The sequence below is a fragment of the Manis pentadactyla genome, chromosome 10, assembly GCF_030020395.1.
Source record: "Manis pentadactyla isolate mManPen7 chromosome 10, mManPen7.hap1, whole genome shotgun sequence".
Classification (NCBI taxonomy): Eukaryota; Metazoa; Chordata; class Mammalia; order Pholidota; family Manidae; genus Manis; species Manis pentadactyla.
The window spans coordinates 69,102,544-69,654,964 of record NC_080028.1 but is presented as its reverse complement, the minus strand read 5'-3'; the positions used below and the strand labels follow the sequence as shown (position 1 = coordinate 69,654,964).

At 42.6% G+C, this 552,421-nt stretch overlaps 1 protein-coding gene across 2 annotated transcripts; it reads left to right on the top strand.

The window, feature by feature from the left end:
* Nucleotides 1-65,063: 65,063 nt before the first annotated feature.
* Nucleotides 65,064-317,299, top strand: SHISA9 (shisa family member 9). Of its 2 annotated transcripts, XM_036917849.2 has the most exons (5): nucleotides 65,064-66,079; nucleotides 77,303-77,430; nucleotides 295,012-295,167; nucleotides 301,847-301,894; nucleotides 316,634-317,299. In XM_036917849.2, the coding sequence occupies exons 1-5, from the start codon at nucleotides 65,394-65,396 to the stop codon at nucleotides 317,011-317,013; spliced, it is 1,398 nt and encodes a 465-aa protein (XP_036773744.2). In that variant the 5' UTR covers nucleotides 65,064-65,393; the 3' UTR covers nucleotides 317,014-317,299. The 2 variants fall into 2 exon arrangements, with proteins under 2 accessions (XP_036773744.2, XP_036773745.2); XM_036917850.2 differs by lacking the exon at nucleotides 301,847-301,894 and having other exon boundaries at nucleotides 316,634-317,296.
* The last annotated feature ends 235,122 nt before the right edge of the window (nucleotides 317,300-552,421 follow it).

Genomic DNA, 552,421 nt, shown 5'->3' with positions numbered 1-552,421 from the left:
ACCATATTCCGTGGTTATCATCTCTCAATTCCAAAAAGCACTTAGCGTGTGGCTCACTTAATCTACACAACAGCCTAGGAGATGGTCCTGCCATTAGCCACATTTGTCAGTTGGGAAACTGATGCTCAGGTGAAGCGGCCTGCACAAGGTGACACATATCTGGAAAACTAGTGACACTGCCACAGGCCCCAACTAAGGTATGTCCAGCAAAAAAGCACCACTGCACTGAACTACTAAGCCAGCATTTTGTCAAGCTTGTTAAAATTAGAAATTCCAGAGTAGGCCTCCTGAATCCAAACCTCCAGGAGAAAAGGCTGTTTTTAACTTCCCAAGGAATTCTTATGATCTGACAAGTTTGGGAAATTATCTTAACTAGCTGTCTACATCTGAAGCTCTGTTGGGGTGGCTAAAATACCAGGGCAACTGTCCTCTAATCTTGGACAAGAGACGGTAAATCATATGGTGAAGAACATAAGTGCTAGGGGTCTGGAGTCAAAAACTGCCTGTTACCACTCGTTGGTTATATAATCTTGAAAATACTTGGTTTCTCCATGCCTTGATTTCCCTATCTGTCAAAAAGCAACAATGGTAGTATCTGGATCATAGAGTTGCTGGGAGGCCTAAACGAACTGGTGTATAATAGTGATTAGAACAATAGTTCTAACAGCAAATGGCAAGTAGTCAATGATATTAGCCATAATTATTATCATTATTATTATTCACTATATCCCTATTCCCTGCATACAACCTGGCCCAACAGAGGATTCTCGGGAAAGGTTCAAGGAGGGAGTGGGATAAATGAGAATCAAAAGTTGAATGGTGGCCTCAAGGCCCTGCAAGAATTCAGTCCCTGCTGACCTCTTACCCACTCATTTTGCAGCCACAGAGCCCTCTTTTCAGTTCCTTAAACATGCAAATCCATTTCCCTCTCTGCATATGTGACTCCTTCTGTTTAGAATGCATCTGTTCACTTGAACATCAAGGCCTGTACTTATATCACACTTCCATGGACAGGGCTTACTCTACACACTTGTGCACACTCTTCCCATCTAAACTAGGTGCCCCTCATTCTTTCTATATCACTCTGTTCTTGTTCCTCATAGCTCTTTGGACAGCTGGTAATTAGATACTTATAGGTGCAATTATTTGTTTCATGTTGTCTTTCCCAACTCAACTGTAAGATCACAAGGGCAGTTACCTTGACTGTCTTTCCTTGACAAGGAGGGTACTTGAGGCATAGACACTCAAATAGCTGTTGCATGAATAAACGGATTATGAATAGCTTGACAATATAACCACATTTTGAACCTGGACAGTGGTTGGGCATAGCTCTATTGGCAGTGATGGTACATAACTTCGGAACTGCATGGATGCCCCTGGATGACAGTAATGGCTGCAACGAAGCCTCATCTGCCACTGAGTCCCAGCAACCTCGGACTCACTGCCTGCCTCATCCTCCCTTATCACTGTGTATGTCAGTGGGTCCCATTCTCCCCTGACTGTGTTCTGTCAGCTCATATACTCTTATTTTCAGCTGTCTGCTGCCTGGAAGTTTAAAGGAGGCAGAGGGGCAGCATGAGAAGTGCATATTCCTGGGCAGCAGGCTGGCTCATTCGTCCACTTCCCAGCTGTGTGAGGTTGGGCAAATAACTTGAGCTTTCTGAGCTTCTTAATCTAAAATAAGGTAATCATAACAACAAACTCATATGGTTTTTGTGAGGGGGAAATGAAGCTCTAGGCAGGGTTTCTAGAACATATTCACTACTTGATACATTTTTGCTGAGTTGATATTGCCATTCTTGTTGTTATTGTTGTTAGAATACCCTTCATTGTTTTCTAGTCAAAATTCTCTTCCTTCAAGGTTATGTTCAGATGTCACCTCTTACATCAGTGAGGTGTAGCAATTTCATGTCACAGCAAATAATAAAAGAAAATCTGTTGAAATTGGCTTAATCAGAAAAGAAATCCATTGGCACAGCCCAGACATAAACCCAAGCAAATATGGTCAATTAATATATGATAAAGGAGCCATGGATATACAATGGGAAAATGACAGCCTCTTCAACAACTGGTGTTGGCAAAACTGGACAGCTACATGCAAGAGAATGAAACTGGATTATTGTTTAACCACACACACAAAAGTAAACTAAAAATGGATCAAAGAGCTGAATGTAAGTCATAAAACCATAAAACCCTTAGAAGAAAACATAGGCAAAAATCTCTTGAATATAAACATGAGCAACTTTTTCCTGAATGCATCTCCTCAGGCAAGAGAAACAAAATAAAAAATGAACAAATGGGACTACATTGTGCTAAAAAGCTTCTGTACAACACAGGACACCATCAGCAGAACAAAAAGGCATCCTACAGTATGGGAGAATATATTTGTAAATGACATAGCCAACAAGGAGTTAACATCCAAAATACATAAAGAACTCACATGCCTCAACACCCAAAAAGCAAATAACCCTATTAAAAAAAGGGGAGAGAATATGAACAGACACTTCTCTGAAGAAGAAATTCAAATGGCCAACAGGCACATGAAAAGATGCTCCACATTGCTAATTATCAGGGAAATGCAAATTAAAATCACAATGAGATATCACCTCATGCCAGTTAGGATGGCCAACACAGAAACGAATAGGAATAACAAGTGCTGGCGAGGATGCAGAGAAAGGGGAACCCTCCTACACTGCTGGTGGGAATGCAAACTAGTTCAACCATTGTGGAAAGCAACATGGAGGTTCCTCAAAAGACTAAAAATAGAAATGTCATTTGACCCAGGAACTCCACTCCTAGGAATTTACCCTAAGAATGTAGTTTCCCAGTTTCAAGAAGACATATGCATGGGTATGTTTATTGCAGTACTATTCACAATAGCCAAGAAATGGAAGCAACCTAAGTGTCCACCAATAGATGAATCAGTAAAGATGTGGTACATATACAATGGACTATTATTCAGCCATAAGAAGACAACAAATCCTACCATTTGCAACAACATGGATGGAGCTAGAGGGTATTATGTTCAGTGAAATAAGCCAAGCGGAGAAAGACAAGTACCAAATGATTTCACTCATCTGTGGAGCATAAGAACAAAGCAAAAACTGGAGGAACAAACAGCAGCAGACTCACAGAACCCAAGAATGGACTAACAGTTATCAAAGGGAAAGGGACTGGGGGTGGGTGGGAAGGGAGGGATAAGGGGAATAAGGGGCATTACAATTAGCACACATAACATAGGGGGGTGCACAGGGAAGGCAGTATAGCCTAGAGAAGACAAGTAGTGACTCTATAGCATCTTACTATGCTGATGGACAGTGACTGTAATGGGGTATGTGGTGGGGACTTGATAATGGGGGGAATCTAGTAACTACAATGTTGCTCATGTGATTGTATATTAAGGATACCAAAAAAAAAAAAAAAGAAAAGAAATCCTTTGGCACATATAAATTAAAACTCTTATATGAGTTTTAACATACCCGAGAGCAGCCACAGGTGAGATTTAATTCAGCTGCCAATATGATGTTATAAGAATCCAAATTTTCTCCATTTCTCCTCTCTGCCTTTTGTAATTTCTGCTTTACATTCAGTCTCCACAGACAGGACTTCATCCCACCACTTGGAAGCTCCAGACTTGCCCCTCATAAGGGCAGAATGGCTACAGTAGTTGTAGCCCACACCCTCATGATACAGCACCTGGCAGGGAGAAGAAGGAAGTCCCTATCACTCAGAAGCCCCCATCAAACATCCTTTTGCATCACTGCAATGCCAGTTTGAATATATGCTGCTTTCTGAAGTAAGGTCAGAAAGTAAATGGCACGTTTTGATTGGCTTAAACCATAGGGCAAACCCCTGGGGAAGAAGTGGTGTTAATCTCACCCAAACCACATGCCTGAATATGGAGAGTATAATTCTCTTAAAATGAGATCTGGTTACCAAAGGGGGAATCGATAATTTTTTTTAAAAGAGCCGATATATAACCCACTACATACCATGCAAAAGGAAGGGTTGTAGGAAAGAAGAGCATATCAGCTAGTGACTACCATGTCCCCCTCCACACCCTTAAAAAGCTTCCTGTTTTCTTCCATCCTACCCGTTGTAACAGCTAATCCAAATGTGTCGTGATTTAGAGGCCCAGGTATATCACAAAGAAAACCAGACTCTTAATATATTCAGAACAGGTATGTTGTAGCCTCACTCCAGGAAGCAAACAGGACAATTTGTCCTAATACTCAAAGGGCCCAGACTGCTGAGGCTGAGCTTTCATATTTTCTCTAACTACTTTTTAGAGATCCTCTGTCCCTTCCTCACTGTCAGGCTGTGAGCTGTCACTTCTCACTGTTTCTGGCATCTGCCTCTATCAAGTCCTCACTCTCTACCTCTTTCCCTCATTTCTCCTCTGCCCAAGTTTCTGAAACCAGACACCAAAGATTGTTAGGGTCATGAGGCAGGTTGGTTTACGGATCTGAGCCAGCAGGCATGGCATGAGGTTGAAGCCTCATCTAGACTAAAGTATTTAGGCTTCACTTTAATGGGCACAGCCATTCCTGGTTACACTGTGTGATGGTTAATTGTATGCATCAACTTGGCTGGCCCCAGTGCCCAGATAATGGGTCAATATTATTCTGGATGTTTCTGTGTGGGTATTTTTTGGATGAGATGCACATTTAAATCGTTGGACTTTGAGTAAAGCAGATTGCCGGCCATTATGTGGGTGGGCCTCACCCAATCAGTTGAAGGTCTGCATAGACTAAAAGGATTGACTCTCCCAAGGAAAAAGGTATTTGGTCAGGGGACAGCATTTGGATTTGAGCTGCGGCATTGGCACTTCTGGGTCTCTGGGCTGCTGGCCCACTTTGCAGATTTGGGGCTTGTCAGCCTCCATAATTCTGTGACCCAACTCCTTAAAAATAAATCTCTTTCTCTATGTTTACACATCTACTGGTTCTGTTCCTCTGGAGAACTCTGACTCATACAGACTGTCACAGGTCTCTCTTTGGAAGTGTTGGGATCCCAAACTTCAGCTTTAATTCAGGTTGGCATCATCATTCTGGAATGAAGGATGGTGTCCTGATGCAGCCCATTGAGATACATGGAAATGTAAAAGCACAATGTAATTACTAAGCAATGTGGGCACCAGATGCCCCTCACCCTCAACCAATCCCAGCTTGCATCTCCTCAGGTGGGACTCAGGAAGGAGGGACAAGGGGATGGGATAGGGTCAGGGTGAAGGGAAGTCCGTGAAGATGCCAGTTTTATACATTTGATCATTTTTTACTGAAAATACATACTTTTGATTCAGTCAAAATGCCACATGTGCTTCAGACACCCAAAATGAGTGTTATTTTCAAAATTTATTAACTTCAGTCATATTTTCAAAGGCTTGATACTAACAGGCTTTTCACAATGCCTACCCCTTTCAAGATGTTAGAGGATTTCTGAAATGTTCCAGATATACCTATGTTCCCAGCATAAAAGTTAAATCATGGCCTTGAGACTTTCTGACATTATTGCAACACTCTTAGGTGAGTTGTATGGCTTACAAATTTTGTTTCTATTATTACAAAGAAACTATAATGGTTATGTATGTTATAATGTATAATTATTCTTCATGAGTGTCTGCCAAGTCTTTCTATGCACATTCTCTCCTTTTATTCCCCAAACAAAACGAAGTTTCACATCGTTTTAAAAATGAGATCATGGAGCCTCAAGGAAGCTAAGTAATGTGCCTGGAGTCATCACACCATTTACCAAAATGGTAAAGCTGAGATTCCTCTCTCCACCCTCCTGCCTCTTGTGGCCAGTTCCCTTGCCTATGTGGTACCAGTCTTCTTTGCCGCCTACTGTTTGGCTTTAAGAGTTTCTTTAGTCTTGAGTTTGAAAAATCATGCCCTTTGGATATAATCCTTTAGACTGGTCACATACCCTGGATTTAAGCTCATTCTCCTTATTTGTGCTGTGATTTTAGGCAAGTCTCTGAGCAGTTTTAACTCACCTATAAAGTAGGTATAATCATGTTTACCTACAGAGTTATTGGCAGGATTTAGTGACATAGAATATCTAAAATGTATATGACAGCACATAATAATTGCTCCATAAATAACTTGTTATTATAATGGTTGTCATTATTTCAGATGAACCTCCAGCATGGCAGGACACTCAGGGAGAGCGTATACACTTAAGCAGACCCTCCTAACATTGAGAACCTGGAATGGAGAATTTGGGTTCAAAAACTGTCCCTGACGAAATCTCACACTGGCAGAAGTCCTTTCACATCCCCTGTTTCTTCAGATTGGGCTGACCAATACAGTAGCCACCAGCCAAGTGACTTTTTAAATTAATCAGTTAAGTAACATTAAAATGATGGTCTCTAGTCACACTAGGCACATTTCAAGTGCTCAAACAACCAGAGCTAGGACAGAAAGTACAGGACACCCAGATAAATTTGAATTTCAGAGATAAAGTATTGCCCAATACACTTTCACTAAAAAATCCATTTGTTGTTTCTGCAAAATTCAAATTTAACCAGGCATTGTATTTTATCTGGCTAGTAGCTACCATACCAGAGAGCACAGATGTGGAACATTCCCATCACTGCAGAAATGTCTATGGACAGCACTGATTCAGGACCCCAGAGAATGACATGGAGCTACTGAACACTGTTAGTTCCGTTCTGTCCAATGGCACCTGATTGGTATGCAGAGCACAAAACAAACAAAACAACCAGAGCACAGAACTAACTACTGTAATAAAGTTCTTGGCCTTTGAGGCAGATAATACTAATTATTCTAATTCTTTTTCATCCAGAAACTTGAATTTAATTTCCTCATTTAGGCTTTTGTTCATCTGTTTATTTTCCATTTTATTTCCCCTACATCATTTAATACCCCCTTGTAAATAACCTTCTGGCATGATCGTATGGGCTTACTCTTACTTTCCAATCTTCATTTTGTCTAAATAGTGAACTCAGTCTCTCAAAGCATTTAATATTTTTCAATTACTCACTTTGGGTTGTGAACAATCCTTTTTCTCCTTCTCAACAGGAATCAGGGTTCTCCTTAAAGCTCCAGTCCTCTCTGTTGTACATTGAGTGTGCAATATAATCTCCTTGCAGAGATATGAGCTCCCCAAGGCACACATGTGCGAGCATGCATACACACACACACACACACACACACACACACACACACACACTCTCCAACGGATATACCAACTGTCCAGAACAGAACCTGACACATAGGAAGCCCTCAGTCAATAGCTGTTGAATTGAATTTGCTTCTCAATTACACTTACTCACTAGGGAGGGTTCAAAGGGCAGATTTCAAATTCTGTTCAGTTTCTCCAGGCGCTTCTGTCTTGGATCAGTTCACCGTGAATGACAACAGAAACAAAACTCTACATCCCTCAACCCCCTACCTCTTGCATTGTTACTCTAATTGATCATGTATCCATATAATTGCAGTTGGTTCCTGGCCCTCTCTGAATGACATTACCATTGAAGGCTCAGGACCAAATTGAAAACTACTGGTTTCATTAGAAAACACTAGACTCATCGTCTTCCCACTGCTTTCATTGTATTTTTCCATCTTCATCATGCTGGACACTGATGTCTTGAGTTTGCCAGTGTCATAACAATGCTTTGTTCTTACAAAAAGGATTGATGACACACAAGTCTGAATTTGACAAGTCTAACTGGTTTTTATCTTCCCAAAGCACTAGCCTGTGTTTTCACGGAGCTAATGTTCTGGAGAAATAAGGGGTGTATCCAGAGGTACTTCGACAGAATGATTCTGTGTTTTCTTGGAACTCTGACCACATTAGTCTCAACGAATGATTCGCAATCCTGGCTACACATTAAAATCAATCACCTGGGGAGCTTTTTAAGCACCCAGTCCCAGAATTGACCATGGAGTTTCTGACTGGGTAAGTCTTGGTTGATACTGAAGATTGGTCTTAAAAATGTCCCAGGTATATAAAAAACCCTAAAGAATCCATTCCAAAACTACCAGATCTAATATCTGAATTCAGCAAAGTTGCGGGATACAAAATTCATACACAGAAATCTGTTGCATTCCTATACACTAACAATGAACTAGCAGAAAGAGAAATCAGGAAAATTCCATTCACAATTGTATAAAAAAAAATAACCTAGGAATAAACCTAACCAAGGAATGAAAGACCTATACTCTGAAAACTACAAGATACTCATGAGAGAAATTAAAGAAGATACCAATAAATGGAAACACATTCTATGCTCATGGATAGGAAGAATTAATATTGTCAAAAGGGCCCTCCTGCCTAAAGCAATCCATAGATTCAATACAATCCCTACCAAAGTACCAACAGCATTCTTCAATGAACTAGAGCAAATAGTTCTAAAATTCATATGGAACCACAAAAGACCCCAAATAGCCAAAGCAAACCTGAGAAGGAAGAATAAAGTGGGGGGGATTATGCTCCCTGACTTCAAGCTCTACTACAAAGTGACAGTAATCAAGACAATTTGGTACTGGCACAAGAACAGACCCATAGACCAATGAAACAGACTAGAGAGCCCAGCTATAAACCCAAGCATATATGGCCAATTAATATATGATAAAGGAGCCATGGATATACAATGGGAAAATGACAGTCTCTTCACCAACTGGTGTTGGCAAAACTGGACAGCTACATGCAAGAGAATGAAACTGGATTATTGTCTAACTCCATATACAAAAGTAAACTAAAAATGGATCAAAGACCTGAATGTAAGTCATGAAACCATAAAACTCATAGAAGAAAACATAGGCAAAAATCTCTTGAGTATAAACATGAGCAACTTTTTCCTGAACACATCTCCTTGGGCAAGGGAAACAAAATAAAAAATGAACAAATAGGACTACATCATGCTAAAAAGCTTCTGTACAACAAAGGACACCATCAGCAGAACAAAAAGGCATCCTACAGTATGGGAGAATATATTTGTAAATGACATATCCAACAAGGGGTTAACGTCCAAAATACATAAAGAACTCACATGCCTCAACACCCAGAAAGTGAATAACCCTATTAAAAAAGGGGTAGAGGATATGAACAGACACTTCTCCAAAGAAGAAATTCAGATGGCCAACAGGCACATGAAAAGATGCTCCACATTGCTAATTATCAGGGAAATGCAAATTAAAACCACAATAAGATATCACCTCATGTCAGTTAGGATGGCTAACACAGAAACGAATAGGAATAACAAGTGCTGGTGAGGATGCGGAGAAAGGGGAACCCTCCTACACTGCTGGTGGGAATGCAAACTAGTTCAACCATTGTGGAAAGCAACATGGAGGTTCCTCAAAAAACTCAAAATAGAAATGCCATTTGACCCAGGAATTCCACTCCTAGGAATTTACCCTAAGAACGCAGTTTCCCAGTTTCAAGAAGACATATGCACAGGTATGTTTATCACAGCACTATTCACAATAGCCAAGAAATGGAAGCAACCTAAGTGTCCACCAGCAGATGAATGGATAAAGAAGATGTGGTACATATACAATGGAGTTAAAAAAAGTTTTAAAAAGTCTAAAAAAAAGTTAAAAAAAATTCAGCCATAAGAAGACAACAAATCCTACCATTTGCAACTACCATGGATGGAGCTAGAGGGTATTATGTTCAGTGAAATAAGCCAAGCGGAGAAAGACAAGTACCAAATGATTTCACTCATCTGTGGAGCAGATGAGTGAACAAAGCAAAAACTGAAGGAACAAAACAGCAGCAGACTCACAGAACCCAAGAATGTACAAACAGTTTCCAAAGGGAAAGAGACTCGGGGTGGGTGGGTGGGTAGGTGGGAATGGAGGGATTAGGGGAATAAGGGGCATTACGATTAGCACACATAACATAGGGGGGTGCATGGGGAAGGCAGTATAGCCTAGAGAAGACAGGTAGTGACTCTGTAGCATCTAACTACACTGATGGACAGTGATTGTAATGGGGTATGTGGTGGGGACTTGATAATGGGGGGAATCTAGTAACCACAATGTTGCTCATATAATTGTATATTAATGCTATCAAAAAAGAAAAAAAGTTAAAAAAAGAATCCCAGGTGATTCTGATATGCAGCTGGGGTAGAGAACTGCTTGTCCAGGCCCTAAGATGAGGCCAACTACCTGAGTCAGGTGAACAGTAGGTGAGCATTACAGCCCAAGGCTGCAGGTATGATGAGAGAAGTGCAGTAGAATTTGCTGAGTCACTGGGAGCTGGCATATGTGTCTTGCCATACAGGGTCCCATTTAAGTTTCACGAGAGCCCTGGTTGTCCACTGGGTTGAAAAGTGTTCTCCTGAAATTCATGTCTACACAGAACCTGTGAGTGTGATATTTGGAAAAAAAGTGTTTGCAGATGTGATCAAGTTCATATGAGGCCATGTGGCCCTAAGTCCAATGACTGGTGTCCTTATAAGAAAAGGACACGCAGAGACAGAGAAGAAGGTCATGTGAAGACAGAGGCAGAGATTGGAGTGAAGCAGCCATAAGCCAAGGATGCTCAGCATTGCCGGCAGCCACCCAAAATTAGGAGAGCACCAAGGAAGGATTCTCCCTTTGAGGCTTCTGAGGGAAAGCAGCCTGGCTAACACCTTGATTTCAGACTGCTAGGCCCAGGAACCAAGAGAGAATCTATTTCTGTTGCTGTAACCCATCCAGTTTGTGGTAATTTGTGATGACAGCCCTAGGAAATTCATGCAGATTTGCATTATTGGCTCTGGATAGATGAGGAAACTGAGGCAGCAAGAAGGGTACAAAGAAGTGAGACATGGATCCTGTCACCAGAATTCATACCAGGGCTGTAGGAGTGCATCACGTGCAGACTGAGATCGTGGGATCTGGAGGAGACAGACCTGTGTAGCATCTCAGCTCTCCTGCTGATTAGCCATATGACTTCAAGCAAGTTCCCTAGTCTCCCTGAGTCACAATGTCCTCATTTTCAACACAGATTTCTTCCTAGAGTTTTGGGGAGAATTAAATGAGAAACTGTAGGAGAAGCACCTTGACTTGCACATGGTCAGCTCCAAAAAAAAATGGTACCTGTTAAGATGGCCATTATTATCAGTATTAATAATAGGCAAAGCTAGCCAGGGTGCTTCCAAGAGGAAGAAGTTCTGATTTCGTGCCAAAGCTTCACCTTTTCATGTGGCCCAATTGCCTTTGGTCAACAGTCAACTGGAAATAAGGGAGGAGGGTCTTGAGCTCCCCCTAGAGGTGAACATGGGTAACAAACTACATGAGCAGACAAAGGAAAGGGAAGAAATTCAGTGGGAAGAACAGAAGACTGACTGGTTGGGTTGGGCCAGACTGGGAAAACTCTTGGACACCAGTCGGAGGAGTCGCTTTAAGACAGACAGACTACAGTGTTAGCTGGAAGGAGCTGGATGTGAAGAGAGCAACTGAAACCTGAACTGGTGAGGTGTAAGGTTCTGGCAGTCAGAACTGAAAAGGAAAACTAAAGATCAGAGACACTGCAAAACAGAGGGATCAAAGACTCAGGGTTCTAGCCTGAGAAAATAGAAGAAAAAATGATCCTGCTCTTAGAAACAGGATAGTTGGAAGGGAGAGCCAGTTTGGAGGAGGGGAAAAGTAAAGAATTCGTTTTTGAGCAAGTAGACGTTGAGGGAGTTTGGGGTGAGGAAACCTGGATTCTGGTTATGACTGTGTCAAATGTTAATGATGAATCCACTGCATAACCCTTCTGGGCTCCAGTCACTTGATCTTTAAAAATCGAGGGCATTGATTTAGACCAGACTAGACAAAGGGGTGGCAGATGTGTTATTATCCTACACAGAATTTTACATTTTAATTAGCTACCAACATTTCAAAATTGGGAGATGTTACACAAAAGCCCAGATTTTTGCCTCTAGCAGTTGGCTAAAGCTAAGCATCAGCTGCCCTCTGTAGACCAGACATGTTGTCCCTAGTTTCCCATGGCCTCCACTGTGCCCTACTGCCTACCCAACACTGAAGCCAAATGTCAGTTGCCAGTTGTCATCTATACCCATTTAAGTTACCTTCCTCATTCCCCCTAGGCAGATGAGTTTGCCCCTGGATGAGACACTTTCTAAGATCCCTTTCAGTTCAGTAAGTCTCTATTTTACTTCCATATTCAGTTGGAAATATAAGTCCAGCGAGAAGTCAGAGTTAGGCACACAGATGTGGGAATTAATGTAATTAATGTAATTCCCACGTGGGTAAAGGTGATAGTTAAACTCTGAAGCTACATTGTGGGTGTACAAGTAGAAAAAGGAGAGTAGACTTTCAAAAGCAAATGATGTTCACCCATGGTTGAGGATGGTTAAGGTTGCCAGGAGGATGAAAGGCAATAAAGGAGAGTTTAGATGGAGAGGGCCAGTGTGATGGAGAGAAAAGAGGTCTCCAGAAGGAATAAATGTCAGAAAGGTTCCAGAGTACCCAGGGACAATGCAGTAACTATAGCAATAGCTAACATATTCAGCATCTACAGGTGCTTATTTTCCCTCCCAGCAGCCCACCATGGTGGCTACTCTACCTTTTCCCTTATCACAAAAGAAGGAACTGAGACAGTGAAGTTAAAGTAACTTGCCCAAAGTCCTATAGAAAAAGGTGTTTCCCATCAATTCGTGGAAATCTAGAATTAATGACACCTTGATTTCAGCCTGGGGAACCATTTCTGGACTTCTGACCTGCAGAACTGCAAGGTAATACATTTGTATTGTTCAAAGCTGTTAAGTTTGTGGTAATTTGCTACAATGGCATGAGAAGTAGCGATGACAATAGCTATGGCAATAACTAATAATTTGTTACAATAGTAATAGGAAACTAAGACAATACCTCATCTCAGGGAAGTGTTACTATACAGAACTGCCACATGGAATGGGGAGGAAAGAGTTGTGAAGTCTAGGCCAACTTAACTCTCTTAATTTCTTCCTCTTATAACAACAAAACTACCTAAAGCTGATAGTGTTTAATGAAAGGCCTTGGATAGAACTGACTACAAGCCAATCAGACAACCTGTGTTCTTCAGCAATGCCGGCCCCTGTGCCCAGCACGGCACTGTGACAAACTATGCTCTAGTTGTTAAGATTCTAGCAATACGTACAGAACAGCCCCAAGCACAATCCAGAAAGATGACACGGAGCTCTGCACTTTTTGACACAGACTCGGTGCAAAAGAAATTCAAAAACAAGAGCAAAGAGATTTGTTTTCCTGGTCTGTCCCTTAGAACTTTATTAGAGGAAGCCACTCTTTGTAAACAATGTTTCCTGAATTGTTCAAATTCATGTCAAAAATTCTACAAAGCTAGAGGTGGCTTAAGAATTTTAGAGGGCTGAGATTTGAAATCGTAGTGCCTCCTTCCTTGTAACAGAAAATAATGCCAAAGTAAAGATGAGAATGTCCAATAAAAACCGAACTTTTCCCATCAGGGGCACATAGATGTTTATAGTTTTGAAATAGCTTAAAAAGAATTTTGAAATTCCTTCCAATTTTTTCTCCTTTTATGACTCTTCTTTGCTGGTATTCTATTCATGTTTTGTCCACCACCTGAGTAGCCCAGTATTATTGGAAATGTAAACGGTAACATGAAATTTAAGGGGCCTTTTAATTTTCCAGGAAGGCCCAATAACGTAGTAAAGCTACGGTCTTTATAAAATGGTAAAGCAATTAAGAGAAAATGAGAGTTTTTGTTATTCCTTCCTTCTCAGATATTACCACAGTAAACAGTTTGAGATATATAGATATGGATTCCTGTATAGAGAGATGTATCTCAACTTTTTAATGCCTGTAGGAATTTGTGTGTGCACATGTGTGTGTGTGTGTGTGTGTGTGTGTGTGTGTGTGTGTGTTAGGAATTTAGAGGGTCCAAAAAATACCTTCCTTATTAGATATAAGGATTTTGTATTATATATATAATAAGATCAATATATCTGTTACCACTAGCAAGTTTGAAGAACATGGCTGATGTAGGTAACCAAGTGGGCTTTCTAATGCTTTCTGCCTCTGAATTAGACATACCCACTAACCCAGTCATTGCCCAGCTACACAATGATTAGTTTCTCCCAACAGGGTAAACTTAACTTGGTTTGGGGTAGGAGATAATAGGGGGCCATCTCTGGCACCCAAAAAGAGAAAGCAGGTGGGGCCAGGCCATGCATGCCCAGTTCATTTTTGCCAAATGACCAATCAGAGAAGTAATTCGCCACCCCCCCCCACCCTGCCCCCAGCACGCTGTAAAGGGATGGAGAAGAGTCGGGAAGCTCGCCAACATGGAAACACGATGGAGTCAGGAATAAGTGCGCAAAAATTAGAATTTGTATGTTTATTTCTGAGCCTTTTTTATTAGCCACAGAGCAACACAAAAATGCTTTTGGGTAAGAAAAATGCTGTTTTGTAAACCGCTTTCTTCCTTAATAGGTTGATGCCATTTACATATAGGCTGCGCGTGTAAAAATTCCATTGTTCCACAATCCCATTTCGGTCCTGGACTTTTTTCAAATGCTGTTCTTTTCAGTAGAACTATATCAAAGTGCTGTTTTCATAAATCAAAAAGTGGTCAAATCAGCAGTTTCCTATGTTTCAACCTAATATTTATAAGCAATACCACAGTGAACAGTTTAGACATATTGGTGCACTTTTCCAATAATTTCTTCAGGATAAGCTCCTAGAAATGAAGTCATTAGGCTACAGCACATACCCATGTTCTTTTATGTTGATGAGGTTTGTCAGAGTGTCCTCTGTTCTACCAACAGTGTTCGAGATTCTCCAGATACCCCCACATTTGCCAATTTAACTGGCAGACCAGTTCACTCTTCCCAAGTATGTTTTCTTTCCTCTGGCTTTTAGGTACATAACTGACTCCTCCAACCCTCATAGCCCAAGAATCAGGAGGTAGAAACCTGAAATGTGCTTTCTCTCATGTCAACTGTAAAAGAATTTCCTGGAATGTGAATACCACAAAATATTGGCTTATATATGTAAATCTCCTGTACACTGCCCTGATGAACTTCTGAGACTGGTGAGCATTGTGAATACAGGTGTTATGTTACCTGTGCAATAAAAGTAAATTTTAAAGTAAGCTCACAAGGTGCCAGCTACACTGTTAAGCATTTAACTTATTGAATCCTCACAGCCACTCTGAGAAATAGGTATCTGCATGCCTGTTTTACAGAAGAGGAACTGAGGCTCAGAGAGATGTAGGCTTGCCCAAGGTGGCATAGTCCCTAGATTGGTTATCTATTGCTGCATAACAGATTACCACATCCTTGGCAGCTTAAAGCAACAACTATTTATTATTTTACAGTTTCTGTGGGTCAGGAGTCTGGGCATAGCTTAGCTAGGAACTCTGCTCAGGAGTTGTTCATAGGCTGCCATCAAGAGATCAGCCAGGGCTGGGGTCTCATCTTAAGACTTGGCTGGGGAAGAATCTGCTTCCAAGCTCACTTATATGATTGTTTGTTGATCTGAGGGTCTCAGTTCCCTGCTGGCTGCTGGTGGGAGGCTGCTTTCAGTTCCTGGGCACATGCCCTTGCCAACATAGCGGCTTACAACATGGAAGCTTGCTCTGTCAAAGCCAGTAAGGGAGAGAATCTTTCAGCAAGACAGAACTCAAATTGTATATAGGCTCATCACAGAAATGGCATCTCATCATTTTTGCCATGTATTATTGGTTGGAAGCAGGTCAGCCCATACTCAAAAGGATTATACAAGGGCATGAATACCAGGAGGTATGATTCCTTGGCAGATATCACAGACACTGCCTGCTGTAGCAGTTAAAAAGCAGAACTAGGATTTGATGTCAGTCCTTTCAAACTCTGAAGCTCCCCACAGTTAACCACTGTGTGGTACTGCCTTTCCAGATAGATTAACCTGATGATGTCTCAGAAAGATTAATCTGGATTTTCTAATATGCACTCTAGTATTTTTCCAAAGGTATTATCCTTTTAAATTTAATCTCCTAAATCGGATGCTGAAAGATCTGTCCAGGGTGGGTTAATTAACTGGTTTCATGGATTTTGTGTAGGGGTAACTTTAGAAAGTAAAACTAATGACCACAAGACTTTCAATGCTAAATCATAGCTCCTAGATATTGGACCTAGCCTTCTCATACAGTTTTTAGAACATCTGACCAATTTGCATAAGGCTAAATACAAATTGGGCAGATGATTAGATTCACAGAAGATAAAGCAAAGCTTTCCTGGGAGAAAGAATTTATATTACTCGTCCAATCTTTTTTCACTCCCATTTGCTGTCTTGAATCTGTAACTAAATTCAGAATTGAAATGACTAGCCTTAATAAACATCTTCAGACTTAGCCATACATCTGTGTGTAATTTGGTTTCAGGGAGAACAGGAGAACTGGTTCGTGGGGGCATCTCTGTGGGCAGAGAAATATCTTCACTTATTAAAATGTTCCTAGCAACAGAAGTTGTTTTCTTTTTCGCCCCCAAACCCTCAAAGTAGGAACAGGCACAATGGTGATAAGAAATCTAGAAAATTGTAGATATATTTTAGTTTCTTTAGAGTGTGATTGTGTTGTAAGGCTATCTCATCACGTTTACCAACATAAAGTCAAAACCTTTTAAAAAAAATTTTAATAACAAACATGGGTTAATGTGGTTTTCTTTTTTTTCCTCTAAAGCTAACTTATAGAACAGCAGGTAAATGCTATCATATTAGACTGCTCTGGGATTACTTTGGCACTTGAACTGCATTATCCTTGAGTGATAATTTTTTCTTTGGCTGTTTTCATATTATTTAATTCTGCATGTATTCAAAACTAAGCCAGTTCAATTCCTTCTGGGAAGTAATGGTAATAATAACATTTATTTTAATCCATCACATACAGTGTTTCACACTGTACATTTTTTTTGTTCTTTCTTCATAAGAATCCTAAAAAGTAGGCACTTACCCCAATTTTGCAGACAAGGACAATGAGACTTGTGGCTCAGAAAACTTACACAATGTGCCCAGGGTCACACAGCTAGTAATTGGTAGAGCAGAGTTTGAGATCATGCTATACTGCCCCCTGCTCCCCAGAGTTTAGGCATATTCAATGAATTAATGAATGACCAATGTACTCAAATGCAGCCGTTTTTATCTCTAATTGTATGAACAAATCATATTTCCTCCCTTGGCAACAAGCATGGTACAATAAAACCTCAGGCTGAACGTGAAGAGCTGTGAACCGTGAAGTCAAACAGAGCTTTGCTTTATTCAATTCAGTCTTCCAGATTTTTAGGCATATGACCTTGGACAAGTTACATAACTTTGCTAAGCCTGTTTGCTCCTAGAGAAAATGGGAATAATGAGCGTATCCACTTCTTTCTGTTGGCATGAAGATCTTACAAGGGTATGCAAGTAAAATGCTTAGCACCATGCCTGACATGATGGATAAATGTTTTATCATGGATAGTTAACATTATTAACACATGGAGTTATGGAGAGCTGGATTTGAGTCCTGGTTGTATCACTTATTAGCTCCATGACTGGAAGCAAGATACCTCTCTGTAAAATAGGCATCAAAATATTCCTTTGTCATAAGGGATTTTGCAAATCCCTTTATATGGCAGTGGTTTTCAAATTATTGATCAAGCAGACATTTGGCAATGTCTGGAGACATTTTGGTTGTTGCAAGGGGAGTTGTTACTGGCATCCAGTGGGTGGGGGTCAGGAATGCTATTAAACCTCCCATTATATACAGGACAGCTCCCCACACCAAAAGTTATCTGCCATCAAATATCAACCATTCCAAGGTTGATAAATCCTGCTCTTTAGGCACTTCACAAAGACTAAGTGCCCAATAAACACTAGCTATTATTATTCCCTGTCTCTTCAAGCCTCCAATTCAATCAATCAGTGTGTTATTTCTAAGAGCTCTTTGAGATTTAAAGTACTCTGATGCAATATAATGTGAAACTCAACTATAACCACATGTATGAAACAAGTAGTATATGAACATTGTTTCTGAGGGATCTCACAAAGACCAGTTGGAAACAACAATCTGTTTTGGCAAAATGGAAAATTAATTTTCTTGTCATTTGAAGTTTTGTAGAAATCTTACTTTAGAACAACAGTTGAAAGTCCTTAGAAAAGCTCTTTTTTTCCCCCACTTAATATTAATAAAACAACTCTGGAGAGGAAATATTATAATCCCATCTCTATTTCCAGGGGTTTTATAACACTCAAGGTTTTCTGAGATGAAATGTCCACTTACTACTGATTTTTTTTCCTGAAAAGTTATACTTATTGGCATATTTGTCCACTTATGTTTCAAGTTAATGTTGACATATCAGGTCCTCTTTCCCCTGGAGATCAGTCTTTTTTTTAGTTTATATTTTTTCTTTTTATAATAGCAACACTTAATCATTGTGGAAAACATGCAGAGTCTAAAGAAATACTAAGAAGAGGGAGGAGACGAAAACAGAGATAATCTTATCGCTCAAATATACCCAAATAAAGTACTGTTAATATTTTGAAATATTTCTTCCTAGTGTTCTTTCTCTAAACATCTCTTTAGACAACTGAAATGATACTGCATAAAGAAGTTTTATCTTACCTTTTCCAGTTAATATCACAGCATAAAAATTTCTCCATGTTATAAAAATACATACTAAATATTTCTAGGGCTGCAGAATCTTTCATTATATTCATGTTTGCTCTACAAATTTAAATCCACTTCTAAAAATATTTCATTGTAGAATAAATTAGTTGCAAAAGGTCAAAAAACACAGAACTATACAAAATAAAAATTAGAAATTTTGCTCTTCTCAAGTTCTCTTTATTCCGTTGTTACTGTTTTTAACAATTCCATGTGTATCTTCCAGTATGGTGTTTATAGTAATCAATAGTATTATTTGCCAAATGTTTCCAGTTCTCCATCTTCCAGACACATAGTATAATTCCTGGCTCCTTTATGTTTTGGTTAGACCACATGACGAATTCTAAGCAATGCACTGTGAGTATTTAATTATTGCTGTAAGACCCTTGAGGGCTTTTGTTCACTCTGCAGTGACAACTGGCAATGTTCTAGTTAGTAGCTGCTTCATCAGCCAAGTTCCACCGAGAAGGTGATAAAAACCAAGTTCCCAGATAACTCACGATGAGCATGTGGAGGAAGTGAGAAGTAACACAGACTGTTTCATTTAGGGGTTGTCTGTTACAACAGTTTAACTTATCCTATCCTTACTAATAGAAAAGTAGTACTTATACACACACACACACACATGAACACACACACATGCACAAAATATAGTGTATACATTTTTTTTTGGTATCATTAATCTACAATTACATGAGGAACATTATGTTTACTAGACTCCCCCCATCACCAAGCCCCCCCAACAAACCCCATTACAGTCACTGTCCATCAGCGTACTAAGATGCTATAGAATCACTACTTGTCTTCTCTGTGTTGCACAGCCCTCCCCGTGCCCACCCTGCATTATACATACTAATCATAATGCCCCCTTTCTTTTTTTCCCCCCTTATCCCTCCCTTCTCACCCATCCTCCCCTGTCCCTTTCCCTTTGATAACTGTTAGTCCATTCTTGGGTTCTGTGAGTCTGCTGCTGTTCTGTTCCTTCAGTTTTTTCTTAGTTCTTATGCTCCACGTATAAGTGAAATCATTTGGTACTTGTCTTTCTCCACCTGGCTTATTTCACTGAGCATAATACCCTCTAGCTCCATCCATGCTGTTGCAAATGGTAGGATTTATTTTCTTCTTATGGCTGAATAATATTCCCTTGTGTATATGTACCACATCTTCTTTATCCGTTCATCTACTGGTGGACACTTAGGTTGCTTCCATTTCTTGGCTATTGTGAATAGTGCTGCAATAAACATAGGGGTGCATATGTCTTTTTCAAACTGGGCTGCTGCATTCTTAGGGTAAATTCCTAGAAGTGGAATTCCTGGGTCAAATGGTATTTCTAGTTTGAGTTTTTTGAGGAACCTCCATACTGCTTTCCACAATGGTTGAACTAGTTTACATTCCCACCAGCAGTGTAGGAGGGTTCCCCTTTCTCCACATTCTTGCCAACATTTGTTGTTGTTTGTCTTTTGGATGGTGGTGATCCTTACTGGTGTGAGGTGATATCTCATTGTGGTTTTAATTTGCATTTCTCTGATGACTAGCGATGTGGAGCATCTTTTCATGTGTCTGTTGGCCATCTGAATTTCTTCTTTGGAGAACTGTTCAGCTCCTTTGCCCATTTTTTAAATTGAATTATTTGCTTTTTTTGAGGTGCGGGAGCTCTTTATATATTTTGGATGTCAACCCTTTATTGGATCTGTCATTTATGAATATATTCTCCCATATTGTAGGATGCCTTTTTGTTCTATTGGTGGTGTCCTTTGCTGTACAGAAGCTTTTCAGCTTGATATAGTCCCACTTGTTCATTTTTGCTTTTGTTTCCCTTGCCCGGGGAGATATGTTCATGAAGAGGTCGCTCATGTTTATGTCCAAGAGATTTTTGTCTATGTTTTTTCTAAAAGTTTTATGGTTTTATGACTTACATTCAGGTCTTTGATCCATTTCAAATTTACTTTTGTGTATGGGGTTAGAAGTGTACACATTTTTTGTAATCTGTTTTTTCTTTTTGCTAAGAAATATATTTATTAGTCAACAGTTGTTTATTGAGCATTTACTATGTCCTGGTACTTTTCTAGATGTTGATGCTGTATCAGTAAACAAAACAGAAAAAAAGCATCTACCTTCAATGGAGTTTGTTCACATGGATATCTTCCCATGTTTGTATGTATATATTTACCTTATAATTCTTAACAGATACCTATTATTCTACTGTATGGATGTACCATAATTGACTTAGCCATACTTCTATTTATGAATATTTAGGTTACTTCCAATTTGTCTCTTGTTGAAAAACAAGGCTATTGTAAATATCAACATACACTTATGTTGAGGCTTGTCTATTAAAGGTACATCTGTAGATACATCTTAGTTTACTTAACCATTCTCCTACAATTGGACACATGACCCATTTCCATTTTTTTTTTTGTTACTATCCATGCAGTGGTTTTATAGTTAATGCCTATTTTTTTAATGAGTTTTGGGTAGTTGGGATTATTTCTTTAAGATAGAAACTCCAAAATGGTATTACTGGATCAAAGGGCTGGGGTATTTTCAAGGCTGCTGATGAATGTTGGCATGATTTCTTTTATGGACTTCCTACTTCAGCAGGCATTGTCCTTCCATCTGTGGCTGTTTTACACACAGGGAATAAGGGGATTTTAATTGCCCATCATCAACTATTCCTCCTCAAGCCATCTGTGGTACCAGGCATGAAAATGCTCAATTAATACTGGTAGACAGACTAATTAATTTTTATTTTTAGCATTTAGCTTTATTTTCTTTAGTTTTCTTTTCTGGGCATTAATGTATTTCTCTGTTTTACAACTAAGTTGATACATTGGACACAGATAGGATATTACTTCCTATCTGAATTGGCCTTGAGCCCAGAAGGGCAAACCCTGTTGAGTTTCCTTTCCGTCTTTCCAAGACAATGATTCATATCTTCTCACCTCATCTTCCCACTACCACATCTACCCTACCCTGCATCTATGCCACTCCTCTCCTTCCCTCCCTCCTACAATAATGTAGGGAGAGATTGATACCCACAGAGACCCCTTATATTGTGCATCGCAGCCCATTCCCTCTTATCTGTTCCACAGATGGTAGTTCTCTCTCTTGCTACTCTGTTATTCACTTCAGCATGCAATGATAGACAGAGTTTTGTTAGAGCAGAAGTTTAGCTACTCAGGTACCTGGTCTTAGAAAGGGAATACAAAAGTTGCGAAGAGCAACATCTTGTCAGGTTTTCTAACCAAGTCAGAACTCCTCTGAAATGATGTGGGCTGCAGCTGTCTTATTCTTAAGAGTTTGCCTGTAGTACCAACCAGCTGCTGCCCACATTGCAGAATGCCTCAGACAAGCTGTGAATTTTTAACTGTTCACGGGTCCTCTATTTCCAGCTTCCAGAGTTGTTGGTGGTATGGCAATGAGGAGCGCTAGCATGCATGAAACCAGCAGGGCAGATTAACTGGAAAAATGAAAATTCTATTGTCTCACTCTTTTGTACAATAGAACTGTCAGAGGCTTTCCCAGTTAAACAAATAAATATGCAGAACTCCACCTTAGGTTAATGGGCAGGGGGGGCCTTTGAGACTTTCATTCATTTGGCTTACAAATATTTGTAGTCTGTCTACTTTGTGCCAGGTGCTGCTTTGAAGCCTTCAAATACATTAGTGACTAAAACAAAGATATCTGTCCTCATGGACCTTACATTCAGGCAGGGAAGTCAGACAATACATAGATAGATGATAGAGTGTGATAGAAAGTGAAATTTAGGCTATGGAGGGGAAAAAAAAAGTAGGACAGTGCAAAGGGGAGCGAGCATGCCAGGGCAGGAGAGAAGGTCAGCTGTATTCATACAGTGGTTGAGGTAGCCCTCATTGAGAAGGTGAAATTTCAGCAAAGAGCTGATGGCAGTGAGGGAGTTAGCTAAGTAGGTATCTGGGGGGAGGGTGTCCCAGGAGAGAAAAAGTCTAGAGCAAAAGCTCCAAGGAGGTGGCGGGGCATCTGGAACATTAAGGAGCCCCAAAAAGACCAATGCTCTGTGATCAGGACAAACGGAGAGTAGTAGGAGAAACAGGTGACAAGAGCCCATCATGTGAAGTCTTTTCATGCCATTGAAGAATGCTGTTGGTATTTTGATAGGGGTTGCATTGAATCTGTAGATTGCTTTAGGCAGGATGGCCATTTTGACAATATTAATTCTTCCTAACCAAGAGCATGGGATGGGTTTCCATTTGTTAGTGTCCTCTTTAATTTCTCTTAAGAGTGTCTTGTAGTTTTCAGGGTATAGGTCTTTTCTCTTCCTTGGTTAGGTTTATTCCTAGGTATTTTTTTTTGATGCAATTGTGAATGGAATTGTTTTCCTGATTTCTCTTTCTGCTAGTTCATTGTTAGTGTAAAGGAGTGTGACAGATTTCTGTGTATTAATTTTGTATCCTGCAACTTTGCTGAATTCAGATATTAATTCTAGTAGTTTTGGAGTGGAGTCTTTTGGGTTTTTTATGTACAATATCATATCATCTGCAAATAGTGACAGTTTGACTTCTTCTTTACCAATCTGGATGCCTTGTATTTCTGTTTTGTCTGAATCCCGTGGCTAGGACCTCCAGTACTATGTTGAAAAACAGTGGGGAGAATGGGCATCCCTGTCTTGTTCTGATCTTAGAGGAAAAGCTTTCAGCTTCTTGCTGTTAAGTATGATGTTGGCTGTGGGTTTGTCATATATGGCCTTCATTATGTTGAGGTACTTGCCCTCTATGCCCATTTTGTTGAGAGTTTTTATCATGAATGGATGTTGAATTTTGTCAAAAGCTTTTTCAGCGTCTATGGAGATGATCATGTGGTTTTTGTCCTTTTTGTTTATGTGGTGAATGATGATGGATTTTGTATTTTCAAATGTTGTACCATCCTTGCATCCCTGAGATGAATCCCACTTGATCATGGTATATGATCTTCTTGATGTATTTTTGAATTTGGTTTGCTAATATTTTGTTGAGTATTTTTGCATCTATGTTTATCAGGGATATTGGTCTGTAATTTTCTTTTTTGGTGGGGTCTTTGCCTGGTTTTGGTATTAGAGTGATGCTGGCTTCGTAGAATGAGTTTGGGAGTATTCCCTCCTCTTCTATTTTTTGGAAAACTTTAAGGAGAATGGGTATTATGTCTTCTCTATATGTCTGATAAAATTCAGCAGTGAATCCATCTGGTCCAGGGGTTTTGTTCTTGGGTAGTTTTTTGATTACCGATTCAATTTCGTTGCTGGTAATTGGTCTGTTTAGATTTTCTGTTTCTTCCTTGGTCAGTTTGGAAGGTTGTATTTTTCTAGGAAGTTGTCTATTTCTTCTAGGTTTTCCAGCTTGTTAGCATATAGATTCTCATAGTATTCTCTAATAATTCTTTGTATTTCTGTGGGGTCCGTTGTGATTTTTCCTTTCCCATTTCTGATTCTGTTGATGTATGTAGATTCTTTTTTTCTCTTAATAAGTCTGGCTTGGGGCTTATCTATTTTGTTTATTTTCTCAAAGAACCAGCTCTTGGTTTCATTAATTTTTTTCTATTGTTTTATTTTTTCATGCCATTGAAAGAGCTGACTTTGAGTGAAATGGGGACTTCCATTTCCCTGCCCACACTTCCACTGTGTATTTGTCTGTTTCTAGGGTGTATATCACTATCTGGCAGACTGGAGCATGCACATCTGTTTACCCTCTGCCTCCCCTATGAAATGTAAGCTGCAAAAAGGTAAGGACTGGCATTTATTCAATCCCTATATCTCTAGTGCCTAGGACTGTGCCTGGGACATTGTAGGGGCTCAATAAATATGTATGAAATCACTTAGCAAATGAAATGAATGATGTAAGCAAGCAAGCCTACTCTGTTATTTCATATATAAAGTGAAAACTTTGTGGACCATAAGGCACATCACCTTGAAAAATCCATGCCCAGAAAAGGACCGACCTGACATTATTTCCAGCAGCAAGGGTTTACAATTTACAAATTAATTGATTTTTCTGACTCACTTAGTGTGGGTTTAAACCATTTATCTGAAAGCAGTGTAATATATTCTTTGAATTACTCTAACAATAAGAGACACGGAGGCTGAAGTAATGAGTTAAATAGTGCAGCCATCTCTCTTAGCCCCTTGCATTTATTGCCTCTCACATCACCTCTGCAGCTTCAATGCACATGTGGTTCTTTGGAGGACAGAGCCCATGGGTTTTCTCCCTATTTCCCTCCCAGCTCGTTGGAGAAGACTGCGGACCTGCCCTTTGGTGACATCACCTCCTTTCAGATAAGGGGCCTTTTTCAGAGGCTGGCCAGACCTTCCAAACAGAGCTGCTGCCTTGTCCTAGCCCTGGTGTGCCGCCCACCCCTGCAGCAGCAATATTTAATAACACTGAGAATACAGAGCCTGGCTGGATGAGTCACTACTGTGAGTGACCAGCCGAACTGAGATCTCCTTTAACAAAAAGGCCTTGAAATGCCAGAATAAAAACACTCCTTTACTTTCCAGTTTTAAGGGGCACGCTATGCATTTCCAGGGGCAACGCCTGCGTTTTCTTCTTCCTGTTGGGTAGCATAAAACACCCCAGCATCTGAGTTCGGCTCAAAGTTCTTTCATAACCTAGCGTTCCGCAAACTTCAAACATCTGCAAATCATTTTCCCTCACTTTCTTTGCCTATATCACTTGTATTATTTACTTCCTACTTGCCTTTACTGTAACTCACTTTGGTTACTTAAATATGTTTGCTTAAAAGAAAAAAAAGTTTGATCTCACTGCTCATGATTTTGGTAAGCCAGTATCTCCTGCCACAAATAGACATGCGTGAAATTAGAGTGGAAAACAAAATGTGAAACCATGTCAGATGACTTCATCTGGCTGCTGACAACTCTGAGGCTCGGACTTGTGATGTTTCTAATAAAGAGAGAGAGTGGAAGGTGTTGGGTGTTAAAGAAAGAGTGACCACAGATGAGCACATTCTCCTTAAAGTCATGAAGTGAATGGGGAAGGGAGCACAGATCAGGGAGCTCCTTTGTGGTGGCCTGTTCTGTTTAGGATTGTGATGGTGGTTACATGAAGCTATACATGGGATAATATTGCATAGAATTACACATACAGACACACAGACACACAGAGGTAAAAAACTGGTGAAATCCAAATAGGGTCTGTAGTCTGCTTAACAGTATTGTATCAATATCAGTCTCTTGGCTTTGACATGGCACTATAGTTATGTAAGATGTCACTATTGCTAAGTGACACTATCAGCCAGGTGAGAGTTTATGGGACTTCACGTACTACTTTTGCAGCACGTTCCCGCAAGCACAGTTATTTCAAAATATATATATATATATTTTTAAAAAGGGAGTGCTCTTCTCTGTGCAGCTTACATCTGTGTATCACCTAAAACCAACATGTGTACTCCCAGCTGTACATGTCCACTTTGGGTAAAAATTGGCTTATCATCTTCTGGAGATAAAAATATAAGAAGAAGTTGTATTTTTTAGACTCTGAAACCCTCAAGGGTAGCATGTGATACTGTAAGAATCAAACTAGCATTGTGTGGTTAGGAGCTTAGGCTTGGGGTCCCATCAGAGCTGGGGTGAATCTGATTCACTCTGCCAGTAGGGAGATCTTGGGCAACAGTCCCAACCTCTCAGAGCCTACATTTCTTTGGTGGAAAAATGAGGTTAAGGGTATGGTACCTTTATCATAGGGTTTCTAAAGGGATTATAGTAAATCATTCAGGTAAAGCTGCATGGCATTTAATAAGTGCTCAATAATTACTTATTTGTCTTATCTTCTTCATCATGTTCTTTCTCTTAGTCTCCCTCTTCTTCTCACCATCATTGTCATCATTATCGTAGTGGGTTCAATTGCATCCTGCAGAACAGTACGTTCAAGTTCCAACTCCTGGTGCCTATGAATGTGACCTGATTTGGGTTTTTGCAAATATAATTGAGTTAAGATGAGGTCATACTGGAATGGAGTAGGCTCTGATCCACTGACTTAAATATGTTTGCTTTAAAGAAAAAAAAAGGTTGCTCTCATGCCTCATGTTTCTGTAAGCCAGTGCCTCCAGGTCTGGGAAAGAATAAACTTCTCTTGTTCTAAGCTATCCAGTTAGTGGTAATTTGTTACAGCAACCCAGGAAACTCATAGAAGTAGTGCTATAATAAACCTCTAACAATGTTGAAGTGGCTTTGAAATTGGATAATGCGTAGAGGCTGGAAAAATTCTGAGGAACTTGATGGAAAAAGCCTAGATTGTCTTCAGGAGTCTTTTAATTGGAATATGGACACTAAAGGAGGTACTGGTGAGGGCTCAGGAAGAATTGAAGAGAATAGTAATGGAAGTTTCTATTGTCTTAGAGAATACATATGTCATCATAAATAGTATGTTAGTAGAAATATAGATGTTAAAGGTGCTTTTGGTGGGGGCTCCAAAGGAAATGAGGAAACAAATAAAATTACTGAACACTGGAGGAAAAGTGATATTTGTTATAAAGTGGCAGAAAACTTGTCTGCATTGGGTTCTAGAGTTGGGTGGAAAATAGAACTTCTGAGTGATTAACTTAGATGTTTAGCAGAGGAGATTTCCAAATTAACAGTTGAAGGTATGCTCTGGGTTCTCCTTGCTGTTTATAGTAAAATGCAAGAAGAAAGAGGAATTGAGGAAAGAACTGTTAATTAAAAAAAGGATCAGAGTTTGATGATTAAGAAAACTCTAAGCTTAATTATATTGCAAAAGATGCTAAAGCATGCTCTGGAGAGAATGCCCTGAGTGTGGCTGGACAAATTTGTTAAAGAGATTGGATGTGTGACTGATGGATATGATCAACCATCACAGTAGAAGCCAGGAATAGAGATGGCATTAACCAGGGAAGATCCATGGAGGACCTAGTTGTATGATGGTGTAAAACCCATGAATTACACAGGAGACCAAGAAGGTTTTTGAGCATGTTGTACCAGCACAAACACTGCCAGCCTGGACTAAAGGGGACAGTGACAGGATGGCTGTTGGACTTCCAAAATTCCATAGGCAGGACACAAGCTGATGGAGGTACTCAGCTGCAAGCATGTGTTATCCTTCAAAGAAGAAGGAGAATGACATCAAAGGCAGCCCTGTGGGTGACAGGGCCTCTGAGGGCCAGGAGGGTAGAGCACCAAGCCATTAGGATTATTCTTAGGCTTTGAGACCTAGTGGAATTTTCTCTGCTAAATTTCAAACTTTCTTGAAACAAATGACTTTCTTCCTTCCACTTTCTTCTTATGGGAATGAGAATGAGAATGACTATCCTATATTTCTCCCTCCATTGTTATGTTGGTTGCAGATACCATGTTCTAGGCTCACAGGTCCACATATGGAGAAGACTTTTGCTCCAGGATGGATCATACTCAAAATCTCACCCACACCTCATTTAGATATAAGATTTGGGAGTTCTGGAGATGATATTTGCTTGAGATTTTTGACTTAGAATTGATGCTGGAATGAGTTAAGACTTTGGGGGTATCAGGATGGGGTGATATTATTTATACCTGGGAAGTACATGAATTTTTGAAGGACCAGAGGATGTACCAGAGTGGGCTGAACTGTGTGCCCTTAAAAGGAAGATACATGCAAGTCCTAACTCTAAGTACCTTTGAATGCAACCTCATTTAGAAATAGGGTCTTGGCAGGTGTAGTCAAGTTAAAAGGAGGTCATGCTTGATTAGGGTAGGAACCTAATCCACTGACTAGTATCTTTATAAAACAAAGAGGGAGATTTGGAATTAGAGCACAGAGGAGTAACATGGGAAAGAAGACTATGTGAAGACAGAGACAGATTGCAATTATGCTGACCCAAGTGAAAGAAGACCAAGGACTGCCAACAACCCTTAGAAACTAGAAAAGGCAAGGGAGGATTCTTCCCTAGAACCTTCAAAGGAAGTGTGGCCCTGCCAACATGTTGATTTCAAGCTTCTAGCCTCTAGAACTCTGAGATGACAAACATCTGCGTTTTAAAGCTACCCAGTTTGTGTCATTGTTAGGGCAGTCCCAGGAAACTGATACAATCATCATCCTCATCTAATCAATCTTTGTACTTATGTTTCTCAATATTGATTATATTATCATTTAAAAGACTCTGTGAAGTTCTACAGAAAGGAGCCCATTCACCTTGCTCCCTGTGTCTCTAAACTTAGTTGACCAAGAACTGGTATTTGTGTGTAGGAAGAACAATTAACATTTGGGAAATACTGAATTCGATCCACAGTTAAAAAAACTAAGACCTAGTGAGAGTAGTTAACTTTCTCTAAGTTACAGAGTGAAAGCAATGGCATATCTGGAGTTATATAATTCAGTTCTCCTCTCTTTTACCCCACCCTAATAGCAATAAAATTAATAAGCATTGAGAGAGAACCAAGATGGCGGCGTGAGTAGAGCAGTGAAAATCTCCCAAAACCATATATATTTTTGAAAATACAACAAATACAACTAATCCTAAAAGAGAGACCAGAAGACACAGGACAACAGCCAGACTAAATCCACACCCACGAGAACCCAGCGCCTTGCGAAAGGGGTAAGAAACAAGCCGCGACCTGGCAGGACCTGAGCATCCCTCACCCCAGTTCCCAGCGGGAGGAGAGGAGTTAGACCGGGGAGGGAGAGGAAGGCCAGGACTGCTAAACACCCAGCCTCAGCCATCCACACCTGAGTGCAGACACACAGTGTGTGCGTGGGGTGCTGGAAACTAGGGAAACAGGACAGTAAGACCTGTGAGTGGGTCCCGAAGCCGGCGCACCCATGACAAAGAAAAGCAAGTGCTTTTTGAAAGTCTTAAAGGGACAGGGACCCCACAGCTGGACGGAAGCACCCTGGGACACTTAGCCCAGCAGCTGCGAATCCGGGGGAACTCTGGGCACCTGAACCCCCGCAGCACAGTTCGGAGGCCCCTCACCACGATAAACAGCCTCCCGCCTGTCCTCCCTCCGATGCGGCTCCTCCAAATTGGAGCAGCAGCCTGAGGCAGGCCGCGCCCACAGCAACTGCAGAGCTAAATAAACTCCATAGTGGCCGGGCAAGATCAGAAGCCCCATCTGCACGCAGCTGCCCAGCACAAGCCGCTAGAGGCCACTGTTCTCCCAGGAGAGGAAGGCCATAAACTGGCAAGAAGGGACTTTCTCTTACCCAACACACATGCTAGCTCCCCACAAATATATCTATTGCCATGAAAAGACAGAAGAAATTGATACAGACCAAGATCACAGAGGCAAACCCTGAGAAGGAGATAGATCTAACCAGTCTTCCTGAAAAAGAATTAAAAATAAAGCTCATAACCATGCTGATGGAGCTGCAGAGAAATATGCAAGAGCTAAGGGATGAAGTCCAGAGGGAGATTACAGAAATGAAACAATCTCTGGAAGGATTTATAAACAGAATGGATAAGATGCAAGAGGCCATTGATGGAATAGAAACTAGAGAGAAAAGGAATGCATAGAAACTGATGCAGAGAGAGATAAAAGGATCTCCAGGAATGAAACAATATTAAGAGAACTGTGTGACCAATCTAAAAGGAACAATATCTGCATTATAGGGGTACCAGAAGAAGAAGAAGAGAAAAAGGAATAGAAAGAGTATTTGAAGAAATAATTGCTGAAAACTTCCCCAAACTGGGGGAGGAAATAATTGATCCGACCATGGAAGTGTACAGAACTCCCAACAGAAAGGACCCAAGGAAGACACCACCAAGACACATAATAATTAAAATGGCAAAGATCAAGGACAAGGACAGAGTTTTAAAGGCAGCTAAAGAGAGGAAAAAGGTCACCTACAAAGGAAAACCCATCAGGCTATCATCAGACTTCTCAACAGAAACTTTACAGGCCAGAAGAGAATGGCATGATATATTTAATGCAATGAAAGAGAAGGGCCTTGAACCAAGAATACTGTATCCCGCACAACTATCATTTAAATATGAAGGAGGGATTAAACAATTCCCAGAGAAGCAAAAGTTGAGGGAATTTGCCTCCCACAAACCACCTCTACAGGGTATTTTAGAGGGACTGCTCTAGATGGGAGCACTTCTAAGACTAAACAGATGTCACCAGAGAAAATAAAATCACAGTAAAGAAAGCAGACCAACCAAATACTAACTAAAGCCAAAAAATAAAATCAACTACCCACAAAAGCTGTTAAAGGAAGCACAAAAGAGCATAGAATAAAACAACCAACATAGAAAGAACAGAGGAGGAAGAATAAGAAGAGAGAAAAATAAAGAATGACCAGACAGTGTTTAAAATAGCTCAATAAGTGAGTTAAGTTAGACAGTAAGATACTAAAGAAGCTAACCTTAAACCTTTGGCAACCACGAATCTAAAGCCTACAATGGCAATAAGTACATATCTTTCAATAATCACCCTAAATGTAAATGGACTGAATGCACCAATCAAAAGACACAGAATAGTAGAATGGATAAAAAAGCAAGACCCATCTCTATGCTGCTTACAAGAGACTCACCTCAAACCCAAAGATGATAGGAACAAAGAAAGATTGAAGGAACAAAACAGCAGCAGAATCATAGAACTTAAGAATGGACTAACAGTTACCAAAGGGAAAGGGACTGGGGAGAAAGGGAGGGAAGGGAGGGATAAGGGTGGGGAAAAAGAAAGGGGACATTACGATTAGCATGTATAATGTTGGGGGGGCATGGGGAGGGCTGTGCAACACAGAGAAGACAAGTAGTGATTCTACAGCATCTTACTACGCTGATGGACAGTACTGTAATGGGGTTTGTGGTGGGGATTTGGTGAAGGGGGGACCCTAGTAAACATAATATTCATGTAATTGTAGATTAATGACAACAAAATTAATTAATTAATTTAAAAATTTTTAAATCAATTAACTATAAAAAAAATTAATAAGCATTGAGTCATGGAATTTTAATCATCAGGGATGCAGAGCTCATCATGTCCAAATCTGTCCTGATGAAACTGAGGCCCCAAAATAAGTCAATTCCTAAAGCTACAAAAACAAGTATGGTATTTCTCCTACAAGCAAAAAATGTATACCCAAATTAGCTGGCAATCAACATAATACATGATGTTGCTCCTAGTGGCAGAATTCTGCAATACAAACCATTGCAGCAAAGGTATTTAATGTAGATTTCTTAATAAAAATAATAAACCACAGTCCACACAACTTATCAGAGGTAAAGTAAGGTTAATTCCTTAACATATTAGATTTAAATTTATGATTACTCTAACTTTTCTATGGAACATTAATCATTGGTGCCATAATATTTCTTATTATTTAGCTGATTTTATACCTTTTTTTTCTGGGTTAGTACAATATTATTGCACATCTAGAGCTAATAATTTCCTATTGGATTTTAACACATATTAAAGTGTACTTAAATCAACCAAAAGTAATGTGTTCCCTCCAGCAAAAATTACTATAAAATTACTTCTAATACATGTACAGTGAAAACAATTATTTTTCCTCAAAAAAATGTAATGTAGAATTGGGATATACTTTATATACCTACATGAGTTATGCATCATCAAAAATGGTAGTAAACAGAAAAACTGCTTCAACTATATTTATATATATCTCAAAAGGGGAATCTTTTGCTTTTCTTTTAGATCATCTTGCCTTTAACTTTCTAGCCAGTGCCTATATGAATTTCAGGAAAAAGGTGATTGGTGAACAGAGTACTTACCCCACTTCCCTCAACTCAGATGAAGAGTTAATCTGGACATACATGCATGTGATCTATTTTTTGAGAGCAGCAGGAATAGAACAGGTCTGAGGAGTTGCTTTTCTGGAAAGTTCAGAAAGTGCTCCTTGCCTCAGGTTACTCAACTGAAGATAGGGTTTACCAAGATTAGTTGATCATGTTTGGCAGATGGCTTCAGAAATGAGAATAGCCCTAACTCTGAGCCTCTATGCTCTCAGAAGTAGAAGGATGGTGCTATTAACCCAAAGGAAAGGAAAGAACTGATTCAAGTGGATGTTGCCTCATATATCTTTCTCTGAGAAGAAGGAGGCTGAGAGAAACCAAAATTTTTGTGCCAGACAAGCACTTGAAATATTTTTTTAACCCAACAGTCCATGTGAGAAAGATGCCAATCCCATTTTATAAATGAGGAATCTGACCTCCAAAGAGACTCATTTGCCATTGGTTTTATGTTGTCTTATAGCTTTCACTGAGTACCTGCTGAGTGCCTTTAGAACTTATGTGTATTATTTCATTTAATCTTCAAAATCTGTGTGGCATTGTCCATATTTCTCAGAGGAAGAAACTAAAACTAGAAAATACTCAAACTTTTACAATCTTAGGGGAATACAGATAAGATTCCGTAGAACAATTTGAGAAACAAGAGACAGAAGTCAGAGACATGGAGATCAAAACTGCATGTGGAAAACTGAAGGCCAAGTGAATGGAGGTCCTTTCCCAACATGTCACATGTCCAAGGTCACACAGCTTATAAGGGGAGGAAGTAGGATATGAACTCTGTTCTGCATGGCTCCAAAGATCAGATTTATCTACAGCACTGTCCTACCCTTATTCTTTTTGTTTCTCAGAGAAATAAGGGGATAAAGAATTATATCCCACAAAAACAAGTTTCATGTATTCAAATCTTGGTTACCTTTAGGGAATTCTAACTATGGTCATTAACTGCTTGACTAAGGGTTAATGAATACTTCAGTTCTTTTCATTATAATCCTTGGAAATGGAAAATCAATTGAAAAATGGTCCTTTGCCTGATGTAGCTATTATGATCAGGATTCTTCATTGCAACTGACAGGTGCACAATTCCAACCAGCTTAAACAACAGGACAAGCTTGTTAAAAGGACACTTGAGAGTCACACAAAGAAGGAAAAGGTTGAATCAAACTGGGAGAAAGCAGAGGTGCTGTTGAGCTTCCATTTGAGGGTGACAAGAAGCAGGATCTGCCGGAAATACTGGCTTCTCCAACAGCAAGGGAGTGTATTAGTATCATATTGCTGCTGTAACAAGTGACCATAAACTTAATGGCTTAAAACCACGTAAGTCTATTATCTTTTAGTTCTGGAGGTCAGAAGTCTGACTTAGGTCTCACTGGACTGAAATCAAGATGTTAATTTCCTGGAGTTTCTGGGGGAGAATCTGTTTCCCTGTATTTTTGAGTTTCTAGAGGCTACCTGCTTTCCTTGGCTCATGGACCTCTCCATCCATCTTCAAAGCCTGCAATGCTACATCTCTTCCTAAATGTTCTGTTTCTCATATCAACCTCTGACTCTCCTCTTCTGCCCATCTCTTCCATTCTTAAGTAAATTTATGGAGACACTGTTCTCCATCCCCCGAATCCAAGATAATCTCCCTATTTTAAAGTATCTGATCAGCAACTTGAATTCCATCTAAACCTTAATTCTTCTTCACCATACTTCATAATATACTCATAGATTCTGAGAATTAGGGCATGGGTATGTTTAGGGAACAATCATTCTGAGAGCATACATCTGGATTTACCATCCAGCAATTTTGAACACAATGGGTGAGGAAACTGGAATGTTGGAAGGGAAAGGAATAATTTATGAGTGACCCAAAGTGGTCAGTTTTATGATTACCACCAATTGAATACGGTGCTGAATAGGAAATACAAGTGATTTGTATTGGCTTATAAAATACCCTGAAGTTTTTTTTTTTTAATTTCTCCCTAAGTTGTTTTATTGTTTTTCCTTTTCTTATAAAAGTGGAATGTAGAATTCATAAAAATGATTATGTGAGGGCACCAGTACATTTAAATTTTATTCTGCTGTGTTTAAAAAAAGAAAACATCTTCAAAACAAGTGGTAGTAAGACCTCTTTTCAATTTAAGGCATAAACTTATTCTCATCTCTATTAAGATGGAACCCAAATTTGGTGACTTTTCATGACCAAATAAAACACTTCATTTAAATTCTGGGCTACTGTGGAATATCCCTATTTCGATCCATTTCCAATAGTTAACTGTGATTTATAGTTTGGTGTGTGTATTCTCCTAAATTTTTCTCTATGCATTCATATGTGGATACATACTTTAAAAGTTTTACTCGATATTTTTCTTATGTAACAATGCCCTTTAGAAAACTTTGTAGGTCAGGCCATACAGTTCCATCTTGCTTTTCGAAGTAGATCACAGCAAGTTCTTCCATGTTTTGAGAGATGCCATAGATTAAAAATTTTATGGGGGAAAGTTGCAATTTTTAAAATGTTGATGACTAACTAAAAAATGTGTGATGTTTTAGCTGAATGCGGCTGTGGGCTTCATTTGTCCTATGAATGGCTAGTCTGAAACCAGTCACCCAATGTTTGGTGTAGGTAGAAACTGCCAAGGTCTGGAAGTAAGGGGATAAAAGAGGACAGGAGACTCAGATAGTCATGGTTGAGATGACTCTTGTCTGCCAGTATAAGGGGATTGTACTTCTCAGCCTCCTTGACATTGGGCAAAGCCATGTGACTAGTTTGGGTCAACAGATTGAGGGCAGAAAGGAGATGTGTCATTGCCAGGCTGCTGTGAAACCCCCTTGCTCTGTTCTTTCCCTAGCAATCACAGAAGTACATCCTACAAAGAAGCTTCCAGCATCCTGGATTCCTGAATCACTATTTTGAAAGGAGCCCTTCTAATAGCATCCATCAGATATTTGTGAGTAAGAAATAAACCTTGGTTGTTTTATGATTTTGAGATTCTGTGGTTTTCAAAATAATTTTTAACTATAAGATAACTCTGTTTAGCCTAATATAGGGTGTATTTGCTTTCTATTGCTGTGTAACAAATTACCATAAATATAGTAGCTTAAAATAATACTTTTTTATTTGCCCAGAGTTTTGTGGGCCAGGAGTCTGGTACAGTGTGGCTGGGTTCTCTGCTAAAGGTGATACAAGGCTGAAATCAGGGTGTCTGTTGGGTTGCAGGGTGTCTGTTGAGTTGTGTCCTAATCTAAAGGTTTGACTAGGGAAAGTTCTGCTTCCATTCTCTTTCGAGTTTTTGGCAGAATTCATGTCCTTGTGGTTGTAGGACTGAGGTTCTCAATGTCTTGCTAGTTGTTGGCCTAGGACATTTCTGAGCTTTCAGAGGCTGAGCTCAGGTTCTTTCCATGTGGCCCCCTCATTTGGCAACCAAAAATCTCCCTGAAATTGAGTCCTTCTCATAATTTGAGTCTTGGCCTTTGCTTTCTATGACCAACCAGAGAAACCTCTCTGCTTTTTTAAGTTCATGTGATTAGATCAGCCCCACTGTGACAATTTCCTTAGCTTAAGGTCAACTATGCCATGTAACAACGAATTCATGGGAATAAAATCCATCATTTTTATAGTCCTGGGAATTATTCATGGAAATTTATGCCAAAGGGGCAATAATCTTGGGGTCCATATTAAGATTCTGCCTAACACATGGGGAAAAAGTATGAAAGAGAGCAAGTGAGAAAGACTATTTGTAGGTCTGTTTCTGCATGGGGAAGAATCTGTATACCCATCTCTTGTTTAATGACTTTAATTCATTCCTGAAAAACTTTCCTGCTAAGTAAAAAGCCAATAAATAGAAAAAAATTCCATTATTTTTAATGGGAAAATTATGATGCACTCCATCTCCATCCAAAGTACCTTCACAATTTGTAAAGAGAACTATATCAGTTAAATAACAAAAATATCTATAAGTAACAAAAAATAGAAAGTAAATAAATATAGTTTATACATGAGATGCAACGCAAAGAAGACTTCTTGTACTTGCTTAAGGAGGAAGGTAAAACTTAATTGTGGAGGAGGTAGGCAAGGTAATCATTCTTTGAAAGGTGTGTTTTTCTTTCTGTGCCATTTTCTTCAGTACTTTCTGAACCATTTTGGGGGCCAGTGGGTTGGTCAAATTGCTCAAAAAATAACAGCAGGGCTCAGATAAACACTTTTAGGACAAAACAAGCCTCAATATGAGACTCCTCATGGAAATAGTACACATGCAAAGCACTGGAGTGCTATAGAAAATTCTTTTTATCCCTTTCTCTTGGTGTCTATATGCAGGGAAAATCTCTTGGGTTCATCCAGACATGGCCTGCAATTCAAATTTGTTCCACTTGATAGTTTCTGACTTGAAGCTGTTGTGTTGGGTAAATTGGAGAATGTGTCTTTGCCTGAAACCATAATGTCAAACTACCACTTCTTATAGAATATTTATTTAATGTGTTTTGGGGCAAAACATTGGTATTATAAAAAAAAAAGAATAGTTGTCCTAAAGTTGTATAACTTTTCAAGAGCCATTATGACAAAAATGTATTGAACAGCTCTCCTGTGATCTAGGATTTAGATCTAGTCCTAGGGCACATGGTTTAGGGACCCTCTGAAATACATAGGGATGGTTGGTTTCTATTTGTTAGCTGTTGTTGGAAAATTACTCTTCTTTTCTATAGTTACATTGAAAACTAACAAGTCAAGTAGCATAGAGAAAAAATACTGTGATTAAATTAAGCCCAAACGACCCACTTGGAAGTCATCACTAATTAGGAATTGCTGGAAAAACCATGTTGAAGAAATGAAGGCAGAGTTTAAAGTAGACAGTTATTGGCTTTTATAAATTTTTTTTTTTTATAGTTTAAAAAAGGAAATTTCAAAGTTAAATGTTAATTTCATATTCCAGGGTGCTATTTCCTGTAACATAAAAAGATAATAATAAAATACAATTTTAAAAAGCCATACAAAAACAATAATAATGAAATCCTGTATCTTCCTTCAAAATATTTTAGTAAGAACTGTCTATTTATGTTATAGTACTATATTTCTATTTTCTAAATGCCATGTAGGGTACTTTATTAAAATTGTAAAGGAGGTAGAAAGGCTATAAGCCTCAGCTTTTCTCTTGTCATTTTTCCAGGTTAGTCTTACCTCAAAAATTTCTGCGTATAAGTTTATCTTTATCTAAAATGGACAAAAGAGTATTTTTAGTATAGTCCCTTGGCAATTCAAGAGGAGAAAATAATATTAAGTAAATACTATATAAATATAATAACATTTAAAATAATGTTTATAAAAGATGTTTTGTGTATGTCCTCAATGCATTTATGATCCAAAATGATTTACTTTGCTTCAATTCTGATATTTTAAAATAGGTTTATTAAGAATGAGCTCACGCACTGTACTTACAGAGAAGTAGGTAGAACATTTTCTCTTGACCTGTCTTCCCCATATTCATCTGATTATTGCTTTGAGCATGAATGTTGAGCAAACTGAAAGGGAAATCAGTATTTGACTTCGGTGAGCATTGAATCTCAATGTTTACCAAAAAACAGAGATCAACACCAATTGTTTTGGGAAGAATTCCATTCTGCATTCCCTTTGAATAAGCTGTATATTTATGGGTATTGCCTTAGCAACCTGATTCACCCAAGATTTTTTGAGGTGAAACTGTTATTGATAGTAGTTTTAGTGCTTCTTTCTCCAAACCAGTAACAGAATGGAAGGCACTGTGTTATAACAGTATAACAGCATTAAGTTCAGTTGCAATAAAACCCTAATGATGTTGACCTAAACAATAGAAATGTATTTCTTTTTCATAGAAATTAACTACTCAGATTCTCTCCTTCATTTAACAATAATTTTGAGCAAACCTTCTGCAGGCTCTGGGCTACCCCTTCCCTGATTCTCTGATTGTGAAGAGAGGGACATAATTTTATATTACAAAAGTACATGAGGGTTCTCCAGAGAAACAGTCAGTAGGAGATATTTAAGTTGATAGATATAGACGTCTCTACATATAGCCACATAAATCTATATCTTATCTTATCTCTTTCTCTATCTAGAATGGGATTAAGATAATTGGCTCATGTAGTTATGGGGGCTTGATCTTCTGTCTGTAGGTTGGAGGCCCAGGAAAGCCAGTCAAATAATTCAAAGGTCTGAAAGCTGGAGAATCGTGGTGTACAATCCATTCTGAGTCTGAGGGCTTGAGAACCAGGACAGAAATTGATATTCAGCTCAATCAGTCAAGCAGAGAGTGGATGCCCCTTTGTTTTGCCTTTTTATAACCTTAGGGCCCTCAACAGATTGGATGAGGCCCACCCACACTGGGGAGGGCAATCCACTTCACTCAGACACCAATTCAAATGCTAACCTCCTCTGGAAACACCCAGAAATAATGCTTAACCAGATATCTGGACACCCCATGTCCCAGTCAAGTCAACACATAAAATTAACCATCCCATAAAGAAACACAAAAATTGGTGGCAAAAAATGTGGAGTGCAGAAATGCTTAAAATAAAATAGTAAAGCCCTTCATTATCTGTATCTGTTCAATCAGTAACTTCATCCCCATAAATAACTGCTGTCTATACTATGGGATATTTTCATTCTTGACATTTCTTACTATATATATTCAAATATGTAAAATCTAGGGGTTATACCAAACATACTATTCTGAAACTTACTTTTTTTTCTCCTTAATAATACATCTTGGAAATTGACCCACATCTGCTAATAAAAGCTGGCCTTATTCTTTTTAACTGTTGCATGCTATTCCATGGTATGGATGCTCTCTAAATCTTTTAAGTAGTGTCCAAATGTTGAAGTTTAGGCTATGTCCCAGTTTTTCCCTATGACAAACAATGCTGCCAGGAATATTCTTGTACAAATAATTTTGCTTACATCTATGGAGGAAATTTCTAGAGATGAGATCACTTGGCCTAAGGATATGCTCATTTGGCACTGAAACACAACATGACAAAATGCCAGAAGAAGGCATTTAGACATTTTTGTTTGCCATTACCTGATCGGTATCTGAACTGAAAAGAAAGTTCCCATGGGGCAGAGATATAGAATCTTTTATGTTTCCAGTGCCCACCTCTCCTTACCATCTTGATTCCCCATCATCCCAGATGGTTATTTATTTAATGGCCACTATTATGTAGGCAAGACCAGAAACAAGCCTATCTAATTCTTCCTTAAAATACTGATAGCACTTTTGAAAGCAGAAAAGATGCTTAAAGTGGACTGTTTCCTGTAGGTCAGTGGTCAGCAAACTATGACTTGTGGCCAAATCCAGCCACCCTCTCTTTTGTCCCGTCCATGAACTAAGAAGGGTTTTTACATTTTTAAGTAGTTGGGAAAAAATATATATATATTGGTGATGTGTAAAAATTATACAAAATTCAAATTTTATGTCGGTTAATCAAATTTTATTGGAACACAGCCATACACATTCATTTACATATTATATGTGGCTGGTTTTGCAAAACAAGGATGGATTTGAGTATTTGCAACAGAAGCTGTATGGCCCACAATGCTGAAAATATTTACTATCTGGCCTTTTACGGAAAATATTTTCCAGTGGTTCCTTTAGGTTTGGGTGTTTTTTCTTTTGTGCTAGTCTCATTTTTTTCTTCTCTAAGTTTTTCTCTGTAATTCTCTGTGTGTTATTTCTGTTTCTTCAACACTTCTCTAATGATAATACTGCAAATTAGCAAGGCCCGTTTTATTACTGAATTGTATTTTCTTTCTTGCCAAGTTTCGGAAGGTAAAATATAGAACAATGGTTTTGGCTTTGGTCTAAAATTAATTTTGGTTACAATATTAACACAAAGCTAATGAAATTCAGGATGAAAAGAAATTTTTTAATTTTTTAATTTTGGTATCATTTATCACAATTACATGAGGAACATTATGTTTACTAGACTCCCCCCTTCACCAAGTCCCCCCTACAGTCCCTGTCCATCAGCATAGTAAGATGCTGTGGGGTCACTACTTGTCCTCTCTATGTTGTAAAGACCTCCCCGGGCCCCCCCAACATTATACATGCTAATCAAAATTCCCCGTCCCTTCCCACCCCTCCTCCCCAGTCCCTTTCCCTTTGGTAACTGTTAGTCCATTCTTGGGTTCTGTGAGTCTTCTGCTGTTTTGTTCCTTCAGTTTTTGCTTTGTTTATATACTCCGCAGATGAGTGAAATCATTTGATACTTGTCTTTCTCCACCTGGCTTATTTCACTGAGCCTAATACCCTCTAGCTCCATCCATGTTGTTGCAAATGGTAGGATTTGTTTAATTCTTATGGCTGAATAATATTCCATTGTGTATATGTACCACATCTTCTTTATTCATTCATCTACTGGTGGACACTTAGGTTGCTTCCATTTCTTGGCTATTGTGAATAGTGCAGCGATAAACATAGGGGTGCATATGTCTTTTTCAAACTGGGTTGCTGCATTCTTAGGGTCAATTCCTGCTTTCCACAATGGTTGAACTAATTTACATTCCCACCAGCAGTGTAGGAAGGTTCCCCTTTCTCCACATCCTAGCCAATGTTTGTTGTTGTTTGTCTTTTGGATGGTGGCAATCCTTACTGGTGTGAGGTGATATCTCATTGTGGTTTTAATTTGCATTTCTCTGATGACTAGCGATGTGGAGCAGCTTTTCCTGTGTCTGTTGACCATCTGAATTTCTTCTTTGAAGAACTGTCTGCTCAGCTCCTCTGACCGTTTTTTGATTGGATTATTTGCTTTTTGTTTGTTGAGGTGCATGAGCTCTTTATATATTTTGAATGTCAACCCTTTATTGGATCTGTCATTTATGAATATATTCTCCCATACTGTAGGATGCCTTCTTGTTTTATTGGTGGTGTTCTTTGCTGTACAGAAGCTTTTCAGTTGGATGTAGTCCCACTTGTTCATTTTTGCTTTTTTTCCCTTGCCCAGAGAGATATGTTCATGAAGAGGTCACTCATGTTTATATCCAAGAGATTTTTGCCTATGTTTTTTTCTAAGAGTTTTATGGTTTCATGACTTACATTCTGGTCTTTGATCCATTTTGAATTTACTTTTGTGTATGGTGTTAGACAATGATCCAGTTTCATTCGCTCACATGTAGCTGTCCAGTTTTGCCAACATCGGTTGTTGAAGAGGCTGTCATTTCCCCATTGTGTGTCCATGGCTCCTTTATCATATATTAATTGACCATATATGTTTGGGTTAATATCTGGACTCTCTATTCTGTTCCACTGGTCTGTGGGTCTATTCTTGTGCCAGTACCAAATTGTCTTGATTACTGTGGCTTTGTAGTAGAGCTTGAAGTTGGGGAGTGAGATCCCCCCCACTTTATTCTTCCTTCTCAGGATTGCTTTGGCTATTCAGGGTCTTTGGTGGTTCCATATGAATTTTAAAACTATTTGTTCCACTTCGTTGAAGAATGCTGTTGGTATTTTGATAGGCATTACATTGAATCTGTAGATTGCTTTAGGCAGGATGGCCATTTTGACAATATTAATTCTTCCTAGCCAAGAGCATGGTTGAGTTTCCATTTGTTAGTGTCCTCTTTAATTTCTCTTAAGAGTGTCTTGTGGTTTTCAGGGTATAGTTCTTTCACTTCCTTGGTTAGGTTTATTCCTAGGTATTTTATTCTTTTTGACGCAATTGTGAATGGAATTGTTTTTCTGATTTCTCTTTCTGCTTGTTCATTGTTAGTGTATAGGAATGCAACAAATTTCTGTGTATTAATTTTGTATCCTGCAACTTTGCTGAATTCAGATATTAATTCTAGTAGTTTTCGAGTGGAGTCTAGGGTTTTTTATGTACAATATCATGTCATCTGCAAATAGCGACAGTTTGACTTCTTCTTTACCAGTCTGGTTGCCTTGTATTTCTTTGTTTTGTCTGATTGCCATGGCTAGGACCTCCAGTACTAGGTTGAATAACAGTGGGGAGAGTGGGCATCCCTGTCTTGTTCTGATCTTAGAGGAAAAGCTTTCAGCTTCTTGCTGTTAAGTATGATGTTGTCTGTGGGTTTGTCATATATGGCCTTTATTATGTTGAGGTACTTGCCCTCTATACCCATTTTGTTGAGATTTTTTATCATGAATGGATGTTGAATTTTGTCAAAAGCTTTTTCAGTGTCTATGGAGATGATCATGTGGTTTTTGTCCTTTTTTGTTGATGTGGTGGATTATGTTGATGGATTTTTGAATGTTGTACCATTCTTGCATCCCTGAGGTGAATCCCACTTGATCATGGTGTATGATTTTCTTGATGTATTTTTGAATTTGGTTTGCTAATATTTTGTTGAGTATTTTTGCATCTATGTTTATCAGGGATATTGGTGTGTAATTTTCTTTTTTTGTTGGGTCTTTGCCTGGTTTTGGTATTAGAGTGATTCTGGGTTCATAGAATGAGTTTGGAAGTATTCCCTCCTCTTCTATTTTTTGGAAAACTTTAAGGAGAATGGGTATTCTGTCTTCTCTGTATGTCTGATAAAATTCAACGGTGAATCCATCTGGCCCAGGGGTTTTGTTCTTGGGTAGTTTTTTGATTACCAATTCAATTTCGTTGCTGGTAATTGGTCTGTTTAGATTTTCTGTTTCTTCCTTGGTCAGTCTTGGAAGGTTGTGTTTTTCTAGGAAGTTGTCCATTTCTTCTAGGTTTTCCAGTTTGTTAGCATATAGATTTTCATAGTATTCTCTAGTAATTCTTTGTATTTCTTTGTGGTAAGAAATTTTTTTTTTTAATGAATAAAAAAAACCATGGATCTTAATCTTTCTAGTCCTACTTTTCCTAGGAAAGACTCATTTAATTTCAGAGCAGGAGCCAGAGGAACTGCTGCCTTTTCACACGTGGGCATCCATCAAAACAAACAAGATACTAAGATGATAATAGTTAACCACTTATTCGATGTTTAATGTGTTCCAAACTCTGTTCTAAGGGCTTTACTCTACATCTCATGTAATTTTGAGAAAAATCTCATGAGGTAGGTGCTACTATAATACAGCCTACTCCATACATTACCTCTGTAATACAGATGAGAAAACAGGTACAGAGATGTTATGTCCTTAGGAAAAGGTCATAAAGGTAGGAAGGAAAAGACCCAGGATGGGAACCTGGTGGTCAGGCTCCCAAGTCCTCCCTTGTAACCACCAGGCCCTGTCCTTGGTTCCCTGAGATTCATTAACTTCATGCATCATTTAATCCCTTCCTTGTTACCCAGAAAGCAAAATTCATTCAACATATTTTACAGGTGAAGAGTCCGAGGCTCTGAGATGTCAACTAATTTTCCTCAAATCACACAGCTCTTTAAAGGCTCAGCTGGATTTGTAAACCTGGCCTGTCTTCTTCTGTGGTGGGTTCTTTGAGCTACTAGGCCCTGGTCCCTCCTTGACCTTCATGGTCTGCCGCTGATTCAGAGAACTTGCTCTGCCCTTGCTTGGGGGCAGCCTGATCAGTCCTTTCAGAAGCACGAGGAGAAGGTCCTACATACACCCCCAAATTGAGTACCCCCAGAAAAGCATTCCCCAGGAGATTCCTGAAGTTTGCTGTAAAACGCAGTGACGATAGCACCTCATTCAAGTATGACCCGTTTGAACAGAGTATTCATTAGTAAATAAACTGGGTGTGGAGAAAACACATCAGTTAGAATATGTGGTTAAATAATCAGAAAAATGAGGAAAGTCCTTGTGCCTGAAGGAAATCAGCATGTTCCATTAATACTAATTAAGAAATAGAATATCCTTTCCAGGCTAAATAAGGCTGAGATTCTGAAACAGTGTGGTGGTATAGAAAGTCTGGCTTCTTTCAGGTTTGAGAACTCTGGTCACTTTGTGATAGGGGGCTTGAGTCCTTACCACCCCAGTGTGCTGGGGGCGTGACTCAGTCCTCCAGGTTCACTGGGGCTGTCTTGGAGGCTGGCTACCACTGTGACCAACCTGATTCTATCTCCCACAGACTCACTATGCTCTCATAACACTGAGACGTCTTTCTGTCCTCCTAAGATGCTAAACTGCTTCCAAACTGTGGGTAAAATTGCAATATTTCCAGAATCTCTTGCTTGGCCTTAGTGTATCTCCATATAAATAGGTAATTAGAGAGCAAGCAAGTACCAGAGAGGTGGGGTGGGGTCCCTTCTTCTGCAGCGGTGTCACCAGATACACGGGAGAGCAGAAGTGGGGGAGAGCAGAAGTGGATGACTACTCGTCAGAAATAAATGGGTTTCTCTCACCTTATCTCTCTCCCTTTGACTGATTTTGGTTTCAAAAGTATTTTGCCCCGGGATAACCACCCCCCCCCCACCCGGAGTTACACAAACACAGGCCCTTTGCCTACTCCTCTCTCCACCTGGATACCAGTTCCTCAGATTTTTGCTTCTCCCTACCATTTGGGTTTTGATTCACAGGTCTTGTCCTTAGAGAGGCCTTCCCTGCTCACCGGTATTGCTCTACCTTTGTGGCCCCCCACTCCTGCGCAATCATTAGGAGATGATCCTATTTATTGTCTTCACTCTCTAGGTTCAGGGATAGAGGGAAGGGCTCTATTCACGACTATGGCGGAATAATAAATTACATGAGATGTAGAAATCTTTGCAGTGACTCAGTGGTTTGCTTAGCCTCTGTTTCCCCTCCTTGGAAGTTCCACAACCAGAGGGCAGGGTCTCACAGTATCCCCTGTACGAGCACCTGGTACTAGTGAGTAAACTGTACCTGTTTGCCTGGAGCCTCCCTAGGGGGACAGTCCAGATTCTTCACATTTCTTCACCCCCTCCTGCCATTTTGGGCCTGATAGAAATCCCGGGGTGTGTACCAAGTCCTGCCCCATGTCAGCTTTATTCACAGTACATCCCCTGAGAGTGTATAGTCCTGCTATCCCCCTGGAGGAGGGAGGGAATACCAGGATTGCCACTGAGAAGTGCCTGGACAGTCAGCCTGAGCTCACCTTCCTAGCCCTGAGGCCTTTCTGGTTCTGATGGTGATTATTTGAATGAGCCACTTAACTGCACAGTCCAGACAAGAGTTCCTTGGCAGGGGACCCATTAACACAGGCCTAAATGGGAATCACCTGGAGGGAGTGAAGCCCCAGGGACCACTCTGAAGGTGTTAGCAGAGGGTGGGGCCTCCCCAGTCCCTGCGGCTTCCCCAGGCAATTAGATGGGCAGCAGCTGAGATTGCTCACTTAGCATCTCCAGCCTCAGGTCTCAGAGGCAGCTGGTGACTGTCTGCCCTGCAGCCTGCAAATCAACCATCTGCCTACCACGCTCCCTTTCACTGTCTCTCCATCTTCCCTTCCTCCTACCCTTCCTTCCATCCTACTTCCTTCTTCCTTGTGTAAGGAAGTTAAAGAGGGTCTCTGAATTGTCCAGATCTCCACCTCTGATCCCTGCCTGTTGGCTCCACCCACACCATCCCTTTCTTTTGTATCTCTCTGCCTCTAAAATTTGAAATATCAAGGTGACCTACTTTCGATTTGTAAGTGGAGGCTGTGGAACTGTGAGCTAGATGAATGAGAAGTGGGCACAGGCATCCAGCTGGTGAGAACCGTGGGGCCCCACAGGCTATCTGGCCCGATGGGTGGGGGCTGCTTGCAGATATAGATTTTCAAAGCCTGGCACCTTGGGCAGCATTCATGCACGTGGAGTTCTTGACCTGGAGCATTTTAGGGCAGCTCTTTTGGTAGGAAATTAAATAGAAGCTGGGATTTCAATAAACAATGTGCTCTGTGGGACCCGGCCTTTACTGAGTGTTACCACCCTGTGCTAAGCAATGTGATCCGAGTAGCAATAACTCTGAGCACTTTACAAGGCAGGCACTTTGCACACACCATCTTATTTGGATCCTCCCCAAAGCTGCTGAGATGGACATGATTTGTGGCCACTTTTCAGATGAGGAAACTGAGGTGTATAGAGGTCAAATTGTCTGCTTCTCAAATTACCACTGCAAGAAAACCCTGAAGCTTGGGAGTAAAGATCACTCACCCAGTAAGTGGGAAGTCTATTGCTCATCCACAGTGCCAGATTGTAGTGCATGAATACATCGATACCATTTGCAAGATTTTAAAACTCAGTTGCTAGGAAAATCATTTACTCATTCACTGAGTAGTTCCTGCACACCAATTAGATAGACTCAGTGGTGGTGTGGTAGATGGCAAACATGGCTTCATAGTACTCCCTTCTCTTTAGCTATACCCCTTTGCAATGTGATGAGGGCCATGAGCTAACTCAGTGGTTCTCAAAGTGTATTCTCTAGCCCTGCAGCATCATACCACCTGGGAACCTGTTAGAAATGCAGAATTTCAGGCTCACCTTGGAACTACTGAACCATAAACTCTAGGAGAGTCAACCGGCCTTTTTCAACAAGCCCTCCAGGTGATTGGGACACATGCTAATCTTTAAGAATCACTAAACCAAACACATAGTGTGACTTTAAACTGCTAAATTTTGGCGTGATTTTGTTACCCAATAGAAACTAACTGATACAGGCATGGAAGATGAGCTCACCAAAGTCCCTGAGATGCTTGAAGTTCATTAGGGGAGATAACATATGCTTAAAAAGTCTGTCATATATAAGGACAGATATTAAAATTATAAATCAATATCAGATTGCATGATGATAATTAGAAATAATATTTAAATAAGTGCTTCCTGTGTACCTGGCTGTGAAGTGCTTTGCATTCATTATTTTACTTAGTCCTTGTAGGAATTCTTTGAGGTTGGTGTTACTTTTGTGTCCGTTTTATGGATGAAGAAACTGAGACATAATGAGGATAAGAGCTTTGCCTGAGGTCACTCAGCCAGCCAGTGGCAAAGCCAGGATTCTCACCCAGGTGTCTGCCAGATTCTTAAGCTCTGAGCTTGACATGTTATAGCATACAAACCCTTAGTGAGCTGCAGCATATATGTGGACTTCCAGAGGGAGAATTTTGCTATTCTACAGGGGAGTCAGGAGAGGTTTTATGGCAGAGGAGGTCCCTGAGTTGACTTCGAAGATCAGGCAAGATCAGGATGTGAAAATATAGAAGAGAAAAAAATTTCAGATAGAGTGAAAAACTTAAGAAAAGGTGAGGGAACAAGTCAGTCTTAGGGAAAAGTAAGTAGTTTCACTGATGGAAGACAGCATACCAGGGAAGGACTATGGCAGAATTTTAATTTCACGGCATCACAGAGATCCAGCATTAATAATCTTGTTGGACATGAAGTGTGGAAAGGTTATTTGACATATTAAATTATTAAACCCAGCATTAACAGAATGTCTTCTGAATTTTGGAGAGTGTGGTCTCTGAATTGATTTCCCTCCACCATATAACCATAAATAGTTTGAAGAGGTTAGGCTTGAAAGGATAGGGAAAATAGCTTGTTGTTTTAGTTTAATCCTCACTTAAAGTTTCTATATAGACACCTTTTCCTTGAAACTTCCTGAGAGGGGAAGACCCTTCTCTCTGTTCTTTCCTCTTTCCTCTCTTTATGTAGCAATAATCCAGAGGGCATATTTAACTAAGCATCTACTATGTATTCAGAATTTTGCTATGTCCACCACCAGTTAAGATGCTGCCTCTTCTCCCAAGGAACTAAGCAATCTAATTGGACACTCAACTACATGGCATGAATTCTAAGGATCCTTAACAATGGGAGAAGAGAAAAATCAGTGGAGAAGCAGTAAGACCTTCAGGGAAAAAACAGTACCAGTGTGGAGGACATTAGTATATTAGGGACATCTATAGTATCAACTGAAATATATTCTTATCCAACTTAGAAAAGTAAGAAATGACCCTTTGCCTAAAAATTTTTTGGCACTTTTTCAATTTGAGATATAGCAAACGTGTTTCACCGCCTGGATCGGTTCTGTTTGGAGTGCTATCTTGAAAAGATTTTGAGTCTCTGCCAGCCTCAGAGGACATGAATGCTGGAATTGAAGAGTGATGTCTGCCACAGGTATGGAAGGGGCAAGGGAGAGTATCCTACATATATGACTCATCCACACTTTCTCTGTGAATTATAATAAAACACCTGTTTCATGTATCCAACTACACTAGTAATCTTTAACTAATTGGACTTCATGTCTTGGTTTTTGACTTTTAGGACAGACACATGTAAGAAAAATTAAACATATCAAATATTCAAATAGAGAATTTTCTAGTACATTTCTCTTCAGCTAGTTAAATTTTAAGCCAGTATCCTGTCCTTTATTTAGAGGACTGTAGGTTGATTGCTTTATATTCTGAAAGATGACCCTGAGGTACAGAAAAATCCTGATTTATTGAGGATAACCTGGGTATCTGTATAAACACCAAGCTGTGTTCTGTTGAAAACACATGTTCTTGTTTGAGTGTTTATGTACATTGGGAAACACTCATTTATGGGCATAGTTACTTACCAGAGCAGTATTAGGCAATCCTAAAATGTTTGATCTAATTAACTTTACACAACTTAATGGTTTGGAGGATGGAAATTGGGAAGAGAAGTGAATCGTGTAGTAAAAATTTTTTCTTGCTTAAATGACAAAAGTAGTGAGAGGAATAGATGGAAGTGAGTCAGACTTCCATAGTGTCCAGTTCTAGGAGAGACAACTTATAACACAGTCATTTGCAACATAGTGACTGAGACTTCTTAGCATTGTGCTCCGCAGGCTCTTCCATCTAAGCCAAGTTCAAGTTCAAAGGCCAGTTCAGCCCAATGAATATTTACTTAGCATTTACCAAGTGTATTAGTCAGGCTAATACACTAGTTTCTCCAGAGAAACAGAACCAATAGGAGATATATAGGATTTATATAAATTTATAAGAGATTACTAAAATAAATTGACTCACTTGATTATGGAGGCTGAGAAGGGGATACTCACGAAAGCTGGTGATAAAGTTCAAGTCTGAAGGCCTGAGAACAAGGAGCATCTATGGTGTAAGGTTTGGTCCAGGAGAAGACCATGATTTAGCTCTGAGTCTGTCAGAGATAGGAATTGTCCCTTCCTCTACCTTTTTGATCCATTCAGGCTTTCAAGGGATTGGATGAGCCTGCCGACATCAGAGAGGGTGATTGGCCTTACTATAGATTCAAATGCTAATCTCATCCAGAAAAACCCTCCAGACATATCTGAAATAATGTTTAGTCAAATATCTGGGCACCCTGTGATCCAGGCAAGTTGATACATAATATTAACCATCACACTAAGTGTCTGGCATTGTGTTCAACATTGAAAATAGAGAGATAAATAAGAAAGGGCCCCTCATCACAAGAGCTCTCAGCACAGGGCGGGGTGTGTTTGTGTGTGTGTCTGTGTGTGTTGGGGGCCAGGGAGGGGGTGGTCTGGCAATCATACAGTGTAATTCACATTAGTCCAGAGAGAAATGCCTGGTGATGTGGGAGAATAAGCAAAGGACCACCCAGTCTGGCCAGGGATGGGAGGAAGGGGGTGCAGCAAGAAGCAGCATTTCCTGGAGGAGATGATATTTGAATTGAGTTTTAAAGGATGGGTAGGAGTTTATGCCAAAAACAAGATCTGGGAAAGTTGTTCCAGGCAGAGAGAACAGCATGGCGGAAAGCAAAGAGTTGTGAAAAATTACAGAGTGTAATGGAAACTATAAGCCATTTGGTATTGCTCAAAAGAGAAAGTGGGTGTGGCTGGCAGCCAGATTGGGGAGCTCATAGAGGACTGTGATGCTATCCTAAGGATTTGGCACTTTGTCCTGAGGGTGGTGGGGAGTCAATGAAAGGTTTCAAATGTGGGTCAGATTTTCCTTTCAGCTAAATCACTCTGGTGAGCAATGTGGAGGAAGTACAAGGATTTGCAGGAAAGAGAAGGCTCTTTCCTCCTTTAGGCAAAGAGATGGGGAAGGAAGGGAAAAATCAAGGAGAGAGTCCTTGGGGCTTTGATATCTAGCAGTGCTGGATGGGAGGATTTTTAAGCTAAACACTTGGAGCTAGGACAGAGTGGTAGGTGCATTCTGGAAGCTTTATGACTCAATAAGGGATTCAGAAGAGCTGCTTTTACTCAGCCTCAGATATACATGCAGAGTTAGATTCTGCAGAGATTTTTGCATTAAAATTTGGTGATGACATATCCTAGAGAAACATAGGCACATGAGTGCAACATTCATGTTCTAGAATGTTCAAAGCAGCACTGTTCAAAAAAAAAAAGGAAACCACCTAAATATGCTTCATCAGTAGACTAGATAAATATATTGTATACTATAAAACTATCAATATAGTATTCTGTGTAAAATATAATAGAATTCTATATGAATATAGAATACTGTAAATATAGAATTACGAGAATACTATACTATTACATGAATATAGTACATGAAATTATGGCATATATGTAGTATATTTGTGGAATACTATACAGCAGTGAAAGTAAACAAAGAGCTAATTTAACTGGGAGGATGAATCTAAAGAATGTAACACTGAGCAAAAGAACAAGGTATGGAAGAATACATACAGTATGATTCCATTTACATAAGGCTCAAAAATAGGCAAAATGAAACTATATTGTTGAGAGATGGAGCTACAAGTTGTAAAACTGCACAGGAAGGCAAGAAATGGATACCTCAAAATCTGGGGGGAGTGTTGGTTCACAAACTGGCCCTGCACCCAGAGGGCAAGGAGAGATAGAAGAGAGGCAGCCACTCCAGATGGGTAGGCATCAGGGTTGATAAGCAAAGAGACTGACAGATGAGGCTTATCTTGGGTGCCACAGGACAAATAGATCTCTCCCCCTGCCCTTCAGAATCCTAAACTTTTATAGAGAGGCTTCAGTGGGGTTCAGTCCTATATACCACCCAGAAGATCTCAACCCCATCTTACTCTCTCAAGGCTGCATCCCTGAAACAGCTCCAGATAGGAGGATGGTGGGTGGAGCATACATTCCAAGGATAGAGGAGAGGGTGAGGGGCCCCCGATTACCCGGGTCAGCTTGAGGATCAACCAACAGTCAATGTGCTCTCGATGACCTCCTCTAACAGAATCTCACACTATCTAGGGTCTCACTACACACCACCTGGGGACAGCTGCATGGATTCCAAGGTGTGGTACCCAGGAAGAACCTCTCAAAAATCAGTCCTGCAAGGTCAAATTTCCAAATTGATGATAGATTTAGAGCTGTAAAAGCAAGACTCATTTTTGTTTGCCCAATGTCATGAGAGAGGGGACAAAATCATCCCTATTTGAGAACCACTGCTCTACAACAGTGCTAATCCATAGAAGTATACTGCAAGCCACACAAAAAATTTTAAATTTTCTTGTAACACCACTAGAGAAGTAAAGGAAAACAGTGGAAATTAATTTTAATGACATATCTTACTTGAATTGACAATCCCCAAGAGTATCATTTTAATATGTAATCTGTAGAAATAATTGAGATACTTCACACTCTCTTTTCAGTACTAAGTCTTTAAAATCATGTATTTTATACTCAGCACAATCCATTTGGGACTAGCCACCTCTCAAGGTCTCAACAGTGCTCATGTGTCTCATGGATGCCATATGGACGGTGTGCTTCTAGAACATAAGCTCCACAAGGGTAGGAGTTTATGTCTGTTTTTTACATTGTTGTATCCTCAGCACCTATCTCTGTGTATCACATAGTAGATCCTTAATAGATATTTTTAAATAAGTGATTAAAGGAATATCCAATTCTATTTGTAAACGAGAGGAAGGACATTTCTTTATTTTCTCAGCTTTCATGAGATGTAATTGACATACAACAGTGTGTAAATTTAAGGTGTACAGCACGATTTGACACACGTCTATTGTGAAGCGATTTTAGTTAACATCCATCAGGGAAAGTCATTCTTATATGGAGCAGAGCTCCTTAAAAGCAGTCCCATCAACCAAAGCAAGTCTGAATAATAGTCCCATCTGGTGAGGGTTTAAACCGGGCACAAGACGAAATTCATAAAATCACCACTAAAGAGGCCAGTTCGTTGTTAGGTGGATGAACCGTGCAGGTGGGACAGACAGACACACATGCACACTGGTTTCCTGCTGTCCATCCTGCACTTCCCAATAAGATGCTGAGTTGTTCTGTTTTATGCATTCTTCCCATCACACCCATCCCTGAAATGTGCTTTTGACATCCAACTCATTGTTCTCTTCATGGCAACACTTTTTTAATGCCTCAGATACCATGTTAAGAACTACCCATTTCTTTTGTCTGGTCTAAAAAATATTGGTTTGCTGTACCTGATGTGAGATTGAAATTTTTATTTGGCTAGCACCACAATCTCCTGTGTATGTGAGGGCAGTTAAATTTGTTATTAAAATGAGAGGGTGCTTTGCTCTTTACATATGACACGATGATGCAGCAGACTGGCCACAAAAGACACTACCAGGACCTTCTCTCAGCAACTTTTCCCACATCTTCTCCCAACGTCTTGATGTACTTTTCAAATTAGACTCCGAGTCCTTTTGGGTCCTGTCTCAATTTTTTTTTCTTCCCTCCAGCAATAGTAGCATAGCGATTCTGGGCAAGCTAGTTGTGCAAGATGACACTGGGTTTATTTCATGCACTTTTCTTCCCACCCTCTTCGGCACTGATGTAAACAAGAACATACAGATAGACTAGATTTTCTATTTTTTCTGCTTGAGAAAAGGATTCTCCTCTGTTGACAAATATCAAGGGAGAAATCTAACTGTACTAACTGAAGTACAATACTTTTTTCATCAAGAAATCATCTGTATTACAACTAGATTTTCCCCTTGCAACAAGTCTGCATTTGTCCCCTGCTCCTGTCAGCACCTCTGTTGGGTAGATGTTACGCTTACCTGTTGTCTTTCCAGAGGATAAGCAGACACATTTTTCCAAAGCTCCTCCTAATGCCAACCCTTCTGCTGTCAGTTAGATGGTGACAGTTCAGGCCTGCAGTCTGTGGTTGACATGGCTTATAGAAGATTAACCCCCCGACAAACCAGAGGGGCCAGCCTCCCATCCTAAACTGTTGCTTTTGCATTTCCCTCGACAGGAGAGGCAAGGTTTGAACTCTCCAGTGAGGACAGAGCCATGGTTTTGAGACTTCCTGAGTTATTTTAAGGTAAATGCTTTCCTGGGGTTTACCACAACCAAATGCAGGCCATCAGTGGAATCATGTGGAAGACTTTAAATGAACTTAGATTCCGGTTTTAGCGAATTGGAGATCAGACCTCTGGCAGGCAATAGGATACTTATTTCTTGGGGGAAACCCATTTATGTAATTTAGGTGAGATTGACACTGTTATCTCTGCCATAGGGATGGACACATGACTCAAGCCTCACCTATCACACTACTACATCCTTCTGGCTACTGACTGGCTCAAAGATGGGCATGTGACCCAGGCCAGGCCAATCAGGTATTTCCCAGAGACTTTTGCTAAATCCACCAGCAAAGAGGCACCTACCTCTGAGAATCATTGGTATAAAGATGGTAGGCACACAGTTGCTGGTGGCTGTCATTTCACCACATGAGGAGCCCACGAATGAAGCCAAATAAGACAATAAGAGAGCCAGCAGATGGAGGAAAGAGAATCTTGAAAGCAGCATTTGAGTCCCTGGATCTGGCCAGGCCTAAACCTAACCTTGGACTTTTGAGTTTTGTGAACTAATCAATCTGCCCACCTCTTTTTTTTTCTTTTCTTTTCTTTAGCTTATGTTAGTTTCACTTTCTATCATTTTCAAAGAAAACCATACCTGTTAACACACATTTATTCTCATGATCACTCTAGTAGGAAACCACTGAATCTGAGATAATGATATTTAAACTTTGGAATGCATAAAATTCAAGTGGAAGGCCTTTAAAAAAAATGCTGATTTCTGTGTCTTTTCTGAAGATTCTGACTCAGAAGGACAGAGCTGAGGAATCTGCATTTGTTAAGCACACCAGGTGTTTCTGACATGGGACCGCACTCTGGGAATCACAATTAGAATCACAGCTTCAGAAAGAAGGAAGGTGACTAACTGGGCTCCTCCCATGGTCACACCCTGGGCTAGGTTCTGTACTTAACCTCATTTAATCCCCCAGAAGAACCTAGTAAGTCCCCCATAAAAGAAATAAGATCTTTTTCCTAATATTTGCAAAATGATTGTGGACAGAATTACAAAAGCAATTCCACTATTCTAATAAGAACAGACTGATGCAAGAAATAAAAGAATCCGCAAAGTTTTCCCTGACTTTCCTGCTGTTAATAATTCCAAGGATATATGTAATTAGAAAAAGCTAATTTATTTATTAAATGAAACACATTGGTCTTATCCACATGGCATGAGAAGATAGTGCATCTTTCAATAAACAGAATCATTAGCAGGTTACAGAGCTTGAGCAGCAAATAATAGAGTTGAAGCTTCAAGACATTCACCACATCAGCCATGATTTGTGATTTAAATCATCCTGTTTTATTGGAACCGGACCTTTCTGAAACTGGCCTTTGCTTTTGTTTGCACTTTTTCTTTCCGGGTTTGAGTTTAAACTTATAACAATGGTGGCATGAGACTGAGTTGTTCAGAAGACCCTGAGATGAGGATTCCTGTGCAATTGATTTATTAAGGAAGCACTGGCAGCAGGAAGCCAAACAACAGTGTGATTTCAGGCAAAGTTCCACAGAAGGTAACACTGGCCTGATCCCGCAAGGGACTCTGAAATGGGAGGTATGCCTGAGTTCATTCTGAGACGAAGCAAGAGAGTTTGAATTCCATACTCCTGCATGCAGAAGTCATTCACCAAAGGCTCCTCAGAGGGATGCAACCTCTGATCACCGCTGGTTCAGAACATCCAAGCTAATTTGTTCTAGTAGCTGGAAACAGTTCTCTTCCTTTAAAGACTTACTCGTGCATGGAAATAGAAGCAAAAACACTTCAAAGCAGGCAAGGGCCACAAGAGATGGTCAAAGGACTACAAAGGGGTCTGGGTGGAGCACCAATAGTGCCTGGTCCAACAGCCCTAATTTTGTTGCTGACTTGACAATCCAGTAATTTCTACACATTTTATGAATTCATCAATGGACAACATGTGGCTGACAGACTTTGGTTTTATAACACGATTCTGATCTGCATTCAGAATGCAAGTTAGGAAGTCTCCTTCAGGTTACCATTGATCAAACACACCCAAGTTTTAATATTTCTTGTGCCCCAAATGTGCATAAAACAGGCACAGACTTTGTTTTTTGTTAACATTTCTCCATTCAGTAAAATGAGTAATCTAAGTTGAAGAATATACATATTTTCCATGGGATTTAATAAAGCCTTGTTGGATTAAAGAAAACTTGTGGATTTGTTGAAATTGTAAAAGTAAGCATGCCACAAGGAATCAAATAAGAATGGAAAATATTAAATAGAAAAAGCACCCTCTTAAGTAGCACTGCCTAGAGCTAACCACATTCTGTTGGTTTATCCTATTTATTTATTCTTCTTTGTTTAGCCAGTCTCCTACTGAGGAACATTTAGGTTGTTTCTAAATTTTTCACTAATACAATGTTACAACAAAAATTTTTGTCTGCAGTCTTGTATACAAGTGTCTTGTGCATAAGGATAGGCCCCTTGAAGGAGAATTGTCCGTACCAACATTCATGCATTCAACATTTAAAAAGTTGGAGTCAGATGCTCACCCTCACGCCAGCAAAAATGTATACTTTCATGACAGGGATTAAGTGCCCATTTCCTTGGTTATTTTGATCTTATATTAAAAGAAGACAATAGTTGTCCACATACAGCATCATGCTTATTGAATTGGCCTCTGTGTATAAAGTAGCTCTCACCAACCAAGCCCCATCTGTCAGTATAATCTTAGAACATGAACCTTGCTCAAGACAAGGCTTGAATCATTTTTACCCCACCCATTTTAATGTACATAATTCATTGGCTTTTAGTACATTCACAATATAGTGCAATTATCCCCACTCTCTAGTTCCACAGCATTACTTCAAAAAGATACTCATCTTTAACTACCTATGTATGGTACTGAGGGAGCATCCCCTGCTTAGTGTATGTTGTGGGAAGGAACAACGCACTTCGAGTAGAAAATGTGATCATCACTGAGATTAGGTGTGATAATTTTTCTTCTTCTGCGTCAGAGTTTCGAGGACTTCAAGTGTCCTCTTAGCACTTGGAGACTTGCCAAATGTACCACTCTTTTTAAAGAATCCCTATTGGCCTGGATAATTTCAAACACTGAGCTGGGATCTTGGTAAAAAAACAATATGGTTCACTCTCATTATTCTCATGGTACTCTTCCAGCCTTGTCTTCCATGTCACTCCACCGTGTAGCCCATCATTCAGCCACACTACCTACCAGTTGTTCCCTGGCTCTGTGCTCTTATTTGAAATGTTCTTTCTTCCCAGAATACTCTTTCCCTGGGACAGCCTACTCATTTTTCAAAGCCTATCTTCAGGGTCATCTCCTCCATGAAGTCTTCCCTGATACTGATCCCTTTCTCCCATATACCCATAGTGCATTTAATTTAAACCTCCTCTTTCAGAATGATCTGCTGTTAGACTGACTTAACTGTGTGTCATTTTCCATCTGAATGCTAGCTTCCTGATGGTAGGGATATTGCCCTATTTATCTTTCAGCTGTCTCATAGTTCCTAGCTCAATATACGTTTGCTGAGTTAAATTGGACCACAGAACATATTACTATGAATTTCAATAGTGTTTACTTGAAAGTAATCTCAGGGAAAACATTGATTCATATTTTGAGGAAAAAAAATAACTGTCTTAGAGCTCTTTTGGATGAAAGAAACCAAAATCTGTTCAAATTAGCTTAGGTATAAGTGGGTTTTAAAGAAAGATAAAAATCCATAAAATCCCAAGAAAAGTTACAAATCTAGTTCTCTAAAAGGCAAGGAGCTGGAGTCATAAGGGACCAGGAGCTGAATAGTTTTTGGACCATCCCTGTTGCAATTATTTTTACTTTCTCCTCATATTTGCTGAGCACCTACTATGTGTCGGGATGATGGCAGGCACTGGGCATGAAGCAGTGAATAAGACTGTCATAACTCTCGCCCTCATGCAACTTTCCTTCTGGTTGCTAAGCGTTCATGAAATGGGCCTTTTCTCTGACCTCTTCCAATCTGTTTTGTAGTTCAAGTTCTTAAGGGGAAATCGAATTGGCTTTTGGGCAGCATTATCAGTGAATGGATCCTCCTGGGTCAGGTGTCTGGCTCTATCTCTGGCCAGGCTATCCAGGATGGGAGAGCAGAGACTTTTCTCTGAAGAGGATCAAGGGTTGATCAGGCACCCAAATGTGCCTCTTCTAAGAAGATCATCCCTATTATAATGATTTGAAAATATGTTATTTAGGATTCATTTTATATCCTTCAAGGCACCAGATTCCCAAGATGACTCTAGTGAAGAAAAAGCCATTTCATGTTACGATGGTAACATTGTATGCTGCTGTGAAAGGCCAGGAAGATTACTGCTTTAATTTGAAAGAAAGTTCTGCCCGAGCCATTCGCTCTGTCAGTGAATATTGCTGAGGATTTTTGGAGTTGGCTTCTGAGAGAGCATTGAATTCTGCTGACCTGTTTCCCAGATGAAAAAACCAAGTCCCAAAGAAGTGAAATGCTTTGGTTAAGGTCAAGGCTCCATCACTGAGGTGATGGGAATAGAATACAGATGATGGTCGTTGCTGAGCTGCTTGATGCTCTTTCTTTTCTTTTTCCTTTGCGCCCTCGCTTCATCCATTCCTCCTTCCTTCTTTCTTTCCCTTTAAAAATACTTCAATCAATCACTTTCCTTTAATAGTTAAAGTATCAGATGGGTAAAAAGCAGTACTCAAAAATATGCAAGGAAAAGTAATTCTCCCTCCCCTTCCAGTCCCTGTCCCTAGAGGCTGCCACTGCTTCTGGTGTATCTTTCCAGAAACAGTCTGTAAATTTTAAGCCTAAGTGTGTTATTTTTGCCTTGTTTTTTTAAACCTCTATCTTGAAGGGTTTGATACTAGTGCATGCGTGTATATATGGTACACATATTACATCCTGGGGAATCAGAAAGGCAATGATGTCTAAACTGGGTTCCAGATTATTTTGAACTGCTCATTCTTGTTAACTGCTCTATAGTGTTCTAATATGGAAGGACTATAAATGACTTAGCCACTATCTCACTGATGGAGGTTGTATTCAATCCTTTGCTTGTGAACAAACCTACAGTGAAGTTCTTAAGCTAGTTGTCCCAGACTGTAGGATTTCATCTAGAGTAAAATGGCCAAAAATTGGGGAGGGTAGGTTTGCCAATTTTTCCCTGGTAAGAAATATTTTCATAATACACACATATGCAGAAACATGTTAATTATAAGACTAATTTTTACTAACTACAACATTATTTTAGAAAGTGAATTGTAATACAAATAGAATACACAATAATTAAGAGAGGTGTTTATGGAATATTTATTTCATCAGACTTACTTTTCTCAATTTTCTATGGACCAGTGAAAGCTTCAATACATAATGGTATTGTTCTGTGAATTAGCATTTGAGAACTACATTTAAAAAAAATTAAGGTATCATTGATATACACTCTTAGGAAGGTTTCCCATGAAAAGCAATGTGGTTACTACATTCACTCATATTATCGAGTCCTCCCGAACCCCATTGCAGTCACTGCCCATCAGTGTAGTAAGATGCCACAGAGTCACTACTTGTCTTCTCTGTGCTACAGTCTTCCCCATGACCCCCCACACCATGTGTACTAATCATAATACCCCTCAATCCCCTTTTCCCTCCCTCCCCCTCCTTTGGTAACCACTAGTCCTTTCTTGGAGTCTGTGAGTTTGCTGCTGTTTTGTTCTTTCAGTTTTGCTTCATTGTTATACTCCACAAATGAGGGAAATCATTTGCTATTTGTCTTTCTTGGCTTTACTTATTTCACTGAGCATAATACCCTCTAGCTCCATCCATGTTGTTGCAAATGGTAGGATTTGTTACTTTCTGTGGCTGACTAGTATTCCATTGTGTATATGTACCAACTCTTCATTATCCATTCGTCTACTGATGGACACTAGGTTGCTTCCATATCTTGGCTATTGTAAATAGTGATACAATAAACATAGGGGTGCATATGTCTTTTTGAATCTGAAATGTTGTTTTCTTTGTGTAAGTTCCTAGGAGTGGAATTCCCAGGTTCAATGGTATTTCTATTTTTAGTTTTTTGGGGAACTTCCATATTGCTTTACACAATGGTTGAACTAGTTTATATTCCTACTAGCAGTGTAGGAGGGTTCCCCTTTTTCCACATCCTCATCAGCATTTGTTGTTCCTTGTCTTCTGGATGTTGGCTATCCTAACTGGTGTGAGGTGATATCTCATTGTGGTTTTAATTTGCATTTCCCTGATAATTAGTGAGGTGGAGCATCTTTTCATTTGTCTGTTGGCCATCTGAATTTCTTCTTTGGCAAATTGTTCATATCCTCCACCCATTTTTTAATCGGGTTATTTGGTTTTTGATTGTTGAGGTGTGTGAGTTCTTTCTATATTTTGGATGTTAACCCCTTGTCAGATATGTCATTTACAAATATATTGTCCCATACTGTAGGATGCCTTTTTGTTCTGCTGATGGTTTGAGAACTACTTTTAAAGAAAGTCTAGCAATGTTTCTGAGAAAGCTTACATGTATTTAACTTAGGACTGTTCAAATGTCACCACCTCTGGGAAGTCCTCCTTTCTTGTGTACATAGAGCTAAAGATTCTCCTCTATGTTCCCATAAGCTTGACTTCTTTTTCTGCCTGAATTGCAAAACCTATATAGAGTACCAGCTACTTAATTGGTGGGGCCTCATGTCAAAAAATCATTTAGAATTTCAAGAAACAACTGCAGAGCATCAAACAGCCCCTCTCCTGAGCATGGGGTAATAGATTACATAGCTTGCATGCCCAGGAAGCCTGCCCTGCCTCTATTGTCTATCTTGCCCCAGAGATTTTGAGATCCTAGAGAGCAAGGATCTTGTTTCAGACATCCATCTCCCCAGCACTCTGTACAAAGTTCAGGTTCACCATAATAAGAGTGATTCTTATTAATTCTTATTAAATAAATTCTTATTTTAAGAATTGCCAAGGTTCTTTTCACTATACTAAGTGTGCTACAGAAGGTAAGGTGTGTCTGTAACCTTCCTGGGGAGAGGCCCCATGCTTATCCCCATCTTACAAGAAAACCAAGGCTTAGAGACATTAAGTGATTTATTTGCGATCATAAACCTTATATAAGAAAGAGCCAGGTTTTAAACATAGGTGAGATTCAGTGGCTCTTCATTCATTCTACCCTCCATGGGGCATTTGGTAATGTCTGCCTGTCAATAGTTTTTGGTTGTCACAACTGGGAGATGCTAATGGCATCTAGTGGGTAGAGTCCAGGGATGTTGGTAAACATCCTATACTGTACAGGACGGCCTTACAACCGAGAATTATCCACTCCAAAATGCTGAAGTTGAGAAAACCTGTCTTGGTACCAAAGCCCACATTTCCTAAACTTCAGTTTTCAGTACCAGACACTTCAGATTTGTTTATTTGTATTTTATCAATAACTATGGTAGTGTCTTTCTTATTTTTCATAAGTTGACTTTAAATTGATGCACTTAAAAGAATTAACCATACCTTAAGCACTTATGCCCATGAAGGCACATGTTTGGTATGTCATTATTATTTTTTTTCTGATACGCATTGAAATAAATATAAAACTATTAAAAAAAAATCTTTGTTGGGGTACCACCAGAAATCATCTCACGTATCACCTCCAGTCTGGGGGAACCACACTTTAGACCCACTCCAGTTCTTTTGTAAGGCTTCCCTTATCTTTACAGAACAAGTTAATTAAATATAAATATAATACAAAATATAATTTACATAAAATAGAAAATAAAATATATCAAATCAGTGTGTTGTTTGAACCCAGCAACGTGCTAGCTATAATTCAGCTGCTGTTGGAGATAATCGAGAAGACATGACCTCTGGTTGATCTCAAGCTGGACCCAAGCAATCAGAGGCTCTCCACCCTGTCCCCATCCTTGGGGATACTCTTCCTGCACTAGGAGCCATTTCAAGGACACAGCCTTGAGACAGCAATGTGGTGTTGAGATGGTCTGGGCAGTGTTTGGGAATGAGCCCCACTGAGGCTTCTCTATCAACTTTTAGGATTCTGGCCAGCGAGTTTGGACTTGGACTTGTCTTGCAAGCCTTGTAGGTAAGTTTCTCTGCCAAGTACCCACCTGGAGTGGTCTGCCTCTTTGTTCCATCTCTCCCTGCCTTCCATATATGTGGCTAATTTTGAATTTTGCCAGGGGAACTCCTGAGGTTTCAAACCAACAGCTGTTTCATCTCTCCTTTCTCAAGGCTAACAGTTGCTTAGGAACCTCTTTGAAACCCTACAAGCCACCTGATGCGGACGATTTAAAAACCACGCTTTTGAATGAGGTCCACAGCACAAATAATCTGATGTGTTGAGTTGCTTGCAGAGGTTGGTTGCAAGTCCTGGTAGGCAAACATCCTTTGTTACATGGCTCCCTGGAGTAATTGTTGGGGAGGACACTCACACTGTTGCTGCAGTGTGCCCTGCAGTCTGACATAATTAAGGCTAGAGCAAATGAGATTCTTCGTTGGATATTAAAAGTGCTTGTGTTGTAAATAATAATGTCATCATCGTGTTCATAGAAAGTGTTTTCATTAAGAGCTGCATTTTAATTTTACCACATTTGCATGAATTCATTTGGGTAGTGGTGGGGGTGGCAACTGATGATTTTCATCTTCCATGAACTTACCAGGTGTTTAAATTAGGAAGTTTATAAAGTGCCCCCCTCCCCCTCTGCCCCCAGGAGCCCAGAAATACCTTCTAGAGCACATGTTCTAAACAGGGGCATGTTCCTGATAACCACACATCTCTTAGGAGGTAGTGACTTTATTTACTGACTTGACACACCCAGAGGAAATGGACTTTTTTCCTTTGATGACTAAAAATGAACTAAGACGATTCCTCCTCCTTCTAAATATTTTCCAAAGGCTTGGGAAATGGGAGGGCAGTGTTCCTGGGAGCAGCGGCAGCCACAGCAGGCAGGAGCAAGAAGGGACTTTGGTTTGGTTGAAACTCCCCACGATAGGAGGCTTAAAGGTGGGAATCTGGCAAATAAGCCACACAGGGTGGAGCAGGGCGGCTTCTTTCTGAAGTACAATCCTTGCACTCTCCTTGTCACAAACAGGGGGCAGTCTCTGTTAATTAAAACCGGGAGCAGCAGCAGCCAGAGCGAGTCGTCTCTGAGGACAGGACTCAGAGGTCCTGGTGACAGGCAGTATTTTATAGAGATTGGAGGCAGATTCTGAAATGGACTTTTCTGTCTAGATTTTGTCTCCTCTTGCTGAGGTCTTTTCTCTCTCTCTCTATTCTAAAATCAAATCTGGAAGTGCCTCGAAACTCCTGACTTTTGTGGAAAGGTGTCTTTGCCTTCAGCTGTCAACTCTGATGCTTGCTGGAAAGCAGCACGGTGGGGTGCAGTGAGGTGTAGCAGGAGACCTGAGATTTAGGAGTTGGGCAGTCTACATCCAGCCCTGGCTTTCCCCTTTGCTGGCCATGTGACCTTGGGCAAAGCCCTTAACCTCTCTGAGCCTCAGCTTCCTGGACCATAGCAACCCTGCTCTAGCAGCCCTTCCCAATCCTGATTTATCCCAATCCCTGTGCCTCTCATGTTGGCTGAAACCCCATTGTCTGCGCATATCCATCATGGTGTTAGTAGGTCTGGGGGACTTTGCAGGTGTCTAGGCTCTTTCAGTGCAGGGAGACAGACAAAACTCAAATACCTAACAATGTCAAGTGGACTGAGAGTCTGCAGGTGTATTTTAGGAAGGCCCCACCTGCAGTGGTTGGATCCCAGGCCCCAGAGTCAATTTTCTTGGATCAAATGCCAACTGCACCACTTCCTTGCTAAACTACTCCGGGTAATTGGTTTAATTGCTTTGGGCCTCAGTCTGTCCCTCTATGGTGTGGACCTGGTAATATTACCTAGCAGGTAAGTTAAATGAGATCAGTCGCTCAGTGGTTCAGCCAACAGCCCCAGTTTGTCTGCTAGATGCAAGGCCCGGCTCTAAGCATCCTTAAGGAGGTGATTTTAGAAAAAGCAAGCTTAGTGGGATGTGGCAAGCGCTGAATCAATGCAAGTTTGCACACCAATGCTTATGTTTGTAGAGACTCGCACGGCGGTGGGTGTGGGAGGACAGACATACCACACTGCCCTATTTTGAGGATCCTGTTATGATGCATCTGATGAATTTAGACTAAAACCCACTTATTCAGGGGAGTTTGGGACATAATACAGCCCATAATATATATATGCACACACTGTCAGTGTGGCCCTGGGCTGTTTTTGCTGGAACAAGGTCATTCTTTGCAAGTCTTTGGGGAGACCAGTTAGGTGATGTTTCTTCAAAGAGAAGGCACAATTAACCAAACTCCCTCTCATTCTGAGAAAACTTGCCATAGAGCCCAAATAACACCCCCATGCTTTTTCAATAAAGGAACCCCAATATTTTATTTTATATGTGGCCCAGCTTCTTGGTTCTCTGAAAATGCCCTGAGAAGCCCTTGACTGCAGCCACATGGAGAGAAGGGTGCTGGAAACAGCACTTCACTGCAAATCGCCTAGCCTACTGCAAAGTGTATACTTAGTTAATGCAATTAAACAACAAACCGCAGGGGCGTGTGGAGACCTAAATCTGGTGTAGCAGCTTTGGTACAAATGCTGTTTTGGGGGCTACTGGAGTCAAATTCAAGCAGAGGAGAAGTGGGAGAAATGGGAGCGGGCCGAGGGCTGGCTGGAACCGGCTGAGCCGAGACAGGGCAGATTTGGAAACGCTGACGGGAGGCAGGAAGCCGAGGAAGCAAGGCCGGCAGGCTCTGCAACCCCGGGTGAGGATGTTCGGGGACTTGGTGGGGACAGGGGCCAGCCGGCTCCGGAAACCGGGAGGGTGGCTGAGACTGGGGGTCCGGGGCCTTGAGCTGCACCAGATCAGGGCGCGCCGAGGCGCTGGCGCGTTGTGCCCTCCTGTGGAGCGCAGGAAACGCTGCGAGGGCGAAGAGGAACAGAAAGTGACTGGTCCGGGGCCTGGGAGAGTCCCACGGAAAGCCTTTCCTGGACAGGCCAGTGCCTCGGCCTTGTCCGCTGCCTCTCCTTCCCGCCTGGCACTTCTTTCTTTGACTTTATCTCATCCCAAGCCCCTCTCTTGGGCGTGCTTACCCTGGGCCCCGGGGCATGCCACCCCGCTTTCCCAGCTCAGCCTTGGTCCTCGCCTAGGCCCAGTGAGTTGAGCCAGCCGTGTGGCGCGTCGGGCTGGAGGGCGCAGTAGGGGGAAGGGCAAGGCGGCCTCGCGCACCTGGGAGCTGCAGTTCTGATCAGAATGCACCCTAATCTGTCCTGGAGTGGAGGCCACCTAGTCTGTGTCTAGGGGCAGGGGGAAGTGACCGAGCCACCCTTTCCCTAGTGGGCAAGCTTCGAACCTGCGCGCGCATGCACTCCTGAAAAAGCCACCGGCGAAGCAGCCTCTGCACCCTTAAAGGGTCTGAAGCCTCTCCTCTAGCTCAGAGAGGTCCCGCCGCCGTCCTCCACCTGCCGGGAAATCCGAGCTGCTCCTTCAGCATTGGCGGCTGCCAAAGCTCCCTCCTCCCCGCCCGCCAGCCCTGCTCAGCTCTGCACGCCCCCCAACTGGCTCCCGCCCGCTCGAGTCACCTCTTCCGCGCCCCCGCCCCTCTCGAGCTCGCGCCCGCCCCCCCTCCGCGCCTCTTCTGCCCGCCCTCCTCCTCCTCCCCTTTCCTCCTGCCCTCCCTTCATTCCACAAGTGTCGCTTCGCTCTCTCCAGCGCACTTGGCGAGCTGGAGAGGTGAGAGGGATCCTGCGAGCGGGCGCGGGGCGGCGAGTGCGGAGCCGCCGGCCAAAGGCAGGCGCGCACAGACAGACTCTCCCCGGCTCTGCGGCCCCCGCCTCCCCCTGGAGCCAGCCGGACCTGCACCCCGCGCTTGCCCCCGCTCATCCTTCCCCCGCCCGGCCCCGCGCGCTCCTCCCCGGCCGGCCCCTCCGCGCGCGGCGCGCTGGAGCCTAACGCGGGCTGAGCTGAGCGCAGTGGCCGCCGACCCCGAGCGCCCCGCGCCGCTCCCTGCATGTGCGGCCCGCAGCGGCTCGCAGACCCCGGCAGCAGCCTCGGCAGCTTCGGCCGCGTCTCGAGAGGCGGCTGCAGCGGCTTCAGCGGCGGCCGAGCGGCCGAGCCCTGGCTGGGAGACACGATGCGCCGCTTCCTCCGGCTGCTCCTTGGCTGCTTCCTCACCGAGCTGTGCGCCCGCGTGTGCCGGGCGCAGGAGCGAGCGGGGCACGGGCAGCTGGCGCAGCTGGGCGGAGTGGTGGTGCTGGCGGGGGGCAACCGCTCCGGGGCCGCCTCCGGAGAGGCCGGCGAGAGCGTGGGGGTCTCGGATGCGCCCCCGACCCGGGCGCCCACGCCGGACTTCTGCCGGGGCTACTTCGATGTCATGGGCCAGTGGGACCCGCCGTTCAACTGCAGCTCAGGCGACTTCATCTTCTGCTGCGGGACTTGTGGCTTCCGGTTCTGCTGCACGTTTAAGAAGCGGCGACTGAACCAAAGCACCTGCACCAACTACGACACTCCTCTCTGGCTCAACACGGGCAAGCCCCCCGCGCGCAAGGACGACCCCCTGCACGACCCTACCAAGGACAAGACCAACCTGATCGTTTACATCATCTGCGGGGTGGTGGCCGTCATGGTGCTCGTGGGCATCTTCACCAAGCTGGGACTGGAGAAGGCACACCGGCCGCAAAGGGAGCACATGTCCAGGTGGGCTGCCAACCCCCCTCTGGCGCCGCTTCCTCTTCTCTCCCCTCTCCACCTTTCCCCAGGCAATGGCGCTCCCCCGCACCCTAGCCTCTCCGCTGGGAGATGTCACCCGGGAAGCCAACTTCGGCGCGGGGCGCGGAGAGGGGGCGCTGGGCTCAGCGCAGGTGTGGATATGAGCGTATGTGTGTGCGTGGGGGGTGGGGGAGGGTCTGTGCCCCCCCCCTGCTGCCCCCTCCCACCGAGGATTGAAGCGGACTGAGACCTACAGCCTGGGAGCTTGTGAACCCCGAAGTCTTGGGTTTGGGGGATGGGTCCACTACTCGGATTCCAGATACTAGCCTCTAGGTAAACAGGGGCAGGCGAGCCCGAAAGGGAAGGGGGCGTGTGTGAGCCCGCGCGCGCGTGTGTGAGGGAGGTAGGGAAAGAGAGGAATTGTGTGCTGCCTGCAACTCGTAAGGCTCGCGAAAATGAGGCGAGGGAGGTGGAGGGTGCGGGGAGAATAAAAGCGTTGCTTGGAACGGCCGCTTCGCTTTTTCCGAGCTGGCAGGTCACAGAAATTGGGACCTCAGTTGCCTTCATCCCTTCACCCCCTCGCTTCTTTCTCCTGTCACCACCTCACCCCTCCTGCGCTCTGCGCCTCTGCCGCGGCTGGCGTGGACTCCGAGGGGGCCGGAGCCCGGGCTTACCTCCCAGACATCCAAATTTGTCAACTTTCCCGTTTGCCTTACTCATTATGCAAGTCCCAGCACGAGCAAGTCGCAGCAGATGGGAGAAGGCATTTGGGGATTAATGGAGCTATTTGCCTTTTGCTTTTTTTTAAAGTGTCTAAATTGGTTCGCACAACCCAGTAACTTTGAAGGCGGAGGGCGCAGCCGCGAGGGCGCAGTCCCCAGACCCGGGAGAGACTAGGGGCTGGCGGGGGCTGGAGAGCGGCAGGCGGCCTGCGAACAGCAGGATGGCTGGGGCTCGAGCTTTCTCCTCTTTACCGCTGTGGGCAACGCAGTCGCCATGCGTCCCCCTCTGCATTCCCCCCGCTCCTCCGCCACACACCTCCGGGTGCCTGTGTGTGCGCGTGTGTATGCACGCGCTCCGAGCGCCTGCCTAAAAATCTGAACAAAGACCCACCAAAAATAGGCAAAGGAACATCACCACCTCTCTAGTAATTATTTTCTATTTATACGCAGAGTATCCGATGATTTTTTTTTTTTTTCCTTGGGGGAGAGATCTTGGGGAAGAGGTGAGGAAGTTCCTCTCTGTTTGGGTCAGCAGGGAGGTGTGCACGGACGGGGAGGTGTGAGGCACAGAAGTCAGCTAAGGGGATTTGAGCAGCCCGTATCTACTAAAAGAGTTAAGGCGCCGGCCCCGCCCACCTCCTGCAACCCCCAGATGTCCTGTTGCCAACCTCACCGGCTGGGTGGCTTCCCTTGCCCGCAGTCCCTACGGATTCACGCGGTCTGGGTTAAGGTGCGGGAGAGAGGGAAGCCGACTGCCGCAGCGGGTGTTGCCTTGGTAGGGAGAGATTCACGGGGGATAGGTAGGCTGTCTTGGAGATTCGGGTTAATTCCTCTGCTGAAATCTGCACCCAGCCCTTTGCTTGCACGCCAGCGCTTAAAGGAGACCTTCTTGGTGTTTGGGTGGGGGCTGGGGGAGGGTTGGAGGGAAGGATGAACGCGGGAAGGTGATGATAGCTTCAAGCCTTCTTTGATCTGGGTTTTCCTGTTGAGACAGCACGCCTCCCCTTACCATACCTAAGAGCTGAGCAGGCACCTAGCTTCCTGGGTCTGCCCCCCTGCAGTACTGTTGGGGTGTTTGGTGGGGGGAGAATCTCTCCAACTCAGCCTGTTGCAGCCACGCTCTTCTGCAGGTGCCAGAAAGGTCTGCTTGGAGTCTTGATCTAGGGGTACCTATGCTCTGATAACAGAGCCTCAAACCCATATTCTCCTTGTAACATTTTGAGAATCCAGAATGGAGTGGAGTGCAAACTCCTGAACAGAAAGAATCATTGGTTGTTTCTGGCAGTTTCTGTGGTACAGTTTTCATCCTAGCTGCTGCTCAGGATCACCTGGAATGCATTTTCAAAAAGTCCTGTTGCCAGGGGCCCTACCTTTGACTATTTAAATCAGAATCTCTGAGTTGGGCCTGAGCATCTGCACTTTTGTAAAGCTCCCTGGGCTTTCCACTTGCAGCAACCACTGTTACAGAAAAGGAACTAACATTTGTGGAGAACTGGCCTGGGTGCCAGGCACTGTACTAGTACCTTTTCTCATTTTGTTCTCAGTTCACCTACCCTGTAAGATAGGCACTACTTTGATTCCCACTTACATATGAGAAAATCATGGCTCAGGTTGCATGCTGGCTTGTCCAAGGTCACACAGTTTGGAAATTGTGCAGCCCCCAGGCCTCTGGTCTCAACTGTGTCTGGGGCAGACGTCAACACTAATGACACATTGCTGTTCCCAGGTCACACATGCTCCTGGTGACTGGTGCATTTGTGTTTCCCCAGAATAGGCCTCTGTGATGTCGGTTTTAGGGCTCAGCGTCTTGGGCACATTGCTTCTTTCCTTCTGGGCTGATGAGGACAGAAAACGGGAGAAAGGCAGCAGTTCCAGGAGGATGTGGGGGCTCTTGCACATCATGTTGGAAGAACTGTGCAGATGCTCATTCAGCAGCTACATTCAACTTCTATTGATTGGAAGAAGTGACCGTAAATGGTGGCCAGCTACAGTTCCCAGACCATGCAGACATGTTTTGTTTGTCTGCAGTGTATTTCTGTTTATGTATGCTGATTTATGTTTTTGAGCAGTTCTCAATTTTTTTTTCTACTGTGAAACATTTTAAGTATACAAAAATCCTGGAGAGAATAGTAAAAACGAACTCTAGTGTGTCCTTCCTGCTAGAGCAGGGCTCCTCACCCTCCACACTGTTGACATTTGGGGCTGGATCATCCTTGGCTGTGGGGGGTCATCCTGGGCACTGTTTCCTTGGACTCTATTCATTGGATGCCAGTAGCACCCACTCCACAATGCAGTTGTGACATTAAAAAATGTCCTTGGACATAGCCAGATGTCCTGTGGGGACAGGATCACCTCTAGCTGAGGACTGCTAATCTCGATTGAGCAATTGCTGTTTTTTTTTTCATATTTGCTTATTGCTCTCTCTCCATATACCCTCTCTTCCTCCTCCATCCCTCTTCCTTTCTCCCTCCTTCCTCCCTCCCTCCCTTGTTGGCTCCTTCCCTCCCTCTCTTTTTTCTCTTTGTTTTTTTTGGCTGAAGCCTTTGAAAATAAGTTGTAGACCTGACACTTTGTCCCTAAATACTTAAGCAGTCATTTGCTAAGAATAAGAATATTCTCCTACCTAACAGTTCCAGCATTACAGCCAAGAGAAAGAATAAAAATTCTATAACATCAACAAATATCCAACCATATAAAAAACTTCCCAGTCATATGAGAAATGTCTTCTAGAGCTTGGTTCTTCAAACCAGGATCCAGTCAAGGCTCACTGCAGTTGGCTGTGAAAGCTCTTTAGTCTCTATTATACATGGTGTTTTAAAACCAACATAGAACCAATTGCCAACATTTAAGAGCTGGGAGATTTCACACAGAAATCCAGATTTCTGATTTCTCTGGAGAAATTGTTATGTCTGGTGACATGGCTTGCATTTTTACATGGCAACTATTGGCTGCCTCTGAGTGGTGACACTCCCTGCCACCCCCTTTTAAGAAGCCCTCAAGTTTATCTAGGCAGCCACCCTCACCTAATTCACTTAGGTTATATTATCTGCAGTCCACGAAGAGGTGGTCAGGCTGATCTTAGCAGCATAGGCTCAAGTTAGATGGCCTGAGATTCAATCCCAGCTCAGCTTGATGCTTTTGCTATTTTGCCATAGGCTCCTGTGTAAATTCTCATTTAATTTCAGGTTCCTGCCCATTGAGATGGGCCTTATGACAGTTTGCCTTGTAAGAGGCACAGGTTGCTTTCCCAGAGGATGAACAAGCCCCTGGTGAGTGGAGGACTTGGACTTCAAACCCAGACAATCTGAGGCCAGCACATAGGTCCTTGACCACTAGGCTGCACTGCCTTTGAGCATGACCGGGCAGGATTTTATTTTTGTCAGATCATAAAGTGGTGCCCTGCAAATAACAGCACATGCCCTGGGGCCAGTTCAAGAAGTCACTGTAAGATCAAGACTAGGAATGTTTTCCTCATCTGTGCCTGGCAGGGCCAGTCCTCTTGACAGAGGCATTGATGAGAAATGACCTGGGAGGCAGGAACATGTGTTTGAAGTTACCTACACTTGAAGCCAGTAGGGAACACATGTCATTATTTTGCCCACCTTCAAACAGCATCAGAAATCTAAGTGGCAAATTACATAGTACAGTGTCCTGTGTGTTCTTCAAACACGCTTCTGAAGAGCTGGAGTTCCTTTGCAAAGAAATGGCATCAAGTAATAAATGTTCCTGCTTCCCTTGCCTTCTCTCTCTTCTTTCTAGTTTGCCTTCCACTTTCCCCTCTTCCTGCACATTTGTGGTTTTTCCTGCAGCTCCAACCAGCTCCCAGACTGGAGAAGTCCATACATATATTGTTGGCTACAGAAAAGTCTCTAAAATGGTTTTTCCTTCTTTGTTTGCTTCTCTCTGGACATTGAGTCCTTGCATTTTAAAAATCACCTTCATTGGGGTGTAATTTACACAATAAAAAGCACACATTTTAAGTGTGCAGTTTTATGAACTTTGATTAACATCTATACCAGATGTAAGCATTACTCCAGAAAGTTACCCATGCCCATTGCCCTTGAATTCTTGAAAAATAAACGATGCTTCTGGTGCAAGAGGAAATACTCAGGAATCCTATTCAAGTGTGTAAAAGTCAGAACAGAGTTTAGACCTTGGGACCCCTGGAAGCTTTGAAGCAAGATGCTGAGATTCTGAGCTCTGTTCAGAAATGCTGGGGTCTTATATTTGCTCACTGTAACTGGGAAGAAAAGGGATGCAGCATTTTCTTTTTGTCCGTCAAATATGCCAAGCTCAGGGCTGCCTTGGAGCTGTTGTGTTTGCGTGGTTCAAATTCTCTTCCACAGGACCTCATGTCTCTGGCCCTTCTCATCATTCAAGTCTCAGCTAGAATGTCACCTTCTATGAGAAGCTGTCCCTGACCGCCCAGGCTTAGTTAGCGCCACCCCCCACCTCCTGCCCCCTCCAGCCCCTCAATCAGTGTTGTTTGCGTCATTTCACATCACAGTTTAAAATTGATGGGCTAATTTATTGGTTTACTACTTTATTATCTGTCTCCTTCCATCACTGTTCACAGTAAGGAGTTCAGAGACACTATGTCTCTTCTATAGTTGTATTCCGAGTGCCTAGAATAGTGTCTGGCACCTAGGAGTTCTGGTTTCTGACATCCTGGTTTCCATGGCATAAGAAAGTATCTCCTCATTCATTCATTCACTCATTCAGCTTGTCATTCAGGTCTTTATTGAGCACCTGTGGTACACCCAGCCCTGTGCGGAGAGCTGTAAGAGAACAGTGTATAGTATGGGTACAGTTCCCACCCTCACAAAACTAACAGTCCAGTGGTGGGAGACAGGCAACCCAAGTAAACTGATCCTAAGTTTCACGTTAGAAATTGCCAATATTCAGTCATCTTTGACCTCAACAATGCTGATGTTTCATCCTAATTGTTCTGAACCAGGTTAAGGGATATCCAAGAAAGGTGTGGTTTCTTCAACAACAAAGAATCTGTATTAGGGTTCTTCAGAGAAACAGAACCTATAGGAGATATATATTAAGAGATTTGTTATCTAGCATTGCCATTGACAAGTACGAAATCTGCAGAGCTGATGTCCCAGTTCAAGTCTGAAGGCCAGAAGGCTGCTGTAGCACCAGGAATAGCTGACATTCCAGTCTGATGGCAATCGGGCTGGAAAATTCTTTTTGCTCAGGGGAGGGTCAGCCTTTTGTTTTAGCCAGGTCTTCAACTGACTGGGTGAGGCCCACCCACCTTATAGAGGGCAATCTGCTTTACTCATGCTAATCATTTTAATGGTAATCTCATCCAAAGCACACCCGCAGACACATTCAGAATCATGTTTGACCTAATATTTAACCACCCTGGGTCCCTATCAAGTTGAAACATAATATTTACCATCGTAGTGCCTTTTTGACCTTGCTACTCAGTGTGCTGGTAACCAGCAGCATCTTCATCATCTGGGAGATTGAGCAGAATCTTGGGCCCTGCCTCATACTTACTGAAACAGAAATTGCATTTTTAACAAGACCCTTTGGTAATATATGCATTAACATTTGAGAAGTGTCCAGACTCTGTGCCACAAATAAATGCCAAATCCTTGGGCATTTGCAGCACATAGTTGGTTCTTTCCATTAATAAAATTTTTTGGACATAACCTTATTTCTAATGTTCTTTTGTATGTACTTGAATATATGCACATTTGTTTTACTAATAAGTATATGCACACAATGGTGAAAAAGTATTAGACACCTTATAAATACACATACAGAAATTTTAAGCTGAGTAGAAGGTGAAATAAATATTTTAAAATTCGTCAGTAATCACAATGACTTCACACAACCATTAGCTAATATTCAGTGTTCACTGAGGATGAAATTCACCATTAATAAATAAACACATATTTTGATTATTCCTTACAAGAGTTGATTGTTTTTGGCTGACTTTATTTTGATCTGAATAGATCATCATTGTTTTAAACTTCCGTTGAAAAGAAGGGAAGAGTCAATTCTACTCTTTTTTTGTGCTAGCCACATCAGTATTTTCTTCTGGCTTTGGTTTTGTTATGGGGGATACATATTATGAGGGATATAATTTTCTTTTATGTTTTTAAAATTGAGTGTCATTGATAATACAATATTATATTGGTTTCAGATGTATAACATAGTGATTTGACAATTACATGCATTATGAAATGCTCACTGTGATAAATATAGTTACCCTAATCACTAAAGATATCACAATCTTATTGACTACGTTGCCTATGCTATACTTTCATTCCCATGACCTATTTATTTTATAACTGGAAGTTTGCAGTAATTTCACCTATTTTGCCTGTCTTCTATTGTGGGGGATATTTTTAAGCCACATGTTTGCTTAGTGATCGTTAGCTTAGTGAAAACTATATAATTTATCTATGCCCTTTAGGGGTGCATGTAACTGCAGTGCTGCCAGTCACCCTCCCTGGTCTGGTGTACCCAATTATCACCATCTGACATGGGTGGTCCAAGTGAGGGTGCCAACATCAAGACACATACCCAATCGATTTCTCATTTCTAGTGAACGAAGATCATACACAAAGAAGATCTTGCATTTCCTTCTCCATGCCGAATCACTGTATGCAGTCCCTGGAGTGAGTGACGCACACCTTGAACACTTCTTGTCCAGGACAGGGAAGTCTCCAAGAATCCCTGTCTCCACTGCATGAGCTGGGAAGGGCTGCTTTGGGGAAAAACATCCTTGTCTTTTAGATTGATTTTATGACCCTCAGGAGAAGCTCTGGGGATCTGCAGATGGCAGGGCTGACCAAGTTCATGGGAGCTGTCTTGATTACTTAGCAGGCTCTCCTCTGGAAAGCCTGAATATTTTGGAATCTGGGGAGGACTCCTTAGAGAATCTGGTGAAAGCGATGGCTTCTTGCTTTAGAAAAATGCACAGACAAAATTTCCACTCAATTCCAGAGGGGCTCAGAGATGCCCCGAGGCTCATGATGAAGAACCTGTTCAGAAGCAAAAAAGTCCAATAGAGTTTGGGAGACAAGTGCCCTTTGCCTCAAATGTGCCCCCCTGCAGGCCCTTCAGGTTTCAGAGCCTGCTTACAGCACAGGGGTGGGAAGGGGCCTGAACTCTGATTTCATAGATGCTCAGGTTTGTATCTCAGTCCCTCCACTGAGGAGCGGTTAACTTGAGTGGTTTTCCACCCTGTAAAATGGCAATGCTAATTCTCACCTTGGAACGCTCCCCTCCTTGTTCACCGTCTTCCTGCTTTATTGGCCCTCCTGCATGTCCCTTAAATATCTGAACTATTTCCCACCTCAGGGCCTTTGCAGTTGCCACCCCCTCTGCCAGAAATGTTCTTTCTATCATCTTTATGTGACCAACTCCTTCTCACTGTTCAGGATCAACTCAAACATCACCTCCTCAGCCTTTTCCTGCTCATTATTCCCCTGCAACGGTTTTTTAGAATTTTTAAAAAATTATACCATTCAATGGTTTTCGTATATTCACAAAGTTGAGCAACCGTCACCACTCTCTAATTCCAGAACATGCTTATCACCCTAAGAAGAAAACCCTCACTCATTAGCAGTTACTTTCCATTTCCCATGACAATCTGCCGCCCTGACCGTGAAAGGTGTACAATTCAGTGCTTTTTTAGTGTATCACCAGCATCTACTTCCAGAACATTTTCATTATCCCAAAAAGAAACATTAAACAGTACTAGTTCCTGGCAACCATGAATCTACTTTCTGTCTCTGGATTTGTCTCTTCTGAACATTCCACATAAATGGAATCATTCAATATGTGGCCTCTGTGTCTGGCTTCTTTCATTTCATCTCATTCACGCTGTTGCTTGTATCAGTAGTTCATTCTGCTTTATGGCCGAACAATATTCATTCCATAGAACACATTTCATTTATCCATTCATCAGTTGATCTGGGTTGTTTCCACTTTTTGGCTATTGTGAATAATTTTGCTATGCGCCAGTCCCTTGTGATCATGTTACACTTTTATGTATTTAATTTTGGCAGCCCTTGTTTTTAATTTAATATTTTTTATCCCCTCCCTTAGACCATAGCTCCATGAAGGTAGAGGTCTTGTGCACTTTATATGCTGCTGTATGGCACAGAGTAGGCAATAAATACTCATCGAGTAAGTGAATGAATGAATGAATGGAGCTGGTGTTACTCTCCTGTCTCTTAGCAGACTTAGTCTTTTCCTCCTATTCATGTGGAACTTTGACTGGTGTCACATCTGACACGTCTCACCAGCTGTGGTTCTCTGCCCATTGTCCCTTGAGCAACCGTTCCCCCAAGCTGAGGGCTTCTATTACCCTGATACAGTCTTAAGCTTGAATGTGCAGCAGATCCCCCTGGATGACCTATGAAGACATAGATGGCTGGGCACCCCTCTGGAGTTTCTGAGTCATAAGTCTGGTGGATCTGAAAATCTGTATTTTAACAAGGTGCTACGTTACTGCTGGTTGGCAGGCCACTGTCTGAGAAGCAATGCTGTAGTGGGACACGGTGGGCAGGCTGGGTCTGTTGAGTTCATGGGTGGTATGCGTGGGCCTCACACAAACCCCTCACTTCTGTCTCTGTCTTCCTTGGTGTGGACTCAGTGGGTTCTGGTTAGTTGAGAGCATCTGGATGTATCCTAAAGCATGGCTGTGTCACTCATGGGTGAGCACCTTTGGACTCTACCTGATCCAAGAGGAGGCATGCATGAGGATGTTTATTGCAGTGTTGTTTACAGAGGCAGGGAGTTGGTGACCATCTAGTCGGTCTGTAATTAGGGAAATGGATAAGGCAGGGCTGATGTTCAATGAAACAGTTGGGTGTTTATAGCTGCTGTGCATTCTGATTGGTCAGTCCCTCTGCCATCCTAGCTGTTGTGTACTGAGACTGCTTTCTCTGCAGGTAAGTGAATATGGAGGCTGCAGATGTTAGAATGCTATGCAGCGGTTTCAAATTGCAAGGAGATTCAGGTTCGGCAATAGGGCTAGCTTCCACATTGTGCAAACCAAGGTTTATGCAAACAGAATGAGGTTTATGGTAGAAACACAACTTTATGTCAAAGATACACACATATGCGATAATACTTACAATATTATTTATCCTCAAGGATAATCACATAAATGAACACATGATGGAGGGTAGATAAAGAGAAAAAAATGTGTTGGTGAGGTCTGACCTTGGGTGTAACATCTGGACAGTTATCTCTGCTCTGTTCTATGTGTAGATATTGAGCTTCCTTCTCAAGTTTATATCTAGTTGTGAAGGTCACTATTATGTAATTACTGGATTGTCCCCCAACCCCCAAAGATTTATTAAAGTCCTAACATCATGGTTCTCAGAATGTGACTTTATTGAGAAATAGTATGGTTGCAGATGTAATTTGTCGAGATGAGATCATACTTGAGGAGGATGGCCCCTAATCCAATATGACTGGTGTCCTTAAAAGAAGATGTCCATGTGAAGGCAGAGATAGAGGGAGAGTACTGCGAGACGACAGAGGCAGAGCCTGGAGTAATGCAGTGGTAAACCAACAAATACCCAAGATTCCCAGCAAGCCACCAGAAGCTAGGAGCCTGGAAGGGCTCCCTTGTTAAGTTTCAGAAGGAGCACGGCTCTGCTAACATCTTGATTTTGGGCATCCAGCCTCCAGAACTGTGAGACAAGATTCTGTTGTTTTATGCCACTTAGTTTGTGGTACTTTGTTAGAGCAGCTTTAGGAAATGACTACATTCACATAATACCCCTCAAGTTGTTCCCTTATTTGTAAAATTCCTATCCCCAGCTACTGATTAAGAAAGGCACCAGCATGGGGTGTGGACAGATCACACCAAATCCTCCATAGCTACAGGAAACCCAATGCACACAGTGCACAGGGCTGTGAGTACAGACTCTCATTCACATCTCTGTGCTACAGTTTACTGGCTGTGTGACCTTGATCAGGTTAATTCACCTCTCTGAGCCTCATCAGCAAAGAAGAGGTAATAAACTTCATAAGGTGTTCGCTGCTTAGTTGAATTAAGGCATGTAATGTGATTAGCCTAGTGCTTGGATTATGGTAAGTACTCAATAAATGTTATTTGTTACTTACAATGGGCCATTGCTGTACATAATGTGTTGGTATCTAGGGTTCAGTATAAAGGGGGGGGGACTAAATCTATGAGGTGCAGACCCATTGCATCTGTTTATCATTTAATCCTCTGAACAACTCTACAAGGTGGGTAATATTGGTGTTACACAGCTATTGTGAGAAGCGTGCAAACTGGTCTGCATGAAGTCCCTGTAACCTCTAATTGTGGTGGTCTTATTTCTTACTCATGTCTTTTTCTCCCTCCCACCCCTGACTAGAATGGCAGCTCCATGGAGTAAAAGACCTTGTCTTTAGTTCACATGCACAGCGCTCAGAGGATCACAGGAGCCAGTCATTGTGTTTTGAATGAACAGATTTAAATTCTTGCTTCTTTCAGGGCCCTTGCAGATGTCATGAGGCCACAGGGCCACTGCAACACTGACCACATGGAGAGAGACCTCAACATTGTGGTCCACGTCCAGCATTATGAGAACATGGATACCAGAGCCCCCATAAATAATCTTCGTAAGTATAGCTGTGTGATCTATTGCCAGTCCCACCCAGTGACCGTGCAGTGGTCCTGCTTCCAGATTTCATGGTGTGTGTTTGGGTTCACTAAGAGCTTCTCTTTGTTGACTAGTTAGAAGTTTTATTTCATCTCTCCTAGAGGAAGCTGTATTTGGCATCATCAGATTTCACTTGGTTTGTTTCTCTGTTGAAAAGTGATCTACTTAGTTGATTTCTCATGACTGGTTCTTCTGTTAACTAATAGATAACTTGATGGGTACATCATTTTTGACCTATTAACTAATGGCGCTCTTGGCTGGTTTATTATGGTTGGGTACTTAGTTATCCAATGGATTTCTTGGTCGGTTCATTTTAGATAGTTAATCTGTTGGCCAGTAATCCATTTTGTTGGTTCGTCTTGACTAGGTAATCTGTTAACTGATGTTCTGTTCGCTTATTTGTCCACCTCCTGAGGTAGACTAGTTGTGACTTTTAGTTTTCATGCTGTTTTCAATTCACAAATACTAGCCCAGGAGAATTACATCTATTTTTCATCCAGCTACAGTTTCATAGAAATAATCCACAAACTACTCTGTGTGCGTGTCTGTGTGTATTTGTGTGTGGGGTGTGGAGTTGTGGTTATGTTGGTTTGGGGTGTTATATATGAATCAACAGTAGCAAAGTCCATCCACTGTTCCCCCAGGAAAACAAAAAAAGCTGCATTTGCTTTTGTCTTTCAATAGGTGTTCTTTAGCTGATAGAGCATGCTTAGGAATGATGGTATGTTCCCCCAGATTTTCTTTCCTTTCAAAGGTCTGTACAGACAACATACATTATGGAGCTGACGTATGGCTAATGGGAGTGGGGAAAACCAGGATTGTTTAGTTTTTGACAGCAGTGTACTACTATGCTCATTCCCAGCAATTATGTTTTCAAGTAACCCCCACATTAAAGTAATGTGGAGGGCTTGGTTTAAAATAGCAAAAGCCAGACAATTTAAAGGAGGCATTTAGTTGTGGCTGGAGGTTCTTAAAAATACGGCACAATTTATAGTCTGGGTCGTCTTTGCTAAAGCGGCACTAGGAGTTGCTTTGGTGTTTCATTTGCTGAATCATAGTTTTTTGCCTGTTTGGTTGCAAACGTTTAAGCTCAATGAGTAGAGGAATAAATCTGTAGCATTTGACAGAGGTGATGTGAATTCTGTCATTCTGCATGGTGATTATTATTCATGGCCTTGGAAATGTTACTGTGGGTTCGCAGAATCAATGTTTATGCGGTCTGAAAACGGGCTGCCAGATAGAATGGCTTAGGTTTCATTCTATACAATAATTCAACATTACTTATTTATGAACTGGATTGTAAGTGGTATGAGAAGTAGCCACATTTCAGAGCAAAATACACCAGCAAGTGGACGTTTTATGATAAAATCTCACAGCCCTGAAAGATACGGTAAATTGCACCAGCTCTGACTTGGCCATTGCTGCATCCGGTTCTGGCTTTGAGGGAAATGAGCTGAACCTACATGTATATGGGTCCCAAACATTGGAAGTGAGTGAATGTGATCATGGAGTTGAAAAACTGAAGTTGCTTTGAGTCCCTGGCTATGAAAGGAGACTGCTAATAGGTTTCTCATTTGAAGTTTCAATCTTTAGGATGATTTTTTGATTCAGCACTCCACTGGAATAACAAACTCATTGAAGTCACTCAAGTTCCATCATTCCATCAGGTAAAAGGGCAGGCAACATTAATGAGTCTTGCTTTAATGAGGAACTTTCATTTAAAGTTGTACTGAGAATAAATTATTGCTCAGAGATGGGTAGACAGGCACTGAGTAACTCAGAAGCCTCTTATGACAGGTTTATTTGTGATTTTTGCTTTTAGTCTATAGTTGCAGCTTAGTAATCAGTGATATTTTAAACCATGAGAAAAAATGTGTCTTTCAATATTCTACCAGGTGGAATCAAACCAGAGCATTCCTGGTAAACTACAGGGGAGAATTCCAGGTGTAATGTCACAAAACTTGCATTCTCATAAGAATTACCTCAGATGTTAATTTCATGTAATCCTGCTAGACTGTCCAATCCTTATTTCTAAGAATTCTTGGGACTATCTGGGAAATGAGAAGGATATAGCTTTTCCACAGATTTACATTAATAGGCTTAATTTCTATAACTAATTCAATAGTTGATAGTAATGATAGGCTTCCTTGTAATGAATGGCTTTGTCTTTTTATTGATTTACAATAACTATTTATATATTATAGACCCAGGGAAAAATTTGCATGTTCAAGAGAAGGAATGATCTGGGTAGTCCATTGAAGGGATGGGACTAGATGTCTGATAGTTATCAGTTACGAGGGATTCAAGAAGCGAGAAGCCAGAGCCTGCTTTGACCAATAGAGAACTAGAAGAGAAGGAATCCAGTATGATAACTGAAAAGTTAGACCAGCTCTAGGTGCTAGAATTAGAATGTACCTACTGAATACAAAACCCTTTTTCTGGACATTATGGGAATACAAGGATTTGCCATTACAAAAAGATAGAAAGAAAGATGCATCTATTTGTTGATATAACACGAAGGGGCATATCATGTCATTTTAAGGGTTCTTCACCAAACATTCAGGTTGCCAGATTTTCTGGGGAATTCAGTAGTCACAACTTAAATGTCATTTTCACCTCTGTTCAACAACCCACTGGACACAACTTTAAGAGAACAATCATCCCCATCTATTTCTCTTTCCTCATCTTATTAATTCTAATGCTAGGTCACTTTCTGATCTTTCTCTTATGCTTTTGGTCAAATGCTAACTGAGAGAATCAAATCAGGGCAGAAGTCTGATATAGAGAAGGAGGGAGGTGGAGGAGGACTAGAGTGAAGGCAAATAGGGAGGAGTAAGCTTCAATATGGGGACATTTTTGCCAACCTGTCTTCGTAAGTGTCTTGTGGTTGATTTTTCCTGTGATATATAGGACTTGCCTTTTTATCTGAAGATGGATTTTTTCTTTAGCTGAAGCTGTTCATGATCCTTCTAGGCATTCGGTGATATTGCCTAAAAATATTTAGTCTGATAATCAAAAGGGTCTCGACCTCTTTGATTAACAGGATGTAGATTCACATGAGAGAGTGATTTTCTGAAAATGCTTCTTGGTTTCTGTATAATTACCGTTTGCTTCTGAAGGCACATTTTGTCCTCAAGTGCTATGAACATTCTCTGTCTCCTCCAGCCCAGCCTCCCTGCCTGCCAATGACAACCCCCTCCCCGTCCCTTTTGGGAATGCAGGCTAAAATACAGGCTCCCTTTAGTCTTAAGGGTGGGATATATAAGTGAGGGACTGTGGAGACAAGGATTCAACCTGGATCAGTGTTCCTCCACTTGTTTGTGTTAACAGCACACTTTTTGAAATGAACTTTGCAGTTCGGAATAATTGTAAGTTTACAGAAAAGTTGCAAAGACAGTACACAGAGTTCTGTATACCCCTCACCCACTTCCCCTAATGTTAACATCCTACATTACTGTGGTACACCTGTCAAAGCTAAGAAATCCACATTGGCACATTATTTTCAGCTAAACTGCAGATACCATTTGCATGTCGCTCATTTTCTAAGTCCCTTTTCTGTTCCAGGATCCAGTCCAGATTACTGCATTCTTTTTGGCACAGCAAACTGGGTAGTAGAGTTTTGGTTGTGCTGTATTGTTTAATGATGTGGCGAAGACTGAAAACAACACTAAATAGGTCAGCAGCAATTACAAATCCTTCGTGGCCACAGTGTCTATAAAAACAGCCATGTGAAATTATTCACCTGGTCAGTGTGCGAATAGAACCAGATGTTGTCCTGGTTGTGTTGTTATATATACTCATGGGACAAAACACCCTCTCATTCCCTACAAACCTGCAGTTTCCTTTCGCTTTGGGTTGATGCTTCTTGGTTTCTGTATAATTACCTGAGTGAGTGAGCTCTCACCCTAGACTGAAGAGAAATGCTGACTTGAAGCCATTAGAAAGACCAGGCTCCTGTTCCAGCCTGACCACTCCCCTCCTCCCCCAGGACCATTCCCAGGTGGATTTACAGGAACCAGATGAAAAGCAGATCCGCAGTTTGGTTTCTGAAGATGTACAGCACATATCCAGGACCAGATGGGTTTTCATTCATTTTTACCAAGGTACCCAGAATGTCCTATACTTGATTTTAGAGATACTGCTAGGGGATATTCCCAAATATCTGAAAAAAAAAAACAGGGTAATTTCCTAATCAGTACAGGCAAAAAGGTAAGTATACATATAAGAGTAAAAATAAGTAAGATAGTGTAATATTAACAGTAACTTCTACAGATAACATTCAAACCCCCAACACATTGAATCCTCAAAACTTTATTACATTGGTACTATTATTTTCAACTTCACAAGGATGGGGGTACTGAGGCTTGGAGAGGTTAACTGATTTGTCCAAAGCTCATACATACAGCTAATGGTGGAGCTGGAATTTTAATGGGCCAGACCCCAAAGTCTGTGTTTTTAACCATTACCCTATGTGACCCTTCCTCATGGTACAGGCGTTTGCAGTATAGGGAAGCGTTTTCCCAGGAGTAGACTTTGGTAAAGGACATGCTCAGTGAACCAAAAGATCAATTGGCACTTGAGGAAAGAGAACTGTTTCCAAAATACACTCCAATGTACCATCTTGTGATGAGTACTCCCTTAGAAGAATAATGACTAAGTTTTATCACTTGCAATGTGCCAGGCAGTGGGCTAACTAATGCTTTGAATGTGTTAGCTCATTTGTACTCAAAACAACCCTCAAACAGCCTTGCTCATTGCTACCTCAGGGTCTTTGCACCTGCTGTGCTTTCTGCCTACAGCAGGCTGCTCCCAGGCCCCTTCCCTTTGTGTCTTACCCCCACTGCTGCCTCATTAGAGAGGTCATCCTTGTCCACTTCTGGCCCCCAAATCACCTACTGTTTCCAATTCTTTTCTTCATAACTTTTGTTTTCTCTGAAATTAACTTACTCATTATTTATGCCTCTTCCACTACATTGTAAACCCCATGGGAGTAAGCTTTGTGTTGTCAGACCTGTGCCTCTGGCGACAGGAACTGAGCTTGCTCACAGCAGCAGCCCCATACATTTTTGTCCAGTGAATGAAAAAGCATATGGAAGAGGTATAATTATTCCTGTCTTATAAAGGAGAAAACTCAGATTCATGGAAAATAAGGAACTCATCTCACATGATGACTGAGATTTACTTTAAAAATCAACAGGAAAAATATAAAACTGGATGAAACAAAATGGGGAAAATATGTTTTTTGCACCGAGGTGACCAAATACATAGGGATTCAATATTCCACTCTATCTTTGTGTGTATTTGAAAATATGCACAATAAAATGAAAAATTAAATAACTTGTCCATTATATCATAATAAGTAGATATCCAAGTTAATAAATGGAGGAGTCAGGATTCAAACCCAGGTCTGTCTGATTCCATAGCTTGAACCTTACTGGATGCACATGGGTTATCTTCTGGTGAATATCTAGACTCAGAAAGGGTGGGAATCAGGACCACCTTAGGGACTTCATAGGTGGAGTGGGTAAATCATCACCCTTTTCTGTTCTCAATATGCTCAATCATTCTGTCTTTCAGTTCTTATTATCCAGGGAGAGAAAATATGATTGGTTTCTGGCCAGCCAAAGGTCTGGCTTTCCCTGGATCTGCTATCTGACTCTGGATCAGCTGGTTGGGTGGGGTGAATTGTATTTTGGTGGTCCCTCTTAAGGGTGTAGTGGGGTAGGTTCTCCAAGAAGGCCACGCTTGAGAAGCAGGGTGGAGATTGCTGTTTTAAGCTTCCTTGGGGCAGGGACAAGGATTGCATTTGTGTTATTTGCCCCTGTGTCTCCCATTGCCTAGACAGTCCAGTGTCAAATAGATGTTTGTTGAATGAATAAATGCATCCATGCATGAATGAATCTCTAGGCCATACTCCATAAGAAGCCTGGTGGGACTGAGTTGCAGGACTGTTGGAGTTTTGAGTTTTGAAGGAACTTTGCTGATTTCAACTCCCATGAGGCCTTACATCTTTTCTATGAAGCCACAGCTACCAACACTCTTGTTTTTGAAACCTTAAACACTTTTTTTTATTAAGGCATCATTGATGTACAATCTTATGAAGGTGAAACCTAAACACTTTTTGCCAAATTGGGCAGGCTGACTGTTCCATCTGAAGATCCATGACTGTAATAGTGTTGGCATGTGATCAGTAAATTATAGAGTTAATAAGAGTTGGAGGTGGATCCATTCTGGATCAGCTAAAAACATTTGTAGGCTCAGGGCAGTAGCCTGCATTGACTTTGTGTGTTTTTAAATCAAGAGGTCTGGTTTTCTATTGAAGTATCAGTGTTACAGATGAGTCTCTGACATGTGGATGATACTTACTAAACATGTCTAATATGTGATTAAGATAGTGCAGTGAGGGAGTGGGAGAATCAGGCTTGGGAGGTAGCAGTAATTTGACTGGGTATCTGCCCTGTCACCTATTTGCTGCATAATCATGGAAAAATTGATTTACTAATCTGAAACTCAATTTCCCTTTGTATGTAAGGAGCAAATAATATTTTCTTTACAAGATTGTTGTAAGGATCAAATGAATTAACACAGATAAAGAATTTAGCATAATCCCTGGTAACCTAAGTTTGGCCATTACTACTAATGTTTGTGGAAGGAGTGAACATTAGTGCTAAAGGCAGTCTGTTCACGAGGGGACAGTGATCCTCGTCAGCATGAGTTCGTGGTGCAGTTGTCTGGACAGTGACAATATTTTCACTTTGTGTGCCAGTTGATAACACAACTTGTGTGTGTGTGTATGTATGTGCATGTGTGTTACTACTAATGATGCAAATGAGAACTGAAGAAACTGTCAATTCCTTCCCAAGGAAATTGCTCTGATGGAGCAGCTGTCTCATTCATTCTTAGCCATTTGTTCCTGTCTTATGTTTTTCTTTTATTCCCATTAAAACACATGAGCTTTTGTTCTGTTAGGAATATTGACTTTAACATTTTAGTTACACTGGTAGAGCAGGCCAGTAGGAGTCTGTATGGCCCCTAAGATATCTTGTAATTCCACCCAGAAAATGAGATTTTCTGTGTGTGTGAGGGGGTTTGTGTGTACAAGCAAGCAATAGAGAAACAGTCCTTCCATGAAAAAATATCACCTGTTTCTGTAAGCCAACTCCTGGGCTCTTTTCAAAAATTGCTACTAATGCTGGCCACATGGCATTTCCTGATCAGATTTGCATTGCTTTTCCAATGTGCTTCCAACCAGCTGTGGGACTATTTGTAAAGAAAGTCTAAGTTTCCATCCCAGTGTCTGGTTTAGTTTAAAAGATGCCAATGCTGCTCCTTCCCTACTAGGGAAAACCTATCCTCAGAGTTTCTTTGGGAGAGCATTTCTATTTATGTATCAGGATGAAGTGATGCAACATGCCTACTGTGTGACTGATGGTTAGTGTGGATAAAAAAGGAATAATAAATAGAACAGAATAATGTTTGTTATACATCTAGCACATGCATACATTTTACTTCTCACAACAGCTCCATGAAATAATTGAAATAGGTATTGCATCCACATATTATACATGAGGAAACTGTGGCTCAGAGAGTTTAAGTAACTTGCCCAGTGTCACAGAGATAATTTGGTAAGGAGTTCAGACTCTAGACATAGGTTCAAACATGAACCCTTGTCTGTCTGGCTTTAAATCTTGTGGTCTATTCTTTCTCATTCCTTTCCCAAGGACCCACATTAGGGGATCTCTTCTCTTTCTTCTCCTTATTTATTGATTCCTACTAAGAATTACTGTATTAGACTACACTAATCTTTGAAAATGGATCAACTGAGATAAAGTAACCATTTCAGTCCTAGAGGACTCAGATTTTAGCCAACTGTTTTGTTTCATTATCATTAACATTTCCATTTAATCAACCAACAATCTGTGTCAAGCAGTGTGCTAGGAATTGCAGGGGTGAGGATGCATGAGACAAAGATAGGAAATATCCTCTTGAAGCTTATGGGATAGTGGGAGGATGGAAGAGCAAACAGGTAATTTCAAAGCTGCTATTCATGCAGGAGACCTGGAAACACCTGGAGCTGAAGGGGAGGGAATAGAGATTGGGATGTTTTCTTGAGAAATTGATATTTTGTATTGAGAGATAAATACTCTCTAGCACATTTCCAAGAATCAGAGTGAAAGAGAGCAGAAAATGTTCATTATTGACTTTTCTCACCTATGATTGAGAAGTATCAGTCTTAGAAGATAAATCTTTCTTGCAGGTCTGATTAGTTTTATACAAATTGAATTAAGGAAAGAGAGGACTTTGTTTGGCTGGGGTCACACTGCTTTTGGTAGGAAAAGTAAAATGCCATGTCTGACATGAGAGGACCAAAACTGCAAGATTAGCTCTCAGGAATTGAATGCAAATTCTTTGAGAGTAGCTTTTCAATTCAGTCAGCTTGCTGTTCTTGAAGGTTAGTGTTGAATTTTTTCTTCTTTTAAAATAACATCCAATAAAAAATTAAGCAACATAATTTAATGACATAATACATATATGAAAATAATTTATAATAAGGTTTTCAGAAACTGCCTGGAAAAATCCCAATAAGAATTCTCAATAAAGTTAATTACAAGTTGAAAAGGAAATCCTATCCCATTAGTCTGAGAATGCAGTTAATGAAACTAAGTGTAATCATTATCTGAATATTTCATTAAATGGAGACTTAAACTCATTAATTTAGGTATTAGGCCTAGAGTTGTGTGCCTGCCCAAGACTGCTATGCTTATAAAGCAGAACCTGTTACACTCATTTAAATTCAGCCCTTTGTCCACGGAGATGAACTCATGCCAGGAGATCTGTCCATGGTGCTGAACTACACTCTAGTTGTTTGGTTCAAAACACCAGAATGAAAAGTTTATCTCACAAAATTTTGGAACTAGAGGGAACTTAAGGAAGCTCCCTGTGCTTCAGAGGCACTATGAAAAAAAATTTTAGTGCGTATATCAAAGTCAAAGAAGGTCATCAAACAATTCTTTGATAATAGCTGACAAAGACATTGAATAAGCATGTTTTAGAAAATTGTTCCTTATGAACATTTTTGTTCTGCTCATCAGCTTAGTGGTGGCTAGACTCAGATCCTTGTGTTTCTTTAGAACATGTATTTACTATTATTTTGCTTGCATGAGTATTACATACATACATACACATAATTTTAAAAGTTTTCACATAATATACTGAAAATTTTACTTCTATCATTAGTATTAGCCTCTTTATAGATATAAACATGATCTTAAATCATATAGGTAATTATATGTTAACCAGAATATTTAATTTTTTTCAATATGTATGTACTGTGTGGTTTACATTCTTAAATTTTATCTACTTTGTTCATTGTTCTGTCCTCAGTGCCTATATTAATGTCTGACACATAGTAGGTGCTCAGTACCTATTGCAGAATGAGTGTATGAATTTATGGAATTTGGCACTAGTTAACTGGTTACCTCAAGTTAATTAAAGTGCTGAACAATCATCTTTTACTTCTACTTAACCTATTGTCTGTTGCCTCTGTTTTGGAAAATAGCACCATGTTTTTCTTTTGGGGGAACCGTTCCTCATCCATGTTTTGGGTGGAGCTAATCTTATATTTCTATACCATGGGTGAGCTTTTGATCCAATCGAAAGCCAAAAAGTATATTTTACTCTCTAGTGTATTCTAATTTTTGGGATAAGATAGTGTTGATCATCCCAACTTTGGTATTTTTTTCAGTGTTGTTTTGAACACAGCAATGGATTTAAGACTGTGCAACTGATCCAGTAAGCACTGGGTCCATAATATTGTTGTTGTACTGTTGGAGAGACAAGAGTTGCAAGGAAGATGGGATGTACCCCTGGAGCTGCCGGAGGCCATCAAGGGAAAACCTGCCATGGAATAAAGCCATTGCAGAGAGAGGCATAATGGAGAGAGTGAGTTAAGTTCTGATGATATTGTTTGAGTTCCTCATTCTGCCATACCTGAAGCTGTGGATTTTTCAGTGTCATAAGAGAACGAATATCTTTCAAACATCATCAGCTTGAGTTGGGTTCCTGTCACTTGCAATGGGAAAACAATGCTGATTATAAAGGCAAAAGCTACCATTTATAAATTACCCACAGTTCTCAAAGTGTGTATCTCATTTATATCTTAAAAATCATCTGGGACTACAGCCTCTTAGCTGGGAATATCCAGTATATCCATAAATGTGCTAACTGTTGTGATTTTGTCCTATGAGAAGGTAAGCTCCTTGAGGTCTGTGATTTTGCCATTTTGTTTGGATATATATTCTCAGCATTTAAACCTGAACACACAGTAGACAAGTAGTAAATGTTTGGTACATAAATTAATGAAGTCCTGCCACTTAACTAGTTGTGACTGGTCTAAGCTAACATAACCAGTCAAGAGCCAGGACTAGAACCCCAATCTCTAAACTTCAGGTCTAGTGCTCTTGCTTCTCTACCTTGTGTCTGGGCTTTGGGCCATGTGGGGGTGCAGTGACATTTGGATCTTCCCCTTAGCTTCCTTTCATCACTCATTACATCACCTATTTAAAACCATCTAGTTAAACTCTCCAGTGCAGTAATAAAAAATTAAACATCTCACGTGCCTACAAGGTCCTGCATAACCTGCCCCAGCTTTACTGCTTTTAGTCTTTTCTCACTTCCTTGACCACAGCTAGTTCTCTTTTCTCTTACTTAAATATGCCAGGACTGCTTCCACCGTGGGAGCCTGGCTTTTACCCTTCCCTCTGCTTGCCACAGTCTTCCCCAGATCTTTGCAGTTCTTGCTCCTTCCCATCATCTGGGTCTTGCCTAAGTGGCTATCTCTTTGGGGAAGTTTTCCTATAGAAAGTAGCTCACCTTATATCAAGAATCCCACCACCATCCCTCTCTATCATTTTATTTTCATAATAGCTCCTATCATTACCTACAATCATCTTGTTTTGTTAATTCTTTTGTATTTTCCCCACCAAAATGTCAGGTCCACAGAAGCAGGGACCTTGTCTGTCTTGTTTCCCACTATATCCCCAGTGCCTAGCATAGTGCCTGGCACATAGTAGGTGTTATATAAAATTTTGAGGAATGAATGCTGTTGAAATATAACACTGGGCATATTTCTCAAGTAATTGCTAGTATTATTTTTTTCTTTGTCAATTCATCAGGGTTTTATTTCTTGTGTGCTACAGCTTCAGTGTTGTTATCAAAGTTTACCAAATGCCAAATTATGTGCCAAAAGAAGTTGCATCCATTGAAAAGATCATGAGTACATATTCCAGCATTACCTGGAAATTATGAAATGTCATACACACAAAGGCAGTGTTTTCAACCACCCACAATTTTATCACAATTGATTTTTTCAATAGCATTTCACCCCATTTCATCTCTTTTTCCTTCCCTGTGTCATAGAATTACTTGTACTATCCCTCTCCATGCAGACTCTCAATTTCATTAGCATGAAAGCAAACTAAGGAAAGAATTGGATGTGTTTAATATTTATGAAATAAATGATGTTGTGTTGATGTGGATAATAAAAGAAACTTAACTCTGGTGATGCAAAGTAACCTTAATAGTCCCCTGCTTAGGATCACAGTGTTGATTTTAATATATTGCCAGGCAGACTATTAAATCTCCAACAGCTATGTTTCACATGTCATTATTATATTTAAAAGGAAGTCTTAAAACGCAGAGGGAGAAGGTGGTGGGTGCAAAGCAAAAAACACAACAGACGCACAGATTCATTTCATATCCTGTAATTAGGCAATCATCTGATGGCAAAAGGCCTAAGCCTGGCTTATCTGTGGTTAAGATCAAGAATTTACCTACCCTTTGACTCTGAATCCCAAAATGCCCCATATTTTTAATATTGTATTTTTATAATCCTCACCCCTGGAGCAAAATTGGGTCAAGCTAAGAAAAGCACTTAAGAGCTAAAAGACATAGTCTCAGGGTTTTCAATCATGAGTGTTCTGAGCATCTGCTGCCTCCTGGGTACTTTTTACTAAAAGCTTGGGAGGAAAATGGCATCTATTACATTGTGATAGAGGCGATGGAGGGAGAAAGTTGTTCTTGGTTACCTTTTGCTGGTTTTCAGTCTCTGCATCTCATTGTGGCTGCTTCCACAAAGTTTCTGTTCATGCCAGCTCATTTTATTAAGCAATCACTGTATGTGAAACACTCAGTGAAGCTTACTTGGGTTAAAAGTAATAACACCAATGGTTAATATTTATTGGATAACTGCACACAGCCAGGTGTTTCCAATATGCAATCTAATTTAGCAACCCTGCAGAATGGGAAGGATTATCTATACTTGACAGAGTAAACAGGCACAGGCTTTCCATCTGACACATGGTTTCAAATTAGCAGTGGTCTGACTCCAAAATCTGGGCTCTTTCTTCCACCCAGAATAGGCACCTAGGATTCCTTTTGGGTGATGTCACCTATGATTCAGTAATGGCTGCCTGAAGTGGAGTGCTGAAAGGGATAATAGGGCTGTTACCAAGCTCAGTGGGCATGAGTGCTGAGATTGATCAGCCATGTCTGGTGTGAGAGAAGGATAGGAAGGTAGTGCTTGTGTGGTATATATGCATACCCCTATTTCTGCTACATGTCTGATGTACTCCATCAAAGGGCTATGATTTTGTACATGAGGGAAGACAAATATGCTATAAAATGAAGGAGTATAAACCAAATTATTTCCCTGGGAAGGCCTCAAGTGTGTAATGCCTAACATTTGGTGTTTGAATGTATAGTAGGTGGTTAGCCTATTTTTGTTTAATGAATGTATGAATGCGTGAATGGACAGCTTGAAGCATAAGAGAACCTTTTGTTCTCCTTGGTTCTCTAAACTATTTGTGTATCCAGTCATTCCACCATAAAACTGCATATCAGATTTGCATTTCTTTAGTTTCATATAGGAATGCCAATCCAGTACTATACTTTAATAGTACAGCCTTGAAAAAAACCAAAACATGGTTGCTATGACAAAAGGCAACGTGAAGAATGTATCTGCATTCTTGTAAATCTGCTGTTGAAAGTGGTGCATACTATGTTGCTCAATGTCCTTTATATAGAGAATGACTCCTGTATTACACATTTATTCCACAAATCTTTCTCTTGTATTACCTGGTTAGACACTGGGCTAATGGAACATAAAGCAAGCCAGGTCTCTGACCTCTAGGGTCTGCATTTGAGAGGGGGAAGACTGTTCTCATATCCAGTAGATAAAAAATGTGAGTCATTACTTGTGATAGGTATGGAATGAAACCAGAAAGGTGATGGATGAGGAATAACAAGGCTACACTTCCATCACTGAGGAGGTGGCAGTTAATGTGAAACCTAAGGATAAATGAGAAGGAACCATCCAAGTGAAGAGTGGGAAAAAGCAGCATTCTAGGCAGGAAAAACAGAATGTGCAAAGCCCCTGAAACTGGAAAATACTTCATCATGCTTGTGGAAATAAAGGAAACCCAAAGGGGCTGGAGTCTGGTTAAGGGAAAAGTGGTTTTTTTATAAGTAAATGTGGAGAAATGCTATTCAGGAATGAGAACAAAGTGAGAAACTAATTACAAACTACAGCTACAACTTTTGAGTCCCTACTCTGTGTGTGTGGTACATCTATTATACTGTGTCTCATGACTGATCTGCCCCTCTAATAGTGTTTCCCAGTGGGTGTTCCATGGAATACCAGTCCTTTGAGATGTTCTGAAAAATTAGACTTTCTTGGCCAAATAAATTTGGGAATACCTGCATGCTCTGTCGACCTCTTGGAGATTTCCAATACACATTAGCATATTAAAAACTGAGAATAAATGCAATAAGGCCATTTACAACTGGGTTCATTTCAGTATTTTTCAAACTGACATTTCCATTGAACATCTTTTTTTTTGGTAACAATTATTGATATATAGAGGAAATAATATTCTAGAGAGCTGACTTTGAAGAATGCTGCTGGGTTAATGGTTACTTGGCCCTACCTTCTTTGGTAAACTTATTACATCCCAAGGAAATCCATTATGCTTTCAGGCAGACCTCATTGAAAGAGACTTGCCTTATGCCCATTCCAAAGTGATCAGCTAGACCCTGTAGAACAGCCTAACAAAGGAAGCGGAAGTGAAACGTATTAATACTTTACTTTTCTCTTCTCTGTGCACGCTAGTGTGTCATCCTTCAAGGCTCAGGAGAAATAGTCCATATCAGGGTGTTTGGTTACAAGCAACAAAAATCAGTGCTGTGGGACTTAACAAAAAGAAGCCATTTTGAAGAACATGGGATGGCTCCAAGAACTGAAGAAACATTTGAAGAACAAAGCTTAGGGTGGTGGGAACCAGGGTGGCTCTGACTGGTGGTGTGAGCTAGTCTATGGCCGTACCTGTTGATATCAGTTATTGTAAGCATTTTTCTCCCTTTGAGCCCATTACACTTAACTTAAGGATTCTAGGGGAGAGTCTGGTTGGCCCACATTGAGTCACATGATTAACCCTCAGCTAGGGAGGGAATGAATGCTGAGTATTCAAGTAGAGAAATGTATCTCCAAAGGTCCAAACAAATCCCATCTTCTACCTGATCTCTCCTTCAGATTTATATATGCCCTGTTATCTGTCCAAGTCCCTTCCAGACAACTCAGGTCTACCAAGGCCTGGATGCTGCCTGGCCATCTTTTCTGTACTGCTCTCGCTACCTGTGGCTTAGTTCTTGTGGAATGTGTTAGCCCTGGGTCTCTAATTAGACATAATAATGAAACCTATATATTTCCAGCAAAAGTTGGCATATGTGATCATGGGAGATCACTCATGGGGGAAGGAAATCAAGTAGTTAGAAGCGAGGTATGAAATGTGGGATGCATGGAGGGGAGCGGAAACATGGGCATGTGGAGGAGTATGTTTGCAGAAGGTTTCTTCTGAGGCTGGTGGAAAGGAGCCAGCCTTGCTGGGTTGGAGAGGCTGCCCCTGGGAGGGAAGATTGATAAATCTGGCCAATGAATGGAAGGACCCAAAATACCAGTGAAGGAATTTAGAGCCTCCAGGAATCTTAAGCAGGAGCACTCTTACTAACAGGTGTCTTGTTGGGCTGTTGGGATCATGGTCAAGAAAAGCCTTTGAAGCCATTTTGGGGAAGCTCTCTGGCAATCTCAAACACATCAGCTCCTAACTTAACCACGAAGTCTTATTTCAACCCTTCACCAAAGCATGTAAAGGGTTGCTAGGGAACTGGTGATGCTTGAGCAGTTGGGATCTGATTATAATAATTCTCTAAGTTTCCATGGCTGGAGGAGGAGCCAGGTCAGTCCAATGCTGCATTTTCTTACCTCACATGGGAGAGAGACAGGCACAGGTGCCTTTAAGATCTGTGAATTCACTTCTGGATCTCAGGTCAGGGGTGGGGAGGAGCAAATGGGAGAGGGGGAGTAAGAAAGAGAGAGAGCGCGAGCGAGTGAGCATGGCATAAATAACATCAGTATTTCTGTTCACCATTCCACACAATGAGCATATGCTGAGAGTGAGACGGGAGACACGAGTCTGCTTTTGCTCAGACAGACGCACTTCCCACGAGTTTCTCCTGAGTGCGATTCTAACACTTAAAGATATGCATTTTTCATATAACTTGGCCCCTGCACATAAGCCAGTTATCTGGTGCTCAACCAGAGAAACAGCCATCACGAGTAATTTGGGCTGAAAATGATTTTGGCTGCTCCTTCTGGCCTCAGATGCCTGTACAAGACAGGAGTCCGATGTATAGTCTGTGAAACCCCTACCTGGTGCCCACAGAGAGTGCCGTATAACTGCCTGTTTACTGACATGCCCATCCTTTGACTCAGTATCGACTAGCTGGAGGGTATGAGGGCTTATTTATTTGTATCTCACTCCAGTGATGTCTCTTCTGCCATCACTATATAACCTGGGGCAGAAAATACCACCAGGTACCTCCTACAGGTGGCTGGTATTCTCATGAACCACGACCCTGCTCCCAATGTTGCTCAAGTCCACCCCTACCTGGGCATTTTATATTTGATGGAGTTTTAGGGATTGAATTTTAGATGGTTTGTGGTGTGGAGATTTCCCACAAGGACAGCACTGTCTTTTTCCATTTACATATAGTTCTTTTTTGTATTAATGTATTTATCTATCTAAATAGGTTGCTATGTACATGGGGAAAAAAATCAAACAGTATAAAGGGGTATAAAGTAAACACTAGATGTCCTCGCTCCTCTAATGCCCAGTTGGCCTCCTCAAAGACAGCCACTGTAATAAGTTTATTGTCTAGTCTCCCAAAAGATATTCTAGGTATTTATTAATATTTATAAACACCTTTGTACCTTGCTTATTTTACTCAATAGTTGATGTATTAGTCTGCTCAGGTTGCTATAACAATATACCACAGACTACATGGCTTAAACAATATAAATTAATTTTCTTTTAGTTCTGGAGGCCGGAGGGTCCAAGGTCAAGGTCCTGGCCAGTGCAGTTCCTAGTGAGGGCTCTCTTCCTGGCTTACAGGTAGCCAGCATCTCACTCTGTCCTCACATGGTGGAGAGAGAGATCTCTGATATCTCTACCTCTTCTTATGAATGATCCAGTCCTCTTGTATTAGGACTCCACCATACGGTTCATTTTGCCATTATCACCTCCTCATAAACCCTATCTCCAAGCACAGTCACCTTGGAGGTTGGGACTTTAACATGTGGATTTGGGATGCACACAGTCAGTCTGTAACAGTGGATATCAGAGATTTTTCCCTTTTGGTATATTTAGACATAGATTCATATTTTGCTTCTCTTGGGGGCTATGAACTGAGCCCAGAGAATTAGTAGCAGATGAGATCTTAGAGGGTAAGGAGCTCAGGGAGCTTGTTACAGGAAGTGGGTGAAATCTAACCATTGGTTCCTTGAGGAGCATCTGGAGACCTTAGCAGATGGGTACCATTCTCTCCTAGATAAACTGATGCCATACTTTAATATAGACTGTGATCCTTAGTGAGGTCATAGCTCTTCTCTAGGGTTAGTGCAAAAGGACAGCCTGGATTATGTGCTGGTGCCCTTCCCAGGAAGAGGTGGAACAAAGCTTGTTCCAATACGCATTTTTTTGGGTGTGTCTGGTCTTATTCTTCCAGAAACTCAGCACACTGGGGAAATTGAGACCATTGTTGGGCTATCAATGTCTTTCTGCAACTCTCCCTTGAAATGCCCTTCTCCTTTTCCACTAAACAAATCTTACACCTCCTGAGAACTTCAAGACAAAGCTCAGTTCCTTATAATCAATCAAAATAGCTCTTAGTGTCTTGCTCATTTCTGATCTCTCCAAGTCAGCTTATAGTTATTGACTCCTAGGCTCTAAATATCATTCTGTCTTTTGATTTATCCTGCCTTGTTGCTTTTGCTTGTGATTTTTGTGATGTAATTTAACTTTTGTGGGAGCGTCTATTTTTCTCTCTATACTGAAAATGCTTTGAGGGCAGTAAACACTTCTGAGTGTTGCCCTCCATGTCTAGCATGTACCATGCTCTCAGTAAGCTTTGGGGTGATACTCATTGAATTAATCCATTAATAATTAATACATTTCAAGGTGTTTAGGGGAAAGATTCAAGAACAAGCTCCATCAGGAAGTGGTTTCTTTTGAAAATCACTGATTGGTCCATAATTTTTCCCCAAGAGGGTTGTTGGTGGAGAAATACGTAACTTATATGCACTGGTCACAAGGTCTTTTCATTCTGCTTTGGATGGGATCCTACAGTTGACTAAGTGCTATGATTTACTGAGCACTTAACCACAGCTTTCATTCACTATGCAAGTCAACCCCATGGGAAACTGATGCTTAGGTTGTTATTCACCCAAGTGGTGTTGGGATTAGAATCCCTATGTCTGTCTGGCTTGTGTTTTCCCCACTCCATCAACTTTTTTCAACCTGTCTCCCCCTTCTCCTGCTTCTCTCTATCCTCGCTGTGATATCTGATGATCTCAGAAGTGATAGAAATGATAAGGCAGCTAGCATACACCCAGCACAGAACAAGTTCTCTGCAAGTGTTTGTGGATATAAGGTCCCTCAGCCAAGCCTCTTCTCTTAGTGCAGAGATGCTGAGAAAGCAACTCTTGGGCTGGACCTGGGATATAAGCTTATTTAATGACTTTACATCTTATCCCAAGTGCTTCTGATGTAGTCCACATTTTGAGAAATACCGTCTTAAAAGTCCCCATTATCCAGCCTACTAATTGGTACTCTGGTGTAGGTGGTAGATACTCAATGAAAGGTTGACTCCTCCCAGACATGTTTTAATGGTGTGATTCACATGTGGCCCTGATGGGAAGAAGGCATTTTTGGATGATTGAACTCCAGGGGCAAAGGATTCTTCTGCCCACTTGTGGTTCCATAGCACCCCCCTTCCAGTGTCTGGGGCAGAGCCTGAGTTTGGGGGTCATTTATTTAGACATGGGTTCTGTTTCTTACTAATGATGTGACCTTGGGCCAAATACATCTCTCTCCTCCTCCCTTAGAAAATGGTAGTATTACTATCTGGTTCTTGGATTACTGTGAAGGCGAAATAATGCATTTAACACCATTGGCACAGTTCTTAGGGTAGCAAAGACAAACAAACAAGGAGACAAAACAACCAAACCTTGTCTTCCCTGCCGTCATAGTTATAACACTTTGCTATAAGGCTGTCTTTGTCCATGGTACTCGAGTGAGGTATGTGTTTAGAATATGCCTCCTCAAAGCATCACCACCCCAAGACAAATTTGGGGGTACAGTGGCATATTTTTTTTGCTCTGTAAGGCCAGGGAGCCTGGAACAATCTGTCACTTGGGCTGCAGCCATTTGAGATCCTCAGTGCCGTGACAGCCTGACGATAATGTGAGAGCCCAACAGCTTGAACAATCATGGAGACAGGAGGTGAAAAAGAAATCTCAAGGAGAGCCCCCGATGTCTGCACACTGCAGTGCAATCTTTCTCAGGGCTGAAGGGCAGGAGGTGTTCTAATTCTCTTGAACTTCCCTCCTTGGTACGGGAGAGGGGAACCTTCAGAAGTTGATACAAAGGAGCTTATTTCTGAGAAGGAAAGGGCAGAAATGGGCTGAGAATGAGTCATGCCTAACAAGTTCTAGGAATGTTCACGTGTGGAGAGAACCTTCAGAAATGTGCATAGTGGGAGCACAGTGCTTTTCTCCTGATTGCACAGAATCAAGTCGACCAACCATGCAGGGGTGAATCTCTTGGCATCCACAATAGAGTCTGTCAAAAGAAGCTTCGTAAGTCACATTATTGCATTTGCAGATGCATGTCAATCACTGAGGACACCATCCTGTATGTCTCAGTGTTTCCTTTCACAAAGCCTGCTGTTTTTTGAGAAGCTAGTGCTAGGTAAAAGCTTTGCTTTCTTCTAAGGAACTTAAAAGTTCTCATTGCACATCTGATGAGAACAATTTAACTGATCAGCTTTCCCTTTTTATTTTGTCTACCCAGAAGCACCCAGCTAAATTTGAACCTGTATTGACCCTCATCTTCTGCTCCCTGGTTTCCATTTTACCCTCATATTGACATATGCCTTCTACTATATCAGCATCTTTTATGTTCGAGTGACAGAAGACTCTTGCAAACCAAAAGAGGAATTTAGTGGGCATGTCACTGACTTTCAGGCATAGCTCGGTCTCAACAAATATTCTCAGGGCTCTGACTCTCTGTCTCTAGATGTCTGTGCCTTTGTTGACTTAAATTTCAGACAGGCTCATTCCCTGGGGTGGTAAGGTGGCTACCAGCACTCCTGCTCTAGCATTCTCCTTAGCCTCCAGACCTCAAAGAAAGAGAATGTATTTCTCCACAGTTTTGGAAAGAACCTTGGAGAGGTCTCTGATTGGTCTCTGACAGGTCACATGCCCATCCCCAGACCCAACACTTTGGCCAGGGGAAGTGGTGCTCTGACTGGTCCATCTGGGATCATGTGTCCCCTGTTGGACGTGGGCAGAGTCAACTCCATCCAAATCTCACTGATTGAACAGGATCACTACAGAACAGGGAGTGTGTTTATGTGTATGTCATATTTGAGGGGGAGTTCTTCAGAGAAGAGATTCCAAACTGACAATGACCAGAACAAAAAAACTTCCACACCTCTTATGCTAATTTATGTTGTCTCTAGTTTTGATGCATGATTGTTTATTTATATTTTACCTTCCTGTCTCAAATCCTTTGAGCAATGAGGTGGAATAAATAAATGATAATATGTGTAAAATGATTGACTAGATACATCAATGCATCTCTCCTTAAAAAGGGAGGGTGGGGTTGATTCGATATAACAGTCAGCAATCTCAGGCCCAGGGGGCCGCTCTGGAGTGCGTAGGAGGTGGAGCACTTGTGTCTGATGCCCATGGTGTATGGCCAAGACTTCCATGCTGTTCTGGGCGTACCCATTAAAATGTGACCCTACCCCTATTTGTAGATATTGATGAGGGGCTCCTATCATGGGAATATCCTTTTACAGATGGAGAACAAAAGCTAAGAGGAAGACACTCCATCAGGGTTCACATCTTGAAATTCTTGATTTATTTGTTTTCCGTCATTCTGTCTTCTTCTTTTATTACAGACTGCTCAGTCTTGACACTTTTCATATCTTAGCCAGATAACTCTTTTCTGTGGGGGCTGCCCTATACACCTCAGGATGTTTAGTAGCACCCTTGGCCTCTAATGCCTATAGCCCCCTGCCCCCTGCCAGTTGTGATAGCCCTAAATGTCTCAAGACATTTCCAGTTGTCCCCCGAGGGGCAAAAACCACCCTGGGTGAAACTCACTGCTCTGTTAGACTGTGGCTTTTGAGAGAAGAGGGACCTTTTATAATTTGGTCCCTGTGTAATCCCTCTACCTAGCATATTGTCTGTCTGGAACTTAATAGATGCTCAATAGAACTAAACAGATGCTCAATAGATGCTTTTTTTTCCCCCTGGATAAGTTTTGTTGACTAAATGAACTGCCCCATTTTGAACTTATTTCTAGGCACTCTCGACCTCTAAGCAACCACATTGCTTCTTGTTAGGAGAATCTAAAGTAAATAATTCCTGTAAAGCTTTGCTGTCTTTCAGGTACATGACAAGCACTCCTGGCATTACTATTATTAGGATTACTTCCTTCCTGGAAGCGTAAACCCTCAACTCAAAGCCATGTGGTCATTTTGTACTGAAATCACTGCTATTTCTCGAAGCACAGGAGGGACTGGACAGAAGGAGCTGCAGAATGGGAGAGCAGCCCCAGGAGCAGACTGGGTGTTTGAAAGACTTTTCAGGGAGTTCTCAGTGAAATGACCTTGCCACAGGCTTTTCTTAGAGCCAGAGGTCTCTATAGCTAGAAAGCAGCTATGGGACTTGAATCTTTTCTTATGCAGCAATAGTACTGTACCCTCCATGACTTAGGAGAGGTTTGGAGGCTGTAGGACTTTGCCAGTGTCAGTGTGCCTGCAGAGTTGCCTTGGCTTGGCTCTGGCCCTGAGACAAGGATTTGAGTGGAAGTCATGTTTTTGGGAGGGGAGCCCAAAAAACACTTAGGTGAGTGTGAGCAAGTTAGGAAGCCACTCAAAGGTGCATTATAAGGCCATTTACCACTTGGATAATTGGAGCTCAGGCCTGCTGGGAGAGAGGAGAGAGGAGAACATATCTTACTTAGAGTCATTGTGACTGAGGGACGAGGAAGATGGGAAATTGAGGCACCAAACTCTTGTTCAACTTTGGTGGAGAGCTGCTTCCTGGTGTGTGGGGTTTGCCTGTGTGGCACCAAGCATGTTTTCTAGCCAGAACAAGAGTTAGCAGGCAGAGAGTGGCAGGTGTTTTGCAGTACGCTGAAAAGACGTTGGTAGAGTGCCGACAGAATCTGCTATGGGGCATTTGGTGGACCGGGGCCAGTGGTACGAAACATCCTACAGCACCAAGGCAGCCCCCACGAGGAAGAGAGACCCAACCGTGAGTGCCAGTAGACACCCCCTTGAGAAACATGATAAACGAGATGGAAGTTGCCTTCCTTTGGATTCCTGGAAGAGAGAACCACGTTTGTTCATTTTATTATTTTATTTTATTTTATTTTATTTATATAAGTAACTGTTATTTTTTTCCCTACTTATATGTAGAACAGGTGCTCCTGTAGAAAATGTGAAAAGCACAAGGGAAAAATCCCTGAAAAACACACAATTTAGGATGTTTCCTTTTCTTTCTGTTCATTCGTAGTCGAAGTAGTGGTTGGAGAAATTGAGTTGAAGGTCAGGCAGTGTTGGTTTCAAATCAGACTCTACCACTTCCTCACTCTGTGGCCTTGAATAAGTCAGTTAACCTCTCTGAGCCTTAGTTTTCCCAGTTGAAAAATGGGAGTAATATCTTCTAGGGCTGTTTTGAGAATCATATGGTATACTGTATGTAGAGTACTTGGCTTCTAATACTCATCAAATATGATATACAGAAATTCATCTCTTTTTAAAAGGTGAACAATATTATTAGCTTGTCTCCATGAATTAAAACTTTTCATGTTATCTTTTCATATGTTCTGTTTTGCTTTTGGTTTGCTCTGTTTAGAAGAATTTCATTGGCCTGTTTTATGAACTTAAAACTTTCTGTAAACATTCTTTTAAACTGTTGTACAATATTCCATTGAGTGCTATGTTAGTTATTTAATGCTACATAACAAATTAACCCGAGTTAGTGGCTTAAAACAACAATCATCATTTATCTCACAGTTTCTATGGATCAGGAATTAGAGAATAGCTTTGGTGGGTGGTTCTGGCTCAGAGTCTGTTATAAGGTTGCAGTCAAGATGTTGACAGGGGGCCGCTATCGTCTCAAGGTTTGACTGGGTCAGGAGGATCCACTTTCAAGATGTTGTCATGGTCATGGTGTGAATTCCAGGATGTGAGAATCCCTGGAGGCCAGCTTGGGGGCTGGCTGCTTCACTTGCCTGGCAAGAATGCAGGTACTCATTAAATATCTGTTGAATAAATGAACAAATAGGTGTGATGCAATGCTTTTCCTGTTGCAGGAAATTCAGATTATTTCTGGGGGCAAGACTCTTTGGTCCATAGGAAGGGGTCTGAGTAGGGAGGCTAGCCTGCCTTGAAGATCATGACAAACTGAATGTTCTCATTTAAGAGTCCATTGCCCGATTGAAAGTAAAAAGCTGAGAAGGGGTGTGGGATCAAAATGCACTTAGGAAAGTTCCAGAGAAAGGATCAAGTCAGGCCAAAAGAATGTCTACTGTGTGGACACCCATCAACTAATAATAAGACCCGAGTGAAGTGTAGTATGTTTGGAGATCTGGTGGGTGCTAGGTACTCCGACCTTTGTGTTAGTAATTACAGCAACTCTTTAAGGTAGCCATTCTTGCTCTCATCTGTAAAATGAGTGACTTAGGTCTTTTCTGAGCCCAGGTGTTCTCATTTACAAAAGGGCGAACAACAGAACCTCCCCAATAGTGGTGATGTTGAATGCTGAAATACCTAACATGAGTGCTTAGCAGAGCACCCGCCATGTGATATACTGCACAGATGTGGGACCGGCTAGCACCACTATCCTTACCGTTGGTTTTGTTGTTAATGTTGTAAGTCACAAACCAAGTCAGTGACAGAGCCAGGATTGCTGCCCAGGCCTGCTACACTAAAAAGCCTGTATGTTCTTGGTCTGTCCTCTGTGCTGAAGGGTACATTCTCCTTTTCATTCTCTGTCCTCCCAGGAACCTCATAGCCTTATTGAGAAAGATACACCTTGGAAGCATAAGACAGCCAAGAGAAAAAGATGATAGCAGCAGGGAGCTGGGCTGGGTTTTAATGCCTTATCTCAGGATGGGTTTTCTAGAAGCAAAGTCTGAGACAGGGATTTGGGAATAATTAACTTTCTGAAAGTAGTTTTTAGGAGATGTGGGCTGAGGAAGCAGGATAGGGTTAGTGGTGAGGAATCAGGAAGACCTTCAAGGACCAGAGGTTCATGTGGGTAGAGGGGAAGCAAACACACCCAGCAAAAGGTAGGAGACTGTACCAAGGGGGCATGAGAGCATACAGAACCTTCTCTGCAAGGACCATGTGAGTGTCTGGGACAATAGCTTGTTTACGTGGAGAAATCCACTTAAGGCCCATTTCCAGGGGAGAATTCCATTTAGAAACCTTTCATCAGGAGAGTGCATGGTCTGGGGTGTGCTAAACACAAATGCATTCAGACATAATTATTAGGAGCAGCTATAAACAAGTCTGGTCACTTAAGATAAAGATGTAAAGCACACACTTTGCCTTCCTAGGAATAGCAAAGGGAGAAAAGGATATCTCAATCCTTGATATTAGTGAATACTTAGTAGGAATTCATTCAGCACTGGCAGACATCACGCGCTAGCTAACAGGGGCTCCAGGACAGCAGCTCTTGAAATCCACGGACTATTTTTGTCAAAGGAGAATTCAGTTTTAAATATTCGATGCCTTTAGGATAACTCATCTATCACAGGGCCAATTTAAGTCTCATTAATCACATAAAGGAGATGGGGAAAGAACTGTATGCCTCTTGAAGCTATGAGTGTATAGCTGTGAGATGGAGGCCTGGTTCGCCTGAGAAAGGCATCTCAAGGACGTAATTATGCCGAGATGGTAGTGAGGGTGTTCCCCCTGCCTGGGGACTGTTCCTTGACTCAAAATTGCCAATTGTGGGTTCTGCTGCAGAGCCTGGGCAACCTGAATTGAGAAGGTTTGGAATATCATGATGGTGATCTGTAGATTACATTTGAGGAAGCACGGCACAGGGTGGAGACTGTGGCTTTTGGGGTCCAGGCAGCCTCTGTTTATGGATCTACCAACTACTGAGATGTGCCAGGCAATGTGCTAAGTAAGACTTTAAATACAAATCCTCATTTAATCTTCATAATAACCCTATGAGATATATATGTCATTGTCCCCCTTTTTTTCAGATGTGAAAATTGAGGTTTAGAGACATTGACTTGTTAGTTCACCCAAGGTCATGGAACTTGAGAGTGGCTGAGCTGGGATGCAAACCTTGGTTTGATTATTTCCAAACCAAACCAAGCTCATTTAATATTATACTTCACTGACTCAAGGCAAGCCAAATCAGAAAGGGAGCCCTTCTTCACTTTGGGAAAACTGGAAAATATAGAATAGTAGGAAGTAGAAGAAAAATAGTCAGCCATTAATTAACTGTCCAAAGTAAGTTATTGATGACAGTGTGGTACATTTACACTTAGGCTTTTAAAAAGTGTTCAGTTTAAAAAACACTTGTATTTACACCATGCATTTTTGTCTTATTTTTCCAAATCAACATTATACTGTATTTAAATGTTACCACATACCTTTGTAAGTATTATTTTAAGTAACTGTAATGCATTATCACATAGTTGGATATGCTCATCTATGTTCATTTCCTTCTCTTTAAAATGTGGCTGATGTTTCCCAGCTCATAGCGCTATGGTGAGATAACAGTTATTAAGTGTCTGACATATGATAGGTACTCAATAAATATTTGTACTCTTCTCTCCCTGCATTAGGACACGCTTTCTAGAATCAGAGCCTGACATGAGGATTCTTGCACAAGTCATTTTTGGTGGGAGTGCTCTCAGGGGAGGTGTTGGAGGGAGCCACGGTGGCAGGAAGGGGTGGGGGAGTGAGGCAGGAAAGAGCATGGTCTGTGCTAGACTGGCTCCAGCCTGATCTCATGGGGGGCTCTGGAGTGTGAATTGCACTGAAGAGCTGGACCACCTTGAGGCCATGCGGTTGATGTTTTACATCAACATGTTAGCAGTCATTGGCTGTGGTGTTGTGGAGCAAACACTTACTCATCCTTCTGTGTGTCTCTCCTTCACTCTTACACCAGATGTGTGGGCCTTTTTTTCCCCACACCAAGCAATTCTGTGTGGCACCAGGTGGGTGTCCTGCAGTTCAGTTCAATTCTGACACTAACTGGAGTTAGTGCAGACCCCACAGGTTAAGGTCTCTGTCCCTCAAGATTGCACCTCTGCCCATGTCAGATGCCAATCCCAAATCCCAGGTCACCACCTGTACTTATGACTGCCCAGTTATAAATCAGGCTTCCCATGACACCCTCCTTGGGTTCAGTAATTTTCTAGAATGGCTTATTGAACTCAGGGAAACAGTTTTTTACATTTACTGGTTTATTGCCAAAGGGTGTGATAAAGGATACAGATGCACATCCAGATGTAAGAGATAGGGCAGGGTATGTGAGAAGGGGCGCAGAGCTCCTAGCACCTGCACATGTTCAACCTGGAAGTCCTCTGAACTTCATACCTTTGAAATTTTTATGGAGGCTTTATTGTGTAGGTGTGATCAATCCTGAACTCAATTTTCAGCCCCTTTTCCCTTCCTGGGGGATAGGGAATGAGACTGAAAATTCCAAGTTTCTAATAATGGTTTGGTTTTTGTGGTGACCAGCCCCCATTTAGGAGCTTCATGAAAACAAAAGACTCTTTTATTTGCCAGGGAATTCCAAAGGGTTTAAAACTCTGTGTTAGGACCTGAAGTCAAAGACCAAATATTAGACCAAAGGATGCTCCTAGTGCTCTTATCACTTAAGGAATTGCAAGAGTTTCAGGAGTTCTGGGTCAGGAAGTGGGAGCAGAGACCAATGCATGTATTTCTATTATTTAACGGGTGTCAAATCTCATGGGACATCTCCTAGTCAACCAAAAGGGACTCTCTAGAGAAGTCCTTTCCAATATGGTAGCCTCTAGCCACCTGTGGAAGTTTAGCACTTGAGATGCAGCTAGTCTTAATTGTGATGTGTTGTTAAGTATGAAATACATACCAGAATTTGAAGACTTAGTATGAAGAAATAGATGCCTATATCATTAATGATTTTAAAACTGATAACATTTAAAAATGATGTTGAAATGATAGCATTCTGAATACAGTAGGATAAATAAATATGTATTATTAAAATTAATTTCATGTATTTCTCTTAATTTGTTTTTTTAAGGTGACTCCTTAAAAGTTTGAAATTATGTATTTGGCTCACATTTGTGGTCCTCATTCTATTTCTATTGGACAACATTGCTCTGGAGTGGGATTGGCAAAGCTTTTCTGTAAAGGGCCAGAGAGTAAATATTTTGTACTTTGTGGGTCATACAATCTGTGTTGCAATCACTCAACTCTGCAGTGTAGGATGAAGGAGCCATAGATAAAACGTAAATGATGAATGGCCATGGTTGTGTTCCAGTCAACCTTTATTGATGAAAACAGTTGGTGGGCTGGACTTGGCCCATGGGCTCTAGCTTCCTGACCCTTGCTCTAGAGAAAAAACATCAGTTGTGAACTGTTAACAGCCAGTGCTCACCCCAAGTGGGAATGGTGGTGATGGAGAGGTGTACCAGTCTGGCAAAGGGGATCTGGGCCGAGGCACCAAGAGTGTGTTTCCATTTCTCTCCTGGTTGGGAAAGAATTTCTTTTCCCAATGAATTTCCCCTGCCTTTACTACTGACCTCTAGATATTTTGTCTTTAAAGGAGGGAGCTTTTGGGAGAAACTGCTTCGGGAGCTTGGACTGGGAGGCTAAAGATGGAGAAATATGCACAAGGAAGGAAAACAAGACCAAACATTTATTTTCTTCTCAGAATTGAAAGAGAGTAACATATGCATGTCAATATGGCATTTGAAGATGCTATGTGGTATTCTGAAGGCCTGTGCAACTGGTCTACTCTGGAAGGCAGAGCCAGTGTCCTCTTGAGATTTAAGTGATTTTTTAAAAAGTCAACACATTCTCCCTTACTCCCAATCCCAGCTTTTGCCAACACACACATAAACAACACACACAAAAACACATAAGCAATTAACATAGAATGCCTTAGGCCAGGAAGTAATTAATACAGAATTCTAGGGAAATGGCAGCTCTGCATCTCATGCTTCCCTAAGATGGAATTCCTCAGTTAAATTGATTTTTTGGTCTCCGGAGAACTTCTGGGACCTGTTCAGGCTGGACCTGAGCCTTTCTGGTGCTCTTCCTCCTGCAGTCCCATGGCCCTGCCCCTCCTTGTAAATGCTGAGAACCTTTCCAGGGCCTTTTTAGCTGCTTTGTAGTAGACTCTTCCCAGTCTTTATTTTTTACACGTGGCTATGTTGGGATGGTCTCCCCAGGCTTCAGTCTCCTCCAGTCAGAATCCCATCCCCTCAAGGCAGAAGTGACATCTTTCTTCTTTCTGTTCGTTTTTCCTTCCATGAATTTATCCTGACCACCTATTAAGTTTTAGCCACCACACATTAAGTCGGGCTGAGATGCTCGTAGGGAAGACTGATAATAAATGTGTAAGTAAGTAAATAAATAATACAGCTTCAGGAGGCAATTAAGGGCTGTGAAAAAAAATAAAGGTGAAAGAATAGAGAGTGACAGTGGCAGTGGGGATCTCAGAGTGGGGTCAGGGGGGTTCTTTTCAAGAAGGTGGTGGCCTAAAACATGGAATAAATACAGCCAATGCTTCTATAGTGCCTACTCTGACCTAGGCACTGTTTAATGTGCTTCATGGGCAAGAGATTAATCTTCATGACAGTGTAATAGGGGTAGATTTAGTAGATGAAAACCTGGAGTGTAGATGAAGTCATTGGCCCAAGGGTGCCAATTTCGTCCGTGGTGGGATGGAGTTTGAATCCGGGTTCTGGATCCAAGAGCTCTCAACCATCAGGAGGCGTTAGGACATTGACTTATTGAATATTTAATTCATTGATTTATTCTAATCTCTCATTTAGAGGGGACCTAATGTGGGCCAAGTAGGCATAAGTAAGATCTATTCCTCTCTTATTGCCTTGGGGCTCAGGCTTGCTGAGAACTGTTACAAAAGTGGTGATCACATGGTCTTGTCTCAGCGGGGAGAGTGGAGGAAGGGCCATGGAAGGCTGTTCAGAAGCAGTGACAAGATGGACTAAGATTTGAAGGATGAGTTTGCAGGAGGACAGTGTTGGATTAGAAATGTGACAGCTGGAAAAGAGGAGTCAGGAAGGGTGTGGCAGGCAGAGGGAACAGCCTGTGCAAAGGCACAGAGTCATGGCATGCTCAGGGAAGTACAAGTACTTAAAGGTGGCATAGAATAGGTATGATGAAATTACAGTTTATGAGACAGGAAACGTGGGCAGAGTTTGGATTACTTAAGGAACTCGAGTTTTACCCTGAGAGCAATGGGGAGCCACTGAATGATTCTGAGTAAGGGGAGACATGGTTGCATTTGTGTTGTTAGAAGGTCATGTGGGTAGCAGTGTATGCATGTGGGGTGGCTTGATGGGGACCATGTTATCTCCTCAGCTCTTGACACCTTCCCGCCAGCTGTAGAAATAGAACTTTCTCCTTACTTCTTAGGTATTTTAATAAATAGTCATAGCAGCAAATTCTTTCTGGGTACATACTAGGGGCTGAGTAGATTCTGTGCTGAATACTTTATGTTTTTTATCTTATTTAAGCCTAGAAAAACACTCTATTAAATAGATATCACTGTCATTTCTTTATACAGATGAAGAAACTGGCACATCCTTATTTACACAGGCATCAAGTGATAAAGCAGGGATTATCCAGGTCCAGGGGCTGTAATTCCAGAGGCCAACATATACAGCACTCTGCTTTCAGCACTCACCTGTCATGAGCACATGTCCTACTTCCACATCCAGGGGGCAGGGATGAATGAATGTACTTACTGTCTACTATGCACTAGGTGCATGCTAGATATCTGCACATATTGTATTACTTCCTGACAACAGCCTGATGCAGTATCTCCTTCTAGAAGATGAGAAAACTGAGGCCAGGAGGTGTGGGTTAGCTGTGTTTTTCTCCTGCCTAGTTTTCCCAGCAGTTTCTCCCTGAGGGGTTCATAAACTGTCTTCTGTCTTTGCCCTCTTTAACTACTAGTTCCTGTGGGATGGCCTACACTAGCCCTGACGAGGACTCCAGCCAGTGGCCACAGTAGGATTGGTGGCGTTGCCATCCATCCTCAGACACAAATGTTTTTCCTCCTCCTTGGTTCACCTAATGGTCATTGCCGACAGGTTTCCGTGCCAGGTGACCTTCCCATCAGCAGCCTTCTCCCCAGGCTGGTTGGTGATAATCACACCTCTGGGAATAACCAGCCCCTCCAGGCTTCAGTCCGCTGTGTGTCTCTGAGTGTCATTTCCCACAAGGACACTGGGGAGGGGAGGAAAGATGGCATTCTCAGAAACTAACTCAGGTCCCCAAAACACTGAGTCCACTTTTCCTCATAGTATGGCATGATATATTTATTATTGATATTATAAATTAAAAAAATGTACTTGTGTATTGCCTCTTAAGTCTAAAGTGTCATATAGTCATCACCAAACATTTAGAATGTGTCCATAAGCAAAAAGAAGGAATCAGAAGTAACCTTTAATTTTACCATCTAGCGATGAACACTGCTAACATTTTGGAGAGTTTGCAACCAGTCCTTTCCCTCTTTCTCTTTTTTTCCTTTTTATTACAAAATGAAATCATACTATAAACTCTGTTTTGTAACTGGTCATTTCCCTTTCACAACTCCACAGAGGCACGTTGACTTCCTTGTCCAGCGATGGCTTTCAAACTTGTTTTAGACGCCTCTGAACCCTCCTTCCCAGCAGTTATTGGAAATGAAATCTATAAGACAGATTGTCACAGTCTGCTGGGGCTGTGATAATAAAAACCGTAGGTTGGTTGGTTTCAACAATAGACATTTATTTCTCACAGTTCTGGAGCCTGGCAAAGCCAAGATCAAGGTGCCAGCTGATTTGCTTCCTGGAAGAACTCCCTCCTGGTTTGCAGATGGTCCTCTTCTTGCTATGTCCACACATGGCAGTGAGAGAAAGCTCTGGCTTCTCTTCCTGTCTTTGTTAGGGCACTAATCCCATCATAGGGGCTCCATCCTTATAATCCATGTAAACCTAACCACGTCTGTTGTAAGGCCCTACCTCCTAATACCATCACTTTAGGAATTAGGGCTTCAACATATGAACTTGGGAGACACATTCAGCCCATAACACAGACAAAAGCAGAGCTTCTTTGATTGAAGCAAAAGTAGATGAACTAAAATCCTGCCTAGTCACTTTGTCCTCTTGTCTAAATTGGCTCCTAAGTCACCTCTGTGAATCTCCGAGTTTTCTAAGGAGGATTGTTTTCAAAGCAATTGCTCATCTGACATTATTTTAAATGGTTGCATTGTACTTCCTTGTAGGTATGTATCCAGGTCCCTACTGGTAGATGTCTAGGTTGCTTTCCACTCCCCACCATTATGAGCAAAATTATAATGGACATTTTTGTACTTCCATCCTTGTGTGTACCCATGATCATTTCCCTCAGATGAAGTCTGAGGAGTAAAAATGTCTTTTGAGTCCTGACTTATGGAAATCTCCCTCTGAAGCCCAAATCTTTGTTCAGCAGCCTAGTAGTGTGGGCCTTGGTTCAGTGTGTGTGTGTGTGTGTGTGTGTGTGTGTGTGTGTGTGTGTGTGTGTGTTGGATGCAATGTACCTTCAGAACAGAGGGCTGCTGTTGGCCTGCTGAGTCATGCTCTGTTGTCAGGATAGCAATAGACTTTCTTCTGGGTCTGGGATGGCAAGACTGATGCTTATGATGTTATCTTACATTTGCAATAACCTTTTACAGTTCTTAAAGTCCTTTTATCTGTTGTCCTACAGATACTCCATGAGGTAAATGAGGAAGAGATGAACATATCTTTAAAAAATTTAAATCATCCTGAGGTTCAAAGAGCTTAAGTAACTTTCCAATGATTATGTAGCTAGTAATTGGTGGCACTCTGTATCAGTCAGCTATTCCGGATAATGCTGCATAACAAATAACCCTCCCTCAAAAAAAATCTTAATACCTTACATCAACAGTTAATTTTCTTTCTCCTATGACAGTGGAGTCTGAGGGTTGGCTAGGGCTGGCTGATCTCAGCTGGCCTGGTGTGGCCAAAGGGGTAGTGACCTAGAAAATGTCATAGAGGAAGACTTGAGCAAGACCTTAAAGCCCCTACTGAGGGATTTGAATTTTATATTTACTGCAATGGGAAGCTATTGAAGGATTTTACATAGGGGGAGTGATGTGATTTGATTTATGTTTTAAGAGATTATTTGGATTTGTTTGTTCAGTGTTAGATTTCCAGTTCCTGGTTCATAATAGATGCTCCATAAATATTTTATTGGATTGATAATGAACCTGGTTCCCAGTGAAAGCAGTGTAGCATCAGACCTGAGGAACTGGGTATCATTTCATTCTGTGCAAGATGCTGGTAAGCTGACTGGCTTCTCTGCACAAGATCCATAGGTCAGTTTATTCATGTATTCATGCATCTCACTGATCCAGAAAATACTTATTAGGTGCTCCCTCTGGGGTGTTGGCACCAATGGAGGAGAGGTCATGACTTTGCAGTAACCTTTTATGAAATTCTGGTCTCATCTCCTCCACCATCCTTCTCTTCTTCTGAGAAAGAAAAACTCAGAGGAGCTGGAGAATAAAAGGCCTCAGACTCTTGAAAGACAGAGTGCTACTGGAGTCAATAACCAGGGCAGAGGGACACAGTCATGGTTAGGGCTGCCAACAACCTTCACTCATCATTTCATTCAATCTCATTGTGGGAAATAGGAAAATGAGGCCCTGGGTGGGGGCAAAGGTGACCTGATTTCTCAGGACAACTTAGCAAATAAGCACACAGCCAGGGAGGCCCCAGGCCCCCTAGTTTTACTCCTGGGCTCCTTGCACCATGCTGCCCCTTACATTCACCTTTAAGCCAACGGTTTAAACACTCTAAATATGATTCTGGGGGAAGAAAATTTGAATGAGAATGCCTTTTTGATTAAAAACCAACCCCAGAAAGATGGTTTACATTTAAAATGAAATGTTAAAGTGCAAAGGTTTCCTTTAGGAAGAGGAATTATGGTTTCTAATTATATAGTATTTGGGACTACATATTTATGGAACCTTGGAAGAAATGTTTTATAAATACGTCAGCACAGGCCTCACAGTCCTTGTGTGTTTATTTGCCTAGTGTACTCACTTGGCATTTGGCCCTGATCTTGTGTAGCCTTGAACTCTAGTTACATTTTCTTGTGTAAATGAATCATCTCCAGCTAGACTGCAAGCAGGAATTTTCATTTCTGTTTATCATTCCCTTTTCCCTTTATCACAGTGTCTATAGCATAGTGCCAGGTACAGGGAGGTTGCTTAATAACCAATCCATTTCATTCTCCTCCCCGCTCTCCTTCTTCCTTTCTTCCCTGTCTCCCCCCTGTAACCTGTCTTCCTCCCTCCCTTTCTCACCACTCTCCTCCCTCCTTCCACAGACATTTCTGGAGTGAAACAGTGCCAGGCACTTTATAGGCATCAGAGACTCAATGATGAATAAGGTGAGCATACTTCCTGCTCCCCTGGAGCTTTGAGTCTGGTTGGGGAGAGCCCCTAAATGGCTGGAAGCACAGTCACTCGTAAAATTATAACAGCACAGGGAGTGAAGCTCGGTCGACAGAAAGCATGAAATGGGGGCATCTGGTCAGGGGTCAGGCAATGCCTTCCTGAGGAATTGCTGCCTGAGCTGAGACCTGGAGGGTGAGTAAGAAAGACCAGGCAAAGGAAGGGAAAGAGTGGAACAGTGATCCAGGCAGAGGGACCTGCATGACTCTGGAAAGGTCTTGAGGTGGGGAGTGGCCTGCATCTTTGGAGTAATGGGCAGAGACCTGTGGCTGGAGCAAGGAAATTGGAAGGGGACCTGGAGAGGTAAGCATGCAGATCATGTAAGGCCTTGGAGGCCATGGGGAAGTTTTTCTTGAGAGCAATAGAAGGAAAACAGAGTCAGAATTTCATGCTGTAAGGTCACAGTGGGCCAGAAGTGTAGGCAGCCCCATCAAGATGAGTGGGTTAAATAAACTGTGTTGTGTCCCCACAGTGGCACACTCTGCAGATATAACAAAGAAAAAGGATACTCTCTGTGTCCTGGTGCAGAAAGGTCCCCAGAATAGCATGTTACATGGCAGAAACCAAGGTGTAGAGCAGCATTAGAAAGAGAGGAGGACAGGGTTATATATGCAAGTTTACATGGGTTTGAATAAGGAAATACTGGAAGGATGAAGGAAAAAAGTAGCAAAAATGACTGTATACTGTGTGGGGGGGACAAGATGGATGGTGTAGGAGTGGGAGCTACCAGATTTTCCATGCACACCTTTTTATAGTGTTTTGACTTTTGAGCCATGTTGGATGACTTATTATTCAAAAACTGAATACTGGGCTCTAGAGCAGTGGCTGTACATTTGGGGGTGGGCCAGGGACATGGAATGTGGGCATCGGGTCCTGATAGGAACTGTTCTTTTAACTTTACCTCCCCTTGGTTACTTCGATATTTATATTTTAATCATTTATTGGACCTCTAACCCCTTAAACTTACTCTATCAAGACTCTTTTATTAACAACAATAATTCATCAACATTGTTCCCTTAACAATTGTTGAAGTGCTGGGCCAGTTGGGGATAATGGTATTGAACTTTTATTGAGAACGTACTCTATGCCAGATCCAGTGGGCTCTCCCGACATCCTGTCACCACCATCTTGTGAGCAAGGAAACGGAGGCATAGGAAGATAAAGTGATCTGTTTGGGTCACCCCAGAGGTGGGGAGTGGCCTGCATCTTTGGAATAATGGAGGGCAAGATGCATCATTTATTAACCTGATGGCTACTTGCAGGGTGCCTACTTTGTGCTGGGTACTCTGTTAGCAGCTAGAAATATGTCAATGAATGAGAAGCAGTTTTTGTTCTGACAGAGTATGCTTTCTAAAAGGGAAGACAGAACTTTCACCCACAACTGTCACATGGTGTGTCAGAGGCTTTAAGCCAGATATGGGCAAGGCCCAGGGCAGTACCAAGAAATGGGGGAGCAATCATGGAAGACTTCCTGGAAGAAGAGGAGATGCATTAGTAGGGTCCTGTGATATGAATAGGAGTTTGACAAGTGGGTAGAGAGTGGAGAGCATTTTGAGGGGAGGGCATCAGATGGGATACAGGATGCGCAAAGACATGGAAGCAGAAAACAAAGGTGGTGGAATTACAAGTGCTCTGGGACTGACATGGAAGAGGAGCTGGAGAGGTGGGTGGGGCCAGATTATGCAGGGACTTGATACCTGTCCTTTACACCATTTTCCTCCTGCCAATCCACTTCTGATGTGCACCTTTCCCTAGTTCTAGTGTGTCTTTGTGCAATATGTCAGCTCCTGAGATTCGCTCTGGGCTTAGCTGAGCTGTGCTGTGTCAGCCTCTGAGCTAGAGGTTCAGCGGTAGAAATGATGTGATGGAGTCTTGGGTGAATCAGGCATGGGAATGGACAATTTCCATGGGATAAGTGGCATTATACAAGGAAACCCAGAGAAAGGGCATATAATCAGAGATAGGAGGTGGTCAGGGAGGACCTCTTGGAGGAGGTGGCCCTCGAGCTAAGTGTTAGTGAATGAGGAGGAATTGTTGTGGGTGAGGATGAGCTGGTGATGGCCTTAGAGTAGAGGGTACAGCCGGGACAAAGGCCCAGGGGCATGATGCAATCAAGTGTGCCTGGAATAAGACTGAAGAGATAATAGAAGCCCTGAGAACCAAGCCCTGAAGACCAGGTAGGGTGTTTTCCAGGTGAAGAGGGAAGGAAAAAGGAGAAGGAAAAGGAAGACTGGAGACCTCATTTTCCAAATTGCTAGCAAAACCAGAGTGTGTTCTTGCCAAGAGCAACTGTAAATGAGGCCCTGGGAGCACGTGGCACTAGAACTTTCCCCTGGGGACAGTGAGACCTCACAGGTCAGATTTCAGTGGAACTCTGCACGTCAGGTGGCTGTCAGGTGTGATCACACATATCTGCCAGCGCTGGCCTTTCTCTGCTAGGGACTTAGCATGGCCGAGACTCATTACCAAGAGGTCAGAACCTCAGCCTCAAAAGAATAATTAAAACAGGATCAGTGGTCCCTGGAGTGGTGTCGACATCAGTGATCCCAGCACGGAGGCTTCTCGCCGTGGCTGGACTTGCTTCCTGAGGACTGGCCCTTTGCCCACCTGGCCCACTCTGGCCAGGCTCCCCCCATGCCAGATGGGAAGGAAGTGCCCTCCACTCCATGGCTACTATGTGCTGGCACTATGCTGTATCATTTCATACACATGATCCCAAATTCTCAAAGCAAGAGCCTTTGAGGCAGGAAGGGGAAACTGAGGCCCAGAGAGGCTCATGAACCTCCCACAGACAGTGGGAGCCGGGTGCTCAGGATGCAACCCCAGGGCTGCTGTCAGTTCTGGATTTTCTGACTTTCCTCACTGTGACTTTCCAGTTCCCCAGGCATGAGGATGATGCTGTCATATTAACTGTGTCCCATGCTGAATATCTGCGCCCTTCCCAAACTCCTGTGTTGAAGCCCTGTCCCTGGTGTGAGGGTGTTTGGAGGTGGGGCCTCTGGGAGGTGATTAGGTTATCTGAGGTCAGGAGGGTGCCCATGATGGGATTAGTGCCCTTATCAGAAGAGGAAAAGACACCAGAGCTCACTTACTGTCTCTGGACACAGCAAGAAGATGGGTCTGCAAGCCAGGAAGCCCTCACAAGGAACCGACTCACCTGGCACCTTGATCTTGAATTTCTGGTCTCCAGAACCATAAAAAATACATGTTCGTGTTGAAGCCATCCAGTCTGTGGTATTCATTATTATCCAGCAGATTGAGACGCCTGCCCTGATTTCCACTTGGAGAATTAGGTTCCATTTACTACTGCATCTTGTTGGACTGATCAAGAGGTGGTCATGTCAGAATTCTTTGCCCAGGGCCTGGCCTCTGCAGTTGAGCCTCACAGTCTAGCGCATTTCCCCCTGCATGGGGGAATTTACATACCATCACATTTGCCCTTTTAAAGTGGATGCCTATTGGCTTTAGTATATTCACAGAGTTGTGTAGCCACCATTGTCCTAAGCTAGAACATTCTGATCATCCCAGAAAGAAATTCACACCTGTGAGCAGCTGTTCCCCGTTCCTCCAGCTCTCAGCCCTGGCAGTTTCTAATCTACATTCTATCCTATGGATTTGCCTACTGTGGACATGTCCTATAGGGGCAGTCACAAAGTAGGTGGCCTTTGGGCTCTGCCTTCTTACACTTGTAATATTTTCAAGCCTCATCCATATGGTAGTGTGAATCTGTACTTCACTGCTTTTTTTAAAAACTGTGACTAAAAAAACACAGAATGTGAGATCTACCGCCTTAATGAATTTTTAAGTGTGCGGTATTGTTTACTCTAGGTACTGTGTTGTACACCTGATCTCTAGAATAACTTTTGCCTCTTGCCTACCTAAAACTTAATGCACAAACAACACCCCTTGTTTTGAATTGCCAGCGGGAAGTGTGTCAGGAGAGAAGGGCTGTGCATGTTAGGAGCACAGCGAGCGGGGAAGGTGAGGAGCCCAGAGTCTGTCTCCATAGGATGTGATATTGCGGGAGGAGGAAGATGTGAACAAGGCAACCATCTGGACCCACTCTTCCAGGGTGAGCTGGGTGCAGGGGTCAAAGGGGCATGCAACCCGGCCTTGGCCTTCAGGAACTTACAGTGTAGCAGGAGAGATGCAGCAGGGGCATAAATAACCATATCAGGGTGAATGTGACAAGTTGTGAGGAAGACAAGATGGGCAGTGGGCATTCAAGAGGAAAGAGTTCGGCATGTGGGATAATTAATAATAATAGAGACAATGATAATAAGTAGCATTTATTGAACCTTTATTATGTGCCAGGTGCCTCTTAATGTCTTATATGTTTGTGTCATTTAATCTTCATAATAATACTAGAAGGTAGGTGCTATTCTTTCACCCATTTCTCAAATGGGGAAAGTGAGGCACAAAGAGGTTGTATAAGGTTATGGGGCTAGGAAATTGCCAGGGTGGCATTTAAATCCTCCGTTCTTTAGTTTCATGAGTATCATAGGGGTGGAAACATTGGAGTCCAGTTATGAATGGCAAGCTGAGAACATTGAGCCCAGAGTTAGATAATACTCTCAGGCAGAAGGCATTAAACAAGCGCTTTTACATCTTCTGGATGTTGTAGCTGAGAGAAGATCATTCATGTAATCCCTTCCCTCTAGTCCTCACCAAGGGGGTTCTGGATCCCTCAAGTCATAGCCTCATAATTAACCAAATGAAAAGCTCCCTGCAAACAAGGAAATCTTCAAAGGGCTGCTGCTTGCAGGCTAATCACACTGACAAATCATGATTTTCATTAGAACAAATTGCTGCTGCAGTTGGACCAGGCCCCATGTCAGCCCTGGATATGTTAAGAATCAGTCCATTTCCAGATCTGGCCTGAGATGTTGAGTTTGAAAATAATTTGGAGCCAGGATACAGAAAGCTGATCTTGAAGAAAGCAAGAATGTGTCTCCTATCCTCAGTCCCAGAACTTGGCACACAGAAGGTGCTAAGTAAATGTCTGTTGCCTAAACAAATAAAAACAGTTGAAATATAGTTATGCCCTATAGGTGTAAGAAGAACCAAAAGGGGTGAGATGTATCAATCAAGATTTTTGGGTTTTCTTGCTTTTTTATCTGCAACAGAAATTCAAACTGACTTAAATAATAGAATTTATTGGCTCTGTAACTAAAGTGTCCAAAGGGATAGTGGCCTTCAGGAAAGGTTTGATCCAGCAATGTCAGTGTCACCTGGTTATTGTTTTTGTTGTGAAAGCTCAGGCCCTGGGAAATTCAAGACAGGATGTGTTTAGATGACAGTCTTGTTTGAAGTCTGATGTTGTGGCTTAATCAAGGGTAATATTTTACAGACACACAATCTGGCCTGAGATGGAAAGAATTCACCAGATTGTCAAACTTTTGGGAAGTATGGAAGAGCAGACTAACAGAATTCAAGAACATGGCAGTGAATGGAAGGAATTCCTAGCTAGGTTAACCTCAGGAAAGTTGCTTAAAGCTCTCTGAGCCTTGTTTCCTCAAAATTAATGTGAGTAGTTTAATTCTTGAGGTTGTCAAAAGGCTCAATTGAGAATATAAATCTATTAGAAGTCAACACGAACAAGCAACTATAATTAGTGATCGTGAGAATTAGCTGTTTATTGATAATGTTAGTTTCTTCTAGTAGGTGCTAAGGCTGTTCATTCATATCCATTCATTCATTTATATATATAAAACCTTCAGGAAAGGTTTGATCCAGCTGTGTCACTAAATTATTGTTTTTGTCTTGAAAACTCAGCCCCTAGCAAATTTAAGAAGTGATGTGCTTAAACTACAGCTCTGTTTGACATTTGTTTGAAATATGTAGGTGTGTGTGTATATATATATATATGTGAGATATAATCCATGTGCCATAAACTTTCAGCCTCTTAAGCTGTTCAATTCCATTGTTGTTAGTACCTTCACAGAGTCTGCAGCTATCAACACTATCTAATTCCAGAACATTTTTATCACTCCAAAAAAAAACCCCTGATACTCATTACAGTCCTTCCCTATTCTCCCTCACCCCAGCCTCACTAATCTCTTTTCTGTCTTTCATTGAGCACCTACTGTGTGTGAGACACTCTACTAGGTGCTGGAGTTATGATAATAAGAAAATTCTCCCAATGGATTTGGAATCACATGAACAAGCCCTAAATTACTCAGGAGGAAAATACAAATGGACCTGGCTGACTGCCCATGTCACTTGGGAGGTGACTGCTTTTTGGAGGGGGGTCAGTTACAGGGTGGAGCAGAGTTTAATCCCTCTGCCAGCACCTGGCAGCCGTGTGTTACTGGTCTTACTGAGTCTTAGTTTTCTTATTTTTAAAATGTCATCTACCTCCTCGGTTGTTCCAAGGATAAAATGGGGTGATGCATGTAAAGTGCTTAGCACAGCATCTAGCACCTAGCATGTGGTCAATAAATGGTCACAATATTATGCTCAAAATGAGGAAGTGGTCTATATTGAAAAATAGTAAAGGAAGATGAGTATCTCAGAAATTGAAGAATGTGGAAATTTTGGGTTTATTTTTAACCACCACTAAATGGAAACTGGGGTCTCACCTTGGCACAATCACCATCTTGTGCAGGATAATTCTCTATTGGGCAGGGGTGGGGGTGGGATTCCAGTCTATTAGCAGCCTCCCTGGACTCCATCTGCTGGATGCCATTAGTATCTTCCAAGCTGCAACAATTAAAATTGTCTCCAGACATTGCCAAATGACTCCTGGAGGGCAGAATGGCCCTGCTTGGGCACCACTGATCAAAACAGAATACTCCAGTGTTTTCTGAACCTCACTTTCCTTCCCAGCATTACGAATTTGCTGACACCGGGGATTTCTATTTCCCCAGTGCCACAATGTCCAAATCCCATCCTTGGCCTTCAAGGCCCAGTTCCAATGCCACCCCTTCCTGTGTCTTCGCTATTGAAAGAGCTTCCCCTATCTCAAATCCCTAAGGCACATTCTATGATGGCAGTAAGTGCCAACTGCATATCAGGCCTGTGCTTTTCAATCCTCATAATAATTCCACATGGAAGGCATCATTAGTCTCACTTACAGACTAGGGTGCCAAAGCTTGGAAAAACTCTGTTACTTGCTGAAGGTCACATAGCTGGTTAAGTATCAGAGACAGGACCTATTTATGCAACTCAGAGTTGATGCTGCTTCCACCCCACATGGTCTTTGTGAAAGCCCTTTTCTTCTTTGTACTGGAGTGATCTGTATACATGACTTAGTTTCTTTGACGACTGAGAAGCCTGCCTCCTTCAATTTTAGCACAGTGCCTGAAACACAGAGTTAAAAATGTTTGTTGAATGAATAAGTGAAAAGAAGTCTTAGAGGAGGCTGCTATGTGTGGTTACTGAGACTTTGACCTGAGAAAGACTCAGATCCATCCAGGATGGTTAAATATTCATTTTCTGGAAGGAAAGCTGTTGTCTGGATGATCTCTTGAAATCTTGCCTGATTGTAATTATTCAGCAGAAGTTTCCTAGCACTTGCTGTACACCAGGGCTTGTGATAACCTGTGGAGATCTAGAAATGAATAAGACATGGTTTTGTTGGTTGAAATATTTTGGAGACCAATTTGGAAACTTCTTGGAAAGCTGAAGATCTTCATACCCTTTGAACCAGCACCTTTTCTCGTAGGTGTAGATCCTGAAGAAAGTGTTGATCGTGGGCACAGAGAGATATGCAAAGAATAGTTATTACTGTTTTGTTGGTAATAGTGGAAAAGTTAGAAACAACTTAATTCAGTGGTTCCCAAGCTTGTCTTCATGTTACAATCACTGGGAAATCTTAAAAAAATCCTAAAGTTCAGGGTCCATCCCATACCAATAAACTTACAATCTCTGCAGGTAGGACACAGCCGTCCCTAAGCTCTGAAGATCCCAGGTAATTCTAATGTGTAACTACTTCAGGAACCACTGATTTAACTATCCATTATCAGGGAAAGAATAAATAAATTACAGTATATTTATAGAGTAGATTATCTTGCTGTAATTGCAGTGATGAACTACACCAAAAGACGTGTACAAGAATGTTTACAGAAGCACTATTCATAATAGCCCCAAACTGGAAACCACCCAACCATCCATCAATGGTAGAATGGATAAATAAATCATGATGTGAAAGGAAATGGAATGTCACACATCAGCAAGAATGAACAAACTATGATTACATGTGTGAGTCTCACAGACTATTGAGTAAAGGAAGCCAGATCCAAAGGGGTACACCTGTATGATTCCACATATGTGATGTTCTAGAACAGGCTCAGCAAACTTTCCTGTAATGGGACAGATAGTAAATATTTAGACCTGTGGGTGATTACAGTCTCTGTTGCTAATCAGCTCTGCCAATGTAGTGCAAAAGCAGCTGTGCACAATACATAAATGAGTGTGGCTGTGTTTCAATAAAACTTTATTTATAAAAATGGGTGGCAGGCTGGGTTTGGCCCACCACTTGTAATTTGCCAGAGCTGGCTGATCCTTATTCTAGAGTGAGCAATGTCAGTCTATGGTGAAACTATCACAAAACTTACGACTCTAGGTGGAGAGAAGGGAGTGGAAAGGCAGCTGCTGGGACTCAGGACATGATTTTTTTCCCTTTTATTTGGCTGCCGATTATTCTCCTATGTTCATTTTGTGGAAATTCATCATTCTATGCACTTACGATGTGTACACTTTCTCTGTGATCTTAGTTTTCAGTGTTAAGCTTGCATTTGAAGCAGCAAATAAACAAACGAACTAAAACAATATGCATTAAATCATGATGTACAGAATACTGAGTTTTGAAAGATCTATACAGAGCATAAAATAGGTAAAACAATCTAATACACTGTTTATGCACCATGTACTAGATTAAGATTAAGAAGATATTCAGAGGAACAGTAATCATCAGTTTCAGGGTAGCGGATGCCTCAGGATAGAAAGAGGAAGGACACTGGCATGGCGAGGGTGCAGAGGGGGCTTTTTGTGTAGTTGTAATTTGTTATGTCTTGAGCTGAGTGGTGGATAAATGGGCTTTATCATGTTATCTTTTATTTCCTTCTATGTGTTCAAATATTCAATAATGATAGAAAAAACAATGGGTAATAGCTCTATTTTTTTCAGGGGCATATGTTTTCAAGTGGGTTCAGAACAATGTGAGCCCAAGAGGGCTGTGGTTTGTTATCTACTTAAGTCATTTATTTATAACATCCAGTGCCTAGGACAGGGCCTGAAATGTAGTAAGCACTCACAAAATATTCATTGAAGGAATGAATGAATGGTCATCACACAAGACAGAGATTGACCAAAAACTACAGTTTGGAAGCATGGTGGGAATTTGGAGAGAAGGGGAACCAGAGATTCTCTTAAGATCCCCACCTGGGACCCAGACAATAAGATGGGCTGTGCCAGGGGCTCCCACTTTGTCCAATTTTCAAAGGCATTGATCTTCCATCCTGAATGGTAAGATCAAAAGCTTGTGGCAGTATTTAAAAGCTGACACCTGCAGACCTTGTTCCCCTTCCAAATCCCTAGTCTGTGCAGGGGACTGTGTGAGGACCCCTCAGCTTGCCTGCTGTGCGGGCTGTCTAGTAAATCCTGAAGCTGTTGTCAGGAGCCAGGGAGCTCAGATCCCCTTTGATTGCTGATGGGGAGGGAGGTGATGGGGCCATACTTGGCCATGTTGGAGAGGCAGGCAGAAGCCAGCTTGTCTCTTGGCTGACTGCCCAGGACTGAATGGGAAAAAGGTCCTCCCATGAGGCATGAGTCAGCCTCTGAAGCTTGGGGAGAGGGTGGGGGATGCTGTGGCCTAATTTGGTGCATAACTGGGGAGGCAAGCCTCCTCCCTGTGCTCTGGGAATGCTGTCACTTAAAAAATTCATGAATCTCCTTACTCACCCTGTGCTGCTGTGTGGATCAACTCTCTTTAGGAAGATGAGCACAAACAACCATGTGCTGTACCCGATTATTTCTATGATCCCCATTATGATTAATGCTGTCATCATTGTTCTTGGGGTGGATCTGTGAGGCAATTAATCAAAGCAGCCAGAGTAAAGAAAATCCTGTAAAGATGGAGAAAGCTGGTATTTGGCAGACTTTCCTAGCTTCTTTTCAGCTCAGCATTCAGCTCATTTTTAGTGGTGCCCATGGGGTTATTCATATTAGCTTTCTCTTTAGAGGATTGCCCCATCGATTCTGGCCTTTGTATCATATTTAGTTTATTCATCCCACAAAGATTTCTCCTGAGCCCCTTCTCTATGCCAGGCACCTTCTAGACACTAGAGATGTATTTGCAAATATATTAGGTAAAAATCCCTGCTGTCCTGGAACTTATATTCTAGCTTGTGTGTGTGTGTGTGTGTGTGTGTGTGTGTGTGTGGCTGGAGGTGGGTGGCGGCATGAGGGTGAAACAAACAAGTTAATAAATATGAGCACTTCCAATAGATGTAAGCACAAATATTAAAATGCTAGAGGGATAAATTAGCTAGGGTTGTCAGGGGAGGCTCTCTGAATAAGCAATATTTGAATTAGGATCTGAAAGATAAGAAGCAGAGAGGAACAGTGTTCCAGACAAAGAGAGGTGCAAAGGTCCCAAGGCAGGAAAATGTTTGGCAACATCTAAAACCAAGTAAGAGTCCTGTGTGGTTGGAACCAAGTGAGCAAGAATATAAAGAGGTGATGGATGCTGGAAGGAGTGAAATCATATAGAATATTTCAGACCCCAGTAAGGAGTTCAGACTTCCTTCCAAGTCAGCTCTCTAACAGAACTTTTTGTGATGATGGAAGTGTTCATATCTACCCTGTTCAATATGGTAGCCACTGACCATATGCAGCTACATGTGGCCCAGTGCAACTGGAGCCCAGAATTCTGTTTTATCTAATTTTAATTAAGTCAAAGTTAAATAGGAATAACTGCATGTACTATTGGCTACCATATTGGACAGTACAATTATAAGTGACCCAGGAACCAGGGAGTGGTTTTGACCAGTGCAATGGTATGACAGGGTCATATTTTCCTTGATAATGGACTTTTTTTGGGATGAGTAGCAGCAGGGGCCTATCAAGAGGCTGTTATATCCCATTCACTTTCTCCAAAAAGCCTGGCAGCTGAGTCCAGTAAAGAACGTTTTCCTTTTGTTCTCCTTTTCCTTTTCAAATGCCATCCACTTTTCTGGAATGATGCGGGATAAGGACTGAGCTAATTCTTTAGGGAAATAGTCACGGGGAGTGTGCATTGTGTTTTGATGGACAGCTCAATTCCAGTGGTACTTAGGAAGAGATTCTTGGCTCCTGTAAAGATAAGGGCTACAGACCAAGCTAGTTAATTCCATTCAGATAATCACTAGGCAAGTGGGACATCTTGTTTCAGAGCAGAGTGTTGTCAGGCAATTGGGCAAGACAAGACTAATTCACCTTATCAATCCCCCTTCCTCTTGCAGACAAAGTGTGCTTAATCAGATCTACAGATGTTAATGATAGTTGTCTTTTCTTTTTTTGTAGTACATATGAGCTATACATAATGTATATGCAGCACATTGAATTTTTACAACCAGTCTTCCAATTAATGATAGATTCTTAAGAAATTTGGAAATACAAATATTTGTTTTAAGATTCCTAGAAGTAAGGAATGGCATCATTGATTTTGGGACAGTGAAAAGAAGAGTGGATTAGGATTTCAGAGGCCTGTGTTCTAGTCTCAGTTTTATCACCGATTGGCTGTGTGGCCCTTGGGAAAGGCTTTTGTGTCCAGATATTATTTGGAGGGATTAATGAAGTATTCTCCAAGCTCCCTTCTGGATTCTTTAGCTTATTCTAAAAGTGTGCTTGCTTTCTTTATCATGCTGAAGTAGCATCAAGACTTTTAGAGAGAGAAGATCTCCAAGAGGGATGAAGACATAGCGGGGGATTAACACAGTCAGGATTCTTGGATGGCAAGCAACAGATACTAATTCTGGCCGGCTCGAAAAGCTGACATTTGAAGGCTCAGAATGTCAGGAACCAGGCAATTCCAGGGTATCTAGACAATGGCAGTGAAGACCTATCTAGGTTGAGCTCTTGTATTCACATGCTTATGATTCCAATTATGAGGAGAAAGCATATGGTTGGACAAGCTTGGACCACTCCTTGGCCAGGAGAGCACAGGGCATCTTTATTGATAATTCTTCAAAATTGTATTCAAGGAGAGAGAGGTAGTTCCCTAAAGAAAAACTGACATTGTCTTACCAAAAGAAATGGACAAGGACACGAGGTAGGTAAAAGCAACCAAAGTCCCCTAAAGATACATATTTTGGAAAATTCAGCACATAATCTAATTGCCACATACACAAAACTGTGCCTTGCCAGTATTTTCTAATTCTAAGTGAAATCTCCATTTACCAGAGTCCTCAGTTCCTCAGCATTTTTAGGTTATTCAGTGTGAATGTTATTCTGAACCTGGAACTATCTATATGGTATCTACAGATGTATCTACATCATCTCTATCTTTTTGCATTTCTCAGTATTTATAAACTTTCAGGGTTGCTACATAGTCTGCTGAGATTCAAACTCTTGTACACTGTTAACCTACATGCACAATACTCTAAGTCATTTATTCATTCATTTTCCCATCAATCCAACAATGTTTGTTGAGCACCTGTTTTGACCAAGCACTATGTTTAATGCTGTGAACACAAAACTGAGTAAGATACATTCTCCACTCTTGAGGAATTTTTGGTTAAATGTGGGTTAGTGCTGGGGGTGGGTGGGTGGAGATACACATAAACTAACAAATGAATTGCCACATAGTGTGGTCAAGGCTATTAAAAGCACATGAACAAAGTGTTGTGGGGTGTGGGTTCAGAGATTAGAGCTGTTAGCTCTGTCAGAATAGTTGGGATTTATGGAAATTGGGTGTTTAAGGATTATTAGAAATATTTAGGTAGTGATGACCAGGGAAGAGCACTCAAGAAGTAGAAACTTAGGAGCAAAGACATAGCATTATGAATAAGAATTGGTGAATTTAAGACAGAATTTGTGGGTGAGGGTTCTGGAGGAGATGGTTGGTGATCCAGATATTTCACAAGATTCTTGGTCATCCTTGAGGGACTTTAAGTCATACTCCCTTATTAAGAAGGATAAAAGCTTCATTTATTTGAGCAGCATTTTTGGCAGTGAACATTAAGCCAGTAGAAAATTGTACTTAAACGCTAATTCATCAGGAAATCTGATGACCCAGAGCATCCTAACTAATCAAAGTTTTACTGTGGTTCTCAATGAGTTTCACTTGGCAACATGTGAGAGCCAATCATGAGCTGCCTTCAAATCATAAGTTGCCTTCCCCACTGATTGCTCTAGAAAAAGAAACTCATTAATTTTGGAAGAGGATGGCCCTTTGGATTCTCTTCTCTCCTTTTCTGGCCAATACCATATGTGCATCATCTCTTAGCTTCAAAGTTTTGAGATTCAGCATCCCCTGCTGAATAATTCTTATTCTGGTACCATCTCAACTGATCACAGAGATTTAGAAAGCTGTTTACTTCCTCCAAAATTTAGTTATTCTGTATGTTTGAGCCAAAGGTATTTTCCCTGTTCTCAGAAACTCCTTGAATCATTCCAGGTGTGTTAAAGTGTGATTATGACATTCTGCTCCAAAATGTGTTTCAGGAGTTAAACAGCATGTTTTCCTGTAGCTGAGTGTTCAAGTGGAACAATAATAAAGCCTTGTGGCTAAGAGTCACATTACCCTGATTCCAGCCTGGCTATGCCTAGAATGTCACCCTAGGCAGAGAAAGTGTGGAAATGGGCAGGTGTATTGGGAACCTCAGAGGGTGGTGAAGGTAAGCCAGTGCAGGCTTCTAGACAGATATGGACCTTAAGATGAATCGAGAACATCTAGGATTGCATTGTTTTTCTCGAGAAAGACATTGTGAACTTGAATGATATGCAAAAAAAGGGCATAGGGTAAGCAGGGAGCATGTTGAACATTTTTCTGGGGATCTGGACTTGGTGAATGATTGTGTATTAGTCACAAGAGTTTGGGTTATGCTGCAGTAACAAACAAACCCCAAATCTCAGTGGCTTAAAACAAAAAAGTTTATTATTCATGCTACAAGTCTATAGCAGGTAGGCTCTGCTCTGAATTGTACCCACTCAGGAGCCCATCTTTTGAGGGCCTCCATTATCTGGATTGTTGCCAGACTAGAGATGGGGAACAATATTCTGCAAGTCATGCAGTGGCTCTTAAAGGCTTACACTCACATGTCATTGGCAAAGCATGTCGCCTGTCTATGCAAAACTTCAAGGGGTTATAAAATCCAGTCCTACCTTGGAGGAGAAGAATGGGAAATATCAGTGTACAGATGGAATGACTACAAGTAGAATTATAAAATTGGTTTGGAGTCATTGGGTTTTGTAGCCTTACATGATGAGGAGATGGTAATGGTTTTTGTGCTGGAATGACTGATGATAGATTTAATTACAGGTACAAATCATTGTGCACATACTACATACTAGGCACTGGCTACATGTCATATATGTACATTAGAAAATGAGTCTTCACAATCTACCCTGGAAGGTAGATTTATATCATGCCCATTTAATGTATGAAGAAATGGAGGTCCTAAGAAATTAATCTAAGTTTGTCTGAGGCTATGCATTTAGTAAATTTTACGTTTATGACTTGAACCCAGGTTTCTCTTGCATCAAAGCTCAGGGTATGTCTAGTGGAAAGGGGGATGGAGGGAACATGGCAGGTCCTGTCATGTGTGTGTGTGCGTGTGTGTGATGTGTGATGTTCCCACTGGACTGCATGTTCCATGAGGGCAGCACATTTCCAGTATCATCGACCACTGTGTCCCAAGGGCCTAGAAGAGTTCCTAGTAGATGCTCAATAAATACCTGATGAATGAATGAGAGGGGAAGGTGGTGATACTACTACAGCAGGGACTGGGAATGTAAATTAAGGGAGTGGCTCTGCCCTCAGGGAACTCCTGATAGAGTTAGACACAGCAATGAGATGCTGTTCTCCAGAAAGTAAGGTGAAAGCCTGAATTTGGCCCACATCTAGATGATACTTTCTTTAACCAAATAGCACTGCTGACTTGGTAAAGGATCATTGACCGCTAACTGTTTATTCTGGAAGAAACAAGCCTGACTTCTATTCCCCATTGGGAAAGAATTTTCATAGTGCAGTCCTATCTCATCAAATTATGATTGTGGATTTATATAGAGAAGGAAGAGCTCTATGTAACCTAAGGAGTCTATTTTGATTGTAACTGACATCTGAGTATTATTTGAAGTACTCAGAATTTAATTATGCCCCATGGAGAGGGTAAATGATTTGAAATGTTAGGCAATGAGTGTGTTTCCAAACCCCAGACCAAATGCCAGTGATGTAAATTGCCACTTCCATAAAACTCCCATAAAGAACAATTAAGGACAGCAGTAACTGTTCCCAGAGCAATCTATTTAATATCTAATGTGAACAATGTTAAACAACCCCAAAGGACTTGCAGGTACCTTAGGTGGGAGGGGGGCAGTTTGAGATCATTACATATATTATTCAGCTTCTATGTTTAAGGAGGTGAATATTTTTCCTTTCACTTTGTTTTCTTCCCTTTGCAATGTGACCTAAACTGTAAGAGAGCCCTCTTAAAAAACAAGTAATAGTAAGAAAAAAAAAAAAGTAAAAAAGAAAAGTTGATGGGTTGCTGGGGAATGGAGAGAATGATAATGTGTGTAAAATAATATATGTCTAAGTGTTAATTGTAGAATCTAGGTGATGAATATGTAGGTGTTCACCATACAGTTCTTTGCCATGTCTGTATATTGGAAAGTTCCCATAATAAAATGTTGGGAAGATAAAAGACACAGTCTCTTCAAATTATGAGATGGTTTGTGATCTATTTTGGGGATCCCAGAACCTGGTTGCCAATCATGATTCTTCTGTCCTCTCAATCTCTGTATCTAATTAGCCACCAAGTTCCACAGTGCACTTAATTTTCAGATAACCTTGCCTGGGTTTTACAGCCACACCCTCTTTGCTTGTCTTTATCTGATCCCTTTCTGACTGATCCTTCACACTGCTGTCCATGTAATCCTCTGTTTAATCATTAAGTACTTTAGAATATCTGCCACATGCAAACCTCATCTGCTCTGTGCCAAGCACACAAAACTAGATGGATCACAATCCTTGATCTATAACCGACTCCCATCGTTCCATGCAGGATGTGCTTTTGTTCAGTTAATGATGTTTAAAAGTTAGAGTTAATTGTTTTTAATAACGTAATAAACACCTGTGAACTCATGACCCAAATGGAAGCTTGAATATTGCTGACAATGTACTTCTAACCATATAGTTTCCTACGAGCTCACTCTCTGCCTTGCTTCATCCAAGTCAACCACCATTCTCAGTCCTCGTTCATCAATTGCTGACTTTCCTTTTGATGTATGTTTTGCTTTTAGGTATATTTCTAAATGTTTATATTTTTACTTTGGTTGCTTTTAATTTTGTAAAATGTGTATCATGTTATATATAAATTATTTGGAAGTTTTTTTTCACCACTTACTAAGATTCATCTGTAATGCTGCCTGTTGCTATAGTTCATTTGTTTTAACTGCTGTTTATCTATTTTAATTTATTTCAGTCTGTCTCACTTTTCAGTTTTTAATCCTTGCTTTCTTTTCAAAAATGGATATCTCTATCTCTTCTCTAATAAGACAGGAACTTAACATACTTCCCCATCACTTTGTCTTTTTACTCCCCACCACTATGTCTACTACTTTGACATTATCTGGACTAATGCATCTCAAATTTTAATGTATATTCAGATCATCTGGGGATCTTATTAAAATACAGTCTTTGTCAGTAGGTTGTGGGTATGGCCTCAGTTCCAGCATTTTTAACAAGCCCATGTAATGTTGATGCTGCTGGTCCAGAGACCACACTGCATAATATCTGAACATTTTAATTCTGTGTTTTCATGGACATAATTTTCTTTTTTTATTTTGGTCTTAGCTATTCTTTAAAGACAGCGTCAAGGTGTCTTATAACTTGCATCTATATATCTGGTACCACCTCCTGGATTTGTCTTTCCTCTTATTTAGGTAATTTATCCAAAACTGTTTTCAATGTAGGGCTTTGTGTAGCAAATCTTTGAGGTCTTCTGTGCTTGACAATATTTTTATCATACTTTCATATTTGAATGACAGCTTAATTGGATATAACATTTTAAGTTCTGTTTTTTTCATTTAATTCCTTAAAAATATTACTTCATGTATTCTTGCCTCCTGTAGTGCTGATGAAAAAATTCTGATGTCCATCTGATTCTTTTTCTTTTAAAATGTGATCTTCTGTTTCTCCTTGGAAGCTTTTAGAATTTCCTCTTTACTTTTGGTAATTTCTCAAATTTTGCTATTATGTGTCTAAATGTTGTTTTTTTCTTATTTCTTCTCTTTGGAACATTTAGATCTTTAAAAAAAACAGAGAAATTTGTGTCCAATGTTCCTTGAAATAATTTAAAAAATATATTGTCTTTTCTTCTTCCTTCTAGAAGATTTCCCCAATCTTGTCTTCCAGCTAATTAACTCATTCTTTAGCTCTATCTGTGTCCATTTATTCACCCATTGTGTTCTTTATTTAAACAATTACATTTTTCATGTCTTATGTTTTAGCTTGGTTCTTGCAAGTGTTTTCTTGTTCTTGTTTTATATGGTTAACATCTTCTTTTATCTCCTTAATATGTTTAATAAAAGACTAACTTTTAAATTCTAAGTCTATCTGTTGTAATATTTTTGCTTCTGTTGGAATCTGTAACTCAGTGTGTTGTTTTTCTTGTGAAATGGCCACACTCCCTAAATGTCTTGTTGTTTTGGGTTGTGAGCTCATTCTACCCTGAAGGTCTTGGGTCACTCTGATGGGCAGCATGGATGGGTAAAGGCCAGAAGCCAAAGTCAGCTCTAATGAACTCAGAGGGTAGTGGGTGGATGAGCCCTAGGATGGAGAGCCCCTGCCACCAGAAACTAACAGTCAATCACTGCTCACCATTCAAAACTGCTTTTCAGGCATCACTTTTTGCCCTCAAAGGAAGCAACATGAGGAGAAGACACTTGGGGGTACAAAAGAGCAGTCCTCACTTCTCTTTGAGGTCAGCTTCCTTGAGGTTAGCCTCTATCTGCTTTTTCTAGCACCTCACAAACACACAGCTTTTACCCTGCCTTGATTTATTCCTAACGGCCTCTGAGCCAGATGTCTGAGCTGGGCTGTAGGGGGCAGGCACCATTTACCCCAGGACAGTGGTGGGGAGTGCCAAAGTCTCAACTCCTGTAACTCCCATTCCAGTTTTGCTCCCACAGCAAAGCTGGGCAGCTTCTGCCTTGGACCCCAGTTATCCCCTCACCCACCCAAATCAGCCCCCAGGTCCTCTGCTTGACTCTCAGGCTCCTCCAAGGTGGATCGGGGAAGGATCCAGCAGCTGAGCTAGCTCAGCATACTGGTCAGAGATGGAATTGGCAATCTTGATTTTCAGTCCTCTGTGTCTTTGTTCTGGGATAAATTGTGTGTTCCCCACCTACCACCTCATTTGCAGGTTTAACTCCTAACCCCTGGTACCTCACAATGTGACTGTGGTTGGTAACAGGGTCTTTAAAGGGCTAATTGTGTTAAAATGAGGTCACATGGATGAGCTGTAATCTCATATGAACCATGTCCTGATAAGAAAGAGATTAGGACACATTTGTACAGAGGGAAGGCTCCGTGAGGACACAGGGAGAAGATAGCCAATCACAAGCCAAGGAGAGAGGCTTCAGGAGAAACCAAGTCTCCTGATGCCTTGATCTTGGACTTCTGGGCCCTAGGATTGTGAGAAAATAAATTTCCATTTTTAAGCCACACAGTCTGTGGTACTCTCTTATAAAGGTACTCTGCACAGACCAGCCCCATGAACATCTCTCAAAGCTTCTCACCACCTTCCAAACCACACTGATGCTTGCTGACCGACTACTCTATGCCAGGCACTGTCCTAACTGCTTCATCTGTATCAACTTACTCAGTCCTCACAATACTCCTAAGAGATACATTACTATTATTCCCATTTTACATATGGGACAACAGGAACAGAGAGGTCATGGGATCTCCTGAGAGTCACACAGCCATTTTGAGTTGGAACCAGCATTAAGCCTACGTCTAGAACTGTAGCTTAATGGCTAGATTTGGCTGTCCTATATGGCAGCTGCTTGTCACATGAAGCTATGTAAATTCAAATGAATTAAAATTAAGTGAAAATATAAAGTAAATGAAAACAGATTCAAATGAAAAGCTGTGAAACCTTGAGAAATTTCCATAGCCTCTTGGAGCCTCAGTTTCCCCATCTGGAAAATGGGGATGTTTGTGGCTTGGAGAGTTTCTCTGTGGATTAACTGTGAGGTAATGCAGGTTAGGCCCTCAGCTCAGCGCCAGACGCACAGGACCTCAGCAACCAGTAATTATATTTTTTATGTGGTGTCAGAGAGGAGAGAGTGGTTTTGGTTTTTAACTTTCTGGTTATTCACCCTTTTGAGCTCTATTCTCTACCTCTGATCCTTCCAAATTAAAGTCCCCTTTAGTCCAAGCTAGCTTGCGTGGGTTTCTGTTTCTTATAACCAAATGGTACATGATTAAGATAAAGAGGGCCTGTTGGTGCTTTTTGGCATTGGCTTCTGTTCATGACTCCCATCTTGGCATCCATTTCACTTGGCTGTTGGTGTTTTTTATTTAAACAGTTGGTAGGTGACATTGATTTTGAAGCTCAAGACCATCCTGGACTCCCTGTACGAGACCTGGCATTCACATAATCCCAGCTTTTCAAGCCTGGAGCCCTGGTCTTCCCACTCATTTGCCCTTGTCTCTCCGATGCCAATACCCTGATTCCCATCTCTTTAAGCTTCCTTAATATCAGAGCCTCAAGCATCAAGGAAATGAACAGAGGTTCTGAGCAGCAGAAAGGAATGAAAGGCACAGTCAATATCTGCCATGATGAGAATCGAAGCCCTGGCAATGTATTCAGTCATCTTCCTTGCAGAAGGATGACCTATTAAACCACAGCAGCTGTTTATTTTGCCCCAAAATGTGAGCTCAATTTGCTCAAGTTCTGTGACCAGACAAATGCTCTCTTATTTACTGATGTCTGTATGAATGAAGCTGAAGATCTAGGGACAAGGTACGTGATTATGTCTTTCTCTATATAGAGACGAAAAATGGGATACTTTGCTGAGATTAGAGTCATGCTCAAGTAACCAGCTCCTGCAAATGGTCTTTGAGAAGATCTTCAGAATGTCTGAAAAGGAGACTTTCCCCTCAGACAGGAGGGAAATTGGCTTTTGGGGTAAAGCCTAGGATTGGGCAAAGTGTTGCTGGGCTTGGATACGAATGATGGATGGTGGTACGTTGTCCAGATCTCCTCCGGTTCCTTGGCCGTGCTTCTGTAGGCTCTGCTTCTCATGGTCTGCTCCTCTGACTACCTTTGAAGGACTCCTTTGGGCTCCTGGAGCCATTCTGCCTTGGAGTCTATCTGCATTGGGTATTTAAGTGGTTCGACCATATGACAGCCCGGTTTTCTTGCCACAAGTTGGAACAAACTTGGAAGCCTGATCACCCATCAGAGTTCCATATAGGCTGAGGCTGAGACTGGCACAGTCCCTGGAATACCCACTGCTCAACTTTTTCCTCTTCCATGCCCTGCTTCCCTCACGGCCTTACCAGGACTTCCTTCCTAATGTGTTGCACGTGACCTGAGTTGCACATAGATTCTCATCTCAGGATCTGCTTCCGGGTCCTGTTTGTATCAAAGAGAGGTAGCAATGGGTGGGGATGAGGGTGGAAAGAACCTAAGCTCTGGAATCTGGCAGACTCGAGATTTATTAGAGTTTCTCTGTTACTACTTACCTGTGAAACCTTCTCCAAGTTTAAAAATTTTCTCATCTGTAAACTGGGAAGAATCTGGCCACCTTGAGAAGTTGTGAGACTGGACATGTCGTCTGCATGGTTCCTGGCCCATTGTGGGTGCTTCACTGTCTGTGATTAAAGGGGGTGAGACTAGAGGCAAGGAGGTCATTTAGAAATCAGTGACCTAATAAAAGAAATGTTGAGCTCCTGAGCAGGTACCTGATGCTCCTCTACACTGTAGCCATCATTTGTGCATGTTCCTTCCCCTCCTAAGAGTTTGGGCTGACATTCAGTTGGTTTCGTGGACAATGTGGGCAGTCCACTTCAGATCCACTCAATCTTTTTTTTTTCCACCAGTTTCATGGTCTCCAGCCTTTGACTCTCCATGCCTTTGCTTCGAATAGCTGGTACCTGTGGCAGAGCACTGCCCAGGCTGTTATTGGAGCTGTGTTGCTTGCCTGCAGAGAGTCAAAAATGCCTGGCACTTTGCATCCTGCTCCCAGGACAGCCCTTCACTCATGACTACTGGGTGTAGGACGATGAAAGCCCAGCTCTCTTGCCTTCAAGCAGGCCAGTAGTGGGGCCGATTTATACTCCAGCTCCCACTGTGGGTTCAGGTTGAGGTTACCACCTGTAGGGCTTTGATTAAAGTCTTCACCTTGCCTCGGCTTCCTCCCATTCTTCGTTCTGCCTCAGTTGTTTCCTTACTGATTTTTTTTTTATGTTGTTGTTTGTTTTTTCCTTGGGAGCAGTTTTTAAATAAATCACTCCCATGCAAATCTTCCTCTCAGTCTACTTCTAAGGAACCCAGTCTAGGACAGTCAGTAGGTACCAGGGGTGCTCAGAGTGGGTATGACAAATACTTCCATGCCAGTTGGGAAATAGCCATTGCCTGGTGCCCCAAGTGCCTGCCTGCCACTCTCGTTCTTCCCTTGGATCCCCTAAACCTTTCCAAGATTTTTTAAGAAAAAGGGTTAACAGCAACTTCCAGAACCTTCTCCAAAGCTATGGTCTGTGTTCATTCTGATTGGTCAGTAGGTAGACTGTAAGGGTTTTTAAATTTTTGTCTATCGCCCTGTCAGGTAGGCACACATGGGGTTACTCAGAATGTGTGTGTGTGTGTGTATTGAGAATGGCAGGCAGGCTGGCCCAAATTTATCATTTTGTGGTGGCATTTCTCCCAGACATCACAGTGCTGCCCTTGTTCAGCAAAACCCTCAAGCATTTTGTCTGCCCAAATGTCCAGACTCATGCCAGGGAAAAGGAAGATTTGGGTTCTGTTGAAAATCAGCACAAGACTATGAGTCCATTCAGCTTGAGGATCGCCCTGGCTGACCCGAGGGGGCTTCTGGACAAGCAGGTGTTCAGGTGGACTAGTCAGAGAGGACACCTGTCCCCTGTCTGCTCTACTAGGTGAGGCCACAAGAGAATGTGCTCAGATGTCCAGCCCCTGTTCATCCTCAGACCATCCTGCCCTGACCACAGTAATTGCCCCATCTCCCTTTCCTGCTCCTGTTTAGTCCTCCTTCCCTCCCTCCTCTACCTCTATTTCTCTTTCTCCCTCCCCTCGTCCTCCCTCCCCCCTTCCTTTCTTTCTTTTTTCTATTTTCTTTCTTCCTTCCTTCCTTCCTTCCTTCCTTCCTTTCCTTTTCATTTCATTCCTCCCTCCCTCTGTTCCTTCCTTCCTTCTTTTTTTTTTTTTTTCCTGTGCAGAGAGTGTAGAGTATTGTTTTTAGACATGATTTAGAATTTCCTTTCCATTTAGAAGATGGTCGAATCTCTCTATACAGCCATGAGTCTTCTGTGGTTCTGTAGAAGGTGGTAAAAACAGTGAACGTGGGTATCTTGATTCCCAAGAAAGTGTCCTCGAGTGGTGATGTTGAGGGGGATTCAAGTGGGACCATGAACCCTGAGGTCTACCCAGATATTAGGAAGTGTCATTCCCAATGACATTTCGGGATGGCTGAATCCTGATGGGGAATTGCACCCCTTTGCAAGTCAGAGAATCAAATCGTCTTTCCAGAATCCATACATCTAGTCACCTGGATTTTAATCATGGTAACAACTAACATTTATTAAACATTCATTGCATGTCAGACATGGTTCTAAGACTTTCCTCTTATTTGGTTCTGCCAATGTCCCTATGATTGTTATTTTTTTAGTATTATCCCCATTTTACAGATACAAATACTGAGGCTTTGAGAGGTGAAGTAACCTGTAGAGGTTTACATGACTCACAAGATCTGGAGTTAAAACCAGTAGTGTGGCTCTGGGGCCCATGTTCTAATCATGACCTGGTAATTGCACTCAGATGAGGGGGCCAGTGTCTTCTAATCTGTCTTCTCCACTGTATGCTGAACAACTCAAGGCCAAGAAACTGTTCCTCGGTTGTCTCAGTGTCCGTAGCACTTTCCCAGGACCTGGTGCACAGTAAGTAAGTGCTGAAGGGAAGAGAGAATTATGTTCAGAAGCATTTTGATGAACCCTGGGACACCTGGGAAGTCTTGGGGAGTGGGTGCTGAAGAGTTGTTACCTTCCTCCTTTGTGTATCTGTCCATAATCTACCCCATGGGCAAAGTTTCAAAGGGACTGATCCCATGTTGAGGAAAGTTCTAGTTCTGTGTTTGGAGTCCCTTTAAAAAGCAATGAGAGCTTGCAGTCCATTGAGCACACGCTAGGCATTCTCTGGCACCATGTTACACATTTTACGTGGGGGATATGGCATCCATCTGCCTCCTGTTGATGCAGAAATAAAGGCTTAGGTCCACGAGGTCAGTACTTGCCCAGAGTTACAATAGCTAGTACGTGGTGGACCCAGAATTCACCTGGAGGTGGTTGGTCTCCAGTTTTCCTATTCTTGTGCCGTAAGCCATTCTGTTTGTCTCAAAACATCAATAGTTAGATATCCAAAGAAGAAAAGGAACATGTAGGACAAGACCGCAAGCTCTTGAAGCCAAGTCTCCAGAGTCCTTCAGTACATCCCAATGACAGTGCCCACCATCCTCTTAGATTATCCTCTGGGTCTGGCCCAAGTGAACCACAACATGCAGTTTCCAGATGCAATTCCCAGTGCCTCTTTCTAAGGCCCTTCATTGGTGGTTTAAGCTGTTAGGGAACTAGTCAGCATCTTCATGGTTGTTGGCACTTCTGTACTCTTACCTTGAAGCTCTCCCACTGGCCACGCCCTTCTGCCAGGTGGATTGTTCACCCCATCTTCATTCCACTACTGAGTTATGCCCAGTGCCAGATCTCTAGCCATTAACGATCAGACAGTGTTTCTTCTGAGAAACTAGACAAACTCCTTTTGTCTTAGTGTTGTGTATTTGTTGTCTTTTTAAGAAAAAGATTTGAATTATAAAGCAAGTACCTGTTAATGGGAACTAACATTTAACTGAATACTTAACTGCCCACTGGGCACCTTGCTAAGCAGTTGACATGCATCTTCTTTACTTTTAACCACTTTTTGCAGCAGGTACACGGTTATCCCTGTTTTGTAGATGAATTCACGGTGACTTGGAGGTTAGGAGTTAGTAGGACAAAGTAAGAGCTAGAAAGTGGCAGTGCTGAGATTTAAAGCCAAGTTTTTCAGACTAGGAATCTGAACCTATAGGAACAATAGATGCTTTGGAAAAGGAAATGTATACTCCTTTTTACCCTACTACCTGAAGATAATTGCAGTGGGCATTTGCTTAATTTTCATCTCATCTGTTTTTCTAAGAATCCATGGCTAATTAAATAATTTTTTTCTTTGCCTTTTTTCTTCACATACCATTTTTTTATGATTAGGTTTCTGTGTCATTAAATGCTTCTTAAAAGCAATACTTTCAATGAAAACATAATATTCCATTGTGTGAACACACCGTAACTTATCTGACCATTTTGTGACACTTGGGTATGTAGCTAGTTTAAAAGTTCTTATTCTTAGATCAGTGGTTCTTAATGGGAACACGTGGCAATGTCTGAAAGTCAATTTTGATCATCCTAACTGGGGGTGGGAGGTGGATGAGTGTGTTGGTGACCTCTGGAGGGTAGAGTCCAAGGATGTTGTTGGAGGGTAGAGTCCAAGGATGTTGTAAGCACAATGTACAGGACAGCGACACAACAGAGGATCAGTTGTCTGACCCTAAGTATCAGTAGTGCTGTGGTTGAGTTACCCTGATGTGGCTGGTGTACCATCATGATGGACGTCTCTGCCCATTAAAGCAAACACATTTGTTGGACAGATAGTCTACAGTTTTCTTATGGCTGATTCTTAGGAGGGGAATTGCTGAATCAAACATTATAACCTCTTTGAAGGCTCTTTAAACACAACATCAAATTTCTATCCAGAAATATCATTCCTCCAACACCAGTACCTATTTCACCCCACTCTAGCTAGCATGGAAAATTATTGTGTTATAACCCTTTGTTAATTTGCAACCCCCCAAATGCTCCCCTGTTGTTTCAATTTGCATTTTCTTTGATTATTAAGAAGTTGAGTACCTTTTCATAGGCTTATTAAAGTTGTTGGTATTTCTTCTCCTGTGAATTATCAGTTCCTGTCCTTAGCCCTTTTTTCCTACTGATGTTTTAGGGGTTTTTGGTGGGGAAGTTCCTTTTCAAACCCTTTTTTGGGGGGTTTCAAAGGCAACTCAGAACATACATTTTTGACTCATTATGCATAACTTATTAAATATTGTTTGCTAAGGGCCCTCTAGTAAGATGATTATGGATTTTTTGGAGCCTGTCCTCTCAGATACAGAGAAGTCATTGAAAGTTGGTAATATTCTTTGAAGATAAAAACATCTTCACTTGGGTGTAAACTAACATCCCATTTAGCCGAAGAGGAGATGAAGTGCCTGACATTTGGAGTGGGAGTAGAAAACAGAACCAGGAAATTCAAGCACATTCTTAAGCTGACAGAGCCCCAGTCTCTGGCTCTGAAAAAAAAATTCTTGAAATTGCTGAATAACTACTGAGTTAATGTCACTCTGTTTATGGCTCTATGAGAGTGGGTTGGAAGAGAGGGTGATAAGCTGTGTTAATCTTCTCTTCAAAGGACTTCAAAACAGTGCAATTTTGAGAGTTACTAGGGAGCTGAGATGACATCCAAGCCGATATGTCCAAAAGCACTCACCTTGTATCACTTGTGGCCCCTGAGATAAAGTGGACACAGATGGACCCATTTCGTTTGAATAGTTATGCACTTAGTTTAATGTGCATTAGAAGAAAAAATCTATCATTAATTTATCAGTCCCATGAGTTCATGGATATTATTGCATAGGATGGGAGTAGAGTAGATGTTAAGTTTAAAAATAAGTTATCTAGAAGACCATCTCAGTGCCTACAGCACTGCCTGCCACCTATGAGGTGCTCAACAGGTATTTGTCTAATAAATAAAAAAATATTAACTAATATTAGAGGTGGAATGTAGATACTTTACAGTGAAAACTGGGAAGATGAGGACAATGAAAATTTGTGAAGTAGTGCTGCTAATATCTGTGACTTCAGACAAGAAACCTTGGCCTCACAGAAGGGACACAACTGTCCAGGGCCTCAGCGTTAAGACCAGGATCCAGGCAAGATCTCACTTTTTCTGTCTCAGAGACCAGTGCTCTTCCAGCTGTAATAAAAGGTAATTTCCAGTAGTTTTATCAAGGAATTTCCTTCTCACTGTTGTAACCAAAGACTCTACAAATCTCACGCTGTCACTTTTGCTTTAGAAAATGACAAGTGGTCACTTGCTTTCCAGGAGCAGTAAACATTTACTGAATGCTTGCCATGTACTAGGCGACACTGAGAATTTCACATTCTTTATCTCTGTTTCCTTCTCACACTGCTGTGATGATCATCCCATTTCACAGCTGGGAAAACTGAGGCACAGAAAGATTACATCACGCTTCTAGTGCAGTATCATCTGTGCAAACCGTGTGGCCCCTGTGCACACACTGCCTGAGATATTCTCTGTAAGGAGTTCATTGTCTCTGGGTATTTGTATCTTCTCTAAAGGAAATCACATGTTTCATGGAGGGGGTTGGATGGGGAGGAGAAGGGGGCAGCCTCAGTTGTCCATGCACACCCCACCATGCCTACCCTCTGTGGTGTTTTTTGCAGTAGGAAGGCATTTACTTTCTCCTTGTCTTTGAGGTTCGGTTAGATTGCAAAGAACAGGAGCATGACTGGTTGTCTCAGGTCCTGAGAACTTACTTTTGGGGTTCCTCTAGAGGAAGCAACAGAGCAGAAATTACTTGTGTGGACTCTGAAAATAGACACAGCTGGATCTGGATCTGGGCTCTGATTTTTCCTGATGACTTTAGGCACATGACTGTACCTTTCTGATTAATAGACCTAGACCAGGCCTGAGGATGAAGTAAGACAACATAGAAGATACTTAGGTGCTCAGTAAAAGACATTGTGGCATTCACTCAACAACCAATTATCAAGCACCTACTATGTGTACTGCATCCAATGCCCTTGACTTGATGGTGGGCAAAAAGGATACAGTTGCTGTCTGCATGGAGTTTACCCTGGAGCAGAGAGGCAGATACCAAGCCGATCACCACCCACTTAGAGTTTCAATTTGCAGTAAATGTAGGTTACTTAAGAAACCAGGATGAGGAGCCCATTTAGACAAGGCAATCCCTTGTTTTTCTGAGCAGGGTATTTAAGCTGAGATCTGCAAGGTGAATAGGAAGTTCAGATAACAAGGAGGATGGGAAGAAGTTTCCAGGTGGAAGGGACGACTGGGACACAGAAAAGAGGTCGGTGAGTTAGGAGGGCCTGAAGGAAGGCCAGAGGGCAGAAGGTAGATAAAATGAAGCTAGATACCCTCTGGGGGCCCATGTACCCCAGGCAAAAAATCCTAGGATTGGAGAGGCAGTCAGGAGACAGCTTTTGTAGGGCCTCTGAGTTGGGGCAATGGAATTTGGATTTTTCCTGAGTGTAATCGGAAGCCATTAGAGAGTTCTACATGAGCTGATCAACACTGTAAACAGGTCATCCTGGCTCCTGTGTAGAGAACAGACTGGAAGGGCCATGGAAGGTGGGAGATAGTTGGAAGACTGTGTGGATATCCAATTAAGAGATGATGGTGACTTGAACCAAGAAAAGGGTGGGAATAATGATGATGGAGAGAAACAGGTGGATCTGGGGTGTATTGTGGAGGTCCTGAGGACTGTGTCATTGTTTGGTAATATTCATTTTCTCCTCTGCCATTGAAGAATGTTCTTCCTTACTCCACTGATATTGGGCTTGGCCGTGTCATATACTTTGGTGATTGGAATATGGGCAGAACCGACAGAGTATGGTCTGAGAAGAGGCTTTCAGAAGACTTGCAGGTGTTTACCAAACTCTTGTGTTCTTGTTATTTGCCACAAGATGGGCAAGCCCAGTCGGTGGTGGTGTTGTTCCATCATCCTGGTCCTGGAATGAGGAGACGTGGCATAGATCTGAGCTTGACCTGCCTCTTGAGAAAAAACCAAGCAGGGTCCGACAGAGCTCCAGTTGACTCCATGTGGTCTTCAACCACTAAGATTTAGGATCTGTTTACTACTGCAGCAAAAACTGACTCTTACGGAGGTAGAACTGGTATGCTCAGTGGATCATGGTCAGTGATAGGATGTCATGGATAAGGAAAATGGAGCTGTTAAAGGTGATCGTACATTTCTGGCATAGGCAGTTAGATGGATGGAAGGGCCATTTAAGAAGCTAAGATTAAGAAGCTCAAGAGTTCAGTTTGGTTATTGTTAAAAGGAGGTACCCAAGTAGAGATATCAATTCTACATATGGGTGTACGTGTCTCGGGCTCATAAGAGAGTTCTAAGATAAAGAGAGGTTTTTTGTTTTCTACTGACATGTAGACAATACTCAGTCACAGCAGTGAATGAGATAATGTGGGCCACTGTTTCTTGAACTTTGGTGTGTGTCTAAATCTCTCAAGGATTCTTGCTGAGAAAGGAGGTACCTTGACGGCACCATGGAGATGCTGGCTCAGTTGGTATCGAGTAGGACCCAGGGATTTGAATTTTTAAGAGTCTCCCAGGGATTTGAATTTTTAAGATTCTGTGGTAGTACGTCTGTGGACCATACTTTGAGAATCACTGGCCTAAAGAGGGATATCTCGAATCCAAACAAGAGTGTGCCTTTTGAATGTCCATCTGGAACAAACACATGCTTGGTTTCTGAATTTATTCCCATGCTCTGCTGTTCCTCCACTAGGCCTCCACCTTCACACCATTAGGTCTCAGAGGATTTCTCCGAGTAATCATATGGAAGCGGGGCTCTATGACAAATAAGATGTTTGTGTTCATTTCTGTTTATTTCTAAGGAAAAAATATGCCTTTCGATGGTCTAAACCGCATTTATATGGGTGTTTTGTCTTGTTAATTCATGTAAGTGGTGCCTATGCTAAGGCTGGATTGGGATCAGGCTACCACAGTCTTGTAATTCCTGCCTTCCCAATGGCTGTCACTCAGGTACATCACTGACCAGTGGGTAGGCAGATATGCAGGAAGTGGTACAGACTGTCATTATGCCTCCTGGGTCTGTACCTATGACCCTGGCAATGCCAATTGCATAATTCCTTGGAACTTGTAGGAAGGTGTACATAAGTCTCTTGACTCTCAGAAGGCAGACAGCTGGGGATTCTGGATGTATCCAGGGCACAGAGGGGTGATATGTACATGCCTCGTCTTACTGCCAAGAAGTCATAAACAAAAAGTTGCAGAAATTGGTGACCTAGAAGGGTGGATGTGTCTTACAGAGATGTTTTTTTTGGGGGGGGGGAGGGTGGGCATGCAATGTTTTTAAAAATCCATTTAATTTCCAGCATTTAAAAACTGGGAGGCTTCATGTAAGATCCAGATTTTTGGCTCTCTTGAAAAAATTCAGAGCTGGCAGTGCTGAGCATGTTTTCCCACATAGCAACAATCAGTTGGAGGTGAGTAGCAGCTGTCCCTTGTTAAAGGGCTGTGTTTACCAGTTTGCCACAAGCCCCACCTTACCCTCCAGAGATTGTTGCTCTGGTTAAGTGCTAGTTACCATTTGTCATCTTCTCTGGGCCTATTTGACTTGCTTTTGTTACCGGCCTGACCTCCAGGGCCACTGCATTGCTCACCTCCAAGAACGCCATTCACATCATAGTCTGGAGTTGCTCAGTGCTCACCATGCCCCCAAACCCAGCAGCCCTGCTGGCTCCTTTGGATCAGGTCCCCAACCTGGGATCCATGGGCCCGAAGTGTCTTTGGATGTGCCTCAGGGGCCTTATAGGATAGAAGAGGAGGTTCTGAGGGTAGGGCCTTTGATGGACCTTCAATTTCATATCTCCACTTCAAACAGAAACACTTCCTTTTGCTCCATTAGTTTGGAATGCTGACTAATATTTTGATTGTGGAAAAAGAACTTTTGTGGCTAAGAAAATCTGAAAGAGATGACTGCCCAAATTAGCTTTGTATGAAGCACCCAGTGCTGAGTCCTCCAGGTATAAAACCACTCAGCATGCATGTAATTGGCTTCTGCAGCCCCCAACTGCCAAATCCTTAGCTGGGAACTTGTTTTAATCAGTATAATTTAAATACAGTGAGCTGCACATAGCTTAAGCGAACACAATTCAATGAGTTTTGACAGATGCGTAGACCTGTGTAACCAACCCCCTTACCAAGATGAAGAACCTTTCTATCACCCACCAAATTCCTTATGCCTCTTAGCAGTCTGCCCACCCATCCCCGAGAGGAAGCCACTGTTCTGATTTCTTTCACCACAGAGTAGTTTTGCATGCTCTTGACCTTCGTATACATGGAATCATACGTATGCAGTTTGCTTTTCCTCCTCATCTGGTCGGTCAGTCCCATGGACCCACTGACTAAGGGTCACTCTGCTGCTCCCTCGACTTCCCCCCCTTTCCTGAGACCCCTAGGGTGGATGCATTTACCTGTCTTTGGTTCTGAATCTTGACTTCATAAAGAATCTCCTCTCAAGCATTTAAAACTGCAATGCCCCAAGTAATCTCTGGTGGGAAAAAAACATCAGCAGTGGTTGACTCTAGGGAGAGGAGGTGTGGATTGCCTGAGGAGTGGTACAAACAAACTTCTCTGGTGTGATGGTGATGTTCTAAGTCTCTATAGAGAACCGGGTTTATATGGGTTTATGCAATGTTAACTCCATGAAATGGTATGCTTCAGATTTGTGTGTTATAATCTGAATACATTTTATCTCAAAGGAAAAAAACATAAACAGATGAGTTTTGACAGATGCGTACACCTGTGTAACCAACCCCCTTACCAAGATGAAGAACCTTTCTATCACCCACCAAATTCCTTATGCCTCTTAGCCGTCTGCCCACCCATCCCCAAGAGGAAGCCACTGTTCTGATTTCTTTCACCACAGAGTAGTTTTGCACGCTCTTGACCTTCATATACATGGAATCATACATATGCAGTTTGCTTTTCCTCCTCATCTGGTCGGTCAGTCCCATGGACCCACTGACTAAGGGTCACTCTGCTGCTCCCTCGACTTCCCCCTCGACCTTGGGAGGGGTATAGTGCAAGATGAGATCAGAGCTGTAGGCAGCGGCCAGGTCATGCAGGGTCTCATACACCCTGGGAGTGACTTGGGGCTTTAGCGCTAAGGCACTGAGGAATCAAGGAAGTTAATACCATGACAGACATGCTGAAGTATTTAGGGGGAAACATACTGGTGTCTGCAATTCACTTTGAAATGCATAAAAGACTAGTATGGATTGATGGGCACAGAGAGGGATGGGTGGATGGATAAATGTATGTGAAAGCTAGAAGAGTGAAATGTTAAATGTAGAATTTAGTTGTGAGTAATGAGGACTCACTCTACAAATCTTGCAACTATTTTTTGTGTTTGAAATTTTTCATAATGAGAATGTTGGGAGAAGGGCCAGTGCTGGTGCCAAGGACCCTCTGCCAGATAAATGGATGTGATTGGTCTGGAATGGGGCTTTGTAAACCTCCCTGGGATGGAAAACCCTGACCTGGCTTAAGGTAATAGCATTGTGCTTTATGAAATGCCTATTTTACATCAGGATCTTTACATATGAGATTTGATTTAATCCTCACAACAGCTCTGGGTGGTCAGGGAGGTGTCACACATTCATTGTCCCACAGCTACTAAGTGGAAGAGCCATATTTGGAAACACCATGCTCCCTACCTCTTAACCGTGACCTTTTCTAAAACCCTTAATATGTGCCGGGCGTGCCAATCAGCAGAATCTCCCTGCCTCTCCCTGCAACCATTCTAGGAGTTTGTCATAATTATGCTCATTGTGCAAAAGCAGAGTTTCCAAGAGGTTGAGTCAATCAGCCATTCATCTGGCTGATAAAAACCTATATGCCAGGCACCGTGCTAGGAGCTAACGGTGCACTGGGATGGCCAGCTGGTTCCTGTCTTCAAAGAGTTTATACTCTAGTAGGAAGGTAGGCTCAGAAGTACAGTGTCCACTACATAGTCCATGACAATTGTGGTTTATGCTGCAGAAATTGAATTGAGGGGGGTGCCACGAGTGCTTCTAAGAGGGACACCAGACTGAGCTTTGGGGGTGGGGAGGCCATAAAGGAAACATCCCTCAGAGAATAATCTTGAGCTGAAGTCTGAAAAAAATAGTTGATTTTGGTAAGAGGAGTACATTCTAGTTGGGGCAACAGCATGTGCAAAAACTTGGAGGTGGGAAAGATTTCAGAAACAAGAGGTCCAGTGTGGCTGGGACAGGGTGAGAGATGGGAGGGGTGTAGTGCAAGATGAGATCAGAGCTGTAGGCAGCAGCCAGGTCGTGCAGGGTCTCATACACCCTGGGAGTGACTTGGGGCTTTAGCGCTAAGGCACTGAGGAATCAAGGAAGGGTTTCAAACATGGGAAGAACATGATCCATTTCGCTCCAGGTTGTGTAAATTAAAAAATAGCCAAATCCAGATTTAGATGCAGACCTTCCTGCCCTCAGAACCTTTGTTCTATTCCCCTACACTGTCTCTCTAAGCTTCCATGGAATTCTGAACTCTTCACACACTGGTGTATCTCTAAGCATCTGTTGTCCTGACCATGTACAAAAACCCAACCTGTTGGAACAGCGAGAAAAAATGTCTCCGTTATAAGGCAGAGGGCATAACAGCAACCTGCAAACACCACTAACAGCAACAAATGATGATTGGAGGTTACAATATTCATTATCGTCTCGTGGCAGGGCTTATGCTGGCCACGCATTCTCTATGACTTCTATCACAGAAGTGTCCTGGGAGAACAGGGGTGGGCCCTGGAGGGAAATAAAGCAGGGAGGGGAGGCGGGGGTGGAGGTGTTTTGCATGTTCTTGGCACTCTGCTTTGTAAGTGTTCAGAAGGTGTCTGAGAAAAGGACACCCTTTCCCTTGGCTGCAGGAAAAAGCTCAGATTTTGACCGATTTGGAAGGGTCCCTAGTGGCCAGCTTGTCCATTTTAAAGAGACTCAGAGGAGAGATGTTACGTAGTCCAGACTCAATAGGGAGCTTGTTGTCGTTCTGGGGCCAGAGGGCAGGTTTGCTTGATGGCCAGGTCATTGCATTAAATATCTCCAGTCAGGACCAAAGTCGTAGTCCATGTGAGGCCAGAGGACTGAGCTGGGTCAGCCCATGCTCTGTTTTTGAGTCATGGTAAGGATTTTGATTTTATTCTAAGAGCCCTGGCAAGCCATTGGAAGGCTTTTAACAGGAGGATTGACCTGGCCAAATTGACCTTCAGCACAGATCTCTAGACACGTGGCCTACAGTGGATGGGTGCGGTCATCCAGGTGGGAGATGATGGTGACAGAGCCTTGGGGGGGATGGAGGAGATGTTGAAATGGGAACAAATTCATGAAATACTTGGGAGATACGAGCAGCGGAACCTGCTGATGGTTCAGTGATGAGGGTGGGAGAAAGAGGTATCAAGGATGCTTCCTGGATTTCTGGCTTGGGCCATTATGACCCACAAAGGTGTCATTCTTCAGACAAAGACTGGCTTGTGGAGTTGGTGTGTGCAAGAGTGGCTCCCTTGCTCAATCTGAAGCCCCGTTCAGTTTGGAACGCTTGGGAGACATCCAGGCAGAGATGCTAGATCAGCTATTGGATACACGAGTCTAGAGGTCAGCAGATAGATCAGTGTTGGAGATTTAAGTTCGGGTGCTTTGGAAGGTCACAAGACAGATGACATCAGCTCCCAAGGAAATATAGAGGAAAAAGAGGCTGGGGGTGTGGATGAAGGATAATATTTATGAAGTACCTGCTTGGTGCCAAGTCATCTTGCTCCATGCAAGTACCATGTGGGTAGATGTACATTTTGCCAATGAGGGAAGTGAGACTCAGTGAACTTAATTCACTTGCCGAAGGATACACAGCTAATGAGTGGTGGCAGAGATGAAATTTGAACCCAGGTCTTTCCTTCTGCCTCAAGAAAGAAAGCTCCCACTGCTCAGTAGATCCATGAGGGTCTTGGGATTGAATCTCATTGGACAAATATGAGTACTGTCTCATACCTGCTTGCATGACTTGGGCCAGTGGGACCTCTTGATAGGCCAGGCCCAGGACAAGTGCCAACCCTTGAAACTAGGTACTGGAGTTGGCCCCACTGACCACATGGCTGGAGAGTGGGGGAGGGGAGGAGCTGCTACCAGAAGGGGGAGTGGATACTGGCAGGGACAAAGAGTAGGTGTTCACTGCGAACAAATGCTTTGCCCCTTGGCACCAGCGTCCCAGGGACAACTGCCTGTTTGGAAAAGCATTGTTGCCACGTGGAGGTTCTTGGGTGACCTCGGCCTGTGAGCAGGGGAAGGGCTGAAGCAGTGGGAGGCTCTTATTTCAGAGAGTTGTTCACAGAATGTTGGAGTCCTTTTCGATTGCAAAGTCACCCACAAAGGCATATGTCTTGCTGCAGCTCAGGCTACAGATGGGCAGTGAAGCCACAGAGACATGCACACACACACACACATGCACACACATACACGCACACGCTCTGAGAGACTGATTTCAGACGAGCTTTTATTAGCTAGCATATCATCTGCAAAGAAGAGACTCACATTTGAACATTTGCATCATTTGAAGGAAAGAAAAATAAGCCTGCCAGACTCGTTCCTTCCTCCCCCAAAATAAGGGGCGAGAGTGGCTTCAGCAGCCTGGGGGAGGCTGTGGTTGCTCTGAGCACCTGCCCCATGCTTATTTTCTAAACTTGGAATGGGAAAGGTCAAACCACAAGCCATCAGCAGTGAGAGAGAGTCTTGGGGAGAAGGGCCCCATGGCTACCTATCAATATAGCAGTCAGTCCAGGACACTAGGTCAATATTTATCAAGCACTTTCTCTGGCTGTCCAATGTGTGGCTGAGAGCAAAGAGGACACCAGTGAAGCATGACTCAGAGCTTTGTCTTCAAGGACTTTGCAAGTCACTTGGGGGCTTCATTGGTTGATTGATTGATTGATTGATTCATCACCTGTTTTTATCTGTCTTGTTCATTATTATATTGCCAGTACCTTGGTGCTTAATAAATACTTGTTAGGTGCGAAAGTGGGAAGAAATGAGGCAATGAGCTGTGTTAGACCCTGTGATAAGGGCCAGGAACCTGCCTTCATTAGGGGGACAGAGGTGCCCATTGCTGAATCTGATATGGTTCTTCCAGCTTCCTTGGCTACACCTTGTGCTTGACTCTGTGATCCTGCCACTCTTTTTGAAACTCACCCCTCCCTTGGTTACCACACTCTGCTTTCTCCTCTGCTTCTCTTCCACCCCTCAGGCCATCCAGCTCAGTCTATGCATTTCCTGCCCTTCCCTTACTGTAGGAGTCTTCAGCTCACCATACCTTCTGCACACCTGCTATATCAGAGCCATATCCGTGTTGAGGAGCCGTGCCCCAAATCATTCCCTCATTCAATCAACAGATATTTACAGGTGCTTTTCATGGGCCAGTCTCATTTAGATGCTAGAGATAATACGGTGAAGAAGAGACCAGATCCTTGCCTTTAGAGAAGATCTATTTCCCACTCTAAATGCTCTCCTGAGCTCTAGTCTCATGCAACCAAATGTACTCTTGGCCTTCTATTAGACATCCAAAAGGAAATTCATTGTCTTGCCCACAGACCACCCCTCTTCCTGTTTGGTGAATCTCAGGAGACTGTTGAACCCACCTCCTAGTTCCACAAACCAGAGAATGGGGACTCACCCAAGACTCTGCCTTCTTCCCACATCTTGCACACCCAGTAGGACCCCAGTCCCGTGGTTCCCATATCTTGCACATTTGCCATTATCAGTCTCGTCCTCCCCACCCTTCCAGAACATGTGCTCTTTGTCTCTGGCCTGTATAGTTGACCCTTGAATAGCACAGGTGTTAGGGGCCCCAGCCCCCTTGTGCAGTTGAAAATCCATGTATAACTTTTGACTTCCCAAAACTTAACTACTGATAGCCTGCTGTTGACCTGAAGCCTTACTGGTAATGTAAACAGTTGATTAACATATATCTTTCATGTTATTCTTTATGGCACTCTCACAATAAAGTAAGCTAGAGAAAGGAAAATGCTTTCTTTTTTTTCAAATTGATGCGAATCTCCAAAAATGTTTCCACTATACTTATTGAAAAAAGTCCACATAGAAGTGGACCTGTATAGTTCAAACCCATGTTGTTCAAGGGTCAACTGTACTTATTGCTGTGGCTGCCATATGGGTCTCCCTGCTTTTGTTCTTGCCTCCTTCCAACTTACCACCATCCCACAGCGAGAGGGCATCTCAGATCCCAGAGACATCACATTTCTCCATTGCTCAAGACCTTGAAGGCCTTACATTGCACTAGAGTGAGAACCCAAGTGTTGCCCCTCACCTTCAGGGCCCAACACGGCTTGGCCGCGTCTGTCTGCTCCTCTCCTCCAACCTCAGCTGTCACATGGTGCACTCAGATCTGCTCGTGCTTCCTTGAGCATGAGCCTGCAATGCCTACGTTCTCTGCAGCTGTTTCTTGTACCACCCCCTGCACAGAACTGGCCTCTCCCTTCTCAAACCTCTCTTACATCCTGCAGTCTACTTCTGCTCCTGCCGTTTATATGACACATGCTTGTTTATATGTCTTTCTTTTTAAATCCCACAATGGAAGGAGCATGACTTAGTAGTCTCAGTGCTTGGCACTTGCAGGTGACTGTGGCAGATGCATTTGGTGCCCCTGTCCCCATTCCTTCTGTTTTCCTCTTTCCCAGCCAAGCTGTAGGCTTGCTCTCTGCAAGCATGTGTGTTGCTTTGCCCGAGGGCTTTCTCTGGCCACACGAGCATGCTTGGGATATAACAGCCAGATGGAAGTGCCGGGGAGTTAATGCTCCTCTCGGGAGCATTGGTGGCCAATAAAAATTAGTACTATATGTTAAATAAAGATGGGGATTAATAGCATATGTTAAATAAAGATGAGGATTAATAGCCTAGCTTCCTTACTCCCTGGGTGCAATCACTCTGAGATGATTGTTCCACCTCTCCCTAAGGTCCCCATCATGAATGTGCCTCAACTGTATCAGTGGTAACCTGCTCCTTGATGCACTCTTCCCCCATATCACAACCTCACCTCGTTCTGGAGATTTCCTGGGGTCATCATTTCAAATAACCCACTGCACCCAAATCTTTATCTCAATAAGATCTGCTTCTCTAAGAAACCAGCTAAGGTAGTGCCTTAAGGAATGTTTGATGACTGACTAAATGAAGGTAATACAATGACTTTAAAATACCCATAAAGCAGTAGGTGAGCAATCAATAATTCCAAAGCTTTGGCAAATCAAAGGAGAAAGACTCCAGTGAGGGTGGGGGCTAACTTTGAATGGGCATTTACTATGTCCCAGGCTCTGTTCTAAGAGGGTCTGGTTTCTAGCTGGATTCTGAACCACTGAGCTTCAGAGATGGTGAGATTTGATTTGGGTCTTGAATGGCTAGAAGAGATTGGGAAGGACATTTGAGGAAGGTGGGTCAGCAGCGGCAAAGGCAAGATGAGGGTGCACATGCCCTGCTTGGGGTTATGTGCCTGGGAGAGCCTTTATTTGCAGGAAGGTCTGCAGTCTGCAGCTATCTCATTTCCTCCTCCATTTTCCCTGTTCCCCTGATTATTTTCAGCACCAGAGAATGAGGGCAAGGCCAAAGGGCCAAAAGCTGGAATCAGAAACCTTGGAGGAAACCTGGCTGTAGATGCACTAGGAGCAGATTCTCATCTATAGCTTTACTTCTTTGTAGTCAGTTTGCAAGTCTTAAACACACAATGGAACTTAGATTCACGGTCACAGGATCCTCAGAACCTCACATGTAAAGTTGCAAACTGAAATGCCTGCCAGGGCCTGGTAGCCAAGGTGAATAGTGGAGCACCCTGTAAGACGGTAAAGGGCAGCCTCTGTGCTACCCGGGAGAGGCAGGCAACCCCCAGCAGCAGCCTGTCCCTTGCTGGTGGGAGTGGGGACTTCAGCATGGCTGGGTTTCTACCTTCAAAAAAAAAAGCCAGAAATCTAATTCTTAATAGGTCAAGCATCTCAAATTTTAAATATTGGCAAAGAGTTAATTAAAAAAAAAAACTTTGTAGGCTGACATTGAGGAGGTCAAATAAAATGTGTTAGTGGGTTACATTTAGTTCACAAAGCCCCATGTTAAGATCTGATGCCATAGATGGTATTTTGTCCTTAAATTGACATAATCCTGAATTTAAAGAATCTTAGCTTCAGAATCATTAGTATTATAGATTCTTAGACTTTAAACGATCTCTTAGATATGTGGCACATTGAATCATTAGAATAACAGGCATAGAATTTAGCTGAGATCTCAGGTATGTAGAATTATATAACCAGAAAATAAGAATCATTAACATTATAGGTTTTTTGAGTCTGAATCTTTACTTACCAAACTTTAAAATCTCAAGATTGGGCATTACTGGAATCAGATGCCCATGAAGTACCTGATCTTTAAGATAGTTAAAGTTTCTAACAATATTTAGTTGAAAAAATATACTTGCCAGATCTCTGCTTGAATGGTCTTCCCTAATATTCTTATTCATTTCTTCCAAAATTAGTTTTACTGAGCACCTAATATGGGTGTCAGGGGACCAGGAGAGACGAAGTGCTTGCTGTCATGCAGCTCAAATTCTTGTGCAGGTTGGCAGCCAAAACACACACACAAAAGATGATTTGAGACAGCGATCATTTCTAAGTTGAAATGAAACCAAATAATATGACAGAGAGTGACATGGTCGGGTAAAGAGAGAGGACTACTTCAGACAGGTGTTCAGGGTGGCACTCTGAGGAGATGGCCTTTGAGGGGAGTCCTGAATGATGAGGAGCAGTCAGCCATGGGACAATGTGAAGGAAAATATTTCCAGGCAGGGTGAAACAGCAAGTGCAAAGGCCCCTGAGGTAGAGACGGGCTTGTGTGATGAAGTGTAACACAAACGCTGGTGTGGCTGCAGCATGGTGAGTGGGAGGGAGAATGGGGGCAGATGAGGCAGGATCGCTGGGCAGGAGTGCACCCTCTTTTCATTTCAAATAAATAATGAGAAACTTTGGGCACACATGTGTTTAACCCACTGCCCATATTATGTGTAAGTGTTCGCTGAGTAGTTTTGGACACAGAAACCAGGTCACAGAGAATGAGGTGGGTGTTGGCACTGCCTTTGGCCAATAGCCCATGGTCCTATTTCCTCAATGCAAAGTTTGCAAGCATCCTTTCTAGGTCATCCCTGCTGCCCTGTGACATCCCTGTTCCCTGGTCTGGCACTGCTGGTATCCTGTCTCCATCAGCTATGGCCAGACGGGGAGGAGACACAACTCACAGAAGGGTGTGTGAGAGTTGTCGCAGCCTCTGTGCTCACTATCTCCATGGCACCCAGGCAGGGGGACAATCTAATTAGGCTATTTTCAGCATCCTGGAGGGAGGGGGTGTGGATGGAGACAGGGAGAAGGGGACCTGCCTTTCCCCGCTGCCTTTCTCTCCCGCTCTCTCTCTCTTAAGTTCTTATTGATTAAGTAGTCAGGGGCCAAGGAGGCAGCACATTTCCACGATCTGTGCTGGGATCCGAGGCAGCTTTCTGGCAATGCGCTGGGCCTTGCGAACTCCATCAGGGACCCCAGGGCTGGTGGGCTCCCAGGAGCCCAGTGCTAATGAGCGCTGAAGCCTCCAGCTTTGACCAGACACATGTGCCCTGAAGGCTGTTTGTCCTCTGCCAGGGCTGGCTGCCATCAGCTTCCTCTGGAGTGATGGGCTCAGAGACAAGGTTGCTGGTGGCCCTTTTGTTTCTTAGCTCAGGGTCTGTGTTGGCCTTCAAGGCTTTCGCCTGTGATATTCAGAGCCTTGGAAGGAAGCTGGGCTTTCATCTGCCTAGAACATGTGGCCAGTGGCTTTTGGCAGTGACTCACGAGCTGTGGACTCAACAGGAACTTGCGTGACTCTAAGTTCTGAGTGGCAATGATCACATTCAGTCTGCTCCCCTACGCCCCAGCATCTGACACGTGTCGGTATTAAACTTTATTCACCAAATATTCTGCTACAAACAGGTAAAAAGGCTGGCTCTTAGGGGGCTTCTTCTTTAACCCACAAGGCACTCCTTTTCACATCTCCCCATTTGCTCTGCTTTGTCCAAACTTTGCCCAAGCCTAGTGGACCTAAACATATGGTCAATGCAGGTTGGAAAATCATCATTATCTTTAAAGCCCTTACTGTCCATAGGACCTGTGCCATGTGTGTTATCCATTTGACCCTCATAACCCTTATTATCCCCACTTCACAGAGGAGGAAACTGAGGCACAGAGAGGTTAAAGGAAGGTGCCCAAGATAACCACACTGGGGTCAGCTTTGGGATTAAAGCCCACATTTGCGTGACTCCTGAGCCAGCCTCCCAAGGCAACAAACTTAAATGGGATTCTTGGCTTCTGGACTCAAAAGAGTCTTTCACAGGTTATGAATTGTGAATCTCAAAGATGGAGCATTTCCTGAGATCATTTGACCCTTCCTTTTTTTATTTCTGGGCACACTTGTTAACGTCTTCTGACAGCAGTTTGGGAATGGCTGCTAGGAAGTAATTAAACAGAGCAAGTGATAATATCCTTAATTAATTCAATTCACTCCCTTTCATTTGTACTTATTTCCTTATATTGGCAATAGCTCCAACAGGAGGTCCTTAACAGTCAAATCGCTGGTTATACCCTCTGACTCTGGAAAGCATGTGAACACCAAAAGGGGCATTTTTCAAAGAGAATCTCATTTTGGGTTACTGCTTTTCACCAATCTGTGATGTGACGCTGTCTGTCACAACAAAGGGCTGGCATGAATTTTGAACCAGAGTTAAGGCCATTACACACACACACACACACACACACACACACACACACACACACCTGATGAATCAGAGCTCACCGTAGGACTTTGCCCTTTTATTTAAAATATTATGTACTCGCAGGACTTCAAAGACATCCTTCAGATACTTTCCCATTGCTGTATTCCTTTTCACCCATTATTTACTTGTTTGCTGACCATATCTTGATGGTGGGGGCTTCACCTGTATGCCTTCTCTTCTCCCTCATGGTCTAGCTAGGGTTGGATGGGCACAAGCACTCAACAGAATGACTGGCTGGTGGGTCTCCTCCATTCGGCAGCATCAAAGCTACCATACAGTGATTGTTTTTTCTGTGTAGACATTGGGCTTCATGCTTTGTAGCTAGGGGTTGGTATACTGCAGCCCATGGGCAAAATTCATCATGCCTCTTTTCATAAATAAGGAGTTATTGAAACACAGCCATGCCTGTTCATATGTGTATTGTCTGTGGCTGCTTTTGTGCTGCAATGGCAGAGCTGAGTAATTAGGATGGAGCCTGTAAGACCCCAAAAAGCCTACATTATTTACTATTTGCCCCTTTACAGAAAAAATTGGTTGACCCCTGCTTTACACACACACACAAATACACACAAACACATACAAAATTTCTTTCAATTCTTGTGACACCCCTGAAAGGGAATGCTCCCATTTCACAGATGTGAATATCATGATTCAGGAAGGTTCAGGTAATTTGCATGCCTGAGAAGTGGCAGATCCAGAGTTTGGACTCAGGTCTGTGACTCTGAAGCCATGGTCTTTAATTTGCTCTGTGTTCCCCATTCCTCAGACTGCAGAACATTAAGAGCAGTCCGAATTTTTTACCTTGACTGCTGAACATCTGGGGTTGATTCTGTTGGGGGCTGTGAGGGCACTGCTAGCCTAAAATCTCCCAAGAAGATGGGCAGGATGCCTGGGTAGTTTTTACCTGTAGACAACTCTTATACATAGATACACAGATTCCCTCCTGGAGATCAGAGGTGTCTGGAGCAGCTGATTCATCAACACCTTTGAAATCTGGTGCCAGTTTCACAGAGGCAAATTAATTTCTTTAGCTTCTTAGCTGCCGACAGCTTCAACGCTCCTAGTGCTTCCAGCTGGAAAGTGTTCCCCATCTTTCTCTGCACCACAGATTCCTAGAGCTGTCTGCATCTTTGGTGACTTATCCATGTAGGGGAGGGTAGTCAAGCTCAACTCAGAAGCTCAGCTCATAAGTCCAAGTGGTTAGGTGGTGGTGGTAAGGGCTGAGAATTTTTGTTTCTCTGGAAAGAAGACCGAATTGAGCTAGTTTCTGGGTTATTGGTGGAGTTTTCGCTGCTTAAATGTATATTGTGCAAGGCTAATAACTGAACCCAGACTCAGCATGTTTCTTCATGTTATTTATTTATTTTCTGGATCTATGGCCATCTTTTTATTGAAAGTATTACAAAAGCATTACACCATGTGTTAAAGGAACGGGATTTGTGGGAAAGCATGAAGTGGTGTCTTGTTAAGCCAGGGGGCATGTTGTCTTGGTACTTTTTCAGCACCTTTTTAGGGACATTGAGAAACAAAGTCCCCAAGAAAGGCAATTTTTACCTAGGGAGCGTTCCATCATATTAGGAATTCCAAAGCACATTTTGAGGGGAAGAAATGGAAGCTTGTGGAGGTATTTGGAGGGATTCCTGATTCATGGGAACTTTTGCTTTTCTGAAAGGTGGGATCTAGGATTGTGTGCAAGGCACCTTTCTATACATCATCTCACTGGTTTCAGAAATAGCCTACCATGTTGGAATCATTACCTCCATTTGTAAAACAAGGAAACTGAAATTCAGAACTTTTAAGCAAGTTGATAAAAGTATCACACCCACTGGATAAGCAGAGATAGATCTGCCTTATTGAAAGTCCTTATTCTATGAAAATGATATCATCAACAACAAAACAATAAAAATAATAGCTTGGTGAAGGGGGGAGCCTAGTAAACATAATGTTCTTCATGTAATTGTAGATTAATGATACCAAAATAAAAAAAAATAGCTGTTGACATTGAGTGTCAACTGTGTGCCAGGTACTGTGTAAACACTGTCCATGCATGATCTCATTTAATCCTCACAATAACCTTATGAGGTAGGTCATATATAATCCCCATTTTACAGGTAAGAGAAACTGACATTCAGGACAGTTACATAACTGACTCAGGGCTACTAGTTTGGAAATACCAGAGACAGGGCTTGAATACATACATCCCTGTGGAATACCAGTGCTGCAAAGACTCGAACTGACTGACTCCTGCTCAACTCAAATCGTGCCAAATCACAGGTTCAACCTAGAACTGGGGGGTCATCTCATGGAATTCCCACTCAACAGAGATCGACTGGGACTTAAGGAGGCCCCCTCATGTCTCTATTCATTTCTCAAAGGGAAGATGTAGCCATTTAAAGGAGAATGGTCTGGACTTGGCTCTCTTCCTTTTACCAGCCAAGACTACTCACTCTTTCCCAAGTCTATGTTGCCCTTTACTGAGGGGCTAACTCAGAACCCCAAGCCTTAGCTGGATGGAGAGGCAGCCACAGCTGGACCCTGGCCCAGGCCAGCCTTTGTGCCCCACCCTTCATGCCTGTCTTGGGAACATTGACCATCAGCAGACCTCCCACCATTGTGGGGAGGGTTTATTGAGCTATTGCTGGCCTCGCTTGCCCTTATCATTAATACCTTGCATCCAGGGTTAATACCTTGCATCCAAGCCCTGGCCCCAGATCTGGCAAGAGAGGTCTGGTTTCCAATTTGAATGTAGTCTCATGCTGGTTAGCCCCACTTTCTGGGGAAGCCATCGACAGTGGCCAGTGAAGACCACTTTCTGGGCATTTCTTATTTCCTTTGTGTGTCTTTTTTCTCTTCTCTGTCCTCACTGCCTTCCTTGTATTTGTGAAAATGCAGATTCCTAGGCCCCACTCTCAGAGGGTCTGATTCAGCGAGTGTGGGTTATCTGTTTTTGGAAGAGCCTCTGGGAGATCCCAATGCAGGTGGTCCAGGAACTGAACTTCGGAAGGTTTTGACCTACACGACAAGGTTCAAACTCCTTCATATGTATCTTTGTCTGCTTGGGCTGCCAAGACTGGGTTGCTTAAATAACAGCATCTGTTTTCTCCTAGTTGGGAGTTCAAGACCAGGGTTCAGTTGATTCCGTTTTTGGTGAGATCTCTTCCTGGCTTGCAGATGGTACCTTTTCACGGGGTCCTTACATGGCCTTTCCTTGGTGTATGTGCAAGAAGAGATAGAGAGAAAGAGATAGAGATGGAATAGAGAGAAAGAGAGAAAGAGAGAGAATGCTCTCTGGTATCTTTTAAAAGGACAATAATCCTATAGAATTGGGGCCTTGCACTTATGACCTCATTTAACCTTAATTACTTCCTTTAATGACTCCATCTCTAAATACAACCACACTGACTAGTCAGGGCTTCAAAATATGGGTTTTGGAATGGAAAACAAACATTCAGTCCATAACAGCTTGGCACTCAATACTCTTTAGGACCTGATCCCTATGTATCCTTTGTGTCTCCAACATCCCTTCCCCTTTGCATTAAGTGGTCCAAATGTACCCAACTAAGTTAGATGTCTGCCATCTTGGAGCGATAGGTTCCCAGACCTTTGCAGTCCTAACTGTGGAGTACTCAGTGTGAATTGGATACTCTACGTCTCCCTGCTCTTTGGAGGAATTATGCACAGGGACACAAAGTCTTGCTTTTATTCTTAACTGCAAACACCTCATATCTCCCCATCTTGGGTTTCTGTGGTGACTGGTGCAGAGGTAAGAAGCTCAGGCCCAGGAACCTAAACTGGGGTTTCTACTCCTGGATCTATTGAATCTGGAAGGGCTGACTGTGCCAAGCGGACCTTGTTCATTCAACCTCATGGCCAAGGATGATGGGGAATTCCTACCCTCCCCATGACATGACAAGGTCCCTGTGTGCTTGACTGTCCTCCAGATCAGGGATGTATCAACCAGGGGTGACTTTGCCCCTCCCTCTTCTCTCCCAGGGGCATTTGGCAATATTTGGACACATTCTTGATCCTCACCACTGGGGATGGTTGGGGGATTTTGGCATCTAGTGAATAAAGGCCAGGGGTCTCACTTAATATCCTACAGTACACAGGACCCCCTCACCTCCATACACAGAACACAGAGCTATCTGGTGCAAGCAATTGTGATGAGGTGGGGAAACTCTGTTCTAGAGGTCCTGCTGAGGGTGTGTTTGCAAAGCAGTCTTCCATGTATGGAGGCAGGAAGTGGAATACAGATGAGGAACCAGCCTCCTGCTCTTTAAGGCCCATTTATCCTGCCCACTGGAAAAACTTGGTACAATCAGTGTATCTAATCCATACATTCAGATGAGCAACATCTCTTCCCATGGGAGATAGTTAGCCTGGGAGCTGGGATGAGGCAGAAGAGGTTGGCGGCTTGAGTAACTGACCATTCTTTTCTCTGTGGGCTCAGGTGGAAACGTGGGGAGAGAGGAGGCCTTCAGGTCCAGTGGCTGTCATAACAAAATCCTGCCCACCTCATGGCTTTCAAACAACTGAGACTTACGTACCTCACCTTACAGCTTTGGGGACCGGAAGTCTGAAGTCAGGGCCTCACCATCTCCAAAGGCTGGAGTGCAGGACCCTTCCATGCCCCTTGCAGCTCCTGGTGGCTCTGGGTGTTGCTTGGCTGTGGCTGCAACTCACCAGCCTCTGCCTCGGTCTCCACATGGTCTTTCCTCGGTGTCTGTGTGCCTCCCATCTCCCCCTGCCTTTCTCCGATAAGGATATGGTGGCACTGGATTTAGGGCCCTCCTGGGTAATCCAGGATGATCTCATCTCGAGCACCTCACTTTGATTACATCTGCAAAGACCCTCTTTCTACATATCGTCCCACTCACAGGTTCTGGGAATTAGGACTTGGGCAATCCTAATTGTGGGGTGCTATCCACCCCACTACAGATGGGATAAAACACGAAGATGGCAGGGGATAAAAACACACCATGGAATATGATTTGCCACCTAAAATTCAGGGAGAGAGGCTGAGGAAGAGGGCGAAGTGGTAGGAGGGCACAGACCATGCGCCAGGAGCCAGGCTCATCCTCCCCACATCCCATGTCCATTTGTCCTCGCTAACACTTGGTGGAATGGTTATCTCCATCTTAAAGGGGGAAAGAGAGGCTCAGAGAAGGTAGACTAGAAGCTCAAGGATATATGGAAATTAAACACAGGTCTGCTGCTTCCACAACCTGTGCTCTTTTTAGGATACAGGAAGCATTTGCACAGCCTCTTGCTAGCAGCTGCAGGGAGGTACCAAGCCCAGAACATCTATTTTGCAACAGAGAAGCTGTCATTGCTCAGCCTGGGCCTCCCTGAGCCTGGCGTTCACCTGCTTTCCCTTTGGCAGCCGGAACCCAGGTGCTGGACAGCTCAGCCGGCCTGGAACCTCTGAGGAGGGAGAAGAGGCAGATGTTGGCTGGCTCAGAGGCCACGCCCTCTCTGGTACCCTTGCTCATCTGGCACTGCATAGGAGCTAGTCCCACAGGTAAACATTTCAGGCTTCAGATCCCCTGCTCCCACCAGGGCTGGGACTGGAACAAGACAGACAGGATTTTCCAAGAGAGGCAGTGCAGTGTGATGATAGAGAAGGTTGGGGTGAGACAGACCTGGGTTCAAATCTCATATCTGCCACTTATGGGTTGTGTGGCTGCAGGTGCATTGTTTCAGCTCTCTGAGCCTCAGCTTCATTAACTCTAAACTACGGGGATGAGACCATCTTTGCAGGGCATGCACAAAAAGCATCTTGAACAATGCCTGCTACACAATAGACTCCTAAAGTTCCTGAGTTGGCTGAATCTGCAGATTTCTGGGACACTTCCTTATCCCTGGTTAGCATCTGTCTGTAGGGCACAGTCTCTTCTCTGCATGACTGGTAATGTCCAATTTAGAGCTAGAATCTCATAGCCAGGTACTTTCTGTCAGTTGGAAATGTGGTGAGCATCACTGTTAGTGAAAGGCGGCAGGGAAAGGGTGTCTGTCTGGATGGGTTCCTGTGTGACTTGTCCTGGGAGGGCTCTTACAGAAGACCTACCATCAGCCAGGCCCCATGCTGGGCTTTACCACCTATCTTATTTATGCCCACAGGCCATTTGGGGTTGATATCAGTATTTTAAGAGGATTGTTTAAAAATCAGCACATCATCTCTTCTTGAAATTTTCTCTGAACCTCTAACCATGAATGTTGTCTCCCATCTCTAGATGGGGTTTCTAGAATACCCCGTACTTCATCTATCATAATACCTATAACATTGTATATGGTACTTCTCTGTTTATTAGGTAGGGACAAACTTAAATGCACAAACTAATTACTCTTTCTTCTCTATCTTCCTAGACACATGTTTTTCAGAATCTGGTCCCAAGACCTGTATGACCATCACCTGGAAACATGTTAGAAATGCAGGTTCTCAGGACACACCCCGGAACAACTAAATCGGGGACTGTGAGCATGGGGCTCGCAATCTGTTCTAACAAGCCCTCCATGTGATTCTGATGCATGCTCAGGCTGGAAAGCCATTTCCCCAGGCCACTGGTCCTCAAACTCAGCTATGTGCTGGAACCCCTAGGGAGCATTATAGAACAGTGGCGCCATGGACCCATTGCCAGATATCTGACTTAATTGTTTAGGGGTGTGGCTTGGGCATTGGGATTCTTTAAGGTCTCTCGAGGATCCAGCCAGGGGTGAACCCCAGCATGGAGCCTCATCATAACAGGCATTCAGCATGCATTTACTGATGAGCAGAGCATGGTGGCTCAGTGTCTGCTTGGGAATCAGACGGACATAGATGACACTCTGATTTCCTTCTTCCTAACTGTGTGTCAGTTCTTCTTTTCCCCTCTGCATTATAAACAATGTGGTAAGAATACCTAATAGGAGATCTACACTCTAATCACGTTTTTACAAATTTTATGACAGTATTGTTAACTATAGGCACTATGATGTACAGCAGATCTCTAGAGTTTACTCTTCTTGCACGATGGAAGCTTATTATCTGTCGAACAGAAACTCCCCATTTCCTCTTTCCCCAGCCCCTGCAGCCCCCATTCTACTCTCTGTTTCTATGAGCCTGACTGTTTTAGGTGCCTTGTATAAATGGAATCATGCACGGTCTGACCTTCTGTGACTGGCTTATTTCACTTAGCATAATGTCCTCCAGGTTTGTCCATGTTGTTGCATGTGGCAGGATTTCCTCCTTTTTTAAAAGGCTGACTTATATTCCATTGCATGTATATACCACGTTTTCTTTATCCATTCATCTGTCAGTGGACATTCAGCTTGTTTCCATAGCTTAGCTATTTGGATAATGCTGCAGTGAACATGGGAGGGTGAATATTTCTTTGAGATCTACCTTCATTTCAGGTCTTTTGGGTGTATACCTAGAGGTGGGGTTGCTGAATCATATGGGAACCCTAATTTTAATTTTTTTAAGGAATCTTTCTGCTATTTTCCATAGCAACGATACCATTTTACATTCACTGTGGCTCAGTTCTTAACCCCTTTAAGCCTTACTTTCCCCATCTGTAGATATGAATAGCAATGGAAGTCATCTTATAGGATTATGTATATAGATTGTATATAAATATGTAATGCATATAAAGCACTTGACACATGGAAAACCTCCAATGAGCTACGATGATTAGTGTTACCTCCACTTTATAGATGAATGTGAAGCTCAAGTCTTTGGCCAAGCAAAGAGGAAATCCATTGCCCTCCAGGGTCAGAGTCAGAGCTTTAAGTTTTAGGGTTGAAAGTCACTGGCTTTACCTTTGGGGTGCCATAACTACCTGGAGTTTTGTGTCTGAAAAAGACTTCAAGAGACTCCTCCCCCACCACTTAAACCATTGTACCTGAGTATTTGGAGGTATAGCTCATCTATTGAATTGCAAAACATTTAGGGATCCCCAAGAGTTTTGTTCTCAATATTGAGCTGTACTATTGTACAGAGAAAGCTGGGGGAAGAAGAATTCCCAGCTTTTCTTTGGAAATTAGCCAACGCTCATGGATGCTGTTACTTGGAAGATAGAGTCAATCAATATTTTGTCAGTTGTAAGTAGCAGTAAAACCTATCACAAACTGCTTTAGCAATTAATGTTACTTTGAGGGTCATGTAACAAAAAGTCCAGAAATCTAGCTAAATACAGGTGCTCAGAAGAGGCTGTTAAAAGTCTTCCTTTTGTTTCTTGTAAACATAGTTCAACACTTTAGCATACAACCCAGAAATTCCACTCCTATGTGTTTACCCAAGAGAATTGAAAATGATGTCCACACAAATAAATTCGCACTAATGTTCATAGAAGCTTTATCCATAACAGCCCCAAACTGGAAACAACTGACATGTCCAACAACAGAATGAGTAAACAAACTATGGTATATCCACACAATGGCATGATTCTCAGTGATAAAGAGGCTGAATATTGATTCATGCAAAAACATCATTGATTCTCAAAAGCATTATATAAGGCAAAGGATCCAATTTATTAAATTCTGAAAGGGTAAAACTAGACTGGGGATATAAAGTAGACCAGTGGTTGCCTAGGGTTGGGATGGAGTAATTGACCGCAAATAGGTGTGAGAGACATTTCCGAGGTGACGGAATATTCTGTCTCTTGATTGTCATGGTAGTTACCTGACTGTACATATGTGTCAAACTTGATCAAACTGTACACATGACCTGGGCACATTTTACTGTATGTAACTTATATCTCCATAAAGCTTATTTCAAAAAATCTGCCTCTCTCTCCAGGCTCTGCCTACCTCTATATGGCTTCTTTCTCAGGCTTCCATTCCCCCAGTAACAGAAAGAACATCCCTCAGCAATTTACGACCCTGAGTCAAGCAATCTAGAAGGAAAGAGAGCTTCTTCCTACATAAAATTATGGCATAGATTGCCAGAACAGCTGGGATCATATGCCTTTCCTTGAACCAGTCACTGTCTGGGGATGGTAGTGGAATCCTCTGATTGATCAAGCTTGGGTCATGTGGTAGAGCCTGGAGGTTGGGTCAGCCCTTCAAAACTAGAGTGTGAATGGGGCAGGAGTCCTTCCCCAAAGGATGTAGTAGAGACCTTCTACATGGACCTTCCCTTGATATAGTCTTCCTGGCTGGATACCTATCCTTCTTTGGGATCCCTCACCCTCCAGAATCAGACAGATCCATCTCTGTCTCATAACTTTTGTGATTTCTGCCAGCATGAGGTGGTAGAAAGACAAAGGCATTGGAGTCAGACACTTGGGGTTCAGACCTCAGCTCCGCTTCTGCTTGGCCCCTTGACCCTCAGCAATGTATTTAAGCTCTCTAAGAATCGGTTTCCTCATCTATGAAATGAGATAATTGATAGACCTACTCCAAACGACTGTGAGTATGAGGTAATTCATAGCAAGTGTGTACACAGTGCCCGGCACACAGTGTTTAATCAGTGTCATTTATTTTTACTATATTTAGTACTTCACATTTAAGTACTGAGTATTTACCTATGACTGGGTGTAGCAGGGGTATTGGTGCCCTACCACATGCCCTTGACACTTTCATTCCCACATACACTGATGGCATCATACCTGCTATAAGAACCTTCCACTTATTCTGACCAAGGGCTTTCTCTAGCTTCTCTAGTGGCCTAGAAGTGCCAAGTATTGACGAGTCTGGGAGTAGCTCTCAGCCAGTGACGGATACCCAGCTTCCTCATTTCTTGGATAATAAGACAACTCTGCAGCCCCTTCTATTCCTGGGGGTCGTCCTCTCCCGTCCCCCTCAGGATTGAGCCTCCGTTACTGCCCTCTGCAGTAACATGCCCTTTAACATGGGCTTGACTTATGCCACTTCCCTGCTCCTTCCTACTTACTAAATAAACTCTTTGCATCCAAATTTTATCTCAGAGCTTGCTCCTGAGGGAACCCACCCCAAGAGCCAGCAGCCCCCATGAGTTAGCTGAAACATCACCTTTCTTTGCTCACACAACATTGCATGGCGTCATAAGATAGTTATGGCCTGAGGGACAGAGGCATTAACTGGCAGCTCTTCAGGGCTGTGATGAATCAAATCTGGTAGGAAAGAATTAATTATTCCTTAATAAATACAGTTTGCTGGGTAGGTAAATCCTATAAAAACACGTATGAGAGAGGAATGCCATGGAGGAAATGAATCCCAAAAGGCTCTTTTATGACAAAAAGGGAGGGAGTTCTCTGACAGGGGAATTCTCAGTAAATATTGGTTGAGTGATTGATTAGCCTGGCTCCTAGCATCAGGCTATTACTCAGTCTCAGAATAATGAGCTGTGGGTTTAGGTGCAGCCAAGTGACTTTGCGGAACTGCAAGGCTTGGAAGGCTGAGCACATACCTCCTGGCCATTCCTGTAGCTCTGTGGTGTTGGTGGAGAGGGGCTAGTTTGAGTAAACAAAGTAATGGCTAACCCAGGTGCCACTGGGCACCATAGTTACAAAGGGTCTTACTCCAGGCATATTGGAAATGACTTTACTAGGGTTCATAGCCCCAGATTTCAAACCTCTCTTGCCGCTGCCTACCTATGTGACCCTGTGTGCTCTTGTGTGCTCTGCAATTTCCGACCTTCAGTTTCCTCCTGTGTCAAATGGAGCGGGTTGGATAGAGGGGCCCCAGTTACTCGTGCCCTGTGAGCTGTGGGAGTGCTATTGCCTTGTCAGTATGTATTCAGCCATTGCCCTCCTCTGTGTCGTGGGTGGGTAGCAAATGGATACTGCTCTGTTTTACAGAGAGAATTAACTGAGGTTGAGTGAGTCCTATGATGCAGTCAGTCCATAAGGTACCAAGTTTTAAACATTTTTTTACAGAATATTGTGTAATTTCCAAGAACCAAGGGTAAGGCATCTGACACACATCTCATAGGAAACACTAGTGCTCAGATGGAGCATGCAAGGGTGAAAGCATGTGAGCGCTAGAGTCTGATAGACATGGGTTTGCATCTTAGCTTGGCCACTCCACTGGCTCTCTGAAACTCAGTACCTTCACTTTTAAAATGCGAGAAATCATATCTATGTCATAAGGTTAAGGTTGGGGTCCTACGAAATAGATTCTGCTATAACACTCGTACTGAAAACATGGATTTGTCCTGATGAGACTGACATATTAGGAAACGGTGGAACATAATGCGAATTTCCTGATTGCTTGTGTACAGTTTCATCAGAGGGAAATAATAGGTGAATGAAGACAACTGCACTCGGCTGGACTGACCCACGTGGGAATACAGAAAATGCTCAGACATCTACTGGATACCTAGACTGTGAGCTGTGCCCACCCATGGCTGTGTGTGGAGGCTTTCCAGCCGATTTCAGATACTGATATTAGCACCACCACTTAACAACTAATAAGCTGCACCCCTTCAAAGACCCACCTCCACAAGCCAACTTTGGGTCTTTTCCAAGGCAAAATGTCATATTTACCTTATTTATTGTAGTATGTATTTTAAAACCACTTAATATGTGTAAAGTTGCACTACCATTGTACTGTTGCTTTTTTATTGGCTTTTATTTATTATTTATATTGTGTATATATGTTATTCTTTAATATTAATGATTGATTAGGTTCCCGCGTTTGTTTGACTGCGTCACTGACGAAGTTTTGGAGTGTTGTGCCCCAATCACATTTCCGCACAAGCTTTGTAGTTTTTATTGCACAGTTTTGTGTGGTGCAGTGGTTTCTAGGAATGCAAATGTTGTACTATAGCAAAATGCACTGTATACTGCAATAAAGTGTCAGCATAGAATATAGTACTGAGTGAATATTAGAGTGCCCTCATCCTCACGTGAACAGAAGTAGAAAGACTTGAGTGGTGACTCTTGGTTGTCAGTAAAAGAAATTACTTGAGTTTCATGGGTAGAAAAGAGGGATTTATTAGAATTCTATAGGGGTCTCTCATGGACAGGAATGCCATCTGGTTTCAGGGAAGTCACTGTTAGTCCTTTGGTTTTAAGACATGGAAAACCCAATTCATTTGTTAAGACAAAAGATACTTACTGGCTTGTAACTACAAAGTTCCCACCTTCAGTCAGCTGGATCAAGGATCTCAAGCCATACCTTGTTGTAGGGACGTAGTTTGCATCCCTCAGCCCTGCCTTCTGCGGTGTTGGCTCTGTTTCCAGGCAGGCTTTACCCTCGTGGAGGCAAGATGGTGCCGGCAATTCCTGCCTCACATCCATATAGCTTCAAGTCTGGTGGAAAAGAGGTGTTTCTTCTGGTCTCACTTGCCTAAACCCTGAGATTTACTGGCTGTAATTGGGTCATATTCCCATCCCTGAAATTATAATTGTGGGCAGAGAGATGAGATGCTCATTGGGCCAGTCTTGGGTGGCATACCCTTCCCTGGAATTGGGGTGTGGTAATTATACACATAACCTCTTTATGTGTATACACATATAGAGCTCTTTTGCAAATAACCTGGATGGAGAATGGGGAAAAGATGGTTCTCCAAAGGAAATACAAAGTATTAGTTCCTATAAAAGGAAGAGTGAATGTTGGACAGGCAAAAACAATAAAATCCCACTGTTAGAAGTTACCCAAACTAGGGACTTGGAAGTCAGTTAGGTTTTCTTTCCTACTCCCATGCTTCATTTTTCTGTTTTCCTGAAACCTTTCTTTCTCTGCTTCTCTGATCTACTATGATTTTCATAATGTACAGGATCTGCCAACCCTACACCTCTGAAACAGTTGTGGAGCCAGCCACTGGAAGGGAGTGGCTATCTCAATTCAAAATTATAAAGGAAGGCTTCGGACCCAGCTTGAATGAAGGGCCCCTTTACATTCCAGTGACCTGACCCGGGCATATGGGTGTTGCTGTTCTGTTGTATAAATAGACTGCCAGGAGCCCACTGTTATGGCTGTAGGTGAGGAGAACAATAGGAATGTCATGGTAAGTTGGTCACGCTACCTAGTAGGTGTCCAAGACGAGGCAGGTCTTCTCAACTTGCTCTGATCCACTGTCACTGCTTTTAGGATCAAGTCCAAGATAGTTTAGCCCATGCTTGATAAAGTGAAGGAGTCTGTTAAAACACTTCTATCTGGGCCCAGAGTCTCCTCCAAGCAAAGAAGTAGTCTGCTTGGTTCCTTGGAGTCTAGCCCTTTAGCAGGATAGAGGGGAGCAGAGGAATGGAGTTTGTGGGGGAGGCACAGTGAGCACCACCGGCCTCTCCTTACAAATGGCCCAACTTCTCAGTTTCTGTCTCACCTCCTGGCCCTGCTAGACTTGCTAACGAACAGTGCCGCTGACTCACATCTCACAGAAGTCAGGCCACTGGGATGTTCTTTTGTTCTGGGATGAGGGAATTTGGACCATAGATATCCAGCCTCAGTCCGGAATTAGTGAGATAGGAGAGCAGGAAGAGATTTATCTTTTTTTTGGTCCACTTGGAGATTGTTCGGTGTGGCAGACTGTCATGATAGACCCAATTCTTTAGCCCTTTTGGGGCACACTTTTCCATGTGACTTTGCAATTTCTGTCACCAAAGAGGTGGAGCCATTTCCCCACTTTGTGAATCTGGTCTGAGCTGTGATTTGCTCTGACCAGTAAAATATGGTAGAAGTGACTGTGTGCCACTCCTGAGCCTGGAGCTGAAGAGCGCTTATATGTTTCTACTTGTTTTCTTGTACCTCCACCATTGCCCAGAGAACATACCCAGAACAACCTGCTGGAAGATGAGAGACATATGAAAGAGAGCTGGAATGCCCCATAGCCCCATTTGAGATTACCCTAAATTAGTCAATAGTCAGCCAGTCCCAGACATGTGAATGAGTTGAGTTGAGACAGGCAGTTTGCCTAGCAGACCCCAGCCTAAGTCACTGGTCACAGACTTCGGACTAAATAAATGCTTTTTTTTAAAACTACAGTATTTTGGCGGGTGGTGGGAGTTATTTCTAAGAGGCATTAATGGGGTAGCATATAACTGTTTGGAATGGAACTAATAGCCCCATATCATGCATATACTATACAACAGACACTTATGTACACTTACTTCAGTTTTCCCAACACATTTAGGTTGGTTGTATTAGGTCTATTTTTATAGAGAACTGAGATGAGAATCATAGAGGTTAAGTGACTTATATGGGACCAACCAGCTAGTAAGGGCTTAGTTTGGGATAACAAGACAGTTATGTCACACAGTACTTATTTACTTAACTCTCTGCAGTATATCCATGCCCAGAATCCTATGTTGGCAATAACTGTTAGTCCAAAGAACTCAGTAATTCAGAGAAAATGGAGCCATTCTCATGGACTGTGTTATCCTGATGTTGGTTCTGTCTTTCTGTAACTCTCAATTTTAATAACTTCTACCATAAAGATCTTGGATTTGTTGACAGTATTCAAATCATATTTTAATGGGCAGAGATTAGAAGAGACAGTTCACCAAAGAAGATATAGAAATGGTTGACAAGCACATCAAAAGATGCTCAACATTGTTAGTCTTCAGGGAAATGCAAATTAAAACCATAATAAGATATCACCCATTAGAATGGCTAAATTAAAAAGAGTGACAATATCAGGTGGTGGTGAAAATGTGGAACAAACAGAATTCTCATTCACTGCAGTTATAAAATGGTACAATAGAAAAGAGTCTGGCAGTTTTTCAAATAAGTTAAAATGACACTTACTATATGACTTATCAATTGCCTGCCTGGATATTTTCTCAAAATACATGTTACCACGTCTGCGAAAGACTTGCACACTAATGTTTATAGCAGCTTTATTCATAATAGTTCTGAAGTAGAAACAACCCAAGTCCATCTATAGCTGAACAGTAAAAACTACTTATGGGATGTTACTTAACAATAAAAATAAATAAACTACTGACATTAATATGGATGAATTCCAAAAAAATTATGCTGCAAGAGAGAAGGCAGATATACATGAGTACATACTATATAATTTCATTTACAGAAGTCCAGAACTGACAAATCAAAGCTACAATGACTGAGGGCAAGTAAGTGGTTTTTTTTTTTGTGGCTGAGGGTGAGGGATTCATTAAGATGGGACGCAAGAGGACTTTTGAGGGTGATAGAAATGTTCTCTATCTTGGTGGTTGTCATCGTTAAACTGGTGTATAAATTTGTCAAAAGCCATCAGAATGTATAATTAAAATTGGTACATTTAACAGTATATAAATTATACCCAATAAGATTGGGTATAATTCTTTTCAAAGAGACTTAAAATCATGTCATCTGAAAGTCATATGGTTAGGAATTCCTGGGAGATGGCAGATGGCATGGCCTGATCAGCTTCTGGAAGTAGAAGCAAACAAGCCCTCAGCAGCCTAAGACAGTTCAGCAATGCAGACAGCGCCTCAGTATTACATGATAGAATGGAGGTAAATCCTTGGACAGTAAGCCCTCACTAAGAGGCACTTTGAAAAAAGATCTTTAATGAATACCTACTATGTGCCAAATTTCATGTAAGACCCTCTTTATATGCATTATCTCGTTTTATTCTCATCAGCCATTCTTATTCTTATTCTTCTTCAGTTTGCAGTTGAGAAACCAAGCATTTTCCTCAGTCCAATTTTAGAAGGATAAGGAAAGCAGCAAATGATGGCGCGCGCGCGCGCGCACACACACACACACACACACACACACTCACAAGCGCGCGCGCGTGTGCACTGTTAAACTTTACAGTGTTGGTCCCAGGTCCTGAAAGGGAAAGGGGCATAATCACCTCTCTTGTGTGATCATGCTCTTCTTCCAGGGCATCTGAAGGCAGAGTAGTCATCAAGAATAGGGATACGTGCTGCTGTGAAGGAACTACAGGTATATTTCCCTTAGCCTCTGGCAGATTATTTTTTACATACAAAATTACTTGTCAGGCAGACATCTCTTGGTTCTTGGAAGAGAGAGAAACAACAGTGTTACATAACACGCATCAGCAGTGTTGGTTCTGCACAGCATCTGACCAAAAGTGGGGGGTGGGCAGCAGGGAGGGAGGATGCAGTCTAACACAGCCTTGAAAGCCTGAGGTTTTGGGCTGGATGCAGGAGGGAATGGGGCAAAGATGAACTTTTCTCAGAGGAGACTGGGCAAAGGCACAAGGTGGGAGCTCAAACCCTGGGGGCCTTGCCTGCCACCCTTCCCTTCCATCCACACTTTTCCCCAGGGTTCCACACCTCATCTCTTGCCAGAACCCAGAGGTAGCTTCCTACCTAGGCTTCACGCTTCCAGCCTTTCCCTGTCTTGATCCTGGTGCTTTGTAGACATGTATACCTGAATTCTTTCCCTGCCTTCTACTAAGTGGATTAAACATTCTCCCAAACTGAACTTGCTCAGGTGGAGTCCTTTGTACGTATTAGTGTCATTCAAAACCTGGACGCTACTTCCTGTTCCTCTGCAACCCTGATCCTCATCCTGCTGAACTGTTTACAGGTCCCTGAATGCATCACGTTGTGCTCTATTTTGCCTGCATGGTTCCCTCTCCCTGAATGCCTTCTCCTGCCTTCACTCTCTAACTCCTAAGTGTCCTCACATCCAGACCTCAGGTGTGAGCCTCTCATAGTCTTCCTCATCTTTGTCCCCCCGTTACAGCTCTGGCTGGATCGGAGGCCCCCTCTTTGTGCTCCCACAGTATGCTTGTTCCAATCCCTTAGTAAAGTGTTCACATGGTAATACACCAGTCCGTTTGGATATCGTGTAGTTGCCGTCTTTTCTCCATCTCTCCCCTTTTCCTTCATGTCCTTCAGAGCGACTAGGATAATCATCCTAGTCCCCCAACTCTTGTTCACTCTGTTCCAGCTGATCTGACTCCTTCTTACCTTGGGGCCTTTGCACATGTTGTTCCCAATGACTGGAATGTTCTCATCCCTCCCTATCGTTGCACATCTCATAGTTGCATTCTTATGCAGCCTTCGGAAGTTCAGTTCAGCCATTTTCCCTGGGACACCCGCTCTGAACTTTAATATCACCCTGCACGTTTCTTTAAACACATCACTAACAATGTGAAATCATATATTCTCTGATGTGATCACCTGCTCATTCTCTTCCTGACTAGACTGTGAGCTCCACGGAGGCAGAGAGCACATGTCATGTCTTTTACCCACCGCTGAATTACTACTGTCTGGCACAGAGTAGAGGCTCAATAAATATTTAGTGAATGACTCAAGGGCTCTCTCTACCTTATTCCCTCATTTAACACTAAAAAATTTATATTTTTAGTAATAAAGTAAAAATGAAAATAAAATTACCCATGTCACATGTTTCAGTTCACAGGTGACTTTGACATACAGTGTCTTTTATGGTTCTACTTGAGCTTTCTGAGGATTCACAGTTCAGGGGTAGCACCCCGTTTTCCAGGTGAGACACTTAGGGATCCAAGAGGCTGACGTGCACAAAGTCACTCAGCTGTGCATGAGCCTCCACCTCCAGTTCTTTCTACGCTGCCACTTCCAGCTTCCCTATGTGGAGAAAGGCATGCCTGGCTGATGTGTCAAGGCCATGGGTTTGTTTATTTCATAACTCACAAGGAGGGTGGCATATTCAAAGCCCAGAGAAAGCTATGGTTTAATCCAGGCCTTTATTACATTACCCTTTGGAAGATGAATTGGGGCTGCCAAGCATTTGCCTAAATCAATAAGCAGCATGGCATTAACTAGTGTGAGGCTCATTTTTCCTCCCAAATGAGGAGCATTTGGCATACAGGCAATGCACAGATCCCACACACCTGTTCTTTGGCCATGAGAACAAATGCTCCATAGAAAAGAAGGAAGAGTGGAAAGAACCTGGGGGCTCTGGAGCCACACAGACCTGGCTTTAGGTCCTGGCCCTGACAGGTTCCAGCTGTGTGGCCTGGACCTCAGTTGTCTTACCTAAAATATGGGGATGATACCCTGTTCCTCACCCTCTCCATTGGTTGTTGCTTTGCTGGGTTCCTTGGTTTCCTGAGTCCTGTCAACCTCACCTACATAACATGCCCTGAATCTCTCTACTTCCTGGCACGATCTTGGTCCAAGCCACTGTCCTCTCCCTGCTGGTGGCCTGCCACAGTCTCCTACCAGGTTTCCTGATCCCACTCTTGCTCCCTTTACAGACTGTTCTCTGAGGCAGCCAGAATTGTCCTTCGAAAACAGATCAGATCACCCAACCCTCCACCTGCTAACTCCTCCCTGGGCCCTGCCAGGTGTGCTTGAATAGGAATCGTCTTCCCTTTCTTGCTCATTGGTCCCTCCCTGCATTTATTACTCAGTTCCAGTAATACTGGCCTCCTTTCTACTTCTCAGTCACATGACCTTTACCCCTAGGGCCTTTGCACTTGTTGCCCCTGCCTGGTATGTTATTCTTTCTAATGATTGCATGACCACCTCCTTCTCGTCATTCAGATTTCAGCTCAAATGCCACTTCGACACATGGTCTCCTTTTCTAAAAAGCTTCCTGCCCTGCCACTCTCTTTCTTTTGCATCTCCCTGTCTACATTTTTTATAGCATTGATCACATTCCAAATGATCTCATTCATTTGCATGTTTTCATGTTTATGGCCTGACTTCCTCATTAGAATAAAAACTTCAAGAGAGAGGGATCTGGCCTATTTTTTCCCAGCTCTATCACTGGCACCTTACACAGTGTCTGATGCATAAAACATGCCCATGGAACTTTTGAATTAAAAATATTGAAGATTCACTCTGTAAAGAAAATCTTCTTTTCCTTCTTCCTCTCATGCTAAGGTCTGAGGACTCTTAGAGGCAGATTTTTGGTGCAAGTGAATAATAAACATTTGATTTTTAAAGAGTCAGAAGCCAACATTGCTTATCTTAAGCTGCCCTACTGAGCTTTGCAAGCCCCTTTTCTAGAGCCAGATTGACTTTTCTGACACTTGGAGTGGGGGGCGAGTGAAGGATCCTGGACCTCACACCAGTGACCCCCCAGCCTGGGAATGGGAGCCTTTGCATCCCAGGTGAGTAACAGGGGTTCTGTAGCAGATATAAATCCCTTCATCCATCCACCCAGCCATTCAGCCAGTCAGCATTCCATTCAGCCAGCCATCTAAAAAATATTACATTGTGTGTTGTTGGGGGGACCCTCTCTGCAAGCATTGGACCATGTACCCAGGATGCAGCATTGATCAAAGCACACATCTCTTCCCAGTAGCTCACAGCCAGTGTACTGTGTTGATGGTACTTTATCAGTGCATTGTAGCTATCCACAGGAGCAGGGCAGGCCCCCAAAGAGGTTCCCTTTCCTCACCATTTCCTCCCTGGCCAAATGGAACCTGCTTATTTGGCCAACCTGATGCCCTGTTTGCCTCTCTCTGTCCCACACTTGATCTCTCTTTCTGCCTTGGGCTCCAGTTTCCATCATAGTGGATCCAGATTTAGGACTCCCGCCTTTGGCTCCCACCTGGGCTTGGCCCGTGCCTGCCTCTGCTCTGCCTTTATCAGGCTCTGCAAAACCTGTCTGGCTCCTCCTCCATGGTCAGCATCAGACCCTCCTTTTCTTTGGCTGTTCTATTCCTTGTGAGAGAGCCAGGTAGCCCCAGATATGGCTCCTGTGGTACACACTACACCCTTGCCAGCCATCCTGAGGCCGCGAATTGCAAACAAGGGCCTTATGCAGCTCTACTTTGATTTGGTTTTTGGGTTTTGAAATCTTGATGAAGAATTTGCTTTAAGGGTTCTGAGGTTCTGATCAAGTTTCAAAAGCACTGACCAGATAAAATAATTTCATAAACCAGTTTCTTTTCATTTTAGCAAAAGTCAAAGTAGTGCCTAGGCTAGCAGTTCTCAAAGTTTAGAGTGCATGAAGGGCTTGGTAGGGAAACTTTATAAAATATTAATTCCTGAGCTTCCCCTCCACAGATTCCAATCCAGTTGTGTTTGATGGGTCTCAGGAATCTGCAGTTTTAACAAACCTCTTGAGAATTCTGATGTAGGTCCAGGGTAATATCAAGAATATTTAACACATACTATGACGTGAGCACCATCCCGGCAACAAGATCTTGGAGCTCCCTGGAACCCCTCGCCAAATGCCTGCCTTGACCTTTTGGATTCTGGGTTCGGAAGGAGTCTGGGGAATATTGAAGGTGGCAGTGTATCATCTGGATAGTCAGGTGGGTATTTGGGGTTCTCAGACAGTGGCAATTATGAACAAATATGGAAGTATTTCTGTATTTTAAAAACTGGTATAACTGCCAAGCTCCTCTATGGTCTGTTAGTAGAAGCTCTGCAGAGCACAAGTTGAACACAGGCCATAAGAAAAACAGGGAGTCTTAGACCAGTTCCCACCTCCCTCTGGGATCAACCATGTGTTCGTTTGATAGCATCTTCAAGGGGCTTCTTATCTGCTGCTCGGCGAAATTTTAACACTATGCTTATGATTGCTTTCTGCTCATTGACAGAACTTGTTCCTTTGGGGGCTGATACATAGGATTAGTGAAATGGAAGTTTCCTTTGACTGTAATTAATGGGAAGTACAATAGTAATTCATACGGCAAAATATAGCTGAACCAGACTCCCCAACTGTAGACACTCTTTGTAAGCATTTGACTGACTGAATGCCTCAACTGCAACTGTTCTCATCAAAGTCATCCCAGGTCAAGATCATTTGGCTTCCAGTGAGCTGGATGTCCAATTTTTTGATGGAGGGGATCTAGAGCAGCCCCTTTGGGCAATTCTCTGGTCCTCTCATGTCTGGAGTGCTTATGGGTACTGAAGCAAGGTTTTATGTTCAGAAAAAAGGTGGCGGGAAATGACCACACTATTCAGGGTGTCTTGCTCCCTCCTCTTTCTTTACATCATCGTGTATTACTTTTTTTATAACTCTTATCTGATCTTACTTGCATATTTATGTACAGTCTGTCAAACCCCACTGAAGTTGCATGAGAGCAGGGCCCTTTTCATTGTTTACCACTGTACCACTAATGCCTAGAACTACCCCTGGCACATAGTTGATGTTCAAAGAATATTTATGGGCTGAATGAATTCAATTGGTTAAGGTAATGCTAGTTTCTAGAAGAGCAAGACCCCAGAGTCTCAGAGGCTTAATAAAGCAGAAATTTACTTTGATACACATAAAGTCCAATTATGTGTTCCTAGATGACATTTGGGGGCTAGAGGTAGGGATAGGATGCTATGCTCCATGCAGTCACTCAAGGACCCAGGATGATGGAGGAAGTTCATTCTTAATCATATGGATTTTAAGATTGGCCTACACAACAAGATCTAGCCAGTAGGTATTGGGGGGTGGTGTGGGCAGAGAAGGAAAGGATCCCACAGTATGTTTTAACAGACCTGGCCTAGAAGTGGGTACATAGGTTCTATCCATGTTCTGTTGGCCAGAACTTTCTGTATGTTTAAAAAAGTACATCACAAAAAAGTCAAATAAAAATTAATATTTATGTTGATGCATGTAGTCTCTACATGAAAAGCCCTGTGAGTATTTCATGGGGCAGTCCAATATTGTTATTGAGCACATAGATTCTGTAACCCCACTGCCTGTTTGAATCCCTGCTCTGTACTTCCTAGCTCTGTGGCCTTGTAACAGTTCCTTGTGCCTCAGTTTCCTGATCTGGAAAATGGTGATAATAATAGTAGCTATCTTGTGAGGCTGTTATAGGGATTGCACATGTTTGCTTATTATTAGTGGGAAAATTTTTAAGTTTTTAAATTCTGTTGAAGTCAAATTGTGAATCAATATGAAAATGTTAATAGTGGCCAACTTTGAGTACTTCCTGGGTGTTATTCTAAGTATCTTACATGTATTATCTTACTGAATGTTTACTATGAGATGGGTGTTATTAACCCATTTCATAGATGCAGAAAGATACATAGTTTGCCCAGTGTCACACAGTGAATGACAGAGCAAGGGTTTCAGTGTTGGCATCCTGACCCCATAGCTCCCACCAAGCACCATGACACCAAACTGTTTTGATTCAAATAATATAGCTGGTCCATAGGTAGGACATGAATAACGAAAGGCTGTTCACTCATGTATTCACTTAAGAAGTATTTGTTGAGAGTCTACTGTGTGCCTGGCTTTGTTGAAAATGCTGGAGTTACAGTGATGAACTGTAAATCTCCTGCAGACCTTCCACCTCCAGGTGATAAATAGTAAACAAAAATATAAACCAGATAATTTCAGACCCAGATGAGTCCTGGGAAGAAAATAAAGCCAGATAATGGGATAGAGAGTGGCTGGAGGGATTTTGGGCGGCTGCCCCTATGGGAGAGGCCGCACACAGTGCCTGGAAAGGAAGGGTTCTGTCATGTTCCCAGCTGCAGCTTGTCTTTCCCGATAAGCCAGGCCACATCACTGTTATGAATTCAATCCAAATATCAAAACGGTCAGGCCTATTAAGTCAGACCTTCTGACGAGTGTGCCAAGCACAGATTTATTATATGTCAATGTTTGTTTAAATTCCTCAGTCTCTCACAGTGGAATTGGGGAGGCAGCCTCCAAATTTACCATTAAAGCCCATAAATTTTCTCTAAGTGCAATAGCATACTAATCAGATATTACCAAGAAGCTGTGGTCCAGAGGTAATGCTGATGCAAGACAGATTATTTTATCTCCCTCAACTCCACCCCCCTGACCTTTCCTGGGGAGAGGCAAATTTTCCTCTGTAGCTGTGTATTGTGCACAGCCTTGTTTTGTCTAAGAAGAATGTAGAATCACAATGTATTTGAGCCAGAAGGGACCTTCGTGAGGGAAGCTGTGTTTTCTGAACCTAAATTCCGATCCTATCTGGGGTAACAAAGGACTTCTGAGCTGCTTCTCAGTGTGAGAGGCACTCTGAATATGGGATCCAGACTCCCAGAAAGCAGAGTGTCTAGATGGTTTGGGAGCTCTGTGACACAGTGGGTTTCCTGCCCCTGCTGTGTGGGGAACCAGGATGGATTCTTGCTATCATTTTGTATCATCAATCCTCTTTTCTCATCTTCCAGAAAACAGAGCTCAGAGAAGGCGTGAATAATCCATCATCACGCAGTTAGTTACTGAGAGAACCAACAGGCTGTGCAAAGCATCCTGGGCATGCTTCATCAAGGGGGATTTAATTGAGCTTCCTCCTGCCTAAAGCCCTCCATAGCTCCCCATTACTCTAACAAGGAAAGTTAAACTCCTGACCATAGCCTTTAACAGTTTGCATGATCTGGCCCTGGTCTGTTTTGACCTTTTCTCACTCCTCTTCTCCCTCACACTTTCTAACCCAGCCATCATGAACCTCTTTCTGTTCCTTAGACACTGGGTAGCTTTATTTCCTCTGCCTAAAACACACTGTCTCCACTTCACCTGGCTAATTTCCACTCATCTTCCCTGCTTTGCCACATCATTTCTTACAGATGTCTTCTTGGAACCTCTGGGTTAGACTAGCCGCCCTGCTCCCTTATACCTTACAATCCCCTCCATGCTGCTCAGCCCACTGGACGTGGAAAAGAAACCTGCCCAACAGTGTTAATGATGGAGATGATGGTTAGTGGGGAGATGATGTTTCTGTCTCCAGTAGGTCTGGTTCGGTATATTCTAAAAAGATACACTGAGGAAGGCTAGAAGTTAATTCCATGAGGATCTCCCCAGCTGCCAGTTCTTCATACTTGCCTTAATTTAATGCCTCTGAAACCAGAGTTTTGAGACTTTCTCTGGCACTTTCCTCAGAGCTTTAATAAATCCTTCTCTGTACCTTCTGCCCACCATGGGAAGAAAGCAGCCAGGTCACTCCCTGCCATTGGCCGTCCATCAGGCTGCCTGCCCCTCCATCAGTCAGACCATCATGAGGCCTCATCCACTGTGGATGAATCAGGAGAATATCCTGGAGCCTTGGCGGGCAGGGTCAGGGCCCCCAGCTGTGGCTTCCAGTGCTGGGACACATCCAGCCCCCAGGTGTGCCCGATCTGCAGTTTTATTTTAAACCAACTTTCTTAGGCAACAGAGAGAAGTCTGCTGTCTGTCTGCATGCCCAGGGTGGGGCATTAGCTCTGTGGAGTGGCTCTCTGGAGGGTGCCTGGATGTTTACTGCATAATAGGTCTGCCCTTCAGAAAAAGAATAAATGCAGAAAATCCCCTGTAGGGCCAAGAAATACACATATATCCAGTATCTACTGAGTGCCAGGATCTGTGCTAGATTCTTTAAATCCCTTATCTCACTTGAAGCTCACACAACCCCATGGGCTTAATACTACTACCACTATTTTAATAATAAAAAAGCTAAAGTGCACTGAGCAATTACCACATCCCAGACCTTATGTTGAGTGCTTAAAATACATCATCTCATTGGATCATCACCACCTCCCTGTAAGGTGGAAGTTATTAATGTTCCTTCATGTAGAGGGGCACAGAAACTCAGAGAAACTGAGAAACGTGCCCAGGTTTACACCATCTGGAAGTGGGATTCAAATCCTGCCCAGCAGATGCCAAGACGCATATTTTTTTTTGTGTCCAGCATCCTTGCTTAGTGGTTAGCTGAGCCTAACACGAACTTCTGAGGCTTTCTGAAGGATACCATCCCAGGAGACAACCCAGGAATTTCTTGAGATGAATTCAAGAAAGCTGGGTCTCGAGGCAGCATGTCTTCAACATTTGCATAACAAATAACTCATTTGTTATTTGTTTTCCCACACAGAACGCTCTTGTTTTGGTAAGTGGCATATCTCAAAGTATGATGATGAAGTAACAAGCGATTCCTTTGATTTTTTTCATTTTGCATATCAAAAAATCAGAGGGAATAATCCGAACTTCTGATCAGCATGATAAGGAGGGCCAGGATTTATGTAACCCGAAGTAAACCTAGGCATATCTTGAGTATGCAATTTTTAATAAGCTTTTCGAGCCATTGAAACTGGCTTATGGACTTACAGCCTTTTAAAAAAACATACTTTATGGGTCTCGTTGTCTAGAAAAGAAGCTCTATTGTTAAAACAAGCTTTGGACTTCAAGAGAACTGCATAGCAGATAGGGTTTATGAGGTCTAATTGGTCGAATATGTGTGAATTTCATTGAGTAGACTGTTCCAGACATGAACTCATTAATCAATGAAATACATTCTCTCAGTCATTTAATATTCCATTTCTCCTATTATTTACTGATTGATTCTGTCAATCAACTCATTAAACCCTTTACTCATTCAACAAACATTGCTGTTCCAGCGTGTGAGGTGCTGGGAAGAAATCTCAGCAAGAAATCTACTTTTTGTTCCAGGCTCAGCAGCCACTGTCCAGGAATTATTGGCAAATCCGAAGCTTTGAGCAGGCATTCTCATTTTCAGTTAGGAGTCTGTGCATGTGCGTGCATGTGTATGTTGAGTTTGCAGGCTTACTTGATATTTTGCCAGGTAGATCTCTAAGAGTCATGAAATTTAAAACAAAATTTAAAACATGTTTCATGGCTTAGGGGAAGAAAACAACACTGATGAATGGTCCCAGACTGCTCTGGGTTAGGAGTTAGTATCCCTGGACCCTGAGGTAGTCCTGCTCTCTAGCAAATGTGTCATTTCTGGTGAGTTGAGGCAGGTCTCTAATCTCACCTTCCCCATCTGAACAATAAGCAGGTTGACCAGATAACCTAGGATTCATTTCATGATTGTGAAGGGCTTAGCCCTGTCCTCGGCAAACTGTCAGCCCTCAGTGGGTAACCACTTTCTTTGCTTCTCTAGGTTCAGGTTTAAAATGAGGATTCACTGAGAAATGACCCATTTTGGCATTGCTTTATGCACTCTGGGGAGGCATACAGATCCTCTGTGTTGTTACCCCCACGGAATCATTGATAGTGGTGAAGGAGCAGGAGATAGTGGGGCCAGCTGCATGTGTTGTAACTAAAACAAGAACAGCTCTTGACAGCACGGATTTCTCCTCTCTATCTATATCTTAAATCTTCGCTATCAAGAGGGGAAAATTAGGCAAAGGAAAAATTCTCAAAGGAAAGTGAGTTATCTTTACTTCCGGTTGATTTTCCTCCCAGCGCAGTGCAGTCAAAGTGTCCTGGCTTCACCCTCCTACTCCCAACTCAGTTTATGCTGCCAGATGATTCTCACTTTGTGCAATGCTCAAATCAGAGAAGTGAGGACAGGGGGTCTGAATCCCCTCTCCATGGCAGTGGACAGCACTGGGACCCCCACTCCTATTTTTTTCTTTGATATTTGTTTCCTCATATGTCCCTACACATGTTTATTCAAGAATCGAGAGGGGGGCGGATGATGGCGGCGTGAGCAGAGCAGCGGAAATCTCCTCCCAAAACAACATATATCTATGAAAATATAACAAAGACAACCCTTCCTAGAATAAAGACCAGAGGACACAGGACAATATCCAGACCACATCCACACCTGAGAGAACCCAGCGCCTCGCGAAGGGGGTAAGATACAAGCCCCGGCCCCGCGGGAGCCGAGCGCCCCTCCCCCCAGCTCCCGGCGGGAGAAGAGCAGGCAGAGCGGGAGGGAGACGGAGCCCAGGGCTGCCGAACACCCAGCCCCCGCCATCCGGGACAGAGTGTAGGGCCCTCGATACTGGGAAAACAGGGCAGCAAGAACAGTGAGCAGGCACTGGAGGCTGGGCGACAGAGGACATAAGAAAAGCGCGCGACCATTTTTTTTTTTTTTTTTTTTTTGCTTTTTTGCTGCTTTGTTTTGGCGAGCGCTGTTTGGAAGTCTTAAAGGGACAGGGACCCCAATATTAGGGAAACAGGGCAGAAAGACCGGTGAGCAGAGGCCTGAGGCTGACACCGGAGAATAAAGAAAAACGAACGACCACCTTTTTTTTTTTTTTAAATAAAAATTTTTTTTTTTTTTTTTAATTAAAAAAATTTTTTTTCTTGTTTTTTTTTGTGGTCGTTGTTTTGTTTTGGCGGGTGCTTTTTGGAAGTCTTAAAGGGGCAGGGCGGGCCACTTAATCCAGAGGTAGGGAATCCGGGACCTCTGGGCACCCTAACCCCTGGGCTGCAGGGAGCAGGGAGGCCCCTTACGGAGATAAATAGCCTCCCAGCAGCTCCTGCTCCAACGCGACTCCACCATTTTGGAGTAGCTGCCCGAGCCAGGCCACGCCCACAGCAACAGCGGAGATTAACTCCATAGCAGCCGGGCAGGAAGCAGAAACCCTGTCTGCGCGCAGCTGCGCAGCACAAGCCACTAGAGGCCGCTGTTCTCCCAGGAGAGGAGGGCCACAAACCAACAAGAAAGGAAGTCCTTCCAGCCGTCACTCGTCCCAGTTCTGCAGACTATTCCTATCACCATGAAAAGGCAAAGCTACAGGCAGACAAAGATCACAGAGACAACACCAGAGAAGGAGACAGACCTAACCAGTCTTCCTGACAAAGAATTCAAAATAAGAATCATAAACATGCTGACAGAGATGCAGAGAAATACGCAAGAAAAATGGGATGAAGTCCGGAAAGAGATCACAGATGCCAGAAAGGAGATCGCAGAAATGAAACAAACTCTGGAAGGGTTTATAAGCAGAATGGATAGAATGCAAGAGGCCATTGATGGAATTGAAATCAGAGAACAGGAACGCATGGAAGCTGACATAGAGAGAGACAAAAGGATCTCCAGGAATGAAACAATATTAAGAGAACTGTGTGACCAATCTAAAAGGAGCAATATCCGTATTATAGGGGTCCCAGAAGAAGAAGAGAGAGGCAAAGAGATGGAAAGTATCTTAGAAGAAATAATTGCTGAAAACTTCCCCACACTGGGGGAGGAAGTAATCAAACAGACCACGGAAATACACAGAACCCCCAACAGAAAGGATCCAAGAAGGGCAACACCAAGACACATAATAATTAAAATGGCAAAGATCAAGGACAAGGAAAGAGTGTTAAAGGCAGCTAGAGAGAAAAAGGTCACCTATAAAGGGAAACCCATCAGGCTAACGTCAGATTTCTCAACAGAAACCCTACAAGCCAGAAGAGAATGGCATGATATATTTAATACAATGAAACAGAAGGGCCTTGAACCAAGGATACTGTATCCAGCACGACTATCATTCAAATATGACGGTGGGATTAAACAATTCCCAGACAAACAAAAGCTGAGGGAATTTGCTTTCCACAAACCACCTCTACAGAACATCTTACAGGGACTGCTCTAGATGGGAGCACTCCTAGAAGGAGCACAGCACAAAACACCCAACATATGAAGAATCGAGGAGGAGGAACAAGAAGGGAGAGAAGAAAAGAATCTCCAGACAGTGTATATAACAGCTCAATAAGCGAGCTAAGTTAGGCAGTAAGATACTAAAGAGGCTAACCTTGAACCTTTGGTAACCACGAATTTAAAGCCTGCAATGGCAATAAGTACATATCTTTCAATAGTCACCCTAAATGTTAATGGGTTGAATGCACCAATCAAAAGACACAGAGTAACAGAATGGATAAAAAAGCAAGACCCATCTATATGCTGCTTACAAGAAACTCACCTCAAACCCAAAGACATGTACAGACTAAAAGTCAAGGGATGGAAAAACATATTTCAAGCAAACAACAGTGAGAAGAAAGCAGGGGTTGCAGTACTAATATCAGACAAAATAGACTTCAAAACAAAGAAAGTAACAAGAGATAAAGAAGGACACTACATAATGATAAAGGGCTCAGTCAAACAAGAGGATATAACCATTCTAAATATATATGCACCCAACACAGGAGCACCAGCATATGTGAAACAAATACTAACAGAACTAAAGGGGGATATAGACTGCAATGCATTCATTCTAGGAGACTTCAACACACCACTCACCCCAAAGGATAGATCCACTGGGCAGAAAATAAGTAAGGACACGGAAACACTGAACAACACAGTAGAGCAGATGGACCTAATAGACATCTATAGAACTCTACATCCAAAAGCAGCGGGATATACATTCTTCTCAAGTGCACATGGAACATTCTCCAGAATAGACCACATACTAGGCCACAAAAAGAGCCTCAGAAAATTCCAAAAGATTGAAATCCTACCAACCAACTTTTCAGACCACAAAGGCATAAAACTAGAAATAAACTGTACAAAGAAAGCAAAGAGGCTCACGAACACATGGAGGCTTAACAACACGCTCCTAAATAATCAATGGATCAATGACCAAATCAAAATGGAGATCCAGCAATATATGGAAACAAATGACAACAACAACACTAAGCCCCAACTTCTGTGGGACACAGCAAAAGCAGTCTTAAGAGGAAAGTATATAGCAATCCAAGCATATTTAAAAAAGGAAGAGCAATCCCAAATGAATGGTCTAATGTCACAATTATCGAAATTGGAAAAAGAAGAACAGATGAGGCCTAAGGTCAGCAGAAGGAGGGACATAATAAAGATCAGAGAAGAAATAAATAAAATTGAGAAGAATAAAACAATAGCAAAAATCAATGAAACCAAGAGCTGGTTCTTCGAGAAAATAAACAAAATAGATAAGCCTCTAGCCAGACTTATTAAGAAGAAAAGAGAGTCAACACAAATCAACAGTATCAGAAACGAGAAAGGAAAAATCACGACGGACCCCACGGAAATGCAAAGAATTATTGGAGAATACTATGAAAACCTATATGCTAACAAGCTGGGAAACCTAGGAGAAATGGACAACTTCCTAGAAAAATATAACCTTCCAAGATTGACCCAGGAAGAAACAGAAAATCTAAACAGACCAATTACCAGCAATGAAATTGAAGAGGTAATCAAAAAACTACCAAAGAACAAAACCCCCGGGCCAGATGGATTTACCTCGGAATTTTATCAGACATACAGGGAAGACATAATACCCATTCTCCTTAAAGTCTTCCAAAAAATAGAGGAGGAGGGGATACTCCCAAACTCATTCTATGAAGCTAACATCACCCTAATACCAAAACCAGGCAAAGACCCCACCAAAAAAGAAAACTACAGACCAATATCCCTGATGAACGTAGATGCAAAAATACTCAACAAAATATTAGCAAACCGAATTCAAAAATACATCAAAAGGATCATACACCATGACCAAGTGGGATTCATTCCAGGGATGCAAGGATGGTACAACATTCGAAAGTCCATCAACATCATCCACCACATCAACAAAAAGAAAGACAAAAACCACATGATCATCTCCATAGATGCTGAAAAAGCATTTGACAAAGTTCAACATCCATTCATGTTAAAAACTCTCAGCAAAATGGGAATAGAGGGCAAGTACCTCAACATAATAAAGGCCATCTATGATAAACCCACAGCTAACATTATATTGAACAGCGAGAAGCTGAAAGCATTTCCTCTGAGATCGGGAACTAGACAGGGATGCCCACTCTCTCCACTGTTATTTAACATAGTACTGGAGGTCCTAGCCACGGCAATCAGACAAAATAAAGAAATACAAGGAATCCAGATTGGTAAAGAAGAAGTTAAACTGTCACTATTTGCAGATGACATGATACTGTACATAAAAAACCCTAAAGACTCCACCCCAAAACTACTAGAACTGATATCAGAATACAGCAAAGTTGCAGGATACAAAATCAACACACAGAAATCTGTGGCTTTCCTATATACTAACAATGAACCAACAGAGAGAGAAATCAGGAAAACAACTCCATTCACAATTGCATCAAAAAAAATAAAATACCTAGGAATAAACCTAACCAAAGAAGTGAAAGACTTATACTCTGAAAACTACAAGTCACTCTTAAGAGAAATTAAAGGGGACACTAACAGATGGAAACTCATCCCATGCTCGTGGCTAGGAAGAATTAATATCGTCAAAATGGCCATCCTGCCCAAAGCAATATACAGATTTGATGCAATCCCTATGAAACTACCAGCAACATTCTTCAATGAACTGGAACAAATAATTCAAAAATTCATATGGAAACACCAAAGACCCCGAATAGCCAAAGCAATCCTGAGAAAGAAGAATAAAGTAGGGGGGATCTCACTCCCCAACTTCAAGCTCTACTATAAAGCCATAGTAATCAAGACAATTTGGTACTGGCACAAGAGCAGAGCCACAGACCAATGGAACAGACTAGAGAATCCAGACATTAACCTAGACATATATGGTCAATTAATATTTGATAAAGGAGCCATGGACATACAATGGCGAAATGACAGTCTCTTCAACAGGTGGTGCTGGCAAAACTGGACAGCTACATGTAGGAGAATGAAACTGGACCATTGTCTAACCCCATATACAAAAGTAAACTCAAAATGGATCAAAGACCTGAATGTAAGCCATGAAACCATTAAACTCCTGGAAGAAAACATAGGCGAAAACCTCTTAGACATAAACATGAGTGACCTCTTCTTGAACATATCTCCCCGGGCAAGGAAAACAACAGCAAAAATGAGTAAGTGGGACTATATTAAGCTGAAAAGCTTCTGTACAGCAAAAGACACCATCAATAGAACAAGAAGGATCCCTACAGTATGGGAGAATATATTTGAAAATGACACATCCGATAAAGGCTTGACGTCCAGAATATATAAGGAGCTCTCACGCCTCAACAAACAAAAAACAAATAACCCAATTAAAAAATGGGCAGAGGAACTGAACAGACAGTTCTCCAAAAAAGAAATACAGATGGCCAACAGACACATGAAAAGATGCTCCACATCGCTAATTATCAGAGAAATGCAAATTAAAACTACAATGAGGTATCACCTCACACCAGTAAGGATGGCTGCCATCCAAAAGACAAACAACAACAAATGTTGGCGAGGCTGTGGAGAAAGGGGAACCCTCCTACACTGCTGGTGGGAATGTAAGTTAGTTCAACCATTGTGGAAAGCAGTATGGAGGTACATCAAAATGCTCAAAACAGACTTACCATTTGACCCAGGAATTGCACTCCTAGGAATGTACCCTAAGAATGCAGCAATCAAGTTTGAGAAAGACAGATGCACCCCTATGTTTATTGCAGCACTATTTACAATAGCCAAGAATTGGAAGCAACCTAAATGTCCATCAATAGATGAATGGATAAAGAAGATGTGGTACATATACACAATGGAATACTACTCAGCTATAAGAAAAGGGCAAATCCAATCATTTGCAGCAACATGGATGGAGCTGGAGGGTATAATGCTCAGTGAAACAAGCCAAGCGGAGAAAGAGAAATACCAAATGATTTCACTTATCTGTGGAATATAAGAACAAAGGAACAAAACAGCAGCAGAATCACAGAACTCAAGAATGGACTAACAGGTACCAAAGGGAAAGGGACTGGGGAGGATGGGTGGGTAGGGAGGGAAAAGGGGGGGAGAAGTAGGGGGGTATTAAGATTAACATGCATGGGGGGGTAGGAGAAAAGGGAGGGCTGTACAACACAGAGAAGGCAAGTAGTGATTCTACAACATTTTGCTATGCTGATGGACAGTGACTGTAAAGGGGTTTATAGGGGAGACCTGGTATAGGGGAGAGCCTAGTAAACATAATATTCGTCATGTAAGTGTAGATTAGTGATAGCAAAAAAAAAAAAAAAAAAAAAAAAAAAGGGCAGTTCCGGTGTGGTAACCTCCAACGAGTTCTACACAAGGGTATAAAGGGCATATAAAAGTGTAGGCAAAGGGTCTGTTTGTGTTTATACAGAGGATCAAAGCCTAATTGGGCTACCCTGAAAATGAACTAAGATACGATATGAAAAAGAACTTCCAACATCTGCACCCTCTGGAAGACTCATGCCAGAAGATGATCATCAAAAAACCCCAACAAAGATCCACGCACTGCTACAGCTGTAGATGCACTCATCCCACCAGTTCCTGGACTTGCCATGGGAATGAGGAAGGAGATATCTAAGCTGGCCTGTGCATACAGTAAAACAACAAAATTGGACTGGATCTATACTGTTGGAACTCAACCAAGAATTTGGAGAAGTGCAAATTGTAGCGCTCCAAAGTCTTACAACTACAAACTATTTATTGTTAAAAGAACATATGGCATGTGAACAGTCCCCAGGAATGGGTTGTTTTAATTTGTCTGATTTCTCTCAGACTGTTCAAGTTCATTTGGACAATATCCACCATATCATAGATAAGTTTTCACAAATGCCTAAGGTGCCTAACTGGTTTTCTTGGTTTCACTGCAGATGGCTGGTAATTACAGATATGCTTTGGTTATGTAACTATACTCCTATTATGTTAATGTGTGTGTGCAATTTAAGTAGTAGCTTAAAACCTATACATGCTGAAGTTACTCTACAAGAAGATATATCAAAGAAATAATCAATCTTCCCATGTTTTCTTCCGCCTGCTACTTCTATAGCTTTTCTTCTTCCTTCCTAATTACAACCCTTAAATAGAATTCGTGCCTCATATCAAATCTACCGAGTATCATAATTCTTCCAAGTGGTAAAGATACCTCAAGACAAATGCTGGGCATAGAAGCCACAGGGCATAAATATGCAAAGAAGTAAAAAGCTAACTTTTTCAAACAATAAGGCTTCTCTCTCACTTACCAACTTCACATTTCCCTGTATGGCCCCGGAAGATGACTGGTTAGCCAGAGACGGGTAAGATTCCTCAAGGGAGGAACAACCTAAGACAGGCACAGTCGCAGGGGGGCCATCAGGTGAGAAATTGGGGATCAACAGAGGTGAGGCTTAGAACCTCACCCCCCCTGTTCTGAGAGAAATCTTCTGCATACGTGGATGTTTTATTGCCCTGGTCTAGCTTGGATTAACACATAGTCTACAGGCACACACCTGATCATCTACATGTGCTCTCTTACAACACTAAACTATGTTTACTACCTTTATCTTGTATCTACCTACCACTTCAGCATTTTATTAAAAATAATAATAATAAAGAGAGAAATGTGGTATCCACATATAAATCAAGTATAAAAACCAAATGAGTATTCATATTTGAACCGACTGTTTATAGTTCATAATGCATGAGCAAAACCGAAAGTTTCTGTGATGACTGCCCTTGTACTGTTCACTATTTAACTTATTCATTATGTAAGAATTTGTTCTACATGTAAAAACTTGTTTGTTATGCCTCAGAAGATTGGAGACTGACAAAAATTAGGCTTGGGGTGGAATAATGATTGTGCATTGAGCATTGACTCCCCTATACAGAATTTTATTGTCGTTAACAACCATTTGATCAATAAATATGAGAGATGCCCTCACAAAACAAAAAAAAAAAAAAAAAAAAGGACAGACTTCCAATGGTAAAATAAATTAGTAACCGGGATGTAATGTATAGCATAAGGAATATAGTCAAGATATTGTAACAGCCTGGTAGGGTGATAGCTGGAACCTAGAATTATGTATATAAATGTTCTACCACTGTGTTGTACACTTGAAACTCATGTAATGTAATACTGTGTGTCAACTACCCTTCAATAAAAAATAATTATTAATAAAAAAAAAAAAAAAAAAAAAAAAAAAAAGAATCGAGGTTATGTATTTTCTTCCCAAAAGGAGAAACAACCGCTAGGAATCTATCCAAAGGAAATCAGCTTGGAGGTGTCACACCAAATGCCCAAGAAAGGGGATGTTACAGAAATTAAATATTATGACTTCCTCTCATGATGATGTAGACTAATTATTGACATGGAAAGATGTCTGTGTTGTATTGCTAAGTTTTTTAAAAACATGGTTATAAAACCGTATGAATGATAGGCTCCAATTTGTGATATGGATAGAGATAGATCTATACATATTTGATACATAACAAAATGTTAAACTACGGTTGGAGATGTGGATACATTCTACTCTTTCCTTTTTATACTTGTTCATTGTTTTAGAGTTTTCTGTAGTAAACAGCTGTTAATGTTTGTAATAATAAATACAGTAAACACTATCATAGACTCTAAGTGGGGAAAGCAGAGCGTTGGAGACGTCATCCATCTTTCCTTCGTCCCTGAACATACCAGCGACAGATGGTTACTGGTTACCGAGCCTTTCTGCCCCGGGGCTCAAGCTCTTTCTACGGGACAATTCATTAAGAAGGAGCCAGGAGGAAAATCCCAAATATTTTGTCCCGTCTCTCCGGTGAGTAAATTCCTATGTGTAGAAGACACTATGCTCTGGAGTTTTGATTACTATTCTATAGCTGTGTGACTTCGGGTCTCAGTTTGTCCTCTGAAACACAGGGCTAATAACGATTCCTGCCTCAGAGGGTGTTTCTGAGGATTCTGTGTGCTGATGCGAGACACAGAGTACGTACTGAATACGCGTTAGCTACTGCGGGGTGCCCTGCGCACTTTAGGGTGGGTTTCAGAAAATACGGTAATCTGTGTGCCCTTAGTTCTTACTATCCGCCTTCTCTTCCTTCCCCTCCCCCTCCTCTCCCACCTCCTCTTCCTGGGGCAGCAATGTGCTAGGGCAACATGCTTTAAACAAGAAAGTGAGCAAACAAAAGTGAATATTGGAAGCTAGTTCCGACTTTCAGAGGGAGGACCGCTGTGAATCAGAGCTCAATGCGCCCTCAACCACGGCCCCGCACAGTGTTTTGTGTTTTAAAGACATTTTTAGACTTTTCATACTTCTCATCGCAGGCCTGAGATCCTTGAGGAAGGACCAATCAAATCTAGCTTACAGATGCTAGAAGGCCCCAGTGGTTGAAAAATAATGCCAAATCAAGCAAAGGAAAGAAGAAACTAACATGGTATCAAGCTCCAAATTAGAACCCAGTCTCTTGAAGGGCTTCATGCTTCCATTAGTGATTTAGAGATCCCCCCACCCCTACCCCACTCCCCTTTCTGAATATACTTTGGGGTTGGGGAAATGAAATGGTTTTTCTGTAATAACGCTTGGTGAACATGTCACCCGAACTGTTTGGCTCTAAGGATGATTAAAGATTATGTGTGAGCGAGTAAAGGAAACAAGGCCAAGGGGCCCTTTTGTCAGGCTTTGTCTTCTGACAGCTCTACAAACAGTCCCTATTAGGAGACAATCCTCCCTGCCCCCACCCTGATTGATGAGGCATGAATCAGCCACATCTCTTAAATAAACTCAAGGCTGCTGATTGCACGGAAATAATCCAGTCTTGAGCCCCATCTATGGCCACAATACAGCTGATGGGCGGACACTGTGTAAAAGCCCCATTCAGATGACTTCACCCAACCAAGAAATCCATGTGGTTATATGTTGCTGGAGAGTCATTACTGTTTTCCTGGGTGAAGTTAAATTTCTTTAAACACATGTTGTTCTTTTCCAGTAGCCGCCAAACTTCAAACACACTAATGGAAGACAGATTTTTTTTGTGTGTTTTAAATGGTACCTCGGCTGAGCCCTGTGCTAGTTATGTATTTAATCCTCTGTGCAGCCCTCGTTGTGGGCATGGTTATTCTCATTTATGGCTGGGGAAACTGAGGCTCAGAATTTAAGTGAGTTACTCAAGTTGATAACAGCTCTTAGAGATCAAGACATCCTTAAGTGAGGTTCCCTTTCTTCTCTACCCCCTGCATCTGATCCTTTATCAAGGGCTGGCATTACATCTCCACAAGATCGTTTATACCTGATCACTTCCTTTCCTCTCCTCCGCTTGCACCCTTGTCCAAATCCTCCAGGCTTTGGCCAGTGCCTCTGGCAGGTCCCCCTGCTACCTCTGTAGCCCCTTAACAATCCATCCATATAGCAGCCCAAGTGCTCACTTAAAAAAGGCCACTGGGATCGGATAATTCCATTCTGGCTCCCCTCCAGAGGCTTCCCAGGTGCCTGAACTAAACTCTAAACTGCTCCCTGTCACCTCTCTCTGACGTCCCCCTGCCTGACACCCCCTTCTTCCCTGAGCTCAGCCTCCTTCATGTTTCCTCATCTATCTTCCACCCACTGAACTCCTTCCTGTCTCAGCAACCGCTCATTGACACTTGCTCTGCCTTCTGCCTGGGATGCTCTGCCTCCAGATATTGGACACACTATCCTGATCCAGGTCTCAGGTCGAATGTCACCTCCCCAAGAGGCCCCATGTGACAAAGACATCTTGCCTCTTTACCCCTATGTTCACATCACCTACTGCATCTCCTTGAAAGCCTTTATCAATCTGTGATGTTATTTTGTTTACACATAGGTTGCCTTAATTTTATGTTTTCTCTGTTACAACACAACTTCCATGAGGACAGAAGTCATAGCTGCATGTCCCTGCCTAGGACCATGCCTGGTATTTAGTCTGAGTTGACCAGTCACTTGGTCACTGAATAAATGATTCCATTCTTGGGTTTGGACATCACGGCCACTGTATATCCTTTATTCTCACCTGCTTTTATCTCAGTTTATAGGGACTTAGGGAGATGAGCAAACTTGCCTTTAAACAAAGCACCTCCACACCCAGTAAGGTTATTCATTCCAAAATTTGCCCTGGGAGGATTTTCCTAGTTGCTTTGACATGGGAGGCAGGGTGAGCAACCATCCTGGCCTGCCTAATACTGGGGGCTTCCAAAGAAGAGGGACTTTCAGTGTTCAAAGTGGGCTAGTCCCAGGCAATCCCTAATCAAGGCTAGCAGAAATGCTGTGGGTTCAGGCTTCTGGTTTACACAGTGGGCAACTATCAAAGGAGCCTCAGTTTGTCATCTGTGAAAGTGGGGGTAATAATGTTCTTTACCTTACAGGGTGGGTGTGAGGATGAGATAAAAAATACCCAGGAGCCCAGTTGGCCCTTGATGAATGTGACTCCCTTCCTTCCTTATCCTTCTGCCTTTTTGTGTAACACTGAAGTTTCCTAAGCAGCAAAGGATGACTGTTCTATTTTAAATTCCCTGGTATTTCTGGGAACCAAGGAGCCTTGTAAGTCATTTGACTACACACACAGCCATGGAAATTCTTATTGGTGAATCAAGGAGAATGCCTTTAACTTTCCGTCATAACCTCCTTTTAAAAATAGCTGACAAATTTGACTTATTTTCAGGGCAACAGTAGGATTTTGCTAAGGGGTTTTGTGAAACTCCTCTGGAGATGGTTGATAAAAAGGCAAATAACGAGCTGGCTGAGATGGGGAGGGCTGAGATTTGCCTTGAGGCAGATGCCTGGATAAGAGAAAAAACTTCAGCATAGGCTGCTTGTCTCTGGCCTCTGCCTATACCTCAGTCCCAGCCTGACCCACGTTCCCCTCATTCTCTGCCTTCTAGCCACACTGACCTCCTTGCAGGGCTTGGAAATTTCCACACTCCCCATCACACAGGGCCTTTGCACATGCTGCTCCTTGTGTATGATTCACTATTTTCTCTAGTCAAACCCAAGTTAGCCTCTCCTCATCCTTCTTGTATCCACTCAAATAACTCCTCCTCAGGGAATCTTTCCCTGATGTCTCCAAATCAAATCCCTTTTCCTTATACTCTCAAGAGTATCCCAGTGATCACAGACTTAAATTTACATTTATATGTATCATCATTACATTAGTCATCCTCCTGCCAATTTGGCCACCACCATCATCACCACAGCTCGCACTGTTAGAATTCCTTGCCCACATCAGGCATTGTTCTAAGCATCACACTCATATCCATATGTCACCCAGCCACAACCACCTTGGGAGAAGCACGAATTACACCCATTTTACAGGTGGAGAAACTGAACGTGGAAGTAAGTGATTTACCAAAGACCACACAGCAAGTACACAGAGCTGGGATTAGAACTCAGGCATCCTTGTTCCAGAGTCTGTGCTTGTAACCACCGTGCTGTTCTGTTTCCTTTAAACTCCATGGGAGCAACGGTTGTGTGGATTTTCGGTCCTCCTTATCTCTGCAGTTTTAGCACAGGAGCTAACACATGGTAGGCTCCACCTAAGTATTTGAGCCAATGAACAGAATGGCTTTCTCCCTCTGATTCTATGCCCCGAGCCCTCTATTTCTTCAGCTGTAGTGATGATCACAGAAGGGTCTCTTGACTGTTAGGTTGAATCTCAGTTTCATGGGACCTGTCATGCAACTTGGCTGGACCCACTGAGGAATGAGCTGGCATCCGCTCTGATTTACCATAGCTGAGCAGAATTCTAAATTCACCCTCCATGTCCACCCACCCTGCTTCCTTTACAGAATTCTGGAGGCTGGGCACCTGCCCAGAGAAACATTGAAATGCGTTCTTGGGCAGCAGAGAAGGCTCTGGAATAAGCGAGGGTGCAGCAAAAGTCAGTGTCCTGAGTCCTGTTATCTGTTGCTCAACCAACATGTTTTTTAGAAAAAGAAACATTTCTTGGGCTCAGCCAAGAGCAGCTGAAAACTACTAACTGTGGTGGGTAACAGCCAATGAACCCTTCCTATATGGAGCCCATAGGGATTGCCGTCTAGATCTACAGATTCTTGCTGATGCCACAACATGAGGTTCTCATGACGTTTGAGGTACAGGTGTGCTTATTGGATTACAGGTCTGTCTCCCTCTGCGGACTGTGAACTCTGGGAGGATAAGGACACAGCATGGACTCCTCAGAGTACCGTTTGAGGTCTGACATGTAGCAGGAGCTTGGGAAATATTGGCTGAATGGATGTATATGATGTAGAGGTCATGCATTTAGAAAGGCTGAACTCTGAATTCCTAGTACTGGGGCAGTGGAAGAGCAGGGAAAGCATGTATGCATTACTCAGCACTAAATGACAGGATGTGCTAGGGGCTCTTCATTTGGTCGAAGAGGCTTTGGTAGGAGGAGGGAGGGAAGAACCTTTTCCAGGCTGTGTCTATGGAAGGATCCAATCACCTAACAGGGGCCTAAATGCAAGGAAATAAAAGCCCACTCTCCAAATCAATTTCTCCTGGTGAGTGGGATCTGTGTGGGTCCATCTATGTCGGAGTCACTTGTAGACATCAAGATTCAGACATATTGATCTCTATTAGGTGTGCGGAGGAACTTGCATATAATAGCCAAGGAGAAGACTAGGTCAAAATCAGTTATGGGATGGCAGAATTTTTTGGGTAACAAATAGCATGGCTCTGGAACAAGACTGCCTGAGTTCCATGCCAGGGTCTGCTCCTCAAGGAGCTCTGTGGTCTTATCTAAGTCACCTCACATCTCTGGGCCTCCGTTTCCCCCACTTTGAAATGGGCCTTCTGCCTTATAGTATCATGGTGGGGGTTCCATGAGTCAATATACACAGAATTTTTAGAAGAATACGAAGCCCAGCCATGTTTTCCAGGCAGGGTGTCCCCGATTCCCTGTATCCTGATTCCCTGGAAGTCTTGTTAAAAAGCAGATTCTTGGGCCTCAGCACAGATCCAAGAATCAGAGTTTGGGGAGTAAGGTCCTGGCGGTCTACATTTTAAACAGCCCCCCAAGGGAGCAACACGTTACACAGTTTGAGAATCACTGCGCTACACCAATGATTCTTAATCAAGAATGCACCTCAAAATTGCCCAGGGAGTTTTTTCCACATATCAGTGTGAAGGTGTTACCCCTAGAAATTCTGATTCAATAGGGTTGCAGGTGGGACAGAGCCCAAACACATGAATTTTGAAAAAAAAAGCTTTTCCAGTGATTGCATGAATACTGACTTGACTTGCTATTGCCTGATGAGAACAATACCTGAATGCAGGTTCCCAGGCCTGGCCCTATAGTTACTGAATTTGCCTCTTGGGGAAAGGGTGATTCTTAACCTCTGTTAAATTGGGGGCACATGGTACAAATAAACAAACGCATTTCTGTTGCTGAAGCCACCCATTTTGTCACTGCAGCTCAAGCAAACTAGTGTAGGATGTAATTGCTGTGTTCATCCCCATTGTACAGGTGAGGTAACTGGGGTTCCGGAAGGCCATGGCCCTGGCTGTACTCTGTGCCGTGCTGTGTAGGCTGGATAGATGTCATCTCTGTGAAAGCCAATCAGATCTCTTCCCCCTCCTTCCTCGGACAGGGGCTGCTGGCAAGGGTGGTGATGATATTGAATGAGCCATCCCTAGAATGCATGTCTGTCTGTGGAAGGAGCAGACTGAGGTTGAAATCCCTTTCTCTGTGTCTTAGTAACTGGAGGACATGGGGCAGGTTTTTTAAACCTCTCCCAGTGCTCGCATCTCCACTGGGACCAAAGGAACCATCGCATAGGAAAAGCAGGGCTTGGTTACCACCCTGCCACTTGGAAGCTAATCCCCGTTGAACATAGTAAACAACAGAGATGCTTTTTCAGGCCCTCCACACAGGGCCCGATACGGCTACACATAAGACCTACTAGAATAGGCTTCCGAAGCCTTTGCATATGCTCTGTGCTCCAGCCAGAGATATAAATACGCCTCACACACAGCATTAAAAGAATCATTCCACAGCCCACACAGACGTCAAAATAATAACAGGATGATGTTAGGCAAGGAAATATTTTTGATGACTATTCCCCCATCTAGAGTTACATAATATATATTTTTTCAGTTGTTATTGTTGTTAAGGGAAGTGATCTGAAGGTTCGTGAGTTTGAAGGTAGGTCTAAGACTGTTCTATGTTGCCAAAGCCTTTGAACTTTGAAAGTTTACCCAGTGCCTGGGTTAAAGGGAACGTGGGTATGAGGTCACTTTTGTGGGGTTTCCTGGGGACAGGCAAGATGCTGCTTGCTTGGGGGTGCCCAATGGTTGTAGTGACTCAGCACATTTATTGAGCACTCATCATATGATGGGCACTGTACTAGGAGCTGGGTGGGAGACAGGACTGGGAAGGCAGCCCCCAAACAAGAAATCAACCATATAATAAGGCCATTGCTAGTTGTGATTTCTGCTGTAAAAGAAACAAACAAGAAGTAGAGAGAGAAATGGGACATGAGGTGAGGTGAAGGCTTCCTTGAGGAGGAAGCATTTAAGTTAAGACTCCAAGGATAGAAAAGCCTGAGCCATTGAATTGTCTGGGAAAGAAATTTCAAGCAGAGAGAAGGACCTGGGCAAGGTCCTGCAAGTTGAAAGGGGCTCGATGTGTCTGAGGAACAGAGAGAAGGCCAGGGGCCTGGATTTGAGAGAGGGAAGGAGCGAATGATGGCAGAACAATGTCGCATTGGTTGTTTTAAGTATAGGATTATTTTTGTTCTTCCGTGTCCTTTGCAGCTAGGGCTGCCAATTAAAAGACAGGACTCCCAGATAAATTCAAGTTTCAGATAAGCAACAGACAACGCTCAGGTTGTAAGTATGTCCCAAATATTGCACGGGGCTTATGCTAGAAAATGATCCTTTGTTTATCTGAAATTTAAATTTAACTGGGCTTTCTGTATTTTAACTTGCTAAATTTGGCAACTCTAGCTGGAGTGATCAACTGCAGGTGGACGGGGAAGATAGGTAATGGCTTGTTTTCCACCTGCAAGTTCTATAGAGCAGAACGAGGACTGTGGGCTAGGTACTGCCGTCCCTGCTGTGTGGCTTAGAGCAGGTTGCTTAACCTCTCTTTGTCCTAGCTGCCACAGTGGACGAGCAAGTTTCTTGATTTCGGTCTTCAGTCCCACACAGGTTCTACTGAGGCTTTGGTTGCAGAGTATTTGCTAACATGCCGCAAGCACTGGGGTGTTTATTATTTGAGGGCATGAGTTACCAGGGTCCTTATGAGGCTTGGTATCTGGTTACCCAGGAGTTTTCTGCGTGATGGTGAGGGCAGTATTACTGTTTATCGCTTTGACCTCAGGTTCTAATATGGCTCCACACTGCACAGTTCCTAATTCTGGCTTTATTTCACATGTTGGCAATTTGTTTCATCATCGACTTTTTAAAATTAATTTTGATTTTTAAAATTATTGCAATAAAATATTACCTATCTTGATGGCAGAGTTTTTTGATGTCCCCTCTTATGTTCTGTCCGCCAGGAGAGTGGCTCACTCATTACCTGAATCCTGGTTCCCGATGAAGGGACCACAGGTTCAGGAGCCAGGCACACGTGCCCGGACTTACTTTCAGACCCACAACTGCCTAGCTGAGTGACCCTGTCTCATGATGGCACCTCAGTTTCCCTGTCTGTAGAATGGGTTCCATGAAAGCATATCCTCTTGAAGTTGGTTGTGCAAAAAAAAAATCCATGTCAAGTGCTGAGGATAGTGACTGGCATTTACAAAGGGTTCAAAACCTGTGAGCCATCACCATTATTCTCACTGAACCTCAGCTGCCTCCTGTACTGTGGGGACAAGACTAACTTGTACCACAGTGATTTACTATGGGGCATCAGAAGATCATTATACAGAATATCCAAGTGCCAGGTCCCTCTGCATCCTGTCCTTCCTTCACACCAGGGAAGCAGGTTATTTTTATTTATTGTGTATTTTTAGTTACACCTCCCCTCTTTCCTGCAACGATCAGCCACGGCTTCTAGTAAACCACAGAGGGTGTCACAGAAGCAGACAATTGGGAGCCTGAGGCTGAGGCCAGGGGAAATGCACCAGCTGGGTGATTGAATGTGGTGACTGTGACTCTAAAAAATTGGGGTCCTGAGCATTTGGGCACCAAGAAAAAGCAGGGGTCTCTCCAGAGCCCACTCTTTGGGTTGCCCTGGCCCATGTCTGATGGCCCGGCTTGGCCCCATCTCTGACCCCCAGCCCAGCCCAGCCCTCAGCTCTGCTCAGATGGGCTTCGGAGGCTCCCTGGCTGAGCTGGGCTCTGCGCCTCCGGATCCTGAGATTCACAGCTCCCCTGCACCTTCTCTGACTGGATGCATGACTTGGCCTTTGCCTCTAATTTCCTGTATTTTGACCTCCGCCTCTTGACTTCTGTGGCTGAGAGCTGAGACTCAAAGAGGTGTAGTAGTAGGTCATGGCCATTCATTTATTCAGTCCACAGATTTTTAGAGCACCTACTGTGTGCTAGGCACTTCTGCCCATGCTGGGGATACAGTGGTAAAGTAGTGGGACCCTGAGGGGCTCGTCTTGTCATTGAGGAGGCAGGCACTAAATGAGAGAAGGAGGTATGAGCAGGGTGCCCTTGAGGGTGGGAAGGAATCAAACAGGGCAACAGGAGAGGGCGGTGGGAGAAGGTCACCTGTGTGAAGTGTGACATTTGAGCTGAGACCCAGTGGACCACAGTCTACATCCCTCCTGTGAGCTTTATGTCTTCCTCCGTGCAGTTGGGGGAAGTCTCACCTCTCAGGAGGACAGGAAGGAGCAGACCCTTAGCAAGTGTTAGTCCCCTTCACTTAATGTGGTCATTCTAGCCTGGGGTAAGATACTGTGCCTTTATCTCCCCTGGGTTTCCCAAACCGTAATTTCTCTTCTGAACAGGCATCAGCTATGTCCATGCCTCACTCCTGTATGTGCCTCTTCTGGTCCTTGACAATGAGCACACTTTATTAACACTGGTCTCTCCCTCTCTCTCCTTCTCCTCTCCGCTCTACCCTTTTTCTTTCTCTTTCTCTTCCTCTTCTTCCTCTTTCTCTCAAACCCATCCCCTCACCGCCATGTGAGTTGGCACCAGTCTGGACACCAGGTCACCATTAGGGTCAGGACTGGGTGTCTCCATAAGCAAAGGGCCAGTGAACCATTTAGAGGGAAGAGGACAGAATTCAACGTTCAAGCCACATCCAGGGTGCCCAACCGAAAGTAGCTCTTCCCTGAAAAGGATACATTTGTTTACCACTTAATGTAAAAATGCTAACTTCAGGCACCCAGGTGGCCTTTCACCCATGCTTCTAACTCTTCGGTGAGATATCCTCTCTTTTTAAAAGTGTTTTTAGTGTTCTTTGCCTAATTTAACAATTCTGTTGCTATGGAAGGGTTACAAGGCTTGCCCTGTGCTCACGGCTCTTCGGTAGAAAGGAATAGAGAAAGAAAAATAAGTTTCCAAACCAAAGTGCAAGCTCTTCGAATTTTCCAAGGAAGGCAGAAGCAGTGGCCATTGTCTGGAGCTCCTAGAATCTCTGCTCGTCAGGGTGACTTTTCAGGACACCTATCACTGAACAAGACCTTGGCAGTACGCTTACTCCCACAGCTCAGGTTGCAAGCCCTGGTCTTGTGTATTACCTATGGTGTGTGAACCTGTCCTTTGCACCAGGGTCCACGGATCATCCTAGGAGCCTGGCCCAGGGAGGAGGTATGGGCTTGTGAAAGACTGGGTTTGATTCCCATTTCTGCAGTTGGCTCTCCAAAGGCAGGCCCCTGATCTCTCTGCTCAGAGCAGCTCCTGCGATTACTCTCTGTCCCTCACTGAGGGAGACACCAAGAGGGTGGGTCATGATACTGTCTCTCCACCTTCCAGGGACAAGGTAGTATCATTCTTCTCCATGCACTTTAAGTTGGGGGTGGCCACACGACTTCCTTTGGACATTGAAGTGCGAGCAGAAGTGACATGTGTCATTTACATGTGTCACTTCTTGCTGGAAGCAAGTGTCTAATTTTTCCAGGTCTTCTTTCCATAGCAATCATGCTGAGAATATACATATGCTGAGAGGATGCCTCCATCAGCTTGGGTCCCTGAGTGACCATAGGCCTCTGCCTACCTGCATTTGACACATGTAGTGTGAGTGAGAGATGGGCCAGCCATGGAGACTTAGGGATTGTTTGTTACCGCAGCATAACCTAGTGAATCCTGACTGATACAACATCACCTTTAAAGTTTTTCATTCTCTCTCCTTCATACCACTAATCACCATAATCATACTTATTTATGTTTTATATGTTTATTTTGCTTATTTTTTGCCTCTTTTCTCTAGAATATGAGTTCCATGTGAACCATCTTTTTTGTCATTCAATGGAGTAACTCCACTATCTTGAAGAGTGCATGGTAGTATGTGGTAGGTGCTTGATTAACATATTTCTTGAATGAATTGATTAATAATTTGGTTTATGTGGCAGGTCACTTAACTTCCATGGGTCTCATGTTCTCATCTGTAAAATGGGAACACTAACCATATTTGCCTCATGGGGGAGGTTTTGAGAATCAAAGTATAATGAAAGTAAAGCACCTTGCATAATGCCTGGTGTAAAGCAGGTGTGCAGAAAGTATGTGTTGTTGTTTATAGCAATTGTTAATGCAATGAACCCAAAATAGGGCCTCTGTTATCAGGTACATTGGTGGACATATTCTGTATTGCTCCCTAGACTTACCAAAGGTCCCTCAGCACATAGGTGGTATCATTATACTGGAACCTAGGGTCCTCACTCATAGAAATTCTGCAAAGCTTGTTCTAAGTGTCTGCTGTTGAGGTCACAGGCTGGGCATGGAATGTGGGGAAGGTGTCTCCTCCATGCTGGACTGGAGCACCTCAAGAGCTCTGAGTGCTTTGCGTCTTAGGATGGATGTTCAGATAGGAAGGAAAAGCTAGTGTCTGTGGGTTCTCCAGGGACCTGGGTGGTGACACTACATGGAGGATTAAACTTTTGAAGTGGAAAACACCCAGAAGACTGGCTGCTTACACCTGTTTTCTTTCTCAGCACTGAGAGTGGAATCTGGTCCTGGTGCAAGAGAAATGGCCACAGTGGAATCTCTTACAGATTCTTCTTGGCCAAAAGGTTGATGAGTCTGTAACACCCTGATGGGTGGGGGGTTTGATGAGTCTGTAACACCCTGATGGGTGGGGGGTTGCGTAGGTGCAGAAGAGCTGGGCCCTGGAGTTGGATGAACTCAAGCTTGAATCTGGGCTCCTTGTCTTTTCAGATGAGTGACTTGGGGTGAATGGCTTTGCCTCACTGGGCCTCAGTTCCCTGATCCGCCATTCTGGGGAGAATCAGATGAGATTCTGTGTCTCTTCAGCTGGGCTCACCTCCTGCAATCTGTTCTCTTGGCTGAAGCCAGTGTGTTCTTTCTAAGAGGCAAATCTGATCATGAGATGCCTGTCCTAAAGAAAAAAAATTTCAACAGGGTGGTATTGCCCTCCTGGTAAAGCCTACACTCTGTCTTCTGGTTAAGTGCTGCCTAACTGGCATTTGCCCACCTGCTCCTGCCTTGGCCTGACCTCAACCAGGCTTTGTAACTGTCCTTCATGCCGTTCCATACCCTGCTTGGCAAGGCCCATGCTCCTGCCATCCACCCAGTTTCCAACCTTCTGCTAATTCTCCCTCAATCTTCAGATTTCATTTTATATGTCATTTCTCCAACCCCCATACACCGGCACTAACTACACATAGTATTTAACACAGTCTATTCCAGGCTGGCTGCCAGGGGCTGCTATTCCAGGAGAGCTGAAGAGCTGAGCTGTTCAGCACATAGGCTCTGAGATCAGGTCCCCTGGGCTTGAATCGTGGCTCTGTGACCCAGGGTGTCAGTCCTGGGACAGCACTATTCACCTTTCTGTGCCTCAGTCTCCCCATCCGTAAGGTGGGCCAACAGCAGTCATCGCTGTGCAGGAGAGATGAGTCATTGTACAGGTGTGTACGCATGTAGATGGTGCTGCAAGTAGGAAATGCTTTATAAAGGGTGGTATTCTCACTGTTTTCCTGTTGTTTCATGGATCTGAAAATAAAAAGGTTCATAAAAGGGGACTGAATGCACATACAGACACCTGTACACTCATTGTCACCTTTCTATCACTAAGGACGTTGCCAATAATCCCCTCAACATTCCAACCTTGTGGAGCAATTAGCCTAGTTTGGAGTGGTCTTGCTTTCGGATGGAGAACTGACTTGTCTGCCCAGGCTCTCCTTCTGCCCATACTGTTGGCTCCATCAGTAAATTGATTGTGAGGTATGGCTTTGACAGGCTTCCCAAATGCCAGCAAATATTGCAACTGGGTCATTAGGAAGCCCAGTTTCCCTGTGACTTGTGAAGGGAAGAGGGTTCTAGGTGTGTGTGTGGGTGTGTGTGTGCACATGATGTATTTTTTGTATGTGAATATGTGTGTTCATATGTACATGTGTATTATGCATGCATACATGTGTGTGTGTGAAAACAGCAGAGACAGGACTTCCTTTTTCCCCTCCTTTCATCCTTCTTTCTTTCCCCTATGTCCCTACCTGTGTCACTTCATCTCTTTCTCTGTCCTCTGTCCCCCTGGCTCTGGCTGTCACACTGTCGGTCTGCTGCTCCCTGGGCCTCTCTGTCTTCCCCTGGTGCCCCTCTCCCAGCACCCAGTCCCGCTGTTGGCACAGGAGTACCGGTTACCTAGGAAACTACTGCAGGGCAAGCCCACGTGACTGGCCAGGCTGGGGCCTGACTCTAGGCTGGCGGGCAGATTTTGGGGGTGCTTCTTGTCCTCAGTCCCCTTCGGGGGAGGGGCATTCTCCAGAACATGAAAGGAACCTGAGTGAGCCACGGTGGGTGGGCTTCTCAGGGAAGGAATTGCTGTCCTAAGGAGGACTGAGTTGCAGAAGAGGCCAGGCTGACACATTTCCAGACAGGAGCCTGCAGGAGGCTTTGGGAGGAGCTCTAATAATAACAGTCACTGTTTGCTTAGCCCCCTATATCCATTAGCTCATTAGCAAACCTGGGCAGTAGGTGTTGTTTCTCTCCCATTTTACAGATTAGGAGGAGACTGAGAGAGAAATAACTTGGCTGAGGCTGCACATCTGGTAGTGCAGAGCTGGGCTTTGACCCCAGTGTGTGTTGTATTTAGGAAACCTGCCCAGCCGCCTCCCTAGGGGGCTGTAGAGGGGGTTGCTCATAGAGGCAGGGGGACAGATGCGATCCCTCCTGCCCCTCCCCTGCCCCATCCTTTGATCTAGATCTTCTCCTTTGTGTAACTAGCCCACCACCCCACCTAGCCCTGCAGTCCTCAGGACCTCAGCTGTCACACCTGCTTCCTCACCTTTCAGGAATGACAAGGGGTCCTGGAAACGCATGATCGTGATGGTTGCACAGCAATACGGATGTACTTAATGCCACAGAAATGTACACTGAGGAATGGTTAAACGGTATGTTTTGTGTTATGTATATCTAAAAACAGAGAGGCAAGGGTGCCCTGTACTTCCAGATGGGGTCTGGGGAATCTGTGATTCTGGCCCGTATTTTTCCCATTTAAGGAGGAAGATTGGCTAGCGAGGTGCTTTTCAGTACCTTGTCTATGCTATGCAGGCACTTTATAAACACTCAAACATGGATATTTCACTGAATCCTCCTAATATCCTGCAAGGCAGTTTCTCTGATCATCTCCATTTTACAGATGAAGGACCTGGAGTTCTGTGAGACTGAGGAATCTCTGGAGTTTACACAGCTAGCTAGTGATGCAGCCCCAGCTTGAATCCAGGCCTTTCTGAAACCATAACACCTTCTGAATTGCAAAAGGCCTCCTCACTGCTTTACCATTTCGGGGATGCCAATGAGAGAGAGATCCCTGCTTCTCTGTGGTCCTGGGAGATTAGATGACCCCTTGTCCCCTGTTCCAGCTCAGTCCCTTCTGAAAGCTGAGTGCTTGTTGGCCTCCTAGCGGGCAGTTGGCCAGCCCAGGCCATCTCCCCAGTGTCCTCAAAGTGTCAAAGCCAGTTCGCCGATGTTCCAAAGCAGTGGCTGGAAATAAACCAGGAACCCAAGGCAGGTAAGTCAGCCAGATCAACGCTAATGAGGCACGTCACTGGGAAACATGTTAGGGATAGACAACATCAAGTGTGATTACCTACAATCATTGGTTCTGGACAGGTGGCTGGAATGTAGCTTGTGGGAGGGAAAAATTCAGGGCTGTGTAGGGCCAGGAGAGGAAGTGATGAGGCAGGAGCTCTCCTGTCTAGTCATATGGCAAAATACGGGTCAGAGTCCTTCCTGCTACCCTGTGCCCATCAGACATCAGCCTCTGGGCCATTTATCAGGACTACCTGCTCACTGAGATTTTTCCTGAAGCAATAACTATATTTACATGTACGGTTTATTCAGACCTTTCAAGAACTTGATTGGGCCAGTCAAGACTCTTATACCCATTTTACAGAAGAGGAAACTAAGGCTCAGAGAGATGAAATGGTCCATCCCAACTCACGCAGCTGGCAGGATGCAGAGATAGGTCCAGCCAAGCCTAACCCCGCTTTTTTGTACAGTTGGCCTTACTGCTTTCTGAAGATTCACTGGGATCACTAGGGAGTCAGGTCAATGACTTGTTAGGTGCTCAAGGATGCGACATGGGGGCAGAAAGTCTTTGTTTCATAGCTTTGTTCTGTGTAGATGTCTGACAGCTGTTATATCACAGAACACCAAATAATTTGGATGTAGAGTTTTTTACCTGAGGCAGTGGTCTTCAAAGTGTGGTCCCTGGACCAGAAGCATTAGTGTCACCCAGGGAACTTAGAAATGCAAATTCTGGGGGTGGGACTCAGCAATCTGTGTTAACTGGTGGCCCCTCAAAAGCCATGTCTACCTGGACACTGTGACTGTGACTTCCTTTGGAAAAAGGGTCTTTATAGATATAATTAAGGTAAGAATTGTGAGATAAGATCATCCTGGAGTCGGATGAGCCCAAAATCCAATAACAAGTGTCATCCTAAGAGGAGAGGACACACAGAGACAAAGTCCACATGGAGACAGAGGCAGAGCCTGGAGTGATGTGTCTACAAGCCCAGAAATAATTCCTGGCAGCCCCCAGAATCTAGGAGAGGAGCACAGAACAGACTGTCCCTGAGAGCTTCCAGAAGGAACCAAACCTGTAGACACCTTGATTTTGCACTTCTGGTCTCCAGAACTGTGAGCAAATCAATTTCTGCTTTAAGCCACCGAGTTTGTGGTCCTTTCTTATGGCACCCACAGGAAACCAACACAAAGCCCCCTCAGGGAATTCTGATGACCACTAAACTTGGGAACCCCTGGCTTAAAGCAATACCCCTCCAGGTGTACAGATACACAAGCACCATCTCTCACCCACCCAATCAAAATCAGCCCAAGAATGCACAGGTTTTAACAAGCTTCTGTGGTGATTTGTATGCACACACTAAGAGTTGAGAGCATCTAGCCCTGAGGAGTATTATGTTGTGAGTAAATACCTTTTGTCTGTCCTTCCCTGCCTGGCCATGCCAAGACAGATGAGAGGCATTCTTCTTTTGCCAACTTCCTACATTTGCAGGAACATTTTATTGTTATCGTCATCATTATTATTTCTGTGGCTAGTTATCTCTGCTGCTCTGCACTTGGCTGGGGAAGAAAGTGAACCTGGCTTATGGTAGAGACACAGGTACCCATTTCGGACCCTATATCTGTCCTGGGCCGTAAGTGCACAGTAGCATGCTGCACAGTGTCATGGTCCAGGTGGGAGGTTAGCAAAGCTGATAAGCATGAGGCTGGATTCTCTGATCCACAGCAGGACCACCAAGGAAGCAGAGCAGCAGCATGGAAATTCCCTAATCATCTGCTTGGATGGTGTAGTGATGTCAACGTGCCACCTGATTACATACTTGAGAAGTTTCCATTATTTGCCATGTTCTGGTCTCCAGCACCTGGTGTTGGATGTTCTGGAGACCAAGGGCCTGGATGGCAAGAGACACTTACCCAGCCTTCTAGGCCCTAAAAGCCAAGAGATCTTGAGAACATCCTCATGGCTTGAACCTTTAGAAAGTTCTTTTGACTCCAAGCTGCTCTGCTGTGCTTGCTACCTGCAAGAACTAGGAAGATGGGAAGAACCTCCAGGCTGGGTGGGAGAAGCACCAGCTGAGTCTGTGGGCTCCCCAAGGGATCCTTCTGGTTCTGAAAACTCAGCCTGGAGATTTCTGAAGATGCAGAGCAGAAACAACCCATTCAGTTAGTAATATCTCTTGGTAGAATGGATTGTCTCCTCTATAAAAGGCACTTCACATACACTGTCTTAGTTAACTGTCATAAAAGCTTTGGGCTGCAGGTATTTTTGATTCCCATTCTACAGAAGAGAAAGTAAGGCCCACAGAAAAGGGCAGCCACTGTTCTCTACAGCTCCAAGGCCTGTCTACTGCTCCTGCAGAAGGCTAGATGGGCTTCTCGAAGACTCATTATGTGGCATTAGCAATAGCATCTTAGCATAATTGGTTTCCTTATGTTCCCTCCATTCTTTTCCAAGAATCTACTTGATTTGTTATCTCCGCAAGATGAATAGTTGTCTACAGTGTGATATTGTACCGCCAGTGCCTAGCATGGTACCCACCACATAGTAGGCCTTCAGGAAATGTTGAATTAACGAATAAATATCTTCTAGGGTCATGTCCATGAATTAAAAGCACAGGAGCATTTTTTCTCTCTTAGTGTTTACCTTTATCTCTCTTAGATGGTTTACCTTGGTTACAACTGGTTTTGAGGCAAGAAGCAAAAACCTACTCAAGCTGGATGAAGGGAAAAGGGGTTATTTACTGGAAAGACCCAGGGATATTTCACAGCTCCTGGGGCAGAGGTACAGCACAGCTGCATGAAGTGCCAGGTCCAGGAACTGGAAATGCTACAGAACTAGATTGCTGCTCTGTCCTTCTCTCTGCATGAACAGCTTCTGGTCTCAGGTTTGCTCAGCAGTTGGCTTCATCTCTGTCTCCTCTCTATTTTCTCCCTCTTTGTTACCTTTTGCATTCCTTCTCTATGTCCAGACCAGCTTTCTCTATTTTATCCACATGCCAACAGATGACCTCCTTCAGATGGAAATCTTGACCCCTCCCCATCACCCCAGTCACACACACATTTACTTGACTTCTTAGTTCCAACACAAACCCAGACCAAAGACATCTCTGACCATCAATTTCAAAATTTCAGGAGAAATAATCTTATTGGCTCACATTGGATCAAGTGATTATCTCTGATCCAATCAGGAATGGCCAGGAAGTAGGTAGGGCTTGCTGATTGTAAAAACGACCCCAAGGGTCCATTACGGTGTGTGGAGCAGTTCTGAGAAAGTCAGGGGATGGGGAAACACCTCTAAAGGCCCCTGCCACACGTTCTCTGCCCAGACTGAGTAGTAGCTGCCCCTTCCCCAGCAAAAGGCAGGTACTCCGTGAGAATCTTTTGAAAGTGGGAGAATTGGGGGTTGGCATGCTAGCCTCTGGTGGGCACCAGACAAGAAGATGTGGAAGGAGGCCCCAGAGGGAAGTCTTCCCCACTACTGCCACTTCTGATTACAGCCAGTCTTAGTCAATTTAGGTTAGTTGGGGCGGAAGTCCAGTTTACATTAAAGCAAAGGCTGATGTATGTATGTATATACACACACACAGACATATACCTCTGTTTTGCTTATTTGTAAGGACACACAACAAGTTATACTATTATTATAAAAATGGCAAAAACAAGTACAAAGAAGCCAAGAAGAATGAATAGAAGCCTAAACAATAGAAACCCCTGGGGACCTGCTCTATTGAATAAAACTGAAATGGTTGAAATGAACACATAAATGGTTGGCACAAAAACAGGTGGTTGGTTGATTCTCTTAAGTAATAGCAATAATAAGAAAGAAAAATATCAAAATGCATATATGGCATTTACTGGGTGTCAGGCAGTTCTAAGACTTTGATAGGTTATATATCAATTCATTTAATCCTCCAGCTACTCAATGATGGAGATTCGAAAGGGTGTGAAAACTGGCAACAGACACAGAGGAAGGGGGATGCTCAAACTCTTTAAAAATACTTTTGAAATTAATAAGGAGGATAATGGGGGCAGGCATGTCTAGCCTTCTCTACAGGAGGCACAACACGATGGTTAAGAGCTGGGGCTCTGCAGCAGCCAAATGGCCCAGGTTTGAATCTAGATGAGTGACCTTGTGGAAGTTACTTAATCTCCCTGAGCCTCAGCTTTCTCTTCTGTAAAATAGGAATAATAAAACCTTCCTCAGATGATTGTGGTGAGGATTAAATGTGACATAGAAACTCTGTGAAATGCTTGGCACAGCCCCTGGCATGTAGAAGACACTTAATAAATGCCATGATACAGAGGTTGAGTGTACAGAGTCTGGATGGCTGCTGCGTCCCTTGCAGTGTTGCACACTTGGAATTACTTTTCTTGAAGGTTCTAATTTCTTGTCTGGAAAACATGGTTGATGATAGATTCTTCCTCGTGGGATCTTGTGAGGAAGAATTCAGGTAGTGCTGGTAAAGTACTTAGTGCAGCGTCTCACATACTATAGGCTTTTACTGCATGTTCTGGTTGTTATTACCATTATTTTGGGATGAGGAACTAACTTAACACAGAGGAGAAGATGGCCCATTAAAAGTGACAACATGAAGCCCATTTCACTCTTACATGACTTGCACTGTGCAATTAGCAAATTATGCTTCAATTCTTTTTTTTTTCCAAAGTGCTTTAACAAGAGGAGGATGCTTGTGCCATTCACGACACCCCATAAACAATTCATTTCTCTTGGAAGATCCATTTTGTCCTGACAATGCTGACTTGGTTTTATGGCATTTGCGTTCCCCATGATTTGTCTAATTGTAATGAAGACATCAGATCAACATCACAAAACTCGTTTCTGATTGCTCTGCTTCCTTGACAAAAGTTCCATCGTCATGACATTTGGTTTTTACAGAGAATTTTTGCCATTGATTTCCAGGCTCAAGCTCTTAGGGACTGCCAGCACAAGTATAAACTGGTTATTTTTTGAATATATAGGTAAGGTTTAAAAAATCTTGGAGTGTTAACACAACATTAGTGTTTGTGGATGCGAGCGGCAGAAAGCAACCTTGGCTAAAATAAGTGAAATGAGAGTGCATTGAATGGATAAGAGAAGGGAGGGCTTAAACCAGGAACCAGGGCACCTCCAAGTGTGTAGGAAGCAGGACCACTGGGCAGTCTTGTCTAGACAGCACTCTTTGATTAGCTCCAACCTTTTTCTCAATCTTGCTTTGTTCCATTTGAGAGTTGAAGTCCCAGGAAGAGTCCAGTGAGTCTAGCTGGGATCTTATGTCTGCCCCTTTGTTGGGTAGAGGCAGGTGAGACATGACAATTTACAGTCTCGCCATGACCACAGGCATTAGGGGAAAGGCGTTTCCTAAAAGAGCAGGTGTGAAAGGCATGGGGGCATGGTGCATTTGTATGCGTGGGACCTCCTTTCCTTTAGCTGTCATTTACCAGAATCCCAGTTTATGCTTTGTAGTGACTACTTACTGTGCAATTTCCATCACATATTGACCATCCCTGGAGGTACAGCTGTGCTATGGAATTGCTAGATTATGGAGGATTGGGGTTTTCTACACCATTTCTTGTCTCATTTGATTTAATTCGTGGAGCTTTTGCTGGACCCGAGAATGGATAGAAGATGTGATCCCCAGGGACAGAGCCTCTGAGTGATCTGGCTTTGTGATCATTTTATGTGGAGAGAGAGTGCCTCGTCTAGATTTAGACTCAAAGCTGTGGGAAGGGATCAGATAGCACTGGGTAGAAGAAAAGATGGTAAAGGCAACTTTATAATGTCCTTTATCATGAATGTAACAGGGTCAGAAGAGACTGACAAGCCAGTCCTCATGGCCACTGTGAATAGACTAAGGAAAGCGGGACTGAAATTGCAATATGAATTATTTAAGTAAAGCATGAAGAAGGACTTCCTGGCTGAAAGAAAGTAGACATTGTAGCAGGCCCACTAGTGCTGCATCCTCCCCCTGTCCCTAATTCCTGTATGTATGATGCCTATCATAAGGTCATCGGGCATTTCTTGTAGGCAGGATTGGATTTCAGAATATGTCTCAATTCAGCACTGGAGATGGCCTCTGCTGCTCAACTGGATTAGCAAAGGAGGGGATGAGACAATTTACTTCCCATTATCTAGATTCAGAATTGAGATCGTGAATTGGAAATGGGCTGTGTTAAAAATCCTCCCAATGTTTTGCCAGACTTAGGAGGCACTGGCAACTCATTAGGCAATTGCCAAGGCAATAACAATGATGACAACAGAAAACCCCGAGGGGGAGAAAAAAAGGACAGGGAAGCTTGTAGGGGTGGATGCTTTGAAGCAGAAGTGAGGCATTAGCCCAATGTCTCGAACTCTCTTGAGAACACCCAGAACAGATACTCATTATTGAAGACTTTTTGCATTGTATACAAAAAGAAAACATTCCACTCTGGCTTAAACAATTTATGCAACTTCTTGACTAAAGCAACAGGGAAATCAAGAGAGGATGCTCAATTCAGGGGGTTCTTGACCTAGAAGTTTAAGGACCTGACTTCCTCTTACTTTGCCTTTTCATGGAAATAGCTCCATCCTCAGGCACCTCCTTGTGGATCATCAATAGCTCCATGCTCTTTTCTCCAGGTCCCCAAACAGGGGCAGCCCTCTGCAGACTTTCCATCTTCAGCCCACACCATTTCAAGAAGACAGACGATTTCTTCAGGTACCTGCTCTTCAAGTCCCGGGATTCTCGCTTTTGCATTGGCCCAAGTTGGGTCACGTGCTCTATTCTGAACCAATCACTGGCTGAGGGATGACGTGCCAGTCCATCTTTAGAACTGAGGGAAAGAGCCCTCCTACCCAACCCTCATGGCTAAGATTGGAGTGGAGGTAAATTCCCCCAGGGAGAAGCAGGGTGTGATTGAAAGGAGAGGGGAGAATGGACGCTGAGAAGACACTAAAAAATATTCTCTGTGATGGTAGTTTGCACATGTATGGGTGGATGGACGAGGGACTGACATCTGTTCTCTAAAAGCCACTCCTTAAATAAGATGGGAATGAGGAAAACATGGAAGGTCCATCTTATCCAGAGGTTGTTAAGGTGAACGTTTTAGAGAAAAATCTTTCTCTTCCCAAGAGAGTCTATCACCTTCTCCACCGCCTGTTAATGTGGAAATTGGGCCAACTTTGTCACTGCATTGCTCCACCAGCTTTCCTGGAGTTTTGCCTCCCTAACAACCCTGCCAAGTGTGTGTGTGTGTACGTGGCTCAGAACTGATGTACCAGGTAAGCCTTGGCGTTCCCACTCTGAAGGATTCCGGGGCAAGCAGCCAACAATGGGGCCACCTGTTGGCTGGCGAAGGAGTAAGCTGAGTAGATGCCGTTTCTCCTGCTCTGTACCTCCATGGGCGTGCTCACGCTGGCTAGTCCATGGGTCTGGTGAGGGAATAGGGTAGGAACAGGCTAAGATGCAGGCATGGACAAGTTGCTCAGTCTCTCTCATTCTCATGTCTCCTCTGTGCAATGGTCACACGAGTGGGTTAGTCTGAGGATTATTGTAGGCGTTACACGAGATGATGTATGCAAAGCAAGAGTGGCTCCATTTGTGTCTTAGATTGGGTTCCCTAGAAGCAGAGTCTGAGATGGGGTTTCTTGCACAAGTGATTTATTGAAGGATGCTTTCTGGAGAAGGGTAGCAAGGAAAGCAAATGATTCAGGGAAAGGAGCTCAGCAAAGATGTGATATTTTCAGCTGGTCTTGAGCCTGATCCCATGGGGAGCTCTGGAGCATCAGTTGCATCTCAGAGCTGGTCCCACTATAAGGCAAGGGGTCTGGCTTTCTGTGCTCATGTGTTATTCAGTCACTGACTGTGGGTGGCTCTAAGGCGCTGGGAGGCAGCTCCTATTCAGCTGGAGCCAGTTCTCCACAGAAGAGGGTGGCAGTGATTTATTAGCAATCAGCATTCACAGCAGTTGGGGGATGGGGCCACTCCTGATAAAGGGAATCTGGGCATGGCACCAGTGGCATCCAGTACACCATGTTGGATACAATCTGGTGACCGAGGGGGAGGGGAATAGGCCTTGTGATGAACTCTGGTTTATAAATGGGAACTAATGTAGAGAGACCAAGTGACTTACCAAGCTCACGCTGCCAATAGGCATTAGAGGAAGGATAAGGATGCAAAGTTCTTGCCTCTTACAATGAGGTTATTCATGCTTTCAGTTCTCTCCAAAAAGTGGAACAGTTTCTTATAGATTATCTGGACCAACCCCTTTATTGTATTAATTTATTTTTTACTGATGTATGCTTGCTGTACAATATCATATTGGTTTCAAGAATATGACCTACTGATTCGACAGTTATTTACATTATAAAATGATCACCCCAATGAGTGTAGTAACTATCTGTCCACATAGAAAGATACTACAGTATTTTTTACTACAGCCTCTTTATTTTCAAAATAGGAAACTGAGGCCGAGAAAAGACCAAGTTACCCAAATTCATACGTTGAGTAGGGAAGACCCAAGACCAAGTGTGCATGAGCACAGCTAGCTTCAAACCCAGCAAGTCTCATTCTTCTGCTTCTCTTTGAAAACAGGTGCCTTGGCTTGGTCATGAACTCGATGACCCCTGCTGCTTAGAAGAAAATTTTGATCTTGTGGTGAATAAACCTTCTAGACAATGGTGTTCCTGCTTCCAAAGAAGCTTGTGGGAGAATGCAGTGAGCCCAGGGGCATGTTAGGGAGGGTGGCAGGGAAGGCTGACACCAGGACCCCACATTTATTTAACAAATTTCCTTTGTGTTACATAGTGGGGTGAGGTGGTACACAATCCAGGTGGGTTCCTGTTTCTGGAGGTTACGGTCCAATGGGAAAGATGAAAATTAAACGACTCTTTATGCGATTAGAATGACCACTGTGGTGAGTGCTATGAAGATATTTCAGGTACTGTGTGAACAGATAACCGAGTGACCTGACCTGGTTTGGGGCCAGAAAGCTTTGATCTGTGGGAGTGATGTTCTAGATGAGATCTAAAGAATGAAGAGGGATTAACTAGAGATGGGGGCTGAAGGAGGGGATGGAAGAACATTCCAGGCAGAGGGAACAGCTTGAGCATGCTCTCCCAGGTGGGAAGGTCGGTTTGAGACGTGTCTGGGGAAGGCCAGCGTGGCAGGAGAGGAGAGTGAGAATGGTTTTGCTGAAACACGAGGATGGAGATTTGGCTCTTTAGTCAATGGGGAAGAGAGAGAAAGAGAGAGAGAAAATGTACTACGATAACAGGACTAGATCTGTGTTTTAGGAGTATCATTCTTGTAGCTACAGCATGAAGAAATAAACTAAGCAATAGGGCAGACTCAACTGACATAGCCTTCTTCCTTCAAAACATAAAGAGGTATTGGGAAAATATGTATATATATAGATAGGTAAATAGATATAGACATAGATATATATAAAATAGTGTGTATGTATATACATATATATATATGTGTGTGTGTGTATATATATATATATATATATACACATATACATACACTATTAATATATAGCTACAGTGACACTTCCACATAAGGCTAGAATCATGTCTTCTTTGTCAAAGGCGAGAAAAACTCTGTCCACACATCCAGGGAAGTTTGTTGTTGCCTGCCCAGAGTTCAAGGTTGAGAAAAGAAACTCTCCAGTGAGAAAATGAAAGGCCAAATCTGTGTTATGTGTGGGTGTAGAAATTCTAACGTGAAAGATTAAGATATAAACTAATCTGAGGCCAAGGAAAACACCTAGAGAGCAAGGCTCCTTTGTAGGGTAACTTTTACATTCCTTGGCTCATGAGACTTTTACAGAATAAAGAACCTCTGTTGAAGATGAGCTCATAATTGAAAAATTATAGGTCGCATGATTAGGCATTTTACAGAAAGGGAAATTAGCAGGCATATGAAGCAGAAGTAGCATCTCAAGAATTTGAGACAATAGAACCATTGGAAGAGACTGTAAAATAAGTTTATTTGCAATGATCAAAGAGATAAAAGGAGGATAAAAGATAATGAAAGCACATGATATTGTAGAAAAAGAGATAGGAAGATTTTTTTTTTAAGCCAAGTAAAATTTATAGAGATCAAGCATGTCCACATTGAAATCAAATGCTCAGTTTCAGAGTTAAGCAGCAGGTTAGACATAGCTTCAGAGAAAGGTAGTGAATTGAAAAACAGACTGGAGGAATTTACTCAGCATGCTGAAAAATGGTGCTGATGGATTGGAAGAAGTGAAGAGTAGATTCAGAGAATGCTTCAGTTACATAGGTATATCCTGGACAAAAGTGGTGCTGTTGAAAACTGAGAGTGGAAGGTGAATTAGAGTGAAATTTAGGATACTTTCTATTTCAGGATAGAGAAAAAGAATGTGCCCGGCCTTTTTCAGTGTGACTGTGCTCAGCACCTGGACTGTTGCTCTTCACCCTGGAGGTCCCCAGTGAGCATGTGCCTACCGCTATCATCCATGGCTTGCAGTGCTCCCAAATCACTTATTAAATTGCTTCTCGGTCTGTTTCTACTTACAAAAAAAAAAGGTAGAGAGTAGAGTGCTTGTCCTTTGAGGGGAAAACAATGAACAGTGAATAGAAGTTCGAGAGAGGCTGATTTTCATACATTTTAAACAAGATTTTGTTTTTCTAAGAACTAGGCTTGGAGAGATTATGAATTTTTATCATGAACACCAGAGATGGTATTAATATGAACCTAGCCCTTTTGACACCCAAGGCCACTGTGGAAATATTGAGCTGAGATGGAAAACAGTGCAGCTTTGAGGTTTCCCTGGGAACATAGTCCTAGATCTGGTTGGCAGTAGCAGAGTTGGGAAGGTGGGGAACATGGGGCAGCCAGCTCAGGGGGCTGCGTCCCTCTTCTTCTGGGCTTTGGCCCAGGACTTGACTTCAACCTCAGGTGGCAAGATGACTTGGACAGGAGGAACTTCTATCGGAGATCCTGCCTCGCACTGCAACAGAGGGGTTAAGGAAAATGTAACCCAGCCACTAACCGTGTGATTTTAGTCTAGTTGTCTTCCATCTGTGGGCCTTTGTTAGTTCATCTGTGAAGTGGGAAATGCTAGTAAGATTCATCTTGCAGGGCTTTAGAGAAGATTAACTGAGTCATGCATAGAATGGCAGACTGGTTGTAAAATTTGTAAGAAATGTTAACAGAATGGTGGTTATCCACAATCATTTCTGGCTACAACTCAGAATTGGGGATGGGAATGGTCTGCATATGAGGATTTCTGTGAGCATTAGCTGTTATGGATTTCCAGGGAAGGGTGGAAAAGAGTGACTTAACTGTTAAAATTCAAGCTCTGACGTGTGCCTGTGGGAGATGGTGGGGAGCAGACAGATTGTAAATCTAAGAAAACTCCAAGAAAGCCAGGCCTCTGGGGGGAAAGTCCTATTTCCTTTGGGTAGCTAGTGCTCCATTTCAGCCCTGAATTTTTTTCCCCAGGTGTTCAGGTGCACTTTGAGAATTTCCTCCCCAGCTTGCTCTTTTTGTCCTTGGCCTCCCCCACCTCAGCCTTTGTACCCCGTTGCATCTCCACCATGACAGGCCCCCCAGTACACACGGCATGGTACCGTGCAGAATATCTATAGTGCGAGGGCAAACTAGTTCAGAAGAAATTGAGGCTGACTCAGATGTTCACGCCTCTGGCAGAAGAAGGAGGCACCGTAGGATTTAAATAGGTGTGGCTTGCCTCCACCATCGGTTGGCCTCCTCCCTCCTCTGCCTTTCTCGTCACTCTGCCCAGCCCCAGGCCACACCCGATAAAGGAGTGACACCAGGAACAGGCGCAGACACAAGCCTCCCATCTCAGGGAGGCTGCCCAGGTCCCGGCATCTAGGTACTTTTCCATTCTCTCTCTGTCCTTTGCCAAGACACCAGCAGAAGGGAATCTGGGAAAGAAAAGATTATCATTGTCACGAGAAAGGAAGAAGGTAAAGTGTGACAGATTGCCCAAGTGTGCTCCTCTGATTTGGGGTGAGGGTAAGAGATGCAATTTTTTCCCCTTAGAATTGCATGGAACAGTTGACAAAACGTGCAACCAAGCTTCCCATCTTCGGAAGATGACTTTAAAATAGGCCATTAGACAAAAGTAAGCTAAGAGCCAATTTAGTGCTAAATATACCCATTCTTATAAAATCTGCTATTTTTGAGTTAAATGTTGCAGAAATTACCAAATTTGCATTTAATTATTTTAATAGAACTTGTTTACAGATGACTAGGCAAAAATGAAAAAAAAAATCCCCCAAATTAATTCACTTTGACTGCTCTGGTTGTAACTGTGCCTAAAATAGAAACACACTCTCAGAATATTTTCTCAAAGTCGGAGGGAAAGCCAACTTAAATTCCATTTTGTCTCAGTGTCAACACCACACATGCTGTTTCCCTTATTCAATGAGATTTGTACTTTAAAAATGGGGGATGAAATACATTTTCCCTGGGGAAGGACTTTTCTGGACCTGTCTCCTAATTGGCTTGCAAACTTGGTTTCTGGGATAACAAGGAGTAATGTTTATATAATGGACAAGATCATGGTCTTTGTGCTCAAGCTCGGCTGGGATTGAATTCAATGTGTGCTCAATGCTAGCTTTCAATGTGTGTCCTTTGGTAACTCACTTAACCTCTCTGAGTCTTGGTTTCTTCTTCTAACCTAGAGATACTTGTTTAACTGTGTAAGAGTGTCAGAAAAATTAACACTAACATATTCCTCCTCTCCTCTTCTCTTGGAATGTGATTGGATTTTTTTCCTCCCTCCTTGATAAAGCAGACTTGATGGGGTCAATGGTTGGTCAATACATTCTGGATCCCAGGGATGGCTGTGAAAGAAAAGCAGAATTTTCTGAGCAATCCTTGTTTGTAACCATACTTGCAGACACCTTGTATTTGGAATGTGTTTCTCAGGAGACTGGCAGGCATTTACTTGAAACGTTTTTCATTCCTATCTCTCCTTTGGGGACAACGAGATCCATTAGCCCACAGTACACAATTTGTCTTTGTGCTTTCAAGTTGAGCGAAGGATTCTGGGAAGTGGTCAGTTTTGTTGTTACTGCATTGTTGACCCCCTACTTTCTGCAGAGGTTGCATGTCTTAATTAAATGGGGAAGGGGCAATGGGTGAAAGAGACAAGCTAAAGTTCCTCAAATTATGAGTATGGCTACCTCACTGGGTCAGGGAAGGAAAACCAAAAAAGAAAGTTCTGGGGGGCTGCCAGCTTCTTTCTTAGGACTGTTCTAACTCCCATGGACTTTTGGCATAATATTTGCCATGTGTCAAGGAAAAGGATTCTGTTCCAGACAGTCCTTATTTTATAGAGCCCTAGCCTTAGGTTTCCAAATAGGAGAGAGTGTAACATTCATTCAGTAAACACTGGACAATTAGATTCATCTGGCAGGAGCTGGCAATGGTCTTTTTGTCACCACAGAATTCCCAGAATTTCACATACTACTCAGCACTTACTGAATATGCAATAGATAGTGAATGGGCTTCTCCTGCCAGCCTATGCACTCTGCACAGTGGTTCTCAACCTTGAGCATGAATGACATCCCTCGGAGGGCTTGTGAAAACACTGATTGCTGAGTCCTACAGCTATGGTTTCACATTCATTAGGACTGGGGTGGGGTTGGAGAATTTACATTTTGAGAACCACTGCGCAGATGGTCAGTCAAGAGTGAAAGCTTTGGTGTCAGGAACACTTATTTGAATGCCTACTTCGCTAGGTATTAGCTGGGGAACTTATAGCAAGACACTTAACTGCTCTGAGAGCCCTACTTCCTACATCTGTATCTTAGTCTCTTTAAGGGAATAATAACAACCTATGTCACAGGGGAGTTGAGAGGTTTAAGCGAGTGACTACATTTAAAGTGCTTATTAAGCATTCGAGAAATGGAAGCTAGTTTGCATATATACTGAGCACTCACTATGTGTAAGGCTCTGAGCTATGTATACAATAGGGAATGAAGAGACAAATATGTCCCTGCCCTGAAGAAACTTATAGATTAGTGGGGAACAAAAATGGCTAAGTTATTGTCTCCCATGGCCACATGTGACAGATTGGGATTCTATGGGGCACAGAGGGAGGCACCCAAGCCAGCTGGGCCTGGGGACTCAGAGAAGGATTCCTGGGCAAGGCTGATTTCCAATCTTAAGAAATGTAGAGAAGATGGGAAGGTTGCTCCAGGCAGAGGAAATGTTTGGGTAGTGTTGGAATCACCCACTTGGTGCCCTTGTAAATACCCAAAGGCCTTTTATGGTGCTTGAATCTTACTATGATTCCCTGGGGCGAAGGCAAGTCCTATCTGGGAAGTTTGATTTGCCAAACCCTTACCAATCATATATCCTCCTCACTTGCTGAATTCCACTCTCTTCGGCCCCTTGCTGCCCCACAAACACCCCCAAGCCCATTGTCATCCCAGCTTTTGGACATGCTGTTCCTTCCACCTAGGACTCTCTTCCCCCAGTCCTTCTCTTGGACAACTTGCTGCCTTCACGTCACCCTCACAGAGAGGCCTGTCTAGACCCCTGTTTTAAAGTACCTCCTCTGTTCTCTTCACTGTATTCACACCGTGCTTTCTTTTTAAAAGATATATCACTCCTTGAACTTATATATTTGTTTACTCATTTATAGTCTGTGCCCCACATTAGAAGGTCAGCTCCATGAAGGACTGTGATTTGTACTGCAAGTGCTTAATTAGCATATAGCAAGCCCTGGAGGAGTGTTTGTTGAATGAATGTAAGAGTACCTGAGACAAAGGGTATGTGAGCGAATCCCTGTATGGAGCCCCACCATGGTCCTTAGACACTATCTAGTTCTGCTCTTTTGTGTTGCACTGGAGGAAATCAAGGTCCAGGCAAGGGAAGAAAGTTTCCATGGCCACTCAGTGCATTGGTGTTAGGCCTGGACTTGAACCAGGGGCTCTTGAGTCTTGTAACCATGCTCCTAACTCTTCTAGCCCAGACAGAGAATGGGCACCTTATGTGATGAGCCACCAGGTGGTGGGATGTCCTGCATTCTAGGTGGCACTGTCTGGGCATACAGCCTTCAGGGGAGAGGACTTCCTGTGCAGAATGGAATCTAGGAGCTCTGGGTGACTGGGGGCAGGGCTGGAAGGAGCTTTTGAATTGTGCACAGCAGAATATGATGGGAGACACCATTCTACTTTACCGGGTTGCCCCTGGCTGAGGGTGGGAACCTTGTGATTCTGAGCCAGAGCCAAGAAGCTGGTAGCGATAGTAGTACTAGTTCTAGCCCTAGTACTAGTAGTCCTAGTACTAGTAGTCCTAATGGTAACTGCAGTCAATATTAATGGAGTGCTCGCTACATGTGAGCCACTGTGTTTAGTGCTGTACATGGAGATTCTTCTTAACAACCTGGTGGTTAGATTTGTAATTATTATCCCATTTCACAGAAGAAATGGGCCCAGAAAGAAGTCCCCTGTCCACAGCTTTGAACAAGGGCTCGTTGACTTTGGGTCACGTGCTCCTAATGCTGAAGAGTCTCATACACCTGGGCTCAAATCCTGCCTGTGATACTTAGGAGCTGTGTGATCTCAGGCAAGTGGTGACTGCTCTGAACCTTGGTTTCCTTCTCTGTAGAAATGGAGTGAAAATACACTCCCCAGCAGATCGTTGTAAGATTTAGACACAATGTATATAAAGTGTGGGATGACTCCCTGGTGCATCACTGGTGGCCATAGATGACAGCTCTTATAATTATAATTAATGACTGTACTTCTTTTCCTTAATTAGTACAGGTTTCGCTGCTCCATGTTGCCATATACCCATTAAAGTCCCAGCAAGCCAAAGTCTCTGTGTCCCTCTCGGTTGTTGGCTCTGTGCTCGTGTGGTGCCTTCTAAATTGCTGAATCCTCTTCTCTGCCAGCGGGAGGGGGCCTTTTCTCTTTGTGGGACATAGGGGCCACTCCGGGCTATAGGGAGAAAGGAGGGAGGCTCAGAGAAATGACATCTGGAATTAGCCCAAAGGACTTGAGAAGTTTCTGGAGGATGCACAGGGCAGGCAGAGTGTCTGGGCCAGCTGTGGATTCCTGTCCACTCTGGGCACATGGAACTTGCTGCCTCAGGAGTGGAGTTCAGCCCTGAGTCGGATGGAACTGCGAGGAGGCTGGGCGGTTCTGGAGGCAGACAGATGCCCGGCTCTGGCAGGCCTGGCTCTGCCCCTTCCAGACCCTGTGGTCTGGGACAGTTCCCTTTGCCTCTCTGGGCCTCAGTTTCTTCATCTGCAGAATGGAGTGGTTGTGAAGAGTGGATGAAGGAACCAGCAGCTAGTTAAAAGAGGGCATTGCATATATGGAAGGGGCCGACTCAATTGACTCAACTCAATTGAGTTGAGTATTCTTTCAGGAGAACTGCTGAATTTATTCGACAAGTATTTATTGAGCACTTAATATCTACCAGGCACTCTCTGAGATCCGGGGTTGGCCAATGGTGGCCTGTAGGTCAAACCCAGTGGCTGCCTGTTTTGGCCAAAAAAAAAAAAAAAGGGCATTATTGGAATACATCCACACCTATTCCTTTCGTATCATCTGTAGCCAATTTGGTGCTACAATGGCAGTGTTGAGTAGCTATGACAGAGACCATGTGGCCTGTAAAGTATGAAATATTTACTATCTGACCCTTTCCAGAAAAGTTTGCCAACCCCTATTTAGGTGACAAGACAGAGAATAAATAAAACACATCTCTCCCCTAATGTAATGAACATTCTAAGAGAGGGGAGAAAGATAACAAACCTAATGAGTAACTTAATTCTATAATATATTGGCAGGTGGAGAGAAATAAAATAGGGGTGAGCATCAGGACATGCTGTGAAGGAAATACAGTGGTAGCTCTGAGTAGTCTGGCCAGGGCCAGCTTCACTGAGAAGGTGACATTTCAGCCTTGACTTGAAGGAGGCAAGGGTATGAGCAGTGAGATAGCTGGAGGAAGAGGGTTCAGTTAGAGGGAATGGCAGGTGCAAAGGCCCTGAGGCAGAAGTGTGCTTGGTGTATCCTAAAAACAGTGGCGAGTCTAGTGTGGCTAGAGCAGCATGGATCTAGGGGGGAGAGAAGTGAGGAGAAGGAAGAGATTGAGAGTAGTCCTCATATCAGGGTGGGACACTCTTGTCTCAGACCTTATGAGTTCTTCTGAGGACTCTGCTTTTCCCCGACTGAGCCGGGAGCACTGGTGGTGTTGAGCTGACAAGAGACATGATCAGACTTGTACTTTGCAAATCCTGCTCTGGCTGGAGTGTTTGAGCTGTGAAAAAATCCAGAAGATGGGAGAGCTGAGGACTCCACGTGGACCTGCAAGCATTCCGTCCCTCACCTTTTCCCTGGGCACCTGAAGGCAGTGTTGAGAACCCAGACACGGACAGAAGCCAGGCTGCATGCGGCTCAGCAGGGGTGGTAAACATGCAGTTCCTAGGGAATGGCTACTCATCTGCTCCGGCCAGTCATCGCCATGTGGGAATATGAGCTCACGGTCTCCAGCACTGATTCCTTAACTCAGAAATGGAGATTGTAATGTCAAATCTTCTAGCTTTTATATGTTCACTAGGAATTCACCTTAGCTTTTAAAATACCATGCACAATTAAAATAAAGTTGCAGCACAAACACAAATATTCCCTGAATCTCCACAAGGATTTGGAGTGTAAACTTTGAAATTTTTTTCCGAACACATGCATTGGGACCTGGCATTAGCAGATTGTTGTTTCTAATAATGCACCCTGGTGAGTTGTGGCATGAACCCGACCACAGGTAGGACTCTGTGGGGTGGCAGGCCATGTGGGTTGGCATAACACGATGCACCAAGGCTGAGGCTGGAATGTCCCTGTTTAGCACCTGGTACCTTGAGGGTGTAGCTTGCACTGCAACGATGGATCCTTGCCCAGCTTATTCATACTCCTGATCTGACATATGTTCAGGATTGTCCAGGAGACTGAGAAGGTATAAGCTTGCTCTTGCCCTCTGGAAGTTTCTACTCTAGGAGAAAGGGTAGCACATTAAAATTTAAATGTCCTTAAAAACAGAAATGCTGGTGAGTGCCAGGTTGCAAACTGGAGGTCTCAGGCAGATCTAGCCAACAATCATGTTTGGTTTGAGTTACACAATTATATACAAATAAATTATGTATACATAATATATATACTGTTTTAAACTAGCTGCTAGTTTTTAAAATTCAAAAGATTTCATAGTAGATTCTAGATTTGGTTTTCTCTTGAAACACCAGGAAAATCTGGCCACACCAGGCCCCAGTTTCTACACGGATCATGGAGTGATGCTGAGAATGGCCACCTCCTTCAGGTGGGGTCTGTGTTTCCAACTCACCTTCAACCCTGGTCTAGGTCCCCTTACTAATTCACCATCCCTGTCTGTCCCTCTCCTCCCCTCAGCCTTTTGCATTTGAATCTCTTGAAGCTGGGGCTACAGATCTGAGTGACACCCGTATGGGGCTGTGTTCTGTCTGTGAGAACTTCTGTGCTTGTCCCCTGGACTCAGAGCCTCATATCTTCCCAATTTATTGTTGAATCCCCAGGCACCTAACACAGTGCTCCAGGCTTAACCTCCAGGACAGAGCAAGGAATTACCAGCAGACTGAGGATCTGCTGTTTTGGTAGAATTCTGCCCTGCCCTGTATATCCCAGATGTAGACTTTTTTTTCAACTCTGCCAGGTCCCTCTGCCCTCACCTGCTTGCCCAGGTGGTCCATTTCTCTGAGTATGGACATTGTCCCCCTCTGAAATACTTAGGGCAGGAGGGGAAGGTCAGATTTTCCCTCCATCTCCTCTGATGCCCCCATATGGTCTTCTTCAGGGGCATGTTGCTCACAAGGCAAAGTCAGGGTCACAGCTAGGCCTTGGGAAACATTTCATCCATGATGTCATAATTGATTTTCCTCCCTTTGTCCTCCCTGCTGACTCCACTCCCCGCCCCCTCCCTGTTTCTCTGCTGCTATGATGCTGCACTGATTCTCCTTGATGTTCGGGGAGAATTCACTCTCCATGACTTGTTTTGTCCCTGTTAATCCCCAATCAATATGTACCATCCAGTGCGGTCGCTGTTCAGGGAAAAATAATTATTATTCTGCCTGGGTCAGAAGTCATCTTAATTTAAAGGATAAAATGCTAAGTCAACTTCCAGACTTTTCATTCTTGAGGGAAACAGGTCATGGGTTGGCAGAGGGAGATGACAATTCCTGATAGTACTGTTCATATAACAGGACCCTTTTTAGCTTTTTTTTTTTAAAATGCCTTCTCATTACTACTCTTCTCTGTGGCTTAAAACGCATGCCTCTCTTTAACTCTAGGCCTTGCAATAACCTGTGAGGTAGTTGATCCCTTTATTACATGAGGAAACCAAAGCAGAGATTGTGTGACTTTATCCAAGGTCATGTAACTAGCCAGTGGCAGAGCTGGGATTGGAACTCAGCTGGGTTAGACTCCAGAGCCCACGCTGTACACTGGGGACAAGATATCCTAAGACCTCCATGCCCCTGTCCCTCATGCTTGTCCATCTTCTGGGATGGCCTGAAAGCCCCCTTCTCAAAGCTCTTCCGATATGAGTTTGATGATTTATCTTTCTCCTTCAAGCCTGATTTATAGAGTTTGGGTTATGTGTAGGCGGACACAATCATGTTTCTGGGATGAATTATTGCACATTCGAGGTCCCAGAGTGTCCTTAATGTCCTGTGAGTAGGGCAAACAGGGGCTGATGGGAAGGGAGCCAGGGCTGCCTCTGCAGAGCAAGAAGAGTCTTGGGTGAGAATGAGCTCAGCTCTTTGCCACCCTCTCCCAGCCCTCCTAGGCTTCTCAGCCTGTGGACATGGAGCAGGGATAGTCCACAGTTTCTGGCTCTTATTGTCATTCACACACATGGGACTTCTGCCCCCGCCATTTCTCCCTTTATGTCTGAGAATTGTTCCAGCAGGTTCACTGTATGCTGCTTTTGTCTGGCCACACCTATCCCATTTCATAGTTCCCACCATGCTTTCTCTTCTTCTCTGGCTTCATTGTCAATGTCAGCAGCTTGAGAAGCTTGTAAGGGCATCATGGTGCCAGTGCCCATGTATCACCATGCTGTGGGTCCTGTCTCAGGATGTTCACAAAGATGCCAACTCTACAGCTTCCAGAGCAATGAGAAGTCATGCCTCCCCCACTCCAGGAGAGATTCTACTATCTGAGCTCCAAAGCCATTCTGCTTGGCCATTGCACTAAAGTCCCTCATGGAAACACAGCCTTCAATTTCTCCATTTATATTCTTTCTAGATTGTTCTGGAGGGCATGCACCTGGTTCTTGCTTCAGTCTCATCTCTCTCTCTCTCAGAACATCCAAGCCTCTTGTTTTCTTCTTCATCTTCACCCAGTGCCCTCACATGATGGACTTGTGCAAAAACATTGTGCCAGGGAACCCCAGCTCACCTCTCTGACATGTTGGGATTTCAGTTTGGCTTCAAGTTGGGTATAGTAATATTTAATAATATGGGCTCTGATGGAAATGTGAAATAGTGCAGCAGCATTGGAAAGCAGTTTGGCAGTTCCTTAAAAAGGTAAATACAAATGTACTCTATGACCCAGCAATTTCCTCCTAGGAGCCTATGCAAGAGCAACAAATCATACGTTCACACAAAGACACAGCCATAAATAGTCATGCAAATATTATTCACAATAGCCCCAAAGTGGAAACAATTCAAATGTCCATCAACCAGGAAACAGATATACAAAGGTTGTATATCCACATAGTGAAATACAATTCAGCAATGAAAAAGAAATGAGATACTGCTAACTGCTACACCATGTATGATCCTCAACAAGAGTACACCAAATGAAAGGACCCAGTTGTACAGGCTACGTGTTGCATAATTCCAACATGAAATGTCCAGAAAAGACAACTCTATAGACACAGATAGTAGACCAGCAGTTTCCTGAGGTGGGAGCAAGGATTAACAGCACATAGGCATGAGGAAAATTTTGGGGGTGCTGGAAATGTCTAAAACCAGAGAATGGTAATGATTGAAACTCTATAAATTTACTTTAAAAATCACAGAACTGTGTAGTTACAATGGGTGAATATTATAGTATGTAAATTATATCTCAAAATAGCTGTTTATTTTTTTAAGAAAGAGCTCTGATACAGATAGACCTTAATTTGTGTTCCAACTCTGTTGCTTACTAGCTGTGCCATTGTGGATTACTTAATTTAGCCTCTGTTTCCTTATCCATAAAGTGGGCATACATACTACTCCATAAGGTTGTTGGGAGGCTTAAAATTGGTTAAAGCATCAAGAAAATAACATAACAATAAAAATTAAAATATAACACTTAATATTTATACTAATGAAAAAATATATTAATAGCATGTTAATGAAAATAAAAATTGTAAAATGAACATTTATATACTACATGCTCGATAAAAGTTATTGTTTAGCATTGTCTTTCCTTGATGCTAAGACATTTTGTATACTATGAATGCTTTTTTGAAATGTACCTGAGGAATGGCAACCAGTAGAGTAATTTGTTTTTTTATCTTGGAAAGTGTTTGTGAACATGCAGCACGTCTGTGGGTTGAAGGCATCTAAGACTGGAAGAGATGCAGCACTGTCATTATTACCTGCTGCATTCACTCCCAAGTGGGCACTGTCTGAACTGCATTTCAGGCCACCAGCCTCTTCTGTCCTTGCTTACCCACAACAGGTCCTCCAGTCTCCCAGGGTGGTGCCGCCTATTTTTGCAAAGCCTCTTGTAGGGAGGCTTCAGAGGACGATGGGGCAGGATGTCCCCGTGGGGCTTCCCGCAGCCTTCCAATTAGACTGGCTGTGGGGAGACTCTGGAGAAGGGAGGGCTGGGCTCACGCCAGCAGGATGGCTGCGAGTCTGGAGAGAGAGAAAACAGAGCATGGAAAGGGAGCTGAACTTTCTAAGCAGCCTGTTTCATTTTGGGCATCACGACTGCTTGCGCTGTCAAGAAGAATCAAGCTCATCTGCTGAGGAGAGCTGCCAGGGGCTGAGAAATGCCATCCCTATGGTTCCGCAGCTTCTCTGGGGCTTACTGAACACTTGGCACTGCCTGGTGGGAGACACAGAGCTTCAAGGTTGGGAAATGTTGAACTGAAGTGGAGAGCACTGTCTCAGATGATTTACCTGCATTCGAGGTCTTCACCATTTGGCTTCTTCCATGGATGCCTTCACTCCACCATCTCACCCAGGGTTTGACTCCTCCATATGCTCTGGTCTTCCTCTGCCTCTTTGCCTTTTCCCCAGCAGCTCCACCTGTCGTCTTTTTTGCAGATGAGGAAATTGAGCCTGAGAGAGATCAAGCAACTTGCTCAAGGTCACACAGCTTGTCAGCAGCAGAACTGGAATTAGAATCCAGGTTTCAATGACTCAAGAGCCCAGGTTCTTGGCTACTAAGCTCTATTACCTCCCAAATTTTGGTGTGAATTATAACACATGTTATCATGTTATATCATAATTGTATGCTGACACTTGTCTCTCCACTGCACAAATGGTATATTTTTTACCATTGTATTTTCTGGTCCCAGCAAGAGCCTGATGTACAGGAGCAAGTTTGGTGCATGTCTAAGTTCCCTAGTCAGACTCTTATTCTACCACTTACTTGTTCTATGGCTTTGGGTGACTCATTCAAGCTTTCTGAGCCTCAGTTTCCCCAGTAGGGGATAATAATACCTACCCAGGACATTTGTGAAGATTTGATGAGGTGATGCATGCAAGGTACTTCATGCTAATTAGGTGTGCTAGACACACCTTTGGGTGCCCAATTTATTCATTCCCAGCCCATTCAGTTCAGATGGGGTTTTACCTTAATCTCTCCAGCTCCAGGGAGAGTGCCATAACCCTGGCTGGCCTGGCTAGAGTGCTGAATTACCCTGGCCACAGGGATTAGTTCAGAGGTAGACATGTGACCTAGATGGGCCAATCCATATCTTCTCTGGGACTTTGGCTAGAAGTACCAGGAAGAGGTACATTCTGTGCTTCTGAGATGAAGGGTGCTAAAGGCCATAAATACAGGAGCTGTTGCCACCAGGTAGGGAAGTACTTTCCTGAGATTGAAGCCAACCCAGAGGAAACAGAATCAAGAACAGGAGAGTGAGAGAGTTGGTTCTGATCATTTTGTTTTGAGTTTCTGGATCCAATCATGCCTGGACTTTTCCAGCTACATAATGATTAATTAAATCCCTTTTCTCTCTCTGTCTCTGGCATAAGTTGGCTTAAATTGGTATTTTGCAAGTGAAGTTTCTGTTTCACATAGTAGGTGTTTTAAAGTTATGAGTCTTCATTGACTCTGAACAGCGACTGGTATTTACCATGAGGGAGGGGTTTTGGTGGGTGGGTGAACTAGGTGAAGGGGATAAAGAGGCACAAAATGTCAGTCGTAATATAAATTAGTCACGAGGATGAAAGTACAGCCTAGAGAATATAGTCAGTAATTCTGTAACATCTTTCTCTGGTGACAGATAGTAACTACATAGTTGGGATGAGCATCTAATAATGTACATAACTGTCGAATCACTATGTTGTATACTTGAAACCAATATGATATTGTATATTAACTATACTTCAATAGAAAAATATGTAAAAAAATAAAGTGGGGAGTCTTGTTTTTATTTAAATGTTCAGTGAGTGAGGGGGTGAATGAAATAATATATACTTGTAAAATGATCAGAGTTAAACTTTAGATTTGGCAAAGTTCAAATACTTAGATAGGCAGGTAAGGTGAAGACAGGTAATGGGGACCAGAATTCAGAGGGTGAAGATCCTTCAGTAGGAAGCAGGGCCTTAAGGCTTAGCTATTTTCTTGTATGAAAGCCACAGTGGGGTCAGGGAATGATGGTGGCAGGTTGGAGCCACGACCTCAAGAGCCTTAAACGTCATGATACTGCACTGGAGGGTAAGCAGTGGAGGGTGAAACCAAAGGCTCTAGATCATTTGGGAGACGGGATGCAGATGAATGAGGACAGTGCTAGTGGGCATGAGGCACACAGCTTGTCCTTAATCTTGAGTCTGCATAAACTAGACTGGGGAGGGATATGAGCAGGATCTAGTCTGGCATAGCACAAGCCCAGTACGTAGTAAGTCCTAGAGATGTAAACTGGTTTGATTTGATTTATTTTTAAGGAACTGAGCCTGCCAGCTACAGTTTCACAGTATCCTAAGTTTCATGCAGTTCATTCATTCATGCAACAGATATTTATAGAGCACCTATCACAGGCCAACACTGAACTAGGGTCTTAGGATTCAGCTGGTAAAAGAGAGACCTGGGCATCTTCTAGCACACTGTTCATGGAGTAGCGAGGATATAATACATGAGGAGGTGACCAGAGCTAAGGAGAAAAGATATCTGGGTGGGAGAATAAGGAGTGAGGGAGGAGGTGCTGTTTTAGGAGGGCGGCAAGGAAAGCTGCTAAGGAAGTCTACCTTAAGTTCAAGACACATGGGAGGGCATGTTATTAATCTCTGGGAAAATGTTTATATTGTAATATTAAATAGAAACAAAGTCACCAGAGGAACTAGAAAGCCGGTTGGGATAGAGGGAGATTGCTGTTATCACTGGGGAAATCTTGAATCTGAGCCAACCTTTTCTTTTAAGCGAGTCACGTACAAACTCTGGGTCTTTCTTCATGATTCAGAAGGACTCACATCACAACAGATTATAACACAAGAGAATGTTGTGGGCCTGAGGGGCCGAACAATTTTCCAACTATTCAGTGTCTCTCCTAAAACGCAGCGTTGGGAATTGACTAAAACCTCCCAGGGTGCTCTGAGCAGCATTGTGTGAAGGGGGACAGATAAGACTCCAGGCCTTGGGACAGGTACCCGATGACTCAGGTGGCTGTTTTGATGTGGCTGTCTTGGCTCCAGAGTCATTTGATGTTTACGAGCTTGTTAGGATTCCTGAATCAAAGCATTATCATTATTATTTAGTTACTACTTATTGTGAGCATCAAATCCCCATATTCCATTTCTAGCCTTTGGGGTAACTTGACACTGACCTCATCCCCCCAAGTCTCTCCTCATGCTCAAGAGGGGATAGAGTGTGGGTAGAAGCCTCATGAAGTCTGACTTAGACATCATTAGGTCATTAAAAAAAATCGAAATGTTTAATGACTTTGAAAAACATGCAACCTTATGTATGCAAACTTACATAGCATGACATTCACTCGCTTTCAGTGCACAATTCAGGGATTTTTAGTAAATTCAGTGAGTTGTGCAGCTATCATGACTATCCAGTTTTAGAACATAATTGTTACCTTAATAAAATCCTGTTCTTGTTCTCATTCATAGCCTTGGGTGACTGCTAATCAATTTTCTGTTTCTATAAATTCGCCTATTCTGGCTGTTTAGTATCAGTAGAATTGTACAGTGCGTGATCTTTTGAGTCTGGCTTCTTTCACTTAGCATCCTATTCTGGAGGTTCATCCCTGTTATAGCAGGTAATAGCAGGTATCAATACCTCATTTTCTTTTATTGCTGAATAATATTCCATTATACGGGGAGACCACTCCATTCGCCCATTGATGGACATTTGGACTCAGTCCATTTGGGGGATATTATGAATAATGCTGCTTATAAATATTATGACACAAATCTGTGTGGATGTAATTTTTTGTTTGTCCTGGGAGGTATCTTAGGAGTGGAATTATTGCATCAGATAGTAAGGTGATTATTCAAGTTTTCAAGAAACAAATGACTTGATTTTAAGCCATGTTAAAACGTCCTCCCAACTGCATCAAAAGGGCTGTGTCTGAGCATCCGTCTGGCCCTGGGTGCTCTCCCCATGGGACTGCCTCTGAGATTGCAGTGAGATTTTCGGGACCTTTAGTGCCCCACCATCTGTGGGAGTGTTTCCTCCCCAAGTCTCTCTTCCATGCATCTCCGTCCTGCCCCAGACAAACCCGAGGAAGGGGAAACAAAGACAGCTAGGGCTGTCTGAACTTGGCTTTTTCTTCAGATGAGACCTGTGCAGTCCTCTAAAAGCAGCTGCCATGTCTCCCAGCTGAAAAGGGCTTTTCATGCAAGAGACAAAAAGATGAATGTGTGCTGGAAAGGTGAACCTCGGTAGCTGGTATGAAAAGCGTGTGATGTTTGCCCCTCATTTCTCAGGCAGGAATTGGGTGTGTTTGAGAAGCACTCCCTTTTCATTTTCAGCTAATGCTTGGATCTATTTCAACATACAAAACTACAGAGCAGGGACTTGAAGCATTAGCAAGAACCAGAGGTCTCTGAGACTCAGAGACAGTCCCCTCTTGGTGTGACAGGTTGAGACGAGTTAGCTGGCGAAGGAGCTGTGATGGAGAGCCACATGTGGCTCCTGCAGCTGATGGGAACCTGAGGAATTGGGCCTCAAATAGGACTGAACTGAACCTTTGTACAGCACAAAAGGTCTGTCTAAGTTGAACAGAGGCCAACATGTCCTGACTCCTCGGTCATCAGGATCCTCCCCTAATGGGACTGAAGGTGATATTAAAAATATCCAAAATGAGGTTCTCGAGACTTAATTGTAGCTCAGCCTGTAAATTCATGGTACAAGAGGTCACCTCCCTTGCTTGTTAAGAAGGTAATCCAGGAATCGGATGGCCTAAGTTCAAATCCGGGTGTAGAAGATCATCGGATAATTCATTTAAGTCTCTGTGACTTGGTTTCCTCACTATTAAAACAGGAATGAAAATAATACCTCCCTGTTTTGAGGATTACCTGAGATAATCTGAGTCAAACACCTGGTATATTGTTGGAAACCTAGGAAGGCTATAATAAACATGAACTATCATTAGTATTGTTTTTAGATGTGTGCTTTATTGCTGAGGTAATTTTCTGTTTTGAGCCTCTATTCTACCAGGTGGGTGAAACTGAATCTTGGTCTTTTCCAAGTAGCCCTGGGTGATTCAGTACTGGCTCTTGGCAAAGCTTTTGATCCTGTAAATGTGTGACAGGGTTGCATAGGAAGCTGGGTGGGAGAGTTCAATCTTTCCTTGCAAGTTGAGGGGCCATCTGATTTTCAGTTATCATCTGTCCAGGCAGATATCCATGGAGGTCCATTTTATCTTGTATTTGCAGGTTAAGGAACTGAAGCCCAGAGAGGTTAGGAAACCTGTCTAAAAACACACATCTAAGAAATAGAGCTGGGATTCCAAACCCTGAAGTCTGTCTGACTTCAGGGCCATTTGTCTTCCCAAAATGACCCCAAAGGTTTCTCTACCTTAAATCCAGATGGTCACACTGTTAAAACAAAAGAGTCAAAGGTTTTTTTTTGAGACGTAGACTCTGATTCCCCTATGATTGGGCAGAGAAAGGCTTAAGGGATTGCTCAGTCACCTGCCAAATAAAACTTTTTGCAGAGTTTGGAAAGCAATCTGGTGTTTTCATTAACAAGATACAGTCAACGTATATTTGTTGAATTGAAAGGAGAAAGGGATGAAGAAAAAGTGTGAAAGAAAGGGAGGAAAGTGAGAAGAGGAGGGAGGTTGGATGGGAAGAAGAGAGAGGTAGGGAGGGAAGGAAGAAGGAAAGAAAAGGGTTTGGTCTTCATTTATGGGGGATACCTTTGAAAAATATCTTTATGGCACTCTACTAGGTCATGCCTTAGAATCTCTAGAGGAATACTTTGGAAATATATATTCTAGGGCCCCACCGCACACCCGCAGAGTCGGAATCCCTAGAATCAGTCCTGGGCAAGTAAACACAGGTGATTCCGAATTGTAACTCTTGCCCAAAACCACGGGTGTGTTGGGTTTTGGTGGTGGTGGTGGTGGTTGGTTGACTGGTTGTTTTTAAGCAAATTTAGGATCCGCTGAGGCTTAGCTCAGATTAGTTCTGCTTTGTGGGTCTGGGTTGATTGGCTCTGTCTGTTGTTTGGAAATTTCCCAGAGATTTCCATGATGGGACAAGTCGCTCGGTGATGCCTTTCAGAGACCGTTAAGAGGCACCCCGGGACCACATCTCTGGCTTACCTTTGTGAAGGCCGAGGAATGTGTGGGGTTGACATTTTCTCTTGAACCAAACCCTGTGCCGCTTGACACGAGGGTTTCTCTTTACCTTTATCCCGCCTGAGCCACCTGACGGTAGAGCAACCAAAGTCGAACACATCTTGTGATTTTTCAGGTCTAAATTGACCTGAATCAAAACTGTTTCCATGAATTGTACCGATGGTGGCAGTGGTGGATCCAAAGGGACCCATGACACAGCGTCTCCTGTGGGTTTGGATAAGGGAGCTCTCACAGCCTGTTCGGGTTAGCGGAGGGGTAGGGGGTTGGTAGAGAGCTGTGTTTTTTAGGCGGTACCCATCCTGACCTAGTCTGGAGGTTGCCTGACTCAAATTTCAGAGCAGAGGATGGTCAGCACTGCTGGTGCAGTGGCTCTGGATCGGCTGGCTGCCTTCGGGAGTTGGAGGTGTTACCCGTTGGACAGAAAGAGGAGTGGAAGCCTTGGAAAGTCTTGCCCGAGAGGCTCATTACGTGTCGGATACAAAGGAATGTGGGCAGGGAGGTCAGAGTTAATGTGCTTAATATTCAGTTGCTGCAGAGACCCAGCCAAGGAACTGAGAATGTCCTGAACATTACTGGCTCATTTGTTTGCATTCCCTGGCTGTGTTCTTGGAACTTAGAGAGGAGGCAGGGCTGAACCCAGTGGAGACTGGAAGAAGGCCCAGGCCAGTATCCTTGGGAGGAAAAGTATTTCACGGCCATAGTAAAGAGGTCATTTAGGCTGATTCCCAGTTACTGTAGCCTCTGCCCTAAACTACCTAGCAAGAATTATCACATTCATTCACTCTTCATTCATTCATTCATTCATTCATTCATTCATTCAGCAAGTACTTACTTAGGACCCACTGTAAGCCTGGAATTGTGCCTGGAAAAATTTTGGAGATTACCTGTGTTGGTTAAAAATATTCCCAGAAATAAATGACTGTTATCCCCAGAGCGCAGAGATTTAATAATCAGCTATGTCCTAATATTGAAGTTTCCCCCACTCCCAATTGTCTTTTTCTTAAATTATAGTTTTTATTTTACAGAAATTAAAAACTTAGACAAGTACAAAGAACTAGGTCACAATCACTCAGCCAGCCTTCCACCACCCAGAATCAATGACTGTTAACCTTCGGTGACATTTCTTTAAAAAAAAAAAAAAAAAAATATATATATATATATATATATATATATATATATATATAATTCACATCAGAACTAATAGGTTACAGATAATGTTGAAATTGCCCCTCCCCTACCGCCATCCGATCCCACCCTCTCTCTCCCCTCTCCCAGCCAAGCAGTTAGGGCCATGAATTTTGTGTTTCCTTTTTACATCCAATCCTAATACCCTTTAATGTAAAATGTTTAAAAATTATTTATTTTTTATTGTGGTAAAATCTATATGACATAAAACTTACCATTTTGTCATTTTTAAGTGTACAGTCTGTGGCAGTAATTGTACACCATCACCACCATCCATCTCCAGAATTCTTCATCTTGCAAAACTTGAACTCTGTCCGCATTAAATACTGACTCCCCAATTCCCTCTTGCCCCAGCCCCTGACAATCACTATTCTACTTCCTTTTTCCACGAATTGGAGTGCTCTAGGAACCTCCTGTAAGTAGAAATACACACAGTTTGTCTTTTGTGCTTAACTTATTTCACTTAGCATATCTTGAAGGCTTATCCATGTTGTAGCATGTGTCAGAATTTCCTCCCTTTTTTTAGGCTAAATAAGTATTCTACTGCTCATATATACTAGCTTGTGTGTGTCCATTCATCCATTCATGGACATTTAGGTTGCTTCCGTCTTCTGGACATTGTGAATAATGTTCCTGTGAACATGGGTGTGCAAATAACTGTTCAAGTCACTGCTTTCAGTTCTTTGGGGTATAAACCCAGAATTGAATTGCTGGATTATATGATAATCTTATGTTGAATTTTTGGGGAACCACCATAGTGTTTTCCATAGTGACTGCAGCATTTTATTCCCACAAGTCACGCACATGGGTTCCTGTTTCTCCACATCCTTGCTGACACTTGTTGTTTTCTGTTTTTCATTACAGTATTCATCCTAATGGACATGAGATGGTATCTCACAGTGGTCTTAATTTGCATTTTGCTAATGATGAGTGATGTTAAACATCTTCTCAGGTGCTTATGGGCTATTTGTGTATCTTTTTAGGTGAAATATATATTCAAGTCTTTTGCCAGTCTTGAATCTAGTTGCTTCATTTTTTAGTGCTGAGTTTTAGGAGCCCTTTGTATAGTCTGGATATCACTCTCTTATCAGATACACGACTTGCAATGATTTTCTCCAATTCTGGGGGTTACCTTTTCACTCAGTTGATTGTATCCTTTGATGCACAAAAGTTTTTTATTTTGATGTTGCTCAATTTATCTATTTGATTTTGTTGTCTATGCGTTTGCTGTCATATCCATGCCATTACTGACAGGTCCAATATCATGAAGCCTTTGTCCTGTGCCATTTTCTAAGGGCTTTGATGCTTTCATTCCTTCACAGGGGTCCCCTATTGACTTTTACAGATAGATTTATGTTTCAATTACAAATATATAGTATTTTTGTATGATTTAATTTATGTGCATTGTCTCATATTTTACACTTCATTTTGTATCTTACTTTTCTTTTAATCACTCAACATTGTGTTTTTGCGCTGTACATATGTTGCTGTCTAGTTAGGTATTATATCTAGCTCCATCCTCCTACCTTCCCTCCATCCATCCCTCTCTCCCTCCCTCCATCCATCGTCACCTAGCCAGTTCCTTCCTTTCTTCCCTCTCTCTCTCTCATCTATCATGTTCCTTCTCCTCCTCCTCTACCTTCATCATCCTCATCAATGTGTCTACCTACTTATTCATCTTTCTGGCTGTCTCTCTAACTGTTTAACACCTGTCCTCTTTCACTCTCTCCCTCCCTTGTTCCTGAAGCAGTGGTGATACTCAAAATACTTAACAATCCAAATGCCCCAGGCACCAAATAATAAAAGCTTACAATGGTCTAGTTAGTCTAAATTGGGCCATGAATAAGTGATGAATCCATCACACTGGTCCACACTAGAGGACCAACAGTCCTGTCTACAGGCCCATACACTAGCCTACACTGGGGCAAACCCTGCAGCAGCCCTCCATGGAATTCCTTCCTTCTTAGGAACCAAATCTTCGGACTTTCTTCCTCAGCAGTACCCTCCCCTTTGACTAGTGACCCTCCTTCCTCATTTTTGCTTGTAGAAATCCAAGTGGCTTTTTAGGCCAGGTTCAAATACCATTTTCCATATGGATAACTCTAGGATCTCCAAAAAAATTTGTATGTTGATTCTCTATCCTGCCATATAATTGGGGTTGTATCTGTAGCATTGCCCATGGGTCAAGTGTTCCAGGGGACTCTAAGTTCCTCGAACTTGGGACTGTTCCTTGAACCTGGGCAATCTATCTGACCTTATTTTGTGTCTACCTCTCACTTGAACATGTATGCCAGCTGGTCCTCTGCATACTCTTCTTAGGTTGGCAGAGAATCAGTCATGGGGTCCGCTTGACATGGGGCATTAGTGGTGTGTGGAGGGACAATATGAAGATGCCAGGTCCTCAGGCTCTCCTTTACAGAAACTTCCCAAGGTGTTCTTTGCTCTTCCTGGCTCTAATGGTTCTTGGCTCTGAGAAAGCTTGTCAGAGCAACATGGTTTATTGCGATATGGCAGACTGACCTTGTTCAAGGTCTCAGGAAGGAGCTGAAGTTTCAGATGTGGAAAGTGCTTCGAGAAGGTGGAAAAGAAGTGGAGTTTGAGAGCCAGGCAGCATGGAGCAGTGAGCAGAGCATTGTCTTGAGAGCTAGATACTCACACCTCAGCCCCTGCCTAGAAAAGATTCAGGAAAAAAGTTCATCTTGAACCCAGTCATTCCTAGCACGTGGTAGGTACTCAGTCAATATGGGTTCAAACCTCAACTTTGATGTTTGCTGCCACTTGTGAGATTTTTGGACACATTTCTTACTGAACTGGACACAGTTCTTACTGAACTGAACCTCAGCTTCCCTGAAGTTCACTTTCCTGAAAAGTGGTGGCAATCATGTCTTCCCTTCAGGAATGTGGGACAAAGGAGGTTTCGTGGATGTGCAGTGCCTAATAAACCCACTGGCGCATAGAGTGTGTGCCATGAACACATTGCACTTAATACAGGTTAGGGCTTTTGTATATATTAGGGACAAATGCCCAGGAGATAGACATATGTATTTGTCCCAATGCTATTTCAGTTGTTGTTATTGTTTATTTGTTTTTAAACCCTCTCGGCTTCAGTTTCTGCACCTGTAAAGTGGGTAGGCATTAATAAAGCCAACATTTTTGGTACTATGAGATGGTGTAGGGGGCTGAATGGAGGCCCTCAAAAAGATACAGCCAAGTCCTAATCCCTGGAACCTGTGAATGTGAACTATCTGGGAAACCAGATTTTTGCAGATGTAAAAAGTTAAGGCTGGAAAAGCAAGGAACAGATCCTCCCCTGGAGCCTCATGAGGGAGCATGGCTCTGCCGACACCTTCTGGCCTTCAGAACCATGAGTGAATTCATTTCTGTTGTTTTGAACCACCAGGTTTGAGGTGATTTGTTACAGCAGTTGTAGGAAACTAATACGGATGGTTTCTGCACTCCCTTCTGGTGATGCAAGAACCTTTTGCAATTGTAAGTGTTTCCTGCATTGCTGTTATAAGTTCACAGTGTAGTGCTGGGAGACGACACATGAACCAACAGTTACACAGTACAGCAGGTGAAGGCTTTGATGGGGGCAAGCACAAGAAAGGCAGGCGGCCTGAAGGGGAGGCATGTGTGTGGGTGTTCTGGGGAATATTTCCTGGAGCCTATCTAAGCTGTGCCCCAAAGATCAAGGAGGAGTCAGTTAGACAAGGATGGGGGAGGGCATTGCAGGAAAGGAAGCTGCCAACGGAGGCTGGAGACAGCAAGAGCAGGCAATAATTCTTGTCTTCCCAACTCTTGAGAGTGTCACACAGCCATCTAGAGCAGTGCTTCTCAAACATTAAGGAGCACACAGATTGATGTTACACCCAGGTTTTCTGACCTTGAAAACAGTGCTCCTTTTAATAATGCATCATTGCAGTTTCATTATGACATACAAATAAGGGCTAGATTTTTAGTTTTTGACCTACACTGAGAGTCTTTTTCTGTGAATAGATTGCTGATATCATATTGCCACTTGCTGATGTAACATGCATGGTTTTTGTTAATATTATTATTATTTGTGTTCTGTGGTATTCAATAATTATATAATTATGAAACAATAATTATCAACTGATTGTTATTCCTCATGATTATTCATTATTAATAATTGAATTAATTATTATTAAGCTGCCTCTCTTTATAGCCTCCCCAAAGGTGTGGGCAGCAATCTCTCTATTCACAGTTTCCTTTAGGGAAAGTGACCTAGTGTGACCCATGTCAGCTTTCCTTCTGATCAGAGTCCTGGAGGACTATAGTACGGGTCTTAATGCTTAGCTCAACACAAGCATCTATTACTGGGTTCTTGACCAACTAGTTATATCAGATAAACACTGAATATTAAAGGGGGGGCTAATGTTTTTTCATTGCTGTTGTTCTAGATTCTATGAGATTTAAGCTACCGCACAAGCGTATCTTCAACAGCATCAAGGAGGGTGGTGGATGACTTCAGGAAGAGGCGAATGAACTCTGGGGAGGATGAGAACATGACAGAGAGATGTAAAGGGATGAAGACAGTGGGGTCTTAGAGGTCATGTGGGAGTGGGTGGCTACCACTGGCATGGCCTTAAAAATGGCATGACTATAAGTGACCACAGGAGGGGACTGGTGATTGAGGTGTGGCTGCAGGCAGCACTGAGAATGAATTTAAGGAAGAAAGTGTGCATATATGCAATTAGATATATGTATTTCTTAGCTTTGGCCAAGCTGACTTGATTGCAGTTCCTCCCACCCCAGGAGAGACTCCCACCAGACTGTCTATACTTATGCCGCGAAAGCTGATAAATTCCATTCTAGAGCGCTGGAGCCCTTTGACATATCAGTGAGGACTTGCTACGGGGGGACTTGGCGCCAGGGGATTGCACATCAGACTCCTGTTTCCCCCACGACTCAGGATGAGGTTGGTGGCTCCGGCGCTCCACCAGGCAGCATATAGGCCCTATGTTAGCGGCACCCCACACGCTGCCCGTGGTGGGATGTAGGGTGGAGAACACCGGGGATCGGGAGAACATATTTTTACACATAAATATTTATGTCAAATCAGCTCTGCTAAGAAGGTGGCAAAACAAGGCGTGAAAACACAATGAGACAGAGCAGCCTGACTTTTTGCAAATATTTATGAGAGACGAAAATGCTGGAAGAGAGAAATAGCCCTGGAAGGTTGGCAAAGAGGGGACAACAGACATCACGGACATGAAGGCCGCCTTCCTTGGGAGGATGGTATAGTGGGCGGGGCTAATCGAAGAATAAAGCCCTTAGGGAGGAAAGAAGAGAGACACCTCTTCCTTGTGATTTTAATGCCTTTATGACAGTCGCTTTGCTGAACACAAGTGATTTTTTGAGATAGGCATTAATAACTCATTTTACAGATAGGAAATAGGAGTCAAAGATATTAAGGGATTGTTTTCAAGCGACTCAGCTAGCAAGGGAGAGAGCTGGGATTCCATTCACATCAACTCACCTCCAATCCCAGTGGTCTCTCTGCCGCTGCACTACGGTTTTCTGGCTCAGTTTGGGCCTGGGTAAGGGCAGGAGCAATGATGAGACTGCATGTCACATTCTATGGCTTTCCTGTAACAATCACATATTACTTTGTGAACCAAAATTATAAACATTAAAAATAGTAGTATAACACTCTGATAAAAGAAAGGTCTAACATACGAAGAATTAAATTTAATGCGCCTTTTTAGGCATAGGCGATGTCTGCCAGCATCTACACCAGTGTTGGTCTTGTAGGGGAGGGCCCATTCAACATTTCATTTTGTCCACTTCTGTTCAAAATTTTTACAATCAACATAATGACTAGTTACACACACATACACACAGAGGACATGTGTATATAGCAGGCCTATTGGCATCTTCTCTGTCATCCTCAGTTTCTTCTTTGGTAAAATGATAGTAAAAGTTATATTTCATGGGATTCTCTGCAGACTGCGTGAAAGAGTCCATGCAAAATATCGCAGTGCCCAGCACACCAGAAGCTCTCAATGCACATCAGATGTCATTATCATTTTTGCAGCAGATGGCTCACTGAGGAAGTGCATGGAGGGAGTGGTGGCTGATAGATCTAGCAAGTGTCTTGCCCATAGAAGGGGCGTAATAGTTTTATCATTGTTGTTGATGAAATAAATACAGTGGTGCTGACATTGGTTTTGACAGAAGGAAGTTCAGCCTCTATGTGTAAAATAACTATATAGTCAGTTACCAGCCAAGACAAAATTCTCTTCTTGTTCAGCCAAAGGTCTTCTTCAGCTGTCCCTTTAGGATGTGGCCATTTCTTGCCAAGCCACCAGCACTTGTTTCTGCCTCTGGCAAGTGGTCATCCTCAGGTTGACTTCAAAGTCCTGTCCTTCCTAAATGCTGGAGGGAAAGGAAAAGAAAAATCTCTAACAGGCAGCCAGCCAGGCTATGGCAGTGGAGGAGGAAGGAGATGCCACTAAGATGTTTGGGAATTTTTTCAAGAAGAATTTGGGAAAGAAATGCATAGTGTCACCTGAATTTATAGGTTTTTTTACATAGTGATGTTCAGAACCAGTTTTTGATAAGGAGCAAATAGGCAAGTGTAATTATTCGTGGGTGGGAATAAAGAGAAGCGTGTTGACATTATGGATTGTCCATTATTCAGGCATTGTGCTTGGTGGTATGTGTATGTTTTCTCACTTAATCTTCAAACAGTGCCACAGGGATGATATTGTCATGCCTGTTTTATAAATGAAAAGCACTTGCCTAAGGCCAGATAACTCAAACAAATGTGATAGAACTAGGATTTGAAGACTAGAATATCAGTCGATCTGGATCTTGAGGAGGGTGTGTGAGGGATAGAAAGATAAAAGAGGTGTGATGGTAAATTTGCACATTAGAATACAGTTGATTTGGTTTTCTGCTTTCTTGGGAAGAAGGGCAGGAAAGAAGAGATATAGTTATTCAAAAAGGGTAAATTCACTCATTTCCTTAGAAGCTCCGATTGGCTTGGGTCATGGATGGTGAATAGACTAAATTTTGAGTGGCCTCATCCGATCTATTGGTAGTGGCTGCTTGGTGGGAAATTGATTGATGATGCCTGTTACAGATACAGAATCGGGGATTTGTGGTCCATTTGCTAAATATTTTATACCTACACATAAGCAGAGAAGTGGCTGTTCTGGGTAGTACAGGATGAATTACTCTATTGAATAGCACAAATAAGGATGGGTGGATTATATCTTTGTTAGAACAAAGGTACAAAGTGGATGATGAACACAGCTGGCAGATACTGAGAATCCAATGGCAGTGGGCAAAGGTCTCATTTTGTGTTATAACAGGAGGCAGTGAACTTTTAACTCCAACTACCTCCAAGGGAAGCAGCCCCATCTGGGCAAAAGAGACATTAGAAAGGATCCAGGAAGCAAGCCCTTCTTATAGTAAAGTGGTTATTAGCACTGAGACTTTTGGAGCTAGACAGATCATATTTCAAATCCTGGCTCCATCACTTATGAGCTATGTGACCTTGCTTATTACTTCTGTATTCTTGTCCACAAAATAAGAGTACTATTCCAAACTCTTGGTGTTATTGTGACAATAAAATGAGATAACATTATTTAAGTGCTTTGCATACAGTAGGTGCTTAGTGTATGATTGTTCCCTTCTCCACCAACCCCATTGTGCATTTGGGGATGTTTTTCTTGGTGAAGAAAGCCTCTTTGGGGGGCACTGAATCCTGACTCAAACTTATGCCATCCCTTGGTATACAGGTGTCTCTAATGCCCCTCCATGACCAAACTTCAAGGCCCACTTGGCTTCCACTACTACTATTAATGGAAACTGTGTTCCTAATTCCCCTCCTCCTGTGCAGTCAATTTACCTCTTAATGCCTAGCAGAGGCAGCATGCAGAAAGATTGACAACATTGTCCACACTATTTAAAGGTTCCATTGTGCATTAAAAATTGTCTAAATGGGGGGATACTGAATGATCACCAAATTGGAGCTTTCTCAAGCTGAGAGGAAAGAAAGGCTTGGAGAGAGTTTGCCACATGACCTAAGTTATTAGCTAAGGTCAGGAGGAGAGAGGGAGTAGCAGTTCTCCAAGCTCCAAAGAGATTGGGCCTGTTAGAGCATGAAGCATTTGGAGTCTGTCACTATGTGCGGTTTATCTGGTAACTTTGTAGGGATGCTGAGGTGAGAGGGAGAGCACACCTCCAATTCTATCAGCTCTAGTCAGGTTAATAATACTGTGAACCCCTTGGTATCCTCCACAATCTGGACCAACTTGGTGTGTGAATTCACTGTTGATTTCCTGATAGTAATTTCCCCAGTGGGATGGGATATCCGAGGTGGAAGGATTGTGTCTTTAATGCTGGATCTCTGTTTTATTAGTAGTATATCTTTGGGTAGGGTGATTTTACCTCTTTGAATCTCTGTTTCTTTCCTGGAATGAGGGATAGTGATACCTATCTCACAGAACTACTGCAATGAATTATAGTATGATATTTAGAAATCAAAGTATCATTTCACATGCTTTTATTTTATGATGGAGGAGAGACAGTGATTGTCTCCACTCTGATCAACAGTCCTGCAATGTATGTATTATTACATCCACATTGTAAAAATGAGACATTGCGCCTCAGAGGGTTGAGGTTTCTCATCTGGGACCTCACAATCGGGAGCCAAAATCTATTTGACTCCAAATCTTATACTTAATCTCGTCTATGGATGGATCCCTTGATATGAGATGCTTGCCAATTACAAAACCACCCAGCCTGGTACAAGAATATAATGGCTGCTGAAGAAATATTTATGATGAGAAATCTGCCTATAGACTCTGGTTGTTCCTTGGTTGCAACTTACCTCTTTTATGTTGCTGCCTTTAAAATTCTTTCTGTCTTTGACTTTTGACAGTTTCATTATAATGTGTCTCAGTGTAGCTCTATTTGGGTTTGACCTATTTGGAATTCTTTGGGCCTCCTGGATCTATATATGAGTTTCTTTCCCCACGTTCAGGAAGTTTTCAGCCATTATTGCTTTAAATAGACTCTCTGTCCCTTTCTCTTTCTCTTCTCTCTCTGATATTCCCATAATGTGAATATTGTTTCTTTTTATTGTCCTATAAATCTTGTAGGCTTTCTTTAGTCTCTCTCATTCTTTTTTCTTGTGCTTCTCTGACTGGATAATTTCCAGTGTCCTATCCTCCAGGCCATTGATTCTTCCTTCTGGAGACAATATTTGTGGTTATCAGAGGCAGGGGTTGGGGGACGGGGAAATGGGTGAAGGTGGTCAAAAGGTACCAACTTCCAGTTTTAAGATAATAAGTACCAGGGATATAATGTACAACATGATGACTACAGTTAACTAACACTGCTGTATGATACATAGTAAAGTTGTTAGGAATATAGATACTAAGGGTTCTCATCATGAGGAAAATTTTTTTTCCTTTTTAAAAAATTCTATCTATATGAGATGATGGGTGCTAATTAAACCTATTGTAGTAATCATTTCACAATATATGTTGAACCTTTATTCTGTACACTTTAAACTTACATAGTGATGTATAAGATTGGAAAAAAATAAATGTCTATGTGTTTATTGTTTATTAATCTATTCTCATGAACACTGAACATTAATCAGCTCTGAGGTTAATATTGGCCATCAATCAGTTATTGGCCATCAACATGACTATTGACCATTACCTAAGAAAAGGAGCAGGAAGACAGCAAACTATTTTCTTTTTTTTTCTTAACAATGAGTTTGGCTATCTCAACAATGACCATCCCTATTTGAAATTGACAGGACATAAGAAAGGGTCCAATTCCATGACATAGCCTAGCTAGGTGGTAAGCGCTTAAGCATCTTATTGTACAAGTTGGGAACTCAGTGACCTACAGAAGCTGACAAAGCCTTGGCAGCCTTGTGTGTGTGGATGGTGACGTCTTGGACAGCAGTTTGAACAGTGATATAGAGGCTGCCTTGCAGAGCAAACCTTCCCTGGGGCCCTCCACGCTCCCAGAGCTCCCACTGATTTCTCCCATCATGATGCTTACCCCACAACTGTGGTGTCCTTTTTGCTCTTTTTCCTCCTACCCCACCTGTGAGTTCCTTGAGGACACAGTGTCTAATCTGCATGTTCTCAACATACTGTATAAGGCCAGGCAAAGAGTATGTGCTTAATCAGTACAGAGAAGGTGAGAACAAGCAAGAGAAACTGAGAAAGAGAGAGACTAAGGGAGGGAAAGAGAAAAACAAGGAATAGAGGGAAGAATAGAGAGAAAACAAAGAAGAAATAGAGAATAAAGGAAGACAATTCAAGAAGTTAGGGAGGAAGGGCTGGCGGAAGAAGAAGGAGAAGGGAGGAAGGGGGAAGGAAAACAAATTCTATAGGCTGAGTCTTGAAGAGTTTCTTTGGCACTCCTCCAAGATTTGGACTCTTCAACTGTAAATGTGACCCATTTCCCGGGACACCAGTCATCAGGATGAACTTAGGAATTTTCTTCCTGAAGACCCAACTTCCTCGAAGGCTTAACCTTAACCTTGTCTGTGAAATGGGCTCAACCACATCTGCCTCATAAGATTGCTGTGGCAATTAAACCACACTATCATATTAAGAGAGTCACAACTCCTGAAGCATGGGAGGCTATAGCCTGAATGAGGCACTTTGGTGGTGGCAGGATCCTGAGAAGCTCATATGGAGGAAGGGATCTTAGAGCCCACTTTCTGATGATGGCCTGTCAACCTTTCTGGTTCTAGGGACTGAAATTGTTAAATTCTTTTATTAGACGTTTTTCTCTGGCTTACTAGGCCCATATCTGTGAACAGGACCTTTCCTGGGGTGTACACAGACTGTGCTATTTTGAATTCTGCATCATTAAGATAATTAGGTGCTCAGACGAAGTTTAAATACTATTAAAGGTTTGGTGCGCCCTGGCTGGCACTGGTGGTAGAGTCATTTGGGGATGCAGCCTCTGCTTACTGCTGGTTTTCAGAGCCCAAAACCTTGACTAGGAAGAAATGGCTCTCCTGGGTAAAGGAAGGGAAGGGAGGTGATGTATTTCTGAGCTTTTTCTAAGTGCTAGGTGATCTACAGGGGATTCTAAATGCATTGTCTGATTTAATTTCATCCTCCTAATAGACTTATAAGGTGTGTATTGTTGCCGCCATTTTACAGATGAAGACACAGATAGGCAGAGGGGTGAAGGCACATGCTACAGGTCAAGCATCTAGGAAGCCTCTCTGTCTAGGTGGCCTTGAGCGCTGTCCTTTACCTCTCTATGCCTGAATTTGTTGACTTGTAAAATGAAGATTAAAAAAATACCTACCATGTAGAGATAAGAGAATTAAGTATGATGGGACATATATAACACTCTTATTGCAGTGCTGGGCAGTTACAAAGACTCAGTAAGCATGAGTTAACATCCTTATTTATTCCCAGTTTATCTGGGCCCAAAGCCTCAGCTTGGACTGTGAATTTGTGAGACCAGGTTATGTCCTACTGGCAAGTTCCTTATTCTCTTTAGTATACGAGCACCTTTGGTCCCCATGATGCTGTAAGATTTCAGCTGTGTCATGTCTGTGTACCTGTGTACTTGTGTCTGCCCCCTGATGCTGTAAGAACTCATTGTGACCATGCCTGTATGCAGATTCTGTGTCTGTGCATTTGCAAACCCACTTCTGCGGTGGGGGTAAAAATTAGCATCTGCAGAGAACTTTGCTGTTTACAGAAGAGAAGTTTTATGTGTAGGCTTTTATCTCATCTTTCCACTGACTCTAGATCATTGATTGTGATTTATTTTGTCCTCAACTTGCTAGTATTTTTGTCTACAAATATTTTCTGAGCACCCTCTTTATGTCAGACTGTTCTAGACAGAGGAATAAATAAGATGACAGAGTTCTTGTCTTCATGAAGCTTCTACTCCGGTGACAGTAAATGTGTGAAGGGGAAATAAAATGTTTGTATATATTAATTAGGGCTATGGAACAGAAAAACAACCCCAAACTCTTGCATTAATATAATCAATGCTTACTTCTTGTCCATATCACAGTGAGCTCTGCTCCATGCAGTCATTCAGGGATCCAGGATCCTTGTATCTTCTGACTCCACCATTCTCTTAGAATCTCAGAATCCTCCACTGAGTCCTCTGCATCTGACTAGCAGACTTGGAGAGAGTAGAAGGCTGGGAACTAGATGGGAAGCTTTTACTAGGATAGGCCTGAAGTGTACACATAATTCTACTGAGGTTCCACTGGCCAGAACTGTTTTATGGCAACATCTAATTAAAAGGGAGGCTGGTTGATATAGTGTAGCTGGTTTCCCAGGAAGAAAAGAGAGCCAGTTTAATAAAAATGCATACATTGTCTGCCCTGGCATATTCAAATGGGGTTGTGCTACGCTCAGTTCATGGGCTTCTTTGTAGGGGCTCAGAGGGGCTGCTTTCTGCAAGAGAGAGAGGTATCCCTGGTGGAGATGTATTCTCTCTGGCCCGTGGTGTTCAGTAGGGAAAATCTGACCTTGGCCTGCCCTTTTACAATTCCTTTCCCTCCCTTTGTCATCTCTTACTCCATGTCTTATCCAGTGCTCAGATCTATACAGCACTCGGCTTGGTGCCTGCTTTCCTTCTCCCTTCCCTGAGTTAAGCTCTCCTGTTCTTGTGAATGCCCAACCATATCTTTCCAAAGCTTCTCATCACTGGGGACCTAGATAATATTTCTTGTACCTTTGCAAAATTCTCAGCCACTAGCATCATTCATAACAATGCTACCACTTAATTCGCATGGCCCTTGCCATTTTCAGTGAACCTTCTTGTGCTGAAATTTCTTGCTCAAGGTCTGCCTGTTCCACCTGACCCTGGGTGCCAGCATGGTAGGAACCATGGCTGTCTGAGCACAGCTGTATATGGTGATTGGCATAGCTCCTGGTACACAGTGGGGCATCCATGTGACTAGTCAATGAACAAATGTATAAATAATGAAATATATTCTTATTGAATCTTCCCAGCAACCTGAGGAATTAAGTATAATACCCCCATTCTGCATTATTCCCCCTCCCGTTTAATAACATCAGCCTCAGTTAAGAAAACAGATGCAAGGCTTTTAATAACTACTCCCAAATCACATTAGTAGTAATTGGTTGGATGTGGATTCAAACTCAGGCATGCTTCATTCCAAATTCCATGCAGTTTTTTTTTTTTTTACTACATCACATTGCATCCCCACCATTTAATATTAATGCCACAATGCATATATGTCTTAGTACTTTCACATAGGTTGCTTCACTAGGGCATTAGGATAGTTCAGTGTAGTAGGCAATGCGAGTTTGAGTTTTAATTCTCTACTTTACAGAAGTAGAAGGAAAATCTACAAAGAGATATGTCCACTCTAGGATTGTCCAAACTTTTTCTGCAGAGGACTAGATAATAAATATTTTAGGCTTTGTGGACCATACACACTGTATTGCAAGTCAACTCTGCCCTGGGAGCTCAACAGCAGCCACAGACCATATGTAAAAGATGGGTGTGGCCATGTCTCAATAAAGCTTTATTGACAAAAACAGGTGACAGCCATATTTGGCCATAGTTTGTCAACACCTGCTCTAAACAGGCACCAGAAGAGTTAAAGTGGAAAATATGAAAAATACCATAAAAGAAAAATGAGGCTTGATTCTGTGCCCAACGTCCTATCATGTATTTGTGGCAGAGTTGTGCTGAATCCATGTTTCTTCCTTCCTGACGCAGTGTTCCACTACACTGACCTCCATCATTAACCACGATGGCAGAACTAGAAATGATCTTTGACTCACGGATTTGCCATTTAGTACCCCCCACTTGCCAACATTAGTCACTGCTCAGTCTTCAGTCCTGATATCGTCCTTCCACAAAAACTTCCTACAGAAGTACAGACACATGGCTTGATTGCGTCCATCTCTTTCCTAAAGAAATGAACCTAGAAGCCAGAACAGAACTCCCTGATTCCTGATACACTGGAGTGGGTAAGAATACAGATGTGGAGCCAGGTGGCTGTGGAAATAGCCGCTCTGATACTTACTAGCTGGGCAACTTTGACTGCCTTGGCCTCCTCAGTAGTGAAATGGGGTCAGTAATACTCCGTACCCCTAAGTGCTGTTGGAGGAGGACTGAAACAGACTATGAAAGCTCTTACAAGGATATCTGCCACCCAGTTGGTGTTCACTGCTGTTGCTGCTCTTGTCATTATCATAATTATTATTTTTCCCATTGTGGAATTTGTGACTTCACGTATTTACTGCCTCTAGCCTCCAGGGCCTCTAACCCAGAGTTTCTTACCCTAACCACTCTTGACATTTGGGACTGGATGATTCTCTTCCATTGGAGGCCATCCTGGGCATTTTTGGGTATTTAGCAGTATCCCTGGGCTCTACCCTCCAGAGTCAGTAGCATCCTCGTCTCCCAGTGTGACAGCCAAAAATGTGTCCAGACATGGCCAAGCATCCCCTGGGTCCTGGGAGCAAAATCCCTCAATCCTTCACCATTGGGAACCACTATTGTAATGTTTTTGCCTCTTCCTGTGACTATTTGGGAAGTCCCAACATGTGCCATTCTCATGAAGAGAGAAATTAACAGGTGTTAAGAACAAGTATTAAAAGCTCCTAACACCTAATGTGACCCTCTCATTGATATGATCAATTGAAAGTCATTGGAGAAAATGTTGGGGTAAAGCAAGCCACTTATGGGAAGCATTTCTGATTGAAACCAGAATTTTAGGATTTTTCCCTCGGCCCCAATCTCTGTGTCCTCTCCATGAATAGGGAAGACATTCTGTGTAACCGAGTCAATCACTTGGGGAAGGTGAACCAGGAAAGAGTTACCAGGTTAGACCATAACAGAAAGAGGCAAAGTCATCACTTAGTCACTCAACAAACCAAGGGCTACTAATAGCTCAGGAAACGAAGATGACTGAGATAGCATTTCCACATTCCAGAAACTCACAAGCTAGTCAAAGAGACAGAGAAGTCAACAAATTAGTAGCAGAGTCTCCCAGACTGTGACAACAGCTAGGTGGAATCTTAGACAAATCCTTTCTTTTTCTGGACCTTGATTTCACCAAATGTTAGGGGATTCTGCACTGATGTGGAAGAGTGGAAAGACTGAAATTCCCTATTGAGATATACATCCTATTCAGATAAAATGTCCATAAAATTGTCATCCAAGGACCAAGGGGACAAAACTCACTTCTAAGGAATGTCCATGATTTTAACTTATCTTTTCCTGATGGAATATTCGTTTGGTGAGCAGTGGGCTTTGGAAATGTGGGTCATTGCCCAGTGGTGCCTATACAAGTCCAGGTTCCAGATTCCTTCCTGAATCCTACTTGCATTTCTGTGTCTCTGGTCCCTGGTATAGGTGGGTGTACCAAGGTGACATAATGCTCTATGCCCACACCTCAGATTGCCAGGTGGTGCAAGGTTCTTTGGATTTGCCAAGTGTGTGATTTTTCATTCTTGCTGGGATGTCAGGCCCATCCAACTGGGTTGGCTGGTTTCCTCCAAGTTTCACCTATATTACCCAAGGGAGGCCACAGGTCAAATGAGGCTATGAGCTTTGCTTTAATGGAAAGTCATGGAACTGGCTTCCTCTCGGTCAGCTGCTACATCTTCATCATTCTCATGCTCATCAACTCTATCAACCAGTTCATTCATTCATTTAGCAACCATTCAGTGTTGTATCAAGGGGGATGGGGCCTGGAAATGATCCACCTTGGCAGGGAAGAATATTTTATCACTGACACTGTTCAGAATTGCTAGTGCATGGTGATAATATAAAGAAGGCCAAATATTAGTTGCTTTTATGATTGTGTTTAAATTTCCTGCAGTCAATATATGCCCTCTATTCCCGCACTAGGGATGAATCCCTCCACATCCTGTCTGATACACCACTGCTACCGTTTATCAAGTGCCCACTATGTATAAGAAACTTTATTAGAATCTGGGCACATACAGATTGCTACACGATAGCATAGTGGTTAAGAAGTGGGTAGTAGAACCAGACTACCTGATTATGTCATTGCCAAGTACCAACTAAGTTACTTGGCTTCTCTGGGCCGTTCAGATTAAACTAAATAATCCACGTCAAGCACTTAGTACAGTGCCTGGCATATGCTAACACCGCAGAATGCACTATGATTTATTCCAACAGGTATTTATTGACCACTTATTTTGTTCCTGACAATGTGACTCAACATTTGCCTCCTGAGAACCCAATCTGTGACACTGTTACCTTGTAGTATGTAAATATATCTTGTAGTACTTTATATAGTTTCAATAACAGTAATTCAATTATTATAATATGTACTAATATCCACAATAAGATTGATATATTTATTTTATAATTATATTATACTCCCCATGAAGAGCCAACAAAGGGAAATAAACCAGGTTGCAGAATTAGTAATTAAAACAACAGATCGTTTCTTTGGGTTTGTCTGATAAAGCCACCATTTTGTTCCTTAAGGAGCTTTGTGTTCCTGGGGTAAATATTCCAGAGCCACTATCAGGTCCTTTGGGGATCAACTTGAAGCTGAAATCTGGATCTGAAACTCAGAGATTCTGCGCCAAGAGGGCCCTTTAAGAAACTCCATGGGCTCTTTTAATGGTTAGAACTATCTAGAAATAACCACCCTCAGGCCCTTGCTGTTCTGTGGTCTTGTTGTTTTTATCAATACCATATTTATGATGCCTGTGTTTATTAGAGTGGGCTGGGAAAGGATGCCATATTTCAAGCTAGAGAGTCCTGGCCTTAAATTGAAGCTCTCCACTAGCTGTTTGACAGCAGGCAACTCACTTAACTTCCCTGAAACTCATCTCTAGAATGCAGATGACAAGACTTACTCCTTCTGGTTGTAGGGAGGATGAAGAAAAATGGTGGTGGCCTTATCTTCCCCCTATCCCTGGTAAAACATTTATTTTGACTAATATTCTCAGTCAGTGATGAGTTAAAGGATTAAAAGGGTTCTTGAATTTAGAATTGCTAGTGCATGATGGTAATGTTATTAGAAGGATTAGAAGGGTTTCCTGTTAGGTATAAGCTTCTCTCAGTCAGTAGGGGATGTCTGAGTAGGGGCTGAGGTTTCTGAGACAGTGTCTGAGACAGGAAGAGAACAGGGATTGATTAATGATGTCTGTCACAGGAACAGCATTAGCATACGGTGGTACACTTGCCATCTTTGTGGCATTTCAACAGGATGTAGCCTTCTTTCCTCCTCCAGTTTTCAAGCCTGTCTCAGCTCATGGGAAATTCAGGTCCAGTTTTGCCTTGGCAACAATGTTGATCATCTGTATCTGGCCAAGTGAATAAAAAAATGTTTGCTGGAGCTGAAATGGAAGTCAAATAGTGGAATCTACAATAGATGCTATTGTATGAAGTTCTTAACATGGCAGTCTTATCACTTTCTTTAAAACTCAGTTCCAGTATATCAAGGATGCTACTTCTCAAATGTTAGCATGTATAAGAATCATTTTGAGAAATCAGTAAAACACAGATTTCTGGGCTCCATCCCCAGAGGTTCCAACTTAGTAGGTCTAGAGTAAAGGCTGAGAATGTGCATTTATGTATATCCCAAAGTGACAGTAATGCTGCAAATCCATGGGCCATGTTTTAAGTGACTCTGCTCTAGGGACTTGCTTCTCCACATGTGGTCTGTGAAGGATCAGCATCATCTAGGAGCTTATAGGACACATGAAATTCAAGGCCCTCTCCCAGAGCTGCTGAGTCAGAATCTGCACTTGAACAAGATCCCCTGGTAATTCATATATATATTATAGTTGAGAACCACTAGTCTAGTAACCTTTCTCTATCTCCCCTGTGCTGGGTTAGGTGCCAGCACTTTTTTCCCACCAACTCTCTTAGACATCACTGATAGTTCTTATCACACATCATTATAATCAAAATGGGCCTATCTCTGAGACTTTGAGCTTTGGAGAATAGGGACCATCTTCACTGCTGTATATCCATCTCCTAGGACAGTAGCTGGCATGGAGGAGGCTGTTGGAAAATGCATGTCGAATGAACAAATATGGCAGTGCCCAGGTCTTAGATTCTCTTAACTGCCCCCCAAGTCTTACCCAAGTTTTCTTTTTTACAGTCTTTGAAGAGAGATTTTTCTCAGGGATCCAGGATTATGGATGCTTCACAAGGGGAGTATTTGAGCCACTTAGGAGGACAAGAGATTTCCAGGCGCACCAGCTCTTATTTACATTCAAACAACTGCTGCCCTCATTATGAATCATTTCCCCCATTCATTTGAGCCGGTCATGAGGATTCTCTATTTGGCAACATCTTTTTTCAGGATTCCATGGCTCACGAGATGGCCAGAGTGTCCGATCTCCTATTTGAAGTCTTACATTCTGCAGTACCTGCCTTCACCTTTCTCTTTGGCTTCGTTGGACATCCCGGGCCTGGGGCATTTCTTAGGACACCTTACCACATTGTGGGGTAGATGGAGGAAGATGTAGCTAATGGAACCTCTGTTCTCACATGGTGAACTGAATTGGGGATGAGAGTGCCAGAGTTGTATCATGACAGTGCCATTCCTTCCCCTGTGACCTCTCTCCCAACCGTTTTCTCATGGATTCGGTTTTATTAGTAATTTGTTTTCTTCCTTCCTTTGTTTCCCTTCCTTAACTTGTTCCCTCCCTCCCTCCCTCCTCCCTCCATCTTCCTTCTCTGGTCTCTGCTCTCTTTCTTTCCCTTCCTTCTCAACCCTTTTCCTCCCTCCTTCCCCTCCACCTCTCTCTTTTTCTTTCTTTCTCCCTCCCACCATCCTTTCCTTTATTTTATCAGCTGAACCGTTCCTCTAAGAATCTTCCCCAGACTGCCAATATCTAAGCCGGTTGCACACAGAGCTACCCCAGTTGAAACACCCAAGAAGCAGCATGCAGCACCAATCTTTCCCACATTCCCTATCTTTGAAACAATTCTGCAGAATCCCAGATTTCTGTGAAATGTGGTTTACAAACCACTGGACTTGATGATATCTGGTGGGTCCTGTGTTGCTGATGACTTAAGATATGTCTGAGTAAACAAAGCAAGTTAGAATCTCTGATTTGGCATCTCAAGCAAGGCAACTTCAACTCTTTCACCCTAGGACCTCAGAAGAGGCAGCCCTTGCTGGGCAGTCACTCACCCTGGCACTGACTTAGATGAGGCTCCTGGCCATCTGTGTCTCTGTGCTTTTGTTATGGTCCCACCCACTCCTCACCCAACTTTCCAGCATTTGGCTCTTAGCCAAACCTTCTTCTTTTACAGGCCCATCCGGGAGATGGCCAAACATCTTCTGAGTCCATTCACTAAATCTATCCAACAAAGATTTATTTATAGTAAGTTCCATAAGCCAAGCACTATTCTAGTCACTGGGGAGACGGTAATACCTCAGACAGTATCCTGCCCTCAGTGGTCCTGTAGTGAGACTGAACATGCAAACAGATCAATACCAATCAGTGTGATCAATACCGTGATAGAAACCTGTGTGTGCAGCTGTGAGGGAAGATGGTGTGACTTCTATCAGGAGGCTTGTTGGAGCCTGGGAAGGTTGCCCAAGAAAGGTGATGGTATCTTAGCTAGGTTATGAAGGAAGCTTCCCAAAATTGGACAGGGGAGTGGCAAGGCATCTGAAGCTGTAGGAGTAGATGTATGAAGTCTCAGAGCTGAGAAACCACAGGACTTGTCTGATACAATCGTGGACATTGAGAATTATGTAGAAATAGTGTCACATAAAGGGGGAGGAGAAATGGTGGATAATGAAACTAGAGAAACAAGACCGACTCATGAAGGGTCTGGTAGATAAGCAGCTTTACCTTGGAGATGGCAGGGCACAAGGGAAGCTTTTTGCAAATCCCTTTTCCTTCCACAGTAATGGTGGAGAATTTACAAGACAAAGAGAAATTAAAGAAGCAGGGAAAAAACCTTCTACCTTATCTATGGAAGCCCACCTTTAAAAGGCAACAGTTATCATTTTGGCACATTTTTGTCCAGTTTTTTTATGCAGTTGTTTAAATATAGTGGTGATGATACCAATGGAAAGTTTAAACAGGGGGGTCAAAGCCAGTCTTCCTATTAGAGCAATTACTTCATCTGCTGAGTGATAGCTTTGAAGCCTACACAAAATCTCAGTGAACTGGAAATTACTTAATATCCCTTGTTCTTAAATATTTTATTTTAGAGTAGTTTAGATTTACAGAAGAGTTGCATAGATAGTACAGAGAATTCTGTCTACCTCTCACCCTAGTCTGTCATTTAATAGTCTTAAAATTGAGGCTTGTTGCCATTATGTGTTGTTAGTTGAATAAGAAAATAGGCAAGTCACAGGTATTTGTCTGCAAACATGATGGCTGGGCTTTACCTCCCCGTCCCTCCCCTGTCCATTCCAGCATAATACTGGGTGTTGAGAGTGAGAGGTCACATTGATAACTCTGAAGGGACACATCTATAAATCTTCCATGCTGAAGCAGGAAATTAACTCAGATGGTAGAAAGATTCCCCACCACACAAGTTGAAATAAACATAGCTTTCTATTCGACCTGAAATAAAGTTTCAGCATCCCCATTCTGGGGCCATTTCTGAGGCTCATCTTTGAACCTATAGCCAGTTGGAGGTGGCTCTTCTGGGTCTAACTAGGTCCTTCCTGTCTGGATGTGCACTGCATGAAGTGGGAGCCCAGGGATTGTTGCAACTGTATTAGAATGGGGTGTCTAGCATGACCAGGCTGAATGGTGTTTCCACGGCCACTTGCTAGATCTTCCCCAATTCCAAATCAATGACAGCCTCCATGTTCTCTTCTGTAGCTCTACAGGTTGAGTCCCCCAGACTTACACTGCTTGAGCCAGGCAGTTTAATCCTCTGCAACTTCTGAGTTCTTCCTGACTCCACTTGATTTTCATACTCTGGAGAAATGCAAGTAATCAGAACCCAGTTTGCTGAAAAACTCTGTGTCCAGTTATAATGGGAAGTTTACAAGTAGAAACTGCTAGTCTATAATACTCAAATTACAAGTCTTGACATTAGAGTCGTACCTTGTTATCTTGTCCTTTCTGTGAAGTCTTCAGACAATGCAGTACCAAATAGTCATTTTGATTGTCCATATCCTCTGACTCAATGTAACTCTCCCTCTCATTTACCTCAAGTTCATTATCTAATTACCATCTCATTATTCCACTGAAGGGTGTGTGTATTTCCATGGTGATGCAGAGAACTTACTGCTTTGAATCAAGTTAAAGCACATTAGCACACTGTTTAGGGTTTGTTTTTTTTTTTTTTACAGGGAGGGATTCAGGATGCTATAGAGTGTGTAGCAGGGGCTATATGGCCTTCCTAATCCCCCTTTTTATATGCTTTATAGGAGAAGATATTTTCAAGTTAGTGGGGATAAACTTAGCAGCATGTGGGGTTGGGTAAAGATCCTCAGGGGATGTTTCCTTATTCTAATTAGCATGCACACTTAAATATTAGTGTAAGTTTTCAGCCTAAATGCATGGTGAGCAAAGGATGAGTATGTTTCCATACTGAACCTTCTGGAGTTCAGAGCCTCCCAGAAGAGACTGATAAGGCTCTAAGGATTTAACACACAGCAGAGGGAAGGCCAGTGAACCAACTGCACTGATCCCTAATTTGAAGTCATACTGTGGTCTGGTCACCGTGCTCCAGCTGTGCTTCCCAGCCTTGCTCGCTCTCCCTCTTGGTGGGATCTGGCTGTACTAACTGACTCCCACTACACTGATGTATAAACCATCACGAACATCTACCTGTGGCCACTGAAGGAAAGACAACCATTAATCATACAATGTTGAGGCAGATAAGTGCGGTGTCTCCCATGGGCCAGGCCACATGGGAAGCTAAGTTACAACCAAAGGGTTCTTAAGGTAATACTACTGGGGATATTGGAGCCTACTTGCTTTGACCTACAAGAACCACTTGTACACATCTCTTCCCAAATCCACCATTCATGTTGGTTGCTTGGACACGATGGGAATATTGACACCATGGTAGTTGGCAAGTGTCACAAAATAAGTTCTTTTTCTTCCCACAGAAATCTGGTTGCCAAATATTTATCAACATATCACTTGACATGTCCTGGAGAGTCCTGGGAAGGCCATGCCCACTGTCCTCTTCCTGTAGTCTTTTTGTTGTTTGTATGGCAGGGCAAGAACCTTTCTGATGGATGGCTGTACTATTATATCCCAGCCTAGGAGATTATTTCTTTCTTGCTAGTTCTTTAAGTCAATATTGCTTATTTCTACTCTGATGTTCCTGTTGTATTCAGTTGATAACCTGGCCTCTAGATTCCAAGTTCTTTGGGGCCACCTCATGGTTGGAGCCACTCCTGAGGAGTGAATAGAAAGATGAAACAAAGAGTGGGAGTGAGGAGAGGGCTGCTATCATTTTTAGTGGCCACTACTATCTATCATTAAATGCCTTTCCTTAAACAACAGAAATACATTTAATGGGAGCTCAGATTTCAGGCCAAACTGACCTTCTGCTAATCTTGGCCTTGGTTTGGACAAATGGAAGGAAGCAGAAGTCACCAGTAAGTGGATTTTCCTCTTCTTAATGAGGGATATAGTGCCAAAAAAAAATTAAGTTTCTTTCATTAGTGAAAATGAGGCTCCTTCATCAACGTTCACATTATACAAAGAAAGAAGAAATAAATGCAGGCAGAAGAGAAGGAGTCTAGACAAAGTAAACAATTATTTTTGATTTATTGATCCCTGCAAGAAGATAGAGGTTTTGGTGGAACAAGGAGCATCTTTCTTAATCAGTGTCATGATTTTTCAGCAGTTATTGACAATGCAGTTTCTTTAGCCCTATTATTTCCTTAATGCCAGCCTCTTCCCCTGTGTTCCTCGCCATCTAGTTTGGGGACTCCATCAGAGGAAGGAGAGGGAAAGAAGATTCTCTGCTTCTCCCCGGAAACCACAGGAGTTTCTGAAAGGCAGCATAGTAGTACATTGTTGGAATTGTATTCAAATCCCACTTATGTCACTTTGCGGTTGTGTTGCTGTGTGCAAGTTGTTAAACCCACGGTCTTAGATTACTTAGCTTGCTCACCAGTAACATGGAGTAATCAGACCTGCCTCATGATTTTGTTGAGACAGAGAGGAAGTATAGAATACATTTCATGATTCATGTGGAAAGTGGCAGTTGTTAATAATAGTAATATTGGACTGATTGATTTCTGTAACTTGCTGACAGGTACAGTATTCATTATCCCAACAAATAGTTGCTAAGAACCTACTGTGTGCTAGAAACTATTCTAGACAATGAAGTTATATCAGTGAACAAAACAGACACAAAAAAACCCTGACCTCATGGAGCTTATATCCTAGTACATCATTACAAATTCATAGTGAAAGAATCATTTGAGTTGAGAAGACATGGGAAACCTTGGTCTAACGGATAGGACTCTTAACTGAAGCCAAATTTTCTACATTCAGGAAATTAAAGAGCATGGCCCAAGCCCACTGAGAAAAAGTTAGGCAGATACTTCTTGAAGCCAATATTTATTGAGACTTTACAATGATGCAGCATCGCCTCTAACCTTTTGAGGTAGGTTTGTTACACAAAGCAATTGAAACACAAAGAATTTAGAAACCTTGCCCAAGACCACATAGGTGCGTCTGATCCTGAACTCATGCTGTTAGCCATGACTAATGAGACATCAGCCTGATGGATGGGGCCCATTCCTTCAAGCTCCCCTTTGCTCCAGATTCAGGCACAGGTCATAGGGCTAGCATTCTGGAGAAAAGTCTAATATCACTTAATTTTAGTATTTACAAGGTAGGTAATATCCCCTTTGGACTGACTACTGCATTCTGGAAGTTAATTGAGTTTCTGTAACTTAGTAGTTACTCAAAAATATTTGAATGAATCAAGCAGAAGGGAAAACAGACAAGTTGTACTTATTCAGCACAAAGGACAGCAACGTGTGTTTCTTTGCTGAGATAGTACTGCTCTTGAGGGACAGTCAGTAGTTGGTGAGCCTATAAGGTACAGTGGCATGGAGGAACATCAGGAAATGAGAAACTCATGGTTCAGGTCATGGAAGGTCTTGGATGTCATGCTAAGGGGATTGTGGACTTTATCCAAGAGCAGTAGGGAATCACTGAAGAATTGCCAAGCATGTAAATTCATGGTTGGACTGGGTGACAGTTAAAACAAAGATTCTAGAACCAAGAAGAGAAAGGGTTTGCAAGGTCAGACCACAGAGTGGTGTCAGAAAAGAAACTAGAACCCTAAAGCTAGTGAATTTCTCTTATGCCACACTGTTTTCTTAATTCTTACAGGAAAATGTGACCTGAACATTAACTGTAGTCTATTTCTGCTCTGGACAGGTATGGCTTTTTGACCATCTCCATCAGATGGGAAAACTTCTGCCTATAGACCAGAGTTTGAGAGAATAAGCCCTTATATACCAAGAAATGCTAACTGTCCCAGACATTTTGTACGTAGTCAAAGGGGTAATTCGGGGTTGGAGTACTAGAAGGGCAAAGGAGAGCAGTGGGTCAGAATTCTGGAAAACACCTTCAAATAGTTCTCTGGAAATAGATGGAGGATCTAGGGTGTTCTAAACATTGGAGAGGGATGCTCAGGACTCTGTGACCATCTTTTTCAGTGTCATCAGCCACGGCGTGCACACACACACACACACACACACACACACACACACACACACACACTGCCCTTCCAGCACTCACCTGACTGCTCAGCTTGTACTTTTGGCCCTACTTGCACATGCATGCAGTTGACATACGTTTCCCACACACTCCCATATAGTCTGAATACACGCAATGAAATATTGCACATTCCCCACACTCAATGAAATATAACCATCATATATCCACTAAGAGCAAATGTGATGCCTTAGTTTTACTTATCTTTACAAACCCCTGCAAACACATCAACACTGCATACAGCATGCAGTTTCCACAACACACCCATACAAACTCATGCTCTTGGCCACAGACATACACCACACACCTGTACCAAATCTTCGCACCCATGAAATATACACAGGTCAAACTCACCTACCCACCCAAATGACATCAACACTCATTCCTCTACCACCTCACCACAACAAACCACAGCCTACATTCAATATCTATATCTACATCCATATCCATATCTACATATATCCACACAGACACACCAGACACACACATACCCTCATTCACACACAAATATGCCATGACTGTACCATGCATATATACCATATTTATTTCCTAGGGATCATAATTCAACAGTGAAAAAATTGCCTGGGGCCAAATACAATCCTTGCCTAGGATCCCCCTGAAAATATGATTTAAAGTTTAAAATTTTTATGGGGAATAAAATTCTATTTGCCTATTTTTAGCTCCCCCAAACTAAATATGGCCTTATTCCATGCTCAAGCAGCTTTGGGGATTATGTAACTCCAACATCTCTGACTTCTGACATCAGTGTCTGCTCTACCCTTGGAGATGGGAAAGCAAGGCCCTTTCATCTACCAGCAGCAGCAGCAGCAGGTGTTCTAGGCAAAGGGATAGTTACAGCTTTGGTGAAGGGATGGAATATTTGGGAGAGAGTGACACCCTTAGCCAGATAAGCTTCCTGGCCACAGTGAGCACTGCCTGGTGAAGACTGAGGCCCAGATCAGCATATGAAAAATAGTCTGTTCTTGCCACATATCCATTCCCAAACTCTCTGATGTGAGATGAATGCCTAGAAAAAAGAGTGGGGACTCTAGCTGACCAGGCTCAAGTTCTAAGCCTGAGTCTTGAAGGACAGCTGGGAGCAGAGATGAGGGGACCCATGTGGAGACACTGTGTTCAGTGCCTTGGGTTTTGCTGCTTATGATCACTGGGTACAGGGTCATAGAGGGTTTCCAGCAGCCACTAATTGGCAGGGATGGAGTGGCCACAGTGATCATCAGGACAGGGGTAGGATAGTACAGTGGTTAAGCACATGGACCCTGGAGTTAGCACCTTAGTTCAAATTCTAGTTCCCTAACCTATCATATCCTTGACCCTGGGCAAGTCACTTCACTTCTCTGAGCCTCACTTTTCCCAACTCAAAAATGGGGATTGCTGTGATGTCCAAAAGGGAGAATCATGAGAAGAGCATGACACCGTGCCTGACACACAGAAAACACTTAGTAGTCATTGTCACCATCACTTTTTAAAAAACCATGCCTATCTTTCTGTTTGTCAAGTCTGGCCACAATTGAATTCTAAGAAAGCCCTGCTCTTTATGTAAATTTTACTCACCCTTCAAGATGTAGGCTCCAGTGTCACTTGTCCTGGATAGCCTTCCTAGATCCCTCAAGGCAGACCCAGGTTTCTTCTGTTCTCTCACTGCTCCTTGTGCATGCTGACCCCCACACCCCATCCTTTACCATGGTGGCAGACTTGGCATTCTTTGGCAGCTGCAAGAGAAAGAACAGCTTAAGAGGGGCATTCACCACAGTCTCCAAGGTAACAAAATAAGTTTACTCCTAGCCTTGCTATGCAACATGTGTCCCAGGGGTCATGTTAGGGATGCAGAATTTCAACCCTACCCCAGACCTACTGAAGCAGAATATGAATTTTAATACTAAGGTGATTCATCTGCATAAGGAAGCTTGCAAAGCACTGTCTAGGGCTCCCCCTACCCCCCATGCAGGGTTGCAAGCAGGGCAGGTGAAGTAATGATGTGCATCCAGGGACACTTGATTTATTTCATCTGGTTTCAACCATGACCATGGAAGAAACCCCAGGTAGGTATCACATGCATGCAAGATGCATATCAAGAATTTAATCTTGCTCTATCCTTTTATTGAATTGCCAAATTCTTCTCCATATTAGTTTCTTCTTTATCCTCATCTTAAACCTCTCCCAAACCCTATCCCAATATTTCCAAGGTGGGGATCAGCAGGCTGTGTGTTACTCTGCCCCAAATTATGGCATATGGATTTCCTTTTTTTATATTATCATTAACATGAGAAGGAAGCCTCACAAATGAGTCAACCAAGAGTGGTGGTCAATCTTTTTTATTTTCAGTGGACTCTGCCCATTTGGCTGAACAACAGAGAGTTCAGCTTCCTCTTATGGGCAAAGACTATAAAAACTGTGTAGCTGTGTCCTCTTTATGTATCTTATCCACTAAGACATGTTCCCTCAAGTGGCTTCAATTAGTATCCTTCTCTAGTGCTGTTATATAAAGAAGATTTCTAAATTTACGTGACTGCATAATTAAACCTTTACAAACTCTTGAACTAAATATATTTTATATGCTTATTAACTAGCCAAATGCACTTCTCTCATTCAGAAGAAATAGATTTCCCTGCTGATCATTCTGCAAATCAGCACATGCCTCTTATACAGCCTTTATGTCTAGACTCTAATCTCCCTGAGAACAGGACCATGGATTCGCTGGCACCTCATAGGTATGCTTAGGAAAATTTTCTTGGATGAATGAATATGATTCCTTGGGCCCAGAGAGTCTTACTCTTTCATCTCCACATCTCCTAGGTTCCTGACACAGAATAGGTGTTATAATTTATTTTTTGAGTGAATGAATAAATGGACAGCAGCAGTAGTAATTCTGAAGACTCTGCCTATAGGGATCAGTATGGTTCCCTAGATTATGTGAGAAAAATATTAGAGAAGAAAACAAAGCAGAGACCTTATTTCATGCATATTATCATACTTCTCTTTTCACTCAGTGTAAGTAAATAAAAGGGGCTATTTTGAACAATGGAACTGTGAAAATATGCAGAGATGCATTAAACAAGTCTATTACTCCCTAGAAATAAATTCATCTGGTTGAGCTAATTAAGTCACACTCACTTTTTAAAAAAAAATTTTCAAATGAAGTCTACTGTCCTCCATACAATTCAGGAGAGTTTGTCTGTATACCTGTTTTATCTTTAGCCTCTGTGGCCTTCTCTGCTTATCTCCCTATGTCTGTCTCTCTTTGAGTCTGAATCTTTCAGGGCTTGTGGGTTGCAATCAACAGAAACTAATTGTGGATAATTTAAACAAATAAATTGTCTATTGGAAGAAATGTGAGATAGCTTGCAGAATCAGAGGAAATGCTAGAAAACCTCACTTTAGGAAGGGAAGAGACCAGGGAAGTTTCAGAGAATGGGAACTTTTGGGGTCTTTTCAGCACACTCTGTTATTGAGATGATTCAGCTTCAACCATTTTTAATTATTAGGTCACTCAACTCAAGATTCAAATTCCCGGGACAGAGTGTCTGATTGGCCTACCTTGGGTCACATATGCAGTCTTTGGCCAAGCAAGGTTGAACACCCAGTTTGATGGATTGATCAAGACTCCATCAGGAGAATATATATGTAATGTGGTAGGCAGAATAGTGGTCCCCCAAAGATGTCCATATTCTAATCTCAGAAACTATAAACATAGTAATAAACATGGAAGGAGAGATTAAGGTCAAAGATGGAATTAAGGTTGCTAATCAGTTGACTTTAAGATAAGAAGATTATAATAGGTTATCCAGGTAGGCTAGTATAATCACAAGAGTCCTTTAAATTGTGGATGAGATAGGCAGGTAAGTGTCAGAGTGATGCATTATAAGAAAAACCGAACCAGCCAATGCTGAGTTTGAAGAGGGCCATGAGCCAAAGAATGGGGGAAGTCTCTAAAGGATGAAAATGGTAAGAAAATGATTCTTCCTTAAAGTCTCCAGAAAGGAATGCAGCTCTGCTGACACCTTGATTTTAGCTCCATGAGACCTACTTGGACTTCTGACCCCAAGAAACATAAAGTAAGAAATTTGTGTTGTTTTAAGCCACACATTTGTGTGATAGTTCACCACAACAGCAATAAGAAATAGATACAGGTATCAATCATGAAAAACAACATGTGCCAAAAAGGGTCAGCCTCTAAATGTTGGTTTCCATATTGGGCTTTTAATGGAAAGCTCAGTGTTGCAGTCCACTCATGGGCAGAGAATCATAGTTTTGTTCTAAAACCTAGCACAGAGGAAGTATGTGGTGAATGTTGGCTTCACAAGTTGATAAACAGTGGCATTTTCCTGCCCTTCGCTCTCCCACTTGTGATGTGCAGTGGACTGTAGAGGTTCATATATGCCCATTCTTTCTAGAACCTTGTGGTGGAACTCCAATGGGTGACTTCCCATGAGTGGGAAGGGTCCTCAGACCCTGTTTCCTGCAGGTCCTTTAGATAAGGCAAATATGTGCCCCCAACTACCCATTCTACTCATGACAAACTCCAGTAATCAGAGATGTGGCCCTCCGGAGGGGTCCAAACCTCATGTTCCAGGTTGCTTGCCAGTCTCCGCTGGAGCATGAGAAAATATTGTACTTGATGATTATTCATTTTGATTACACTTCTGCTCTAGGGAGTATGGTACTTTTTTTTCTGCAATGTTTGGGAACGAAGCATCTCTGGGTATTGGTCTCTGCCCATCAGAAATCAGTGTTGTGATATAATTACATTTCTACATTTGGGAAGCAGATGGATCATCAATGAACAGGTGGCTGAAGCTCCTGTTGCAAACAGAGGCAACATATCTGAGGGCTGTGTTGGGGGTGGGGGGTTGTAAGCTCCTCTCTGTTCCCAGATGAGAACCATCTAGTTTGTCTCTGATACTTTTGTAAGGAGGCTGGCAGGGAGATAAATACAGAGGCTCAGGGAAGGGAACTCTTATGTACTGAGAGCCTACTGTATGAGGGTCCTTTCCATACCTATCTCACTTAATGTTTATAACAGACCTAAGAAGTAGATTTCAATCATGCCTATTTTGCAGGTGAGAAGCTGAAGCTCAAAGAAGTTAAGTTAGAGACCCATGGATACCCAGCTGGTGCAGTCATTAGCACTGTCCATCAAATATTTCCAGTTCTCCTTCCAAGCACATGAGAATTTCCCTAGTCTTTGTCCATCCCATCCTGTGATTTCTCTTTCCGGCCTTTGAATGTGGGTAGAAGCATGTGGCTAGTTTAGGGTAGTATAGTGATATGTGAGCAGAAATAAAGTAGTTCTCTCCTGGGTGGAAGCTTTAAGAGCCAATACGTTATTGTTCACATGCTTTTCCCCTTCACCAAGGCCATGGGCAATGTTCCAGATGGAGGCTGCTCTGTCTGCTGGATCTTGCAAGAGAGGATGCCTTGGAAGCACAGCCCCCAGCCAGTGTACAGGGGGCATGAATCAAGAGTGAGAAAGACAGCTTTTTTTTGAAGACACTGAGATTTTTGAGGCTGTTTAATATATAATTCTGTCTAAAACAGCTACTTAGGAGATCTGGAATTTGATCACTTCTCAGTCTGTGTTTTACTTTCCATGGCACTGAAGCAATCTTAGTTTCTTATTCATGATCTGTGTGGACAGTTAGGACTTCAGATTTGTTGCCCCTGAATCTTGATTCAGCTGGTCTGGGAAGGCAGATTGGGTTGCATCATTGTTATATTGTTTTGTAAGGGTTGTTTCTGTCTCCCAAAGAAGCGTGCAAAGATAAGGACTGTCCCTCTCTCCAGATCCCTCATGGTACACAGAACTGCTAAGTTATTGGAACAGATTGCAATGGTTAAGAAGACAGTGGAATAATGAAGTGGAATGGAGTGGATGGGGACACAGTGGCTTGAAATGAGTGAGCTTAAGTGGCAATGGAAGGAGATTACGACAATGGATTGAATGGGAATCGAAGGGTGGAATGCATGGAGGGATGTGCGGGTGAAATGTTCAGATAGGATGGAATGGAATGAATTGTATGAAACAGAATTGGTAATTGGATTAAAGGCACAGATTGGGTTGGAAAGAGCTCCTTTCTTCTGGTCTCCTAGCTCCACCCCACCCCCTGCCCCAGGGTCTCTGCTGCTTTGTGTAGTCAACACACTATTGAGGAAGTGCTATTGTTAAGATGTCCCCTCTCTGAGGGAAATAATTTTGATCTCCTCATTAGCTCCACCAGACTGCTTCAGGGATGGTATCTGGCCTTTAATAGTATGTATGTGTTTGTGTGTGTGTGTGTGTGTATGTGCACATGTGCACATACACACACACACACACATATGGTGGGGTAGAGGATGATTCTAGTTGGGGTACTCAGACTGCAGCCTTTGAACCACCTAGCAATCACTGGGCACAGGGGAAACATTGCTGGGTCAGGGGGCATTTGGCTGATTCTGTCTTGGGGTAGTACATTTTCCTCCACCATCAGCTTCCCTGCATCTGCCCCACTCTGGCTTCCCCCCGCCCCCCGCCCCTGCTCTCATTCCCTGTATAGTAACAAGTGGTTCTCTCTGCTTTTTCCCTCCCCCTCTCAGAATGAGGGAATGTGCTTGGAAACAGTTGCCGAGGGAGCAATCTTGTTTTTGAAAAAGAAACTGTTAAAAAAATGTGTTTGCAAGGATGCCAAAGTGGAGTGAGCCTTATTTAAGGGAGTGGGGTGGTGAGAATGTGTTTACACAGCAAGAAAACGCAGGCTGGGTGTCTGCTGTTTCTTAAGTGGATGGTATTTTGAAAGGACTTTATGATCTACCTTTTAATTCATTGTTACTTCTTTCAGCCCAGGAAAGTGTGCCTTCCTGGCGTTATTCATGTAACTTGGGTTAAGCAGCAGAAAATTGACAGCCAGTCTGAGCCTGTGCTTACCTAACAAAAATCTGTGTATGTGCAGCGCAGACAGAGCCATGCACACGTGCATAACTGGATGCATCCATAACTGCTGTGGGGATTAAATGCAGTGATATTTGCAAAGAATAGAGCCTGGCACACAGTAAACTCAAATATGTATGAGTATATTATTAACTGCGTGCACATATGCATGCGCACCCAGTCCTGCAAACACTCATTGATAGGTCCTATCGTATACACATATAAAATTACGTCTTTGCACAACTATGCACACCAAAAGTTAGGCACACCTGTGGGATTCTGTTTGTACACAGAATTCCATACACACCTCTATTGCATATGTACAACCAGATGCATGGTCCTGTGTACACTGGACTCCACTGTGTGTACCATCAAAACACAAAGGAAGGAAGTGAACACTTACAGAGTTTTTAAATAGATATAGATATAGATATAGATATAGATATAGATATAGATATAGATATAGATATAGATATAGATATAGAAGTGAATTGCAAATTTCCTCTGAAAACCTGGCAGAGGGCTTTTCAAGCATGTATCAGAGGATCCCCATTTAGAAACGTATTTCTGCATTCTATTCTTTCTTGGTTCCAGATGGTGAAGTTCCATCCCTTTGCTACCTTCTGAATCCTCCTCTTATTCCTTCCTTCCTTCCTTCCTTCCTTCCTTCCTTCCTTCCTTCCTTCCTTCCTTCCTTCCTTCCTTCCTTCCTTCCTTCCTTCCTTCCTTCCTTCCTTCCTTCCTTCCTTCCTTCCTTCCTTCCTTCCTTCCTTCCTTCCTCCCTCCCTCCCTCCCTCCCTCCCTCCCTCCCTCCCTCCTTTCCTTTTTGTTTCCCCCTCAAGTTCACTAAACATGCTTTATTTGCTCATTGTAGCCTAAGCGCAAGACAGACCTGCATCTCCCTTCTTGGAGTTTCTAATCTGTCATCAAGTAAAGTGTTTGCTAATAGGTGTGAAGCAATTTACTGTCAAAAAGCTCTGTTGCTGCATTATAATACTTGATTAGCACAGTACTAAAGATCTCCAGTCTTGGAGCTTAGGGTACCTGGGTTCACATCCCAGCTGTAGCAATTACTTGCTGTAATTGGACACATCGTCTAACCTTTCTGTGCCTCACTTTCTCATCAGTAACACAGAGATCACAAAAGTACACATTTCATAAGGTTTTGAGATATAAATTCATAAGAATGTGTGTGTGTGTGTCTCTTGCTTCATGAGAATTTATATATGAAAAGCCCTGAAAACAGTGTAATGCATACTAAGTGCTATAGGTTATGGTTAAACTGCTATTGCTAACTTCTCTCAGACAGATATGTGCAGTCAATGGTGTTATATGCATTTCAAACGCATGAAAACAGGACCAGAGCCGTTCTGTGACACCCCGGATGACTGCCGCTGCCTCTCAGCTGTCCTCCCTTCTTGCTCCCAAGAGGGAGACCTCCCCCATCTCCCAGACAATCATTCCTTCTCCTAGTTTCCCAGGAACTGTCAGTGATCAGAATGAGTCTTATTCTGAGAAGACTGTTTCAGAAATAGCTGCTCTAGGTCCAGCGAGCTCCCATCTCTCTGCTTGTCTGGTCTCCACATGTTCCTACATCTGCATATCCGCAGGTTCTCATCCCCTCTCATCGGGGCTCCTTGGGTGGTTTGAAACAAAGTTTTTATGTTGGGAGGAGGCGGTGCAGAATGGTGGGGCAGAGGGTAAGGTGTGGTACCTTAGAAAACCCCGGGGCTTGCAGCCCAAACCTGGGTTTGTCCCTTCCAGGCTGGGTGGCTACCTCTCCCTTTCTGTGCCTCATCTATAAAATGGGTTGAGAGTTTTTCCAGTGTTCCCCTTCAGAACAGTGTAGAAACCATGGAGAAAGCCTGGGCTTTGCCTTCAGACCGACCAGAGTCAAATCTCAGCTCTGATTCTCCCTGACATGGAGGTTCCTGAGGATGGCTATTCTTGAGACACGGGAGAGGGGAGCCCAGCACTACCCAGTTCTGAGAAGGAGCTCAGGATTGGCAATGGTTTTGTTCCCTTGCCTGGAACGAGTACAGTTTTGTTCAAGAGATTGACAGGAGTGGATTTGAGTGGCTCTTGGTACACTAATTAGAGCGTCTCTTGAGCATATGCTTTTTTCTTGATAAGCATTTGTAACATTTCTATGCCATCAAATCCTTCTTTGCATCATTACCTACAGTGGCCTCCATTAGAGGATGACATAGGCTCATGGAGGTGTCCGAATCATCTGCCCATTCTCCAAGGCCCAGGTTCAAGCCTGTCCCCTAGGGGCAGCTCCCTGTGACCATCCAGTCCTCAGAATTCTCTCCCTTCTATGCCAGGCACTGGAGGTAAAGTGAATAATAAAACAAACAAGCCATCTACTTTCAGAGAATTTTCATTGTAGTAAGGAAGAGAGAAAATAAGCAATAAAGAAACAAAATAATTTCATATTGTGTTGGGTGAGGGCTAGGAAGACTGAAACAGTGACATCAGGGAAGGATGGAGAACCCTATGTGTGGTCAATGAGGTCCCTCCTAAGAGAGACTGAACCATATAAAGACCCCAGGGAGAGAATTACAGGGAAAGGAAACCAGGGGTGCACAGGACCCGAGGTAGGCGTGAGCTGATGCATTCTGGGTACAGACAGAAGGTCAGCATGGCTAAAGAACCATGTGGGAAGGGGAGAGGGGTATATGGGATTGAGTTAATAGTATTTTGTGTCTTGGCTTATTATACTGGGCTTTCTGCAGTCAAGCTGTGTCATCTACCTGTTGATGTCTGATTGTTATAATGATGACTCGAGTGTACAGTTACTGAAGAGGCACTTAAGTTGACACTTGTTGATTGACGTTAGCTCCTCCCTCAGTTGTCTATTATAATGCGTAGGGGGTCCTGGTCCCTTCTAGTTGTTATATCCTATAAAATAGTGGAGCTCAAAGGCAGAAGATCATGAGGTCCTACTTGGCTTCGATGGGGTGCAACTGATGAACGTCGGGTCATGTTTTGCCAATGTAGTAACCCAAACTCAAGCACCAAATATGAGAACCGATGTCTGAGGAGAAAATTCTAGTATATGCTCCTTGGGGACAGTTTTTACACCTCCTTGGGCTCAATTTACAGATTCAGCTCTCTGAACCTAACACGTTACAGCCTCCTTGTCACATCTACACATCGATCTATGAGAATGCTTTTGCCAGGAGCGTTCCAACAGAAGGGAAATGATGATATCTCCCCAAAGCCTCCTGATACCACTGCCTCTGGCTGCAACAGGGTAGGTGAGAAATCAGCACTTCCCTTTTCAGGCTGGATGGCTTCAAGGAACAAGTAGATTCTCAGCCTCGGGGTAGAGACTGGTGCTGAAATAACCCTGGTTTCTCTCCCGTGTCTCATTTCCTATGATGAGAGAAGCAGAAGGGCACACATTTGAGCCAAATCTTTACAAGTAATTTGCTGGAAAAGGCAAGTCCTGGTTAGAGTCAAAGGCTTATGCAATTCAAAGGAGTCATAGAAATTCTCAGAAATTTTCGCTCCAAGCTGCTCAGGGATTTTCTTCATGTCTGAGGTGAAGTAGAAGCTCTGGTGATGGTTGAAGTCAAGGGAGGAGGGGCCTCTGCTATGTGGGATCTTCCCCAGCTGTGTAGGCATCTATGTCATGCTAGGCAGCTGCCTGTGTAGGTAGCCCCACATCAGACCTGGACCCTAACACTCTCTCAATGCTCTTTCTTATATCTGAGCAACTTCTCTTACTCTATCCTGCAGCATTTCTCTGACCAGTTTCTGAACAGGTTGATCTTTCATTTTGGTCTTGACTTTTGGCGTTTTTCCCATCCCAACTTCGTCTGTCCCCCTACAGCTAAGATGGCACATCCTTATGGGTTCCAAGGGATTTTTCTCTCCCAGCCATCCTGAGTCTCCTGTATTGGCTCAGAATCATGGTCAGGACCCAAGAAGTGACAAACCAAACTACCCTCCTTGTCTCTGCATTCTGCATCTCCATCCCCTGACTCTCTGTCTTCCAGCCTCTTTAATAGGCAGTGGATCCTCTGGGTACCTACCACATGCAAGATAAAATTATGAGTGAGAAAAGTTGGAGAGTTTGGACTAAGCTCTATATGAAAAACCCATTTCTGGTTATTTTTCCCTACCAGTGCCAGAATGGGGAGTTTCCAAAGATTTGTTTCCTTGGAGACTTTATACTTGGGGAGGGGAAAATGTGATGGTAGATCTCAGATGTGGCAGTCAATAGAAGATGAATCTGCCTGTATGGCTCAATATTCTCAAGAAGGTAACATAAAGTTTAGTAAGAGTAGCCAGAAGGGTGGGTGTTTGGAATGGAGTGGGAGAGAGCTTTTTCTTTGGACAGAGAGTAGGCATATGAGTCTCAGGGTCTTTGGAGGCCTAGTTGATATTGAAGAATAAGGAGAATAAGTATGAATTCTTAAGATTTATGAGTGAATGTAGAATGGTGGAATTCTTGGGACATAGGGAAGGTGTGTGTTTTTTTGGATATAGGAGTCGTTAAGAAACAAATTAGATTGTCAGATGATTCTTGGAGAGCTGTCAAGGAGAAACACAGAAGTAAGGATGCTCTTTTATATTTGCATTACCATCAATCACTGTGCTGGGCCTAAAGAATATCTTTAATACACGGGAATATTTGCTACAGTGGTAAACCAGATTTCATAAAACAAATCCAAGCCTTCTCCAAATTCTTTTCTGTGATATAATTAGGGGCAAATGGACTTGGAAATAAGTACGCAATTCCTGGGCCTTGATGGTGTGTTACACACAGGATTGTTTTGTATGCCATGTGACATAGTGTAGCTGTTATCATGTAGGTATATAATCATTGTCATAAGAGAAATTGGGAGGGAATCTCAGAAAAGTAGATGTCAGAACAATTTAAAAAGACTTCAGTTGCAAAAGCTCAGGAAAGAAAAGGAGATTACATTATCCATTTACATGAAAAAATTCTGATACAAGAAGAGGAAGTGATTTTGAGTACATATTGTTTCATCATTTTGGAGTAGTTATCCTGCAAGATGGCCCTTTGCAATCCTAATTCTTAAGGCGAATGTGTTACTTGTAATGTTTTCTAATTGCTAGAAAGAGAGAAAGAGAGAGAAAGGCTAAGTCAAGAGAGAGAGACAAAGTCAACCCATATCCTTTTCTTTTTATTAAATATCCTTGAAGAACATGGACAGAATGTGAATGACCTTGAGCAAGTCACTTAATTTACCTGTACCTCAGTTTCCTTGTCTGTAAAGGGAGCTAATAATGCTGAACTTCTAGGGTTATAGTAAGGATGAAATGAGAAAATGTCTTTGGAAGTAATACCTAGAACTGGCCCTGGGGAGAGGGGCATTAAGTCTCAAATGTCATTTAAGGGAGGGGAGAGGCATGATCTTCATTTGCCTTGGGAATATTTAACATCTCTAAGCCAATTTTATTTTACTTCTTAAAGTTATTTTGCTTATTATAGGTCTTTTGAATTTCCATATGAATTTTAGAATCAGTTTGTCATTTCTACAAAAAGTCTGAATTTTGAAAGGGACTTCATTTAATCTGTGTATTTAGTTTGGGAAGAACTGACATCTTAACAACACTGAGTCTTCTAAATCATGAATACAGTGCATCATTCCATTTCTTTAGGTCTTTTAAAATTTCTCTCAGTAAGTGTTTACAGTTTTCAGTGTACAGGACTTGCAATCTTTTGTCATATTTATCTCTAAGTATTTAGTATTTTTATGCTATTGCAAGCAGCATTTTTCTTCACATTCAATTTCTAATAGTCCATTACTCTTCTATAGAAATACAATTGAGTTTTGTATATTGATCTTGTGTCTTGCAAACTTGTTAAAATATTTTCTTCGTTGTAATAGTGGGCTTTTTTTTTTTTTGATAGATTCTGAGAATTCTCTACATAGATGATGATATTACCTGAAAATAAAGACAATTTTAAGTTTTCCTTCCCAAAATGGGCTCCTTTCTTTTAAAATAAATATATGAACAGAGCATCTGAGAGATGTGGGAAACATCAAGTGGTCTAATACATGTGGAGCCAGAGTCCCTGGGGGAGAAGAGAAAAGAGGAGGCAAAAAAAAAAAAGTTTGAAAAATCAATGACCAAGTATTTTCCAAATTTATGAAAACTATACTCCCACAAATCCAAGACAGTTAACAAACCACAAAGTACAAGAAACAAAGAAATGCATACAAAAGACACATCACAACCAAACTGCTGAAAACCAGTGATTTACAGAAAATCTTAAAGAAACAGCCAGAGACAAAATGAACACATTACATACAGAGGGAACACAAAGAAGAATAACAGCAGACTTCTCACCAGGAACAATGCAATCCAAAAGACAATCATAGATTGACCACATTTTGGGCCATAAAACAAATCTCAATTATTTTAAAGGGGTTCATTTGCAAAGTATATTCTGTGACCACAAAAGAATTAAAATAGGAACCAATAGCAGAAAAGTATCGAGCAAATACCCTAATATTTGGAAATGAAAATATACTTTTAAATAATCTTGGTTCAAAGAAAATGTCAAGAGAAAATTAGAATGTATTTTGAATTGTATAGAAATGAAAACACAACAAACCAAGTGTGTGGGATGCAGCTTTATCAGTTTTTAGAGGATAATTCATAGTACAAATGCTCACATTAGAAGATTGCAAATGATTGACCTTAGTTTCTAGCTTAAGAAACATTGACTGAAGATATAATATCAATTCTACATCTCTCAGATGCTCTGTTCTTAAAAAATTTCTGTCTTAAAAAATTTCAGTGTTTCATTTTAACTGATTCTATATTAGGTCTTGCAGTTCACTAATATTTTCTTCTCCATTGTGTAATCTTCTTTTAATCCAATCCACTGTTGGATTTCCTCTTATATATTGTAGTATTTCCTGTTATATATTGTAGTGTGTATCCTTAGAAGTTTGAATTGGGTCTTTTGTGTATCTTCCATGTTTACACTTAACATACTCAGTATGTCCTCTAACTTCTTGAATATATAGAATTCAGTTATAATCAATGGCTTAATATCTTTGTCTACGAATTTTATCATTTGTGATGTTTCAATTGATTGATTTTTATTCTCATGATGAATTGTTTTTCCTGCTTCTCTGCATGCCTGGTGATTTTTTTAATTGAATGTCGGACATTTTTAATTCACCTTTTAGGGAGAATATTTTTTGTTTTCATGAATAGTCTTGATAATTTTCTCTAGGATGCAGTTAAGTTACTTGAGACAGTTTTATCCCTTTGGGTATTAACTTTAAGTTTTGTTAAGTTAGGATCATAGACGTATTTATTCTAGGGATAGTCTACCCTGATTTATGAAGTTTTCTATTATGATAGTGGTAACAGGAGCTATTCCCAGCCCTGAGTTTGCTCTGGGAATCATCCTCCCTAGTCCATTGAAGTGGCTCCTTTCCCAGCCTTATGTAGTTTCCCAAAAAGCGTGCTTACCATATGCTAAGCACAGGGCTATGTTTTCTTGAGAAAAATGTTTGTTGGAGCAACAAGAACAACAAAAAAATTAATATTTATTGAGTACATACTACATGCTGGGTAATGTTCTAAAATTTTTTCATTTTCATTTCCAATTTTTAATCCTTAAAATAAGCTATGAGTAAATCTTTTATTAAAATCTTATTATTTACTTATCTTAAATTATTAAATCTTATTGTCCACCAATCTTCAAAATGAGCAAACTGAGTGTCAGAGAAGTAAAGTGACATGCTTACTCATAAAGCAATAGAACCAGGAGAAGAATTCAGACAGTACACTTCACAGCCTGGAGGCGTGACCTCTACAACTCACTGCTTCTTTAGCACAGCAGCTCAGTGTACGTGCATGCCCCGAGGTGCACAAAAGACTTCAGGGAGTACATAAGTGAAATTATTATAATTTCAATTTACTAGAAAAACTGCAGTTAGCACATCAAATCTGCAATTTTATAGGTGTTACTGCTTAGAACGAAGCAAAGATAGTGATATTAGATCTGAGTTTAAGAAGAATTATTTAATATACAATATTTAATTAGTGAATTATTTAATAAATATGGAGTGGACAAATTTGGCAAAACCATGTAAGTGTCATAAGCTCAGGAAAATTTGTTTTACACCCCCTATCCCATTAGATGGATGGGGAAACTGAGGCTGGGGTGGTTTCGGATTCCTCTGACCGTGAGTGGAGAAGTCACTTTACAGTGTTTTCTCTATCTTCAGGGGGTTCATTCACAGTTCCACACACACCATCCTTTTCCCTAGTAGGCAGGGGAGTGGAAACACTGTCATATGCTGGTTAGAGAGCAAAGTTCTTTCTGCTGTGAACTTACTAAGATTAATTTACAAGGGTGGTTGGGAATTATTAAGCCCTTAAAAATGTTAATGGACAGAGTCCCCAATAAATCATGTCAACAGGTCTTTATAAGAACAGTGGGGAGCTTTTAAACTGGACCCAAGAAGCAGTATTGGTCCACAAGTAGTACAACCTTTAAAGAAAATGGCAAATATCTTCAGCCACACAGAATCTGGAGTCTGATTCTTTAGCTGCACAATTCTCAATGGGAAGTCATTCTCCTGATAATAGCCATCGTTTGTTAATGCCCACTGTTGAGCAGGAGATTACACTTGTGATTTTATATGTGCTCTTTATAATTCTGCAAATGTCAGTTTTATCGTCTCCCATTTCATAAATGAGATGATCCAGATCCTGAGAAGTGAAGGGAGTTGCCCAAGATTGTGCATTTTCTCCAAGTTCCTTTCTTAAGTGAAGGTACATCAGACCACTAACTGATCTTTCGTGCTTTTGGGCTTTTGCTGTTATCCCTTCTGCCTGGACCACCCTTTTGTTCCCCGTTAACATGGCACTGGCCATCTTATTCTTTACATCTCAACCCTCTTGATAAAACACCTGGTCATGGCATCTTAGAGCATCTTCTTTGCTTTAGGATCAAGCATACCCCCCCCTTTTTTTTTTAACATGGCTGACAAAGCAAGCTTGGAGAGAGCTTTCCTAGCCACTTCTCACAAATACCTTCTCCCATCTCCTCCCATACTCTCCCTATGTCTTTTCCTGCTTTCCTCCATAGCCTCAGTCTTACCTGACATTGTATATTTGTCCATTGTGTCTGTTTATAATTTCTCCCCCACTAGAATGTCACCACCGTAAGGGCAGATATTTTTGTCTCTTTTAGCTACTGCTGTGTCCCCAATACTCACCCCAGGTGTTGCAGAGAAGCTGTCAAAGATAAGGGCAAAGGAAAGTCACTGGATATGATGAGTGGGAAGCCACTGGTGACCTTTACAAGGTGGTTCTGGGCAAAGAAGCCAGACCAAGCCAGAGGAAGTAGGGAAGCAGAAGAGGCAGTGGGTAGTATACTCTCTTGAGATTTCTTTTTTGTTATTAGGAGAATCTTTTCCATTCTTATTTTACTCCCCTTCTTAGCAGCATTTGGCACAGTTGCTCACTCCTTTCATTTCTGGCCATTCCTTCTCTGTCTCATCTCTTAGATTTTCTATGCTGTTCTATCTGCTTTGAGCATGTCTTCTTGTTCTCCCCATGCCTGATGGATTCTCATTATTCAGGTCACATGTCTGTAATAACCATGTTTTGTAATTTCTGTATTTGGTGCTTTGAATCTGGGGACTTAGCTGGATCCTGGTGAGACTGCCTAACCCAGGCTTAGCCAATACCTAGAGATAATAAAGGGCTTGCCTCAAGCATGCCTTTCAGATGCAAACCAACCAATCCTGAGTCCCTACCCCCAATCACCTGCTTCATAAGAGTTCTTGTGCTGCAGATCACTCACTATTCCTCTACCTTAATCACCCAGGTCTAGGTACTACACAGCTAGGGGTAGCTTCTATGTCCCAGAGCCCACCAAAATTAATCCAAGTAACTATGTCTAAGGCTGCTTACCCTGCCTCTCCCATTCCTTCCTTCAGGAACCACAATAAAGGCTCCTGTTTACATTTTCCCCTTACCCCTCCCTTTGCCTGCTGTCTGACCCGGGTGCTTCCCCATGTGGCCCGCCCATTCCTCTTAGGATGCATAACTATAATAAGCTATCTTTTAATGGTAATCATTTCCTGATCTCCTGATCTGTTGGCCTTGCCATATCTGAATATTAATAAAACCTACATTTTAAAACAATGTCATCTACCTGGAGATCCCTTTCTCGGCCACCTATACTTCTCAGTCTCAACAAACTTGTTGGTTTCCTTCATGGAAAGCACCATAGGTTGTCATGATTTAAGATGCATGTTCATTTGTCTACTTGTTATCTCTCTACATCCAGAGTCTTTGAAGGTGTATTAGTTAGAGAACCAGAACTGGAGGAGAAATAGCTATGTCTGTATTTATATCTGCATCTATATCCATATCTTTATATCTGGTGGAAGTTGCAGTTCAAAAGCCAGCAGCCTCAAGACTCAAGAAAGGCTGACTGTTCAGATTGAGTATGAAGGCAGGAAAATGCAGACGTTCCAGCTCCAGGGATCAGGCAGGGCAAGTTCCTGCTCACTCAGCCTTTTGTCTTCAGCTGATTGGATGAGGCCCACGTACACTGGGGTGGATGATCTGCTTTACTCAGTTTACGGATTCAAATGTTAATCTCATCCTGAAATGCCCTTACAAACACACCCAGAATAAAGCGTGTGAGCGTCTGTTGGCCCCATCAAGTGGACACATGAAATGAAGCATCACAAGAGCCAGAACCATGTGTGCCTCAGTGGCCACTGTATTTCTGAGGTCTTGCACACAGGAGTTGCTTAATAATGTCTGTGGATTGAATGGAGATGAGAGACATAGAGACTTACGGTTTTTCTTTGAAAAGGGAATTTGGTTAGATGAGGTTGGCCATGCAACAGAGATGAATAAACCTGGAAACTCAGTAGCTTAATACAATAAACCTTCATCTCTTATTTACCCAAACTCTGCCGCATATTGGGCAGCTCTCGCAGCATTTCGAAGCACTGTCATCCAATCATACGGCCTCCAAAATTGCCACGGTAGTGTCTTTAAAGTAACTTATATCACTTCTGCCAACACTCCATTGGACAACATTTAATCACATGGTCTCAGTCTACGAGCAAAGGAGGCTGGGAAATGTAGTCTTCCTGCCTGCCCAGGTGTGGTGAATTGCCAGGCATTGTCTGTCTATACCACAAAAGGGAAGGAGGGAGACTCTGAAGAGGCTGTGACTGCTTCTATGCAGAAAGCTGTTCAGGAAGCAGTGAAAACTGAGGAGCAGATAGCGATTTTGGATATGCTCTAGTGTCTCATTTTTCTGGCATCCCCTGAGAGGCTAGGAACCCAGAATGTGAAGTTAAAAAGGCATGATTCACATCCCGTTCTGCCGTTGATGAGCTGTGTGGCGCTGGGAAAGGTCACTTCACCTGTCTGAGCCCCCAGATTCTTTATCAGTAAGAGTGGGTTTCAGTACCTGCCTCCTACAGTTGACGTGAGAATTGGAGGTTATATGTGCACTGTGTCTGCAGGAACAATTTGCTCAAGGAGTGACTGCCATCATTACAGTTGTTTTTACTATCCTGATAGTGAGACTGAAACCTACTGAGGCATGGACCCTACCCAGCCAAGTGGGCCGTTTTCCATCTTTTTGGATTTCAGCCTCTCACATACGGCAACTCCACAGAAGACCTCACACCTGTTTCAGAGAAGAGAAAAATACCCTGCCTGGGTTTGACCGTTTCCTCTGACAGTGATCCTCACCCCTCCCAACTCTAGTTGGAAGGTCAATTGCAATGTAGCCCTTTTCCAGGGTAATAAGTTTTTAATGTAGACGCAATTAGTGAATAAGCAGTTGATTAGTTCATTATGAAAATACTGAAAACAACACCATTTGCCGTGGCAGAAGCCTCGGGAAGACAGATGCGCCCCTTTTTCGTTTTATCAGTCGGGTCAGAGTGCCAGGAAAGTTAACATATTTCACCATGATATTAAGCCCTTTTAACACTGAAAGGCCATTATGTTAGGAAAAAAATCCCCCCCTCTGGGATATTAATTAGAGAAAGAGAGCTTTAAAAAAAATTGTAATCTCATTAAATTCCTCTCTTATAGCCATTTTCATAAAGAATCTGTAATGTGAAATGTGGATAGAAAAACCTAACACTGGCTAAAGAATGTATGAAAAACACTGAGCAGCTGATCTATCATTTTTAAGAGAGAGAGGAAAAAAGCAAAACATTTTGTTAGATTCCTGGCTCTGGATTTCTAAAACAATTATGAGCAGCCTGGCCCAGAAGTCAGAGCAATGCAGTCTTTGTAGTACAATCTCAAGCCTTTCCCAAAACTAATGATGATGGATGATCACTCCGGATGAAAACTTACGCTCCGTGTCCTAGCCCTGAGTCACTCCCATCTCTTGGGGCATTTCTGGGTTGCACGGGCCCCTGGCTGGCATCACAGTCTAGGTCTAAATTCTTACGCATATACTTAAAAATACAGCCACTCTGCATGCCACCTACCTACCGTGCTAAGGGGCAGGAGGATACAATGGTGAATGGAGTTGCCCCTAAACTTAGACACCTCTTGTCTAGTGGAGGGACTGTAGACTAGTCTGTTTATCATAAAGACTGGCGCGAGGTTGCAAACGGGATGGATGTGGGAAGGATGCAGGTCCAAAGAGGCAAATAACTGAGGATATATAGTCAGGGAAGGTCAAGAAAGGCTCCCCCTGCAGCTGACATGAACGAGGGGAGGAGGGTAACCAGGTAGGGGTCAGTGATGATTGGGGGTGTTTCAGGAAGAGGAAACAGTATTTGCAGAGGTCCTGTGCTGGGAGAGAAAGAAAAACGGACATTTGGGAAGCTCAAAGTGTGAGTGAGCGGGGAGGGGTATGAGCTGCAGGGGCTGTGTAAGCATATTAAGGACTGTCATCTACCCGAAGAGCACTGAAAACCACTGGAGCATTTTAGGAGGCGACGTGATCACTTTTACAAGTATGTGTACATGTGGACACATGTGCATACGATAGATAAAAATGCAACATTGACTGTGATACTGAATGAATTGTTCTCTCGGATCCTTTCCACATGTAGTAAATGAAACTAATACCAAGATAGATGTCTAGTTTCAGGGTAGCTATTATATGAAGTAATCCAAGTACAAATGCTTCTCCTAGTGTTTAGTATGTCATATGTTTGTAAGAATATTTTCTTCTCTCCCTCCCTCCCTTCCTTCCTTTTCTCTCTCCCTCCTTCCTTCCTTTCTCTCTCTCTCTCTCTCTCTCTCTCTTTCTCTCTCTCTCTCTCTCTCTCTCTGTCTCTCCCTCCCTCCCTCTCCTCCCCCTTCTGTCTTTATCAAACCATTATCCCCAGGGGATAAAAAAACCAACTAACCAAAGAATGTATTTTGTCTCTTTTAACTTTTAGGACCCAAGGCTAAAAAACAAAAGACAAAACAACACTAGAGACTCTGCTCTACTTACTGCACTTATTAAATCAATTGGTTATCAAATCCCTCAATCCATGAGTTTGAAATAGGCACTAACCTTACACCTGGTTCTGCAGAGGTGGCCAGGGGATGGGCCAGTTCCCTACTTAGAGTGCCTGTGCATCTTTGTGGCATGATATTCATAGAAAGTCTCTCCTTAAACAAACAGGTGGCACAAGGACTAGAAACCTGCACAGAAACCCGGTAGCTTTCCAATGGTGCTCTCTCAGGGGAATTTGTTACTGAGCCCAGCCATTAGTCACGCATCCATTCAGCGTGCAGAGCCTCTTTAAAGACACGCAATCCTCTTGATTTTGGTTTTAACGAGTCACACACCATGGCCCCTCAGTTCCTTTTGTTGTGAAGTAATAATGAAAAACACCATTTCACCATCACCTTCATGCTGGCGAAACAGCAACCATTCAGCCTGCCAGTGACACTTGGAGCCTGTTTTTGCCTGTCTGTTTAGGCCCGTAGAAAAGTGTTAAAAACAGCCATATGACTTAATCACAAGTCATTTAACCAGATGATTTTTTTTGGTAAATAATATTGATGTAAATTCCTGGTGTGCCATGAGAGGAGGCGGGATTTTAATGAACTGGTGATGAAGTGGAAATATTTTGAAATGGTGAATAATGTATTTTGCTTGTCACCTAATTACTTATCTGCCACCTAATAGCACACTTCATAATATCTTACTTCCCAATCTGTTTATCTGGCAATAATAATTCTTCCCTGTGATTGCTGTGTGCTCCCAAGTAAAGACCAGTGCATTAGTAGCTCAACATATAATGATGTTTTAATGGCCAGAAAATGTCTCTTTTCTGGAATGAAGAAAGACTTTCTTGTTTCACTAAAAATTCATTTTGTGAATTCTCCAAGAGAATATTGTTTGAAAGACATCTATTATCAATCAAAGGATATGAACACACACATGTCGTACACACCCAAAATCACCAATCCAGAAACAAGGGGTGGTTAAATTCTTGATTAGCACCAACATTTTTTGTTGTTTTCATTTTAACAGTGCCACACGAGCACAGAGAACTGTTGAATGCATCCCAGAATAAAAACAGTGTATCTTTTGGCAGTTTATTTGGGAAGCCACAATGTGAGAATGGCATGTGCATGCGTGCATACACACACATGCACACGTACACACACTACATGTGCATTTTCATAAGTACAAAATTTAATTTACTGTATGTTCACCATGTGTCAGGCCCTGTGCTGCATAATAGGAATATAAAGAACAAGCGGACCCTGTTTCAGACTCACAGTTGATCAGCAGTTCTCAGCTGGGAGTGATTTTATTCTCAGGTCTATGCCACCCATCCAGGGATATTTGGTGATGTCTAGAGACATTCTTGATTGTCACAACTTTTTGGAAGGAGGGTGCTACTGGCACCTAGTGGGTAGAGACCAGGGATGTTGCTAGACATCTACAGGATGCCACCCCCCTGCCCCAATGCCAAGGAGGAGGCCAAGACGTCAGTGTTTTGAGATGAAGAAACTGTGGTCTAGCAGAAACTAAACAAAAAATCCAGCAATAGAGTCTGATAAGTAAATTCTGTGCCAAAGAAGTTTAGAAGGCTGTCGGGGGGAAAGAATAGGGTACCTAACCCAGCTTGGGGTTCAGTGAAGACTTCCTGGGGGAGGTGATATCTAACAGGGCCTTGAAGGGTGAGATGATCCCAAGTAGAAAAAAACAGAGTAGAAGACATCCTGGGGGACATGGCCCTGAGTGGGGAACAGAGCTGTGGCGGGGCCCACAGGCGGGCTCATGGTGTGGCCTTAAACACATCCTGTCGCTGTGCTGGAATTCTCCCCTCCACCATAAAAGGAGAGACTGGATTAGATGATTTCCAATGCCCTTTTAACTCCATGTTTATTATTCTATGCCTCTACCTTGCATCCATTTGCAAAATACAGTATTCATTATTTTTTTTATTATGGGGCTTCTCATGTGACACCTTTCAATCTCATGTTTGTTTACCCCACCATGAATGACCTTACCCTGGGTCCAGCCTCATTCCAGGTTTGGAGGACACACCGATTCCTCCCTCCTATAACTAAAATCTGCCCCCCACATCCGCTCATCGAGGCTCCCCTCCACCTCTGTGAGAGTCCTCACATGAACCTCTCCTGTGAGTTGCAGAGCTGCGAGCCCAACATTGCCTGGGTGGTGGTCCCGGGAGAGAGGCGCTGGTGGCCTGAATTGGGCATAGGGAACGTGGACATAGAGCTGGGGGCAGGGATGGGTACTGTGAGGTTTGAGGAGTGTGCATGAGAGAGGGTTAACAGGGCTAGGTTAGTCACTGCGGCTGGGGGGCAAGTGACAGAGTCCAGACGTCCTGGAGTCTTGACCTGAGGAGCGGCGTGGCCGCCCTCAAGAAGAGGTGGAGACCTAAGAAGAAGCTGCGTTCCTATGAAAATGGTGTTCCAGATGCTTCTTTCTTCCCGGTAATGGAGCCAGGGGAGCTTTGGGAGCGTGAGAGACCCAGAGGGGTCGAGTGGACTCCCTTACTCTCTCCAGGGCGAGGTAGCAGTGAGACAGGGCTTGAGGGCCCCTTGCGTGGGCTGAAGCCACCTTGTGCCCCGCCATCACCCCCTGAGCACCTGCAACAGACCTGGACTGGGGCAGGGAAAGGGATGCCTGGGCCCTGGCGCTCCATATGGGGCACCAAGAGGGACCCAAACCTGGCATGTCATCACCCTGGCTTGAGCTCCATATCTGTCTGTGGGATGCTCTGTTTCCCCTTTTCAAAAGGCGGGTGATTTCTTCCTATGCTGCTGAGATGCTGTGACAAGCCAATGAGTGAATCAATGGCACAGGCACTTTGGAGGCTGGGAGGTTCTGTGATGTGGGCAAGACGTGCCCGGGGCGGGGCTTTAAGGTGGGTGTAGACCCTATCTCCTACCGTGCCTGGCCAGACAGAAGGCGAAGGTGAAGTTTTATGTGACCCCAGGACAGGCAGGGCCGGTTACAAGGAAGTCTTCAGCTGGTCTTAAAGGGACTTGGGACTGACCCAGTGCTTCTCCGCAGGGCACTGTTACTGCATTGGGTGGGATGAATCCCTGCCTGGGACCCCATAATTGAGGGACACTTAGCCACAATGCCAGTAGCTTCTCCTTTACCATTTTGCCCATAAAAATATGGCCTTGCCTATCCTTCCCAATCCTTCCAAGGGTGGGTGGGGAGCAGCACTGCTCTGCTCAGAACATCACCTGTAAGGAAACCAGGAAAGAGAAGGCGACTCCCTGGGCCCAAAGCCATGTGGCTATTTAGTGGCATAACTGGGATTTGAACCGAGGTACACTCTCTCTCATTCTGAAATGTAACTTCATGTATATTTTTATATACAACTTATCTGTTTTTTTTATTTATTTATATTTAGTTTTCTAACATGTATTTATATTATCTTTTCTCATTTTAATTTTTACAACATACATTTATATATGAAAAACTTTTATAACTTCATCTCTGCTTTACATTCTTATTCTGCTGAATGTTAAAATCTTACATCAGTCCATTAAGATTTCCTTATTCCATTTGTTTTACCTTCTCCCCTTGGCCCCCAAGATGGCATCTAAATTCCCAGGGCCTGACAGAGTAGCCAGGTGTATATGGGGTACAGGGCTGGCCGGTGTCATTTGGCGTCTACAATGGCTTCTACCAATGGATATGTTGCCCAGCCTGGTTCTTGGCCCATGTGAAGCATTCGTCCTCACAGCACAAAGGTGCCCTTTTTCTCCTTTGACCTGAGTTGTATGGACCATGCCATGCCTGCTCCTGTGTATCTCCATCCTCAAGGTCTGTCCAAAGTTGCACTGTCACTTTTCAGAGCTCAGATCTTAATCACTACCTCTTGTGTCCAGGGCAGGGGGTAGGGTGGGGGTCTTAAGCCAGCCAAGGCCAGGTGCTACTCACACAGTAGAGACCCAGCCCAGCGCAGCCAGGCAGAGCCAAGGGCATGGACCCCCCATGGGGATTCTGGATTCAGCCTGAGACTCAGCCCCCCACCATTTACATAACTAGCAGTGTCATTTACATCTGTGAGATGGCTTTTTGACTCAGCCCTATTTTTTTTTTTCCCAAGTAAAATATAATTGCAGGCTTATTGTTATAATATAACCTCACATGGAGGAGTGGGTGGGAGGGTGGGCTGAGGCTCAAGACAGATAATGGCCTTAGGGGCTGCAGCTCTTGGATCACCCACATCTCTTCTCTTCTTCCTGCGTTTAATCGCTTTTTAAGACAATAACTAAGCCATGATGTTGACTCAGCTTTATTCATCCATGTGGTTACTCCGAGGCTGGGCAGGGCACATGATTCCAATTATAGACTGTTTGCCGGCCTGTGGTGTTTGAGGACCCAAGGCTAGGGAGCCTCCTTATTTGCTGACTGGGGAGAGCCTGATTAGCATAGAATCTGCAGTTGCTTCTGCCTGCTCAGACCCCCAGCTGGAACATCTCTCACCCAGGGCCAAGGTCTCACATGTACTTGGGGGTCTGAGGTGCGGAGATCTGCATTTTGTTTCTACCATGGGCAGCACGCAGAACTCTGTCCATGATGATCCACGCAATTACTCTCCTATCTAACTTCTTCCTTCCTTTAGCCCAGAATTCCTTCTCTCTTCTGGACCACAAACAGAGAACTAGCTCAGCAAATGCTCATCCCTAACAATGCTGTGTTTGGAAGCTCAAAAACCTGACTTCTGACTCTTTTGTTGTCTGATTTCATTGTGCAAACTCTCCGTTGAGACTCCGGCTGCCCTGTGGTCATCTGCCCAGGGACGAGGTCCCCTGTATGACAAGAAGAATGTGGGGAAAACAGGGCAGTCAGTTCTTCATAGTGTCCCTTGGCATATGAATTAGGCACAGCTAGGACCCAACACTTTTTATTTAAGAAACTGACATAGTTTGTAAGTATGTATGTATATATATCCATTCATATGATTTTCTTTTTGCTTAATTCTGTCTTGCCCACTAGATTATGAACTCCCAGAGGCAGGAGCTAAGTCCATTTTTTCATTAATGTATTCCCAGTGCCTAGATGATGCTTTGCATATAGAGGCACTCCAAAACCAACTATTGAATGAATGAATAAATGTGATCAGGTCTATTCTGAGGTTCTGTATAGGGAAAACCATGCTTGAACTTGAAGAACAAATGCAAGCATAGTGAAGAGAATTGGAATGTTTCATTCTCAAGTGCTCAGAGCATCTCCTCCACTCATGGGTTAGGTGCAAGTTGAGTTGGGTATGTCTGTGCAGAGAGAGAAGTAGTACAGAATATGGAGTTGATGCTCATCCTGGCATTAGTACACATTTGTTGAGTAACCTTGGCCAAGTCCACCACCACTTTAGGTCTTAGTTTTGGGTTTTTTTTCTTTCATTTTTTTGTGTTTTCATCTGTAAAATATTTCAAGGGACTGGGGAGTCTTCAAGGTACAAAGCTGTACAATCTCCTGAGGAAGCTTCTGCCTCTCTCTTGGGCCTCAATCTTCACAGCTTGCTTCCTCCGATCCCCCTCTAGGCTCCTGGCATGATAGATGGAGCTGGTGCCTGCCCAGGACTGAGAGATGAGCCTCATTTATAGTCTTCAACATTTAATCACTTGGCTATTTGGCAGAGTCATCTAACTCTCCGAGATGCTGGGGGAGCCCGCCCTGCACCAGCAACACACAACTTCCCACCCCTGTGCCTTGGTCTTGGCCAGGGCCCGGGAAATGGGGAACACAGAGGCCAGCCTCCAGTTAAAGGTCTACAAGGCCTTAGAGAAAAACCACATTAGGGCCCAGCAATGTTGCCCAGAGAGCATGAAATGATGAAGTGGCGACCAAACATTAGTGAGCTTGATCTACAACCAGGTACAGTTTCTCAGAGACCACCTAGCTTATCTTTGCTTCTCTTTTCAGTAATAGTATCAGTCATTCTAGAGAAGCCTGATATTAATTATAAGGTGGTCTGAGAATAGAAACTATTTCTCCCTCAGTTGTTGACTTTGGAGACTTTGAGTGTCCAGATATTTCCATAACAATAACAACTTCCTGATATCCATTGAGTGCTGACTAGTGCTAGGCATAAATATCTTTAACAGTTTTATCTTATTTTGCTCTCACAATGCCATTATAAGATAGGTACTATGATCATCACTATTTCTTAGCTGGGGAAACAGTCAGAGATGTTAAGACATTTACTCAAAGTTCATAGCTGCTAAAAGGCAGAACCAAGACTCACACCCAAGCAGACCCACATTGCTCCTCCCTTCTTTTTCAAGTAATGAAGGGGAATCTATTAAATAAACACATGGAACCAGGTCACAGAAGTTTGGACAAGGGGTGGAGGATACTACCCCAGATGCAGTCTATCTATAGGCTGATCTGTGTCCTCAAGGTAAAATAAATTAATAAATAAATAAACGGATCCAATGAGATCCCAAGCAATCAAATGTTTGGAAACAGAAAACAGGCTGAGACATCCTTATGGATTCAGAATCATCAACACCACACAGCACTACACAGAATGAAGAATTCCATATCTCAGGGTGCACATTTGGGGAACAGTCTCCTTTTGCTCATTTGGGGAAGGGTCTCCTTTTCAGAGGCAAAGTTATTCCTGCTTCAGGAGACCCCTGGTGGAGTCATGAGTCCATCAGAGTGACATTTGGAACCCTTGAAGTCAGTATTAATTCATTTTCTTCATCCAGAAATATGTGTTGTGCTGGTACCATGGACCAGACATTGTGCTGGGTGCTGGCGTTAAACCAGTAAGCAAGATGTGCTCACTGCACATTTAGTGTAAGAGATAAGTATCAATTAAATAATCATTCAAGTAAGCAGATTTTGTGAACTGAGATTACAGAAGGGAAAACAGAGTACTGTTATGATTATTATTGTTGTTACTATTATTACCATTGTTACTAGAGCAGGACGGTCAGCCTTATATGGGGGAAGAGGCTCAAGAGTGCCTTGTCTGAACAAATAGATACAAGCAGAGCCCAAAAAGATGAATGGGAAACCAGGAGGACAGAGAGCATTCTAAACAAAAGAAGGGATGAGAGAAGACTCTGAGCAGGGGAATGACGTGTGCATTTGAGGGTCCAAACGAGAGCTAGTACAGCTGGGGTGGGCAGAGACTCATAGGGAGCAAGGAGCTGGAGAGGTGGGCAGCTGCGGGGTCAAACAGGACCTGGTACATGGGACGGATTTTGAGTTTACCCAAGTGGGAACTGATTAAAGGCCTTTTTGCGCATACTGAAAAATTCCTGATATGGGGCTGTCTACAGGGTCCTCCAACCCCTGCTTAGAATGGTCTTTACTAGAGATGTGACATAGGACACATTTCATCCTCCCTCCATGAGGTATGCGTGCTGTGGTAATCCTCTGCAGGACACACGCCTGAGCAGTATGTGTACTTGGTAATACAGTGTATGTATTTGATTTCGTGTTCGGTTAAGCTGAGCCCAGTTTTCTCATTTGTTATATGCTTTGCTTTCTCATTGTTCTCATCTGCTGTCTCAGGCATCACATCATCCATAAACAAAACACTTACCCACTGTGGGCTCACTCCAAAACGCAAAAGCAAATTTCAGAGCAATGAGTGTGGCTCTTGCTTCGCCAATGTGTTCAAACATTTCTCTTAGAGAAATAGCTGACTTTTAGGTAAAGCTCCTTGCATACTGCCTGTCACGTAGCAGGTGCCTGAGAAATGTTCTTTTTTTCTCATCCTTTCTGGTATTAATTAGAATTCAGTTGCATGCTAGGAGCTGAACATATCTCCTGACTTCAGGGGTGCAGGCAAACAGGCACTGGAAGTAAATAAAAATGTTCATGTGGACAAAAGGGGAAGTAAGGGCAGTGAAAAGGGTTGAAGTACATCCCTGCCAAATTGATATGTTGAAGTCCTAGTGCTCAGTATCTCAGAATGTGACCTTATTTGGGAGGAAGGTCGTTACCGATGTAATTAGTTAGGATGAGGTCATACTGGGGAAGGGGAGTCCTCATCCACTCTAACTGCTGTCCATATCAGAAGAGGAATTTGGACACAGATATGCACCCAAGGAGAACATGGTGTGAACAGGAAGGCAGAGCCTGGGCTCCCGCATCTACAGGCCAAGAAGAGATCCTCCCTTAACCCTCAGAAGGAACTAGCTTTGCTGACACTGTGATCTTGGACATCTAGCTCCCAAAGCCGTGAGATGATACATTTCTGCTGTTAAAGACCCCCAAAGGTGGTTACCATGGGGGAGGGGTTGGTGTGGTAGGTGAAGGGGATAAAGAGGCACAAAATCTCAATCATAATATAGATTAGTCACGGGGATGAATGTACAGCATAGAGAATATAGTCAATAGGTCTGTAACATCTTTCTGCATTGAACTACACTACGTCCGTTGGGGTGAGCATTTAATAATGTAGATAACTGTCCAATCACTGTGTGTTGTATACTTGGTACCAATATTGTATACAGACTATACTTCAATAAAAACATAAAAATAAAATATCTAAATACATTTTTTACAAAGCCCCCCAGTCCACAGGGCTTCATTACAGCCTCCCCAGCAATTGGATGCAGAGAGCCGCACGAGTGTTTAGGAGTGAGGGGCCTAGGGAGGTCCCTCAGAGGGCATAAAGTTTAAGCTGATACTGGAAAGATGATTCAGAGCTGGCTTGGGAAAAGACATAGAAAACAAGGAGAGCGTTTTGCAGAAGAAAATAGTATTTTTGCATTTGGTTAATTGTTCCTTTCCAATTTGTTCTGACAAGCTTAGGTAGCTAGGTTCTAATCCCACAACACATTCAGAGGAGACACAGTAGGGACTGAGAGGACTGACTGATAAAACAGATGAATCACGATGGAGGGGAAAGAAAACTATGTAAAACAATGAAATGCAGAGGAGGACTTGGGAGGAGAAGCAAAGGAGCAGAAACTCAGCTGCCTTAGTGCTCTGGCCTCCTGATGGGGGCAGACATCCAGGGTTACAGCCTCTCATGGAGCTGGGGAAATGGCAGCTGTGAGCGTAAAACAACCTTAGGTCTTAATGGTGATGATGCTGAGCCATCAATGCTGAGTTAAGCCCCCTGACAGAGGTCCTGTTTCAGAAGTGAAACCCAGGAATGATAGTTTCTTAAATATACACACAAAGCCAGTTCAAATTAAAATGGCCCTCCTCTTCTTGCCACTGTCTTTGATGGTCTCTCTTATTTAAAATGTAGATGAAAAAGGTCTTCCACCTTCTAGAATAGGGTTAGGGACTCTCTCCCTTGGGCCTGCACAGGGCTCTGTGTTTCGCTGCCTCATAGACGAACCACGCTGATGTTAAGGGTCCTCTGCCTCACCTGTGTCATTCTTGGTCTACCTCCCCTCCCAGACTGTCATCTCCTTGGAGCGCAGCCCGAGACATGAAATAAATCTCTGTCCCCCAGAGCCTGCGTAAAAACTGGTTGGAAGTGAACATTAAGTAAATATTTAAGAACTCCAGTTTCACAATATTCCCATCCTAAATGGTCAAAAAAATTTTTTTTGCATGCTTACAGTTAGAAACCCTCGGGCAACACAAATAAATGTCTCATTTGCCAAAGGTTTTACAAGAGTATATGTGCATTTTTTCTCCATTGGAAATCCCTGCTGGTCCCTAGGAACCAAGATTCAATAAAATGGATTTAATTTTTCTTTCTCCATAAACCTTTTCTTGTGAGAGAGAGAGCCTAGCTTGCTATGTTCTCCTTTGGCAAATTCAGGGTAATTTTGAGTTGGATGTGATTTTTTTTTTTTTTTTTTGCTTGCTTGCTTGTGGCCAGAGAAAGATCTACATGGTGTTTCAAACTATAATTTTCAGGTTTTTCTGTTAAAAATGATGCTAAGTCTAAAGGTTGGGAAAGGATAGTAAGGAAAACAGAGCTAAAATCCAGAGCTCTGTTGTAATTTCTGAATGTCTATTCTCTTGTTATGTTGTGAAGAAAATTACCAGTGTAACTGGCTCCTGCAGGAACGTCTCCTGCCTGGTCCCTCTCATGTGCTGGGTTCTGGGACAACTGAATAATCTGGAATATGCCCAAGAATTCTGAGTCCAGAGAGGGCCTTGTGGAAAACTAACACCCTCCTCTCATGGCCACCCAGCATGTTGTCTTGCTTCCCTGCATGATTGGAGGCAAGAAAACTTTAACTACAGTATGTCGGAGGCTTACCGCCTTTCAGGTGTGAGGCTGAGCACTGGGTACATGCAGTTTCCAAACTTCACAGTAACCCCATGAATAGCTGTTAGGGTCCCCGTTTTAGAGCTCAAAGAAAGGCTCAGAAAGGCTTTCTAACACATCCAAAGGTACCCCTGGAAAATGGAAGAGCCAGAATTTGAATCTGGAAATGACTGGCTTAAAACTCCACTCCTACTGCATTGTGTTCTCTGGGATGGTGTTGTGTGTGTTGTGGGGGGAGTGATTATAAGGCTACATCGTGGGGCACAGAGAGTGTGTTGGAATGAGTGGGAGTGGAGAAGGACCATGGGCAGGGCCAACATGGCCTCAAGAGCCAGGCAACCTTGCAAGCGCTGTAAGAGTTTTGAGAAGATGTTTGGCATGCCTCTAGTTAGTAAGTGGTGCAAGAGCTGGCACCTGTCTGCTAAGCACAGTGCCTGGCACACTGTGGATGCTCAAATATGTGAGGAGGGATGGAAGAATGAGTCCAGTTGGAGAGGTCAGAGCACAGGTGGGTTCCACAAGGCAGTAGGGGATTCTCAGGATTGGGGAGGCCTGCTTGTTCTTTGGATATAAGAGTAAGTTCTATTCTCTGGTTAAAAGAGGAAGCAAAAAGGCATAGGTCTGGTCAACAGTTTACTTGTCTGGGTGAGAAATTTTATAAGAAGGAAGGTACTCAAGATAGAAGTCTCTCTCTCCCTAGAGGAAACTCAATGCTGAGCCTCCAGTTTCTTCCTGGTCCATGCTAGGAGCAGCCTAACGTAGTGGAGGAAATACCAATTTTGCTAAGAGACAAAAACCTGGGATCAAATGCTGAGAGTTACTATCATGCTGTGTGACTTTGGGAAAGTGCCTCAGCCCCTCTGAGCTTTGGTTTCCTGATCTGGAAAAGAGGAGTGTAATACTTAGAGAAATAGGAGTACATTGTTTACATGATGAATGTGCTTTTCTGTTTGGCCTTTCTGAGTATATGGGCTTTGTCTGAGTCGGCCTTGTTAACCACCTGCTTAGGGGAGAGAGGAGACCCACTGCTCCACCATGAGAGGTTCAGGGGCAGGATCCTGCTCTCAGGCCGTCCGGTCTATCAGAGTCATCGAGGAATGCCAACTAGACAATCTTGTGCTCAGACCATACCACTGTTTCTTAACTGCTGCAGGTACCCCCTGACAGCTCAGAGCTTCTTCCCCGTGGATTCCTCCCAGAGTACCAAACAGCAGAGGGAGACAAGAGGTCCCTGCCCTAGGAGTTTCTCTCACCTTGTCATCCAGCATTCCTCTCTCCACCTAGGTCTGAAGAGCAACGAGGGGAAGCTGAGTGACATGATCTCAGTCTCGCTCAACTCTCTCTCTTTTCATCCTCACAGTTTCCCAGAATCAGAAGAATCAGGCTTCCCATCCCTTTTCCACTCCAGAACCCCTTGCCAAAAACTCTGGTCTTGCCAACCAAGCCTAATTCTTACTATGCTCAAGAGTGGAGATAAAGGAATTGAGTAAAAACACTTCCAAAATCAACAGCGTGATTTTACTATATTATTGTCTTGATGCAAAAGCACTTTGTGGGTATCAGGAATTTGAATTTAACTCCCTAAGAGGCAGTAAGAAGTGCCTATGAGCATTGCATGAATTCTAGAGACAGGTTGCCAGGTCCAAAGCATGGCTCTCCCACTTGTAAGTGGTGTGACTTTGGGCTTGTTCTCTGGATATAACAGTATGTTCAAAGAAGAGTCAAAAAGGTATGGATCTGTCCAAGGGTTTACTTGTTTGGGCATGTTACAAACCTGTCTGTGCCTTGATTTTCTCTTCTGCAAAATGAAGTTAATAATAGTATCTCATAGGTATTCTTGGGATGATTAGATAAGTTCACATATGAAATAGTGCCCAGCACCTAATAACACCTCTCTCTGTGTTTATTATGTGTATGTGTGTCTTCACCTTCTTTCTCATTAATCAATGTCATCATCATCATTCCTTCTGTAATAAATTCTAATTCCCAGCCTTACTCAGACATACAGATGCCATGGGCCATCTAGAGCAAAGCTCATGTACTCAGAAAGATGAAAGAGAGAAACACATTAATAACTTGCAAAAGACATTGTCCTTAATGCTGTGCTCTAGTTGATAAATGTGTTTCCCATGGAAATATGGCTTAACAATTCTGATATTACTAGACATGTATACTGGAATTAAACAACTTAGTAAATGGTTGGTGGGTGATGCGTGCCAGGTTTCTCATTATTGGGGTGGGAGGTTGCAAATGAGCAATGAGAGGAGGTTGGAAGGATCCGTGTGATAACGGGTTAGAGCTGGAGATATCAGGGGGAATTCATGTTTAATATAGATACAGATGGCTCCATACATAAATATTTATTGATATGTGTATATGTAAAAGTTAGGATGCACACATAGATTTCCTTACTCTGTTGGCTGAGAAGGACTGCAAGCTGCGAGCACACCTAGCACCCAGATCTTGGTTTCTCCTACCTTCTCCAGGGCTCCTTGGAGAAATGGCTCATTCTAGGATGAGGCATGAAATATACACAATGAGCCTGGAGTACCTTGCATTGCCAGAAAGTAAGGAAATTCTCAAAGAGAAAAAAAGGACATAGAAGCCAACTGAAAGAGTTTCCAGTGGCCAAATGTGGAACAATTTGAGTAAAAGAACAAGGTAAAATCATATTGGTCAATAACTCAAAGTATAAAATGCATACCCATGTGTGCAGACTATTTACCCACATTAAAGTGTACACCCTTTAAAAAGTGATGAAATGAATAATTAAATGGGAAAGAAGAGACAAATCTCCCATGAAGGAGACTTCCAAATAATTTATGTAGGTACTCTATACTCCAGGTGGAGTATAGCTGGCCACCTCTAAGTGTGGTTGTGTGTAATAACTTCCTTCCAAAGAATGTGGTAAAGAAAGAGGGGGAAATAGAGTAACTGTACAGTAGGGAAACTTGACAAACACTCCGTCAGGCAGTGATAAAGGTTAGCATCAGCAGTGATCAGTTCATAGTATGTATCCTTGATAGGTTATCATGAAAATGTCACTTCATCCCCATGGTTCTCCCCACCACATCCATAACCCCAGTCTGGTAATGGGAAAAACATCAGGCAGATCCTAGTTGAGGGCCATTCTACAAACTACCAGACCAGCATTTATCCAAACTGCCAAAGTCATCAAAAACAAGGAAAATCTGAGAAACTGTCAAGTCAAGAGAAAGCTAAGGAAACATGATTAAATTTAATGTGGCAAATGGATGGGATTCTGGAACACAAAAAAGGACATTAGGTAAAAACTAAAGAAACCTGAATTAAGTGTGGACTATAGTTCATCGTAATATATCACTGTTGGCTCATTAATTGTTAACAAATGTACCACACCAATGTAAGATGTTGGTAGGAGAGGAAACTGGGTCTGGGATATATGAGAGCTCTCTGTGCTAGCTTTGCAGTATTCCTGTAAATCTAAAAGTGTTCTACAATAGAGTTTATTTAATTTCACTTATATGTGAAATCTAAAGAAAACAAAACAAAACAGAAATAGGCACAGAGAAGACTGGTTGTTGTCATGGGGGAAGGATTAGGGTGGGTGAGTGAAATAGGTGAAGGGGATAAAGAGGTATAAAAATTCCAATTATAATATAAATTAGTCATGGGGATGAAAGTACAGCATAGAGAACAGAGTCCATAATACTGTCATATCTTTCTGTGTTCATAGATAGTAACTATGCTAATTGAGGTGAGCATTGAATAATGTAGATAATTGTCAAATTACTATGTTGCATTCTTGAAGCCAGTATAACATTGTATATCAACTACATTGCATTTAAAAAAATAAATTAAAAAGATGTACTGTTGCTATACCAGTGCCTTCTAGGGTTGAAATGGGGATTAAAGGAGATAGTATCTGAGGTTCTTTACTAAGTGGCTGGCACTTTATATAGGCTCCACGAAACAACACAATTTGACCATCTTGTGCCTTTCTGTCCTATTCTTCCTCGTGATATGTCTTGAAAGACTTGCTATTGTCACCTTTCCTTCACGATGAGCCAAACCAGTCTAGTTGTTACTTGTCTCTTCTGCACCGAGAAACCCAGAGCATCATCCCCGTGTTTGTGGCTGAACGTTTTTACCTTAATTGACCCTATTTAAATTGCATTCATTTCATTTCTCTGCTAAGTGACTAAGATATACCTCATAATAATGGTACTTACACAGTGGTTACCTTGGGGTAAGTCTGCCAGATGTTTCCAATTAGAGTAATTGTACTTTAACTTTCCTTGAAAACCGTTGTCAAATAGGAGGTCCCTTTTCTATCCTAGAAAGGAGAGCACGGTGACTTCTTCAACTTCTTGTTGGTTGACCCAGGGTCTTGAAAGAATGCGGCTCCAGAGAACATCCAGTCCTCATTAGTTGTTGCTAAGGGTCAGAATGAGTTGCAAAATTTGAATGAGGCAGAGAAAGTTTTCTTGTGGCATTAGACAGGAAGTACTTTCTACAGAGGTGAACTGTGTAAGATATCTCTGGAGCCGAGGTGTGTCTAGAAGAGAAACCATCCTCCTTGGGGCAACCCATTGTTGGTCGGACTGGATTCTCTCAGTCATGACTGTGCTAAGGAAATGATAGCTAGATAGCTGGATAGATAGACAGATCCATCAAATATGTGAATGGGTATGTGTACATATATACATAAAAATACATATGCATATACACATATACATACTATATATATACACATACATACATATCTATCTATCTAGCTCTATATTTCTTCTCTCAGTTGACAAGGACAGGACTTGCAGATTATAACCCACATCTCACACACTCTTTAATCTTCATTCACCTTATTCTATTTTTCAGGGATGCCAATCTGGGCTTACTTCCCATCTACACTTTTGTTTCTTCTCCTTATGTGGATATATTTGTAGAAAATTCACAGAAAAACTGGGTTGCCAAGTCTGGTCCATCTTCCTGTTCAGTAAAATGAAAATAACATTTAAAAAACCCAGTCACAAATGTCTGTTTAATAATTCTTGATTGTTATCATGAGACTGGATTTCAGTATTTCTGAATATGCAGTGCCTGGAAGCTAGCACAAAATGACTCTCTAAAACTGCCAGAAATTTGCATCCTGTGGTTTGGAATGTGAAGGCAGGGATGTGACTTGGGGGCGGCCACGTCTCTTCTTTTGTGAGGGTCACTTTGGCGGGCCCTCTTGGTCATGCCCACTTATATTAAGTAACTACTCTTTGCCCTTAATGTAGCTCAGGTCTTGGGAGGAATCATCCAGTAATGGCATATTAAATATCCTGTTTAATAATAAAAAAGGCTGTCCCAAGTGGGGAGGAACATCTCTACAGATTCTTTTCCTGTTAATAAAGTGTTTGGCATTTCTCTTGGCAATCCTGGAAACAGATTTGAGCACAGTGGGTGGGATCTGGGGCTTGGGGGAGCAAAGACTGGAGAAGCGATCACGCTGGATGAGGTGCTCAAAAGGTGTCTGCCTTTTAACTAAATAGGCTAGTATTTGCGGTTTATTTCCAGAAAGAAAAAAAAAAGGCCTGCCATTATGACATTCATTGGGCATTTTCTATGCACTACTAAGGCAATTGCTATTTCAAATTTCTACTGAATCTCTGTAGAAAACCCAGGGACAAGGCTTTTTGTATCTTGACACAATCCACTGGCCTTGCCTCATAGCCCCATGAGCAGCCTCCCTTCTGGTCAGCTACAGTTTCCCACAGGGAATCCAGGCAACTATTGTACAAGTCAGAAGCCTACGCTGCAAGCAACAGTAAGGGACCCAAAAGCATATTAAGTTATTAGAAAGGGGCTTCTTCCCTATCTCCTCTGCTTCTCTTTTGTTGTCCTTATTCCCACACAGTGAAGAACAATTTTTCTCATAAGTAGGTTCAAACTCACTTCAATTCATGGCCTCCTAGCTTCTTAATCCCAAAGGTTCCAGATAGAAAAATTCAGGGAAGAGCTCTGATTGGCCCAGCCTAGATCACAGGCTTGCTTCTGGCCCAATCACTGTGAGAAGAAGGAGATGTTGTGATTGGTCTGATTTGGATCACATGCTCACATCTGTGTCCAGAGGGGTGAATTATTGGTCTGATTTACAACTGCCACCTCTTATATCTGAGTAAGAGTCTCTCTGGCCACCAGAGCTACTTCACAGTGAACTTGGTGGGTTGCAAGCACTGAGGAATTACTGTCTCCCAAAGCAGCTCTCAATTAATGACTGGTGGGAGTTGGTGTGTAAATACTAAGGTGCTCCTGTCCCATTGGTGACAGAATTCTGAGACATGCATTCAATACCATTTACCAGAATTCCAGAGTAGGATTAAGGTGCTCCTTGCTTAGCATTGCCCTCTTTATCTGCTCCTTTCTCTTCCCTGTCTCCCTCCCTCCCTCCTTTTCTAGCAGTATTTTCTGAGATCCCCTCCCAAATATGCTTGTACTTGAGTCCTTATGTCTGTGACATCTTCTGGGAAAATCCAAACTAAGACAGTTACCATGAAGCTCAGCTCATCTATGACTCAAATGGGATGCAGCAGTGTGCCAAAGGAAGTGGTAGTTCTGAATATATAAAAAAAAATCAGGTATTTGTATCATATATTTTTTATCATATATCATGAAAAAAAAAACCCCACAGAGCTGCAAACAATGAGAACACACAATAAACCTCTTCCCACTGGACCAACATTTAGGCACAAAAATGCACTTGTCCAGAGGAAGCAGGCAGACCTCCCCAGTAGATTGCTCTTGAGAGGAAAACTTCAGAGCACCTTGCGTCTGGGCTACAATGAAAGCTATATTTTATGCAACACTTTTTCCACTATAATCTTGGGTCTCTCCCACCCCAGCTAAATCTCAGCCAAAAAGCAATCTTGGCCGAAAGATATGCTCACCTCTTCAGAAGCAGGCTAAGGGACTGTGTTACTTGGCTTCTGTCTAGTGACATTCCCATTAGAGAGTTGGGTTTGTGTGATGGCCCATGCATGTGTGGTGATAAAAATACTTTCCTTATCTCTGTGTCTCAGCTGTGGTATTCACCTATTCACCGTTTTTCCATTTGGGTTGATTGGTTTGTAAAGCCAAATGTATTCCATGCATGTCATGGGTTGAATTGTCTAGAAGCAGCATTTTAGAGAGGGGCTCAGGTGCATGAGACTCAGAGGGAGTGCTCTTCAGGTAAAACACACACATACACACACACACACACACACACACACACACACACACACACACACATACACACACACACACACACACACCTCTAAGGTTGTGAGGGAAACAAACTGAGAAAGATAAAGGGGCCCCACGAGGATGGGTTCTCAGTCTCAAATAAAGTCTAGACGAGGAGTTGTCAAACTAGGGCCCTTGGACCAAATCCGGCAGCCACTGGTTTTTGTGAATAAAGTTTTATTAGCATGGCCACACCCATTCATTTACATAATGTCTATGTCTGCTTTCTTCCTACAAGGGCATAGTTGAGTAGTTGTAACAGAGACTGCATGACCTGCCAAACCTAAACTATTTATAATCTTTCTCTTTACAGAAAAGTTTACGACTCCTGCTCTGAACTTGTCCCAGTCCATGGGAGCTCCAGAATCCATTGTTCCATAAAGTTACCCCCACCTTGAGGCAAGGGGCTGGTCTCTGTACCTCAGTATCAGCTGGGCATTGGTTGCCAACCACCCCAGGGGTTGAGGGTGAGGTACATGAAGAGTTTTCAGTCCAGGGTGGTGACTTGTCAGCCCAGAACAATTTTCTGGATTCTAGGGCAGCTGTGAGTTAGCAGCTGGCAAATAGGTGCCTTTGCTGGTGCATGTGCTGGGCACCACTGGCATCTACTGCCATGTTTATCGGGATCCACACGTGTGCTCCATGAACCTGGAAAGAACCTGTATGTCCTGCCTAAACAGCCACATGAACTCTCCTGGACTCCCTGTCTCCTCTTTCACTCTTGCCATCATCCCATTACTCTCAGGGTGAAGATGGAAACCTTACAAGATCCCCTGGGTCCTGCCAACCTCTCCAGCCCCACCTCAATCTACTTCCCCCAGACTGTTCTCCAGCCAACCTTGGCAGTCTTTCAGTTTGTGAGAGCGCAGCATTCCCTCCAACTTCAAGGCCGCTGCCAGTGCTGTACCCTCTGCCTGGGACACCCTCCCCCCACCCTCCACCTCCCACTGTACTTCCCTGGCATCTAGTTCTCCAGATCTCAACTTGAAGAACAGTTCCTCAGAGAAACCTTGCCGAACCTCTCTCCCCATGAATCCCATTCCCTCTGAGTAGCCAATATTCAGTTCATGTCTTTACTTATTTCTTCTTGTCTTTGCAAACCCTAGCACACAAAACTGTGCATAGGTTTTCCTTTCTTCCCAAAAATACTATGTTATTCGCATTACTTGGACGTTTGCTTATTTCCCCTTAACATACAAACCATAAACTATCCGATTTGACATGTATAGAATTAACTGATTTTTAACTCATTTTTTTCTTACAGCTGCATGATAGTCCATCAATGTATGTACATATTATGCATATGATATAGTTATGCAATAATTTATTTAATAATTCCCTTATTGATAGGAGTTCAGGTTGTTTCTCTGTGTCTGTGTGTTTCACTTTACAAACAATGGTGCAAAAAAATGATTCTGAAGGGATATTCTTATATTCTGATGCTTATATTTCTGAAGTCTCAATCCCTAAAAGTGATATTATTTGGCCAACATGTACATGCACCTTAAATTTCAATACACACTGCCAGATTCCTTTCTGCAAATATACCAGATCAGCATCCACCATCCATTTATAAGACTGCCCCATCTCCAACATCTTGGCCAGTACTGGTGTCCTTCAATGCTTTTAATGCTTTCCAATCTCTTGACAAAGAAAAGGGCTTTTCATTGCTGTTCTGATTTGCATTTCCTTGATTATTACTGACGTTGATCATCTTTTTGTACAAATATTGTTTTGATAACAAAAAGAGCTTCCATAGTGACAGGAACTTATGTTAATTTAGAGGGGAGGTGGAAAGTTCTAGGCACCTCCGTTTGCCCTTTACCCATCCATCCTCAGCTGTTCTCCGATAATAAGTGTGGAGTGGGTTCCCGGTATCTGCACAACCTCTGCCATTGTTCCTGTCTCATCCCCAAGGGTGGGAAGTTTGGTCTCCAGGGATGTGGTGATGGTGGGGGCGGGTAAAAGGTCCTGCCCTATCTGTGACCATCTCCCACTGTCTTTGCTTGCAGACACCACCCAGATGAACAACGCAGTGCCCACCTCCCCTTTGCTGCAGCAGATGGGCCATCCGCATTCGTACCCCAGCCTGGGTCAGATCTCCAACCCCTATGATCAGCAGCCACCCGGCAAAGAGCTCAATAAGTATGCCTCCTTGAAGGCGGTCGGTAAGCGCTGCTTCGCTTCTCTCTCCTCTCCCTCCCTCTTCCTTCCAGACCTCTGTCATCCAACATTTTTCTTCTTCCGTTTCTGTCTTTCTCTTTCTTCTTAGATCTATCCATCATCTCTATCTCTCAACATTTCTCTCTTTGTTTCTATCTGGAGCCCAAGTGACTAAGGACCAGAGCTCCTCAGCCACTTTCTCTCTGACTCAGATCAAGTCCTACCTTGCCATGTGGGGCAGGGTGGGTGGGAGAGGGGCACGTGTGGGGCTACTTCCTACAGAGCAGAGCTTGCCTGGACGCTATCTGGTCCCACTGACCCCCTGGCCCCTCTGTCATCCTCCATGTGCCCTAGGGAACCCTCAGGGAACCTAGACACAGAATCCAGGGCACTCTGTCTCGAGGTGCTTTGCCTGTAGGTGGCTAACACTCCTCATCCACGCCTGTATCCATCTTGCGAGGCGCAGCATTCCCATCTTGGCAGTCTCTGCTCTTTGGGATGCAGTGGGCAGCCTGGACCCACTGCTGAGTTTTTAAATGCTTTGGCCCTTTAATACACTCTGTTTCATTTTCTCATGACGACCCAGAAGGGAAAGCACAACTGTTATCCCAATGGTCAGGTTAGGAAACCGAGACTCAAGGGGACTAAAACTTACCTTGGCCCAAATGAAGCAGCCCCCGGCCCACAGAGCTGAGACTTGAACCAGGAGCCTGTGCTCTCGCCACTGTCCCACAGCCCTGGTCCTCCTTCAGTGCACACCCCGCTCCCACTCCTGCATGAGGGCATGTATCATGCATGACCCTGACGGTGACGTGGCTCCCAAACAGATCACTCATGGAAGACTTCTGTAGGATGGAAGCAAACTCTGGGCAGGTGCAAGACCCACAAACCATGTGCTTTCTTTGATTCCCAACTGCTCATTTCGTTTTCTTCCCCCGCTGCCAAGCCCCGTGTTAGAGATGGACTGAGAGACACTTGCTGATCGATTCCAGGAAGAAATCTATTTCCATTATAGTGTAACCCTGGAAGCCATAGCACAGACACTGTGGCATGGCTCTGATGCTCACAGTAACCATGGTCTGCCAGCATCAGATTCCCCAGAGGAGTGCATTGGAGCCCAGCAGAGAGCCAGCCACACACTAGGAACTAAGTAAGCATTTGGACCAGGAGTCTACCTTTAGGAACTTATGTTCTCTGATCTCCTGGAACTTCCAGATGCGATCATCCAAAGAGGGGTTGAACCCAATTTATAACAAGGGCCTAGGTTGTGCAGACTGACACACGCTTTTCTAAATGCCAAGCTTCATACAGCCTTACATACCAGTCCCACATTTCATGTTGAATTTCTGCACACAACTCAGTCCTCATCTATGATCCCAGGTTCCCTCTTTTCTATAATGTGTGTTTACATAGCATATGCATCCTAAGCATGTTCAAATAGACTCAAATATTACTAGGGAGAGATGAAGGCTGTTTCCTAGGAGAGAGAGACTGAGGGCGTCTGTGCCAATGGAGCTGCAGAAACCTTCTATTTGGTGGCCTGCCTCCAGCTCTGAGCCTCACATTTAGGTGATAAATAGCATCTGCTGTTATATTTGATTCTGCTTTTGGCATTAAAAACATTATCCCAGACATCTTTTTCCTTTTGAACTGGTCACATTACCCTAAACAAGTCATTTCTTCAGTTTAGGCCCAGTGTCTTGCCGCCTCCCCCGATTCCAGACCCAATAGCTCTTTGGGTAAATAATGGATGGATATTCCCACAGAGCTCCCTGATTCTCTCCAGGATTTATGCAGGGCCTCTGTGTGAGGCACATGTCTGCAGTGCATCTGCAATTAAATTTGCAGTATAAAATATGACACTTCTTGCATAACCCTTTCTTCCAGAAAAGAAGAACTCTTGAAATGTTTGCTGAATGAATGAATGAGCTTGTCTTCGGCATGAATCAAAGAATAGCTTAAGTATAAGGGAACCCTCCTAATCTAGTGAGCTCTGAAGGATCTCACTCCCTAATCCTCTTCATCTCTGTCCTGCTTCTCTGACTATTGTGGGAGCTCACAGGGTTTATTTGGGTTACTGATGATCTTGTAAATCTCTAGGAGTAGAGGTCCAGAGAGGAGCAGACAGAGGGACTGCCTGACCAACGGGCTACCGAGGTGTCCAACATCTCTACCCTCACAATGAAATGCAAATCCCATAATAAACATTCTTTCAAGGGTTCTTTATTAAAGGCATAATGTGACCACAGTGTGAATGATGAAATGCATTTCATTAATGAAATCATTATCACCCAGGAGAGCAGCTGCTTTAAAAATGGTTTGCTGTTGAAACCTCAGCAACCTCTGATAACCAGACTCATTTTCTAAAAAGTTTGACCCAGTTAATATGAGGAGGTTTGGACAGCCTTTAGGGTTAACCACCAAGTTCAAAAATGCTTCTGGGAAATAAATTTCTCTTGACAGCTTTAATATCCAGAACACCAGGTGGGTTTGAGCCAGTCACTGAAACTCTCCGACCTCAGCTTCTTCACATGAAAAAGGAAGAATGAAAAGTGGGGGAACTTTAAAATTAGAAAATTAACCAATTCCAATTGGCCCTTTAATACACACTGTCTAGCTGTATTAGAATATATTCTAGTTATTAGAATACTGGTGGGCCATTAATGTGCCACATTCAGTCCCTACCAACTCAGAAGAGAAAAGGGTGGTAACGTTGGATCTTTCTATTTAGTTTAGTTTAGTTCACTTGTTGAAATCACATTCGTGTTTAAAGCAAGCCCTTTTCTTTCTATAATTCTGAGATTCGGCATGTGCACCTGGTTATATATAGTATGTGTCTACAGAATAGTTTGTATTCCCAAGGGGTTCACTGTCCAATTATTGGTAAAAGACCAGCATGCACTAGGGAGGCGTCAGAGGCTAACCTCATCTGACTCCACATGAGGAGTGAAGGGGTTGAATTAGGATTTGTTCGATCCATTCATTTATTCATTCCCTAGACATTTAATCTGGTATCCCTTGATTGTGGACCCCACTGAGGCATGAACCAAGTCTGGCCCATTCATTGATGTATCCCCAGCACCCAGCACCACGGGGAAGTTAATAAGTGCTCCCAGTACATATTCGTAAAGTCAGTGAACAATAGCAGGTGGTAGACACCACACCAACACCACATCAAGGCAGGAGCTTGAGATGATCAGCAGAATGGCAGAAGGTAGCATGGCCCCTGCAATTGTTCAGGACTGAGTTTAAGACCTAGGTCAGACACATATCAACTACTTGCAGAAATTATTAAATTATTATTTAAGCTCCTCAGGTCTCAGTTTCCCCATCTGCAAAATGGCGATTAAAAAAATACACAGATAAAGGTTTGTTTGGGAAGAGTCAATGGTGTGTGGAGAGTGCTGAGCCTGGCATGGAGGCAACTCTGTGAATACTGCCACGTATAAAAGTCTCCAGACCAGAGTTGTGTGTTGGCATATTTTTCCTCACACCTCCAAAATACACTGGTATCTGGGTTAACATGCAATTGCTCTGATGTGCTTAGAGGGAGAGAGTGTTGGATACATATTCTTCATTCCAGTTTGATGGGAAAGACATACACACATTGAGAATCTGCTAAAATAAATCAGCAAACAAACAGCAAATGACTTTTCCGAGCTGTCCTGAGGACGAGTGAAGGGCCCATACCTCTTCACTCTCCCCATCTATAGCCTGGACAGTGAAAATCCATGCCCAGACATAGGGCTACTCTAATCCATCCAAGAAAGATCCGGCTTCACTCAATCGACTCTCTTCACTAAGTCAGAAGTGTAGATGTAAACCTTTTAGATTATTGTCCATGGAGATTGAAGTCAGGAAGTATGGGTTGTGATAGACTGAGCTCAAATATAACCTGAAAATTCAGTGAAGCACACAAGTCCCCTGGTCTCAGCCATCCACATGAAGCATGGTTACAGATGTGAGAACCCACTTTATGGTTCCTCCAAGGTCAGTGTTTGCAAGACAGGAGGGTCACCTGATGACTCAGAGAGGGGTGGCTTTTGCCTCCAGAGCTGGAAAAAGATGACATTTTTTTGTGTGTAATTTCTGATGGTCTTTGCAGACAGGAAATTGTCTACATGTTGGCATTTATCTCCTATTAGCCCTGTGTCCAGCTTTCCCACCAGGTGTGCTAAGAGGTGAACTGACCACGTGCCCTTGCCATGCTTCAGTGCAACCTTAGCTGTTCGGGTGACAGTGAGAGAAAAAGGCTGTATGTACCAGCCATTGACAAAATGCTGTGGTGCCTTTGTTTCTAATTCAAATTTTTAATAAGAAAAGATTTTCTCTTTTGCTATTTGACAGATGATCGACTATTTTGCCAGGACCACGTTACATTGTCCAGTAGCACTTTGTAAAATCACAGCAATGGTGCACATCAGTGTGGCAGGAGTTCCCCCTTCACTCTTGCTCAGGGAATCATGAAAACCCTATGTAATGCGTGAGGCCTTGGCTGTAGACTGACTTCTACTAGTTTAATTTTTTTTTTTTAAGTTAGGGCAGAAAGAGCTAATATCATTGAACTCTCAAGCAGGTTCTTTACGAGCGAGTTATTAGTCCCACCATTTGGCAGATGTGGAAGTGAGGCTTGATGTGGTTAAGTAGTTTTCCTAAGGTCACATTTTTAGTAAATGGCAGAGTCAAGAATCATATTCAGGATTGCCTGATGCAGAATCCTAAGAATCCTTAGTAATTCTTTCATCAGACAATTCTGTCTTCCACAGAGCAATTTCTGGCATCAGAAGGATATAATCAGGAAAAGTAAAAAAAAAAAAAAAAGGTTGATGAATTTATTAATTGTTTTTCTCTGTTTGGAGGTAAACATTTTCCCAAGACGCTGACCATAACTGAGGTATGACATATTTCAGGTGTGCTGTAGTTGAGGCATAATTCACTATAATGAAATATAGAGATCATAATTTTACAACAGTGTGATTGTTGAAATATACACGCCCTGGAGGTAACCACATCCCAGTAAGGATGAGAAATACTGTGATCCAGCAGAAGGTTCCCTCATATGCCTTTCCTCTCAATGCCTTAGATCCATCCCCTTTTAATAGGTATTGAGTTTTTCACCCCACAAGTATTTAATGTCCATCAAGTATGTGATGGGACAGACCTTCACTGCGCAGTTGGAAGCTATGTGCCATCTTTGCCCTTATTATCAATGGATTTAGGTAACAAATTTGTTACAGCCTTGTCATAGCTAAGCCCTGTCTTAGTAGTGGGGGCAAAGGTTCCTGCCTTTAAGGCAAACAGAGATAGATTTGACTTGGGAGTAAGCTGGCTTCCTTGGGGTCAGTGACTAGGCAGGGCTTGTGTCCACCCATGCGGGAAGATCTGGGCCACATCACTACCTCCTGATGCCAATGCCCCGGCTCATCAAGGCATCAGGGGCGGGTCCCACTTAATTTTAACTTTGTCACTCTCCTGCCACTCCAATTTCCCCTCTGTTGTGATTGATGAGGGTGTAGAGTTCATATCCGCAGGGGAAATGTGGCAATTTGAGCGTCCTTTGGCATGCCTGGGAGGCCAACCGGAAATGTTTAAGTGGGCTCAGATCTGTGCTCTGTAATCATGCAGATCACAGGCTGTTCCCCGCATCTCCTCTCAGCTGGCAGCCTGATATATCTCTGGAAATTGCTCAGAAACGTGGTGTACTTAGTCTTACCAGGTTGATCCCTAAGAAAGGAAACGGGGGCTAGTAGCACGCGCTGATTGGTCCAGCTTCAGCCAATGGGCAGAGGCTGCTTGCGTACCGGTGAATAGATTTGCCCAGCTTCAGTAAAGCCCAGTCTTACAGGGTAGGCCCAGCAAGGACAGGGGGAGGGTGTAGCTGGCCTCATTGTCACCATCCTTGACTTAAAGGATCGCCATGGGGTTCCACCAATCATGTGAGATCTCCCCAGGGCTCATTCAGCATATCAGAAACAAAATTCAGTTTGGAGAAACTGACTTATAACCAAAAATGCCTGGACTTGCGGGATTCTGAGGTAACAAGCTTGACGCCCCTTAGCAGTTAAGGGAATTTCTACACCTTTGGAAAAGTGACTCCGTGGAGAAACTTGAAACCATTCGTTCATTCAACAACCATTTTCAAATATGGGCCATGTATTAATGCAGTGCCTACCCCAAAGGATCTGCTGTCCAGAATTCAGTCAGAGCAGTCAGCCAGAGCCTGCCCCCACCTTGAATTTGGGGCGAACAATGCTCCCCGCTTTGCAGGGATAGCAGTAAACTGGGATCCAATGTTCTCTTGTGAACAGTCTTGTCATCAGCTAAAATGACCTCATGTAACTCAGATTTTCCGATCTTTCTTAGAGGGTTGAAATTGAGATCCAGATTCACTGCCTAAGAGTTCTCTCACCCTTATATAACTCAGAACATCTGGAACCTTTTCAGGGGACTTCTTTTGATCCTCTACTGGGTATTATCTGGATACCGCTTCAGGGCCTTACAGAGAGAGGTGCGCACACAACCACATTTGCTCATTTCGTCCTTGCACTGCTCCCGGGTCCCCTGGGCCTGCCCCCCCACCCCGGAGGCTGCAGCTGGGGCTGCCAGTGACAGCACTGGCTGTGAGGGTACACCAGCGCGGGAAGCCAGCAAACAGATCAGCCTCTTTTGATTGTTATTTTTTAGGAAGTTCTGATGGTGACTGGGCAGTGGCGACACTTAAGTCACCAAAAGGTACCGTACAGCTTTTTCCAGCTCTTCTGTCCAGGTCTTGTTGGATTTGACATTAATCCATGAAGGCACAGAGAGTCCTGGTGTCTGTGTGTGACCCAGTGCACACGTACGTCCGCGTCAGGTGGACCTGCAAGTCCGTCTCAATTCCTGCATGTAGGTGTTTTGTGTGTGTGTGTGTGCGTGCGTGCACGTGTGCACACATGTGGGCTTTGCGTGGTGTGTCTGTGCTCAGGTGCTACTCCTCACTTCCCACAATTCATTGGCTGAAGGAAAATGTCACTATCAGAAACCATCTTAGGTGGGACATCCAGAAAATGGATTTTCTCAGAAAGCTGCACAACCCAGATAGCTAAACACAAGTAAATTGATGTAGGGGGATAAATGTAACTTCTGAGAGAGAAAGAGGAACAGTCAAATTATTGGCCCAGGGTCTTAAGAATGATTAATTTTTAAGGAACAAAATGCTCTTTTCAATTTTCCTGAGGCACCTTAGAGAACATTCATAGTTAAGGAGTTGGTTGAATTGCATCTGCGAGTTGGCTAGCAGGGTGACCTGACCAGGAGGAAGCTTAAATTTATTAAATTGCCTACTATGGGCCACACAGAGTGCTGGGCCCTTCACATCATGCTATCACATAATTCTCCAATGACCAGCTGTGTAGACATGGGCATCTGTGGTGTAGCTGCCGAGTGGCAGAGTTGCAGAGTGTCTGTCCAACTCGAATTGCTAAGTTACCTCCCACCGGAGTGTGGTGGCAGCAGCCCTTACGAGAACTGGCTGGGCACTGGGTTGTCTTCTTGCTTCCTTCCTTATGCTTTGTTGGACTTGGTGGTGGGGAGGGTGTAGGTGGAGACAGAGCCAAGGACCTCGAACTGGGGGAAATTAGAAGACGCTGCAGGGCTCCGGGTAGGATACTTGCAGGACCATTTTTGCATCCTTAAAAGAGAACTCTGATTTTTGGGTGGAGTCTTGACTAGGGTAGAGTGGACCGGAGTGGGGGGCACCACTGAGAGACTCTCACAGTCATCCAGGTGGGCAGTGACCTGAACTGGGTGGGCAGAGGATGGAGGGAAGAAAAAGGAGTGTGGGGATAGTTGGGAGACAGAATGCAGTGAATGAGTGAGTACCTGTGAGCGCAGAGCATCCAACCTGGGCCGAGGAGTGGTTCTCACATTTAAGCCCCTTGAGCACCCAGAGCATCCCCTGTGAGGTTGTTAAAACCCAGATTCCTGGGCCCCAACCCAGACCTTCTGATTCACTCCCTCGGCTGGGGCCCCAGGACATGAATTGCTGAGGGTTCCAAAGTGGCTCTGATGCAGCTGCTCTGGGCACACACTTTGAGAACCACTGCAGTAGAGAAATCTTGCTGGGAAAACTAAGACCCTGGTGTGAGCTCTTCAGGGGTTTTTATGAAGAACCTGAAGAGGGGAGTCTGACCAGGGCTCCAGAGGCTCAGAAACAAGCTGAGCTCTCGTGGGGCTGGGGAAGTGGGGAGGAGGGTACACCGTTTCCCCGTGTTTGGAGAAGAGCGTTAGATCCATGTGTCCAGTGACAATCCCTTGACTACCCAGTTGTTGCCTTGAGAGAGGCAGATTTTTGGGTCTTGCATTAGATAATAACTGTTCACATGTCAAGGTCCATTTTTAGAAATGCAAACAATTTGGAATGACAGACCTACTAATTTGAGGCATAAACTTTTTTCTCCTCCTCTGTGATAAACAAAGCCATTATGATTCCTGTGACAGCCTTTGGAGGCAGTCAGCAACCCTGTCCTTCTATCGGCCTGTTGATGTTTGATGCATTTAAAAAACATTTTAGGTTGGGTCAAAAACAAGGGCTTGGAAGCTGTTTTTCTATCCCTACCAGGCTCATTTCACCTGCCCTGCTAAGTGCATCTTTATTTATTCTCTCTTGTTTGGGGAGGAGGAAAGGGGTCCCAGAGAGGGCCAGGCCCAAGTTTCTCTGGAGTCCTTAACCTTCCTTTACTATTCTCTACTCAACCTCCAGACCCTAAATCTACATGAGGTGTGATAATAAGGTTGGGGGATTTTATGGCGCCCACCTCCTGCTCCCTGCCACCTTCTTGAAAGGGAGGCATGAGCAGGGTGTGATGGGATTAGTCCAGATACACCTGGGTTCCTATTGTGGCCTCATCTTCAGCAAGTCATTCAACCCCTCTGAGCCCCTATTTTCTGATCTGCAAACTGGAGACAACTCTATCCCCTACCTCCTCGGTTTCATGAGGATAAGCTAAGCCAACGTGTATGGCGCATGTCACAGTGCATGGCATATGGAAAGTGAAAAACACACAAAGGCTATTCTTGATAGGATAATTACTATTATTATCAGGTGAGCAAATGAAAGGCTCTTAAAAAGCTCGTGGTCACCAAAACTGTCAAACTCTGTATTAGCCATCATTTCCCAAACACTTTTGGGGACTGATCTCTTTTGTTTTCGGGAAAACCAGTAACATCTAAACACCCAGGGGCATGAATGTTGGTAGGAACCTACTTTAGGAACCGGGGCTAAGTAGAAAAGGAGGTGGAGGGGTGGCAGTTGCCTGGAGAGCTGTGAACAAGACCCAACAAAGTCCCCAAAGATACAAGTTTCCTGCTACCACCCCCATGACCATGCCTCATCATGGTGGGGAACCTTACCTGCCAGGACTGAAATGCACACAGATCATAGTTTGTTTGCCCAAGTCCCATTTCACCACCTGAGATCTCCCAGGTCGCCCCCTACTGGTCACTGCTGTTGCTCCACCCATGCCTAGACTGGGAACTCCTTCCTGGCTTACTTGCTTAAAACCAGCACGGAAGACATCACCTGGAGTCCATTAGAGTCTCCTAATCAATACGAAGCCCTGTATTTTGAAAGCTGTTTATTTTGCAAAGTGAATTTTTGGACCTGACCTTTCCTTTGGTCCAGTGCTCCGTTCAAGCTATGAACTTGGGGGAACCACCAGCATCATACTGTGTGATGTAATCCCTCTGGCTCTGACGGGAATCAGGCGGTGTGCTCTTCAGGCAAACCACTGACATGCTTCAAGCATCCATTTCTACCACTTCCAAACTAAAGGCAAATGATAATATCCACACTCCATCGGGGTTGGGGGATTAATTTTATCAGACAAGGCAGGTAATACACTTCAATGAAGACAATGAAAAAAAAATACACTTCACTCAGCCTTTCTGCGTTTACAGTTGAGGGAACTGAGTCACCCTGAGATAAATGAGGTCCCCAAAGTCACACAGGAAAATTCCATCATACCCAGGACCAGGACCCAGAGTTCAAAGAGTGGCTTGAAGATTTGACCCAGAATTATCAAAGATGCTGTTCCAAGTGTAAATCCTGCCTCCCTACATACACACACATACACACACACACCCCTAAGGAACTGGAACCCTGGATGTGGGGCCTCACCATTTTTTCATTAATTTTTTTTTAATGTACCTTCTGGGTAATTCTAGGTACACTAAAGTTTGGTCCTACCTTTTTTCCGAGACCCGATCCTAGATGCAAAAAAACATTTGCCCCCAGAATACTAATTTTTACATGCCAGCATTCCTCCACACATGAGTATTTTTGCTATTTGCTGAAATAAACCTGTTGTCTTAGTTGGGGTTTGAGCTGGGGCTGCAGCTGAAAGGTAAGAACATTAGAGGTGGACAGTCTTGAATTTGGTGTCTTGCTCTGCCACTTGTCAGCCATGGCAGAGTAATTTGGCAGCCAAATTACTCAGTATCACTGGGCTTTAGTTCTGATCTGTCACATGGAAAAAATGATATTGCCTTGTCACCTGTCTTTAAGAGGGCTTAAACGAGATAATGTTGGAGAAATGGCTGAAACGGTGTCTAGTCCATAGAAGGCATGCAATAAATCCTAGTTCTTTTTTCTAAGCAAATTGATTGAGCATAGTGATAAATGTCCATCCAAGCCATGCTGCAGAAACACAAGGCAATGGGAAATGTGAAATCTGAATTACAGTTCGGTTGCTGTGCCCACATCCTGGGAAAGGAGCCGCCGAAAAGCAGCCTTAAGACAGTACTTCATGAAATTCAGACTTTTGCAGTTTTCAGGGTTGGGTTATTGGTTTGCTGGTGAGCAGTAGAGTACAGAGCAGATGGAAGATAGGGAGGGGATTTTTATTTTAATAAAAAGCAAATCCCACCAGCTCCTGAGTTCAACCTCTTTTGAAAAGCACGTAGCAAACACTGGAGTTTTGATGAGTCTCCTGGGGAACCGTAGGGCATGAAGTGAACTGGAGCAGGAGATCTCTGCTTTGCAGAAAATGCCATTTCAGCAAGATTGCAGCAAACATTTTACTGGTTTGACAGTATGTCCCCCTGAGGCTGAACCAACTGTATCCCATTCATCTCAGACTCCCCAGCACCTTGCATGGTGCCCACTGCCCATAGTAGACAGTCAACGTGCATTTTATTAATAAATGATTAAATGAATCTGGGCATAACATTGGAAGGGAATCCAGTTGTCTTTTCTGAAGAGGCACAGGGAAATAGAAAAATCAATCAGATGGAAGTCCAGAGACCTGTATTCTGGATCCAGGGTGGCTCCCACCTAGTTGGGTCTCCTTGAGTGCATGGTTTCTGTTTCCTTTCTTATAAAAAGGAAGGCTTGGGATCACTGGCCTCTTTGGTCCCCTCTATTTCTATAAGTAAAGATTCCAGGCTTTTCTCTGATTGGTTTACATGTCATGGGCCCTAATGGTTCATGGTGAGGGCAAAGGCTGGGGGGTGGGATAGTGAGGGGTATGTCACCCAAACCACATGGATTAAGAGCAGGGGAGAGATGGAGTCCCATGGGAAAATAGGGGCTTTTCCTGGAAGTAGGGTGAGTAAATGATTGGTATTTGTATGAGTTATCTATTGCCACAATAATGCTGTGTAACAAATGACCTCAAATCTCTTGGCTTAAAATTTCTTTAGTTCAGCATTTGTTGAGATCAGGGGTCTATGTGCCAGTGATTTATGCTGGTGCGGGAGGTTCTTTAGCCTCAGCTCAGTTTACCCATATATCAGGGAGTTGGCTGGGTATTGGCTGTTCTAGGCTGGTTTTAGCTGGAATGACTGGGATGGCCTGGCTCTGCTCCAGGTATCTCTCATCCTCAGAGAGGATAGCCCAGACCTGTTCTCATGATCATGGCAGAGGTGCAGGAGAGCAACCCAAAACCAGCAAGCACTTTTTAAAACTTCTGTTTATGTCATGTCTGCTAACATTCATTAGTGTCACTAATGATGAGCTTAGAATCCACAGATTGGGAAACAAAATCCTCCTTTTTTAGAGTGGGTTTCAAAGTCACACGAAAAGAGTGTGCATTAATCCACCAGAGGGTCCCAAGTCTTATAGATGGTCCTTTGCCACAGCAAATTAGAAGGAATTACATAAGATTAAGGATCATTAACCTTTATTTGCTTCATTAAAAAAAAAATACCAGTTGTATACAATTTCACCAGCTGGGAGGTTGATCAGAAGGCAAACCACACAAGGAATATCTGAAAATAAATATCTCCATTTATGGAGCAGCAAGCAATGTGGAATGCATAGCAGGGCAGTGAACAAATGCAGTTTCCATCCAGGGCCCTTCTGTGCATGAGCACAAGGCTGGAGCGAAAGTCCATTCACCTTGGTTCAACCGCCTTGCAGAAAGTGGTGGCTGCCCAGCAGGACCGCCTAAGGGAAGAGACAAAGGGTTCAAGGTTTCAGAGGCCTGTCAGCAGCAGAAAACTCACAGAGGGGGGCTCATGGTATAGCCAGGACAGCTTTGGTGCAAAGCCCCAACCAGACATTGTTTCAGAATTCTCTCCAGCAAAGTCAGCGTTACCTCCTCTTGGGAGCCCTCAGGGTTAAGACAAAAGGGCCAGGTTCCTGGACTCGCCTTTCCAATTTTCTCTCCTAGAGAGATACGACTTTAGGAAAGATGGGGGCCCTGCAGGCAGAGCCAAGAGGCCTGAGCTTCATTAAAACCTGGGTCAAATGGGATTTTCCCTACTTGTGCCTCTGCAGTAAGGCTCAGAACCAGATGAAATGTGGCTGATTTGCCATAGAGACAAATCTCCTCCTCTCCTCCCTGGCCCTCTCTTTGTGAGAAGCTAGGCTTTTCCCCTGCCTTTCTTGTTTCTACCTGCTGAGACAGCTTCAGGATCCTGTACAGATTTATAGCCTGTGTTTTTAAGAAGAGAGAAATACTGGAGAAATCCCCCCTTTTGCTTTTTAATTCATCTTGTGACAGAGGAAAAAATAAATAGAGACCCAGAAAATATCCCTATGTAAGGGAAAAGTAAATACCGTCTTACTATAGCAAAGGCCCTACAAATTCAGCGACTTAAGAGAAAGGAGTATATTTCTCTGTCACGTACTAGGCCCCGGGGGACTGGCGCAGGTTGGTGGGAAAGCTCTACCCCAAACCGTCACTTAGGGACCCAGGTTCCTCCAAATTGTTGCTCAGCTACCCTCTACCCTATTGTCCTCATTGGAGTTGTTATAACTGGCTGCTCTCAGAGCCTATGGGAAAGGGGAAGAGGGGACACTCAGGGCAAGCAATTTTCTTTTAAGGTGAAGTGGCAAATGGATGCATGATCTTTGCTAACATTCCATGGGTGAGAGAGCAGCCACATGGTCAAATATGGCTTCCAAGAAGGCTGGGGAAATCTAGTTTGGAGCTGGGTGGCCATATGCCCAAGAAAAACAGGTAGAAGAGACCTGGGTGACAAGTAGCAGTTTGCTACATCCCAGATGTGGGTATACCTTTAAGGAGGAATGTAGTGGTTTGTGCTTTTACATGCCTTGTCTCCTCTATTCCTCCACTGCACTGTGCAAAACAGACCTAATGATCCTCATTTTCTGTTCTTTATATGTTCTAACAATGACAGCCATCTACTGAATACCTACTACGAGGTGAGGACATTGGTACTTTACATTAACAAGGTACTTTGCAGGATTCTCTTCAGGACCCTCAGTCCCCTGCCAGTCAGGCACTGTGATTTTATTTCCATCTTATCAGTGAAGCTTAGGAAGCTTAGTGACTGTCTCAAGTTTTCCACCTTAGAGGCCGTAGAGCTGGGATTTGAATGCAGATCTGTCTGCTTGCAAAGTTGATGCTCTTTCTGCTATATGGTGAATTTATAGTCACAAAAATCAGGTGTGCATACTCCCAAACATTTCTGTGTGCTGTAGAAAGCTGGGACACTGAATCCATCTTGCTTTCCACACCTCACTGATCCTTTTTTCTCAACATTCCAAGTTCTTATTGCTGAGGTCTTATCTCTCAATACTTGGGGCTCTATGAGAGCTGTCAGGACCCGCAGGGCAGGATTCAAATCCAGTACGTTGGCTCTTCATCATCATCCAAAGTGACCGCTGCTGTTGGACTCTGGGGACAGACAACGGCAGTACAAGGGAAAGAACTATGACTATATTATGTTCACATTTATATGAAGATTTATTATAAGGAATAGGTTCATGTGAGTATGGAGGCCGAGAAGTCCCAAGATCTATTGTCTGCAAGGCGGAGAGCCAGGAAAGCTGGTGGTGTAATTTGAGTCCCGTTCTGAAGGCAGTGGGGAGCCAGTGCTGTAAATCCCAGGCTGACAGAAGAAGACCAGTATCCCAGCTCATGCAGGCAGGCAGGCAGGGCTTGGGTCTTCTCTTCCCCTGCTTTTGATGTCTTTAGTCCCTTAACAAATTAGGTGTTGCCCACCTACATTGGGGAGGGTGGTCTACTTTCCTGAGTCTGCTGATTCAAATGCTAATCTCATCCAGAAATACCTTCACAGGCACACCCCACACTAATGTTTAATCTGGACACCCCTGTGGACCAGTCAAGTTGATGCATAAACAGAACCATCACAGACCTGATAGATCACCAGAAGATAAAGCATCCTGCTCATTTCAACTATTTTAGTAAACATCATTGGCATCACAATGTCCCTGGTGATTCCTTCCTTCATCAAATGCATACCATTGTGCACCTGCTATGTACCAGGCATTGGGTTAGATGTTGGGGATACAGAAGTGAGCAGAGCAGATACACCCTGTACCCTACTTGGAGCTTGTATGCTGGTCAAGGGAGACAGACAATACACAAATAACTAAGAAAGATAATTTCATATAATGATATCAGGCTAAGAACATACTCATGTAGGAAGGGGTGATGAGAGCAACATCAGGAGGGAGTTTCTGAGGAAGTGGCCTTTGATCAGAGAACCAAATGACAAGAAGGACCCAGATATGCAACCAGAAAGAAGAGGATTTTGGCAGAGAGAAGAGCAGGACAAGGCCCAGTGCCTCTGAGAGGGTGAAAAGCTTGGTGTGTCCAGGAGCAGAAAGAAACCCTGTGTGAACTGGGTTGAACCCCCAAAATCTATATATCCACTTGGGACCTCAGCATGTGACCACACTTGGAAATAGGGTCTTTGCAGATATAATCAAGTTAAAATGAGGTCCTACTGGATTAACGTGGGTCCTAATCCAATGATCCGTACCCTTATAAGAAGAGGGAACTTTGGACACATAGACACACAGAGGGGAGGACAGCCATGTCCTGCAGGAGAAGCAAGGCCCTGCTAACCCCTTGATTTCAGACATCTGGCCTCCGGAACCATGAAAGAATGAATTTCCATTGTTTTAAGCCACCCAGGTTGTGATGATTTGTTATGGCAACCCCAGGAAGCTAGTTCACTCTGTGATGGCTTCGTAATACATGGGGACGAGATGACCAGAGGCCAGGTCATGCAGACCTTGGGGAACCCTGCAAATAATTTGGATTTTATTCTTAAGTGTGATGGAAAGATGAATCACTCAATTTCAACGTATTCTTGGACCCAAGACAGGGACAAATGAGGAACAGTGAAGGTTTGAGCTGGGGCACTGCTTCCCAGGTAAAATCCATCACCTGATATCCAAGAATATCCCCAGGTGAGAATGAGCTGCCAGAGCCCCTCCCTAAGATATCTTTGGCCCAAGGAAAGAAGGTAGGTGGGAGGCCACCTGCCGAGACCCTCAGATGTGCAGCCTGTTTTGAAAACTGATTGTTGCCTTGACTCTCTGCATTTCCACGGAAGCGAGGCTGCAGCCCACCCCACACCTGTACAAGTGTCTGCTGCTAATTAAGAGAGAGACAGATGGAGGAAGGTACAGTTTAATTTTACAGCCTTGGTTCCTTCAAGGCAATTAGGCTCATTGAAAGGAAAGCACCTTTTTCATTCTCTTCTTCCTCTTTGCAAATGAAGAAAAATCAAACTGGAGAGGACCCAGTGTTGCTGAAAGGCTCACACATCTGTTCCCCGGTTGGCTTGGCAGCCATCTGCCCACGAGGTACCAGGGCTGATTAGGTTAATGCATTTATTAATGGGGCTTACAAGGCTGTTGAGTGAATCTGTTATTTTCACAAGGTGCTTTTTAATATATTGAGACAGGGACCACACCGCACCAAGCTGAAAGTGGCCAGGTAAGCATTTTTACCTCCTCCTCTGGAACCAGATCAGAGGGGACCAGAAACACTGGAAAGGGAGTTTCATGAAAATCACGTTTCCTGGCTATGGCAATGGCTTGCCCACCACCAACCACATTCTCGTTGTTGAAATCATCTTGAAGGTGACTTGCACAGACAGTTCCCTGCTCCGGCAACAAATCTGTGCCCGCCCTGCACTTCTCTAAAGCACTTCAGAGTCTCGTGGATGGAGAATAGTCAGACAAATAAAGAGGTGGGAATGATCTAATCTTGCCTATAGGACATTAGAGGATCTGCTGACCCCTTGCTTTCTCCACTCCACCACACAGATACTCTCTCTGTTTCTTGAAGCTGCCGGCCTCCTTCCTGTCTCAGTGTTTCTGAGCTGCTGTTCTGTACTGGTTACTAACTGCTGTGTAACAAACTACCCCAAAGCCAACAGAGCAACCATTTTTGGGGCTCATAAGGCTGGGTCAGCTGGGCAGCTCTGCTTTGGGCTGGGTTGGCTGTTCTTGGCCACTTACTTGGTCTCTGGAGTCAGCTGGCAGGTCAGTGGATGGCTGTATGGTCCAGGAAGGCCTCACCCAGCACCTGGCCATTAGCAGGCCCTTGCTTGTAGTGAACACAGGCAACTGGCCTGCAGGCTTCTCAGCCTCCAGAAGGCTAATCTAGGCTCCTTCTTCACATGGAGACAAGGTTCCAAAGAGCCTGATAGCAGAATGTATAGGACTTTGGAAAGCCCATGTCCAGGACACGCATGACATCACTTTTGCTATAGCCTGCTGGTTAAAGCCAGTCACGAAGTCAGGCCAGATTCAAAGGGTGGGGAAATAGACTCCACCTCTTGATGGTAGGAACTGCAGAATACTATGGCCATTTTTTTCTATATGTCACGTGCTTCCTCTCCTAGAATGTGATTTGTGTTACTCTTCACCTCGAGACCATGGCTCAAGAGCCATCCTCAAGAATGCCTCCCCTAATCAGGCCTTCGTCCCACACAGATCAAGGGCAAACTAGACAGCCAACACACGTGGAGGTAAAGGGAAACAAAGAGGGAAGGAGAAAAGGAAAGAAGGGTGGTTAGTCTGGATGAATGCTGACTTTGTCCTTAGGTTGCCTGGCATAGAGTGAGTGCTCAGCACAAGTCTGTTGCATTTAATCCAGTTCTTCATTCACAAGCCAGGAGACAGACAAAATATATGTATTGAATAGTTACTATATTTAAGAAGTATGCTATGTAGCTTGTATATCTCATATACTTTATCCCTGAGAATACATCTGAGAGTGTCCCCATTTCACACCTAAGGAAATGGTGCTGTAACAGGACATGTGATGTGCATGAAGTCTCATAAATTCAGGTCTGTCTGATTCAGAGCCCACAGACTTTTCTGTCCACTCCACTCTTGTGCTGAGTTCCCAGCACTTCCTATGCTGAGAAGTACCCAATGCCTCATTGAGAGACCAAATCAAGGTTGGGGTGGAGAAGAATGTCCCACTCCCTATGGGGGTCCATGGTTCCTCTTAGTGGGGGCCTCTCCCTTTTACCTGCTCTGATATAGCTGAGTTGAATGCCTCTGCAACAATTTGTCTTTAGAACTGTTTGAGAAGCCATTGCCTAGTTTCTGGGACACCTACTTCATAATCAATATTCTTGGTTTATCAAGAAATCTCCTTACTCTTAGGAGACTTAGACTAGCCCATTATCTGGAAAGAGAAACATGGGGATGAATGGCTCTGGACCCTGACTGGGGACATAATGAGGGTGAAAGAGACTACTAGGAGGAAAGGAAAAGGAGCTTCGATTGCTACTATTGCCCTCAGGTTCTCTATGTGTTCATGGTATTTTGCTCTTACATTCATTCACTGAATATTTACTGAGCACCTACACTGTGCCAGGAACTAGACTAGACATTGCTCACATAATAATGGGCAAAAAGCAGACTGGCCTTGCCTTCTTGGAAGAGAGAACGAGTGGGAGGGACAGACAATTAAGAATGAATTAATAAACTAGTGTAAAATGGCAGTTATGGCACATGCCATGGAGAAGATCCCTACTTCAGTGGAATCTGACCTTGTCAGGCTTCCTTGAAAGGAGGGGTACCCAGGGTGGGAGGCAGCTGGAGATAACAGGAGTGAGATGGGAGGTCAACAGCCCTTTTGTTCACAAAAACGAAATACCAGCTTAGTGTGCTAGATGCCGGGGCTGTAGCTGTTGGTTCTAGCTCTGGCTAATCATGAGAGCCACCCAGGCAGGGATGGGATGGGGCTTAAAAAAATCTATGCCTGGGCTAGACCCTCAAGAGTTCTGCTTAAATTGTTTAGGGGCCATATCCAGGAATCTGAATGCTTTAAAAGCTTCCACATGATGTAATTCCTATGTACACAGGAAATTGAGAGCCACACAGAGGGAGATAGAAGGTCCCTGCTCCCAAAGCTCCAATATCTGGTTCTCAGACCAACTCAGATACCTCATTATACATACTCATGAGACTGGATCGTTCTTTATAGCACTCTTTCATGCAATTTGTGTGATTATCCTGTCACTTTTGTCCCACCTTAATAGAATGTCTGTGTCTGTTTCTGATTCTTCCTTATATTCCCAGTGACTAGCCCACAGCCCCTGCCTGTTTGACGAATGACTGAATAACTCAGAAAATTGCTTGAAGAGGTTCTGATAGATGTCACTATCAGGTTGGTTTGCATTTTAGAAATATGCCTTTGGCTACAGTGTGGAGAATGGACTGGATAGAGGAGGTGAGACTCAAGTAAGGGGGGCCAGCTTGAAGGCTGCAGCAGAGCCATGCTCCAAGTGGGGAGGAAACATGGAATAGGTCGGGGGAGCATTTAAATGGAGCAGGAAGGACTTGGTGAGCCAGCAGTAGTACTGGGGGTGAAGAGGAGGGTGAAATCCAAAGCTGCTCCCATGTTTCCGGCTTGAGCGACTAGATAGTTGGTGTTCCCAAGCGAAGAGATGAGGAAGAGGCTGCAGAAGAGCACATCTGAGGGATGTTGATGGGTCCAGGCTTGAGCATCTCAAGTGGGAGATGCCAGTGAATCTATCCTGGAGGTAACTGGATATGTGTTCCTGCCTAAGTCCAAGGGGGATGTAGGAGCATCCTTCTGTTGGAACTTCATGGCATCAGAAACCTAGAGCTTTCCTTTGGAAGGCAGAAAGATGTGGATCTAATATGGATTCAAATCTAACTCAAGCCACTTTAGGCAGCACATGGTATTTCAGGATTGTGTTCCCCTTGTCAACAACAGATTCTAAGGTCCGGAGCTTTTGGTGTTAGCATTCTCTGTCTTTGGACAGCTCTAGAATTTATGGAAAAGGGGACTTTCTCTTGAAAGCTTACATCATGGCTATTCACATGAACAGGGACAGAAACCCAGCGTGAACTGTATTAAGCCTGGAAAGCTATCATGTGGCTTCCTGATGGGGTTGTGTTGCAAAGGAGTCTGAACAGAGGCCATGTTTTCCAGGAGACAGCGCTGTGATCAGTGAGTGCAGTCTGCCACCAACACGGAGGGGGCAAGGGGGGCCTATTCTTCCCACTCAGTCCTGTGACCAATGCTTTCCTTCTCTGGCCTTTGAAAAGCATCAAATAATAGCTGTTGGACTTAGCTTCTACCTTGGCTCAGCCACTAGCTGTGGGTAACTTTGGTTAAGTCATTTCATATGCCTGAGCTTGACAGTTTCCTAATCTGCCAAGCAGGGGTGAAAATCCCTGTCTTTCCTACTTCTCAGGGTTGTCAAAAGGGTTGAATGAGAAAAGCAACCTGGAGCTGTGATGCTCCCCTTGAATTTACATACATGCACATGTGTAATAGTGTGGAATGTTGTAAGTGTGGGTGGAAGAGCAGCAGATCTTGCTGGTCTCTAAGAGATGTAAGCTCAAAGCTTTACTGCTAAGAAATTAATTTAAAAAGTGTCAAGGATCTTATAATAAAAGAATTGCATGAGAAAACAAAAAGCAGTCTCATAAAATTATCAAATAGGGAAAGAAAGGCAGGGGAGGAAGGTAGGAAGGGAGGGGGGGAAGGAAGAAAAAGGAAGGAAGGGAGGAACGAATTAAAAAAGGAAGAAAGAATGAAATCAGTGCTGGGAAGGGTGGTGAAGTGCAGTGGAAGTTGGTATAACTCTTTGGCAATGTAATTGGCAATATGTATTAGGGGCCTTAATAATGTTACACCATTTGGCCAAGTAATTCCACTTCAGGTAATTCAGTTTGGGCTGGATAGTAAATATTTCAGGTGTTGTGGGCCATGCAGTCTATGCCAAGTATACTCAAGTCCACCACTGCAGAGCAAAAGAAGCCACAGACAATAGGTAAATGAATAGGTGTGGCTGTGTTCCAGTAAAACTTCATTTACAAAAATGGGCAGAAGCCAGATTTAATCCATGGGCTATAGTTTGCAATCCTCTAATGCAGGTTGTGAAAGTATTTTTAGAATTCTTCTAAATTTGTAAGTCTAAATACAAAGAGAGCATCAGTCTCAAAGATTCTCATCTCAGCTTTATACATGTATTAGCAAAATATTGGCAGAACTTGAATGTTCATCAATAGGAGTGTTGATTCATTTGAATAGTTCCACTCGATGAAATGTTATGTAGGCACAAAAATGCTTTTATTAATAAATTTATAACAAATACAGAGAAATACTTGAAAGAGTTGGGAAGAAAACTTGGATTAAAAATTAAGAAGTGACTTGACTTTTATTCAGCCAAAGTTACACTGCTAGTAGGTGGCAGAATTGGGATTTGAACACACATCTACCCAACTGCTAAAAGCAAACAAACACACCGGTAAAAAAAAACTCCAGTTAAACTCTGCTTATTGAGAAGACCAGAAGAAAATACAGCCAAGTCTTGAGTGGTAGATGATAGATACGAAGCTTTCTCAGCATGTTCAGTGTTTTCTCTAATGAGGATGTAACATTTTAATAATAGAGAAGCAACACTTGGATTTTATAAGGAAGCCAAGGATAGCAGAGTGCTGGGTGTGCTGTGTGGAGAAGGGTTATTCTGGGGCACCTAGAGAGTCTCTTGCCCTTACATCCTTGGTCTTGGTCTTGCTTGTGGGAAGAGCATGACTCTGTCCTTCCTTCTGTCTGCTCCAAGAGTTCCTGGTATGTGTCTTGTTTGGACCGTTGGCCCACTGTGATGTTCTTCTGGGTTGACTTGCCAATTCTTAACTGTCTCTCTCTCTCTCCTCTTTCCCTGTTTGCTCTCTGCTCCCCTTCTTCGTGCGCCTGTCCTGCTGTACAGCTGACAAGGTGAATGACGACTTCTACTCCAAGCGCCGGCACCTGGCTGAGCTGGCGGCCAAGGGGAACCTACCTCTGCACCCTGTAAGAGTGGAGGACGAGCCGCGGGCCTTCAGCCCCGAGCATGGCCCCACCAAGCAGAATGGACAAAAGTCCCGCACCAACAAGATGCCCGCACATCCCCTGGCTTACAACTCCACCGCCAACTTCAAGGGCTGGGACCCCAATGAGCAGTCCCTCCGGCGGCAGGCTTACGGCAACAAAGGCAAGCTGGGCACAGCCGAGTTGGGCTCCAGTGACCCCCTGGGGACCCGCACCCCGCACTACCCACCCCCACAGCCATACTTCATCACCAACAGCAAAACAGAAGTGACTGTCTGAGCCTTCACTGCAGGGAGCACCGTGGAGACCACACTCAACTGAGAGAGGCAAAAAATACCTACCTTCCCCCTTCCTGTCCCTCCCCAACACACCCGCCCACACACTCCCCACACCAACCGACGACAAACCTATGGCGACACGGGATCACACTTTTCCTGGGTCATGCCTGACACGTGTCAGCAGGCAGCTGGGCAAGGCTGGAGCATGGACGTTCAGCAGTACAGCAAAGGGGAAACCGAGGCACACTCTTTCAACTTCAGGCCCAGGACGGCCAACTCATGGGCCCAGACTGTGGGGCTAACTTTTCTTCTCTTCCTGACTCGAAAATGAAATCCTTGGAAAAAAAAAAAGAGTAGCACAATTTAGAGAAATTACCCATTTGAGCACATACACCATTGACCAAGCGCTGTTTCTGGGTGGAAGAGGAAGGGTGGGAGCCGGTGGAGAATGAGGGCGGGTAGCAGGGGAAGCGTGTGCTTGGGAGGAGGAGTTGCTTGGGGGAGGAACCTGTGCGCAGGATAAGCGTTTTCTAATTCTAAGAAATAGGGATGTGGACACAAAATTTTAAAGAGCATGAGGCAGTAACCCACCCCCAGCCACCCCATTTATAATACTTTTCATACCATCATTGTTGGAAGCAGAAAACAACACATACTCAAACTCACAGAAAGTAGATAGACCTTGAACCCACCAACAGTCATGGGAAAGAACACTCTGGAAAACTCGCATAAAGGTCATGACCGTGGAAATGGAAGAGACAGGCTTTTACGGCAGGGAGAGGGCCCAGCGAGTGTTAAATAACCTTTTTTAGAAAAAGAAAAAGAAAATATAAGCCCATGACAAAACAGACAAGAACGGCAAATTAATTTTTGCCCCAGATTTTCGAGACTTAGGAAATCACAATGACATCAAGAACAATTTAGAAAGATCCACAGTGGACAAGTGGACAAGAGGTAGGGAGGGGACTCAGAGTGTTGCCCTCCTGGCCTCAGACATGAGAAGGAGACACAGAAACCAGTCCTCTATGAACTGTCTCCCCAGTGCCCTTCCCTTCAGCCCGTAGCTGCCGCGCTGCCGAATTTCAACTGCTTTGGACTGAAAATGTCATAAGCGTGGGTGGTGCCTTCAATGTGTTATTGTTTAATGACAGTCTTGTTTCTCAAGTGCATCCTATGTTCTTTTAGCCTTCCTCCCTCCTGTTTTTCTGCAGTAGAAGGTGTTTCTGTCCTCCCTTTGTTGGTGAGCCCACCCATCCCACGCTCTGAGGGGGCTGCTGCAATGTCAGGGGTACCTAAGGATGAAGACCTCCCTCCCACTCACACGGTCAAGAATCCACCAACCCTACCATTTTCTAGCTCCCCCAAACCTATCAAGTATTACTGGGTCTCATGATGCCCATGGTCCCTCCCAGCCACCTTCCCAGACTTCTACGCAGTCGTCTCCCATCCAGAGTTCCCTGATATTTTGCAGCTGGGTTCTCATAGCCAAAAGCCCCTGGGTGTCCCACAAAGACAGTGTCACCACTAGGGCTGTTTGTTTAGTGGAAGGCCAAAGAGGGGAGTGGAGAGAGATTTTCATTGAAGGTGCGAAGTGCTCAACCAGTCTCTGAAGGTTTCTTAGCTGATGAACTGGAACCCAGGGAGAGCCCCCCACCCCCACCCCCAACTCTTCTGGCCTCAGGAGCTTTGCATGGTCTGGTCCAACAAGCCTCAGAGCGTTCCCCAGAATGCTGAAGTCCAGCGTTCTGCCTCACCTGTCTCTCCACTTTTGACATCATGGAATCAGGGAAACCAGGTGTTGATTTTCCTTTCTCTCCCAGCTGATGTGGAGACACTGACAATGCATTTGATCTCTGGGCCTTATTCTCCTATCTGAAACATGGGCAACTGCGGCAAGGTCAAGCTGCTCAAGCCATTTGACACAGCAAAGCTTCTGCCCATTTTTAAAAATGAGATTGTGCACAGAAGCCACACTCTAAGCTCCCCCTTTATAAGGTGGCTTTGTGCTGGATGAAGCAGGGGTGGGAGATTGAGTGCCCATGTCTTCAGCCTCTTGGCTGAGCTCCCTGTGCTCCCCAGAGCTTGGTGGTATTTCCTGGGTGTTAGTTCATCTGTGCACCTGCAACATACCTTGGACATCTCTGTGTATCACTGTCACAATATTGTATCTAAATCCCTTCTTCATACAGTTAACTTTTTAAAGGAAGACTTCCTGCCATCATCACAAATAAAAATCCAGTAGCAATCACCCTAAATAGAAAGTACCTAAGTATAAAAAGAAATATAAAGGCAAAGAAGTAGCAATTACTACATTCTAGCCACTAGAGGTTAGGGCTGGTGGAGAGGTCTGATCTTAGGGCTGGGTGTTCTCTCTGGGGTGTGTTTTCTCTCTCTACCTCTCTACCTTTCTCTCCTTCTCTGTCCTCTCTCTCTCTCCCTCACTCTCTCCCTTTTTCTTTATTAAAAAGAGATTAGCAGATGTTAAGGAGTTATTAAAAGGTATACCAGTACCCAATGGAGGCTTTCTCCTTGAAGGAATCAGATGGATTGACAGAAATGAAAAGGGAATCGTTTTCTATGTGACTCAGGCTTGATTAATGCTATATTCACGTACTCCTAAAAACCGTCTTGCATACACCAGTGGTACACACGCACACTTCAGGAAATACCAGGTTGGCCCATCTGTGAGGTTCCCTCCTGCCTCTAAGTTCTGCAGTTCTAGCTCCTTGCCCTTGATTCACACTTCCTCTCACCTTCATTCCAGCCCTGATCCAGGACCTGATGAAGAATTTTACATATTCGCATTCCTTCTCTTCTGAGTAAACTTCATTGGTGAATTTTGATAGTTGGGGGTCTGCATCTATCATTCCAACTGTGAAGTTGCCATGTGGTCAATGAGATGTGGCACCAATGACAGCCCAAGAATAGTATCTCTCAGCCTCATCACCTTCCCGTTGGCTTTGGGAGCTGAACTGAGGGTGCAGGTTGGGAAGGGTGGATGGACGCCATGTAACTGAAAGTCTCATGAAGGCAGACTTGTGGACCTGTGACTGCCACGTAAAACAGGGATCCTGCTGCTTGTGTTGGGGAACCTTAGAAGAGGGAATCCAGAACAAAGAGAGGTTGTCCCTTCCCCATCCCATGCCATGCCCTGGCACTAGCTTCCACTTCTTGCCTTTAGCTATCCCTTGACTTCCAACCCAATGGGACCGGAGTCTGACGCCCCTCTGCTCTCCCAGAGCATCTTGGCCTCCATCCGCCTTGGGCTCTGCCTGGCAACCCCATCGAACTCCCCCCACCCCGTTCTTTTTGTGTGTGTAAATGGAGCATATTTTATGTGCGAATATTTTAGTAACCGTATGTTCTGCAAGTAAACCTGTGTTAATATTTGTCAACAACTGCAGAGTTTATGATACCAATAACACTTCCTACAATGAAGAAAAAAAAACATTTGTTTGTTTTCTAAGAATGTTTATTTGTAAACATATGTATTCACTATATTAATATGAATTTCTTACCTGGCAATAAAACTGATTATATGTGACACGGTTGGGGTTGTCATGCATCTTTTGTCAAAAGTTCAGTAAGAAAGAACAAAAACTATGCAGGAGCAAAATCAACGAGTTGCCCAAGTGGTAATTAGGAAAAGTTTATTGTGTACGTGCCATAAAGACAGTTTGCAAACTGGAGCACTCAAAATCCAACATGGAATGAGACTCGGAGATACATGTTATAAAGTAGCTTCTATAGTGTGGAGGCAGTATTCGTCACAGAGGTTGATTACAATACTAAAATTATCTTAAATGAAAGGGAATTGGTTGCCTCATATCCATTTGGGGAAATAGGTTATGTTACACTTAGGATTCTCAGAGGCGTAAGCAAGAAGTGACCCAGGTCAAATTAGCCTTATTCACCTTACAAAGTGAAACCCATTAAGCTTTGCTTCTAGAACTACAGTGGTTTTGTCCACTCAGGGAACTTTCAAGTCTGGTCTCCATTTGTGTTGGATGTTAATACTTTTAAGGTCATACATCCTAACCTGAGTTTTCACCAGGGGACACCGGTATTAGCATAGAGAGCTAAATCTTTAATACGTACTCAGATTCTATGGGAGATTGTCACAGGATAAGGACATTTTTTCACTAATATCAACTAACTCAAATTTCCACAGATGTATTTGTTTGAAGCCTTTTTGGTAAGAGTCTGTGTCATGTCTCTTAGTTCACTTCCTGCCTTAAAATAATGTATGCCATTGTTAGCTAAATTTATATCATCATAGCTAAATTTATCCTTAATGGTCAATAATCTTGCCGAGATTGGCACTTTTCTTTTTACCAGTGTCTTGGGTTGTAAAAGACAAATGGAAGGGTTAGGAAGATTGCCTTCTTACCCATTTTATTAAATTTTATGAAATTCAGGCTTCTGTTAGCATTAAGTTTGAAGTTTTCAGGCACGTCCTGCTTTAATATGGTCTCGCCAGAAAGGGGTCCTGAGACAAGAATTTCTGTGCAGGTGGTTTATTTGAAGGGCACGCTGGTGGAAGGGGACAGAGGGAAATAAAGCAGCCAGTAAAGGCTACCTGATCATGTCCCCTGCAGCGAAATTTTGGGAGAGGGTGTAGAACACACTCAGAATTATCCCACCCAAGCGCAGATGTTGCTGGGGTGTTTACGCACCAACTCCCATCAGGCATCATTTGAGCATTGCTTTTGGTCATACTTCAACTCTTCAAGGCTGTCATGTGAGGACAGAGGGATTTCTTCCATGGCACAGTTCACACCAACTGGTAATTGGAGATCGGCCATTGTGCGCCTCAACCTCCTGACCACATACCACATTGTATGATTTTTTTCCAGCAATTCTATTAAATACCCTTCCATTCCCTGGGATGAGGGCAGTCAGATACTGGAGTACATCACAGTGATGACCTCAGTTCTTCACCCCTCCCCAGGAAGAAAAGCAGATGGTCCAGGTTCAGGAAGCCCTCATCAGACTTGTCTGGAGATTATTTATTTAAGGGCATGTTGGAGACTTTAATCATCATGTCCTTCTTTCAAAACAAGCTCTTCCCAGCCCAGTGCTTAGAAGATCTTAATTACCAGACCTTACTGTCCATTTAAAAGATAAGGAAACTGAAAATTTCAGTGACTTATTTAAGGTCAAGTGCCGGTTCCACCATTTCTAGCATCCCACTTAGCCCTCTTGAAGTTGCTAGTATGATCTGGAGCCCGTTAAGGAGGTAAAACCTTCATAGAAGAAGACTGTCTACTTTGTCAGCTTGGCATCTCACTTATTTTCTTGTCAGACTCCAAATCTCAACTCATGCTGTGTTGTACAGTGCAAAGAAAGCATTTCACATCAAGAAATGTCATGGTTGCTAGAAATAATTTTGTCACATCCTCTTGAAGTTTTCCTCTTTGCAGGTTCAGAGGTTTCAGTTAGATTCAAATTTTCTAATGCCTCCTTTTGAAACTCTGTAAAAGGGGCACCTCATTTTTTAAAACCTTGACATCCAAATAGAACGCTTCATTGTCTTTGTCTTAAAAGGTACAAAATGGGAAGGCTCTAAAGAAGCAATTTATAATATGCAGGTGCATTATTTTCTGATAATTGGAACCTGTTTTTGATACTGTAATTTTGTTTTTGTGTTTTGCTTGCCCACTTATCAAAGGCAGCAGAGCCGAATGTACAGGATTTCTACAAGTTGGGTGTCAGCTGAGAACCCCTATTCAGGGTTCCAAAAGTAAGCGCCATGTAGATCCTCAAGCCTCTGTCCTGGGTCTCATTATTTGCCATGGGAATCTAACTCATGGATACTCAATGCTTTCTCAAAATGTCAACAGAACTTTGGGGAAAATTCAGAAACACTTCTGAGTTTTTGGTTCTTCTCATTTAATCAGTCAACAAATACAGAAAACCTACTATATGCCAGGCATTGTACTGGGCCTTGTGGGTACAAGGATCCCTCTGGCACTACTCCCCACCGCACTCTCCCCAAAAACAAAGGCAGATGGTAGATGGCCAGACGGATAGGCAAATAGCATATGGAGGCATCATGGGTAAGGGAAAGCCTTGGATTCGAATCCCCTCCCTAGCACGCCTGGCTCTGCGATGGTGGGGAAAGTACTGAGTGGTTTCAGAGCCTAGGTTTTCTCATCTCTACAATGGGTATGACCACACCTACCTTGCAATGGTCTTGGAGCACTTGAGAGACATTTCATCATGGTGGATATTTAATAAAAGGTAGCTGTTAATATGAATCATTTGCTCGTTGTTTCCTACTCACTGGACACCAGGCTAATGGGGTAGCTTGCTTCCTTCCTTTTGTTTATGTTGGCCTCCCGAGAAAAAGATCCTGAGACAAGGATTCATGTACAGGGAAGAAAGGCCAGCAGAAACTGGTCTGGGTGTAGTAGACGTTAGAAAGGGAAGTTGCCCAATGAAGTGGAGTTTCAGGTCATGTTCCTTGGAGGGCAGCTGTGCTGTGCACAGCTCCACAGAGTGTGCCTCACCCTGCAAGGGAGCTGGGCTCACATTCCTACACACCTGCCAATCACTAGCCAAAATAATGGGACCACCCCTCCCACCCAGGACCTCCGGCTCCCTGCAGGTGACGGGAAAGCTGTTGCCTGTAGCCCCAGGGAAGGCCTCCAAAGAGAGTCTCAGGTGCTGGTAGTTAGAATCAAAGACACACAGAATCTGAAAGATTGACACATGGAAAGAAGAAAAGAGATATGAGGGCATCTGGCTGAAATACCAACCTTGTTGGCCATACGTCCCTTTTATGACTTCTGGGGGACATTCATTCTTGCCCAACTATCCCCTATAACTAAGATAAGTTTTCCTTGGTTTGTATGCACAGGAAGTCTGGAGAGTTTACCTTCCAAATGTGGCTAATGGGAGGCTTTGGGGTCAGCCTGGTTTAAGATAAAGTCTCAGCCCACCTTTTTAGAGCCCATGGCATTTTGGGTAACTGATGTAGGCTCTCTGACTTAAATTTTGTCACTTATAACATAGCAAAAAAGGTACACTTTTCTTTGTAGGTTTGTCCTGCAAAGACATCTTTAAGTTCACTGTTTGACAAATACACACACAGCAGCTGCTGTATGTCAGGCTGAGGGCAAGGCACTGGTACATCGATATGAGTCAGATGTAGGTCAGTTCTTCCATGACCTGGGCATGAGTGGAGAAGATGGATATATAAATTATGGATTGTGTCCTTCCTTAAACATTATCCCTCTCTCTGCCTCCCTCTCTACATCTTGTTTTGGCATCCCATATCCTTCCTTCTTTCACTTCCTTTCTACATTTTTGTCTTGCATCCTCCTACCCTCACTACAGACATAGTTTTCAGATCAACTGGACAACATTCAACTCTGCCCTGTCAAGTCCCTGCCTTCTAATGCTCTTTTCCAAGGACCTGTCTGAAGGTTGCAGAGTCTATGTAGTTCCAGGGAATTCAATCCAATCCAGACTCTCTGGTGTTACAAAAAGTGACTTGAAGATGTCAGAAAACCATCCAGAGCTTCAGTGAAAACTTGGAAGCAGGGGTGGGAATAGTCTCAGGAATAGCAAATAGACTATGTGGCTAATTGCTTTGGGGAGGGTCTGGACAACAGAGGCAATTTCCCTGCTGTTTTGTGGGTGGGAGGATCTCCAAGTGCCCTGGGATAGGAGTCAGGGACTTTGTGGCTTTAGTTCCAGCTGCACAATTCCGGACATTGTTTTCCTACTGCATGTGTAGAGAGGCTGTGATCTTTGAGGAGTGCTCTGGTCCTCTTGGCCAGGAACTCTGCTTTCAAAAATCTGATTTCTCCCTCTTTGTGCCCCAGGCTTCAAATGGCACCTACTAGGTGCTTGTGTAATAACAACCAACTAGTTTTCATTCTGGGGGGGAATGATTTGCACGAGGCTTGAGAAAGAGTTCAATGCAATGCCCTGGACACAGACTCTGTTGGCTCAAACCCAGTTACCATTTTATGGTGAAATCAAGGGTAGCTGCCGCAGATAGAGAGGGGATTCTGGGGACTTGTAGAAGACAGTACTTAGACTCAAAGGTCGTGATTCAGTGGCTCTTGGGGCCCTAGAATCAGCATTTTAAGAATCACACCAGGGATTCTGATATGGGTAGTTGGTGAGACACTGGAAATCACTTCTAGACTTGGGCTTGGCTCTGCCCCCAGCACCCCGACAACTGGGTCATGGAAGTGCTCTGAGCCCTTTGTCTTTGCACGGTAGAGCTCCTCACCCCTGCCCCCTCTTCCTGCAGGATTTCTGTGAGAGCGGATGAAATGGCAGATGGGAAAGCCCTAAGAGGCTCCCCAGGTGATGGCCTTTGTGTGGGAAGTTGCACCCCCACAAGCTCCTACCTCTCTACATTCTGAGACAAAGGAGGGCAGACAGAGAATATTTCAGGGAGCCCTTCAGTGCCTCCTCCCACCTCCAGGATGACATACCTCTTGAGCCCCACTTCACTTCCTCTTGGCCCACTGTTTTTAACTGTTGCTATAGCAACCAGCTGAGCAGGTGTACCTGGATAGCACCTGACGTAGGTGTGCTGCAGATCCCCAGCTTTCTGCCTCCCTCGTGTGAGGTAATGCTGGGAACCTGCTCAGCCATTCTGAAGCGTGTGCAATGCTGCAAGTGTGGGGGGCCAAGCCTTTGCCAGTGGGAGATGGGGCCTGCCCTCTCTTAGGCAGACAATTCTGAGTACATTTTATCAGCTCCTCAGAGGTTCTAGCGGGCTGGAGCCCACTCATTCACAGTGGTTATCAGGGCCATAAAGCCCCCTGGGGTTGGCTTTGGCTTCTCTCCTGTTTCACTCTTTCTAGCCCATTCTCCTTTTCCGTGGCATCCCTCTGCAAAATAACTGAAAGCTTCTCCTTTGTACTGTGTCACATGGCAAACCTCACATAAAGGGTTTTTTTAGAGCAACCCTGGCAATTACAACCTTAATCCTGCACCTCTTATCCAGACCCACCAGCTCACACCATGCTCCAGCCTAGTATGTACTCAGTTCTTTTAGTTTGTTCTGGGAGGGAAACATATGCACTCAGGCACAAGCCATCCTCAGACAAGAGTATTATGAAGCTTTCCCATTAGGTTAATAAATGAACACAGAAGAGACATTTCATTTAATTTCTCTCAAACCTAAAATTAAGGAGACAAAAATGAGATGCCATGGAAAGTTCCTTTCCTTGTTGCTTTTTAAAAATTCCCCCACTCCCTGTTTCCTCTGGGGAGATAGAAAAGTGTCTTCTGGCACATTTCTCATTACCAGGACTTAATGAGAATTCTAAGTAGGGCTACTGCACATGCTGGTAGTAGTTTTCAAAATGTAGCTCTGGCTTCTTGCTTGCCAGGCTGTGGGTCTTCTGCATCCTTGCCAAAGAGGCCCTCTATAATAATAACACTAATAGCTCTCACTTATTGAAAGTCTTTCTGTGCCAGGTACTTTGCATACATTAGCACTAGCCTTCACAGAACCATATGAGGTGGGAACTCTTAACCCTACTTTTCAATGAGGAAAGTGAGGCTCGGGCTGATGAAGTGATTGGCCTGAAGCCATGCCTGCAGCTAGGAACTGGCAGACCCGAATTCCATCTCAAGTCTAGTGTCTGGTTGAGAACTTCCCACGTCCAGCCTTTGCAGGGGCTCTTGGGGAGAAAGGAGACAACAGGGGAGCTTGTCACTGCCTCACGAATGGCCATCAGTTCCAACTGGGATGTTTGGTGTGAGTTCTTACCTCTCTAGCCTTGGTTTCTTGGAAACAGTGCTACTGGGTAGGGAATCCTGGAAGATTCCATAACACCCAACTAGGTGGACAGTAATAGCAGACCCAAGAATAGGCTGCTTGCTTATTCATTATTCTTGTTATTTCTGAATTCCTTCATCCGCTGCCCAGAAGGCTGTCAGCAATTAGTATGATGTTCTTTGCAGAAAGGGACTTCTTGGCCTGGCTAATCACCTTGCCCAGATCCAGAGTCTTGGGGCAAATCTTCCTGATGTGACATCAAACTGCTGCTGTCTCTGGGGCTTCCCAGCGAATCCTCAGTGGACACCTTGTGGGCAAAGTGAGAGAACTGGACTTGCAAAGGAAGGAACAGTCTGCCCTGGGCTTGTTAAGCACTAGCTGGCTTGTCAAGCAGGTGTGCCCAGAGGCAACGTGGCCTTGCACAGGCCTTGCCTTCCTCCCCCCAAAACATTCTCTCTTTCTGACTCTGTTTCTCCTCTCTTGCTCTCCATCTTTAGGACTCTACGTCTCTCTCTGCCCCTCTGTTTTGCTTTACTCTTTCATATACATATGAAGGATTAATTCTACCTTGAGGTCAGTCCACAAAAACCATCACCACCACCTTCCACTCCTTGCATCAACCCAGATTAGCCCCATTCAAGATCAGAAGACAGACATTGCACCCACGTCCAGCTGACTCCACAGCCTGGGCTGTTCAAAGCTGCCTTGGTTTCCCTCTTCCTCACCTTCCACATCCAATCCATTTCCAGCCCCTGCCAAGTTCATACTCTATAAATATTTCTCAAACATGAAATCTACCTCCCTGTCCTTACTATTGCTGTATTCATTCCATATATACTACTTGAGCCCCTGCTGTATGTTGAATCCTGTGGTGGGTCTGGGACAAGTGACAGTCAAGACAGAGTAGGACATGATCCCAGCCTGCAGGGGAAAGAGATGACTATTACCTTTGTGTAAGTTTTCATTGCTTCCTGCCTGGGTTAATACAACATGCTTTTCTCTGCCCCTTCTCTACACTGCAGGTAATTGCCTACAATTCTGTTTGAACCGCTTAGTAGGATCCCTGCCGTAGAGAATAAAGACGTTATAAAACAGCCTTCACAACCTGTCCTGTGACCTCTGCAGACTCCTCTCTACCTTTTTGTGTTCTAGGAAAATGAGGCTGTTGGGAGTTCCCCCCACCCCCACCCCAACCATGCTGTTTCTTGCCACCTGGCCTGGTTTTTCCCTCTGCCCGGAATGACTTTCCTTCTACATCTGTAACTCTAGTCATTCTTTAAGACTCAGAGGAAAATCTTCCTGACCCTCTCAGCCTGGATTAGATGCTCCTTCTCATGGCCTGTAAATATCCATTATAGAAATTGTAACCTATTGTTTTATAATCATCTGTTTCTCTGTGTTTCTCCTAACTAGACTGGGAGCCCCCTCAGGTGGTGTCTTGTCTGCATTCCCTGTGCCTAGAATAGAGTGTAAAGTAAGGCAATTGGCAGATAATTGAATAAATGAATGAAGAATACATGAGTAGGTGAAAGAATGCTGCTTTTACTACACCTTGTTGCATCTCTGAGCATTGAGGTAAGGGCTTCCTGAGCACAAGGGACAATTTGTAGTTTGAAAGACCTAGGAACTGAAAACCTTCCTTTGGTGGGGTGGCGGTGGGGGTATCTGATGTGACCCTTTCCTCGTGCACATAGGATGTCTGACATAGTTGTGGGGAGTTAGTTCATGAGCTCCTGATGCTCATATATGTCGACCTCTGGTTCCCTTGAATCCAGTATGAAGAACTCCATATCTAGAAATGAAGACACAGTACAAATAGTCTACCAGACAATCTCTATCCCTTTAGGGAGTTTTGTAGGAAAGAGATGGGATTAGAATCCTGTGCCTCCTCTGTTTCCCCTGGGACATCACTTTCCGTCTTGGCTGAAGAGTTTGGCCATCGGTATAGAAATCTTCCTGGAAGATGTTTTCTTTCTCTACTGCTACCAACAGGAGGTGCTTCATTAGAACTCTGGAAAGTGACTGGGTTTATTCCTGGAGACACTATGTAGGGTAATTGAATATAATTAAGCTGAGCTAAGTCGCATCTGCCTTACTTCTTATTAATTACGTGGCAAGTTACTTAACTTCTGGGATTCGCTTCCCTCCTCACTAAGGTTGGGCTAATAATACCAACCCCTTAAGGTGCTAAATAGATGACATTCAAAGGGTGTTGACAAGGACAATATCTGGTATATGATAGATGCTCCATAATCACACCACCTATCAGTTTTCAGGTTTCTTGATCTACATGATGCATTTCCTTTACAATATCATCTTATTTTGAGCACTCTTTTTTGTAAAGCAGGGGGATGCTGGCAGATATTTCCTCCAGGTGTCATTTCTACCGGTTTAAATAGTGTGATTCTAAGGCACAAACCAGATGCCTTTACAAGTGCTGTCACCTCTTTCCGAGTGTCCACCTGGGATCAAACTTTTATGCGAAAGCCCTTAACTTGACCTTTAGAATTGGAATGCTCTCTTGCCCCTTAATGTTTTAGACTCCCTTCTGGGCTACTTAGAAGCTGATGAAATCTGAAATCTGCCCACGATATGCTTTTTGGAGGAAAACCCAGTGCCTGAGTTTGCCATTTTCTTTGCAAAGAACTCTGAGATTTTGAAAGTAGACCTTTGCAAATAAAAACATCATGGCCTAACTTCTCAGAATGCCCTGTGTGGTTGGATAGTTTTGTAAATGGAAAAAAAAAATTGTGCATTTTCTTGATTTCAAATAGCTGGAATTTGACTAGAAAACCTTAGCAGCCCTGAGGCCATGTAATTTAGTGTTTCTGATACTATGCAGCCATCTGCCATCCACTTTCTCAAACTTACAGTCCCCCCAACCACAGCCCCATTTGGAGACAGTAAAACTTGGATTACCTAGAATAGTCAGAGCAAAGAAGATTCTGAATAAATACGTTTTCTGGTTCATTAGGGAATCCTCCTGGTAGAAAAGATCATTGGGCAGACCTATGTTTGAGTGGTTTATTAACTGTGTGTCCCTGGCCAAGGCACCTAACTTTCCAGGGTCTTTATTACTCCAGCCAAGAAATGGGGATGGAAATGGAAACATTTCAAGGTTCCTTTGAGAATTAGAAATAAATATGTAAAGCATACGGGTATTAATAGATGCTCAGGAAGAGCTGGTTCCCTTCCCTTCTACTTTTTCTTTCATTCAATTAATGATTTATTGAATAGTTACTGAGGGCCCAGCACATTCCTAGGAACTGAGGATAGAATGTCAAAGAAACTGCCCATTCCTTTGAAGAGGCTAGTGGTAAAATGTGGTATGTTCTAAGAGGGAGAACTGTAAGGGTACTTTGGGAGTCTTTAGGAGAGGAATCAATCTAAACCAGTTTGCATCTATTTATAGATTAGAGCTGGGATTAGAGATGATGATCATCAGCGTGGCGATGGAGATAGTGGTTGTGATGGCCATGATTTTGCTGAGGATGACAACAGCACTCATATTTGTGCTAGATACTGACATTAAAGTCACTTGGCCAAGGCCACACAGTTGATGAAGTGTCAGAGTGAGAGTCTTCCTAACTCTGGAGCCCAAGATGCTCACCAGCTCTCTCCAAGCTCATGGAACTTGCAGGCCTCTTCTGAAGTGGACCAGGAATGAAATTCTGGGCATCCAAATCTTTGCCGTGTGATAACATCCACTACACCCTTTCTTATAATCCAGACCCACTGTTTTCAATATTTTATAGCTTTATATAGAAAGAAGCTGATAGATTAACGGTACCATCTGTCTCGTAAATGCCACGTGCTGAGACCACATGGTCATGAGCATTTTCTGTGTCCTGGAATGGGGATGGGCTGGGGAACTTTCATGAGCCTGAGGGGACTTTGACAGAAATATTGTGATACTAGTTCAAATTCCTCCGTGGCCAACTCTCAGGATCGCCTATGAACATCTTCAGGAATCAGAGTCAATCTAAGTGACTTCTATGACTGAGGATGGCAATAGATGGGAGTTTTATGGCAGGTGTAGCCCACAGGTGTGCTGTTGTGCAGCTTTAACAACAGCAACATGTCAACAGTTTCAAAAGTAGCAGAGAGATAACATACATTAATTAAATCAGCCAGCCCAGGTGGGCTCCCTCTACAGAGACTCAGGAAGTGGAGATGAACCGTTTCTTTTGAGGTTCAGACAGAGAAAACCAACATCCCTACCACCCTTGAATGCCCTCAAATGATCTGGCCAAACAACAGGCTGTCAATCATCCAGTGAGGAAAACTCTCTTGATATAGTCACTGCTGGAAAGAATGGGGTTGATGCCAGCTATTAATTGATGTGAGGGGGCCTGAGCACTGCACAGGTGGTCACAGCCAGAACATATTGGTTTTCATGACACGTCTTTAAACGTCCAAATTCTTGTTCCTGATACCCACAGCCCTCTGCTGAATTTCAGCTTTATTTCTCAGATCCTTTCTCAACACACTGTTCACTGTTCCTTTGAGCTCTCACTGCTCTGTCTGTACTAGAGTAGGTGAATTATGCTGCTGTATTACACTGTTTACCTGCTGCTTGCCTACCTGCCTTAACATCCTTAAAGGTAGCCACTCTAATTTATCTCTTTGACTTGGCCCAAAGAAGGACCAATAGAGCTTCCCTATTCTGGCCCAAATAGTAGGTTCCCAAAACTTTTCTTTTGCTGAAGGAAGGAAGAAAAGGAAGAACAGATTCCAGCTGTATCCCCCATGTAGCGGGCCACCCAGCAGGAAGGATGGTGGTTGGGGTGAACTACATTCACCATGGACACCCGGTTGAGAGATGTAAAGCCAACCCTTGCTTATTTAATTTACACAAGGGGACATTAACTGTGTCTCTACTCTTTTCCTTCTAAGCTACCCTCCCCAAGTGCACCTGTGCCTTCCACCCACCACATCCACCATGCATAGCCAGGGAGCCTCCTCTTGATTCCTCATCTCCATCTAAGCACCCAGAAGCCTCTGTTTGCACACTTCAATTGCCTTACAACATGACTAACATTTCTTTGGGGTCAGAATTTGTCTCATACCTCAAACCCCATTTCCAAGGTCTCCACTCTACTCCCCTCATCTCCTCCAACCCTTTCTCAGGACCATTGCTCTTAGCCATTTCCCCTGGGAAGGGGACTTGTTATAAACGAAGGCAACAGTTTTCAACTTGGTGAGTCCCTGGTTATGCAGTTTGTGCGCAGCCTTCTGGGACCCCTAAATTCCTCTGAAACTAAGTATAAAATCTTGTGTGAGATGGTGCCAATGTCAGTCTCCCGGTTTTGATAATGTACGATGGTTATATAGCAGCTACCACCATTGGGGGAAGCTGAATGAAGGATACCTTGGACATTATGTGCACCAATTCAAAAACTGCTTGTGAGTCTATAAATAAGTCAAAATGAAAAGTCTTTAGAAATCTTGTGAAGCAACCAAATATGTACAGTAGAAAAAAAATCTTGTGCATTTGTGTACCACTTTCCTTTTCAAGGTGAAGATTCATATCTTTCCTCCATTTCTTAAAGTAGGATTTGATTCACAAAGTTTTAGAAACACTGATATAAATACTTGGACAATTCAGAGGCTTGGAGCCTTTGTAGTATATCCTCCCTGTGGGTCATTTGCCATTGTCATTATCTGCTTCCATTAACTATTAAATAGGAGAGGTGGGGAGTGGTTTAAATCTTGAGGGTGGAGAAAACCAGGGCCAGAGTCCCTCTTGGCTGTCCGGCCTTGGTACAGGGCATCTAAAATACAGGAAAATCTTTTGTACTGTGATGATGAACCCCATCCTAGCATTTCTCTTTCACTTTATTATGCTACACAGAATATCTCTCTTATTTCTAGCCTTGAGTTACATTTCAGAAGGTTCTCCTCTTAACATCTTAGGTTTGAGCTGAGAGTGAGCCTAGTTTAGGAGTAATAATCAAAGTTGAGTGGAAACAGTATTTGCCTTCAGTACTGGCCTTTCCAGGCCTTGAAAACTTATAAGTAATCCATTATGTTCAATATCCAAGCCACCAGACTCCCCAGGTCTCTTCCTCCACTTAGAAACACAACAGCCCATGGCCCCCACCCCACCCAAGAGGCTGTGTGGCAACTGTCAGATCCAGATGTTGGCTGGACCTGGAGACAGAAGAACTGAGTTTGAGTTCTGTATCCACCAGTTGTCAGCTACAAGACTTTGGACAAACCACTTCATTCTTCCAGGCTTCAGTTGCCTTTCTTCCAACTAAGAAGGGTAACATTACCCTCATAGAGGCATGAGAATTACATGCAACAAGCACATAAAAACACTCTAAGACTCCAAAATATGACATAAACCTGAGAGATTGTTATTATCAACGAGAAAGAGGGGAAAAGAAATGACCTGGGCATGGGATCTGGATCTGTGTCAAACCTGGGCTGCATTTTTACAAATGTTACTAAATTAAAAACACCGACTGCCAGAATCATAGACCCAAAGCAGAGGCCAGATATATCTCTGTCATAGAAGGTTTTAACACATTCCTATATGGAGGAAACGGAGTAGACACATTGACTTCCTGAGACCCAAGGGAATTTTGTCCTATTTATTCATTCAACAAATACTCACTGAGCGTATCCATAGCATCAAACGATGTGTATCACGCTGAGGATCTTGGGCGTCATAGTGGATCATGCTGAGGATATGGAAACCAATGAGACCCCAGTCCTTTTGTTCCCAGAGAGGAGAGTTTAGTCTGGGGGACAGAAATTACTAAGGTAGAAGGGCAAAAGATTATCAAAGAACAGCAAGCAGCTTTAGGGTATTTGGTTCTTAAAAGAATAACACCAACCTCCAGAGTGTTTTGCCCATCAAATCTCATTGCGGGACATCTTCTAAATCTGAATTCATCTTCATGTACAGGCCAGGATGGTAAGAATTTCTGTTCTTAAGATAAAGGACCAGCAAAGCAAGATTTGATGCTGTTCACCAAGCATCAGATAAGAAAGTAGGTGCATACCTGGGTTGGCTTTGTTTTTTTGCATTGTCCTATTTAGTGGTTGCTTTTTAAGGTAATGTTATTTTTCTCGCCAAGAAACTGAATGCAGAGAGTTGAAAATATCAGTGAGCTTTATAAGTAAAAGCTGAGGTCTTCTGTCTCCACGTCTTCTCATCTCCCCTCTTGGATGCCTTCCCTAAGGCAAGGATTTTTAATAGTTCTTTCTTCCAGAAAGTTAGCTCTGTATTTCCAAATATATGTATATTCCTATTTCTTGATTCATTTCCCCCAGATATTATATTTGGATTTTGCTCTTTGGGAAGATAGGATTAAGTTCTCTCCTATGGGGAGGGGGTGAGTTCTTTTCCCAGTCTTGTATTAAAAGGAGGGTTCGGTGGATCTCAGAGCTTGCAGTGCTCCTCTGGAGCCTGATACAGGCTGTTCTCACCTTGAGCTTGGCCAGGCTGAAGAGAGAATGTTTTGATGGGGGCAGTGCTGGCAGGTTCAAACCCACAAGCAACCTTCCCAACAGGGACTGGCTGTTGCTGTTTCCCAGTTGGAATTCATCAAGGTAGCCAAGGCCTCCTGGAACGTAGGCTGGCATTGCAAATGCAAAAAGTCTTCCAAGATGGAAAACTATTTGGCTGGAAGTCCAGGGATTGCTCCGGAGACCCTGCTGGAAGAGGAACTGGGTAGGTGGTGTGGGTGGAACAGAGAGAATGGACATCTGCACAGGCCCTTGCACAGCTCAGAGAAGAGAAGGAAAACAGCCACTCTCAGGAATGAGACCTTAATATGTGACAACAAGTCATGGGAAAGCCGGTTGTTCAGTGCACATTGCTGGGACAAATGTTGGTTAGCAATCTGGCAAAAAGTCAGGTTGAGACTCATATCAGATTTACCACTGAAGCAAGAAAAAATAATAAACTTTCCAGATAAGTACAAGGCTTAAAATTTTTCATAAAAATAAGCACCAGAAAAAACATAAACAAAATGGAGCATTTATTGAGTTGCTGAAACAGAGAGGACTATGGGTGGATAAAATCATAAAATAAAAGATTGATGTATTTATATATATATATATATATACATAATATATATATTCACGTATATTAAGTCTTTGGTTTAAAAAACGTTGAAAGGTAAAATGGGACAATAATTTGGAGCTAAAGATGACAAACCAAGGCTCGATTTGTCTTCACATAAAAGAGCTTATAAAATCACTATGAAAATCACTAAGATCCAGAAAACTAAAATAGACAGGAGAATAAAAATCACAAAGAGGAACAAAATGGCTTTAAATATATATGGGAAAATGTTCAACCTTACTAGTAATCAAAGAAATGCAAATTAAAATGGAGATACTATTTTCAGCTAGCAAATGTGTAGCATTTGCAAAAAACAAGAATACCCAAACTGATGGGGGTGTGGTAAAATTGATACTCTCATGCACTGCTGGAGGCCATCTGAGTTCCTACAGCCCTTTTGCAAGGCAATTTGGCAGTGGGTATCAAGAGCCTTAAAAATATCCAGGCTTCTTAATTCAATAGTTCTACTTTCAAGGCGGTAATCCTAAATGCAGCTCTTTGTATTAAAGAACTTCATTGCAGCATTGTTTACAATGGGGAAAAGGAGAATGCTATCTCACATATATAACAAGAGGTTAAGTAAATGGTGGAGTCCATTTGTTGGATTTTTACAAGCCATTTAGTAGTAAGTCAGACCAACCTGGGTCAGTCCGGGTTTATCTTCTTGGTGTCCCAAGGAATTCTGCACACATTTCTACTTCTGCTTCCTCAGTAGAATGGAACCAATGGGCCTCTGCAGGATGGTATGCGGTATATTGTCCAGGGATGCTTTTGTTGTGTCTCAGTCTTTCTTGATTTAGCTCCTGGCACTGTTTGTCCTCATGTTGGGATAGATATTTCCGTGACTCAAAGGATTGCTGGACAAAGGGTTTCACCAGGCAAGAATTAGCACAGAGAAAAAGGACTGAAGGATTTGGGGACTGGGGAGATGCAACTGGATGTAAGAGCAACACAAATGCATGGGCAAGGGCTTCAGGGGCCCCAGACCACCCCTCGTGCCTGTCCTGAAACTCTCCAGAATCAGCGGGGATTGACTGGATGTTTTTGTGCTAGTTACTGAAGGTGGGGGAGGAGTTGGGGGGATGTTTGGAACGGGGAGACGTTTGGGATTCCGAGATGAATAAGCCATTTCTTATGCTCGATGAAACATGTTCTCCTTGCAATACTCATGCTTTGCGAGATGAGTAGCAACACATGATGATCTCTGTGTATGGGGAAAGGGAAGGGGCTCCTCTCCAGAGCGTTAATGATCTTGCTTCTATCCTCAATGTCAGCATATTCTCTTAGTGATAGTCCTAATTCCACACTCCCTAATGGGCTAAAATCTTCAGATCAATCCTGAAAATCCTTAGATTAAAAAAAAAAACACCAACATGCAGCCAGAATAAATAGCAATTCTTAGAGAAACCACCATCACTAGCTCGGTGATGGAAGGTTCTTTCCTGACTTATTATGTGCCCACCTGGGCACACAATGCCAGCTGTATCTATGCACCTAATACAGTTACAAGTGTAGCTATTGTGTGTCTGTAACGGACAGATGTAGAAGTTAGCACACAGCGTCTGTTCTCAGTGAGCAACAAGTGAGTGGTGGAAAGATTCTGGTCAAGAAACAACTAACGTGGTGTTTGAAGAGAGCGATTATACATGCAAAGGGTCATGGTGGCAGAGGAAAGAGAGCAAGTTTGTTCGGGACAGGGCATCAAGGAAGGTTTTCAGGAGGTGGTGAATTTGAGCTGATCCTTGCGAGCAACGTGGGGGTGTTACAGCGCGCCTACCTCCACGTGGGCTGGACAAGAGGGGCTCTGAAGGCAGAGAGCCCTAGATTAAATCCCAGCTTGGTCAATTACCAGCTGTGTATATTGCAAATCTACTCAATCTCTCTAAGCCTCACTTCCTTCATATGTAAAATGGGTAAAGCAATTTTACCCTTTGGGGCATGTACAGGAATGAACCTTCCTCTACTTACCCAGGAATGCTCAGACCCTTGGTAATCATAAACAGAAAGCCCTGGTCCTAAGATTAAGATGATTAAGTTCCCCTCTGCTCCCTGCCTCCTGCTCTCTGTTTGCTCCCTTAACGGAGGGCCTCGGCCAAGCACACTCTTCTGCTGTTGATTCTCTGTGTGATCTTGGGAGAGTCCCTTCTTTCTCTGGACCTCAGTTTTTTCACCTATAAAATGAGGGAGATAAGCAGAACAGCCTTTCACCTGTAATGTTCTGTGTGTGTTCTAGGCAGAAGAAATAGTATATGCAAAGGTTCTGGGAATAATAGAGCTGAGGGAGAATGGATGAAGAGAAAGAGTAAAGGAGGCAGTGGATGAAATAAATCTGTCGAGGTAAATGAGAATCTGTGACTCAGAGAGGTGTCAAGACCATATACCTAGTAAATAGGGGATCTGGGATTTGATTCCAGGTCCAGGAAAACAAAATCCATGCCCCTGCAAACACCATAGACCTGATGGGTCTTTATCTCTAGAGAGCACACCCCCTGGCCCAGTTATCATCACTCCACCTGCCACACAAAACTTAAAACCAGCCACACTAGAGGAAGTGATTGTTGGGCTGTGGTAAGGGCTTAAACGGAGCAATGCCCTGCCTTGCTCTCCAGACTCCAACAAAATCCAACTGTTTATTTGATGAAAAATAGTTTGCCTTTCATTCACATTTCCCTGACGATAGGGGGTTGACAGGCTGCTGTCTAGCTGAGATGACAAGTAGAACTTCATAGCACTGGGTTGATGGGCTCCCCTGCTTATACAAACCCAACAGGGAGGGTGGAAGGAATCCTTTGCAGTTCTCCAGGGCACCTCCACCGGGGTCCTCCTGGAAGAAGACCTTTTGTACAAGGCAAAGCAGACTTAGAGATGGAATGTACCTTCCTAATGACTCTCTTTTAGGAGAGTGAAGAAGCAAAGGAGAAAATGAGGGAGATAGAAGCAACTTGGCAAAATGTATTTAAGGGGAATGTGAAAATCCTTGCTCTGCAAAGAAGCGAGGTAGAGAGAAGCCAGCAATTGTAGTAGGAAGTTAGTGAGACAGGCTTTGGTGTCAAGAAGACTCGAGTTTGAAGTGTTGATCTGCAATTATCAGTTGTACGACCTTGGCCAATTAACCTAGCTGGGAATCAACGTCTGAAAATAAGGATAATGATATACTTTCAGGATGGGGAGACTGCAGGTTGTGCCACAGCAGTCCTGGACTGTATTTATTTCTGTCTTATTAACAGAGAAATATGTACAATAAACAGGAAATGGGGAGGGCAGAGCGCTTGGAGTCATAAAAGTAGCCTCTAATTAGAAATGTAGTCGTTGGTCTTTGGAATCACTAGGAATCTCCCTGAGAGAGGAAATCTCTTCTGAGACATTGAAATTAGCGTGCCTTAGAGAGGGGAGTAGGGTCTGCAGCCTCACTGGGGAAGTAGCTCAGGTGGCCCCCCTCTTGAAAGGGGGTGGTTACGAGACATTTGGATTCTGAAGGTTTAAGAGAAAGAGAGAACTGACCACTGACCTGAGACTCTGAGGTGGAAATGGATGAGACTTTGGGTTTCCCAGGGTAGCAGGGATAGGTCCCAAGTCTGACACTCAAATGAAATGCTGTAATGTGGAGCTCACATATCTGGTCATCCCTAGCCGACCTTAATTCAGAAGGAATGCCACACACACACACACACACACACACACACACACACACACACAAATGGTGAGCCAGTCACTGTAGGATCAGTGTAGACAGGGAGAACAAACATTATCCATTAGATTCTGCAGTGCGGTGTTCTCTGGGTCTGCAGAATCATCTGGAAAGCTCTGAAAACAAACATGTGCTGTGAGCTCTACCCCAGGATGATTAAATCAAAATCACCATGGGGAGCCAGGCTTGAGAACCGCAGGTGTAGACTAATTTAAAGAAGTATTTAGGTTGTTTTCAGGTTGATGCCATTGTGAATAATGCCTCTATGAACATCTGTGTGCAAGTCTGGGTAGACGCTGGGAAATGGAGAAAAAAATGTGGTCTATCTGTACAATACCATCCTTTTCAACAATTAAAAAGGAGCAGACTACTGACATACACTACATCATGGGTGAGACTGAAATACATTATGTGGAATGAAAATGAAACAGACCATAGATGAATTCATATAATTCTCTTTATATGAATGTCCAGAAATGAAAGTAAATTGGTCATTACCTGAATAGGTGTGGAAATAATGATTGTCTGCAGATGGGCATGAAGGATCTTATGGAGTATGTGTGTGTGTGTGTGTGTGTGTGTGGAAATGTTCTAAAACTGATTTATTAAGATAGTGGCACTGTTTGGTAAATTTGCTAGAAATTATGATTGAAGTGTAGGATTGAAATGGATGACTTTCATGATACGTAAGCCATACATCAGTAAAGTTGTCTAAGCAATCCAGTGAGGCGGCAAAGAGCAATGGTGGTAGTGGACTCTTTCTGCTGGAGTGTGGAACTTGGATGATTACCCCCACTCCCCCTACAGTCCACAACACACAGACTGCGTGAAACCCTAGTTCTTTCCCGTGGAAGTGCAATTTATGGGCAACTCGCGAGAGGGCTATCACATTCTGTGCCAGTCTAGTAGGTGAGATCTCTCAGATTACTTGGAAAAACCCGAGCAGCATCACCATATTTGCACACTAAGTTTACAGGGCAGCTGATACCAGTTAGTTCTATGTGGATTAAGTGAAATGATATATGTAGAGTGTCTGCACAGGGGGAAACTATTCAATAAATATCAGGCCCCTTCTCTTCTGCCTTGGGAAGAATCTATTGTCTTCTCTCTTCTTTTTCATGATTTACTCCCATCCCACTGTTCACCCTCAGGCTATCCATGTACCAAATGGGATTTTCATTTTCTCCACAGTCCTTATAATCACCTGCATCCTTTGTTAGTACTGAAGACTTCCCTAACTGGCTCGGTGATATTCTCTCATCCTCTGTTTTTATTTGGGATTTTAAACTCCCAGGTGAACTGAAGCTGCTACTTTCTCTCTCACTTTCTGAACTGGGAAAGTCAGGAAATCAAGGCAGCCATGGTGATTTGGCCAAGCCCCCAGCTGATGACCAACAGAATTGGTGCTTTCACCGCCTCACACTGACTCAGTCCATCAACAGCTTTAGCAGCCTACAGAAGTATTATCAAAAACACAGTTTGTGACTATGTACCACCTCACGCCAGTGCAAACGGAGAGACCTTGATGTCCTGGAGAGATAGCTTAATGCTGCCCTCCTGCAGGCATTTCAAAATCCCAGGTGAGCAGCCGAGCAGCTCTGTGACTCTGGGTAAGTCACTTAACTCTCTAGGCTTTTTCTTGGTCTGTTGTATGGGAATGCTTATTGCACAAGGCAGCTAAGAAAACTCAATGAGATTATTTATTCAAAAAGGTCACAGGTCCAGGCACAGGGTAGAGGCTCAGTGAATTCTCATTCTCCTCCAAGCCTCAAAAACTTCAGAAACTGGAGGATTGTCATGAATTGTCAAAGTCCATAAGCTCAGAAAGTGCTTGCAAACCTTATAGGGTCATCAATCAGAGTATTAGGTTTGAGTGGGTTGGAACTGAAAATACCAATGTTGGAAGTGAATCTGCATTCTTTCAACAAGGCTTTTTTTAGGATGGATCACTTGCTGTGTGACCTTGCAAAAGTCACTTTGGTGAAACTAAGAAAGATACATTAGTTTTCCCAGCTAGGCAAAAGTAACATATTTGGCTAGACAAGTATCTGTAACTCATGCAATTTTCATTTGAAGCATCATTAAATCAAATCATAAAAATGTGTTTCTGCCCTTCAGTTGTTGGGCCATTCCAGAATTATTGGGTCACCTGATAAAAAGGAAGATGGATCATCATTGTGAATTGCCACTTTTACTCAAGGTTTTTAATTTAATATCCTAGCTCTAACTTTCCCCACATAAATCCATTTCAATGCTCTGGATAAATTTCCAATTGTTACACAAAACCAGATTGTTCTGCTTTAATGTCAGCTTTTAGGGTTTGATTACTTATATGTAAGCTTATGAAATACACTTTATACTGTTCATATCCACTTGAAAAAAAGTTTTCTTTTCCTTGTTAATCAGCTGAAATGCCTTGAAGAGGTTACCCACTCCTATAGTTTCAGATACAAAGGCTTATGAATGGTTTTATTTTAAATTTTAATTAATTATTCCAGCCTCTAGAAGCTGTGCAGTGAAGTGATTATTAATTCCCCATGGGAGAGATAATGTGGGCAGACAGAAGGGAGGCAAATTGTTGCTGGTTGACCCTGAAGAAGGAAGGTGGGGAAACTCCCGGTTATGCCAAGTGGCCCGAATTCCATGACTTGCTGACTCTGGGTTGAATCAGAAAGCTTGAGAAAGTCATTCCTGTTGCCCTGAGGCTGGTAAAGCCATTTAGGAATGATGGCCATTCCTTTGGAGGAAAACCAGTGGAGTCAAACAGGTTTCAGAAAGGTCTCACTGATTTGGTACAGCAAAAAGATGTCAGCCAGTGCTGCAAATTCAGTCAGCTGTCCTCTCATTGCCCACAAACTCCCCAGCTCCACTCGAAGTCTGGCCCAGAGGGGGCTGGTCACTGGGTCCTCTTTGAGTTGGAGCAATGGTTTACTCAATGCAGCAGGAAAACCTGTCACTCACTCAGTATTAAGTGTAAACTCCTCAAATCTGACGACAAGGCATGCAGTCAACCAGCCTGCTATTTCAGAAGGCATAGATCTGAGTTCAGCTCTATTGTCTACCAGCTGTGTGAGATCGGTCAGTAAAGAAGAAAATTAATCCCTACCTCAAAGGACTGCTGTGTGATGATATTCTAAAACCCTTAATACTGGTTAGGTGTTGAACACACATTCCTTTTCAGATATTTTCTAGGCATATTTTTACATAATTGAGGTGGCTTGCCTATGGAATTTTGCCTGATACAGAAATAAAGTGCAAACTTATACCGTATCAGAACTTGTGACATTTCTCTATTGTTCTAGTAGACGATGTCAATATAGTTGGGATTTCTTTTTATATAAATGTGTTTCCTTTCTCCCAAAATTTTAGCACTTTCTTTTTACTTTTAGTGAGCATAATGTCAAATATATTAATTGGATTTAGCAATATTTTAAGGATATCTGAGACTATATTCAGGAGTTATTTTAATCTGTAATTTTTTTCTTTTCTGAGTATATATATATATATCCACTATAAATATCAGTTCTGGTTGCACAAAATATGTTGACAGGTGCTTCCTCCTCTATTTTCAAAAGAGCTTGTGTAACTTTGGTGTAATTTCTTCCATGAATGTTTGAATGTTTGAAGAATTCACCAATGAAACCACCTTAACTTCAAATTTTCTTCATGGGAAAGTTTTTTATAGATTCATTTTCTTTACTTATCTTCCCTTATTACCTTTCTAATGCCTCTGGATCTGTGGGGCTAATAAATAAGGTCTCCTTCATTCCTGATTTTTAAATTTGCATTTTTTCTCCTTTCTTTTTGGTTATGAGAGGATCTGTTTAGCTAGGGTTTATCAATTTTGTTGACACTATTAAAGAAGCAACTTTTGGCTTTGTTAATTTTTTTTTCTTTTATCCATTTCACTAATTTCTGCTCTTTATTATTTCTTTCCCTTTTACTTCCCTTCTTCTGCTTTCTTAAGTTGCATTATTAGGTCATAAATTTCATACTTTTTCTGTTCCAACCTCATTCTCTTCCCTTTTGGGACTTTAGCTACATGCATGTCCGATCATTTGATATTGTCTCACAGGAATCTGGGGCTCTGTTAATCTTTCTTCTATCTTTTTTTTCTCTATATTGAGTAACTTCCAATTATATGTCTTCAAATTCATTGACTTTTTCTTTTGCCCATCCGGGAGTTTAATTCCAGGTAGTGTATTTTAATTATTATACATTTAATTTCTAGCCTTTTCATTTGGTTCTTTCTTGCAGTTTCCATTTAATTGTTGTGATTTCCTATCTATTTACTCATTAATACCATATTTTCCTTTACTCATTTGCACATACTTATAATAGTTGCTTGAAAAATCTTTCTCTGCTTAGTCCCAGCTTGGGATTGGCTTATAGTAACAGCTTTATTTTTCTTGACTATGGATCACTTTTTCCTGTCTCTTTACATGACTGGTGTTTTTTTAAATTGAATACTGGACATGACAGATAATACATATGGAGACTTTGGATTCTGTTTTTCCGAAGAGCGTTGATTCTTATTCTAGCAGACAGTTCAACTACTGGCTTATCACCATGATGTGTGAAGGTCTGTAGTGCAAATCTATGAAAAAGTGTTTATCAAACCTCTCTAGCTCAGAAGACTTCAACCTCTAAACTCTGTCTCCCTGGAAGATCTTCCTGGAGCTCATTTTTAGGGTTTGTTAAGGCAAGCCAAAAGTAGGCCTTACTTTAGGTTGTGTCTTTATCCTAACATGAGGACATTCTTCAGTCTCAGCTGGATTTCAGATGTGTTAAGGATATGTTAAAAAGAATCCTCCACTCTAGGGCTAGAATACCAACATCTCTTGGCACTCTTCTTCCTCCCACAGTCTTGGTCTCTAGTGTCTAATTCCTCTTTCAAACTATAGTAGTCTGTTTAGAAAACCACGGGAGGTCTCACTTTGAGGATGGACAATCTGGCTTTGATCTGTGGGCTTGCAAGGGACCCCTTCATGGACTTTGAGGGTTCCCTCTATGCACAACTTCCCATCTCTTTGATGCCTTCATTAAACATTAATTCATTATTTCATTGATTCATTCATTAAACAGATTCCTGCTACTTCACTTCATTTATCCAGAACTGACTTATGCCTCCTCAACATAGCAGACCTGTTGTTCTCAGGTTCTGATTCTCTGTGTCACATTGGGAAAATTTTCCCCAGTCAGAAAGCTGTGTGACCACAGGGCTTACCTAGGAGTATCCTTCCTTTTAGGCAATATAGTTTTGTGCTGCCTGATTCCAGACAGTGGAAAACATGTATTTTGTCTAGTTTTAGTCTACAGTTAGAAGACTAGCCCACTACCAATTATTCTATCATAGACAGAAGCAGAAGAGTTTAACATTTTGTTTTAATATCTGGAATTCAGATAACTTCACCAGGATATATTTAGATATGATGTTTGTCCTCCTTATTACTGAATTTAAAATAGTGACTGACACATAGGTAATCAAAAAACATTTACTGAATAACTGAAATATCCTGGCTGATGACCTGGTCAGTCCTTTCTTCAACTCAGGAAAATTTTCCTTTATTATTTATTTGATAATTTCCTCTCTTTCATTCATTCTGGAACATTTACTAAACAGATTTAGGTCTTTTAGATATAGCTTAACATTTCCCCATGTTTGACACTTTTCTACCAGTTCTGAGAAAATCCCTCTGTTTAGTATCTCAGTCCAGATTACAGTCTTCTTGGTATCCATTCTGTTATACAGACCATCCATCTCCTGAGTTTTAGTTTTTAGTTTGGCAATCATGGCTCAAACTTTGGTGGGTTTTTTTTTTGAGAGTTCTGATTGTTTCTTTTCCTTGGCAGCCTGTTCTTTTTTACTGATGTGATGATGTGATGCATTTCCTTCAGTTTATTGTGTTAAATGTTCCCCCACACATTAATTTGCCATTTATTGTATTTTGAAATTCTTTTTCACACTGTGAGCTTCCTTCAAATGTACGATATTTATTGGTTGCTGTTCATAGTTATTGATGAAATTTAAATTGAGTGATTTGGGCTGCTGGGGAGCAGTTCTGCCGTTCAAGTGAAATTTCATGTTCTTTTGAAAACAGATATAGATTTAGATCATAAGGACCTTCGTGCTGGTGTTTTTATCAGAGAAAGGTGTGGATGAGGGGATGTGAGACTAAGTGGGCTTTCCTTTAAAAAGGTGCTTAAACGGGGGATTTTTCATTTTGAATATGTAAACTCCCTGCCTTTTCTTTGTTACTGTTTCTAGTTAGTTGTATGAGGCACCTCCCCACTTCGGTGGCCATAGATCCCACTCTGGGAATCTTTTTCAGAATTTCTGGGTAAAAGATCTGTATATACAATATTATCCCAGGAATCAATGTCAGTAAAGCCACTCTGATACCCAGGGCTTGGCTTACCTTTTAATTCCTCACTTGCTGACAACCCCTGGCCATGGTTCTTTCATCCCTTCTAGTCCCATTATCAGTCCTTCCAGATGCTTTTCTTGTCCATCAGAGGGACTGGTGGGGCTCCTCTCTTCTTCCCAGGGCTGGCATGGACTTGTAAAACATGGGTAGCCTATTTCTTCTGTTGTTTTAGTCATGCACATTAAACCAGACGTGTCCATGTACCATTTTATTTCCTATTTTTCAGTAACCACCTGTACCCACACATTTTCTTTGTCACAAAAATTTATTCACACCCATGTGAGATAAAAGTCAAGAGCCCAGCTAAAACAGGCAAGAAGACCTGAGTGAGCCACTTGTCTGGGTAAAATATAATAGCTGTTTGTTGGTTTATTCTGCAGTGGCTAGAAAACAGTTAAACAAATATTAGGGAAAAGAAGGGACATGCCATTTACAAAGTCCATCTGAAAGCTTTAATGTGTTAATCACTAGGGAACAAGAGTTGATAAAACAGATCTTCATTCAAAGGACCCAAAACAGCAGACATTGATGGGCAGAGCAGATTTTTTTCCAGAAGGGATGGAATTAGCATAGAGGACACATAAACTTCTTGATCTTGTATATAAAGCCATAAAAATGAACCTTCCTAGAGACCTTACAAACCTATTCCTGTTCAAAAGGTGATGCTGTGTGTTTGTTTGTTTTTCAAACAGAGCTGAATGAATAATGGTCTCTCTGGGGTGTAGGCATGAGTTTGTGTATTTTTTGGCATATTTTTTCACTTATTACTTTATAGATTCACTCATTAAACAAATATCAATTAGGTATCCACGACAGACACCAGACACTTCTCCTACAATTAAGGAACTCATGGTCTAACAGAAGAGGGAAAAAGTGAACACATCATTTGTGGCACTGTGAAGTGGTCCCAGAGTAAGATTAATACATGATCTGTGAGATCCTGTAAGAACCTAATTAAATCCGCGGGAGACAAGAAGTCTTACCCTAAGCTGAAACCAGAATGGCTGGTAGGAGCTCATCAGGTAAAAAGCAATGGAAAGGATGATTTAGATGGAGAGAATGATGTTCAGATCTTCAGAGTGAGAATGATATGGTCCAAAAGAATGGAAAGTAGATCCACATGGCTGGAGGAGAGAATGTGAGGGAGGAAGAACAAGAAATAATGCTGGAAAGGTAAGTGGGTGCTAGAACATGTGGGATATTTGATTTGTGTTGAGTTTCATGCAGAGGAATGGCCTAATCAAGTTGGAGTGCAGTGTGTAGATTACAGAGGGCCTAACTGGAATCATGGAGACCACTTAGGGAAGGTTTATAGACATCCAGCTGCACAATGGGGGTCCTTTTGGCTAAGGTGTTGTCAGTGTGAATGAAGACACAGAGGAGTTTTAAAACTCCTTGGTAGTTATAAGTACAGAGTCTGGAGAATGTATCTGATGAGGGGGAAGGGTGCGTCAATGTTGACACCCTTTTGCTACTGGGCGAATGCAAGTCTGTTTGCAGAGACAGAGTGTGGCTGGGAGCAATGGAGGAGATCTGGGAGCAGGTCATGGTTTCAGTTTTGGACATGTATGGGCATCAGTGGAACCATTTAGCAGGTAGCAAGATATGTTACTATGTAGCTCGTGGGACACCTGAGCTGAAGATTCTATCTGGGAGGCCGAAGTGGTAATGAGAATCAAAAACATGGGACGAGGTGAACATCAACCAAGAACAGAGCGTAAAAGGATAAAATATCAGAGAGATAAGAGGAAACCTAGCCAAGGTTGGTGCACTAGCTCAGGCTGCCTTACAAAATAGACTAGGTGGCTTGAACGACAGAAATTAATTTTCTCACAGTTCTGGAGGCTGGAAGTCCCAGATGGGGATTCCAGAATAGTTGGGTTTTGCTGAGAACCCTCCTCCTGCTTCCTGCCTTGCCGACAGCCACCCTCTTGCTGTGTCCTCACATGGTGGGGAGAGAGAGAGAGGAATTGGTTCGTTGACTGATTCTGGGCAGCAATGAATTTTGGGATGAATCTTACAAGACCCAAACTCCTAAATCTTCTCCTTTGGTCACTGTGAACTACCGAGCTTTCTTTCCAGACACACAATCCCAAAATTCCCTCTCAGGTCTAAGTTACTTTGAATGGTGTTTACAGCTCCTATAACTTTTGGAGAATCCTGACTAAATACTGAGATTGTTGGTGTGGAGATCAAAACAAAACGCCGTGACTTGAGGAATTAATGAAGGGAGGGAGATTAGAGAAAAATACAGTTGCTTTGTAAAAGACATTTAATCATTCCTTCAACAAGCACTATTCTACACAGTGAATGGTTCACATTGAACATAGGTGGCGTGGAACATGCATAGCTGAGTGTGAATAAATCTCTGATAAAAAATTCTGTTGAAAATCAAAATTCAGAGCCTATTTATGGTATGACCTCATCTCCACTTCTACAGTATTGCACGTGTAGCAATAATATTCAATTTAAGTAACACTGCAAGGGCAGGCAGTTTCATTTACGGACTAGAGCCAAAGCAAAATCTCCCTTAGATACAACATCGGTTTTGGGAATGAAGATGTAAACAGAAACACACTTTCCCGAATTGGAACTTCTTGTTATTCTTCCCCACGGTGAGCATTCGTGAACGCTTTTGGCCAAGACGAGCACACAGAGAATGAAACGGCACACCATTGTTAGGACCTGGGAGGGTGGCGGCTGATAGGGAAACAGACCTTCTGCACCGGGGAACACCGCACCTCGTGTTGCTGCCAATTAATTAGTGATGAGTTTGTCGTATTGCCTGTCGCCCAGGATGATTAATCGGAGCCTGAATCCAACGATACCACTAAGGAAAAATTCACAGCAAGATAAGCTGTGAGTGACAATGTTACCCTTTAGAAGAAGGGGAACTGACAGCATGAAATGCAACCCCCTGCCTCCCCCTCACTGGCTTCCAGCCTGTCACGGTAACATCCCTGAGCTCCCGCTGTGACTGCAGAGCTGGGAAGGCCTGCTTTTGAGTCACGTGATCAGGGACTATCAAAACTTAAAGAGGCCTTGGAGATTCACTGCCCCAGTCTGCTCGTCCCGCAGGTGAGGAGGCTAAAGTCCAGTGAGGTCATTTTCCAGGCTTATGGATGCCCAGCAAGCTGTTGACCAGGCTGGGGCTACAGCTCTGTCTTCAGACACTGCAGATTTTCCCTTTCCTACAGAATTGTGCTGTCACAGCTCCTCCCTTCCCTACAGAGGAGGGCTGTAGTTTTGATTACCCCCTTTGAGGACATGAGATCAGAGGCCAGGAGATCTAAGTTCTAAAGCCAGCCTCTGACATCCGCTTGCTCTGAACTGAAGCTGAGATGGAAGGAGAAGCTGGCTGCCAGTGGGGCACCTTGCTTGTTTCCCACGGGGCTTCCCATTTTTCAGTATGCAGGACCTATTTCTTTATGCGGTGGCTTCAGAGAAGCATCACAGAGTAAAGGTGGACACGCAAGACCTCGTGAAACCTAGACTCCAAAACTTGCCCCATATCACCTCCGCCACTTCCAAAGAAAGTCACCAGGCCAACCCAACTCAAGGGGTGGGGGGACAGACTTCTGCTCAGGAGGACAGGAGGGGCAATGTTACGCCACAGGGTCCCATGAGATGTGACGTATTTTCAGGCATCTTTGCCAATGGCATATTTTCTGACACTCTGGAAACTTAGAGTCCTCAGAAGACCAGCAAAATCACCCCCACTAACTCCATTACCAGATACACTGTGCATTTTCTCGGGCCCATGTTGTTTATGAGTCATTGACTCATGGTGGTGGCGTACAGGGATGATGAGAGAAAATATGTGCAGGTGTGTGTAGAACATGTGATCACAGATACGCATGCACATTCGTTCGTGTTCAAGTGAATGTTTCTGTTGAGATTTCTTTTTCAGAAAAGATGGCATATGGCATAAGAGAATATATAATATTGAAAGAGAAAGCCCAAATTCAAAGAAGATGCAAGGTAATTAAAAAACAGAAGAGAAGACAATAAAACGGAGCCAGAAATGACTTAAAAATGCACCGCATTGTGTCCTTAACCACTTTGAATAGGCAGAGGGCACACCTGACTCTGGGCTTCCTAAGGAGACCCCAGTGCATGGCTGCTGCTGAGAGAGGTGGAGAAGGTGGTGACTTCTCATCTCCTCCTGTCAAGATCGCAATCTCTCCCTTGGATTTCATGACCTACTCGTATACTTTCTCCTCTTTCTTTTTGTTATTTGTGTGGGGTTCCCTATGATCAATTTCATCTTTGTTTTACATATGATTTTAAGAGAAAGCAGAGACTAAATGTGGAGCCACGAGGTCCTCTGTGTTCCGTCCGTGTGACGGTGGATGGGACCCTGATTTCTAGGAGCCTCTAGGCTGTGACTGACAGCAGTCCAGTTGCAACTCAAAATATCTGTGTGTTTGTGCTGACTGCTGCTTCTAAGCCAGGCCACTCCTAACCCGCTGTTTCTCACATTACACGGTTGGAACCCTAGGATAGAGGAGTTGGATAACCCTGCTCAGCTCATCAAGAAAGGCTTGGGTCCACCTCTTTGATCCTACCTACGTACCTCACCTCGTGGACTGGCCCTGCGTTTACATGTCCCTGATCTTATTATTCAGGCTTCGTTGCCTCACTGCGTTGTGAACCGTACAGAACACAGAGGCTATAGTAGCTCCACATTTGCTCTCTGCTTTTCCTTCAGATCACATTTAAAACAAAAATGAAATGGATCATAGGGAACCCTACTCAAGCTACAAAAAGCAAAAGAGGAGAAATGTATATGAGTGGCAGGTTTTCTGCATTGTTTTTCTTTACAAACTCTTTTGAATTTTATCTCCAATATCTAGCTTCCATTGGTCTCTCCATCTCTTCCTGGTGACCTCCATGGTGCCATCAAGTCCAAGTCCCAGTGGTCCACTCCTAATCCTAGAACTGGTCATCCGGTCCCAGCTGGATGGCATCAGCCACTCAGGGAAGTGGGAAGCATACAGAAAGGAACCTAAGCTTCCAGACAAGAGCAGGGAGGGAGTGGAGAACCGAGGCTGTCTTGCACACTGTGCCCTGAGGGGCTGTCTCTAAAGATCTCTTCCAAAGCACTTTAAACGTTTTTATCGAAGAGCAAAAGTTCTAGGGCATCCAGTTGAATGAGGACCTTGCCTCCTGCTCCCCTACCAGTCACCTCTTGGAAATAAGGAAAATATACTTGCTGGCTGTAGCAGAAAAGCCAGCATTGTTCTCCGTTCTAGAGAGAAGGAGTGCTGCTCCTCATCAAACAAGGAGCTTTGTTAAAAGAAAAAGACAAAGCCAAGAAAACCCAGTTTTTTCCTCCTCCAAATGGCTGTTTATTTTGCCCAGTCTTGGCTACTGTATTCAAAAAATCAAACAGATTTCAAATAGCTTCTATTTATTCTGCAAGATTGCAAGGAGTACCCAGAACAAGTTCTTTCACACAATGGTCCTGTGACTGTGAAATAATTTATTTATTACCCCCTGCCCCACAACCCTGACACTGCTGGGTTCCTCCATTCATGATCCCTGCCAAGGGATGTTGAGACCCCGCGGGACATCTGCATCGCCAGGCATCTCTGTACCTCCAAGACAGCCCTTCCACTCCATGTCAAGTTCTGACCACTGGAAGTTATTCCTTACATGAAAATCAAATCCTTCTCTCAGAACCTTCTACCTATTTGTTCCAATTCTAATTCCTTGACCTTCCCCAGATAACAAGTCAAAAGCAAATATTTGACAGTCTTCCAAATATGCCGTGACTAACCATTCTGCTGCGAGTCTTCTACTCTTTAATCGAAATCGTACTCTCTGAGTGGACTTTTTCCTTCTTTGTCCTTGTAAATGGGCACATGCACAGTCTTCCCTCGAACAGATAAGAAGACCATATAACTGCTTTGAATTCCCTGTTCCTCGCCCCTGTGGCTAATCAGCCAATGAGTGCTGTTTATTCTATATTCTGCAAAGCTCTTAGATTATTCAGTAGCAGAATCATGCAGGGGTTAAAATCCGGGCTTCCTGGGTTTGAATCTACCACGTGAAGGCTGGGCTGGGTCACCTTGGCCTCAACAACGTTATCTGTAACGTGGAGGGAGTGATAGCACCTGATCCATAAGATTGTTGATTAAATGTATGTAGTGGGCTTAGAACAGTGACTGACATATAACAGGTGCCTGGTAAGTGTTGTTATTGATATTTTTAGTATCGAATTGCTTCCTTCCTCACTGTCAGTCTTCATTCAACCCAGTGCTGTCTTCCACCTGGACATCTCCAGTAGCTTCTTGACTTTTTTACCAACTCTGCCTCTACCAGTCCATTCTTAGATTGTGTAGTCAGAATAAACAGGGAAACAAATGAACAAAAAGCGTGGCGATACGTGTATGTATGAGGGTGTGGAAATGACAAGAACCATGAGAAAACAAGCCATGTGAATTGAGAAGAATCCATGAAGAGCTTTGGGTTGTATCCTGCTGTATCCTAGGGTTTTTTCCAAGGTTATGTGGAGGGTTGGGATGCCCCAGTGAAAGCTGACTCTCTAACACTCTAGCCCTTGAAAGTTTGACTTCTCATGCGATGTAGAGCTGCCCAGTGCTCAGAGATCTTCTGGTCATACTGAACCCTCCTGGCATCATCACTGTATCCCAGATGATTACTGTTTCCTGGGGAAATTCTCCATGCTCCATTTGAACACTGGGTGATGGTCAAGGGTTCCATGGAGCAGTTTATCAGCTAGGGTTGGCTGTGTAACAATCCACCCCAAAACTCAATGGCTTAAAGCAGCAGCCATTTGTTACTATCTCTCACATGAGTGAGGGTTCTGATGTAGGTCAGTGTCAGCACACCCCTGCTGGGTTCGCTAATACTGCAGGTCAGCTGGGACTCTGTGTCAGCTCTGGACAGATCACCTTAACCGGGGAAGTCCTGCTTCATGTATCACTCCTCCTCTTCCTGGAACCAGGCATGTAGCCTGAGCTTTTCCTTCATAACAGTAATGGTGAAAATGCAAGAGGAAACACATAAGGCATAGGCTCTGAACTGACACACCAAGAATTCTTTTTTTTTTCCGCCTAATTTTTTTTTTGGTATCATTAATGTACAGTTACATGAGCAACACTGTGGTTACTAGACTCCCCCCATCATCAAGTGTCCCCGACATAACCCATTAAAGTCACTGTCCATCAGCGTAGTAAGATGCTATAGAGTCACTACTCGTCTTCTCTGTGTTGTACAGCCCTCCCCGTGCCCCCCCCACATTATGTGTGCTAATTGTAATGCCCCTTTTTCCTCTTTATCCCTCCCTTCCCACCCATCCTCCCCAGTCCCTTTCCCTTTGGTAACTGTTAGTACATTCTTGGGTTCTGTGATTTTGCTGCTGTTTTGTTCCTTCAGTTTTTTCTTTGTTCTTATACTCCACATATGAATGAAATCATTTGATATTTGTCTTTCTCTGCCTGGCTTATCTCACTGAGCATAATACCCTCTAGCTCCATACATGTTGTTGCAAATGGTAGGATTTGTTTTCTTCTTATGGCTGAATAATATTCCATTGTGTATATGCACCACCTCTTCTTTATCCATTCATCTACTGATGGACACTTAGGTTGCTTCCATTTCTTGGCTATTGTGAATAGTGCTGCGATAAACATAGGGGTGCATATGTCTTTTCGAAACTGGGAAACTGCATTCTTAGGGTAAATTCCTAGGAGTGGAATTCCTGGATCAAATGGTATTTCTATTTTTAGTTTTTTGAGGAACCTCTGTACTGCTTTCCACAATGGATGAACTAATTTACATTCCCACCAGTGGTGACATACCACGAATTCTGTTTCACACAGTTGCCCAAACTAAGTCACATGGCCAAACCAGGAGTAGGAAGTCATGCCCCACCTTTTGCTCATAGACTTCCTGTGCCAGGAAGTTTATAGCTGTGGGATCTCTGGTCTGTTATTACCCTCATGGGTTTGCTAAGGTCCTGCGGTAGCAAATACTGTATCTTCATTTGAGACCAGCGGCGTCAAACTCAAACACTTAGAGAGGTCAGGCAGTCGATTTAATGAGTGAGTTGAATGGGGTGGAAATCATAATTAAATGAAGAGGTTATGCTCTGTCTTGAGCAAAGGAGTTGCTTACTGTGAACGCCTGCCCAGAGTTGACAGTGACATAGTACAGTGACTGTTCTAACACTTAATACATGCTGGCCACTGCTCTAAAATCACTGCTTATATTAATTCATTTAATCCTTACAACAAACATTTGAGATAGGCATTACTATAATTCCCATTTCACAGATGAGAAAATTGAGGATCAGAGAGGTTTGGTAACTTGTCCATAGTCACAGAGCTGTGATTCCAAACCAGGAAATCCAGCTCCCGAGTTCATGGTCTTAAACATCACCCTCTACAACCAAATCTTTTTAGTTTTGAAAAAAAAAGTCAGACATGCAGACTTCCACATGGAATCATTCAACTTTCACACTCTGACAAGCAACTGAAATAAATAGAAATCATTTTGCAGGCCAAAGGATATATATTTATGAATTCAACTGCAGATGTCTAGTTTTAGGACAGTTATCTGACATGGAGGGTAGGTCGATCAGGACAGTTATCAGCCTGAATTCAGGGCAGCTGCCCAGCCACTCCAGACCTCCTACCCTTCCAGAAAATTACTGAACTCAATCAAAGCTTCAAACATCAATCCCCAAGGTTCCAGTAGTGTCTTTGTGATATTCTGGCTGATTCTCCTGCACTGGCCCAGGGTATCAGGTAGGTACTGCCTGACATTGGCTGGTATTTAAAGGGCAGTGGAAATTAGACCTGGAGGCCAAGGCAGAGACTGGCCTTGGTCTGCATGTTGGGCTTGGGGCCAGCTGTGAGCCTTTCCCCTCCTAGGGTGGTTCAGCTTCCTGCAGGGGCCCTGGGCAGGCAAGCGGCGTCTCAGGTGCCTAGCAGGTATAATCTGACACTGCTGTCAAGAATTGGCAGTAGAGGGGAAACCTAGGAGAAATGGACAACTTCCTAGAAAAATACAACCTTCCAAGATTGACCAGAAAGAAACAGAAAATCTAAACAGACCAATTACCAGCAACGAAATTGAAGTGGTAATCAAAAAACTACCAAAGAACAAAATCCCCGGGACAGATGGATTTACCTCGGAATTTTATCAGACATACAGGGAAGACATAATACCCATTCTCCTTAAAGTTTTCCAAAAAATAGAGGAGGAGGGGATACTCCCAAAATCATTCTATGAAGCTAACATCACCCTAATACCAAAACCAGGCAAAGACCCCACCAAAAAAGAAAACTACAGACCAATATCCCTGATGAACGTAGATGCAAAAATACTCAACAAAATATTAGCAAACCGAATTCAAAAATACATCAAAACGATCATACACCATGACCAAGTGGGATTCATCCCAGGGATGCAAGGATGGTACAACATTCGAAAGTCTATCAACATCATCCACCACATCAACAAAAAGAAAGACAAAAACCACATGATCATCTCCATAGATGCTGAAAAAGCATTTGACAAAGTTCAACATCCATTCATGATAAAAACTCTCAGCAAAATGGGAATAGAGGGCAAGTACCTCAACATAATAAAGGCCATCTATGATAAACCCACAGCCAACATTATATTGAACAGCGAGAAGCTGAAAGCATTTCCTCTGAGATCAGGAACTAGACAGGGATGCCCACTCTCTCCACTGTTATTTAACATAGTACTGGAGGGCCTAGCCATGGCAATCAGACAAAACAAAGAAATACAAGGAATCCAGATTGGTAAAGAAGAAGTTAAACTGTCACTATTTGCAGATGACATGACACTGTACATAAAAAACCCTAAAGACTCCACCCCAAAACTACTAGAACTGATATCGGAATACAGCAAAGTTGCAGGATACAAAATCAACACACAGGAATCTGTGGCTTTCCTATATACTAACAATGAACCAACAGAAAGAGAAATCAGGAAAACAACTACATTCATAATTGCATCAAAAAAAATAAAATACCTAGGAATAAACCTAACCAAAGAAGTGAAAAACTTATACTCTGAAAACTACAAGTCACTCTTAAGAGAAATTAAAGGGGACACTAACAGATGGAAACTCATCCCATGCTCGTGGCTAGGAAGAATTAATATCGTCAAAATGGCCATCCTGCCCAAAGCAATATACAGATTTGATGCAATCTCTATGAAACTACCAGCAACATTCTTCAATGAACTGGAACAAATAATTCAAAAATTCATATGGAAACACCAAAGACCCCGAATAGCCAAAGCAATCCTAAGAAGAATAAAGTAGGGGGGATCTCACTCCCCAACTTCAAGCTCTACAATAAAGCCATAGTAATCAAGACAATTTGGTACTGGCACAAGAGCAGAGCCACAGAACAATGGAACAGACTAGAGAATCCAGACATTAACCCAGACATATATGGTCAATTAATATTTGATAAAGGAGCCATGGACATACGATGGTGAAATGACAGTCTCTTCAACAGATGGTGCTGGCAAAACTGGACAGCTACATGTAGGAGAATGAAACTGGTCTATTGTCTAACCCAAACACAAAAGTAAATTCAAAATGGATCAAAGACCTGAATTTAAGTCATGAAACCATTAAACTCTTGGAAAAAAACATAGGCAAAAACCTCTTAGACTTGAGTGACCTCTTCTTGAACATATCTCCCTGGGCAAGGAAAACAACAACAAAAATGAATAAGTGGGACTATATTAAGCTGAAAAGCTTCTGTACAGCAAAAGACACCATCAATAGAACAAAAAGGAAGCCTACAGTATGGGAGAATATATTTGAAAATGACACATCCGATAAAGGCTTGACGTCCAGAATATATAAAGAGCTCACACGCCTCAACAAACAAAAAACAAATAACCCAATTAAAAAATGGGCAAAGGAACTGAACAGACGGTTCTCCAAAAAAGAAATACAGATGGCCAACAGACACATGAAAAGATGCTCCACATCGCTAATTATCAGAGAAATGCAAATTAAAACTACAATGAGGTATCACCTCACACCAGTAAGGATGGCTGCCATCCAAAAGACAAACAACAACAAATGTTGGCGAGGCTGTGGAGAAAGGGGAACCCTCCTACACTGCTGGTGGGAATGTAAGTTAGTTCAACCATTGTGGAAAGCAGTATGGAGGTACATCAAAATGCTCAAAACAGACTTACCATTTGACCCAGGAATTCCACTCCTAGGAATTTACCCTAAGAATGCAGCAATCAAGTATGAGAAAGATCAGTGCACCCCTATGTTTATCGCAGCACTATTTACAATAGCCAAGAATTGGAAGCAACCTAAATGTCCATCGATAGATGAATGGATAAAGAAGAAGTGGTACATATACACAATGGAATACTACTCAGCCATAAGAAAAGGGCAAATCCAACCATTTGCAGCAACATGGATGGAGCTGGAGGGTATTATGCTCAGTGAAACAAGCCAAGCAGAGAAAGAGAAATATCAAATGATTTCACTTATCTGTGGAATATAAGAACAAAGGAAAAACTGAAGGAACAAAACAGCAGCAGAATCACAGAACTCAAGAATGGACTAACAGGTACCAAAGGGAAAGGGACTGGGGAGGATGGGTGGGTATGGAGGGATAAGGGGGGGGAGAAGTAGGGGGGTATTAAGATTAACATGCATGGGGGGGTAGGAGAAAAGGGAGGGCTGTACAACACAGAGAAGGCAAGTAGTGATTCTACAACATTTTGCTATGCTGATGGACAGTGACTGTAAAGGGGTTTATAGGGGGGACCTGGTATAGGGGAGAGCCTAATAAACATAAAATTTCATCATGTAAGTGTAGATTAGTGATACCAAAAAACAAAAAACAAACAAACAAAAAAAAGGGCAGTTCCTGTGTGGTAACCTCCAATGAGTTCTACACAAGGGTATAAAGGTCATATAAAAGTGTAGGCAAAGGGTCTGTTTGTGTTTATACAGAGGATCAAAGCCTAATTGGGCTACCCCGAAAATGAACTAAGATACGATATGAAAGAGAACTTCCAACATCAGCACTCTCTGGAAGACTCATGCCAGAAGATGATCATCAAAAAACCCCAACAAAGATCCACGCACTGCTACAGCTGTAGATGCACTCATCCCACCAGCTCCTGGACTTGCCATGGGAATGAAGGAGATATCTAAGCTGGCCTGTGCATACAGTAAAACAACAAATTTGACTGGATCTATACTGTTGGAACTCAACCAAGAATTAGGAGAAGTGCAAATTGTAGCACTCCAAAATCTTACAACTACAGACTATTTACTGTTAAAAGAACATAAGGGATGTGAACATTCCCCAGGAATGGGTTGTTTTAATTTGTCTGATTTCTCTCAGACTGTTCAAGTTCAGTTGGGCAATATCCACCATATCATAGATAAGTTTTCACAAATGCCTAAGGTGCCTAACTGGTTTTCTTGGTTTCACTGGAGATGGCTGGTAATTACAGATATGCTTTGGTTATGTAACTATACTCCTATTATGTTAATGTGTGTGCGCAATTTAAGTAGTAGCTTAAAACCTATACATGCTGAAGTTACTCTACAAGAAGATATGTCAAAGAAATAATCAATCTTCCCATGTTTTCTTCCGCCTGCTACTTCTATAGCTTTTCTTCTTCCTTCCTAATTACAACCCTGAAATAGAATTCGTGCCTCATATCAAATTTACTGAGTATCATAATTCTTCCAAGTGGTAAAGATACCTCAAGACAAATGCTGGGCATAGAAGCCACAGGGCATAAATATGCAAAGAAGTAAAAAGCTAACCATTTCAAACAATAAGGCTTCTCTCTCACTTACCAACTTTACATTTCCCTGTATGGCCCCGGAAGATGACTGGTTAGCCAGAGACGGGTAAGATTCCTCAAGGGAGGAACAACCTAAGACAGGCACAGTCGCAGGGGGCCATCAGGTGAGAAATTGGGGATCAACAGAGGTGAGGCTTAGAACCTCACCCCCCCCGTTCTGAGAGAAATCTTCTGCATACGTGGATGTTTTATTGCCCTTGTCTAGCTTGGATTAACACATAGTCTACAGGCACACACCTGATCATCTACATTTGCTCTCTTACAACACTAAACTATGTTTTCTACCTTTATCTTGTATCTACCTACCACTTCAGCATTTTATTCAAAATAATAATAATAAATTGAGAAATGTGGTATCCACATATAAATCAAGTATAAAAATCAAATGAGTATTCATATTTGAACTGACTGTTTATAGTTCATAATGCATGAACAAAACCGAAAGCTTCTGTGATGACTGCCCTTGTACTGTTCACCATGTAACTTATTCTCTATGTAAGAATTTGTTCTCCATGTAAGAACTTGTTTGTTATGCCTCAGAAGATTGGAGACTGACGAAAATTAGGCTTGGGGTGGATTAATGATTGTGCATTGAGCATTGACTCCCCTATACAGAATTTTAGTGTCGTTAACAACCATTTGATCAATAAATATGAGAGATGCCCTCACCAAAAAAAAAAAAAAAAAAAAAAAGTACACACTTCCAATGGTAAAATAAATAAGTAACTGGGATGTAATGTATAGCATAAGGAATATAGTCAAGATATTGTAACAGCTTGGTAGGGTGATAGCTGGAACCTAGAATTATGTATATAAATGTTTTATCACTGTGTTGTACACTTGAAACTAATGTAATGTAATACTGTGCGTCAACTACCCTTCAATAAAAAATAATTATCTAAAAAAAAAAAAAAAAAAAGAATTGGCAGTAGAGGGGAGTGTGGGAAGAGAGGTGAGAGGGGGGAGAACCCCTAGGAGGGTGAGAGAATGTGGAAACCAGTGATGAAAAATGTATCCCAGGGAGGAACAACACCTGCGGTGTGCCAAGGAGGAAGTTTGAAAATGCAGAGGAGGGAACATTAATTTGAAGATTACTTTGTTCTCCTTCCTTAGAGCTTCTCCTTGAATTGCCCCAAATCACAAACCAAGTTCTGGTGGGATCGGCCTGCCGCTCTTGAACCTCTATCAGACTCTGGGTGTCTGTGAGAGACGGGGAAGGATTTTCCCTGCCTTCCTTGGGAATCTGAAAGGTGTCCCTTCATCTCCTGCCTGAGGTCTCCTCTGTTACTCTCAGGGTGCTGCATCCAGCGCCCTGCGCTTTCAGCAAAGATAACAGCCAAATCTCTTATTTTACTCAATGCACCATCTTCCTCCATTATCAACCCCACCTCTTTCTCTGTCAGTTGGAAATAAAAGACTTGTGATTTTTTTTTCCCTCCACAGAATTCCCCACCCTCCATCTTTCTGGCAGGAACAGACACTGGGATTTCTGAAGGTGGGAAAATAAGTGGTTACATCCTCAAGTTATATTTTTTAGCCTTTTATGTAACAAATCCTGGCAATTTTTACCCATCTGTATTATCTGGAGGGTTGTTATTTGCTGTGCCTGCTGTTTTCTGAACAGCATACAGGAGCAAAAAAAAATCAGGTCCCTGGCTCACTGCATCCCGGAAGACTGGGAATGTGGTTGATAACATTTCCCCAGAGGGGCCACGTTCTGTTGGAGGGACTGACAATTGCATCTGTGACATGGGAGCACATGATGGGCCTTAGAAAACACCCCTCCTGTCAATTATAATATAATTTCCTTATTACAAAGGTCATGTGTGCTCATTGTAAACATATCTTAGAAGATACAAAAGCAGTAAAGAGAATAATCACCCATATTTGTTTTCATCAGTAATAAGCTTAACAGTTTGAAATATCATCTCCCATGCACCCATGCAGAATTACACTGTAAGTAAATATTAATACCCAGATTTATTTTGCAATCTAATGACATCCCCACAGTATTAAAGACTGGAAGTGCCTGCGTAATGTTCCAATACACTGATCCCGAATAACATTTTAATCCATTCCCTAATGGGGAGATATTTAGGTTATTTCCAACTTTTAACTGCTACAAATGCCACTTGGATGAATATTCTTGCTCACCCTTCTTTCTATTTCATGTTATTACCTGAGGCTATTTCTGAGTCAAACTGTTGAGTCAAAGGGAATGGTTATTTTTAAGGCTCTTGATAATTTTATAGGAAATTGGCACAAATTTACACTGTGAGGTTTTCTGAGACCAGGGCAGTGCCAGCCTGTCGTTGGGGTTTCCCTTGTCCTAGAGAAAAATGACAAAGAGTTTGGTTCCTGGGAGTGCCTGGGATGGAGTTGAGAATCGGTAGGACAGTCAGGGATGGTGTTCTTAAGGCGACTGTCATGGACTGAATATTTATGTCACACCGAAGTTTGTATGTTGAAACTCTACCCCACAGTGGGATGCTATCAGGAGGTGGGGACTTTGCGAGGTATTTAGGATTAGATGAATAGGATTAGAGTCCTTGTAAGAGTCAGGAGAACTTGGCTTCTCTCCCTGTCCTATGCAGACACAGCAGGAGGTCAGCAGTCTGAGCCTCAAGAGGGCTCTGCTCAGAGCCTGGCCATGCTGGTCCCTGATCTTCTAGGCTCAGAACAGTGAGAAGTGTATTTCTATTCCTTGGAAGCCACCTGGTCTGCAGGATTCTGTTAGAGCAGCCCGAATGGACTGAGACAGTGACAGGCACCTTAGTGGAGTGAGAAGGTGCCATCTATGTTCCTGAGGGAATTCCCTGCAAGGATTTAGCAGATGCCATGTCCCCTCGACAGGAAGAGGTTTGACTCAGCAAAGATGAGTAAGAAGGACAGTCTGACTGATGGCTTCCAGCTTCCTGGCAGTCATAGCAAGAAGGGAACTTAGGTGCTCCCTCCTCCCTCACTGACAGTGAGGGCTTTCTAACACTCTCAATGAGCCGGCTAGGATGCAGAAAATATGCCCAGGTGCCTGATCCACACCTTTGACACTGGCTGCTTAACTGAAGCAAGGATGAGGTCTTTATTCAAACACAGAAGTGCTCCATTCCTTAGAGAAACCCAGCAGGCTTCCTAGCCATGACCCTGTCCTTCAGATGGCTCAGAAGCTCAGAGGGAATGTAGACTGTGGTGGGCCCTACTAAGCTGGAAAGAGCTCATGATGAAGATTTTACTGGTTAAAGTTACTCTGAAAACTCAAATTTCCGATTAACATTATTAATTTTACTAATTATTAACATCACTATATTATCACTAATGAAAACAATAACTCACAAATATTAAGAGATTATCTCCAAGGCATTGTGCTAAAAGCATGTTGTGCATTATCTCATTTTAATCATCAGAGCAGCTGAAGTCAGTCATGCTATTATCCTCATTTCACGGAGGAGGAGGAGATCAGGGTTCAGCGTGGTGAAATAACTTTCCCAGGATCACAGGGTTGTTCAATGGTGGAGCTGAGATTTGAACCCACTGCTGTCTGATGCATTTGGCCTTCTGGCTTGCCTCGGAGAGAGGGCTCTGTCAATGCCAGACTTTGGTGAAGTGCTGATATGCAGCCCTTTGGAAGAGTTTATTCAGTTAACTAGGCCCTGAGGGAAGAGGGCCGGAAACTCCCTAACACATTCTGGCCTCCATGCTGAGATCTGTCCTTATTAAGGCTTTTGGAGCATCAGAAAGGGCACAGTTTGTCAGAAGGGCACGTGCAGCTGGCCCTCTGCATACCACTGGGTTCTGGCCACAGAGAGGGAAGCTCCCTGGGTGGATGCCTGCAGACATGCCCCATGATCTGCTTGGCTGAAATAAGTAGGCTCCTTAGCTCCCCTGGGTGCTGTGAGAGCAGGGCCACGATGGCCTTGGGGGACACACAGCAGGACAGCCCAGTGACTTCCTGCTCACCCAGTGAAGTCCAGCTGAGATAACCCTCTCTCCTCACTTAAACAGCCCCCACAAATACAAACACTCACTCTTTGACCGCTCCCCTGCTAGGTGGCTAAGAATGTAAACATTCCTTTGCCAAATGCCCATGAGCACTTCCCTGGTATAGGCAGTCATTGCTTTGAGTGACTGGCCATTTGGATCATTTAGATGTAGATAGTCATTCACTACTGACAACCCTATGAAGCAGGTAGACTTTTATCTCCCTTTTACAGAAGGTGACCTGGGCACAGAGATGTTATGTGATTTGCTCAAGGTCACACAGCTGATAGGGAAAATAGTTGGGACTCAAATATAGATTGGCTGGCTCTAGAATCCATGCTCCTAACTGTTTGGTAGAATGGAGAGGAACAGACCTGTGTTCAATTCCTGGCCATACCTCATCCCTGCCACATGCTCAAGGGGACCCCCTTTAGCCCCTCTGCACCTTGGTTTCCTCATCTGTGAAATGCAGGTACTGGTTCCGCCTGCTCCACAGGACGACTGTGAGGATTAAATACCACAGTGCACGTGATGCTCCAGGCAGGGGCATGGTTTCCCCAAAAGGCCTCAGCCTCCCAAAGTTCTGTTCTGCCCCCACTTCCACCTCAGCATCCCTATTTCAAAGCAGACCTGCTGTTTTCCCTCCTCCAGGATGTGAAACTTCACTTTGATCCAAGCAAAAGAAAGAATTCAAGGTGGTGGCAGGGAAGGGGAAGAGCCCAGAAGTAGCAGGTTCTTGCCCACCTTTCCCTCCCATAATCCTGCATGGCAAGATGTGCTGACTTCCTAGACCCAGTCTGCCTCCGGATTCTGTTTCTGAGTGGCATCTCATGACGTAACAATCTGCAGAAGAAGCCAGCTCAGGGCCTGTGTTTGGAGTTTTCCTGCAAATGTAACCATGCTATTCCCTCTACCTGGCCTCTCAAAGCAGCCCATCCAGGTGGGCCCTCCAGGAGAAAACTAGGAGAGGTTTGCATTCCTGCATTTCCTGATCTGCCCTGCCTTCTGGTTTGCTCCTGGCCAAATGATCACTCAAGGTCTCATTTATTAATTGGGAACCTGAGCCTTTTTAGAACAGAGCTGGGCGGTTGTTGAAGCACTGAGCTTCAGTGGAAGAATTTAATTTAAAGAACGGGTCAATTCAATTGAATCCTGAAAATCATTCTGATGTGCTCCCAGAGGAGTCTATTTGGAATCAATAAATGTGGCTGTGTCACTGTCTCCTGTCCCCACTCTCCGTGGCTGGCCCCCAGCCACGGGGAAATCGTTTCAAGGGATCAGGTTTCATTTAGGAGAAATGTGGGTTCTGCCAAATGCACAAAATGAGGCACCTCTCAGCCCTGTGATAAGCCTCTCTCTCCTCCCCCCAGCTCCCCTCCTGCTGCCCCTCTTTCTGGGTCAGCTTGCCTTCCTTGTCTACCTTCACTCTGTTGCTGCCTCCTCTCCTCTTTCATCTCTAACTCTTCCTTTCTCCTTCCTGCAACATTGCTATTAAAATAAGCAAACTCATAGAATCAGAGAGCAGAATAGTGTTTGCCCAGGGCTGCGGGGAGAAGGAAATGGGATGATGTTGGTCAAAGGGCACAAAGTTTTAATGCCGCAAGATGAGTCAGTTACAGAGATGTCTGCTACGTGCTGAATGAAGTCGGGGAGACAGTGCAGCAGGAACACGGGCTTCGGAATTCGGCCAAGGCTCAGCTCAAACCCTGATTCTGCCAAACTTCAGCTCTCTCTGAACCAAACTGTTCTCCTTGTAAAACGAGGATAATCTTGTCTACCTTGCAGAGTTATTGTGAAGGCTAAAAGGATAGTTTGTGGATGGTGCCTGACCCAAGGTGGGAACTGAGCCAGTGGTGTGATAATGGTAGCAGTTTTCTATTGCAGAAGGATTGGAGTGAGGAGAACACACTGATTTTTTTAAAGGAGACAGGGGAGCCACAGAAAGTTTTATGAGAGAGTCGGGTGGCATGATCTAGGCTGGTCATGTCCTTCTGCATCACACTGTAGGACCTAGAGTTTTGTCTCTTGGTCCTGCTGAGTCTTGATTGTTAATGGGGAAGGGGAGACCCCACAATCTATCCATGCAATCGCTCATTTCTGCTCCACAGAACTGAGGTGCACAGGTAGGTGCAAATTAGCCTTTTTTTTTTTATAAAGCAAAAAACCCATAGCTTGTTTGCATGTGTGTAACTCTGGGGGAAAAATATGTTTCCAGCCTGGGGCAAATAACCTTTGAAGCTGAAATCAGCCAAAGGGAGAAATAAAGTTGGAGAAACACATTTATTGCTTATAAATAGTTGTCTACTTGTGCTCCCCTGGGTCTCTCATGACCCAGCTGCAAAAGGACCCAAAAATACCTCTCGGTCCGGTGTGCACTTGCTCCCCACCCCTTTGTAATCACCTACTGATATGGAGATGGACTACTTCCCTCCACCCTCTGGAAACACTTACTGATATGGAGGTGCACTAAGACCAGGTGAGAGATTCTGGAAATATTGCAGTTTTACCCACAATGTGTGAGTGAGCTAGAGAGAGTGCCAAAACCTTTCCTGAATAAATAGTTCTTATTAAAACTAACCTGACAGAGGTCAGCTTCTCTAACTCTGAAAGGTAAATAATGATAGCAGCCTGGGAGGAATGGATGGAGCCCTCTGGCCTGAATCACTTCCAGGCAGGCCCTTGGCTTCAACCTGATTAAGCTGCCTTCCTCTGCCACTGTTCATTCCATGCTGCATTGAAACTCTGGCTGCTCTGCTTCATCTGCCAGGAATTATTTGCTTCCCCTTAGATAGTCTCACCTCCTCCAGGAAGCCTTTCCTCCTGGGGCTATCACCCAGTGAAAACGGAATGACTTATCTGCCTGAGAGGTCTGGTTACCGTAAACCTAAAGCATTTTAAAACATGCATGTCAGTTTCTCCATCTGCAAAGACAGAATATGAAACAGCTCCTCAAAAAGTCAAACATAGAATTACCATATGATCCAGGAATTCCACTCCTAGGCAATGTCCCAAAGAGCTGAAAACAGGTCCTCAAACACCTGTATACAAGTTCACAGCAGCATTAATCACAATACCCCAAAGAGGGAAATAGCGCAAATGTCCATCAGAGGACGAATGGATGAATTGTGCTTTATCCACAAGATAGAATGTTATTCAGCCATAAAAAAGAATGCAGTATAAATACATGCTACAATGTGGATGAACCTCAAAAACATTCTATGAAAAGCTTAAAGAAACCAAACACAAAGAAGGTCATATGCTATTTGGCTCCATTGATGTGATATAGCCAGACTAGGTAAATCCATGGAGACAGACGGCAGACTGGTGGTTGCCAGGAGCTGGGGGGCAGGGAGAGGATGGGGGCTAAGCAGTTAATGGGTACCTGGTTTCCTTTTAGGGACAAAAATGTTTTGGAGCTATATAGAGGTGGTGGCTGCACAGCATTGTGAATGCTATTAACCCCCTTTTACAGATGGGGAATGGGAACACTGGTGAGAGTATGCAGCATGCCCAGGGTTGAAACTGAATAAATCAATGGATGAACTGAGTTTAGAGAAGGGCTCCCATTCATTGATTGCCAGGGAGCAAAGGAGCCGGCTTCTGTCTTCTGTCTTCTGGGAGGGGGGTGTAGTGGGAGGAGTTGAATGGCTCTTAGAGAAGGCAGGTGGAGGGCACCAAAGCTGGACCTGCTCTGAGACACAAGGTCAAGATATTCAAGGTAGGCAGCTCCTGAGATGTCTTCCCAAGATGCCCACCTCCAGGAATTCAGGCTCTCATGTAATCACCTCTGTGGGCTGCCCTGGCAACTTGCTTCTAATACATATAAGGCAAAAGGGATGGGATGTCCCTCCTGAGATTAGATTACAAACACTCTTTAATCTATTCATTAGGAGTGAGGAACATCAAAGAATATGTGAACATATCTTTAATACACACACATACATGCATGTCCCTACACCAGTGCCTAGCTCACAGTAGGTACTCAATATATATTTATGAGTGAAATAATTACACAATGTGCAGAAGTTCTATTTCATTTAATATAGTACAAACATAATACTATGAAACAAAGAAATTAATACATGCTTTGCAGTCAGACCGGGCTTGAATTTGAACCCCAGCTGCACCTGTAAAAACTTGAAGAAGTCATTTCACTACTCAGAAGCTCAGTTTCATAGTCTACAAAGTGACTATAATAGCATCTATATACCAGAATTGTTAAAATGATTAAATAACCTAATATATGCTTAAGACGTCCGCTACCTAAGATGTAGTGATTTTTTAAGGTGTCACTTATTGTAAGTATCATGCATTCCTGAATGGCATGGCCTTTCATGAGCTTTCCTGGTATTTTCTGCTGCAATTTTCCCTTGGCTCATGGTTGAGGCCTTAAGGATGCAGACATTTAGGGATGAGCTATCACAGGGGCCTCACAATGCATAAAGGGGGTGTGCCTTCTGTTCTAATAAAAGCACAGGAGAGCTCTCTGTTTTGTATTTGCTGTATAGGAGTCTGAAAAGCATGGAGCCCGAGACCAGCCATTCTGCTGACTGTAGGCATAATTAATTTGTTGCCTATTCCAAGCATTAGCACTTATTCCCATAGATACTTGATTACACTGACTAATTAGACAAAAGTTCTTTCCAAAGCCTGTTTGAATTATGGCTCTCATGTACTAAACCCCTAAGTTTTTCTTCAATTTGTACATGATCTTTTTTCCTGTTCTCTTTATAGGAATTGATAAGCTGTTTAGACACCTTTAATAGAGAGGAAATGAACTGAAAGCAGGTTTTGCCACTTTATGAGTTTTAAATGCTTTACCTTTAAAAAAGGCCAGCCTTTTCATCCACCCTAAGTTGAGATTTTCAGGAAAATTTAGATGGACTTATTTCCATGATTAGATGAAGGTGATTAATGGTCCTGACAGCGATTAAAGTTGGATTTCACAGTAAAAAAAAAAAAATGAACTTGCTTTCACAAAACTCACTGTGTTTATTCTGGGTGCCATATATCACAGGCCAGGGGCAATTTGTTTTCTGTTCCTGCCTCATGCTGCATCTAATGCTCGTGTTTCCTCTGCTCTTTCATGACATTCAAAGTGCATCTGGGATGCTGAGATCCTCTCAGAAAACAATTATTTTGAGGCAACACATGAATAATAGGACAGTGAAGAAAAGGAATAGAATGTTCTGGGACTTTTTAACACCCAAAGCAGCAGATTTTATAAACTGTTCTATTATATTCATCAAAGTAGTCTTTGTTCCTAGGCCTTATCCTCTTGGGGGAGGATCTTGTTCTGGTGCTTATAAGTGAGGCTGTGGAGGAAAAGCACCAGGTAAATTTCAGGTGTCACTGCTGGTCGAGGTGGAATGGCAGGATGAGAGAGACTGCAACTCACTGAAATGACCTATGACCCTCCTCCATCCCCTGCATCCATAGTGCCAAGGGTCCCAAGGTGACATTCAAGGTAGACCATTTAGGCAGGAAAATAACGTCAGCCATATGGGTCCCCCTGAGCATGGCTTTGAGGCATACATTATGGGTGAAAGATAGCCTACGTATCCCAGACAATAACTCCTCCCAATTCCCTCCTGCCAATCCTGGCCCACTCCCAGCATAACTCCTACCATACCCATACCTTAGGAGACAAGATGTGTAGAAAGAAGTGGAGGACACCTCAACACAAACTAGGGTGGACAGTTGCAGTTGTGAAGGTGGCCGGGTGCTGTCCTCGGTGGTGAAATCTTTGTTCCAAGAAAACTAACTTCCCAATGGGTCATGACCACCATCCTGGGGCCTCTGGGACAAATCCCAAAAAACACAAGTTTTGTATTTTAAATATCAAATAGGGAGCAAAGAGATTTGAAAGCTTTTTCACCCAACCCATGCTGAGGCAGTTGTAAATTAGTTCAAGATAAACAGTCAGGCTTTTTTTTTTTTTAAAAAAAGGGTTTATTCTTCTACTATGTACTATTGAGGAATAAAACATGTAGAAAGAAAAATTTGGCAAACATCCAGGTATTTATCACACAGTTTAAGAAATAAGACACTATCAATTCAATTGAAGTCATTTGTGTGTACTGCCTATGTTTCATCCTGCCCTCTCAACCAAGAGAGTTGCTATTTTGCTTTTTCTGTTATTATTCCTAGGGGCATGTTTGTTTAACAGAGGTAGTCTAACTCAACAAGATCGGGATGAAAGAAAAATGATTTTATGGAATTGTGTGTCCATGTAAACCAGAATCTCTTGAAAAATTCTAGTAATAATTGAGAGATGGTTTTGAAAGTTTGGTTTAAATTTTCCACTGCATTATAATTAGTGGTGTTCATTTTACACTTCAACATTTTCTACTGAGGGTTTATCTTCTAAGGGTGCAGTTGGTTGTAAATGGAGGGAATGTGGAATTCAAGGATGGGAGCACAGAAAGGGACTAAGTGAGGATCTGGGAGATAATTTTCTCTCTTGTCTCTGCCTCTTTCTGTGTGTTTGCTTGATCATTCCTGTTGTGCATACAGACTTTCTCCAAAACAAGGGTATCATAGTGGAGATGAACTCAATTGCCATCCATCAGAGCAAAAAATCAGCAGATAATTGCTGAAGTAGGGAAACCTAGAAGTCCCATATTATTTAGCCATATGGAGGCAACAGTCCAAAAACGTTAATGTGTAAATGGCTAAAAGTAGTTCCCAAGGGGATCTCAATAAGTATGCATGTGGGTGGGGTACAGAAATAGGACAGGGGACTGTTGCATTTCATTATTGAAATGGAAAAATTGTTTATGAAGAGTCTGTAATAACATGGAAAAATATTTATAATTTAAGTGGGAAGGCTGGTAACAAATTGTACACACAGTGCATTCACAAGTACATAAAAACTAAAAAAAAAAAAAAAAAAAAAAAAAATCTGTGCACAGGAAAAGGCCTAGAAGGAAATATGCCAAGTTCCTTGGGTGGTAGGAAACAGGATCATTTTATTTATGTCACAACTTTCTTCATTTCCATATTTTCCCAATTTTCTATGGCAAATGTGTAGCTTTTTTAATGCCAAAATAAACATATTAAAAGACTTGAATGGAAACCCTTCCATGCAGTTTGCTACTCATTTCTGCATGGCATGACTAGCAAAACAGACCGTTTGGCTGGGAGTCAGCCGTGGGGTTTTGCGCTGGCTCTGCTAGCAGGCTTCATCCCTTGGGCCAGTCTCAGTTTCCCTTTTGCAATGAGAAGGGGAACTAAATGATCACTAAGTTCCCTTCTTTCTCTGGCATCTTAGATTTAATTCTAGGGCAATTCACTCTGAGATGGGAAGAACTCTTTATTCATTGATCATCATATCCCCAGCAATACCCAGCTTTGCTGGTCCCCTTGAAGTGATTTATGCAGCCTTGTCAGATAGAAGCTGTTTGTCATAGCCTGGGTTTCATGGAAAGAGAACGGTCTCGGAGTCAGGAAGCCTGCCCACCCAATAGTTGTGTGTCCTCAGGGCAAGTTAGCTTTAGCATGGCACCTATAACAGTGTGCAATACAGAGTAATTTGTAAAGAGACAATCTCTCTGAACTAGCTCCTGGTATTTAAAAGGAGGGTAATAATATTCCAATTTCCTATGAGGATGAGAGAAATTGTATGTTCAGGGATATAGCACAGTGTGTGGCACGTGAGAGGTGCTTGACAAATGGAAGCTGTTACAGCAGTGGCCAATGTTCATGGTGTTTATGAAGCTTTGCACAGAGCCACATGCTTCACATTCATAATCTCATTTAACCTTGCCACACTCTTGCCAGCAGGACAGCACTTCAGTCAGGTCTGGGAGGCAGCATAGAGTTGCGGTAATCTCGTGGACTCTGGAGACAGACGGTCTGCTACTGTCTAGCTGTGTAATGGGGCAAGTCATATAACTTCTTGAAGCATTTTTTTCCTCATCTGTAAAATGGGGACATTAATAGGACCCCCACTTCATAGATGGTTGTGAGGATTAAATAAATTATTGGATGCAAATGCATGGAAGAGTGCCTGGTGTGTATTACTGTTAAGCTATCTTTATCCTTGTTTTATAGATGAGGTCACTAAGGCAGAAAGCAGTGGGATAGCTTTCTCATAGAGGCAGGCTATGTATTCAGGAGTGAAGCCATGAACCCAGGCAGTTACATACCAGCACTTACTGTCTTAACTGTCATTCTGTATTTTCTCTCTTCCTGGTCAAATATTTAGCAGGCGTGAATATTGATTAAAATGCCTAGGTGAGTGGCATGCCCACTTGTGATTGTATCTCTAGAGTGGAGTGCAAGACAAATCTGATAAATCTGATCTGAACAATGACAACGGCAATCCCAGAGAGTGCAAATGCCCAATTTTGTGGCCAAGCTGAGGATGAGGAGTGGCATTTGGAAAAGGCTTATCAGGCAGAGCTGAGTCCCTGGTTATCACCCACTGCCTGGATGGCTTGAAGCAGAGGATTGCGGGTGAGGCGGGGGTCAGTGGTTTTGCATTGCAAATTGTGGAACAAAGTAGACCCATGATTACAAAAGTTCTCTGACATCACAGAGAACCTGTCCAGAGTGATATATTGCAGCTAGAGTTCCCTCATTTCTTTCTGTCTAGGGGCTTCTGTTGGTAGGTTTGTGTTGACCTCTCTCCCCAGGAAGGGAGCTGGCAGTATGACATCCCCTTGATCTTTACTGGGTTGAAGTGTTCAAATACACCTTCAGGTCAGGCTCAAATGCATAAGGGATCTTCTTTGAGCCCAAAATTAATGAGTGCTTATGATGTGCTTGAAGCTGGTGATAGAAATAGAAATAATAATTCCTAATATTTTAAACCCATACAAGAGGCCAGGCTTACTGTCTCACTGAATCTAAGATGACATCAGTAACTTACACTTTTATTTTTATGCACCACTAGGAAAAGACACACTCCATCCAATAATCTATGATATACCCTCATTGTAAACCACATTCCAATATCGGAGATGATAAACTGTAGGAAATGTGTACCTCCGAAGTGATGAAATACACTGTTAACTCACTTGGTCCTCACATCAAATCCACAAAGCAGATCTGAACCTACACCCTCTTCAAGAAGAAGAAACTTGTTCAGAGACGTTAAATAACTTGTTCAAAGCTATATAGCTAGAAAGAGAGAGCCAAGGCTTAAACTTAGGCAGCTTGATACAAGCCCATGTATGCACTTCTGAGTACCATGCACAGTGAGGAGGTCCCCAAGAAGAAATTTGGGTGAAGTGTATAGCCTCTGGGGTCAAGCTGCCTTTTCTCCCAGGCTGGCTATGCCGACCAGCTGGGTGATCTTGGGCAAGTTACTTAACCTCTCTGAACTTCCGTTCCTTCATCTGTGAAGTGGAGATCACAACAGCCTTCCCTCCATGAGTTGCTGGGAGGATACATGAGCAGACACATTGTACCCTGCCCGTATTAAGTGCTACCACTCATCCGCCATGTGGCAAACTTCGAAGGTTATGGCTGTTTGTCACTGAACCTTCCTGATACCTAGAGTTTCATGTCATTTTTCTTTTCAGAAGTACCTTGAGTCTCTCAAACTGGAAATGCTTCATTATTGATTTTCTGGAGCTCCCACTTGGAAAGAAATTTTTTTTCTTGCTCCCATTTTCTGTCTGAAGTACCTCATTATGTGACATCAGTACATACAGGGATAATTTATAAAACCATCCCACATATGCCTTCTTGTACTGATCTACTGTTTATGTACTGTGTACCTAGCACTGTGGTGGTGCCTCTGGTTTATATGCAAGGAGAAAATATCTATATCCTTCATGAGTGTCTGATTTGCCAGGTCAGGGATTTCCAACCTGTGTACCATGGATAGTCTGTCCATCTCTGTTGGGGGTTGTCCTATTCAATGCACATTGAGTAATAACATCCTTGGACTCTACCCACTAGGTGCCAGTAGCAAATACCCTTCTCCCCAAATGCCTCCAGACATTCTCAAATGTCCCCTGGGGTGGGAACAGGGGTAACAGTGCCCCCTGTTGAGAACCACTATTTTAGATGAAGACAAGCACCATGAAATCTTGCCCGTGTCTGGTTCCTTCTTGAATTTCCAGGGCCTAGAAGAGCAGCTGGCACATAGTGGGAGCTTAGTATTTGCAAAATGATCAAATAAGCCCAGATCATGGCAATCTTCCACTAAAAAATAAAACAAACAAAAACCCAGTTCCGCTGTCCCCCACCACTTCCTAAATCAAGTCCAAATTCCTTAGCTGACATTCAGAGCCCTGCAGGGTATGGGTCGGGTGTACATTCTCAGTCTTGCGCTCTCATTAGGACTCAGGAGGGCCTCACAGACTCATTTAACCAGGCTTATTTTGCAAAGCAAATTCGATTGTTTGGCGAGAGAGCTCTCCTGCCCCACTGCATTTCTAAGAGACCTGTGGGGAAAACCCACAAACAAAGATTTTACTTGTCAAAGTGACTCTGAGAGGAAAACCCTACAGGAATAAGAGGTGACAGTGCTTTATCGCACCAGAATAAAGGTGATTCTCCTCCTTGCCTGATACATATTTGAAACAGCACAGCTGAGACTGTGGTTGGCAAGAGCCCAACTCCAAGTGAGCCTTCCGCCTTTTGTCTCTCCCTTGATGCCCAGGATGGGGATTAGAATGTGTGTGCATGCGTGTGTGTGTGTGTTTTGTGGGGGACAGTTCTCCAGATCAGAATTTTAACTCTTCATATCCATCCATGAGGCGCAGTCCCCAGTTTACAGCAGGAGGCCTGACATCTCAGAAGTGGTTTCTCTGCTATGGCTCTTCTCAGGTCCTTCTGGGTCCCATGGAAGGGTTTCCAGGGGACTGCAGGGCAGAGATGTGTACGGGGCTGATAAAAACCCAGGCCAGAAGCAGAACACACATGTGGCTTTTCCAGAGGCGATGGTTCTTGTTTCAACTTTGGTTTCACATTTGTTTTGATATTTGAATTTGATGCCAGGCCAAGGAAGAGGAACATTTGCAATTAGAATTGCTTCTTATTGGGCTCAAGGGGAGCTTTAAGACACAATGGTTGGTTTGAATGACAGCAATGGGCTGGGCTCTGGGGTTGAGAGCCAGGTTCCAAGACAGATTTCTCTCTTTGTAGCTGAGTGAACTTGAGCAAGTTACTCACCTTTCTGAGTCTTGATTTCCTTATATGTAGTAATGACACCAACCCTTTGGGTTGCTGGGGAGGCTTAAAAGTGATAATGCACACCAAGTTCACCCCATATAAAGGGAAGCTTTCTTTGTTGGTGTTTTGTAGCTGTTGGTGCCCCCACCTCCTGGAGAGACAGCTGGGGAACCTCTGAGAAAGGTCTTCTTCTGAAGTCTTATCTTTACAGCAATGTCAAGAAGTTGATGGTTCCTTACAGCCTGGTTAGGATATAGCCTGGTCTGTAAAGGAGGCTGACACTGGGTGGGCGGGCTGGGGTGGGGATACTATTTCACAAAGGCACTGTAAGATTCCATTTATAGATGGATTTCACCCACGGACTTTGGATTTGGCCACTCCTCTCTGGGCCTCATTGTCACCATTCGCACAGAGGAGGGTAGAATTAGAATATCTCTAAACTATCTTCATTCTTTGATAGCCTCATGTGACGCTGTTTATGAAACTTTCTGCAATGATGGAAACATTCTATATCTGTGCCACCCAAGAAAGATAGTAGCCATTAGCCAGATGGAGGTACTGGGCACCTGAAATGAGGCTAGCATGGCCAAGAACTGAATTGTTGGCTTTATTTAATTTTAGTAAATGTAAATTCAAACATAAAGAGCCCAGAGGGCCAGTGGCCATGGTGTTGGAAAATATAGCTCCAAGATTCTGGGAATCCACAATGAGGACTCTAAGTGGGAGGACAATTCCCATATGGTGACAATCGCTGTCCATTTCTAGGTGGCATTGGGTGGGCATGGTTAGGAACCATTGCACCACCAGCAGATGCTAATACCTGGGAGGTCAGGGATCATGTCTCTCGCATTGTGGCTTTCTCTCTAGAGCCTTGCACAGAGTGTGGGACATAGACAGTGATCAGTGATACTGCATGGAATGAATGAATGATCTTTTTCCAGAAGTCTCTTTTGTCTTCCTACCATAGGCCTGAAATTCCCTAAAAGCAAATAATACTGGCAGCTTTTGCACTATGGTGTCCACAATTCATCTGTTAATATTCAGCTACCCTAGGGAAAGGATTGCAATAAAGCCATTATTAGCATCCTACCTGTGCTAATTTATCTGGTTATTAGTGGGGCACTCAAAGGAATAGTACAGAGAAGAGAATTTTGACAGTAGAGGGGGGAGGAGAATTCTATAATTCAAGGAGCCTGTGTATTGCATAATGTATGTGTTCCCCTGTGTCTTCAGGTGTATCTATCTGAGAACCTCTTGTGTTTGCATATAGATATGTGCAATACATAGATGAGATGTATGTATTGTTAGAGAATTGGCCTCTATATGACAAAAATAATAATAATGGTCACATTAGTTGTGACCTCCAATCTCCACCAATTAATAGCTAATGTGACCTTGAGCAAGTACTTAACCTTTTGAAATTCTCTAGCTGCGAAATGGGGGTTATAATAGGAATTTATATCTTTGGGGCTTATGATAATTAAATAAGTTTTCTTTAAGTAACTAATAGCACACCTGACATAATAGGTGTATAGATGTTCAACGAATGCTTAGTAAATAACATAATAGAATTGTGATTACATGTTGCATATGTTTCCATTTTGTATGCTTTACTAATCATATTAAGTGCATTACAAATATTCTCTCCTTTAATTCTCATAACCATATTGTCAGCCAGGGTGTGCATCATCCACATTTTGCCGATAGCCTCAAAGAGGTTGAGTGTCCACTGAGTTCAGCCAACTAGATAGCAAATCAGCCAGTGTTGAAGAATAACAGTGATGACCGTACAGGGTCTAATAAGAAAAGAAAATTGGAAATGGGCATAGACTGAACTTCAGGCTCTGCAGCCTTCCTCCAGTGCTGCTAAGGCTCCTGCAGCCAGAAAGGCCCTGAGTAGCCATCTATCTGCCTAATGGTTTCCCATCCTTTCCTCTCTTAGCAGCTAATTCAGCTACTTGAATATGGCTCCAGGCCAGAGCCTGTAGGTGGGTAAGTGGAGAATGTCTGTTTTCTGCCTTACGCATACAAAACCTAGGCTGTTTGATTTATGAAGGCTAGCAGGGGTTAAGAAGGCTAGTCAAAGCCTATTTTGAATGTCAAAGTTTGAGAGAAAGCAATGCGCATCAGACAATCAGAGAACACAAATAGCTGCCTCTCTCTCTCTCTACTGGCTCTCTCATCATCAACTCATCCTAGGGATGGGGGTGGCTGCAAAATTGTGTTTTGAGAAGGGACAAAATTGAGGGGAGTAGGGGAAACTTGAGACATTATTTTAATTCTGCAACTATAAAATCTTCGTAAAATTGTCTCCCTTTGAATCAAACCTGGTCTGAAAAGTTATTCAACTCCCATGTCCTGAGAGATACCAGATGGCCAATAAAATCTAAGATGTGCCAGCCAGGATGCCTTGATTCATGTGGTCCCGAGCCCTGGGCCCTGACTGTGAAATGTAGGGGAATTGGTTTCTTGGTAGATGAGGCATCTCAAGGTCCCAGGTTCATCCTCCTATGTTTGCTTAAATATGTGCATTCAGGAATCAAATCGATTAAGGTCCAATCCCAGCTCTGAGACCTTACTAAAGTCCTTTAGCTTTCTGTCTGTTTTCTCCTTACTAAATGGGGATAGTAATAATGCTGGTATTGGTGTGACATTCCTGTGGAGATAATCCATGGGAAATACTTAGGACAGTGCCTAGCCCAAAACAAGTGTCCAGGAAATGCTGGTTCTTGTCATTCTATTTGTACCAAATGCCTTTTTGGAAATGAAATGTGATCAGGCACAGGAGACCGGACACCAAGGGCTTGTCACAAAGTCTGCACCCAGAGTGGGGCTCACACCTACACTTTGCTCCCATGTCCCTCAGGAGGCAGAAACCCCAGCGATTCAGTGGCACATCCTAAGCTTGGCATTTGGCTTTGAATCAGAACTGACACCCTTTCGTTTATGAATCTTTGGACCTTTGAGCCTCTTCCTTGCTCCAGACTGAGCCAGGTTAGCTGCCTCTGTAGTTTCTGTAGCTCAAGAGTTGCTGAAGAACCATCCAGGTTCCCAGCCCAGTTTCCAGTCACCTTCTGATTGTCAATCCAAAATTAAAAATGGGAAAGAGTACAAGCTCTTGATTTAAGCAGACTGGGTTTAAATTCCAGCTCTGTACTCACTAGCTGCATGACATAATTCAACTCTATGAATAGTATTGATCCATCTATTACGGTTACATTGTCAGCTGTGATTCTTTGGTCATAAGCAACAGATTCTGGTTCAATATTACTTAAGCAAAAAAATTAGAAAAATATGGACTAGCTTCCAGGATAAAAGGGAACAGACAATACAAAGTATCTGAGCATCTCTAAAAGACCTTGGTAGCACAAACCTCTTGACGGTTATATTAGTCAAGGTTCTCCAAAAGAACAGAATCAATTGGATCAGTCTATCTATCAATCAATCAGACAATCTATAAAACAGATTTATTATAAGGAATTGACTTGTACAATTTTGGAGGTTGAGAAGTCCCACAATCTGCCTGCTGCAAGCTGGAGACCCAGGAAAGGTGGGGTATAATGCTAATGTACCCAAAAGGCCAATGGTGCAGGTTCCAGTCCAATGCAGAAAACAGCTGTCTTACTTGAAAACAGTCAGGCAGAGAGAGCAAATCCTCACTTATCTTGCCTTTTGTTTTTTGTTTTTGGTCTATTTAGCCTCCTCTGAATTGGCTGAAGCCCCCTCACATTTGGAGGTGATCTGCTTTACTCAGCATGCACATTCAAGTCTCAACCTCATCATAAATACCCTCACAGACACACCCACTATAGTGTTTGACCAAATATCTGGGCAGCTGGCGGTCTAATAAGTTGATACGCAAAACTAACCATCACAGTGTCTCCTTCAGGTGCCCACATCGGAAGAAGAAAAGCTCAGTGGTTTCACTGGTCCTTGAATCACTTAAGAGTCAAAGTCCCAGGAAAGAGTCTGATTGGTTGAAATTAGGTCATGTGCCTATCTCAGCTGGACTGGAATAGTTGAGAGAAACGATCTGGTAGAAATACCCAGCACAAAATATATGTTCTATATATGTACAGCTATTGTTTATCATTTTTGTCTCTCTCCTCTCTGTGCCTTATGATCGGTAACTCCGTGAATCATCTCAGGACGTCTCTGCAACCCAGTTATCCCGAAAACAACTCCTTGACACCCACCAGCCAAATTTGCTTCTTCCCCTTAACAATATACAATTTAGGTGTTAAACAGTGTGATAACAGTTATTTCAGTTTTTGCCACCATGTTTACCAATTTTTAGAAGTCTTGCCTCTAGGAGAGACACCAGACATTATCACTCTGTGAAAGCCCTATTTCAGGTTGCTCTTCCTAATACATCAAGCCAGAGTCAGGCCAGCCCTTCTCCCCGCCCACTCTACTGGAGGTGCAGCCAGGTCCTACCAGGGGAGGGAGGCAGCCTGGGGGTGGCAGCTGTTGGGGACAGAGCCTGAGCCTGTACCTTTCAGTTGGCATATCAGTGAGCTCATAAAATGTCACTGGCTCTTCCCTTTGGGCCTCAAGTTTGCACTTTGACCCTTGCATCCCCTAAAAACTTCTCACTATATTCATAACAACATCCTGTTCATATGTTAGCTTTGAACACATGGCTGAAAAGAATCCACTTTAGAAAGTTGTAGAAGGAGGAGAAAAAATGCCTTTTCTGTCCCCTTTCCCTACTCGCAATTCCAAATTGTGCCTGCAACAGGTGACCATCACTTCCACCTCCTCTAACCTTCACACACTTTGGCAGAATTTTCAGTAGGTTGGAGTAGCTTTGAAAGAGAAGAAAAGATCAAGTCCTACATGCCTGGTTTCAAGTAACGATCCATTTTTCCCTTTACAGTTCCAGTGCAATGACATGTGTAGGTTCCTTCCACTGACCAGGGTATTTGGACTTTCCCACATTATTAAGTTTTTTTTCAAAGAGGAAGCCTACTGCACTGGACTTGTGATCCACAGATATGAGTAAAACTCTATGGGGTAGATTGTATTGTTGGCCCTAATTCTTCATCCCTGCCCCCATCCATGCCTTTTGCCTTGTGACTTTTATTTTCTTCCACTGAAGGAGTAGAAAATAATTTCCTACCCCTTAATTCACACTCAGCCGTGTGACTTTCTTTAGCCAATTGAATGAGGCAGAAATACCATTGTGTCAATTCTGAGGCTGTGCCTTTGGAGGCCTATGTGCTTTCCTTTGCTTCCTTGCATTCCTACCATGCAAGGAGAACATGCCCAGGAGAAGCCACTAGAAAAAGAGACTGCAGCAGAGTAGAGCTACTACAGATACTTCTTGGCCCACCCCAGCCAACCCCCAGAACCTGAGCTAAGTAAATGCTTATTGTTGCATGCTGTTGAGATATTGGGGATGTTTGTTATGCAGCAGAATTTTGAAAATTTCTGTTTGACTCATACACCCATTCTGCCACTTTATCCTTGTGTGTCGTTGGTCATGTCTGTTTCCTCAGCTTTTCCACCAATGGATTGAGCTAGATGATTCTTAAGGATTAAGTTAAAAGTTGAAAGACTCTGAAAGTATTCAATTGCTTCTCCAGACTCCTAATAATCTCATCGATGGATCATCCCCCAGTATCTCTGGGTTTAGCATTTTTACATTGCACTGTAGTGATGTATGGAGGTTCAATACATTATGCACTGTGACATCCAGATGGATTAGCCATATCATGTGCATAGCTGCATAAAAAGGGTCCAACTCTGTGCTGGAACATATGTTCTCAGCTAATGTTTGTTGTAGAAATGACTAAGTGGCTGAGGGGACCAACCAGAGGTACAGTCAGATAGGCAGCAAGTTCGTCTACCTTTTCCTCAGAGGCAAACAAATATTTCCAGGTTCACTAGAAATGCATGCTACTCTTAATACAGTGGTGACTTGATTATCAGCAATTGTTTCATTTAATTAATTGACATCATACTTATTAAATGCATACAATGTTTTGAACTACTTTTACATTTTCATTTATCTATTTGTATAATCTAGCTATCTGGTTAACTATCAAAAAGTATGCATGCAAATGATAAAAAAATAAGTACTATAAAATGACATCTAGTCAAAATTAAGTCTCTCTTGTTCTTTAACTCCTTTCATCATCTCTCTGTCATAGTTTCCTGGGTACTGTAAAGATCATAAAGATATTTTATGAATATACAAGGAAATATGCACCTATCATCTCATTTCTACTCTCTTTTCTTATGTGAATGGGGCATATTTCCACATTATTTTGTATTTAACTCTCACTTAAATAAGGCTCTAGCTTGATATTTTAATAGCTACATAGTATTCCATTTTGTGGATAGATCATAATTTAAGCAATCCCTATGGTGGACATTGATGTTATTTCCAATCCCTGCACCAAACTCTTTTTTTAAATACTTCACTTCATCTTGGGCACTTGGCCAAAAGGCTAACTGGGAATGACATTCAAGTCCCCACTCCCCCTCACTAAACCAGGAACTCTAGTGTAGGACTGTATCTGCCAGATGTGCAGATGTGATAAGGGGGCGGCTCCCTGGCCTTCTCCCTCTGCAAGTCTTAAAGAGACAGTCTCTGAACCTAGCTCCCAGCCTAAACCAGAGATCAGCTAAGTGAGATGACCAGCAGCCAGCAGGAAGCAGCACAGATACTAACTGCTCAAGAGGAGCAGTGAATTAGGAAGACGCAGACCAAGTAAGAGCTACTGATAGGGAGCTGGCTAAGAGCTGGGACTTGAGAAAGGACCAGGAAAAATCAGGGGTGCCAAAGCCATAAAGTAGCCCCTGGAGAGAAGGAGGAAATGCCAAGGGGGAGGGGAGAGCAATGCTAAGCACTGGCCCTGGGCAGGCAAGGGAACCCCAGAGGGTCAGTTTGAGGGTTCCTGAAGATTAGCAGAGAAAGGGAAAAGTTATTAGCTACAAATAGAGTTGTGAACATCTGGTGAAAAATAGAAAGCCTTTTTTAAATGTGTTCTCAAAGTGTTTTAACTTTTCTCTAAAAAAAAGTGAAAAAAAAAGAGAAAAGCAATTTCCCCCAAACTCTTCTCCTCCTTCCCATGTTCTCATGTCTTTAAATACACCAAACATGATAATTTTATGAGCAAACCACATTATACATAATACATTGTTATGTTTCAAAGCTTACAAATAACTTATGTTCCATAAAGAGTGTTAATATAGAAAAAAAAGAGGAGTGCATATATTTTCATTTTCCCACATTGCTGTTTCATCTGCTCTCCACTATGGATTTTTTTTTTCCCTGTTGGCTTCAACATTTTGGGAAACTTTATCACTGTAATCTCAAACTTCCATTCCAGGATGACCTCTAGTCTTCTCCAGACAAGATCTGGCATCTAGTTCCAGCTTCACTCTTTGTTGGCAGTGTGCCTTCCAATGAGTCATGTCACCTCTCTAACCCTTGGTTTCTGGAAAATGGAAACACCACCACATACCCCACATTGTGATGATGACAGGGTGTGTCTTAAGTAGGGGGTACAGTGCTTGGCGTGGGTAAGGCTGACCTCATCCTTGTCCTGATACCCTTCAAAAAACATGTTTCCCTTTATCTTGAGCCAGTTTTCCTTACTAACCTGGATGGAGTAGAATTAGATAGTAGTATTTGGGGGAAATAATAAGGGTCCATAAGTTAAGAGAAATGACTAGAAGTAAATATCAAGTAAAAGACGGGACAACAGGAAAAACAATAATTAGAAACCTTTTGTAGTTATATAGAAGACAAGCCTTTTGGAAGAGGCAGAGACACACCATTAGGATGACTCCTGTCCCTGTCTGCCTGGGACTGAGAAGGGTCCACGGATGTGGGACTTTCAGCGCTAGGACCAGAAGACACCCAGACTGACTGGGACAAGTTGGCCATCCTATGTCTTAAGCTTTTGAAAGTTATGAAGCCCCCTCCCCGTGCCCATGAAGGATAGGGTGGACTTACTGTAAACATGAAGGCTGAGTAATCCCCATTTCTTGCTGGAAAAATATTAAGGCAGGTGAGAGAACACCAATCCCAGAAAACACTGGCGAGCAGGGAGGTAAGAGCCAGGAAATGGCTCAGCTGTTCTAATTGGCCAGACAAGCCCTCATCCTCCTTCACAGACCCACTTGTGTCCCTAAAGGAGCTTCAAGTTTGATGAAGAAGGACATCCTTTGCCTGAACAAGGTTAAAGAGGCTTCCATCAGAGCAGCGAAGAAGTTGTACTACTCAGATGACCTCGGAGGCCCCAGAGGAACTAAGGTGGATTTCCCCAAAGAGAAAGAAGGGGAACCGAGAAATGAGAATATCCAGCAGGTATGGTCCGGGAGGGCTCCTAGAAGCCCCCTGTGGGAGGATCCTTAGGGACACAGCAAAGTGGCTGGGCATTTGCCTTTGAGCCACGTGCTCTGTCCTGGTGTTACTCATGCCTCTCCTGGCCACCCCTGGGGCAGAGGTGCTGAGCGGCCTGGCGTGGGCTGTCAGCAACTCCCAGGGGTCCCTGGCCAAGTTGCCTACAGGCTTCTTCTGACCTCACCAAATGGACTCTTCTTTTGAGGTCTATTTTTGTCTTTTAAAAATATCCTGTCCTCACCACCATCCAAAAGACAAACAACAACAAATGTTGGTAAGGTGGTGGAGAAAGGGGAACCCTCCTACACTGCTGGTAGGAACGTAAATTCGTTCAACTATTGTGGAAAGCAGTATGGAGGTTCCTCAAAAAGCTCAAAATAGAAATACCATTTGACCCTGGAATTCCACTTCTAGGAATTTACCCTAAGAATGCAGCAGCCCAGTTTGAAAAAGACAGATGCACCCCTATGTTTATCGCAGCACTATTTACAATAGCCAAGAAATGGAAGCAACCTAAGTGTCCATCAGTAGATGAATGGATAAAGAAGATGTGGTACATACACACAATGGAATATTATTCAGCCATAAGAAGAAAACAAATCCTACCATTTGCAACAACATGGATGGAGCTAGAGGGTATTATGCTCAGTGGAATAAGCCAGGTGGAGAAAGACAAGTACCAAATGATTTCACTCTTCTGTGGAGTATAAAAACAAAGAAAAACTGAAGGAACAAAAGAGCAGCAGAATCAAAGAACCCAAGAATGGACTAACAGTCACCAAAGGGAAAGGGACTGGGAAGGATGGGTGGGAAGGAAGGGATAAGGGTGGGGAAAAAGAAAGGGGGCATTACAATTAGCATGTATAATGTGGGGAGGGGCATGGGGAGGGCTGTGAAACACAGAGAAGATGAGTAGTGATTCTACAGCATCTTACTACGCTGATGGACAGTGACTGTAATGGGGTGTGTGTAGGGGACTTAGTGAAGGGGGGAGCCTAGTAAACATAATGTTCTTCATGTAATTGTAGATTAATGATAACAACAACAAAAAAAATCCTGCCCTTCATCATGCTTCTGCTCCCAGCAAGAGGTTCTCTGCAGTGTCTGTCTTCAGAAGTCAGAGGCCTAGAAAAGCCACCCTTCACTAGAGAAGGGGAATGATGTTCCCTGCTCCAGCTCTTGGACCTCAGCATGCGTGTGTGAGTGATACATACCTCCAAACACCAAACAGCCTGTCTTCTCCCTTTCAAGGGAAAGAAAAAGCCACAGTCAAGGGCAGGCAGGACCATTTTGGGTCTGGAGCCCTTCCAGCAGCAATCAGAGGTTCACCTGTTCTGCAGGTAATCTGGCAAGCAGAAAGCTGGCTTGGGTAACATATGAAATGTCATCATCAATGACAGAGTCATTGATATGTGTCAAGTTCATCCCCAGGTGTGCATTTGACTGGGATGTACGCAGATCATAAACATTGCCCTCCTAAAGTCCAGAAGGGAGGGGGGTTTTCAAGTCTGCCTACTTTGGGGTCATGTATATTTCATGGTATTCTGGGTGAATGGAACTTCTGGACGTCTTCCAACTTCTCAGGCTTTCTGGAGCCAAAAGCCACATCATGCATTTGAAAGAACAAGGTGACTAACTTTGAGGAGATGATAACCCAAGTTTTTATTCACCCACTAAAATGTTTGGAAGAGAAGGATGTCCTAAAACTGTTAAGAACACAAGGAAAATGATTATGTGGCTATCTGGTACATGAACTACCTTGTCTCAAGGTAAGCATCCAGTCCTTAGGGTCAAAAGGGTGTGGGGATGGAGATCTCCAGTGCCTCTGTTTGCTGACATAATTTCTGTTGTCCTCTTCCTTGTTAAAACTCAATAACCTTGCTACGAAGGGTAACAATGGACTTGTCACTTGGAAAAGATCATCTTATCTAGCTCCAAAATGTCTCTGCTCTAACTACAGCCACAGAAATGAAAAAGATCAACATTTTCATCATGCCTTCCTGTTTTCACACATACTTTATTCCACTTGATTTTCCCAGCCACGTCCATGTCGTGAGTTTTCTGATGGGCAAACTAAGGCTTGGTGATCTTTGGATGTTGAGGCCACGTTTCAAAGTTTATTGTCAAAGTTTAACATCAAGAACAGAAATCCAATCCTTTTTTTCTCCTCCCTGGGAGACGGTCACCAGTCAGTGAATTCTGTGTGTGGTTTCCTCTTTCTTGGGCATTTCACATTTCCACCACCCTTAAGGGGAAGAATATGCCTTTTCTTGGTGGCCATTGGTCCAACTATCTGAAGTCTGAGCCGGTGTTGGTCATCAGCCAGCCCTCATGGACACATGGCCAATGGTGGGAAGAAGCCCCTCACTGCTCCTAGTTTGGAATACTAGTCCTGCTGGCTGAGGCATTTTGCCTTTTCTGGGCTTTATTTTTCTCTTCTGTAAAGTGGAGACAAGGACTCCCTGCCCCCTGGGTGTGTTGTGAAGGATCAGTGGACTGATGTGAATACTCATTCACCATTACTAATTGAGCTAAGTCAGGTAATGATTGTAAAATGCTCAACAGGGAGCATGGCCTGTAGTAGGTGCTCAGAAAATGTTTCCCTGCTACCCCTCCTGGAGCAAGATATGCCACTTCCATTTTATGTGCAAGGAACCTGAGTATTCTAAGAGGCTGTGTGAATCTCCCCTTTGGTTCTGGTTTTTCATGCCTCCCTACCCATCTTTTGATTCTCAACATGAGCAAAGTTAATTCCTGAATTCAGATTCCCATCCAGGGTACCCAGGAGTTATGAATTGTATTGTGTCCTCCCCAAATATGCATTGAAGTTCTAACCCCCAGTATCTTGGAATATGACCTTATTTGGAGATAGGGTCTTTACAGAGGTAATTAAATGAGGCCATTAAGGTGGGCCCTAATCCTATATGACTGAAGACTGGCGTCCTTCTAAAAGGGGGAACTTGGACCCAGAAACAGTCGTGCACAGAGGGAGGACAATCTGAGAACACAGCAGGAGAAGACGGCCATGTGAGTGGAGTGATGCATCTATAAGGCAAGGAGCACCTGAGGTCGCCAGAAGCTAAGAGAGGGTCGTGAAACAGTTCCTTCCCTAGTGTCTTCTGAGAGCATATGGTGACTCCTGACACCCTGAGTTCAGACTTCTGGCCTCTAGAACTGAGAGAGAGAAATTTCTGTTGTTTGAAGCCACACAATTTGTGTACTTTGCTAATGGCAGCTCCAGGAAGATGGGCTCATTCAGGGCTTTCTGATGTGGGGGTGAGGCCCGATTCCAACCTCAACCATGGCTTCAGTTCTGTGACCCAGCTGATGCATATTTCAATAGTCCAGCCTCTGGAGCCCAAATGTTCTAAATCCAGTCTATTGCAGCAAGCCAAACTCTTCTTGCAGAAACACACAGACACACAGACACACACATAACACACATGCAAGGAATCTCCATCTCCAAATACCAAATAAGGAAAGGCCATGTTCAGGTCAGAAGTGCTGACCTATAGATAAGGACTTCCACACCCTTGCCCAGAAACAACGTGATATTTTGGTAAGAACTCAGATTTTGGACACGGTCAGCATCCAGGGTAAAATCTAGCTGTGCTATTCGATGGCAGTGTAAACGTGGATGAGTTCCTCACTCGTAAAATGCAAATGCTAATAGTCCTGGCCTTGATTGTTAGCAAGTTAAATGAGAAGCCATAAGTGTTGTATCCACCACAGTGCTAGGTTATCAGTAGTGCGTACCCCAAAAGGGTAATTATTAATAATGCAATTGCCGCTGTGTCCTAGAGAACAGAACAGTCATCACTTGCTTCCCCAGAGTTTCCTTTCCTAATTGCATCGCTCATTAAAAACATTTGGAAAAGATGGAGAGAGAACCTAATGGCCTAATTCTCTCAACTACTCAGAAAGGATGGTTCCATGGGTGTGTTTTCTTATGCAATAGTGAGTTAACCAACAATGAGCAGTTTTGCATATTAAGATGGAGCTTCTGAGGCAATAACCAGGAGGGAAGCATTTAAATGGTCTGTCAAGTGGCAGGGCAGGCTGATGTTTTGAGTGTTTCACCATGACCTCACCTGCATCCTGACCAACAGCACCATGTGGCAACCATCCTAGGAAAATGTGGAGAGCAAATCAGTGTAATATGCATAGAGTAGAGATGGAATAAGGTGGTCACTCTCCAGTCTGTGCCCAGGCAGGCATTGCTAATCAATCACAGAATTCCTTCCCACTGTATTTATTCATGGACTTAGAAATCTTAGGAACTCAGCCACTTTCACACAATCACAGCCAGCATTCAGTTTGAAAAATATTTGCTATCTCTACCTTAGAAAAAGAGAGAAGACCCTAACTGATTTATGCTTCTTTGATGGGGCAAAGATGAGGTAAGTCAGCCATCCATGAATCTTAGTGGGGGAAGAAGGACAGGGCTTTGGGCTGAGGTCAGAAATGGAAGAACACATAAGCAGGTAATGAATCAGAGTCAGAGGTAATGAAGTCAGCTGCTTTGGAGGTAGAAAGAACTCAACAGCAAAGACTTTAGGCCAAAGAAGGAGAATGAAGCACCAATGATGAAAGTCCAAGCTAGACAGCTCAGTGGTGATACCTAAGAAATTATTTGGGCCAGAATATTAATACTTACCGAGCAAGTACTGGGTGCCAGGGACTCTCCTGGGCATGTCCATGGACATTTTCTCTTTCAACCCTTAAAATAACTCTATAAGGTAGGAAGTATTGTTTCCATTTCACAGATGAAAACAATGAGACTGATAAAGATCAAGTAACTTATCTCAGGTCACAGATGTGTGCTACCTATGTTCTGAATCTTTTCCTTTCTCTTTTATATTGTAGCTGAAGTTCATACTTTTAGATCTTGAAGGCTTTGTAGACTTCTAATGGAATGCAATATAACAATAAGAAATTATGAAGATACTGTAAACTTTGCCAGGTAATTTGGCCAAAATTTTTACTTGATATCAAGGAGCTTCCAGGTACTATCCATTAGATATCCAGATGTGAAAAAGACCAGAAAAGGAGATGAAAGATACCAAAGGCAACTCTTGAAAGGAGGGGCTGAAGCTGTTTACAGCCACCCAGCACCAAGATGAGAGTCAGCCCAGAGTCACAAGCTGGCGGTGCCCCGTCCCTGAGGGGCGCACTCCTTGATGAAGGAGGGAAAGTGCAGCAGGATCAGGGGGTGGCTCCTGATGCCAGGCTGCTTGGGTCTGCGCCGCGGCTCCACCTCTCCCCAGCTGCCTCACCTCTTCCCCATATCACCTTGGCTGATGTATGGTGCGACCAGATGCAGATTAAGAGAGAGAAACGGGGAAGAGGTTCAGTGTTATACTCACAGTTCCCTGCGGAGACACAACAGGTCACCCAGGCCCACTCAGGGGAAGCACCTGGGTCTGAGATGAGGCAGAGGTAGGAGAGATCTATGGGCTAGAGCCTTTATTGTGGTTTCTCCACAATGGAAAGGGAGAGGCATGGTAAGCAGATTTAGGATTGGCTAATTTGAATACTTTGCGTGGGCTCTGGAGCAAAGGATCTGATCCAGGTTACCTGGCTGAGCCAGGTTACCATTAGGATGGAATTAGGGGCCTGGTGTGTGAGACCCCCAAAACTGAGATGTTTGGGGCAGGGACTTAACTGCTCGAGCAGAACTGACTAGCCTCTAGCCAGGCCTCAAAACTAGGTCAAGACAGCATTTTAAAAGCTGTACTAGAGTCACCTTAAGCAAATGATGGCATTTCTACACCCCTGTTTCTTTCCCTGTGAAATAGGGATAATAGCACATACCGCATAGAATAGTGTGAGAATTAAATAAGAAAATAAACATAAAGCTCTTAGCTGGTTCCAGGAAGTGCTCGCTAAAAAGTGTGTTATTACTTTAATAAAGAAAGTTATTTAAAAAGTCATTAACAAAGTCCTAAGAAGGACCCTACTTTTACAACCAAAAGTTCGCTATGCCCAACACCCTCTTGTAGCTAAAACGGCCCCACCCTCCGTCCCTACTCAGCTGGGCTGCTCTCTTCATGGGGCACTTCTGATTGCGTCTGGCGTCTGTAGCTCATCTGCTGGCTGGCCAATGACCTGTAAGGTCACCTGACACAAAGGAGGATGCCCAATTGCATTGATGGCCATTAGCAGAGCCAGTCAGACTGGCTTCCTCTGCTACATGGCCCGTAAACTGAAGAGGAGCAGTTCTGTAAGAGGGAGAGGGAAACGGAGCTGAGAGGTGGGACTCCGAGGCATTATTAGGAAGAAAGCTTGTAGAATAAGAGAGATGGATGGAAAGGAACCACCTTGAATCTTGAGAGCTTTTCTGTTTCCATTTCCTCCATGTATGTACTCCCCACACCCACCCCCTGCCTCCTTTTAAAGACGTCTGTAGCTCCTTAAATAGGGTAGCCATAAAATTTTTCACATTTTGCTTCAGCATATGCAAAATGGGGTGTCCCTCCACCAACACACACACATACGTAAAACCAGAGAGGAGTCATGTGACTGTTGCTCCATCCCCATCGTTAACTTGCTTTGGACCAGCCGCACACCTTCTCTGAACCGGTCTCCTCGTCTCATACCGCCTGGACCAACGCTAAGGCCCAGCATCCCACCGGGTTCTGATGCTCCCTTGAGGACAGCTGAGGCCATTAAAGGACGCGTCTCTGGAGTCAGGGAGGAAGCAGTGTGGAGGCGTCCTACTTCCTGGGGCTCTGGGCGGTGCTGTCTCGGTGTTCATACCCTGTACTCCCTGGTGCTTAGAGAAGAAACAGAAATGTGTTATTAACCAAAGAAATGGATATAAATATAGCTCTCATTGGATTAATATCCCCAGGATTACTCATGTCTCCTTCAAAGTGAAACAAAGATCATGTGCCGCCTGACAGCCACCCATCTGGCTAGAGAAGAGTTGCCATATGGATGGTTCTTGCTAATTATAGTTAAATACCGAAGGGAGGGGTCCCAGCATGGAGTACCATCAGATCAGCAGTCCCTCGGTTTCCCTTTTTCCAGGAGTCTGGTGGAAAGGCTGTGTGGTTGCTCTGCTCAGACATGTCCAGGCACATTCAGGCATGTCAGGGCACATTCAGGCATGTCATTCAACCTTTCCAGAATCAACTTCTTGCAACTCGAAAGTGGAGGAATAATACTCACCTTTCCTTATATTAAAAAAGACTGATTAACGACATGGGCCTTTATGCCAAATAAAGAGCCATTTAAGATCCTAGATCATGGAGGAATCCAAGCAAGCAATCAATAATTTAATAAATGCATATTTGATGGTTCCTATTATGAACCCGAGTCCCTGTTTAAGATTTATACAAAATATGTGAAATATTTTTTTCTGGTCCCATGTAAAAAGCACCCAGTGAATCATTCTGATCCCAGAGAGGAAGCTCCCTTGTTGAAAGCATGTAGCAACCACTGATTTCTTAAAATAGTTGGAGATTGCTTTGTCTCTATCCCAAGAGGATGGCCAACTTGAAAGATGAAGCATGTATTTCTTACAGATCACCAAGAGCCATCACTTTAGCTGGAAACGAAATGTTGGGCAGGGGATTCAGTCTGGCATGAGGGGAGGAGGAATATTCAATGGGTTGGTTGAATATTCATCAGTGCCTTCATTTTGTCTGCATTGTTTTGTCAATCCCTGCACCCTGGTTCTCTAAGGGCAGCTCAACCACCCACCACACCATCAAAGTAGGACTCCTTTTTCATGGAGGATCAAACTTCCATGTCCTAGGAAGCCAGGTTGGTGATATACATAATTCAAGTGGAACAGGTGTAAGAAAATCCACACGGCTCTCCAGGTGTTTACTAATTGACCCACTGTTTTGAAAGATGTGGCCACAATGAAACACTTCATTTCTAAGGCAAGAACAACAATGTAAGAATGATGATAAATGACAACTGATGCCTGGCTGTAGAGTTTGGGAGATAATCAAGTGTGGGAGGAGGGATGGTAATAAATTAGAGAGTACATGCCCTGTTTCAAAGGAACACAACTAAGCAGCCAGCCCATGGTTACCATTTATCCATGAAGGCCCCATATTGCCAGATCATCTCACTTTTCTAAAGATACTCTCAGCTGGGATGTTCATGTGCAGTATTTCGATTTATTTCTTGACTCAGATTTGTAGTAAGTACTTGAAGTTTTTCTACTACTGTTTTTTTAAAAATTAGCAGGATCTTTGTTCTGGCTTGGGTGAAGTGATATGATGTAAACCAAGTACTCCTGAAGGCCTTCTTGTCAACTTAGGGAGTTTATTTAAAATGACACCAACACAGATGAAATCAGAGCTGAAAGATAGAATCTGAGTCCTGGTGATGTCATGTGAACCCCTGGATCCAGCCATACCTGAAGCTTCTGATATCTCTGAACTTCCTAACTGCAAAGCCTAATAATTTCCTCCTTCTGCTTAAGTCAGTTTGAGTTAAAGTTTTTTTCCTTGCAATTGAAAAATTTTAAAAATTCCTAATGAATAGAAGGACCTCAAGGTCATTCATAAAAAATTGGTAATGGGGTTGTTCAATATGGACATACCAAGGATCTGTTGTAGATTGACATGGCTGGAAAGAAAGTATGTTGAGGCCAGAGAAAGTTGAACAGATAAAAAGAAGCTGAATCATAAAGAATCTAAGGTGCTTTCCTAAAAAGTTTCTTTCTTCATCCATAGGCAACAGCAACCTACTGAAAGATTTTGGAAGTAGCCCCAGATTTCTCTGTCTTAGGATTTTTATTTGGAATTTTGACTTCTCTACCACAGTTCCCATCTTTTTCTGCTAGTTGTCTCCAGGGCAATGGAGGAGTTTCCTCCTGTGTGTTGAGGTGGAATGATTGAACCTCTGTTTTCTGGATTTCTAACATCTCTGAGCCATGTTGCAGACTCATTTGACTGGTTTGTAATCCCCAGGTGAATATATAGTAAGTAGAAGCTCTTGGCATTTTGAATACATGATACAATAAAGCAAAAGGCATGATAATAGAAGAGCAAATGGCACAATATTTTCCTAAGTGTGTTTGGATTAGATTTGGGAACCTGGCAATTTAATAGGTGGGAGAACTTTCATCAAACTTCAGAAAGTACATGTATAATTCATGGCTTGGTACATGGAATTGCAGGGAGGTATTGTAACCAGAGAGAGAGAGAGAGAGAGAGAGAGAGATACAGTATGGCAGAGAGCAAAATAGAGCTTGTCACCCTGCTGAGCCTCCTTTGCAATTTGTTGGGACTACAGCTACTAACCATCTAAATAACTCATTTCCATATCAGAGATTATAACCAAAGCCGAAAATACTAGAGATCAATCTCACGTTGTGACATATTTTTTGAAATGGGGATACGCCTGGTTTGGGTGTATATGTGTCACAGAGTGATTGCTGGCATGACTTAAGGGCTCATAGGCCCTTTTTGCCACACTGGTCTTTGACTTAGTTTTTTCACAAGGGACCCAAAGTTCACTGAAGAAGGGCTGAGGTGGAACCAGCAGAGAGAGGATGATGGGAAATTGTTTTCATGCCCTAATATCAGTAGGGCTTTGGGATCATACAGACCTGGATTTGAATTCCTGATTCCTCCAGTTATAATCTTTGTTGTCTCCAATAAGTAATTCATCTTTCTGAGCCTCAGTCTCCTTATCTGTATAATGGAGATGATATTAGCAACAACACCACGCAGTTGTTGCACCAAGTACATTTTCCCTTGTGCTTCATTTTTAAAACACATTCAGATAAGAATGTATGAGTAATAGTTATAGCATGTTATGTTTTCCCTCTTTAGGGTCTGTGTGTGTACGCACATGTGTAAAGGGAGAAAGAGAATGAACAGCCTAGACTTCAAGGCCAGCCTGTCTGAGGTTCAAATTCTGGCTCTGCTATTTTCATAACCTGCTCAAATTACTTGATAACTCAAGTTACCTATCTATTTAGTGGAGATGATAATACTCCTTCATCTCATATGTTTGGAAAGTTGAATGAATATATGGAAAGCGCTTAAACAGTGCCTGGCAAATAGTGTAACATATGCCTTAGTTATATTTAGTAATTATTATTATTAATTGAATACTGCTACTATTTCTGTTATAAATGATAATAACTAATTTGATGCAGAGAGTTATGAGATTTGGTAAGGGAAGTGAGGAAGACTATGTAGACTTTAAAGTTACTCCTGGTTTAAAATATACTCAACCTTCATTTTTATTTCTATAAAAGATGGATAATTATTTCTATCCCTTGGGGTTAAATGACATCAAACTGAGATATGGTCTACCAACCTGGGGCACTGTGGCTGTTGTGAGATCTCTCATTCTCCAAAGAAGGAGGTAAGGGAAATTAAGTCATCTGCCCACAGACACACAAATGACTTGGCCAAGTATCTTTACAGAAATCCCTCACCTTCTTCACTCCCCAAATGCTGCCTCCTCCAAATGACATTGGGAAAATTTAGGGGACAGAGTAATCTTTGGGTTTTCATATCATGGGAAATGATGGTGCCACTGAATTGATGTAGTAATTATCTTGGGGATTCCATCCAGTTCAAGTTTTCTGAAAACTTCCCCAGGTGGACCCTCAGTAGCCAAGTTCCTGACATGTGACCCCACCTCCTATTACATGATTGGACCAGGGTTGGGCACCTCTTCCAAAGTGGGCCAATCAGATTCACTCCCTGCAGAGCTGGAAACTGCAAGCAGAGTTCCACCCCATATTTCTTTTTCATGCTGCAGCCAGGCTGGCCTTCACTGACTCTTGAGCTTACCACATGTCCTCTTACCATTGGGCCTTTGCACATGCTGTTCTCTTTGCCTGGAACACTGGTCCCTTGACTCATCTCCTCATCTTTCCAGTGTTATTCCACAGTCACTTTCTCAAGGAAGTCTTCGCTCACCTCCCTGACTGGGTCAAATTTGTCCACTGTGGGCTTTCATTATGCTGTGTACCTTTCCATCCTAACATGAACCATAGTTGTAAATCCACATCAGCAGGTGTGATAATTTGATGCACAACTTAATCTCCCAACAGACCCCAGGCTCTTTCAGGGTGGGGGCATCTTTACTTTTGTTCACTTCTGTATCCCTGGCACTTGGCACAGTGCTTGGCCCATAATAGATGCTCAATGGATGCTTGCTGAGCAAGTGGATAAGTAGCAGGATGGGTGGAACTACCGTGAAAACACACAGCACTGCTCCGGAGAGTCCAGTGTTGTCTTGGTCCTCAACCCCACCCTTCTGGAAGCCTGCTTTTCTTCAAATTTTCTTTAGATTCAATGATAGGCACTCACCATGATTCCACTGAATTCCTATGCTTTGTTTAATCTCGTGTCAGGGGGCTTCTCTTATCCGTAGCCTAACGAGACCCTCTCTGTCACCCTGAGGAGATGGAGATTGACAAAATCCTGAGGGTTTTCTCCCAGGAGATTCTAAATGAGGACACACAGCGCAGGCAACAACGGCGACCCACAGATCTGGGAAACAGCAAAGATCTGTGAGGTTTTTTACCCGCATTCCTTATGCTCTAGCTCAGCAGACAGCCCAGCCTCATTAGAGAGCACCCCTGCAGCAGTTTCTAGCCTTACTTTCCATCCTTATAACGCCCTCCCTAACGTCTGTACTCTCTTCTCCGTTTCAGCAGTGGATCCTCCCACAGACCCAACTTGAGTTAATTAGTGACCTAGTCAAATGCAAAACTCTCCTTCTAGGGGATGAAACATCTAAGGATCCTATTTAATTACATGTAGCAGAGAAATCCTGGTTTGTCTTAAACCTTTTAAAATACCTCCACTCTGTATGTCCACTTTAGATTTCATTGTTTCTTTCCTACCCAGCCCTTCCTTGTGATTAAACCAGATCACTATTCACCCGGCTAAGCCAGGACCTAGAATTTGGGTGTGACTCTGTTTCCTCCCTTCCCCTGACCTTCTTCTCTGCCATTCTACCTACTAAATATCTCCCCAGTCTACCTGCTTCCCCTCCAGCCCCTTCACGGCCACCATCCATGCCAGGACCCCTCTCTAGGAGGATGGAAACTTTCCCAGTCAGCTCCCTGCTTCCAGGCTTGCCCCTTCCATCCTGCTCATCTTCCCAAACACAAATCTGATTATGTCTCTTATTTCACCTCCTCTGTACTTCAGCCACCCACTCAGGTGGCACCTCAAAACTCACCATCACGGAACACTGCCCCATCTATGAATATCCCAAATGTCAGCTCCCTACTCTGTAGCTGCAAACTCCTCTTCTTCCATCTTGAAGACAATTAACTACAATACAGGAATTCTTCAACTTCACTATGATTCTAATCCATTTTATGCCACCCCGTTCTCCACATTCGTTAGCCCCCCACTAATTTTCACTCCCATTCCTGTTCTGATTTAATGGCCCATCATTTGCATTACCTGCTTCCAAATGCCCCGTTACTCATTTCCTTGACTCTTTGCTCTCTCCTCCATATTTGGCTGGCAAACCCAACCGTAGATGCACTAAGCCATTTACCTTCACTGTGCTTCATCTGAGCCACTAAAATACCAGGGAGAAAATAAAACCAGGATACTGGTTTTACATCCTATAATGTTTTTCTACTGAACTTTCGCTCCAGCTCTCCAAGATCCAATCCAACCTCACAAGGTTGTTGTAAAGATTAAGAGTTAATATATGCAAGTTAATTAAAATATTACCTGGCACATGGGAAACACTCAATGAAGGTTGTACATTACTCTTAATATTATTATTATTACGACTGTCATTAACCTATCCTCCTCTCAACTGATGACCTTACCTCATATTTAATTGAGAAACCAGAAAATTCCAAATGAGAAACTCTCTGACCTTGCTATCATCAAATCTCCAAATCTCCCAATAGCTCTACTGATACTGTCCTCTCAAAGTCAACCCTTTCCCATGTGACCTAGATCTTATATACTTTTGCCTTCTTAAGACCTTTACATTTGCTCATTTTCCCCTTTTTCTCTTGCATCATAAAATAAAATGCCAGACATCATCTCAACTGAAGTTTTACTTCCCTGGTTCCCATACCCCATTGCTCTGGGTAACCCATTGAGTCAAAAAGGTAAAGCACATTCCACCAAATGGCCCTGGATGCCTGGACTCTAAATAGAGAAAGTCTAGAAGGAAAATAAGCTTCAGTTGCCAAAAGAAAAAAAAGGGAATCCTATACTTAAAGTCCTAGTTGATTCACATATTTGTACCCTGAAAGCCATTTCCTTCAGAATTGCAACTCATTATCCCAGAGTCATTTAGCTCTGGTGCTCCCATGTCGAAAAGAGTAAGAACTACCCAGACAGAAAGGCCAACTGAACTAATTATATTAAGAATCACGATCTTTAATTAGATCAATAGGAGAAGAGCACCAGTATGCTGAACACATCTGGAGATGCTTTGGCTACATTGCTTGGTTCCTCTAAGGAACCCTGAGCATCAATGTTAATCCATAGAAAAATGTTCAGAAAAACATGGATTAACAATGAGAGAAAGGATAATTTGGATGAGATTAATCATCGTTGTCATAGCACACATGCAAAAGCTGGTTTTTAAAATGAATCCAGGGTATTGAAGACCAAGTCCTTCCCTGCTACAGCCTGAGGGTCACTCTCAGTCTGAGTCCATGGCTTTCAAAACATTACTGTTGGCTAAGACAAATGACACTTCCATCACCAGTATGTACTGTTTATTTCATTCATTATTCCAGATATTATACTTTTAATGATGTCACCCAAAAAAGTCCTTAGTGTGAATCTCAGAGGAGAACTACAGTTTTCCATATTCACCGATTTCATGGACAGGGAGTCCAAGGGGAAAAAATTTGGGATTGGAGACTTTGCCAACAGGTCTGTACTTGGGCATCATTTAGATCTTGGTTTTATAATAATTCATCTAGGAAATATTCATATATATATGACTACAGTAAACATAGAAGAAGTGGGATACTCACCCATTCATGACATATTATTACCATCTAGTAGTAGGAACATTTTACTTTACTATTTTTATTTCCCATTTTTCCCTACCAGGTACCCATATTAGGGCACATACTATACATCATGACCTTCAGGTCATCTTTCATATTTTATACACATTTTAAATACACCTGCACCCTTGCAAAAATATGGTGTTTGTGTGTGTATGTTTCAAGTTTACATAAATGGTATGATGCTATAAACCTCACCCTGTTTCTTGCCTTGCATTAGGCTCTTGAGATCTATTCACACTGTGCTATATAAAGATGCCTGGTTTTCTGGCCATCTCCTACTCCTGTCTTTACTCATTGACTAAAGAAGAACCAAAGAGTCACCAAAAAGCAACCAATTCAGCTGATTTCATTCGCGAACAAGGAAATAAAGGCTTACTTCTCCTTAAAAAAAAAAAGGAATGAACAGAGGAATCCTGTACTATGCTTATTTAATTTTCTCTTGGTTGTTTTCTTTGCTGGTATGGAAAAGATATTATCTGGGATGTGTTTTTAATTCCTTTTCATTCTTGTTTTTAATTCGGTCAAATTAAAAAGAACTGCCACGTTTGAGCATTTGCTGAGCATGCGGCCCCAGGTCAGGCATAGTATTCTCATTTCATTCCCGTAACAATCCTCTGAGGCAGGGAACGTTATCTCCATTGTATCTGGTGAGGATAGTGAGGTTAAGCGATGCCCCACAGCTTGCTCAGGTTCCCCAAGCATATAGGAGGCACAGTTAGGATTCAGATACATGTTTTCTCATGTCTGTCTGCAGCCCATCTCCGAAAGCAATCGCGGTGCAAGCGAGCACACACATGCACTCCAGAAATCCTGTACCCAGACGTCCAGACAATGGCCATGGTGAAAGGAAACTTGAAGATGCCTTTCACCAGAACATTGCATTTCTAGACAAAGAAATGACACTAAAGTGGGCTTGGCTCAGCTAAAATCCCGCAGGAGACCATCGGTGAGTGGTGTAATTTTACGCATCTAGGTGCCACTGACTGACTTAAAAGCCTGGGTCTGTTCTAGAATGAGTGTTGGGTACCTAAACAAGGAAACAGACCCAATACCCGTGAAGCAAATCTCGATCTGTCCCACCTGTGGTGTGTGTTTCAATGGTGTGTTGTGCTGGAGGGTGAAGGGTTGGGAAGCACTGGTGAGCCCTGCCAGCGGTCTCGGTGATAGCATTCGCGGCTGAGTAGTCATGGCTTAGAACACTATTGTGTTTCCATCCCATCAAAATTCCAGTTTTAAGTATTAGCAACCCACTTTAGCTTCCTGGAGCCAAAAAAAAAAAAAAAAAGCCATAACGATCATGAGGTATCTCAGGAAACCATGTGAAGTCAGCAGACCTCTGCATGTCTTCCCTGTCTTCATTCTCCTAGGCAACTACTTTCCCTTTCCCACCACCTGCACGCCACACTGTTGCTGCCCCAGAGCTCCCAATTTTTTTTCATGACAGTTGTGGTAGGCAGAATAATGCACTCCCAAAGATGTCCACATCTTAATCTCCAGAACCTGTGAATATACTACATGATGTGTCAAAGGGGAATGAAAACTCTTAATTGAATTAAGATTGCCAATCAGCTGACCCTAAAGGAGGGAGATTGTCCTGGATTATCCAGGAGGGCCAAGCGTAATCACATAATCACGGGGTGAGCCCTCTGTTGGATTTCTAAACTACAGAATTGTCAGACAATACATTTGTGCTGTTTTAAGCCACTAAATTTGTGGTAATTTCTGATGGCAGCCGTAAAAAAAAAACCTAGTACAATAATGTTAGTGTTTATCTAGTGCTTTTTACATGCCAAGAACAATGTGCTAGACGATGTGGAGACTATAATTGGCCTTAGTTTTCAAGTGAGGGAACTGAGGGCGTCGGCAGTTAAGAACCTGGCCTAAGGGTAGCCTGGAAGTGGTGGAGCTGAGCCCAGGTGTCGGACTCCATCCCTTGTTCTCTTAGCCAACCACAGATAGAGACTGAAAGGCCACTGCTTGATTGGAGTCTGAATTCGGTTAGACAGAATGTGATTGGCCCTGTTTGAATCAGGGGGTTTGTTCTATTCTAAACAGCAGATGCTCATGGAGGTGGGATTCTGTGCAATCCTGGAGCCCCTGTACCTCTGTAGATGGAACAGGGCAGAGAAGAGAAAGCTACATTGAATAACCTTTCACCCGTGGAGAGTTATCCATTACAGGGTTCCCTCATTTGCACACTCTGTGCCCCAATCAGAGCCTCTCCCCTTGTACTCTCCATTTGCTCTGGACCAACGTCCCCGTGTGTCAGGGGACACCTGTAATGGGCAGGTCGGTGCTCCTCAAGGTCACTTTCAAACACTTCCCACTGATGCACGTGAACACTCCTGACATTTGTTCTTTGGAATTACCAAACTGGCATGCCCCCTTTGTTTTCTATTTCTGGTAAAGGGGTCTTTGTAACCAAGGAAATAGACCTGGGTTTTGAACCCAAGAGAGAAATCAGAGGCGTATAATTCCCATCTAGATCTTCATATAGTAAATACCCATCCCCTTTGTCCTATTTCCCACCAGCAAAATTCCAGTGAGGTTTGCAAAGCAGCCATCTGTCTTGACTTCCCTGTTGCCTGAGACTCATTGTCTTAATCAACCACAAGAGGAACACCTGGTGAGTTAAAGGAACAGGGGTCTCTTAGAGTGGCAGTTGGATTTTCTGCAGAAAATATAAAACTTGCCTACATGAGGAGAGAGGCTGGAGTCACGGGGGACCCATACTACAGATGTGTATGTCTGACTTCACTGGTTAAGCACCAGCTCTCTGGAGGCCAGGTGGGGGTTTCGTGAGGACCATGGAGGAGAGAGAGAGAAAGGTAGAGGGGCTGGCAACCCTAATACTACACAGCAACTGATGGGCTTTCTTACCCACTGACAGTTCTAGCCTTTTTGTTACAACAAGTGCCCTTTTAGCTAATATGACTAGATTTTTTTCTATTCCAAGTTACACGTCTTTCTGTATTTTGCCATTTCTGAAAGTGCAGTTGACAACTGACGTGTACATTTCCTTTTGTGCTTTTCTTCTAGAAAGGTGCTATCAAATCAAGAAGATGTGTCTTACAAACAAGGCGTCTTAGAATCATGAAGTGTGGTGATGAATCTCATGTAGAGGAGGTTGCCTTTGTTTACCCAGACAAAGGGGTCTGGTCTGAAAGGGAGAGACTAGGTCACATATACAGACAGACCTAATTCCTTAGGAGATGAACAGAAGTTAGGAAGTCTGTTATTTTTACTAGAGCTCTCTGAAAGGCCCCTAAACTGGTAAATGCACATGTATGCCCACTGAGCTAACCCTGACCCCAACCAGCCTCAGGGCTCAGCCTTGAGTGCCTTCCTTGGGAGCTTCAGGTCTGTGCCTCTGCATCCTAGAGGTGGAGATGCATTTGAAGGAATGTGTCCTTTCCAGACAAGCCTCAGGCCCCAGAGGCCCAAGACCTGAGCTGCCTAAGCTGCCGTGTTCATTTTTGCAGAAAGAGAAATTGGCAATGAGGGGAAGGGTGAGCAGTGGAGTATTAACTCTGAATGGCTTATGGAGTGGCTGTTCTAAGATGCTGCCCCTGAATATACAGAATCCCTCTTTATTCCCCAAGAGAGGCTTTGGCAAAGTTAGGGTGAGGAAGACTTATCTTACACAGAACCTGGCTGTTGCAGAGAACGTGCCTTTCTCATATCTTCTACCCACACTGTTTCACAGACCTATAAAAGGCTTGCCTGTCTTCCCAACAGTAATAAGGACAATGGTTCACTGAGCCCTGATGGGCAGGCAATGTGCTAAATTCTTTATAGGAGTAAGTTCTTTTATATGAATTGTCTCTACCAATTTTCACAGCAACCTCCATTATGCTGATGCAGAAATTGGGAATCAGAGAGATTAAGTCCCATACTTAAGGTTGCACAGCAAAAAGCAGAGCCAGCATTCAAGCCCAGATCTACAGCACCCCCAAACCCACACTTCCTGCCACTAGCCACTTATTTTTCTCCATCCCAAAGGACGCTGCCCAGCACAGGGACCAACAAAGCATCTAACCAGTGTCAAAGCTACCCAGGAAAGCAAATGGTAGCTACTTCCAGGAAAGCAAAGCATAAATAGTGTCAGCTGGTGTGGTCTGACTGCTCCGATATTTCAGGTTTATATTTTGAATAACACAAGACTTGGTTGCTAAGACCGGTAAAAACACTTTTCTGTAAGACTTGGTTTCCTGCCCTTCAGGAGCTTGGAGGCCGGTGGGTGGCAGAGAAGAGAAAGCAGACAGTTATTTTTATGATTGGGAATTTTTGTGCCCCTTTATCCCCCTCACCCTCCCATCCAACCCCTCGCCCCTGGTAACCACCACTCACTTCTCAGTGTCTATGAGTCTACTGCTGTTTTGTCACGGGGACAGTGGTATAGTGAGGGGAATACAGCCCATATTCTGTAGCATCTTCCTATGTTGACAGCTAGCAACCGCACTAGTGGGGGTGAGGATTTAATAATATGGGTAACTGGTGAACCACTGTAATATGTATTTGACACCCATATAAGATTGTATATTAATGATACTTCCGTTAAGAGGGAGAGAGAGAGAAAGGGAGCAGAAGACAAATACAGCACACTGTGAAGAGCAGAGGTCTGACCCAAGGCTTAGTGACATTGTGCAGAGGAGGTTGAAAGTGCAAAGGAAGGAACCCAGGACAGTGTCAATACCAGCTTCAGGGCTGACCGCCCACCCTTCTCCTCTTTCCAGGCTGTGATGGGTCTGGGCGGGAGAAGTCGACCCACACTTGCCCAAGTTGCTGTTTATTTCCTGAAGTTCATAGTCACCAGAGAAAATGGCATCTCTCCCTCTTTCACGCGGAGAAACTGATGTGTTGGGATAATTATGATTCATCCTTTGATCTGTCTCTATCTCTGCAAAGCATAAATAGTGTCAGCTGGTGAGGTCTGATTGCTCCAATATTTCAGGTTCATATCTTGAATAACACAAGACTTGGTTGCTCACACCGGTAAATAATTTACTCTCGTCTGAAATACAAGCTCCAGGCAAGAAACATGAGAGCAGACATGGGAACTGCAGTACCATAGCCAATACACAGCTATTCTGTGAAGTTTTTCTAAATTCACTGGGGGAAGAATGGGGAATACGACGACCTGTGGTGAATGAAACATGGTCCGTTGGCTCCTGCACAAATAAAATGGCGTTGCTGCTGTCAAAGGAGGCTGGAGACGTGAATTTCAATCTGGAACATGGAGTGGGGAGGGACAGCCGGAGAGTTTCTCCAGGATCTAAAACCCAAACCTTCCTGCTTCCACCCCAAACCCTTGAGAAGCAAAGCCCCCTTCTTATGTCTCCCTTAAGAATACACTTGAAGCCATGGAGTGCAGGTGCGCGGGGGGAAGGGAGTGCGCCATCTCATTTCTTTGATTTCATATATTTGGGGCAGAACAAAACCTGAACAAATGGTGAGTTCACTAGGATGGGGAGTTTGTGGAATTCTTTTGTTATGCCGTTACATGAAAAAGGCTCGGTGAGTGTGCAGCTGCAGTATGATCACAATTCAAGTCAACGGCAAAATTTCTGGAGTCAGAAAAGACCGAAAATAAATGCATTCCCATGTTATCAGTGGTTGTGGCTTTGGTGTGGGAGGGTAGCTACATGCAGCATTCCTTGTTACTATAAAAGGGGGATCCTTGTGGGAATGTGGGGGCCACTCTATTGTCTTGAGATGACGTTTCAGACTGGTCTGGACAGTAATGGTATGTCTCTGGGATGGGCACGGCTTCCCTTGAATAAAGGGAATCTTCCTTCCACCAGCAACTCATTGGTAAATGGGGAGGATATTAATTGGTTCTTAGTACTCTCTACTCAGTTGGTAGTGATTATCTGGGATGCTGAGCAAGAAGGTTTCCGAAATCAGCAGAATAATAGGTCTGATTGATTAGTGATGCCTGGGGGAGGGGAGGGGCAGGAGAAGAACGGGTAGCCTGAGGTGCTTATTTGCTATCTGGGTTTGAATTCTGCCACCAGAGTTCAAATCACAGCTTTGAGCACCTTAAAAAAGTCACCCTACTTTTCTTGGATCTGTTCCCAGTTTGTGGGAATTAAATGAAATAACCTATGAGAATGTAGCTGGCATAAAGTTCTCTCTCTTCCCTCCACTCCCCTTTTCTTTCCTTTTCATCCTGCAAGGCACAAGGATTTTGAGACCTTTATTCTATTTTCAGAACTCTCCCAAATTCAGCTCAATTCTAAGTGCTCCAACCAGCCAGAGGAAAGTCCCAGGCCGGAGAAGGATTGAAATCCTCTCCCACACCTTTTGCCTGGCCTATGTCAGCCTGATGAGGCAAATGAGAGGTCAGCAGCACCTGGAACACCTAAGTACACAGCTTCTGCACAGCCATGGGGGGACAAACACCATGGGCTGACATACCTAGAAGACAAAGTGTTTTTAGGACCAAATAGTGGTAGAAGGATCTGTCAGAATGAGAGAAACAGAAAAATACCTCCATTCACTGGGCACAATGCTGAGCTAAACGTTTTACAGATGGAATTTTTGAAATTCCTCCTCTGAGGCTGGAGCTGGGAACTTTAATAGCTACATATTCCTGGAGGTAAAGAACTTCTTGATTGGGCTGAGCAATGTAATTCCCGTTCCTTGGCCTTCAAATGGAGAAGAACATCCAATCTGGTATTCTCTGTGGCTCTCCTTTTCCTCTTTAGATTCTGTGTATCCAGTCTCTCAAGAAATGAGTATTTATAGGACCTGGTCTGGAGAAGAGTAAGTCAGCAAAATCCCAATAATTAGTACTGGGGACAAATGGACCATTAATGCTGTTGCCATTTTCATTTTAATAGACTTCTTTGCTGAAAGGCTGGCAAGGTGGTGAGTGAGAAAAGCATGTAAATTTTGGATTCCATCCACTGTAGATTTAAACCGCAGTTTACTGCCTTATTTTCACCTTCTGAGCCTCGGGTCTTCATACATTAAATGACACTGAAAGTATTTACACATTTCAGGATTTTTGTGAGAGCTGAAGCTTATGATTCTCTTCTTTTTCCTCCAGAAGCTATTGGCACCCAGTGTCATCTTCCCCCAGCCCACCTCTGACTTTTGCTGCCCGTGTCCCGTCTCAAGTCCCCACTGTGTAGCTCCACTTTGCTGCCCCGGGGGCTTTCTGCAACACGGTGGCAGCTTGCTCAGGCCACACACGGGCAGAGCCCAGAGACATGCCAACATGGCGACCCTCAGCCAGTGGGAGGCGGGGTCAGTGCATAAACGCCCCAACCTCCCAGCCACCAGAGGGGCTTTCTCAGCTGACTTCTCCACACTTCCTCAGAGGGTCCCCAATAGGATGCTCTCTGGTTGCCCATAATTGTAATCAGCTCAATCACACTTCTTTTATCAGTTTCCTTCCTTTCTCGTCTATCTTGCCCTACACCGTCATTCCTACCTTCAGAGATAACTTCTCAAAGAAACTACCTACACCCAAGTTCTTGCCTCAGGTTCTCTTTGGGGAGCTCTACACTCACACCATGGCTCTGTTAGCCATCCTTCACGCACGTGTGACCCCTTTTCTCCCTTAAAGACTGAGAAAACCCATCATCTTCTCTTCTTCTCTCTTTGCCCATCATTCTCCTTCCATCATTCGTAGGGAAATAGGACTACTCCCTCTCTAGCTTATACGTTTATGTTGTTTTGGAAAAGCCTGATTCCCCAGAAGGGTCATTCATTTCAGTTAATGGCCCCACAATCCCCTTGGTCGCTTAACCCAGAAGACTGGGGTCATCCTCTTCTCATCCTCTATTCAATCACCAGTTCTGACTCGTTCTCCGCTTTATCCATGTTTCTCTAAATTAGTTATGCTAACCTTTTTTGAGTCTTTGCTATATGCTAGGCATCTTACAAGCTTTATGTTCTTTACCTCATTTACATCCCAATAAGGATGGCATTCTTTTTAATCCCCATTTACAGATAACAAAACCCAAGGCACAGAGAGGTCAAGGAACTTTCCCAAGGTGGGGGAAGTTTGAGTGACTAAGTGGGCACCTGGAATGTTAACTCAGGTCCTAATTGCAGAGTTCATGGCCTTAACCCCTCAGCTTTTACTCCTGGATGTATCCTAAGGCATTGCACAACCATACTGTTGCTTCCCCTCCATCATCTTCACTGTCTCCCTTGCACAGGGTTTCTCCCTTCTGCCTTCACTCACACTGATGTCTCCTGTTTCAGACAGTAGTCTCACACAAATGACTTACTGAACGAGTGAGCAATTATTCAACTTATTCCCCTATGCATGACTTACTGAACGAGTGAGCAATTATTCAACTTATTCCCCTATGCATACTGTTTGCAGTAACACTTAGTGGTTCACTACCATGTGTCGTTACAGAACAGTGGTCAAGAATTTCAGGCTTTGGAGTCAGAAAAACCTAAGGTCAAGCTCCATTGCCATCAAGTAATGGTTATGTGACTTTGGGTGACTCATTGAACATATTCCAGTGTTTGTTTCTTCAACTCTAAAATAGGATTAAAAATAGCTCCTATCCCACAGGTTTGTTGAGAGAAGTGAATGAGATCACTTATGTATGTAAATCACTCTTCAATGTCGCTGCCATGGAATAAATGTTTATTACTCTGTAATAGCAAAAGCAATGGCAGTAGAAATATTATTACTATTGCTATTTGTAATAGGAACTAATGGTAGACATAGCAGTAATTTGGTAATCTAGATGTCAAGAGGCTCTCCCGACTACATGCAATCACAAGACATGGATGTGGCCTCAGTTCCATGGCCAGGGGAAGTTCTAAGCCTTCCTCAAGATTTCCATTCATTTTTAAGGTCAGGTGGTCTTCCTTTCACCCTTGCCATTTATAGTCTATTCTCCATGCAGCAGGCAGGAAAAGCCTTTAGAAACTCAGATCAGGTCATGCCTCTGCTCCAAACCGTTCAATGGTCCTGCATCCCATGCCACACCCACTGGGGCAAAAATCCGGATTCTTGCCACTCACTGTAGCCTGCGATCTGATCCCACTGTCTGGCCAACCTCCTCTCCTTCCACTCCTCCCGGGCCTCTCTGGTCCAGATAGGCTGCTGGTGTCCTTGCTATTTTCAAGGTGGACCAAGAGTTCTCCAGTCCGGGCTTTTCTAGTTGTTCCCTCTGCCCAGAGGTCTTGTACCCCAGAGAGCCTGTGACTCACTCAGCCTTTTACTTCATTCAGGTCTTTGCTCCAGTGCTTCCCCCTCAAAGAGGCTTTCCCTGTTCCATCAGCACAGCCTCATCTTGTCCTGCTTAATTTTCCTTCTCAGCCTCACCCAGTAATAATAAATGTCTCCCCAGCTAGCACGTCACCTCCACAGGAACAAGGATTTCCCCACTTTATCCATGGCAGGATCCCCCGTTCTAGAAGAATGTCCAGCTTCAGTGGAATACTTCCCCGCACAGATCACCTCGCTGGGGTCCCAGGAGTCCTGGCACTGGTCCTCATTGGGCTGACCCAGACACAAAACTCAGCCCCTTCCTTTATTGCCCCAAAGCAAACACTACCAAAAGCACTTGGAGAAGGCATTTGTGAGTTGGTGAATTTATTGAAAATTACAGGGTGCAGAGGGAAGATGTAGAAGCCTCCTCAGTCAAAGCCATGCAGAAAATGTCAGCTGGTACTGAAATGATTTGGTCATCCTGGGACCTAGGGTTTTCATGGGCCACTTCATCCCACCTTGTGCCTTAGCCTCACCCCAGCTTCCTGGCAGCAGGTTCCTCTTTTCCTCACCCTTCTTCACGCTTCCTTTTCCCCACTCAGTGTCCCTTCCTTCTCTCCCCACCCTAAGAGCAAAGCACCTTCCTTCCACCTTTCACACAGCTCTGGAACCTTTTCTTTCATTACCTTGGTTGTTCTCCCCCAAGTCCAGGCACTCTGAGTTTTTCTTCAAGACCCATGTGACTACTTGAGGGATTTCCCACAACATAAACAGTCCCCACATAAAAAAGGAATTCTGATGCCAACTAATAATATCATTAAGGTTTCCACATCTGCTGCACCGGTGTTGGTATCAGACTGTTACCCCTTTGGGAAGAAGAGCTATGTTGTATTGAACTCAGAAAACATTTAGAAAATATTCAACCATGTGGCCAACTCCCAGAAGGAACTGAGTTCACAGAGACGAAAAGATGTGAATTTGGCCCTCCCCCTGCTCTAAAAGGACAATCAGGCATAGAAAATGACTATTTCAATGTTACGCAATAAGCCCAACCTTGGAATCTATGTGAGCTCAGCAGAATACAGAGCGTATCATGGTTTGGAGTTGTTTATTTGATGATTCCCCTCTAGATTGTAATTTCCTTGAGGGGAAGATCTTCCTTGAAAGAGAACTATGCTCGTATTTCTTGATCCAGCAGCACCCTGGTCTCTTTCAGGGAGGGTGATAGTCCTGAGCTTTTTGAAGGAGGAAATGAAGAAGTGGGGCAGAGTGTTCTGGAAACACAAGAAACCACGTGCAAGGGTGACGGTGCGGAACAGCTTGGTATTTGGAGAACTCGAAAAGGCTTGGTAGAGCTGGGGCATAAGGCAGGGCTGGAGGATTGTGGAGGACAGGGTTCCAGAGGTGAGCAGCACCTAGCCTTTACTGCACCCTCTCTGCTGAATCTTGCACAGGACTGGCTTCAGAATTAGCATGCACTGCACTGGCAGTCTTATGCTTTTGAGTGCATGGTTCTTTAGCGTGCATAGACATATGCATTTTCAAGTCTCAGAACGTGCTGATTCAGGACTTCTAGGGCATAAGTTCTCCAGGGGCAGTCCACAGCCAGGCAACATCAGCATCTCCTGGGAACTTGTTAGAAATGCCCATCCTCAGGACCTCCCCGACCTTCTGGATCAGATGCTCAGGCTGTGGGGCCCAATCTGTATTTTAACAAACATTCCATGTGATTTCTGATGCATGCTCAGGTTTAAAGACTCCTGACCTTAGGTGTGGGGCTAAAAATCTATACTAAAATACCAAATAAAATAAAAATACAAATATCTTTGATGACCTGCCCAGTTTGAGAACCTCCACTGTAGGTATGTCCCTTATCTTTCTTGCCATTGGCTTAGCACCACCCCAAAGGATTTACTCTGCTTTTTAGAACTAGCTTAGGCTCCCTCCAAAGGATCTGTGTCCACTAGGTCTTTAATGAAAATATGAAATAGACCAGAATCTGGTGAGAGGGGAGAGGCTAATCTCTGATGTTCACATGCTCCAAGGAGGAGCAAAAAGCAATTGTCTCTTTGCCAAAGACATTAAATCATACAGAGACAAGAGACACCCTAAGAAAATAAAGGGAAACAAATTTAGAACAAGCAACAAGAGATATTTCCCCATTCAGCATTCATTCAAGTTGCAGAATTTGGGTGATTTTTGTCTTTCAATGAATATGCAAGATGATTCTCTTCACCCAAATATAATTAATACCATTCAGTATTTTTATTCAACAGACAATACACCATATAGACAATATTAGACAGATAATACCCAATTATAATGAACACAGGGAATAGTTTTATTAAATAGACAATTTATTTATAAGATACTCCTGAAAGATTGTTTCACATTCCATTCAGTCTCTGGTCAACCTCTGGAAGAGGCTTGATTCCCAGTGTCTAAAGAATTGTGCTCTCTGCATTTGTCCCTTGCCTAGACACTAATCACTTCTAAATAAAGCAAATGACAATTATAATGGAAGCATCTGCATCAGGTTAATCTCTTTGGAGCATCATGATTATTTGAGCGTATTGCTGGCAATATCAAGGTTAGGGGTTCAATCCTTGTGTGGGTAGTAAGGATGAGGAAATGAGCAATTTGGGGTAAGGAACAAAGAAGGGGGCAGCAGTTGATGGTAACATACAAGGACCTTGGGACTTCCTGTGTTCCAAAAACGACAATAACGGTGATGAATCTGGAATGACTCTCAGATTTGTATCTGTTTGTTGGACCTCACAGATTATATATGATTTGAACCTCTGAAAAAACTGAAGACAACAGCGGCAAGATTCCATAACTCTAGAAATTTCCCCAAGGGAAGTTTCATCTCAGGAAATAAAAGTTCCCCTAAAGTCTTCCAGACTGAGAAGTGAAATGCATAGAGCCCCTCCTTGGTATTCATCACATGGTGTAATATTGGTAATTTTGCTTTGCAAAGAAATACACTTGTCCATTATGGCATGTGTAAAATGTGTATACAAAACTGCGATCAGTTACTCACCTATGGGCAAAACAGCCAGTATCTTGTTTAAGTTGCTCCTATCATTTGAAACAATATCACGTATTACCCAACACGCAGTGCTTTAATGTAACATTGAGTTTGGTCCACTCGCTTTCCTATAGTGCCTGCTATAGACACAGAGTCAGTGTGAGCAAATAGAGGGCATGTCTATCTAAGGAGAGTGGAGGTATGTTTTCCCATGTAGTCTGAATATTTAGGTAAATACATTTCAAACTTCACTGCCTATACAAATCACCTGAGGATCTTGTTAAAAATACAGATTCTAAATCAGTAATTCTGGGGGTGCCTGAGAGTCTGCATTTGTAACAAGCTCCCAGGTGGTACCAGTGTTGCTGGTCCCCAGACAGCACTTTGAGTAGCAAGGATCTAGGTTGTAAAACTGAGTTAATATGTGTAAACAACTCCTCTGCACTACAGAGATCTTAATAACCTCAACATTCACCTGTCCAACCAATACAAGAAGAAGTCCCAGTCAACAAAATTTATACTTGAAGAATTAAACCAACTACCAGGGTGAACATCTAAATAAATGTCCAACAATAAGTGCCAGCAACCACTCCAAGATCATACTGTTTGAAACTACCATGTGTTGATTGCTTATTGAATTCCAGGCAGCATGCAGAGTTTAACTCTGTGGTACTCAGTCATGCTGATGTCTGAATTCAGGTGAACTGGATACATAAAACAGAAGAAAGGAAGATGCCACCCATAGGTACCATTTATTAAGCTCTTAACACCATGTCAAGTACTTTACAGACCTTCCCCCATTTAATCCTCACAGTGACAATAGGAAACTATCACTGTCCCCATTTTCCAGAACAGGAAACCAACAGGCCAAGAAGTTAAGCCATTTGCTCCAATTTGCACTGTTCTAAAGTGGGAAACTGAGAATTTGACCCCTGAGTCTGTTGAGGCATTATTCAGCTTCTATTGAACTTTGCATCATTTGGAATGGATATGGGGATCCCAATCCTAAAACAAGAGTAACAGCTAGCAGAATGCGCTGAGAAAACAAAGATCCCTCCCAAAATAGATGTGTGCATACACACACACACACACACACACACACACACACACACACACACACACACACAGCTGAGCCAGTGTTGGTCTCCTTCCCTAAAAGCTAAAATTTGGGCTGAGAATATGGACCTGCTAATGAGCCCTTACTTATCCCTGGCACCCCACAGTCTTGCAAGCCATTAGCCCCCTAGTTATAACCCAAATCCATATTGTCAAGGCTGCAATCATCTATAATCAGGAAAGCCTTCTCTAAAATCCCACAGACTGGCAGTTCCCCACTGTGCTTCGAATGATTCATCAGCCAAGTTAATCAACAAGTCCTTAAAACAGGGCTAAGACCACCCACAAAGGCATTTCTAACCAGTAAGTCTGAGCAGTGGGCACCTGTAAGTGGAACCACGGGGATGATTTTGCAACCATGTTCCCAGCCCTTGGTAGATTCTGACACAGTGAGGTGGGAAAAGGGGCATTTCCGGAAATGTTGGCAGCATAAGTAAGCTCTTTCTTGTACCTGTTATCCACGGAGTTGCAACAGATTAACCTCACACTATGTCAATATCACCACTGTATATGGAAATATGCTAATTGGAGGGGACATGATTTACAACTATCCCAGTTGAGACAATGTGTGGAATGCAGTGAGAGCTTGTTTTAAGATCAAGAGACTTTCCAATTCCAAAGACACATACAGCTGGTGAGAAAATGATGGGCTGTATTTATCAGAAATGAATTATCTTATAGGATAGAAAAACACTGGGCTAAGTAATAAACACATAAAACATATTTGGTAAGAACAATGGCCTCCAAAGCAAGATGTACGCAAAAAAAACCCGATTGGAATATGGGAAGAAAACATTAGAGCACCTAATAATGTTTATTTTCACTTAAAATTAAGTGAGAAATTAAGGTTTATGGATATCTAACATGATTGACAGTGGAATAGTGCAAGGTGTATAAATGAATAGGCACACATCTCATCATCAAACCATTTTTCCTGGTGGAGTGCAGACTCTTTAGCTAGTAAGAACATTAATAAGTGGACACACGTGTTTGGAAATATTCTAAATGTTCTGTTGGTAGGCAAAAAATGTCCTAGAATGAATGAAGTTGTTATATATTTGCATAATGAAACATTAGACAGCTGTTAAAAGGAATATAATGATTTTAGATAAATCTCAAGCAAAATGCCAAATGAAAAAAGTCAGCTACAGAATAAGGTGTTCAGTGTGATCCCATTTCATGTATGGTTTTAAAAATACGCAAAACAATGTCCTTGGTTGTTGATTAACATTTGCATAGATAGAAAGGCTATAACCTCACAGATAAGAGGGTGCTTACTTACTAGGGTAGTGGTGACAGCTGGGTGAAAAAGAGGGGCCCAAGATTAGGGAAGACCACAAAGGAAAGTCTAAACAAGGCATTACCATATGTTCACTCTGGGAGACGGGAGTGGCTGCCTGCTAGTTTATTAAATGAACATACACTTCACATGTTCGACATATTTCATAGTAATCAAAGAAATGAAATTTGCCAAACTGGAGGGTTGAAAATAACATATCCTGGACAGTGAGATTTATAAGTCACAGTGTGGGGAGGCTGCAGAGACTTTACTTTCTTGTGACCCACCTCAAGGGCAAGACGAGCCCAAAACAGGGTGTTCAGCCAAGAGGAGCAGAGAGTGCTGCCCAGGCTAAGCTGTGCAGTTGCCACTCCCATTGACCCTGCGTGGGGCTCTCTCTCTGAATTGCACCACAATTAGCAGAGCCACATCCAAATGGCAATCAGGTGATCTGGAGCAATGTGACGTGTGATCCTATGAGCTCCATTGTGCGAGAGTTAGGGTGAATTGGAGAGAGAGATGAATATGAAAGAACAAAAGCTGAGCTTACAGGAGCCAACTATGCCTGTGGTTCTCAGGCCGGGCTGTATACTAGCAGCACCTATGCAGCTTAAGTAAGCCTGAGCCCTCCCCAGACCAACTGATCAGCATCTCCAGGGGAGGAAGGGGTGGAGACCTGGTGTGGGCATTTGATTTAAAGTTCCCAGCTAATTCCAATGCACTGCCTGGTCTGAGAACCTTGGCCTACAAAGTGTGCCCCAGGGCTCCACAGCTATGAGTTTGGTCTGTTGGCACTCCTTCTGGGCTGATAACAGCCAGTGTAAGTTGTGCTTGCAAGCACACATCATCTGGCCTGCCTCGCTGGTTGCATTTTCTGCTTAGACACAGACCTCAATGGGAAATGGAGAGTAGAGTCAATGGCCCTGAAAGGAATCTTTGAGACCATATGCTGTGGTGGTCCTGTTTTCAAAAAGAAGATATGAAATTCCTGAAATACAAACTACCTTGAACTCAAAGACACACAGTGAATTAGTAATAGACCCTAAATTCAAACACTGATTTTCTGAGACCATCTTGAAAACAAAATAAAAGGAAGTTCTATTAATAAAGGCTTATTTCCTAGAGGTCATACAGTTAACCTGAACTGGCTTGAGCCGGTGTTACTGTGTGGACCTTCTTGCTAGCACAAAGTAATTTTAATTATCTTAACTGTAAGGAAATGAGAACTTTTCAAACATGTGAAAGCTCACTAAAACCTCTTGTTCACTCAACTATTTAGAGGGTTCCCACTATGACATTGTTTTTAACATAAATTTATTTAATTTTTGAGGGAGTGTTTGCTTAGTAATGAAAAGCTCTAATGTATACTGTTTGAATGATTATGCATTAATATTATTGGAAGCCAAATTAATAAGGTACTGAAGGGCTCTTTATTCTGAGAGAGAGGCTTGCAATTGAGTGGGCTCAGAAATAAAAATTAAAAAATAATAGCAAACACTTACTAGCACTTGCTGGGTGCTCCTCTAGCTCTCTACATGATAGGGTTGTGAGCTTGGTGGGAGAATGTACAGAATCAAAGACTATAAATTCCTGGCTGTGGTTTGATATATTGCCACTGTTGAACTTCCCCTTTGGGAGGAGAGCTGGGGGTGGAAATAAATCATGGTCCTACCTTCCGTTTCGGACTCCTGGAATTTTGCATACCTCCCTCAGGTTTTGAAAGTCTCCAGGTGGGCAGGACACTCTAAGCTGGAGATGGCTTATGAAAACCTCAAAGTTCTTAATGCCCCACATATTTCATTCATTCAAAGATACCCGCTGAGAGCTGGGTGCTGGACTAGATCATGGGAAAATAAAGCTGATTGAGAAGGACAAGACCACAGGGGGCTTATATTCACTCTAAGATAAGGCTGGGTGACATAGCTTCCTCCTAGTAAATATGGCACAGACACAGAATCTCAGTCTAATTGCAACCCTAAGGCCAAAGGGTCTGTGGCATGTCCCAAAATAACTCCTACTCTGACATCTGGATGCAAGTAGCACCATCTCAGTGGCAAGGATGAGGGCCACACTGCTCAGATCTGGGACAAATGGAACTGCAGACCTTGTTCTCTTGAAGTAGGCTTGGGTCAGTCATATACCCCCATTCTTAACATTCATTGAATACCCTCTATGATGGTTAAGTTTTTCAAATTCCAATGCTTGTATTCCTGGCTACCACCCTGTACTTTGTCCTCCATAGATTGATAGCCAGGGACACAGTTTTTGGAATCAGACCTTGGGTGACATCTGACTGCTGCATGCTGGTTCTGTGATCTTGCAAAGATTGCTACAGATCTCTAAGCTTTAGCTTCCTTCTTCATAAGATTGGGAGTTGTGCTGAGAAAACAGCGATTTTGAGTTGCTGCCTGGGTGTTTTACAGTATGGCACCCCTACTCAAACCCAGAGTCTGGACATTTAGATAAGAACCCAAGTTGAGGATTCTTGCCACAAGTCCCCACCTTGCATTTCCTTGGGCATCTTTTAAAATCACCACTTAGAGTTGAGCCCTCTAAATGGTATTGACCTCTTCCCCAACTACCTTATTACTGATAGGTGCTTGCTACCTTGCTTTGCATTCTCCAGATTGCTCATGACCTGGGATGGAGAACTGCCCTTCCCCTGGCTCATTGTGTTCCCCATTCTGGATTTGTAGGTAATAAATCTTGTGACTTGACTTCCCTTGTGTAAGTGTACTGAACCTGTGCCTTCAATCAAAATGGCCCTAGAGTTTTCAGTTCCCCAAAATGAGAGATTGGATGCTAAGGGAGCTACCTGATGACCCCGTGTTCAGAGTATGTGCCTCCTCATTTAGTGGGTTACAATCTGTATATACTTAACATATCAGCTCCAGGTTTTCCAACCCAAGAATACTGCCACACTTCCAAATTTAAGCCACACATTGTTTTCACATTTAAAAACACTTCTCAAATTAGAATGTGACATACAATTGATTTAGACATTTAAAATGCCAATTTCCCCCTCAGTTTCTGAACTGAGGATGCATCATACTGTTTATAGCATTTTAGAATACAGAAAATACAGCAATAAAACATAACCATAACTGATCAGTCTTAAATTTTCACTGGGTTTAATTCTTAGTTGGTTATGCAGAACACTCATTCATTCACTCATTCATTCATTTTTTGACTCATTAAATATGTAGTGAGTGCTTGCCACATTGCATTTTTCTAGGTAGGAGGATAGTATGGTAAACAGGAAAAACTGAATTACTGCCTTTGTGGAATCTTCAGTTTAATGAGAGAGAGAGTTTTTTAAAAACATGATCATAAAGTAAAACAGTTAGACTCAGATTTAACATACATCAGAAGGACATCAGTGGGAATGGACTGCAAAGATCTCCAAAAATATGCTCTACCATATAAATAATACTAACAAAAACTGTAAAAAATCAACATTTTTTTCAAACTCTAGAAATTAAAGGCTTGCAACAATCTAAGGAGCATTTATTCAAGAAAAACAACTAAATATCAGTAAGAACAGAAAGTTTTATGGCATTTTTAACTTGTTCCATTCAAAACCCCCACCTAAGTTCCATGGTAGCATTAAACACCACTAGCCTGCAATCAGTGAAAACCAGCAGACGAGCAGCCATTGGAAAATATTGAATTTGGAGCTTTCCAGAAGCCCCATTCTTGGATAATTGTCATTATTGACCTGTCTGACATTTCCCACACCCACAGACAAGGCTTGACCTGATTCAGAGACTTCTCTATGTGAACAACCTTTTCCTTGAAGGCATTTGTCAAAAACAATCAGCAGCAATTGTTTAACATAGCAGCTACCTGAGGCAGCAATAAAAATTTGAGCAAAAGCCAAATAAATAACTATAGGAAAAGGTAAAAAATGAAATTTTAATTGAGGCTTTTGAAAATCTCTGCCATGTTCTTGAGAATCTAGAAAGCTACACATAAGTACAAGACACTGCATACCCAAGGCTATGCAGGTGCACAGGAAAGAACTGTGAAGACCCTAAGTTCTAAGTGCTGGCTGACTTTGAAGCTTTGCACAAGTAGGAGGTGAAGGCTAAGGAAGAGTTGTAAACTGCCTGCCTGAGTATTGAAGGTGTGCCCCAATACACACACAGAAAGGCTGGTGACTTACTAGTTCCAAGAATTTAAGGAAATCATTGGCCAATCATTAGCTAACCACTAAGCTAAACAAACAGAAACTTTAATGTCCACATATAACAAAGAATACAAATTTGAAATAATTAGTTCAGGAAAGTCACTAAATGAATAGCCTCAGCAACAAGAATAAACAACAAACTATTGTGGTGGTGGGAGAATGAGGAAGATCTCAAGTCAATAACTTAGCCTTCAACATTAACAAACTAGAAAAAGAAGAACAAACTAAACCCAAAGTGAATAGAGGGAGGCAAATAATAAAGAGTAGAGAAGAAATTAATGGCAGAGAGAAAAGAAAATCAATTAAGAAAATGAAACCAAGCTTTGGTTCTTTGAAAATATAAACAAAATTGATGAGCCTTTAGCTAGACTGACAAGAAAAAAATAGAAAAGACTCAAATTACTAAAGTCAAATCAAACTGGGACCATTACTATCAATCTCACATAAATAAAAAGAACTATAAGAGAATATTATGAATAATTGTATGCAAACAGATCATAAAATCTTGATGAAATGGATAAGTTCCTAAAAAGATACAGATTATCAACACTGACTCAAAGAGATCTGACTATCAACTTGAGAAAAAACTTCACACAAAACAAATTTTTTACCCAGATGGCTTTTCTGGCAAATTCTACCAAATGTTTAAAGAAGATACAACAATAATATTCCACAAAATCTTCTTAAAAAATAGAAGGGGAGGAAATACTTTTCAACTCATTCTATTAGGCCAATACTACCTTGCTATCAAAACCAGACAAAGACATCACTAGAAAAGAAAATACAAGCCAGTCCCACTTGTAAATACAGTCACAAAAATCTTTAACAAAATGCTAAAAAGAAAAATCCAGCAAATTAAAAATAGGATTATACACCATAATTAACTGGGATTTATTCCAGGAACATAAGGCTGGCTGAAGATATGAAAAATCAATCAATGTAATAAGTCATAGTAGCAATTCTGGGGACAAAATGGCATGATCATTTCAATAGATGCAGAAAAAGCATTTAAAAAATTCAACTCTTGACAAAATACTCAGAAATTAGGACTGGAAAGGAACTTCTTCTACTCTATATAGGGCATCTATGAAAAACCCACAGCTAACATCATATCTAATGGCAAAAGATCGAAAGCTTTCCCCTAAAGATCAGGAACAAGACAAGATGTCCACCTCTGTCACACTTACTAGACTGCATATCTGCAACACTATACTAAAGTTTCTAACCAAGGCAATGAAGCAAGAAAAAGAAATAAAAGGCATCCATAGTGAATCCATATTGAAAAGAAAGAAGTAAAAGTGGCAACTTGGCATCGATTTGCAGATGATATGATGTTGTATACAGAACATCTAAAGGGATAATGAAATTTCTAAAGCTAGCAATTATTTCAGCAAGGTAACAGGAGACAATATCAATATGCAAAAATCAGTTATATTTCTATACACTAGCAATGAAAACTCAAAAAGGAAATTCAGAAAACAATTTCATTAATAGCACCAAAAATGATAAAATACTCAGGAAATTTAATGAAAGAAGTGTAAGATTTATACATTGAAAAGTACAAAACATCACTACAAGCAACTAAAGAAACCTAAGTGGAAAGATACCCCGTATTCACAGAGACAATATTGTTAAGATGGAAATACTCCCCAAATTGATTTACAGATGCAACACAATGCCTATTAAAATCCTAGCTCCTATTTTTGTAGTAGTTGACAAGAAGATCGTAAAAGTTATGGAAATGCAAGGGATCCCAAATAGCCAAAACAGTTTTGAAAAAGAGGAAGGAAGTTAGAGGAGTTAGAAGTCCTGATTTCAAAACTTATAGCAATCAAAACAAGTATGCAGGTTGATGGAAGAAGTCTGTCTGGGACATTGCTGATAGTGTTGCAGAGAAAAAAGAGAGGAGGTGAAATATCACATGATTCTTCAAATTTCTGCTCCTAATTGGCTCACGTCACTTTGGTTCCTATTCCATCTGCCAAACAAGTCATGTGGCTAAGCCTGATATCAATGGGCAAAACTATAGGATCCTCCCTAATGGAGGGAAATGAGTATTTAGAGCAGTTATGTAATATACTACAGGTGATATTTCAGATAGACTGATGGCATAATAATAGGGGGTCTAATCATATAAAAAGGGTATACTGAGACAATCCTCTTTGCCCTTCCCTTCCTTAAAGTTTATGAGACTTTAAAATTAAGAACAAATGTGATACTTATGATATAAATGAATGACTGGTATTTGGTAACATAATGCAAAAGAATTGGTGGTGACCAGCACCTGGGCATCTCATCCCTGAGTACTTGCTTCCTTTCAATACTCAGCTTGTCCCATAAAAAGGTCAGCTCATAGGTTTCTGTCCCTGGGCAGCCTAAGCAACAGAGCATGCCCACCGCCCATAGGCTACTATTGTCATCCGTACTTGTAGAAGAGCTCTTCACTCCCTAACCACTCAAGGCATGATCCAGCTCTTGGGGACTCACCCAGTTCTCCACCCCTGGTGCTCATTGCACCTTCACTGGGTGATGAGATGCTGTAATCCTTTCCTGCCTCCTGGGAGTTTGGAGGTGACATTAAAGTTTTCTTCTGACTTATTTTCCCTTTGGGTATCTGTCTTCTTGCTACAGAACAATGAATAAGGAATACTTCCTCAGCTCTACTTCTGGAAACAGAAATCTAGTTTTTAATCAACCTAAGATGAATTAATCTGCTTATTCGCAGGCACAGTCCACTCTGATTTTCTGCAAGTTTAATCTCTCTTGGGCTTTCTAGAAAAACACCTTTGGTCGTAGAGATAACTATAGGACTGGAATGGTCTCAGATACATTAGGGAGTGAGTGGGCTGGCTTGGGGTGCCCCACCTAGCTCTACTATGTAGTCAGATGTGTGTTGACAACATCTTCATACTTTGTGAGGGCTCTAGGAGGGGGGAAAAGAGGTGTTAAATAAAAGCCTCCTTCTGAAAGAGCCCATCTCCTGCTTGGGTAGTAGCAACAAGTGGACCATTTCTAGGAACTTCAGAAAACTTAGGCATATTCAAGACGTTCAGCCATGCTCATGATTACTGCAACGCTATTTTAAATAGCAAACAGATCCAATTATTTATCTATCAAGTTGAAAAAATGAAAAGGTTTGGTAAAACCCCCTATAAGTGAGAGTGTAAGGAAACAGGCACTCTCATTCACTGATGTGGGCGAACGGGCGCAGCTTCTTTGAAGAGCAATTTGGAAATACCTGTCAAGCAAAGAAAATATTCTTTCCCTTTGGCTCTGTGATTGCCCCTTTGTAACTGCACCTTATGGATACATGAATTCTGTGTGCAAAAACCTATTTAGACCAGATTTCCCCTTGCTGCATGGTCTGCAACTGCCCTGTTATCTAAATAACCTAAATGTTTGTCAATAACAGACTCACTAAATCAATTATGGCGTATCTATGTAATAGAATACCATGAAGCTGTTTTTTTTTAAGACACTGAAAAATACCAGTGTAAGCTGGTATGAAAAGGTGTTCAATGGATGTTGCTAAGTGTTAAAAGCAAGTCAGAAAATGACTCTTTAGATGAGAGTGTGTCAACTGCAGTGCTATCAATAGGTTGGTCCAGATGATTCCTTGTTGCAGGGGCTTGTCCTGTGCATGACAGGATGTTCAGCAGTGTCTCTGGCCTCTACCCACTAAATGTCAGTAGCCACCCTGCCACTCTCAAGTTGTGATAATAAGTGTCTTGAGATGCATGACACTGGGTGGGGAGGGACAGCGCCAAAGCACCCTTTGTGGAGAGCCTCTGTTCTGGATGCACAGAACTGATGTGTGGTGGGTGTTTGTATATGCACAGACATTTCTGGAATTCCATGTGAACCACTGGTGGTGGCTGCCTCTGTACGGTGAGCCTGATCTCTTAGGTGGGAGATAGACAGACCCAGGTTTCACTGTAAATACTTTTGTATTGTTTGAGTTTCACCATGTGTGTCCTACTTTAAAAGTCAGATTAAATTAAACTACACAATGATAGCTCTACAACTGTGGAAGGTGGAAGCTGGAAAAGCATTTTTTTTACATGCCATTTTGACCCAAAGAACTTAACAGCTTTCTTTCCTTAGGGGTTTGGAATGTATACAGGGTGAAGAGTTATGGGACAGCAGCAAGATGGGCTGTGGCTGTGCACCGTGGAGGACACATCTTTGGAGATAGAAATAGATCCCCTGTAGCCACTACTGAATGAGTTTGGGAAACTGATTTGTTGGAAAGAGCTCGAATGGCCTTTGGAGCTACAGGGTTTTAGCTTTTATTCCATGATTTGCCTCTTAATGGTATGTAATCTCACCCAAATTACATCACTGAGCCTGTTTTCTTATTTGTAAAGTGAGCATAAAAGTGTCCAGTTCATAGAAATTTTGTGAGCATTAAATAATACACACACACACACACACACACACACACACACACACACACACACACACACACATGCTTTCTGCAGAAAATGTCTGGTGCCTGCCAGTTAAGAATACCTTTTTCTGAGTGAAAGTAATATGGGGCATCTACGAGGATGACTAAGAACTTTTTCTTTGGGATGAGACAAACCTGAATCCAAATCTCAACTCTTCCACATGGTCACTGTGCAACCTTGGGAAAATTAATTAACTTCTCTGAGCCTTAGTATTTTTCTGTACACAGACATACATATATTAAAAAATCCTCATTGTGGAAATTGCAGATACCTAACAGGTGGCCCTCTCTGATTCTGTAAAGACTGCAGAGTTAGGATAGGTGATAGCTCTTATGTGAACCAGGGACAGGACTCAAACTGCTTTAGGTCAAGGAAGGGATTTAATGACCCACATATTGGAATAATTCAGGGATCACTCTGATATGGCTGTTTCAGGTATGACTGCTTCCAGACATTCAAATAATGTCATGAGGGCTGGATCTTGTCCCATCTCTTTGTTCCATTTTACCTGGCAGTGGTTTTATTCTCAGGCAAGCTCTCTCCATATGGTAGCAGGATGACTGCACACACTGAAATCCTAGCATAGAGTTCCTACTGCTGAATAGAGCCAACAAAGTTTCTGCATTGTTATTAATCCTGCCTGAGTCCTGTGCCCATCTCTGAAACAATCACTGTGTCCAAGAAGATGCAATGCTCCACCTGGCGAGCCCTTGTCCACACTCCCATCCTTGAGAACAGGGTGAGACCAGCAACTCTGAACCACATGGAGAAGTTGCAAGATGGGCCTGTTATCCATGACATTGACCATAATGTGTTTTACAGACTTCTTTTCTTTTCTTTTTCCTCATTTCCTCTTGTAGACTCTGAGCAGCACAAGCAAGGGCTTGGACTCTCTACTCTGTCTCTGTAGGCCTAGTGTCTAGCACAATGACTGGAACATACAGGTGAGCAATAACTTCCTTCAATTCAATGAATTACAGGTGCTGTGTGCATTCTAATGATCTTGTTTGGGGTCTGTCCCACAGCTCAAAACTATTTGCTGAATGAATCAATAGTTTTTTGGGGAATAGAAATCATATCTGAGTCACTGTATTCTCAGCAAATTTCATATTCACTGACCAGTGAATACTTGTTAAATAAGTAATTGGCTGGATGAATGAGCTCTAAGTTCCACCACAGAAGGGATCCATCTCCTCAATCTCTCAAGTCCCAGTGGCAGCTTCAGGGAGCCCTACCCTCTAGGGACCCAGGTGCCTCCAGCCACACCCTTCCTCCCACAAGTGGACACTGCTTCTCCCCTATTCCCTAGGAGATGTCCAGAGGATGGGAGTTATGGGGAGAAGGTAGTGGGTTTGAATATGAAGAAAAGGCAAGAAGAAGGAGACAAATGAGAAGTTCATTCTAAGTTCACGTCTATCTTATTTTGGAAATAAGTGGGAAAAGAGAACAAAGTTTTCACGAATAATGCTGCTTATTAAAATGCCTGCTCTCTCTGATGGTGATTAAGATGGATGCAGCATCACACTGACTTTTAGAGAGAGTGGGAGTACAGCTGACAATTTTCCCTTCAGAGTTTTTCACAAAGAAGGAGCAACTCTTAGGTCCCCTCCCTTCCTTCCTCCTGCTCCAGCTTTCCTTTCCTGCAGAGCTTCTGGCTGCTTCAAGGCACTGGGGGAGGAATTCATCAGGGGCTGACAAGTGGCAAATGACATTAGTTTCCAACTATATTAAAGGATGTGAACATAGCAGGGATGGTGCCTTATTGCCCTCTCCATGTTCCCAGCTCTTGTACCTACAATAGTGCCTGGGTCCTAGTAGACATATAATACTTTGAATCATTCTGTTGTGGACATCTGTCATTTTGGGGATTCCATATCCATTTCCCTTTCTTCTTCAATGCCTTTTTTTTTTATCTTTTGGAGAATCACTCCCTTACCTCAATCCATGTGGTTCTGGCGACTAAAGAAGTTGATTTTGTCAAGTTCTTGAAGTGCTCCCTAGCTCAATTAATATTAGCTATTGTTATAGCTAATTTTGTTATAGCTACTATTATATTATATTATGATTCATGAAACAGGATTCCATAAATAAGGAAACTATCAGAATGTTTGGAAGAGCTCTTTTAAATGAAAACATCATAATCAATCTTTGTAAAGAACTAAGTAAGCATAAGGGTGGGAAGATAAAATCAAGGATGTCTCTGAAGAAACAGGACCAAAATGCAAATATGAAGACATACATAGGCACATATATTTTTAACGTGAGCATCAATACATAGGTCCAATATTTCACTGAAATAGTTCTCAAAAAATAGAACAGGGATTACAAAGGAAAGAAAATTACCAAAGAAAACATACAAGAAAATTTCTCTTCCTAACCCAGTGCCAAAAACAGTAACAAAAAATGCCAAACTAAAATATATCATTCTTAAGTTTTATAACAAAGGTAATAAAGAAAAAATTTAAATGTTTTAAAAGAGCAAAATAGAGCAGTTAATATATGAAGGATTAGAAATCAGTGTGATATTGGATTTCTTAACAATGGCATTGGAAACTAGGAGACAATAAGAGTAATGATTTCAAAATTCTAATTAACAATGATTTCCACGTAAGAATCCTATATCCATTCAAACCACAGACCAAGTATAAGAAGGAACCTTTTTTTTCCATCAAATTTGCTCATTCTTGGAAAGCAGTTAGATAATATGTTCCACCAAAAAGAAGAAGTAAACCAAAAGACAGAAAAATAAGATTCATAAGGAAGGGGTCCAGTAGAGAATAGAAGTAAAGGTAACTTCAAGAATGATTTTGAAGGGAAATCCCTAGATGACAGCTGAGAAGTAAGCCTAGAGTGCAACTAAAACAATTAGGAGCAGGAAAACAGAGGGATTTGAGAGATAAGAACAGACATCCCCAGGAAAACAGTGGAACCAATAGAATAATTTATTCATTCAACTGTGAGAAAAAGCATTAAAAGGATTTCTGGAGTTCTGTGGAGGATGTGAAATAATATAAACAAAGAAAACTAAGCAAATGAGAAAATGAGGTTATCAACTTCAGGAAAACATAAAATTACATAACTGAGAAAAGAAAGTATACTGCTTGACTCAGCAGTGAACTTCTCTGTATTAACTAGTTCATTATCTATTAGTGAACAAGTAGTTATATTGTAAACATTGAATGTTTAATTATATTTGAGATATAAATTTTTTGGAAGGGTTGAGAAAGGAACTACAAAACAGAAAATAATTAATATGATGGCAATAGTAAGTCCTTACCTATCAATGATTATTAAATGTAAATGAATTAAATACTCTAGTCATAAGACATAAAGTGAGTAAATGGATTAAAAAACAAGACCAAACTATATCTTTCTTAAAGTAAATTCACTTTAGCTTTAAGGACACACATAAGCTGAAAGTTAAGAGATGCATAAAAGGTATTCTATGCAAATGGAACCAAAAGAATGTAATGGTAGCCATACTTAAACCAGACAAAAAAGACTTTGAATGAAAACCTGCCACAAGAGACAAAGAAGGTAATTATATAATGATAATGGGATAATTCATTAAGAGGATATAACCATTGTCAAAATACATGAACCTAACATCAGAACACCTAAATATATTAAGTAAATCATAAATATATTAAGCAAATTTCTGAAGGCAGAAATAGACCACAATGAAATAATAGTAGTGGACTTCAATACCCCACTTTCAGCAATGGATATCATCCAGAGAGATAATCAATAAGGCAATCTTGGGCTCTACTTTACAGTAAATAGACCTAACAGACATATACATAACATTCCATCCAACATCAGGAGAATACACATTTATCTCAAGTGCATATGTAATATTCTTCAGGATAAATCACATGTTAGGTCACAAAATAAGTCATCACAAATTTAAGAAAAATGAAATCATACCAAGTATTTTTTCTAATGACAAAAGTATAAAACTAGAAATCAATAACAGGAGGAAAACTGGAAAACACAAATATATGGTCAGTAAGCAGCATAATCAGTGTGTCAAATCCTGGATCAACTTAAACAATCAGTGGATCAAAGAAGAAATTGCAAAGGAAAATTTTAAATATCTTGAGACAAATGAAATTGGAAATGCAACATACCAAAACTTATGGGAGATAGCCAAGACAGTTCTAAGAGGAAATTTCATAGCAGAAAATGCCAGCATTAAGAAAAACATCACAAATAAGCAACCTAATTTAACCCTCAAGGAAGTAGAAAAAGAGCAAAGTAAGTAAAGTTTGCATAAGGAAGGAAATAATATCAGAGGAGAAATAAATGAAATAGAAACTAGAAAAACTATAGAAAAGATCAATAAAACTATGAGCTGTTTTCTTTTGTAAAAATAGACAAAATCAACAAACTTTTAGCTAGCCTAAGAAAAACGTAAGACTCAAATAAATCAAATTAAAAACGAAAGAGGAGATACTACAATTGATGCCACGGAAATACAAAGGTTTGTAGAAGGCTACTATGAACAATAACACACCAACAACTGGACAACCTAGGAAAAATGGATAGATTCCTAAAATATACAACCAAGTCTCTTTTTTAAATTAAAGTATCATTGATATACAATCTTATGAAGGTTTCACATGAGCAACGCTGTGGTTTTAACATTCACCCATATTATCAAGCCCCACCCACTCACCCCATGACAGTCTATCAGCATAGTAAGATGCTATAGAGTCATTAGTTGTCTTCTTCATGCTGTACTGCATTCCCTGTGACCTATCTATATTGTGAGTGCTAACTGAAGTGTTCCTTAATCCCCTTCTCCCTCCCTCCCCATCCACCCTCCCCAACCCCTTTCCTTTGATAACTGCTAGTTCTTTCTTGGAGTCTGTGAGTCTGCTGCTGTTTCGTTTTGTCAGTTTTGCTTTGCTGTTATACTCCACAAATGAGTGAAATTATTTGGTACTTGTCTTTCTCTGCCTGGCTTATTTCACTGAGCATAACCTATCAAGTCTTAATCATGAAGAAATAGAGAATATGAACTGTTCAATTACTATTAAGGAGATTGAATTAGTAATCAACCACCCAACAAAGAAAATCAGGGGACCAGATGGCTTCATGGGTAAATTCTACCAAATATTTAAAGAAAAATTAATGTCATTCCTTCTCAAACTCTTCCAAAATGCTGAAGAGAAGGAAACACTCCCAAACTCATTTTATAAAGCCAACATTACCCTCATATCAAATCCAGATAAAGATCTACAAGAAAAGAAAATCACAAGCCAATATCCCTGATAAATACAGATGCAAAATTGCTCAACAAAATACTAGCAGACCAAATTCAACTGCACATTAAAAGGATCATACACCATGATCAAGTGGGATTTATTCCTACCATGCAAGGATGGTTCAATATATCCTAGTCAGTAAATGTGGTACATCACATTGACAGAATGAAGGATTAAAATCATATGATCATTTCAATAGATGCAGAAAAATATTTAACAAAATTCAGCATCTCTTCATGATAAAAACTCTCAACAGATTAGGTATAGAAGGAATGTACATCAACATTATAAAGGTCATAAAGTCCACAGCCAGCATCATATTTAATGGTAAAAAGTTGAAATATTTTCCTCTAAGATCAGCAACAAGACACAGGCACCATTCTCACCACTTCCATTCAACATAGTACTGGAAGTCCTAGCCAGAATAATTAGGCCATAAAGAGAAATAAATAGTATCCAAATAGGAAAGGGAGGAGTAAAATTGGCTCTGTTTGCAGATGACATGATCTTACACATTGAAAACCTTAAAATGCCACACATACAAAAATACATGTTGGAACTAATAAGGGAATTCAGTAAAATTGCAGGATACAAAATCAACATACAAAGGTCAGTTACATTTCCATATACAAATAGTAAACTATCCGAAAAAGAATTTAAGAAATCTACAATGGCATCAAAAAGAATAAAATACATAAGGATACACCTAACTGAGGAAGTGAAAGACCTGGTACTGAAAACTATGAAACGCTGATGAAAGAAAATGAAAAAGACACAAATAAATAGATATCCCATGTATGTGGATTGGCAGAATATTTTTGAAATATCCATACTATGGAAAAAGATGTACAGAGTTAAAGCAGTTCTTATAAAAATTCCAATAGCATTTTTCACATAAATAGTAAAAATAATTCTAAAAATCAAATGGAACCACAAAAGACCTCAAATATCCAAGGCAATCTTGAGAGAGAAGAAGAGAAATGCACCACACTACCTGATTTCAAAATGCACAACAAAACTATAGTAATCAAAACAATATGGTGCTGGCTTAAAAACAGGCATAGAGACCAATGGAAGAGAGTAGAGAGCCCCAAAATAAATCCACACATTTACAGTAAATTGATGTTCAACAAAGGTGCCAAGAATACATGATGGGGAAAGGACAGCCTTTTCTATAAATGGTGTTGGGAAAATAGATGTCCACATGCAGAAGAATGAAATTGCACCATTATTTCAAACCATATGTAAAAATCAATTCAAAGTGGATTAAAGATTTAAATGAAAGATTTGAAACTGTAAAACTACTAGAAGAAAACTGTATGACATTCTGGAAAAGACAATAATATAGAAATAATAAAAATATCAGTAGTTACCAGTAGGTCTGGAAGAGGGATATGAATAAGCAGAGCACAGAGGAATTTTAGGGAAGTGAAAATACTCTGTAGAAACTAAAATAGTGGGTATATATCATTATACATTTGCCCAAACTCATAAAATGTACAACATCAAGATGAAACCCTAATGTAAACTATGGGCTTTGGGTGATAGTGACATGTCAATTGTAATAAATGTATCACTCTGGTGGGGGATGTTACTAATGGGGGAGATGGTGCATATGTGGAGGCAGGGTGTGTATGGGAAAATATGTAGCCTCCTCGAATTTTAGGTTCTGAAAGATTGTGATCTTTTATCCTGATTGTGATATTTTACTGTAGTTTTTCAAGATGTTACTGTTAGGGGAAAATGAGTGAGTGGTATACAGGATCTCTCTGTGTTACTCCCTGCAACTATCAAAAATTGAAGGCTAAAATCCTATTGATTACTGTCTGGAGTCATGAACTCCCCTGTACTTCACCCCTACTCATTACATTTATGTGTATCTTCTAGAATCCATAAAAGATCAGGAGAAGGAATAGTACTTTGAATTCAGACAAGCATGGATTCAAATTCTGATTCCACCACTACTTAACTTCTCCTGCCTTAGCTTCCTCTTCCTTAAATGGATATAATAATTGTACTTAATTTGTTCTGAGAATTTGTTAACACCTGTCAATCTGTTAGAATAGTATCTGGCACAAAATAAATGCCCAATATTACATTTATTACACATGTATCCTCAGAAAACATGCACCATACTTTTCTTTTATGTTGATTTTTGTGTTTTACATGAATGATATCACACTCTTTGTATCAGTCTATTTGCTTTTATTCTCCCTGCAACAATATGTCTTAGATTCCTTTCCACGTCACCATCTCACTCTTTGTAAATTGTTGCATAGTATTTCATGGTTGATTATCCTGAAGTGCATTTACCATTTCCCTATTGATGGAGATTTAGGTTGTTTCTAATTTTTTTTGCTTTCTACACTAATGTGAGTGTGTCTCTGAGCTATATAGGATAAATGGGATAGCTGGTTCACTAAATACGGCTTTGAAATTTTCAGATGACATGTCAAAATCCAGTGCTGTCTATATAAATTTCAGGACCCCCAAGCAATTGTTTGAAAAAGTCTCCTTCCCACTTTAAAAAAATTACCTGATTGAGGTATAGTTTAAATAGTATAAGGTTCTATCTCTGTAAATTTACACAGGCTTGCAAGCAGCACTATGAGTCACTTTGTTACAGATTTATTTGTGTCCACCATAGAAGGTGTGGTGAAATCCTGACCCTTAGTACCTCTGAATGTGACCTTACTTAGAAACAGGGTTGTTATAATTAGTTAAGTTTAAAATGAAATCATACTGGAATAGGATGGCCCCTAATCCAATATGAATGGTGTCTTTATAAGAAGAGCGAGATTTGGACACAGAAGCAGAATACCATGTGACAATGGAATTGTCACCCAAGCCAAAGAAAACCTAGGGTGGCCAGAAACTGAAAGAGGCAGGAAGGCTTCAGAGGGAGCATGGCCACTAACACCCTGGCTTTGCACCTCTAGCCTCCAGACCTACAGAAGAATGAATTTGTTTTGCTTAAGCCAGCCAGTTTGTGGTACTTTGTTAAATAGCCCTAGGAAACAAATACACATTAGCTTTTAGTAGTTTTTTATGCAGTTTTTAACTAGAAACTAAAACACACATACACACTTAAGAACATTTCTCTCACCTTAAGAAGATTTCATGCCTATTTACAGTTAATATGTTATGCTGACCCCAGGAAAGCCCTGAGTCCTATGCTGGACTATAGGAGGAGACCCAGATCTTTCAGCTGATGCCTGGATTGGTATTATCCCTGATGACCTCTTTTCACTCATGAAAACAACTCAGTAGGAGGCTTTTAGATGGTTATGTTTGGGACATAACTTCCTTCTACCCTCCACCCTTGGTCTTGACAGTTCTCAAACATTGGGTCAAACCCAATATTGAAAATGTGGTGAAAATCTCTTCCACATCTCCATACTCAAAATTTGGCACTTTTAGACTCTTCAAAGCCTACCTGTGAACCCCAGTTTAAGAATTCTTGGTGTTTCTATTTGTTGTCTGCTTGAATATCTGTGGTGATGGGGAGGTCAGTACTGCCTGGGGGATCCCATTCTACCTTGGGCAACTCTATAACCTGCAAAGCAACTCCTGTGAGTTGAAATGTGGGTCCTGGTGTTTCCCCTTATTGTCCTAGGATAGGCTTTGTGAATCAAAATATGGATCAAGAGAATGAGGAGTGTTCAGTCCCAGGAATCAAATAAGAACCTATAGAAACCTGCATGTGAATGAGTGTCCAACCTCTAGCAGATTCTCAGGATGGAGAGGCAATTGGGAAAAGCCCAGAGTTTGGAAAATACTGTGTTTGAAAATCCTGGCTCTATCATGTGCTAACTCTCTGGCCCTCAGGAATATTACCTTTCTGAGCCTGTGTTCTTTGTCTGTAAATAGGAAAACTTAGCACATAGTAAATGTTCCATCATGAATAAAGTTAGATTGAAATGAAAACCTTATGTGAACAAAAGAGATGACCTAATGCCAAATAAGATGGAAAAGAAGAGAAAGAAAGGGAATTTCCAAGTCTAATACCATCCTAAAAAATGAGATTATCAAGTCTTTAATGCATAAACCTCTCAAAATTTTTTAATAGACTATTTTTTGAGCACTTTTAGGATCAACAATATTTCAAGACTGTCATGTATTTGCAACCATAATGTATGTAGTCTTTTTGGATGGGATTCTTTCACTTAGTCATATATGTTTAAGCTTTCTCCATGTCTTTTCATGCCTTGATAGCTTATCTTTTCAATGCTGAATAATATTCCATTGTCTGGATGTACCACAGCTTATTTATCCATTTGCCTGTTGAAGGACATGGACCTTTTATTAAATTAAATTGGGTCTCCATCTTACAGCTGAGTGACTACAGCATGGAATGAGCAGATGGTAGCATTCCAAGAGTGCTTGGGAGTGAAACAGGTCCTTTCAGTGGCCCAGGATCACACCAACGTACCACAAAGAACAGGTCTTAGGTCTCTAACATCACAATACCCACTGCATTAAGAAACTAAAGAAACAAAACCCATTTGCAAGGGATGCTGGGATTGGCCTGAAAATCGCAATGCAATATGTCTACTGGCTATAACTGCTGACAAATTTCACCCATCCCCAGTGGGCTGACCTAGGATGGGTGCTCCTGAAAGTTCCAATCTTGTAAATACACTCCCATCATACCTCGTTATCCCCACGTACTTCTAAGGACAATACTGGGTTAGGCACTTGATTTAATGGGGTCTTTGTAGATCCCAAATGGCAAGTGAAAATGATAAGACTTGAAAAAAATCAGAATATTTTGCCTTGGTTTGATGAAGGCTGAATTAAACAGAAGTTAAATAATATTTTTACTTTTTATTTGTTTTGGACTAAGCCTAGGCCTAAGGGGGATGTTTTTTTCCTTTCCCTTTTCAAAAGACACCAAGTGAACCAAAGGAAACATGTATTTTCTAAAACCAGTGAACCGTGACATCAGAACATTCTCCAAACCACATCTGAGCCAAACCTACATTTCAAACCTTTGGAGTCTCTCATCTAAATTAGGCCCCAGACAGATATGTTTTAACACAGTTCAGAAAGGCAATATGAATGTGCTCTCCAGGTTCCTCTCTCTCGGCTCCATTGTGGCGGTGGTTTCTATGGTCCCCTTCTGGGTCTGGTTCTCTGCATTCTTTCTTCATCCCTCTGTGTCTCTGTCTTTTGTCTCTCTGTCTTTTTCTTTCTGTCTCTCTATTATTCTCTGTCTGTGACCTTTCTCCCTCTCCCACCACATCCTTCTGAAATGCTTACAATATAACACCCAGTTTTAAGAGCACAGCCTCGGGAGCAGACAGCCTGACCTTGAAATCCCCTGCAGTCTCAGTACATCTGTCTCTCTGTATCTGTCAAACGTGCTTAGCAAGGTACCTGGCATGTAATAAGTGTGTTACAGTCATTCACTGTTATCTCCCACATTGGCATAGCCAGCTTCCCCAGGTAGTTTCTGGGGCCAGCAAACAGAGTGACACAGAGACCTGGGAGGCAAGACTTTGGGAGAGAGAGACTTCATGGGCTGAGTGAAACACAGATGAAGACTCAGGGTAGACCTCTTGGTTGTACAGTTTCTCCTCACATCTTCTGCAAGGGGCATGTGATATGGCAGAAGACTGCAGGATACGCACATCGTGTTTTGATTCTCATAACTCTTTGGCTGCTGAATCTACCCCCTCCCTCTACCCCAACCAAGACAATCTGCGAAAGCAAGAATTTTGAGGAGAGATGGCAGAAGAGAGAACACAAAGGATGAGAATGAAGGATAAAACAGAAAGAAAGTCAATGAGAGAGACAGAAAAAGGAAGAAAAGGTGTGAGAGAGAGAGAGAGAGAGAGATGGAGAGGGAGAGAGACTGGGATTCACTGAAGCCCTACATCAACGTTCTCTGCTGAATACAGGAAGCAAGATCAACCTGCATCCTTGGAAAAAAAGATGCCATGGCCCACATTACTGCTTCTTTTAATAAACCGCAGTAAATGCAATCCTATTATCTGTGCAGTTCAGTTTTAGTATTATGCAATTCACTGCCTTACAATAGGCCTCAGTGTCCAGCTGGGGCACAGCCTTTGTAAGCAAAAGTAAAGCTCCATCCAGCAAATATTTGGCTCCTTAGCAACTGAAAGAAGTTAGGCTAAAGAAAAGAAAATAGAGCACATGGTGCTGCAGAGTTAAAGCACAGAGATACTGAAGCATTTAATTTGGAAGCAACAAACAAAAAACAACCCCCAACCAATCCATGCCACGCCATCTGCAATCAATATGCATCATTACAGTTACGCAGATGGCTGGGTTCTGGGAGAGTTCCAAGCCAGTGATTCTCAACCTTAGCTACATACTATAATCACCTGAGAGCTTAAAAAAAAACCTCAGTGCCCAGGCTGCACCCCAGACTGACTGAATGCTGGGACTCGGGTATCAGTATTTTCAAGCTCCCCAGGTGACACTGGTGTGTAGCCAAGGTCAACAGTCTCTGTTCTTGGATAACCCAGAGCACCAAGTCAGTGTTTTTTGAGTTTGGCGACCTGACTACAGATAAGGTAGCTCAAAAATGACTGCACCTGATGGGTAATTAAGGTACCTGCTCAGGGACTGTCAGAAGACTATGAAGAGTCCATCTGTTTTGGATAAGTGACGCAGTTTAATCAAATTAGTCTTCAAAAGCACCAATCTCATTCCCTGACATTTGGCTTGCCCCAAGTGTTTGATGGTCCTGATTTGCTGGTGTCTGTTTATGGCCATCTGCTGCCTGTGCCTGTCGGGACAGGAGCCGTGTGCTGCCTGGTGAGGTGCACGACGAGGCAGCTTTACTACCTGCTAGCCTCCCAGGAGTGAAGGGGTCTGTGTTGGGGCATGACACTGCACCTCCAGCTCGAGCAGCCAGCCAACACCTGGTATGGGTTGAGTTGTGTACATCTCAAATTCATACTTTGGAGTCCTAAACCCCAGATTAGAAATAGGTTCTTGCAGATGTAGCTGAGAGGAGGTCATACTGAAGTAGGAGGGGGCCCCTTTGGACACAGAGACACGCTTGCAGGGAGAACGCCACTGAAGCTGAAGGCTGAGATCAGGGTGACGCTCCACCAGTCAAGGACCCCCAGAGATGGGCAAACACCCACCAGAAGCTAAGGGAGAGGGATGGGGCAGTGTGCCTCCCAGTCTCAGAAGAACCAACCCTGCCAGCACTTTGATCTCAGTCTTCCGACCTTCAGAAAGGTGAGGCCAGGAATGTCTGTATTTAAGCCACCCAGTATGTGGTTCATCATTACAGCAGCCCAGCCAACTAAAACAAAAACCCAGCGAGAGAACCAGTTCTGCCTGCCCACTGGAACAAGTGGAAGGGTTTGGGACTGGGAGAGAATGGGCTTTGAATTAGCCAGCTTCCCTGATTCCAGACCTGACTCCAAACCAATCTCCACAATGGTTGTTCTGGGACACCCCTACCCTCTTCTCCACCACCCTGCTCATTGTATCTACTGTCAGGGGATTGAAATGCCCCCAGTGGGGCTGGTGTCACGGTCATGTGCTCTGTGACCCCATACCTAGAAGAGTCCCATGCTCGTCTCCGGTGTTACTGTATCGAAATTCTTAATAATTTTGAACAAGGGTGCAGCACTTTTACTTTGCATCCATCCTTGCAAATGGTGTAGCCAGTCCTGCCCCCAGGCTTTCCACCAACTTGCCCTTCGACTCATCAGATCCCATCTGCTTCTTCATAAGAATTTCTGGTCCTTGAATATCACCCCGTTTTTGTTTCCTGATGATGTTATGAACTTTTCCTTGTGATAATAGCATTTGGGTGATTTGTGGGGATTTGGGGCAGGAGGGGATGGCAGAAGGGGACTGTGCTGGCCATCCAGATCAAATAGTCCAATTTGGATAGGACTCTCTTGTTTATAAAGTTGCTAGTCCATTTGGATGGTGGCTGGAGGAAGGAGCATTTATGAAAGACTGTGTGAGCCTCTGCAAGCAGGCATCTGACTCCAGGGCTCAGGTGACCAAGTGTGGCCAAGAAGCGTGGAGAGCTGTAGCCCTCAGACTCTGAAGGGTGGCTGACGGTGTCTGGTGCATATTAGCATTAGTTTTGTTCATCTGATTGTTTTATTCACAACTTCCCTTGAAACCCTCACATAGGTTTCTGTTACCCTTAGGATGCTGTGACAATTTGGGCTATTGTTCCCATGACTTCCCTCCCCACCTCCTGAATCAGAAACTGTACATCCATGCTCCTTGACATGGGCCTCTGACGTGTGCCCCACTGGAGACAAAGTGACCTGCCCCACCCCACTGACGTTGGATCAGCCTTGTGACTTGCCTTGGCCAGTGGAACTTGAGTGGAACCATCAGTATGCCAGTTTCCAGCTGAGACTAAGAAACATCATATACTTCCTCTCACCTTCATGCATATGTGCCATCTGCCATGAGGAAAGCATGCCCATATTGCCGTTGGTCCAGAGAGAATGAGGGGACAGGTGGAGCAGACCCAAAACCCAGTCAAGCTTCAAACCTAGCTAATCCCAGCCAAGCCCAGATATGGCACAGCCTCTCTAGACACCCCTAAGCAAAACTTCAATGCTTGATTTTATAGCCCAGCAAGTTTGGGAGGTTTTTGTTACACAGAATGATTATAGCAAATGCTGACTGATACAAAAATAATATAATTTCTGTAACTGGTTTTGCATGGCCTTTCCTGCCCTGGCCCTTCCTTATTTACTCAGGTGCATCTCCTTTGTGCCCTCCCTTCATCTCCACTACATGCTGAGTTTTTTCACTATTCAAATGTGCCATGTTCTTGCTCGTCTTTCTGCCAGTAGCACATTCTCTCCCTCCATCATTCCACCCCTTTACCTCTTCACTGGCTAACTCCTCATTTGTCAGCTCTTGGTCTAATGCCACTTCCACCAGTGAACCTTCCTTGAGGCTCACGAGGAAACACCATTGGCCCTGGGTATGTTCTTTCACAGCTCTTGAAACAGGATATTGTCATTGCTAGAATGTCAGGCAAATACATCGAGACATTTATTTGCATTTTGTTTTCACTGCTATAGATGGATCCACACAAGTGGGAGAGAGCAATGCTTAGCTTTCAGTACCCTCCCCACCCCTGTGAACTCATGCTAATCCCAAGGAGTCTATAGGGTCCTTTGCTTTCACGGCATTTTAAAGCAAAACCAGAAACTGCATTTTTTCCCTGTATCTTGTGAAATCTTAAGCCATTCTGCTACCATCTCAGAAGGGAAATGGAGAGAAAGAAACATAACTTTGGGGTCCAGCTGGGAAAGACAGAGATCCCCCACAGTGAGGATGAACAATGCCACTGGTGTTCAGCACAAGGGCCTGGAGGTCTGCTGTACCATACAGGGACTGGACCCCAACATCTGGGCTCCTGCTTGGCAAGAATGCCTGTTTCTTGGGTGCCATGGAAACAACAGCAGGGACTGTGAAGATTTGCACAATGGGACACTCAACAGAAACCAGGGTAGACTAAAGACAGGATGGAGACATCTGGTTCCTCATTTTCTATTGCTGTGCAAGAAATTACCACAAATCTGGTGGCTTGAAACAACACAAATTTATCATCTCACAGTTTCCAGGGGTCAGGAACCTGGTTGGGCATAACTGAGTTCTCTGCTTACAGTCTCACAAGGCTGAATACAAGATCCTTTGCGGAGTCCCGCTTCAAAGGAGTGAGCCCTAATTATGCCCTGATCATGTTCTAATCATGCTGAATCCCCTGCCAAGCAGACATGACTGGAACAGGGAATGAGACTTAACTTAAAGAACATAAATATCTTTGCTATTTCTTGTGTCCTACAATTTAAGTTTTAAATTCACATCCACTGTGTAGGTAATCCTCTGTCTCTCCTGGTGGACTATAAGCTCTCCAAAGCTAGGATGTTTCTGTCTTGCTTATTATGATATCTCCCATGCCTAACACTGTGGCTGGAACATCCAGGGAGGGAATCAATAAATAGTTGTCAAATGAGTGACTGACTTTTAGGTGCTTAGTACATGCTCACTGAACTAAACTGAACCAATACTCATAAACACCAGGGGTATGACTGTTTTAGAGAGGAAAAAAACCAGGTGTGGGAAGTTTAGATAACATGTTCAGGGTCACATGAATAGTAAGAGCAGAGCTAGAACTCTTTCTTTATATTCTGAAAAAAAAAATCATTCCTTTCTCTTTGGAACATGGCCCCAAAAGTTAACACTATGACACATCTTAAATTGCATGACTCATATATACTTTTTATCTCCTGTGATCGGGAATGGGGAAAGGGTAATGAATTAGAAGCTTTTATAAGATGAGATTTTTATGTTGAGACTCCAACATGCTAACATCTCACAAAATCTCACACTCTTCAGTACCTGAATTTTTCAAAGAGATGACTCCACTCTTAGGAAAAAAAGCTAAATCAGTCATGCAGGCTTATAGCATGACCTGGTTTGTCTCAGACAGACTTGTCTCCTCTTTCAGGTTTTCTGTTACCTAAATAGTGTGATTATTCAGCAAACAGAAATCTAGGGTGTGGGTTATATTTCTTATAAATCATGGGACCACTCCATTAATTTGTGCCTCAGGGCCTTTGCACATGCTGCATTAGCTGCTTAGAATACTCTTCCACCCTCCCACACATGGCTCAATCCTTCTCATTCTTCAGTTGTTGGCCTAAACACCAGTCCTCCCAGTGCTTTTTCCTGATACTCTCTGAGGTACCACACCTCCTCCCCATTAACCCCTATCACTACATCCTGTATGTAGTATTTTTCATAATAAGCAATTATATATTAATTTTATGTATTTGTCCATCCCCCACTAGAATACATGCTTCACAAGGGCAGCTACCAATGTGATTTACTCACCAATGTTGATTGAGCTCTAACACAGTGCCTAGACTATAATAGACACCCACTAGTTATTTGTTAAATGAGTGAATGCAGTTCATTGGGTCATTCAGCAACCATTAACTGAGCACCAATTTTGTGCCAGGAATGCAAAATTATACACGAGCTGGGTCCTTTCTTCTAGAGGCCCACAGTCTAGTGCATAAACATGCACAGCTATGTCCTAAATGGCCGGGCTTGAGCTGGCTTAACCACAAATCGAGCTAAGTTAATGCAAACACTTAAACTGTCCCCAGCAAAGACCTATGTGAGTTTACCCTCCCCACTCCCTCTGTTATTTCTGTGAGTCCCCAGGGATGCTTCCCATGGGCTCCAAGACCAGCCAGGTCATGTTCTCATCCCTATCCTCTGGATCGAGTTGCTATCTCACACCTGGCATTATTGCTTCTGGTTGCTTCCTTGCCTTACATTGGACCACCCCACTTCTTCATGACGCACATGAGGTGTAGCCATGGCTTTCCAGCACAGAAATGAGAGGGGGGCCTCTGTACATCTGAACTGTCTGAGGATCTGGTTAAATTCAGGTGCTGATTCAGTCTGTCTGAAGTGTGCCCTGAGAGTCAGCATTAAGCCTCCCAGTGAGGCTCACTCTGCTGGTCCCCGGACCACACTTTGAGTAGTGAGCGTGTAGAGGATATTTGCACTGGGCACAGAAAATGCTCGATCCATACTGGCTGTTAAGATTTGCACACCTGGAAGGAAGGCATCTGGCAGGGGGCTGTCATTTTGCCAGTGCTTTGAAGTATAGCAGAAAGTGTTGGTAAACAGCCCAACTGTGTCAGAACTCATCTTTACATGCCCAGAACTTCCAGTTCTGAATACCTGCTATTTTTTTCAGCCCATGAGAGCAAGACTGGCCCTCATGGAAAGTAAATGCTTTCTAGATCAATCCGCAACCATTGATAGACAGGAAACTGGGAAATAAATGCCCCATCTCCTTTGCCCCTGTGGGAGAACCACTCTGAGGAAACTATATATAGGGGGTCCCAGAGCTCCCTGCAGAAGGGCAATTACCCACGTTAGTAACTGGCTTGATAACACCCCATTGACTGGCTGTCTTCCCTTCCCTGTCTCACTTCTTTCTGCACTTCACTTCCCCTGCCTTTCCACCACCCCGAGCCCACCTGGTGTTTCCAGCACCTACCTCCCAAATGAACTCTCCTCACTCAATTCCTTGCCTCTGCAACTGCTTCTGGGGAATCAAGAGACCAAGGTATTGGTCTCCCTTCTTTTGGAGGCTGTTCAGATTAAATACAAAATGGCAACTGGACTTGAAAATTCCCTACGCAGACAAAAACCACTTAAGTCAAACTAAATCTAGCTTATTTCATGAATGCAACTGAAACTTAACTTAGGTTATTTCTCATAACAGTGAGATACCTCAGACACGCCTCTGATAGTGAAAAGAAATTTAAGTCATCTTCCTAAAAATGGTGTAAGATAATCACTTTTGTGCTTAACAATTTATTTTATTGAAATATATTTGACCTATTGTGTAAGTTTAAGGTGTACAACATGGTGATTTGGTGCATATATATCCTGCAGCAATTGCCATTGTAGTGTTAGTGAGAATCTCTCTCATGTCATGGAATTATCACTTCTATTTTTTGGTGGGAATGACCAAGTTCTAATTAATTATTAATAATTAAGTTTTTAGCAAGTTTGATGTTTCTATTACAGTATTGCCTTTAATGGCTATGTTGTGCATTAGATCTCCAAGACTTACTTATTACTAGTTATGAGTTTGTACCCCTTAAACAACATCTCCATGTGGTGAGAGAATTGATCATTACTGGCACCACCCCACTGTAATAACCAATCACTGTAAAGGTTAAACATCTTCCTCATTTTCATTTGATAAGCCATCCTGTGATATCATGCCCCTGAGCTTTGCATCAGTTTTAAATCTGAAAGCTGGCCAGTTCATGAACTGTCCTTATATAGGAAATAAACTGTAACTAAATGGTGTTGATTGGTTTGGTCATTTTGCTTTTGCTATTTCTGGATTTTTGACAGAGCCAAATCATTGTAAAATCACGATTTTTTTAGAAAGATCAAACGTGATCATGGAGGCCCGCATCTGGACACTAACACTGAGTCTAGCAACAGGGCTTCAGCCACAGCACCTCCCTTCCCTCCCAGTGGTAAACCCAAACTAGGGTAAATGCATATAAACTGCTGCCAGGGTCCCCACCATGCTATCTTGAACAGACAACAAGTGAAAAATTCGTTTCAACCATTCTCACACCCTGTCTAAACACAGTTTGCCTGCTTCCATTTCACGTAGGCCACCAGCTGTCAGATTACACTGAGCCCAAATGAGTCAGGTGGTGAAGGACACAGACTCAGAGGCACCGGATGTCAGCTGTACAGAGCAGAAGGAGAGCCCCATCTTATTTGACCCTGTCTTTGTTCAACCCCATGGAAGAAAGAAACTCTTTGTATTTGGGAACCAAATGAAGAGAGAGTACAAGTGAACCAGACAAACTTAACTAACTTCTCTTAGCAAGCTGGTAAGCCTGTACTTTAAGTCTGCACCTGAGTTCCTTGGGAAGTGTGCTAAGATGCACCTAGAGAGATTGACCCCACTTCGGGAAACACTGCTGGAAGTTGTCAGAGGAGTGAATATCCCACTGCACCTCCAAGTCTTCAAGAGAATTTATCAAGTGCCTATATGTCAGGTACTCTTCTGAGCTCTTTACCTGCATTTATTGCTTCCATCTTCTTAGTAATCTAATGTGTTAGGTATGATTATCAGCTTCATTTTATAGATGAGAAAACTAAAGTACAGATAGGTTAAGGAACTTGCCCAAGGCTGCACAGCTAGACGTGGAGGAGCCAGGATTCAAACTGCCAATCTGGCAGAGCCATACCCTTCCCACCACACTGGAGCTCTTACTTCGATTCCCTATGAAAACCCTGTTAGGGACTTAATGTGCCCCTATCCCCACCCCCACACCAATTTCACATGTTGAGGCCCTAGTCCCCAGTGTGACTGTATTTGGAGATAGGGCCTGTGACGAGGTGATGAAGGTTAAATGAGGTCATAAGGGGCCTTAATCCAATAGGGCTGGTGCCCAGGTAAGAAGAAGAAGAAATACCAGAAATGCCTCTCTCCCCACCATGTAAGATGCAGCAAGAAGCTGCCAACTGCAAGTCAGCAAGAGAACTCTCACCAGAAACTGAATTGGCCATCACCTTGATTTTGGACTTTCCAGTTTCCAGAACCGTGGGTAAATACTCTGTTGTTGAAGCCACCCATTCCATGGTATTTTGTTACATCAGCTGGAGCAGACTAATACAGACTGACCCATAGTGCTCCACAAGGTTTTTGTGGTTCTGCCTATCACAACTTACCTGTTCTGCACCCATTCTCTTTTATCCCTGCTATGTGATCGGAAATCAACTAGAAAAAAATCCAAACTGCCTTTCAGGATCTAATTTTAAAAATAAATAATTTTTCCTTTCTTTGATTATGATCATAAATTGAGTTCAGAGCAGTGTGTTTGATGTGTGGTGTATCTCTGTGGCATGAATGAATGTGGCAGATGAAAGCAATTCTGCAGAACTGAAGTGAGGGTCTATCCCCTGCAGAATGCGCCCTTCGTGGTAATTATGCTAATCCTACATAGAATGGTATCTCTGATCATTATTGGGTTTGAAACCTTCAAACACCATGTCAGAAATGCAGACAGTAATTTAAAAGCAGCATTTCATCATAGTATCAGATGGTATAGCTCAGTGTTATCATACCCATGCTCCCGCAAGGGAAGATACATGTTATTAACATTAAGTCATCTTCTGAGTAGGTCGTATGAGGAACTGAGGACAGAAAGATGCCTTCCCGGTTCAGGGTCCAAAATGGTGCTTTTGAAAATGTGGATTGAGAAATAGGTAACCTGATTTTATAGATGAGAGTCTGGTACCAAATGGATAGGCAGTCTTGCATAAGTGACTTTGTCTCTGTGGGCCTCCATTTCCTCCCCTGTAAAGAAAGAAAGGGGCATAAAGCTGGTGGTTCCTCTGACCTTTCTTTGACCCCATCAAGCCAGAGCTAAAAGTCCCTTCTCTGGAAACACAAGATATTGCAAGAGCAAATAACTCAACAGAGAAGCACATCCTGTACATGGGCTACTGATGATACATACCCAGGTTTTCCTTACTTTCAGCCCACTTTCCACTATTACTTGTGCCACCCCTCAACACCTGAAATTCCCCTTCTTCACCCAACAATAACAATAAAGTGTATCTTGGGTCTCTGTTATAGTCCTTATTGATGTTTGCTCTCCAGACTCAAAGCCAGAGCTCCCTCTGCCTCCCTGATCCTGTACGACCTTTCTGACCAGCATTCTGCTGCCCTAAACTCCTTCATCAGCACTTGGCTATGTCCCCCAAAGTTCCACAGTGTTGTAGTAAACACCAAGGAAATGGCCTTGTAGGTTGGGAAGGCTACATGTCATAGTATAAGGCATCAATTGGGTTTCAGAGTCAAACACATATGGGTTTTCTAACTCCACCACTTTCTAGGTATGTGGCTTTGCACACATCACTTTATATCACTAAGCCTTAATTTGTCTATATACACAAAGTGGACAATGATGCTTAACCAACAGTCATTCCACCTTTGTTGATGACAGAGTGCTGTTTTCATTCAGGTACTCAGGGCAATGTGTCCTGTCCCAGGGGATGAATTTTGATTTCTAGATTGATCATAATAATCCTATTCCAATTTGTCAATAACTGTTTTAGGCTAAACCACATGCACATTTCTGGACTATGGGATAAATAAAGTGGAAATCTGCTGGAGAATATTGGGGAAAGATTTTCTGCTCTAACAACAAAAGACAGACCGAAGAAGATAGCAAGCTCATCTTACTTCCTTTATAAATTCAGACATTATTGTGTTTTTCTGTGACGGTTGCCACAACAGCAGCTATCTTGCAATTAGGAGGGGAAAGCCAAGAAAAGTACAGAAAAGGCATACAGAGTCCTGATAATGTTTAGATACTAACTCTACTGTCTATGAAACCCCTCTATCTCAAGATGTTTTATTATTTCTCCTGTTATGCATATTTCTTCTGTTCCCATTGCAATAACATTTCCAATTTTGCTATTTTGTATCAAGGTATCAGGTGAGTTGGCACAATGGTGGCAGTATTCCTGGAAGCCATCCCTATCTGGACAGCTCGGATAAATTAACTATACATGGAAATGACTGAGAACCATGTAAAGATATTCCACTAAATCTCATCCTAATGTATTGCTATAGCTGAATCCCAAATCCCAAAATGCCCTCAGCCTTTCTAGTGCCAACCAACATGAGGGGATATGTAACAAAGGAGAGGAGAAATTCCAGTGGAAAGAACTAGCAGCCCTAAACTGTTGCAGTTAAAACATTTCACGTTTGCAAATTAAAAAAAAAAAGATGTGATCATAGGAACACATTTTTAGGGGACCTAAAACTTAATTTTTCTTTGTTTCACATTAAATACATCCTCTTCTGATCACAGGCATAGTGCAAGAATTAAATGAAGCCATAATATAAATAAAATGCTTAGCACAATGTCTGGCACATAATGAGTTTTAAAATGCGGTAGCAACTACTTCATTTTTAGTAGTGTTGGTATTATCTAAGTTGGTATCTCCCACCGTACTTTCTTTTCTTTCTCCTGAATGTGTTTTCATTGCTATAATGAAAGGACTGAAGCAAGCCTTTGACCCGTACATTTCTACTGCTGGGTGGATACACCTTTAAAGTTGGTTTTTCAACATGAAATGTGTTTATGATAGAGCTTTTGTTTTCAGGGGTTTAACATTTCCTTGACTGAAAAGGGTGACCATCTGTACAGTCAGTGACCAGGAAATCAAAGTGACATCTTTCCAACCAATAATTTTATTATTACTTTTTAAAATTACATCTTTGCCCTAAAATCAGCATGCTATATTTAGTCATCATCACCAAGAGACATCTGCCCAATGAGGCAACAGCGCTCTTCCTAAGTGATACGTCATTTATTTATTTCAGTAGCTAAGTACCTTCTGGCACAACAAACAGCCACCTTTGGAAACAAAGATGGAATTCTGAGTGCCTTAACAGATACGGGTTGTCTAAAATTATAGATGGTGCTAATTAACTGGAACACAGAATTAGAACCTACAGTTCAGAAAATATGCAAGAAAAATAGAGTGTTTGTCAAAAACTTTAGCACTGGGGAGCTAAGCTGGCTGTTTCAAGGATGCTAAATGGATGATAAGAATTATGCACCATCATTAAATTTCAATAAACAAAGTCTGTCAGGTTGCACCTGAATTAGATCATTTGTTTGCTCCAAGAGCTGGTGTTTAAAGTAAACTCCCTTTCACTGATAAAAATTATGAATAAATCTAGTAAAATAGATACTATCTGTGGGAGGGGAGATAGCAATTGACCATAACTTAATTTAAAACTAACTATTAACTAACAGATTAGGGGTTTTTGTCTATCAAATACACCTTAATTCAAAGAAAACAACTGTCATTAGTATTCTTGAATCTAGACCTAAGTTGCTTAGAGTATTAGAAAAAATATTAGGAGAGGCTGGTGGAGTTTCCTGGCACATGAACTATGTTCTTCTAGGAGAGTCCTATTGGGGGAGTCAAATGGAAAAGGCAAAGTTTCAAAGACTGCAGACTGGAATTTTCATTCCGAATCTATTACTAATTCACTGGATGATTTTAGTCAAGTTATGTAACCTAATCTGGCTAATAAGGACAATAATAATTCCTGCCTTCTTAATTGAGAAATGATCATAAAACTCTTTGAAAGCTAGGAGACACTACATAAAAGGGACAGGGGGAATGGCAGTAGAGCATGGAGATTAGGGGCCCAATCATATGTGAATCAGAACTAGATTCTGCCAGAAGCTCAGTCACTAAGCAGGTATATAGTCAAGGGCAGAGTACTTAACTTCTTTTTAAGAAGATAAGAGAAGTTGTAACTTCTGTAGCTGTAGCAATAGTCTAATCAGATAATGTGTGTGAATTAGCTCACCTGTGTGTATTAGCAGTCCAGAATGATAATTACTAAAATGTAAAGAAGATGCAAGACAAGCAGTCTTTTTAGCTCCATGAAGTCATGCAGGGATCCAGGATCCTCCTTCCTTTTTGCTTTGCCATGCCTAGGCTGTTCTCATTTGCATCAGGAAAGATGGCTTGACAGCACATCTGAATTCTAAGCAGCAAGGTGAATGAGGACAAGGTAAGGGGAATAAAACCATACCCCCTTTCTTTAAGGGTACAACCAGCAAGTTATACTTGGCACTGCTGCTCCCATTTCATTGGCTGGAACTTAGAAAGGTGGCTGCCCATATGTTCAAGAGAAAGTGGATCATATAGATTTTATTTGAGGAGGCTATTTGAGCTAAAATGTAAGAGTTCTTTTCCAGAAAGGAGAGGAAAACTCACATGGGAGACACCAAGTGACCCTGTCACAGTATCCAAACTTCTTAGCATATATGAGTGATCAGTAAATTGTAGCTGATATTATTATCTTTGATAGGGTCATCAAGTGTGAACAAAATTTTGACAGAGGGATCCTAGTTAATACTCTCTGCCTATGTCTGGTCTGGCACACCATTTTCTTTATCTTTCTGAATAGTGTCATCCTTAGAACATACCTAAGTGCAGAAAGGGGCAATTTTCTGACACCTACAAATAAACAACATTAAATCATTTTCTGGATTATTAATTATAAAGCCCACTATCCACTACTCAATAAGAAGTAATATCCATCCTGGGAAACCTTAGACAGTCAGCACATGCTGAAATATTTGACCTCTGCTGGCTCTCATCTATCATCTATCTATCATCTATCTATCTATCTATCTATCTATCTATCTATCTATCTATCTATCTATCTATCTATCTATCTCTATCTATCATCTATCTATCTCTATCTATCTATCATCTATATCTATCATCTATATCTATCTATCTATTATCTATCTATCTATCTATTATCTATCATCTATCTAATCAATCTATTATCTATCATCATCTATCTATTATCTATCTATATGATCTATCAACTATCTCTATCTACTTTTCTACAAATAACATGTCTGACTTTTATCATTATGAGGCTTAAAAATTAAACACAGTTTTTACAAGACACTTGCTGTTACAAAGTTCTGAAATGCTTAAAGACAGGTCTCAGTCATAGGCTCCTTGATATATGGTCTGTCTGAGGCAATCTCACACTTGGGCTGCAATAGCTAAGGGGAAGACGTCAGTCTGGGATGACAAACCTGTCCCATTTTCCTGGGATGTTCCAGGTTTTAGCACTGCAAGTCCCATGTCCCAGAATCCCCTTTAGTCCTTAGAAAACTGAGATGGTTGTTCACCCACAATGCCCTACAGTGGGCTTAAGAGAGATCTTTGGGGATGCAACTGGGTAGGAGCTTCAGGAGATCTAGCTGAAGCATTTGTGGTGTCAGAGATAAAGGGGCCTTCAAAATACAGGAAAAAACCTCATTTTGTAGTTTAAGTTCCTGTATATAAAAAAGGGAAAAAATTTACCCATGTTGATACCATTCCTAAGTGTAGAGGTAGGTAGAGTAATTTGCAGAGGACTGAGAAAGAGGACATTCTGCAAACATACCTCCACCGTGGGTCTGTCCTGGCATGGCCTTTCCTTCCTGCCTAACAGGGAAAACCATTCACCAGCTGTGTTAGACCAGGAATATCCAATCAGCAGGAAGAAGCTACCAGTAGAAAGGAAAGGTACCCAAAGCCTCTCCTTTTCTTTTTTCTTCTCTCTCTTACAACCCCTACATTAATCAGAGCTCAGTTGGTCACAGATGAGAGAAACCTAACTTAAACTGGTTTCAGCAAGGGAAAGGGACTGTATTGGTTTATGCAACTAAATTCATAAATATGTCAGCTTCAGGCGTAGCTTGATACAGGGGCTCAAATCACAGCATCAGAAATCTGTCTATTTCCATTTCTGCTTCTATCTGAATAGGTGTCAGTCATGGGCAGATTCTTCCCGTCATGGTGACAACATTGTTCCTGGCATATCTAGACCCACTCCCTTGAAACCAGTGGAAAGAGAATTGCTCTTTTCGGTAGTTCTAATAAAATTCCCAGAATTGAGTTACACCATTCTGATGGTCACAGATGCCCTTCATTATGGTCACAGAGTGGAACATGCTCATTGAACAGCCTGACTTGTTGCTCATCCCTCAAGTGTGAAAATGTAAGGTCAGTCCTTCATGAGATACATGAGCTGGGTGGGAGTAGAGAGGACTGGATTCCCAGATTAAAATATAGATGCTAAAAACAGGGGAAGGGAATATGGATGCTCAGTAGGCAAAACAACAGATATCCATAACTTTCTAAGTTCTCTCCTCTCTCTTTTCTTTTCTCTCTCTCTCCCTTCCCCGTCCCTACATTTTCCTTCTTCCTCCCCTCTTCTCTCTCTCTCTCTTTGTCTCTGTCTCTCTATTTCTCTCACAGTAATAGCCATTATGCAAGATGCAAAGGTGAGCATCTTGTGATCCCTGATTTCAGACAGCTCTCAGATTCAAGAAGATGGACAATTAGGAGACAAACTCTTACAAAACGTGATGTGCTTGCACTTAATACATACATATGTGAATAAATAAATAAGGAATGATTGGATGAAATGGCATAATATGAAATATGCAAAATTACTCTAGGCACACAGACAAAGGAGGGATTAATTTTATCTGGATCAAGTGAAAACTCAGGAAAATTTTCACAAAAGAGTCACTTAATCTGACTGATGGATGAGGGGCAGTTTGTAACATTTCTCAGCAGAAAGAGACCCTCATTCAATCACAGTGAGGGTCTTTACTATCAGCTGCATGCCCACCTCCAAATTTCCTCATGGAATTTAAAGAAAAACCTATGATCAGAAGTCAGGAAATTTGGACAGACATAGGCTGTCAGTAAATTTAACCTTGTGTAAGTCATGTATCCTCTCTTGTCATCAGTTTTCATCATTTGTAAAATAAGCAGATGGAACGATTTCTGAGGCTCTTTGCAGCTCTAAAAACAAGGAATTTCTCTCTTGAAAATACTGAAGTCCCTTGGCTTAGAGAGTGAATAGAAGGGACTTCAATGATGGGACTTGAGTTAAATATGCACTGTTGCTTCAGGGAGTATATGTGTAGTAAGAGATTGGTTTACCAGATGTCTAAATTGGCTAGTTGCTACTATGGGTACCAAGATAAAAAAGCTACAAGGCTTCCTTAAGCTGAACCTGGGCCATTTTCTCACCTTGTCTCAAGTCAACCTGGAACTGTAGCAATGGCTGGAACTGAAGGCAATCAGGGGATTTCTGGGACGGGATTAATCTGTTCTCCAAGTTCCACTATTTAAGGATCATCTTCGTAAATCCTTTTAGTGGCTTTTTCCCCAGGAGTTAAATTTTGCTTTCTTGTGGCTGACATACCACACTTGGCCAACAAATGAGATACAGTTAGGCACCTTAAAATATGTGTGCGGTTTTAAACTATCAACAGGTTCTGTTTTTAGTTCCTAATTTAGTAAGCAGGAGGAAAACAAACCCCATACCACTTCTCTGTGTTGTAATCTTGTATTCAAAAGTCCTGTTGAGAGAGCAGCATGACCCATTAAGCCCTGACTTTCCAACCACTGAAATTACTACCTTGACCTAATGTTACAATTTGTTATTGGTGAAAAGCCCCAGCAGATGAGTAAGTTCTCCCAGAGAGGGAAATAAATGGACTTGCAAACAGCATGGAGTAGGAGTTCACAAATGCCCCCACAACATTCCTTCAGACAAGGGCTTTGAATTCCCTGGGGATATTATTAACCTCATTTTGAACACAATGAAATAGGCTCAGAGAAGTAAAATGACTCAGGATGCACACATCTAGGAAGTGGGTATGTAAATTAAAGAGTGAGGGGTTCAAATCAGGTTTTTTAAAACTGTAGAGTTCTCTTCATTGTTCTTCACCAGACTGATTTTCAAAAGCAAAACCAACGCACCTACCAAAATGACTAACATGGAAAAGACAGAAAATACCAGAGGCCAGGATGAGAAGCAACTGGAGCTCTCATATTCAGTGGGTGCAAAGATACAGTGGCACAATGGCTTGGAAAAATTGTTTGGCATTCTTTTCTAATCCCACATATATATATCCTTGAACTGTCTTAGAACAATCTGTGCCATTGACAAAAGTAATGTGTGCATACATCCACCCCAAGTAATGTTCAGGAATGTCTGTAGCACTATTCATAAAAACCCCAAGCCCAAGCTGGAAGCTACTGAGATTCCCCTCAGTGTAAAATAGATAAATAAACCAAGGTATATTCACATGGTGGCATATTATTCATAATAGGATATTATACATGTGACAACATGGATGAATTGCACAAATAGAACTGAGCAAAATAAGAAAGACACAAAAGGCTACATATTGGAAGATTATAGTATACAAAATTCAAAAATAGACTACACTAATCTATAATATTGGACATCAGAATAACAATTCTCCTTGGGAAGTAGGGAGAAGAGAACACAAGGAGGTTGCTTTTTGGGTCTTGGTGATGATCTGTTTCTTGATCTGAGGCTCATTACAGGGCTGTGATCAGTTTGTGAAAATTCATTGAGCTGTACTCTTATGATCTGTGCATCCCCCTGTGCACCCTTTCATATATATATTATACATGAATAAAATTTCAAAAAGTAAAAAAAACAAACAACAAAAGTTCATACCAATCTTAGACACAAGCTAGATGAAAGCTATCAGAAATATTTTTAAATGAGAACAATCGTAGCTGGCACATCATAGGTGTACTTAGAGTCTCACATTTTTATGCATTCATTTATTTAATTCTTTCAACATCACAAAGTGAATACAATTGTCACCCCATTCTTAGAAAGAAAATCAAGACTGGAAAGCTTTGTTACCTTATCCCAGACCATACAGCAGATAAGTAGTAGAACAGATACTTAAAGCAAAGCAGTCTTCCTCCAGGGCCCACATTTTAAGTATCATGTGACTTGGCCTCTCGCACCACATGCCCAGATCACCCAGGAACACTTTTTATTTTCAAGTTTCTTCCTGTGAAAACCACTCAGAAACCTAAGAAACTGGCATAATTCCCTTAAGTTATCTCTGGAAGAAAAGAAGATGCTTAAATCCGAATCCAATCTTAACTGAGATGGAGAGAGGCTGTTTATCAAAAATTTAGGGCAGCCACAGAGAAAATCAGGAGGGCTATTACTTTCTGCTTTTGAAAGCAGAGGCTCCTTTTGAATAAATCACTGTTTATGCCACTCGGTAACAACTGGAGGAAACGCGGATGGATGCAGTCAATCATTTCCAGGAAGTTAGAGGACCTTTAACATCAGTGCAGGATTCGTGCCAGTGTGCTGAAGGATGGTTGTCACTGAAGGACAGAACGGTATATGTTTCATGTTTTATGCTGTTTTATCACTTGGGGATTCAGAGGTGGAAGCCCTTTAAAATGAAATGGAAGCCAACTTTCTATTCTTGTCAATGTTATTTGGGAGATTTTCAGTTGGAAAATCAGAGGCTGACTGTGCACTAAAGGACAGGAGAGTTATTACTAAGCACTGGACTGGAACCAGGAAGTAGTCAGCACGGCTGGATGTAAAGCTACTTGCACAGGTGATTCACCTCTGCTCTCAGTAGTGATCAGGTTCCTGTCACAGTGTTCACTCCTGTCTGCAAGTCTTCACCATCAGTCTCTTCTGAATTGCTGATCACCACTGTATTCCTCACACCTAAACTGTAGGCAAACCCGCCTGAACAGTGTGGTCACGGGCATCACACACACTGGGCAGATCTTGCCACCACAGAATATCAAAGACAACCTCTGCATGGGTGGTGGGAAGATGTGTGGCCACCCCTGCTCAAGGGACAGCTCATGGCAGCCTCCCAGATTCATTCCAATGAGCAGAGCAAGGAGGGTGTGGGGGTTGTTCTACTGACGTGGTCGTTATGAATTCTCTACAAAACACTGGAGTCAAGCAGAGGGTGCTTGAAGCTTAAGTATTGTGAACCTGGTAGGACTTTGAAAATAACTTTTAAAGGTTTATGCGAAATGATACCCTATACCAGCCCCATCGTATATTTTTTTTGATGATACCACAAGTTTCCTGTTTTCTCACCCCCACCCCTATTCCTTCTTTAAATCCTTTCTTCTTTTCTTCCTCTACTCTGCCTTTCAACAGATACCTGATATGTTTTGGAATGGAGGTCCTAGCCTGAACCTAAGCTGTATTTGTCTCTGAGAATATGGCTTGTCCAGGCATGTCTGATTTGCTGTTATGACAGCTGACCTGCACATGTTTACATGCATGATCTTTCAAAAAGGAAGTAGAAAGAGGTGTATCTATGCTGCTGCCTAGCAAAGCAGACCCAGACTTAGTAGCATGAAAAAACAACCATTTGAATATGCTCGTGATTCTGTGGGTCAGTAATTTGAAAGCACATTGAAGGGTAGTTTGTCTTTCCATGCATGTCCATGTTCTACAATGTCTGGTGTAATTTGAATAGCTGGAAAGGCTGGGATGGCTCAACTGGGGCTCTAGCTCTGGGACCTTGGTTCTTCACCATGTGGCATCTGCTGAAACTGGAATATCCAAGATGAGCATTTCACTCACATGCCTGGTCTTTGGGCTGAGATAGCTGGAACATTTGGGAGCTGACTGGCATTGCTTTCCTTCCACATGAGGAGCTTGAGCATCCTCACAATATGGTGGCCTCAGGTTATTCAACCCAGTTTTGTTACAGCTGACTTCTCTAGAGCAAGTGTTCGCAGAGATCAAGGTAGAAGTTTCAAGCCCTCTCAGAACCTAGTTTTGGAATTCAAACAGCATCACTTCTAATGCATTCTATTAGCTATACAGGGTCAGCCCGGATTCACTGTGGGTGAGACAACCTAAGGGCACAGATACCAGAAACTGAGGTTCTTAGAATGGGGCATCTTTGCAGACTCATTATCACAGAGGAAATACAGGGCTTTAGACGTTATTACCAGTTTGGATCCCCCAACCAGAACCAGAGATTTCTGCCAGTATCTATGGAGAGAACAGAAGCTCCAGGACCTCTGGGTGATGTGGGACCAAGCAGAGATGCAAAGTGGCCCACATGGCAAAGCAAGCAAATGGATGGGGTGCATTTATTCACGTTCTGGATGACTGCATAGCTATATAATATGACTCTAGCATCTTAGGGCATGCAAGTATAATCTCACCTTGAAAGCACAGGAGACAGTATGCTTGGCATGATCACACTGATTTACCCTCAGCCAGTTCAAGAGGCAGAATAAGCAGAATAAGTAGTGAAAGGCAGAGCAGGGTAGAAAGAATATGTTGCATGGCATGTGGTGGCCAAACTAAGAGCCTGGTTAATAAGCACCAATGAGAAAACCCTTGGGAGATTCCCGGACATAACCCAGGGACATTCTAAAGGGACCTGGTGGTTCTTTGTGAGTAGTTGAAGCAAAACTAGTGAAATGTAGATATTTAATCTTATAGAAGCCTACTTGTACAAACTGTATTGTGAAGACATGAATTATATTTGACAACATTTTTAGTTTGAGCTTTGTACTTAATGACCTCACCCTCAGGGGTTTAGTATCTAATTGGGAAAATAAAATTAATACACATTAAATAATGGCACAAGACAACATAAGAGCTGTCACTAGGGAGCCCCAAATAAATGGTTCATGTATTAAGTTTTATAGAAATAACCTCAGAGAAAGAAGACTGAGAGCTGGAATGAACAGCAGGGCCTCCTGCAAGAGGGAAATTTGATTTGTGCTTTGGAAGCTGGTAAAATTTAATTAGGCAGAGAATAAGCAGAGAATGAAAGAAATCTCAGAACTAGAAAATATTTTTAATGATTTTTTAGGACATAAAGCTGAACAGATTTGATCCTGCTATGTCTAATCTTAGAAGATGGAGGGACCAAAAATGATTTCCTTGAGGAAGTGACACTTAACCTGAGACTGGAAGAATCTCGTTCTTAGCACAGATAGTTTGTGGAAGTATCGATGTTAAGGAGGGTAGAAGTGGTCCATGTAGAAGAAACAGCTGTTTCAGATGCACAGAGGTGAGAGGAAGTGTTTTGCATTAGAGAAACTAATCAAAGTTCAGGATGATTGCAACAAAGAGTAAGAGAGGAGTTGGGGAAGATGAAATCGGAAGTATCCGGAAATTGGGATTATCCCAAGAAATACACAACCTCCTGCACATGCTCATTTCCTCTCTAGTATCAGGGTGTATTATCATCAGCCTTGTTTGGAAATGGCTGAGATTCTGCAAAGGACAAACTATGAAGTCCTTTCATCCAGATGTTGATTCCACTCATGAGAAGATGGTGTCATAGCTACTCTAAGCCAATCAGCCAAAATTTGCTTCAGGAGAAAGCAGTGAACTAACTTCCACTCTGTCCACATACCAGAAAAGGAGAGAGTTGATTTCCACATCATTGTCAATGCTGATTAAACTGGCACCAATTAATGCAAACCTAGAGAGCACTTGGAAGTGAGCCATTCCTTTCAACAAGAATATGTAATTGGCTGGAACTCTTCATCCCCTGCCCATGCCAGGTAGGAGAGGGTCACTGCTTTCAGATCTCCAGGAGGCAGGGCTACTTATTTCATCTCTGTGTCATTACTGATAACAAGCACTTTCTGCATTCCATGTAATTCCAATATCCCATCCTTGGGCTCTAATTAACAGAGCCATGAACTTCATCCAATGGAACACAGTAAACAATAGATTTTAATTCACATTATTTCATTGTCTGTAAGAGGAGCTAGCACAATAGGCAACATGCAGTGGCTATCAGCAAATAGTTGTCTTGCCTTTGTTCAGGCCATTCTACCATACATCTCTTGCCTAAAATCTAATAACACCTCTCATGGGCCACATTTTCCATTTCACCAGATGCCCTGGAGGTATCTGCATAAACAAGTTCCAGGTCGGAGCAAATCTTTTCCAGGCACACTGAAAGACACATCGGGTAGCAGGATGCAAGGGAAAGACTAAATGCCTGGTAAGCAAAGAGAATGCCTAGATGGGGCCCCAAACCCTACGTGGGGCTCCTTATTCCCTCTATCCCCTAATACAGGACTGAGTCTGCAAAACCAGCGTTGAGCTGGAGCTGCTTTGTTTCCTTCCCTCTATGGCCATGGGAAAAGGAGGGCCACAGGAGAGAGAACGCTCAAGGACCCAGACCCACCCACTAGTAAAATGTGACTTTAATGTCACACTCAAATACATTCAGCAACCATCTCCCTACAGCCCACAGGGAGGTGCCAAAGGTGCGTGCGTGTGTGTGTGTGTGTGTGTGTGTGTGTGTGTGTGTGTGTGGTGGTGGGGGTGTTGGGGGGGGAGTTGGATGCCCCCAGGCTAAAACACAGTGTAAATGGCAAATATATTCCTCTCCCTGTTACAAGTGTCAGGTTAAAAAAATTAAAAAGTTGTTTCTTAATGCTACCATCATTCAAACAGACTACAGAAAACTTCATTTGAAGTCTTGATGGAAGGCAACTGGGTCACGTATTGAATTCCAATGGTCATGATCTGAATTTCACCCCCATGGTTCCATTATCTGGCGAGTGACCTTGGTGTCATTTCACCAACTCTGTCTCTGTTTTGTCATCTGACCAAAGAGGGTCTCACTCCAGTTAAGACAAAGGGCCTTCACTGTACAAGTGAACATTCCTGTGGCAACTGTGGAGTAAAGAGGAAAGAGCGCTGGGCTTGTATTTGGAGAACTTGGATTCCCAGCCTGACTTTACTGTGAATCAGTTGTCTGGCCTTGGGTGAATGATTTAGTGTTTCTGGGAATCAGTTCCCTTACCTATGAAAGAAGAGGGCGGGCTTGGTCAGCTCTAAGTCTTATGAAGCAGTGACACAAAGAGCTTCCTCTGAGCATCTTCTCTGAACGCCAACCAAGAGCTCATGGGGTCAGATATTTAAATGTTTGCTGGAGACAAATGAGGGTTTTGATCTGCCAGGCAGTGTAGCAGTTGTTTTCTATTCATTTTACAGAAAGACCACCAGCTTGTGCCATCTGCCATCTGCCTTGTGTTTATCTTGAAATCGTGTTCCTAATTTTTGTCTTAATACAAAAGTCAGACATGTTCAAAGGAAGAGAAAAGCAAAAAGAAGAACTAACACTTAGGATCTATCCCATCCCCCAAAGATATCCACTATTAAATTGTGTTTTATATCCTCCAGACCCGTTTTCAGTATCTCCAAGTGAGAGCTATCATTTCCCCAAATCATCCCTAGGTTCTTTAACTTTCTTGGGCTGGTCTTTCATTGAATATTCAAATAAAATAACTCATTTCCCCTGTGTTGGTTCTGCATAGCAAACTACCACGTATTTAGGAGCTAACAGCAAAGTGTAGGCATGTTATGGCTGAGTCCTCTGTTCAGAGTCCCAAGAAGCTAAACTCAAGATGTTGGCTGGGCCGTGTTTCACCCTGGAGGCTCTGGGAATGAAGTCACTTGCCAGCTTGATCAGATTGTTGACTGAATTCAGTTCTTTGCAACTGTAGGACTGAGCTCCCTATTTCCTTGTTGCCTTTCAATCAAGGGCTGCTCTCAGCTTCCGACCTTCCTCAGAGACCACCGACATTCCTCAGTACATGTCTGTCTCCCCATCTTTAAGCCAGCAAGGGCACAGTGAGTCCTCATGCTTTTGACTGCACAGGAAGAGCCCTCTCCCTTTTCAGGACTCAACTGATTAGGTCAGGCTCATGCAGGCCCTCTTTCATTTGAGTAACTTGAAATCAACTGATTAGTGATCTTATCAAGGGAGTTCTACCCAGTCATACCCACTGGATGCACTATCAAGGGGAGGGAATTATATAAGGCATGTGTGGGCAGAAGCAGGAATCTTGGGGGCATCTTAGAACCTTACCTATCACATACCCCCATTCTGGGTAACTATAGGAAAGACATTCCTCTCCTGAGTATTTCACAAGAGGATAATCTGTCAGTGCTCAGCACATAGCGGGCATTCAATGAGCATGGGTTAAGTGATTCAGAGTGTTCCTGACTTTAAAGACCTTTTTGTAGTGAGGCCCCATTCATTTGCTATTCCTGTGTTGCCCATTTTTTTGGTTACCTCTGGCCATGTCATCACTGACTTACATGCTTTACTCCCTGTTTCTTCTACATCAATCCCTCAGACCTCAGCAAGAAGCCAGTGGGGATAATCACAACACAGGAAATAACGAAATCACATAAAACTACAGTCACTGCTCCTTTCGTCCAAGTCATACTCCATCAAAGGAAGTCCCTTACTGGTTATCTCTTGCTTTAGGCCAGGCTGCGGTATAATAGGAAATAAATTGGTCCTTGTCCCAGTTCCCAACACAGAGCTCCTAAAACCCTTGCAATTTCCTGAGTAACAGGATGGTCTGTCATTCATAAAGAGCTCCTCCTGAGCACACCTGAGTTTATGCTGATGAGGTGACTAGGGTGGGACCCCTAGAAAGCCTCAGGATGGAGCTGATCACTGGCAAGACCAAGTGATTAGAGGGCTGAAACTTTCAACCCCACCCACTGACCTCAGGGAAGGGGACGGGGAGGGAGTGCTGCAGATCAAGTTCTAGAAAAACTCTTCAACAAGATTTCGTGAGCTTCCATGTTGGTGCACACATCCATATGCCAGGAGGGTGGCACACTCCAGTTTCACCCATGCGACAGAAGTGCCTGCCCTGGGGACCCTTCCGGACCTCACCCTAATATCTCTTTATCTAGATGTTCATTTGCATCCTCTACCATCCTTTATAATAAACTACTAAATGGAAGTACCACAGTTCCTCCTTATCAATGGTTTTGCTTTGCATGGCTTCAGATATACATGGTCAACCACAGTCCTGAAGCAGATCATCTTCCTGTCATTTGTCAGAAGGACAATGGAGCCTCATGTTGCACCTAAAGCCTACATCATTCCCCTCACCCTATCTCACCACTAGGCATTTTATTATCTCACCTCATCACAAGAATAAGGGTGAGGACAGTGCAATAAGGTATTTTGAGAGAGGAAGACCATATTCACATAACTTTCATTATAACGTATTGCTGTAATTCTGTTATTAATTATTGTTGTTCATCTCTTACTGTGCCTAATTTATAAATTAAACATTGTCATAGGTTTGTATGTATAGGAAAAAATATAGTATATATATGGGGTTCAGTACTATCTGAGGTTTCAAGCAACCACTAGGGGTCTTGGAATGTAGACGGGGGGACCACTCTAAATGTTTCTCTGATGTCTGTGAGCCTCTATAGTAAATTAAGTGAACGCAAGGAGGGGATTGTGGGAGCCTCCAATTTATAGCCAGTCGGTCAGAAGCACAAGTAGTAAGCTGGACTTACGATTAGGGCATAGGGGTGGCAGTCTTATGAGACTGAGCCCTTAACCTGTGGGATCTGATGCTATCTCCAAGCAGATGGAATCAGAATTGGGTTAAACTGTGGGACACCCAGCTGGTGCCGTAGAATTGCCTGATGTGTGGGAATCTTCACATCTGGTGTCAGAGGTGAAGTAGTGTTACAGTGGAGTGTTACAAGTAGACAAGACACACAGGAGAAGTGAGTTTTTCCTTCTCAAGGGCTCACCAAACTTCTGTAAAGGGCCAGATGGTAAACATTGCAGGTCCTAGGTTTGCAGGCCCTAGGTTTCTGTTGCAACTTTTCAACCTGGACATTGTAATGGGAAAGCAGTCAGATAGTATCTAAACAAATGGGTGTGGCTATGTCACAATGAAAACGTAGTGACAAAAACTAATTTTAGAGTCATTGCTGTTTATTTACTTACTCGTTTACTCCTGGTGAAGAATTCTTAACCCAAAGACCAGGAAGTAACTGAAACTTGAGCTGTTACTGTTTGTGCTCATCCCATAGATGGAGTTCTTAGGAGTGATTCAAGGTCAAGCTACATCTGCTGCCCTCCCTACAGCCTTCTGTAAGGGGAATCTAAGGGGTAAGAAGCAGACAACAGAAGAGTTATCTCTCATTTCCCCAGCCAACGTCAAAGGTCCCTGTTTTCTTTCCTTTTTTTCCTTCCTGTTATAATAGGAACATCACAGTTCAATGAATTCTGTAGAGTATTTGGCAGAAAATGTAGTTTGAGCTGCAACTTGCTGCAATAATAATAGTTACCACTTATCGGGGGCTTACTACACTCCAGGCACTTTGCCAAGTGTTTCATATGCATTATCTCATTTAATTCCTGAAACAATTCCATGAGATAGGTACTATTCCTTCTTCCACCGTATGCACGGGAAACTGTAGTAATAAGAGATTCTTCACTTCTCCTAGGTTCACAGAGCCAGAAAGTGGGAGATTCAGTTGTGAACACAGGTCTCTCTGACTCCAAAACCATATCCCCTAGCCATGATACCAAGGAGACTGTGCACCTAGGAGGCCAAGGCCCCCTGGCACACTCTGTCTGGTACATTCTGTCTGCCTCCCAGGTAATGGAAGGAAATGACCTCTCTCCTGAAGGGCTCCATAGAGATTCTTTTTTAAAATTTAAATCAAGAAATTTTTAATAACCTTTTGTATTGAGTTACATACAATAAAACACACAAATCCTAGTGTACAATGTAATGAATTTTGAAAAATGTATACACTCATGTAATCCATTACCCAGATCAAGATATTCAATAGTCTAGCTTTTTCCCCCTTCATGTATTTCACCCATCTCCCCACACCATCAAAACAGATGTGGTACATATATACAATGGAATATCACTCAGCCATTAAAAAGGAATGAAATCTTGCTATTTGCAACAACGTGGATGGACCTAAATGGTATTATGCCAAATGACATAAGTCAGATAAAGAAAGACAAATAATATATTGGATCACTTATATGTGGAATCTAAAAAACAAAACAAACTAACAAAACTGAAATAGCCTCATAAACACAGAAATTCTTGACATTTTCTTAAGACCAAGGCCAGTACTTCTATTGATGTTCTAGTAAATATGGTCAAGACAGGCTAGAGGATTTAATTTCAGACAGAATATTAGCCACTGAGCTAACTTAATAAAGCTTCTTCACCTGTGGGATTGTTCAGACCACATCAAACTACAACACTGAAATCGAATGAGGTACACAGATAACTTAGAATTGACATAATCTCTACTTCATTCTTCTTTTGAATAGTGTTAATTGTGCTTGAGCACTTCCTGTCTGCCAAGCATCACCAAGCATCCTGTTAGAGCAGGTAGATGGCCACACATCTTGGGGACTTGGAGACTTTGGCTGGTGTTTACATTTGGTTAGATGCTTGTTTATATGCTAACATGTAAAACTGTTTTCGTGGGATGTAGGGAGAGGGGTATAGATACCAGACCTGCTCAAACTGACTAGCTCCAACATGGAGGAGAAGTGGACCCTGGCTTCACCTCCAAATACATTCTTTGTGCACTAGCATACTAAAAATCCCACCCCTCAGCACCTCGACAGTTCCGAGGAGACCATTTAAAGACAAAAAGAGGGTGCCACCCTATTTCCCAGAAATCCCCTCCCAATTCTGAGAAAAGTCCCACCTATCCTGATGAATATTCCATGATAGCTTCAACTCTAGCTATAAGACCACCCAACCAGAGCCCACAGTGCTGCTCACCTCTGGAATTCACCTGCCCTCCTTCCTTGCGGGTGTACTTTGCTTTATTAAACTACTCTCTGCTTGTACCTGCTCAATCAGCTCGAAAATTCTTCCCCACTCAGTCAAGAGCCCTCCCACAAGCTGAAGTCTCACCTAGCGCACAGGGCCATCTCCCCCAATTGGATTGCCCAACAACAATTCTACTTACATTGCTATATTTAATTCTCATAAAAACCCTCTGCACATGTCAGAGGTTTCAGAGGCTTAGAAACAAAGGTTTATTTCTTGCTCATGCTACATGTCTGTTGTGGTCAGCCGGAGACTCTGCTCCTCTGAGAACCAGGGAACAGGCACTTTCTGGAACAATCCTGGATGGTATCTGGAATGTCACTGGTTGGCATCACAGAGGGAAAAGAGGCCTGGAGCATCTTACTTCACCAATACAATGCCCAAGCCTAGAAACATCACGTGTCCCTTTTGAACAGACTCATCAGCCAGACTCGCATGACAAAGGGAAAGAAATGAAAAGAAACATTTGCTCTGAGGCAAGTGCTATTATTATCCTGTCTTTTAAAAAAAGAGAAAGAAAAGCCAAGGAGCCCATCAAAGGTTACATAGCTAGGTAAATGGTTGAACCAAAATTTGACTTTCTCACTCCTTCTTCACTATCTGGGACAGCAAGAAGTGTAAATAGGTTACTATAATACAAAACAGATGAAGATGCAATCACAGTTTAAACAAAAACTGAAGCTCAAAGAATTGTAGGGGATGAGTCATTCTAATGGGGAGGTGGAAAAACTAAAAAATAGGAGACAAAGCCTTGTGGAAGAGATGTGACTTGAGCTGACTTTTGAAAGATGGGAAGTGGCATTCTAGAAGCAGGGTAGAGGGGAATTAAATGGATTGTGACAGCCCAGGGTAAGTCAGGACTGTAATACCATGTGGCTATAGTGTGAGGGGAACGTGAGAGCAGAAGATTAGTAAGGGCCAGCAGGAGGAGAGTTACAAGGCAGACTGGTGACTGGTGATAGGTTTTGCTCTTCTAGCCATGAGAAGATGCAAACAGGGTATTATTCTGGAATAACTCATGTACACAACTAGGAAAAGCATTGAAGACACAAACCCACTCAATAATGAGTCAAAAGCTTCATCTTTTACAGAAGTCTAGCATTTCTGGAGTTCTACTGGTGCATCACATTGTAGGTGTTTCATAAATATTTATTGGGCATTGAATCATTTCCAAGAAAAGTGTATCTGAGGTTTAGACTTTTCCCTGAGGATCAAACAGGGAGAACTACTAGAAATCTAGAGAAAGAAGGAAACCTTCAAGGAAATTTCTGGATTGAGTTTGTCACCAAGGACACAGAACACCAACATGCTGGCAAACAGCCAAGACAGTAAGAAAGATGAAATGCTAGCGCAAACTGTGTGGTCAAGGTTTAACCAGTCTTGCAGTGAATAGAACTGCCATATGGAATTGTTTTTATTTGATGTGGGTAATTTTCTGTGGAAGAGCCTCCTCCCAACCCAGCATAATGTAGCTGATTATTTGTGCTTAGAATCACCAACAAGAACAAAAAGAGAAGTGCAGCCATAAAACACTTTTATGACAAAGCTACACCCTTGGCTGGATTCCATCTCTCCTGGAAAGACCACCTAACAGATGACCAGGGTTGGATTGTCAAGTACAATGACCAATGGCTCAAAATAATGGGAGGTTTCTTACACCCTCAGTGGAGAGAGAGGTCTGCTTGTAAGACCTGGGAGATTTCAAAACCTGAAGACGGATATTAACAGTTCCTGTGGGGAGCTTCCTGAAAGTAACTCAATTTACTGAGAATGGATTGCCCTTTCCATTTTATGCCCAAATTTATTCTGACCTCTACAAGGAAATGTATGAGATCTAAAAATTGGATCTATGATGCTCAGGGGAATAGAAGTGATTTTATTAATGGAGAGCCTTGCACATGCATATTGTGCTGATGATTTGACTCCCATCCTGAGGAAAATGGGAAAGATTCCTAACAAGGGGTTATATGAGTTGTAGAAAGATCACAGGGCAGGTGAGTGGAGAATAGGCAGAAGGAGAGAAGGCTGTCTTGTGGTAGCAACAGTGCCTGAAGGTGAGAGACCAGGAGAGAAATGATGATCCCAGTTGTAGTGGTAGCTGTGGGCACACACAGCAGGGAACTGTATTAGTCAGCTAGGGCTGTTGTCACAAAATACCCCAGATGTGGGGGCTCAGACAGAAATGTATTGTCTCACAGCGCTGGAGGCTAGAAGTCCAAGATCAAGGTGTCTGCAGGGCTGGTTCTTTTTGAGGGCTGTAAGAGAGAATCTGTTCTATGCTCTCATAAAATATTGTAATGGTCATTTTAATTGTACAGACTAAAGGGCAGAAGGGGAAGAAACACATAAAAACCCATAAAGACAGGAAGTCAGGGACATAGGCATGGGCCGTGCAGAGTCCCACTGTTTCAGGGTCTTAGATTGTGTGGATGTGGTGGGGGCGCTTAGCACATGATCTGATGTGTTTATCAGGCTCAAATGCAACTGAGACTTATGATTCACAATTTAGACAGAGAATTCTGCATATCTGAGACAGCTCTAGCACATTTCTTCTAACAAAGACATCGCCCTCCCTGCCCAGAACATGGTTAGCCAAGCCAAATACAGTTACAGATGGGGTGTCACTTCTCTTTCTTAACTGGGTCCAGGGCATCCTACTTCTTGGACAGAATACTTTTCCTCAGCTCAAAAGTAGCTAAAGCTATCTCAAGTCTTTGTCTCTGAACATTTTAACAAAATCGATGGGGATCTATGAGGCAATATTATTATCTGCTAAAAGCTAATTTATTTATGGCTCTGGTGTGTTACTTTGGGTGCATTGCCTTCCTGCATCCTCATTTTTCCTTTGTAAATGAGGTAAAAAAAGTCTCTCAGAGGATTTGCTGTGAGGATGGAGATATTAAATGAAAAGTGTTTAGTACAAGCTCTAAAAAGTACTTAGTAAATAGTTAATTTTACTACTACCAGCAAAGGGTCATCAAAAAGATGTAGGAACTGGATATTAAGTTATATGAGGAAGGATTAAAAGATGTTTATTTGGCTAAGACGGAGTTACAAGGGGGCATAGGGCTGTCTCCAAGTGTCTGATGGGACCCTATAAAAAGAAAAAAGCTTTTCCAAAACTCAGAACTAGATACCAGAGAGAGTATTTAGGTTTGAGAAGTTTTCCAACAACTGTACCAACATGGCTAACTGATGGAGGAAAAAGGATGTTCTCCTCATGAGAAACAGTTGAGCAAATGCTGTTTGGGAAACCTCCTCGGTTGGATATGGGAGAACTCCTACACATCCATCAAAACCTACCTCAGTTGCTCCTACCTGAGGAAGCCTGCCCAGATCACTTTCATGGTCCAGCCTGAAATCAGCATTCTGAACTTGACCCCTATGATGCTGCAGTAGCTAACTGTTTATCTGCCTATTTCTGGTCAACTTTTTCTACATGGTAAACTTCTCCAGGATAAGAACCTAGGTGTTCACACCTTTAGCCACATTGCCCATCATAATGTCTAGATTCTTTGAAGATGTCAAAGGGAAGAAGAATTGAATAGCCAGAAGAGGCTTCTGATTTGGGAAGAAGGCTGAAGTTGATTCCCTATATACATTTCCATTCAATTCAAATATGTGATGATTTCTTGGTAATACTTTCTAACATCCCACTTATTTTTATCAAGACCTTACCTGTCTGAATATCTGGCCACTAAACAGAAGCCTGAAGCAAGAAAGGGGGGAAAAAACCATTCAGTTCACTGTATTTTTGTTTTTTTTTTCCCAACACCATGTCCAACAGCCTCTTTTGTGGTAGGCAGGGTTTTTCCCACTGACTGGTCAACCTCAGAGCCCAACAGCTTGAACACCTGGGCTGACTCCATTTCCTGCCTTCTAACAGTGAGTTCATGGTCAAAGACCTGTTGGGGAATTAAAACCTGTAAGTAAGTGTGTACTCTGTTCAAATAGCAATGTAAAGATAACGTCTTCAGGCTTGTGAAGTCTGTTACGAATTTCTATCCTATACTTCCTGAAAGATGGAAAGCTGCACAGCTGATTGAAAAAGCTGGTTCTCTCACCTTCATTCCTTTTTCTGGACTTCAAAGTTCCAAAGATGTAGGACTTCTGCTTTCTCTCTAAACCTCTTAGCATAGCTGCCTATTCCCCTGGGCCAGCAGGCAGATGACTATTTGCAAGGCTGCAAGTAAACTACAGTTGCAGATCTGGGATGGAAGGTGAGGATTATTTTATAAGCTTATGGTGAGGGGCTAAGACAGGAAGAAAGGAAATGGAAACTGATGAGCTGTGAGATGACTGAAATGCAGGGCGACCTTCTAAAGTGTTGAAAAATTTGGAATTGGGGCTCATCTCTCAGGTCATGGAAAAACATCCAAAAAGGTGACAGAATTACACTTTAATGAGTAGATCCCTTAGACATTCGTTTGTTTTCTTCTGCTTTGTCTTGTTTTTAGAAAAGGCATTTCAATTCAAAGGACAAATATGGGCCTACTATGTGCAAAGTGCAGAACTGGGAAGACTTATAGACGAATAGACATGTTTTTTGTTTTAAGATGTTATTAACGCAGTGATGGTAAAAGGCGATTAAAATTGGGTTTAAGGATAAGAGCTACCATTTATTAATGCCTACCACATTCTTTTACCAAAGTCAATCTAGCAGAGTAATAAGATCAGGAAGGCTGGGGGTGATAGACCTCACTCCACAACTCAGATTCCTCACTTACTTCACTGTGGGACATTGAGGGAATGCTTTAATTTCTCTGCATCTCAGTTTCTCATCTGAAATAACCAACATGCCTACTTCACGGGGTTATTGTGAAATGAACTAATACAACCTACAGTGCTTAGAAAAATTCAGTTAGTGTTAAAATAAGTGTGTTAAAATTGCTGTCATCTCCATGTGCATGAAATACATTGCATTTATTACTTTGTGGCAACCCTGTTTTATGGCTATTTCCCGGGTGAAGAAATGGAGGTCTCAAGGGATTGATTCCTATGTCTAAGGACACAGAGCAAGTAAGGATTCAAACTAGGTTGCAAATCTCAACCTGGCTCCAAAATTCATGTGCTTACCACTGCATTTCACTGCATCCAAAATAATAGTAATGCACAAAAGGAAATAAGTGAAATCGGAGATATTGGGTAAAAACTTTGGGAATGCAGCAGAAGCAGATGGTTGGACTCACAGAGGAGGTAATATCTGAGCACAGCTTGGAGGAAGAATTTGCCTACCTGACTTAACCTCATATCCCCAGGATACACAGCCTCTGAGAGCTTTGGTTCCAGACCACTATTGCTTGATTTTGGTCAACTCAGTGACATTTCTGGGTTAGACAAGCTATGCCTGGTACGTGGCATGTGCTCAATAATTCTTGAAATGAGGATTGAATGAATAAATAAGGGAATGGGGTTGATGTTCCAGGTGTCTAGCAGAACTTTAGCTAAATACTTCAGTACCATTTAAGCAGCCTGCTAGCTAGGCTACAAAATAATTGGATTCCTCTCTGTTTGGAAAGACATTGGTGCTTTTCAGAATATACTGAGAACAGAGAGCACCTTTAGGCTTCATTAATAACCCCTCTTTAAAAAGAAAAATACACTGGTGCTGCAAATGCATTGTATGATGAGATTTCAGCGCTGTAGGTAAACTGTTCTATTTCAAACATAATTTCTTCCCTATTTACTTGATCCAGTATGATAATTAATGAAAACACCAGCTTTCAAGAAGGTACCAAGTTTTGTTTATGTTTTGTGTAGTAGAATTTCTATTATTTAAACAATATGCAGTGCCCAAGAGGATAGATGTACCCTTTCCTTGAACCATTTCTTTGGTAAATATAGTGAGATAACTATATGTTGTGAGTACTCAGAACTGCAAAGACTTCACAGAACTTCAGCAAGAACTCTGCCTTGAAGGAATCTGAAATGTGCTTGAAAAGAAAAGATAAACACACTCATGATGGTTAAATAACAAAACATCAGGCAAATGATGGCAAAGTATGTCACAGGAAAGGGCAGAAAACTAGGTGATTGAGTTCACTTTGGTGGAATATGACATCTATTCCATGGGAATATATTTATTTTTTTTTTACAATTTTATGTGTATTGGAGTATAACTGAGAAGAGGTAGTTTTAAACGAGCATGTAATATACAAACTGTCCGGTCCCTTTGAAAAATTATTTCAGGTGGAATCACCCTGGGCCCAAATCTGAGAAAAAAATATTACCTCAATCCACACCTTCCTACAGTTCAAGAAAAATGTTTTTTTTTTTAAACATTTGAATATTGTCATTCCTTGCTAGAGCAGTATGAACGAAGGATGTCTAGTAGGGAAAAGGTGGAAGAGGTTCTGGAAATGCCCTGTCCCCTACTCTGGGTGCTGGTTACATCTGTGTACTTACTTTGCAAAAGTTCATTTAGTATCTGTGTCCTAACAACAACAAAAAAAAAAATAGAAAGAAAAAATTTAAAAAAGTGGCCTTTCTCATGTATTTATTATACTTCAATATAAATCTTATTTTTTAGAAAACAGAAAGGAATAAATTACTCCAGGAAGCAAGGACACTTTAGAATTCTCCCCCATTTTGTATTCCTGTAGAAGTTTCCAGATACCTTAAACATAATGACCCTGTATTTCAGATAGATTTAATTTTGTCTCATCAATTTGTGTACTTAATTGCTTTTAGGATAGCCTGTCTAATTCCCCATATCCTTGCTTAAAGCATTTTAAGGCTCTGATGGAAACCTAGATTCCCTTTAACCTGGAAAAATTAGATATTTCTGGTTCTCAAAAGAGATTTTCAAGTTTTGGCTTAAGGAAAAAAGAAAATCATGGAAACATTTAGCAGGACTGTGTGCCAAGGTTACCCTAAAGATGTTACGGCTCCAGAAAAGACAGACTTTAAAGCTGCTACACCCTGGGGAGATAAGCTATCTGTGATAGCAATGGGTACTGATTTGTCAGTGCTTAATCTACCCAGGCTCAATTCTATGCACTTTAAACATATTAATAAACCCAAAAGCACAATGAGGTTGATGCTATCAGTATTTATATTTTACAGATGAGAAAATGGAAGCAGAGAGAAGTGAAGTGGTCTTCCCACAGCTGCACAGACAGTAAGTAGAGAAGCTGGGATGAAAATCTGACAGGTCCCAGGGCCCATGTGTTTACTATCCATCCTGCTCTACCACTGGAACCATAAACAGGGCCACGGTGACCCCAATGGGGAGATCCTGATGGGTTTTCATCATCTCTCCTGTGACTGCTCTTGGCCTCTTGGGAATAACAGCATTTATCATATATAAGGTGACCCTTGACTTGTTGGGGATGGGAGTCCAGGCTCATAAGCATGAGCATAGCAAAACCCATCAGAGGCCTGAAAATTTCATGTACTGGTTTTAGGATCAGATGAATCTGGGTTTACAGCATGTTTCTAACCACTTAATTGTGAGAACTTTGCAAACCATTAAAGTTCTCTGAAACTCAGTTTGCACATCTGGAAAACAGCAGTGATATCACCCACTTTGCAAGGATTCTAGGTGGATTAAGAGATTAAGTATATATTGGGCACATAGTAGGTACTCAGAGGATATCAGTTCCCCAGGCTCATCACTGTAGTGTTTATATTAAAATACCTGTCTATGTTCTATGTGTTATAGTATATAGCATGCTCTTACACTCCTGGTAGGGCCTTGATAACTATTTGAACATATCTGAATCATTTTATTTTATTTTATTTTTTAAATTTATTTTTTAATTTTGGTATCCTTAATATACAATCACATGAGCAACACTGTGGTTACTAGATTCCCCCCATTATCAAGTCCTCACCACATACCCCATTACAGTCACTGTCTATCAGCGTAGTAAGATGTTATAGAGTCACTACTTGTCTTCTCTGTGCTATACTACCTTCCCCATGCCCCCCCCTCCACATTATGTGTGCTGCTCGTAATGTCCCTTATCCCTCCTTTCCCACCCAACCTCCCCAGTCCCTTTCCCTTTGGCAACTGTTAGTCCATTCTTGGTTTCTGTGATTCTGCTGCTGTTTTGTTCTTTCAGTTTTTGCTTTGTTCTTATGCTCCACAGATGAGTGAAATCATTTGGTACTTGTCTTTCTCCGCCTGGCTTATTTCACTGAGCATAATACCCTCTAGCTCCATCCATGTTGTTGCAAATGGTAGGATTTGTTTTCTTCTTATGGCTGAATAATATTCCATTGTGTATATGTACCACATCTTCTTTATCCATTCATCCACTGATGGACACTTAGGTTGCTTCCATTTCTTGGCTATTGTAAATAGTGCTGCAATAAACATAGGGGTGCATATGTCTTTTTGAAACTGGTATCCTGCATTCTTAGGGTAAATTCCTATAAGTGGAATTCCTGGGTCAAATGGTATTTCTATTTTTAGTTTTCTGAGGAACCTCCATACTGCTTTCCACAATGGGTGAACTAGTTTACATCCCTACCAGCAGTGTAGGAGCATTCCCCTTTCTTCTGAATAATTTTATTTTGTAGATAAAACATTAACATGTGAAAAAAGGAAGCATAGTGGTGCATTTGGTGGGAATATCATTACAGAAATGTAGCTGAAAATTGGGCATATAATTGTTGTTAGATATTTCTCAAAAGCAGGGGTCTGCTCTTAAGAGAAAGGGGGAAATAGTAATTGCTTCATTATGACTATTGAAAAGTTTTGGCAAACTGTGAAGAATATGTAACCTCTGGAGGTGGACCAGAGGTAGGCAGTGAAAATTCATTGGAAGGTCCAAAAAAAGGGCCCATGTGAAAAGGTTAAAAAATAATTGGGATTAGTTAGCCTAGAAAGAAAGAGACTCATACATGGCAACTTAATCACAGCCCTCATTCCTTTGCGAAATGAGGTGACCTCCATCCCATCTCAGTTAATGAGAAAATTAGAGTATCTGGTCTTAAAAAGAAAGCAACTGAAGTGTAGGCACAGTCCCTGGGATGTTTTTATTTGATAAAGTAGACACTTAGAAGGTTACCTGAAGTGATTCTAGAATTGTCTTCCCAGGAAAGCCTATCTTTCAGGTGCAACGTGAGTAGAATGTGGGGCCAAAGGGGGAGGACTTGTTATATCTTAATAAAAGAATGGTCGCAATAGAAGGCAAAAGACTGGCCCAGACGGCTTTGGGTGGCCCCTCCAGTTCTTGCACTTGTCATTCCTTGAATTTGAGTCTGAGTCTCTATCTCTGCAAGTGTGTCCACCGCTGCCACAGTGTTAAACCTGATTACAGGGACCTTCCTGGGAAATGAGGACTTGCTTCTGCCGCAGAGCCATGGGGGAAATAAAAGGTCAGTCTCAAAAGCCCAGTTGGGAGCCAACGCTGCTTCTCTTGACCTTCCAGACTTTCCATTAGGAGGGCAATGATCTCAGCGATTTACCAGCATGGGCAGCTGGGGCTATGATTACATGAAATGCTATTAAGGAGCTGAGTTAATACGTCGGCAGGGAACAGAGGACAATGTGTTCTGCGAGGGTCATAGTTGTCCTACACTTTTTGGAGGAGGGGAGACCTGGGAAATAGTCTTACTATGAGCCTCCAAATGCCCCCAGTGAATCTGTGAACATGCAAATGGCTTCTTAATAGTGTGTGTGTGTGTGTGTGTGTGTGTGTATCTGTGTGTGTGTGTGTTGGGCGGGAATCAATTTAGATAGTTGGGGCTCCCTTCCCATAGGAGGAGACCTCTCCCCTTATGTCTCCTCTACTTCTCATTCCTAATCCATGGCACCCTTATCCTTTTGATGCCTCCACTTTGTCCAGCTGTGTCTCTTCTTCTCTTTGGCTTTAGGGGAGAGGTGTCAGTCGTTTTGATTCCATCTGTCCAGTGTCCTGCTGAGTTGGGGGTCAGGGATGGAGCTTAAGCCCCTTTATTGGAGGAGAAGGAGAAAGGGGGCATTTACTATTGTCTGGCTTTAAAACAGAGCAAATACAAGACATCCAGATTGGAAAACATCAAGACTATCTCTTAGCATGTCTCCTAGTTTATCTGTTAACAGCCTCCCTTTTTCTGCACTGAATTTCCTTTCCAAATGTCTTTTCCATTAACCTAAAACCCCCATATATTTTGTTTAACGAAGGGGTAGGAGCATGTCCCAAATCCTGGAATTAATCCAACTCAACAGCAATAATTAGATCAAGTGGTGGAGATGGGGAAGGGCTTGGAGAGGAACAGTAGCTGGCAGAGAAGGAATGCACTTTTTTTCACAGTGACCTAAGGAGAGAGAAAGGCAATTGAAGAAAAAATATACATGAAGTGTGCTTGGAACTCCATTTCTGCCTGTAGGGGAGGCATGAACTGAATAGTAGAGGAGAAAATGCAAGCAACAATAATGTATCCTAAATTGAAAATGCTGAAACCTTTTAGGATCATAGGGATACAAAAATACCCCATACTTTATAGAGGTTCATGGAATCACCAAATCCTAACAATAGGGATATGCGGACCTCAGCTTAAAAACCTGCTTGAAGTCTTCTGCCCTGGAAGCTCTTGTATGTGGGTCTGAAGTCATAAAATTCCTCGCCTTAAGAGAGGTGCTAGAAGGGTACCCCAAGGTCATTCAAAACTTCCCCTTCTAAAGAATGCAATTAAAACTTAGCTGCTTCCAGAGGCCAGGCACATAAGCCAAGTGAATAAAGGTTCATGGACCTGGAAGGTGCTTGCGTGTTGAAAAGAGGCAGCCACCAGCTAGCCACCAGTACTGCCCATGAAGGAGCACATTGCCAAATCTTCTGTGTTTCCCAGAAATACCAGAACTGTAACTTTTATGTTAAATCTTCTAGTTTTGTTGATGTTTGCTTGCCTATATTGTTTTAGTTTCAGTAACGAATTCAGAATTTTAAAAAAAGCTGTGTAATGATATTGCACTATACACATGTTAGATTTTACTGCTAGGGGAAGCTGGATGAAGAGCCCATGGGACTTTCTGTACTATCTTTGCACCTTCCAGTGAATCTATAACTATTTCAAAGTAAAAAGTTAAAAATGAAAAAGAAATAGCTCAGAACACACTCTACAAATAAAATTAAGTTAGGTTGGGCAGCTAAATTTACCCAACTCCCTCAAGTTTTGAGAGGCTGCTTGGCTTGTCCAGAGTCATAACTCACCCAAAGGCAGACAATACAAAGGCTTTAGAGGACTTTGCATTACATTTTTCTTTTGAGACAATAAGCTGTTTCTTCTGGAAAAGTCCAGTGGAGAAAAGTAGAAAACAATATTGCTGGAATTACAACTATTCCCAATATAGGAACTTCATCTGTGTTGAAGAGATTTTATCCAGGTTGAGGGTTAAATGTGGCTTTGGGACTAGGGGAATGGAGTAGTTTCAATTCACCTTCTTTAAAGGATGTTTGCTAGGCTGCAGGGCATTGTGGAGGGTGTCATACAGATGAAATAAATTCATTGCAGAGTCAGTGCGCCTGAGTTCGAATTCTAGTTTGGTTCCTTGCTGGTGGGAAGACCTTCAGCGAGACTCTTCCATCTCAGTCTGCATTATCTGTAAAATGGAGACGACACAATTTCCACTTCCTGGGGCTGAGATACGATCGCATGAAATACTGTGCTGTGAAAGCACCTGATTATCTTTAAATAGCAAACAAATATAAATGGTGGTGTTTTTTTTTTTGTTGCTGCATGGTGGAGCATAATTGCTATGCTCTGGTAATCAACTCCCCATGTTCCCAAGCCCCTATTATTTTATTTAGTTCAAACAAAATAAAACTTCCCTCTATTGCCTTGTTCTGAGTGAGACTTACATGACACACCTGGGAAAGCTTAACATTAGCAAAATGTCATGCATCATAAACCACCCACTAATGCCCCTTCATTATTCTTCTCAGGCCTGTCTTTATTCATTTTTCTCCCCTCTTGACACTATATTTTCTGTTGCTTATGGAATTACCTACACATCAATCTTGTTTAAGGGCATTTGCCTTCTAGCATAAAGTAGGAGTCCAGTCAGAAAGTCCAGTTAGTCTCTGAAGTACTTCTTGGACCGGAGAAGCAATGACTGCCCACACTATAGCTGTCTTCCAAGATCTAGGATTTGCACAGCTATCTCAGAAGGAAGCTCACCTCCCCTCCACTTCCTGAAGAGCGGTGTGCTTCCTTTTCAATTTTGTTAAATAAGCTGCAGAAAATGGAAGTTCTCAGAGGCCTCATGGAAACATTTTCTTTATTTTTCCAGCATGTTCTGTTGCCCACATTCTCCAGCTTCGCCTCTTGACATTTCTCCTCACTTTGCTTCAGCAAGACAAAACTGCTCGTAGAAAGACACACACAGCATTATTCCTCATCTCTACACCTTTTCTGGAACTGTTTCATTCTCCACCTCATTGACATTTGTAGATTCCTCAAGATTCAGGCAGCCACACGTTCTCCATGAAACCGTCCATAGAGTCCTGGAGTTGGGATCAGTATCCCTCACACAGATTTCTGGGTTTTTTCCCCCCACCCCTTTCCATTTTAATTATTGCTCTTTGGTCTGTCAGCCCTACTGCTCATGAGTTCTTCAAAGAACTCAGACTCCTCCTGATCCATTTTTTATGTCAAGAACCTACCAAAATGTTGTCATAAAGGAGATTCCTGGGAGATGTTTGTTGAAAGAGAGTTAAATTTAAATGAATTTAAACTCTCAGTTTTTGGAGATAAAGGCTTTATCCTTTCCTGTTTGTGATTAAAAGCCAATTTCTAAAACAGTCTCTAGAACATGGTAGTCAGTCAATAAATACTTGTAGAAGGAGTGAAGGAAGGAACAGAGAATGAGCATACATGGCATATATATTAGCAAAAGTGGAAAGAGAATGCCATTCTTGGGTCAATTTGAAATTATTCTATTCAGTACTCTTTTCCTGTGGTTGAACCCTCTGGTCTTAATTCACAGTGCTATGGATTATTCAGAGGACAGTATAGAACGGTGGTAGGATAACTCCTTGGATTCTACCTGAAGTCAGACAACTTGGTCTCAGATCCTGACACTACCACCTACCAGCTGGATGACTTTAGGTAAATTGCTGAACCCCTCTGGGCCTTCGTTTCCTCATCTGTAAAATGACAGATCATAATACTGCCTCCCAGAACAGGAAGAATTTAGTGAGTACAAAAGAGACACTTAGAATCGTACCTGCACATGGTAAATGTTCATTGTAAGTACTGTTATTTATATAAACTAGAGGAGATTTACTGTAACATATAATTAAAAACATTAATCGAGAACCTACTATGTGCTTGACACTGAGTAGGGAGGCAAATATGGGGGAACAAACTGGTCTTTGCCTGAAGGGCACTCATAGTCTATAAAAACCAAAAATTTTATTTGGTGTTATGAGTTCTTTGAGGCAAATAAAACAAGGTCAACAGAAGGGAGAGTTGATTTGTTTTGAACTAGTGGAGTGGGAAAAATAAAGTGTCCCAGGGAATGAGATTCTGATCTGGGGGTTTGAAGGATAAATCAGAATTAAGCAAGACAACACACAGGTATGGCAGGACAATTTGTTGAGAAAGAGAGAGAGAGAGAGTGTGTGTGTGTGTGTGTGTGTGTGTGTGTGTGTGTGTGCGCGCACATGCACGGCTGTGAGGGAATCAGAAAGGGCAAAATCCACGTATATTTTGTTTTATATATTGTGCTTTCTCTCCACCTCCCTTAAAGTAGGCAGCCTGGCATCTTTGTGCCTTTGGCTTGAGAATGTACAGCCAAAAGCTAAAGATGCCACCGTACTCCTTTCAGAATTTTATTCTCAAAAATCCATGAAGAGAGTATGTGGATTGGGGTGGGAGGTTGTTTTGGGGAATATTGCATCAGAAGCTATTGGTGCAACAGGTGGGTTCCTAAGTCTAGAAGTGGTGGTTTGGGGTTCCATATGTATTGGGGGTGATGGGCACCCAGAACATTCACAGTTCCCAAGGTGGCAGCGACTCTGGGAAGAATGACAGAGGTGGATAAAAGGGGTAGTTATTTGTTCCTCGTCTCTGGCCTCATAGCACAGCTGCAAGGTGGGGCAGATGACCCAGCAACGTGGGGCAGGCCAGGGAAGGAAGAGCAGCAGCCAGCCTCACTGAGGATGCTCCCCCTGTGGGTAGGTCCAGGCCACCTGCCGTACCCCGCATCTGGGCCCTTGTCTTTTTAGCCTCTGTCTGATCCCCACAGAAATCAAAATCATTTTTTCAGGGGAGGGGGCATGCATTATAACAGCAAATCACAGAATAAACATAAAAGAACCATGTATGCCAAGGTTCAAGAGACTCAGAGTATAAATTCACCAGCTACATACTATTCACACACAGAACACTTTTTTCCTAGGGAGTGAAAGATTGTTGCAGAAACGTCGTTAACTACTGTTGTGGATAAACAGAGGGCACATAAGAATGTCTCCTGTTAAACACACACACACACACACACACACACATATTCACAACAGAAATCACTGTGAGCACATCATTTAATGTATGAATGATTTGAGAACAGAGGTACAAAAGCAACTGGGGGATAATGACGATGGTGCGATCCAAAGCCACTTAGAGAGGAGGACCCGGAGAGGGAGAACACCCACACCAATGGGCTCAGGGGTACCCAACCTGAGGCCGGGAAGTACTTCCAAGGTGGGTTTAGAAGGAGTCTACCCATTCACACGAGTCTCTTGCTCTCAGACACACCGATTGTTGGACTTCCTCTTCCAGGCTTTTGGAGTCCAAGGGAAGTGAGTTTTCCTGCTCATAGTGGAGAATATGTGTTAGGGTGGTTTTCCTGGAAGCAAGTCTGGAAGGGTTTTATAGAGACCATGCACACAGACCTGCACCTTTATTCCAGTGCAAAGACCAGATTTCCTGGAGATGAGAGGGTAATTTTAAATAGTGGAACATGCCTTCAAAGGCCATTATCGAGTCTGACCTAAATGTTAGGTTGGCCCTGATCGTCACGCCTCTCAGCTGTGCTCTGCACTGCTAATTATCAGCTTTCACACTGCTCCCATCCTCACAAAGGCACCCTCTGAAGCTGCCCGAGCCACAGACCGGGTCTGTCACCTTCTTCCTTCTCCACGCCTATGATCAAATGAGAGGTGAACAGAATGCTCTTCTGAAGGAGGTTATATAACAGGAGGCCATCTGTGACCCTCCTCCACAGCAACCCGCAGATGTCCTGTCTGTCCTCCCTACGCATCGCTCTTTGATGGCTCCAGATGTTGAAGCACAGTGATTTCTGTGGGTCACCTATTCAGAGTATCTCAGCATCACAGAATAGGAGAGGCAAAATAAACCAGCATTGTTCTTCAGAGTGGAAACTAGACAGAGCTTTTAGTTTGAGAGGTTTTCTGAGCTTTCCCAGATAGAACTTCAAGTTTAAAAAAAAATGGCATATAATGCTGGTGAATGGGAAGCACAATGGGCACTTTTTGTGTAGCCAGATGATAGAGACATAAATCGATCGTTCTGGAAAGCTGTTTGACGATTCAGATCTTAGATTTGCAATAGACTTACCTCCTGATAAACCCATTGTAAGTTGAAAATATAGATCACCTAAGCCACCAGGCATGCTAAGAAAACTTACCCCAGCTTACCACTGGGCAAATCTTCTAACACAAAGCCTCTTTTAGAATAAAGTGTTGAATATCTCATGTAACTTACGAATGCTTACTGAAAGTGAAGAACAGAATGGTTGTAGGTGTATCTGTGGTTGACCCTCCTGATCCCGTGGCTGATTGGGAGCTGCCCGCTCTCATAAGAGAGCGTCTTGTCCTGCATATCACTAGCCTGGGAAAAGATACAAACTCAAAATTCAAAGTACAGTTTCTACTGAATGCAATTTGCTTTTGCACCATCATAAAATCATTAGTCAGACCATCTTAAGTCGGGGACCATCTGTACGGTGTACCAAGGATTTGAAGAATGTGTATTATTTTTACTGTGTACTTCTGCCCTCATTCTAGTAAAACAGTATGAAATCCAGACAACTTTAGGGGAAAAGACGTTTGTTGCTTCATTCTTGGAAACAAAGAAAAATAGCCAACAAGTAGGAACTGGTATGTGATTTTTGCTGAATTCCTCAATGGAATATTTGAAGCCATACAAAATGAAGCTTACAAAGAATTTGTAATTAACGTGGGAAAATGCATGTGCCCTAATGATTAATTTTTAAACACAGAATATAAAATTGAAAATACAGTATGGTATCAAATTAAAATTAAAAATATAAAAGAAGGACAGCAAAAAACAGACCAAAATGTTCAAGGTGGTTACTTTCTGGGCTATAGATTATGGGTGATACAACTTAGTGTTATCAGTCTTTTTGTTATTGTATGAATTTTCTGTAGTAAGCATGCATTCCTTTTATGCATTGAAAAGATGTTACATTAAAAAATCTTTGGTTAGACGCACACAGACTTAAAGTCAAGGGATGGAAAAAGATATTTCAAGCAAACAACAGAGAGAAGAAAACAGGTGTTGCAATTCTGGTATCAGACAAAACAGACTTCAAAATAAAGAAAGTAACAAAAGACAAAGAAGGACATTACATAATGATAAAGGGCTCAGTCCATCAAGAGGATATAACCATTATAAATATATATGCACCCAATACAGGAGCACCAACATACCTGAAACAAATATTAATAGAACTAAAGGAGGAAATAGAATGCAATGCATTCATTCTAGGAGACTTCAACACACCACTCACTCTAAAGGACAGATCCACCAGACAGAAAATAAGTAAGGACACAGAGGCACTGAACAACACCCTAGAACAGATGGACCTAATAGACATCTACAGAACTCTACATCCAAAAGCAACAGGATACACATTCTTCTCAAGTGCACATGGAACATTCTCCAGAATAGACCACATACTAGGACACAAAAAGAGCCTCAGTAAATTCCAAAAGATTGAAACCCTACCAACCAACTTTTCAGACCACAAAGGCATTAAACTAGAAATAAACTGTTCAAAGAAAGCAAAAAGGCTCACAAACACATGGAGGCTAAACAACACGCTCCTAAATAATCAATGGATCAATGACCAAATCAAAATGGAGATCTAGCAATATATGGAAACAAATGACAACAACAACACTAAGCCCCAACTTCTGTGGGACACAGCAAAAGCAGTCTTAAGAGGAAAGTATATAGCAATCCAAGCATATTTAAAAAAGGAAGAGCAATCCCAAATGAATGGTCTAATGTCACAACTATCGAAATTGGAAAAAGAAGAACAAATGAGGCCTAAGGTCAGCAGAAGGAGGGACATAATAAAGATCAGAGAAGAAATAAATAAAATTGAGAAGAATAAAACAATAGCAAAAATCAATGAAACCAAGAGCTGGTTCTTCGAGAAAATAAACAAAATAGATAAGCCTCTAGCCAGACTTATTAAGAGGAAAAGAGAGTCAACACAAATCAACAGTATCAGAAATGAGAAAGGAAAAATCACGACGGACCCCGCAGAAATACAAAGAATTATTAGAGAATACTATGAAAACCTATATGCTAACAAGCTGGGAAACCTAGGAGAAATGGACAACTTCCTAGAAAAATACAACCTTCCAAGACTGACCCAAAAAGAAACAGAAAATCTAAACAGACCAATTACCAGCAACGAAATTGAAGCGGTAATCAAAAAACTACCAAAGAACAAAACCCCCGGGCCAGAGGGATTTACCTCGGAATTTTATCAGACATACAGGGAAGACATAATACCCATTCCCCTTAGAGTTTTCCAAGAAATAGAAGAGGAGGGGGTACTCCCAAACTCATTCTATGAAGCTAACATCACCCTAATACCAAAACCAGGCAAAGACACCACCAAAAAAGAAAACTACAGACCAATATCCCTGATGAACGTAGACGCAAAAATACTCAACAAAATTTTAGCAAACCGAATTCAAAAATACATCAAAACCATCGTACACCATGACCAAGTGGGATTCATCCCAGGGATGCAAGGATGGCACAACATTCGAAAGTCCATCAATATCATCCACCACATCAACAAAAAGAAAGACAAAAACCACATGATCATCTCCATAGATGCTGAAAAAGCATTTGACAAAGTTCAACATCCATTCATGATAAAAACTCTCAGCAAAATGGGAATAGAGGGCAAGTACCTCAACATAATAAAGGCCATCTATGAACAACCCACAGCCAACATTATATTGAATAGCGAGAAGCTGAAAGCATTTCCTCTGAGATCGGGAACTAGACAGGGATGCCCACTCTCCCCACTGTTATTTAACATAGTACTGGAGGTCCTAGCCACGGCAATCAGACAAAACAAAAAAATACAAGGAATCCAGATTGGCAAAGAAGAAGTCAAACTGTCACTATTTGCAGATGACATGATACTGTACATAAAAAACCCTAAAGACTCCACCCCAGAACTACTAGAACTGATATCGGAATACAGCAAAGTTGCAGGATACAAAATCAACACACAGAAATCTGTGGCTTTCCTATATACCAACAATGAACCAACAGAAAGAGAAATCAGGAAAACAACTCCATTCACAATTGCATCAAAAAAAATAAAATACCTAGGAATAAACCTAACCAAAGAAGTGAAAGACTTACATTCTGAAAACTACAAGTCACTCTTAAAAGAAATTAAAGGGGACACTAACAGATGGAAACGCATCCCATGCTCATGGCTAGGAAGAATTAATATCGTCAAAATGGCCATCCTGCCCAAAGCAATATACAGATTTGATGCAATCCCTATGAAACTACCAGCAACATTCTTCAATGAACTGGAACAAATAATTCAAAAATTCATATGGAACCACCAAAGACCCCGAATAGCCAAAGAAATCCTGAGAAAGAAGAATAAAGTAGGGGGGATCTCACTCCCCAACTTCAAGCTCTATTATAAAGCCATAGTAATCAAGACAATTTGGTACTGGCACAAGAACAGAGCCACAGACCAATGGAACAGACTAGACAATCCAGACATTAACCCAGACATATATGGTCAATTAATATTTGATAAAGGAGCCATGGACATACAATGGGAAATGACAGTCTCTTCAACAGATGGTGCTGGCAAAACTGGACAGCTACATGTAGGAGAATGAAACTGGACCATTGTCTAACCCCATATACAAAAGTAAACTCAAAATGGATCAAAGACCTGAATGTAAGTCACGAAACCATTAAACTCTTGGAAGAAAACATAGGCACAAACCTCTTAGACATAAACATGAGTGACCTCTTCTTGAACATATCTCCCCGGGCAAGGAAAACAACAGCAAAAATGAACAAGTGGGACTATATTAAGCTGAAAAGCTTCTGTACAGCAAAAGACACCATCAATAGAACAAAAAGGAACCCTACAGTATGGGAGAATATCTTTGAAAATGACACATCCGATAAAGGCTTGACATCCAGAATATATAAAGAGCTCACATGCCTCAACAAACAAAAAACAAATAACCCAATTAAAAAATGGGCAAAGGAACTGAACAGACGGTTCTCCAAAAAAGAAATACAGATGGCCAACAGACACATGAAAAGATGCTCCACATCGCTAATTATCAGAGAAATGCAAATTAAAACTACAATGAGGTATCACCTCACACCAGTAAGGACGGCTGCCATCCAAAAGACAAACAACAACAAATGTTGGCGAGGCTGTGGAGAAAGGGGAACCCTCCTACACTGCTGGTGGGAATGTAAACTTGTTCAACCATTGTGGAAAGCAGTATGGAGGTACATCAAAATGCTCAAAACAGACATACCATTTGACCCAGGAATTGCACTTCTAGGAATTTACCCTAAGAATGCAGCAATCAAGTATGAGAAAGATCAGTGCACCCCTATGTTTATCGCAGCACTATTTACAATAGCCAAGAATTGGAAACAACCTAAATGTCCATCGATAGATGAATGGATAAAGAAGAGGTGGTACATATACACAATGGAATACTACTCAGCCATAAGAAAAGGGCAAATCCAACCATTTGCAGCAACATGGATGGAGCTGGAGGGTATTATGCTCAGTGAAACAAGCCAAGCAGAGAAAGAGAAATACCAAATGATTTCACTCATCTGTGGAATATAAGAACAAAGGAAAAACTGAAGGAACAAAACAGCAACAGAATCAAAGAACTCAAGAATGGACTAACAGGTACCAAAGGGAAAGGGACTGGGGAGGATGGGTGGGTAGGGAGGGATAAGGGGGGGCAGAAAAAGAGGGGTATTAAGATTAGCATCCATAGCGGGGTGGGAGAAAGGGGAGGGGAGTCAGAGAAGACAAGTAGTGATTCTACAACAGTTTGCTACGCTGATGGACAGTGACTGTAAAGGAGTATATAGGGGGGACCTGGTATAGGGGAGAGCCTAGTAAACAAAGTATTCGTCATGTAAGTGTAGATTAATGATTTAAAAAAAAAAAAAAAGCAGTTCCTATGTGGTGACCTCTAATGAGTTCTACACAATGATATAAAGGGCATATAAAAGTGTAGGCAAAGGGTCTGTTTGTGTTTATACAGAGGATCAAAGCCTAATTTGGCTACCCCGAAAATGAACTAAGATACGATATGAAAAAGAACTTCCAACATCAGCACTCTCGGGAAGACTCATGACAGAAGATGATCAGCAAAAAAAAAAACTCCAACAGAGATCCACGCACTGCTACAGCTGTAGATGCACTCATCCCACCAGTTCCTGGACTTGCCATGGGAATGATGAAGGAGATATCTAAGCTGGCCTGTGCATACAGTAAAACAAAAATTGGACTGGATCTATACTGTTGGAACTCAACCAAGAATTAGGAGAAGTGCAAATTGTAGCACTCCAAAATCTTACAACCACAGACTATTTATCGTTAAAAGAACATATGGGATATGAACAGTCCCCAGGAATGGGTTGTTCTAGTTTACCTGAATTCTCTCAGACTGTTTAAGTTCAGTCGGACAATATCCACCATATCATAGATAAGTTTTCACAAATGCCTAAGGTGCCTAACTGGTTTTCTTGGTTTCACTGGAGATGGCTGGTAATTACAGGTATGCTTTGGTTAGGTAACTATATTCCTATTATGTTAATGTGTGTGCACAATTTAATTAGTAGTTTAAAACCTATCCATGCTGAAGTTACTCTACAAGAAGATATGTCAAAGAAATAATCAATCTTCCCAGGTTTTCTTCTGCCTGCTACTTCTATAGCTTTTCTTCTTCCTACCTAATCACAACCTTTAAATAGAACTCGTGCCACATGTCGAATTTACCGAGTATCATAATTCTTCCAAGTGGTAAAGACACCTCAAGACAAATGCTGGGCATAGAAGCCACAGGGCATAAATATGCAAAGAAGTAAAAAGCTAACCTTTTCAAACAATAAGGCTTCTCTCTCACTTACCAAGTTAACATTTCCCTGTATGGCCCCGGAAGATGACTGGTTAGCCAGAGACGGGTAAGATTCCTCAAGGGAGGAACAACCTAAGACAGGCACAGTCGCAGGGGGCCATCTGGTGAGAAAATGGGGAGCAGCAGAGGTGAGGCTTAGAACCTCCCCCCTCATGTTCTGAGAGAAATCTTCTGCATACATGGATGTTTATTGCCCTCGTCTAGCTCAGATTAACACATAGTCTACAGGCACACACCTGATCATCTACATTTGCTCTCTTACAACACTAAACTCTGTTTTCTACCTTTATCTCGTATCTACCTACCACTTCAGCATTTTATTAAAAATAATAATAATAGAGAAATGTGGTATCCACATATAAATCAAGTTTAAAAATCAAATGAATATTCATATTTGAACTGACTGTGTATAGTTCATAATGCATGAACAAAACCAAAAGCTTCTGTGATGACTGCCCTTGCACTGTTCACCATGTAACTTATTCACTATGTAAGAATTTGTACTCCATGTAAGAATTTGTTCGTTATGCATCAGAAGATTGGAGACTGACGAAAATTAGGCTTGGGGTGGATTAATGATTGTGCATTGAGTATTGACCCCCCTATACAGAAATTTATTGTGGTTAACAACTATTTGATCAATAAATATGAGAGATGCCCTCACAAAATATATATATATATATATATATATATATATATATATAAACACACTTCCAATTGTAAAATAAATAAGTAACCGGGATGTAATGTATAGCATAAGGAATATAGTCAAAATATTGTAACAACTTGGTATGGTGATACCTGGTACCTAGAATTATCATGTATATAAATGTTGAATCACTGTGTTGTACACCTGAAACTAATGTAATGCAATACTGTTGTCAACTACCCTTCAATAAAAAATAAAAAATAAAAAAGTCAGTCTAAAAAAAAAAAATCTTTGGTTATAAAAGTCAAGAGTAATTTCATAAGGATAGGGAGGCGCTGTTGACTGGAATGGGGCATCACAGTACTTTCTCGAATGATGGAAACGTTCTATGTCTTGATCTGAATGGTGGTTATATGGGTGTGTACAGAGGTACAAATTCATTAGGTTGTCCCACCCATATGTGTGTGCTCTATTGCATGTAACTGTCACCTCAACTTAAAAAATGCAGCATACTGACTCTTTCATATGTAAATATTAAATATCTTTAATAATGTAAATTCCACTTGTCTTTTCTTCCATGGTGGTGTTTTTGGCCAGCCCTTTATTTCCACGTGTTTCTTATCACTCCTGTTAAACTGCTGTCACCCACATGTCCTATGCCTGGCTTTATATTGTAGACAACTTCTGGGAATGACCACATTGTCTTTCCTACAAAGCTCTCCAAAGATAATTCTTCCTTTGAGTCCATTTCCTGCTATCTGTACTTGCTGAGTGGCTTCAGGTAAGTAACTTGCACTTTAGTTTTTCTATCTTTAAGGTTGAAGGCAAGGGGCTATAATATCTACCTCCTAGAGTTATATTGTACAGATTAAGAACTACATAGACAAAGTGTCTCCCACAGGGTCTAAGACATTATGAGCATCGGTAAGTGGAGTTCAGTATTATTCTTAAACAGACTCATCTCCCATCTTACATTGATCCATGTTAATCCATGTTAACCCCACCCATTCTTCCAAACCTGTCTCCCTCCTCTAGAAGCCATTCACGTCCACCCCAGCGTTCATGAGTCTCCTAGTTTTGTTGCCCGATTTAGCCCTTAGCCACACACTGCCACATAGACCTTGCTGCTATTTCACGGCAAAGAGAAATGAGATTTATTGGCCACCTACTGTATGTCAGACACAATTATAAACTTGGTTTCCACTATCTCTAATGATTTTACAATAGTCCTGTGAGGGAAGAATTATGATCCCCATTTTATAGGCGAGGAAACTGAGTCTCAGAGAGGTCATGTAATTTGTCTAAGGTCACACAGTTGGATCTGAACTCTTCTCTGCCTGAGCCCCAAATCTGTGCTTTTTCTTCTTTAATGTGGGCTAGTTGTCTGCCTTATTAGGTTAAACATTTCTTGAAGGTCAGATATTAGCTGCAGCCACAGGTATAGGAGTCATTCATTCATTCAACACATGTCTATGAGCACTATGACCACTATCGGTGTCCCCCTCCCATTACCTCTTCAGCCTTATCAGTAATAGCACACCACCCCCAACTCTCAGTGCAAGACTCTTCCCTTGAAGATCTTCTCCAGCCACCAAGCCCACTATGCCCATGGACATGGCAGGCTGGAGGCTTCCTGCTCCTGGAACAGCTCCCTCGCTCCTCAGCTGGGGCGGCTCCTAGAGCTCCCCAGAGGATTGTACTCCAGCTCCCCCAGTGCTATCCCACTTGATAACACCCCTGCTCCAGATGGAATATCTGTGACTCCCACATTCAAATGTTAAACCTTAATCTCCAGTGTGATGGAATTTGGGGGCTTTGGAAAACTGATCAGGTGTGAATAAAATGGTTGACTAGCTCACTGCACACCTGGGGGCAATACATGGCTGTTGACTCTATAAAAAGAGCTCTGCCCAGTGCTCTGGACGCCACGTGGTGGCAGGGCTGCAAGGCTCCAGGAGAGCAGAGCAGAGGCTGGAGTGGCAGCACCCAGAGGAGGGCGGCTGTGCGGACAGAGAGGCCCAGAGGCAGAGACCTGCTTGCTGCATGCAGACTTGCTCCAAGTGAATGGGATTCTAGTGACTGACCTGCCACCTGGAAATAAAGTTGGGTATAACCCTTTCAGCACAAGAACGTTTTACTGTCATTTTCTTTGGTCACACTGAATCCATAGTGAACTTGCCCAGGGCTGAAACCCATTGGCAAGACATCAGGTCATGAGGTTGGAGCCTTCAAGAATGGGATCAGTGACCTTATAGAAGAGGCCCTAGAGAGCTCCCTGCCCTGCCACCATGAAAGGACACAAGGAGAAGTCAGCCACCGGAAGAACGTTCTCACTGGAACCCCACTATGCTGGCACCCTGATCCCGGACTTCCAGCCTCCAGAACTGAGTGATAGGTGTCTGTTGTGTGTGTTCTGTCCATACCCAGTCCCTGGTGACTTGTTGTCACAGCCCTTTATTGTCTGCCTTCCCTTCCTTATCTCACTCCCATCCTCTAACTGCCCTTCTTTCCCTCCCAAATAAACTATTTGCATTTGAATCCTTGCCTGCCAGCTGCTTTGGGAGGAAACCAACGATAGGCAAGTGCATCTATGGGACCCCTGCCTATATGCAGCTTGCTCCCTAGTGGGGGTGGGGGGAAACAGCCATAAACAAGCAAACAGTAGATAAAAGGTAACTATAGATTGTGAAAAGCAGAAGGCAACAGCCACAATGATGTGACAGAAAATAAGCGAGATGGAGCACCCTGTTGGAGGGTCAGGCACAGTCTCCGGGGAGAGCGACCTTCACACTGAGACCTGACGAATAAGAAGGAGTCGGCCACACAGGGGCGAGGACGAGGGAATTTGGGAAGGGGAACACCAAGGACAAAGGTCCCCCGAGGTAGGAAAACGTTTTGCATATTTATTAACTCAGAGGAGGACAGTATGGCAGAAGCAGAGTGACTGAGGAAGACACAGGCAGGTGACAGACCTTTCAGGGCTTGTAGGCACGTCAAGAAATCTGGAACTATAGGAAGCCCCTGACATGGTTTAAGGAAGGTCTTTGCTTTTGTTTGTAAGTGAATTTGAGCCAAGCGTGGAAGTTACTGCCTCCATCCTTGGGATTCAAATCAGTTCACCTGGCTTCGGGGAGGAGGAGAGAATGAAAAGGGGCAGGGGGAGGCTGCTTCTGTAAGGAATTATGTCAGGAGAGGCTGAAGGGACCTTTTGTTTCATCGGGCTAGTTTCCCCTTTGATTTCCCAATACCTCTAATTCTGCATGTCACCAGGAAATAGGTATGCTGCAGCTCCACGACAGCCTTCTCCTGTGTCTATGGCAACCTGGGGCTGGGGCCATTTTCCCTTCATCAAAAGAATGGGCTGGCTTCCTGAAGATAAGTAAAGCCCCATTGTTGCTCTCAGCTTTTATAGAGGTAGTGTGCACAGGAGTAATAGAGATACAACTGAATACTACTAACGATCTTGTGTGAAATAACATGAATTAGGTAACTCATTTCTCCCCCATCTAATTATAGGTGCTTTGGGACGAAAATGCAAGAAGAGAGCCTCAAACTGGAGCTTTGCTTCTTATTCCAGCCATTCTCCCTGGTGTTCTTTTTTAAATGCGTGGCCAGAGTCTGGAAACGTTATTGTCTAAGGACTATGAAAAGAGCCGGCTTCCAGGTTGTGAATTAGAATGATTTTGCTGTGTTCCTGAGATGAACAATGGAACTAAACAGAGCAGCGGGTGGAGGAAGGAGCATTATTTGACAATAAAAATCTCCTGACTTACAGACCAGGTGGGTGTATTCTCTTCCTCCCCTACCTAAACCTTGGGCAGGGTTATCTTTACAAAAGAAAGGCAGATCATATCTTTAAATAGTGTGAAAACCTTCAGGTGGTTTCTGGTAGACTGTAAGATAAAACCTAAGCTATTTAGCTCAACCTCTTCGACTTCAGCTTTCAAGATGCACCTTTGTGCTTGCTTTGCTGAGCTGCAATTTTGGGACTGGGTAGACTGATTCCATGAAGGGCCTGCCTCGACACCCCTTGCCTGTAATTCTGTAGTTCTCTGGCTCAGATGTGTGACTTGTTTCATAAGATAAGATTATAGCCATCAGAGACTTGAAAGCCTGTGTGGGTCTCTACTTGTCATCTTTGTAGGTTGACTGACTCTGCCACCACTACAAGAACAAGCCTAGCTAGCTGGCATTCGGAGGATGAGAGACACATGGAGCAGGGTGCACCCTGTGCAATCCTAGACCAGGCAGCTGTAGCCAGCCCATCCAAATGGCACAACTAGCCAGAACAGCCCACAGACTTGTAAAAAAAAAAATACATGGCAGTTTTCGGCCACTAAATTTTAAGGTTCTTTGTCTTATGCAAATTACTCAATGATACAGGGGCCCACATAGGGGAAGACTGAGGTCTAGATCGTCACTGTCCGACCAGCTACATGAAAAACCGTAGCTTTCTTCACTCATCAAGACACATGAATTCTTTGCAATAGAGAAGGCTGGTTCAGTTTACGTTGTAATCCCCTCCTCTCATAAATCAAATAAAGAACTCTTCCCGCATCAAGGGTACCAGTGAGATAAAACGAGATGGCAACCACATCTACTCCTTCCTTTGGGGAACTCAGAGTGTCCTTACTTAAGGGCTTGTTCTCAGAAGGGAGGGAAAGGGAATGGCTCACCCTGCAGGGCCCATGTGCCCAACCATACACCATTGTAAAAGGTTGAAGTTTCAGAACCATTGGAAACCCTCTTTCCCTCTAAATATTTGTTTGCTTGCTTGCTTTTGGAAATGAAGGGGAAACTACATCAATGTATATCCCTAAGCAGGGAGTAGAGGGGAAGGGTTTAAGCAGAAGGAAAAAAAGGTTAAGAGATGGTGGCAGAATACAAAAGAAACAAATCCTACCATTTGCAACAACATGGATGGAGCTAGAGGGTATTATGCTCAGTGAAATAAGCCAGGCAGAGAAAGACAAGTACCAAGTGATTTCCCTCATTTGTGGAGTATCACGACAAAGGAAAACTGAAGGAACAAAATAGCAGCAGACTCACAGACTCCAAGAAGGGACTAGTGGTTACCAAGGGGAGGGATGTGGGAGGGCGAGTGGGGAGGGAGGGAGAAGGGGATCAAGGAGTATTATGATTAGTACACATGGTATGTGGGGGACCATGGGGAAGACAGTGTAGCACAGAGAAGACAAGTAGTGACTCTGTGGCATCTTACTGCACTGATGGGCAGTGACTGCAATGGGGTATGAGGGGGGGGACTTGATAATATGGGTGAATGTAGTAACTACATTGTTTTTCATGTGAAACCTTCATAAGAGTGTATATCGGTGATACCTTAAGAAAAGAGATGGTAGCAGAGTACGCGGCATTGTAGTTGCGAAGACAGCTTGCCAGATTCAGACCCAGACTCCCACTTGTGTGTCCTCTCTTCAACATATTAAACAGCATAATAGAAAGTGTTTGATGTGTGCTTGCTACATGCCAGGCATTGTGTAAACTCATGTGACTCCCAGGAACCCAGATGTGGGCTGTCATCTTCACTCTACAGATGAAGAAAAAGAGTCAGGAAGTAACTTAGCTGAAATCACACAGGCAGTAAGGGATGGAATTAGGATTCAAATCCAGGCAGACCTGCTCTGATATCTACGTATGTACCACCTTGAGGAAAAAAGCCACACTCTGCCTTGCAGCCCATTATGGGGTATTAGGCACTGAATGTGGAGCAATAGGAATGGAGAGAAGGAAGTAGAGCTCCCTCTTTTAAACCCCACCATAGGCCTTATTGCAAATTGGAGCTGCTAGACTCCTGTTGTTCTGCCCCGGATTACTACATACGTCTAGGCATGTGACTTTCTTGTTTCTTTGTTGAGGTATAATGGACATGTAATATTATATTAATTTCAATGGTGGCATGTGAGTTCCTTCATTCCAAAGTCATTTGTCTGAGGGAAGATGATGGGGTCTCAGAGCCAGGTAATTTGGAGTTTTGCCTGTGTATTCATCTTAGTAGGGCACCACTCCACCTGGTAGAATTCCACCTGTGTTCTTGGCTCACCTCTCTGCTGCTATCACGGAAACCTAATCAGCTACCTTTTTAAAAATTTTACTGCCCAAGTCATGTTCCAACTGTACTATTTTAGTCCACTCAATTTCTATACCTGAATATTTCCAAATATATATAACCACATAATTATACCTTTATAAACCATTTATGCAAATTCATTTCATAGGCATGATTTAGTTCACGTTCCCGCTCCAAAACAAAAGATTCCACTTCTACTCAATATTTTGCATCAGCCCCCACCCCATCCTTTGAGTTTCTTATCTACTGGTAAATAAAAGAAGCCCACCTCTGCATTGCCCCCAAGCCATTCTCTGCTCATTTGTACACCCACCCCCAATCAAGATATACCTCTAATCTCCTCTACAGAAAGCAAAGTCAAAAACCATTTTGTCTTTCACCCCCAACTGAGATGATTTCAAGGGCAGCTTTGATGTTTTGCACTCATCAAGGGTTTATGTGGAAAGTGATAAAATGGAGTCAAAAGAAAGGGACACGGATTTGCACATTGGTGGATGAAAGAAGTGAGTGGTCATTGTCAACAACCTGTGTCGAGAAAGATTTACCCTATCACAGTGGAATTGTAATATGCATGTGGAAAATGATAATTATGTTCATTCAACCCTTTGCAAAATGCCTTCGTGTGTTAAGATGCAAAAACATGAAGCTAAGTGCACAATTCTTTATTAACTCAGTGTGAAGTTTTTACAGTTAAAGGCAGCAGGTTCGCATCTACAATTACACCTCAGTTTTCAAGCAGATCTAAATAGACAAATGAACCACACTACCAGCAGCCTCCTGATACAATGTATCACTCTCCTGCTGGAATAAATGAAGGGGGTTGATAGACACTCTGTTGGCGGCTGTGAGTTTCTCTTTGATTTAGCTGGAAAAACCTAAGGCCTGTAGGTAGAAAGCTCAGAGATCTGCCTTGTGGCATAGGGTTGGAGTAAAATACATTTAATAAATGAGTAATAAATGTCTACCTTGTGCTAGGCAGTATTCCAGGAACTGGGAATAGAGTGGTGAGAAAAACAGACAAACAAACCCCTCCATTCTAATGGGAGAGAAGAACTAATAAGTAAACAGGATCATTTCAGATGTAGTAAGTGCTAAGAGAAAATAAAATGGAATACAGATATGGCTGGTGACACTTTTTGCCTGTTTCCTAGGGATCCAAATGACTTGTCACTATGCACTGACCACATGGTTGGACTCATTCTCATCTTTCTGGAATAAGAACTGGAAGTCCTATGCCCCCTTAGATTGTGCACTTGAACTTTCCTGTTTCCCACTCCAGTGCCATCCTCTGTAGCTAGCTAGATCACATTTCCACTTTGCACCTGCTCCATGTCTCCCATTACTGCTCACACCTGAGCCAGCTCAGGAATCAGTCTTTTTCTACTACCATTTCCCCTACAGTGTCCAGCACAGGATTTTGCATAGAAAAATGAATGAATGAATGATTCACGGGGGCACTTCTGGGATACTGATGTCTATTCTCCAAGGCCACTGCACAGTGAAGAATTAACCAAAAGAAGTTAACTTTTGGGTTAACCTTACCCTAAAAGAGGTATAGTCTTTGCCCTTGGATACTGGAGTGTAGTCCCTAGACCCTTGGGATGTCATGCCTAACAGGAGTATCTTTGTTTGCCTGAAGACTCTGGCCAACAGACAGTCTAACAAAGTAATTTATAATGGAGGCTTTGGGCCATACACGATAAGTTCCATCTATGAAGGAACTGAAGACTAATGGTCAGCCTCACATCATCAGTTCCAACTCCCGAGGGGCTGCCATGTGAGCGGTATGAGATCAAGCCCCAGTAAAAACTCTGGGCACCAAAGCTTGGGGGAGCTTCCCTGGGTGGCAATATTCTGTGCATACGGGGACACATCAGCGCTGAGAAAGTCACACTGTCCATAAATCCATGAAGAGAGGACAACTGAATCTTCATATTTGGAACCTTTCCTGGGTTTCCTTCCTTGACTGACTTTGTATCCTTTCTCTGCAGTAAACTGCAACTGTGAGTATAACAGCTTGCAGTGCATCCCATGAATCCTTCTGGCAAGGTATCAAAACTAAAAGTGGTTTTGGGAACCCACTGAACTTGGAATTAGTGTCAGAAGTGAAAGCATCCTTGTGAGGACCTTGTTTTCTCTACCATATGGTTATCTAAATCTCACAACCACATGCCTGCCCCACATCACCACATTAAAAGAAATATCTGCACACACTTGCAGCTTACAGCCTAAGTTCTGAATGCCTCCCTTTGGCTAATTCTCTGCTCAGTGACCAACTCTATGTGGCCTTTCACCCTCCAGCTCCTGTCTGTTTGACCTAGTACCCACTTTACCATCTATAATATTAATTCTTCATGAACTGAGTTTCTTTGTATTGGCTACCCACCCACCAAACACAGCCCCCAAAACTTCCTACTGCCACCTTGTATACTTAGAACAGTCCCCAAACAGTTACTGAAGGTCCAGGTAACTTATCCGAGAAACAAGAAGACTGAATGAGAAATGGTTCCATGTGAGAACTAAAATGACTAGGACCTCTGTAGGCAAGACCTTAGGGGGAATTCCTCACTTGTCACCTCCCTCCCTCCCTCCCTCCCTACCTCCCTTCCTTCCTTCCTTCTTCATTTATGACAAGGACAACATCTGACATGTCACTAGCTTAAAAAAATATTTTAAGTATTTTTTCAATGCATGGATAAACTAACCTACACTATCGTATTTTATGCACTGTGCTAGCCACTGGAGATACAGTGATAGATAATAAAAAGGTGTTCCAACTTTGATGCATTCATTCTACATCAACCTATTGAACCAGAGGGCATCTGAAGGAAACACAGGGGATAACAGGAACAACCTCTTGGGGACACTTATTCTGTGAGGGCTCACCCTCTCCTTCCACCAATTATGGCTCTTTTTTAGGATCATGGGATATCGCAAAAATTATGGAGACTCATTGACCAAAAGGATCTTAGCATGAACCCAGGCCTTGTGGATCAAGCACAGTCCAAGTCTAGGCATGCCTCAAGGAGAAAGGATTTTATAAAGATTTGTAAAGAAAACCCTACTGTCCCTCCCTCAATTTCATCCTCCTTCCTCCATGTCACCACACATATGACAAGGGGAATAGGATACAGAGGGAGAATTATTCAGAGAAACAAAGTAAATTAGTGTACAACCTTTACCTTTTGCCTGGGGATGTTCTCGCCAATTGAGGTTTTATTCTTCTTCTTTTTTTTTTTTCTAAGAGGCCTTATCTCCTTTGATTTTCCAAATAAACCACAACCAGATTATTTGGTGCCCCAGGCCATACATCACAATCTGAAAGCACTGGCATTTATATATCAGATAGGGAAAGTTTCTATTTCAGAGGAGAGGAAAAATGTGCATTCCTCTTCACCTTTTCCTGCCTGGTGTTTGCTAATATTAAGCTGTAATTGACCTCACATACCATATCTGGAGCCTTTAATGGAAATGTTCTAACACAATTAACTTAGAAGCAACGGGGCAAAAATAAAGGCATTGTACTGATACCTGGCCATTAGAAGCACTCTACCTTAAGATAATGGGTATGGAGAAAGAAAAATGTTTACATGAATCCTTGGACATCCTTATAGTCAGTATCAAGCTCCATATGATTATTAATATGATCCTCAAACACACATATTTCATATTCAGTGGGCAGTATTGAGTGTCTACTGTATACCCAGCATGACTGGGTTCATGGAAGATGCAAAAGGAGAGGTATAATTCCTGCCCTCTTGGAGATGGAGTCTATTGGTATCTCAATAGAACACATATAAACAACCTCAAAATGAATCAACTCTATATTCCCTTGAGGAGAAGAAGGGTATCATTAGAGTATCTGTAATAATAATATAATGACAGCATTTATTTCATTGCTGACTGACCATGTGGTAAACTTCATGCTTGCATCTCTACTCTTCACAAGTCTCTGAGATCTATCAGATTAGTCCCATTTGACAGATGAGAAAGCTCAAGTTGAAAAATTATGTGAGTTGCCCCATGTCATACAGCTGGTATATGCAAAGATCAGGGCTGGCCTACAAGAATGTCTAATTCCTCCAAAGCCCATGATTTTTTCCAGGAATTTGTATTTTGAGGACAAACACAGTGACTGTCACATGACATAGGTTCCAATGGACTTGTGGGATGTGTAAAGGAATGTGGCAGAGTTCTCAGGAGGGTGTCTGAGAACAAGAGAAGCCCATGAGAACTCATGGCTCTAACACTGAAGTGGCCCAAGAGAGGTCCACATTATGAGCATAAACTATCTTCTTCTCTCTGGTGTAATCGGTCTTAGATGGAAAGCAGTTGCCTTGGATTCATAATGATGCAGACGGCCATGGTTTAGACTGGAGGTAAATCCCATTCCACATGCAGAGTAATTGGACTTGCCTTCCAAAACCATCACCCTCTCCCAGCCAGCTTCTCAGTGTGGCATGAATACATCCATCCTGTCCTTCAGCGCTCCTCCTAAGCCACCTTGAGCTTCCCATTCTTGTCTTTCGCTCACTCTGGCAGTAATCCATTTCTCACCAGGTCATTTATCCAACACACACCAGAGACACAAGGTAGATTTGACTTGTTCAAAAGCGACTGGCACAAGAAGGAGGTGCCCTTGCTGAGGCAGCATTAGTGTTAATGGAAAACGGAGCCTGGAGTTAAGAGCTCCATCTGCCCAGGCACACTTGCCCCTCTTAGGCAGTCCTTGGTGTCCTCAAAGACTGGCTCAGGCACTCTCCTGGTAGCTGAAACCAAGAAAGCTGGCCATTCAGGTTAGTCAATCTCTAAAGAGCCACAAAGTATTCGCTCCTTCAGTAAATAATTATTGAGTACCAGGCCTATTCATTTATTCATTTATCCAACAGACATCTATTGAACATCTACTATGTGCCTTGCCATGAGCTGGACACAGGTGATGTAGAGATGAATAACCTATGGTCTTCCTTAGGAAACATGAAAGTTATCATTTATCAATTATCTAACAAATAGTTATAAATTTCATGCTTTGTACCAGCTACCAAGCTAAGAACTTTATATTCATTATTTAATTCTTGCAGTAATCTATGTCAGACTGGATTTTTCTATTCCATATGCTGTACAAAACTTTGTTGCCCCTATCAAGCGGGTAAGTCTCTGGCCCCTCCCCTTGAACTTGGGTGACTTTTGGGACTGTCCAGGATAAAAGAGTCTGGTGAATGTAATGCTATGTGATTCTAAGGCTGCCTCACAGTGGGAGAGGGGCTCTGCCTGGCTCTCTTTCTTGAATCCAGCAATCATGCTATGAGGAAAGCCAGGACATATGAAAATGCCTACATGGGGAAAGACCAAGGTCCCCAGACCTCAGTCTCAGCTGACCTCCTAGCCAGCACCCAGCACCGACTTAGAAATGATGAGGGTGACCCATCTTGGCAGCAGGTCCTCAGCCCACAGACGAGTAACCACAGATGCTGCAGAGGGGAGCAGAGGGGAGCCTTCCCTACTGAGCTCTACCCAGAATATAGATGCACCAGCAAAATTTATTTCTGTGTTAAGCCTCTTGGGATGGTTAATTTTATGTGCCAACTTGCCTGGGCTAAGAGATTTCCAGACAGCTGGTAAAATATTCTTTCTGGGTGTGTCTGTGAAGATGTTTCTGGAAGAGATGAGCATCTGAGTCAGTAAGCTGAATAAGGAAGATCACCCTCACCAATGTGGGTGGGCCTCATCCAACCCACTGAGGGCCCAAATAGAACAAAAAAGTGGAGGAAGAGGAAATGTGTTCTCAGCTTGACTTGGGACATCCACCTCTCCTCCCCTTGGGCACCAGTGCTCCTGGCTTACAGGCATTTGGACTCAGAATGAATTACACCACTGGCTTTCCTGGGCCTCCATCTTGCAGCAGTAGTGGGACTTCTCAGCCTCCATAATTATATGAGCAAACCCTCATAATAAGTCTATCTATCTATCTATCTAGGCAGTTTGTCATGTAGTAATTGATAACAAGAACAAATGTTGAGACTAATGTTAATACAGTCCTCATTTTACCAATGAGCAAAAAGAACCTTAGCAAAGCTAAATAATTCACCTAAGATCATATAGCTAAACGTGGTAACCAATAAGTAGATCCTTGACTGGAACCTGGGTCTGAATCTAGATTCCAAATTCTTTGCTATGAAACTACAGTGGCTCCTGATTCCAGGAGAAATTTGAAAGACACACTTTTGATTTTCACCATTCATATAGTGAGCAGGTACCATGTACCAGGCATGTGTTGGGTAGAGGTAGCCAAAAAAAAAGACTGAGATTTAGACATTTCCCTTGAGGAACCTGCAGTCTAGTAGAAGAAATATCTCCACCATAATTACAGTAGAATCTAGGTGCTAACAGAATAGCAAGCATTTATTGAACACTTTTTGCATAGAACTGAGCTTAGTAGTTTATAGGCATTATTTCATTTAATTCCCATAATGACTCCAGAAAATAGTTACTATTATTCCCCTCATTTAATAGATGGGGAAACTGAGACATGGAGAAATGAAATAACTCACTGAAAGTCACAGAGCTACTTAGGGGCAGAGGCAGGATTTGAATCCAGGTGCTGAGGGTCAGAGATGTATTAGTTATCTATTGCTGCATGATGAATGACCCCAAAACTTAGGGACTTAAAACTACAATGTATGGTTCTTATAATTTCTGTGAGTCAGGAATTCAAGTGCGGCTTAGCTCAGGGTCTGATGAGGGGGTAGCCATGAAGCCGCTGGGGATGCAGTCATCAGAAGGTTGATTAGCACTGGAAGAGCCATTTCTAAGATGGCCCACTCAAACGTCACTATTGTTGGCTGGAATCCTCACTATTCTCCATATGGGCCTCTTCCCAGGCTGCTTGATTGTCCCTACAACATGGCAGCCAGCTTCCTCCAGACTGGGTGATCCAAGAAAGAGCAAGGGGTGGGGGCCACAATGTCTTTAATGTTCTAGCCTCCAAAGTCATACTCCATCAATTCTCCCACATAGTAGTTGTTAGAAGCAAGTCACTAAGTATGGTCTACATTCAAGAGGGAAGGAATTAGGCTTTCCATTTTGAAGGGACACATATCAAAGAATTTGTGAGCATGGGCTTAAGGCATCCAGAAGTGGTAAGAAGAGGAGGTCACAGAAATGCAGAAAGACAAGTGCCTCACTCAACTCAGGGGATTTTTAATCCTTGGTGTGAGTCTTTAACATTTCTTTTTACCTCAGTAACAAACAAATAAAGAGAATGAAACCACTTGCCTAATCCTAAATTTGCAGAAGGAAGGAAAAAGGCAATTCAGACAGAAGAAATAGCCTGTAAAAAGATGATGAAGTCTGGGAAACCAGAACTCAGTATAATGGGGGACAAGAGAAAGGGAACAAGGGGTATGAGATGAAGCTGGAGAGGCAGGTGAGGTCCAGATTTCAGAGGATATTATGTCATTTTTAAGGAGCTTAGTTTTATCCTGATGTGTTGGCACCACTTGGACAGGGTAATGTCACAATCAAAACTTCAGTGTGGGAAGCTCTCTGTGGTTTTCCTGTAACGGATAGCTAGGTAGGGAAGAGTGGGCAAGGAGTTGGGTAACCAGTTAGAAAGCCACTGCAGTAGTTCTAGCAAATTGAGGATGGAAAGTAACACTGTTGACATCTGGAGGAAGAGGACCAGGTGGGCAGGAGAGGAAGAGCTGACAGTACTTGGAGCCAGATTATTGAAAGGTCAGGGAACAGAGAGAAGTCTAGGAAGATCTTGGATCTGTTCCGGCTGAAGGGTTTGATCTCCTCCCTGAAGAGCTGCCCTTGAGCTCCCTTATACCTTCTCCAGCTGCAGAAATGAGGGAATTTAATGTTGAGAATGATGATCCTGTTCTTGGCTTGCAGCTTTGGATAGTCAAAGTCAAAAAGTAGGAAAAACATCCTTTGCAAATTGTATCTGTGTGCAGGGCAGGGGGCTCTGTTTCCTGAAAGAAAGAGCTTTCCTAGCAGCTTCTGTATTTAACCCGTACAGTCTGCAGCGTCCTCCTGGTTCTGGCTGTGCCGGGACGGTCAGCTGCTTGGGAAATACTGAGCAACTAATCAGCTGGCAAAGAATCGATTCCTGTGTCACATCGCTTCCACAAGTCTACAAAATTGCTAAGTGGCAGAGGCTTCTGCATCTATGCCTTTGGGTCCCTGGAATCACAGAAGCTTGTTAATATTGACTTCCATCTAATTACTTCAGTATTTAGTTGGCAGGGTTGTTCTTTCTTATTTTTATTTCCCTAGTTATGTTATGTCCCAAGGGAATGCTAATTAATAGAAAGGTCCAGGCTCTCCCAGACTCAAAGTACATATTCCTTTCTCCTTGCCCCTACTGCCTGTATGTTATGAGAATGAATAGCAGGCTCATCACTTAAACTTTCTGTGCCTCAGTTACCTTATCTGTAAAATGGGCAGCTGCCTAACACCTCAATGACTTCATTTAGAGGGTAGTTGTGAGGAAGAGAGGAAACTTTCCAGATGAGTGTACTGTTGGAAAGTACACTGCTCTAATGTACAGAATAATCCCAGGAATCATCTCTCAGGTAGAGTTGAACATGGAGTAGTTTCATTTTTGCTAGATATGGAGGTTGTAGGAAAGGTCCAGAGCACAAGATTTTGCCCACCAAGGAAAGGGAGTCTAGTGGGGTGTGGGGCATGAAGGTGAAAAGCCACTGTCAGGCCAGGTTGATTAGGAGGTGCCCTTAGGAACATCCATAAAAGAGTGAGAGACACAGGGCTGGGCAGAACAAGCGGCCTCTGGGACACCATGGGGGCTAACCCAAGCCCTAGGATGCCCCCTCAAAATTGTCCCCAGTTGACACACAGGGACTGGACACTTCATCCCCTGTTGACCATTTACTGGATGTGGGGTGCCCCGGGAGAAAGTATAAACAAGGGCAAGCCCAGTACAGAGACTAAGTTACGAGTCCCCAGGAACCAAGACTCTTGGCACCTTGGGGAACAAATACCTGGTTCTAGAAGAGAGATGTCATGGCAGGCCACAGCAGGCCCCAGACTGCATTCAGGTGCCCAACCAAACTCACTGACGCTTCCTACTCTGTCTCATGTGTTTTCTCATCAGATCACACTGTATCATGGAGGCACCAATTCTCCCCATTTTACAGATGAGGCAATTGAAGTGGATTAGGATATTACAAGTTAAAATGTTTTTGGAGACAAGGACCTAAAAACCCAATTCAAACTAGCAAAAAATTAACTGACTAGCTCTCATAAATGAAAAATCCACCCACAGATTTGGCTTTGAGTCTAGTTGGAAGTAGGGCTCAGCGGTGACATTGGGACTTTATCTCCCTCTGCTGGCTCTGCCGTCCTCTGTGTTCGCTTCAGTCACAGATCCCAAGTAGTTGCTCCCAAGTTACGTAGGTTTGGTCATTTCAGGTGCTTCCCTCCAAACTCAAGCAAAGGTATTAGAATAGATTCCCTTGACTCTGGCTTGACTTCATACAGTGTCCACCTTGAACAAATCACTGAAGCCAGGAGGATGGAGGGAACAGTTGGTCTGGTCCAGGTCACTTGATTCATCACTGGATCCAGGAAGGGAGTCCCTTCACCAGAAAACACCGGGGTTTCTGTGAGTGATAGAAAGGTAGATCTCCAGAACACCTGTGGTCTTGTTATCTCAAGAAGGAGGAGGAGATGCTAGGCAGCATGTCCACCACAGAGCCTCAGGAAGGTGCAATCATTTATCTCAAGACAACAAGCCAGGTTCAAGCCCACATCAACCTAACTCCACAACCCCTTCTCTTTCCCCTCTGTCTCTTTGGAAAGAAGCCATTCAAAGATGATTTTGAGTAGGAATCTGTTAACTACAGCCCATTGGCAAAATGTGGCCCACTTCCTGTTTTTATAAGTAGTTTTACTGAAACACAGGCAAACCCATTCATGTACATATTATGTGTGACTGCTTGTGCACTGTATTGTTGATTAGTACTAACAGACTGCATGGCCTCAAAAGCCTAAATGACTTAATATCTGATCCTTTGTGGAAAAAGTTTGCCACCCACTTTATTCAGAGAAAGGGCCACTGCTGATATTTTCCAGTGGTTGCCCTGCAGTATAGAATGAAGGAGGCCCCAAGATGTTGAGCTTTCTCATTTCATTTCTTCCACTGCCATATGGTCTTGGGTTTCCAGCTGTGTTGCTTGATTTCTTCTCTATACAATGAATACCAGGCTCATTTGTCTCCACTAGAAGGATCCCTTATTGGAAAAATGAAGACTTGTAGCACAGACTGCATGTGGGAATGCTCCTGAAATTCACCAGTTACACTCGAGTGTTTTATCTCCCTTCAAAAGAACTGAGAAACTTAATGGCAACTAATATCACAATAAGACCTATCTCAGTCCAGCCATTAGACTGAGATGGGTCTTATGTTCCCTGCTCCTCTGTCAGATTTTAAATGAATGTGATTTTGTTCTCCCTCTCATCTAATACTGGAACAAATCAATCTATAGCAAGATCTCATTTTTAAATGATGTTCTTATATTTCAAGAGGCCTTTTAAAGGGGGAAAAAATATCTCCACACCACAGAAAGCTAATGGTTGGAAAGAGAGCATATTTATCTCTAGTGACTCAACACATATTTATTGAGTGCTGAGCCCAGATTCTTGGGGTACAGTTCAGAGAAGGGGTGTGATTTGCTCAGAGTCACACAGCCAAATTTGAGTCAGGACACGGTGTATTTTCTTCTCTTAATGGATAGTTTTGATTCCCTTGAGGTGAGGCACTCTGGTTGAAAGAATCCCTGTCCTATGCTCTGCTGAGATACAGCACCCTAGAAAATTAAAAAATGTCAACTCTTGCCATTCTCTGGTATAAATCTCGCAGTATTCACCTATTTCTTTTGGAAGAGAGTCACTCACTGGACCATGGCTGTAGCCTCCACATGGTTCAAGCATCTGTGACCTGTTTGGATTATTCTGTCAACAGACTTCTCCTCTACAGTCACACACACACCCCTTCTGTCAGCTGCTTCCACTGTTCGCAGTACCTACCATCCCCGGGTGTGTGCATTTATGCCCTCCCTATGTGCAATCATCCTACCCCACCCTACCAGCCACTTTTCACTCATCTAACCCTTTCTCATTCTTTAGGTCTCAGTTGAAATGACATGTTGTGAAGGCATCTGCCCCAACCACTGACTTCTGAGACTACACGAGGTTCCTAGTGAAACTCTAATGGCTCCCGGTACAAGTTACTCATCATACTGATCACATGTGTAGTTATTTACATAATGAGAGCCTCTCCCATTTCCATTTCACAAAAGTGGAAATTGAGGTACCATTCAGGTCACTGCCATATAACTAGTACCCAGAATAGAGCTGGATACATAATAGGTGCTCAGTATTCAAGGGTTAACTAACCAGCCAATGTGACCTTCAGGCACTGGGGTAGAGGAGAAAAGCAGATGTTTTCATTAAATGGACAATGGGACTGGCAGGGATTTGTCTGTATACCCTCCTCTATGGTGTGCCTTTCAAAAGGCTTGTGTAATCTCACAGGGCTCCTTTAACCCCCTGGATTTTGCAGCTGACATCAAATAAAGTAGTCCAACACCCTCACTTCATTCCCAAGGCCATTCTCGAACCTCTTCTTCTAGACCCTCCTCATGTTCCTCTGAGATTCTCCTTCTCTGATATAATTTCGCCAGTATATAGACATGGCTTGAAACAGTTTTGCCTTTATCCACCCCAAATCAAGGCTAGGGCACCATCTTTCTTAGCTGAGGGTGTGCCCAGTTCAATAGCCCAGGCCATTCTCTGGTGCCAAAGAAATGTAGCTCTAAGGACACTCCTGCCCAGGTCACATCCTCTGTTTTTCAAGCCTTCTGCTCCCTCTACCCCCAGAATTTTGCTCAGGCTTTTTCCATGCCTGGAGGGCTCTCCGTCCTACCCTGTACACTTGGTGGACCCACACTCACACTGAAGACAACAACTGAAACAGGAATCCTTCCTGACTTTCCAGGCCAGGTTAGGCCCCCCTTTGAATATCTTCTCAATACCATTAAAATACTGTATTAGGAAACATATTTGGAGCAGTTTATAGGTTGTATTTGTGAGATTACTTTCATTAATGTCTATCTGGATGATAAACTCCAAAAAGGATGGAATCATGTCTTTTGTTTGTTTTTCATTATTACAACCTCAATATCTGGTATATCTGGTATACCAAATAAGTGCTTTAAATATTGGTTGAATGACTTCAAGAAGAAATTTTCAAACTGGACACATCCTTCTTGAGCCTCAGCCTCCTTTTTTAATGTCAGGAAATGAGCTGAAGAGCATGGAGGATCTCTTATAGCTTTCCTGAAACATCTCCTGCCTTAGGAAGGGGAAATATGCAGCAGAGATGCCCTCAATTACTACTGTAAGAGCTTAAGCAAGCTACACACTTATTCTGTTCCTTAGTCTCTACTTTTCTAAAATGATTATTAGAATAACTACCTCAAAGGGTACATCTGTTCATTCATTCAGTAAATAAGTAAACAACATTTCTCTAAGTGAGGTCCTGAGACTGGCTGCATGGGGACCATCTGGGTCACTTATTAATGATGCAGGTTCTTCACTACATGGAGATTATACAACTATAATCTCTATAGGTGCAATTCATCAATCTGCATTTTAACAAGCATTATTGGTGATACTTAGGCACCTTTAAGAACACGGAGAACCAATGGGTGTAGTAGGCTGTTGTGATGATTAAACAGGATGCATATACATAAAGCAGTACACGGCCAATGCCACACACCAGCCATTGTTCCATCTACTTATCCATCCATCTGCCTACCTACCTACCTTCCTCCCTTTTGTCTAATGTAGTACTTTCATTTCTTCCTCTAATTCCATCTCATTCTTCCCTTTTATTTACTTTTCCATTTTATCCTAAATATCTTGTTCTATACAAAACCAGTAAGAGGTCTGTCCCTGTACCAAGTGGTGAGAGACCCCTAGGAAATGTAGAAGACAAAGACTTGGTCCTCAAGAAGGTCCTAGCAGAAAGAGACTGAACCTCTACAACAATATAAAAGTTTATGGATACATCCCAGCCCATGGGCCTCAACCTGTACAAACTGTCTGTCCTCTCCTCTCTCTTCTATCTCACCAAGCCCAGTTCCCTGCTTATCCAGTTGACTCTGGCTCTTCTTCCCAGAGATAATCACAGGCTAAGATCATGTTAATTAGCTTCTACAGGCTGACACAATTAACCAGAGCATGAGATAGCTCCAGAAATCTGTATAAAAGCTACCTACCTGATGAGTTTAATCTCACCATCCAGAACAATAAGTAAGGAGGTGGAAGATTTGCTCTTTTCCACTAAGGAGTACATGGTTCCATCCTCCAGTGGAAGATGCAATAAATGTTCCAGGGAATGTCTGGCCACCTAACGCCCCCCTCTTGGAACTTGCCATTGGACCTCTCTTTCTTGGCTAGATACCAGCACTGATGCCAATTAATTTTCCTGTTGATAGTACAAAATGAGGTGTTCCTGTTTTGATACATTTTAAAATATTTTTGCTTCCCCTATCTACTCTTCTATACCTTTCAATATTTTTCATATTTTTACTTATTCAGAAATAAGAAAAATCATAAAAACTTCAGGTCGGTCATCCCTAATGTGTTTCATGGAGTGCTAATTCTGCAAGTTGCCTTGGGGATGAGAGTTTACAATCCAAGTTTGAGGAGCTCTAATTTCTATATTCCCCCCTTAAAGAGTCATAGTTAATATTAGCATATTAAATCTCTGAAACTTCTATAACAAAGGAGTCATGTTTAGCTTCAGTTAACCCAATGTTTTACAAATTATTTTACCATGTATTTTAGTTTTGTTTCCTCCCAAAGAGGTAAAGATTTGACTTTAGTGAAGAGGTATTTCAGAAAAAAAAAAAGTGAAGGGATGAGAAAAGTGAGGCAAGATAGGGAAGAAAACCAATCAAGAGTGTGTATTCATGAATTCATTACTGCTATAGATAATTGAGATTTAGTCTTGCTGGGGACCCCCTAAAGTTTCATGAAGAATGTACTGCAGAATTGTTATGCTGGAAGATAGAAAAGCTTAGACATTTATCCACTGACTCACTTCCTTATTGTTTGCCCTAAGGGACTGCTTTTGTGCACTTCTGAGTTATCAGTTGATAAACCTTTCCCAGCTTTGGGAAAAGCAGAATGGGGAGATTTCATGATACTTGATAAGGGAAACTGCCAGTGGAGTGTGGAACTGTCCAGCAGAGCAGTGCTGAAATCAGGACGTCTGAAGGAGTGTATTATGGTCATTGCAAGCACCTGCTAAATCATATAGTCTTTTTTAAAAATTAGAATTCCAAGTTGTGAATATCAAAAATACTTATATTTTATGTACATAATTTTGGAAACACTTACAGAGATGTGCATGTATATCTGGCTCACCCTTTGTGCCTACTCTAGGAACATAAAAGACTACATTTCCAGCCCCTTTATAGTGATTAATGCGGGTCAGTAGACTAAGAGTAGAGCTGTCTATATCACTTCCAAGCTGAAGCAGTCTCTGTCAAATTCCCTATTTCTGTCTTCCCCTGCAGTGGCAACCCTGAACTGACCATAACAAAGAAGCAGACTGCCTGCACCACCTTGGAAGGGATGACCCTAGTAAGCTAACTGACCTGTCATGGATTTTGAGGAAAAAACAGTAAGTCAGCTTTCATATGTCAATCCATTGGAATTTAGAGCTTTGTTTTTATCACAGCAAAGCCCCACCTACCTTGAATAACCCAACAGCCTTAGAGAATACAGCCATAGAGAAGCAAAAGGTCATTGTAATTTCTAGGATGTTCTTTATGTAGAATTTCTGACATGGGTCAGCTAGTGTTACAGCAAAAGACAAGGACAGGATAGAGAAAGGCTGAACTGTTGTCTATGCTTCCACATATAATGGAAGACAAGTGAAGAAAGGGTTTGGTGAGTGACCCCAGCATTGCCTAGAAATGTCCTGTTTCTGCAGAATGAGATGGTCAAGAGGGGGATGTTCGATTTGGTGGGAGCAGATATGAATCAAACTATTTCAAAGTAAAAGGGCTCTGAGTGCTGTGTTTATCTATTTTGCTCTTGACTCTTTAAATGGGCTCATTGATTTATGAACTATATCCTTGTTGGCCTATAGATATGAATGATTGAAGCAATGTTTCCTACCCTTCTTTATTCCAATTTTCTTTCATTATGTTTTACTACTTAAACTAGCTCTGAAATCTTGGCTCTGTAACCTGTGTTCAACTATTTTTCTACCCCTTTTTGGGGAATCCAGTGGCACACACACTCACCTGAAAGAGAGAGAGATTATAGATGAGCTAGTCCATAACATTCATTTATAATATATATATTTTATTCATTCGACAAATATGTGTGAAGTACAGCAGAAATATGAGAGGTCAAGACAATCACAGTCCCTCATGGAATTCACAGTTTAGAGGAGAAAAGAGAGTATCAATCATTTCACTCACATGCCCAGACACACACAGAATACTTAACTTCATTACTGAAGTGCTCGAAAGAGTCTGAAATCCAAACTCAGTCTTTATAACCCAAGGCTCGTGCTATACCTCATGATATGGTTGGTTGAGTTTCCCAGGGTTTGAAAGAAGAAACTCAGGAGCTGGCACTGTATAGACCCTCCCTGACATCCCACTTATCTCACCTTGTTTTTTTGGGGGGTTCTTGTTACTCAGTCACAAACATCTCTGGATTTCTCCTTTTAATCTTTCTCCTCACACGCTCCCCTGGTGATTATTACAGGAGCCTTGGCAAACATTTCCGGAATATCTACAAAGTGTCAGGCAATGGACTAGTAACTAAAGAAACAAAGATGATCTAACTGTCTTTAAGGAGCCCACAGTTGAATTGGAAAGTGGAATGATAAACTATTATGTCAAGCCAGTCTAATGAGTGTCAGGATGGAGATAAACACAGAACATCAGCACATCACAGGGTGGGTACATTGCACAGACTAGTAAAAGTGATTGGAAAAGCCCTCTTAGGGGAAGTGATACAGGAGAAGGAAGAGAAGGATTTGGCTATGCAAAAGCACCAAGAAAGGATCCTCAGGCAGGCAGCTCAGTCCAGCCCAAGTACAATCACAGAGCCTTGTAATAATATGCAAGTTCTGGGGACTATAACACACTAGCACCACAAAGTGAAAGGAGGTGGAAGATGGGATTGGAGGAGGCCCAGCCTGTCCCCACATGAAATTCCTTACACAGCTTCTTTTTCCCACACCCTCTTTTCCGTCCCCTTCTTCCTGCCTCTTATCCTTCTTCCAAAATGTTTTTAAAAAGGAAGGACTTCCCAGTTCAAACTGGAATCTGCACTTAGAAGACTAGATTCCATTGGTTTCCTCCCCATCTTATTTTCTGGGGACCCTCTGTATTCTGATCAAGCAGCCTCCTTTGGTTGGGGGACATCTCAGCATTCTCAGATGATATTCTTTCTGTCCCTCTTCCATCTAGCCGTTTCTTTAACTAAAAAGGGGAACTACCATGGGGAACATGTCAGGATATTGATAGAATCTACACTCTCTGTACATGTTAGAACACATAAAAGGAACTGTGAGTCATGTAGGGGCATTCCCCTGATCCCTGGGATTCAGGTCCAAGGACTGTCTTCAAAGTTCACCTCTCCACACCAAGGGTTTGGAGGCTTCTTTCTGGAGTTAGAGAGTCATTGATTAGGGAACTCTCTTGGCTTCAGCCCTTTTCACTTTTGGCTTGTAGAGAAAAATATGTTTAATTCTTCTCCTGAGTCCTCTCATTATCCTTCAGCTCTCCAAGACTCACATGCATACACATAAAACACACACATGCACATTCACAGAGATGCACATTCTCAAGTTCTTCATTTTTTGCCCCTTGTAATGGAAATTCTTGCAGGAGTCTCTAAGAACAGTGCCCCATTTTAGAGTTCTAGTCCATCAGAGTTTGAGCTGTAACTTGCATGAGAATATTCTCTGCTCCTGATTGTACTGGAGAACATTTCAGGGAGGACCCCCTACAGTTATTTTATGTACTTGGCCTGATTTTAATGTCTTTTATCTCATTTTTGGACAAAGTGCTTAGAGAATTAAAAAAATACATCCCTCTTTTCATTCTATTAGGAACCTGAGATGACCCATAAGAATTTATAAAAAGCCTTTTTAAAGCCAGGGAAATAGATAAATAGATAGATAATAGGAAGGCAAGGCAAAAGGAAAAGATAATATGCAAATACATGATCCATAAAATTACACAAGAAAACCGGGTTTTTAATTTGCTTTTGAGCTGTGTGGAAACCTAAGAAAACGCACACACAGTTTCAAACCAGTGTTGTCTTCCCAAAACAAAAGATTGTGCCCTAGGAAGAACCAGTATTTCCCTCTTGCTTTGGTCAAAAGGAATTATCCTGTGGCCTTGAATTCTATAGCTTACTCCCCAGAATCCCTGGACCTCCTGTTCATCCATTCCTGCATCTGTGAACTGTAGGCATTGATTGTTCCTCAACAGTCCACTCCAGTTCTAGCAGTCTAAGATTTTTACAAGTAGTGTATTTATGGTTTGGTAATGCTGCCAAACATATTCCCAAAATTGTCACCTATTTTCTGAAAAAGAACCTTCCAGATCCTCTTAGTCCCCATCTCCTTACTTGAGTTCATAGTCCTGAATCGGAACCACCTGGGGATCTGGGGCAGGGAGGGTGTTAAAAATGTAAATTCACTGGCTGGACTCCAAAGGAATGAGTCTGAATGTCTGGGATGGTGCTTGAGGACCTATGCATTTAGCTAGCTGCTTAGGCAATCTGATGCACAGCAGGGGCATCTGAGGTTTCATAGGGAATGCCCTGTATTACCTTCCTTCTGCTCCTGTGACAAAGAGCCATAAACTTACTGTTTTAAAACAACACAAATTTATTATTCAGGACTCTGGAGATTTAGAAGTCCTAAGTTAGTTTCCTTGGGCTAAAATCAAGGTGCTGACAGTCTCCTTTGGGGAAAATCAAGCCCATGCCCTTTCCAGCTCCTAGCAGCTCAGTTAAGCCCCTCAAATTCCTTGGCTTGTGGCCCTGCCTCAGGCCTGTCTCCTTTGTCACATCTCTTTCTCAAACTCAGACTCTGACCCTTCTGCCTCCCTCTTTTAAGGACTTTTGTGATGGCATTGGGCCCAATCAGGTAACTCAGGAGAGTCTCCCCATCTCAAGATCCTTGAGATGTATTCTGATCATGGGTTAAATCACATCTCCGAAGTCCCTTTTGCCATGTAAGGTAGCACATTCCGGGCATTATGATTTGGACATCACTGGGGACCATCACCTATCTAACCACATGCCCCCTTGGTTTTGCTGGGGCTGATATAAGGGTCTCAGAATTGACTGCTGCAATTTTTCTCTTGTAAACATCAATGAACTGAATCTAGGAGATTCCACTGAAACACCGATAATAATAATCTACATCCCATCAGGTAATCAGCAATTGTCTGCAACATATGTCATTTAAAACCCTCCATTTCAGGGATGCAAATATATTCTTCTCAGAGGGCAGAATCACATTTATTAAAACAAGATGGTTTAGGGGCCAGACTAACCTGAATTAGCATTTTCTTTTGGTCACTTTCTAGCCACATTTTACTTAACCTCTCTGCCCCTCAGTTTCTTCATCTGCAAAATGGGTTCTCATAGCTATTAACAGGCCATCAGGACTAGAGCTCTCCGCCCGGTGATTCTGAATCCTGCACCTACACTTTGCTTGGTGTGTGGGTGGTAGGAAGGAAGGATGGCAAAAATAGAAAACTTTCTTTCTCTTTCTTCATAATATGCATTAATTTTTGTTTTGAGTCTCAGTTCCACCCTGCAGAGAAGACTTATGAATCTTGAAATATTCAGGCTTCTTCTCCTCTTCTTTCTCAAAAGGTGGTGGCTAAATTCTGGGGCTTCGAGAGTGACATTGTGCTAGTAAGGGCCTATTTTTTTGTCGTTGTCAGTCTCTGCTAGCACCCCCTGAGAATTGCTCCATCCCTTCTGGTCAAAGTCCTGGCCACCACAGGCCTTGGTCACTCTCAGCCTCTCTTGAGCATGGGAAACATTTGATGGCTCTTTCTCAGGCCTTGGGGAACACAGAGATGCCCAGGGAAATGCCCACTCTGCCAGCACCCCCCTGCTGTCTGCAACACGTTCATCATTCAGAATCTTGGGAATCTTGTTGCATTGATTTTAGGACAACTGGCCTCTCCCATTTCTCCTCTGCTCCTCCCAGATAACAAGGGAGGCAGCTTCCTGAGGTCTTGTTCTTTTTGAGCTGTGTTGCTTGTATCAATTATGCTGGGCATCTTCTGGAGCAAACCAAGTCAGATTTTCATCCCAGTTGTTTTCTTTTGTGGAAAGGCAAAGATAAGAGACTGAGAATAGTGCATGGCAACCATCACAACTAGATCTCCCAATACCACCATGGTCCCTCTGCTAGAAATGGAGCTGTACAGGCATCCATCCTTTGCACACCACTCCTTGGCAGCAGAGACTTAGAAGGAGGTGGAAGGGTTGTAGACAGGATAAAACATTTATGTTTAATTGCCTAGGGAGGGTCAGAAATCACTCTCTGTTCAGCTTTGTAGAACTAATTAGTTGGAAAACATGGAGCTCAGCACATAAACAAGAGCCTTTTTCCTATAAGCAATTAGAAAGGACCCTAACCTTGTTCATTTAAACACACGCCCCATGATAAAGTTGGAAAGACACCCAAAGAGTTGGAAAGACACCAAAGTTGGGGCAGACTGCTTTTGCTAATCCTCAAGCTTTTGCATTTAAAGACTGGTCTGTCCTTTCTGAAAAGCTTCTCCTTTTTGCTCAACCCGTGTGTGTTAGTTTTCAAAGGTTTAGCAGTGATGGCATCAGGCTGAAGCCCCAGCTATGCTGTGGAGGTGCATCCACCATGCTTCCACCACAACCCCTGGGCCTTCCCCCATCCCACATCTCAGGTGCTGTTTCCTAGCTGATGGTGTAGGTGTCCCTGGCCCTCAACAGCCTGTAAACACCATGAGACCGGGAGCCCTGTACTGTGCTTGCCACACAGAAGGTGCTGAGTAAACTGCTGAATAAACCAAGGAACAAATGAATGAATGCCTTCCCTAAGAGGAAGACTAAAGGTAGAAACTGCCAGGCATCTCTATGGGGTGATGAGGATCTGCAAATCAGCAAAGCAAATAACACAGAGAATAGAAACCATCTTCCCCCAAATTTTCTATAAAAATGAACATTGAAAATGAAGTGGAAAAGTGATCTCTACTATCAGACACTTTGATTAACTCATCAGGGCCACTATTTATTAAGCACATGTCACATGCCACGTACCATGATGAAGCACTTCTGTACATCACTCCCGCCTTTTGGCACTTGAGTTGGACGTCTCCCATCGGCTCCTCCAGGTTCACCCTCCACCTATCTCCATTCAGCTCTGGGTGTGGGATGCTACCTTGTGCAGCCTGCATGGGTCCTCTTGACCTCCAGCTTCTAAATGGATTCAATGAATGGGAGGCACGAGCAGAAGTCAGAGGGAAGGAGTAAGGTCAAGGTATTTCCCTGGCTCTCTCCCACCAGGTCACCATGGGTAAGCTGACTAAATCACCCTGCTGAAGGTCACAGCTCTTGGGTCACAGCCCTTCCCACACAACTGCCTTTGCTGTGTGCCAGTAACAACCTCTCTCACTTGCCTGACTGTAGATTGGCATCAGTCACCTTCTATTCTTATCCAGGGACATGCAGTATGCTTTGCGAGTTTCCCTAAACCCTGTCCATCCTTTCCTCATGACAAGGGACCTGTGGTGTAGGTCATTAATAGCTCCGTTTTAAAGAGAGAACATTAAGTCTTGAAGAGATTAGGAGACACTTCCAGGTTCAGAGTCAGCAGGAGCAGATCCTCAGACTGAGTGGTGTCTGACTCGAATGCCAATGCCCTTTCACCCCATCACCAAGGGAAGACAGGGGCTGGTGCTTCAAGCCTGAGATATAACTCATAGGAAAACTGACTAGAAGAATGTTTAATGGGAGTCAAGAGCAAAATTCTCATTTTGGAATTCCACTTCCCCAGATGGGCACTTAAGGGTTTGGCTGCATGGGTTGGTGGCGGTTCACTGAGAGTTCAGACCCCATCACAGACACGTGTGGGTGAACAAGCGGCAGTCTTTGGTTCTCCTATGCACCTGATACAGGCGTGCAGATGCATGGGGGTGTGAAAAGGAGAGCTGTGAGTGGATTTCACTCTTGGATAGAGCCTATAAATATGTATGTTGGGTTCCATGAATCACTTAGGACTGAGTTGGTTGCATTTTTTATGTTTTTAAGGGATGGTTTGACTGACTCAGAAATGTTGGCAGGCACCCCTGAGGCCAGAGTGGAACCAAAGACTTGACAGAATTTGGAAGGAAACCAGATGTTCACTACCTAACTTTATTCTGAGAACTTTTTCTAAATTCAGAAAGATAACAGGGAGGAGAGAAAACTGGTCACAGACGAGCTTGATTTCAGAGTTATAAGAGTTTGGGAAACTGCACCAGCTTTTAGAATTTGTTTTCACCACCTATTACGCTTGTGACTTTGAGCAAGTCACCTCACCTCTCTGAGACTCAGTTTCCACATCAGCAAAATGGGGGTAAGAGCAGAATGTATGTATGTACATAAAGCAACAGAACAAGACCTAGATTATATATCATAATTATGGTGCTCTCTCCTTCTCCCCTCTCAGATTGCTACAACCCACAGCCAAATCTGAGTGCTCAGCATGCTTACAGCCAGACCTCAGAGATTGGCAATTGTTACTTGGGAAATGCTGCTTCTTTCATTGTACAGTAAGTTCCTGAATGGCAGGTGTATCAGTCAAGTTATGCTGCAGTAACAAGACTGAGCTCCCGCATGCTAATTATCTGGCTAGACATCCTTTGTCACCCCTCTCTACTCCATTCAGAGGGTTACCCTAGAGGCTGCCATGTTAGAAAAATGTTACCCCATTCCTGGGCAGAGCTGGTTGTGGATGGTCCATGAATGGGCATCTAATCCAATCAGATTCCTTCCCTGAGAACTGGGGATCTAGAACTGAGAAAGAAACCCTATCATCTTCAGGACCATGCAAATGTAAAGCTTGAGAAGTGTTGGTAAGAATTGAAGAAAGCCAGTCTGGTGAGAGAGAGAAAATGAAATAACCACTCAGAGAGGAGATGGATTGAGAGTCAAGGTCATCTCGAGAGTGTTCAAGTCCCGGGTTCCAATTAGACCTGAGGTCCAGTCCCACTGCTCTCCTGGCATCATCAGGCCACTTTCCTGAAACATATTGGATTTTCTATCACTTGCAACCAAGAATAAATACCCGGGTAGCAGATTAACATCTATTATGTTGCTTTTGTTTTGTTTTAAATAATTTTAGACTTGCCACCTCATTTTTACTCCACGTTATTTCTGCTTTAAATTTGCCCATTTATAAAATGAGAAGAATTAATTCTTTGACTTTTCTGGAGCAATCCTTTTTCAGCAGGATGTGTGCACCATCTACTCCAGTGTCAGGCACACACTAAGGACTCACCGGAGACCCTCAATACTTCTCTCCACACCCCCTTTCTCCTGAAGGTGTTTGCTTCTTGGTTCTGTATCAAGATAAAGGGTGGCTTGCCCATCTTCCTGGTCCCTTTTCCGATTGGATGGCTCCTACCTCCTTCCCCATTGTTTGTATATGCATTTGGGCTGAAACAGTTTGGGTTGGGACAATGGAGATACTCTTGGGAGTATGGGGTGGTGGGGACAGTCTGAAACAGGGGAGGAGAATCCCTTTTAAATTAACTGATCTCAGACAATGAGGACAAAAAGACCTTTTAACAAGGCCAATACTTAAACTTGACTCATATCCAAAGTAACAAACCACAGTGTCCATTCCAAACATTTCACCTGATGTTTTAGGAAGATGATGGACCCCCAGGGAGGTCTGTTAGCCAGTAAACTTGACTCCAACAGCCATCTCTCCCCTTTACCCACCTAAACTCCTGATAACTTTATCATCCTACCTACACTTCTTCCTTCTGCATTAAATATATATAGCCTAAGGACATCAAGCTCCCTCAAACCACAGAAAAAGGAATTATTTCTAATTTTATGTCAAAGACTGTAAAATGTATATCTGAGGACAATTTTAAAAAATTTGATTATGGACTGCTATTGACCTATTGTCAGACCTCAGGTCCCAGAATCAGTATAAATGCTTCATTTCTCTCTACCATCTGGGAAGCTTTTATATTAAGATGTCTTTGTCTCATGTCCAATGGCTGATTATTTCTATAAGTAACTCTTTACATAAGATTAGAGTTTTATAACTAACAAGCATCTTTACCTCCAAAATGTTTTGACAGTTACATGCCCCTAGGCACATACACAGCAGGCACTAAAAAATACTTGTAGAATTAATAAATGCTATTTGGTAGCTACAGAAATATCAGGAGATAGAAAAGCCATTTTAAAATTATTCATCTCAAATCTACAGGATCTTCTGACTCCTTGTCCAATTTCTTCCTGATGCAAAAATCTCTTGATTTACTCAAGTTTTGGGTGATTTCCTCTTTCCTTCTGTAGAGTACCAAGCACAACACTTAACACACAGAAGGTACTCAGCAAATGTCTGTTGATCAACCAATTGGCTGCCCAACACTTTATTATGATGATGATATCAGACCGCCAGAGAAGTTAACACACAGTTAACTGCTATTTCAAATAGGTTATAAGGTAATATCTGGTTTTCACTATCTGGGGAAGGGGGATGTTGCTTTTATTTTTTACTTTAATTATTAAGCCCCTGCAGCTTTTAGCAGTGAAAGACAGACATCCTAAACTCAAAGGCTATTTTGCTGCAAGACCTATCTTCAAGTTCAAGTTCAATTAATTTGTAATTAGCACATATGTGCCAAATAATTTTACTTAAGTGAGTTCAGTGAAACATTACAATTATCCTGAAAAATAGATTTCATGGTCTCCATTTCATAGATAAGGAAAGTGAGAGAGATGGGTAAATAGATTTGCTCATAAACAATGGAGCCAGGATTTGAACTTGGTTTTCTTCTTCTTATGCTATGGCTCTTTCCTCTACAAAGATGCTTCTGAGAATCTATTGATGGTGATGATGTCATGGTAGTAGTCAGAAAACTCACAATTGCAAACACTGCTTGTCTTTCTATGTGCCAGGTACTGTCCTAAGCACTTAAAGGAATAACATCATTTATTTTTCAAAGACCTTCTAAAACAAAGCTCTTTATTATCCCCAGTTGGAGGAAACTGAGGCTAACAAGGGTTATGCAACTTGCTAGAATCAAATGTTTTATTCATGGAAGTGTTGGGATTCTAAACCAGAGTGAGTGGCTTCTGGAATCGAGGTATCTGCCTATTTTAAATTCCAGAGCCCACTCATGGCGCTACCCTTCTCTCCTCTCCTACTTCAAGAAGGAAGAACAAAGAAAACCTCGCCTCCGAGCAAGGTCCTTGGCATCCTGTGTCACCATGACAACGAGCCCTAGTCAATTTCCTCACACAGAGGGGAAAAGCAAAAGTCAAACAGAGCTTCTGTGGGAACATTCTGTGGATAAACAACCGTGGCCACTGTGCTCGGGCCTCTGTGTCCTCACTCAAATACGATGAGTCACTGCTGGAAGTGGAGTTGGGAGGCAGGCCAGGTTCCTAAATAGGTACAGTTAATGGTGCTCTTGGAGAACCTTTGGGTCATGTTGAAAATTAATCCTTTTCCCTTCAGAATCTGAGCTCATAAATGAGGAGATTAGAAATCAAAGTGCAGAAGTAAAGGAAGGTTCCTAGCAAGGGATTCTAGAGCATCATGGCTTCCTTAGGCTGACACTGCTTGTCTCACCTTCCCTGAACATCCTCTGCAAATTTCTCAGCTGTTAGAAGACTGGTAGGTCCCAAAAGAATGTAAAGTCCAAAAAGTCAGGGGCCATGTTAAGCTATTGACCCCTGTCTACACAGTGCCTAACATAGTGCCTGACTCATAGTGGGCACTTACTAATTATTGATCAATTAATGGATTGATTGCAGATAACACAAGCAATGATTTGGTGGGCACAGAATGCTTTTGTTTCCAATATTAGACAATTCAGAGAAGAATGTTTTGACCTCTTGAGAAGGTGACATTTAAGCTGAGATTTAAATGACAAGAGGCAGCAGGTTATATGACTGTAAGAGAAAAGAATTTCAGGCAAAAGAAATAACAGATTCTGAGATGGAAAGAGCATATTTGAGAAACAGCCAGAGGCTTCTGTGGCTGGAGAGAAATGAGGAGTGGTTAGAGTGAGAGGAGATGAGTTTGGAGAAATAGAAAGGGCCACTCCAGTAGTGACGGTTTGGAATCGAAATTTTATCCTAAGTGTTATGTGAAGCCATTGAGAGTTTTAAGAAAAAAAGGGATGTGTCATTCACTCAATGTCCCCAATGCTTGGCATATAACAGGTGCTCAGAAACTGGATGAATGAGCTGATATAATGCATATAAAGTGCCTTTTAAACAATGAAGTGTTTCAGAATTGACAGTCATCATCATTTGGAGGAGAATAAGACCCTGCCCCAAGTAACATTCTTTTAGATCACAAAGCTATTACAGACTTCTGGGTAATGAGGGTGAAAATCTAGAGGCACCTGATTTTTACAGCATTTCTTTTCTGTTAAAATAATTTCAAACCACGACCAAGATGCATGGCTGCAATAGCACTGACCAGATTCCAGAAGAAATGTCCACGAAGAATTCACTCTTGGCCACCAGAGGCAGAACAGCAAGATCAGGAAGGGAAAAGGTAATAGAGTTTCCCTGACCCCTGATATTGGGCATACATGGACCTCTGATATGTAGAAGGTGTATTCTGATGAGGTCATGACCCCTTTGCTGACCCACATTCCCCCAGTACTGCCTTTCTTATTATAGTCACTTGGAGAAAGCGACAAAAGAAAGTGCACAGAGGTTGTTTATTGCCACCTGGGCTGCAAGACGTAAGCTCTGCAGTGGGAGGAGTCAGGAGAGAGAGGAGGAGTCAGAACTTTGTATTTGGCTATGTTTACTGCCCTGTTTCTGACAAGGGAAGGATTACACACCATGTTAAATAGTCCATGAATAACATCAGTGGGAGCAACATTTTCTGTCCACACTCCATACATAGCCACCAGGCTTCGGAGATATGGCCAGCAGCAGGGTATGTTAATCCGCCATCCATCAGAAGGTCTGCAAGCAGGAGGTCCAACAGGACTGAGGTGGACAATTAGGGGTACAGAGGAAAATCCACCCAACCTGTCTATCAGCAAATACCATGCCTGCTTAAGCCTCTCTTCATTTCTGAGAGAGTGGAAGAATAAAACACTCAGCTGGGGTCTACAGTACAACTTCCTGTCATATAAAACACGGAACGTTAACTCAAAATGCATAGGAAGTGCACACCATTTTTAATGATTTACTGCAAAAGAGAAGAAAAATTTAAAAAGCATCTGGTGCGCTTTCAATAAAATTCAGGAACATGAACTTATAGGGAAATGGTTATAGAAAGTGAGGTACAGCCATATGGTAGAATATCATGCAGCCATCACAACCGTGTTTTCCAAGACTAAATAATGACATGGAGAAATGCTTACTGTAGAATGCTATATTTTAAAAGCAGGATTTAATAACAATGAATGTCAATGAATTCCAATCTTTGCATGCATGTTCACAGCAGCTTTATTCATAATAGGCAAAAAGTGGAAACAACTCAAATGTTCTCCAGTGGGGGAATGGTTATACAAACTGGCCACCCAAACACTGATGCATGCAATATCCTGAATACACTGACCTCAAGCGCATTATGCAGAGCAAAATAAGTTGGTCCCAGAGGTTACATACTGTATGATTCCATTTTGTATATAATGTTCTCAAAACGACAAAACTATAGAGATAGCAAAAGGTGAGTGGCTGCCAAGGTACAAAGATCGGGTGGGGAATGAGCGTAAGGAGGACACTACCTCCTTTGTGAAAATGGAACAGTTCTGTATCTTTATTATGGTAGTGATTTCGTGACTCTATACATAGGATAAAACCACAGAGAACTATAGGCATACACACCAACACACACACACAAATAAGTGTGTATAAAAAATAGTGAAAACTTCATAAGATCTGTGCCTAGAAAACAGTATTTTACCAATCCCAACTTCCTGGTATTGATATTATGTTAAGTTCTATGAGATGCCAACATTTGGGAAGCAGAATGAAGGGCTCCTATGCCTGCTATTGTTGCAACTTCCTGTGAGCCTACGATAATTCAACATAAAAGTAAGGGAAAAATAGTATACCAGATAAATACAAATTCTGACTAAACAAAAATACTTCATTACATTAGCAGGGTTTTTTTCTTTTTTTCCCTAGCTAATGGGAAATTGTCATTTTTATATTCTTCTGTGTTCTTTCCTGTATTTTTAAAAACTTTCTGCAGTAAATATATGTCACTTTTAGAATCTGAAAATAATTTATTAATTCAAAGTTTAGTAACATAAATAAAATATTTGATCAATGAAGAATATTCATGGAGTAAACATATATAATTGTGTTATAGAAGGGAATTGCATGAAAGAAAGAGAAGAAAATAGAAGATATAGAAACATTCCATGGAAATGCAAAACGTAACAGCAAAATGAAAACATACACTGAAAGCAGTATGGAGTGCAGTAGAAACCAACCAATGATATTTAGCACAAAGAAGCCAACCTCGCCCAGAATGTAGTATAAAAAGAACAGAGACATGGAAGAGTAAGGGATGCAATGACAGATGTGTAGGACCACGCATGGCGATTCTGCATACCACAAACCGATTATTTCTATAAAAGTAATCACAAAAAAAACAGGGCAAAAGCAATAAGAGGGATAACAGAGCAAAACACACCTTCCAGATTTATGGATGACCTGAGTGTGTAATTCTAGCAGATATGCTGAATGACACCATCTACAAATTACCTGATAATGTTTTTAAAATTTCAAGAATAAATTTTAAAAATCCTACAGGCAGCCAGGCAGAAAACTAAACAATGTAGACAACATGCTTTACCTAGGAAGATCAAACATCAAACTAGTCTCAAACTTTTCTTCCTTAACATCAAGATTTGAGGAGAGATTCTAACCCATGAATCTCCACCAAATATCCAAGTTGTTATTAGCAAATGAAGCCATGATAAAATCATCATAATAAGCAACAATAGGTATTTAATAAAGTCAACACTCATCACGTTTCTAACAAAAACTTAGTGCAATGAGAATTAAGTCTAAAGCCTAGACACAATTTTATGATTCTCTCAAGTCAGTGGTCAACATCATATAAGGAGAAATTTCCATTAGCATTAGTAGTAAGACAAGGATATTCTAGCTTATCCAACATATCATTGAGAAATAAAAAAGTAAGGAAATTCATTACAACTTCCATCAGATATGATTACCGACTTAGACAAATAGATAACCTGGAGGAAAATGGAAATCATAAGTAGGTTCTAAGGGTGACAAGTTGCAAAATCAGTATGTCTACATTTTGCCTAGATATTTGAAATAAAGGAATTAGAAATACAAAAAAATTCTATTTATAGTAGCAATAATAAAAAAAATTAAATACCCAGAACTAATGGGCAAAACACACCCTCTCTCTCTCACACACACACATACACACAAGCCATCCTGGTCAGGGGATCTGCATGATTTGAAGAGCTCAGAATGTCATTTTCCTGAATAGGGAAACATAGTATTGTTAAAATAAATTACTTCTTCTCAAATTAATTAATGCATTTAATTTAATGCAAATCAGAATTCTAAAAGGGATTGTTTCAGACCCAAGAATCATCACCAAATCTCCAAGTTGTTATTAGTGAATGAGGCAATGATGAAATCCTCATAATAAGCAACAATAGACATTTAATAAAGTCAATATTTATTTATTGTTTTATTTAGAATAATAAAATTATTCTAAAGTTTGTTTGAAAATATAAATGGATGAGACTGGCCAAGAGATTTGGGGGGAAATGGCAGTGGTGTAAAATGAGGGGCATTTTGTCCTGCTATATATTAAAATTCTAATAAGATACTACATAAATTGCAGTAAAAGATAAATGCTGTTGGGACAATTAATTATCTATTTACTATGGATGAAAAGAATCCTTAACCTGACAACACACACCAAAATAAAACTTAACCAGATTAAAATGTTAAATGCAAACATACGCCTAACATCATTAAAAAATGTGTAGATATTTATTCTATATCTGGAAAAGAAGAAATTTGTAAGCAATGGAAGAATCACAAGCAAACACTCACAAATTCACTGATAGATCAATACATAACTTACTTAAACTATAAACAAAAGTTAAATAAGAAATTAAAAATAGATCAGATAATTTTGATATTCTTAGCGTATGAATCCACAGAAAATAGTCAAAATCAGTAGAAATAGGCCAAAGGACACAAACAGACAATTCAGAGCACAAACTGACGAAAAAAATGCTCTGTTTTGTTATCATTTGGATAAACAAGAATGAAAAAAATAAGCTGCCCTTTTTCCTATCAAATAAAGAGAAAAAAATGTTTTAAAGTGACACTACTCCATTCTGATATCGATTCAGTGATGTGGTCCACTGCCTACCCTGCTGGCAGCAAGGTAATAGGAACAAACTTTGCAGTAAACAAATTGGAAATAAATTTTAGAAATCTTAACTATATTCAATACCCTGACCAAGTAACTCTTAAGGAAATACTAATGGACTTATGGTCCAGGATGTCCAACACAGCCAGTTAGATGGAAGATAACGACTAGAGTATTATCTCTTGGTCACTGCAGGGATAGGGGTGGAGGACACATTGGTTGGTGAATTTGGGAGAAGACCCTTGGTTGAAGCAATCCTGCCTTCTCTTCTCTCTTGCCTGTGTGGAATCTGCCTGCCTGCATGGGAAGTGCCTTCTGGGCTCTTCTCTGTTTGCTGGCACTGCCTGTGTGGGAGTGGGTAAGCCTGTCAAATTCTGGAATATATATGACACATTTGTATGCATGTGTGTTGATATATACACGAGATGGAATATTACTCAGCCATATAAAAGGGAAGGATATCCTGCTATTTGCAAAAACATGGTCAGACCTTGAGGGCATTATGCTCAGTGAAGTAAGTCAGACAGTGAAAGACAAATACGAAATGATCTCACCTATATGTGGAATCTAAGAAACATGAAAAATCTCATGGAAACAGAGGGCAGACTGTTGTTTGCCAGGGGCTGGGGGGTGAGGGGAATGGGGAGATGTCTGTCTAAAGGTATAAACTTCCAGTTACAAGTAAGCTGAATATAATGTACAGCATGGTGATTACAGTTAACAAGACCTCGCTGTATATTTGAAAGCTGCTAACTAAGTAGATCTTAACAGTTCTCATGAAACACAAACAAACTGGAATGATACAAAGGGATGAATGCATTAACTAACCTTATTATGTTAATTGTTTTGTAATATATACGTGTATCAACCCACCCCATGGTACACCTTAAACTTACACAATGTTATATGTCAACTGTATCTCAATAAAGCTGGAAAAAATATTCTGGGGTGTGGTATCAGGGAGTTCTTTGTGCCTCTCCTAAGTCACATCCTCCACATTAGTAACCAATCAGTAACCAAGGTGACAGTCCATCTATTTTAACTGCCTGTGTGTCTAAACCTCATCTGGCTCTGAAGTTGGGTGGGAACAAGAAAGGTGGTGTTTAGTAACCCTCCTCTCTTGCTCCAATTCAGTGTGATTTATAACCATGCACCCAAAACAGGACAAAAGAGTTATGGCAAGTGAAGGTGTTGGTTAATTCAATCTTAGTTCCTCTATAGGTGGAATAGGATACAGACTCTAAAAGCGGTACATAAAAGACAATGGGCTATATTGAAGATCAAACTGGAGAAAGCATGCAACAAAAGCAGTGGGTAAATAAACACACCTATAAATTGGGTGCATGATAGGGGAATAAAAGAGCAGAAGAAGGTATTTCAAAATGCCAACATTTACCTCTGGGCCCTGGGGCCATGGGTGATTTTTATTTCCTCCTTTCTGCCTTTTTGTATTATATAAATTCTCTATAATATATTTGTCCTGCTTTTATAATCAGAAAAAAATCCATGTTATGTTTGAAGAAAGCAGAATCTTAGAGATCATGGTGACTTTGCACTGTTTGTCCTCTATACATCAGGAGGAATAAAATCTTTGATTTTGGTCCAGGGCACTTTGAACATATGAGTACAAATCCACTATAGGTTTATGCTGAAACAATTCAGCACAACTGCACTCGGGTCATCCAACAACTCTCAGACCTCTGTCCCCTGCACTGGGTTAGTGTCTCCATCCATCTGCTGACACACACTGAGACAGTGACTGAGCAGGGATCCTGTGCTCAGTGTCACATGTGTAGCCTTCAGAGGTCTGATCCTCACCCCAGAGAAGTGCTACACAACAGGAAGGTAGAAACGCAAACTACTAGAGTGGTGTGGCATCATTGATGCCACCCTCAGGCATCCACGTAATCCCAGAGGGCAAATAGAGGAATCAGCATCGAGTCTCCCAAGGATATTCATGGAAGGAAATAACATTGGGTCTGGATCTCCATGGTGAAGAACCAGGTGGATGTGCCTGGTGGGGAGGTTACTCCAGGCATAGGACCAGAAGCGAGAGAAAGAGAGAGAGAGAGAGAGAGAGAGAGATAAGCAGAAAGACAAAGACACAGGGAAAGAGGATAGGTAACTACTGGTATTCTAAAAATTGTGAAGTGCATTCATAAGAAGATGAACCAGTTAGGAGGGATCTTTGGTCACAGATCACAGAAACAGACCCTAAGGGAGGAAGGGGGCTTGCAGGAGAATGTAGGTAGTTCCAGGAATCACCAAGAAAGTTAAAAAACTAGGATCAGAAAGTACAGCAACCAGAAGCTTTAGAACGCTTGACCCATCTCTTCTAGATGCTGCGATAGTCCATTGTAGTGAACCCAGTCTCGTTCAAGACTGAATGCCAGGGGTGGGGCATCTGAGGGGTCAAGTGTAAGTCACATAGCCATCCTGCACTCCTGGAGTTTTTATGAGGGCTCACATAATTCATATAAAGCAAAATCATGCCTAGACACTCAATCAATGCTCTTTTCCTTCTTTTCCTCTAGTACCCAAATTGTGGTAAAACCAACATGTAAGGTTTCCTGAGTTGCACAAGATGGATGTACAACTCACAACCACAAAGTGCACACTGTTTACGTGCCATTTGGCTGCTATGGCCGCAATCAAGTGATTCGCTTCTGAGAGTCCCACGCTTGTGTAGTCCCTGGGCTGAAAGTGGCCCCAAATGGAAAGCTCAGGCCAGTGTTGCTCTTCAAGCCTCCAGGAAAACTGCTCCAAGCCAAATCCAAAAATAATCCTATTAGTCACATTCAAAGTGCTAAGCAGAAACAAAAAGAAATCAAAATTAATTTCAGTTCGTACAGTGACAGCAGCAATTAAGGTGACAAGATGATGGGAATCATCACCATCCCTGGAGATCTTTGCTTAAAGTGGGGAAATTAACCATTAATGCAGAAGGACTGAGAAATTACAGGGACTTTAGCTGTGGGATGATGAACTCCACTGTTCACAACATATGGGCCACCAGCCCTCCAGGGATTCGAATGGACATTCCTCCACGTAACAATGGATTCTGTTTGTACTGAGTGCCCATATCTTTAAGTAATCACATCTGGTTCTCATACCAACTCAACATAAGGTATTACTGTTATCTTACAGATGAAGAAACGGAGTCACAGAAAGTTTCAATAAACTACCCAAGTTCACACTGATGCAAGTTGAAGAATCAGAGTGGAACCAAGCTATTCCACCACTGAGATTCTACCACCATCCCACTTTCCAGCCCTTTTAGAGAACATTGTAGATCATCATCTAAGGTCAATCTGATTCCCCAGGCTTCTGGATCTGTGCTGTGTGGGTCCAGCATTAGAGAAAGCCTGCTGGATGGGGTTTGGAATGTTCTGGGAGTTGCCCATTTTTTTCTCTTTCTGCCTCTGGTTTCTGCGATTCATTGCTAAAGAACTCCAATAGGGTCATTTGAAAAAAACCGAGCACGAGAGAAGAGCATCCTGCTCTGAAAGCTCAGAAAAGATAAATTGCATCTTGCTGTGCAGAATGACAAAAACAGTCATTAAAGTCAAGTGGCATAAGGGAGTCCAAGCAATGCTGACAAACTCTTTGTGGTTCTGAGCCCTTGTCTCCTCTCCAGGGAACGGTGCCTTCTGGGTGCTTTATCTCTCCTTATTGATCACCTCTGTGGAGGGTTGTGGTAATGGGGAAGCAAGCTGGCCTGGACTGTTTTTATCAGGATAACAGTGAGGGCTGTTCTGGGCTAATGACCTCACTCGGTCCAGTTTGGGGCAAATTTGAAAGCTTTGAGAGCAAGGAAACAGCAGCAGTTACTGGGAGTTTTCATGGGTATGGTGGAAGGCAAATAAGTAAGAAGGATGACAATAATTATAATAATAACACAACCCACCATTAAAAGACGGTGTATTTTACAGACTACAGTATCTCCCCACTAAAGACATTTTATTTGCTGAGCCAGGAGTCCTGTTTTCTGAGGGTCTTGAGAGGAACCCAAAGAAGGCAGAGTCAGAACTGGTTTTAGAAGCTTGGGAAATTGTATTAGATTCATGATGTCGAGGCTCTTCACATGAGATCAGTATGAGGGTGCAAGTCTGTCTCAATGGAGCATGCTACGGCTCGGATCTGCTCCCACTGCAGAAAGCCTTGACTCCCGTGTCTGTGGGAGACATTGAACACACTTCTTTCAGAGATGTGTGTATATGTGTGTGTGTGTGTGTTTAATTACCCACAGCAACCAGCAGCTCCCATCCTTTGCCCACTGGCCAGCTGCTGAACAATCCTAGTCATCTGCACATAGATCTGGTCCCTCTCAGAGATGCAAAGGCTTCTGGCTGGAAGGATATGATAGATGAAGAGGGAATTCCAAAGGTTTAGCTAAACCTCTGATAAAACCTGAGGCAATAAGGCAATAAGTAATTACTCAAACATTAAAGCCATTGTGCCTTACACAACTAGCAATCCCTCTGGGGAAGGAGGGAATGGAGATTCATCAAGGTCTTTCTTCATTCATTCATTCACTTGACAACAATCTACGGAGCACCTACTATGTGTTAGGCACTTTTCAAGGCTCTTGGGGACCTCAGTGATCAACAGCAACAAAAACACAATGATCCCTGGTTCAGGGTGGTTTACATTTCAGCAGGTAAGTGTGAGGAGGAGATGTGCAAAAAATAAGCAAGATAATAAGAAGTCCAATTATACAGTAGGTTTGAAGGTGACAAGTGCAGTGCAAAACAAAAAGTAAGCATGCGAGGGGAGCCTGGGAGTGTGATGAAGAGGAATGGAGTGCAGATTTAAATCAGATGGCCTCATGGACAAGGTGACTTTGAGCAAAACACTCAATGGAATTAGACATGCGGATAGCTCTGGCACAGAGAACAGGCAATGGAAGAGACTTGTGGTGGGAGCGTGCATGGCTTGATTGAACAAACAAGAGCACAGTAGGTGAGAGGGTTTATGCGGGTGGAGCAAGGAGCATATAGGACCTTGGAGCCACTTCAAAGATCTGGCCTGAGAGATCTCTGCGGACTTAGATTTCAGGCAAGGATTACTCTGGCTTCTGTTCTGCAAGGTAGGCCCAGCAATAATAATATTTACTCTTATTATTATTATTATTATTATTATTGTCATTCTCATTTCAGAGATAAAAACAATGAAGCTCAGAGAGGGGAAGTAACTTTCCCAAGGTCCAGGTCATCCCAGTGGGAAAGAACAGCCAGGATTCTAGCACAAAATTGCTGACCGGATGTCATTCAAGGGAGTTTCTGCCCTCTGGTATCATTCCCTATACAACATCTCACAGGGGTTATGCGCTTTCCTCTTTATTCTTCTCCTTTTAGCAGTAGCTTCCTGTGGGACAATGGGTCTCTAACAAGAGTGTATGCAAGAATCACCCACTTTCACTGAAGATGCAGAAACCCCACCCTCATCATGGTTCAGGGGGCCTGAAAAGCCCAGGAATCTACGCTTTTAGTAAATAACCCAAGTGATTCCTGTGTCCAGCTTCAAGGGCCAGAACCAGGTGTTGTGAGAAACACCAGTATTCATGCCAAAAACTTGAGTGTGTGTGAGTTAACCAGACGTTCCATTCTGGGAGAGGGATTCATAGACAATGAGAAGAGAAAGCCAGTGGGAGACTGCCAACCCTGTACTGGGTTGAGCATATTTCCAGGTCTGAATTACCCCTAACCAGGGGCCAGACAAGCAAGACTCTGTCCAAGATGGTGCTACAAGGATGTCTGTCTGAAGGCTAGAAAGGAGGTGTGCTTCCGGCTTCATGCAGCTCAGCTCAAGAAACAGTTCTTTTCCAAAGCTCTTTGTTTCTTCGGTGACCAGAATATCTTAACAATATTTATTCTTTTCTGATTGCAAATACAACACATATTTATGGTAGAAATAACCAACATCAATATGAATAAAACAAATGCCTTTAGATCCAGTCCTCCATGGTAACCACTAATAAACTGTGTATCTCTTCATCATACATTTTTTAATTCTCTCCCCCCTCTACCTCTCTTTCTATCTATATCTATCTATCTATCTATCTATCTATCAATCATCTATCATCTATCATCTAACTATCATCTATCTATCATCTATCTCTCCTGACTTCTCTGAACCCTTATCTCCTTTTCTGTATGGGGATAAAAATACCTACCTTTCAGAGTTATATAATGGATGATTAATAAATTACATTACACCTACTATTATGCAACTTAGATTGTGTTTGTTTTTTCCACTTGACATTCTGTAATGAACATTTTCCATGTGTCATTAACTGCTCTTCAAAAACATGACTTTTAATTGCTGTGTAATATGCCATCATTTAATGAACTATAATTTATTTAACTGTTCTATTATTGAGCTTTGAAGTACTGTCTACTATTTTTCTATTAGAATTAGTACTGAGTGTTTAAATCTTTTCCTACCTCTCTGCTTTCCTTAAGATAGACTTCCAGAAGGGGAATGAAATGGACAAAGACCATAAACATTTTAAGGTTTTTTATGCATGCTGCCAAATTATTTTTCCAAGCAGGGGGAAGTGTACACTTCTAATACCATCACCAGCATTAAAAATTACCTGGAATGTAATACTTATGCCAGAAATCAATGTATGTCAGCATAATAACTGGTGAGAATAGTGAAGAGGAAAGACAAAATCTGTGACAGATTTTAAAAATCAGGTTCTTTTGGGTGTATACAGTACATTAAACTCTGGAAGGCAAACGACTCAGAAATGCTGATCATTTTCGAACCACTGATCACTCTCTAAGAGACTTTCATCAGGAGAAAGATCTCATTTCTCATTGGTAAGTTTCTAATATTAGTCCATATCTGGAAAATCTCTCACTACTTCTGGTCTCTATTGCTAAATTCCAATCATCCTGAAGGGGATTGATAATTGTGGCAACTGCACAAAATGATTGCTACCTGCAGAGGCAATCACTTCCATCGCCTGCAGAACTGATGAGCAATTTATTATCAAGGATTTAATTGCTGTAAACCTGGGAGGAAAAGGGATTTCGCAGATGATTTCCAGAATTTCATGCATTCGTCCCCCCTTAGCTCCCAACTGGCTTTCATGAATGGGATTTTGAAATCAGGCTGTGGCAGGAAGGTAATTACCCAGTGGAGAGCACAGTAGAAATATCTGCATAACCTGCCTTGAACTTGCAATGTTAACTTTGAATGGGATGCTGCATCCATGAGTGACATCACACCTTCTTGGACGATTATGACAATCCTGGCAGCAAGCCCATAGCTGGTTTCCATCAGAAATGCAAAAATGCTGATTTAGAAAAACAATATGTAAGAAGTGCAATGAGACAATAAGGGTCAGTGATTAGAATCACAACTCTGAACTTGGCCAGGACTCAAAGACTGTCTCTGTGCCGCAGTCTTTACTGGGTGACCAGGAGTAAAGTAGGCATACCCTCCACAATTCTCAACAGAAATGGTGATGTTAATAATGCTTGCTTCTCATAACTGCTGCAAAGATGACCTGAGAAGACCCATGGAAAGCCTCAGTCATGGGACCCAAATGAAACACATTAACATTATTCCTAAAATATCCTAAAACTTGCCTTCATTTTCTGCACTTGAATTTGCCCATGGACCTCAAGTATTCTTACCCCAAGAACTATGTTTTTAAGTGACTAGCTCTTCCCCTACAGACTCTTAGCTTTATGGAATTTCAGTGAGGGAAAAGACAGTACCACTTTTCCTAGGTATCAGTATGTATCACATAGACCCACTATGTGTCCAGAGCATATGTCCTGATATTCCAACTACTTTTGAAGATGTGTCATTTTACCTTACTTTTGCAGAATACTATTGTGAGTCAGGGTTCAAATCCTGGCTTTCCATTTATTATCCATGTGACTTAGGGCAAGTGACCTCTCTAAACTTCATTTTCCTCACCTGGAAATGGGGATAATAATAACCCTACCTCACCTTGCTATGATGGCTGGTACATAGAAACTGCTCAAATAAGGCTGGAGCCTATTATTATTCACTATTTACTAATTATCACTTGATTATTTACTAAACGTTACTATTTACCAAAGTCCTGCTAATTATTTACTAAATATGGCTAGTTACTATTTACCTATTGTTATTTATTAATTATTTACCAACAGAGGCTTGAGGCTCATTCAGATAGGTACTATTGCCAGGACCACAAAACTCATTAGTGAGCTGAAATTCAAACCTATATCTGTCTGATTCCCAACACCACATCCATTTTACTATATCATGTTGGCAAACTGTACTAGGATGGTAATCACTCATTCTCATAGTCTTATCAGGCAAGCAAAATTAAAACTGCCAAACAGACTTTTCTCACCAGTTCAGGACCAGCAGACAAGCACAGTACGTTGGAAACAGCGCCTCAGTTTTCTCACTTACATTTTCTTTGCACAATTATTTTGAGGCTCAGAAATGATGACTTGAACGGAACATTTGCTAACAAAGGAGTAGTCATTGTTTTTATATTTTACAATGTCAGTCCAAAGAAACAGCAATGGTAAGTGGCACTATAGTTACTCTGTGTAGATTGATTGTTGAGAAATGTACGTTTTCAGTCGAATTTTTACAATATAGAAAAATACTTGAGGGGCTTCCATCTCTGCAATCAAGGACCTTTGTCATCCCTGTACTTTCACCTGAGAACTATTATAGTAGAACTTTATTAGAACTATGCCTGCAATCTGTGCAGCAGCTACTAAGGGACCTCTCTCTCTGCCTGCATAGGCCAGTTGGATTGTCTCTGGGCACGGATTTCCAGAGAAAGCAAAATTTAGCACCTGGTTCACTTTTGGGGGACATCACTATATTAACTATGTCTCTTGGCCAATGTCCATAAATTGGGAGTAACTACTAATAAATCAATTAATGACAGCTCAGATTGCAATCGTATCTGCCTCCCCCCAAAAAACATCATTAATAAGCTGAAATCAGACCCCGGTACTGGCTCCAACTGTGAAATTGGTTAATGCTTTCTGCCATTTACCAACAATCTCTTCAGAAATTTAGAGAGGCTTTAAGAGGTATCCAGTCAATTAGAATGGATCTGGACTTAGTACCTTCTTACCAGCCAGAAGTCTGAAGCCAATGGATTTCAAGTCTATCTAGGCACAATTTCTGCTCCTTCTTTATATCTCTATGAATAGTGCACTTCTTATGGTTCATTTTATGCCTCCTGACATTGTTCATCCCTTTCTTTCCTAGAGCAGAATTTCTCTAGCTGTGCTCCATGAGAGACTAATGCATCCATTAAATGTGTTCTGTGGTAAGACATAGCAAGAACACTAAATTAAGCAGGACCACAGAATCTTAAATACGTTAGTGTACATTATAAATCTCTAAGAGAGGAAAGAAAATATATGGTATTTCTCATACTAATTTTACCCCAGGACACTTATTTTGCAACTAAGTTACTAATAGGGCATAACTTAAACACTCCCTGTTGGCAATCAAGACATCAGGCGATCAGAGGAGGACACAATTCTTAGGGTTTATGTACTCTGAGCATTTTTGCTGGACTTTGGAAAAAGGCACGTCTGCATCTGAATGAGGTCACTGGTGACAAGAATATCCAGATCTACAGGTGACTTTTCCATCATTAATAAGTACATATTGAGTGCTAAAATGTGAGGAGTGCTCAAAAGAAATTGGTATCACTACCAGAGACTCCTGGAAACAAAACATTTCTAGATTGGGGATAAAGGTTATATTTGACAATTTGTTCCTTTTGTCCTTTCTGCTAACATTTCTGTTGATATTATGGGACGCAGGGTGTTACAGTGGTGAGAGAAATGCTCAGCTGGTTGGAGAACAGAAGAGATGCTGCAAAGAGAAGAGGCTAGCCCATGTTAAGGTGCTAACAAACCACCAGGAACCTGGTTAAAATTCAGATTTGATAGGGGGTAGGGGCTTAGATTGTGCAATTCTAACAACCCCCCAGGCAATATGGATGCTGCTGGTCACTGGACCACATATCAACCAGTGTTGATCCTACCCACATTTGGGGAAATGTATACTCTTTTCTACTAGGCTTAATGCTAAAGGGAGTGAGGGGTGTGACTGGGCCTCATGGGATGCTGTGAGCAACACCGTCCTTTATGTGCACATCTCCACACCAAGAAGCAAGATCACAGCAGCCAACAGCCTGTGCTCCCAACTAGCAAAACAGACAAAAACATCCCAACCCTCTGCCTTGGATTTCCAGGCAATCCATAAGTTGCCTCTACCTACCTTAATGTTCTTGTCTACCATTGTGGTCCCTCACAGAATGTACTCTCGAGATACGAATTACTTGCTTTTCTGGGGGAAAACAGCTCAATGCTCTTCATCCCCTCTGCCTTTGGGAAAGCTGTTCTTTCTCCTGCCTGTACTTTGCCTGGTGCTGAGATGTCTATAGCAGATTTACTCTTTCTACAAAGCCCAGGTAGTTCAGGCTCTACTTTCTTCAATAAGTCTTCCAAGCAGTCTAACCATGACTAGCTGCCCTTTCTTCCATTGCCCATCATAGGTCCTTACATTCATGTGCTCATTGTGAAGTTCACTTTGTGTTAGATCCATGTATGTTGCATTATCGTTCCCTGTTATGCGTTGAGCTCTTAAGAGATAAGAAACCTTGTCTTATCTGTTTTTTAAAGTTCTTCCTTGTATTACTTAATACAGAGGTGTACCATAATAAATACTTATTCAATCAGTTCATTAATAGCAAAATGTATTACTCTCTAGAGGAGAATTTACCATCTTATTTTGGAAATAAGATGTAAGAAACAATTTGAGAAAACTACAAGACTAAAAATCATAAAAATTGCTATTGCCTACTTAGGGATTATTCAGTGCCAGGCCCTGCACCAAACACATTTCACATGCTCTCACCGAATCCTTGCAAAGACTTTCTGAGAATAGAGGCTACCTCTGTTTGTGGAAGAGCAGACTCAGATTCAGAAAGACATCATTTGTCCAGGATCACTGGTTCTGAAATTTAGAAACTCATTGTAATTGCCTGGGGAGTTTTAAGAAATACTAATGCCTGGGTCCCACCCCAAAAGACTGCAGTTTCACTGGTCTGGGGTGGGATTTAGGTATCCAAGTTTTTTAGTTCCCCAGGTGAATCTAACATGCAGCCAGGGCTGAGAACACTGGATGAGGACATACAGCTGTGTCTGTCTGACTCCATGGCCTGGGCTATACCTTGACATTTGTGGTCTGTAAGCAAAGGAGCATTTTAGAAAGAGGTGGGTTGCCGTAGGCTGACAGAGTTGGAGATGGAAGAGAGATCTAATTTTGTCACAATTAGATCTAGGGTTGGAATACATTGCTACAGGAGAAAATGCAGGTTCCGAGGGCCCTGGAAGCAGTTTTTGGCATTTGGTCACTGTATTAAATTTAACCTGCAGGTTCTAAATATTTGACCAAGGCTGCCTCTGTAATCCCTTTCTTTGCAACCATTCTACAAAATAAGCCATAACAAATAACCATCATTACATCATAGATGAGGCGCAGTGCCTCTGACTCACTGAATAACCCATTTTTTTTCATCTTGCATCAGTTATGACCTATTTTATTTCCTGATTACATGGCAGACTGACCAAATGCTTTCCAAAATTCTACATGGAGACATTTCCTCCTGCAGAGGAGGCATCTCCCTCAGGCTAATCCCCAACGCAGATAAGTAGCAGAGCTAGACGGTCAGAAAGGGTGGACAGAGCTTTGGCCTCTCCCAGCCATGCAAGGCAAAGAGTAAATGCCCTCTGCATGTGCACAGAGGTAGGAACACTCCCATTCTCAACAAATGCTAAGAGAGGCAGAATGAAGCAGAGGGGAACAAATGTGGGGGACACGGTCATAGGTTGAAAGCATGTTGTTCGAGAAACTCCCTGGAGAGGAAGACGTTAGGGATGCAGGTCTTAGGAAACGGGGACTGAAGAGTAGCCTGAGCCAAGGTGGAGTAAAGAGGTCCTGCTGGGATGGGTGGAGGCATCATAGGGAAGGAACCAAACTCATAACCGAACAAGTGCATCAGTTTGTCATGGAGTCATTAGGACCTGCTGGGAACACCCTGGGTGCAGGGTGCCAAAAATGGCCCATAAAACTGACCTGGGTGCAATCCTTTGAGCTTACAGTGAAGGAGAACTAAGGAAGTGGTGTTGGTATGGGGAGTGGAAGGCTGCCCCCAAATATCCCAGAACCTCAGAACGTCTGGCAAGAGGGTCCTCTGCAGGTCCTTTGCAGATGAGGTGATAATGGATTAGGGTGGGCCCCATAACTGCTATTGTTCTAAAAAGAGGAAAGGCAGAGACACGCAGACGGAGCTCCAGAGGGAACCAGCTTTGCTGACACCTTGACTTCAGACTTGTAGCCTCCGGACCGCTGAGAGTATACATTCCTGTTATTTTAAGCCACCCCATTTGTGGAGATTTGTTGGGGCAGTCCTGGAAACTAATAGAGTTGGGTCACGCGCTTGCACATTATATTCAGATTTCAAAGAAAATGTACCATTTCTATTTCCTGAATTGTCCTGATAACCCTCACAGATCCTCATCCCCGGGACAGTGGGGAACACCCAAACTGAGTCCAAACAGGTTAACTCAGTCTGATGCAGTCCTTCAAACCATCTCTTAGATGAAGTCAGCTTCTGCCCAGTGTTTCCAATCCCCTCCCCTCACCTTACCCTTTCTCTCCACTTGGGTATGGGATGGGGAACAGAAGGGTCCACCGCACAGTGGTGGCAGGTAAGGAGACCCACCCACCCAGGCTGCCCACTGAATCCGCGGTTTCCTCTGAGCTCCATGATGACTCTTCCTACCTGGTTTCTGGGCACCCTGTGGGGTGTGGGGGACACAGAAGCCAGTGGCTGGAAACTTGACATCTGTGCTCCCCCAACCCAGACAGGGCCTTCCCTGTTTCTTCCCTGAGCTGTAAGTCCCTCTGAGAGTGACCACCCCCATTCGGCCCCCAGGCCGGGTGGCCCACCCTGTAGCAACGCCACAGGTCACTCTTCCTCTGGAGCGGCGACCCCTCAGGACAGCTTCCTAGTCATTCCCACCTGACACCTGCCTTGCTCAGTAATTCCGAAAAAATGCCGTCTCTTTCCAGTCTGTGCAAGAGCCAGGGGAGGCTGAAGATGCTGGCTCCGACTAAGTCCTACCTCCCACCACTTCGGGGCTCTGCCTTGGCTCTCAGGTAGCCATCCATGCTGACACGCGGACAGCTTGTAAATCGCTTTCCTCTCAAATCCCAAATAGGAAGCAAGAAAAGACAAGAGCCTCTCTGTCTTTGTCTCCCCCTCAGTCTACCCAGCTGGTTTCCCCTCCTCGCAAGTCTGCCCAGAGAGGTTGAAAGACACATGGGTCTCATTACCGGCTTCATTTTGCTACTAACTCATTCCTTCCCACCCGAAACAGCAGAAAGCATGCACCCTGCTCTGCATCCTTCTCTTTCCAAAGGCAGCATCTTCCTTCCCTCACTCTCTAGGGCTGTCCTGGCAGAATGTGATCTACCACAAAAAAAGGAGAAAGAGCATCTCCTCAAATTTTTCAAAATATTACTCTCATTGCATAAATAAGCCAAGACTCGAGTAAAACATTTGATGCGTGTTAAGACTAAAATAAATGGAACATAAGTGACAGAAAATAATCCAGATTTCCTGAAATAGTTAATACCTTCGGGGCCTAGTAGGCCCTCAACTCTTTTAAAACTTAGGGTAGTTGTAGCATTGTTAGGGGTGATTCCATCAATGAACCGTGGAAACTGATGAGATGTCAAGTGATAGCTAAGCCCGTCCGCAAACTCAGTGGGCCGCGGGAATATGTCTTGATTGGGGCTGGCCTCACACAGGATTTCCACATGTGAATGTCACTGTCAAAATTCACACCACGTCTTCAAAATCTGCACCAAGTACCAAGTCTTCATATATTTTATTTCCATAGCCATAGTTGTCTTTGTTTCTATTAGCTACAGCACCCACTCATGAAAAAGCTACAAATTCAAAAAACAGTAACAGCTCACCTATCTTGGTCATGGACATGCCCTCCAGACTGCGGAAGACCCAGAAACGTGGGCGTCATGTGAACAACAGCGGTGGCCCCGTTAATCAGCCCCAGAAGCACCCAGGCGACCGGGGTGATCTGAATAGCAGGCATCACCATAGGTTCCGCTTAGACAAATGCCACACAGGTTACTTTGGCAAGCGAAGTCTGAGGCATTACTACTTGAAGAGCACAGAACTTCTGCCCACCTGTCAAGTTCAATAAGTCACAGACCTTGCTCAGTGAGCAGACATGAGTAAATGCTACCAAAACCACAACTGGAGATGCTGCCTCATCACTGTGGTACAAAATGTTCAGGGGAGGGAAAGGTCCTAGAGCCACCTGTTCCCACAAAGGTCAAATTCTTCAGCAGAAGAGCCAAGCAGAAGATTAAGAGGCATGGGAGGTGTCCAGTGTCCTGGTGTGAGGCCACAGGGAGTTCACGAAATGCTAACAGATGCTTTAAAAAAGCACAAAGGGGAGATCATGGGATGATGGCGGTGTGAGTAGTTCAGTGGAAATCTCCTCCCCAAAACACATATTTTTATGAAAATACAATAAATACAACTATTGCTAAAAGAGACACCAGTGGATGCAGTACAACAGCCAGGATACATCCACATCTGTGAGAACTCAACATCACACGAACAGGGTAAGACAGAAGCCGCGGCCAGGTGGGACCCTAACACTCCCCCACCCCAGAACCTGGAGGGAAGAAAGGAGTCGGAACGAGGAGGGACTGAAAGCCCAGGACTGCTAAACAACCAGCTCTAGAAATTCACACCCAGAGCACAGACACAAGGTGCACGGGGTGCTGGATATTAGAGAAACAGAAAAGCAAAACCTGTGGGCAGGTCCCCACAACCGGCGCCCCTGAGACAAAAGAAAAGCAAGTGCTTTCTGCAAGTCTTAAAGAGACAGGGACCCCATAGCTGGATGAAGTCGTCCCGGCACACTTAGCCAGCAGCTGAGAATCCTGGGGAACTTTAGGCGCCCTGAACCCCTGGGCAGCAGCACACCTCTAAAGCCCCTCACAGCACTAAGCAGCCTGCCAGTCATTCCCCCAACTGGCATGGACCCCGACACACTGGCCCAGTAGTGAGAGAGTGGCAGCACATGCCGGGGGCGGCAGCACTGGAGGGGACCGGGAGCGGCCCGCATGTGCCAACGGCACCAGAGGTGACCGGGAGTGGCTCATGCGAGCCTGCCGCAGCAGCAACCAAACAGCCCAGAAACGGCCCATGCTTGCCTGCGGCAGTGGCACCAGAGGAGCCCAGAAGAGGTCCACGCAGGAGAGGCCCACGTGCACCTGCAGCAGTGTCAGAGGGAGCAGCCACACTCCCAGCAGCCAACTGGAATCCCAGCCCGATGCACAGCCGCCTGGGCCAGACCCAAAGGCCGCTGCTGGCATACAGCTGCAGGAAGAGGTGCCGCTATCGCGGAGAAGCGCACCTGGCATGCTTGCCACTCCCTGCAGGGCTCTGCACTGCTCTGACAGAGACCCCGTCCACAGCAGCTTAGGGGACTAACCCAGTGGCTGCTCCAGGTATGTGGGTAACCAACACAGGCAGCAGAGAAGGGTAAGGCATCCAGCAAGCAGGAAAGGACTTTCTTCTCCCAGCTGACACACCTGCAACCAGCCTACAGCCACTGCTATCACCATGAAAAGGCAAAAAAATTTAGTCCAGTCCAAAATAGTTCAGACAACCCCTGAGAGAGGATCTGCAGAGACAGACCTCACCAGTCTCCCTGAAAAAGAATTCAAAATAAAAATCATAAACATGCTGACAGAGCTGCAGAGAAATATACAAGAGCTAAGGGATGATGTCTGGAGGGAGATTACAGAAATGAAACAATCTCTGGAAGGATTTATTAGCAAAATGGATAAGATGCAAGAGGCCATTGATGGAATAGAAACCAGAGAACAGGAACGCATAGAAGCTGATGCAGAGAGAGATAAAAGGATCTCCAGGAATGAAACAATATTAAGAGAACTGTGTGACCAATCCAAAAGGAACAATATCCGCATTATAGGGGTACCAGAAGAAGAAGAGAGAGAAAAAGGGATAGAAAGTGTCTTTGAAGAAATAATTGCTGAGAACTTCCCCAAACTGGGGGAGGAAATAGTTGCTCAGACTACAGAGGCACACAGACCTCCTGAAGACGGGACCCAAAGAGGACAACACCAAGACACATAATAATTAAATGGCAAAGATCAAGGACAAGGACAGAGTATTAAAGGCAGCCAGAGAGAGAAAAAAGGTCACCTACAAAGGAAAACCCATCAGGCTATCATCAAACTTCTCAACAGAAACCTTACAGGCCAGAAGAGAATGGCATGATATATTTAATGCAATGAAACAGAAGGGCCTTGAACCAAGGATACTGTATACAGGACGATTATCATTTAAATATGAAGGAGGGATTAAACAATTCTCAGACAAGCAAAAGTTGAGGGAATTTGCCTCCCACAAACCACCTCTACAGGGTATCTTAGAGGGACTGCTCTAGATGGGAGCACTCCTAAAAAGAGCACAAAACAAAACACCCAACATATGAAGAATGGAGGAGGAGGAATAAGAAGGGAGAGAAATAATCATCAGATTGTGTTTATAATAGCTCAATAAGTGAGTTAAGTTAGACAGTAACGTAGTAAAAAACCTAACCTTGAACCTTTGGTAACCACGAATCTAAAGCCTGCAATGGCAATAAGTACATATCTTTCAATAATCACCCAAATGTAAATGGACTGAATGCACCAATCAAAAGACACAGAGTAATAGAATGGATAAAAAAGCAAGACCCATCTATATGCTGCTTACAAGAGACTCACCTCAAACCCAAAGACATGCACAGATTAAAAGTTAAGGGATGGAAAAAGATATTTCATGCAAACAACAGAGAGAAAAAAGCAGGTGTTGCAATACTCATATCAGACAAAATAGACTTCAAAATAAAGAAAGTAACAAGAGATAAAGAAGGACATTACATAATGATAAAGGGCTCAGTCCAACAAGAGGATATAACCATTATAAACATATATGCACCCAATACAGGAGCACCAATATATGTGAAACAAATACTAACAGAATTAAAGGAGGAAATAGAATGCAATGCACTCATTTTGGGAGACTTTAACACACCACTTACTCCAAAGGACAGATCCACCAGGCAGAAAATAAGTGAGGACAGAGAGGCACTGAACAACACACTAGAACAGATGGACCTAATAGACATCTACAGAACTCTACATCCAAAAGCAACACATTCTTCTCAAGTGCACATGGAACATTCTCGAGAATAGACCACATACTAGGCCACAAAAAGAGCTTCAGTAAATTCCAAAACATTGAAATCCTACCAACCAACTTTTCAGACCACAAAGGTATAAAACTAGAAATAAATTGTACAAAGAAAGCAAAAAGACTCACAAACACATGGAGGCTTAACAACATGCTCCTAAACAATCAATGAATCAATGACCAAATTAAAATGGAGATCCAGCAATATATGGAAACAAATGACAACAACAACACAAAGACCCAACTTCTGTGGGATACAGCAAAAGCAGTCTTAAGAGGAAAGTATATAGCAATCCAGGCATATTTAAAGAAGGAAGAACAATCCCAAATGAATAGTCTAATGCCACAATTATCAAAATTGGAAAAAGAAGAACAAATAAGGCCTAAGGTCAGCAGAAGGAGGGAGATAATAAAAATCGGAGAGGAAATAAATAAAATTGAGAAGAATAAAACAATAGAAAAAAATCAATGAAACCAAGAGTTGGTTCTTCGAGAAAATAAACAAAAAAGATAAGCCTCTAGCCAGACTTATTAAGAGAAAAAGAGAGTCAACACACATCAACAGAATCAGAAATGAGAAAGGAAAAATCATGATAGACCCCACAGAAATACAAAGAATTTTTAGAGAATACTATGAAAACCTATATGCTAACAAGCTGGAAAACCTAGGAGAAATGGACAACTTCCTAGAAAAATACAACCTTCCAAGACTGACCCAGAAAGAAACAGAAAATCTAAACAGACCAATTACCAGCAACAAAATTGAAGCGGTAATCAACAAACTACCCAAGAACAAAACCCCCGGGCCAGATGGATTTACCTCAGAATTTTATCAGACATATAGAGAAGACATAATACCCATTCTCCTTAAAGTTTTCCAAAAAATAGAAGAGGAGGGAATACTCCCAAACTCATTCTATGAAGCCAACATCACCCTAATACCAAATCCAGGCAAAGACCTCACCAAAAAAGAAAATTACAGACCAATATTCCTGATGAATGTAGATGCAAAAATACTCAACAAAATATTAGCAAACCAAAATTCAAAAATACATCAAAAGGATCATACACCATGACCAAGTGGAATTCATCCCACGGAGGCAAGGATGGTACAACATTCAAAAATCCATCAACATCATCCACCACATCAACAAAAAGAAGGACAAAAACCACATGATCATCTCCATAGATGCTGAAAAAGCATTCAACAAATTTCAACATCCATTCATGATAAAAACTCTCAGCAAAATGGGCATAGAGGGCAAGTACCTCAACATAATAAAGGTCATATATGATAAACCCACAGCCAACATCATACTGAACAGCGAGAGGCTGAAAGCTTTTCCTCTGAGATCAGGAACAAGACAGGGATGCCCACTCTCCCCACTGTTATTCAACATAGTACTGGAAGTCCTAGCCACAGTAATTAGACAAAACAAAGAAATACAAGGAATCCAAATTAGAAAAGAAGAAGTCAAACTGTCACTATTTGCAGATGACATGATATTGTACATAAAAAACCCTAAAGATATTGTACATAAAAAACCCTATTGTACATAAAAAACCCTAACTCATACTACCACTCCAAAACTACTAGAACTCATATCGGAATTCAGCAAAGTTGCAGGATACAAAATTAACACACAGAAACCTGTGGCTTTCCTATAAGCTAACAATGAACTAATAGAGAAATCAGGAAAACAATTTCATTCATAATTACATCAAAAAGAATAAAATACCTAGGAATAAACCTAACCAAGGATGTGAAAGACCTATACCCTGAAAACTACAAGACACTCTTAAGAGAAATTAAAGAGGACACTAACAAATGGAAACTCATCCCATGCTCCTGGCTAGGAAGAATTAATATAATCAAAATAGCCATCCTGCCCAAAGCAATATACAGATTTGATGCAATCCCTATCAAATTACCAACAGCTTTCTTCAATGAACTGGAACAAACAGTTCAAAAATTCATATGGAACCACCAAAGACCCTGAATAGCCAAAGCAACCCTGAGAAGGAAGAATAAAGTGGGGGGGATCTCACTCCCCAACTTCAAGCTCTACTACAAAGCCACAGTAATCAAGACAATTTGGTACTGGCACAAGAACAGAGCCACAGACCAGAGGAACAGAATAGAGACTCCAAACATTAACCCAAACATATATGGCCAATTAATATATGATAAAGGAGCCATGGACATACAATGGGGAAATGACAGCCTCTTCAACAGATGGTGCTGGCAAAACTGGACAGCTACATGTAAGAGAATGAAACTGGATCACTGTCTAACCCTGTACACAAAAGTAAATTTGAAATGGATCAAAGACCTGAATGTAAGTCATGAAACCATAAAACTCTTAGAAAAAAACATGGGCAAAAATCTCATGGACATAAACATGAGTGACTTCTTCATGAACATATTTCCCCCAGCAAGGGAAACAAAAGCAAAAATGAACAAGTGGGACTACAGCAAGCTGAAAAGCTTCTGTACAGCAAAGGACACCATCAATAGAACAAAAAGGTATCCTACAGTATGGGAGAATATATTCATAAATGACAGATCCGATAAAGGGTTGACATCCAAAACATATAAGGAGCTCACACACCTCAACAAACAAAAAGCAAATAATCCAATTAAAAAATGGGCAGAGGAGCTAAATAGACAGTTCTTTAAAGAAGAAATTCAGATGGCCGACAGACACATGAAAAGATGCTCCACATCGCTTGTCATCAGAAAAATCCAAGTTAAAACCACAATGAGATATCACCTCATACCAGTAAGGATCGCCATCATCAAAAAGACAAACAACAACAAATGTTGGCGGGGTTGTGGAGAAAGGGGAACCCTCCTACACTGCTGGTGGGAATGTAAGTTAGTTCAACCATTGTGGAAAGCAGTATGGAGGTTCTTCAAAATGCTCAAAATAGAAATACCATTAGACCCAGGAATTCCACTTCTAGGAATTTACCCTAAGAATGCAGCACTCCAGTTTGAAAAAGACAGATGTACCCCTATGTTTATAGCTGCATTATTTACAATAGCCAAGAAATGGAAGCAACCTAAATGTCCATCAGTAGATGAATGGATAAAGAAGATGTGGTACATATACACAAGGGAATATTACTCAGCTATAAGAAAAAACAGATCCTATCATTTGCAACAACATGGATGGAGCTAGAGGGTATTATGCTCAGTGAAATAAGCCAGGCGGAGAAAGACAAGTACCAAATGATTTCACTTATATGCGGAGTATAAGAACAAAGGAAGACTGAAGTAACAAAACAGTAGCAGACTCACAGAACCCAAGAATGGACTAACAGTTACCAAAGGGAAAGGGACTGGGGAGGATGGGTGGGAAGGGAGGGATAAGGGTGGGGAAAAAGAAAGGGGGTGTTACGATTAGCATGTATAGTGTGGGGGGTGCACAGGGAGGGCTGTGCAAACACAGAGAAGACAAGTAGTGATTTTACAGCATCTTACTACGCTGATGGACAGTGACTGTGAAGGGGTATGTAGGGGGGACTTGGTGAAGGGGGGAGCCTAGTAAACATAATGTTCTTCATGTAATTGTAGATTAATGATACCAAAAAAAAATGTACAACAACAACAACAACAAAAACGCACAATGGTTGGAGGGTATTCAATGAACACTGTCACATCTTCATCTCGGAAGGGCATTTCTGCACCCACACCACCAGCCCAGCTCTTGGCTCTGACTCTGCAAGCTCCACTGAAGAGAAAAGGGGATTTTTCTAGCTGCTGATTTCTCCTCAGTCCAGAGCAGCTTTCACATGGGGGGTGGCCATTCTGCACAAATTGTTCCCTGAGAGTCAGGAGTCCAAACTCTCCAGCATCTTCTTGGCTGTCTGCTACCTGCGTGCACAGCCTGTGTACCTCCTCCCCACTTGCCAAATTGATAAAATCCTTTATTCTGACATCTTGTCTTCCCTGAAGCATTCTTGGATATTCCCAAGGAAAATTAGTCATTCTGTTTTCTTCAAAACCCCTGTGTCTTGTATGCATTACCATCAGTGCACCTAATATCCTGTATCATCTGCATTTATTTCCCTGATTGCCTCTGTTTACTTTCTCAAGGCAACAAATTACATCCTATTCAACTCAGCCACTGTAGGTCAGTGGTTCTCCACCCTGATTTCCCTTTGCAATCACCTGGCAAGCTTTAAAAAAATACATATGCCTGGGAAACTCCCCCAAGGTTCTCATTTAGTCTGAGGTTTGGCAATGATGGTATTTTTTACTGGATTGTTTCTGAATGCCAAGGATAATTTTAATGTACAGCCAACACTGAGAATCACTGCCCTTGTGCCTGGCAGAGGGCCTGGTACATTACACTGTTTGCCATTTAACCATTTTGTGTCCCTATGTTTAATGCCATTAACTGTCAGGGGATGTTCCCCTACAACTGTTGTTAGGATGAATCACCAAAATATCAGTTCTCCCTGGAAAACTAAACAAATTTTGAAATAGAAGTCTCCATCCATCAGTGCTCTCCTCCTAGGGTAGCTCATAAAACACTCAAGAAATAACTCCCTCTGGATGAGAGAAGCTGGAAGTTGACTTTATTATTTTTACATGAAGCCCACACAGAGCCTAGGAAATAATCTGTGGCTCAGAAACAGGAGTCTGAAACGATGACGACAAATCAGACAGGAGCCCCCCTCATGCCTGAAATCCTCACTCCAGCCTCTCTCCTCCCCGAGGCTTGAAATCTGAAGACTGTTCAAACTGTTTCCCAATAATGCCATAGAAGATGAGGCCACTGTTCTCAAGAGGGGGGTCACAGGCAGCTGCATGAAATTCCCCCGTCCTTTTATTCTGTTTTGAGTTGGAGCAGATTTCCCATTGTGATGCTCAGACGCAAAGACAGAAAGAGGCTTTTGCATCTTGCTGATGACGGTATGGGCTACAAGCCTCTTGGGAGAGCTGTGGCACATCTCTGAGGTCACAGAGAAGGGAAAGAACCTTGACCAGTTCTCATCCTGATGACATGTTCTGAGCTTCCCCTATCGGCCCCTCCCTCAGTGGTGTGACATCTGCAGACAAATGGGGAACACTCTGCAATTAATGGTGTTGACCTCCCTTGCTTCCTGGACCATTAATGAGGAGCCCCACCCCCCTCCCTTGTTCCCAGCTTAGCCTGGAGGCCAGCCATCTTTCTACACTGTGCTGATTTATACACATTCTAGTATGCAGGCCAGGACTGGACTTAATGAAAGCAGACAGATTTTTATTCTTCCCCTTTATTATTTTGAAAGCCATATTAACCTGGGCTAGGCTGACCTTGTGAAAGCCATAGTGAGAGCCTGCCTCTGTGGGGTGAAACCATCCCTTGGCTGAAAATATTTTTCCTGATGCTGATAATCCATCATTCAAAATGCATCCTTTGAGATTTAGGGCAATAAGTATAATGCTAGACACCTGTCCCATCGCCATTGGTAATAACACCAGCCTTCCAGGGTCAGGGTGAAGTCTGAGAAGCAGGGACGTATGATGCAATTCACCACCGGGCACATCAGAGGTAAGAGAGAGGAGTGCAAGGGTGGCCCTGGAAAGCAGCCTACAATGTCAGATCCGAGGTGGAGTGAGGAGACAGAGCCAGTATGACCCCACAGAGGTGGCCATCAGGCGATCTTAAGGAGCACCAAAGAGATAGACCTGTCATTTTAAAGGTGCAAGACTTAAAGAGAGAGTACAGGGTATTAATTACATGTAGCATATGGCAAGCATTTTCCTAAGAGCTTTACATGCATTGTCCAAATTGATCCTCATAACAATGCAAAGAATGAAAGTACTACATTTAGTTTCACCCTATTTTACTGAGGCTCAGGAAAGTGAGGCATGTGGCCAAAATCATATGACCAAGAAACGGTGAAGCTAACATTTGGCTCTCCAAATGGCGCTGCTGACCATTAAACCATACTGCCTCATTCGCAGAGGGTGGATAAGCATTCTTTTCTGAAGAGGTGTCATCTCAGCATCCAGGGAAAAGTTAGAACTCCTGGGTGCTAAAAGAGACAAGGCAGGGTGTGCCAAACACAAGCCCCACACGTTTGCCCTGGGCGGCCCTGGTCTCTCAGGTCAGACTCCACCACTAGCTGGAACCACAGTTTGATATTCATTTAGGGTATCATAATATGACCATGGGAAGCCCAGAGAAGATCTTTGCCCACTGGCCATCATTTCAGAGCACTGGTCAGTGGAAGTAATGCTACTCAGTCAACCAGGGGCCAAAGGAGGCCACAGTTTTAAGACTACTTTTGGTCTCTCAAGGATAGCTCCACTGACCTAGCCCCAGTGCCAGTCAAGCCAAGAACAGTTCATGTGGCATAAGTTTCTCAATCTCAGCACTGATATTTGGGGATAGATAAGCCTTCATAGTGGGGGCCTGATCTGGGTACTGTAGGATATTTAGCACCATCCTGACCTCTACTCAGAGATGCCCATAGCAGCCTCTGCCCCCATTGGGACAACCAAACATGTCTCCAGACATTGCTAAATCACCCTTAGTTGAGAAACATAGTAGAGTTCCCAAATTTCCGTGTGCATCAAATCACCCCACAGGCTTGATACAACAAAGATTTCTGAGCGCCATTCCCAGCGTTTCTGACTCCGTAGCTCTAGAGTGGATCTAAGAATTTGCATTTCTAGTAAGTTCCAGGTGATGCTTAAGCTGCTGGTCCAGTAGCCACCCTTAAAGAGCCACTGAATTAGTCCAGTCTGTCATCTATCCCGAGCCACCCATACCACCAATCCTGAAAAGGTAGGATTGAGGGTGTGTGGATGACTCTGAGCAGCCCCGCCTCACCTGCTAGAATAGAAAATTGAAGGCTCTGGCTTAGATGTTGACTCTGTAAAAGAGTCAGGCTGTAGAATGAAGTCTGCAGTTAGATTCAGAAGATATGAATTTAAGCCTATAAAGAAAAAACCCAGGTGAGTTATTTAAGCTCTCAAAGCCCCAGTTTCCTAACCTATAAAATGAAGCTAAGAACAAGTGACATTCCTACTTACTCTGGATTGTTGGTAACAATGAAATAACACCGTGTTTCCCAAACTTTGATCATCCTCAAAACACATCTCAATTTTTACCATATCTTCCCACCACCTGAAATTAATACTTCTCTTTAAAGCAACTTACTAAAAGGGGAAGAAAAAAACCTTAATCATCTACTTTACCAGATGAAATGATATATGTGAAATCATGGTTTTCACTTGATAATTATGTTTTCCCTAATAGGCATTAAGATAACCATTAAAAACCACCATGTGCCACTTAAAATCATCTTATATGCCTCCTAGGGTTTATGTTATCACACTTTGGGGAACACTGAGATCTTTGTGGGGGAGCTTTATAGGCTGCAAAGTGTTACAGAGATTCAAGGTGCTGTTATCAACTTTTCACTGAAGTTGTGACTGTCTAGGAAGTGAAGATAATGGTGAGAGCGGGGTGGCCTTCCCTGGTGTCAGCTTATGCAGCAAGCATATGTTGTTCTTCTGTCCTTGAGGTTTGGCTGTGTATCAGGAATGGCTCCTTGAACCTGTTGTCCCATTACCCTATGTCTCGAGAGCCCTTCCTAATATGCTATGATCAAATGGGAGATGATGAATTGGAAGGGCAGAGCAAATTGGAGCCCATAGGAATGTGCTTGATACTAACAAGATTCACCTGAGTTCCAGTTAGTTCTCCTGTAATTGTCAAACACAGTTTCCTCCAGAAGGGAGCCATCCATGGCTTCAGCACAGCCCCTCCTGAGAGCCTTCGGAACCTTGCCAGTGTCCACCTGTTGTAAACCGTATCTTTCCTGCCTATCTGTGACCATGTGGCTTTTTAGTCTTGGTGTCTTCCTGGAATAGGCTCAGGCCCCCAGGCAACTGCTCCTCTCTCGTTTCATCAGTGGCTCTCCCTTCTGTATGTATGACTCTTACCTTGGAAGCTTTTGGAAAAATAGATGCATGTGCCCCACCCCAGATCAACTGATTCAGAATTCCTGGAGGTGGGACCTAAGCATTAGGATTTTCAAAGCAGAAGTAGTTGAGATAATTTTTGCATTAAAAATCCACAGGTACAACCATGGTTAAGAACACAATTTTCAGTGAAGGGGAAAAGAAATCTGCAACTACTTTGAGCCTCTCTATAGCCCAAAGGACCTCTGCCTGAGATAAGCATGTACCAATTTCAGTTCTAAGAACTAACTCCAGGGCCTTTTATCCATGTCCCCCTGAGCTCATGCACTGACTTTTTCTCCTCTCCAAATGGCAAGTCAATCTGTTTGCTACTTCAAGACTCAAAACAAGGGAATAAATAAACACTGTTGGGTGACCAATACTACAACTGGCTGCACTTTTTGAACATTTACTTCAACAGACACTGTTCACATGCTTTACATGTAGATCTACAGGGATCTTGTAAATGAGTAAGTACTAGTATAATCTTTATTGTAAAGGAGAACTATTAGGTTGTCTATCCAGCACAATCACAACTACTAGAATCTCCCCCTCAAGTTTTTCTGAGCTCTTGTACCCCTCCTTCCACCCACAGAATTTCAGGAGGAGCTGCTACCTCGGCATAACATACTCCCAGCCTCTAGACACGGGTGATTGATCTAGCGTTGGATACACACCTTAGCCAGGCCAAGTAACCCCTTCCTTGAGAACACAGAATCTGTAAGGGGTTGATATAGGGAAAGAGGGAGAAAGAGCAAAAGACATGAAAAAGAAGGGTCTTCTGCATGAATAATCTAGGCTCATGTAAACTAGAGGTGCAGGCAGTCATTCTTTTTAAATTTTTTTGGGAAGTAAAGGAAGCTCTCAGACAGTGAACAAGAAGAATGTAGCAAACCCACAGAAAAGCTCATCTGTTAGAGGGAAAGACTCCATGGCATTTAAGTCCCTGATGATTTCCATTTGCTCCTGCTTAGACTCATACTTGCTCTTGGGCTCTGCAAGACATCAGTATTCTTAAAATTAATTCCTCTTTTTGCTTAAGCTAGTCTGAGTGTGTTTCTGTTACCTGCAACCAAAACAAATTAATGACTATGCACAGGATATGGAGAGGGCAAAGATGTATAGCACTTTGGAAGATGCCCTATAGGAATTTACAATCCTGGAAATACATTAGAAAAAATGAAAGATTGGAAGTCAGACACAGGCCAGCTCCCTTCCTCACTTGCCAACTGTGGTGTTGTGGGTAGTGAGCTCTTTTACTACCACAGACTACATGCTTTCATTCCTACAAAGGATGCCAATATTTCACATGGGTGTTGTCAAAATCAACCACTAGTATACTGCCTGGCACTTTGCTGGGACCTCCACAAACCAGAATTCCTTTCCCGGTCTCTGAAATAGAAGAGATCCTAGGGGACAGAGATGAATCTGCTAAGGGCTTGACACCCGCGACGATCTGAGCATGACCTGCGTTTCATGTGCTCATTGCCTCCCCCCCTCTACCCTTGATCATGGTTAAGAGAGAAGAGGAGGCAAACCATCACACAACCTAGTGAGGCCATGGCCACACTCCTGACCCCATGAGATCCAGGGCGCATCAGAGCAGCCAATTAAGATGTTTTACCTTAAGAGTACTCACTCAATGAAGGTAGACGAAAAGAAGAGGTCACAGAGCTCAGAGTGTAAAAGCAAAAAGCTCACTGGGGCATGTGCTCTGAAAGTGTCTTATTCTAAAATAAAAATTAGAAAAAATCTGGGTCACTGAATTGAAATGCATCAAGATCCTCATTAAAAGTTTGATATTTCCTCATATGAATTCCAAATAATAGAGGAAAGTGAGAATGGCATTTGGTTATTTTGGAATCACAGAAAACATTAAGAGCCCGACAGACCTGGATTCAAATTTTGGCCTTTTCGCTTAGATTCGTGGCCCACAGTAGGCCACATGCCTTGTCTTAACTTCAGTTGATGGCTCCCCCCACAACTACCATAAATGGAACTAAAATACCTAATTCATTGTGCTGATTAAAGGAATTCAGTAAGATTCTTGTAAAGTGCCCAGCACAAGGTATGTGCTTAATAAAAATTGTCTACATCTCTTCTCTATACCCCACAAAGCTTTAGTGTGGCCCTAAAGAACATGTATCTTAGGTTCTTACAGAGTTGGGTTCCAGTTCCACTTTAGATTTGATGACCACGTGAAATTACTTAATCTTTCAGACCCTCAATTTCCTTCTCTATTAAGTGGGAAGAATAATACATCCCTATGGTGGACCCTGATTTTGCCCATCCAGCTCAATTTCCCTTCTTTCCTCCCTCCCTCCCTCCCTCCCTCCCTCCCTCCCTCCCTCCCTTCCTTCTCACAGAAGCATGGTTTCTTCAGGTGCCACGGTATTTCCATGCTTGTGGAGGACTGACCTCACCCTCAGCTCCAAGGGTGACCTGACTGATCTACAGGAAACCCTATTCTCTCGGTCGATTCAGAATTAGCATGTGCTACACTTTGGTTAAAGAGACAAGGGCAGAAAATTGTTGGGGATTTTGCGGAGAAGTTCCCCTCTCCTAAGAATCTTCCATTTCTGGCTGTCATCTGGTCTAGAGATGATGCCTGTAACTATTTCAACCATCTTGCAATTGGCCTGTAGGTGAAGTCAACACCGAAGAAAGCAGACAAGAAAAATGCAAAGAGCCCAGATCCTTCTATCCCTGTGAATCCTTTGAATCCTTCTACATTGAACATGCCTTACCTCTGAGTTTCCTGGTAGAGGCAGGAGTAAGTGCAATTTCCTTTAAGCCAGTTGGAAGTGCAATTTCCATTACTTGCTATCCAGAAGTATCCCAACTGATGTTAATGATGATACCACCTGTCATGGTCACCCTGGCATCCCAGTAAGGGTGCACAATTACTCTCATCATGGATGCCATCAGTAGCAGCATCTCTTGTAACAATGATAAAAATGACACCAGAAACTATACAAGTAATAGCTAACATGTCCTATGTGCCAGTTTTTAGTACCTAACACACTTAAATTAGTTAATCCTCACACACCAGCATGCAGTCAATGTCATAACCATCCCAACTTTACAGATGGAGAAAATGGGGTTCAGAGCGGTTAAGTGACTTTCCTAAAGTCATCACAGAGCTGGTAGGTGATAGAGGCAATATTTAAGCCCAGGCGGCCAAGCAGTGAAGTCCATGATACAGAGAAGAGAAAGAAACTTGATTTGGTCTCCTGATTTGGCCACCCTTCGTCCTTCCAGCCTCTCAGCAAAGTGAAAGCAGATGAATGGTACCACCGTGAGAGGGAAAAGGGGGATGATTTTGGAGCCAGAAATACATGTGTGACTTCAAGTAAGATCTCATTGACTCAGTTGCCCACCTATAAAAGGGGTGAGGGGGAAATACCCACCTCCTAGAATTGCTCTGAGGATTGGGAAATGCTTCATGTTTAGTGTGCAGCTCAGAATCTAAATGAAAACTAGTAAAGATGAACTATCACAGTATTTGAGCATTTTCCTACCTTTCTCCCATTTATCAGTTGCCTGCTTTGTCTCATTAAACGATGACGTTAAGAGGAAGAAAGACTTAAGGAGACTGAATGCCAACTGAGTCCGCAGTTACTGCTTTAATTTAAATCCCTTTTTCTGCTCTCCCCACGAAGGGGCCTGATGATAATTCCCTCCCAGGGCTTCATTTCATAACCAAGGCCAATTTGACTCATTATGCCTCTGCCAGCACCAAGAGAATGAAAACCAGCTGTCATTACCAACTTATCCCTGCCCTGAATAGAATCTGGGAGGAAGGAGAAGTCAAGGGTGAATTCCCTGTACAGGTCATTAACCCTGGGGGCAACATTCAAGGATTTTCAGCCAAGCCCAGCCTTTCACAAGGCTGCAAATTCTGAAAACCTTCTGGGTAACATCAGGGGATGACCTTCAAAGGAGGCAGCTACATGGCCAGGGCAGAAGAGGTAATACATGACAGAACTGAATGGAGTGTGATGCTCAGATTCACAAATTGTAGCAAGCCAGAGCAAAGGTTCCAGATGCATACAGATGTGGGCTCTAATTCAAGCTGCCCTTTAGCCTTGGGCAAGTTGCCTAATTTCACTGAGCTTCAGTTTTGCTTGCTGGTATAATGGACTAATATTACATACACACACACACACACACACACACACACACACACACACACACACACACATATCCCAAAATATGACTATCCTCTGACAGCAATGATTATTTCTTGTGGGCCAAATGTTGATGATTTCTTTTCCTTCCTGCTTCTGAATTTCATTCAGCTCCTTTGATGTTCATGCCAAGCTTTTATCATCCACAGCCCATTCTTTTTGCTGTCTTTATGTCACTCTCATTCACTGAAGATCTAGCACCTGGATCACTGTCTTCTTGTCCACCATTACTCCTGTCATACTTCCATGTGACTCTAAGGCCCACATAAATACCCAGTTTCTCAGGTTCTTGACCACCCTACCTCCACAAATCTGCTCTTCTGCCTCCCCTCACCCATTTGCATGGTTCCACCCTAGACCTTTGAGCACCCCAGACCTTAGATTTCTAAATTAAGTATTTCATTCTCTGAGGACCCCTCTTATCCTTCCAGCTCACCCACGGTGGGGCCCTCTGACTCAACAATTCTTCTCCAATGATGAGGCATCCATTGCTACCTCACTATTGGTTATCTCATGTCCAGTCTTACATCTTTCTTAATGGTTTATACTCAAGGCCCAGCACAGAACCATATCACTTGGTGATACAGTTTTACTACACTTTCCCTTTATTTTCTTTCCCTAGCCAAGCCAAGCCAAGCCCAACTTAAACCCAATACTTTGTTTCTATGCCTGAATCCCAGCAGCTCAACCTGGTTGGAGAAACACACACCCAGCCAACTGACCTCACTTTACCCTTACGACCATAGTCCTATCAGAAAATCTTACTGTGTTTCCCAGGGGATGACTACTTAGCATTTTTTCCCTCAATATCCAATGACTCTTATCCCATCATTGGAAATCTGATGCTTCTATGTTTCTCTTTTTCACTGACAAACTAGAAGCATTCAAAAGAACTTGTTCCTTGTCCCACCACTGCTACTAAATGTACAAGCATCCTACAGATTAATTTAGACTTTCCTGTTGTACTGGACAGACTATCTTTAGTAGGCCAACCCTTCCATGATCACTCCTTCCTCCTGAAAGACTTTACTGCTTCAATTCTGCATTCTGTTCCCGGCATCAATTGTTCCTTTTCTGTTTGTATCATTCCTGAAAGCATACGAACTATAGTAACTCTCATTTTTATGAAGACTTCCCTTGATACTACATCTCCTTCTAATTTATTCACCATCCCATTTCTCTTTCCTCCTTCAGAAAACTACCCCCACATTCCAGGCTTATTCTAACTGACTGTGCCCATATGACTCTTATCTATACAATTTCATTTATCAAGGTTGCCAATATCCCTGTGACTGCTTTGTTTAATCATGCAGATCTCTGCTTCAATATCATCCCCTCCCCTGTAAGAATGCTGCTTCCCATTTAACAGGAATTTTTGTCTCTCTCATTTATTGCCATGTTTATAGTGCCCAGCACACTGTAGACTCTCAATATATAATTGTCAAGTAGATGAATGAATGAGTCCTGACACAGAGATAAAGGACTGTGAACACAGAGAGAAGTGACTGTGGGAGTACAGAGCAAGGGCACCTGCCTATCCTAGCATTGAGGGATGGTTAAGAAGGCTAGAAAAGGAGGGAACAGAGAAGGGGGAAGGAGGTTTTTCAGAAAGGAGGGCAAATGTGTTCAAAGACAGGAACTATGAGAGAAGGGGGCACATTTGGAGGAGCACATGTACTAGGCACATCTATAAATATGCTTCTAGATCAGGATCAGGGGGTGGCAATGGGCATAAGGCAGATAGTAAAAGACCTTGAATGCCAACTAAAATATTTTTTTCCTGAGGTCATTGAGAAGTTATTGAAAACTAAATAGAACAGTGACATGATCAGAAATGCTGGTATCCAGTGTAATGTTGTCCTCCTCCAAGTTCCACATTCTCGCCCCTCTACTACAAAGCTTTTATAAATAGTTCCTCTGGATTTTCAGTATCAGTGTGATTTGATATCTGGTTCTAAAGTAAAGCTTAAAATTTTTCACGATCTTTCATGCATCGATCCCATTTCTGGAATTCCATTAAAAGAGAATTACTTAAAATCCTGCAAGAACTATATTCACAAAAATGTTCATCACAGTATTATTTATAATAAGAAAAATTAGAATAAGCTAAATATTTTACATAAACAAAATTATTTAAAAATATTGTGCATCTGATCATTTTAGTATGATGCAGTCATTAAAATAATGTTTTTCTGAAGGGACAGAAACAGACCAGTGGTTACCAGGGACTAGGGGTGGGGAGAGAGGCTGATTTAAAACATTTATGGGGTAATGTTTGGTGACATTGGAACTTTTTATATCTTCATTATGATGATGGTAGACATTTGTCAAAATTCAGAGAACGATGCACTAAAATAGGTGAATTTTATTGTGCTTGAGTTATGTATACCTCAAGAAACCTGGAGAAAAATTTAAAACTACATTTTTATTATTTTGAATGTCATTGACAAATTATATATGCAATATGAAAGAATGTAAAGTAACATAGAGACCATGCAGAAAAAAATCCTAGAAGAAACTATATCAAAATACCAACAGCAGATTATCTTTTTTGTGGGAGAGCAAATGTTTTCTGTTTTTTTTCTTCTTTCCTGCACTTCACTCTGATGATGAAACTAGTAGATTTTGCTTCGGAACGTGTTGGTTTATGGAAGTTTCTCTAAAGTTTCTTTCAATTGTCTTTGAGTTTAGAGTCCTTCAAACATGACACACTGCTTTTTGTCTATGATTTATGGGAGAGTATATGGTACTCGGCACCATGGACAGCTCCTGGGGCCTTTGATCTGGGGCTTTTAGTATGGCCTTGGAATAGGACTCACACAGCTGCTGCCCACCCCTATCACTCCTTGGCAATTCCTCAGGTCAGGAGATACACCTTTCCTCTCAGAAGGCTCTGTATTTGAATGTCCTCTGCTAGTAGAACACACGCCCCAGTCCCTGCCTCCCTCTCCTGGCTTTTATGAATGAACATGAGACACACTCAGAATACTTGGTGGCCACAAGAGAAAAATGGTGTTATTATCTACACACTTGAATTAGACAATCTCTTCAAAACCTTTTCATAAATCACATCTTAGAGCCTTTCAGAAAATACATATTGCAAATGACACTAACAATTGTGTCCTTTGGAAATGGATTTTTTAAACTTCCATCTAAGACTATTAGAACCCTTTCCCCATATTCAATGCATGTTTTTGCCTCCTTGTCTAAATGGTTATGATGGACTGAAGAGGTGTTAGGGGACAACATCCTAGTATGGATGAGCACAGAAATCAAGAAACAAGATGGAAGAGCTATAATAAATTACAGATTTTGATAAATTACCCCACATTGTCGAGTTTCAATTACAGAAACACACAGTTTACACAAGTAATTACTGAAGAATTTACCACAGAAGCACATCCATTCACTGAATTATAAGGCATCAAATTCTCTCCCTTGATTGCATCTTCACTTCCAAGGATGGCAATTACAGATTCACACAAAACTTTAATAGCACAATCTTTTTTGGATTAAAAAATACCATTGGAAGTAAATCGTGTACAGGGATGATTAAGAAAAAGGCTGTTAATTCATATTGAGAAAAAAAAATGGCTTCAGTGAGTTCATTGCAAAGCCAGAACTTTGACAGTGGGAAGTTGGTCACTCAAGGAGCCTGCTCTAAATGTGAGTTCTAATGCTCTGAGGGTTTTTGATGTTATCTGGGAGGTCAGGAGAAATGATCCATGGAGGATAAGGCCTGGCAACCAACCTACCCTGTTGATGTTGGAATGTCATGTAGCATTAGGTTTGGATGAACATTTTTTTAGCCTAACTTTCAACCCTGTGCTTCCATTCTTCCCTCAACTCAATATCCAGGGATGTGTAGGCAGACATACATGTACACATATGCAATAAGTCCCTCAAGTAGATAGTCTGAAGGCTCCCTCATGCTTCCTCACTCTTATTTTAGTTATTTGTAAATCAACTTTATTGATAATATAATTTATTAATACAGTATGATGCACCCATTTAAGAGACATTTGATGAGTTTGGATACATATACCCAGTATGTATATACAACATACAGAATAAACCCATTACCCCAGAAATGACTCTTTCCAATCACTTCCTCTCCCACCCAACCCCAGAAGGAATGACTTTCGATTTTCATTATAATTTCGCTTTACTTTTTCTACATTTTCATAGGGATGAAAACACCCCATATGTCTTCTTCTGTGTCTGTCTTCTTTCTCTCAGCATAGTGCTTTTGAAATGCATCCATGTTGCTACATCTAATAATTGTTGATCCTCTTTATTGCTGAGGAGTAGTTCATTGATGTATCTCAGTTTCCTTATTCTTTCCCTGTTGACAGACATTTGGGCAGATTCCAGTTTGGGTCTTTGAGTCAGCACCTCCTTCACAAGGTTGTTAAGAGGTGAACCATCACCTAACTCAATCACTGTTGATTGAAAGGGGGCACTTCTCAAGAGACTGAGGATTCTTGGGAATTCCTGGGAACTGGGAAATCATATCCAGGAGTGGATCTACCTCTCAAAAAGGATAGTCATCTCACAGCATGAAGGACAACATGGCATCCCACATGAACAGGAGAATGTTCAGTATAAGGTATAGTGGATTGAATAATGACCCCCCAGCAAACAAAAAGTCATGTCCACCCAGAACCTCAGACTATGGCCTTATTTGGAAAGAGAGTCTTTGTAAATGAAATCAAGGTAAGAATTGAGATGAGATCATACCTCATTAGGGTGGATCCTAAAACAATGCGTGTCCTTATAAGAAATATAAAAAAGATTCAGACACAGAGGAGGTCATGTGAAGTCCGGGGACGAGATTGGAATGATGGCACCATAAGCCAAGAACACCTGGGACCATCCGAAGCTGGAAGAGTCAAGGAAGGATCCTCCCTTAGAGCCTTCAGAGGGAGCAGGGCTCTGCCAATGCCTTGATTTTGGACTTCTGGCCTCCAGAACTGTAAAGGAATAGATTTCTGTTGTTTTAAGCCATCAGTTTGTGGCCATTTGTTAGAGCAGTGACAGGAAACTATTACATGAGGCAATTGCCCAGGAGGAGGTGATAGACTTCCACAGCCATCCAGCCATTTAATCATCACAAAGCACCTGCAAGACAGATAACAAGACCTCCATGGTATAGGTGAGGAAAGTAAGTCTCAGAGAAGCTAAGTAACTCACCCAAGGTCACACACCTTCCAGTTGGCAAAGCAGGGATTTGATCTCAAGCAGTCTTTCCACTGGCCCTGAGCTCAAACTCAAATAGGGTGTGGTTGTGGGACTCACAAAGAATAAGTATGCCCACCCCTACTCTACACAGAATGATCTATCCTTTCTGCTCTGTCCCCCAACCTCACGTGCACAGATAAAATCAAAATAAACAACTGAACTGAACAGGGGTGTTGGTCCCTCCCTGCTTCTGACCCGCAGACAATGGGGGAGACACGATGAGATATCGAAGATCTGAAACGGCCAGCCAGGGGACTCAAGGCGTAACAGCGCAAGAGTGGTGCTGAGAGGGCATCCTTCGTAGCAAATACATGTAAACAACAATAGAATTCTGTGTGGGGGACTTAATAGACAATCATTAACTAACTCTAAACTAAATCCTTGGTAGTCTCCAGTCTCCTGGGGCGTGACGTCTTACAAGGTATTGAAACAATAGCAAGGAAAATTAGGTCACCGAAACTGTTTTGGTCTTGTTTGTTCTATTCCTGATCACTTCTCAGGAATTACAGGAAAAATAATCAAGTCATATATAATTATACATTTGATTTCTATAATTGATTTATATATTAATCCCACACAGGGGCATTCATTGGCTGACATAGTGAAAATTCAAGTAGTAGTCGAGCTTTAGGCATATGAATCTGGGGCTCCAGTTACATCACCAGGAATGTCTCTGTCCCCTATATTTCAGCAGTATTGGCTTTAGTGTCACACAGGATCTGCTAAGCAATGGACACCAGCAATAGGGCCTTTGCACTCTACCAGCTAAGCCATGGATATTTGAACCTAGGTCTATCAGATTCCAGATCTTTTGCCTTTGCTATTTCACTGCAACATTCTGACTTCAACATTTTGCCAACTCATTTATTCCACAAATATTTGTCAAATACTTACTCTGTGTCAGATACCTTGTGAGGTGCTGGCGAGACAGCATGAACAAGACAGGTGAGATTTTTGCCCTCTGTGAAGGCATTATTTCCTATGGGTGGGTCAGGTGGGGGATTCAGACAAAAGAAGATAATGATAAGCAATATAATATGGTGTCATATTAGATGGCAGGTAGTGTTACAAAGAAAATGAAGCCCCATAATGATATGAACAGTAGCAGGATAAAACAGTGTTTATTGTCAATATGGTAGATGCTTAATCAATAGGACTGAATGAATCAATGTCCTAGAAGTCTAATCCCCCACCGGCCAGAGCTAATTAATAGGAAAAGCAGATGAAGCCAAGGAGTAGGAACTAAGGACCCTGAGGACAATCCAAGCAGAGTCCAGAAATGGTGAGGCAAAATCCCAAGAGGATGGAGGTGCCAAGAAAAATGGAACCAGAGCCATAAGTCAAGAACTAGACAGTGATTTGATCTAGGAAAGAGGAAGCTGGGAATGGGTGAGAAGGTCTGGGTGAGGTTTGTGGAAGTTTTCCTTTATGGGATGGAGTATGTGGGTGTCAGACTGACTTCAAGCTGGAGTACTGAGTCAGTGATTTGCAGCAGACACGGCGTATGGCTTCTGAGGCCACTTCCTACCTCCAAGTGCAACAGCATAATGATGTGTGGTAAGTTTGGGTAGCAATCTTAAGAAAAGCACCACTGCCAGGAAATTTTGGGGGAGTCAGACTTGGGTTGGTTTCTGTAATAAAGGCTATGGTTTTTCAATGAAAATGGGTATGAATTGGGAATTGGAGTGGGCGACAAAAACCCACAATACAGGAGCCAGCTGAGTGCTGTGCTCAGTCTAGTGGGGACTGAGAAATAGATGCAATTGGCCCTTACCTTCAAGGCATTTATATGTCCAGGAGATGGCAAAGCTAGAATAATCAGGGCTGGAGATCTCAGAGGAGGGCATTGATGAGGCCTCATTTTCCTCCCTTAGGTAAAGATTGCACTGGTACTAAATTATAGCATCTCAAAGTATACAGTGTGTGCTAAGAATAACTAAAATTCACCGAGCACTTTGTTTATGCTAGACTCTGCTGAACATTTAATAAGGATTCATTCATTTAACCCTCCTTACTACCTAGTACGAAGGACTGTTATTGGGCTCATTTTGCAGATGTAAAAACTGAGGCTCAGAAAGATTGAGGGGTTTGCTGAAGATGATACAATGAGCAAGCGGGGGAACTGGGATTTAATACAAGCCTGGACTTCCTAGTGCTATTCCATACTTCTTCCCGGTGTAACTACCATCTCAGAGTGACCCACTTTGATGCAGTCTATGAGCCATCCCACTGCACTCCAGAGAAAATGGGTGCTGTGAACCACAGGCCATCCCCACTTCCTGATAAATCCTAACATCACCCTGGACATACTGTCCGATAATTCAGATTACATACAGGGCTTCTTTAGAAATTGCTCCCCAATATGTTTCTTCCAAAATCTGTGGTTTGACAGATTGATAAACCATTTCATTTATAGGGTCTATTATGGTTTGTAAAGCACATGTGTACACACACGCCCACACACAGACACACACAAACATGCCATGGGAACTCACTCTAGTGTCTGTCAACATGATCATAGCAGAAAAAATAGAGTTGGAAGATCTTACCTGAACGTTTTTGCTTTATAATAATAATGACTGTCTTGTAGGGTTGTGGTGATGGGTAAATTTGTTAGTAATACAGGAAAGTACAGAATGAACATTGGATAATACTGGTTATTGAGGGTTTACTATGCTCAAGGCACTCTTCTAGGCTCTTTACATATCTTAAGCAATTTGATAGTTGTATTTATTAGCATTATACTCTAATATTATAAATTAATAACTAATGTTATTATTAGATATTAGTAGAAACAGGGTGTCGACTGTGATGGGAATATAGGGGTTCAAGCATAGGACAGCCCCATTTTTTGGATTCTCCCCACCTCCATTTCACCCCCTTCAGCCTCCAGAACGATGGTTTTTAAAAATACAAATCAGATCGTAAGATTTCCTGATGCCCTGAAGATGAACGCAAACCCCTTCCTACAGCCCACAGTGCCCTCCATTAGAGGTCTGCAAACTGAGGCCCTCGGGACAGAGCAGGGTGAAAGCCAGCCCAACGTTTGTTTTTGTAAAGACAATATTATTCAAGCACAGTCACTCCACTCATCTTTGTATTGTCTGGGCTGCTTTCTGTGTAAAGGCAGAATAGAGCAGTTCCAACAGAAATCGTATAGTCTGCAAACCCAGAACTATTTACTATGTGGCCCTTTCCTGGAAAGGGTGGCCAACTCCTACCCAGCATCAGCCGGCCCTCGTCTCTGGCTCACCACGGGACTCTGTCCCTTCCTGCTCTGCCACCCACCGGCACGAAGGCCCTCCTCAACCTGGGCCAGTGTCCTTCCCTTCTGGCTTCACAGGGCTGACCTAGAGAGACTACCACAT

Bases quoted from the DNA above. Each gene is read 5' to 3' on its own strand.
- SHISA9 (XM_036917849.2), top strand. From the start codon at position 65,394: ATGTGCGGCCCGCAGCGGCTCGCAGACCCCGGCAGCAGCCTCGGCAGC. The intron at 295,168-301,846 runs GTAAGCGCTGCT...GTTATTTTTTAG, and splicing joins TGCCTCCTTGAAGGCGGTCG to GAAGTTCTGATGGTGACTGG. The intron at 301,895-316,633 runs GTACCGTACAGC...CCTGCTGTACAG, and splicing joins GACACTTAAGTCACCAAAAG to CTGACAAGGTGAATGACGAC.